The sequence below is a fragment of the Geotrypetes seraphini genome, chromosome 2 (assembly GCF_902459505.1).
Source record: "Geotrypetes seraphini chromosome 2, aGeoSer1.1, whole genome shotgun sequence".
Lineage (NCBI taxonomy): Eukaryota > Metazoa > Chordata > Amphibia > Gymnophiona > Dermophiidae > Geotrypetes > Geotrypetes seraphini.
The window spans coordinates 496,677,775-497,234,696 of record NC_047085.1 but is presented as its reverse complement, the minus strand read 5'-3'; the positions used below and the strand labels follow the sequence as shown (position 1 = coordinate 497,234,696).

General features: G+C 45.0%; 7 protein-coding genes across 37 annotated transcripts; 3 read left to right on the top strand and 4 right to left on the bottom strand.

Annotated features, from left to right (window-relative positions):
* The first annotated feature begins 34,039 nt into the window (after positions 1 to 34,039).
* On the top strand, positions 34,040 to 35,039 carry LOC117354944 (protein S100-A16-like). Its single transcript, XM_033932904.1, has 3 exons — positions 34,040 to 34,124; positions 34,236 to 34,402; positions 34,896 to 35,039. The coding sequence occupies exons 2-3, from the start codon at positions 34,256 to 34,258 to the stop codon at positions 35,037 to 35,039; spliced, it is 291 nt and encodes a 96-aa protein (XP_033788795.1). The 5' UTR covers positions 34,040 to 34,124; positions 34,236 to 34,255.
* Positions 35,040 to 58,698: 23,659 nt separating this feature from the next.
* LOC117354445 (zinc finger protein 436-like) lies at positions 58,699 to 92,216 on the bottom strand. 2 transcript variants are annotated; one of them, XM_033932013.1, is made up of 4 exons: positions 91,990 to 92,216; positions 90,524 to 90,656; positions 78,517 to 78,735; positions 58,699 to 61,303 (listed from the first exon to the last, which is right to left on the bottom strand). In XM_033932013.1, exons 1-4 carry the CDS (start codon positions 92,011 to 92,013, stop codon positions 59,718 to 59,720), a joined length of 1,962 nt encoding a protein of 653 aa, XP_033787904.1. In that variant the 5' UTR covers positions 92,014 to 92,216; the 3' UTR covers positions 58,699 to 59,717. The 2 variants fall into 2 exon arrangements, with proteins under 2 accessions (XP_033787904.1, XP_033787905.1); XM_033932014.1 differs by having other exon boundaries at positions 58,699 to 61,300.
* Positions 92,217 to 101,183: 8,967 nt separating this feature from the next.
* LOC117354443 (zinc finger protein 660-like) lies at positions 101,184 to 118,016 on the bottom strand. 6 transcript variants are annotated; one of them, XM_033932007.1, is made up of 4 exons: positions 117,839 to 118,016; positions 113,549 to 113,688; positions 109,624 to 109,750; positions 101,184 to 104,169 (listed from the first exon to the last, which is right to left on the bottom strand). In XM_033932007.1, exons 2-4 carry the CDS (start codon positions 113,570 to 113,572, stop codon positions 102,890 to 102,892), a joined length of 1,431 nt encoding a protein of 476 aa, XP_033787898.1. In that variant the 5' UTR covers positions 113,573 to 113,688; positions 117,839 to 118,016; the 3' UTR covers positions 101,184 to 102,889. The 6 variants fall into 6 exon arrangements, with proteins under 6 accessions (XP_033787898.1, XP_033787900.1, XP_033787899.1 ...); XM_033932009.1 differs by lacking the exon at positions 117,839 to 118,016 and adding an exon at positions 117,575 to 117,637; XM_033932008.1 differs by lacking the exon at positions 117,839 to 118,016 and adding an exon at positions 116,691 to 116,829.
* Positions 118,017 to 132,085: 14,069 nt separating this feature from the next.
* Positions 132,086 to 370,773, top strand: LOC117354441. 15 transcript variants are annotated; one of them, XM_033931992.1, is made up of 41 exons: positions 132,086 to 132,304; positions 159,960 to 160,332; positions 160,544 to 160,669; positions 175,355 to 175,474; positions 182,754 to 182,873; positions 186,245 to 186,364; positions 191,628 to 191,747; positions 197,521 to 197,613; positions 199,394 to 199,501; positions 201,479 to 201,605; positions 205,700 to 205,843; positions 210,325 to 210,414; positions 210,527 to 210,682; positions 219,257 to 219,424; positions 231,425 to 231,589; positions 241,474 to 241,629; positions 243,638 to 243,790; positions 247,259 to 247,414; positions 249,956 to 250,129; positions 262,972 to 263,139; positions 267,101 to 267,274; positions 277,468 to 277,623; positions 282,145 to 283,179; positions 286,794 to 286,967; positions 289,370 to 289,486; positions 289,570 to 289,725; positions 297,002 to 297,100; positions 310,759 to 310,914; positions 314,057 to 314,149; positions 318,460 to 318,549; positions 318,842 to 319,000; positions 321,561 to 321,659; positions 327,902 to 328,057; positions 331,859 to 331,954; positions 335,647 to 335,790; positions 345,037 to 345,183; positions 347,526 to 347,657; positions 358,751 to 358,894; positions 363,450 to 363,752; positions 365,618 to 366,770; positions 366,905 to 370,773. In XM_033931992.1, exons 2-39 carry the CDS (start codon positions 159,964 to 159,966, stop codon positions 363,503 to 363,505), a joined length of 6,216 nt encoding a protein of 2,071 aa, XP_033787883.1. In that variant the 5' UTR covers positions 132,086 to 132,304; positions 159,960 to 159,963; the 3' UTR covers positions 363,506 to 363,752; positions 365,618 to 366,770; positions 366,905 to 370,773. The 15 variants fall into 15 exon arrangements, with proteins under 15 accessions (XP_033787883.1, XP_033787889.1, XP_033787884.1 ...); XM_033931998.1 differs by having other exon boundaries at positions 210,530 to 210,649; positions 365,618 to 370,773; XM_033931993.1 differs by having other exon boundaries at positions 210,530 to 210,682; positions 365,618 to 370,773.
* Positions 370,774 to 374,846: 4,073 nt separating this feature from the next.
* LOC117354439 (zinc finger protein Xfin-like) lies at positions 374,847 to 399,566 on the bottom strand. 2 transcript variants are annotated; one of them, XM_033931985.1, is made up of 5 exons: positions 399,368 to 399,566; positions 393,480 to 393,606; positions 378,988 to 379,101; positions 375,545 to 378,169; positions 374,847 to 374,898 (listed from the first exon to the last, which is right to left on the bottom strand). In XM_033931985.1, exons 1-5 carry the CDS (start codon positions 399,389 to 399,391, stop codon positions 374,855 to 374,857), a joined length of 2,934 nt encoding a protein of 977 aa, XP_033787876.1. In that variant the 5' UTR covers positions 399,392 to 399,566; the 3' UTR covers positions 374,847 to 374,854. The 2 variants fall into 2 exon arrangements, with proteins under 2 accessions (XP_033787876.1, XP_033787875.1); XM_033931984.1 differs by lacking the exon at positions 374,847 to 374,898 and having other exon boundaries at positions 374,907 to 378,169.
* Positions 399,567 to 407,595: 8,029 nt separating this feature from the next.
* LOC117354440 (zinc finger protein 354A-like) lies at positions 407,596 to 464,678 on the top strand. 4 transcript variants are annotated; one of them, XM_033931986.1, is made up of 5 exons: positions 407,596 to 407,742; positions 420,161 to 420,287; positions 427,000 to 427,101; positions 453,486 to 453,604; positions 462,654 to 464,678. In XM_033931986.1, exons 1-5 carry the CDS (start codon positions 407,719 to 407,721, stop codon positions 464,271 to 464,273), a joined length of 1,992 nt encoding a protein of 663 aa, XP_033787877.1. In that variant the 5' UTR covers positions 407,596 to 407,718; the 3' UTR covers positions 464,274 to 464,678. The 4 variants fall into 4 exon arrangements, with proteins under 4 accessions (XP_033787877.1, XP_033787878.1, XP_033787880.1 ...); XM_033931989.1 differs by lacking the exon at positions 407,596 to 407,742 and adding an exon at positions 412,060 to 412,199; XM_033931988.1 differs by lacking the exon at positions 407,596 to 407,742 and adding an exon at positions 415,817 to 415,952.
* A 17,722-nt stretch (positions 464,679 to 482,400) lies between these two features.
* Positions 482,401 to 555,305, bottom strand: LOC117354438 (trichohyalin-like). Of its 7 annotated transcripts, none has more exons than XM_033931981.1 (11): positions 555,021 to 555,305; positions 539,698 to 539,824; positions 537,467 to 537,580; positions 531,778 to 531,864; positions 528,375 to 528,571; positions 516,126 to 521,324; positions 510,002 to 515,381; positions 498,933 to 499,156; positions 489,272 to 489,319; positions 485,938 to 486,178; positions 482,401 to 483,893 (listed from the first exon to the last, which is right to left on the bottom strand). In XM_033931981.1, exons 1-11 carry the CDS (start codon positions 555,042 to 555,044, stop codon positions 483,460 to 483,462), a joined length of 12,075 nt encoding a protein of 4,024 aa, XP_033787872.1. In that variant the 5' UTR covers positions 555,045 to 555,305; the 3' UTR covers positions 482,401 to 483,459. The 7 variants fall into 7 exon arrangements, with proteins under 7 accessions (XP_033787872.1, XP_033787869.1, XP_033787870.1 ...); XM_033931978.1 differs by having other exon boundaries at positions 510,002 to 516,830; positions 516,951 to 521,324; XM_033931979.1 differs by having other exon boundaries at positions 510,002 to 516,908; positions 517,104 to 521,324.
* Positions 555,306 to 556,922: the final 1,617 nt, after the last annotated feature.

Here is a 556,922-nt window from a genome sequence, read left to right as displayed (position 1 = left end):
AGTATCTTCCCTGTCCCTCCTTTCCTCTAGGGCAGGGGTGCCCAATAGGTCAATCGCGATCGACCGGTAGCTCGCCAAGGCAAAGTGAGTCGATCATCCAGGACTCCCTATGCCTTGGCGATCTATCGGGCCAATCAATCTTCCTCTCCCCGATGTCAATTCTGCTGTCGGAGAGGAAGTTCGGGCCAGCTAATCGCTGCCTGGCTGGGCGGAACTTGCTCTCCGAAGGCAGAATTGACGTCGGGGAGAGGAAGATTGGTCAGCCCGAAGCAAAGAGAGCATGGGGCGTCGTCGGCATCGGGTTTGGGGCCTGTTATCCATTGGTGGCGTTTGGGTCCTGTTCCCCGATGGCAGCGGCAGTGGCAGTGGCTTGGGGAAGGGCAGGGAGAAAGAAAGAAAGGGGCGCAGGCAGGGAGACAGAAGGAAAGAAGAGAAATAGGAAAAAAAGAAAGGGGGCACGAAGAGAGAAAGAAAGAAAGGGCAGGGAGAGAGGAAGAAAAAGTTGGGGGGAGGGAATGAGGTTTGGAGGAGAGGAAGCATACAGGCTGAAAGAAAGATTGGATGCACAGTCAGAAAAAGAAAGTGCAACCAGAGACTCATGAAATCACCAGACAAGGTAGGAAAAATGATTTTATTTTAAATTTAGTGATTTAGAATTTATATCTGCTGTCTATATTTTACAATATGGTCCCCTTTTACTAAACCGCAATAGTGGTTTTTAGCGCAGGGAGCCTATGAGCGTTGAGAGCAGTGCTGAGCATTCAGCGCAGCTCCCTGTGCTAAAAAATGCTATTGTGGTTTAGTAAAAAGGGAGGGGGTGGGTATTTGTCTATTTTTGTATGGTTGTTACTGAGGTGACAGTGCATAGAATCATCTGCTTTGACCTCTTTGAAAAAACCCCAGAATAGGAATGATAATTAACAATTCTATGCGTACAGTGTGCGTTGTGTTTTTTTTTTAATTTTATTGTTGGTAGATCATTTTGATTTGGTCATTTTAAAAGTAGCTCGTGACTCAAAAAAGTGTGGGCACCCCTGCTCTAGGGTATACATATTCAGGACTTCAAGTCTCTATCATACATCTTTTGGCGCAAACCTCCTACCATTTTCGTCGCCCTCCTCTGGACCACTTCAAGTCTTCTTATGTCCTTCGCCAGATACTTTCTCCAAAACTGAACAGAATACTCCAAGTGGGGCCTCACCATCGACTTATACAGGGACATCAACACCTTCTTTCTTCTACATGTTACGCCTTTCTTTATACAGCCCAGCATCCTTCTGGCAGCAGCCACCGCCTTGTCACACTGTTTGTTTTTTTTGCGTTTAGATCTTTGGACACTATCACCCCAAGGTCCCCCTCCCCATCTGTGCAAATCAGCCTCTCACCTCCCAGCACATATGGCTCCTTCCGAGACAGGGGAGAACCAGACCCCGGACAGTTTAGAAAGCCATCCAGACAACCTATATTAGATGGTACTGTGATCTGACACTGAAGACCTGGTACTACATATACCTACAGTTTCAGATTCTTCAGTCTTAAAGACACCTGATGCTGGTGACTCTGGTCTGCACTATGAGTTGTCACTGGAAATCTCAGGAACCCAATTTGTGTCAGTAGAGGAGGAGCTGAAAAGATAAAAGAAAGAGAGACCCATTAATCTGGGTATATAGGGCAAAATTCTATAAACGGCTCCCGACTTGGTAGGTGCCTGGAAAAGCAAATCAAAGATAGGCGCTCTTTGTAGAACTGCTCCTAGTGGCTCCTAAATCAACTTAAGCATAGGCACCTATATATTACGCTAGGGTTTTCTTGGCCTAAAATACCAGCGCCTAACTCAATCCATGCCCAAACTTTGCCTCAAATCTGCCCCTAATGGCTGCCTACTTGCCTGTAGGCACCTCAGCGAACAGTAGATGCCTACGTCAAAGTTGTAGGTACCTCGCGGATAATTAATATTTTTTTTATCCTTTTTTTTAATTGGGTTTTTTTTTTTTAATGGTGTTTTCAATTATCAGCGCCAATTAAAGCCAATTTTAAAAAATTAAGTTAGGCGCCCGTATCAGCTAGGCACTCAGTCTAGGCGCATTTATGCAGACATGCACTCGCTGACAAAGAGCCATGTGCACAGTTCAATTTATTAGAATTTTTAACACATTAATTGTTTTTTTTAAGCTAGTGGATGGCTTTAAATGATGTTTATGGACAACCTTGCATGCACTCTTCGGTGCTTTATGCCTGAAATGCCCTGGTGAACTTTTGACTTTCTGCCAATAAATTCCCATGAACTGATAGCTATCCCCAGCTATTTATTAAATCTCTAGAGATTCCTGGTGTATCTAAGCCAGGGGTGCCCACACTTTTTTGACTCGCGAGCTACTTTTAAAAGGACCAAGTCAAAATGATCTACCAACAATAAAATTTTAAAAAAAACACAACGCACACTGTACGCATAGAATTGTTAATTATCATTCCTATTCCGGGGTTTTTTCAAAGAGGTCAAAGCAGATGACTCTATGCACTGTCACCTCAGTAACAACCATACAAAAATAGACAAAACCCACCCCCCTCCCTTTTTACTAAACCACAATAGCAGTTTTTAGTGCAGGGAGCTGCACTGAATGCCCAGCTCTGCTCTGGACGCACATTGGCTCCCTGCGCTAAAAAACACTATTGCGGTTTAGTAAAAGGGGACCATATTGTAAAATATAGACAGCAGATATAAATTCAGACACATTTTGATCACTAAATTTAAAATAAAATCATTTTTCCTACCTTGTCTGGTGATTTCATGAGTCTCTGGTTGCACTTTCTTCTTCTGACTGTGCATCCAATCTTTCTTTTAGCCTGTATGCTTCCTCTCCTCCACACCTCATTCCCTCCCCCAACTTTTTCTTCCTCTCTCACTGACCTTTCTTTCTTTCTCTCTTCATGCCCCCTTTCTTTTTTTCTGTTTCTCTTCTTTCCTTCTGTCTCCCTGCCTGCCCCCTTTCTTTCTTTCTTTCTTTCTCCCTGCCCTTCCCCAAGCCACTGCCACTGCCATCAGGGAACAGGACCCAAACGCCACCAATGGATAACAGGCCCTGACGCCGACGTCACACCATGCTCTCTCTGCTTCGGGCGATCAATCTTCCTCTCCCCGACGTCAATTCTGCCGTCGGAGAGGAAGTTCCGCCCAGCCAGGCAGCGATTGGCTGGCCCGAACTTCCTCTCCGACGGCAGAATTGATGTCGGATAGAGGAAGATTGATCGGCTCGATAGATCGCCAAGGCAAAGTGAGTCCTGGGATCGATTCACTTTGCCTTGGCGAGCTATCAGTCGATCGCGATCGACCTATTGGGCACCCCTGATCTAAGCAATATTAATCAAGTAGTGCAAACTTTGAAAGCCCGCAGGTTTAAGATAGTTCCCAGAATTGAGAGCAGGTCTTTTCCTTCCAGCAGTGGTTAAAGCTACAGCCTCAGCACCCTGAGGTTGTAGGATCAAACCCACGTTGCTCGTTGTGACCCTGGGCAAGTGACTTATTCCCCCCATTGCCCCAGGTAGATTAGATAGATTGTGAGCACACCAGGGCAGGCAGGGAAAACTGCTTGAGCACCTGAATAAATGCATTGAATGAATAAATAAATAAATAAAAAGCTATCTTAAATACAGTGGCATGTGGTCAGGGGATTGAGTGAATCCTAAGCTCAGTCTACAGCTCCACTTTTTTGTTTACTTTTTGCAAAATGTAGGGATGGGGATTTACCCAACCCCATGAAGGCCCTAACAGTACTGGCCTGAATTTGATTGGCCGATATTGCTGAAGGATTGGTGGTTAAGATTTGCCTCTTGGCAGATGATACCAAAATCTGCAATAGAGTAGACACCCCAGATAGTGTGAATAACATGAAGAAAGACCTGGCAAAGTTGAAGAATGGTCTGAAATTTGGCAGCTAAAATTTAATGCTAAGAAATGCAAGGTCATGCATTTGGGCTGCAAAAACCTGAGGGAATGGTACAGTTTAGGGGATGAAGAACTTATGTGCACAACAGAAGAGCGGGACTTGGGTATGATTGTATGTGATGACCTTAAGGTGGCCAAACAGGTTGAAAAAGTGACGGTGAAAGCTAGAAGGATGCTAGGTTGCATAGGGAGAGGTATGGCCAATAGGAAAAAGGAGGTATTGATGCACCTGTATAAGACTTTTGTGAGACCTTATTTAGGTCTGGAGGCCATATCTTCAAAAAGATATAAAAAGGATGGAGTCAGTCCAGAGGAAAGCTACTAAAATGGTGTGTGGTCTTCGTGATAAGGTGTAGGGGGACAGACTTAAAGATCTGTATACTTTAGAGGAAAGGCGGGAGAGAGGAGATATGATAGAGACGTTTAAATACCCATGTAATGTAAATGCACATGAGTCTCATTCATTTGAAAGGAAGCTCTGCAATGAGAGGGCATAGGATGAAGTTAAGAGGCGATAGGGTCAGGAGTAATCTAAGGAAATACTTTTTTACAGAAAGGGTGGTAGATGCGTGGAACAGTCTCTCAGTAGAGGTGGTGGAGACAGAGACTGTGCTGAATTCAAGAAAGCCTGGGATAGGCACGTGGGATCTCTTAGAGAGAGGAAGAGATAATGGTTACTACAGATGGGCAGACTGGAATGGCCATTTGGCCTTTATCTGCCATCAAACCACACAAACCTACTGTTTAAAAAACGTATTTTGGTCCACTGGAAACTTCGCACTATTAAAAAATTCTTCGATGAAAAGTCTTTCCGTTTACTAGTACAATCATCCATCTTAAGCACCCTAGATTACTGTAACATCATATACCTAGGAGCTTATAAAAAGAACCTCAACAAGCTGAGATTAATTCAGAACACCGCGATCCGACTAATCCACGGTTTAAAAAAATGGAAACACATTTCCCCTTATTATCAGAAACTCCACTGGTTACCCGCAGAATCCAGAGTCCTCTTCAAGTTTGCTTGTTTTTGCTACAAAGCTGTCTTTGGGATTCTTCCAGCTTACCTAATCTCCCAGTTCTCCCCCAACGAGTCCAACAAGAGCACTCGCAGAACAAACCTATTTAATTACCCCTCCTTGAAATCTTACCAATACAAAAAGTTTCTAGATAGAATGTTATAATTCCAGGCAGCTAGGCTGAACACATGGCTTGGAAAGCCCATACTTGAGGCCACTACATACGCAGACTTTAGTAAATCCCTGAAAACTCGACTGTTTAGCAAATTCTAAATTCCCATACCCAACTCTTCCTCGCCATGACCCTTCCACCTCGCCCCCTAATTCCAAGGCCCGAAACTAATTATACTTTCCACCTTGAATCTCATGTACTGACATAATGTATCTTTATTGTAACCCACCTGCACCCTATGTACTGACAAAACGTATCTTTATTGTAACCCATGGACTGACTAAATGTATCTTTATGGTAACCCACCTGTATCCCTTACACTGACAAAATGCACCTTGATAGTAAACCACTTGTATTGTAACCCACTTGCATCCCATGTACTGACGAAATGTATCTTTATTGTAAACCGTTTCTATCCCATGTACTGTCAAATGTATCTTTATTGTAAACCGCTTCGAACTTCACGGTATAGCGGTATATAAGAAATAAATTATTATTATTATTATCATGTTTCTATGTAACCGATCAAACTCAAATATGTGTCTTCAGGACCTTAAGGGGGTTGGGTGAATCACCTGAAGGCCCTGACCACACGCCACAATAGTATAAAACTTGTATTGAAACATCTTGAACTGTAACTATGGCAAATTTAACCTGTTAATTGTATGTTATGTATACTTCTGAGCTCTTTGGGGGGAAAACGGGATGGAGAACGAATTAATTAAATAAATCTATATATATAAAATCGGAGGTATGTATGTGTGTATGTGTGTATGTGCCGCGATCACGCAAAAACGGCTTGAGATTTGAACGAAACTTGGTATGCAGATCCCTCACTACCTGGGGTGATATGTTCTGGGGGTCTCGCGGCCCACCTGCACACGTGGGCGGCGCTACAAACAGAAAATCAGATTTCACCCATTCATGTCAATGGAAAAAATGTAAAAAGCTGTGGGACCGATTTGAACGATACTTGGTATGCAGATCCCTCACTACCTGGGGAGATATGTTCTGGGGGTCTCGCGGCCCACCTGCACACGTGGGCGGAGCTACAAACAGAAAATCATATTTCACCCATTCAAGTCAATGGAAAAAATGTAAAAAGCTGTGGGACCGATTTGAACGCAAATTGGTATGCAGATCCCTCACTACCTGGGGTGATATGTTCTGGGGGTCTCGCGGCCCACATGCACACATGGGCGGAGCTACAAACAGAAAATCAGATTTCACCCATTCATGTCAATGGAAAAAATGTAAAAAGCTGTGGGACCGATTTGAACGATACTTGGTATGCAGATCCCTCACTACCTGGGGTGATATGTTCTGGGAGTCTCGCTGCCCACCTGCACACGTGGGCGGAGCTACAAACAGAAAATCAGATTTCACCCATCCGCGTCAATGGAAAAAATGTAAAAAGTTGTGGGACCGATTTGAACAAAACTTAGTATGCAGATCCCTCACTACCTGGGGTGATATGTTCTGGGGGTCTTGCGGCCCACCTGCACACATGGGCGGAGCTACAAACAGAACATCAGATTTCACCCATTCATGTCAATGGAACAAAAGTATAACGCTGCCATTCTCACAGTACTTCAAAAACTTCTTGCCCGATTTGAACGAAACTTGGTATGCAGATCCCTCACTACCTGGGGTGATATGTTCTGGGGGTCTCCTCACCCAAGAATTTATATGTTCTTGCTCCTGGAGGTGAAACTAAAAATGTTGTTTATAATCAAGTTTTGTGTTAGTTGTATTGTATTCATTTTGTCAAATATTTCACATTATAATTTGAATATTGTACTTTTTATAAAGCTGTAAAAAAATAATTTCATTCTCCACTATTAAGTATCTTTATTTGAATCCATTTACAATGTTATTGCTATAATTAAATACCCGTGCAACGCCGGGGCATCAGCTAGTAGTAAATATAACCAGACATACATCATTAGTTATCCCTGGATGCTGTGCTGAATATTGACCTTATCCGCTAACCTTTGAAACACGGATCTGGCAGACCTCCTTGTTTAGTTAGCCTTCTGAAGCCAGTCTCCACTAATGTCCAGTTATCCACCGCTGGGTGAAAATCATATTTGTAAGGTTTCATCATTGTTGACCATAGGTGTGCCACTTTTTACTCACTAGCCTTTTGGATAACTTTATGACAATTGACCAAATTGTGCCCAAACAATGCTGCATTAAACACATTTTGACGACTTATTGTTTAAACAATTCCTGAAGACCCTTGCTGCATGCACTGAATTGTCCCTTTACATCAATACAAATATCCCACATTTCTCCCTTTAATCCTAATGCTCCAGTGCCAGCTACTCACCTTTCTCTTTGCAGAAAATAGCATGTGTGTGTTCGAGCAGCGTTCCAATGCCTAACTGTCTCCGGGTATCTCTCTTTTATAGAGATATGTTTGGTGGGAGAGGAAGAAAAATGCATTACTTATGTAATTCCTAAGAAGAACTTACCTTCTTTAAAAAAATGAAATATGTGTGCAATTGGAACTCAGAGTCATCATCAGAAGAGATTAGCTTCTGCAGAACTACTGTGAAGTGATATGCCTTGGAAATTTCTAGAAACATGGGTCACCAAAGTTGTTGCTGGCATTGCCCTCCTGTGACTAATTTTTAAGACCCATGCTACTTGTATCTTGTCAGGTTCAGCCTGATAAAGAAAATATGTATCAACTAGAACTTGAATTTCTTGGCATCCCTGTGTGCTTTCTTTGGAAACTGATATCTTACGTTTTATTATGAGCTTGATAGTCCAAAGATTTGTTTGAATAACTTCAGGAGTTATCCAGAAAAATCATAGGCTTAAAAAAAAACCAACAACCTTCTCTCCTGTGGGTGAGTTCCATTTAGGGCTCCTTTTACTAAGCTGCGATAGAGTTTTTAGCGCATGCACTAAACCCGCGCTACGCAGCTAGAACTAACGCCAGCTCAATGCTGGCGTTAAGGTCTAGTGCACGCGGCAATTCAGCGCACGCTAAAACCACTATCGCAGCTTCATAAAAGGAGCCCTTAGTGAAACAGTAAAGAGGGGAAAAATAGGAGGTGGACGAGGGGCAGAGATTTAGCCCCATAAAACGGGTCATGGCAGAGGACTGTCTTGAATGTGTCAGGCTAATTTTAATGCTCACCGGCTTCCCGAATATTGACTTCGGTGTGTTTCAAATTCTAACAGCAAAACAAATAGTAGCACCGATTAAATAAATAAATACTTCCACTTGCTGGTTCTTTAATTGCACCTCTTAAATAATCAGTTCTTGAATGATAAGTTCTTAAATAAATACTTGGATAGTTATTTGTTCCACCGAAGTTCCTCAGTGGGCCACACTAAAACTCTCATATCTAGTTATAATTTTGTGAATCCTATCTATTTTATACAATGTTTTATTTCATTTCCTTATTAAAGTGCCGGTGCTTTTCTAAAAATCAATCTTATAAATAAATTCATAAATTTATAAATTCTTGTGAAAACTGGACTTAGCTTTTGAATCATTGCTGTTTCATTCCCCACCACAACAAGAATTTATAAATTTATGAATTTATTAATAAGATTGATTTTTAGAAAAGCACCGGCACTTTAATAAGGAAATGAAATAAAACATTGTATAAAATAAATAGGATTCACAAAATTATAACTAGATAAAAGAACATAAGCATCGCCTCTGCCGAGTCAGACCATAGGTCCATCATGCCCAGCAGTCCGCTCCCCCAGCAGCCCCCCAGGTCAATGACCTGTAAGTGATCTATTACTTTAAAGCATTTTGTACTGTATAGTAACCCTCTAATTGTACCCTTCAATCCCCTTTTCCTTCAGGAACTCGTCCAATCCCATTTTGAAACCCAAAATCGTACTCTGCTCTACCACCTCTTCTGGAAGCGCATTCCAGGTGTCCACCACCCTCTGAGTGAAGAAGAACTTCCTAGCATTTGTTCTGAATCTGTCTCCCTTCAATTTTTTTGAGTGCCCCTTAGTTTTTGTTGTCCCCCCCCAGTCTGAAGGATCTGTCCCTCTATACCTTCTCTATACCCTCCATGATCTTGTAAGTTTCGATCATATCCCCTCTAAGTCTCCGCTTTTCCAGGGAAAAGAGCCCCAGCTTCTCCAATCTCTCAGCATACGAAAGGTTCTTCATGCCCTTTATCATTTTTGTCGCTCTCCTCTGGACCCTCTCGAGAATCGCCATATCCTTCTTAAGGTACGGCGACCAGTACTGAACGCAGTACTCCAGATGCGGTCGCACCATCGCCCTATACAGCGGGAGGATAACTTCCTTGCTTATGGTAGCGATACCTTTCTTGATAATGCCCAACATTCTGTTCGCCTTTTTCGAGGCCGCGGCACATTGCGCATTGAACTAACAAAGTTCTGATGAGGACAGCCATCACACAGGCTCTCTTGTTGAGAGTTTTAGTGTGGCACACTGAGGAACTTCAGTGGAACAAATCCAAGTACAATAATTATTATTTAAGAACTGATTATTTAAGAGGTGCAATTAAAGAACCAGCAAGTGGAAGTATTTATTTGTCAAATTCTAACAGGCATTATTATTTTCTGCTTGTTGCAGGTTTACCGGTCTCACTGCGCCTTATCAGGTAGAGACCAACATTTCAGCCACCATACTGTAACTTTCTTCAGGGTATGTTCTGAAGTCTGCAGTTTGACTTTGTAAATAGTGGGTTCACTGACCTGATTGGGAACAGGGCAGTCCACCAATTTGAATTTTTGGCGGGAATGTCAGTTGGTCAGAAATTTGAATTTTGCTGTGAAAGTCCATAGAATGGGAAAGTCTCTGGTAGGTTTAAAGATCTTCTCTCTGTGGAGCTGGGTTAGATGTTCTCTCAGGGTTTCCACAGCTGGCATTGTGCTTGTTACAGGTTTCCGGGTTTCGCTGCGTATGTGTTAAGAAATGACATATAACTATAGAATGTTTAATATTGAAGATGGATGAGTTATTCTGCGGGCACTAATGAAGACCTCTTCTTTTTTTTTTTATAGGGGACTTCATTGAAGAACCCATAGGGCAAAACATGTTGGAATGATTGGTCCCCTCCCAACATTGATGAAATGCTAGTACATCTTACAGCTAAGTTACTTTTGAAAAATCTACATTTTAGAAATATAAGTTTTAAAATATTTTTATAAGCAAGCACTTTAAATAAGTTCACTAAAACCAACAGCCCCACAGAGCACTGCTTTAGAATGAATAAAAAGCACTGGTGGATCTGATGGCGATGTGTGTGCTTGTTTTTCTATGGGACTAAAGCATTGTGCCCATAGAAAGCACTTCTGAAGATTCAGCTAATAACAAGTAGAATTGTATAATGAACCTTCAATCCTGGGCCTGCATTGTTCAAATGAAACTAAACGAGTCCAAAATAAGACTCCTTTGGCTTGGTCCAAAACTAGACCAACTACCTTCCTCCATCTCTCTGCCCTCTGGCTCCACTCTGCAGCTTGAGTTCTCAAGCAATGTTCTGGGCATCATTATTGATTCTACACTGTCCTTCAATGACCACCTCAATTCCCTGGTAAATGCTTTTTCAGCCTTCACATGCTGAGGAAAGTTAGATCCTGTTTCCATCAAAATCACTTTACCGTCCTTGTCCAATCCATCATCCTTTCCAGATTGGACTATTGCAACTCTATCTACTTAAGCCTAACTAAGAAAAACCTTCATAGACTCCAGCGGATCCAGAATGCCGCGGCCAAGCTGATTTTCGCAAAAAGTAAATTTGACCATGTCTCTCCGCTTCTGTCCAAGTTTCACTGGCTACCGATAATCGCCAGGGTCCACTTCAAATGCGCCTGTCTCCCCCCTTTGTGCAGCATTTTTCTATCCCTCCCTCCCTTCCATCCCCCTGTGCAGCAGAACTCCATCGACCCTCCCACCGTGAAACTGACATACCTCCGCTCCAAGGCCTCCTAAAGCAGCAGGGATGGGGGTTACTGAATCAATGAGTCTTTTTTTTGTTTGTTTGTTTTTTTTAGCAAATCAGGCAGCACTAGTGTCAAGGATGGAGTCAGGGAATGTTGGGGACATTCAGTGGGGGGGGGGGCTTCAGGGGTCAATCTTAACTAGGGCTTATTTTCGGGATAGGTCTTATTTTTGGGGAAACAGGGTATTTGCCTGATCTAATGTGGAGTTAGATTTCATACTGTTAACCCAAAGCTGAGAAAAGACAGACATGCAAGTCATAATTTTGTTGTCTGTGTAATTTTGCATTGAGGCTCTCGGTACCATAAGTACTGAAGCCAGGATGCACTAAAGATGGTCGCTAAACCTGAGTGGGTCGCTGTGGGCCGATGCCTTGTCCGATTTTAAAATTGTGATCGATGCTCAACCGACTTTACATGCAAATTAGGGTGGGGTTCTGAGCTGACTCCCTTCAACCTATCAGACCACCAGGGCCTTCTTTTGGGTACTTGCTGGTATTGGGAGGAGTGTGTGTGTGTGTGGGGGGGGGGGGGGGTTTCCAGATGGCTTGGATGCACTACAAAAGCTGGGTTGTTGAGAGAGAGGGGAGTGGGCATCCCTCCTCTCTCTTGTATTTTTCGGAGGCTGTCACCGTCGTTGGGAGGGAGGGGGGCTGCCATTGTTGGTGGGGATGCGGCAGCTTTCATCGGGGGAGAGGTTGTTAGTGGGATGGATATCATCAGGGGGCCCATGGCTGGCATCGGGAGGGGTCGGCACTATTTTTTTTTTTTTTTTTTAATGGGGACAGGTATTGTGTGTAACTCATGCACAACATCTGTGCCTATTTAAAAAAATGAAAAAAATGTTAGACCTGTCTGCACTTTGTCAGTATTTTAATGTCATTTGAGGTAATCGCTAAATTTCGTGCATGGCAAAACGATGTTAGGGCATTGATCAGTGGGCTAGTTTTAATATTAATGACCTCATTGTAATACTAATGAGGTTGTTTTCATAGCAGAGTCGGAGAATGTATGACTGCGCGGAAAAGCACATGGTGGGCCATTGTGTACATCGGATAGTCAAACTGGTTTACCGACAAACGTTAGACAATCGGAGAGTTTACTGCATCCAGGCCCGAGTCAGCACCGAGACACTCCTGTAGCTATGCAATGTGTGAATCCCCCTCCGGGGATCCTGAATCCATGTTTTGCAGGTGCACAGCAGAAACCCTTGCCTTAATGTGCATGCACAGTGCTTTGGATCAAACTATGCACTCAATTTACAATAACTTTGATGAGAGGAAATTAGTTCTTATGACGCTAGAGTTGTTTAAAAATCCTGCATAACTTTGCTTTGCCCTGGAATGATTACTAAAGCTTTAAATAGCAGTGAGAAACGAGATCAAATTCCTCCATCTTGCATCAAGATCAGGCTTCTCAAGAAAGCAGCACATAAGCAAGATTTACAATAAAAGTGGGTTTCACTTTCACGTACAGTCATGAAAGCATCCGGACTTTCACTTATTGAAGCTGTGCTTCCAAAAGTCTCTCAGTTTTACAGCCGATTCCAAAGCAATAATCCTGGATTGCACTTCCTGCATGACCTCAGCATTATCGGCAGTTTAAGATGGCAACATTTCTAACCAATCAGATTCCTTTGCCCAGCTCTTTCGCCTTTCTGCACCCGAGAATTACGACCTTACAAGCAACCAAAAAGTCTTCACGTCTGCCTGTCTTAGTAAATCTGCCATGCCATACACAAAAATGACAAATTATGTTATATCAGACCCCAATTACTGTAGAGCAATTAAATGATTAGCTGAGAAGTTAATTAGCTAATGATAGCTCTGGTTAGACTTTGTGGTTTGTCTACTCTAGTGTACGATTTTGTTCTTATGGGCTCCCAAAATACACATAAGGTCCCTTATGAATGTTCTATAAGACAATATAAGAGAAGACGTTCTCTTAGGCTTCCTCATGATTGATGTAGCTTTCTGGGTCTCACCACCTTTGGGTAGGTAGAATGACATTTCAGCCCTCCCCCCAAACCTGGATACTTTCCTTCACTGTTAACACGCCCCTTACAAGAGAAGAGAGCGTTTCCCCCGAATAGACACCATCACCCCCCCCCCCCCGCCTCCCAGACCCAGAGGAAGGACATCGGGCCTACCTTGTTTCCCTGGTGGTCTAGTGCAGGGGTCTCAAAGTCCCTCCTTGAGGGCCGCAATCCAGTCGGGTTTTCAGGATTTCACTAATGAATATGCATGAAATCTATGTGCATGCACTGCTTTCAATGCATATTCATTGGGGAAATCCTGAAAACACGACTGGATTGCGGCCCTCAAGGAGGGACTTTGAGATCCCTGGTCTAGTAGCATGCTAGGGCAGGAGCGATTCCCACTCGCTCCTGCCCATGCTCTTTCAGTGACAAAAATAGCTGCCGAGACTTCCAATGGGTAGCCTCACAAGACTGCCGTTGGAAGTCATGGTAGCTATCTTTGTCGCTGAAAAAGCATGGGCAGGAGCGAGTGGGAATCGTTCCTGCCCCAGCGCACCACTATACCACCAGGGAAACACGGTAGGCCTGGGGGGTCTTTCCTCCGGGTTTGAGAGGGGGTTGGTGGTGTTTGTTCAGCAGGGAGGGGGAATGCTTCCTTTTCTTGTTGGAGGAGGGGAGGAGGGCGCTGACAGTATTTTTAACAATTATTAATAAAAACGAAACAAAAAAATGTCCAATCATCTGGATTTTTGATTATCCAGACTACTCTCTGCCAAGGTTTGTCCAGATAATCAGTGTTCTACTGTCTTTTCCAACTAGTGCATTATGACTATAGTCGACTCCGCTGAAGTGCAAGGCCTCCGGACCAGATCACCACATGCGCATAAACACTGTGTGCGCTTAATCGGAGTACCACTTTTTAGTCATGAAAAATCACAGTACGCTGTAGTCAAATGCAATAAAACTTTTATTTAGCAAAAAAAAACACACCAAATACAATTTAACACGGTTCAGTTATAGAAACAGCACTGTTCTGTCTAATGCAATACACTGCAAACCTTTTTTTAAACCAACATTCTACTGAAATAATCAGTCATTGTTTTCTGCACGCAGATTGCACGATTCAGGCTGTGTATCTGACTACTGATGCTGTAAAACTGTCCATAGTCGTGACATCCATTTATCTCCAGATAACAATGCAGCGTGTGTAGGGACTTCAGCATGTCCGAGAAAGAAACAATCCCTGCAGGTGTTTCATTAGTCGTGATGACCGCAGCAGTATCTCCATCCTCATTAGACTCTTGGTTATCTGCAGTGTCCTTTATAACTGTACAGATATCGGAATTAGTGGTGTCAGATGATGTGGGCACATCGTTGTCAACAGCGACCTACAGCTCAAACTCTTGTGGCGAGAGTCCGACTGGGAGTTCAATGGACGAAGTGTCAGTTTCAGTTGTCTCATCAGATGTGTGAATGAAGCTTGCCTGTCGATGGCAATTTTAAATCGTTGATGATGAGACTCGACTTCACGCCTCCCATGCCATGTGAAGAGAGTCGAGCACCGTCATTTTTCTTGAGAACTCAGCAGCTCGGTTAGATCAAAGAGGTTGTGTTTGGCAGAAGAAACACAAATTTGATGTTGATTAGTCTTACGTCATTGCTGTGTGCGCTGCACAGTTATCACACAGCGTCACAGAGAATAAAGAATCCAAGAGAAACCAATAAATCACTGTTTTTGCATCGCGGTTTATGCGGAGCTTCTTCATATTGGTACTTTTGGATTGTTTAGCTTTTCCACGTATTTTCCATCCTAGGACTTGCAGGGACCCCTGAGGAAGACTCTCTTGTTGAAACACAGATCGTGTTGGGTCCGACGCTCCTAGCGAACTAGGTCCTTAAGGTTTTTATGTGGATTGCTATGTTGACTTTTATATATTTTTTAATAATAAAGTCCATTTCAGGAACATCATCTCTCCAGTGTTTGTTTTTTGGTTTCTCAAAAAAATCTTTAAAACATGCTAATATCCGGGCTTAAGTCTTTCGAAAGATCATATCCGAGAATTGCTTTCATTACTTTAGCATTGTTGGAAGCTATTTTGTGGGGTCTCATATTGGCCTTGGCTAACATTTTTTGCTTTCTTTTCAACGGGTCAATTTACTTTTTAGTAGGTATGAACTTCAATCTGCATCCACATAAAAGTCATTTGGTATCTGTACTATACTCGTAGTTTGCAAACCAACATTCTTGAGTCGGAGATTGTCCTATTAATTTGGTCAAAGGCTATTTACCTCAGACCAAATCTTCTTTTCAAGGCAGAGGTTACTCCAAGTAAAAAGCCAAAGTTCTCTTACAGTGTAGACTGAGATCTTGAGGAAAAATGTTGATAGAACAATTGTCTGGTTACGAGGAACTCAAACACTATCTTAGAAAGAAACTTAGGATGAATGTCCAGGACCACTCTATTATAAAACTTGGTGTAAACTGGATCAACTACCAGGGCCTGGAGCTCCTTGACCCTGCAGGCTGAAGTGACAAAAAAATAAGACCACCAAGGTCACGTGTCTGAAGGGACAAGGAGCTCAAAGCTCAAAAAAGAGTTTTCATCAGCTGGCATAAAATGACATTGAGGTCCCATGACACTGAGAGGCTTGATAGGAAACTTCAAGAGAATCGAGGCCCTACGTAAAGCAAATAACTAACGGCTGTGCAGAGAAAGGTTTACCTTCTACTTGGTGATAATGACCACGAAAAACGGCGTTCGTCAGATTCAAATACCGCAAGCATTTTCCATGTAGCGCTTACATCGGTGTCCCCTGAGGAAGGCGCTGTTTTACACGCCGAAACCAGGATCCTTGTCGGGATGTTCTTGAATAAAGATTGCTTTGGCTGAAAGGACTCCTTACCTTGCCTTTTCTGTTGTTCTGATGATGAGCACCATCCACATTAAGGTGAACCCTTATAGAGTTGGAACCACTGACAAGAGAGAGGAGATTACATTACATTGGTGTCTTCTATCCCGCCAATACCTTTCAGTTCTAGGCGAGATATGATTGAGACATGTAAATATCTCCGTGGCATAAATGCACAGGACAATCCAAACAAAATATGGAAAATCACAATTTGTTCAACACAAATACGAGCAACTGACAGAGAACAAACTGTTGCAACGTCCAAACAATTTCTTCCCAAGACCTCAAACATCCAAGACACCACTACAATTGTTCTTCATGTCCTTGCTGGGGTGAAGTGTTCATCACTGGTCTTTTATATACATGAATTATTTTTTAAAGGCTATAATTTATCAATCTGGTGTGTAAATATATTTTTTAAAAACCTGATAAGGTGCTTTTCTTTATCAGATTTTTTGAATATATTTACACAACAGATTGATAAATTATAGCCTGTAAAAAAATAATTCACATATATACACCCCAGCATGGATGCGAAGAACAATTGTAGTACTGTCTTGGGTGTTTGAGGTCTTGGGAATAAATTGTTTGGACTTTGCAACAGTTTGTTCTGTCAGTTGCTTGGTAAATGCACAGGAATCAGGTCTTGTTCAACTGAAAGGAAGCTCTGGAATTAGAGGGCATAAGATGAATTTAAAAGGGGATAGATTCAAAGGTAATCTAAGAAAATTCTTTTTTTATGGAAAGGGTGGTGGATGTTTGGAACGACCTCCTAGAGGTTGTAATGGAGATAGAGACTCTGAGTTCACGAAAGCGTGGGCCAGACCTATGGGATCTCTTAGGATGAGAAAGATAGCGGATTCTATGGCTGAGCAGACTGGCTGGGTGATGTGGCTTTTACCTGCCCTCATCTCTGTTTTTATGTTTCTACAAATTGTGGCAACTTGGCTCAGAACTGGAGAGCAAATATTTACTCTTATTCCCTCTTTTATTTCTTGTGATCATTAAGCCACCATTATGGTACAGCCATTGGCGATATATCAAATAAATTTGGAATCTAGCCATGCTAGCAGAGTGTACAAAAGTCACTCAAACCATGAATGTGCTTGCCATAATTAAAATACTCTGGGGTTGGTCCCTTTAATGTGTACAGTAAATTCCTTGGCTCAGAAAATATAATTGGAACAATAATCTTATCATGGATATGGAATGATGTTTGTCTTCTTGCTTAGCACAGAGATCATTCGTGTCTCTACTAGCTGCCATGCTTTCCAGTTTCACAATACCTCCCCCCCCCCCACCGAGGGTGAAGCTGCAGGCCAGGGGCATGGAGGTGGTGCAGATAATGACACAGGGACACTGTTAACTACAGAAAACCATCCCTGCTTCATTCTTTAAAGAGAGAGGGAAGAATCAGAGTATGAAGCCTTGCATTGAAGAATGCTGGTGTAGAAGGAACTGAGGTTGAGACAGACACTGAAGAATGACACTAGATGGTTATAACATAAGACCAAAAGCGTTACCATACTGGGACAGACCGAAGGTCCATCAAGCCCAGCATCCCGTTTCAAACAGTGGCCAACCCAGGTCCCAAGTACCTGTCAAAAACCCAAAGAGTAACAACATTCCAGAGCTGAGATTGTGATGTCATAATACCTCATTCCACCAATGCCTAAGAGCCAGCCTCATCAGTGATGTCACAATGGCTTCATCATCCTAGACTTGGCTCACATAAGAATCAAGAGTATGAATGGGCCCAGCCACTGACCCTCAAGCCTTGCATTGAAGAATGCTGGTGTAGAAGTCCCTCCTATTTGTGCCCTTCTCTTCAACTGCCAACTCCAGACTCCGTCTCTTCTGCCTTGCTGTGCTGTATGCTTGTAGCAAGCTGCCCGAATCCCTATGGCGGGCTCCGTCTTAGGAAGTGTTCAAGGCCCAGTTAAAAGTCCACCTCTTTGAGAGTGCATTTGACTCCTAACTCCTCTCACCTTGAGTTCTGCATCCCCAACCCTATATGTCATGTCTGTCTGTCCAAATAAGATTGTAAGCTCTTCTTAGCAGGGACCATCTATAAATGTCAAAATGTACAGCGCTGTGTATGCCTTTCAGTGCTATATAAATGATGATAAATAGTAGTAGTAGGTTGAGAGAGACACTAAAAAACATGGGATGGTTTAGGACGGGGACAAATTCCGCCCCTTGTCATTCTCCACCATCACCCTCCTAAACTGGCTTTTCTGCACTCTCAAATTTACTCTGTCCTACCAACTCATGCCCCGCTCACCTCTTGTGTCACTCCCAGAGAAGTAGGAATCGTAACAGATGGTATTGCTGATTTCAGACTCTGAGGAGTAACATGAAGCCCTCGTCTACTCCACCAAATGCACCATTTCTGCTGGCACTCAAAGGATAGTTAAGCTCTGGAACTCGTTGCCAGAGGATATAGCCATGCTAACTGCTGTTACTGGGTTTAAAAAAGGTTTGGACAAGTTCTTGGAGGACAAGTCCATAGTCCGTTATTGAGACCTACATAGGGGAAGCCACTACTTACCCTGGGATTGGTAGTGTGGAATGTTGCTACTTTTTAGATTTTTGCCAGGTACTTGTGACCTGGATTGGCCACTGTGGAAACAGGATATTGCACTAGAGGCTTCATGAACTGTTGGTCTGATCCAGTATGGCTATTCTTATACTCCTATGGCTTGCCCACTTTTAATACGAGTGGTCAGTAATGACATTCAGCGGTTCTGCCTAGTTTAGGACAGCTGAGTAAAGTGGCGTTGTAAAGGGGCAGGGGACGGACCACCCGGGGCGCTGTCTTGGTCCGGGTGCCAGTACCTCTCCGCCTCCCCTCCCCATGCCATGCTCGTGCCCTCCCTTCCCCACCCCCACCTGCTTAAATCTTCACCAGCACAAACAACTTTTCCAGCCTGCTGCTCATGCCAGCCTGGCTCCCCTCTTAAAATCACATCCGGGTCACGGGACCAGGAAGTGACATCAGAGGGAAAGCCAACATCGGCGTGAGCAGCAGGCCAGAGAAGCTGCTTGTGCTGGCGAAGATTTAAAGAGGTACGGGGGAAGGGAGGGCTTGAGTGTGGCATGGGGGTGGGAAAGGAGCAGGGGGAGCGGAGAGGAGGGCATGGGGGGGGCGCTTCTGAGTATCAGCGGTTGGTGGCTCACCATGATTTAAATGGGGCAGAGCCTCTCCTGTCTGATTAAATCGCTCTAAATATTGGACCCATTGTTTGAAGTGTCTGCAAAAGCTAGAAACCTAAAAAATATGATGGGAGACTTAGAATATATTGCGCTAAATAAAAAAAAATATATATATAATTGGCATTTCTGAGATCTGGTAGAATGAAGAGAACCAACTGGACAATATCATAGAGTACAAATTATGTCATAGTGAAAGGGTGGATTAAATTAGGGGCTGCCACATGAGCGGACTGCTGGACACAATGGTACCACTGGTCTGACCCAGCAGCGGTAACTCTTATGTTCTTATCATAAAGAGGACCTTCACTCAAATAGACTGAGTGAGGTGATTAAGGGCCTCATTTATCAAGCTGCGGTAGCAAGTGGCTCACGGCAAATGCACCGAAGCCGCCCATTCAATCCCTACTTCACTGGCCCACTCTATCCAGCTAGATAAAAGAGGCCTTAAATTTGCTGATGATGCGAGGTAATTCAAAATTCTTAACTCGCAGGAGGATTGTGAAAAATAGCGAGCGCGCCTCATGAGAGTGGGCGTCCAAATGGCGGATGACGTTTAATGTGAAGAAGTGCAAAGGGACACATCAGGAAGAGGAGCTCAAAAAGTGTAGCCACGTGATGCAAGGTTTCACATTATGAGTCACTACTCGGGAAAAGGATTTAGGTACAGCTTAGAAAGAAAATATAAAGATAGGAATTACAGTGGAACCTTGGTTTACGAGCATAATTCGTTCCAGAAGCATCCTTGTAAACCAATTTACTCATATAGCAAAGTGAGTTTCCCCATAGGAAGGAAGGGAAACTCGCTTGATTCGTTCCCCCCCAAGGCCACCAGTGCTGCTCCACCTTACCCCCACCCCCGAGGCCACTGGCGCTGCTCCTCCCACACCTCCCCATTTCCCGCGATCCGGCATTCCCCCCCCCCCCCCCCCGCCGCAATCCGGCATCCCCCATTCACCCACCCAAACACAATCTCTTACCCCGATCTGGCACCGGCACCAGCACCAACGCACAGGACATGCCGGTGCCCAAAGATCCTCCCTCTTGCTTGGGCTGGGCCTTGAGCATCTGCGCATGCTCAAGGCCTTCTAGTTCTCGCTCTCTCCATTCTCGGAGAGAATTCTGTTCCCCACATCTCATAAAAGATATAGTGGAATTAGCAAAGATACGTGGAAGGGTGACAAAAATGATAAAGGGGATGGGATAATTTCCCTTTGAGGAATGCGGCCAGTGATGAGTCTGGAGAAGACACAGCTGAGGGGGGAGATATGATAGAGGTCTATAAAATAGTGGAGTGGAACAGGTAAGCACGAATCACTTGTTTACTCTTTTCAAAAATACTAGGACTAGGGGACATGCAATGAAGCTATTAAGTAGTACACTTCCCCCTCCGTATTCGCGGAGGTTAGGGGCAGAGCCGGCCCGCGAATATGGAAAAGCCGCAAATAATATTTGGGCCAGTTCTGCCCCTAACCCACGCTTCCTCCAGCTATTTTTAGCCTTGTAAGCCTCCCCTTAAGCCATACCTGGTGGTCTAACGGATTTTCAGGCAGGAGTGATCTTCCCATGCTCCTGCCCCGTGCAGATCGCTCACAGGAAATGGCTGCCTTGAGCTCCCATAGTTTCTCGAGCCATTTCCTGTGAGCGATCTGCATGGGGCAGGAGCATGGGAAGATTGCTCCTGCCCCGAAAACCTGCCAGACCACCAGGTAAGGCTTAAGGGGGGGGGGGGGGGTTTACAGGGCTAAAAATAGCCCAAAAAATGAAAAAAAAATTTCTGGTCAAAAATCGCGAATAACCGAATCCGTAGATACGGAATTCGTGAATACGGAGGGGGAAGTGTACATTTAAAACAAATCAGAGACCGTATTTTTTCACTCATTGTGAGGGATTTATGAGCAACTGTGATTGGGCCAAGCGGTCATCACCCATCACTCCATCATGTCTAAGCACTTCTGGTCTTCTTTCTCACTCACGCACTTCACGCACTCACGCACGAAAACCCAACCAGGCTCCTCTGAGCTCTTCCCTGGTTACCATTGGGTTTTCTCCAAACTCTCCCTAGACTTCTGGGTTTTCAGGCAGCTTCCAGTACCATTACCAGTCTCTCCGCTGGTCACCTTCGGTCAATGCTCTCTGGTTCTTTAGACTGCTTCCTTCTGGGTCTTCTGGCTACTCCCAGTACCATTGCCTGGCTCTCCACTGGTTGCTACTAACCCTGCCAGTTCCCAAAAGCCTAGGACTTTGGACTCCTCTGGCTATTTCTCTCTGAGTCTGCTGACCACTTCCTCTGGTCCCTCTGCCAATTACTTGCCAGTCACCTTCAACCAGACTTTCCAATAATCATGGCTGGTTATCAAGCTTGAATACTCTCCAGTTGCTCCAAGCTCTAATAGCACTACTCCCTTAGAACTCTCCTAGTTACTCAGTCTTCTCTAACAGGCTCTCTATTGGTTAACCCACTCTGGTCACTCTCAGCACTACTGGACTGGCCAATCTAGACCAGGATTAGCTTGAAGCCAACATTCCTCCCCACCAGGGACACCCAGCTCACAAAGACACTTTTATTTGCCACAGTTCACTGTACTGGAACTGGTCTTTTCAACAACCTTTTACACTCAGGGTGAGCAGACATCTCCCAGGTGCCTTTGCAGGATCTCATAGGCAAATGAGATCCATTACCATCTCTGAGGCTTCCCTCTGCTGGCCAGTGACAGGATCTTCACCCTATCACAGCAACTTAGTTCATGTTGCATTTATCCACATTGTACACCCAAAACTATCCGTGTTTTGTGTTGACCACATCCAGAAACAATTTTAACTTCTCTGATTAGTGAAACCCATGGTAAGTTAGACAATGGCCACGTTGCTCTGCTAATCTCTTTAGTTTTATCTGGTGTTCAATTTGGTTAATCATTCCATATTACTCCAGAGACTGGCTTCTATAGATATCAATAGCAAGGTCTTTTATAGAAGCCAACTGAACCAGCAAGAGAAATTTGCAGTTTGGTTTTGGCTCAAACTGAAACCAAACACAAACCCCCATCTCCCACAATCACTCTTGGCACCCCTTCCAACATTCACCTCCTGGTGGTCTAGTGGGTCTTCAAAGCACAAGCAATCCCCAGTTGTTCTTACCCCTGCCAATTCAGCAGCCAAAATGGCTATTACTAAGATTGGCAAATTTTAAATAAGCATATTGTAAAAGCAGTTAGCTTAGCAGGACTTTAAAAAGGTTTGGGCAAAGTTTCTAAAAGATACATCCTTAAGCTATTATTAAGATGGATTTCGCAGGAGCCAGTCAAAGAAGCCGCTGGGTGCCAAGCAGGAGCGCCAAAGTGCACTCCTGCTCATTGTAGCTCAGCGGCAGAAGAAGCTGCAACCGACTGGGTTAGCAGCGGAGCAGGAGTGTGGAGAGCTCGCTCCTGCCCGCTGCACCTCTGGACCACCAGGGATAAAAGTGGCAATTTTAAAAGTGGCAATTGTGGGGGAGGCCACAGCCCCTGTGCCGCCACTCCCCCCCCCCCGTTCCGACACCTATGTTGGTATGCATATGCAACAATGCACAGCAAACACTGGGTTCTTTAGCACAGGTTGGCACTGAATTTTGCATGAAGATAAGCATCTGTTTTATAAGGGGGCATCTATACCTGTGTGCCCTTTTTAGAATGCATACCATAATAACAGATTAATCTTGACTGGGGTTGCTATTCAGCATATCACCAATAACTGGAAAAATTATACTAATCTTAATTATACATTTTGGTGGAATTCGGTATGCCATATTTTTAAGATGGAAAGAGCAATTGCAATACAGAAAGTTTCAAGTTTCAAGTTTAATATTCATTTGATTGATCGCTTATAACAATATCTAAGCGATGTACAATTTAAAAACCATCAGCATGTGGTAATACATTAAGTTTACAAATGTGAAACAAAAGACAGACAAAATTGGGCAAACAGGAAGGGGTGGGGAGGAGGGGGAAAAGTTACAATTTTGTTATGTATTAGAATTTAACATCAAAAGGAAAGCACATTGGGTAGTAATGGGTTAAGATGAGATAAGAAGAATGCGGGAACCTGAAGTGTTACGTTTCATGAATCAAATGCATCTTGAAATAAATATGTTTTTAAAATTTTTTTAAAAGAGACAAGATCTTTTTCGTTTTTAATAAAATTTGGAAGGGAGTTCCACAATGTAGGGGCTTTCACGGAGAACATATATTTTATAAAGTTCTGGTGGCCTTTGGAACGATATTGTAATGAGTAAACATCATTTTCCTTGGATGAATATATGTACACATAGGGGGTGGGGGGTGGGAGGGAATTTTTCTGGAAATTTCACTAAATTATATGTTTATATTATATTTATGATATAATTGATTATAATATTTGAAAGAAGGTGGGTGGGACGGGATATAATTTTTATGTTTTTAGAATTATATGAGAATTACAAGTGTTATTGTTGTTACTAATGATATATTCCTGTACTAGTGTTTAAGCCCATTACATTCGTTACAGTAATGGGTGCTAGAATAGCCCCACCTATGCTCTGACCCTTACCCCACCCATGGCCCGCCTCTACAATGTCCAGACCCTGCCTCCCACTGATCCCAGTCCCAGCATCTCACCTTTCACCGTTTCCTTAGTCCTCAAGTACTTATTGTGCCTTGAGACAGAAATTGTAAGGATAAACAAAACTACAGATCGCAGCGATCCTGTAACAGGCTGCGTCATAGAACATAATTTTTCGGCCACCTGAAAAGATCTCAAAGCCAATGAAAATGTAGCAGAACAGAGAATGGGGCCAACAACTCAAGGCTGCATTTCCCAGCATACTCAATAAAACGCATAATGCACGTCCCTCGGAATTTGTAGTTTTTAAAGAAAGCCAACAAAAATGTAATTATTCTTTTTATCCCTCATTCTCAACATCTGTTCGTGATCCCAACGACCGAAGATGGATGTGCAGCTGCCTCCCTTGCGTTCGATGGATGAATTTCTGCTGAACTTAGCCCGTTTCTCTCCGCCCGTGATCAGGGACATGCAGCGTTGGAATAGCCGTGTGATCAACAACCTACTCTATTTCCAGATCAACTACGGCGTATTGCTACTGGGACAGCTCTTAATAGTGGGGTGAGTCAGTAGAACACGTCTCCCTGAAGGGGCGGGGCTAAGAGAGGAGGAGGGGAGAGGTCTCCCTGAAGTGGGAGGGGTGAGGAGTAGTTCTGCTTTGATTCGGATTTTGGATTTAAGATTTAATTCATTGTCTTACCCACTCGGAGCAAATAGTGAGGCTGAAGGTAGGATAGGTATTTCCCTGACCCAGAAAGCTTACAAACTAATGTAAGGGACACATACATAAGGCGGCTCAAGGAGACCGAAGAACAGCACGGCCGACAGCTGCCGCGTCCGACATCCGCCTCGGGGGAGGAGAGAGAGTGTTTCGCGCGCATGCGCACTCCTATCTGCGGTGCCCTACAGCGCATGGAAAACGGAACACGTGATGGGAGTGCGCATGAGCGGCTTAGGCTTTTATTATATTAGATGCTTGCTGTAAGTTTTCAAAATGAATAAAGAATTAAAAAAAAAAAAAAATGCATACCATACAAAAATAAACAACGGTTATACAATTTTCACTGTATTAGATAAAACAATTCTTGAAAGAATTTTTAAGTCTTCAGATTGTGCCAACCACCAGCCAATTGATTCTAGGCTCAGTCACTCAAGCAGCAAATTCATCTTCATCAAATATGATTTTTTATGCTTGTGTTTTGTGCTTAGTGCATTCTATGTGCAATAAATAACTTCTAATAAACCTTTTTTTGTATTTTTTAAAATAAAGAAACTTTGTACTTAGCTTCATGGGTTATTTCTGCATGAGAAGTGTCTTCTTAAATGTCAGGCTCTGACATGTTTCACCCGAAGGCTTGCTGAAGAAGAAGTCCCCTGAAATGTAAAAACAAGCGGATGAAGCATATAGGTGGCCATTTGGGCACACCATTTTAGGCACCCCCAACAAAACACCGAGGGTCATATTCTGTAAATGGCGCTGCAACTTAGGGGGCAGTAGGCTTTAATCGGAGTGGTAATTAACTGTTAAAAACTAATTAAAAAGTTGTTTTAAAAAGTAGGCATCGGAATTGCGTCTACAGCGAGTCACCTAATATGCGCCAAAGCTCAAAGTAGGTGTGGTTAGGGGGTGGAGCTGACCTTAGGCATCGTTGGGCGCGATTCTCAAAAGAACTTAGGCGTTTGCAACGTAGGCCGGTAAAACCCTGGCCTACGTTGCAGATGCTTAAGCTCCGTATTGGGCGCCTTTAGCCGCAATTTTTTAAATAATAATAATAATTTATTTCTTATATACCGCCAAAGCCGTAGTAGTTTCGAGGCGGTTTACAACAAAGAAGGACTGGACAGCCCCTAAGCGTGATTGACACGCATCTGGCACCATTTAGGTGCCATTGACAAAATCTGGCTCCGAGGGTCCTTTACAGAATTGCTTCTCACACCTCTTCCCTTAACAGCACTCTTTCATTCTCGCAAGACAAACATTTCAATGGTATCATTAAATTCACAAGGTCTCAGTTTTCCAAATGAATCACACAGGAATGCTAAGCAATTCAAGTTCAAGGTGAACTATACTTTTATCAGGCCAAATCTGATATGATGAAGGGAGCATAGGTCTTGAAAGTTAATCAGAGGTGTGTTGAGTTAACACCTACCACATCTTTGATAATTCAGGTTTCTATAATTTTAGTAGGAATTTCACAAGACTCAGCAGAAGCTTTTCTCTTCTTAGGAAAAGGATGGTCTCTAATTTTTTTTTTTTATATCAGGCATTTTTCTTTAGTATCTGGGTAGGTGTCTATTTGCATATCCTTTTCTTTTCATCTCCCACCGAACCCAGGACTATATAAGGAGAGAGACTCCGAGAGACAGAAGCACGGAGACATTCTGATCCGATCAGACACTTCCCACAATCTATAAACAGAAAGGTGAGTAATTGGATCTGGGGTATCAAGATTCGAGGGTGAAAGGGAGGATATTTTCATTAATGTAAGGGCTGACTTGGTGCAAACAGCAAGGGTCTCAGTTAGAACATAAGAATTGCCACTGCTAGGTCAGGCCAGTGGTCCATCGTGCCCAGCAGTTCACTCCCGCCGCGGCCCTTAGGTAAAGGATCAGCCTTACCTGCGTACGTTCTGGTTCAGCAGGAACTTGTCCAACTTTGTCTTGAATCCCTGGAGGGTGTTTTCCCCTATGACAGCCTCCGGAAGAGCGTTCCATTTTCCCACCACTCTCTGGGTGAAGAAGGAGCAGCGTGGGTTTGAACCTACAGCTTTAACCTTTTCCTATCATAATAAATTTTACGTTACGCTGGTTCCAATCGTAATTATTTTAGCAAAGTTTTGTATTATTCACCGTTATCATTTACGGCTATTGTAAACATAATGTAAATAAGTTATAAGCAACCTGGATGAAAGATCACAAACTGAAATTGAACCCAGATAAAACTAAATTCATCCTCCTAGAAAACAACAAAATACCAACCATAACCAACATTGAAATCAACGCAATCAACTACCCCATACAAACCACCCTAAAACTACTAGGAATAACTATTGACAGATGCTGCACCATGCAAGCGCAAATCAATAAAACAATACAAAAGTCATTCTTAGTCATGAGAAACTTAAGACAAGTTCGGAAATTCTTCGAGAAAACACAATTCCAGCTCATAGTTCACTCCTTAATATTAGGCCTACTTGACTACTGAAATATCCTCTACCTCCCATGCCCTACAACCATAACAAAACAACTACAAACTATCCAAAACACAGCACTAAGACTCATCTACTCATTAAAGAAACATGATCACATTACAGAAGCATATCTCCAATCGCACTGGCTTCCGATCCCAGCAAGAATACAATTTAAATTCTACTGCCTACTATTTAAGACATTATACAGAGACAGTCCAAACTACCTGAACAACCACCTCATCCACAACACCGCAACCAGACATAGGAAAACTCACACACCATTCTCATACCCCCCAATTAAAGAGGTCAAACAGAAAAAACTATATGATGGCCTCCTGGCCACTCAAGCAGCCAAACTAGACAACCAAATCGCCAATCTACTGACGGCATCCCTCGACTACAAGACTTTTAGAAAAGAAATAAAGACCATACTCTTCAAGAAAACTCTGAAAAAAGAAATAATACCGCAAGTTTCAAACTCAACCTCTCACTAAAGCCAACTACCCCAAACAAATAACCTTACCCATTTCTTACTCTCTTTGAAAATGACCAATTTTTTTTTTTTTTGTAGGTTCTTGTTGTAATACATCTTGGATAATTCTTTTGTAATCCGCCTTGAACTGCAAGGTAATGGCGGAATAGAAATCCCTAATGTAATGTAATGTAATAAGTCTGTAAATTCAAATATTTTGTGTTCCTGGCTCTTTATTAGTCCATACAAACTGTTTATCCACGATAGCAACGACATTTTTGGAATGTCCCGTCATCCGAGACACACGATAGGAAAAGGTTAACCATTGCACACCACACTCTTCCCCCTTTAGGTGCAACTGCGCTTGTATCTGAGTACATATGTGAAAGGCTAGAAAAACTGGATTATAATTGCACAGATGTTGAAAATGTGTTGTCTGGCACCAGCCTGGGCAAAACTGAGACAGCTGGACAATGAGAGCTGCTGCCATTGGTTGAGCTGCCTGGTGAGGATTGGGCTGCGAAGAGACTGGAAAGAGGCTATAGGGAGGATATTGGGAAGGTTGTTGGAGGAAGTGCAAGGTGAGGTAAGATGACAAGTAGGAGAGCAGGGATGAGTGTGGCACAGTGGTTAAAGACTACAGCCTTAGCACCTTGAGGCTGGGGGTTCAAAACCACACTGCACCTTGTTAGCCACCTAAGCACAACAGATACATTAGAGCTGTGGTCTCAAACTCAAACCCTTTGCAGGGCCACATTTTGGATTTGTAGGTACTTGGAGGGCCTCAGAAAAAAAATGGTTAATGTCTTATTAAAGAAATGACAATTTTGCATGAGGCAAAACTCTTTATAGTTTCTAAATCTTTCCTTTTGGCTAAGTCTTAATAATAATATTGTAATTTATAGCTAAAGAGACAGGATCAAGAAACTCTTTTATTTTACTTTTGTGATTATGATAAACATACCGAGGGCCTCAAAATAGTACCTGGCGGGCCACGAGTTTCAGACCACTGACTTAAGGGGAACGGTTAATCTGCTGGCTGGGTTGGAGGGCAGAGGGGAGAACAGGACAGTCAAGCCATTGTGACATCACTGATGAGGTTGGCTCTTATTGGTGGAATGAGGCATTATGACATCACAATCTTGGCTCTGCTTCCCAAAGACAAACAGGATGTCATGGATACAGTTAAGGCAGTGGTCTCAAACTCAAACCCTTTGCAGGGCCACATTTGGGATTAGTAGGTACTTGGAGGGCCTCAGAAAAAAAAAATAATGTCTTATTAAAGAAATGACAATTTTGCATGAGGTAAAACTCTTCATAGTTTCTAAATCTTTCCTTTTGGCTAAGTCTTAATAATAATATTGTCATTTATAGCTAAAGAGACATATGATGAAGAAACGGTTTCATTTTACTTTTGTGATTATGATAAACATACCGAGGGCCTCAAAATAGTACCTGGTGGGCTGCGAGTTTGAGGCCACTGCATTAGACAGATTAAACTAAACTAAACCTTAGGTTTGTATACCGCATCATCTCCGCAGCGCAGAGCTCGACACGGTTTACAGAGGTTGAGAGGAAAGGAAACTACAAAGATGGATATAGGAGAGGGAATAAGAAGATAGGGAGGGAACAGGGTACTAGAGAACGGGGGGTGATTAGATTTTTGAAAAGAGCCAAGTTTTCAGGTGTTTACGGAAGGATTGGAAGGAGCTAACATTTCTGAGCGGGGATGAGAGGTTGTTCCAGAGTTCTGTGAGCCCACCAGGACAGAGAGGGAAAAAATGCTTGAGTACCTGAATAAATTCATGTAAACCACCCTGAGCCCCCTATGGAGAACAGCATAGAAAATGGGAAAAATAAATAAATAAGTGGGGTGAACAGTGATAAAGAGCAAAATAAGTGTGTGATTGTTTAGAAAGAGCATAAATCTAAAAAGTGTTTCCTTATGAGTATTTTGGATGTGACTTGCCATTCCCTATATGCTGTTGCCTATTATCTTTATCTTTTCCATTTTTCTGAAGGATGTCTCTTTACCTCCAATCACTCTCTAACCATGCTGGCTGATATTTGGCCTTCCTTCTGCATTTTTTTCATACACGGATTACATCAGGTCTGGGCAGTGGTGAAATAAGGGGGCGGACCACCCCAAACGCCATCTTGGTGGGGGGTGCCAGCACCTCTCTGCCTCTCCCCCCAGTGCCACACTCGCACCCTCCCTTCCCCCCATACCCCTTTAAATCCTCACCAGTGCGAGCAACTTCTAAGGCCTGCCTGGCTCCCATCCAAAATCGCAGAGCCAGGAAGCGGCGTCAGAGGGAAAGACAACGCCATCGTGAACAGCAGGCCGGAGAAGCTGCTCACGCTGGTGAAGATTTAAAGAGGTGCGGGGAAAGGGAGGGCATGAGTCTGGTGGGGGGAGGTGCAGAAGGAGCGGGGAGGCGGAGAGGAGGGCGGGGAGGGGCACTATCACCCCTGGCACCTCCTATCCTCACTACGCCATAGAGTCTAGGTTTCCAGGATGGTATTTATGAACATTAAACCCTTGAGGTAAAACGTTTGACCTTTGCAGCTGCTCCTTAGGGTTTTGTTTTGTTTTTTAACCCTTCTCCTTGTTTCATCATAATCTCCATTTTTAATGTTATATGCTAATTTGCGCACTTTCTCCAGTTATTAAATTCAATCTGATCACGTTATGATCACTGTTCTCAAGTGGCCCAGCACCGCTACCTCATACAGCAGATCATGTGGTCCATAACTCAAGTGGGGAGTGTGTGGCGCAGTGGTTAGAGCCACAGCCTCGGCACCCTGAGGTTGTGGGTTCAAATCCTATGCTGCTTCTTGTGACCTTGGTAAAGTCACTCAGCGCCCCAAGTACATTAATTAGAGTGTGAGCCTACTAGGACAGATAGGGGAAAATGCTTGAGTACCTGAATGTAAACCACCTAGGCCAGGGGTAGGCAATTCCGGTCCTCAAGAGCCAGAGCCAGGTCAGGTTTTCAGGATATCCACCATGAATATGTATGAGATGGATTTGCATGCACTGCCTCCTTGAGATGCAAATCTATCTCATGCATATTTATTGTGGGTATCCTGAAAACCTGACCTGGCTCCGGCTCTTGAGGACTGGAATTGCCTACCCCTGACCTAGGCTATAAGTGGTACATAATAAATAAAATAATGGCTAGATGTAGAATTGCTGTTCCCCCTCTTGTTGGTTCGTGAACCAGCTGTACTATGAATCAATCCTATGCATCATCTAGGAATTTTACCTCCATCACATGCCCTGACATTACAATAATTGGGTCATTGAAATTGTCTTTTGTTAAAGGGTTACCTAATTGGTTAGCTTCCCTAATTTCTGATAACATTTCAACATCTGTCCGTTCATTCTGGCCAGGTGGGACTGCAGTACAATCCTACGACTACACTTCTCCCTCCGTATTCATGGTTTCGATTATTCGCGGTTTTTAGCTTGCTGGCTTCTCCCCCCCCTCCCCCCCCCCCAAATTACATCAGCTTGCATAGAGAAATCGCCGATTCTGAGCGTTTACAGAGAAAATCGCCGACTCCCGGCACTTTCTTCACCATGTTTTGCCTCGCCTTCAGGAACAGGCCGGGTCTCCCACCATGTGATTCGCGGTTTCACCATGTGATTCGCGGTTTCACCATATTCACGATGGTTTTTAATAGAAAACAGCGAATAACATATGAAAAAGTTATTTGCGGTTTTTCTGGAGAGAGGGAAGAATCAGAGTATGAATTGCCACAACCACTGACCCACAACCGTGGTTGAAATAGACACTAGAAATTGACATGGGATTATTTCCCGTGGTTATCCGCGGGGACGGGGACGGTGATGAATTTTGTCACCGTGTCATTCTCTACCAGATATCTCACAACGGCATGGTAGCCTTAGCTGCTGCCAGTGACCTGAAATCAAAGCCAGACAACACAAAGTTTTGGCAGTAGGGAAAGCAGATTTGTGTTCATCTAATTGGCATTTTGGAATGAACAGGGCTTCAATACCTAGTAAGTCAGATATTTTTAACCAAGGGGTCTTCACTGAAAGGGTGGCTGATCGCTGGAATAATCTTCCACTACAGGTAATTGAGGCCAGCAGCTTGCCTGATTTTAAGACCAAATGGGATCGTCAGTGGGATCTCTTCACAGAGAAAGGTATTGGGGTTATTGGGGTGGGCAGACTAGATGGGCCGTGGCCCTTATCTGCCGTCTGGTTCTATGTTTCTATGTCCTGCCCTACTGTGCAACAGAACCTGCACCTCTGTGCGCCTGCCGGTGGAATCCCTCTGACTTACTTGCTCTGGAGCAGAGTCGGCAGCCGCGCTGAGGTGCAGGAAAGCCCCCCCCGATGACTCATCTGCCGGCTTTGCTCCGGAAGAAGTAAGTTATGTTTGAAGGGGTGGACCTGGCAGACGCAGTCATTGCGGGACCTTGCCGCAACTCCCTGCGTCTGCCGGGTCCTCCCCCTTCAACATAACTTACTTCTTCTGGAGCAAAGCTTGCATACGAGTCATCGCGGGACCTTACAGCACCCAGCTGCCGAATCTGCTCCAGAGCAAGTATGTCAAAGTGGGGTGGACCGGCAGCCGGCAGCTACAGTCATCGCAGGAAAGGAGCAAGACTGCTGGAATAGAAGAGTGGTGGAGGGAGAGAAAGGGGGTAGGGTGGTATGGAAGGGTGGTGCTGATGGAATTGATGTGCAAGGAAAGGGGAGAGAGACATAAGGGGGAAGGATACTGGATGGAATTGGAATTGGAGGGAAAGAAAGGGGGCAGATGCTAATTGAAGAGGGGTGGATAGAGAGAAAGGGCACACATTGGCTGGTAGTGGGGAGGGTAGAGGGGGAACCTATGCTGGATGGAAGTGCAGATGGGAGAGATAAGGGAGCAAATGCAGGAAGGAAATGGGAGGAGAGAAAGAGGGGAGCAGACGATGGAAGTGGACAGAGAGAGGAGAAGGTACTAGATGGAAGAGAAAGAGGTCACATGATGGAAGGAGGGGATAAATAAAAGGAGGGCACATGATGTGGGAAAAGGATTGGGTTACTGGAGGGGGTGAGGGAAAGAGGTGGCAAACTGTAGGTAGACAGTAAAAAAGGAAATTGATGAGAGGGTAGTAAGTACGTAATCTAGATGGATGCAGAAAATAAATTGAAAAGGAAAATGAGGGAAGAAAGGGATTGCAGAAGAGAGGTGTGGGAGAGGGAAAGAGAGGAGAGAGATGCCAGGCCAGTGGGAGTGAAAGGAGAGATTGAAGGGGGAAGCAAACAGTTTCTGGAAGGGACATAGAAGGAGAGAAGATGCCATATAGGGGCAGAGAGATGGCAGACAGTGAATGGAAGGAAGAGAGTAACAAGAAGATGAGGAAAGCAGAAACCAGAGAAGACAAAGGTAGAAAAAAAAATTCTCTTTATTTATTGCTTTAGGAGACATGTGTCACTGTTTCTGTGGTGCACTGTATGCAGAGTCCAGCTTCTTACTGGTTCAATTTAACCTTTGTCTATGTATTTCTATTTTATCCCCCCTTTTACAAAACTGTGGAACGTTTTTTAGCGCCAGCCGTGGTGGTAGCAGCTCTGATGCCCAGAATTCTATGAGTGTCAGAGCTCTTACCACCGTGACTAAAATCCACAATACAGTTTTGTAAAAGAGGGAGGGGTTTGTTTGTGATTACATATTCCATACTAGGCGAAGGTGTTTTCTGTGTTCTGTGTGTTCGAAAGACGTGGCTTTTTTGTTAGGATTGACTGCAGGATTGATCTGTACTAGTCTGGCTTGTTTAGTTTTACAATGGGTGTATTGATGTCGTACTGCTCACTGCAGTATGTAAGATGCTGCCTTTTCCTAGGTACTCATGTGTGACACGTGGCTTGTTACTACAAATCATGTTTTTCATACAGATGTGGGGGTATCAAAAATGATGGTACGCCACTGCCTGATTGGTTTACTGCAGTACATTGTACACGATTCCTTCAGCGACTTTTACTCACACCTGCTCTGGTTTTTGCTGGGTGTGAGTGGTTGGATCATATTATAGCCCTTTTAAAAGGATCACATTGACTTCTGGTTGCCAGCTGTTTTCAAGTTAATATTTTTTGTTTAGCCTTTGATATCATTCATGGGCTGAACCCATCCTATTTCATCCCTTCCTCAGATATAGAGCTGGCCATTTGTTATATTCTCAGGAGGGTGTTTTCTTGCTTGTCCTTGGTAAAGGAAGTCAGATTGGGTTTAGATTTGACTAGAAGGAAAGCATTCTCCTGTTTGGGGTCTTTGTTATGGATTAAGATTCCACAGGGGCTTTTTTAGTTTTAAAGTTGATAGAGTTACCATGTGGCTCCAGGTAAAGGAGGATGGATCGAGACATCCGGGTTTTATGTCCATTGCTTTCAATTGAAGAAAAACTCAATGTCTCAATCCATCCTCCTTTTTCTGGAGCCATAAGGTAACCTAGTTAGTTGAGTAAACCTTTTTATTGTTTAATTTTAGCAGAACATGATAATTGCCAGCCTGGGTCAGACCAAAAGTCCATAAGTCCAGTATCCTCTTTATAAGAGTGGCCAACCCAGACAAGTATCTATCTAGCTTCTAGCAGGATCTCAAAGGGTAGAGAGATTCCTTGTTGCATAACCCAGGGACAAGCAGTGCATTTCACCAAGTCTACATGGTTAAAAAGGTTTATAGACTTTTCCTCCAGGAACTTGCCTGGACCCTTATTAAACTCATCGGTTTTGCATTGGTGGTTGGGGAGCTCTCACCATTCTCATTTGTTCTATCTTTCTGTCAGGTTGAAGGTTAAACCCAGAGATGGCATCATACAGCGAGCTAGAGAATTCAATGCATAAGCTGGTCAAGAACTTCTACAACTATGCAGAGAAGAAAGGGGAAAAGGACAAGTTGACCAAGAGGGAGTTTCGCACAATGATCAGCTCTGAGCTTAACCACGTCCTGACGGTGAGAGCTGAACCCAAGGGCTAAGAGGGGGAGAGAGAGAAATCTGGGAGGAGGGGCCTGGGGACCTGAAGGCTCCAGGAGAGACAGCTCAAGGGCTCAGAGAGTGTGTGAGATTAAGAGAGGGAGGCAAAGGGAAAGCCCTGGAGGGGCCCAGGGAATCACATCGACATCCACATAAGCGTAGAGCCTTCTAGATGCGGCCTATAGCTCAGGGAAGGAAACATGAAGTTGGGGTGGGGGGGTGGAGGTAGAATGGGGCGGGGTTTAGTGGTGGAATGGGGCAGGGCCAGAATGGGGTGTGGCTAGGGGTAGAATAGGACGGGGCCATGTGTCCTCTTTTTATTTTAAAGAGGAAATCTGGTAACCCTAACAACTTTTCATTCACTCCCTTTCCCCACACTAATTCATCTTTCCGTTCACACTCTTCCCTATCCAGTTACTGATCCTTACGAACTGTTTCCAAGTTGACGTTATCTTTCCTTGTCTTCCCCAGAACACGCAGAGCAAGGAGGCTGCTGACAAACTTATCAAGTCGTTGGATGCCGATGCGGACGGCAAGATCAGCTTTGATGAATACTGGACCTTGATAAATGAAATGTGTATGAAGATGGGCCAGCAAATGGCCCTCAATATTTAGGGTCCATCCCAGAGCTCGAGTCCTAGCAATTAAGAGTAGAATGGACAGCAGCGATCTCTCCTAACCACAGACCACTGTTTCTCCCCCTCAAGACTTCATTTAAACTTTTTTTTTTTGGGGGGGGGGAGGATTAGAACAAAAATAATATAAGTTAAGGAAACTTGTTCTGAACAGATATTGTGTGAACGACTTCCTGTTCTGTGGTGGCCGAGATTGGCTGCACATTCTTATTCTATTATTTATTTTCTTCACATTAAAAATTATATTGTAAATTCTCTGAAGAGCTACTTATTGAATGGCATATGAAGTGCCACATAAATTGAAACATAATAATAATAAAAAAAAATTTTCAAAACTTTTTGTGTGGTGGTTCTTGAGGCCTATGCTGGCACCCTTTGGGGTAGAATCTGAGTCTCCAGGTTCTAGTTTATAACTTGCCACCCCGTGCCTTCTGGCGCTGGCAGTCCAGTTCTACTGCAGGGAGCTAATCTAATCTAAACCTTAGGTTTGTATACCGTATCATCTCTACATTCGTAAAACTCGACACGGTTCACAAGAGTTAGGGTAGAAAGGAACTCCAGTGGAGGGAAGAAGCAAAATGAAGAGAAAATTTAGAGGACTGGAATAACCAGAGAGGGAGGAGGAGTTACTGAAGGAGAAAATCTGGCCTCCAATCTTCAGAGCACTTTTGGAAGAAACACGGGTTCAAATCGCAGTTCTTAACAAGCGAGTTGGTTGTTTTTTTTCCCCCTTGGGTAGTCATAAGCAGGTTGTACTACAGAGACAGAGTTTCAGTCTACAAGTTACCTACACACACACACATATATACAGTAACACCTTGGATTGCAAGTGTTTTGCAAGACAAGCAAAACATTTGATTAAATTTTAACTTGATATACAAGCGAAGTCTTGCAATACGAGTACATACAGTATACGCGCGTCACATCATCACAACTGAGCCGCTGGTTCTTCTGTCTCTGACACTGCGGGAGTGTAGTGACTGTTCTAAATGAGCAAAGTCTTGCAATACAAGTACGTATAGTATTTTATATTACATTTTTTTGGATTGTGGAACGAATCAACTGAGTGTCCATTATATCCTATGGGGAAATTTGCTTTGCTATACGAGTGCTTTGGATTACAAGCGTGCATCTGGAACGAATTATGCTTGCAAACCAAGGTTTTACTGTATCTACATATCTCTGGGGAGCACTTCAAGTTTCAAGTTTCAAGTTTATTAGGTGACTTGATCAATCGCTTAATCAAATATTGTAAGCGATGTACACTTTAAAATTTACAATTATTAAATATAAAAAAATAAAACAAACAATACAGTACATACAATTACTTAAAAAATGGGTAAGAACTCTTGATTTTAACATTGATAAACATGGGAAAGGAGGGATGAACTACAATTCATAAAGTAAAGAAGAAACATTGAGGGAAAACACAAAGGGAAATAGTTAACACAGGTATCATATAGGAAAACATGATACTGAAACTAAAATTATGTTGTAAAAGCATCTTTAAAAAGGAAGGTTTTAAGTTCAGTTTTAAATTTTCCAAGTTCTTTTTCCTCTCGTAAAAAAAATAGGGAGGGCGTTCCATGTTTGCGGTGCAGTACATGAAAAAATAAATTGTCTCCTTGTCCCAGTGTCCTGCCCCCAAAGCCCAAAGGCATCCATATTTTTACAGTTTTATCTTTTCAAAGTACAGGTCTTCATTGGTATTTCTATAGCTTCAGTAACTTCCTCGTTTATGCGTAGGGGCATTTTCAAAACACAAAAATGTCCAAAAATTGGCATATGGACGTTTTTCTCGGCAAAACGTCCAAGTGCTGATCATCGAAACAAAGAACTTAAGACGTTTCGAGAGACGTTTGCCCTCCAAAACGTCCAACTCAGAAAGGGGCGTATTAGAGGTATGTTTTGTGCAGGTGATGGGCCGGGTTAGACGTGGACATTTTGCAGCAATAATCGGATCTTATGCAGGATGCCCTGGAAGGAATAGACATTTCAAGCTAGACCTGTTGTAGAAGTGTCTAAGTGCCAAAATGGTACCCAAACTGACCAGATGACCTCTGGAGGGATTGATGATCTCCCAACCCCCCCCCCCCCCCATGCATAAAATAGTACATACCTGTCTGTAGAACAGCAGCATCCGGAATGGGAAAGGTTAGTACAGCATCACACATGTGTCTTAAGTAGCCTGATGGATGGGCTAATGAGACACAGAGAGGATCCAGGCCCATAAGACCCAGGGCTGCCCAAGTCCGGTCCTCGAGATCTACCGGCAGGCCAGGTTTTCAGGACATCTACAATGCATATGCATGAGAGAGATTTGCTTGCACTGTCTTCTTGGTATGCAAATCTCTCTCATGCATGTTCATTGTGGATATCCTGAAAACCTGGCCTGCCAGTAGATCTCGAGGACCGGACTTGGGCAGCCCTGCTCTAACCAATACATTTATGGTGGAAAGTGTGAGGCCACAGAAACACCCAAGTTGAAAACATCCAAATGTAGGCCATTTGGACGTAGCGGACCTGGCCACAGAAACATCCCAATAGGGCACTGCTGTGAACTTCACATAAAGGGTGACAGATATACTTCTTACCATAACCCCCTTGTAATTTATGGTCGATCCCTCCAAAACTCCCTCCAAACCTACTATATCCACCTGTCTCCCACCCCAATAGCCTTTATGGCTGCAAGTGGCACTTATATGGCAGTTTAGTAGGATTTTGGTGGCCTCACACTTTCCACCATAAATGTATTGGTTAGAGTTTCTTATGGGCCTGGGTCCTCCTAAGGCTTATTAGCCCATTCGCCAGGCCACAAGACGCCTGTGTGATGCTCTGCTAACCGTTCCCAGATGCTTCTGTTCTACGGATAGATATGGACTGTATTATTCATATTCGGGGGGGGGGGGGGGGATGAGTCTACTAAAACCACCAAAATAAAGGAGGAAGTTCAGTTTGTCAGCTTGTGGTGTGGTCTGAATTATTTGGAGGTGCGATGATGTGGAGGTGCTTGCCACAGCCTAGTGCTGGTCCCAGCACACGGTCCTACACCCTAAGAAATACTTGTGTGACCCTTTCCCAGCAGTCGGGTAAGCCAAGGGGCTTACATCAGTATCCCCTCATCCAGGAAACATGTGACCAACCAAACTCGATTAACCCAGCCTAAAAACCATGTAGATAAGAACATAAGAATAGCCTAACTGGGTCAGACCAATGGTCCATCAAGCTCAGTAGCCCGTTCTCATGGTGGCCAGTCCAGGTCCCTTGTACCTGGCCAATACCCAGAGTAGCAACATTCCAGCATCTCAAAGAATAGCAAGATTCCGGAACCCCAATGAGAGCAACATTCCAGAGCTGAGATTGTGATGTCATAATGCCTCATTCCACAGTGCCTCAGAGCCAACCTCAGCAGTGATGTTACAATGGCTTGCTTGCTTTTCCTATACTTGGCTCACTTAAGAACATAAGAATAGCCTTACTGGGTCAGACCAATGGTCCATCAAGCTCAGTAGCCCGTTCTCATGGTGGCCAGTCCAGGTCCCTTGTACCTGGCCAATACCCAGAGTAGCAACATTCCAGCATCTCAAAGAATAGCAAGATTCCGGAACCCCAATGAGAGCAACATTCCAGAGCTGAGATTGTGATGTCATAATGCCTCATTCCACAGTGCCTCAGAGCCAACCTCAGCAGTGATGTTACAATGGCTTGCTTGCTTTTCCTATACTTGGCTCACTTAAGAACATAAGAATAGCCTTACTGGGTCAGACCAATGGTCCATCAAGCTCAGTAGCCCGTTCTCATGGTGGCCAGTCCAGGTCCCTTGTACCTGGCCAATACCCAGAGTAGCAACATTCCAGCATCTCAAAGAATAGCAAGATTCCGGAACCCCAATGAGAGCAACATTCCAGAGCTGAGATTGTGATGTCATAATGCCTCATTCCACAGTGCCTCAGAGCCAACCTCAGCAGTGATGTCACAATGGCTTGCTTGCTTTTCCTATACTTGGCTCACTTAAGAACATAAGAATAGCCTTACTGGGTCAGACCAATGGTCCATCATGTCCAATAGCCCGTTCTCACAGTGGCCAATCCAGTACCTGGCCATAACCCAAGGAGTAGCAACATTCCATGCTAACGATACAGGGCAAGCAGTGGCTTCCCCCGTGTCTTTCGCAACAATTAGCTAGAAGAAAGAAACTGTAAAATTTTAAACTTTTATTTGATCTTCAAGGCTCTCAGAGGAAAGAATATGCAAAGGATAATTATTCCTACCCCTATAAGGTTCTCCCGGTGAGCATCCTTAACTGCATTTCCTCGAAAGGAAATCACACAAGGTGACATTCTCTGGCAAGTCTTGAGGAATTGCTTTCATCTCTGAAACTTACTCCAAGGGGGCTACACCTAACTCAAAAGTAGGAAACCTACTATCCGCTCACTACATCAGGACAGGCTTGCCCCATTTCTCTGAGACCAATTAAACTGCACGTACTGACTAAATAAAGATCGCTCAGCTCAGAAACCCATCATCGGCTTAGAGTTCCAACATACCAAGAGATAGTCCACAAACATGTAAGAACTGCTACTTTTTTCAGTAATTGGTCCTAAACTTTGGAAATCTTTATCTTTATCTCTTATATAGACCTCTCGTGAAAAATTTAAGACTGATCTTAAAACTTTTCTATTGAAGATACTTATAAAAGTACAACGTTGATATCAAATATAAATAAAAGAATTTGGCAAAACATAAAATTACCCGATTGTGTTTACCTTTCCCTCCTTTACTATAAAACTTTGAAGTTCTATTTATCTTAAATTTTATGTGTATGTGAAAGTGATATACTGTATTTGTAATACTGAATTTTAGACTGTAAGCGCCGCCCAGAATTATCTATGGCGCAGGATAAGATTTTAATAAACTTGGAAACTCGGTAAAGACGTACCTTCAATCTAGCTACTTTTATTTATCTTAAAGTTTCCAAGTTTATTAAAATCTTATTATACTGCTAAATCAGACTTATATCATATTAAAAGTACACAGGAGAACCCACTCACTATTCACACCAACCAAAAATGTCAAACAAAGAAAACTATATGACCACCTAATGGCCACTAGAGCAGCAAAACTAGACAGACAACTCACCAATCTGCTGTCTTCGACCACAGATTACAAAACCTTAAAAAAAAAAAAACCCTACTCTTCAAAAAAATACATAAAACCTATTTAACACGACCAGATCCTTCCCAAGCTCCACCTATAATACTATCTACTCCTTATCAAATCTAAAATGTTCAAATTTCCCATCATGTATCACCTAATCTCACGACAATTCTTATGTAATCCGCCTATATATTTCGTAACTTCATGACAACTCTTATGTAATCCGCCTTGAACCGCAAGGTAATGGCGGAATAGAAATCACTAATGTAATGTATTTAAAAATTACAGGGTACAGCGAAGGTAGATTTAACAGTGTTCCAACTGTATTTGTTACACTGTATGTATATTTCTGTTCTGGTTCACAGTCCTGATATTGTATCATATTATTGCTACTAATATAACTTGAGTTATGTAGTTCCAAGTTTAGCTCACTTTTCTAAATTTTGCCGACAGTTGGTCATTTTACCATAATTATAAAAACCTAAGAATAGAAGCCCTCCCTATCAATGTGGAATTTAGGACCTGCTACTTATTCATAAATATTTGATTCCATATACCACTAATCGAATATTAAGATCTACAGAACAACATCTTCTATCGGTTCCCTCTCTTAAATTCATAAACACTAGACGACAAGCGATCTTTTCTGTTTCAGCCCCCCAAACCTGGAATTCTCTCCCTATCAATTTAAGGGAAGAAACAAACATAGAAAAATTCAAAGGTAAGCTGAAGAGTTTTCTCTTTAAAGATGCCTTTTCCAGTTAATCATTTCTATACTAATTAATAATAATTCTTTTACTTCTAATCTTTCACTGTAACATTTAGCCTTTTCCCTCTCCTTATGTATTTTCCCTACTTGTTTTTCTATCTTTAAAACATATTGTAACTTTTACCCATGCTTTTCCTCATGTTTTCTTTTTTTATTTTTTTTTTTTGTTATGTCAATAGTATGTTCAGTTCTATTCAGTGTATTATTCCCCTTTTATTGTAATTTTAGTAATATGTAAATCGCTTAGAATGTGGATTAAGCGATTAATCAAATTTTTAATAAACTTGAAACTTGAGCTCTTTGAGAGCACAAATAAATCAGTTTTAATTGGTGTTTTTGCACCAGAGGTACTATGGCTGGACAACTTTTCAAAGTTTCTACAGGAGGAGGAGGACAATCCAAGCAAACATAACTGTGGAAAACATGTTCTTGACGCTTCTTTTATCCAGTTAATCCTTTAAAATACAACGTCCACATTTGTCACTGAAGGACCCAACAAGGACTGTGTTTTGGAAAAAAAAAAAACATGCCTTCCTCAGGGATCCGAGAGATTGAATCAACAAACCTTTGCAAATGTGGATTAATATAGATGGCTTGACAAACCAAGCTGAATCGCGCAAAAGTAGCACAAAACCCGAGCGCTGAAGCAGCAGTGTGTTGTTAACTGGCTAGTAGCTGGATAGGAGACCGCCTGGGAATATTTATTTATTTATTTATTCAATTTTCTATACCATTCTCCCAAGAGAGCTCAGAACAGTTTACATGAGATCATCCAGGTACTCAAGCATTTTTCCCAGTCTGTCCCAGTGGGCTCACAATCTATCTAATGTTCTTGGGACAATGGAGGGATTAAGTGACTTGCCCAGGGTCACAAGGAGTAGCATGGGTTTGAACCCACAACCCCAGGGTGCTGAGGTTGTAGCTTTAACCACTGCGCCACTCTAGAAATCAACATGTAGCAAAAGTGAGCCAAGTCTAGGACAATCAAGCCATTGTGACATCACTGATGAGGTTGGCTCTTAGGCATTGGTGGAATGATGTCACAATACCAGCTCTGGTTATCAGTGGCTGAAACTTTTCACACTATTTATTTATTCAATTTTCTATACTGTTCTCCCAGGGGAGATCAGAATAGTTGACATGAATTTATTCAGGTACTCAGGCATTTTTCTGTCTGCCCAGGGTCACAAGGAGCAGCGTGGGTTTGAACCCACAACCCCAGGGTGCTGAGGCTGTAGCTTTAACCACTGCGCCACACTGTAAACTGTAAGCCAAGGGGTCCTATGTTGGGCAGCAGCGACATAGTGGAACCCCAGACTGTGTGGGAGAAGGCAATGACAAACCACGCCTGTGCTCAGCCATGAAACATCACAGGGCGGATTCCTCACTGCGCTTGTTGCCACGAGTCAGTGGCTGACTCAGTGGCATAATCCACCATCTGTGACACTTAGGGCTCCTTTTATCAAGCTGCAGTAGGCGGTTAACGCGCGGAATACCGCGTGTTCAACCGCCTGCCGTGCTAGTTGCTAACGCCTCCATTGACGAGGCGTTAGTTTTTTGGTGTGCCGCGGGGGTTGGCGCGTGATGAAATGTCCAACACGCTAAACCCCGTAGTGCACCTGGATAAAAGGAGCCCTTAGGGTCCCTTAACCAAGGTGCAGTGTAAGTGCCGACTTAGGCTTACTGCTGTTTGAAAGGCCCTGAGGTATAATCCCAATGTGTATACCCTTCCATGGGCTAAAAAATACATTTTCTTTTCTGTCTGGTGGAGGTGGGGGGGGGGGGAGGGGGAGTGTGGACGTGTCTACACTAATTGGTATAACCACATAGCCACATGCGAGTCATTGCCACCTACAAAATGGGTAACGGTAAGGGCCTACGCGCTAGAAGCAACATTAGCGCTTGGCCATTAAGGCAGAAAATCACTTTTTGGCCACGGCTTTGTCAACAGGGCTCCTTAGGATTCAGCACAGAAAGGCAAAAGAATGGAGGACACAAGATAAGCCAGGGGGAGGGAAGGGAAACTAATAAGGGAAGTAGTGTTTCAAGTTTTTATTAAAATTTGATTTAAAAATTGCTATATTGATAGTAAATTTTTATAATACGATCTAAATTCCATCATAAGACTATTCTTCAAAAAAAAAAAAAAAAAAGGAACACGCTTTTCTGTGGACAACATATATGGTTATACCACGACGTTACAAAATCAACACGTGAAAGGCATAAATTATTTCTGGCGAAGAAGTTGGGTGCCACTTTTACACTGCCCTATCCCCTGCAAGTGTATAATTAAATACCTGGTCTTTTTATGCGTCCGATCATCTAAGATCCTTTTTGGACCTTTTGGAGCTAATAAGGGGTGGAGATCCAAGCTCTAATAATTGAATTTGGGGATAGTATCAGATGTTTGAAGCCTTTTCTTAAGTTTTCATAATTTCTATATAAATATCTCTCTGTAATTTTGATCGTTTCCTTTGCTAAATGGTGGTCTGAGAAAGAATTAGCTCCACTATGATTAGTGATTTACTTTTTTTTTTTCCTTTTACTTGGTGGATAATGATTCTGTATTTCTTAAACAAGTTGTATTGCTTGTGATAATTAATAAAAATAAAGTTAAAATTTTGTTGATAAAATCGCTTACCTTGGGGGACTTCCGGCGGAAGCATGGGGCTGTGAGCAGGTCAGGCTCGAGGCTCCGGCGCGCCCGCGGCGGTAATTGTTTTTGAGCGGCATTGAAGTCCTCGGCTCCCGGTGTCAGCACGTCGGGGAGCGCGGTTGGGGGTCCGTGTGGCGATTTCGCGGCGGTCTGGGGGATGGCCGCGCGCCCGAATAAGACGGAACGGGAGAGAAGGAAGCAGCCTGAAAGTAAAATGGCGGCGCACGTGGCACCTACATCGCCCGAAACCCCCAGCTCCCTCTGGGTCGCAGAGGTAACAGCGGAAGTGCAGGCTGCATTGGAGGGCACGCTGGGGGACAAGCTGCAACGGATTCTGGATAAGTTAGACACCCTGGATCAGCGTTTTGCAGCTCTGTCCTCGGAGGTGAGGGAGACACAGCAACGGGTCAGCTCCACTGAGGATGCTGTGCAGCGGCTTACACAAGATCAGGCGGGCCACTCTACCTCTATGGCGGCGCTCCGGGCAAAAGTGGAGGACCTGGAGAACCGGTCCCGCCGGAACAACCTGAGGTTTGTGGGTCTGCCGGAATCTCTGGGGGACTCGGACCTGGGAGACTTTCTGGAGAAGTGGCTGATGGAGTCTTTGGCCCCCCCGCAGCAGCTGGGCCACTTTTATATCGAACGGGCGCACCGTCTGGGGCCCCGGAGAGATGGTCTGGAGCGTCCACGGGTGGTTATCTGTCGTCTGCTCAACTATCGCCATAAGATTGCGGTCCTTAGGGCTCTGCGCCAGGGGAAGAAGTTGCTCTACAACAACAAGCAGGTCCTCTGTTTCCAGGATTATTCGGCGGAGGTCTCTCAGGCTCGACGCAAGTTTTCTCCACTCTGTTCCAGTCTGGTCCGGCGCAGTATTCCTTTTTCTCTCCAGTATCCAGCGAGGCTGAGGGTGATGCACGCCGGCCGGTCGCACCAGTTTGATACGCCGGAGGAGGCCCAGCGATTTGTGGAGGAAAAGTTTCCGGAGGTGGCGCCGTGATCTTCTGACTGTCTTCTTCGGTGGGGTTGGCGATGCTGGGAGTTGACGGCTGTATACTCTGACTTTGTGGATGATGCGCTGTCTCCCCTGTGGGTCTTTCCCCATGGCAGCTGAGACTTCGCCAGCTTACCCTCAGCATTTTTGTTGGGTTCTCTGCTTTTTGTGTTAGTTGTACCTTGCTGTGTTGGGGGCAGGGGGAGAGTGATTGGGCTGTGTTGGTTTGAGTGGGGATGGGGGAAGGGGTGGCTATAAGGAGGAGGGTGGTAGGGTATGTCTAGGGGGGTTGTATGGGGAGGGCTGATAGCTTGGGTGGAGGAGTGGATGGGGTTCGCTGGTTGGTGGTGGGAATGGAGAGTGTTTGTTAGCCTATGGGAAGCTTGGGGGGGGGCTGAGGGGTTTGAGGGAGGCCTGCTGCGGGCGCGCCAGCTTTCTGGAAGTGGCACCTATTGGGGTGCAGTATTTGGATGGGCAAGGGTTGGGGGGCGGGGGAGGGTTGGGGGGAGTTGGGGGGGTTAGGGGGAGTGGGGGTTGGGGGATGGGGGTTTCCGTTGGGTCAGACAGGAGGGGGATGGGCGGATTTTTGAGTGTGTGGTTGGAGGGGTGGTGGCTGGGACGCTCCTCTGGCATGCTGCAATGGGTTATTCAGTATCTGCTTGTGGTGCTTTTTTTAGTCTTTTCTGGAACATAATTTGATTTCTTGGAATGTGGGGGGGATACACTCGCCTATTAAGCGGTATAAAATATTGCAAGTACTGAATCGTAAGAGGGCCTCTATTGCTTTTCTACAGGAGACCCGGTTGTCCTCGGTGGAGCATGCTAAGCTCTGCTCTTGGTGGGTGGGTACGCATTTGGAGGCTCCGGCTCTGGGGGGGAAGGGTGGGGTAGTGATCCTTTTTCGTAAGGGCCTTCACCTGCAGGTACATCAGGTGGTTCGGGATCCTGGGGGTAGGTACGTTATTGCCTCGGTCTCTCTGAACAATAAGCCTTTGCTGTTTTGTAATCTTTATGCCCCTAATAATCCTTCTGCCAAATTTTTTCAGAAGTTGCGTAACCTTTTGTTGCAGTTTGGGGATATTCCCTTAATTCTCGGGGGCGACTTCAACGAGGTCCCTGATCCTCGGCTGGATCGTTCTTCCTCGGTGGGTCGGGAATCGCTGCGGGCCTGTACTGGGGCTACCATGCTGGCTTCCTCTTTGGATTTATTGGACGTTTGGAGGGTTCTTCATCCGGTGGAGCGGGACTATTCTCATCTATCTCGAGCGCATGGGACGCTTTCCCGTATTGATTTTATTCTTCTTTCCCGGAGTCTTCTCCCGAGGGTTCAGGAGGCCATGCTGGGTCCGATTGAAATATCGGATCATGCATGGGTGGGCCTGCGGTGGCTGTGGGGGTCCCCTCGGGGTGGAGGGGTTTCATGGAGGTTCCCTTGTCATTTGTATCGCAATGCCCGTTTTCATGACTTTTTGTTGGCTAGATGGAGGGATTTTCAAAGTACGAATTTGCAACATCGAGAGGACCCCATACTTTATTGGGAGGCTGCGAAAGCGGTGTTGCGTGGGGAAATCATGTCCTTTGTGGCCTTTGAGGCTCGAGCGCGTCAGAGGGAGATTCTGGCCTGGGAGAGTAGGGTTCGGATTCTGCGGCAGCGTTTCGCAAGTGCTGCCACGTTGGCGCTTAAGAGGCAGCTTTTGGAGGCGCAGCAGGCCTTGAATGAACTCCTGCATAGGGGGGCTCGGAGGTCTCGGGAACACTATCAATTCCAGCTCTTTAGGTTCGCTAATAAGAGTAGCCGGATGTTGGCGCGTTTAGCTCGCTCCTCTCGTGGGTCCGCGGGGGTCTCGGCTTTGCGTGATGCGCAAGGAACGCTGTATCATAAGACTGAGGACATTGGGCGTATTCTGCGGGACTTTTTCGCTGACTTGTATGCTGCGCCTGGCCCGGATGTGCTTGATGGGGGGGTTTATTTGGACAGCTTGGATTTACCCCATATCTCTCCTGTCGACTTGGAGATGTTGGAGCGCCCGGTGGAGGTGGAGGAAGTGGCGTGGGTGATTCGGGCCAGCCCGTTGGGCAAGGCTCCGGGACCCGATGGATTCCGGGGGGAATTCTATAAGGTGTTGGTGGATGAGATTGCTCCGGTGTTGTCCGAAATTTTTAATTTGAATGTGGCTAAGGGGTTTTTACCGCGTTATTTGAATTCGGCTCAGATAATAGTTCTTCCTAAGCCGGGGAGGGACCCCACTTTGCCGGACTCCTATAGACCCATTTCCCTGCTGAATTATGAGACGAAATTGATGGCTAAGGTGCTGGCGAATCGTTTGGCTAGGGTGCTGCCTTCTTTAATATCGGACCAGCAGGTAGGATTTGTGCGTGATCGGCCGGTATCTAAAAATCTTCGCCGTATCTTGCTGGCCCTAGAGAAGTCTGCTGTAGACGGAGACCCTGCTGTACTCGTGAGTTTCGATGCTGAAAAGGCTTTTGATCGGGTGCAGTGGGGATTCCTCTTTGCTACGCTGCGGGCATATGGCTTTGGCCCTTTTTTTCTTAACGCCCTTTTTGCGTTGTATAGTGACCCGGTGGCGCGGATTTCGGTGAATGGTGGATATTCGGACCCCTTTTCCATCTGTAGGGGGACCCGTCAGGGCTGTCCCCTGTCGCCTTTGCTGTTTGTGCTGTCTTTGGATCCCTTGATCAGAGAGCTGCAATCTAATGTTGACATTCGGGGACTTCAACTGGGGGCCGCTCATTTTAAGATTGCGGCCTTCGCTGATGATCTTTTGGTCTTTTTGACTGATCCGCAGCGTTCTTTATCTACCCTTTTGGAGAGTGTTCGGGAGTATGGTGATTTCTCAGGGTTCACCTTAAATTTAAAGAAATCGGAGGCTTTGGCCTCAGATGCAGGCCTGCAGCGTTCGTGGAGTGGGACTTTTCCCTTGCAATGGGCGGATTCCTCGTTTCGCTATTTGGGAGTGCAGTTGTCCATGGATGTTCGGGAGATCTACCGGTTGAATGTCGCTCGTTTGCTCTCCATTACCGGCTCGGTGTTGGCCGCTTGGCGTACTCTGCCGCTTTCTTTGATGGGGAGGGTGCAACTTTTTCGGATGGTGTTATTCCCTAAGTGGCTTTATGTTTTACAGACTTTACCGCTGTATCTTTTGCGTAAGGATATCCGGGCTCTCTTGTCCTTGTTGTCTAAATACCTTTGGGGGGGTCGGAGACCGAAGATGCGGTGGCAGTTGCTGGTGGGTCCCTGGGCGCGGGGCGGGTTTGGTGTGCCGGATATGGCTCTTTATAATCAGGCGTGTCTATTACGACATGTCCGGGACTGGGTCTTGGGTACTGATCTTTATACTGATATATCCCTGGAGCGCGATTATTTTTATCCTTCTCATCTGCTCTTTCTATTGCAGTCTCGGCTGTCGGTTCTGCCGGGGTTTTGTCGCCGTAGTGTTTTGTTTCGCCCCCTTTGGGAAGTGTGGAGACGGGTGTTGTCTTTATGGCGTCAGGATCCTCATGTTAGTGTGTTATTGCCCATTACTGGTAATCGCTCCTTTCTCCCGGGGCTGTTTCCTTCTGTTTTTGGGCGTTGGCGGGCTCGAGGGTTTGAATGTCTTTTTCATATGATGCGGGAGGATGGGACGCTCCTCTCTTGCGAGGAGTTGTTGCGATGTGGTCTGCCTTCATCGGGCCTTCTCTTTGCTCATTGTCAACTGCGGCATTATGTGAAGTCCCTTCCGCAGAGCGCTCTTTCTTTGGAGTTTGGGATCAGTTTTCGTGCCTTTTTGGAGGGGGGAGAGGACCTAGCCACTGGGATCTCAGTCTCTGTATATCACAAGCAGCTTGGGGCACTGGGGCCCCCGAGGGATTTTACTGTGGTGCTGGAGGCTTGGCAGAGGGATTTGGGGCAGGAGCTGGGGATGGGGTTTTTGCTGCGGGCTATTCGTCATACTCCTACTCTGGTGCATAGTGCGGAGCTTCGAGAATGTCACTTCAGGACCATGCTAAGAGGGTATGCCTCCCAGAGCCGGGCCTACCATATGGGGTGTGTCGATACCCAATACTGTCTCACCTGTCAGGTGGAGGTGAACTCTTATTTTCACGGACTTTGGGAATGTGAGAGTATCCAGAGTTTTTGGGGGGCCTTGGCTTCCTATCTTCAGGGTCTCCTACGGGTGTCTGTTCCTGTCTCTGCATACCATATGTTGTTCGCTCATTTTTCTTTGTTTTCGGTGTATACATCGGCAGAGAAAATGTTTTTGAGCAAATGTTATATTTTGGGGAAGAAATGTATATTGAACTTCTGGCTGGCGGATACCCCGCCCTCCTTCTGGTACTGGAGAAATAAATTACACGAACTTTTAGGGTGGGAGGCCACGTTGGTCTCTGCTTCTCGCCGCCGCAGCAGAGACTTTGTTCATATTTGGACTCCATATTTGGACAGTTTATCTCCCCGGATACGTAGTCGTATCTTGAATAGATTGCAGATGTATGCCATTCCGCCTGTCTGAACTGGGGGGTGGGGGTGAGGTGGGGGGTGGGGTTCTGAGGGGGGGAGGGGGTGTGCTGGGGGGGGGGGTGGGGGGTTGGAGAACCGTGTGACCTGAGAGGACATAAGAGTCCAGTCCTCTTGGGGAGGGGAGTTATGTACTCAATATTTGCCTTTTTGCCTACTGTTTGTACTTGTTGTGGTTCGTTGTTTAATAAAAACAGTTTTCACTAAAAAAAAATCGCTTACCTTGGTTACTAAGCGAGTTACAATAAAAGATTCGGGGTTAAAATAACGATACTGCTCATTTACAATACAAATGACGATACGAAATTTGGACATATGACTTAACGGGAAATGCAAGGGTGGACAGTATGAACTACAATTGTAAAGGACAAAGCGAACGGTTACGGGAAGAACAAAAGGGCTGAGTATTTCATGGATGGTGGTGTGTTTTTCCCAATGTTTATCCAATAAAACACTTATTTTGTTTTGTATCAGGTGTGATTTATTGAGATTTCGGTTAAAATCTAAAATCGGAAGCTTTATACATACTACTACAAAGCAAGTTACCTATGTCCAGCTACACTACCTCAGCTGAATCTCTGGCAATTAATGAATTTTAATAAGTGTTATGAAGGCAATATATCACTTATGTGCCTTTTATAACTATACACCTGCTGCATCATGTGCCAGCGGACTATAAAATATTCACATTCTAATCAATCTGCAGCCCCTGGAAACACTTATACAAATTATCACATCAAAACAGAGACTATGCTGTGTCTTTTATACATCTAGTTTTTTTAAGATGTGTACAACAATGGACAATTCCATAAAAGCCTACTTGAATGCATAAAGCAAAGCTACTCACTTGTAGGTGTTCTCCGAGGACAACAGGCCCAGTATTCTCAAATATGGACGATGTCATCCGATGGCACCCATTGCAAATGCTGCCTAGCACATATTGCTTTAAGTTCTAGCAGTAACCTACTACACATAATAATAATATAACTTTATTCTTCTATACCGCTATAGTCGAAAGACTTCTAGGCGGTTCACATCGAAGAAGGCTGGGAAATCAGCGAATTATAGAATGTAAGAAGAGAGGGTACAACTTATTACATAAGAAATAGATAAAAGGTCAGCATATTACAATCGAGATTGACAGAGGGAAAATATAATTTAGTAAGTGGTGAGGTTTCTGTTTAGGAGATGAATTTGTCAAATAATATGGTTTTAATTGCTTTCCGGAATGCGCCGTTGGTCAGCCTGGTTCCATTAATGTAATTTCTCAGCCAGGACTGTTTGCTTACTTGGAACATGAAGGACCTGTTCAAAAAGGATTTGTATTTGCAGCCTGTGATCTTTGGGTATGTAAATATGTTACGGTTTCTGGTTGGTCGTGTATGGGTGTCTTCCTGCCAAATGAGCAAAAGCAGGCCCCCTCAGTCAAATGGCATACCTCAAGATGGCAATTCTTAGGGGAGGTGGGAGGGTATAGGAGAATACTTGGCCTGCTGTCCCGCTATAAGTGAGAAACTTCACTTTCTTCGAGGACAAGCAAGCCAGATATATTCTCACATGTGGGAATCCCTAGATATCAGGCTCCCAGAAAACAATGCTTGGACAATCGGGACTCAAAACATTGAGGCCTAGTAGCCAATTAACCTGAAAACTATATATAAACTGGTTGTGAAAGTGGAACAGAACAAAACTGGGCCTAAAGAAGGTGGACTTGAATTCTACACACCAAACAAAATTCTGCAGGACTCTCTACCCGATCCGGCTGTCACGTTGGCTGTCAAGTCAGTAGCGAGATGTGAATATATGGACTGAAGGCCATATCGAAGCTTTGCAAATTTCCTCAATGGAGGCTGATCTCAAGTGGGCTACCAATGTAGCCATAGTTCTGACATTCATGACATGACACTCAAGACAGTCAACCCAGCCTGGGCAGAAATGAAGGAGATGCAATCTGCTAGGCAACTGGAATGAATGTAACTGTTGATAGCTAGCCCCATCCTCTTTGGATCAAATGAAACAAAAAGCTAGGTAGAATATCTAAGGGGTTTAATCTACTCCAGATAGGTGGCTATGGCTTGTTGCACTTTCAACAGCATATGCATGACATTCACCCAAGGGTACTCAAGGAACTAAGGAACGAAATAGCTGAGCCACTTCGACAAATATGCAACCTATCCCTAAAAACTGGAGAGATTCCGGAAGACTGGAAAATAGCAAATGTCACGCCCATCTTCAAGAAAGGCTCAAGGGGAGACCCAGGAAACTACAGGCCGGTGAGCTTGACCTCGGTCCCGGGAAAGATGATGGAAGCACTGATTAAAGACAGCATCTGGGAACACATCGACAACTATGGGCAGCTAAAGTCGAGCCAGCATGGCTTCTGCAAGGGCAGGTCATGCCTCACGAACTTATTATACTTCTTTGAGGGGGTAACCAGCCAGGTGGATAAAGGGGAATCCATAGATATCATTTACCTTGACTTCCAAAAAGCCTTCGACAAGGTGCCACACGAAAGACTACTAAGGAAGCTATGGAACCATGGGGTGCAAGGGGAGGTCCACCAATGGATCAAAAACTGGCTGGCGGACAGGAAACAGAGGGTTGGAGTAAAGGGACATTACTCAGACTGGCAATGGGTCACGAGCGGAGTTCCACAGGGGTCGGTGCTGGGACCGCTCCTATTCAATATATTCATTAACGACCTGGAAGCAAATGTGAGGTTATTAAATTTGCGGATGACACCAAACTATATCGCAAGGTCAATAACATGGAGGACTGCGAAGATCTCCAAAAAGATCTGACAACACTGGAAAAATGGGCCAAAAAGTGGCAAATGAGTTTCAACATAGGGAAATGCAAGGTCATGCATATAGGGGAAAAAAAACCGATGTTCACTTACAAAATGGGGGGATCAGCGCTAGGGGTGAGCGACCTTGAAAGAGACCTGGGAGTGATGGTAGACACAACATTGAAGGCGTCGGCGCAGTGTGCCACGGCCTCAAGGAAAGCAAACAGAATGTTGGGTATCATTAAGAAGGGTATCACGACCAGGACAAAGGAAGTCATCCTGCCACTGTATCGTGCTATGGTGCGCCCGCACCTGGAGTACTGTGTTCAGTTCTGGTCGCCGTACCTCAAGAAGGACATGGAGGTACTTGAGAGGGTCCAGAGAAGAGCAACTAAGCTAATAAAGGGCATGGAGGACCTCTCATATACTGACAGACTGAAAAAGCTAGGGCTTTTCTCCCTGGAAAAGCGGAGACTTAGAGGAGACATGATAGAAACCTTCAAGATCATGAAGGGCATAGAAAAAATAGACAGGGACAGATTTTTCAAATTAAGGGGATCAATAAGTACAAGGGGGCACTCAGAGAAATTGAAAGGGGAGAGGTTTAGAACAAACGCCAGGAAGTTCTTTTTTACACAGAGGGTGGTGGATACATGGAACGCGCTACCAGAAGATGTGATAAACAGGAGCATGCTACAGGGGTTCAAAGAAGCTTTGGATAGGTACTTGGAAGACAAAGGGATTGAGGGATACAGATAAGAGTAAAGGTAGATTATAGGGATGGGATTAGAGGTAAGTTACAAAATTAATCAGGGACCACTGTTCAGGCACTAGGCCTGATGGGCCGCCACGGGAGCAGACCGCTGAGCAAGATGGACCTCTGGTCTGACTCAGCAGGGGCAACTTCTTATGTTCTTAATGTTGGCAGAACAATTGACTGGTTACGATGGAACTTCCAACATTTCCCTAGGAAGGAATTTAGGGTGTATAAGAACTACTTTGTGGTGATGACACTTTGTATAAAGTGGATTGGTTACTAGGGATACAAGTTGAAATGATCACCCCCAAAAACACAACTTTCCAGGTCAGATGATAGGAGTCAAGTGGCTCAAAAGAAGCTTTCACCAACTGAGAACAACACTGAAATCTCTTGACTGTGGGAGGACTGACCGGAGGGGGGTGGGGGCTTTGTAAACAAATAACAAACTTCTATGTCCATCTTACCATTCTCTCTGAGAGGAATTGCCCTGAGAGGAATTGTCCTGCTTGTCTGTCTAAATTAGATTGCTAGCTCTTCTGAGCAGGGACAGTCTACTACATGTTAAATGCAAATGTACAGAGCTGCATATGCCTTTCAGTGCTTTAGAAATGATAAATAGTAATAGTAGAATCAAACAACTAAAGGCTGTACAAAGATGGGCTTAACCCCTACAAAGAAATGGTAAGTACTGATTAAACCCATGTGTACCCTTACAGAAAGATGTAGGAGGTAGTCAAGCAGTTTTTGTGTAGGGCAAGCAAGAGAATTTAAGGCCTTGCCCTCATATCAAACAGTAAACCTCTTCCATTTTCAAAGATCATCACCTCTATTCTAGAAGCAAGTAAGAATTCTGGAGAAACCCTCAGGCAGATTCGAGTTCTGAAAATCTACGCTCTAAACAAACAGGCCATGAGATTGGGGATGCAAAAAAAAGACTCATAAGAACATAAGCAGTGCCTCCACCGGGTCAGACCATTAGGTCCATCCTGCCCAGCAGTCCGCTCCCACGGCGGCCCAACCTGTCTAAATCACCAGAAGGGACCCCCTTGCCACATTGGTTTCCTATTGAGTCCTATCTTCACATCGAAGTCCTAACCCTCCGGTCTTGCACATGCACGACCTGTATGATGAGGGTCAGAGAAACATTCCAATCTCCATGGTTCTTCAGAGGACAACTCCAGAAGAAGTGGGAACCAAATCTGGTTCAGCCAGTAGAGGGCAATTAGGATTATAGTTCCACAATCTTGCTTGAGTTTTCAGCAACATCTTCTCTGTGAGTGTATGTACACAGAAGACCCTCTCTCAATGAAGAAGGAAGGCATCCGACACTAGGCTGCCATGCGATCTGAGCCTGGAACAGAACTGGGGGGACATTGTTGTGGAAATGAATGAAAAAAAGATTCACCATGCTTGGAAGATTTTGCTGACCATACTACTATTGAGACCCCATTTGTTAGGTTGCATCACCCTGCTCAGTCTGACCACCAGGTACATAGCCTGCAGAACTATTCTGTGAAGGATCGCCCACTGCCACATCCCCACTGCTGTTTGACACAAGGAGGATGATCCCATACACCTCCCCCCTTCCGACTTGTTCATACAGTACATTGCAAACTAGCTGTTGGTTTTAATGCGAATAATTTGGTTCAGCAGCTATCTCTGAAAGCCTTAAGAGCAGTGGTCTCAAACTCGCGGCCCGCCAGGTACTATGTTGAGGCCCTCGGTATGTTACCATTGTTCTGGAACATTGCCCGCCTCACTGCTGTAATCTCACGTAAGCGCTTGCCTGCGTCTGTATGCAATTGTGAGGTGGAGTGGAGAGGACGATTACGTGAGGTTACAGAAGTGAGGTGGGCAATGTTTCAGAACGTAAGGTAACCATTAGAGGCAGTACAGCTTGTGTGTACATAATCTCGTGAACTCTCACGAAATTTGGCACCTCTCCTGGCGGTGACTGCTTGATGAAAGATGGCGGTTGTGTCCGGTGCTGAAGAAGGTGAGAACTGAAGGCGGTTGCGGATGCAGCCACCGGACACTTAAGGCACAAGTCAGATATTGATTCTCCCCACTATAAAAAAGGCTAGAAGACTACACCAAAATCTTGTCTCTTGCAGTTGATACTTTAGGATCTAAATCACAGTTTTGCATGAGGTAATACTTGTTTTAATTTATAAATCTTTCCTTAATTGCTTCTGATAATTTCAGCTACACGCAGCTGAAAGCAGTGCAACAGGCAGAAAGTGAAAAACTATCTAAACTTCACTTTCTGCCTGTTGCACTGCTTTCAGCTGTGTATAGCTGAAATTATCAGAAGCAATTAAGGAACGATTCATAAACTATAATGAGTTTTACTTCATGCAAAGTTGTCATTTCTTTAATAAGACATTAACTATTTTTTTTCTGCAGCCCTCCAAGTACCTACAAATCCAAAATGTGGCCCTACAAAGGGTTTGAGTTTGAAACCGCTGCTTTAGAGCATTCCAAATAGCCCTTAGCTTTTGGAGGCTGATAAGGAGATCTGTTTCCTGATCAGACCATGTCTCTTGGGTGTGGAACCCACTCACATGAGCTCCCCATTTGAGCCTTCTGCAGAAGTGGAATTTGGAAAGGTAGTCCCACGGCTAAATTGTACTCCAGAGTAAAGAGTGAACTAGTTTTGGAGGTACGTGGATGACATCCACCAGGTTCCTTGTAGCCTGGGAAGCTAAAGTCCATTGGACCCCTCTCAAATGAGTCGTGCCACGAGAGCGATACGCACTATGGAGAACATTTGGCCTAATAATCTCAACATCTACCAAGCTGAGACCTGTGAGGCAAGCACAGCCAAGGCATCTGCCCTCACTTGTGGCAGGAAATCCTGAGCTTGCACTCTATCTTTCAGGGCTCCTATATACCCCAAATTATTATACTGTGTGCAGGGGGGACTTGGGGTAGTTTATATTGAAACCTAGTAGCTCCAGCACCCAAATGGTTCTCTACATGAACTTCTGCACCCCTTCCCGAGCTGTTCTTCACTAGCCCATGTCCAAGTAGGGAAACACAAACTTCCAGTCTAACAATGCTGCAACTATTGCTAGGCATTTGGGAGCTGATGCAAGGCCAAAAGGCGATACTGGTACTGGTGTCTCCTTACTCGAAATCAAAAATATATTTCCTGTGACTGGGAGACATCAAAATGAGGATATAGGCATCCTTTAAGTTCAGAGAGCATAGCCAATCTTTTTGTTGAATCATGGGGAAAATGGTGCTCAGGAAAATCATCCTGAAACCTTTCTGGAAATCTGTTCAGGGCCTTTAGGTCTAGGATGGGACAAATTACACCCCCCATCATTTTGGCCACAATAGAATCCCTTCCCTTCTTCTTGCACGGGTTTAACCACGTTGGCCTGTAGAAGGGTGGAGATTTCCTCTACAACAGTGGTCTCATACTCAAACCCTTTGCAGGGCCGCATTTTGGATTTGCAAGTACTTGGAGGGCCTCAGAAAAAAATAGTTAATGTCTTATTAAAGAAATGACAACTTTGCATGAGGCAAAACTCTTTATAGTTTCTAAATCTTTCCTTTTGGCTAAGTCTTAATAATAATATTGTAATTTATAGCTAAAGAGACATATGATCAAGAAACTGTTTGATTTTACTTTTGTGATTATGATAAACATACCGAGGGCCTCAAAATAGTATCTGGCGGGCCGCGAGTTTGAGACCACTGCTCTACAAGTACCTGCTTGTGCTGAGAGCTGATGAATGATGCTCTCAGTGGGCAATTTGGCTTCTAATGCCAATGTAGTATATAACTAAGATAGACTATTTGAAGAACCCACTGGCCAGAGGTTACAAAGGGCCACCCAAATTTTTCAAAAAGTATACAACAAATTATACAACAAAACAATACACAATTAAGCTGCAAACTCGCAAGTCAGAAATATAAAAGAGAGTCATATGAGATTAATATTCAAGTCCTTACAGAATGCATCAAGAGGAGCCCAAGTCCCAGTAAAACTGGCAATGTTATTTTGTTTGAACGCTATTATTTCTTCACATTTTCTGATGGTAGAGAGATGATTCCACCTTTGATGGAAAAAATACAGCCTGTCCCCTACCAGTAGGCTTTCTTACTTGGCCTGTGGTTATGCTCTCCTAGAGCCAGTCAAAAAAATACCTTACTGCTTGCTTTGATTGTGGAGCTAGCTGGGACTTCTGGGTCCATGGCTGATGTGGTCAGGACTGCTAAGAAGAGCGGGAAGGTAGTGTAAATCTACATGTTTGAGAGTAGTAGGGTCCCTGCCTAATCCCCCTCAAGAACTGCCTAGTCCAGGAGGATGAAGCTGGAGGCTGCCGAGAGTGGGATTGGATGGTGTCAGTATGTTTTCTAATGACCTCCTCCACCTTAACCCCAAAAAGGTTGTCACACTTCCAAGGTGTGTCCGTCACTCTCTTCAACCACTGGTTCCAGGTCAGAGACAAGTAGCCATGACAGTCCACGCATCCTCACACCCATGACAGAAAGCCTGGATGTAACATCGCAAATGTCATAAGTTCTGCCATCATCTACTATGTTATCCCTGGCCAGATATGTTCTGCACTTGAGCTGCTTTTTGGCCAACCAGTGAAATTCTGTGGCCTGCTCCTGAGGGAGAGTCCAAAAGACTGTGTGCCAAAGACTTCGTGTAAATGCTCATATAGAGATAGTAGGTCTGGATACGGGCAATGAGCATCAAGGCCTGATAACGTTTCCTCCCAAACAAGTTCAGGATTTGAGCCTCTCTACCTAGGGGAGCCGAGGCACGAGTCTTGGAACTTCAGGCCAGATTTGACTACTAAGAAGTAATGAGGAAGTTGTGCCTTTTGGCTACAATAGGGTGTATGCTCAAAGAAAAATCACAGTTCAAGCAGATACATAAATCAACTTATCTGCTTGCTTGTGGCTGGAACGGTGCAGGTCACGAAAACTGGGCAGACTTAAGTGCAAAAGTTGCTAATGTAAAAACATAAAATCTCCTGAAGCCAAGGGGAAGGCTTATGTTTCATGGCTTCCGGAGTTTTTATGTTTTCACACTGGCACTTTTGTACATTAGTCTGCCCAGTTTTTGTGAACCACACCCTTCCAGCCACAAGCAAGCAGATAAGTTGATTTATGTATCTGCTTTATTTTACATGAAGCTTTTAGTGGCGGTTAGACACTGTATCTGCTATGATGGTCTGTATGGGCAGCCTATGTTTGGCTCACTTCATTTGAACTTTAATACATTGTGGGTCTGAGCACTACATAATTATAATATTAATTTGAACTGCGATTTTTCTTTGAGCATATATGTTACTATCACAGATGACTACAAATTTACCCCCTTCATATGAATTAGGTGCGATACAATAAGTGTGTATATTCCTTCTTTGGTACAACCTGCACTAAGAGGGGACTCCCAGTTTCTCATCAGCGCATCTGTCAGGATAGGGTGTAGCGAGACTGACCTCTTCCTTGGGAGGAGATTCATAGTCTAAGACCGATAGCATCTCAGTGCTGGGTTTCTCCACTGTTAAATGGGATAACAGAAGCTATCTTTTTAATACATCTCATGCAAAAAGAGACCATCAAGTGGTAATTTATGTGGCTCTTGTGGTGGGGAGGGGTCAGAAGGGACGCCATAGGACTCCTCCTCTGAGAAGTAATGTGGATCCGACTCAGACTCCCATGAACAATTCAGCTCAGACTCCTCAAAGTACTCTGGATGGACTGGGTTAACATGTTCCTGCCACAGCTCAGTGGGACCCTGTCCATGCCCCCCGAAGGGAACAGAGTGCAACTTTCAAAGTCATTGAGGTCTTCTTCAATAATTTTTTTTTAAAAAGTATCACGGATAAATTAAATTCCTTAATTTTGAAATCAAAAAGGGGGCTAGACTCAAACTGAGACCAGTGTTCAGGTAAAAGCGGGACTAAAGAGCTACAAAAAAAAAAAAAAAAGAAAGAAATGAAAGCTTTAAGGGCTAAAAAAACCCTCAAATTACAGGGAAGGTAACTAAATAAAAAATAAAATGAAGGAAATAAAATGTTATACCCGCATGGGAAGGCACTCTAAAAACCTAAAGAAACAGCAAGCTCCATGGAAAAGAGATCCAGGAACCTGCACCTGCATGGTGAGACACTGCTAGAACTTTCTTAAAACAATATACACTAGGCAGCGTCCACACCAGGTTCCATCGGATGACATCATCCAAATGTGAGAATACATCTGGCCTGCTTGTCTTCAGAGAATATGCTCTCAGAGGCTTCCAAGAGAGTCATCATGATTGTCATGGTTATCTGGGTTTTGATGCATCTAAGTAGGTGGAATTGGCCTTTGTCATCATACGTTAGATAGATTGTGAGCCCACCGGGACAGATAGGGAAAATGCTTGAGTACCTGATTGTAAAAAACCACTTAGATAACCTTGATAAGTGGTATATCAAATCCTAAACTTGATGCTTTGGTTTTCTTCAGAGTGTATACTTAAATTATGTATAACCCAGCATTACAGGGAGAATATCTTTAGTTTTACATGCTCAAATCCCTTATAGTAAAATGACACTCACGCTTCATAATGAAGCTATTAAATAGTAAATTTAAAAGCAGAGAAAATATTTCTTCACTCAACATGCAATAAAACTCTGGAAGTCATTTCCAGAGAATGTGGTAAAAGCAGTTAGCTTAGCAGGGTTAAAAAAACAAAAAGTTAGGTTTGGATAATTTTCTAAAAGTTTAAAAAACGTTTGGATAAAAATGCATAAGCCTTAAGACGGTAAAATCCTCTGCTTATTCCTAGGACAAGCAGCATAAAATCTGTTTTACTCTTCAGGATCTTGCCAGGTATTTGTAACCTAGAATGACTACTGTTGGAAACAAGATGCCGGGCTTGACAGTCCCTTAGTCTGTCCTAGTATGGCAACATTCATATTCTTAAGTATTTTGCACATTTTTTGTCTTTCATGAAAACACAAGAGTTATTTATGCCTTATTGTGCCAGAACAGGCTTTGCAGCGCTTCACAAATTTGCACTCAACACAACAGGCTGTAAGACGTATATGCAGCTGATGACAGGGCAGCCCCTCGGCTGGATTGGGACCTCCCTTCTGCTGCTCCTGAGCAGCTGCGGCATCATTTTTCTTGTGCTCCTCTCCAGATCGTGTCTCTTTCTCTCTACCTCCAGGTCACTTCTCTTTCTCTCTACTTCTCTTTCCGCAGCACTGCTCAGCCATTTTAAGATGGAATCGCCTGCATATTTCTTTTTAATTTCTCTAATGAGCAATCTTAAATTGGCGTCAGTTGCCTTTTGCAGCTTGTGTTTGGCTATATTTGCTCGTTCTGCCAGTTTCTGGCGAACTCTCTTTGCATACCCTCTCGCTTCAAATATAGGGTTCGTGACGTAAAAGTAGCAATACATGATCTCCTTTTTATCTTCAAAATTCCATATCAGGCCTTTAATCTTTTTCATTCGTTTCTGTGGTTGATCTCCTACTGCTGCCGTCGATCCTTGAACGGGTTTACCACGGCCTAGGGTGTTCCCACCTCCTGTCGATTTGGCACCGTCGCCACCAAGATCTACAGCCTTAGCTTTTAAGCTAGGGACAGGCATCTTGCCATTTTGGCTGATGTACGGCCAGTTTGCAGGTCTCTCTCTCATTCCTACTATGCTTTCGTTGTAGCGGCTGCCTTGCTGAAACTTTGGGTAGCGGTTATGCAACAAGGTTACGTGCTGGTACTCAGAAAGACTCGAAGAGAGAAATTTGTTCTTGCCTCCCTCGGAGCCCTGCTTTTCTTGGGGTAATATGTCCAGGTGGGTTAGATTTCCACATAACATTACCGAAATGAACCGCATGCCAGAGCCAGGGTGTGTCGAGTATGATCTCAATAATCCAAGTTTACTGCTAGTGTTTGCTTTAACACCTGTATTGTGCCAAACAGAGCTGCCCTCTGTCTCATGAGTCGTTTGATGTTTTTTGAGCTGTGCTTTTGCAGAGAAGCTTTTATTACATGCCGTACAGGCAAATAGTTTCTTATTTGATGGCTCTTTCCCATGAACCTTCTGACAATGTTTTCTCAGATGCGATAACTGGCTACACGCTTTATCACACTCAGTACAGGCATAGGGTTTTACATCTGTGTGGGTCCTCTGATGTCGTGCAAGGTGTCCTTTGTCTTGAAATCTTTTATTACATGCTGTACAGGTAAATGGTCTTACTCCTGTGTGAATGATCTGATGTCTTGTTAGCTGTGATTTATGAACGAAACATTTATCACACTTGGGGCATGCTAATGGTTTATCACCCGTATGGATAAATTGGTGCCACTTCAAACGTGATTTGTATCTAAAGCTTTTGTTACATTCAGTACATGGATATCGATTCTCTCCAGTGGATCTTAGGCCTTTAGTGATGCGTGTTCTATTTCTATATGTATGGACTTTGGTTCCTGCATGCTTCCTTTTGGACAGAGATGCACTCTTAAAGTCTCTGCTCCAGCTTAAGCCTTGGCAGTATCTTTCGTGATCTACAAGAGGCTTGTAGAGATCCTGATTTCCTGCATGCTTCCTATAAAGCAGCTTGCTCTTATTTTCAAAGCCGTTACCTGCTGGGTAAAAGAGAAAAGTCACATTATTATTTATTTGCTGGCGAGAAGGGAAAATATCCCAGGGCTCCACCTAGTGTGCACACTCAAGAGTTTTGTGATAACATTAGCAAGTAGACATTAAAATAAAAAGGGACTACCTAAATGAATTCTCTGAACCACAGAGAATAAAATGTGGTATCCCCCAAGGATCTCCTCTCTTCACAATCCATTTTAATCTTATTATTGTAACTTTTGGTCTCAATTTTAAGCACCTGGGCATACATTTTTATACATATGCCGATGATATTTTTGTCATAAATCCTTTTCGATCTTTCTCGATTAGGTTATTTGTCCTCTTATAATGGAATGTTTCTCTATTGCTTAAACTGGCAGCTTCAGTTCATCTCAAGTTATGTGTCTTTTCCATATTTATTTGGTTTGGACCTCCATCTATCTCTTGTCCGGACCAGCACACAAAGATTAGAGATGTGGATTTTAAGATCTTGTTCTCATAATGTGTCTTAGGATTGATTCTAGATTCCCATTTAACAGTGAAACATCATATTATAAAAGGCTCCTTGGGATACTTTTTTTAAGATAAAATTGTTAAGAAGAATTATATACCAGGTACGTATTTTGTACCTGGAGTAATACAACACAAGGGATTTTATTGAAAGTTCCTATGGGAAGTCCCAACTAGGATCCTGGTTTCGGCAGAACACTGCCTTCCTCAGGGGAACAGACCAAACAAAACATAATAAATAAAACAATTATTTAAATGATAAAACATATAGAATATGATAAATAAATCTATATAAAATATTAATATGAACAAAATATATTAAAACCATGTAAAGTACAGAACCATTTACTGTATACTAATGATTTCCTTATGTATACTAATTGTGGTTTTGTACTTTACATGGTTTTAATATATTTTGTCATATTAATCTTTTATATAGACTTGTTTATCATATTCTGTATGTTTTATCATTTAAATCAGTGATTCCCAACCCTGTCCTGGAGGAACACCAGGCCAATTGGGTTTTCAGGCTAGCCCTAATGAATATGCATGAAGCAAATTTGCATGCCTATCACTTCCATCATATGCAAATCTCTCTCATGCATATTCATTAGGGCTAGCCTGAAAACCCGATTGGCCTGGTGTTCCTCCAGGACAGGGTTGGGAATCACTGATTTAAATAATTGTTTTATTTATTATGTTTTGTTTAGTTTGTCCCCTGAGGAAGGCAGTGTTCTGCCGAAACCAGGATCCAAGTTGGGGCTTCCCGTAGGCACTTTCAATAAAATCCCTTGTGTTGTACTGTGACATTGGCTTTGCCTTTCTTTTGTTTTGCTTCTCGCTGTACTGGGCAAAGGAAGACTCTTCTTTTTCTGTCGAGTTGCGTACCTGGAGTATTGGAAGGTTAAGTTACTGATCAGAGTCACTAGGAACTGCAGTGGAAATTTAATCCAGTTCCTCAGGTTCTTAGGCTACTTCTCCACTCCACTGTGAACACGTTTTGTAAATGGTTATCATATGGCACCACTCTATCTGACAGAAGAAAGAGAAATTCATCTACTCCCCATTCTACAGCTTCTTAGGAGGAGGACCTGGATATGAGTGGAGGCCTCCTCAATTCTTGATCATTTGAGCTCAGATAATTGCCAAAGCCCCCAAAAGGGTCTCTCTGAAGATCAAAGCCCATGATGAAGGGGCGAGATTCAAGTCATTTAAAGGGCAAGTCTATACTTTAGGTCAGGGGGTCTCAACCCATCAGACTACTAGTCAGGTTTTCAGGATATCCACAACAAACATGGATGAAATAGTGCCTGCAAACAAATTTATCTCCACTGCTTGCAAATCTCTCACATACAGTATATTGATTGTGGATATCCTGCTACTAGTACTGAAAGGTAGGCTGAGGCCTTTCAGTTTTGGAATGACCAACAACAACACATTTGCTGCAGTACATAAGTTTTAATAAAAGTAATCAATCAATAGTCAGCTTACACAAATAGCATCAAAAAGATGATTGGCACTTACAATTGTGCCAAGTGGAGGAAATGACCAGAGGCTAGCGGTCTGGGAAATACCACTCCACTCTGTCCCATCTCCTTGTGCTTAGCCTTTTTACTCCTTATCCTACAATGTCATTCTGATATTTTGATTGGAGGTTACATTAGCATTCTGATTGGTTGTTACATGTTCAAAATAAGCAATTGGTAGTTGTACAAGTTACATTAGGTCATTACAAGCTTGGGTGCTGTCTGAAAAACAACTTCCCTTATCTGCCATGACAGAGTGTCCTTGGTGCTACCTTTAAGACCCTCTGGACATGGACCCTTCTAAGTGGCCTCACCTTCTTCTGCTTCTTGGATGTTGCGATTATCAGTTTGTTGTGTACTTAGGACATACGAGTTATTCTTAGCCACCACCCTGTAACTCTCTTGTCAGGGCCTGTCATGTTGACCTGCTAACTTATCTTATGGTTAGCACTTCTTCATGGAAATTTCCCCAGCTTTCAGCATCTGGGTCAGAAATGAAGTCTGTTATAGAATCCATTTTTATGCTTGGCCTGTTTTTATTTCAGGCCTTGTCCTTTGGGCATTCGCCTCATAGTATGGTCCTCTCTCAGTACTAATCATTTCTATGGCATTACTAGGTGTACGCAGTGGTTGTACACATTATACGTAGGTACTTTCTCTATCCCTAGTGGGCTCATGATCTTAGGTGTCTTTTGTAACTTGGGCAATAGAGGGTTAAGTGACTTGCCCAGGGATGCAGGGAGCTTCAGTGGGACTTGAACCCAGTTCCCCAGAATTTCAGCCCACTGTACTAACCATTAGGGTACTCGTTCTCTCAAGGTTTCTGCAGCTGCCATGGTGCTTGTAACAGGTTTCCAGGTCTTGCTGCATAGAAACTGATGTTTCAACCACCATGCTGTGGCTTTCTTCAGCGTATGCTGATTTTCCCACCAAAATTCAAATTGGTGACCAACGGACTTGCCCTGTTCCCACTCAGGTCAGAAGACCCACTATTTACAAAGAAACTGCAGACCTCACAGCATACCCTGAAGAAAGCCACAGCATGGTGGCTAAAACGTCGGTTTCTACCTGACAAGACGCAACAAGACCCGGAAACCTGCTACAAACACAATGACAGCTGCAGAAACCCTAAGAGTACATCTAACCCAGCTCCAAAGGGAGAACATCTCTCAACCCACCAGAGACTTTTCCATTCTATGAAAAAAAAAAAAAAAAAGACCAACTGACTAACAAAATTCAAAATTTCTGATCAACTGACTTTCCCACCAAAGTTCAAATTGGTGGACTGCCCTGTTCCCAATCCCAATCAGGTCAGTGAACCCACTATTTGCCAAGACAAACTGCAGACCTCACAGCATACCCTGAAGAAAGCCCCAGCGTGGTGGCTGAAACGTCAGTTTCTACCTGACAAGACTCAGCGAGACCTGGAAATCTGTAACAAGCACATTAGGCTACTCCTCCATTCAAATTAACATATTTTTTTTTCCACTGTACACAAATCTGACTCGCTGCCCAGGCTGGCTAGGTGTGGCCCAAGGATTGGGTGGAGACCTCCTGTTCTAGGTGCATCGACACATCCCTTGTGCACATAAATACATAAAATTTAAACGCATAAGTGTACACTTCTTACCCGCAAAAGTGTCAGCTGGGCACCCAAGTGCTATACTACTACAGCACACAACTTACCAAAGCGCTCTCGCTGTAATACAGAGACCGAGGGCTACAAGTAGGGTGTCCATAATCATAGGGACTTCTCAGTGATGGCACCCCAGCTCTGGAATGCTAAGCCACATCTAAGACAGAAAATTAATCTGACCCGCTTTAAAAGCAAGCTGAAAAGTTTTTTATTCAAAGATGCTTTCAGCCTTTAAATTTTCTTCTTTCTCACCCGATCGTTTCTTCTTTCGAACCCCTACCCGATCGAACTTTCCATACATGTTTCTCCTTTGAACTTTTAAAAACTAAATTGTAGTTCTACCCTTTTCCCTTCTGTATTAATTGGTCTGTATGTATTTGTTTACCCCATTTTATATATAGCTCTTAAATTATAATAGTATGTGGTTTTTTTCTTTTTTTGCAATAGTATGTGTTTAAATGGCTTATTATTATTGTATTTCGCTTAATAAAACCAAATAAGCAAAAGTTGTGCTCGACTACCTTCTAAATCCTGCAGTCACTCTGGTAAGCCTGTCTGATTCCTCCCACCCACCTGCCAATTGCAACCACTCAGCTGAGAGAGGATGTGAAGAGCTTGTTCCTCTTCCACTTTTCCTTCTGCTTCTTGCTCCTGACTATATGGTCAGTTAGCTATGCAACCCTCAGTACTAAGGACTTAGCCAGGAAGAAGCAGAAGGAAAAAGTGTGCAGGAGGTGGTTGAACAATCTGGTTATGGACTATCCTACTGAAGTGTCTTTAAGGGTACCTCGCTGGGGTTCCAAGTAAGGACCTAATTCTAGAGGCGCTGGTAGTGAAGGTTGCAGAGGAAAAAAAAAAAAAAAAAAGTTAGGGTCCTGTCTCCACACAAGTTGTCCCTAGGGTGATACATTTAACTGGTCTTTAAAATCAGTTATTCCTGTGGTAAGTATCCCAAATTGAAAGAAATAAGTCTTCACAACTTTAGGTGGTCTTCAACATTGGAACATTAATAGGGATTCTCCTGTCAGTCCTCTTCTGGAAACTGCACCTTCAAAAAGATATAAACAGGATGGCTACTAAAATGGCTGGGGAGTCCATTTCATAAAGGAGTATGGGGACAGACTCAAAGAACTCAATATGTGTACTATGGAGGAAATACGGGAGAGAGAAGATATGATAGTGATGTTTAAATACATACATGACACAAATATGCATGGGCAAGTCTTTCATTAGAAAGGAAACTTGAGTGAGAGGGCATAGGATGAACTTAAGAGGCGATAGGCTCAGGACTAATCCAAGGAAATACTTTTTTAAAAGAAAGGGTGGTAGATGTGTGGAATAGTCTCCCGGTAGAGATAGTGGACACAAAGACTGTGTCTGAATTTAGGAAAGAGTGGAATAGGCACATGGGATCTCTTAGGGAGAGGAAGAGATAGTGCAGTGATTCCCAACCCTGTCCTGGAGGAACACCAGGCCAATCGGGTTTTCAGGCTAGCCCTAATGAATATGCATGAGAGAGATTTGCATATGATGGAAGTGATAGGCATGCAAATTTGCTTCATGCATATTCATTAGGGCTAGCCTGAAAACCCAATTGGCCTGGTGTTCCTCCAGGACAGGGTTGGGAACCACTGAGATAGTGGATGGGCAAACTGGATGGGCCATTTGGTCTTTATCTGCCATGTTTCTGTGCAGTGGACAGGGTGGTAGAGCTAATTACTACCTTACTCTAAGCTAGCCCAGTGGATATACCAAACTATCATCCTAGTTCTGAAAAAACAGAAAAGGAGAAAGCAAAAAATCATTCATGGGGCATAAGATAAAACAGCACATCCAGAGAGAAAGGGAACCTGAAATTCTTATTAAGGAACTCAACAAGGTTTGCAATGAATGAGGCAAGACCCTCATCGTACTGAGTAGATCCCTCTGTCTAAAACAGTGCCCAGAAGCAGAGTTTTACTTTATGGACTCTCAGCTAGCACAGCAGAAAAGTCTGAATCCCAGTGCATGTATCCATCCAGTTCAGACAAGGATTTAAACATCCCGTGTTTTCTATCAAAAGTTTAAAATTTTTTTTTTTTTTTTTTAAACTAGATTTTGAAAAGTAAAGCATAATGAGTACCATATTTTTTGCTCCATAAAGACACACCTAGGTTTAGAGGAGGAAAAGAAGAAAAAAAAATATTCTGAACCAAATGGTGTACTAATATAAAAGCGCCATCATCACTGTCATTAACAAATGAGGAAAGACTTTTAAGGTTCAAGCACTCTTCTAGTTTTCTGGAAACCCCAAGAACTCATCATCACTAGTGTCGGAATTTATGAAGCTCAGTTGCTCCCAATCACTGATATCACTTTCTTCGCTATCTTCATATATGAGATTATCTTCAGTTCCATCTAAGGCACTGCTAATGCCACATTTTTTGAATGCTGGGGCAGCACTGGTGAACCAGTAGATCACAGAATGCATATTCTTAAAAGAAGCTAAGTGGTCTAAATATTTAAATTATTGATAACATAAGTGATAATATAAAAACAAAAATATTTAAAAAAAGTATATCAAATGTTGAAAATATGAGAATACCAGCAGGGATTAATGACGAATTGACAGACCGGATGAATATTCCAAACTCTAAGGTCAAAATCGGATATCCCGTTGCTACAATTCTCTTGTTGCATTTGTATGAATACTTTCTCAGTTACCCACTGCATTGATGTTTACATTTTTTGAATGACAGTGCAACAGTTTCATCCTTCACCGAGCGCTGTGATGTTTTAACCCATTGACAAACTTTTATTTATTTATTCATTCATTCAATTTTCTATACCGTTCTCTCCCAGGTGAGCTCAGAACAGTTTTAAATGAATTTATTCAGGTACTCAAGCATTTTCCCCGTCTGTCCCAGTGGGCTCACAATCTATCTAATGTACCTGGGGCAATGGGGGGGGGATTAAGTGACTTGCCCAGGGTCACAAAGAGCGGCATGGATTTGAACCCACAACCTCAGGGTGCTGAGGCTGTAGCTTTTAACCACTGCGCCACACTCTCCCCTTGAGTGATAGTGGGGCCTCTTCATTCGTCCAGTAGGTGTCAGATCATGATTACCAGCGCCATCCATTTGTTCCACTCTTCTAGCATAAAGACTTTAATGGTTTGTTGATGGAAACGTTGAAATATTGCAACTGGCTAGTAAGACCCCCCAGGAATTACAGCTAGATGAGTCTTCATTTCTTTAAAGCGCTTTTTTGTAGTTTCGCTAATATGTGCTCTAAACTGGTCAAGCACTAACAAAGCAGGTTTTTTCAGAAGCCCTCCATGACGTTTGGACCACGCTTTTTCAACCCAATACTCATTCCATTTTCGTCCATCTATCTTTTTTCTCATGAACATGCACAACTCCTTGTGGAACCATTTCTTTTGGAAAGTTTTTCCTTTTGAAAATTAACATCGGTGACAATTTCATGCCGTCTGTAATGTGTTCTCGCATGTCCTCAGGTTTTGGCACCTTTCAGATCAACAGTCTTATTAGATGGCACATCAAAGGTTAGCAGGACTTCATCCATATTCCCAATTTGGCCAATTTCAAGATCATTTTTCTTCCTTACATCAGTTACAAATTTATGAAAAAGACAGAATCTTAGATTCATATTCTTTTTGGCATTTTTTTCCCCCAAATATATTTTATTAGAAATTTTCACAAACAGTAAACAGTTCAAGCAACAATTCTTGCAGATTCAAAATATACACAAGAGTAGCACAAAAGAAAAACTATCACCATAAGAACAGCAATTACAAAACAACCCCCCCAGAACAAATCACAAAAAAAAACAATAGAAGAAAGAAAATCTGTCCCACAAAAAAATGAAAGAAAAGAAAGAAAAAAGAAAAAAAAAGAAAGTGATTCAAGATGTATAGCATGAAGAGCCAGCCATCGCTCATGTAATGCTGGAACAAGGCTGGAGAGGGATCCCCAAGCTTGGCTTTTGCCTCCAAATCTGATTAGTAGAGCGCAGGTGGGTCTGTAAAGTTATCAAACAACTTTGCATCACCACTTTATGCCCCTCCTAAAGAGTGGTGGAAGAGACCACCCCAGTATCATTTAAATCTAAGTATTTCAACAAATCCTTTTCAAGCTGAGCGACCTGTTCAGGAGCCAACAAAAGAGCATCATCAAGTCTCCACCGAAAAGACCGTCAGTCAGGCTCCAGAAAAGCTAAATCCAGGATAAGGGGGGAGAACATTATCTGACCACATCTGGGGCAAAATATCAGCGGCACTCAGAGAACTTAAAACAATACAGTCTCCAAAACAATAATCAATGCAGGAGAACGGTTTATAAAACCGCTGAGACCCCCCCCCCCCGGGGCCACAGTCCATAAGAGGCAGAATTATCCAGGGCCGGGTTCAGCGGCAAATTAAAATCCCCACCCAATAATAAGGAGCCCTCTGCATGCTTCAACAAAAGAAACCCCGCCTGACCTTCATTAGGAAAATAAACATTTATAGACGTAAAGATCTGGAATTCCACAGTCACTCTCAGCAGCAAATAAAGACCCTCCCTGTCCCAGACCACATGATGGACCTGCCAGGGAAGATCCATAGATAAAGCAATAAGCACACCTCTAGATTTTTTTACATTGCCGATTAGAGGCAAAATACAGGAAAGGATATTGAGAATGGCTACAATACTTTTCATGTATTGATAACGAATGTGTTTCCTGTATAAAAACCACCTGGGTATGAGCCCGCAACAAGTCTCTCAACATAAAGTGTCATTTAAGGGGAGAGTTCAAACCTCTTACTTTCAAAGAATAGCATTTTAACATCGCCATGAGAACAGCCTAAAGCGGGTAAAGAAAGATAGCATATACCCCAAGAAAATTTCCACAGCCAATCAAATCCTGAACTGCCCCACTACAAAAGCCAAAGTAAATAAGAAAGGACACAAAACCAAAAAAGCCCCCAAACCAAACACCACCCTCAAAACTCCCCCTTCCCCCTCCACTCCCCAAAAAAAGAGACTAAATCTCAAAAACCATGACTCTAATATTTCGAGTCACAGCCAGACAGAGGGGCGAGTAGAAGTACACTACCTTTGCCAAGCAACTACTTGTGCGCTCCACAGTAGAAAAAAAAAAAAAAAAAAAAAAGACACAGAAGGATGGGCAAGAATGGTCAAGATAAAAGCACAAGAGAGAAAAAAGAAATAGAGAAGAGCAGCACAAAGGAGAAGTCATTACACCCTCAGTCAATGCATGGCAGATGAAACTAACCCCCAAAAAAGAGAGAAAAAGGCATCAAAACCCTCCGCATTCAAGTGCCAGACATCGGAGGCACAACTTGAGGGGCAGATTGTTGACTTCACAACCGGCCCTTGCCGACTCTCTGCTATTTAGGCTGGGGGTGCACATTCAGGACTGTGGAAAAAATTCCTGAGCTTCCTGTAAGGTGCGAATCTGATACAGTTTACCGTCCTTATAAAATATCAGAGCAAAGGGATGTAGCGAATATTTTGCTCCCACAGGTGCTGAGTAAAGGGCCAAAAATCCACCTGACGATGCAGAGTCATGCTAGATAAGTCCTGGTAAATCTCGATAGAGTATGAGTCCCAAGCAAAATTTTCTGCTTTGCGAACAGCAGGTAATAATCGGTCTTTAATTTTATAACTCGTAGAACAAGCTACAATGTCTTTAGGTTTATTATTATTATTAGGCGCTCCCAAAGCACGATAGGCCCGATCCAGTTGAATAGTATGAGCCTCCTCTTGCAACAAGGAGCTAGCAATCTGTTGAATCACATGCTCGCAATCTTTGTTAAGTCGGGGACTCAGGCAAGCCCCTAAATCGCAAGTTATTCCTTCTACTGTGATTTTCAAGATCCTCCAGTTTGTCTTATAATAATGTATAATTATCTCGGAGTTCAGTCAGGTGTTGATCTGTAGCCTCAAAAGGTTCAGCCTGCACCAGGGCTGCCCAAGTCCAGTCCTTGAGATCTACTGGCAGGCCAGGTTTTCAGGATATCCACAATGAACACGCATGAGAGAAATTTGCATACCAAGAAGGCAATGCAGGCAATCTCTCTCATGCATATTCATTGTGGATATCCTGAAAACCTGGCTTGCCAGTAGATCTCAAGGACCGGACTTGGGCAGCCCTGATCTAGGTGATGCTCCGCTTCCTCTATTCTGGATTCAACTCATGGATCTCTGCTTTCAGCTCAGTTCCCAGCAAACTCACCTCCGTTCAGACCGCTTTGAGATCCTCACAAATCTCATAGCAGTAACATAGTAGATGACGGCAGATAAAGACCCAAATGGTCCATCCAAAGGTAGATTATCTGGTAACAGGTTCCCGAGGAAGGAGGCTGCACCGTCTCCGAATTCTCTGGGTCCGCCATAGCACTCCTCGTGTTAGGCTGCAAATCAGGCTATACCTAGCTGTACTTTCGGCCAGTTTATCCCTATAATTTTATAAAGGCCCATAGGGGTCTAGGTGCCTTTGTAAAATAGACTTGAAACAGGTATCCATTTTGCTTTCATGCTTAGGAGATCTGTTTATAAAATTACCCTCTTTATTCCAGATACTGGTTTAGTCTCAAAATAATCGCATATTATCATACAAATGAGTGCCCTATTTAGCCAGCCACCGTATCGTAGCTAGTAGTTCTAGGTTCTGTATTGGAATATGGCATTTATTCTGTCCTCGGTTCTATATTTGGTATAGATTCCTAAGTGGGTTTCCAACACTATAATGACAGCCCCTGCTCATGAAACAAATGACCAACAGCTTCAGGAACCAGCCAAACTTCACAGAACTATGAGCAGGGCTTAATTTGTAAGCAAAAAGGAAAGTGGAACTGTACAGCCAGTGGGGTAGGGGGCTACATGTTTCCCCTTCCTACTGTAGTTCCCTTTTCTTGTTCTTTTATTGCTTATCAATAAATGTAGTTTTATCCATATTCCTTTTGTTCCTGTTTTGTTAATTTTTTTCGTTTTGTCCCGTTTTGAATCTGTTGGTTTTAATTTATGTTTTTTTGCCTTGTTGTTTATATTATATAATCCCTTTTTAATGTACTGTAAACCGCTAAGCAGCTTTGATTTAGCGGTATAACAAAATTTTAATAAACTTGGAAACTTAATAAACTTGGAAAGCTGGAGAAATCCACACTCTTGATCGCTTTTACTCATCAGAACCGGGGGCTAACTATAACATCAGCAATGTTATTTCAAGTTGCTCGTACTTGTCCATGCAGTGACCAGGCATAAAAAAAAACTTATTTCCCTGCCAAGGTAGCAGGAGCTATTCCCTCACGCAGCCATCTTGGCTGGTGCCTTCGCCACGCCCCCTCTCTTTTGTTATTTTTTGCGCCATTCTAGTTTTGGCGCAAGTAGCAAGGCCACATCGCCTCATAAATCTGTAGCACCATGATGGCGATCCGGTAAAATCCTGAAAGCCTCTCTCTACAGCAATGCGTTTGGCTTCCTGTATTATCATTTTTGTAGAAACTAAGAAGCCATTATTCCGGCGACACGTGATCCATTCTTTCATGTCCATGTCTAACTGTGGCCACTTTGCAGCATGCCCACGAAAAGTGTGCTTACTTTCATCTAGTTTTTGCAGCCGATCCTCCTGTTTCCTCCACTCTCTTATCATTTTTTCAGTTGGAGGTGGCCCAAAATGTCTCTCCGCTGCTCTGTTTCCATGGTCCTTAGCATATTTTACTACTTTCAGTTTAAAAGGAATTTTATATGCTAGTCTTTTCTGCTTCGACATCTGTGTACCGGTATGTAGCATGAGGTAGTATTTTTCTGCAAGAAAATACAGGCCGAATTTTTTATTAAGATACTTAGCGGTCCTTTTATTAAGGTACGCTAACCGATTTAGCGCACGCTAAATATTAGTGCATGCTAAATGGGCACCTTAGTAAAAAGGACCCCTTAGTCTTAGCAGAAGTATAGCGTTACAACCTCTCCTCACACTCCTTGCCAAGTTCTGCACCCTGCCAGGCTCTGTACCATGTCCCCCCCTCTGGTGGTCTAGTGGTAGGCTGGGACAAGAGTGATCCATCCCGACAATTATTTTACACCCCCCAGCACCTTTTTAACCCCCCCTTTCCCCGTCGTAACTTTTAAAATCCCCCTTATATCCTGGCGGTCCAGCAGTGTATCGGCAGGAACGAGCTTTCCGCACTTCTGCCTGGCACCACGCCGCTCCCTGAATGACTGCTGTCAGTTCTCACGAGAACTGATGGCAGCCATTCAGAGAGTGGTGTGGGGCCAAAGCTCACTCCTGCCAATACACCGCTGGACCACCAGGATATAAGGATTTTAAAAGGTACGACGAGGAGAGTGTTTGTGTGTGTGTGTTAAAAAGGTACTGGGGGGTTAAAAATCTGTATCTTCACTGCATAAGATGCACCGACATTTCCACCACTTTTGTGAGGAAAAAAAGTGCATCTTATGAAGCGAAAAATACGGTAACTTATAACAACTGTCTGCATATAAAGCACAGTTACTTACCGTAACAGGTGTTATCCAGGGACAGCAGGCAGCTATTCTCACACGTGGGTGACGTCATCCACGGAGCCCGGATGCGGACAGTCTCGCAAGCAGACTTGCTTGAAGAAACTTAGAAGTTTGAGTCTGCCGTGCCACGCATGTGCAAGTCCCTTCCCGCCCAGCACAAGGCGCATCTCCTCAGTTCAGATAGCTAGCAGAGAAGCCAACCAGGAGAGGTGGGTGGGTTGTAAGAATAGCTGCCTGCTGTCCCTGGATAACACCTGTTACGGTAAGTAATTGTGCTTTATCCCAGGACAAGCAGGCAGCCTAGTCTCACATGTGGGCGACTTCCAAGCTAACCAGGATGGGATGATGGGAGTGTTGGCAACTTAGGAGAATAAATTTTGTAATGCTCTCTGGCCAAAATGGCCATCCCGTCTGGAGAAAACATCCAGACAATAATGAGAGGTGAAAGTATGAACCGAGGACCAGGTGGCAGCTTTGCAAATGTCCTCAATAAGAGTGGATCTGAGGAAATCTACTGAAGCCGCCATGGCTCTGACTTTGTGGGCTGTGACTTGACTCTGTAGATGCAGTCCAACCTGAGCATAGCAGAAAGAGATACAAGCAGCCATCTAGTTGGCTTCGAGATTGGATGTCCCAACTTGTTTGGATCGAAGGAAACAAAAAGTTGAGGAGTAGATATGTGTGGTTTGGTGCGTTCCAAGTAGAAGGCCAAAGCACATTTACAGTCCAGGGTATGAAGAGCTGATTCTCCAGGATGAGAATGTGGTCTTGGAAAAAAAACACTGGAGGTACAATGGATTGATTGAGATGAAATTCTGAAACCACTTTAGGTAAGAATTTAGGATGAGTATGGAGGACCACCTTGTCATGATGGAAAACTGTGAAAGGTGGATCAGCAACTAAAGCTTGCAACTCACTGACTCTTCAAGCATAGGTGAAGGCAATGAGAAACACCACTTTCCAAGCGAGATATTTCAGATGAGCCGTATGCATTGGTTCAAAAGGAGGCTTCATCAATTGAGCAAGAACAACATTGAGATCCCAAACCACTGGAGGCGGTTTGACATTGAAAAGTCCTTTCATGAATCTGGAAACCACGGGATTAGCAGAAAGGTGTTTCCCTACGATAGGCTGATGAAACACAGCAATTGCACTAAGATGGACTCGAATGGATGTAGACTTGAAGCCAGAGGTAGATAAGTGCAGAAGATAATCCAAGACGGAAGACAAGGAGGTATCCCAAGGCTCCTTGTCATGAGAGATGCTCCACGTAGAAAATCTAGTCCATTTTTGGTGGTAGCATTGTCTAGTGGTAGGCTTTCTGGAAGCCTCTAAAACTTCCCGAACAGGTTGAGAAAACTGAAGAGGAGTTATGTTGAGAGAGACTGCAGGTTGAGATGAAGAAGAGATCCTTGACTCTGTGTAAGCTGAGATGGAAAAACTGGTAGAAGATACGGCTCCCTGCTGCTGAGCTGAAGTAGAAGGGAGAACCAGGGTTGCCTGGGCCACAGAAGAGCTATTAGAATTGTGGCATGATTGTTCTTGAGCTTGACAAGTCTTGAGAATGAGAGGGAATAGAGGGAACACATACAGAAGAGGTTCTTCCATTCCAGAAGGAAAGCATCTGCCTCGAGGCGATGAGAGTATATCCTGGAGCAGAACTGAGGCAGTTTGTGGTTGTGGGGAGACGCAAAGAGATCTATTTGTGGATTTCCCCACTGAGAAAAAATGCGATGAAGAGGTGAGGAATTGATTGTCTATTCGTGAGGTTGTAGAAGACGACTCAATTTGTCCGCCAGACAGTTTTTCTCTCCTTGAATGTAGACTGCTTTCAAGAAGGTGTTGTGATGATCGCCCAGTCCCATACCTTTTGAGCTTCTTGACAAAGAGGGAGAGATCCTGCTCCTTTCTGCTTGTTGAAGTAGTACATGGCGACCTGATTGTCTGTCCGAATAAGGACTACCTGGTCATGAAGATGCTGAAAAACTTTGAGAGCATTGAAGATTGCTCTGAGTTCCAACAGATTTATATGACACTGACGATCCATGCTGGACCAGTGGCCTTGAGTACGGAGACCGTCAAGATGAACCCCCCAAGCGTAGGTCGAGGAATTTGTTGCGAGGACCTTCTGATGAGGAAAGATAGCCACCACAAAGTCGAAGTCCACAGGCTGAGGACATGTGACAGGTCCCGACAGTCAGTCGACTAAAAATAAATTTTTTAACTAAAAGAAAAAGCACAGCGACACGGTAATAAGAAAAGAAAACACAAGCCGCGATGAGAGAAGGCACTAAGCGAACTAAGTTTAGCGCAGTGTCAAAGACAGACTTCTCGGCTCTGCGAAAAACTGAGAACTGAGGAGACGCGCGAGTGCCTTCCCGCCCAGCACAGGGCACATGTGTGATGCGGCAGACTTGAAACGTCTAAGTTTTCTACAGCAAGTCTGCTTGCAAGACTGTCCGCTCCGGGCTCCGTGGATGACATCACCCACATGTGAGAATAGCCTGCCTGCTTGTCCTGGGATAAAACATTTAAATAAGATTGGGGGCACTTGTAGGAACTTTCACCATGATGTTGCAAGTTAGGTGAACAGTCACTCCAATTTGATAATATATCCTGTATAGTTCACCACTAAACAAACCACAAAAAAAGGCAAAAGAGATGTCCTTAAAAACCAAACAGTATCAATTTATTCTTTATGTCAGCCCAAGGATCCAGGTTTTGGCATAAAAGTATACCTTCATCAGGGGACACTGATTCAGATCCAAAACGGCAAACACAAGAAAAATTGGGGGGGGGGGGGGGGGGGAAGTCTTGCTTGGCTTGCCGTTTTGGAACTGAATCGGAATTAGTGTCCAGAGATTGTGGTAACAGCGGATAGCGTAGCTGGTTTTAAGAAAGGTTTGGACAATTTCCTGGAGGACTCCATCCTTTTTACACTTTCAAAAAGATATAAAAAAGACGGAGTCGGTCCAGAGGAAGGCTACTAAAATGGTATGTGGTCTTCATCATAAGGCGTATGAGGACAGACTTAAAGATCTCAATCTGTATTCTTTGGAGGAAAGCGGGAGAAGGGAGATATGATAGAGACATTTAAATACCTACGTAGCATAAATATGCATGAGTCGAGTCTCTTTCATTTGAAAGGAAGCTGTGCAAAGAGAGTTAAGAGGCGATAGGTTCCAGAGTAATCTAAGGAAATACTTTTTTACAGAAAGGGTGGTAGATGCATAGAACAGTTTCCCGGAAGAGGTGGTGGAGACAGAGACTGTCTGAATTCAAAAGGGCCTTGGATAGGCACGTGGGATCTCCTGGAGAAAGAGATAATGGTTACTACGGATGATAGAGATGTTCAAATATTTTACTGGCCGTATTGAGGTGGAAGAAGACATCTTTTTCCTTACAGGACCTACGGTAACAAGAGGGCATCCGTTAAAAATCAAGGGTGGGAGATTTCATGGTGATATTAGTATTTCTTCACTGAAAGGGTGGTTGATCATTGGAATGATCTTCCACTTCAGGTAGTAGAGGCCAGCAATGTGCTTAATTTTAAGAAAAGATGGGACAGACATGTGGTTTCACTTCGAAGAAGTGCTTAAGGGGGAGGGTTCTTGAGTGGGCAGACTTGTTGGGCCGACAGCAGAACGAGACATAGGGGTGATCGTCAGTGAGAACATGAAGACTGCCAATCAAGTGGAGCAAGCTTCATCCAAGGCAAGGCAAATCATAGGTTGCTTACGCAGGAGTTTCGTCAGCCGTAATACTAAAGTCATTATGCTATTGTATAGATCCATGGTGAGGCCCCACCTGGAATACTGTGTGCAATTCTGGAGGCCGCATTACCGTAAGGATGTGCAGAGACTGGAGTCGGTCCAGAGAATGGCCACACAGATGGTCTTGGGACTCAAGGATCTCCCGTACGAGGAACGGCTGGATAAGTTGCAGCTGTGCTCACTCGAGGAACGCAGAGAGAGGGGTGACATGATCGAGACATTCAAGTATCTCACGGGCCGCATCGAGGTGGAAGAAGATATCTTCTTTTTCAAGGATCCCGCAGCAACAAGGGGGCATCTGTGGAAAATCAGGGGCGGGAAACTGCACAGGGACACCAGGAAATTCTTTTTCACTGAAAGGGTGGTTGATCGATGGAATAGTCTTCCACTTCAGGTTATTGAGGCCAGCAACGTGCCTGATTTTAAGGCCAAATGGGATAGACACGTGGGATCTATTCACAGAGAAAGGTAGGGGAGGGTCATTGGGGTGGGCAGACTAGATGGGCCGTGGCCCTTATCTGCTGTCTATTTCTATGTTTCTATGTATTCTATGTTTCTAAGGGCCATTTGGCCTTTATCTGCCATCATGTTTCTATGCTATTGAGAAAGACACTGGGGAAGCCATTGCTTGTCCTGGATCATAAGCATGGAATGTTGCTCTCATTGGGGTTCCGGAATCTTGCTATTCTTTGAGATGCAGGAATATTGCTAATCTTTGGGTTTTGGCCAGGTACGAGGGACCTGGATTGGGCACTGTGAGAACGGGCTACTGGGCTTGATGGACCATTGGTATTCTTATACTCTTACATGAGCCAAGTATAGGACAATCAAGCCACTGTAACATCACTGATGAGGTTGGCTTTGAGGCACTGTGGAATGAGGCATTATGACATCATAATCTCAGCTCTGGAATGTTGCTCTCATTGGGGTTCCGAAATCTCGCTATTCTTTGAGATGCTGGAATGTTGCTACTCAACTAGGGACCTGGACTGGCCACCGTGAGAACGGGCTACTGGGCTTGATGAGTCTGACCCAGTTGGGCTATTTTTATATTCTTATGATGAAGGCATACTTTTATGCCGAAAACTGGATCCTTATTGGGACGACACTATTAAAGAATAAATTGATACCATTTGGTTTTTAAGGACATCTCTCTTGCCTTTTTGTTGTTTTGTTCCATCACAGTAAGGCAAGTTTCTCTCTTTGGTTACCTGGATTGTTTCAGTTCACCATTAAACACAGTTTACTCACTTGTGGCACCGGTTATACTTTCTCCTCTCATTGTGTCAGGTGGTATGATGGGATACATCGCCTCTTCTTTAATGCTGAGTGAAGATACAGTTGCGATGAGTGGGACGTGCACACTGGCCCACAGGTTGTGCTCTCCCCCCTCAGAGGCAGAATGATCGTTGCAGTGCACTTCCCCCTCTTCAATCCTCGATAAAACAGCAGGATCAGCAGCTGCAGAGTCTAAAGTGTACAAACGCATTAATCTCCGTGACAGAATCATCATGAAGTGATAAGAAAATCTGTATCGCGTCCGACGATACCTGAATTAAGAGTTGGACGTGGGCTGCAGCTTAGTTTTGATAGTATTAGATTCCTCTTATGTTCAAACAGTTTTCATTGATGACAACCCAAAAAGTACAATAGAATAAACAGGCTTCATAGGCAACAAACCAAACACCTCCAAAGTGCCAATCGTCCAGGAACTATAGCTATCAAACGCATTTTAGTAGAAAAGCACAGCACATACCCCCCTCCCAGTTAATCCCCAATTACCAAAACAAGCAACCCTCTTCGTCACTCCCCCCCATACCAGCTGTCTAAGTCTTCGACTAACAGAGTCCTCAAAGTCGGAGAGACGGTACATGCCGGTAGATGTGGGAGATAGTACCACCCAACTATAATCGTTCATAAAGAAACACAATACACCTCAGTACCAGTTACGTGACTCGCACCCACCTCATCGGGGGTTAACAACTCTTAGTAACCCCACATAACGTACTAAGGCAGAAGAAGAAACTACCTCACCACACATAGAAAGCCCCAACCCCTCCCTACAAACCCACCTCACCCCCATGAGCTGTGGTGAAACCTAGAGAGCCAGCCTTCAGCAAACAAGACAACATAGAGCAGACACTCACACATCCAAATTATTTAGAAACAGGCTCCTAGCCCCATGAGGCAATGATTGTAGGTAAGGTTCCCCAGTCTGCATGAACTGTCGCTTACATGCCTCCCTCATCTCATAAGTCATCAGTAAATGAAATTGATTTCTCCAGTGCCCAAAATCCAGTGGAGAATCCTTCAGCCAATACTGCAAGAGACGCTTACTGTATGCCCCACTGTACAAAGCCTTATAAAATAAAGAAATCTCCCCACACCATATGCTCGACAACTTCCCGCTTGACCAAAAAGTACCCCCTAGGGGATTCACTCACTCCCACTCCCTAGAGCCTTCCCAAATAAGACAAGATATAATGCCAGAACACGCGGGCAAAGCCACACAGCATGTGAGAAAGTATCAACAGACTGCCCACACCGTTGACACAAAGGCGTGGCTACCACTCCCAAATACAGTACTTCCCCGCTATTTGCGGGGGTTCCGTGCTAGGAACCCCTGTGAATATTGAAAAACCGCAAATATGGATTTTCACCTGGGGAGGCAGGAGAAGGCAGCTGGAGTGCCGGCGAGTGAAGGAAATCACTTGCGGTATACTCCGACCGCCTCTTCCTGTACTAAAATTGGGCTACACTAATCAGGAGCTGCTTTGACATGCAATTTTAGTACAGGAAGAGATGGTCAGAGAATACTGCAAATGAAACCGCGAACCATGAATTCGCGGGGGACCACCGTAGTAGGCTTGAACCTGAGAAAAGTAGGCTCTATAGACAAGTCGGAAAGTGCATTCTCTCCAGACTGCCCCCTGGATCCTCAATCCTCAGAATCCTAGCAAGGGCATGAGAAAGATCAGTATCCCCCCCAATGCTAAGCCCAACTCCGCATTCCACTTAGTTGTCAAGCCCACCAAGGATTTGGCCTGTCGGATCACCCAAAGGAGCTTATGTAGACAGGACAAAGAATAAGACAATGCACCCTCATCCTGAAACAATTCTCTCAGTTTCCTAGCCACTCCCCCGCAATGTGGCAATATAGTGCATCAATTGAATATAACCAAACAAATCCCCTCTGCCCATCGCCAGGGAACTGGTAAGAACCAGAAAAGATTTCAGCCTACCCTCAGAATCCAAGACCTGCAACACTGTATGAAGACCCCGAGTCGGATTCTTCTTAAAGAGGTACAAATTTACTTGAACAAGTTCCTATCCTTCCTCTCTGTTTCCTATCAGCACAGCAGCTACAAACATAAGAACATAAGAAGTTGCCTCCGCTGGGTCAGACCAGAGGTCCATCGTGCCCAGCAGTCCGCACCCGCGGCGGCCCATGACCTGTAATGTGATCCTTTTCTAAGCCCTTTGATCCCTTTTATCCTTCTATCTATACTCTATCTATAACCTATCTCTACCTCTATCTGTATCCCTCAATCCTCCTATCGTTCAGGAATTTATCCAATCCTTCTTTGAACCCCCGTAGTGTACTCTGTCCTACCTCCGGAAGCGCATTCCAGATGTCCACCACCCTCTGTGTAAAAAAGAACTTCTTAGCATTGGTTCTAAAATTGTCCCCTTTCAGTTTCTCTGAGTGCCCCCTTGTGCTTGTGGTTCCCAATAATCTGAAGAATCTGTCCCTTTCTGCAGCAATTCTGTGGTCTGTTTGCATAGGGAAAACTGCACATAAACTCATTTTTGTATTGCGCATTTTCACGTTTCAAATATTACCTTAAATCCTTTATCAACCATTGTTGAGTTTGAATCCTGTTTCTCAAATCTTATGTCGCTATTCCAACCAAAGAAGCACACAATATGTCAGTTACTTTTAAAAATTACTCCCCTTTCCCATCCCTTAGGTTGTTCCTTTTCTCACCTGAATCTGCTCCTCACTCTATCCTTCCTTTCCCTCTAATCTCTAAATTCTATCTCCAGCCTTCCACCTTTTTAGCCTATCATTCCATTGCATCTTTTCTACCATTCTTTCCTCTTCCCTTACATCTGAAACCCTGTTCTCCTTATTTTGTGCCTGTCTCCCCAGCATTTTGTCTCTCTCATGTCCTTATCTTCCTTTCGTTTCTCCCCTTCGCAGCATAATATTCATAGTTTATTAAAACTTTGATTAAACGCTTAACATAATATTCCAAGCGTTGTACATTTTTAAAAATGTTAAAATATAAAATGGGGGAACAAACAACAAGTAGTAGACAAAATCTTTTTTTTTTTGGTCTCCAATAGTTCCAGCTGTCTTCTTCCTGTAATAGTGGCCAGCAAATAATTCACAGTAGAAAGGCTCCAGGAACCGAGTCATACCACAATATGACCATCAGTAATAACTGGCCAAAGTGAGTGCATTGCTCAGATAGTTCAGGCCTGCAATGGGCTCTCAAGAAAGAAGTTGTGCATCGGAGTGAGCTACATGGGAATGGGGCTGTTGGAATCCCACAAGGATGAAGTAGTTCTTGTGGGACTCCCGCAGGAGTGTACCTGCCTCCGCCGTCAACTCCATAATTCTCTGCCGCATTATCTCTGCAACAGGCAATGGGCAGCAGTTCCTACATGCTGCTAGCAGCTGGTCCAGAAGCCTTCCCTCGGAAGCGTTTGCATTTTGCGTCAGAGGAAAGATTTCCGAGTCAGCCACCAGTGGTGTGTAGGAACCACTGCCCCGACCTGTTAAAGCGATATGCTTGTAAAATAAATGCTGTACGTGTGTGGAGGGAAGGTGGGCGAACTGACTTGGGACAGAGGGGAGGGAGGGAAAGAGATGCTGCAGGTGGGGGAGGGACGAGAAAGGAAGAATGATTGGCCATGGGTGTTTGGAAGAGGGAAAGAGATAGTACACATGGAGAAAGGAAGAAAGAGGGAGAATTGTTAGAACATAATAGCCTTACTGGTCCGTCAAGCTCAGTAGCCTGTCCTCACAGTGGTCAATCCAGGTCACTAGTACCTGGCCAAAACCCAAAAAGTATCAACATTCCATGCTACCGATCCAGGGTTGGGCGTAGTGGTAGAGAGAAGGGAAGGAGAGATGTGCCATGGTACTGGAGAGGGGTGATAGAAGGAAAAATGTTAGACATGGCAGTAGAGAGGGTGGAAAATATGCACGCTGGATCCAATTTATCTCGCTTTTCTCCACTTCTTTTACAGTAAGGGAAGGAGTGAGAGAAAGATTGTGGACAAAGAGAGAGAGAGAGAGAGAGAGAGTTATGTTGGACATGGGAGTGGAGGAGAGAGGAAGGAATTCTGTGCAGGAGGGGGAAAGGGAAAAAGAGGGAGATGTTGAATTCAGAGGCAATAAGGAGTAAGGATGCAGTACAGTGGGAGGGAGGAATGCTGAACCATGTAGGAGGGACAAAAGGATGCTGGTGGGGGGAGGGGACAAAGAGGGAGCAGATGCTGGGCAGGAAGAGTGAAGCTGGAAATGATGGCACTATACGAGAGAGGCAGGGGTGGGTTTGACAGAAAAATGAATGAGATGATAGCGATTATAGTGGGTAAAAAATATGGTAATGGAGAGTAGATTGAAGACAGAAGGTAACAGAAGATTGGGTGAGAGAAAAAGATTAAAAATTGATAGGCAGCTGTAAAGAGAAGGGAGAAAGAGGGTGAAATTTCAAATGGACAGGTAGAAAAGAAAAATAGGAGGAAAGACCTAAATGGAAAGGTTAATATATGGAATAGAGAATGACACAGTGGTTGTTACCCGCGGCTAGCCATGGGTAACTCGCCAAATCGGTGACCAAAAAAAAAAGGTCACCGTGAGTTCGGGGACAAGGCCATTCACCGCCCGTGGAGCTGGTAGCAAGGGGCAGTGAACAAGTAGTGAACGTGCAGTGAACGAGCGTTCGATCTGGCAGCCCACTCTCTCTCACCGGCCTTCCATGCATCTCCCTCCCTCCTTTTCCCTTACCTTTTCTTCTTGAAAATGGCGATTTCTATAAGGCTATGAGCCGTATTACAGCCAGAGCCTTGAAGTCGCGTCACGTTGCCTGTTGGAAAAAGTCTCCTCCGACGCAACTTCCTGTTTCCGGATGCATCGGAGGAGACTTTTCTAGCAGGCAACCCGATGCGACTTCAAGGCTCTTAGCCTTATAGAAATCGCCAGTTTCAAGAAGAAAAGGTAAGGGAAAAGGAGGGAGGGAAATGCACAGCTGGCCGGTGGGAGGAAGCTGCAGGTCCGTGTTAAGGGTGCTGGGGATGGGGGGATGGAGAGGAGAAGACGCTGAAGACGGGGACGGTGACAGGGCGGTGAAAGAGACAGTGGAGCCGGTGACGGGGCGGTGAAGGGGACGGCAGAGACAGGGACGGGGCGGTGAAAGGACCAGCGGGGACAGGGCGGTGCAGAGGATGGTGGTCCGGGGACGGGAGGGTGACGGGGACAGAATTTTTCCCCGTGTCATTCTCTAATATGGAAGAAGACAGGAGAGAGGAAAAAACCACCTAATTTGTAGACGGTATATAAATTTTATAAAATAAGACAACTGGAAAGCAGCCACTTGAAGGTGAATTTGCAAAAAAAACAAGAAACAAAAAGAAATACTGGAACCAACTTGATAGAAAAATGTATGCCCGAACAAAGGTAAAAAAAAAGGCATTTCATTTTGAATGTATTAACTGAAATTATGTTAGCTTTGGGAAATGTAACAAAATGTCTCTGTATTGTGTTCAACAAAAAGGAAGGGCATTTAAGTTTTTATTTCTCCAGTGCTGAAGTAATTGCTGAGTTTAACTTCTTGAGGTTCCTTATTCAATTTTTGGCTACATATTTTTGTTTCTAAAATTGTGATCCTTTGTTCTGTATTTGTTGAGGGTCTGTCAGCGTGATAGTAGTGGCAGGTGGGGAGCTTGAAAGAAAAGGGGGGGCCGGGATACTCCTTATTTTCTGCCCTGAACACCAACATGTCCAATGCTGGCCCTGCCCCTTGCTGTAGCTGGTGGGGATCCCCAAGCACCGCCAGCTGAGGACCTCCTCCAAATGTTGAATGAACTCCCTTCTACCAATCACGGTAGTTGCTGGCAGCATCTTTGAGCCACTGAGATTCCAGCATCTGTTGCCTGCCAAGCTTGATAAAAGGGATTTTGGGCCACCTTCAAAAGGAAATCTTCAGCTGACATAGCTTGAGGATCCTCATTGGCTAGAGAACTTATATTTTACATTTACATTAGAGGCTCTGGAAGAGACCATTTACAAAGTATGCATTCTTTCCAATTAATATTTTCAAATTAATAAAATGTCTTTGCTTTTCTGGAAATGTTAATCGGGAAGAATATATACTTTAAATGGGTCTCTGCAACAGCCTCTAAAGTACTTCAGTAGCGTAATTAAATGAAATAACTAATTTCTGAAGGCTATGAGTACAGGCAGGGATGGAAGAGATTACTTGCAGGTATGGGCGGGGACAGAATGGATCTTAACAGGGATGGGTTTTATTTCTGTCCCTATGCAACCCTACTGTGAACTGCAGCAAATCGGAAAGAAAGCAGCAATTGAAGTTACCCCACTGGAGGATGCTGGCAGCTGCTCACTAAAGTGGGCCTACTCCTACTGGTGAGCAAAAGATGGTAGTCAACAGGTATAGACAGAAATAATAATAATAATAATAAGTTTATATACCACAGGACCATGAAGTTCTATGCGGTTTACAATGATTAAAAGATGTTGCAGATTGAGTAGAATTAACAAAGTTAAGGGTTAGTGATTAACAGTTCTGGGGATCAGTTGTTGTGGACTAAGATTGTATAGGTCAGTTACCTAAATACTTCAAGAACAGATATGTTTTTAGAAACACTGTTACCATATATTAAGTCATGAATTAAGAATGATTCCTTTCTTACAGCAATCAACAGAGTGTAGTGGTCAATGGAGATCACTCTGAGAAAAGGGATGTTACCAGTGGTGTGCCTCAAGGTTCAATTCTTGGGCCTGTTCTTTTTAAGTGATATTGCTGAACGGCAAGAGGTAAGATTTGCCTCTTTGAGGATGATCCCAAAATTTGCAATAGAGTAAACACCCTTGATGGTATGAACATGAGAAAGGACCTAGCAACGCTTGAAGAACGGCCTGAAATTTGGCAGCTAAGATTTAATGCTAAGAAATACAAGTTCAGGCATTTGTGCTGCAAAAACTAGAGGGAACGGTACAATTTACGGGGTTAAGAACCTTTGTGTACAAAAGAGGAGCGGGCCTTGGATGGGATAGTATGTGATGATCTTAAGGTGGCCAAACAGGTTGAAAAGGCGACTAGGGTGCATAGGGAGTGGTATGGCCAGTAGGAAAGAAGTATTGATGCCGCTGTATAAGACTCTGGTGAGACCTCATTTAGAATATTGTGTACAATTCTGGAAACTGAACCTTCAAAAAGATAACTAGTTTGGACTTGGTTCAGAGGAAGGCTACTAAAATGGTCAATGGACTAAATAAGGTGTATGGGAACAGACTTAAAGATCTCAATACATATACTTTGGAGGAAAGGCAGGAGAGGGGAGATACGATAGAGACGTTTAAATACCTACATGGCATAAATGTGCATAAGGAGAGTAACTTCGGAATGAGAGGGCATAGGATGAAGTTAAAAGGTAAAGGCGCAGGAAATACTTTTTTTTTTCTTTACAGAAAGGGTAGGAAGGTTCAGCCCTGCTCTCTTAGAGCCCCTGCTTCCCTCCAGCCCACCGGGACCGCAGAAACAGCTTCCTGCCTTTGCAGGATTGCTCGGGCCGACTTTGCCCATTCCAGCATCGGATTCTTCAGCGTCAGATTTTTCTTCAGCCCCTGAGGGCCGCCGAAAGTCTTACCCCAGCGACTTTTCCTAGGCAGAGGAAGGAGGAAGTTTTCCTCCATCTTGTCCCTCCTTCCTCCGCCCGGTGCCGCTCAAGCAGGAAGGTTCAGCCCTGCTCTCTTAGAGCCCCTGCTTCCCTCCAGCCCACCGGGACCGCAGAAACAGCTTCCTGCCTTCGCAGGATTGCTCAGACTGACTCTACCTGTCCCAGCGCCGGATTCTACCTTAGCGTCTGACCCTCCTCAGCCCTGGGCTGCCGAAAATTTCCCCTCCTACAATTTCCCACAGCAGAGGAAGGAAGAAACTCTCCTCCATCCTGTTATCTCCCTCATCCGAAGGACTGTTTAAACTACCCCCCGGGACCTGATGCTTTACCTGACCGTGTTTTCTATGTTTCTTACACGACTCTATCCAGCTGCTAAGTACATTCATTGTTCAGACCCAAGTTCAATGCTAAGTTTTTTCCTTTACCCATATGTTAAGTTCCCCTGGCTTTGTTAAGTGTGTCTAGTTCTCTCCTTACCTTGTCGCTTAGATCCCTCCTGACCCTGATCCCTCTCGAAACCTCCAGATTCAGCTGAGCTCAGCCCTAAGTTCTCACCTTGAGCTGACGCCCTCCCAGGCCCCCCCCCAAAACAGTGTATATACTAAAGCGATTCCACCACTAAGAATCGGACCCTGCATTAGCCTCTTCCTGCTCAGATGCCAAGTAGCCTAGTTCTTCCTCCGTCCAAGCTCTCCCTAAAATTAAAAAACAAAACAAAAAAAACAAACAAACACAATCCCCCCCCCAATCCCAAAGCACCCCTTCTCTTACCATGAAGCCCCCCTCTTGGCTCTTCCTCCTTCTACTCTGCTCTTCTCTCAACACCACGCTCTGCTCAATACCTCCTTCCCCCAACCTCCTGGATTCCGCGAATTTCAATAATATCTGCCCTGGCCTCAAAATTCCCACTCTGATTCACACCAGATCTCAACCCTCCAAAAAAAAACCCTCGTAGAATTAACCACGCCTCTTTAAAGTCTGATCCCCTTGCCAATCTCCCCAACCTCGCCTCCGACTCTCTCACCCCAGTCCCAACACTTTATTGCAACGTCAGATCCACTTGCAACAAGATTCAAATTCTGAAGGATCTACTCGAGGACTCTGACCCTGGATTCCTATGCATCACGGAATCATGGATTTCAAGAGATGACCTTTTTACACAAAACGAACTCTGCTCCCATGGCTACCAAGGCCTCTTCTTACCTAGAACTAACCGTAAAGGAGGCGGCCTGGCACTTCTTTACAAATCTTTCTTTGACGTCCAGCTCCTCGAAAAGGGCATCCACACATCACTAGAATATATACCAGCCTCCGTCAACGATGAATTCCACCCTCACCCATTGGGCATCCTGCTTCTTTATCGCCATACCTATCCCCTGGATCAAATCCTCCGATCTCGTCCTCGAGACCATAACGAACGCCTTCCTCAAATTTCAAAGACTACTGATCATAGGGGACATCATTCTCCACCAAGATGACATCACCAACAAGGATACGGTCGAGTTCACTAGCTTTCTCACCTCCCTTGGCTTCCCCCCCCCCCGCTCCATCCTCAACCCATGAAAAGGGGCACACACTAGACCTCATTAGTTTCCTCGATCTTACCGCTTACAAAACTTCAGCCGATGACATCCGCTGGGACCATGTCCCCTGGTCCGACCACCTCTTAGGGGCTTTCTGTCTCCCCACCTTCATGTCGCACCTTGAGGCTCCACCCCGCAGTTCCAATTCCATCACCTACCGCAAAAAAATTACGAACGATTTGTTCTGGTCTAAATTTCTCAATCTACTCTCCTCCGCTCCCAAGCCTGCAGATTCAGAAACTAATTGGCATAACTGGGTTGCTCTCTCTGAGTCCACCTACCACTCCCTCGCCCCTCTATCCATTAAATCCATCTCCTACCCTCGCAAGGCCCCTTGATACCTCCCATATCACAGAGAACTAAAGCAAAAATGTCGAGCCCTGGAGCGCATTTGGAAAAAATCTAAATCCCCTACAGATAAACAGTCCTGGAGAATCAATATTAAGCTGTACAATGCAGTACTAAAAAAAGCTAAGAAGAACTTCTACGGCGAAAAAAATCTCCAAATCTAACAACCAGAGCAGCACACTATTTAACATCTGGCGCTCCTTAACCTCCAAAAATGACCCCACCTCACTCCCCTCCTCTCCCTCAGCCGATGCTCTGGCAAAATTCTTCAACGAAAAGGTCTCTATCCTGCGAGGCTCCTTCCCACCTTCAGTCTCCTACAACTCCCTAATACCCACCGACCCCAATGCTACCAAAACGGTCTCCAACCCTATCCCAGCCGACAGATCCTGGACTACCTTCGAGCACGTATCTGAATCCATGGTTTTCAAACTTTGCCTCAAACTGAATTCCTGCAATTGTTCCTTAGACCCATTCCCCTCCTACCTATACAAGAAAATTCCCACACTGGCCATCTCTACTATCACCAAACTCATAAACTCCGCCCTACATTCGGGTCTTTTTTCCCCAGAAATGGGTCATATTGCCTTAACCCCCCCCCTACTGAAAAAATCTGACCTAGACCTGTCCACTCCATCCAGCTACCGCCCAATAGCAAATATTCTTCTCTTAACCAAGATGCTAGAGTCTATCATATCTACCCAACTCTCATCATACTTAGAGAGATTCTCTATCCTTCTTCCTTACCAACATGGCTTTCGTCCCAACTTCAGCACTGAATCCCTATTGACCTCCTTGATCTCAAAGGTTCAACAACTTCACACTCAAAATAAGTTTGCCGTTCTCCTACAATTCGACCTTTCCGCCGCTTTCGACGTTGTCCATCATGACATCCTCGTATACCAACTCTCTGAAATAGGTATTAACTCCACAGTCCTCGACTGGTTCTCAAAATTCCTACGCTCTCGTTCTTACGCTGTCAACATGAATGGCACCTCATCCTCCCCCTGGAAACCGTTATGTGGAGTCCCACAAGGTTCACCTCTATCTCCCATCCTTTTCAACATCTATATGACCTCTCTAAAACTCCTCCACCTATCCCCCCTTGAAACTATTTACACTTACGCTGACGACTTCCTCGTCCTCCTGGAGACCGATTCGAACCTCACCAACCTTTCTGAGAACATAGCCTCCAGTATAACGAACCTCCAATCCTGGGCCCGCACTGTTCAAATGAAACTAAATGAGTCCAAAACAAGACTCCTTTGGCTTGGTCCAAAACTTAAACAACTACCCTCCTCCTCCTCTCTGCCCTCTGGCTCCACTCTGCAGCTTGAATTCGCAAGCAATGTTCTTGGCATCATTATTGATTCTACTTTGTCCTTCAACGACCACCTCAATTCTTTGGTAAAAAAAATGCTTTTTCAGCCTTCACATGCTGAGAAAAGTTAGATCCTATTTCCATCAAAATCACTTTACCGTCCTGGTCCAATCCATCATCCTTTCCAGATTGGACTATTGCAACTCCATCTATCTAAGCCTAACTAAGAAAAACCTTCAAGACTCCAGCGGATTCAGAATGCCGCGGCCAGGCTGATTTTCGCAAAAAGTAAATTTGATCATGTTTCTCCGCTTCTATCCAAGCTCCACTGGCTACCGATAATCGCCAGGGTCCATTTCAAATACACCTGCCTAGCTTTCAAAATCCTACATGGGATCCTCCCTCCATGTATCCCTCTCTCTTGGAACTCCTCAAACCCTAATACCACCAGATCCACCCAAAAATTAAAACTATCCTTCCCCTCATTAAGAGGCATCTCTCATAAAGGAAAACTAGGGACCTCCCTTCCCTTCAGAATCACCAAGCTCTGGAACAACCTTTCCTCCCCTCTACGAAACATGAGCTCTCTCCAACTTTTCCGCAAACATCTGAAGACCTGGCTATTCTCTAAAATCTGACACTCCTCCATCTCTGGCATCCAAGCCCTCAAAAAACTCTTCATACTTGGTCCTCTAACCTTTATTTTAGTTCCTTTCTCTCCTCCTCCTGTAAACCTCTACCTTCCATTGTAGTTCCTTTCTATCCCATCTCCTGTAAACCGTGCCGAGCTCTACGAACATGGACATGATGCGGTATACAAACCTAAGGTTTAGTTTAGTTTAGATGTGTGGAATAGTCTTCCAGTGGAGGTGATGGCCACAAAGACTGTCTGAATTCAAGAACGCGTGGAACAGGCAAGTGGGATCTCTTAGGGAGAGTAGGGGATAATGGATGCAGCAGATAGGCAGACAGGACGGGCCATTTGGCCTTTATCTGCCATCACATTTCTATGTTTCTAATATGTATTCTTCCAAAGAAATTAGAGGTTCTAGTAAACAGCGAGCTCTCTCACCTTTACCAAGAAAGATCAGAGCTTCATAATTATCTCTCATCACTTCCTTGTAGAGCTGTTTTTGTTCATCTTCTAATCCATTCCACTCCTCCTCCGAAAAATAAACTGTGACATCATCAAAAGTCACCAGCATCTGAAAAGCAAAACAAACATTGTCATTTGGAGGGGGGGAAACCCAAGAACAATTTAGTAATGAACACGGGTTGTCAGCAGTCAAACTACAGAACAGTTCTAAGCAGATTTCAACCAAATTTATTCACAGGATCAAGTAAACTGGTACAAGCCTTTGGAATGGCAAAAGTCACACTATGGAAAGGCTGGATTGGCAAAATAAAACAGCAGTACTAGGAACAGATACAATCTCGGCGTCAAAGTGACAACAAGTGATGGAGACAACCAGAAAAGGGGGTACCACCCAGAGGGGCTCGAGGATCATTCAAGCAGGAAAGAAGAATATTCCCAAACTAACCCAAAGTGAAACACTGATATTAAAACAGAAATCTTCGCAGATATATCAAAAGTGCAAGCAGAAGTACTTGGCCAAATTACTTTGTAGTTCAGTGGGAATGTCCAGTTTTCTATTTTTTTTGTGAACCGCATCGATCCGTGAGGTTTTGCGGTCTAGAAATGTAGTGTTCAGCCAAATAAACCACTTTCAAAGCCTTTGGGCTAACAGGAAGAAAATAAGATCCTCAGAAGCACTGTAGGGCCCAGACAGAAAGCCCCAGCCCCATATTGGAGTAAGAACACATGTTTTATCAAGCACCAGACTGTAACCAGTACCTCTGGGCACCCGAAATAGTCCAGTTCAAGGTCTCTAGATTCCTATCCATCAATAGCCCAGTCATCATAGCAAAATCCGATAGCGTTTTATTTTGTCAATGCTGGGAAAGCTGTGGAATTACTGGGGGAGGGGGGTAGTACTTTTTCTGTGTGTGTGTACTGCTTTTTTATTTTTTTGTAAATTTTACTGATTTTCAAACTAAAACAATGCAATACAAATAAGAACAAAAATTATTACATGCATCACATTATTATCTGTATAGGTAACATATATATCATTGAAAATTCTTCCATTTTTCTTGTTTTTAGGTAAAATAACATATGACATATTATGTAATGATAAACTTAAAGTGTAATCATCAAGATTATTTCCCTCCCCCTAACCCCCCACCCTGGATGTGTATAAGTAAATAAACAAACACTGTGTACTGCTTTTATAACCAAACATAGAAACATAGAAAAAATGTTCGCTTCAATGTAAGGAGTGATACCAGCCAGATAACCGATCTTCTTTATCCTGCTCCACCCTATAAACTCGGAAAGTGCTGGCATTTTTCATTATTTTTTGAGGGTTTATGTCACATCGTCATATCAATAAAGTTATTTTTAAAAAAAAAAAAATCTCTCCCTCACTTTTCTGCGACCCACATCCTGTGAAGGACTCATTTCCTGCAAAGTCTTACCTTAGCGGCAACTTCTGCAGGCATTTCGTGCTCTTCTCTGCTTTCCTCCCCAGGCTTTGGCAGCTGATCAAAGATTAACCTCCCGGGGCTCGACCCTTTCCACTGCAGAAACTCTCAGGCTCGGCCTCGCTTCGTAGCTATGGCGGCGGCTACTGCTGACGGTCAGCATGGACGGCCCAATGTCTACTGGGACTTGAAGTCCTTCCTCGAACAGAGCATCTTCCCTCCTCCCACTGTTAACTGTCTCCGGGTTCGGCTTTCTAGTACCCATAGCCAATTGGCTGAGCTATCGTGACTCCTCCCACCTTCTAGGGATAGTGGCAACGAAGAAACCGTTAAGCTTTTAATTTCATTGGCTGCCTTCTACTTCCTGCTCCCGCCTGCAGCCAATTCCTGCTCTCGTCCCTGCTCGTCGCCCACCTCAAACCTAGATGTAAGTGGCGGGACCTCCTGCCTGTCTGTTCATTGGATAGAGCAAAGACAATTCACAACCTATCAGATCCTTTCTCTGTTTCTTCCAGGTTCTCCACTCCTAATTACTTTTCCCATTACCATTATTCCCCAGACCCCTGACTCTATTTACCGTTGCTAACGTGACCATTTATTTTTTTTCATCAAAAAGGGACTAGAGAGTTGCGCGGGGACAGAAATCCCACCCGTCCCCGCCAAAGTCCCACCCGTCCCCGTGAGGACTCCCACCCGTCCCCACCCGTCCCCGCGAGGAATCCCTCCGTCCCCACCCGTCCCCGCGAGGAATCCCTCCGTCCCCACCCGTCCCCGTGAGGAATCCCCTACGTCCCCGCCTGTCCCTATAAACTACAGAAATAGTTATTTCATTTAATTATGCTACTGAATTAAAGGCTCTGGTAGAAACCCATTTAAAAATAAGCAAAAAGACTTTATTAATTTGGAAATATTAATTGGGAAGAATACATACTTTGTAAACGGGTTTCTACCAGAGCCTCTAATGTTTATAAATTTTTATCAACACAACTAATATACTACTTTATCCTTAAGCAAAAAAAAAAAAATAATAATAATTTTTTTCCTACCTTTATTGCCTGGTTTCTGCTTTCTTCATGTTCTCATTCAATTCCTTCCATCCACTGCCTCTCTTCTCTCTGTGTCTTCCATTTGCTCTGTTACTGTGCCTCTCCCTTTCTCCCCCCTCCCAAATTGGTCTGGCACCCATCTTTTTCCCTCCGCTCCCCCCATAGTCTGGCACCTCTGTCTTCTTCCCTGCCAGCGTCTTCTTCCCATTCCCTCTTCCCCATTTCCTTTCAGTGTCCTTCTCCCCCACCATCTTTCCCATGTCCTGTCAGGCAGCATCCTTCTCCCCTCTCTGCCTTCCCCATGTCCTTTCAGCGGCCTTCTCCCCCCTCTGTCTTCCCCAGTGCTTTCAGGGTCCTTCCCCCTCCTTCCTCCCGTTTACCCCATGTCCTTTCAGCGTTCTTTTCCACCCCTTTGTCTTCCCCAGTACTTTCAGCGGCCTTCTCCCCCCTTAAGCGTCTTTTCTTCTCCACTCCACCTTTCCTCCCTCCCTGCCTCCACCTTTGTGGCGCTTTTGCACCCGACCGACAACAGAACAGGCCCGGTCGGACAAATCTCCCTGTCCTGTAGCCGCAAATCTAAATTACCTTCTTACAGCAGCTGAAGTAGTGAAGCTGCTGTAAGAGGTAATTTAGATTCGCGGCTACAGGGCAGGGAGATTTGTCGGCCGGGCCTGTTGTCGGTCGATCGGGGGACCTGACCGGCTGTGCACATTCTCCGGGGCGGACCGCCCCCTCCCCCCTCTTTCGTACGCCATTGCCTTCTTCCTACCTGCCCTGCCGCACACAGCCGACCGGAAGTCTTCCTGATGTCAGCGCTGACGTCGGAGGAAGGGAGGGCTTTGCTTAAGCCCTCCCTCCGACGTCAGCGCTGACATCGGGAAGATTTCCATTCGGATGTGTGCTGCGACAGGGCAGGTAAGGAGAAGGAGACTACCCTCGCGGCTCGACCAACCCCGCTGCGATCCAACCCCGCAGGAACCCCGCGACCCTCGGAGGCGTCCCCACGGGATCCCCGCGACCCTAGGGGGCGTCCCCACGGGATCCCCGTGACCCAAAGGGGGAACCCGCGGGATCCCCGCGGGTCCCGCGGGATTCCCGTCATCCCCGTTCCCGTGCAGCTCTCTAAAGGGGACGTCTATTAATTGTCAGTCCCGCCCCATATCCCGCCCTAGCCCCCTCCAATCCCACCCTAGCCCTCCCCCAATCCCACCCCCAATTTCTTCCATTCATTTTTCATGTACACATAATATCTTATTAATTCATAATGGTAACCATACATTTTTTTTAAACTACAAAGCACACTATACACAAAGAAAATGTTAATTATAATTTATATTTGGGGAGTTTCAAAGATGTCAAGACAGATGACTTTAATATATGCAATGTCACCTCAGTAACTATAGACAAATATAGTGCAAATATAAACAGCAGATATACATTCTCGAAACTGACACATTTTGATCACTAAATTGAAAATAAAATCATTTTTCCTACCTTTGCTGTCTGGTGATTTCATGAGTCTCTGGTTGTGTTTCCTTCTGACTGTGTATCCTTTCTTTCTGCACTCAGGTCTGACAATTGTCCCTTTCTATTCCCTCCCTCCTTCCTTCCTATGTCCATAGTGCCCCCAGTGCCTCCTTCCCATGTCCTTAGTGCCCCCAGTGCCTCTTTCCTAGGTCCTTAGAGTCCCCAGTACTCCTTCCTATGTCCCCCTCACTGCCTTCCAGCCTTTGTCCAATCCCCTCCCCCAAAGCTAGCCAGCCTCCCTTCCTCCCTCCAGCGCCGAAGACTGCCCCCTCCCGGATCGGCCCCCGCTGCTGCTGCCTACCACCGCTTCAAACACACACACACCACACCACCACCCGCCTCAACTAAAGCAAAGGAAGGTCCAGGCACCAGCCCACAAACCTTCTTCCCGTCAATTCTGACTTCGGAGAGGAAATTCCAGGTCAGCCAGGCAGCGATTGCTGGTCTGGAACTTCCTCTCCGACGTCAGAATTGACGTCGGGAAGGTTTGTGGGTCAGCGCCTGGACCTTCCTTTGCTTTAGGAAAGGTGGAGGAGGTGGGAGCTGAAGGCAGTTGCGGACGTGATCACCAGGCACTTAAGGCACAAGTTTTCCTTGCACAAGTCAGATATTGATTCTCCCCTCTACAAAAAAAGCCTAGAGGAATACATCAAAATCGTGTCTCTTACAGTTGATACTTTAGAATCTAAATCACAATTTTGCATGAGGTCAAACTTGTTATCCTATATAATAAAACCCTAAGCGTGCCTGCGCACTTAGGGTTTTGTGTTCCCTGCCGCCGTGTTTTCTGTTCCCTGGCCGAATTCTATTTTAGTCCGCGGCGGCAAGGAACGTTCTGGCCACTCCCCTCCCACCCACCCTCACTCACCAACCACTGGAGGAAGCCTGGCAAGCTCTCTCCCTGCCCGCCTCCTCGGCAGGGAACACACTGGAGCTTCCCCCTTCCCGCACTCACTCACCAACCGCTGCCGCCGCTGATCCTCCTCTTCAAAGCAGCCTGCGATCGTGGCCGGCTTTAGCAAACCTCGCAGGCCACTCTCCAACCTCAGTAGCATGTTCCCTCTGACACACGGGATCGCGTCAGAGGGAACGTGCTACTGAGTTGGAGAGCGGCCTGCAAGGTTCGCTAAAGTAGGCCACCATCGCAGGCTGCTTTGAAGAGGAGTACGCTAGAAGACGCCGGGATGGAGGGAGGGTAAGAACGGAAACAATAGAGGGAGCCAGGGGGAGAGGGAAAGGGGGCTGCTTTGGGGGGAGGGGTGTGCTGGGGACAGACAGCTTTGCTCTGGGGGGGAGACAGAAGGGGCCATGGAGAGACAGTTAGGGAAAGGGGGTTGGTTTGGGGGGGAGGTGTGTTGGGGACAGACAGCTTTGCTCTGGGAGGAAGACAGAAGGGGCCATGGAGAGACAGGGAGAGGGAAAGGGGGCTGCTTTGGGGGGAGGTGTGCTGGGGACAGACAGTTTTGCTCTGGGGGGGAAGACAGAAGGGGCCATGGAGAGACAGTTAGGGAAAGGGGGCTGGTTTGGGGGGGGGAGGTGTGCTGGGTACAGACAGCTTTGCTCTGGGGGGGAAGACAGAAGGGGCAATGGAGAGACAGTTATGGAGAGGGAAAGGGGGCTGCTTTGGGGGGAGGTGTGTGCTGGGGTAAACAGCTTTCCTCGGGGGAGGAATACAGAAGGGGGGCCATGGAGAGACAGTCAGGGAGAGGGAAAGGAGGCTGCTTTGGGGGGAGGGATGTGCTGGGGGCAGACAGCTTTGCTCAGGGGGGGGGGAAGACAGCGGCCAAGGGGAGAGAGAGAAAGAAATACAGACAGACAGACACATCTATTCTAGCACCCGTTAATGTAACCGGCTTAAAGACTAGTAGTTTATAAATCTATCCTTAATTACTTCTGAAAGCAGTGCAACATGCAGAAAGTGGAAAACTAAACTTCATTTTCTGCATGTTGCACTGCTTTCAGAAGTAATTAAGGAAAGATTTATAAACTATAACGAGTTTTACCTCATGCAAAGTTGTCATTTCTTTAATAAGAATTTGAGACTACTGGCTTAGAGGGAACAGTGTGGAGGAGGAAAGGGGAAGTGCCATTGGAGAATGGGAATGCTGATGAAAACCCTTACCTGGTGTGCCATGCTCCTGAAGATTCTCATTACTAATGATCTACCACCTCTCACAACCTCACACCTTTTACATGGCTAAAAATAGTTTAATGCCCTGAAATCAGTCATCGTCAGATAAATGGATTTGTAGTGCATTTTTCCAATTCCCATGCTTTTGGCAACATAGAAAAGAGGTATAGAGGATGCATACATGAAGTCTACATTTTATTTTTCTTTAAAATACATGCAGAACAGACCTGCCACTAACCTGCTTAAGTCATCCCGTCATTTGGACATGTGTGTGCATGTCTTTAACCCCGTGGCAATGAGGCTAGGGTGAGAAAATACAAGGGACTAGAGGTAGTGGAGTAAACAGGAAATGGCAATAGATATGGTGTTTTACAAGTTGGTTGGGTAGGCTATAAACACAGCTTCAAAAAAGTGGGGTTTTAGCCTGGATTCGAACACCATTTGAACATCTCTTTGAAAGGAGCTGGTGATTTGCAAAAAAATGTCCAGCAGTACTTTTTTTTTTTTTTGGTTAAAAATTAAAAGTCCCCCAACTCTTGATCTGATAAAAATATCAAGAGCCTCCTTGGATTCCCCTTTACAAATCCTTGTAAAAGCTCCCTCTCCCCCCAATTATATGAATCCCTGCAAATGAAAACAACAAAGGCATTAGTTTACCTTCCAACCCCAGCAGTTACTGGAGTATCCTTGAGGTCTAGTGGGGGAGAGGGACGAGTAGAAATGAGTCTTGGAAAACCCAGACACGTCCATTTTTCAGAGGACTGTCTGGGTGCCCAGAGGGATTTCCAAAACCCAGCTGTTTGTCCAGGTTTTGAAAAGCCCCAAAGTCAGGGCCACATCTGGAGGACCTCTGCGTTTGCGTGGACATCAACATGATGATGTCATACACATATGCATGACATCACTGCACCAACATCTGCGAATGCACAAAGGCCCTCCAGACACAGCTCCAAACTTAGGGAAGGAAACAGATTTGTATGGGGTCGGGTGGGGAGGGCCAGCTGTCCTCTTTTTAAAGAGAAGATCTGATAACCCTATCCCTTGTCATCTCTGCCCCAGCATCTCCATTTTCAAGGTTTGTAAACTCTGTTATCCAGCACCCATAGAGATCTGCGGATGCCAGATAAAACCATTTTTACAGTAACCAACCAGAAACTACAGTTGTCTTCCTTCCCACCTTACTCTATCATCCCCCCACCCCTACTTGTAGGTCCAACATCTGTTCTTCCCTTCTTTCTGGATCACTTTCTCTCAACTCTTTTCTTCCCCACTTATGCTTCCAGCATTCATCCATCTCCTCCCTCAGCACAGGTCTGGCTCCCCTTACAGCCACAAATTTCTCTCCCTCCACCCCAAAGCAGCAGGCAACCGGTCCCAACAACCCCCTCTCCCTTCCTCAAAGCAGCAGAGTCAGTCCTGGCAACCTCACCCCCTCACTTAACCGAAGCAGTAGCAGCAGCCAGTGAGCAGAGGAAGCACCATAAAATAGGCTGCTTTTGGCCAGCCCCAGCAGGGCCTTTCCTCTGCTGCTTTGGGGGCTGGAGAGAGGGGAGGAGGGATTGGTCAGGACTAGCTGCCTGCTGCTTCAGGGGCCAGAGATTTCTGGCTGCCACTGATGCTTCAGGAGCTGGCGGGAAGATTTCTGGCTGCTGCTTCGGGGACAGGAGGTTGTTGATCAGGAGAATGATTTTGGAGGTTATCTGAGGAGCACATGAGTTTTAATTTTTGGCAGCAATTTTTTTTTTTTTGCTGGCTGGTTAGCTGAATACCAGTTTACTGGGATTCTACTGTCAAATAAGTAAATACTCAGAGCCTAGGGGTACCACTCTTGAAAACTGAGTTGCAGAGGAAGGGGTGACAGATTGTGAGCCCATTAAAGACAGGGTAAGTACTTGTATATAGTATGTACACAGCGTTGGTACTTTTTCTTACAATTTTTATTATACAGAAGAGTATTGAAACTGCTTTAATACTGATATTATGCCACTATATAGCAAATACATGATCCTTCACTGGAGTTTAAGCTGCTTTTGGATCCAGGTGATTTTTGCTTCATCTTGCAGTCTTCTGGGTAAACTTTATTGTAATGCAATAGTCTTGGGCAATATTCCATACTGGGAAGCCTCACACTGAGTGATAGTAAGTACCATGAGGCACATTCCTTCCTTTCAACCCCCAGCCCACTGAAGCCCCATGAATTGTAAGACCTTGTCACAACCAAAAGGTTGACCCTCAATACTCCACAGAAATAAAAATCTGATAAAACCAAAGACACTGTGGAGAAGATGATCGAGATGCAGGCTTTATCCAATAGTCCACAAAAAGAAATATCTAGTTCCCAAATCGTTGGCTTTTTAAAATTATACTGCCTCTTTTACAAAGCCCTTTAAATCTGTATGGGCTTCGGGGCCATTAGCGCAGAGCAGCCGCTAGCACAGCTTTGTAAAAGAGGCCAATAGTGTTTTTAACTGTTGTTCTTAGCATTAAATTTGTTCTCTTAAGTTTTCATGAGTTTTTATTGCTATCTATCCTCTGTCCTTTTGCCATAACCATTAAATATGAAGATATATTTCATTTTAATAACCAATGGATCCAATTTAGCTTTTAGCCTCTGATCCATGAGTTTCTGTGCCAGGACCTTTAGGCATGTATTCATTTCCCACGATTCTATTATTCATTTTAGAGGTTCTCCTTTTCGTGTCAATCTTCTTAAGTTTTATTAGGATTTTATATACCGCCTATCAAGGTTATCTAAGCGGTTTTACAATCAGGTACTCAAGCATTTTCCCTATCTGTCCCGGTGGGCTCACAATCTATCCAACGTACCTGGGGCAGGGAAGGATTGGGTGACTTGCCCAGGGTCACAAGCAGTGCAGGGTTTGAACCCACAACTTCAAGGTGCTGAGGCTGTAGCTCTAACCACTGCACCACACTCTCCTCCAATACAGTATCAGAAGTGAGCCAAGAATAGAACAATGAAGCCATTGTGACATCACTGATGAGGTTGGCTTTTATTGGTGGGATGAGGCATTATGACATCAGGGAAAGAGATTGGGACTTGTATACTACCTTTTTGTAGTTTTACAACCACATTCAAGGCGGTTTACATACAGGTACTTCAAGCATTTTCCCTATCTGTCCCGGTGGGCTCACAATCTATCTAACGTACCTGGGGCTATGGAGGACTGAGTGACTTGCCCAGGATCACAAGGAGCAGCATGGGGTTTGAACCCACAACCCCAGGATGCTGAGGCTGTAGCTTCAACCACTGCGCCACACACTCCTCCTAAGCCCTTGGCTTCTCCTAGGCATGTTCTATTTATCATGGCCACTGCCATGCATTTCACAAATGATGGACGGGGCACCCCTTTTTGCAGCATCTCTTCCATCACCTTTTCATATATATTATTAGGTATCACACATACACACTTATACCTTTAATTACACCCATCCAGACACTATTTATAAGTTTATGAAAATCCACTAAATGTAATGCACATCTTTTGCACGCACAACTGCACATAAATCATTTCACCAATTTAGGGTACAATTCATTTATTGTATTGTCATTTATTGGACCCCTGAGGAAGACAGTTTTGTCGAAGCATGGACCGTGTTGGGTCCACAGTCCCCAATGATTTAGGTCCTAGATATTTCTTTTTGTGGATTATTGGAATTAACTTTTAAATAAAGCCTGCATCTTGATCATCTCCATCGTGTCTTTGGTTTTGTAAGACATTGTTCTATAGATGGAACAAACTTTCCTCAACTGCTGTGCTCTAAACTGATGTTATTACATTACATTAGGGATTTCTATTCTGCCATTACCTTGCAGTTCAAGGCGGATTACAAAAGAATTATCCAAGATGTATTACAACAAGAACTTACAAAAAAAAAAAATTGGTCATTTTCAAAAAGAGTAAGAAATGGGTAAGGTTATTTGTTTGGGGTAGTTGGCTTTAGTGAGAGGTGGAGTTTGAGACGTGCGGTATTACTTCTTTTTTCAGAGTTTTCTTAGAGAGTATGGTCTTTATTTCTTTTTTAAAAGTCTTGTAGTCGAAGGATGCCGTCAACTACAAGACTTTTAGAAAAGAAATAAAGACCTTATACCTTATACACTATTGTCTAAACCAGGGATCTCAAAGTCCCTCCTTGAGGGCCGCAATCCAGTTGGGTTTTCAGGATTTCCCCAATGAATATGCATTGAAAGCAGTGCATGCGCATAGATCTCATGCATATTCATTGGGGAAATCCTGAAAACCCGACTGGATTGCGGCCCTCAAGGAGGGACTTTGAGACCCCTGGTCTAAACTGACTGAAAAAGCAGAGTACTGAACCCAAAAAGGTTATAGAGAAAGATTGTTCAGTGTACTGTAAACCACTTTAGGTGAATCTCTGAATGAAAATACAGTAAATAAATAAACTAGTGTGGTTTATGTGCTAGTCCACATTAAAAGGTAATACATAGAAATACGAAAAGGAAACAAGGTGATTTTTTTTTTTATTGGATGAACAATACATTGTTTTAACAAGCTTTGGAAGACAGAACCCTTTTCAGCCATGACCAAAAATGACTATCAAAATACAGTAAACAGAAGTGAAACATGAAAGATTGCCTAGGAAGGCATTTTTGGTAGTTCGCTACATCTTTTTATGTTTCTTTTATGTCGTGCTGGACCTCTGTTTATCTTTTTATGTTATACCAAACAGTATAACGTACTGCAAACCTTTCTATATTTATACCTCAGACACACCATCTGAAAAACCTCTCTGGCCTATAATTTTAGTGGTTGATATTCAAGTGAATTAAACAGGCAGGAATAGCTCCTGGCAGGTTAAATCACTCGTGTAGGGCTATCCGCTGATCTTCAGTGGCACTTAAGCAATTGCAGGGAAATTCTATAACCAGCACCTAAACTTAGGCGTAGGTAGGCGCCCTGACGATGCCTAATTGAAAAACGCTATTAGAAATAGCAAAAAAAACAGCAGTATTGAAGCACCTACCGACGCCTACATAAAAGGAGGCCGGCATCGCAACTAGGTAGCTGCTTTAGGCTGCGGCCGCCAAAGTAGGGATGGCCAACGCAGGAAGTTGTGTTAGGTTGGTTAAAGCATCTACCTAGCCGCGATTCACAAGATAGGTGGCTGAAATGTATGCCCAGAAAACCCTGATTTTTAGGTTAAAACAGAAGAGTCCACACTAGCTTCTTCTTGCAATTGAATATAGCATTATTGATAAAAGAAAATAAAAACAATACATCACTATGAATGTGTGCTTCATCCTCTAGCCTATGTAGCAGGCCGGGAAGCCTCTCAAGCAACGGCCAGGCTGGGAGTTCATGTGAGGGGGCCCTTGGAAATGGTGTGCACGCCACTCCACAGGCAACAGGCTTTAAAAACCTGTGTCGAGAGGCTTTTGCTTATAGTAACATTCTCACACAATGCTTATCTTCTAAACACATCCAGTATGGTTCATGTTCCCAAAATATGACACTGATACATGTTTCCAAAATATGAGGTTACATCTAGGTTACACAGAATGAATAAAAACAAGGACATTTATATGTGAAAGTTCCACCCAGATGCATTAGCTTCACTGATAAGAATTCACATTCCAGCAAAAGATTCAAGTCCCAGCCATCAGTAAGCACGAACAGGCACTGTTCGTGTCAACAAACTTTACTGATAAGCAGCTAGCAACAATCAAGGCAGCCAAAGCAATAGCCAATAGCAATGGCTGCCTGTGAAGCTATGCAGCTTATAACACTATGCAATGCTATCCTACATAGGCCCTAAGATAGGGTCCTCAGTGCTGTACAACACATCAAGTTTATTCAGACTTGATATACCGCTTTTACATACCAAAGCGGTTTACAACTTTACAGTCTTAAAAATTAATTAAAAATCTGGAGGGAAAACACTTTCCACTGCTATTTTATAAGCGTTTGGGGCTGAAATCTGGCACTACCGGATTTTATTAGCAACTATCAAGGGATTTTTTTCCATATATCATAATGACAGGCCTCTGCTGTTTTCCAGCCAACAGGTGTTAGAACTGTGCATAAAAACCACTCACATACCTCTCCCCTGGAGCATCCCCAGCCCCTGCCTTTCTGGGAAACAGAGGACCTAATCTGGGAATCTAAGCCAGGTCTTCTACACAGCCAAGCACAGTATAGCTACTAAGCCATCAGGCCAACCCATTATGAGATTCTGTTTTGTGTCGTTCAAGTGCATTTTTATGTCGGTAACATATGCCACATTCAGTACAGTTATATGGTTTCTCCCCAGTATGGATCCTCTCGTGAACTTTGAGGTGGCTTTTACGAATAAAACTTTTTTCACATTCAGTACAACAGTAGGGTCTTTCACCTGTATGGGTCCTCTGGTGCTCCTGAAGTTTTGAGTTTGTAATGAAGTCAGCTTGGCACTCTGTACACTGATATTTAAATAACTTCCCCCTTTTATGGATTCCTTGGTGCTGCTTAAGAGCCTTTTCCTTGTCAAAGACCAACCCACACTCATCACATGTGTACTTTCTATCCCGATGCCTCGCTTTCTCTGCTGCATGGATTTTCTGATGTCTTAAAAGGCTGTAATTCACATTGAATCCCTTCCCACATTCAGAACATTTAAATGGCTTCTTCTTTGTGTGCGTGATTTGGTGCCTGTTCAGATGTTTCTTCTGGGTGAAGTGCTTCTCACAGACAGAGCACTCATATGTTATGCTCTGTTTTACAAGGGCATGAGAGCAGTTTTCCAAAATATTCTCCTGGCTACTACTTTCCTCTTGATCTCTGGAAAGCATTTCGCAGTCAGCCACAGGCAGCATTTCCTGACTGAAGCGTTGCTCAAAATCTTCACCGGCATGCGTTTTCTTTTGCAAGTAGGAACTCCAAGCTGTCTTAAATTGTGGCTGGTTGCTGAATTGTTTTCCACATTCACTAATGTCTCCAAATGGGATAGTCTTACACAAACTATGAACCTCTCTCTTAAGCCTGAACCTCTCTCTTAAGCCAGGCTTCTCATCCATGTGAACCAAGTCATCCTTTGGAGGACTGTGGGAGCGGCTTACAGCTGAAGTACGCTCACCGTTTCGGAAAGGTTCCCGTTCTGAGTGCATTTTGCAACGTGTCATGATGCTCCTCTTCTGTGTGAAGCGTTTTCCGTCGGTGCATGTGAACGAATTGTCCACTCCATATGTTTCTTGCTGTTCCAAGAAATATGTTGCATCTCTGAAACATATTCCACACTCTATACAGGGATGTAATCTGTGCCCACTAGGAACTCTCACGTGCTGAGAAACAACCCCAGCTTTACTGAAATCTGTTTTGTTCTGGCCAGCTCTTGGTTGATTTCTTTGATGCCTCCAAGTGATCCCTCTTTCATTAGCGTCCTGTGGATCACAGACATATGGGTCTTCCCCACGCTCAATCCTCAGGATAATGTCAGGTATAGTAGTGGAAAAGCCTGTCCAGAGGAGAAAACAAAAAATCCATTGTTTATAGTAATTACTGAAAGAGAGACAGAATTGTTTTGCAGATTTCACAGCCTCTCACTTGATTTGTGAATCCAAAACTTCATTTAAATCTGACTTAGATAGTACTATTTTTGAAAAGGAACTCCACAATCATACAAATTATTTTCTACAGCTCTTTTTGCATTGCTAGCAGGCTTTAAGTTATTTATACTGTACATATGTTTGCTTTCTTCATTCAAAGTATGCTGTAGTTTCATAAGGAAAGCACACATTAAGGGTCTCTTCTATTAAATTGCATTAGCAGTTTGTAGCATTGGGAGCAGCGCGGACCATTCAGCGCGGCTGCTAGCGCAGTTTCGTAAAAGAGGGGGTAAATGAAAGAGGGGGGCTGGTTTTATTTTATTACAAAAACAGCAAAAAGAATTTGCACCCCAGAAGGACTAGAATAGCCAATACTGTCCAATACAATAATAAATAAGAATTAGCTAAGCGATCCTTATCCCTGAAAGGAGTATATGAAAAACTAACAAAATATAAGAAACTAACTGAACAACTGGTCACTTAAATAAATTATCAATATAAATAAATTAATAAGAAATAATAACACATGGCACTAAAGGACATCAGTATGAACCTTAAATAGATAACATGCGGATGTCTCAGATTATCTAAGCAGATTTAATCACTGTTCAGTACACCCACATCAGCATCTTATACAAAGGTTCTGGAATCTTTAGTGGTCACAGACAGTAAAGGGTCAGGGATTTAGGGAGATATATTAAGTATTTAAACGTCCGTATCATATCTACATACAAATCTTTTCCAGCGATAGGAAAGTGGTAGAACTAGAGGACATAAACTGAAATTAAGGGTGGCAGATCTAGAAGTAATGCCAGGAGGTACTTTTTCAGACAAAGGGTAGTAAATGCCTGGAATGCCCTCCTGGGGCAGGTGGTGGAGATGAAAACAGTGACGGAATTCAAAAGCGCATGAGATAAACACAGAGGATCCCTAAATGGAAAAAGAATGAAATGAAAACAAAAAAACCCCAAACTTGTCAGTGCAGTAATAGGGAAGTAAGGCCAGAACCGGATGGCCTTCTACGATCTGTATCCAAATGATAGAAAACAGATCTAGATAGGGTGGAATGGGCTTTGATGGCAACTTCAGCCACTGGGAAGAAGGACCCTTGCTGGGCAGACTTTTCTACGCTATGTGGCTTGAAAATAACAGAGACAGATCAAGAACAAGTATGTGTGCGTTCTGTGTTGCAATCATATAGAAACATGACGGCAGATAAAGGCCAAATGGCCAATCTAGTTTGCCCATCCACAGTAACCACTATCTCTTTCTCTCTCCGAGAGATCCCACGGTATGAGTTATCTCAGAGGGGGGAGGGAGAGACACCTTACGATTGATAACGAGTAAAATGTCAGATGAAACCAGCAATCCAACAATGTTGCAATCAAGTATTGACAATAAATGTGACTAATGCTGCAACCACTCTTCCATGATGAAGTTACAGGGAAATACTTTTAAAACCAATAGGAGGAAATTTATTTTCACTCAGAGAATAGTTAAGCTCTGGAACACGTTGCCAGAGGATGTGGTAAAAGGAGATAACGTAGCTGGTTTTAAGAAAGGTTTGGACAAATTCCTGGAGGAAAAGTCCATAGTCTGTTATTGAGAAAGACATGATGGAAGCCACTGCTTGCCCTGGATCGGTAGCATGGAATATTGCTACACCTTGGGTTTTGGCCAGGTACTAGTGACCTGGATTGGCCACTGTGAGGACGGGCTACTGGGCTTGATGGACCATTGGGCTGACCCAGTAAGGCTATTCTTATGTTCTTATGTGTGACTGCCCTAATAGTGATGCGGTATTTGATCACATCAGAACGTAGCCTGCATGGAGTGGCAAGTGAGCTCTAGCCGCCTTTTGGGGCGGACTGAATGAACCATATACTGCCTTTCTGTGGTACAACCACTTTTAGAAGATCAGTTAAAACTTATCTTTTTGACAAATTTGTTTGATTTTTATATCCTCGCTAAAGTATTTCTGAACGCCTCTTGTAATATCGCTGTTTGTATGCAGTCTCTTTTTTTGCTGTAAACCGTTTTGAACTGTTTGAGGTACTGCGGTATATAAAAATAAAGTTGTTGTTATTATTATTAACCAAATGGTTTACATGTATTATATTAAGGTACTTTCTCTGTCCCTAGTGCATTCATAATCTTTTAAGTTTTTGTACCTGGGGCAATGAAGGGATAAAGTGACTTGCTTAGGGTCACACAGGAAGCTGCGGTTGGAACTAAACCCAGTTCCCCAGCTTCTCAGGCTTACTGCACTAACCATCAGGCTACTTCAGAAGAATCTCAATTTCTTTTTTTTTAATTGAATTTTTACAAATACAAAAGTATAAGAATAAAACAAAACAATAAGCTGCAGATACCAAAATATACATAACTAGCTTTATAGCCCGTTACATTAACGGGTGCTAGAATATATGTGTGTGTCTGTCTTTATTTCTTTCTCTCTCTGTCTCCTTAGCCGCTTTCTGTATTTCGGTCTTTCTTTATTTTGGCTGTCCACCACCACCCCTTGCTTGTTCCCCCTGTCCATTCTCCTTTCTTTTTACCTCCCCTGTGTCCACCACCACCCCTTCACTGCTCCCCTTATCCAGAAGCAGCCCTTCTCCCTTTGTTTTACCTCCCCCCTGTCCATCAGCACCTCTTATATTCTCCTTGCTCATTAACAGTACTTATCTGCTGTATTTAAAAATTTTCGGCCTCCAATCTCTAGCTGCTTCAGATCATACACACAGCACTCCTAATAGTTAAGCCGCTTCTGTTTGTCCCAACGTGGCCTGTGTTTCGCAGTTCAAAAGTTGTTAACCGCTGCTTCAGGGCTTTATTTGAACAGAGTCCTTGGCGCCCCCCCTTCACTTCCTGCGGGCCGACTACGAACCCGGCGATCAAGCAGCATGTGCAGCAGTCTTCACACGCTGCTTCGGGTCCTTCTACTGCCCTGATTTACTCTGGCACGTTCCTGATGACATCATCAGAGACGCGGCAGAGAAAATCAGGGCAGTAGAAGGGCCTGAAGCAGCGTGTGAAGACTGCTGCACACGCTGCTTGATCGCCAGGTTCGTATTCGGGTCCGCAGGAAGGGAAGGGAAGGGGGGGAGCGATAAGGACTCGGACTCCTCTGGTCTGTCACGGAGGCCAGCCCGGCTCCATTTCTCGTTTCGTCCCGGAGAGGGGGGAGGGGGGCAGGAGGCGCTCTAACTGTAAGGGAGCCAGGAGAGGAGCCACCGCCACCGCTGTGAACTTTAAAATAAGGGAGGCAGAGCCGGCAAGACCGCACATCACCTTGCGGTCTGCGAGAGAGGGAGCGTTAGCCACGCACCTGCGGATCACAGATCACACAGGTATGAGTGCGCATGCGCGGCTAGCTTTTTATTATATAGGATAATATGCAAAATATAGTATAGTTAATATACAAAGTAAAGTTAATTGGGATTTACATGAGTCCTTACATATTCATCAAGAGGGGTCCAGATTTTTGTGAATCTGGCTATGTTATTTTGTTTGAATGTTATTATTTCCTCATACTTTCTGATGACACAAAGGTGATTCCATCATTCGAAAAAATTAAGCCTAGAATTATCTTTCCAATTGGAAACAATATGATGGATAGCTAAGGCAATCATGAAATCAAATATTTATGTATAAAACGGTGGTATTGATATATCTGGATTAGAGGAACACAATATGATTGATTTATATGATATGGGCAACTGATTAATATTCATGGTTAAAATTGAGCAGATTTTGGACCAAATGTCTGACAAGTAAACTTGCAAGTTAGGGCATTCATATAAGAGGTGTATTAGAGTCCCAGGTTACTGTTGGTATGACCAACAGAGCTCTGAAGTCGCACTTTAGCCGTTTTATTTTATTTTTTAAAATTTATTTATAAACTTTCAAATATACACAATCAAGTTTAACTTGCACAGAAAGCAAGATTCAAGAAATAAAGAAAAAACATCTAAAACAAGGTATAGAAATTCAAGAAATAAATCATATCTTAAATCTCGCTCAAGTCCTCATATAGGATCCAAAATTGAATTAAACGGAATTTAAGCAATTAATTATTAAAAGAAGAAAAAACAGTTATAGGTTAATCTGTGCTAAGGGCAGTCATCTATCCTTCATTGAGCATTCTCCAGCCTCGACAGAGACAAGAATGTTGTCAGTTGTGAGGGCTCAAAGAAAACAAATTTATGTGACTTATAATAAATAATACATTTACAGGGGTATCGAAGAAAAAAGGTAGCACCCAAGGCTGTTATGGCTAGTCTTAATAATAAAAATTCTTTCCTACGCCTCTGTGTGATCCTGGCCAAGTCGGGAAACATTTGAACTTTCAGTCCTAAGAACTCTTTATGTTTGTTTTTTAAAGTATAATTTCAATAGCCACATTTTGTCTAAGGTAAGGGCGACTGAAAGAAGCAAGGTAGCCGGAGTGGCTACACACTTTAGCCATTTTAGAAGGTCCAGTAAGCTTTATGCAGTGAAAAATATAGACTGGCATATGGATGAATTTAAATTTCTCGTGTCTTATGAAAAGACAGTACTTTTAATAGCTCAGCTCTTAGCCCTCTTCCCCTACCAGCAACATCAAATTGAGATATTACATTGGTACTGACTAACAGAGGCACATTTCCTAACATCAGTTCAGGATCAGTTCAGGGGGGTCAGTGGCAGGTTATGATTGGCCTCCGTGAAGATGGGATACTGGGCTAGATGGACCATTGGTCTGACCCAGTAAGACTATTCTTAAGGTGGTGTACATCAAGAATAGACTGGTGGCAAATACATTTTTGCAAATAAATGAATCTACAAAACTAAGGAAAAGTAGACTCATAGAGCTGCAGAATCCTGAGGGAGGGAAGCGGACCCTGACATTGAGTTGATAACAATGGCATTCATTTTGCATCACATGTGGACTGCACATGTTATTAACTGTACTGACTCTGCTACCATCTCCCTCCAGCAATTCACCATACTTATGAAGCCATAGCAATTCTCTGCTAGTTCAGCTGCCTTCTGCCTTCATTAGTTCATTCCATATTTTGTATGGGAATCCAGGTCCGGTTGATGCAGATGTACCACAGGCAGGCATAAGCAGATTCCATTTTAATAGCGAGCTAGTTGAAATTCATAGACGTTCTTGTGCCTTGTTAACAACCTGCAGGAAACCTGCTGTAATAGGTTTTACAAGCCCACTCACCAGACTGAGCTACAGAAGCCACTCACTACAATATGCACAAAGCTCCCTCATGCACACCGCTCAAGCACTTCCACCCCTGCTTGTAATTTATCTGTGAAAAAGAAAAATATGAAGCTGGATCTATTTCTTGCTATTATAAAACGCTTACCAAGCGAGGTGAGGGTCTCAAAGTTTTCCATCATCACGTTCCTGTACAGAATTTTCTGCCTTTCTTCTAGACAATGCCACTCCTCCTCAGAGAAGTACAATGCAACATCATCAAAAGTCAGTGGGACCTGCAACAGGAAACAATTCTCATTCAGATTCTACCACTATAAAAGGAATACATTGGTTACAGTCAATGTCATACATACAGAGGCTGAAGGTGCTAAAGATATACTTTACAGATCTAGAAGGGAGGGAGCCCGGGGTAGTTGTAAACCAAGAATTATGGCGCCAGAGGCCGGCTGAGAATTCTGGTTGAACTGAAAACCCAAAGGGGCAAAAATATTACATGCGACGCCTTTACTTTGAAAATTGCATTGGCTACCTTTTAAATCTCAAGCAGTGTTTAAATACGGATAACATTTCCAGTCACTGCTTCTTAACCACTTAAAAAGCTTCTACAAAAGAGATGTTTTAAATCATTTTTTTAAACTCTGAAAGTTATTATTCATTCTCAATTGTCCAACCAGAATCTTCCAAAGCTTCACCGAAATAGCCTCTGATATGAGCATACCTCACATGCTATAACTCATCAACAGACAAATGCATCGTGTTCTTTGATCATAAGGATTGACAGAGCTGATGTCACTGCATGTGAAAGATACCACGGTATCCCTCGGTTAATATGCCTGAAAAATCAATACCGTCATCATTGTTTTGTTTTACACTTCTCCCTCCGTATTCGCGGTTTCAGCAATCACGGTTTTTAGCTTGCTGGCTCCTCCCCCTTAAATTACGTCAGCTTGCATAGAGAAATTGCTGATTTCAAGCGTTTACAGAAAAAATCACCGATTCCCAGCACTTTCTTCATCGTATTTTGCCTCTCCTTCAGGAACAGGCCAATGTGTGGCGGCTGCGAAGAAAGCAAATAGAATACTAGGCATGATAAAGAAGGGAATTACGAGTAGATCAGAGAAAGTTATAATACCGCTCTACAGAGCCATGGTCAGACCGCACCTGGAATACTGCATCCAGCATTGGTCTCCATACCTAAAGAAGATTATAAAACTGCTAGAGAGGGTGCAGAGACGAGCAACGAAGCTAGTGAAAGGTATGGAGAACCTGGACTACGAGGAACGACTTAGTTGACTGGGGTTGTTCTCCCTTGAGAAGAGAAGACTGCGAGGGGATCTGATCGAGACTTTCAAAATACTGAAAGGATTTGACAAAATGGAGTAGGGAAAGCAGTTATTTACAATGTCCGATGTGACACGGACAAGAGGACATAGACTGAAGCTGAGGGGGGACAGGTCCAGGACAAATATCAGGAAGTTCTGTTTCACGCAGCGAGTGGTGGACACCTGGAATGCTCTCCCAGAGGAAGTAATTGCAGAATCCACCGTTCTAGGATTTAAGGGTAAACTAGATGCACATCTCCTTGAGAGTGGCATTGAGTGATACGGGTAAAGGTAAATTAGATGCATATCTCCCTTGAGAAGCATATAGTGATATGGGGACTAAAACTATGCCAGGGTAGACCTGGCAGGGCCTCCGTTTGTGCAGATCACCGGACTTGATGGATCCAGGGTCTAATCCGGAGATGGCAATTCTTATGTTCTCCCATCATGTTATTCATGGTTTCACCATATTCACAATGGTTTTTAATAGAAAACAGCGAATAACATATGAAAAAGTTATTTGCGGTTTTTCTGTATTCGCGGGTCTGTTAAGCCCCTATCACAGCGAATACGGAGGGAGAAGTGTATTGCATTTTATACTGTTATTTAATCTTAGGATTATATTTGTATTTTTTATAATCTTAGATAAGTGGAATAGAAGTTTTTGAAAGAAGGAAAGAAAGATTATATATTTAGATATAGTACAGTGCTGCTAAGCAGCCAAAAAAAATAGGAAAAGCTTGAGAGCGCATTTCAAAAAGTGGCAAATGAGCAAATAAAACTGAAATTCTCATGTATACACAGCAACAAAAGGAAAGACAAATTTATTTGACTAGGTATTTCTGTGGCAGGTCTGTGGCTCTGATGGAAGCCCAAAGATCCATGTCCAGGGCCTCAGTTTTACAGACTGGAAATCCATCTGTAAATTTTTGTCTGCATTGAGGCCTGCACTCTGATCTCATTTGTTCAAGAACAACCTGTTTTGAACATTTAAAATGAGATACAGAAATTATAATTCTACATTCAACTAATTACTTTTTACCAGAGAACTAGCCCAGCTAGAGCCAATCAAAAATGACGAGAGTGAAGGAAGTATATGTACACAGTCACTCCTCTAACTCCCCCCTCCCCCCACACACTAGATTGAGCATTAGCCCCAGTGGTAACGAGCAAAGTTACACGGTAGAATATAATTCTTCTGCGAACCTAGCACAGGAAAATTGTTGTGGCATGCTCAAAATAATGAGCATTTAATTCAATACTGCATTAAAATAGTGGCAGTAATTTACTGTTCAGAAATGTGCACTAAATTTTAATGCCTGAGTGCTGATTGGCTCAGGCATTAACAGGAAAATTGACAGTTCAGTAACCCACCCCCCCAAAAAAAAGAAACATATTGTGGCACCTCCCAACCCATTACAGTCCCCCACACACACAAATACAAATAAATCTCTGGTGTCTAGCACAGTGGTTCCCAACCCTGTCCTGGAGGACCCCCAGGCCAGTCGGGTTTTCAGGATAGCCCTAATGAATATGCATGGAGCAGATTTGAATACCTGGCCCCTCCATTATTTGCAGATCTCGCTCATGCATATTCATTAGGGCTATCCTGAAAACCCGACTGGCCTGGGGGTCCTCCAGGAGAGGGTTGGGAATCACTGGTCTAGTAGCACCCACAAACCTGATCCCGCTCCCCCTTTTTTATGCTGGGGTAAAAGTTTTGATCCTAGTGAATCCTCCTGCCTCTCTTCTTCCCCGTACCAAGTCCCTCAAAAAATCCTTGCTGTTTAGTGCCATTTTGGAGATGATGACAACCAGTCAGGAGTTAACGAGCATCTCTCTGCCTCTTTTGAGCTAAAAGGATCTAAGGACCCTTTAGCACTGGGATTTTTTGACTAGGGGGCGAAGGGGCTTTGAGAGTCTACTAATACAACAGGGCTTTTTTTTTAAGTCATGGGTGTGAGGTAGCCCAATCGGGGCAGAGTGGTTGGGCTGGAAGAGATGCTGTTAAGCACCTCTTGTCTCAACCAACCCTTCCAACACTGCCTCAGACCTAGCTTTAAGTTTCAGCACCAAGGGTCAGATTCTATAAATGGTGCTCTAATTAGGCATCACTATGTGCCAAAATTGCGGAGGCCTAGCAACGCCTAATTAAAATCCGCACACAACCCAAATTGCACGCAAAATATCTGGGCCAATAAAAAAAAAAAGACACCAACCCCTCCCCCGCCAGAAGCCCTGACCGCAGTGACAGGAGGCTGTTTCTCCTGTCACTGAGCGATTGAGTCGGTGAGTTTGTGTGCAAATCATTTGTATGCAAACTTGATAGTGAATCAATCGCTGTTTGAAAATCGGCCAACAGCGATTGAGCCGCTATCTTTAGTGAATCTGGGTCTTAGTCACTGTTTATAGAATCTGGTCCTAAATGACCGAGAAATTTTTTTTTTTTTGGGGGGGGGATTGGTTCAGTTTAAGAAATGACTGCATTTTGTCTGCCCTGAAAGCAATTTGGCACAAGGCAGCATGTGTGCTAACCCTTTTTTAATGGCAGCGTAAGCTTCGAGGTTTGAGCTCTCAGTTTCCAAACTTTCTTCACTGGACAGACAAATATGTGAGAGGTAAAGCACACACACTCTCTATAACAGGTACGGACCAATATACTAATGTAGCCAATTAGAGAGGGCAATGGGTGGGAGAAGATCATGCTTCTTCCTACATCATCTTAACATATTTTTTAAAATGTGTCTTCACCTGGTCAAAATCCTTCTTTTCCATTTTACTCTGTACTTAGGATAAATGTCTGGTGCAGGACTCTAGCCTAGACTCTTGCCCAGGTAAGTGGCTTTGCACACAGAGATCCTGTGCAAACGTCTCCTTCACTAGGGACAGATCTAAAATATAAAATTATTGTACATTACCAGCATGGCTTTTAAATATTATTTTTAAATATTATCAGAAGTAGGAGATCAACTGCTTTTACACCTAAGCAGCCTATAATAGGAGCCCTTGCCCCGATCCAACCAGGCATGTGAGCTCCTCCCCCTATATCCCGTTTAAGAGATCAATCTACCTGCTTTAAATATCAGCAGCAGTAGAAAAACAACTGCTTTTACATACAAGCAGCAGCGAGACCTACCGCAACCACCAAGAGCCCACAGACCCGATCCTGCCAGGAGTGTGAATTCCTCCCCCTGCAGTCCATTGGAGAGATCAATCTGCCTGCTTTTAAATATCAGCAGCAGTGGAGATCAACTGCTTTTACACCTAAGCAGCAACGAGACCAGCCACAACCACCGAGAGCACACAGACCCGATCCTACCAAGAGTGTGAACTCTTCCCCCCATGCAATCCGCTAAGAAGATTGACTGTCGGCTCCGGGCGGCTTTCCCGCAGAGGAGAGAATCCTGCATTCACCGTGGGCCTCATCTGGGGCAGCCTCCTTGGAGCGGCTGGGACACGGGCAGTGTGTCTGGGAGGGAATGCATGGATGGGAGAACATCGCAGGGGAGGAGACATAGGCATCCTGGGACTGTCTGCCAAGTCTCTTCCCTGAAGAAGCCCTTTCTGGAAACGTCAATCGCTCCTCCTAAACTTACTTGCTCCACTTCATCACTGACGCTGAAACCGTGGATTGAAGACAAAGTTTTATTTTATTTTTCTTTCCAGCTTATGATTTATCTTTAATCTTATCTATTGTTTTGCCTTTTGTCTTTGTTTTGTTCTATTTCTATCATTTAAATTTCTCCAGAATTCTACTGTTCAACGGCTCCCCCTTCTGCTTCTATTCCTTTCTCTCCTCTCTTCTACCTTCCAAAGTATTTAGATCAATGCTGTCTTGTTAAAATGTTTATTTTATTTTTATTTTTCCTCTAACTCTACTTTTCACTTCTCTATTACCCTCCAGGTACTTTAGTTAGATTGTGAGCCTTCGGGACAGTAAGGGAATTTTTCAAGTACCTTTCTTATTTCTAATCTTAATGTATATTTTCTGTAAACCGCTTAGAACCTAACGGATGTAGCGGTATATAAGAAATAAATTACATTACATTACATTACATATATCACAATCAACTATGCAAGCAATTTAGATAAATGGATAAAATAAATTTAGTTTCTTCAGTTTGATGGCCTTTTGCTGAAACACAAGGCGGTGTACAAAGAAAAATACCAGCATATAAAAAATTAATAATTGTATCCAGATAAGAGTTTAAAATACTGTAATATGAGGAGTCTGTGTCTATGGGTAATCATTGAGGGGGAGAGGTAAAATGCAGATTTTCCAGATCCTATGGATTTGCCCAGATTCGCTATCAATTTTAAGATTTACCATATATACTTGAATACAGGATGAGATTTTGGGGCCAAAAAAATGGCCCAAAATTGGGGGTCTCATCCTATATTTGGGTCATCCCCCAGTGACCACCCGCAAGGCTCGGTGCTTGGGCCGCTGCTATTTAATATATTTATAAATGATCTAGAAACAGGGACGAAGTGTGAGATAATACAATTTGCGGACGACACCAAACTATTTAGTGGAGCTCGGACTAAAGAGGACTGCGAAGAATTGCAAAGGGACTTGAACGAACTAGAGGAATGGGAGACGAGATGGCAGATGAATTTCAACGTTGAGAAATGTAAAGTACTACATGTGGGAAGCAGAAATCCGAGGTACAACTATAATATGGGAGGGATGTTATAGAAAGAGAGTACCCAAGAAAGGGACATGACAATGAAGCCGACGGCACAGTGCGCAGCGGCCGCTAAGAGAGCGAATATAATGCTAGGTATAATCAAGAAGGGTATTACTACCAGAATGAAAGAAGTTATCCTGCCGTTGTATCGGGCGATGGTGCATCCGCATCTGGAGTACTGCGTCCAATATTGGTCGCCGTACCTTAAGAAGGATACGGCGTTACTCGAGAGGGTTCAGAGGAGAGCGACGTCTGATAAAAGGTATGGAAAACCTTTCATACGCTAAGAGATTGGAGAAACTGGGACTCTTTTCCCTGGAGACTTAGAGGGGATATGATAGAGACTTACAAGATCATGAAGGGCATAGAGAGAGTGGAGAGGGACAGATTCTTCAAACTTTCAAAAAATAAAACAAGAGGGCACTCGGAAAAGTTGAAAGGGGACAGATTCAAAACGAATGCTAGGAGGTTTTTCTTTACCCAACGTGTGGTGGACACCTGGAATGCGCTTCCAGAGGGCGTAATAGGGCAGAGTACAGTACTATGGTTCAAGAAAGGATTGGACAATTTTCTGCTGGAAAAGGGGATAGAGGGGTATAGATAGAGAATTACTGCACAGGTACTGGACCTGTTGGGCTGCCGCGTGAGCGGACTGCTGGGCATGATGGACCTCAGGTCTGACCCAGCGGAAGCATTGCTTATGTTCTTATGTTATGTTAACCCTCTCGGACTTCCTGCAGGCCTGAAGTTAGGCCGGAACAGGAGGGATCCCTCCCGTCTCCTGCCCCGGCTGACACTAACAATTACCAGCCTCCCTCCCTCCCTCGCGTACCTTTTCCCTGGTGGTCCAATTAATCCTTGACAGCTACCACAGGCTAGAGCAGAGAATAACGACCAAAGTCAATACATCAAGCTCCATCTCTAGCAGTATTCAAATCCAAGTTAAAAAACCATTTTTTCCCAAGGTTCTTTCAACACCTGTCACTCACCGTTAAGATACTGTACCTATGTCCATCCTATCATTCTCTCTGCAAGACATTCTCCAACCCTATATGTCCTGTCTGTCTGTCCAAATTAGATTGTAAGCTCTACTGAGCAGGGACCGTTTATTGCTTGTTAAATATACAACGCTGCGTACACCTTTCAGCACTATAGAAATGATAAATAGCTGTAGTAAAGTCATGAAACCACAGGGGCTGTACCTCACTGGATTGAGTTGCTACTTCTGCACCCAGAGGTTGTGAGATCAAATCCCAGTGCTGCTCCTTGTGACCACTGTTCCCTCTAAGCTGTGCGCTTGTGTGCGTGCACACAACTTGCCGAATCCACACAAACAAATTAAAATAGCGCACACAAAAAAATAAATTTTTGCCTAAAATGATTTATTGAAATGAGACTTTATGTTACATAAAGTGTAACTAATATAAAGTGTAACTAAAATTACATGGTGTTTTCCTTAATTCAGACTAAACTCAAAGACCTGCCCATAACTGAACTCTGGGCCCTCTGGCAATCATTTTTATAGCGCACACAAATTTAGTTTTTCTTTAAAATGCGCACAGATTAAATTTTTTGCACACACAGCCAATGAAAAATTAGAGGGAACATTGCTTGTGACCCCAAAGCAACAAAAAAGGTGGTATACAAGTCTCCATTCCTTTTCCCTCTTTGAACCAACGCTTATTTAAATCTGTTTGCAAAGCGTTAGATTTTTTTAAAGGGGGTTGCTTATAACGAGAAAAAAGCAACAAAAAGTTAAACCCACACACTACCAGCTGCAGCACCCACCATGCAGTCTAGCTTTTCCTTCAACCGCCCCCCCCCCCCGATTCAGGCTCCAATCTTACAAATCACTTCTCCCCCCCCCCCCCCGATTCAGGTTCCAGTCTTGCAAATCGCTCTCCCCCCCCCCCCCCCCGATTCAGGCTCCAATCTTGCAAATCGCTTCCCCCCCCCCCCCGATTCATGCTCCAGTCTTACAAATCGCTCCCCCCCCCAGATTCAGGCTCCAATCTTGCAAACCTTTCCCCCCCCCCCCCATTCAGACTCCCGTCTTACAAATCGCTCTCTTCCCCTATTTACATACAAGAGAGCGAGGACAAAGCAACTATAAGATGAGAGAGACTAGAAAAGAGGCTAGAGCGGAGGTGGAGCTTGTTCTCATTGGTTGTTCCCTACAGCCACTCTTTCCCACCCTTCCGTTTCCCACGCTCCCAACTTTGCGACGTGCCTCCTGGTAGGTGGAAACGTAGAGGGGGCGGTAACGGTCTTCTCGGATTCGGTTAACTTTATTGGCATGACAATTTGACCTGTCTTGTCAAAGTAATACGTACTCCAGAGACCCACTTACGGTCAAGACTCGCCTTCAGCTAACTTTATTGCTACGATGGTTGTACATGTGCTGACAAGGGGTGGTTTGTTTGTTTTTCCTCGTCTCCTCTCTGTTGCGCAGCCGTGGTCTCTCGTGACTCAAAAAAGCCGGGTAACCCGGAAGGGGAACTAGACGAAAACGAGGCGGGCGAGTTAATTTAATACAGTGGCTCAATGAGAGAGCGCGGTCGCACGTTCGCGGAGGTCTGCGCGTGGTAGGAGGGGCTCAGCGCCGTGCGAGGCCTCCAGAACGTCGAGGGGAGGGGAAGGACAGGGAACCGGAAGCGCCTGCGAGCTTCCTGAAATGTTTTGTCCGGGAAGGGGTAAAACTCGGACCTCACGGATCTAAACCCGCACGTCCTTAAAAAATCCGAGGTCCGTGCATTGTGTCAGTTCTATTCCACCTACGATTATTTTGGCTTTTCCGTCTTAACAGCAAAACAAACACCCAAAACGCAAATGAGAATTTATTAGTATATATATATAATCTGCCACCATCTTCTTTTATAGGCTAGGTAGAGCTGATCGGAGCATTACAGCAATTGATTGCTATCATGAATCAAATACGAGTATAAACTTAGAAATAAAATACGTATTATATCACTGCAGAGGCTTCGGAATGAGAAATCTTACTGCTGTAATTAAATATCCCAGTCCCTCCCCTTTGATGACTTAGCATTTAGAGCGTGTGTGAGTCTCTTTAAATTGCATTTTAATATTAACTTCCGGGTTCCCCCCCTCCCCCACTCAACACATCAGGGTACAAAATCGCGGCTCCCTATTTAACCAGCCAACAAAAGCCGAGCAGATGCGATCCAGATTAGCAGAACTCTGGTCAGCTGTCCAGTCTCGGCGCTCTTGATCTAGCTGAATACACAGATGTTATTAGTTCTTTTAAAACTGATTACTAGTTTCTACCATTAGCCGAGCGAGGGAAAAAAATTGGTACAGAGGAGGAGCTTTTAGGTTTCTAAAGAAAGGACAGATGTGTCCATTAACAACAATAAGCCAATCCACCCAAACTGGGGCTTCTCTTTCCTCAACCCAAACTGCGGGAGGATCTGAAGTCCGCCTTCGCTTTCCCTGCAGCTCAGCTCAGGCCCGCCCCGACTCCCTTGCGGACCTCACGGATCTGAACTGCACGTCACATCCTTAAAAATCTGAGGTCGGCCGAAGGTTGTGGGTTATCAATTGATTGTTCACAGTCAGTTACAGATTTCCTTGTTCTCTCAAATCCGAGGTCCGCGCCACTTTTAGTCTCTGGCTCTGACGGAGCTCTATGACAATTTAACTCTGACGGACCCTAATGCTTTTCCCTCCCTATGCTAGGATCCGTCATAGAGCTCCGTCAGAGCCAGAGACTAAAAGTGGCGCGGACCTCGGATTTTTAAGGACGTGCGGGTTTAGATCTGCGAGGTCCGTGAGGTCCTTCCCCTTCCTGGTATTTCTCAGAGGGAAGAATGAAGGGTTCGAATTCCAACAAAATGTGCCAAAAAAGAAAAGACTGAACTAGTTAGTCGACTCCACACTTCATTTTCCTAAGGGGGGGGGGGGGTGACTCTGCATCAGTTTTGGAAAAATCTACGCCACAAGTCAACGTATGTAATGGGACAAACCCAAAACCGCTCACACTCTGACTGACGATGGGTCATTTAGTAACCTTACAAAAAAAAACAAAACGGATCACAATCGAGTTTTGAATTAATAATCTCAAACACAGAATTAATTGTATTATATCTCAAGAGAACACGCCCTGACAATGGTAGTTCTGTGTTACCACTGTAAGCCCATATGAAAATCATTATCAAGTGTCGGTAGCCACTGAGCATAAACAACTGAATCAATACTACTACCATCATGCAGTCCCTGCTTGAATGAGCTCACAATCTCATCAATAAAGACAGGCAAACAGGATGCCAGGGTAGGGGGTTACAGTTAGCAGGGATGGTTAAACTGCTGGCTTGGGTGGTGAGAGCAGAGGGCAGTGGGAGAGTAAGGTTATGAGTTGAAGGCTATCTCAAAGAATTGAAACAAGACAGGCAGGATGTACAATCAGCACTTGCAGACGTGAAATCTGGGATGGGAGACCTCTGCATCCAATTGGATCAAGCAGAGGGGAAAATGGCATTCTTTATGGACAATTTGCAGGGGATCCGGGCAGAAGTTTGATCATGTAGGACCAAATAGAAGACCTGGAAAATAGATCCCGCAGGAATAATTTGCTGTTCAAAGGAACTGTTGAATTGGCTATTTATAAGGAACTAATCTTATAGCCCATTACATTAACGGGTGCTAGAATATATGTGTGTGTGTTTGTCTTTATTTTTTTCTCTCTCTCTCCTTAGCCTGTTTCAGTATTTCTGGCTTTCTTTCTGGCTTTCTTTTTCCTCAGCTGTCCACCACCACCCCTTCACTGCTCCCCTTATCCAGCAGCAGCCCTTCTCCCTTTGTTTTATCTCCCCCCTGTCCAGCAGCAGTAGGCCTCCCTTTTTATTCCCCCCCCCCTGTCCATCAGCACCTCTTCCCCTGTCCAGCAGTACCTATTTCCTGCTCCCCCTGTCCAGCAGTAGGCTTCCTTTCCCTTTTCTTCCCTCCCCCATGTCCACTTTCCTGCTCCCCCTGTCCAGCAATAGGACTCTCTGTTTCTTCCCCCCCCCATGTCCACCTATTTCCTGCTCCCCCTGTCCATCAGTAGGCCTCCTCCACCCCCATGTCCACTTTCCTGCTCCCCCTGTCCAGCAGTAGGCCTCTGATTGCAAAGGGTTGGGGTAAATGCAGTGGACATTAGGGGAGGTCAAAGGAATAAACCCAAATTGCATAATCAAGCAGTCCTAACAATGGCAGCATAAGATCCTTATGGTCTGCTTGGTAATATTTTATTAGGTGTGGAGGGTTCTGTCAAATAAAACAAAACAAAAAAACACCCAACTGTTACCTCCATTCATCCTGCGATAGCCGCCGTGGCATACAGGCGTCGACAGCGGGCTCAAAAGCGGAAGCGTCAGCGCCGAATAGCTGAAAGAGCAGGCGGAGGGATTCCCATCTGCCGGTGTCTGGCGCGGAGCAGCATGTGGGACCCGGAGGAGTTCACTCAGCGCGGGCGAGAAGGTTCCGGCGATGCAGCTTCTCTCCGTCCTGGCCCGGTGTCTGCCCTCCGCCGACAGCCGCCTGCCTCGAAGCCCTCCTCCTGGCAGCCGCCGCTCCGTGCGTCCTGGAGTCCTGGTGTAGCGCATGCGCACTCTTGCCGCCACAGCCCGACAGATCAGGGATCGGGGAAGCACGCGGTGAGAGTGCGCATGCGTGCTTACCATTTTATTATATAGATGTGAAAAGGTTGTTCATTAGATATTGTGGGACCGGGATCCTGGCGAGGCCTAGTAGCTCCGCAGAATCCTAGTCTTAGCGCGAGCATAAAGGTGGTGGAACACAGCTTGCCTGGTGTCTCCCATAAATTGCACACCAAAATGGCCTGGTTTGTCCAAATATTACACTTTTATTGAACATCAATTAAAGTTCCAAACAAAAGGTCAAAATTTGGCATCAATACAAAAACCAAACGTTCCAGTTTTCTCTGCTGCTTCTTTCCTCATACACGCCAGTTCTAATCCCAGCACCGACTGTGCTTTCAGAGATAAGTTCAAAACAATAATTACACAAAATACAGTTCATCCTATATGCCACCTTCAAGGTAAGATAGAACAGTTCATGCCTCTGGTAATAGTTTAGGATATAAGGCTTTTAACAGTATTGGCACTAATTATGTTTGTGGTAACCTTGAACAGCAATTCCCCTTAGTAGGAGCAGAGAGGCCGGTTCTCCTACAGGTGTTGCCACTCTTTCCAATCATAGAAGATCAAGGTAAATTCTGTAGCTCCCAGCACAGGTTCAAAACAGTGTACAAAAATACTTTCAAAACACAAAACTCCAAAAAGGAAAAACCCTTCACAAAGGAAAAGAAAATTCAGGCTTTCCCAAACCTATTCCCATTCCATGGGGTGCTCTTCCCCATGAGACATAACATTGTTCTCCAGCCAGTCGATATCACAAACCTCAGACTGTACTTCAGTGTTTTCCATTTCCCACTCCATGTGAGAACCTTCCTGTGCTAGCCATAAGTTAGCTGGTCTAGCTGACTTCCTTCTCAGCTTTTCCTCAGCTTCCAGTCCCAGCTGCCTCCCTCTCCTTCTGACAAGGGAAGCTCAGAAAAAGGGAGACTCGGCTTTATTAGGCCTAGCCGGATCCCTGTCACAATATGTGCAGAGAAATTAAAAGAACAGGACTCTGGACCTTGTGATTTCAATTTTGTTCGGGCCCACTGGAGCTTTGAGCAACCATGGGATGAATTTCCCCACGATACAATTGCTTGTTTTGCTAATGCAACAAGGAACTTGTGTTATGAAAAGCAGGGCAACTTAAAGAGATCGTGTGGGAAGATATAAAACTTACTGTTTTCCAGGACCTAGCCTGGTCGACTCTTCTTAAGCAGAGATCTCTTTGAGATGTGACTCAATATATGCAGACAAACAGATATAAATATCGGTGGATATTTCCATTCGCCCTTTGGATTACAATCAATGAAAAATCTTGTAAAGTTAAAACAGTAGATGAATCCTGGGCTGCATTGAAAGTTGGGTTGTAATAACCCCCATGATCCAAGGAATCCTTGGAGCACCCCAGAGGTTCGGCATGGCAAACAGTGTTTCAAGGCCGCAAGAAGTCTGCTAAATCAGTGACTTAATTTTAAGATCTTAAGATGTTGGGTTAGTGGTTTACCATATACAGTCATGTGAAAAAATGAGGACGCCCCATGAAATATTCAGTCCTTTCTTAAGAAATGTTCACATATTGATGTCAAATCATTTTTTTTATTATCTCTGGAAAAGAAAGTGATGTAATTGCAGGTAAACAACAAAAATTTTCCGTGATTTACTCATGAAACAAAAAGATATCCATAAAAATGTGTATTCTAAGGAATAAATTAGGAGCCAGGGGTTTTGATGGTGCTATAAATATAGGCATTCCATATCCACCAGAAACCCTTATGGCCAACTCCATACTCCATTCCTTTGTTATATTCTATGCCTGGAACAAACTGCCTGACTCAGTATGTCAAGCTCCATCCCTGTAGTATTCAAATTCAGACTCAAAGCCCACTTCTTTGAAGCTACTTTCAATTCCAAACTCCAACCCACCTGCTAAGCATCCATACCTATCTTATCATTCCTTCTGTCATTCTCCCACTTTAGCACTGTGTATAGATGCTCCTTTTTGTCCAGTTTGTCTGTCTTAACTAGATTGTAAGCTCTTTTGAGCGGGAACTATCTCTTCCATGTTTTGGTGTACAGCGCTGTGTATACCTGGTAACGCTATAGAAATGAGTAGTCTCAAATGGTTTTTTCATGCTCCAATGGCAGGAGAGAGCGTTTGCTTCCAATGTGCTGCAATTACACATTAGAAACATAGAAGATGACGGCAGAAAAGGGCTACAGCCCATCAAGTCTGCCCACTCTGCTTACCCACCCCCTGTCTATGCCCTAATGACCCAATTTCCTTATCTTGACCCTCGTAGGGATCCCACATGGGTATCCCATTTATTCTTAAAGTCTGGCACGCTGTCTGCCTCGATCACCTGCACTGGAAGCTTGTTCCAATGATCAATCACTCTCTCTGTGAAGAAATACTTTCTGGTGTCGCCATGAAATTTTCCGCCCCTGAGTTTGAGCGGGTGCCCTCTTGTGGCCGAGGGTCCCTTGAGAAAGAAAATATCATCTTCCACTTCGACACGTCCCGTGAGGTACTTAAATGTTTCGATCATGTCTCCCCTCTCCCTACGTTCCTCGAGAGTGTAGAGCTGCAATTTGTTCAGTCTCTCTTCGTACGAGAGACCCTTGAGCCCTGAGATCATCCTGGTGGCCGTCCGCTGAACCGATTCAATTCTGCGCACATCTTTAGCAGCATCCCAGCCCACACATTTCACTTTCTGTTGCCATCATAAACCTTGGCCATTGTGAAGTCCCAACAAACATGATTGTGGCGTAAGAGCGATAGAAGTAGCCAAAGCTTTTGACATTTCCACTCCCACCTCTTTCCAGAACTGTTGGATCAGTTCACAAGCCCACCACTCACGCAGAAACAAACTCACTCCTTGAGCACACCACCAGCATATGTCAGAAATAGATGTAAACAGTTTTCTTAAACGAACTGGAGTGTAATGCCATTTTTATTGTACCAAGAAGACACAAACAGAAGATTTTAAAAAAATCTCTTCAAACATCTTAGCCCACTCTTGTATTGTGAAAGCTCTACTTAAATCTTGTTCCAATTTTTACATAAAAGGGTGCACAACATCTTCAAGACCCCTGATGTATCTATATAACAAGGATAAGGGCCTGGATCAGCCTCCTTACAGCCAACCACATGTTTTCGCAATGCTCATTTGGTATAGGGCTATTTTTTTACCATCCCTGGGAGGCAAGAAAATAATGCTTCTCAATGTATGGGTAATAATCTACAGCTCCCAGGGAAAAATGGTCCAGAAGGATCAAGAAACCCTCTAGAACCCACCTCCCCACCCCAGAAAATAGCAAAACCTATTTAATACCTTCATTGCCCATCTTCAAAATACAGTTTGATCACATCCAGCCTCAAAAAAGGCTCACTACAGATGCAAGATAAAGTGGATACCTCCCCATGCGGCCTCCATCATTTATGAAGGACACTCTAAATTCATAGCAAATGAAGCATAAAGGGATTATCCAAATGTAAGGAGTTGACCCTTAACTGGACAGAGGACCATAATAGATGGTGCAAGGGTATAAAGGATAGAATTAGAGAATAACATGGGGACAAATTTTTCCCCATCCCCACTGGAACTCAATTTCCCTGTCCCTGTGAGTTTTGTTGCTGTCCCTGTCCTTGCCCTATTCCTGTAAGCTCTGTCTTAACTGCACAAGCCTCGAATTTTACAGTGTTTGAGGCTTGTGCAGGTGAGGACAGAGCTTGCAGACAAGGATGTCAGTTTTATAAAATGTAAGGATGGTCGCACCCCCACAATGTTAGGTTGGAGGGGTTAAGTGAAAGGCGTCCTGACAAATGCTGGTCCCAGGTTCAGTTCCCTCACCGATGACTCACCAGAAAGTAGAATAAAGAAGGCATAGCCAGAGGTGTTTGCATAAAGAATATATATTATAGAAATAGTCTTACAGAAAAGTAATATTTATAAGCATTACAATTAAGCAGAGAGCATTACACTTAAGCAGAGAGCAAAGCAGTCTTGCTGCCTTACAGAGTCCAGAAGGAAGTGTTAAGTTTCAGGGAAAGGCAGAGAGAGAGAGAAAGGGGGATGGGGTGATGTTTCGTGTTCCATAGATAAAGAGAAGGATAGACAGAGAGATAGAGAGAGCTCAAGAGAGAACCAGAGTGCCAAGCCAAGAGATAGCTAGATAGAAAGAGAGAGAGAGGGCCAAGACCCCTCTCTTGATAGCTTGATAGAAAAAGAGAGATTGATAGCTCCATAGAAAAAGAGAGATAGATTGATAGAGCAGAGAGCAGGCTTTTATACCTTGGAATCTTATTCTGACTAGAGAAAATATTGTATCTCCCAGTATCTTTCTGTTTAGAACTTGCAAACTGTTTGAGACAATGGTCAATTTAATTGACAAAGGAGAGTGTGACATCTGCAAGCATGGTGATGGGATTAAGTCTCTGGCTTGATCTGTGCACCATGGTCCTAAGCACCCTCTTAATCAGACATTAACACCTTTTAGCTAGTCATGATTCAATCAGGGAAACTTAACACAGTTTCCCTGCACTAAGGGTCTATCTGCCTTCCCATGCCAGAGCCAGATTGATATAATCTCCCATAGGCCTCTAGGCTGACAAAGGAGAGCAGGGACGGGGAAAAATTTGTCCCCGTGTCATTCTCTAGATAGAATCCCTGCTCCAGCCAAACACGAGGTTTAGTCATCCCAATCCACTAAAAACGTAATTGGCCTGACCAATAATACCAAAGAACATTTGGCATTGTCCTACCCTACCCCCTTGATCTGCCCTATTACACAATTTTGGGTGTTTGCCTTCCCATATAAAAGCCTGTTATATTTCATGCCCTATAAGGGACCTGAATCAGTAAGACCTGAAATAAAAATAATGAGGTAGAATATTCATCTTAATCACCGCTATATGACCCCATCAGGAGAGCCAAAAGCCCTTCCATTTGGAGAGACCCTTATATAGCTGGGTCAATAATTTTCAGTAATTATAGGCATAGGTGCCAGCTCTGTGGGTACCCGAGTTCCCCCCAAATGCACTACTACAATAATGGCATACCAGGGGGGGGAAATTGTCTTCCCCGGGTGCAGCTCATTGGGGTGCTCCAGTCCAGAGTCTGGTTTCTCCATGCTGCAGCCTGCAAGCTTTGGAATGCCAGCAGCATTAATGAACTGAACATGCTGTCTGTGGCCCTCTTCTGCAACATCCTGCCTCTGCGGGGACAGGAAATTGAAGCAGAGGGAAAGCTTCCGGTACGCCATGTCCAAGCCAGGCTGGAAGACTTGAACATTGGGGCCAAAAGAATTGCCAGAATGGAATCTCTCTCCCAATATAACTGGGCTAGAGACTCCGTTCTGTGAATTCAAATAACAGACATGAGAAAAAAAACATGTAATCAAATAGATTTTATTAATAGTTCTCCTATTTCTGGGGAGAGCCAATACAGGCCATCACAATTTCAGTGCTCTCCAAAGGGAGAAAGCAAGGACAAACAGATTTATACCCTATGTGACGTCGTATGTAATAATTGGAATACAATGGCAGAGTTGATCACATGATTTCCTTTCCAAGAATGCCTTACGTCGGTTTTACATTTAAATCCTTAATTTAATGTTAAGTCTATTCTAATGTTAAGTTTTTAAACCCTGGCAAAATATCAACTGGAGAGTCTTAGATAATTTTCAGTGTATTGTTTCATACAGACCTCAATGGTGCCATCTGTATGCCACTAAACTTTAAAGATCATACAGAACACCGGCACCCCTAATCGTCATTGGTCTCTTATATTTTAATAGTTTTAAATGTTTTTTAAATACTTTAAATAAGTCCATAAATATACTCATCTGATGCTACGCGGGTGGGGGTAAGCATCAGATGAGTATATTTATGGACTTATTTAAAGTATTTAAAAAACATTTAAAACTATTAATATATAAGAGACCAATGACGATTAGGGGTGCCGGTGTTCTGTATGATCTTTAAAGTTTAGTGGCATACAGATGGCACCACTGAGGTCTGTATGAAACAATACACTGAAAATTATCTAAGACTCTCCAGTTGATATTTTGCCAAGATTTGATTTGGTGGAGGTCTGAAGACTAACTATAGCCGATTATTGTTGTAAGTTTTTCAACCCAGCAGGTGGCAGTGTTTCACGCGCTAGAGGCATGTTAAGGTTATGTCGCGCTGATTGCTGCGTTAATGTCAGTTATGTGCGCTGATAGCCACGTTAGTAAACAGCACGAGGTAAAGACACACAGTGCGCGCTAATCATGCGTTAAACTTATTCCTATTCTTATGACACTACTGTTCTCCATGTCCTTAAGTAGAATAGTTTAGGTTTAACGCAGAGATCAGCGTGTCACTAACCTTAATGCTGTTCTACTGTAGATGTACTCTGTCACACATGAAAGTGACCCCCCCCCCCTTTGCCAACCTGTGATAATGGTTTTTAGTGCTAGACAGTGAGCTTAATGTTCTGCGCTGCACCTGACTCTCTATGAGTGTGGGGAGCAGCGCAGAGCATTCAGCGGGCCCTTTGACCATAAAAACCACTATCACGGTTTGGTAAAAGTAGGGGGTGGAGTTAGTGGTGGTCTGATCTCCACTATGCAAACACACACACATTCTGAATGGTAAGAGTCATGCTGGACCACATTTCAAATGTAAAAGTACACACTGCAATGGGTGAAGCGATTGTGCTACAGGATTCTCCAGTCCGCTGAACTGACAGGACTACTCGTGCCAAACTCTGGCTTCTGCATTTGCTGATCAGGCTGAAAATACCCCTGCTGCAATCGACTCAGCTGGCTGGGCCACAGCACTTCTTCCCCCAACCCTCACCCCTGAGATGGGCAGGATGGATGGCCAGTCCCTCCTGCCCGACACCGTCGACCCCCTCACCTCTCACATCCAAGATAGCAGGAGGAATGCTCATTCTCTCCTGCTGCTGGAACCCCTCAAACCCCTGACACTGCAGCTTCACCTCACAACACCCACCTGAAATCTCAACACCCCACCCTGATACATCTAAAACCATACTCCAACATCCCTGAGTATCTGGGTGAAGTGTTTGGTGGTTTGAGGTTGGTGTTGAGTGTTTGAAGTGAGGTATTGATGGTTTGAGGGGGGGGGGAGCAGGCAGGAAGAGGGAGCAGGTATCCCTCCTGTTGATTTCAGGGAAGTGTATTGCCCTATGCTGCAGCTGCCAGAACTTATCACACCAAGAGTATTTTCCCCCTAATTATCTGAGACACCAGGACTCCCAGAAGCTGCGGTTTCATGTGAGGATTCTTGTATATTCATCAACTGATGGCAAGGGATCCCTTGGCAAAGATAGGGGCTGAGCTGCCTATCTTTGTGATCAGACAGATGGGATTCTCTAGGGACAATTAGAGAATTGGGGGTGGGGGATCTTGAATATAGGTAAGGTGACACACTAATGTAGCACATGCAATGACATATCTATAGCTTCATCATCTGTGTCCCTCTAAATGGGGACATCATTCATGTATCATAGGGGACATTTCCATAGCACAGAAGAACCTCAGCGATGGCCATGAAACAACATATTTGAAAGAAGGTGTACATGGTAGCACCTGGGATAAACATATATATGCACATGTCAATATAATACTGTACGTGAAACTGTACAGTTCAACTGCACATGGTGTGGGAAATGGTGAGGTGGCAGCATGAGGCCAACAGAAGCTCAAAAAACCTCATAGAAACATAGAAAATGTCGGCAGAAAAGGGCCATAGCCCATCAAGTCTGCCCACTCTAATGACCCACCCCCCTGACTTTACCCCCCTAGAGATCCCACGTGAATATCCCATTTTCTTTTAAAGTCTGACAGGCTGTTGGCCTCAATCACCTGCAGTGGGAGTTCGTTCCAATGATCGACCACTCTTTCGGTGAAGAAGTACTTTCTGGAATCACCATGAAACTTCCCTCCTCTGATTTTCAGCGGATGCCCTCTGGTGTTCGAGGGTCCTATAAGACAGAAGACATCATCTTCTGCCTTGATATGGCCCATGATATACTTAAACGTCTCAATATTGTCTCCCCTCTCTCTTCGTTCCTCAAGTGAGTACAGCTGGTAGCCTCAAGTCAGGTGTAATCCCTGTCAAACAGTGGTGTTATAATGATCATATGTAACTCATTAAGAATATAAGAATAACCGATGATCCATCAAAGGCAGTAGCCCCTTCTTATGGTGGCCAATCCAGTTCTCTAGTACCTGGGCCAAACCCAAAGAGTAGCAACATTCCATGCTACCCATCCAGACCACGTCAAATACACACAAATAGGGGCAATAAGCTTAAATCGTTCAAAAATCGAGTGATTAAAGAGGATATCTTAAATGCAGAAAAAAAATCACTATTTATTTATTTATTTATGCTTTTACAAGTTGAATAATAAATGCTTGAAAGGAAATATAACAATCCAAAAAGAGGAAACTAATAATACAAATTATAAAATAATTCCACACTAGTGACTATGACTAAAGTCCACATTTTGAGGAGAGAGAATCAATCACTTCCAAGGGTAGTTGGATTCCAGGAAATATTACTAACACTCGTAATAGTTTTTATAAATATGCTGTATCAATGATAGGTGAACTGTTGGTAAATTTTATGCTCAGAATCATGGAGGCAATAACTGAAGAGAACCCCGACACTACTGCCTCACCGCCCAATCATCGCATATTCAAAAAGGAATTGAAACGGGCTTCAAATGTATAAATTTGTAAAGTCATGTGCCACTTGGACTAAACTTGTTTACTTGTGTACGCCTATAATTTAAATATGAACAGCAAACTTATCTTATAGCTTGCATGTTCCGACGTGCCATGTTTCGTTCCTGCTTCAGGGAACCAACGATGATTTACAAAAGATTTCTAATGAGGGCTTGATTGACTCAAAAGATAGACTGTGTCTCACATATTTAGCAAAAAACAATTCACAAAGCTTCCTCCTGATGTTACAACCAAAATTTACCAACAGTTCCCGTATCGTTGATACAGCATATTTATAAATACTATTAAGAGTTATTTTTTTTCTGCATCTGAGCTAACCCATCTAGACTAAGCAGAGGCTTCCCCCATGTCTTCAGAACATGCTATGAACTTTTCCTCCAGGAATGACTACTACTACTACTGTTGGACTGAAAGGCTTAAGCAGCACTGTAGATTGACATTTCATAGAGGGTTCCTGCTCAGAAGAGCATCTATGAGAAGTTAGCCTGTTCCAGGATGCAGATTTGGGAACATTAGAACAGCCTTACTGGCTCCGCCCAATGGTCCATCAAGGCCAGTAAGAAGCCTGTTATCAGGGAGGCCAATCCAGCTCCCTAGTACCTGGGCAAAACCTAAAGAGTAGCTACATTCCATGCTACCATCCAGGACAAGCAGAGGCCTTTCTCCATGTCTTCAGAACAGACTATGGACTTTTCCTCCAGTAATTTGTCCAAACCTTTCTTAAAACCAGCTGCTTTTACCACAACCTCAGGCAACGTTCCAGAGCATAACTATTCTCTGAGTGAAAAAAAAAAAATTCCTATTGATTTTAAAAGTATTTCCCTGCTATTTCATCCACTGTCCCCTAGTCTTTGTCATTTTTGATGGATTGAAAAATGAATCCATTTGTAACCGAAGGGTACCATGGCTACCCCCTGAATTTGCAAGTAGTATGTAAATGAAAAACAAAAGTAATTATGTGAAATAACTAATTCTGCTAGTTGAATTAGAAAATCAGTTTTGATACGCGGATCCCCTTCCCTCTCGTCCAGATGGAATTTAATAACCTGCAACCCTGTTTGCTGTGGGATCACAGCAAGCACTAAGCAAAACACTATATCGTTTGTTTAGCCATTGAAAACACTTGGATAAGAACTGGCATTTCTGAAGACTTTGCAAAATGACATTTAAATAAGTTTTGTTTTAAGAAAAATGTATGATAGTATTTATTGGAGCCATAAATTGGTCACTACTCAAATATAATTGAATTGCAATGGTTTTCTTTCCAGAAGGGCAATAAGGTAATGCATATTCAGCAAAGGGGGGTCATACATGGTGTAGTTAGTGATCTTGCGAGTTCCAGAAGAATCCTAGCCCAATACTAGTGCTACATCAATAAGTATATTTATAAGGTGCAATTTTTCTAGGGCAGAAGTTTGGGAGAGAGCTGGTAGGATGTATTTGAGCATGTGAGGCTCTGAGGCAAGAAGGACCATGACAATTGTCCTGGTAACATCCCCCAAATACAGACCAGGCTCTCTGGGGCATATCTAGGTATTTATGGTTTATTTATTTATTTTGTACTTTATTGCATGCTGTGGCTTCTCTGCAGTGCACCTCAGGCAGAAATACTGGTCTGAGAAGCTGCCAGAGATAAGGGACGGGGCAATAAGGGGCACTCAGGAATGTCAAATATTTGAAAAGTCCCAGCTGGGCAGTAACTAGCCATAATAAATCTGTCCCTTTTTACTTAGTAGTACAGTAGTTGCTAACAGAGAGGCCTGTTTGTGTAAGGCAGATCCTTATTATTTTAAATAATACAGTTAGTTCTTCAGTCCTTTGTGATCAGTACAGAAACCATCTTCTTCTTATGGTTATTTTTTTCAATTACAGTGTTGGGCCCCAGGGTAGCAAAAAAAAAAATAAAAAAAAAAATCCACCGCCTTACTTTCTAGGCATCCACCTCATCCCTTCGCCCTTATCCCCGCCCCGCCCACATTCGGCCAAGGAGCCCCGTGTACCTCTGGGAGTGGCAGTCCTTCTAGGAGAAGCTTGTGCGCTCTTGGGCCGCTGCTTGATCGTAAAGGAACTACAAGCCCCAGAGGCACGCTGCAGTGTCCATTTTTCAGCTTCCCTGAGCTGGGTTATGTTGTGCTGGTATTCTTCCCAGATTTTTCCCTTGCAACAGTATCCACTGATCCAGTAACCTGATCCTCCCCCCCTCCCCCCCCCCCAGTTTTTATGCATTCTCTTCCTTGGATCCATCTATTTCACCGCTTGGGGTTCTGGTTGTGTTGGAAGAGGCTGGGAATGGAGGGGAAGGCTCCACGCTAGGGAAAGAAAAGGAATGAATTGAGGAGCTGCGGGAAGGAAAACTATGTTTTTTCTGACACGGGGGAGAAGCAGGAGACAACATGTCTGAAGGGGTTTCCCTGCAGGTAAGCAGCAAGATCCCTCTGTTCTGTGGCCGTGTTGGATTATACGTTCAGCATAGTTTAAAGGCGTGTGTGTAGTTTTTTATTTTTTTTTTTGGGGGGGGGGTTGGTTATTGAATGGAAATTTGAAAGAATCCTGGCGTGACACATTAAAAGATAAAACCTAGTATGAGAACGTGGAGGGAGCTGAATGGTGCCTAAACCGAGTGTATTTGGTGGTTGGTATCTGCCATGTTGTTCCAGATTGTTTAAATAATTTGGGTGTTTTGCAAATAGAGCAGCAGCAGCATAACCTTGAATTCACCCCATCCTGGCTTGTGTGTTGCCTTTTGCTCTAAAATGAGTGATTTAATGGCTTGATGTCACCATCTGTGTCCTGTCAGTCCTTGCATACAATTCTGAGCATCTCCTCTCCAGGCTTCTTCCCTCTGTGGTATTCCTCCGCTTCCTTGAGGTTTATTCATGGAAACTTCCTGTGCAGTTAAGCCTTCGATTCCATTGGAAAGTGCTGGATTATCCTTTCCTGCTCTTCTTAGACTAGAGCATGGAAAGTCCAGAAAAGAGGAGAGACGACCAGACCTTTATTTATTTATTTCGCTACCTATCCCCAAAGAGATCAGAACAGGTTACACTGGCTAACATACATAATACAGTTTACAGGTTACAATTTGCCCTAGTTACAGTGCAAGGTTCAAGTTTAATTAATTTTAATATACCGCCCATCGACGTGCACCTGGCCGGTTTACAATGCTAAAAATGAAAGGTTAAAATTAATTTTTGTAGGGAGGGGGGAAATGTGAACATTAAATAGACAAATTACAAATACGAACATGAGCTTGAGGGTAAAGGGGGAGGGGAAGTTAATAATTACTTCATTAAAAACAAATTAATTAAAGGGAAGGGGGGAGGATAAAACACCAGGAATGGGGATCGCGTCTTAAAAGCGGTTCGTGTTTACTTTGCGGGCTGTTGGAAAGGAAATATTTTGACGCTATGGTATGCGTCTTGGAATAAGAACGTTCTTAGTTTAGTCTTAAATTTATCGAGTGATTTTTCGAGGCGGAGTTGAGGTGGCATGGCGTTCCATGAGGTTGGAGCTACAACGGAAAAGTTAGTTTTTCTAGTGTAGTAAAATTCTTTGATGGAAGGTATAGTCAGTAAATTCTGATCAGCTGATCTAAGGGTCCAAGGAGGGCAATACAAGTTTTTGTCTTAACACAAACTAGGGATCTAAAACTAATATACATAATATACAATTTATAGGTTAAATTTGTCATAGTTACAGTGCTAGTTTTTTCAATGCAAGATTTTGTCCTAACTGGACATAGGTATACCATTTTTAATGACAGTCATATAAAGTGGAACATGAAACTGGACCAGACATGGACAGGCTGTAGAGCTTGTGTCGGGAGTCCTAAAATAAAGTTAAAAAACCCAACCAGATAGGAATACAATAACTAATAATCATCGTTGATAAAAAAAAGAGGTGCTTGAGACAGTGTTCTTCAGCCGCCGGTCCGCGGTGCGGTCGATGCGGCGTTTTCATCGGGCCGGCTCCCTCTTCCTCAGTGCTGCAGTGCACAAAGCCACGGGCAGCGGCTTCTACGCACGTCCCGCGCCTGAACCGGAAGCCTTCTCTCTGACGTTGCAACGTCAGAGGGAAGGCTTCCAGATGAGGCGCGGGATGCGCGAGGAGCCACTGCCCGCGTCTCTGTGCACTGCAGCACTGAGGAAGAAGGAGCTGACCCAAAGGCAACACCAGGGGGCGGTGTAAAATGGCCTGAAAGTAAGGCACAGCATGGAGGGAGGGAGACAACAAAGGTAGGGGGAATGATTTTAGTTTTAAATTTAGGGCTCCTTTCACTAAGGTGCGCTAGGGCTTTAACGCGTGGAATAGCGGGCGCTAGACCTTAACGCCAGCATTGAGCAGGTGTTAGTTCTAGAAACATAGCGCGTAGTAATTTCCTGCTTGCGCTAAAAATGCTAGCGCACCTTAGTAAAAGGAGCTCTTAGGGCTCCTTTTATCAAGGTGCGCTAGCGGGGTTAGCGTATCGGACATTTTATCATGCGCTAATCCCCGTGGCAAGCCACAAAACTAACGCCTCGTCAATGGAGGCGCTAGCGACTAGCGCGGCAGGCAGTTTAACGCGTGGTATTCCGCGCATTAAATCCCTACCACAGCTTGATAAAAGGAGCCCTTAGTGATTGAATTGTGTTAATGTTGAGAATTTACATCTGCTGTCTGTATTTTGCACTGTTGAGGAAGAAATGCATTGGTTTCTTTTTCTCTGGGGTTGTACTGCAGGCAGAGTCTTGAATCTTAGGGTTTCGTTTGTATATATTAGTACTTTTAGTTTTTGGTCCCGTATGTGCATGGGGTTATCTGTTTTCTGGTAGGATTGAATGTTGGGAAGCATACAGTGTGCTTTTGTGTAGTTTAAGTTTGTGGTTAACCATTATATGTTGTAAAAAAGATTATATTGTGTGTATATATGAAAAATGAATGGAAAAAATGGTGTTACAATTAGTACTATTATGGGGGCGGGGTCTGAGGCCCACGACTTAGCCCAGTGTTCTTCAACCACCGGTCCGCGGACTGGTGCCGGTCCACAAAATAATTATTTTATTTCCGTTGATCCATAGGTGTCAAAAAGTTGAAGAACACTGCAATAGACAGTCCCTGCTCAGAAGAGTTTACAATCTAGTTTAACATAACATAAAAACATATAAATTTATTTATATACCGCTGTACTTTAGGAGTTCTATGCGGTTTACAAAAGAAAACTGAAACAGTGACAATAAAAACAAATAACCTAGAAATTACAAAAATTTCTTAAATAAGTAGGTTTTCTTAACTTCTATGCCCTCATGTCAGAGCTTCTTTTCAAATGAAAGAAACTAGCCTCATGTATATAGACAGCATTGAATGGCATGACAGCCCCGCCTCTCTTTTTTGATTGGCTGGTTCTTTGCGTGAAGTCTCTGGTGTCGCCTTATTAGCGCGATCTTGTGCCTTACTCTGTTAGCTCCACCCTCCCTCCAGCCGGCTCGATCTAGCTTCAGTGATTTTTCACAATTATGGGTTCCTGAAGAAGGGATTTTGTGCTCCCGAAACCAGGCTTGATTGGACCTGGTATTCAGCGGCGTTTCTCTGTGGGTCGCTGCTATTTTGACAACTTGACAAGAACATTTTAAGCTAAGTCTGTTTTTGATTCTTGTTTGTGGGAGTTGGTTGGGGAGGTTCTTAGAGTGGTTTCTTAATTGACCTCACTTGTGTTCACTTGTTGGTTGGTGATTCATTTTTCACAATTTTGATTTATCACACACAAGGAGGTACCCTATGATGGTGTGTGGGCAGGGGCTTATTGGTCCCTGTCCTGTTATGTGAAGCGCTGGAGTATATCTCCCCTCGCTGCCCAATCACACTGAGGGTACTCCATTTAAATTATATCTATTGCTTTCACGTTATTTAGTGTTGTGTTCACAGTTTTTTTGGTCATTTAGTCACCACTCTTAGAACCTTGTGATCTATTCTGCCTCTTGGTGGATTTCTTTCTCATGTATATAGAAGCACCACTATCTTTTTCCAAGATGTGTTTCTTTCTTTCCTTACAACATTCAATTGCTTTAATAAGAACATAAGATTTGCTGCCTCTGAGTCAGACCAGTGGTTCATCGTGCCCAGCAGGCCGCTCTTGCAGCGGGTCCTTAGGTCAAAGACCAGTGCTCTAACTGAGTCTAGCCCTATCTTTGTACGTTCTGCTTCTGCAGGAACTTGTCTAGCTTTGTCTCGAATCTCTGGAGGGTGTTTTCTCCTATAACAGCCTCCGGAAGAGCGTTCCAGTTTTCTACCACTCTCTGGGGAAAGAAGAACTTCCTTACGTTTGTAATGGTACTTTTCACACAGAAAACTGCTGCTGAATATCTTGTCTGACCACTGCAGCACTATGGGCCTGATTCTGTAAACAGCGCCCAACTTCTATGCGCCAGTTGGCGCAGTTGTCGATCAACTGCTAGGTGTCCTTTATAGAATCATCAAATTTATCCTCAAAATAAAAAGTCCAAGACCAAAAAAAAAACCCCCTTCAAATAAGATGAAAGATAGGAAGAAATCTTTTCCAAAAGACTATGCCATTTTTTCACTGCAGCATTAGACAGGACATTTTAGGGTTGGGGAGATTCTAGTGGGTCTAGGTATCTGGCAGCAGTGAGTGGGAGTTAAGAGTTGTAAGCGGTTTCCAAAAAGCGGGCTTTTAACTTGGATTTGAACACTGCCAGGGGACGGAGCACGACGTATTGATTCAGGCAACCTGTTCCAGGCATAAGGCGCCGCAAGAAAGAAGGGAGTGAAAGAGAAGGGCACAGATAAGAGGAGCTTACCCGATGGGCGGAGATCCCGGAGGGGGCGGGGAGCATAGGGGGAGCTAAGTGAGGAGAGATATCGGAGGGTGGGGCTTTAGAGCGAATTCACTTGTAAGTCAGCAAGAGGAGTTTAAACTGTATTCGGAAATGGACGGGGAGCCAGTTGCCTCGGAATTTGAATTTACTGTATGATTGTAATTATTCCAAGACTTTGAGGGAGGCGAGGGCCGATTTGCAGAAATGGCATGGAATATGGCTCTCCAGGTGGGGCAGAATAGCTGTGCTCAAAATGAATGTATTACCCAGGTTGCTGTTTTTGTTTCAGGCCTTGCCGGTGGCCGTGCCCTTTAAAAGTATTTAATGCTCTCCATGGAGAGTTTCGCCGTTTTATATGGAATGGGAAACATCCCTGTATAGCCCAATGAATCTAGCTGGGGGGGGGTAGAGCAGTCCCTAATCTGATTTGATATTATCAAGCGACACAATTGTACATGTTGTTAGATTGGGCGGTGGCAGAAAACAAGTTAGAGGTACGGATTGAACAATCATATGTCCCTCATTGTAAGTTACACCATTGGTAATGGGCCTCCTTCTCTGAGAGTGAGAGATTACAGGATTTGCCTAACCCTTTTATGCCAACGCTGAAATCCCCAAAAGAACAGCTGAGATACTTAAAAGGTATAACCCTTAAAAGGGTAACCCTTTTATGTGGCATTTGGTTCACATTTGGGAGGGGGCTATACAATATGAAGAACATAAGGTGGGAGCAGTTTTATCTTTGTCTCCTATTAGAGGGGAAGCACAATTTCTCATTGGACAAGAAAGGGGAGTATTTGTCAGGTGGGAGAGTCGGGGTTTGGTTACCTTTCGTGATGTTTTACAGGGGGGGGGGAAGGTACCTACATTTGTTGATGTCGTACGAAAATTCAATAGCCTTAGGGGTGATTTCTTTGCTTATATGCAGTTGCGACATTTCATGCTGACCATGGGATGGGGGGGGTATCCCCAATATACATAAAAATCCCACTCTAGGGAATTATCCAGAGAATGAAGGATTATGAGTCTCAAAAACTAACCAGGTTTCAATGGTTCAAAGTTGTATCTAGCGGGACGCATAATTAAATTAGCAGAGCGTCCTGAGAACCCTTGAAAAAGCCATGTAAATGGTGAAACGGGTCCCTGTCGGACTTGTCAGCAACTCTGCTTTTTTAAGATAAGTGATTGTTGATTGATAATACAAAAATATAATATCAGCGTTTGAAGAAACATAAAAATAGGAGGAGGAGGGTAGAGATTCAGTGATGGAAACTTTGAACCATTGAAACCTGGTATTGGATTTAATTCCTTAGCCAGGTTGGTTTCTGAGACCCATAATCCTCCATTCTCTGGATAATTCCCTAGAGTGGGATTTTTGTGTATATTGGAGATTGACTCTTAACAATCCCACAAACTATCTTCTCAGACTTTCTCAGGGGGTGGGGGGGGGGGGAGTATTGCCCCTTGAGACTGAACATTGGGAAAATCTGCGGATCCTTCAGGGAAAGGGCCCGAGGCCTATCTCGATTCTCTACCGTTATTTGAGAGGGAGGAACCTGGTTCATTACCCTTATACGCGACAAATGGATGGGGGACTTCGCATGCAGTTTTACAAAGGAGGAGTGGATACAGATTTGTGTTGAGGTACACAAGGCCTCTCTACCTGTATTTTAATACAGGAAAATGCTTGCAAAGTCTTTAACATGTTGGTACCTCACTCCAGACTGTTTGCATGCCATGTATCCCCAGATGTCTGATATTTGCTGGCGATGTATAGGTGCTAGGGCAGTGTTTCTGAACTCGGACCTGCAGGACCCCCTTGCCAGTCAGGTTTTCAGGATATCCACATTGAATTTGCATAAACTTAATTTGCACACGCTGACTCTGTTATATGCAAATGTGTTTCATGCATATTCATTGTGGATATGTTGAAAACCTGACTGGCAAGAGGGTCCTGCAGGACTGAGTTGAGAAACACTGTGCTAGGGGAACCTTTCTGCATATTTTATATATTTATTTTATTTATTCCATTTTCCTTAGCAAAGCAGCAGATGAATCCAGAGACAAGTGGGAATAGCTCACATCGACCAGCAGGTGGAGATAGAGAAACTGATTAACCGTTGGCCTTATAGCCTGGTATTCTCTCTGTCCATTCAGTTTACATTCAGTGTACATTAATTTATTCAAGTACTCAAGCATTTTCCCTGTCTGTCCCAGCAGGCTCACAATCTGTCTAATGTACGTTGGGCAATGGGGGGGATTAAGTGACTTGCCCAGGGTCACAAGGAGCAACGTGGGTTTGAACCCACAACCTCAGGGTGCTGAGGCTGTAGCTTTAACCACTGCGCCACACTCTTCCCACTCTGTTTGGTGGGAATGTCCTGAGATACAGTTGTTCTGGTCACAGGTAACAGCTGCCTTATCAGGTTGGCTTCAGGATCCTTTGCAGCTTCTACCTCAGTGTTGTCCCGTTGGGTGTCTCTAATGTGTGCTCCTCTCCATGGCAGACTAAGCTAATTCGTCTAGGATTGGCAGTTGCCAAATGTCTTGTTGCTCTGTATTGGAAAAATAGATTGGTGCCTTTACCCTAAAACACAGGAATGCTGTTTTCTGCATAGTAAGCCCCCTGAGGTTACAGCCCATGCTCATACATTTGCTATGGCGTTCTTTGTAGCTGCTAAACTAACCCTGGCCCAAAATTGGAAGCAAAACAGCGATTCCTTCTATAGAGAAAGCCCTGCACAAATTAGATTACATATGTCTGTCAAAATTGACCGCATACGGTTATGGTAGAGTGCTACCCTTTCACAAAATTTGGGATACTTACCTGGAGTGGAGAACTGAGGTGCATTGATTTGAGTCTGGGATTCGAAGGTCATTGCATTCTACCAAGATCCAGGGTGGCACGACAAAGCGCTGACAATCGCGCGCAGGACTTATGTGCTCTGCCTTAAAACACTTCCTGTTAGCGCTTTGAGGGGAGGAATTTGGGGAGGAACTTACCTGATGAATCTTTGGTATAGGATAATGAAGCCATTGTGACATCAATGATGAGGCTGACTCTTAGGCATTGGTGGAATGAGGCTTTATGACATCACAGTCTCGGCTCTGGAATGTCGCTACTCTTTGGGCTTCTGACAGGTACTTGGGACCTGGGTTGGCCACTGTTGGAAACAGGATACTGAGCTTGATGGATCTTCGGTCTGTCCCAGAACGGCTATTCTTATGTTCTTATGACTTACACTTGCTACCTAGATAAGTCCTGCTGTTCAGGGCCATCCATGGAGTTTTGGCATCGTTATCTAGATAATACTGTTGAAAATCATTGCGGACCACCTTAGCACTATCGGAAAGTACCAGAGCAGTCCAAGGGCGGAGCCAGGAACTATCCAGACACTGGTGGCCAAACGTCACCAGAATCCAGGTCATGGTGGCAACCAACTTTATGCCTAGACTTTCATTGTTGGCATCCAGGTAGCAGTTGGCATTGAATAGCTGAATATATCTTGAGATTCCATAGCTGACGTCCAAAAGAAACACCAGCTGCAGCGTTTAAATATTACCCTGTGTATTTTTCATCGTCGAGGATGTCTTACTTATAGCAAATTGAAAAAAAAAACCCAACCCATTAGGCTAAGAGCATTTTTTGCTCTGTTACACATTATATAGGCATAAATGATACATCTACAATAATGAGATATGTAAGTTTCTACCTATGGACACAAGCTGGCATATAATCTACACCTGTATCCACCACTTGAGGATGTTAGTGGCCAGACTTTAAACATTCAGAGGTAATATACCTCCCCCCTATATTACAAAACCGTGAAAGCGCTTTTTAGCACAGGCCGGCGTGCTGAATGCTCTGCGCAGCTCCTGACGCTCATACAGTTTGTAAAAGGGGTGGGATAGTTTGTTTATTCTAGATTAACATTTCAGTTACATAATAATTTAGCCAGCAGGCCAGCATAATTATCTCACAATGACAGGCTATGGTGCAGTTTAACAGACACAAGCTTTGCATAAATCCGCAGTAGTCGTCCAGGATTTTCCTCTAACTTTTATCTTTTTTTTTTTTTTTTTTTTATTATAGTTTTGAATACATTACAATATCCAATAATTCCAAAGGAAAAAAGGAGAATCACTCAAAACAATACATAATCAAATCATACATACATAATTCCTTTTAAGCCCACATTAATGGGGAGAACATGTTACTATTTCTAATCAAATAAATTCAAGAAAACTAAAGGACAATAATTCTCGGTTCGTACTAGACCACCTTGAATCATTCCTTACTAACTTTTATCTTTAACCAGTCTTCTGCTAACCCTGCGGAATTGTTACATTTGTACATCTGCGTGTTTTATCTGTTTGCTTGTTCCCTGCCTCTCTGTGTGAGAGAAGTCTGTGTCCCGTTGCCAAAATTATCTCTGCCAGTAGAACTCTTTCCAATATTCAAGGCTAAACCCAAAATCCTACAAACAATTGGAGCTTTTCTCTGGTTATTAAAGATGGGTGTGTTTGCTTTAGCTGACTGCACAGGGAAGGGAAAAAAAAAAAAAATAGCAGCCTAAGGGGTACAAATTTCAGCCCTTGCCACCAGAATAACAAAGATTTCAGATTCTGCCGTTCTTGGGCTTGCATTTCTTCATACTGCCCTTATTTCTCTCTTATTGCGTTTAGTCTGTATTTGTGTTCACTTTTTCCGTTCAGCATTTTCAAGTAATCTTTCTCGGTTACTGTTATTTATTTATCTTTTATCGTTCCTCTTTTCCTTTCTGTCAGCTGTTTGCATCTGTGTTTCTCTGTGACGCTGTCTGAGACATACTTTGACCGTGGTTCACATGTCGCCAACTGCTTTCACACACACCTGTCGCTGTCACGGCCTTGCTGGTGTTCATCCTTGGACACCTCAACGCTGTTCTCTGGAACACTCTCACTCTTCACCCCTTCACTCATCTCTGCTTCTTTAAAACTTGATTTCCATTTTATGGTTGGGGGGGGGGGGGGTTTGTTGGTTTTTTTTTAAAGTGGCTGAGTTTTGATTCAACATCTTGTTTGTCGTTCTTGAGAACTCCAGCTCAGTCAGAGCTAGGAACCTTTCTTTTGTAGTAGCTACCCAAGGATTCATTGCCTCTCTCCTTCCCCTCCCCTTCCATATCTTCAATTTTAATTCTTTCCAACGCAAAGGATGTTAGAATGAATTATGCAAAAGTTGTCAACAGGGCCTAAAGGCAAAATATCTTTCCAAAAATTTAAAGGCATGAGAGGGAAAGTCTGTAAACGAACACATCGGGTTTGAAAATGGGTCAGATTGGATCAGGAATTCAGGAGAAATTAGTCCTCCAAAAATGTTTGCTTATGTTTATTAAAATTTGATATTCTGCCGAAGCTTACAGCAGTTCTCAGCGGATAACATTTTCAAACAAATACGATGAAAGGAAAGGAACTCCATACTATACAGGAAAGACCTATACCCCTCCATTCGGACTGTCAATATACAAAGATGTTTGGGAATGTCGGAACCAAAGGGCAGCTGAGAAAAGAAAGTTTTCAAAAGGGTCTTAAAAGCTTTACAATTTAATTCAAGATGTATATGAGTAGTTTGGTAGTTTATTCCAAAAACTGGGTGCTAAATAAAAGAAAACCTTGTGTCGAGTAGATTCCCTATTAGTTTTATTGAATGCTGGCAACACTAAGGGGCTCATAATCGAAAGAGAAAAACGTCCAAAAACCGGCCTAAGTCGGCACTTGGACGAACATTTTCCAAATACGTCCAAGTGCCGATGCTAAAAACGGGTTTTGGATGTATTTCTAAATGTCTTAGGCCTACATAGTGCCGCTGAACGACCAAAGCTAAATGGGGCGTTTCAGGAGGCATGTCGAGGGCGGGAGTTGGGCGGGACATGGGCCGACTTAGACTTAGTTGTACAGCATGTATAGTTATACAGCCCAGGATCGACGGAGCGTGGACGTTGTGACTTAGACCACGTAAAACATGGTCTAAGTCATAAAAACACACCTAAAGTCACCAGATAAGCACTGCAAACACATAAAACAGACCCCCACACACTACCCCAGTGATCATCGACCCCCCCCTCCACCCCCATAAAAATATTAATCACACCTTTAAAGTTCAGCTTCCAGACCATCATCACCTGGTCGCCTGGCATAGGAAAGCCTAATCGTCCAGCACAGAGGCGGCTTAAGTCGTCTTGGGGGTGGGTTAGGGACCCATAGAGAGGAGGACCCATGCCCATAAGCCCCTGTAATCACTGCATTGATACTTAAACATGTGCACTCCACTATACACCCCCAAAACTCTTTTGTATTGGCATATAAGTGGCTCCTGCAGCCATAAGGGCTATTGGGGTGGTAGATAAGTGGGTCTAGGGCAGCGATGGCGAACCTATGGCACGCGTGCCAACTGTGGCACGCGAAGGCCTTGCAGCTGGCACGCGCAGGGCCGCCATCAGGGCAGTACTACCAGGGGGTGCACAGGAGAGAGAGCTGAACGGGGACGATGGGGGACCCGCGGGGTTAAATATAACTCGAGCCGCGAGGCTCGTCTTCTACTCCCACTGCCCTGCCGCTCACACAGCCGATCGGAAATCTTCCCCGACGTCAGCGCTGACGTCGGGGAAGACTTCTGGTCGGCTATTTGTGCGCGGCGGGACAGGCAGGAAATAGAAGACAAGCCTACGTGGCTCGAGCTACATTTTGCTGAGAAAGTTGCTAAGATGGGCTGGGAGACAAACGGGGAACACAAAAGGGGGAGGGAGTGCGTTTTGGACACAAGGCATGAACTTGGGAGAGAGGAAGGGAGGGAAAGAGATGCTGAGGTGGGGGAGGGAATGGGTTTTTGGACACAGAAGGCATGAACTTGGGAGAGAGGAAGGGAGGGAAAGAGATGCTGAGGTGGGGGATGGAATGGGTTTTTGGACACATAAAGCATGAACTTGGGAGAGAGGAATGGAGGGAAAGAGATGCTGATGTGGGGGAGGGAATGGGTTTTTGCACACAGAAGGCATGGACTTGGGAGAGAGGAAGGGAGGGAAAGAGATGCTGAGGTGGGGGAGGGAATGGGTTTTTGGACACAGAAGGCATAAACTTGGGAGAGAGGAAGGGAGGGAAAGAGATGCTGAGGTGGGGGATGGAATGGGTTTTTGGACACAGAAAGCATGAACTTGGGAGAGAGGAAGGGAGGGAAAGAGATGCTGAGGTGGGGGAGGGAATGGGTTTTTGGACACAAGGCATGAACTTGGGAGAGAGGAAGGGAGGGAAAGAGATGCTGAGGTGGGGGAGGGAATGGGTTTTTGGACACAAGGCATGGACTTGGGAGAGAGGAAGGGAGGGAAAGAGATGCTGAGGTGGGGGAGAGAATGTGTTTTTGGACACAGAAGGCAAGGACTTGGGAGAGAGGAAGGGAGGGAAAGAGATGGTTGTGTACACGGGGAATAGAAGAAAGGAGAATTTTTGGTCATAGGGAGGGAGTGAGGTACAGACAGTGGCATACCAAGGTGGGGGTGGGGCGGTCTGCCCCGGTTTTACGCCCCAAGGGGGTGCACAGCTGGCCACCCTCCAGTGTTCTCCCTAGGCTGGCAAACTGCGTCTCTTTAGCCACTTGAGTGCCACCGCCGCCATTGGGAACAGGCCGGTGCCAAGTTCTCCCTGCTTTTCCCTGTGGGGCCGACCAACTCTCGCCACCCGCGTCAATTCTGATGTCGGAGAGGATGTTCTGGGCCAGCCAATCGCTGCCTGGCTGGCCCAGAACGTCCTCTCCGATGTTAGAATTGACGTCGAGTGGCGAGAGTTGGTCGGCCCCGTGGGGAAGAGAAGCAGGGCGAACTCGGCGCCGGCCTGTTCCTGATAGCGGCAGTGGCAGCCTATTCCCCAGTGGCGGTGGCAGCATTTTCCCAATGGTGGTGGCATAGGGGAGGGCAAGGAGAAAGAAAGAAAGGGGGGGACAGGGAGCAAAAAAAAAAAAAAAGAAAGAGGGCTGGGTGAAACAAAGAAAAATGGGGCACGGAGAGAGAGAGAAAGACAGACATACAGAATGAAAGGGGGTATGGAGAGAGAGAAAAAGAAAGAAGGGGGCAGGGTGAAACAAAGAAAAAGTTTGGGGAGGGAATGAGGTCTGGAGGAGAGAAAGCATACAGGAGGCTGAAAAAAGGGAAGAAATATTGGATGCACAGTCAGAAGAATAAAGTGCAACCAGAGACTGATGAAATTACCAAAGGTAGGAAAATGATTTTATTTTCAATTTAGTGATCAAAATATGTCCGTTTTGAGAATTTATATATGCTGTCTATATTTTGCACTATGGCCCCCTTTTACTAAACCGCAATAGCGTTTTTTAGCGCAGGGAGCCTATGAGCTTCAAGAGCAGCATGGGGCATTCAGCGCAGGTCCCTGCGCTAAAAACCGCTATTGCGGTTTAGTAAAAAGGGAGGGGGAATATTTGTCTATTTTTGTATAGTTGTTACTGAGGTGACATTGCATAAAGTCATCTGCCTTGACCTCTTTGAAAACCTGCGGAATATAAATGATAATTAACATTTTCTCTGCGTACAGCGTGCTTTGTGTTTTTAAAATTTTATTGTTGGTAGATCATTTTGACTTAGCCACAAAGGTAAGGGGGAGCTGCTGAAAGAGTCTACCTTGACGTGGTTGCAGGCTTACAAATCTTTTGGTCAAAGAGTGTGTGTATTCGGCCCATGAATGAAATCATTAAAACATTATAAATTGCCAATAAATTGAAATGAAAACCAAAGGATTGTGAATCAAATTGATTCTCTGACAATACAAAGATTCCAACCTTTAAAAATGATGTTACATAGTTCAGGCAACTTTATAAAGAGTTTTTAGATACTAAAATCTTGTTATTAAGGTTTAATTGACGTGCTGGCACTTTGAGGAAATTCTTTGGTTTTGTGCGGCAGTTTGGGCACTTGGGCTCAAAAAGGTTAGCCATCACTGGTCTAGGGGATTCTGGAGATAGTTTGAGGGGCTCACCGTAACCTATAAGGGAGCTGTAGTGAGGTGAAGACATGGCACCCTTTTTGTGAAGTTCACAGCAGTGCCCTGTAAGGTACCCCACTATTTAGGTGTCATGTCTGGGTGTGCAGTCCATCACTTTGCAGACCCCTCCCACATCCAACAGGGCTTGTTCTAGGCGTTTTGGACTTGGACGAAAATGTGGTATAAAGATGGACGATTTAGCGACTTGGACGATCAGATCTGGAGGATGTATAATTAGACGATTTTTGAAAGAAAAAAAATTTTGGACGTATTTTTTGAAAATGTGTCCTAGACCGTTTTTTATTTTGGACAACTTGCGAGTTAAACGAAAACGGACTTGGACGTTCCTTTCGATTATGCCCCTCCACATTATTATCTTGGAGAGATCTAATCACTTGGGATGGAGTGTAGGGAATAGTTAATGAATTAAAATAACTAGGCTCTAGAGCAGGGCTGCCCAAGTCCGGTCCTCGAGATCTACTGGCAGGCCGGGTTTTCAGGATATCCACAATGAACATGCATGAGAGAGCTTTGCCTGCACTGCCTTCTTGGTATGCAAATCTCTTTCTCATGGTAACCAATGATATTGTAAAAAAGAGGTGTTTCATTGTCAAATTTGCTGTTGTGTCCTAGCAATTTGATAGCAGCGGGCTGGTCGCGGCTGGGATTTTAGTGCAGGAGGAGAGAGCGGCATCTCTCCTGCTGCAACAGCTGGGATTTTAGGGCAGCAGGAGAGAGTGGGCATCTCTCCTGCTGCGGGGGGGGGGGGTCACTGCCGTTCTGGGGGGGGTGTTGTGTTCACCGCCGCAGCAGGGAAGGGGTGTTGTGATGTAGCGGAGAGAATGGGCATCTCTCCCACTGCATCACAACACAGGGCTTTCTAGCAGTCTCTGGCACCAGCACCCCTGGACCAGTTGCTTTTTTTTTTGTCGCCAAAAGCCGACGTCACTTTTTGAAAATGACTCTGCATTTTTTTTTTAAAGAATCCACCGGAGGGCTCATTTCACTGCTGAAGACCCCTTTTGCACGTAAATGTTGGAGATTGCTAGAAACCGCGCTAAAGACGGAGATAATCCCTTTTGTTAATTCGCCGCTGAACTGCTTACAGGCTAAACCGCCAGAAAACAGCTTAGCGACGGTGTTAAAGTTTTGAGACTCTTGCCCTTAGATAATTGCACATATAGAATAAATATTATATGTGTGTTTTCAATTAACTCAAAATTTTGCTCTTCAGAATGGCTTATAATTATGTTCAAAACTCTTGAATATGCATCACTAAAGCGATATCACTCAAATTCTGCTTTTGGGAACGGTTTATACCTCATAATCGGGTACTTTTGTCGCTATAACAACATCACTTAAAACTTTTGCTTTTAAGAACAGCTTACATCATTTAATTACTACACAGCAAGTGCATATTCAGGACTTGGCTCTTAGTCACAAAAAAAGCAGGAACTGTCGCCGTCCGCCTGGCTAATTGCAATTATATTTCCTGAAATATAATTACGATCCCTGTTATTGTTTGAGACTTCTGCAGTATAATATCAGATACAGGCTTTTTACGACCCTTTAATGCTCTAAATTGCCCATTTAGCTAACAAGATTGTAAAACGCTGTATTAATGACGTCATCCAGCACAAAAGTTCTTCTTTCCAAACTCACAACACCCAAAAATGGCTTCTTGCAATGCATGGCCCCACAATGACCTTCAGGATTTGCGTGGGTCAGTTATAAGACTCTATTTGGAAATGCACCATGTTCCATGTTGAAAAATTTCAGACTTTCAGGTAATGAACGCCGTCCATATGGCTGTTATTTTTTTCTCTTTTCCTTCCTTAAAAGGATGCATGCATACTAGATTTCTTAAATCTTTATTCATTTTTAAACTTATAATAAGTGTGATAAATACATATAACCATACAAATAACCATAAATATATCACTTAATAATCAACAATGATACATATGATATTCTCTTATCTCCCCCCCTCACCACCCTTATCTATCATATAATCAATACTTATACAACATGTAACAATAAAAATACCCTCCCTCCCTCCCCATAATTGAACTTGTAAATTTAAGGGAAACAAGATTTTTCTAATCATTACAAGTTGGCAAATGGAGTAAAACATTAAGGGCTCCTTTTACGAAGCCACGTGAGCGGCTTTATCGCACGGCGACTTTTTTATCACGTGCTAGTCGAAAAACTACCAGCCTGCTCAAGAGGAGGTGGTAGCGGCTAGCGCGGCCGGCACATTAGCGCGCGTAAAGCTGCTAACGCGGCTTCGTAAAAGGAGTCCTAAGGGGTTTGATTGTGGCTTTCTAATTCCTACCAAACTTTTAGGAAAAATGTTAAAACTTTTATCTTTTTTATGAATTCGTCTGATGTTATCACAAATTTTAATGTCATTGCTGTACTTAGAGAATGACACAGGGACAAATATTTCCCTGTCCCCACGGGAACTCATTTTCCTGTCCCGTCTCCGCGAGTTCTTTTCCGGTCCCTGCCCCATCCCTATAAGATCTGGCCCCATCAACACAAGCCTCAAACACTTTAAAATCATAAGTAGCAACATTGTAGAGCTCAAATTGTGATGTCATAATTCCTCATTCCACCAATGCCTAAGCTCCGTCCTCATCTGCACAAGCCTCAAACACTTTAAAATCATAAATAGCAACATTCTAGAGCTTAGACTGTGATGTCATAATGCCTCATTCCACCAATGCTTAAGCTCCGTCCTCACCTGCATAAGCCTCAAACACTTTAAAATCATAAGTAGCAACATTCTAGAGCTCAAATTGTGATGTCATAATGCCTCATTCCACCAATGCCTAAGCTCCGTCCTCATCTGCACAAGCCTCAAACACTTTAAAATCATAAATAGCAACATTCTAGAGCTTAGACTGTGATGTCATAATGCCTCATTCCACCAATGCTTAAGCTCCGTCCTCACCTGCATAAGCCTCAAACACTTTAAAATCATAAGTAGCAACATTCTAGAGCTCAAATTGTGATGTCATAATGCCTCATTCCACCAATGCCTAAGCTCCGTCCTCATCTGCACAAGCCTCAAACACTTTAAAATCATAAATAGCAACATTCTAGAGCTTAGACTGTGATGTCATAATGCCTCATTCCACCAATGCTTAAGCTCCGTCCTCACCTGCATAAGCCTTAAACAATTTAAAATCATAAGTAGCAACATTCTAGAGCTCAGACTGTGATGTCATAATGCCTCATTCCACCAATGCCTAAGCACCGTCCTCATCTGCACAAGCCTCAAACACTTTAAAATCATAAATAGCAACATTCTAGAGCTTAGACTGTGATGTCATAATGCCTCATTCCACCAATGCTTAAGCTCCGTCCTCACCTGCATAAGCCTCAAACACTTTAAAATCATAAGTAGCAACATTCTAGAGCTCAAATTGTGATGTCATAATGCCTCATTCCACCAATGCCTAAGCTCCGTCCTCATCTGCACAAGCCTCAAACACTTTAAAATCATAAATAGCAACATTCTAGAGCTTAGACTGTGATGTCATAATGCCTCATTCCACCAATGCTTAAGCTCCGTCCTCACCTGCATAAGCCTCAAACACTTTAAAATCATAAGTAGCAACATTCTAGAGCTCAAATTGTGATGTCATAATGCCTCATTCCACCAATGCCTAAGCTCCGTCCTCATCTGCACAAGCCTCAAACACTTTAAAATCATAAATAGCAACATTCTAGAGCTTAGACTGTGATGTCATAATGCCTCATTCCACCAATGCTTAAGCTCCGTCCTCACCTGCATAAGCCTTAAACAATTTAAAATCATAAGTAGCAACATTCTAGAGCTCAGACTGTGATGTCATAATGCCTCATTCCACCAATGCCTAAGCACCGTCCTCATCTGCACAAGCCTCAAACACTTTAAAATCATAAGTGTTCGAGGCTTGTGCGGTTAAGGCAGAGCTTACATGAATGGGGCAGAGACAAGGACAGCGACAAAACTCACGGGGATGGGGAAATTGAGTTCCTGCGGGGAAGGGGACAAATTTGTCCCCGTGTCATTCTCTAGCTGTACTATCGCTGTCTTGTCCAACGTTTCATTATTGAAAACCATATAGAACTGAGAAGGTACTGTAGTATAAAAATAAAATTTATTACTACTATTAACATTGATTTTAGAGCATCCGGACCTAGGCTGGGCTCCTATGAAGTGGAGGAGTGGCCTAGTGGTTCGAGCAGCTGCCTCAGCATCCTGAGGTTGTGTGTTTGATTCCCTCCCATTGCAGCCCCTTGTGACTCCGGGCAAGCCTCTTAACACTTCTTTGTCCCATGTAAACCACATAGAAAGAGCAGTATATCGAGTCTCCTCCACCCCCCCCCCCCATAATTCCATAACAGAAACTGGGCACCCAGATGCCATCTATAAAATACGCCGTCACCATATGGCATTGGGACACCTAAATAGAGGGCTCCTGTTTATCGAATTACATGCACACGTATGTATCAAATTCAGAGCAGGTGCATATGTAACCTGCTAAGTGAAAAGGCGCCAAAAATAACGGTTGCAAATAACAGAAATGAAGGTTATAAATGTTTGGGGGAGTAAATTTGAGCAACCTTCATTTTTGAAAGCTTTGTGTACCATGGGGTCAGTAGAAAGGGACGACTTTGATGTTCTTTGTATTTTACAGCCTAAAATTGCAAAGGTATGTGATTTCTGGGGATAATTATTTTTTTGTTAATAAAACATTTCTCATTGTTTAAAGACTATATTCCATACCTCAGGGTGAAATTTTGCAGGATTATGTAGTTGATATCCCTCTCTTTCAAAAAATGGAAATACATAAAGACAACCGAAGCCTGGAACAAACATAAAGATGATCAGAAGAAATGTCACAAGGCGGTGAGGGATGCAAAACAGGAATATGAGGAAAAAATAGCCCAGGAGGCCAAAAACTTCAAGCCCTTCTTTAGATACGTGAAAGGGAAAAAACCTGCAAAAGAGGCAGTCGGACCCTTGGACGACCAGGGAAGAAAAGGGTACATCAAGGAAGATAAACAAATCGCAGACAAACTAAATTCTTTCTTTGCGTCCGTCTTTACGAAGGAGGACACCTCAACAATACCTGAAGCGGAGAAAGTGTTTGCAGGAGAAATAGAAGACAGCCCCACCACAGTTGAAGTGGACTTAGACCAGATATACTATCAGATCGACAAACTTAAAAGTGACAAATCCCCTGGACCGGATGGAATTCACCCGAGAGTCTTAAAGGAATTGAAGGTTGAAATCGGAGAGTTATTGCAAAAACTTGCAAACCTGACAATCAGAACTGGACAGATACCGGACGACAGGAGGATAGCGAACGTCACCCCAATTTTCAAAAAAGGATCGAGAGGGGAACCGGGCAACTATAGACCTGTGAGTCTTACGTCTGTCCCCGGCAAGATGGTTGAAGCACTGATCAAGGATAGCATGGTCCGGCACTTGGACGCACACGACTTGATGAAACCCAGTCAACATGGATTCAGGAAAGGGAAATCATGTTTGACGAATTTACTCCAATTTTTTGAGACCGTGAACGAGCAAATTGATAGTGGGAAGCCGGTGGACATAATATACTTGGACTTCCAGAAAGCGTTCGACAAAGTTCCACACGAAAGACTTCTCAGGAAACTACAAAGCCATGGCATAGAGGGGGATATACAAAGATGGATAGGCAAATGGCTGGAAAACCGAAAGCAGAGAGTGGGCATAAATGGGAAGTTCTCCGACTGGGAGAAAGTGACTAGTGGTGTACCCCAGGGCTCGGTACTTGGGCCGATCCTTTTTAATATTTATATCAATGACCTGGAGGAAGGAACATCCAGTGAGATCATCAAGTTTGCAGACGATACAAAACTATGCCGGGCGATCAGATCGCAGGAGGATAGAGAGAAACTCCAGAGCGACTTGTGTCGGTTAGAAACATGGGCGGAGAAATGGCAGATGAAGTTCAATGTGGAGAAATGCAAGGTAATGCATTTAGGCAATAAGAATAAGGAATACGAGTATACAATGTCAGGTGCAACTCTGGGGAAGAGTGAACAAGAAAAGGACCTGGGTGTAATGATAGATAGGACCCTGAAGCCGTCGGCACAATGCGCGGCAGCGGCAAAGAAGGCAAATAGAATGTTGGGCATGATAAAGAAAGGAATCTCGAGTAGATCGGAGAAAGTTATAATGCCGCTTTATAGGGCAATGGTCAGACCACACTTGGAATACTGCGTCCAACATTGGTCTCCCTACCTAAAGAAGGATATAAAACTGCTGGAGAGGGTGCAGAGACGAGCAACAAAACTGGTGAAGGGTATGGAGAAACTGGAATACGAGGACAGACTTATAACACTAGGATTGTTCTCCCTTGAGAAAAGGAGACTGCGTGGGGATATGATCGAAACCTTCAAAATACTGAAAGGAATCGACAAAATAGAGCAGAGAAGATTATTTACATTGTCCAATTTGACACGGACTAGAGGACATGAAATGAAGCTAAGGGGGGACAGGTTCAGGACTAATGTCAGGAAGTTCTGCTTCACTCAGAGAGTGGTTGACACCTGGAATGCCCTCCCAGATGAGATTATTGCGGAATCGACCGTCCTAGGCTTCAAGAGCAAACTAGATGCATATCTCCTTAAGAGAGGCATGTAAGGATATGGTGGACTATAAATTACGACAGGTGTACACCTGCCAGGGCCTCCGCGTGTGCGGATCGCCGGACTTGATGGACCGAAGGTCTGATCCGGAGATGGCATTTCTTATGTTCTTATGTTCTTGGGAAACTCACTGTTTATTCTTAGGATAAGCAGCATAAAATCTGTTTTACTACTTGGGATCTAGCTAGGCACTTGGGACCTAGGTTGGCCAGTGTTGGAAACAGGATACTGGTCTTGAGAGATCTTCGGGCTGTCCCAGTATGGCAGTTCTTATGTTTTTATGTGAGCCAAGTACAGGATAATGAAGCCACTGTGACATCACTGATGAGTTTGGCTCTTAGGCATTGGTGGAATGAGGCTTTATGACATCACAATCTCAGCTCTGGAATGTTGCTACTCTTTGTGTTTCTGATAGGTTGGCCTAGGTTGGCCACTGTTGGAAACAGGATGCTGGGCTTGATGGACCTTTGGTATGTCCCAATTCTTATGTTAAAAGAGGTAGAATCTCCTGTTTGGGTGTAATGAATTCTTATGTTAAGTCACATATCATACTTTTGGTACCTTTTTCGCTCAGCGGGTCACAATTGTGTGAGTTGGCATTTGTGTGTTATTAGGGGCTGGTTCCAGATTCCTTTTTTTACATGGCTGCCTGTGTTGCCTTTATAAAATAGGCTGAAAATAAACGATTGTTTCAGACGTCGTATGTGAGCATCCTGTGATATTATCAAGTGTTTATAGCAATGCACTAGTGCAGGGGTAGGGAACTCCGTTCCTCGAGAGCCGTATTCCAGTCGGGTTTTCAAGATTTCCCCAATGAATATGCATTGAAAGCAGTGCATGCAAATAGATCTCATGCATATTTATTGGGGAAATCCTGAAAACCTGACCGGAATACGGCTCTCGAGGACCGGAGTTCCATAGAAACATAGAAGATGACGGCAGAAAAGGGCTCCAGCCCATCAAGTCTGCCCACTCTATGCCCTAATGACCCAATTTCCTTATCTTGACCCTCGTAGGGATCCCACATGGGTATCCCATTTATTCTTAAAGTCTGGCACGCTGTCTGCCTCGATCACCTGCACTGGAAGCTTGTTCCAATGATCAACCACTCTCTCTGTGAAGAAATACTTTCTGGTGTCGCCATGAAATTTTCTGCCCCTGAGTTTGAGCGGGTGCCCTCTTGTGGCCGAGGGTCCCTTGAGAAAGAAAATATCATCTTCCACTTCGACACGTCCCGTGAGGTACTTAAATGTTTCGATCATGTCTCCCCTCTCCCTACGTTCCTCGAGAGTGTAGAGCTGCAATTTGTTCAGTCTCTCTTCGTACGAGACCCTTGAGCCCCGAGATCATCCTGGTGGCTGTCCGCTGAACTGATTCAATTCTGTGCATATCTTTACTGTAATGTGGCCTCCAGAATTGCACACAGTACTCCAGATGAGGTCTCACCATGGCCCTGTACAACGGCATTATGACTTCAGGCTTTCGGCTGACGAAACTTCTATTGATACAACCCAATATCTGCCTTGCATTAGATGAAGCCTTCTCCACTTGATTGGCAGTTTTCATGTCTGCACTGATGATTACTCCTAAATCTCATTCTGCTGAAGTCCTAGTTAAAGTTTCTCCGTTCAAGAAGTACGTCCTGCATGGATTTCCGCTTCCGAGGTGCATGACCTTACATTTCTTAGCATTGAAGCCTAGCTGCCAAGTTGAGGACCAACTTTCCAATGTAAGCAGGTCCTGCGCCATATAATTCTGTAAACTGCATTCACTTACTATATTACATAGTTTGGCGTCATCGGCGAATAGTGTTATTTTACCTTGAAGCCCTTGAGTCAGATCCCCTATGAATATGTTGAAAAGGAATGGACCCAGGACCGAGCCCTGCGGCACTCCACTGGTCACCTCCGATGTTTTAGAGAGGGTACCATTAACCACCACCCTCTGAAGTCTGCCACTCAGCTAATCATTGACCCATGCAGTTAGTGTCTCTCCTAACCCCATCGATTCCATCTTGCTTAGCAGCCTGCGGTGTGGGACACTGTCAAAAGCTTTCCTGAAGTCCAGGTACACGACGTCCAAAGACTCTCCCAAGTCCAACTTTCTTGTTACCCAGTCAAAGAAACTGATGAGATTGGATTGGCAGGATCTACCCTTGGTGAATCCATGCTGACTGGGATCCCGAAGATTCCCTTCATTCAAGATCGTGTCCAATTTGCTTTTAATTAGTGTTTCCATGAGTTTGCACACTATTGATGTGAGACTCACCGGTCTATAATTCGCAGCCTCTGCCCTGCAACCCTTTTTATGCAGAGGAACGATATTAGCTAATTTCCAGTCCAGGGGAACTTTCCCCTTACTTAGGGAGAGATTGAATAGCTCAGCCAACGGTTTCGCCAGGACATTGCTCAATTCTCTGAGCACTCTTGGGTGCAAATTGTCTGGTCCCATGGCTTTGTTCACCTTGAGTCTTGCCAGTTCACTGTAAACTTCACCTGGTGTGAACTCAAAATTCTGAAACGGGTCTTCTGTGCTTTGTGTTGCCTTCAACTGCGGACCGTGTCCCGGTGCCTCACAGGTGAAGACTGAGCAGAAGTATTCACCAGAAGTATGCACTAGTCCAAAAGGATGGTCAGCAGGGCATAGAATTCAGAGCTCCTTTTACGAAGGTGTGCTAGGGCTTTAATGTGCAGAATAGCACACGTTACATTGCCGCATGCGCTGGACCTTAACGCCAGCATTGAGCTGGCGTTAGTTCTAGAAGCGTGGCGTGCGGTGTAGCGCGTGGTAATTCCCGGTGTGCGCTAAAAATGCTAGCGCCCCTTAGTAAAAGGATCCCTAAGAGTTAGCCAGCTAGATTAGAGAGTGGAAATGATCTCCCACTGACTCAGTGACTCTGTTTCCCTTTAGAAAAGCCACAGAAAGTTATATGGGTGTATCTTGCCTTTTAAGCAGCTTGGTGAAAATTGCTCCCCCTCCAATGTGTCAGAAGCTATTAGAATCCTCCCCCCCCCCCCCTTTTTTATTTTTTTTTTTTTGGGTACCCTGAGTTTGTTTGTCTGGGGTTTGGGGTTTTTGGGGTTTGTTTGTTTTTTCATATTCTTTGCTCTGTAGAATTTCAGGAACTGAGGTTGTCGGAAAAGATTCCTCCTCGTTTGTTGTCTTTGGACGTCACTGGACCGGTGGGCTGTGTTGTGTTGCGGCCTTCAAACCCTTTTAAATGCCTGCTGACAACTATCAAGTGATCAGTCCTCTCTGGAATGTGTTTTCAAGAAAAAGGGTGGGGGTGGGGCTGATGACTGGATTAATCTGGTTCCCTTATGGTTGGGCCTTCCAGACTTCCATTAGTAAATTTGCTTATTATGAGTTCTTCTTGCGTTGAACATGCAAAGTGCTTTGTGTGTTTCTGATCTACTTGCCTGATCCTGGCTTTCAATGTAGGTCAGCAATAGGAGCTTGAACGGTATGCGATGGCGGATAGGGAGCCAGTGAAGTGACTTAAGGAGAGGGGTGACATGAATAGCTCCCCTTCTAAGTGTAGAGGAAAAGAAAGAGAAAGGAACGGGACTGCTCAGATGATTAATTATCAACCAAATTCTCAAGGGCTTTTGAGACTTTAAGAAGATTGCCTAAATAGCCAGGTTTTCAAAGCTTTTTTTTTTTTTTTTTTTAAACCTGACAATGAAAATTCCAGTCTCAAATCCAAAGAGTTCAAAAGACTGCACTAAAGGCTGTTTTATTAAAGGAGCACTTTGGAGCAGTTTGGAAATGAAGAGAGCATAAAAACATAACAATATGACGACAGATAAAGGCCAAAGGCCCATCCAGTCTGCCCATCACAGTAACCATGATCTCTTCCTCTCTAGTCTAAGAGATCCCTCGTGCCTTTCTCATGCTTTCTTGAATTCAGACAGTCTCTGTCTTCACCACCTCTACCGGAAGCCTATACCACTCATCTACTACTCTTTCTGTAAAAAAATATTTCCTTAGATTACTCCTGAGCCTTTCGCCTCTTAACTTCATCCTATGCCCTCTTCTCACTCCAGAGCTACCTTTCAATTGAAAGAGAATAATAATAATAACAACTTTATTTTTGTATACCACCATACCCCGAAGAGTTCTAGGCGGTTCACATTGGTTAGGCAGAGATTACAAGTGGTTACATATCAAATTGATCATAGAGTTGCAAACAACATGGAGATAGTAGTTACAAGTGGTTACATATCAAATTGATCGTAGAGTTGCGAATAGCAAGGAGAGAAGAAGGGGGGAGGGAGGGAGACGGGGGAGGGGAGTAGGTCAGAGGGGGGGGAGGAGGAGGATAGAAAAGGGGATTAAGGGTCTTGGTCTCGAAATAGGTGAGTTTTGAGTAGTTTTCTAAAGTCGAGGTAGTTGTAGGCCTTGAGGACCATTTGGGCTAGCCAAGGGTTTAGTTTGGCGGCTTGGAAGGCGTAGGTTTTGTCGAGGAATTTTTTTGAGTGGCATAGTTTTAGGGAGGGGAAGGAGAAGAGTTGAATTTTACAGGAGTTCCTATAGTTGTGGTTAAGGGCGAAGTGGGGGGTTATATAGCTTGGGGATAAACCAAATATTGTTTTGTAGTAAAAACAGGTGAATTTGAACATGATTCTGGATTCTATAGGGAGCCAGTGGAGTTTGTGGTAGAAAGGGGTGATATGGTCCCATTTTTTCAGGTTAAATATGAGGCGGACAGCGGTGTTCTGGATCATCCTTAGTCTTCTAATGGTTTTCTTTGAGGAGCTCAAGTAGATGATGTTGCAGTAGTCTAGTATGCTGAGGATGGTGGACTGTACTAAGAGGCGGAATGAAGTGTCGTCGAAGTATTTTTTTATGGTGCAGAGTTTCCATAGTGTCGAGATACATTTCCTAACTGTGATATCAGTGTGCTTCTCGAGGGATAGATATTTGTCCAGTGTTACACCCAGTACTTTTAAAGTTTGTTCGAGGGGGAAAGTGGATCCATTTACTTGAATTGTGGTGTTTTTGATTTTGTCTTTGGGGTTGCTAGGAAGAATTTTGTTTTGTCTGGGTTTAGTTTTAATCTGTAGGATAGCATCCAGAGTTCTATCTGACTAAGTATGCTTGTGAGGGAGTTAAGGAGTTCTTGAGTGAAATTGGTTAGAGGGATGACTATGGTAATGTCGTCCGCATAGATAAAGAATTTTAGGTTGAGGCTTTGCAGGAGATTTCCTAGGGAGGTGAGGTAGATATTGAACAGGGTGGGGGACAGGGGGGAGCCCTTTGGCACACCGCAGGAGTTTTCCCAGGAGAAGGAGAGAGAATCGTTTTTAAATACTCTGTAAGATCTGTTCCATAGGAAACCGTTGAACCAGTTAAGGACCTGGCCGGAGATGCCAATGTAGGCAAGGCAGTCTAGGAGAATGTTGTGGTCGACTAGATCGAAAGCACTGCTCAGGTCCAGTTGTAAAATCAAAGCACTGGATCCCAGGCTGAAGAGTGTGTGTATGTGGTCTAGGAGGGAGGCTATGATGGTTTTGGTGCTGTGATTGGAGCGAAAGCCTGATTGGTAGTCATTTAGGATGTCGAATTTTTCTAGGTATGTGGTAAGTTCGGCGTTTACCACCCCTTCTGCTATTTTGGTGAATAGTGGGATGCTTGCGATAGGTCTGTAGTTGGATGGGGTGCTTGATGGTTCTTTCTTGTTTTTGATGATGGGAGTTATAGAAATGTGACCTTGTTCTGCTGGGAAACTGCCCATGGTTAGTAGTAGGTTTACCCATGCTAACATATTGGCTTTAAAATGGATTGGAGCAGTTTTCATAATGTTAGGGGGGCAGGTATCCAGTCTGCAGAAGGAATTGGAATATTTGTTAAAATATGTGTTGAAAGTTGGCCAGTCGATAGTTGTGAATTGATTCCAGTTTAGGTCTGTTCTGGATCCTTGGTCTAGTTTGGGCCTGTCTGGGTTTAGAAGGATTGGGAAGTCCCCGTGGGGGTTGGCTGGGGCAGATAACGATGATCTTAGTTTTTGTATCTTTGTGTTAAAGAAGTCTGCGAGGGAGTTGGCGGTTAAAGTGGATTCGTTAACGCAGGTGTCGGTGAGAGTTTCAAGGTTGTAGAGGTCGTTGACCAGTTTGAACAGGGTGCTGCTGTTGTTTGTGACATTTCCAATTTTGTGGGCATAGAAATTTTTTCGTTTGGCCTTGGTGAGGTTTTTGTAGTTTTTTAGTTTAAGTCTCCATGTAGCTCTGTGTTCTTGGGCGCCAGATTTAATCCATTGTCTTTCAGATCTTCTTAGGTCTCTTTTTGCCTGTAGTAACTCCGAATCAAACCATCCGTCCAGGATTGGAGATCTAATTCTGCAAGTTTTTAAGGGGGCAATTTCATCTAAGATCTTTGTGCTGTCTTTGACCCAGGAGGTCATGATTTGGTCCGTTTCTACGTTTGGATTAGAGAGAGATTCGTAGAGGGGCCAGAATTCTGCCGGGTCGATTTTACCTCTAGTGGTATGAGTTTTGGTGTTTTTTGGTATTCTGTTTTTAGTGGCTTTTTGTTGGCATTGGATGGAAAAGTGGCATAGTTTGTGGTCAGACCAAATGGAGTCTGTCCAGATGTCATGTTTCCAGTAAAATTTAGGGGCGGATGGTTCTTTGGCGGAGAATGTCACTAGGTCTAACTGATGGCCTCTTTGGTGGGTTGTGATGGGCAGGGGCTTGAAGTAGCCTAGTTGCGAGATTAGTAACCAAAAGTCGGATATGTCTGGAAGGTCTGTTTGCTCTAGGTGAATGTTGATGTCTCCACATAGAAGGTTGTATGGACTAGCTAAAGAGTTGGAAAGTAGGAATTCGGCGAAGTCCTCCTTGGCTAGGGTCCATTTTTATAATAAGTAAGCTTTATTTGATTCTAAGAATAGGGACTATGCGACAGCTTTACTCAGGAAAGAACAGTGCCAGTGTCAGTCAGAATTAAATATAAAATCTTGGTCACGGCTTATTCGACAGTTGTTTGAGGTAGATTTCAACACTTGCATTTGTTGTTACTCCCCTATCAACCTTTTAGATTATTATGGTCTTCCCAGTCTAATTTATCGGTTGTATACATACTTTGGAGGAAAGGCAGGAAAGGGGAGATACAATAGTTTAGGTATTTAAAAGTTTCTATTGTATCTCCCCTTTCCCGCCTTTCCTCCAAAGTATGTATACAACCGATAAATTAGATTTTATATTTAATTCTGACTGACACTGGCACTGTTCTTTCCTGAGTAAAGCTGTCGCATAGTCCCTATTCTTAGAATCAAAGAAAGCTTACTTATTATAATTTCAACTAACTGCAAACAATTTGGATGGTTCCTCAGGTCTCAGTCAGCGTGAGTTAGCTAGATTAAAGTCTCACTTAGCTAGTTACTGTAATTCGCGGTTGGCCCCAGAGCTCTGTTGTTTTACACGACAGTGTTTTCTATTTTCTTTGTGAATTTATCGCCCCTAAGGGCATCCCTGGGGTGCAAATTGATAAAATGCGGCCATGGCACCTTAATGCGTTGTTCAATTTGTTTTATTTGAAACAGGTCCATGATGCATCACTGCCTCGCTGATGACTGTAGAAATCGTAGTGGTAGAAGCACCTCGATTACCTTCCATGCCTCCTCAAGAGATGCTTCGCTGGCAGAGTTCTGGGCGCGGCGCAGTGGTGAGACTACGGTTGAGGCCCAGGGCTTGGTGCAGGAGATGCTGGGGGCACGGCCTGGAAAGCGCTCTCTGTGCTCCAGACACTTTGAGGAGAGCATGTTTGAGCTGCGACAGGAGACTTGGCCTCCGCCTGCGATGGAATTTCAGCCTCAGTGCAGGCTGAAGTCCAAAATGGAGTCAACCACGAGTGGCAACGTCGAGCCTCGGGCCCATGCTCTGGAAAACCTACCGATGCTCACAAATGACATACAGGTATCATGAGGAATGGAGGGGATAAAGAAATGAGAGACTATTTTTCTGTTTGTGAATGCTAGTTTATCAATGAATGTTAAAAAAAACAGCAGTTTGACAGTGCATCTGTGTCGGAGAATTCTTAGCTCTATCGCTGCAGCCGTTGCAATGAAATCGCAAGTTTTTCCGCTTTCACTTCATTGTGTTTCTTCCACACCTTTAATCTTCAAAGGCACGGATGACTGACAATCTTTGGCGACAGCAAGAGCCGGGGAAGGACATCACAAGCTGTCCATCTGCACCTCCCTGTCCGCGCTGCTGTGCTGATTCCCCCCACCCTCGGCCTTCACCACATCAGGTAAGAATTAGAGAATGACACGGTGACAAAATTCATCACCTTTCCCGTCCCCGCGGATAACCGCGGGAAATAATCCCATGTCATTTTCTAGTGTCTATTTCAACCTCGGTCCTTCTACACCAGCATTCTTCAAAGCAAAGCTTGCGGGTCAGTGGTTGTGGCCATTCATACTCTGATTCTTCCCTCTCTCCTTAAAGAATGACATGAAGATGGTTTCCCGCGGTTATCCGCGGGGACGGGGACGGTGATGAATTTTGTCACCGTGTCATTCTCTGGTAAGAATCATTCCTAATGAGTCTCATTTAGTAAAAATAAGATGGCATGTGTGTTTGGGGGGGAAATGGCAGACTTTTTTTTTTTTTTTTTTTCTTACTTTCATACTCTTAATTACATTACATTAAATTAATGGCTTCTATTCTGCCAATACTTTGCAGTTCTGGGTGGATTACAAAAGAAGATAACTGGACATTTCCAGGAAACTTACAAATTAGGGTGTTGTTTACATGGTTGAGACTTTGCTGGGAAACTTACAAGAGTGGGGATAGTCATGGAGATGTGTTAGGATTTCTTGATAAATTTTTTGAAAAACAAGGTTTTGATTTCTTTTCGAAATGATTTCTAGTCGGTCGTTGTTGTCAGCATGTATTCAGCAGAGCTGGATTTTAGCAGTTGAATATTTGGTGATATTCAACCCAGCTCCTTTTTTTTATCATGCTTAAAGAAAAGTGCACACATGTGGCTCAAGGTAGGTTCCAGTGCCTCGGGTTTATTTGTGCTCTCGGCCGGCCCTGCACCGCTCTTTTATAGGCTGCGCAAGTTCTCGCAGGATTCGCAGTTCTCGCAACAGCCTATCAAGGAGTTTCCTCTAAATTTATCTCATGTTCTCAGTATCAATATGTCTAGAAAATATAAAGAGAACAGAATATTGATGGATACAAGGAAAGCATTGCGATATGTCATTAATTTAACACCTAACCCAATAAATAAATCAACAAATCAATCTTTATGGATAAACTCCAAGATTCAAATTGGCGGATTTAAAATCGTATGGAAGCACTGGATTATTGCAGGTATACGGACTTTAGATGATGTTATTTCAAATGGTAAACTGCTTGATTTTTCACAGTTGCAACATAAATATGGTCTTAATAAATAACAAAGTTTTAAATGGTTGCAACTGAAACAGGCTATTCAGGAGGGGTTCCCTGAATGGAAAAATCTCAATAATCAGTATAGTCTGGAGTAGAGAGCTGCATGGGAACGGGGACGACGGGAATCCCTAGGGTCGCAGGATTCCCGTGGGGACGCCCCCTAGGGTCGCGGGGATCCCGTGGGGACGCCTCCGAGGGTTGCGGGGTTCCTGCGGGGCTGGATGTACTAAGTCGCGCAGCTTTTCTCCCTTTTGCTTCAGGATAAAGTAGTGTATATTAGTTGTGTTGATAAAAATTTATAAACAAAAGAGGCTCTGGTAGAAACCCGTTTACAAAGTATGTATTCTTCCTAATTAATATTTCCAAATTAATAAAGTCTTTTTGCTTATTTGTAAATGGGTTTCTACCAGAGCCTTTAATTGAGTAGCATAATTAAATGAAATAACTATTTCTGAAGTTTATAGGGACGGGCGGGGACGGAGGGGATTCCTCACGGGGACGGGCGGGGATGGAGGGGATTCCTCGCGGGGACAGGTGGGGATGGAGGGATTCCTCACGGGGATGGGTGGGGACGGGTGGGATTCCTCACGGGGACGGGTGGGACTTTGGCGGGGACGGGTGGGATTTCTGTCCCCGCGCAACTCTCTAGTCTGGAGTTCTTATGCTTTCAGACGGATTTTTTGGGACACCATAGAAACATAGAACATGACAGCAGAAAAGGGCCACGGCCCATCTAGTCTGCCCACACTAATGGCCCACCCCCTAACTACCTCCATGAAGCCGCACAGTGGTATAAATTGATATCTGGATTTATGAATAAAAAAACAAAGAATGATCTTAGAGACATTTGGAGCATTGAGATTAAGCATCAAATTTCTGCATCTCAATGGCCACAAATTTGGTCTTGGAGAATGAGATGTACAGTGTCTGCATCTATGAGACAAACTTGGTTCTTTTTGTTACATAGAGCATTTTGGACCCTAGTTCAATTACAAAAGTTAGATAGCTCTAAGTCTAATAGATGCTGGCATTGCAATCTGGAAGCAGGGACCCTAGATCATTTAATATTTTATTGTCCCTGTATCATGGCCTTTTGGAAATCAATTTGGTCTCAAATAAATTGTTTATTAGAAAACCATGTAGCTCTATCATATGATACTATTCTGTTCGGTATGTCGATGAGAACAAAAAGTCAAATTTCATCAAGCAATAATAAACTTTTATTGATTATGACAGGAGTCGCCATGCAACATATCACTAGTAATTGGAAAAATTACAATAATCTTAGTTATACATTCTGGTGGAATTCGTTGTGCCACATTTACAAAATGGAAAGAATAATTGCTTTGCAGAAAGGGAATTATAATAATTTTAAAAAGATCTGGGGGCCATTGGCAAATTATTGTAATGACTAGACATCATTTTCAACTGACAGTATATTTATACATAGGGGGGAGGGGGAATGGTATAAAGTTCTAATTAAAGGTTAATCAATAAATAAGAACACAATATTTATATTATATTTTTGATTGAAATATTTGAGGAAAGGGTGAGTGGGGAGGGAATAAATTTATGTATGCTTGAGTACCTGATTGTAAAAACCGCTTAGATAACCTTGATAGGCGGTATATAAAATCCTAATAAACTTGAAATTTGAAACTATTTACGATGACAATAGAAAAAAATTTAAGTGATGTGTAAAAGTTTTATTTGATGTAATATTGTGTACTTGTTGTAAGATGAAAAAATAAATAAAGAATTTAGAAAAAAAAAAGGTTTGGACAAGTTCCTGGAGGAAAAGTCCATAGTCTGTTATTCAGAAAGATATGGGGGAAGCCACTACTTGTCCTGGATCGGTAGCATGGAATATTGCTACTCCTTGGGTTCTGGCCAGGTACTAGTGACCTGGATTGGCCACCGTGAGAACGGGCTACTGGGCTTGATGGACCATTGTTCTGACCCAGTAAGGATAGTCATGTTCTTATATACACCGTATCTCTGAAATGTACCTTTTATAGATCTTAGATATTGAGACCCTGCTGGTTCACAGGAGGAGGTTAGATGATCTGTGTTATTATTAGACTTGTTTTTTTTAATTGATTTCTTTAACGCTCATTTTGTTGGTGGTGTATTTTCTATTGTTGTCTAATGTTAGGATATTACTGATGAATGGGTTACAAATTTATTAAATATAACTAGAGCTTTTAAATTTTGATTTTAACTATTAAAACTGATTAAAATAACCCTGGTGTAAAAGAAAATTGAAACGGGTGTTCATATAGGTAGTTAACTTGGGTTTGTTTGAGGTTTTTTTTTTTTTTTTTGCATTTCCTTTTTCCATAGCAAAGCAGCAGATGAATCCAGACTAGTGGGTATAGCTCACATCGACCAGCAGGTGGAGATAGAGAACTGATTAACAGTTGGCCTTAAAGCCTGGTGTTCTTTCTGTTGATTCAGTTTTGCTCTATCTCCCAGCAGGGACTGAGCTAGCCCTCTAGCTCTTGGATTCTGGATGCTGCCGGAGATATTGGTGTTCAGTGGACTTCCTCTGTTGAGACTATGTCTCTTCAGTAGGATAGGGGTGCCTGGCTGAGTGGTGCCGGCTTTAGGAGTTACACCTGGGCCCCCCCAGGTCCCTACTCCACCCTCCCCTCCGGGTGATTGAGGGGTTGTTGGTCCTGCAGGAGTCGTCTTTCTTCATTCCAGCAGGCCGCCATATGCAGTTCTTATGCGGCACGAGCATGTCTGCAGTGGTCGCAAGTGGTGTCAGATAATTTAACGGAGGCTGGAGGTTCTGTCCATGCGGAACTGGCAGATTTGGAGTCCGGCTTGGCTTATTTGGCAGACTCCTTATATGATATTGTTAGGGCGTCTGCGAAGCAGATGTCTCTTTCAGTGGTATCTCGCAGATCCCTATGGCTATGGCATTGGGCGGCCGATGCTGCTTCTAAGCTTCGGCTGGTACGGCTCCCTTTTAAAGGGGGTTTCTTGTTTGGAGAAGATTTAGATAAACTGGTGAAGGATTTTGGGGATACCAAAACTCAGCGTTTACCGGAGGATAGGGCTAGGCCCCCGGTGAGGCCCTCATCGTCGAGACCGCGCTTCAGGGATGTTCGGAGATCCAGGTCTGGTAAGCCTTTCTTCAGATCGGCTGCTGGTTCGTCCTCTGCTTCGAGGCCAAGGTTTCAGCAGAGGGGTTCCTTTCGTACGACGAGACCCTCGTCGGGGCAGTCCACGCGTACCCCAGCCACTCGCACTCCACAATGACGGGGGCGTGGCTCCCTCCGCCTTTCCCTTAGGGGGCCGGCTTTCGGAGTTCCAGGCGGAGTGGGCCACGATCACGTCAGATCAGTGGGTGTTGGACATTGTTCAAGAAGGGTACAAGTTAGAGTTCGCCTCTCCCGTCGTAGATTCTTTCTTGGTGTCCCCGTGCAATGGGGCGGCCAAGGGAGACGCGGTCCGGATGACGCTTCAGGGACTGCTCGAGCTAGGGGCTGTGGTACCGGTGCCCCCGGAAGAAGTAGGCACCGGTATATATTCCCTTTACTTCATTGTGCCAAAGAAGGGGGGGTCCTTCAGGCCGGTGCTGGATCTCAAAAGAGTCAACAGATTTCTCAGTGTTCGCCATTTCCGGATGGAGACGGTGCGCTCGGTTATTGCGGCAGTACGACCGGGAGAGTTCCTCACGTCCCTCGATCTCAAGGAGGCTTACCTCCATATTCCGATCTGGCCTCCGCATCAGCGGTATCTGCGGTTTGCGATTCTCGGCCAGCATTATCAGTTTTGGGCAATGCCCTTTGGCTTGGCAACGGCCCCCCGCACCTTTTCCAAGGTCATGGTGGTGGTAGCCGCCTTCCTCCGCAAGGAGTGGATTCGGGTACACCCTTACCTAGACGACTGGTTAATCCGCGCCTCGTCCAGCCAGGAGAGTGTGGCGGTTACTCAGCGAGTGATTTCGCTCCTACAGTCGTTGGGGTGGATTGTCAACTTTCCCAAGAGTTTTCTGTCCCCGTCGCAGTCGTTGGTGCATCTGGGGGTGCGGTTCGACACGGCTCTGGGGAAGGTGTTTCTACCCCGAGACCGGGGGGAGAAATTGCAGGCTCAAATTCGCCTACTTCTCGGGACGGCCAGACCGCGAGTTTGGGATTATGTACAAGTGCTGGGTTCCATGGTGGCGACTCTGGAGGTGGTCCCCTGGGCGCGGAGCCACATGAGGCCCTTACAACAGTCTCTGCTCTCTCGCTGGTCCCCAGCTTCTCTGAACTACAAGGTGCGTCTCCCATGGAGTCGTCGAGCAGCTCACAGCATGCAGTGGTGGCTCCACGAGTTGCATCTGTGGAAGGGCATGCCGTTGGCCACGCCAGACTGGGTAGTGGTCACCACGGATGCCAGTCTGCGGGGTTGGGGGGCCCAGTGCCTGCAGGCGTCAGTGCAGGGGATGTGGTCCTTCCAGGAGGCCCAGTGGCCCATCAATTTGTTGGAATTAAAGGCGGTCAGGCTGGCGCTGTTGGCTTTTCAGTCACTGATTCAGGACAAGCCGACCAGAGTCTTTTCGGACAGGGTCACGGCGGTCGCCTATGTCAATCGGCAGGGGGGCACCCGGAGTCCGCAGTTAGCAGAAGAGGCGAGAAATTTGTTTCAATGGGCGGAGAGGCATGTGCTGCTTCTCTCGGCGGCATACATTGCAGGTCACGAAAACGTGCAAGCGGACTTTCTCAGCAGAAATCTTCTGGACCCAGGAGAGTGGGAGTTGTCTCCTCGAGAGTTCGGCCGGCTAGTCAGTCAGTGGGGCTTGCCGGAGATGGATCTCATGGCCTCGTCCCGCAATGCGAAGTTGCCTCGGTTCTTCAGCAGACGCAAGGAAGAGGGTTCGGAGGGGGTGGACGCGTTAGCTCTCCCATGGCCTCCGAATTCCCTTCTGTATGTGTTCCCGCCGTGGCCCATGATAGGGCGAGTGTTACAGCGCATCTCTCGCTTTCGCGGCAGAGTCATCCTGGTGGCTCCGGATTGGCCGCGTCGGCCGTGGTACGCAGATCTGATTCAGCTGTCGGTGGGCGAGCGGGTGACGTTCCAGGTAACGCCGGACTTACTGACGCAGGGTCCGATATGGATGGAAGATCCGGGCCGCTTTGGTCTTACGGCCTGGCTATTGAGCGGTCAAGGCTAAAAAAGAAGGGCTATTCAGAGAGGGTGATCGCCACTCTGCTTAAGGCCAAGAAGCTTTCGACGTCAGCCTCCTATGCGAGAGTCTGGAGGATTTTTGAGGCATGGTGCGGTCGCCAGGGAGTGGCGCCCTTCAAAGCTTCTCTGCCGGCTATTCTTGCTTTCCTGCAGGAGGGCGTCGAAAAAGGGTTAGCCTATAACTCTTTAAAGGTTCAGGTGGCGGCCATTGCCTGTTACAGGGGCCCGGTGGATCGATCGGCTCTCGCGTCGCAGCCGGACGTGGTCCGTTTCCTCAAGGGGGTGAACCATCTCCGACCGCCGGTCAAGCGTATTTGTCCAACGTGGAATCTTAAGCTCGTCCTTGGGAAGTTGCAGGGGGCACCTTTTGAGCCCCTGTCAGCGGCCACGTTAAAAGATGTCACACTGAAAACAGTTTTTTTGGTGGCAATGGCTTCAGCGAGGCGAGTATCGGAGCTGCAGGCGCTTTCTTGCAGAGAACCCTTTTTACGTTTTTCGGAGACTGGGGTGTCGGTGCGTACGGTGCCGTCCTTCCTGCCGAAGGTTATTTCTGCCTTTCATGTGAACCAGGATTTGTTCCTTCCATCCTTTCGGAGGGAGGATTGGGGGACACGATTTTTGTCTTTACGGCTGCTAGATGTACGCCGTGTGCTTCTCCATTATTTGGAAGTGACGAATGACTTTCGTCGGTTGGACCATCTCTTTGTCGCTTTCGCGGGGAAAAACAAAGGGATGGCGGCGTCTAAGGCGTCCATTGCGCGTTGGGTCAAGGACACTATTGCTTCAGCGTATGTGCTGTCAGGGAAGAAAGTACCGGAGCACCTTCATGCTCATTCCACTCGGGCTTTGGCAACCTCTTGGGCGGAGTCCGGGGGGATGTCTTTAGAGGAGATTTGCCGAGCGGCCACTTGGTCGTCGACAAATACTTTTTCACGGCATTATCGTTTAGATGTGGCGGCCCGTTCAGAGGCGAGTTTTGGCGCGGCAGTGCTGGCAGAGGCGGCATTGGCGTCCCACCCAGTTTGAGTTTGCTTTGCTACATCCCACTAGTCTGGATTCATCTGCTGCTTTGCTATGGAAGGTAAAATTATGGTCTTACCTGTTAATTTTCTTTCCTTTAGAAGCAGCAGATGAATCCAGAGCCCCTCCCCAAAAGGCACTGGTTGTGTGTATGGTGTTTAGTTGATTGGGTTAGTTGGGGCTATGGTTGGTAAGTGTATTATTTCATTGCTGAAAAAAAAAAAAAAAAATTTTTTTGGTACAAAAGAGGGATAATTTCAAGAAGAGAAAGACACATTTTCTACTGGAATGGAGTTTTGTTGCGGCTCATTCTCCTTTCGGGATGCTTGGGCAGAGTGCATAACTGAATCAACAGAAAGAACACCAGGCTTTAAGGCCAACTGTTAATCAGTTCTCTATCTCCACCTGCTGGTCGATGTGAGCTATACCCACTAGTCTGGATTCATCTGCTGCTTCTAAAGGAAAGAAAATTAACAGGTAAGACCATAATTTTACCTTTTTAAAGAATTTTGTAAAACTGACTGTATTGAGAAAGTTAAAGTGTGCTGTGTTAGTATTGGAATGTGAGGGTTTGCTTGTGTAATCTTGTTTATCAGTTGTTTTTTGTAACCCACATAGATTTTTAGATATGCGGGATATAGATGTTTTTAATAAAAAAATAAATTAAAAAAACTGGATAAATACCAGAAAACCCCTCTTCTCTAATACGCTTGAGGTTCTAGAATCAGAAAATAATATTAAATATTGAACTAGGCCAGTTACTGGGCAGACTTGCACGGTCTGTTTCTGTATACAGTATGGCCGTTTGGGGGAGGATGGGCTGGAGAGGGCTTCAATGGCTGGGAAGGTGTAGATGGGCTGGATTAGGTTTTGACTGAGATTTCGGCAGTTGGAACCCAAGCACAGTACCGGTTAGAGCTTTGGATTCTTGCCCAGAAATAGCTAAGAAGAACAAATTTAAAAAATTTAAATTGAATCAGGTTGGGCAGACTGGATGGACCATTCGGGTCTTTATCTGCCGTCATCTACTATGATCACTCGTCTCCTGGCTTGTCTAGCATCCTTCGTGCTTCTTGCCCTTGCATCTCCAAGAGGAAATCCTTTTGGACAGATTTAAAGCTAACCTAAAGACCTTCCTTTTTAAAGACACATATGATAAGTAGACGCTAGACCAGGGATGGGCAACTCCTGTCCTCGAGGGCCGGAATCCAGTCGGGTTTTCAGGATTTCCCCAATGAATATGCATTGAGGTCTATTTGCATGCACTGCTTTCATTGTATGCTAATAGATCTCATGCATATTCATTGGGGAAATCCTGAAAACCCGACTGGATTGTGGCCCTCGAGGAGGGACTTTGACACCCCAGTGTTAATTACATTACATTACATTAGTGATTTCTATTCTGCCTTTACCTTGCGGTTCAAGGCGGATTACATAAGAGTTACATAGAAACATAGAAATAGACGGCAGATAAGGGCCACGGCCCATCCAGTCTGCCCACCCTAGTTACCCTCCCCTACCTTTACCCTGTGAATAGATCCCACGTGTCGATCCCATTTGGCCTTAAAATCAGGAACGCTGCTGGCCTCAATCACCTGAAGTGGAAGACTATTCCAGCGATCAACCACCCTTTCAGTGAAAAAGAATTTCCTGATGTCGCCGCACAGTTTCCCGCCCCTGATTTTCCATGGATGCCCTCTTGTTGCCGTGGGACCCTTGAAAAAGAAGATATCTTCCTCCGCTTCGATACGGCCCGTGAGATACTTGAACGTCTCGATCATGTCTCCCCTCTCTTTGCGCTCCTCGAGCGAGTATAGCTGTAGTTTATCTAGCCGTTCTTCGTACGGGACATCCTTGAGTCCCGAGACCATCTGGGTGGCCATTCTCTGGACCGACTCCCGTCTCAGCACATCCTTGCGATAATGCGGCCTCCATAATTGCACACAGTATTCCAGGTGGGGCCTCACCATGGATCTATACAATGGCATAATGACTTCAGGCTTACGGCTGACGAAACCCCTGTTATGACAATTAGAAGAACATGTTGTTAAGATATTAAGAGGTACTTAAGGAATAGTTTGAGCGTTTTCTAATTTGTTAAGGAGTATTTGGTAATTGCAGGAGGAGTTCAGAACCCGTTTGGTTGTGTTATATTGGTTTTATGTATTTTTTTGAAGAGTAGGGTTTTTGTTTCTTTTTTGAAGGTTTTGTAGTCTGTGGTTGAAGTCAGCAGATTGGCGAGCTGTCGGTCTAGTTTCGCTGCTCTAGTGGCCACTAGGTCATCATACCTTTTTCTTCTTTTGACATTTTTGGTTGGGCGGTGTGTAAATATTGTGTGGGTTCTCCTATGTCTGGTTGATGTGGATTGGGATAGTCGAATGTTCCAGTAGGTAGGGCTGTCTCTGTTTTAGAGAGTTGCACGGGGACAGAAATCCCACCCGTTCCCGTCAGGATCCTCTCCGTCCCCACCCGTCCCCGTCAGGATCCTCTCCGTCCCCACCCGTCCCCGTCAGGATCCTCTCCGTCCCCACCCGTCCCCGTCAGGATCCTCTCCGTCCCCACCCGTCCCCGTCAGGATCCTCTCCGTCCCCACCCGTCCCCGTCACGATCCTCTCCGTCCCCACCCGTCCCCGTCAGGATCCTCTCCGTCCCCGTCAGGATCCTCTCCGTCCCCACCCGTCCCCGTCAGGATCCTCTCCGTCCCCACCCGTCCCCGTCAGGATCCTCTCCGTTCCCACCCGTCCCCGTCAGGATCCTCTCCGTCCCCACCCGTCCCCGTCAGGATCCTCTCCGTCCCCACCCGTCCCCGTCAGGATCCTCTCCGTCCCCACCCATCCCCGTCATGATCCTCTCTGTCCCCACCCGTCTGGATCCTCTCCGTCCCCACCCGTCCCCGTCAGGATCCTCTCCGTCCCCACCCGTCCCCGTCAGGATCCTCTCCATCCCCACCCGTCCCCGCCAGGATCCTCTCCGTCCCCACCCTTCCCCGCAAGGAATTACCTCCATCCCCGCCCGTCCCCATAAAAAGCAGCAATTACTTCTGACAGGATCATCAATTCCACAGTTTCTTTTGTGTTTGCGCTGCTGTTTTCCTTGTGGAATCTCTTTGGTGGAACCCTTTTTTTGTTTTCTGTTCAGGTAATTAACTTATAAACCCCCTCTTTTACTAAGGCTGACGTGTCTATTATATTATATGGATGAACCCTGCTTCCAAAGCCTTCCATCCCCGTGGGAGTCTCGTTGGCCAGAGGGGGGTCCCTGTGGGAGTCCCGTGGGTTAAGGGGGATTCCCGCGGGATTCCCGCGATCCCCGTTCCCGTGCAGACCTCTACTCTGTTTATAGCTTTGAAAAGAAGGCAGTGGAATTTGAAGTGTACTCTGGCTTGTATTGGGAGGGAGCCAATGTGATTTGTAGTATGCTTCTGTGATGTGGTCATATTTCTTCAGTGAGTAGATAGTCTTAGGGCTGTGTTTTGTATTGTTTGAAGTTGTTTTATCGTGGTTGCTGGGCAGGGGAGATAGAGTATGTTGCAGTAGTCTATTAGGCCTAGTATTAGTGATTGAACCACTATTTGGAATTGTTTCCTGTCAAATAATTTTCTGACTTGTCTTAGGTTTCTCATGGTTGCGAATGATGCTTTTATTATTTTGTTGATTTGCGGTTGCATGGTACAGCCTCTGTCTATCAGTACTCCGAGGAGTTTTAGTGTGGGTTGAATGGGGTATGAGACCGAGTTTATTTCTAGTTAGTCAATGTTGGTTGGGGTTGTGCTGTTTTCTAGGAGGAAGAAGTTTGTTTTGTCCGGATTAAGTTTTAATTTGTGTTCTTTCATCCATGTTGCTACTTTTCAAGTGTTTTATGTATTGTGCCTATCATGGTGGGCTCAGGTTGGTCGAAGGGGAGGAGTATAATGATGTCATCTGCGAAGCTGTAGGAGGTAATGCCTAGTTTGTCTCGGTAGGAGCTTAGGGAGGCAATGTATAGGTTGAAGAGTGTTGGAGTTAGGGGTGATCCTTGGGGAACTCCACATGGGTGGACCATGGTTCTGATTTTTCTTTGTTTGTTTTGACTCTATAGGTTCTGGATTGTAGGAAACCTTTGAACCATGTTAGTATCTTTCCTGTAATTCCTATTGAGTCTAGAGTTTGTAAGAGGATGTCATGGTCAATTAGATCAAAAGCTGCGGAGAGGTCTAATTGTATGATTAATATTTTCTTGCCTGTGCTGAGGTGTTGTCTCGCGATGTCCATAAGTGTTCCTAGCAGGGTTTCAGTGCTGTAGTTGGTTTGGAAGCCAGACTGTGTAGGTTGGGAGTAAGTTGTGATTTTCTAGATATACATTTAGGGCTTTAGCTACGAGGCCTTCCATTAGCTTGACGTAAAGTGGGATTGAGGCTATGGGTCTGTAGTTGGATGGTTGGTCAGTTGCTTCTTTGGGGTCTTTTAGGATTGGAGCTATGATGATTTCGCTGAGGTCTTGTGGGAACTGGCCCTCTGTGAGTAGAGTTTGTATCATTGTAGGAGCAGTGTGCAGAATAGCGTACTGGAGGTTTTCAGTAGGTATGGTGGGCAGTGGTTAAGATCACAGGCTGCGTGACTGTATTGTATAATTTGTTGAGGTCAGACCATTTTATGGGTGAGAAGTGAGACCAAGTTCTTTCTGCTGCTACCGATTCTTTCTCTGTAGGGGAAGTTGAGATCTCTTCTAGGTGGATGGGTGTTCCATTGAATGTGGCTCTTATTGTTGCGATCTTGTTTTTGAAGAATGTGGCTAATAAGGTAGCTGAGGGAGGGGGGGAGTTGTTTTTTTGTCAAATATGGTGTGGTGTCTGTGAGTTCTTTTAGTAATTGGAAAATCTTTTTTGTGTCTTGGGGTCCTTCTCCTATTTGCTTTGTGTAATATGTCTTTCTTTTTTCTTTCAGCTTTTGTTTGTATTTTTGGTGTAGTGTTTTCCATGTTGTTTTTGTGGAGTCTAGGCTATCTTTTCTCCATTTTCTTTCTAGTTGTCTGCATTGCCTTTTGAGTTGGAGTAGTTCGTTGTCGAACCATTTGTCTAATTTTCTATGGATTCTGGTTTTGGGTTGTTCTGGGGCTAGCTTATCTATGGTTGCTGTACTTAGGTGGTTCCATTTTGAGATGAAGTCTTTGGGGTTGTAGTTTTGGATTACGGTGTTTGTCTTTGCCCAGAATTTGGTGGGGTCGATGTATTTACGTGAGTTGTAAGTTATTTTTTGTGTAATTGGTATGAGTTTAATTCGACACAACAGCACTAAGAATTGACACTACGAGATGTTTTGGATCGATGAAAGAAGGCTTGACCTGCTATTAATACTGACTCTCATTATTGACACTGATCACTGCAGGCGTCTGAGATCTTTTCCTCTCTCATAGATAAATTTACATGTACCACCTCCATTGTATGCAAATCTATCCATGCAGGACTTACACACTAAATGGTGAGACCCTAGCAAGGACTGTAGCAGAACGAAACTTGGGGGTGATCATTAGTGAAGACTGCCAATGAATAGGGTCGCTAGGATATTGACTTAATAGAGCAGGTCAGTAGAGTTAAGGGGGCCAGTAGACTTATAAGGGTGGGTCAATGGTGTGGGCAGACTTGATGGGCTGTAGCCCTTATCTGCCGTCATCTTTCTATGTTTCTATGTTTCTAATCAAGTGGAGAAAGCTTCATCCAAGGCTAGACAAATCATAGGTTGTATTCGTAGAAGTTTTGTCAGCTGTAAGCCCGAGGTCATAATGCCATTGTACAGATCCATGGTGAGATCCCATCTCTAATACTGTGTACAATTCTGGAGGCCACATTACCACAAAGATGTGCTGAGAGTTGAGTCGGTTCAGAGAATGGCCACCCGGATGGTCTCCCGTATAAGGAAAGGCTGGATAAGTTGCAGCTATACTCACTCGAGGAACGCAGAGAGAGGGGGGACATGATCGAGACGTTCAAATATGTCACGGGCCGTATCGAGGTGGAAGAAGATATCTTTTTTCTTAAAGGTCCCATGGCAACAAGAGGGCATCTGTTGAAACTCAGGGGTGGGAAATTTCATGGTGACACCAAAAAATATTTCTTCACCGAAAGGGTGGTTGATATCTGGAATAGTCTTCCACTACAGGTAATTGAGGCCAGCAGCGTGCCAGATTTTAAGAAAAAATGGGATTGGCACGTGGGATCTCTTCACGGAGGAAGTTAGGGGGTGGGTCATTAGTGTGGGCAGACTAGATGGGCCGTGGCCCTTTTCTGCCGTCAGTTTCTATGTTTCTATCTTGTGCATATTCATTCTAGTGATCCTGCAGATCTGTCAGGCTAGGTGTTTCTCAAGGACTGGGATAAGAACAAAGAAAAGAAAACCCCAACAACTAACCAAGACAGAGTTTAGAGAATGGCATGGTGACTGTTACCGCCGCAGGTAACCCGCAGGAACGGGGAGGAAAAAAGACTGGTTGCCGCGGGTACAAGGACAAGACCATTCACTGCCCCGTGGAGCCATGAATGGCCTTCTCCCTGCAGTAAAGTATCTGCCGCGTTGCCTCCCTTCACACCCTTCCCGGTCAGCAGCCCTTCTCGCAATTGCACGTCTAGCAGTCCCCTCTCGCGGTTGCGACATTCGCTCCCTCCCGATCGCCCAAGAAACCCGCGACTCTCCTGGGCTGCGTCGGCCCCTTTGCGGCTCCCGGGGCGGGCCTACCAGCCTCTTCGAAGCTTCCTGCAGGCGAGCATTCTTGTGGCTTACATGCCAACGTAGAAAATGATGGCAGTGTAAGACCAAGTGGCCCAGCCTGTGCTGCCAAAACTTCCAGGCGTAGAACATCACCACCTGGAAGGATAATGCTTGTAAATCACCCGCCTAGACAGCTGATCATCAAGACCCCTTTTGAAGTTCACACTTTTTCATGTTCAATCATGTTTAATCCCAAACAGCTACCAGTACCAGGGGAGAGTGTGGTGCAGTGATTAAGGCTATAGTCTCAACACCCTGAGGTTGTGGGTTCAAATCCACACTGCTCCTTGTGACCCTGGGCATGTCACTTAATCCCCCCCCCCCACCATTGCCCCAGGTACATTAGATAGATTGTGAGCCCGCTGGGACAGACATGGAAATATGCTTGAGTATCTGAATAAATTCATGTAAACCGTTCTGAGCTCCCCTGAGAGAGTGGTATAGAAAATCAAATAAATATGAGTAAGGCTGTTACCAGGACATTTGGCCTTCTTGATCCCCGGTGTCAAACCGGGTTGGTAACAAGTTGCATTTTACAAGTTCCACATGCAACTGCAGATTTGATCCATAACGCCAGCTTTTTATGTTTGCAGCCTGTAGGAAGCCTTCTTGAGTGGCAGAGGACGTTGTGTACAGAGACAGGATCCTGCCCACCAGCACCTTGCTGTATACAACAGATTGTGTGTCCCGCTTCCCAGCCCTCGATGACTCAGGTAATGGCACTTCCATAGGACTCCAAGTAGAGAATGACACAGGGGGACAAATTTTTCCCGTCCTGTCCCCGCAAGTTCTTTTCCTGTCCCTGCCCCATTCCTGCAAGCTCCGTCCTCATCTGCACAAGCCTGAAATACTTTAAAGTCATAAGTAGTAACATTGTAGAGCTCAGACTGTGATGTCATAATGCCTCATTCCACCAATGCCTGAGCTCTGTCCTCATCTGCACAAGCCTCAAACACTTGAAGTCATAAGCAGTAACATTCTAGAGCTCAGATTGTGATGTCATAATGCCTCATTCCACCAATGCCTAAGCTCCGTCCTCATCTGCACAAGCATCAAACACTTGAAGTCATAAGTAGTAACATTCTAGAGCTCAGACTGTGATGTCATAATGCCTCATTCAGCCAATGCCTAAGCTCCATCCTCATCTGCACAAGCCTTAAACACTTTAAAATCATAAGCAGCAACATTCTAGAGCTCAGATTGTGATGTCATAATGCCTCATTCCACCAATGCCTGAGCTCCGTCCTCATCTGCACAAGCCTTAAACACTTGAAGTCATAAGCAGTAACATTCTAGAGCTCAGATTGTGATGTCATAATGTCTCATTCCACCAATGCCTGAGCTCCGTCCTCATCTGCACAAGCCTTAAACACTTGAAGTCATAAGCAGTAACATTCTAGAGCTCAGATTGTGATGTCATAATGCCTCATTCCACCAATGCCTGAGCTCTGTCCTCATCTGCACAAGCCTCAAACACTTTAAAGTCTTAAGTGTTCGAGGCTTCTGCGATTAAGGCAGAGCTTACAAGAATGGGATGGAGATGGGGAAATTAAGTTCCTGTGGGGGGGATGGGGAAAAATTTGTCCCCGTGTCATTCTCTAACTCCAACTCATCTTGGCGGTATATCAAATATAATAAACGTGAAACCAACACATTTTCCATGTACCTGCCCCACTGAGTGTGCGTCAGATCCAATATTCTATAACTTGAGGCTGCTACATATAAACCAAAGGCGTAAAAAGGTAGAGTTCTGCCCAGGGTGATGCAACACAGGATAATCTAAGGTTTGAGGGCAATTCTTGAGTGCCATATGGTCAGCAGGACTTCTGGTTTTCTTATTGTCCCATAAGACCAGTCCAATATTCTTGGGGTTGTGCTGTCCTTTCAGTAGGTGGAGCCTTAAAACTGCTAAGCTCTGATGTGATCACATGGCCAGCCCATATTTCTCAGATGTTAGCAGGTGATAGGCTTCCAGTGTAACCTCTGGTGATCTGGTATGATTTTATTTCTATTTCTTTGGTCACTCTTATTAAAAGAAGAAAAAAGCAGCAGCCTAAAGTTTTTCTTGCTTTCATTAAAAAAAAAAAAAAAAAAAATACACCAAAAAGGTTTTCAGGGCTTTTTGGAGTGTGCAATTCTTATGGGCAAGAAAAGTGTACTGTATCCCTGGATAAAAGCTGACCCACTTACTGTATCACATCGACATCACATTGGCGTCTATGGAGCGTTTGTCTTTCAAAAATTTGTATACCAGTCTAGGGAAAAACTTTTTTGTTCATCCTGGGAGTCCTTTTGGCTAACTCTGACTCCCTCGGCTAGAAGTCGCTTGTTAAACACACAAACTGCTGTTAGGGTACACTGGAATAAGAACATAAGAATTGCTGCTGCTGGGTCAGACCAGTGGTCCATCGTGCCCAGCAGTCCGCTCACGCGGCGACCCCCCAGGTCAAAGACCAGTGGTCTAACTGAGACTAGCCCTACTCTTGAATCCCTGGAAGGTGTTTTCCCCTGTAACAGACTCCGGAACATAAGAACATAAGCAATGCCTCTGCTGGGTCAGGCCTGAGGTCCATCATGCCCAGCAGTCCGCTCTCGCGGCGGCCCTGAACCTGTGTAGTAATCCTCTATCTATACCCCTCTATCCCCTTCTCCAGCAAGAAATTGTCCAATCCTTTCTTAAACCCCATTACAGTACTCTGCCCTATTACATCCTCTGGAAGAGCGTTCCAATTTTCTACCACTCTCTGGGTGAAGAAGAACTTCCTTACGTTTGTATGGAATCTATCCCCTTTCAACTTTAGAGCGTTCTCTCTACCTTGGAGAGTGTGAACAACCTGTTTTAATCTACTAAGTCTATTCCCTTCAGCTTTCTGGTAGGGAACTTAGGGTGGAGGGGGGTAGGGACTTTTACTACTCAATTGTTTGCATACTCTTCTTTCTATTTTGTACAATTTCAATAAAAATATTTAAATTTTTTTAAAAAAATGATTTTAGGGGAATACCTAGGGGTCCTAGGTCCCCCGCCAGACCAACCTTTTTTCTTGTGCCTTGTACTTTTCCCTTGGTGGGTGAGGAGGGGAATCTTGATTATCTGAACTTGCTCAATAGAAAGTTTGACTAACAGTTGCCTGTGTCAGGGCTTTGGTCTTTGCCCTGAATAGCTGCTGTTTTTGACTCGGTTGATTTTTCTTTGTCAGATTAGCTTCCATTCAGGGTCACTGGTGTGACTTCATTACGACAGTGCTGCAAGATAAAATCGAATGCTGTTCTCTTTGTAGAAGGTGAAGGTTTGGCTTCTGCAGCGGCTTGAAAATGTCAGCATTGTGATGAGAAACCTGTAGTACCGAAGGTCTGAAGGGGACGAAGTTCCACTGGGAGAGAATTCTTTTGTGGTCTGTGCTTTTGATGTGGAGGACTTGCCCACTTTGCCCTCCTAGGTTTTGTCCACTGTTACGATTTTGGTGCATAAGGCCAGTTCTAGTTTTAGGCGCCCCCTTTTGGGTAGTATGAGAGAGTCTTCCAAGATGTTCCCTATTTTTTCAGGTGATAAAGATAACTTCGGCAGAATGGGAGGTTCCAGATGCCAGTTGTCCTGTTAAGCAGTCTGCGGCTGGGCTTTACTCGGCAGTGTCTCTGCAGTCTGAAAGATTCAAGCTGCCTAAAGTTGATATGGCGGTTTCAACTGTGACGACAAAAGGCTGCACCCTCTTCAACCAAGACGATATGCTGAAAGATCCCAGGCCTTCAGCATGAAGTCTCTAAGCAAGCGTTTGAAGTCTCTGCATTAGCCTTGCAGGAGGCTATGTAGCTCGGGCATGTTTTTAGGTAGTCATGGCCGTTGTTGGTTAGGGCTGATCCAGATTTCACGCTTTTAGAATGGGTAGGGTACATTTGGTGGGTGCTTTATATATGATTTGTTCAGAGCTGAGGCAAAAAAAAAATATGGCTCTCCTGGTAGCCGCTCAGCATTGTCGCCACTTCCAGAAATTGGTCTGTGGATGTGTTGTTACTTCTGAAAACTAAGCTCTGTAAATTACCTTTTTAAAGGTGACTTGCTTTTCTTTGAGGATTTAGAAAATTTGTTTGAAAGCCAAGGTTCCTAGGTTTCTAGCAAATAACCCTACACCTTGTTTTAGAGGCTTTAAAAAAAAAAATCTACATCAGTGATTTTTCAACTCAGTCTTTGGGGAACCACCCGGCCAGGCTGGTTTTTTGGATGCTCGCAATGAATATTCATATGAGAGATTTGCATGCGATGGAGGAAGCAAATTCTAACACATCTCGTGCGTATTCATTGCATAGAATATAACTAGACAGGTTTTTTTATTTAAATATACTGTATTTTTATTAAATAACACAAATCTTAAACACTATATTATACATTAAACATAAATGAACCCATATTGCATTTCCGTTTACTAAAATCTGTATTATCCCACAATAAATACAGTGGAAGAAAACCTGGAGCTTGTACTCAGTCCATTCACAAGCCTTTTCTGATGAAAATAAAGCTGTTCCACCATATTTCATTTCTCCAGTATTCTCCAATGTTCCAACAAGCATATATTGATTCTTAGACAAAGCTGTTATAATGCCTTCTCACTCCAATTCAGACTGTGGGATAATACAGATTTTAGTAAACGGAAGTGCAATATGGATTCACTTATGTTTAATGTATAATATAGTGTTAAGATTTGTGTTATTTAATAAAAATACAGTATATTTAAATAAAAAACCTGCCGTTATATGTATTAAATGCTTTTTGAGATAGGTAATTTGATTAATTGTACCGCGCTTTGTAGTGCTGGTACATATCCATTGCGTATAGTCTGAAAACCCTCTAAATTGGTTACAATTTCCCCTCCATCCACCCTTTCCAAACAGTATCAGCCTCCTTCCCTTCCTCACTCTTCTTCCCGCATCCCCTCCGTTAGTCCCTCAAGACTTACCTTAGAGTCCCTGGTGGTCTACTGGCTAGTTGGAGGCAGGAGTGATCCCCTGTCGCTCCTGCCTATGCTCTTTCTGCTATCAAATCCCCACGTACAGGGGTATTACAGTAGTCTACCTTTGAAAGAACCAGAATCTGAACAACTGTCTTAAAATCACTTCCAGTTAACATAGGCTTTAGCTTCTGTGTATATTCTGCATGGTCACCCAGTACCAGCAGTTTTGAAAGCTCATTCTGCTTCTTGGGTAGAGCTCTCTAGTTCTTCCTCATGAAATTTACAATGAAGTAACTGGAAATCTATGCATTCTTTTATTCGTCTTACAGATTGGATTGTCAGTTTTGGAAGTGATAATGGCCCTTGTGGCCAAATTGTTAACGGCAGGAATTTCAACGTCCCACCTTCAGTAAATACTGCTTTGGTACATCCCAAGCATCTGGACTGGACTTGGTGGGACAATAAGGAAGTGAAATTTTAGTTTTTACCTGCCAATTTTCTTTTTTGAGTCCCTCCAGATTAGTCCGGATTCGGAACACACCTGTGACTCTTGCTATCATTTGGTTTTCTGTTTCCTGAAGTATGAAGATTTTGATTTGGGCTACTTTGTTATTCCTGTTGGATCTTTAGTGGTTCTCTGTTGAGTGGTTTATTAGTTCCTAGGGGAGATTTTTCCTTTGTGCTTCTGTTTTGTTAAATATTGACTGGTCAGAGGGTTGCGCAGTGTTCTTAATTGATGACATTACAGCTCAACTATTCTCTGTTCTCACCTGTTGGCAGAACATTATGAACCCAAGCATCTGGACTGGTCTCAAAAGACTCAAAGAAAAAAAAGTAACAGTAAGAACTAATTTATCCTTTGTCAAGGATGTGCATATTAAACATTTGATAATAATTAAAGTGCTAAGCACAGTGGTAGAGAATGACATGGTGGCTGATACTTGCGGGGAGCCATGGGTAACTATTCGAAACAGAAAGCGAAAAATAGTAGTTGCCACGGGGATGGGGACAAGGCCATTCACCGCCCTGTGGAGCGGTGAATGGTCTTGTCTCCGCAGTGAAGGGAACACGTGCGGTCACGGATCGTGCGGTCCAGGAGCCCCCTCCCGCCCGATCGCCGCATCCTGCCATCTCCCTCATGTGGCAAATTTAATTGTTCTTCTCCCAGCGGCACGCTTTTAACAAGTCGCGTGCGGGTGCGGCTGCTTCAGTTGAATCTTCTCCTCTGACGCAACCGGAAACAGGAAGTTGCGTCAGAGGAGAAAACTCAACTGAAGCAGCCGTGCGCATGCGACTTGTTGAAAGTGTGCCGCTGGGAGAAGAACAATTAAATTTGCCACATAAGGTGAGGGGAAGAGAGGGAGGGATGGAGATGGTGTGATGCGGCGATCGGGCAGGAGGGGGCTGCTGGACCGCTCGATCCGTGAAGGGAAGGAGTGAAAGGGAAAGAGATGCTGGGCCAAGTGGATGAAGAGGGAGACAAATATTGAACCCATAGCAGGAAAGAGAAAAGGGAGGACAGGCAGGTAATCCAGATGCTGGAAGCGGAGGGAGAAAGAGGGAAAGAAGCTATATGGGGTTGGAGAGGAGAGAGGCATCTTGGTGTGGAAGAGGAAGAGAGGGGAAATCAGGACTTAGGAAGGTAACAGAAACAGAGGGGAAATTATGTGCATGGGGCATAGGGACAGAAACATAAAGGGGAGATACATGGGGATGGTATATGGACACGGGGGGGGGGAAATGGCCGGACACAGGAGGGAGTATACAGATACAGAGGGGAGATATTAGAAATGGGGAAAATAAGAACACAGAAGGGAGATGGTTTGTGTGGATGGGATCAGATGGTTTGCGGAGATGGAGACTGAGCTCATGGGGATGGGATGGGGACCGGGATGAGCTCATGGGGACGAGACGGAGACGGGGGACAGATTTTTTTCCTCGTGTCATTCTCTACACAAATGTTAACTTGTGGAAACCAGAAAAGCCTTGACGTTGAAACTCTGGCTCAGAAATTGCCTAATTGTTTAAGTCCTAACCCTACCAACTAGTAATCCACAATAATTTGTTGGACATTCCCCCTGTAGTCCTCTACCCTCTCTACCTCATCATCCCTTTGTATTTCCCTAGATAAGCAGCATATATTGAGTCATCATTTTTGTCCAGTATGTCTGTCATCATTGTAAGCTCTTTTGAGCAGGGAGCGTCTCTTGCATGTTTAATATGCAGCGCTGCATTTGTCTAGTAGCACTATAAAAATAATAAGTAGCGAAGGATGTTAATGGTTGAATTAGCCAATGAAAAAACATTTCTTATGTGTTGTGGGACTGATTTGAGCTCACTCGTTTCCCAAAAAGTCATTTTGAGCAGGATAGTCACTGCTACGGCTTTTCAGTGTTCCAGTTGGGTAGTAGCCCTTATCCACATTCCTCTTCCTTCTCTCTATCCTTTTCTCCTTAAATAAAATGGAAAGATGGGCTCAGGAAACAATCAAGACATTCCATGTGAAGGACAAAAATGATTGGATTTGTAAGTTTCTCAGGAGTGGTTCATGTATAAATTTGTTTATGAGAGGAGTATGAGGTACGGCCAAGAGATGTCCTTACCAAGCTATTTCTTGTGGCATTACTCTTTAAAAGAGACTTTAGAGTCTATGGAGAGTTGATGTTCCAGATGCTGGCTTTACTCAAAGTTCAACTTAATAAGCCACATAAAAATATCTGGGAACTATGGACCCAACACGGTCCGTGTTTCGACAATACAGTCTTCTTCAGGGGTCTCTAGAGGTCCTAAGACGAAAACTCATGGATTTAAAACAAATTCAGAAAAAACTCTGTACTGAGGAGAAGTTCTCAGGAGGTTTTAGAAGTGTTCCCTTCCCACAGATAGCACCTAACCCCTCCATCTGCAGATCCATCCCGATTCATTTATACCCTTCAAAGGAAGGGATCTGTAACACAGGATAGGAGAATTTAATTGTAATAAGAACGTCATGAGGAATTCTCATCCCTGCATCTCTTAAGTGAATATCCTTTCCTTCATGCTCTTACAGACCATCCTGAATTTCCTGGAACATCATAATTTATCAGCCAAAGAGACCATCTGTGTTCCTCCCATGTATGAGTGTGCATCAGAGACTGCCTGTCACAGTCTCCAGCCATCATTGATTCAGGTGAGTACAAATTCTGATAACTCCATCTTTGTACATTTTCTATTTCTATGTCGGTACAGTGATATTATTACATTTAAGAACATAAGAATTGCCGCTGCTGGGTCAGACCAGTGGTCCATCGTGTCCAGCAATCCGCTCACGCAGCGGCCCCCAGGTCAAAGACCAGTGCTCTAAATGAGTCTAGCCTCACCTGCGTACGTTCCAGTTTAGCAGGAACTTGTCCAACTTTGTCTACCAAAACAAGAATTTTAGTTGGTCTCCAGTGTTTGTCTCCAGGCTTTCTTGAATTTTGATTGTTCCTCTGTTTTATATCCCCTTCTAACCTTTAGTCAAGTCTTTGTGGTGATGGACCATGGCCAGGGGCCACGCACCAGACCTGCTTCTCTGCAGCCATTCCATTATCGGTTGGTGTACCTCGGCTCTGTCCTGGGACATCTTCTTTTCTCCATCTACACTTCTTCCCTTGATGCTCTAATCTCCTCCCATGGCTTCCAGTATCACCTCTCTGCTGACGACTCACAAATCTATCTCTCTGTACCTGAAATTTCTATGGAAATCCAGGCCCGAGTCTCAGTCTGCCTGTCTATCATTGCTACCTGGAAGTCTTGCCGCCATCTAAAATCAAACATGACCAAGACTGAAGTCCTCATCTTTACTCCTAAACCCTTCTCCCCCTTCCTCCGTTCTCTATTTCTCCCTGTCGCGTTGGCTCGCAACCTCAGGGTCATTTTTGACTCTTATCTTTCCCTCTCTCTGCATATCCAAAAAACAGTCAAATCCTGTTGTTTCTTTCTCTACAATGTCGCTAAAATTTGGCCTTTCCTCTCTGAATATGCTGCCAAGACGCTCACCCATGCTCTCTTTGCCTTTCGCCTGGACTACTGCAACTTCTTGCAGGTCTTCCACTAAGTCATCTCTCTCCCCTTCAGTCTGTGCAGAATTCTGCTGCACCTCTCGAATTCCACCAGGGTTGTTATGCTCTCCTCAAGTTGCTTCACTGGCTTCCCATCTGTTTCCACATTCAGTTCAAACTCCTCTTATTGACTTACAAATGTATTCACTCTGCAGCTCCTCAGTATCTTTCCTCTCTTATCACTCCTTACAGGGCATCCTGAGAACTCCGTTCGTCGGCCAAGTCTCTCTTGGCAGTACCCTTCTCTAGGACCAACTTCTACCTTGCTGCACCATTTGCCTTGAACAACCTGCCTGACTGAGCATGGCAGGCTCCATCTCTGAAGATATTCAAATCTGGCTGAAAGCCCACTTTTTTGAAGCTGCATTAGGTCCTAACCCAAACAACTTGTAAAGCATCCATTTCTGCTGGTCATTTCCTCCATAGTCTCCCCCCCACCCTACCTGCCTCATCATTCTCCTTCAATTCCCTACCTGTGCAATGTAGATAGATTCACCCTTTTTGCCCTGTGTGTCTGTCATAATTAGATTGCAAGCTCTATCAGGCAGGGACTGTGTCTGAAAAGCTTTCTTTTGTGCGTTTTTCATGCGGATGTATTTATATTCGAGAATGGCCAAACAAGATAGATGTACTAAGGACCAAAATGTCTAAATAGGTCATTTACTGACAAAATGAATCTTTAATGTAAACCACTTGCATCCCAGTACTGACTAAATGTATCTTTATTGTAAACCGTTTCTATCCCATGTACTGTCAAATGTATCTTTATTGTAAACTGCTTCGAACTTCACGGTATAGCGGTATATAAGAAATAAATTATTATTATTATTTATTATTATTTTGGGAAAAAAAAAAGATGTCTTGTTGTTTTGAGTGGATATTTTCTCTTCTGGATCTCTAGACGTCTTTCCTAAAATGTCCAAACTCAGACTTAGATGTCCTGCCAAAAATGCCCCTCTTTGTATCCATCATTCTGTTTTGGAAAGGAATATATGAAAATATTATCCAAACGTAGTTTAAATCTAAAGAGACACTCAAATGTTTAAAAACTTGCCGAATAAAAAGCTGTGAACCAACTACAAAAGGTGAAAAGGGAGGCTATTTAGGGGGTGTAGTTATGACCGTGGACTACCGTTAAGACGTGTTAGTTCACTATTAATGTGTGCTATTTTAACACATGTCCTAGTGTCCCATTTCAAATATGCATTAAGATCTAGTTATTAATAATTAGGATTAACAGTAAAATAACAACATTTTTTTTCAAGAAATTCCTGCAAACGACCTAATACCACTTGCTCCTTCCCACTTCCCAATACCTTCCCAATTCCCCAAAGCAACCTCATCTACCTTTTATCTCCTCTAGAAATTACCAGATATCTTCCCGTAAAACGTTTTTTGTAATTCTTTTGTAATTCGCCTTGAACCACAAGGCAATGGCGGAAAAGAAATCTCTAATGTAATGTAATTTATGTTTATTTAAGATGTGAAATACATAGAAACATAGAAGATGACGGCAGATAAGGGCCATAGCCCATCAGGTCTGCCCACTCTACTGACCCACCCCCAAGTCTACTATCCTAGGGATCCCACTCCTGGTGACAGGTTCCCTTGGCTTAACCCTCTAAGGCAGGAGTGTCCAATGTCGGTCCTCGAGGGCCGCAATCCAGTCGGGTTTTCAGGATTTCCCCAATGAATATGCATGAGATCTATTAGCATACAATGAAAGCAGTGCATGCAAATAGACCTCATGTATATTCATTGGGGAAATCCTGAAAATCCGACTGGACTGCGGCCCTCGAGGACCGACATTGGACACCCCTGCTCTAAGGGATCCCACATGGGCATTCCATTTGCTCTTAAATTCTTGCACACTGTTTGCCTCGATCACCTGCACCGGGAGCTCGTTCCAAGGATCAACCACTCTCTCAGTGAAGAAATATTTCCTGGTGTCACCATGAAATTTCCCGCCCCACTCCTGCATTTTACTGGCCTAAGCGGTTTACAATGTATCAAACTAAAATGAAATTAGGTACTTGAGGAAAAACTACCCTATCTGTCCCGAAGGCTAAAGTACCTGATTAAAATAAAAATATGTAAATACATTTCCAAGATCCATTTCTTAACAGTAGCACACATACTCTCCCCTTAACAGGCCTAAACTAAAAATATAAATTTTCCTGATAGCCGCTAAATATCATTGCTATTTGGGTAATTTGAATGTCCACTTGCACTCTGCCCCAAACCCAGCCCTTTACTATACAGATAGTATCGAGCTAACCTGACACTAGCCCTATAAGGGCCAAAAAAATGCATGGATAGGCCAGTTATACATTCACAGGCTGCTTGTGAATATATACCTGGTTTTAAAGGTTTGGTTGTATGTTTTTAAGATGATAGCTTATCCATATCTTTGTGGCATAACTTCAAATGTGACATCGTTGGCTTTGTGTACTTACAGTATGTTGAGAATCTTCTGGAACAGTACAAGAAGCCTAAAACTGAAGCTGGAGAGAGGTTTTGCACATCTCAATGTTCATCTCATTCTATCTGTGGAACTTCACAGTCCATGATAAATCAGGTATAAAGGCATTTTCCTTCCAGGGTTGGCTTAAATCTTTGTTCCCTCCTTTGAGCTCTTGGGTAAATCTTGTTAGTTATACACTTCAGCCGTTCATTTCCCATACTAGGGAAGATGCAGAGGGGATACAGAGCCTACCACATGTTTGATATGTGGTATTTGCAGATCTGAACATGTTACACCAAGTCTGAGAAAACTCCACTGGTTATCTGTCAAATTTTGTATTGTTTTTAAGGATCCGGCATTAACTTTTAAAGTCATTTGTTATAAGATCCCTTGGTATCTAACACAATTGATGAGGCTTTTTCAGCTGTCTTCTAGATCATTAAGATTGGAGAGAAAGTTATGACTATTAACAGATGGATTAGCGAATGTACATTATGCTAATATGAGAACATGTTTAATATCAGTTGAAGGTGCTTTATTAAGGAACAATCTAACAGGAAAGCAGAGGTTGCTTTCTGATATTCAAAAATTTAAGAAAACAACTTTGTTTGTGGAGGCATTCTCTTGATTGACCTAGGGTCTTGATTGAAGAGGCAAAAACTCATAGCAATTTTTTTAGGAATATCAAAAGCAGAAAACCTGTGAGAGAATCTGTGGGACCGTTGGATGACCAAGGAGCGAAAGGGGTGCTCAGGGAAGATAAGGCCATAGTGGAAAGACTGAATGAATTCTTTCCTTCGGTCTTTACAGAAGAAGATGTAAGAGATCTACTTGAACAGGAAATGGTTTTCAAGGGTGATGATGTGGAGGAACTGAAAGAAATCTCAGTGAATCTGGAAGATGTACTGAGCCAAATCGACAAGTTAAAAGGTGATAAATCGCCAGGACTGGATGGTATACATCCCAGGGTACTAAAAGAACTCAAACATGAAATTGCTGACTTGCTGTTAGTGAACTGTAACCTGTCGCTAAAATCGTCTGTAGTACCTGAAAATTGGAGGGTGGCCAATGTTATGCCGATTTTTTAAAAGGGCTCCAGGGGAGATCTGGGAAATTACAGACTGGTAAGCCTCACTTCGGTGCCGGGCAAACTGGTAGAAACGATTATAAAAAATAAAATTGTGGAACACGTAGACAAACATGATTTAATGAGACAGAGTTAGCATGGGTTCAGCCAAAGGAGATCTTGCCTCACAAATTTACTTGACTTCTTTGAAGGTGTGACTAAACATGTGGATAAAGGTGAGCCGGTTGATATAGTGTATCTAGATTTTCAGAAAGCTTTTGATAAAGTTCCTCATGAGAGGCTCCTGAGAAAATTAAAGAGTCATGGGATAGGTGGCAAAGTTCAGTTGTGGTTAAGGAATTGGTTATCGGATAGAAAACAGAGGGTAGGATTAAATGATCATTTTTCTCAATGGAGGAGAGTAAACAGTGGAGTGCCGCAGGGGTCTTTATTGGGACCAGTGCTATTTAACTTATTTATAAATGATCTCGAAATTGGAGCGAGTGAGGTGATTAAATTTGCAGATGACATTAAACTGTTCTGACGTCAGAGGAGGGGCGGGATCACGGCAGAGGGATGACAACTCAGGAGGCCTATGGCAACCTGCAAGGATCGCTGAAGTATCCACGATCCTTTCTGCAGGTTGCTTTCTACAGGAATCAGGTATAGGGAGGCAAAAGCCTTGGGGTCGGGCCATGAGAAGGGAAGTTACTGGGCCATGACTCCAAGGCTGGGAGCACCCCCCTCATGGCTTGCACCCGGGGCGGACCGCCCCCCCCCTTGGTAAGCCAGTTTGCGGGTTTCATGCTTTCCATATAGGATTCCTGCATGTTTATCCTACGCAATTTTGAATTACGTTACCATTTTTATCTCTACCGCCTCCCATGGGAGGGCATTCCAGGAATCTACATGTTCTCCATGAAAAAGTTCTTCTTTACATTATTCCCAAGTCGGTCCCCCTTGTCATATTCCCACTATGAGGTTCTATGAATAAAGTTTATTTCTCACCAGAATGGGTCTCCCAGGTGCTCCTGTACCTGAGTCTGGACATAGAGTTCAAACCCGTTCTCTTTGACTGATATGGGATCGTTTGTTAGCTGAGACTGGTCACCTGTTTCTACCAGCAGTGTATTCTCTATAAGGTTTTCCAGCTTAAAATAAATAACCTTTATAATCCAACAAAGAGATAAGTCAAGACAGCAGTGGCTTTTCTCCTTGCACTGCTTAGCCAGTTTAATTATCGGCAACTCGCAATCAATGTGCTTTTAAACCAGCAGAAATAAACTGTATAACCCAAAAAGAAAAGGTAAGTTGGTTCAGCGGTAACTTTGCAGAACACTTACACTTCCTTCTTCGGCATTTCTCTTCTTGGTTGTTGAGCAACATTACCTTCCATGTCCTCAACTTCATTCCAAGAGTCCCTGCCCCTGGGAAGTTTTGCCCCTTGGAAGACTTTACTGCCCCTGATAAACTTTAGCAATCCTTGCCGAGCTTCAGCTGCCCCTGGGAAGCTTTTCCCCTTGCACTGAATAGATTTATGGTGAGATTGTCAGATTGCAGTGTGTAATCCTAGATTTCTCGAGACCTCTCTTAGCAATTCTGAAAAAGCCATGTTTTCAGATCTTTTGGGAACCTAATAATGAGTTTGATGGTAGTTTTGGATCTCTATGGGGAGTGTTTGGAATGAGATAAAAAGGCTGCTTTGCTGACCTCATTGGAATAACTACAAGACGGCATTGTATCTTCCAAAACAGACAATATTTGTTTATTGGTAGTATAAAAAGTTACAATATTACAGCAGCCAAGGCATAGCACAAAAATATATATAAAGTATTGTCAGTTCAGAATATACAATGGAGAGAAGAATTTGCACTCATATGCTTAGCAGGGGGCTAGCAGTTCCCCGTAGCATAAGTAAGAGAATCTTTCTCTGGCTTTTCTTAGACTGCACGTGTTTTTTATACAGAGAAATTCTTCCTTTGTTCCAAAAAAGGCCATCCCCCGAATTCTAGTTATGTACTTCCCTATTGGTACATAAAAATAATGTACAGCTAACTCTTCCCTATCGTCCACGCCTCTCTCTCACCTCCACACCCCCCCCCCCCCGGTAAAAGGGGGGCCTTTCAGAAACAGAGAACTGTTGCTGAACTCTCATCTTTCAGCACGGAGACTTGCATCTATTAATTAGAGGTTTTACAATTCTATGCATATTCGAGTTGGTGTCCTTGTAAGATGAAAAGTTGGCAACGAGATGGCCTTTCCACAATCCATTGTCTGGTTCCCATAGCTTGGTTCAGAGACAGAGAGTCCATGGTTTGGTACCAAGATCTTTCATCTTGTTACACCCACATGAGCAGAGCTCTTTGCTCATTATTTCCAGGGTGCCTGGCATATGAAATCATACAGCACTGATAACAGTTCAGCAGAGCCTTGGAGGGAAATCCTCCCAGCAGGGAATGGTAACAAAAACATCATTGCTGGCATTGCAAAGACTGCAGCTGTAGCAAGGTACACAGGCTGGGCCTGGCTATGGGAAAATATATCTATAGTTTCCAGCATACACAAGTGAAAATCTAGGTCTGTAGAGTCCAGTAGAATCATCCAGATGTCCAGGATATACATGTCAGTAAGTTGGGGAGAAAAGGAGTGTCTGAAAGCATGGAGAGGGAAGAGAGTACTTAGAAGCAGGCAGAGGTCCCTGACTGGAGGAGAGGACCTGGAGAAGGCAGGAGACTAAACTAAACTAAAATTTAAGTTTATAGACCGGGTCATCTCCCCCCCCAAAAAAGGAGCTCGACTCGGTTAAAGAATGATAGTAATAAAGAGATAAAGTGAAGAACAAGAGGGAATAGGGAAAAGCCCAAGATCAAAGAGATGACATGAGAAAAATTAAGAGGAGTGGGTCGTAAAATATTTTGAAAATAATGATGTTTTCAGTGTTGAAAAGAATTTCGGGGAAAGCAAAGAATATCAACATTTAAAACAAACAAAGGCATAAGAGAGGGGATTGAGCTTTGAGGAGACTTCAGTAGTTGGAACCTAAGAACAGTACCAGACAGAGCTTTGGATTCTTGTCCAGAAATAGATAAGAAGTAGAAGAAAAAAAACAACAAATTTTTAGATTGAATAAGGTTGGGCAGAATACACTTCTCCCTCATCATTCGCGGGGGATACGGGCAGAGCCGGACCGTGAATGCCGAAAAACCGCGATTATCCGGCTCTGACCACCCCCACCTCCCTGCCGCCTTCCCGGCCTTACCTGGTGGTCTAGAGGGCTTTCGGGGCAGGAGCGATATTCCTACGCTTCTGCCCCGTGCAGATCGCCATCAGGAAATGGCTGTAGGGAGTTCCCGACGTAGTCTCGAGAGACTACGGGAACTCCCAGCAGCCATTTCCTCATGGCGATCTGCACGGGGCAAGAGCGTAGGAAGATCGCTCCTGCCCCGAAAGCCCTCTAGACCACCAGATAAGGCCGGGAAGGCGGCAGGGAGAAAAAAAAGATGGATTTTTTTTACATTAAGACTGTTTTTTTTATTTTCCCCCTCCCCAGAAAAAATCGCGATTATATGAAACCGCGAGTGCAGGAACCGTGAATGGGGAGGGGGAAGTGTAAATGGACCATTCGGGTCTTTATCTAAACTAAACTAAAGCTTAACTTTGTATACCGAGTCATCATTCTGAGAAGGCTCAACCCAGTTTACAGCAATTAAATAAACAGGGAATGATTTACAAATGATAAATAGAAGATAATAGCAAAATTTCAAAAGAATTAATTTTCAAAATGTTTGGCAAATAGAGTAGTTTTTAAAGATTTTACGGAAAAATTGAAACGTACTGGAACTCCTTAAAAAAAAGGGGAGATCATTCCAGAGTTGAGAGAATTTAAAGACCAAAGATTGACTGAAAATCTTGACTCCTTTAATCTCTTTTTTTAGAAGGAAGGGAGAGTTTAAATTGGATACCTCTCACAAAGGAGAATCGGTAAACATTCCAAAATAAAGGAATAAGAGGATTAAAGATACCATGTAGAATTTTAAAAGAAATACAAGCGCATTTAAATTGAATTCTAAAATAAACCGGGAGCCAATAAAAACTGTGAAGTAAAGGGGTCACATGGTCAAATTTACATTTTCCAAAGGTCAACTTCGCAGCAGTATTCTGAATTAATTGTAATCTATGAAGACAAATTTTTGTAATGCCGAGGTAGATAGCGTTACAGTAATCAAAACGAGATAATATAATTGATTGAACTACTATGTTACTAAGAGGTGATCGTGCTTTGCTTCACTTCCAGTTCTGCTTGGCTTTTAGATTGTTCTCAATTTCCTGGAGCAAGAAAAGACGTCATCCAAAGAAACCTCATCCAGCCCGTGCACAGTGCAGTGTACATCGCAGACCAGGTCCAACAGTCCCCAGCCAACAGTCAAACAGGTAAGGCGCCATTACCTAGGATATATGGGGAAACAGCTGTTGATATTCTATTTAATAATGAAAAAAGTGCAACCTGGACTGGAGGAGCGAGGGAGTCCAGAGGAACATCTGTTCTAATCTCTTGCCCAATTTATTAATATCTTGTTAACTGAGTCGAGCCCTCCTGTTGGGATGAATCGGTATATAAAATCAAAGATTAGATTAGATCCGAAGGCACCTTGTTTTTTTTTCTTTAGTTGTGAATCAATTGCCAAATATCAGGAAGCGTTTCTAAAGTTTATTCAGCTCCGAAAACAAGTATTTCGGCTGTGAATTAATTGCAACCTGCCAGGAAGGCTTGTTAAATACTGGTTTTGCTTTTTTAAACTTCTTCATGCCAAGTTCATTAGACCTTTAACGCCTGAAGCAGGCAGCTGCCAAAACATAGCCATGTTGAGCCTTGTAGTTTTAATAAAATACTTTGGTCTAATTGGTACCTTTTGGTTATTCTTTTATTTGGAGGGAAGAAGGGACTTGATTTTTAAATTCATATTGGGGGAGGAGGTGGGAGGGATGCCACTAGACACCAGGGAAATTCTTTTCTTTTTTTTAATATTGTGGGAAAGGGGGATGAGTTTGTATTTATGAGGGAATGCCAGAGGCTCATTTATTTAAAATTTTGGTGGGGAGAGATGAGGAAATACTGACCATGGTAGATTTCTGCCGTTTAGCCCCTGTGGTAAATATTGGCACACAGTCCTTCACTGCTGCAGGCTAGCTAATAGACTCTTTCAGTGCAATGGGCAGATCATTCTGGAACACTTGGGTTCTGTATTTCGCCCCACTTCGGCCCTCGAGAAACAGTTCTGATGCCAGCTGTATCTCCAAGGATAGTAGGGAGCTTGTCAGCTAATGGGAGGTCTGGGAAAAGATCACATCAGACTGCTAGGTATTAGAAATTATTCAGGAGGGGTACAAGCTCGAATTATTTCATCCCCTTCCAGACTTCTTTCTGGATCCTCCAGCGGGGAAGCCAGAGAAGGCAGTCCGAGTCCCAGCCACAGTAAAGAGGCTATTAGATCTAGCAGCCATAAAAGACAACCTGGATGAAGATTTGGGTTCAAGCAGATTGTGAGCTTGCCGATGCCGGGTTTTGCAACCAGGCCCCCTCGACCAATGCTCACCCAACGCCGAACTCGTCGTGCCTTCAAAAGATGTTGAAGGTCCTGCTGGTTCTCATCAAAATAGAAAAGATAAACGTCAGGAACAATAAAGATTTAACTGAACTTGTGTCCAACTTTATTTCTAGAGTAGCAACTGCTACACTTTTAGTCTTTAAATTTCAAACAAATACAAAGAAAATCCGGGCTTGCAAAACATAGCCCACACACCTTTCTGGCAGGTAAGTTTAGACTGATACTATCGTAGCCTTGCCCTCACAGTCTCACAGTCCCAAAAGGGCACAAAGTAATACGGCTACCGGAACACCCAGTGTTTCTGTTGGTTATTCCCCAGGTCTTTCAAATGTAATGTAATGTAATTTATTTCTTATATACCGCTACATCCGTTAGGTTCTAAGCGGTTTACAGAAAATATACATTAAGATTAGAAATAAGAAAGGTACTTGAAAAATTCCCTTACTGTCCCTAACAAACAGTTGGTGGGGGAGGGGAGTAGCTGAATCCACTTTAGCAAAAAAGCTTGCCAAAAAAAATTGGCCCCACAATCCCTCCTCACTACTTCCTTTTCCATACATTCATTCACCAAAATAGGCAAAAAAAAACAACAAAAGGAGAAAATGTACAAAAATTCAACACTTTCCTCTCTGTCACCAGCTTAAGGTACAGCTGCAGCAGTTATCTCAGCACTGCTCATGCTGTCAGCACTTAACTGGTGCTTCCAAACAAACTCAGAGAAAACAAGATTCCAAAAGCAAACAATCATCAAGGTAATTCAACTTAGCTTTGGTCCATCTGTGTTTCATCTGGTTCTTGTGTAGTATCCATAGGTTCCACGGCTTCCTGGCAAGCTGGCTGGTTCACCCCAGGGACAGTGGTAACCTCTGCCATTTCAATGTCCTTATTCAGTGGACAGTCAGGAGCCCAGTCCCTTGAGACTGCTTCCTGGGCTGACCCAGGGAAGACTAATCTGTTCTTCCTAAGCACAGCCTCTAATGCTCTGAGTTGTCCACGCCCTGACCTGAAAGAGGGAGGGCCAACCTGCTGCTTCTGCCGGCCTCTCAGTTTAGTTTTAATTGGCCCCAGCAGAGGCTCATTAGTTGCTCTCTGAGACTGATTCTTAGGCTGTCCTTTTGGATAAGTCCCCTCCCTCTGTCCCACTCCTCTTCTACTCCCTGGGATTCTGTAGACTGATGTTTCCAAGGAAACTCAAACCCTGTTTGTCTATCAGAGTTCAACCTGCTGCAGTGATCAGCCCTTTTCAAGGAAAGGGAAGGATTTGGAGGAGATTTAACTGTCACAAGCCTAGCCTTAAGGCTAGGGCTGTGACAAGATACACCATATGAGGGGCCGCTGAAAAGTTTTCAGCCCAACCAACAAAGTTGGAGCAGTCTCCATTGAGAGCTATTCGCTTAGTCCAGTGATTTTCTACTTTTTTTTGTTCCGTTGGAAAAATACAGAACAAAAAAAGTGGAAAATCACCGGACTAAGTGTATAACCCTCAAAGGAGACTGCTCCAACTTTGTTGGTTGGGCTGAGTACTTTTCAGCGGCCCCTCATATATGTTATCATACCCAAATGAGACTCAGATTAGAGGCTGATCCTGGATCTGAAATCGATCAGTGTAGTTCTCAAGATACCGTATTTCTGCATGGAAATGGTAAAGTCGGTCATTGCCTTCATGGCGCTGGGTAAATTTCATGCCTCGCTGGACTTGATGGAGATCGATCTGCATATCCCTATTTTCCAGGATCACAAGAAGTTGTTGAGATTTCACGTTCTGAAGGGCTACTTTCAGTTCTTGGTTCTTCTGTTTGGACTGGCCACAGCGCCACACATCAACCATTTGGAGCTGAGAGCCATCTGCTACTGTGGGAGCTCAGAAGCTTACTCCAGGACAATGCAGTATGAGTTCTCTCAGACAATGCAACTGCACTAGCCGATTTCAATCAGCAGGGAGGTACCAAAGGTGCTTCTCTACAGCTGGAGGCCCAAATGCTGTTCCAGTGGGCAGAGACCCACCTGCTGGCCCGCTCGATGGCACATGTAGTGGGATAGACAGTGTGCAAGCGGATTTCCTCAGCCAGAAGACCCTGGATCCCGGAGAATGGGCTCTTTCTCAGGAAGCATTCGACAGCAATGGGAGTCATGGGGGCTAGAGAATGACACGGTGAAAAATTCATCACTGTTTCCGTCCCCACGGATAACCGCGGGAAACCATCTTCATGTCATTTTTAAGGAGAGAGGAAAGAATCAGAGTATAATTGGGCACAACCACTGACCCGCAAGCTTTGCTTTGAAGAATGCTGGTGTAGAAGGACCGAGGTTGAAATAGACACTAGAAAATGACATCGGATTATTTCCCGCGGTTAACCGCGGGGACGGGAACGGTGATGAATTTTGTCACCGTGACATTCTCTAGTGGGGGCGCTCGACATTTGACCTCATGGCTTCAGTGACCAAAAAGGAAACGACTCTGTTTTTCAGTCAAATGTACAAGCCTGGAAGCGCTGATCTGGATACTCTGATGCAGCTGTGGCCACAGAAAAGGCTTCTATATGGGTTCCCGCCATGGCCCATGATAGGCAGAGTCCTACACAGAATAATGCATCCAGGGCTGGTAGTTCTTCTCGCACCGGACTGACTGAGGAGTCCCTGGTATGCAGATCTGGTCTGTCTAAAGAGGGATCAGGGTCTTAGACTATCATCTGAGGTTACTCTTACAGGGCCCAATTGCCCTGAAGGATTCAAAGCGCTTTCGTCTTAAAGCATGGCTCTTGAGTGCGCATATAGCACACAGCTATTAGTACTTAGGCTCAGTTGGCAAAAGAGAAAGGAGGGCTATGGTGGGTTCAGAAAAGAGGGGAGAAAAAGGAAGTATGAGCTCTTTTGTTGGGGGGAGGATACAAAGCAGTGGCAGAGGGACACCATGGGAGGGAAGGGGAGGAATGCTGGACACTACAGGGGAAGGAAGGAAGGCTAGAATATAAACAGAAATGCAATTTTTGATGGCTTTTTTGACCAAAGAAGTATTGATTTATATTTGAGTTAATACAATATGTATTGAGAAAGTAAGTAAGTTGGGGCATCTCCAGAAGGAATCTATACTGTGTATATAAAATTGGATGGATGGATAGATGTTCCAGCATAACTACGAAACACATGGACAGATTTCAACCAAACTTGGTATACATATCAATTACTATCTGGGAAAAAATACTGTTGGGGGGTGGGGTGGGAAAGGGGGTATAAAGAATCATTGACCTCATGGCTTCAGTGTAAAGAATGTAAAGAATTGTGTAAATAATCATTGAAAAAGACAGATACAGTCAAACCTCGGTTTGCGAGTGTTTTGCAAGATGAACAAAACATTCCCGCAAATTGTGCCTCGCAAACCGAGCGTTGATGCGATTTGCGAGTGCCCCCCCCCGCGATCCGGCATCCCCCCACCACTCGCATCGCACCCCCTGCGATCTGGCATCCCCCACTGAGCACCCAAACAGCATCCCTTACCCCGATTTGGCACCAGCACCAACGCACAGGACATGCCGGTGCCGGTGCCCGAAGATCCTCCCTCTGGGCTGGGCTGGGCTGGGCTGGGCCTTGAGCATTTGCGCATGCTCAAGGCCTTCTGGTATCGCTCTCTCTGAGAATCTCAGAGAGAGCGAGATCAGAAGGCTTTGAGCATGCGCAAATGCTCAAGGCCCAGTCCAGCCCAGCCCAGAGGGAGGATCTTCGGGCACCGGCATGTCCTGTGCGTTGGTGCTGGTGCCGGTGCCAAATCAGGGTAAGGGGTGCTCGGCGAGGGGGAGGGGGGAAGGCCACGCGAGTGGGGGGAAATGTCGGATCGCGGGGGGGAGGGGCGTTCACTGGCGGGGGTGTGTGATACCGGTTCTTGGGGGGGTATGGAGCAGCGCCGGTGGCCTCGAGGGGGGGGAACAAATCAAGCGAGTTTCCATTCATTCCTATGGGGAAACGCGCTTTGATATACGAGCAATTTGGTTTAAGAGCATACTTCTGGAACAAATTATGCTCGTAAACCAAGGTTCCACTGTATTGCTTTGACCGATGGTGTGAAGCTTGGGGAATGATGTCACACAGTCAGAATGCTGTCACAGTCAACAGTATATAAGCAAGTGCAGCTGTGGTGTGGTGTGGTGAAGCCTAAAACAGAGAGTCAAAACTGAAAATTTGCGTGATGTTAATCCTCAAGTGAATGTTCCTCAAGATAATTTATATCCGGGCAATGCCGCGTGATCAGCTAGTGTTGTATAATAAGATCAAATACTTAAAATTTTGCTAACTGAAAAAAATTAGAAGACATTGCGAAGAATACAGAACACAAATGATATGATCCAAACTTTGTGATAAAATGATCCACTCTATATGCAATATTAGGGAAAAAAATCATAGTGAGGGGGCATCGTGACAGTTTATTTTTTTGTTTTAGCTGCTGGACCCTATATCTATAGGGGAAAAAAAGCTGTGTTAATAGGAACATTATATAAAGTAGGCTTTGCTCCTGCTGCCTTTTCTGCCTACTCTAAGCATCGTATTGTTCTTGTGCCTTCATCCCTTAAACTCCCGTTTTAAAACTCTGAATTTTGTGGTTTCAGATTGTCCTTATCTTTCTGGGACAGCAGCATGAAACAGCTGCTCAGTGCACATTGCAGAATGTAGACCTTTGCCCTACGTCGCCAGGATATCAGGTGTGAACTATTTCAGCATGCTTTAACGTGCACTGGAATTAACTATGTCTGTGGTTAACCTGCTCAGCCTTGGTGCCTAGTTACATATCAACAAAAATGAAGAAAAACAAAATATTTGTCCAAAAAACAAAAATGTCATAGAACAGAGGACAAAAAGAGGTTCCAAGTAACCAATGAACTACCAGAGCTTATGTTTCCCAAGGCTTCAATTTATTCAAAACATTCTTTGCCCTTTTCTGGGATAAACAATCAATTCATAATTGTCTAGTAAGGTGCTTTCCTTTTTTGGGCACTTTTTGCACTTTAAAGCACTTTGTTCTTGAAAATCCATCTTTTGCACAGCACAAATCACTTTACTAGACAATTATGAATTGATGGTTTATCCCAGAAAAGGGCAAAGAATGTTATGAATAAATTGAAGCCTTGGTCTGGTAGTTCATTGTTTACTTGGAACCTCTTTTTGTTCTCTGTTCTATGGCCTAGTTACATATCACCAGCCCTTAGAACTGTCACTTTGGGTCCTCCTTCTATAAATGGCACCTAACTCGTAGGCACCCGTTAGGTGCTTTTTATAGAATTGTGCCTAGTGGTCTTAAGCATTGGTAGGCGTTGATTCCTTAGGCACACTGCTATTTAGGCCAGGATTTTCTTGGCTTAAATGAATACGCCTAAGTCAAACCACACCCAAAAGAGACCTGGGAGTGATGGTAGACACAACATTGAAGGCGTCGGCGCAGTGCGCCACAGCCTCAAAGAAAGCGAACAGAATGTTGGGTATCATTAAGAAAGATATCACGACCAGGATGAAGGAAGTCATCCTGCCACTGTATCGTGCAATGGTGCGCCCACACCTGGAGTACTGTGTCCAGTACTGGTCGCCGTACCTCAAGAAGGACATGGCGGTACTTGAGAGAGTCCAGAGAAGAGCAACTAAGCTAATAAAGGGTATGGGGGACCTCTCAAATACTGACAGACTGAAAAAGCTGGGGCTTTTCTCCCTGGAAAAGCGGAGACTTAGAGGAGACATGATAGAAACCTTCAAGATCATGAAGGGCATAGAAAGAGTGGACAGGGACAGATTTTTTTAAATTATGGGGAACCACAAGTACAAGGGGGCACTCAGAGAAATTGAAAGGGGGAAGGTTTAGAACAAACGCCAGGAAGTTCTTTTTCACCCAGAGGGTGGTGGATACATGGAACGCGCTACCGGAGGATGTGATAAGCAGAAGCACGCTACAGGGCTTCAACGAAGGTCTGGACAGGTACCTGGAGGACAAAGGGATTGAGGGGTACAGATAAGAGTAGAGGTAAGGTTATAGGGATAGGATTAGAGGTAAATTGTAAAATTAGTCAGAGACCACTGTTCAGGCAGTGGGCCTGATGGGCCTCCGTGGGAGCGGACCGCTGGGCGAGATGGACCTCTGGTCTGCCTCAGCGGAGGCAACTTCTTATGTTCTTAAAATCCACCCCTAGCCATGCCTACTTGCTGGCAGGCGCCTACTGAGTTAAGATACCTACCAGCGAGTTATTTTTATAAATGGATTTTATTTATTTTTTAATGGTGCTTTCAATTATCAGTGCCGATGAAGCCAATTAAGAAAATTTAAGTTGGGTGCCTGTTTCAGCTAGGTGTTCCAATTTAGGTGCTTAATTTTAGGCGTCTTTTATAGAATCGGGGCCTTCCTGTATACACCTGAGTTACCTTTAACCCTGTATAGACTTTAACCTGGTTTTAAAAAAAAAAAAAAAAAATTTTTTTAAACTTTTGCTATGATTGCAGCACACTGGAAGTCTCTACAGAAAGCACAAGAAACTGCAGGGGGAGATGTCAGGCAACCCCTGTGGAGCTGGGTGTCTGTCGCACAGTCCCCAGACCTCATCCAGGCAGGTAAGTCATTGACTTTTGTGGCAAATCTTTACCTAGTTAGGTTACTTTGGAGCGCACCTGCTTGACAGTGTTATAGAAAGAAGAAAGTAAGCATTTCATTAACATTTGCATAAAGCGGGATACAAATAAATGAAAATATAAACATTCCTATAGGATTAATTAATATATTGAAAAAAATTTATGAAAGCAGAGAATCTTGTGGAACTCCATAGACCATTATATTACAGTATATGTCTAGACCGCAAAAGCCTTCCAGACTGTACAACAGGGGTTCCCAAAAGGTCGATCGCGATTGACCAGTAGATCGCAAAGGCAACGCGAGTCGTGATAAATTTGCGTTGCCTTTGCTTTCTGTTCTCCCTGCTTCCCTGACACCAGACCTGGTGCATACAAGCACAGGGCCTTTTTGAACAATAGTGTTTTTATTTCTTTACGGAAATCTTTTATGTCTGTTGTTTTGATCAGTAATTCTAAGATGTCAGAGTCGATTTTAGCTGCCTGTGTCCCTAGAAGGTTGTCGTAAAGTTTCTTACGACGAGTTCCGTTGAGAGGTGGGAAGGTGAAGATGTTCTGCGTTCTCCTTCTTCTGGGTGAGAGGTAGTAGTAAAAGCGGTTCACTCTAACCTCCTCCCAACGAGTTCCCAATCAACACCTTCAGAAATACCCACCTATAGTATCTCCTTGTCTGTGATTTAGAATGTACTGTAACTCTTCTACACTACACCTGATTTAACTTGATTCAATCGATATATATTATCTCCTGTGATATGTATTATCTTCTGTGACATGTATTATCCTCTGTGTTATGTACCATTCTGTTAAATTGTTGTATCATAATTCTTTACTGTTCCTGTAATCTACTCTTATCCTGTAATGTAACTCTACTGGAATTGCCCAGACATCTTCTATATTGTAATCCGCCTAGAACCGCAAGGCACAGGCGGAATAGAAATCCCTAATGTAATGTAATGTAATGTAATTTTGCTTTATCAAGGATCCCCCAGTGCCACTATTGTCATCCGACTCACTCTAACTTTCAAGTTAACTCCCAGTCACGTTGAAATATGATGAATTCAAGTTAAGTATGAAATTCATCGGAAGATTAATTATTAGAATTATTTATAAAACTTCTAAAATATATTAAATTATTTAAAAAACAAAATTAAAAAAACAAGTTTAAAATGAATTGAGACCAGTGAGGAGAACTATACACCAATATTCCTGCCGGATATAATTTTTATTATCAAGAGCGGAGGAGGTGTTTCTGAGGCCTTTTTTTCTATAAATTAATAATTTATAATTGTCTTAAAGATAAAATTTAAAGTTGGCACATAATTGAAATATAATGTACACTCAGGTTTATAGATAAGACATTCGGAGTTTATTCGAGTGTTCATTCATTTGTGGGAAAAAGTAGGCCATTTTGAGTTCGAATTGCTACCTCTAGTAAAGCCATGCCACCTTGGATCCTGTAATGCGCTGGATTCCAAGAACTGTACTATCCTCTGTTTTGGCAATGCTTCCATTCATTTTCTCACCACAGAGATCAGACTAACGAGGGTTGTGAGGACTTAACGCATCCAAGACTCTTTGGTTTCTTATTCCTAATCACTTTCTGAATATTTCTGTAATTGTATAGGGTATGTTGGATAGATCAGTGAAACAAAATTCCTATTTTTATGTATAAAGAGGTGTGTTCTTTAGACAATAGAATTTGAAAAACCAGACAAAGGTGTGAAGATTTTCACAAGGCATTGTAGCTACTTTTATAAATGATTTCTGTTTTACAGTTTTTCAGATGAGGAAATGCTCATCTGAAGTCCAACTACATTCTCATTGTTTGTACCAATTGTACGTTTAGAATGTAAGAGTAGAAGAGGAGTCGGGCACGTCATCCACTCCTCCATTTGATTGACGGGGAATGCATTCTGCTTTCAATTTCATAATGTTTTCACTCTGTCCCATTCTGTCTTCCAGGAGCCAGTAACGTTTGACGATATTGCAGTCTACTTCTCCGAGGAAGAGTGGGATATCTTAGAAGGCTGGCAGAAGGAGATCTACAAGGATGTGATGAGGGAAAATTATGGCATGTTGGCCTCACTAGGTATAGTACCTGGTCTGGTTGTTACAAAGATGAGCTGGGAATGACACTGGTAGAGTTCGTAAAGAACTGTGCTATTGAGAAACTTGAATAGGGAGAGTTATTTAAATATATAGGACTGAATATTGACTGGTTACGTATTAATTTTTTGCTTTTGTTTTTATGTCTTCTTTCCTTCTTTTCTATGTTTTTCTTTATAAATTTGTGGGTTCCATTTCCTTCTTTCTGATTGTGTGGGGGTTTGTTTGTTTTTTAATATATATTCCGTTTTTATTGAAAATTTTTTCATAGTACAAATTCACACACCAAACAGTACAACAGAACAAAAAGCAACAGTTTGTCCTTCATGGAGACCTAACAGACCCAAACCACCCCTGCCCAAAAGACCCACCCATCCCAAACCCCCCACCACCACTCCCCACCCCAGCACTGCGTTTTTAAAAAAAAATTTAGTAAACTACTTAGTAACACCTAATATGCATGCAGTAGTATATACAGCCATTGCAACAATAATAATAATTTCTTCACCTATGGAGACCTTCTTTTGCGCCTGTATCAGTTTGTTTTTCCTGAAGCCACATGTCACACAGCATGTTTGGGGGGAGGATAGGAGCCACTGGCTTAGCCCCCTCTGGTATGGGGTCCCAGATGGCTCAAGTTCCAGGTCAAAAAGCCTGACTGAAGCTGGGAAATGGTGAAAATGCATCCTTGGCGAACTGCAGCCATTCATCTGCTGTTTAAACCCCAGAGTGGGACACAGGAGCACCTGCAAGCGCCCTCTGGACATCCTGGGCCTGCTTTTGTTCCAGAATTTAAGTGTGATGTACAAAGCATACTTAAATTAAAGTGGTTGAAGCGACTCCTCGAGGGTTGTGGAAATAGTTGTTCCAGAGGTTCCTCCCTCTAAGGGCGTGTTTTCCCCCACAGTAGTCAGAAGAGGACTAGGATGAAGCGAATTCTGGATCATTAGTACTAGGGAACTTGGCTTCATGCTGGGTAGAGTCAGGTCCTGGCCAGGTGGCAGCCCTGGATCTCGGTGAAGACCCAACTGTGCGCAGGCTGTTTAAGCCCACAGCGCTTTTGGAGATTATTACCGAGTCTCTCCAAGAATTAAAGATAGAGCCTTCATAGGCCTCTACAGTCCATTCAAGATAATGAAGGGAATAGACTTAGCAGATAAAGACAGGTTGCTCACCCTCTCCAAGGTAGAGAGAACGAGAGAGCACTCTCTAAAGTTAAAAGGGGATAGATTCCGTACAAACATAACTTCCTTAAGTTTGTACGGAATCTATAGAGAGTACCCTCTTGTTCTCTCTACCTTGAAGAGGATGAACAACTTGTCTTTATCTACTAAGAGGAGGTCTCCATAGGTGAAGAAATTATTATTATTATTGTTGCAATGGCTGGAACGCTCTTCCGGAGGCTGTTATAGGGGAAAACACTCTCCAGGGATTCAAGACAAAGTTAGACAAGTTCCTGCTGAACCAGAACATACACAGGGCACTGGTTTTTGACCTAAGGGCCACCGCGGGAGTGGACTGTTGGGCATGAGGGACCACTGGTCTGACCAAGCAGCGACAATTCTTATGTTTTATGAGCAACACCAGAGCTCAGACCACATGCTTTCCTGCCCATCTGGATGTTACTAAGATGTTGACAGACCATTGGGTGGTCCCGGGAAGCCCCCTTTAGGTGGCAAAGGCCATGGCAAAGCTTTACCCGATGGATGCTGAATTTCATTAGCTGTTTATTCTGCCCAAGGTGGATTCCTTGGTGGCACAGGCTACCAAGCATACCTCCCTTCTTAGTGAAGGGAGGAGTGGTGTTGAAGGATACACAGAACCGCAGTCTGGAATGTGTCCTCAAGAGGCAATTTGAGGTCATGGTGTTAGGGTTGAAAGCATCGGCAGTGGCATAGTTCGCTTTGCCATTCAAGGTTACGTTGTGCTCCAGGAGTGGATGCTAACGCAGATCCCCCAGTTTCTTATGTCGGGAGTGGATTATGCTGCAGATGCTCTCTTCAATCTCTTCAGGGTCCTGAGCAAGGTTTCTGCATATGCTCTCTCTATCCGTAGAATATTTTGGATCAGACATCGGGCAGGTGATTCATCATCCTCTAAGGCTAACGGTACAGTTTAGGGGGTGAAGAATTTTTGTGTACCAAAGAGGCGCGTCGCTTGGAAGTGATTGTATGTAATGATCTTCAAGTGGCCAAATAGGTTGAAAAGGTGATGGCAAAAGCTAGATGGATGCTTGGGTGCATAGGGAGAGGACTAGCCAATAGGAAAATGGAGGTAATGATTCCCATATATCTGGTGAGACCTCATTTAGAATATTGTGTACAATTCTGGAGACTGCACCTTCAAAAGGATGGAGTCTGGGTTTGTAAAGCATATAGGGACAGACATGAAGGTCTCAATATGTATACTTTGGAGGAAAGGGGAGATGTTTAAACACCTACAATTGAAAGGAAACCCTGGAATGAGGGGACACAGGATGAAGGTAAAAGGGGACAGACTCAGAAGTAACCTTAGAAAATACTTTTTCACAGAAAGGATGGTGAATGTGTGGAGGTGAAAAATGTATCTGAATTCAAGAAAGCTTGAGCCAAGTGCGTTGGATCTCGAAGGGATAGTAGATGGCATCTGTAGGCAGACTAGATAGGCCATATGGTCTTTGTCTTCAATTTTTGTCTATAAATAAATTCTGAATACAGAGTTTTCTCAACGGGCTGACTGATTTTTAGACTAAATTCCATACAGTCGGCAACTCTTGCTCAGTATTCAGCCCTCAGCTTGTAAAGAGGTTGGGGGAAGGCGGCCTGAGTCCCACGTGAAAATATTCTGGGGCAGGATTGGGGAAAGATACTGAAAAAAACGGAATAAAATGAAATGTGTTTAAATAGTGGTTTACACACAATCTTCTAGGGGGATATAAATAAACTCTGTGATGATGATACAATATACCACTGTTATCACAGCTCTATTAATGATTAAATACTAATTATAAGTAAAGTGCTCAGACCCTTCAACTAAAATTGTTTAGTGATGTCACCAAACTATGGCTACCATTGGGACCATCATTGCCTTTACTGTACTGATTCCTTCCTTCTCTTATCACACTGATATCACCTAGTGTAATATACTCTGGAAAAATAAATAAGACAAGAAAAGACTTATCTTTAGTTGTTGTTAGGAGAGCTAGGTGAAATCACTTTAGGCGGCCATAGACTGAAGCTTGTGAACGTGCTAGTGCTCATAAGTGAATGCAGCAAATGTCCCCCAACTCGAGTTTCGCACTCTTCCAGCTGCTGGGAGGGGGAATGCTGCTGCTGCTGCTGCACAGGGTCATGGAGGGGGAGGGAAATACCGCTGCTGCTGCACAGAGAAGTGGAGGGGGAGGGAAATAATGCAGCTGCACAGGGAAATGGAGGGGGAGGGAATGCTGCTGTGGCTGCTGCACAGGGAAGTGGGAGGAGGGAAATGCTGCTGCTATATAGGGGGCAGGGAGACAGACAGATAGAAAGAAAGAAAGGCAGACAAACAGCAGGAGAAAGAAAGAAAGATAGACAGCGGGAGGGAGACAGAAAGAAAGGAAGAAAGACACAGGGGTAGGGAGAGAGACAGAAAGACAGACAGACAAAGGGGGCCAGGGAAAGAGACAGACAGAAAGAAAGACAGACAGCGGGAGGGAGAGAGACAGAAAGAAAGTCGATTAGACATATATTCTAGCACTCGTTAATGTAACGTGCTTAAAGACTAGTAGTGGTATATTTAAATAGTGGTTGCCATAAAAAAAAAAAAATTCACTTCATGTAATTTCATTTGAAGCTCTCTGGCTCCTAATGGTGATCCTGAAAATGAGTGGCTGATACTGTAATGTGCCTCCTGGAGAGACTTAGGGCTTTGGGTGGATGGTGTGCTATGGTCTTCTACTGTTCCAAATAGCAGCAGGTAATTCAGCAAGTATTAAATCATCCAAACTGCCTGAGGACATCAGAGTTATAACCTTTATATTTTATGTCTTCTCAGCTCTCTTGATCGTCAGTATCGCTGTAAATTCTAATTGTGTTTAAAGCGCCTGTTTACCTTGTCTAGGTTTTCCTGTGCCCTCACCTGAAGTTTTCTTATCCTTGGTGGACCGGCAGAAAACTCCTTGCACAGAAAGCCTCGGGCACTGGGGAGAAAGGGACACGCTGAGCCGAAGCAACGGCAGTAGCAACACCATGAGCAGTTTCAGAGGTAAGTTTCAAGCATTTGAGATGCCACGGCAGGGAGGCACTGGCTACTGGCACAGTCATTTTATGTGGTATTCCTCAGGTCAAGTCAGTCTCCTGTAATAGCTCTCCAGGTGTTGTATGTGCGGTCACGCTCATTGTCCGTAAGCAAATGTACATCTCTGAGATTCTCTGGCCTGTGATGCAGACCCCGGGCCAAGATTTATATCTGTGACCTCCAGAATCTCTCACGGAGTTCCCTTGCAAACTCAGGAATGTCCAAAGAGACAGTGCTGATTATTATTATAATTCTTGATATACCGCAACATATCCACTATGTGGCATTTAGGCGGTTGTGATAGAGGTGGGCAGCGTGCTCTGGAGAAGGGTTGCACAGACAGACCACACTCTGATCATTCAAGAAAAAACTCTTTAATTAAACAGTAGTGCAGAGCCTGTTTCTTCACAGGCTCCTATAAGTTTGTTTTCTTCAAAGAAAACAAGTAGGCTTTTCCCCAGTCTTTTCTCAAACACAAGTCCTATTCTCCGTAGGGCTTGACATGACCCAGACAGTCTTTATTTTAGGTGCAGGAAACAGGCTGCAATTGGTCCCAGGTCTTAGCAGGCACTAGAACAAAGGCAGGTTTTTAAATGCAGTAGAGTCTGTATTTGTGCAATACATTTGATTGAACATAAAATGCTACAGAGAACGCACTATTAATTATACAAATAATATAGAATACCATCAATTTCACCCACCCACCCTCCTCTCAGTTATTAATACAATAAGACACATTGGATGATTATATTGTTATAGAGAAGTAATTTCAATTTTCAAAATACATTTCCCATCCCCCCCCCACCGGAATTGACAGGGAAAAATGCTTGAGTAATTGAATGTAAACCTCTTAAGTTATAAGTGGTATATAAATACTAAAAATAAATAATAAATAACTTCAGCAGTTGGAACTAGGACAATACCAGGTGGACTTTAGTCTTTGGCCCAGAAATATCAAAGAAGAGACAAGTTAATTTAATCATGTATTTTTTTTTTAGTGAAAACTGTTTATTATTAAACAACGAACTACAACAAGTACAAACAGTAGGCAAAAAGGCAATTATTGATCACATAACTCCCCTCCCCAAGAGGACTGGACTCTTATGTCCTCTCAGGTTACACTGTGCCCCAATGGGCAGACAGGATGGACCATTCAGGACTTTATCTGCCGTCATTTACTATGTTACTATGTTACCTGGCAGAAACCCAAAGAGTAGCAACATTCCAGAGCTGAAATTGTGATGTCATAATGCCTCATTCCACCAATGCCTAGGAGACAACCTCAGCAGTGATGTCACAATGGTTTGATTAGATGGCAACTTCAGCACTTGGAACCTGGGACAATACCAGGTGGACTTTACAGTCTAGGACCCAGAAATATCAAAGAAGAGACAAGTTAATTTAATCATGTATTTCTAATGAGAATAATGGGCAGACTGGACAGATCGTTCAGGTCTTTATCTGCCGTCATTTACTATGTTACCTGGCAGAAACCCAAAGAGTAGTAACATTCCAGAGCTGAGATTGTGATGTCATAATGCCTCATTCCACCAATGCCCAAGAGCCAGCATCATCAGTGATGTCACAATGGCTTGATTAGATGGCAACTTCAGCACTTGGAACTTGGGACAATACCAGGTGGACTTTACAGTTTAGGACCCAGAAATATCAAAGAAGAGACAAGTTAATTTAATCATGTATTTTTTAAAGGGCATAACTTATGGGCAGAATGGATGGACCATTCAGGTCTTTTATCTGCTGTCATTCACTGTTTTATAATCTACACCTGTAAATTGCAACTCTACCCATGCTGTACACAAACTCGGCCCCAGGACACACCTACATGTGGTTTATGTAAAAGTGCACGCCGTTTATACTACATGCTAGAGTTGGGGGGGGGGTGACTTTTTTTCTATTTTCAGTGGGTTATAAGAACCCAAGCCCACTGACTATGATAGTTTTGCTTGGAATTTTGAAACTGGGGAAGGGGGGGGAGATGGGAGAGAGGATGGGATGAACAGGGGAGTTTTGATACGAATGTACCACAGATGTTGTTTTCTGTAACTTGTTTTATTGTTCTTATGTTGTTTTTCTGCTGTTGGGAAAGTTCAATAAAAATTGTTTCAACGTAAAAGTGCACGCTTTCTCTTCACTGCTTGTACCTTTACATATCCTGTGGAGTGATTTTATAAAAGCCCTATTAAGTGCAAAAAATGTTTATAAAACTACTTCCATGCTCACCCAGTGTGTTGGGTGCCAAGGTAAGTACAGTGGTACCTTGGTTTGCGAGCATAGTTTGTTCCAGAAGCATTCTTGTAATCCAAAGAACTCGTATATCAAAGCAAAGTTCCCCATAGGCCATAATGGCAACTCGGATGATTCGTTCCACTGACTTAATAGGTACATCTCTCCAACCCGACCCATATCTCTTCTTCTGTCTTCTCCCACTGCTGTCCTCCACTTTGACGCCCCACCCTGGGAATAAGCTTTGCTGGTCCCCCGAGGCCAGCGGCGCTGCTCCCTCCCTTCGTGACAGAGATCGCCTCCTCCCCCCACTGACCGGCCCTGTGCTTACCTGTGCGCCGGTGCTAAAAGTGCCTGCCGCTGGTTCTCTGCTGGGCTGCTGCGGGGCCTTGAGCATCTGCGCATGCTCACGAGATCTCGAATCTCAGAGAAGGTGCGAGCCAGAAGGCCTTGAGCATGTGCAGATGCTCAAGGCCCAGCAGAGAACCAGTTCAGTTTTAAGTATAATGTGGGGGGTTACAACCCCCCAAACCCCCCCACAACGCCAGCGCAATGTCTGTTAAGTAAAGTGGGGGGGTTCCCCCCCCCCCACAACCCCCGTCGGAGCCCTTTAAAATAGTGCTTTTCTTCGGCGCGCCGAAACCTTGCGCTCAGTTGTCTGCGCTCAGTTGTTGGCACACCGTTGTCTCGCGCGATTTAGTCCCGTCACCCCTTTCTATTGGTACAGTCAAAGCTGTTTACATATTGTGGCTGGGACGCTTGGCTTAGGGTTACCAGACGTTCAGATTTCCCCAGACATCATCGGTGATGCAGCAGAGGGATGGGAAGGCTGCCAAGCAGCCTGTTCAGTGCAGCCGTTGAAGCTGCTTGGAACGGAGGTATGTCAGCCCCGCGGTGGTAGGGTCATCGGGGTTCTGCTGCACGGGGGGATGGGAGAGGGGAGAGAGATGAAAAGATGCTGCGCAAGGGGATGGGGGAGAGGGGAGGAAAGTTGCTGCACATTGTGGGGAGAAAGCGCTGCTGCCGGCGAATCGGGGCGTGGCGGGGACATTCGGGAGGGGCTTAGGGGGTCGATCCAACTAGGGTTTATTTTTGGGGTAGGGCTTATATTAGGACCTACGCTGAAAATCATGCTAGGGATTATTTTCGGGGTAGCTCTTATTTTGGGGGAAACACGGTATGTTAGGGTAGCCCAGCGCAAGGTCCTTGCCACAATATGCAGATATTTATGAAAAGGGTAGAAAGGCGTTCAAAGGCTTCATGACTACCTTCAAATTTCTGAGTCCCAAAACCTGAAATAACTTACCATTGTAGCTGCGTCAGATCTCTTCTTACTACCATTTCAGGAACATGTTAAAGACCTCTCTCTTCTCTCTTTGTAATTCTCATGATTGTCATTCAGTTGTAATCTTATTGTAAACCGCAATGATTCCTTGTCGAAAATTGTGGGGTGTTAGAAATTGGATGGTATGGTATGGTTAGATTTGAGATTAGAGAGTTATCTTATGCCAAAGGAAACCGAAAACATTTTTGTTCCCCTGATAATTTGACTCTTAAAATGTTAGATTGAAGTGGGTTGATTCCGGCTGGTTATTTAGTTTAATTTATTTTATTATTTAATCTTTTTGTAACATATCTTTTTGTTCTGGACTGTTTTATACGTGTGTGAACAATTTTGAATGATCAGTTTTGACTAGGAAAATGGTCTACAAGTTGCAAATAATGATATAAAAATTGTATAAATTTTTTTATGCAAAAAAAAAAATCAGTTCAAAATGGTTTACAGATGCAAATAGAACAATAAAAGTCATTAAAAGCAGTATAAATAACAATCCCCCTCTTTTATGAATGCATAGCGCAGTGGCGGTAACTGCTCCGACGCTCATAGGAATTCTATGAGTGTCGGAGTAGTTACTACTGGCAGTAAAATCCGCGTTAAGTGTTCGTAAAAGAGGGGGAATATTTCTTGATTTCAAATCTTAGGGATCTCCTTGGAACATACAGTATAAGGTTGAGTACACTTGAATATAAAAGTTTTGCATTATGGAACAATTTAAATACCATCCATAGTTTAAGCTGAGAGTACTCTTTTACTAGGAGCTAGATCAGTTGCAGTAAAGGTTTAGCAGTCTTTCATTTCTCCCTGAGAAATGTGAATGAATAAACAGATGATTACTGAATGCCCCGTGTCTTCCTTGCTCCAGGGAAAGACTGGGAGTTGCCAGCAAGAGACCTGGGCAAGGCTGCGCACTGCTGCGCTGAGCAGACCGATGAGAAATTCCCTCTAGATCATGGTAAGTGCTTGTTTTACCCTCTTAGCAGTGCAGAGCAGGTGTGCTAATGGAAGTTAAGCCTAAAAAGAGGGGTGGCTGTGCGTTTGCAATCACTCATGCCAATTTTGTTCAGCAGGGCTGCCGCAGAGCAGTGCACACATCAGCGCTCTGATGAAGCTCGTGAAGGAGATCCCAGAGTTTCTGCTGGGCAGCTCGCCGGCGACCAGTAGCCCTTCCTCCCCTCACAGTTTGGGAGGTATGGCCAGGAGCTATATTCCCGCTTCTGATGGTATGTGACAGGCCACATGCTCAAACATTCTTTTATAAGAGCTGCCAAGAGTTGGATGGTTCTGATGATTTGGGTGACTCGGGTGGTCAGTACAGGGCCAGGGCTTTGATGTAAATTCAACTCGTTAGCTGTATTTGCATATATTTGCATATATTTTAACTTTCCAGTGCATAGGAATGGTATACTGAACCCTATGGTTATCCATCTTTGCTCGTGAGCATACTGCAGAAGATGTCAATTGCAGCTTTTTAACTCCTCCACGGTCTCTGTTTCCCCTTCAGTTCTTCCTTCTGCAAGCGAGCATGAAGGTGACTTTCTGATCTGCTCCATTTTATTTCTTTATTGTTTTGCATATCTTTTTTTGTTTATTTTTATTACGCGGCTTCAAGGGACTGCTTTGCCTGCTAGGAAAAGGGCAGACATTTAGTTTGCATCTGGCAGGTATATACTTCTGGGACCTGTACTGCTAGCCTGCTGAAGATTTGAGGAGCTTAGGGTTCTAGGTCCTCGGCTCTTGCTTCCTTAACTTAGTCAGGATTTTGAGCGCAGGCTTTTAGGTATCAATAGCATCCTGTGGGGTGCTTAGGGTGCTGGTTGCAGCTTTGCCTCCTCTCCTCGTTTCTTCGTCCATTGCAGCCTAGGGGCATAGTGGATCAGTCCGACTATAGACCTTGGCGTGGCAGCTGACCGGCAGCTTGAGGTGGAAAACCCCTCCAGATCCAGCTACGCGTTAAAGGACCTGAAGCAGGCTGTAGCACCATTTCCCCAGCACATGATGAGTACAGGTTGGACAGCGGCAGCCATATGCAGCATGAGATGGTAGTTTTGTCCACAGTCTCTGGCAAAGGGGTCCTGCTCCGGATCAATTCTTGGATCATCCTAACAATGGATGCCTGCTTGTTCAGCTGGGGGTCCATTGCAATGATCATCCAGTTCAAGGACAATGAACTCCATCACTGCAGAAGTGGTTTATTAACAGGCTTGAAACTACAAGCAGTTCATCTGGGGTTGCACCAATTTCAGTCTTTGCTGGAGAGCAAAGCAGTCAGAATCTTCTTCGACAATACCACTGCTGTGGCCTACGTCAACTGACAGGGAGGCATCAGGAGCGCTCTGCTCTGGTAGGAGGCAAAACCTGCATGTGATCTCTGTGGTGCACTTGGCCAGAGTGGACAAGTGAATTATCTCAGCAGACAGGCATTAGAACTGGGAAAGTGGTCATTGTCACTGAAAGTGTTTCAGACCATGGGGTTGTCTGACATTCAACTTCATGGCAGCTGCAAAGAACAAAAAGATGAATTGTTTCTTCAGCCGAAGATACAAACCTGGAAGTGCAGGGCTAGATGCCCTGGTTCAACCATGACCAGAGACCAATTACTGTACGTTTCCCCCTTGGGTGATCCGCTGAATAGCACATCACAGGGGAAGAATAGTTCTTGTAGCACCAGATTGGCCCAGGCACCTGTGGTACACTTGGGTGGTCCATGGTAATATGCAAATAAATCAACCTTATCAAATCTTGTCTCCACAAGGCTTATTTTTTGTCTACTTGGTATGTCTTACTCTTGTGTCAAATTTCAGCTTGATTAGACGATACTGAGAGGTCACCACAGCATGCACTGTTTGCTTGTGTGTAAGTGATTGTGCATAATTAGTTTGTCTGACATCATCTAGTTTGCGATCTGCACCTGAAAACTGGTTCCTTGGGAAGTCAGTCTGTCAGCTGTCATCTGCTAGGCTGCCATGTGGACTGGATGTTCTTCTACTGCTCAGTTTTCATCACCATGATGAAGGAAAACCTTTACCAGAAAACTATGAAGTTGGTATTTTGAGTTAGTGATGACGGTATGGGATCGAGCCAGAATTCCGACAGAACACATAGACTTTTAGGAATGAAGAAACTTCATGAACATAACATAACATGATTTTTTATTTATATACCACAAAAGCCTTTCGGTTCTATGTGGTCTACAAAAAAGATGGGCTGACCATTGTCAGTGAGCTACAATAGATAGAATATTGGCATCAACGAGTTAACAATAGTTTCACATCAATAGGCTGCTTTGAAGGGATTACAACAATTTTGAGAACAGATGGGTTTTTAATAGCTTTCTAAAATGCATATATGATGTTGATATTCTAATCATTTGGCCCAGTTCAGGATCCCTGGAAGCGGCTTGGTATGTTAAGAGTCGGTTAATGAATCTTTTCTGAGTTTAGCCTTTGACTGAAGGTCGGGAACGTGTGGAGCGGCTTGGCGACGAGAACAAGAATTGAGCAGTTAGGGAGTTAGGCAATAGGCCATGTACTGCTTTGTAGACAAGGCATCCAAATTTGAAGAGAATTCTTCCCTCGACAGGAAGCCAATGTAGTTTTTGGTAGAATGGAGTTATGTGGTCAAATTTTTTCAGGTTAAAGATTAGTCTCACTTCCGTGTTTTGGATGATATTCAGTTTCCGGAAATGCCTGCATTGTCCTGCTAGGTATGAAATGTTGCAATAGTCTTAACACTAGCGATTGGACTAGTAATCGGAAAGGTGCAAGTTCAAAGAATTTTCTTATGGATCTTAGTTTCCAAAGTGTGATGAAGCTTTTGCATACAACTTGGTCCACTTGAGTGGTCATAGATAGCTGTCTTGCCAAGGTTAACTGCCAGGATTCTAATCGAAGGGGTGATGGGAAAGGTATTTCCTCTCAGAGTTAGAGTATCCAAGGTGCAGTTGGTAGAGGTGGCTAGAAAAAACTTAGTTTTTCAGTGTTTAGTTTTAACTTGAAGTGCGACATCCACCCTTCTATAGTGGATAAGACCGAATCTATTCTTTGAATCTCTGCAGGTGGTAGACAGGTGACAGGGAGGACATAACTATAGTGGGTAACATTTAAGCTTTGTAGATGAGCTCCCAGGGAAGATAGATAGACATTGAAGAGAAGAGGTGATAGAGGGGGAGCCTTGAAGAACACCATTTGCTGGTCCATTTGTCAGATAGGGTCTTTCCAGGCTGCACTTGGTAGCTGTAAAGTTTTAAGAAGCCTTGGAGTATTTGTCCTTAAAGAAACACAGATCTTGTCAAAGAGAAGGTGGTAGACAGAATGAAGAAATCTTTAAAAGTGAATTCAAACATTTGTTTGGTATTTCAAAAAAAGATGTTGCGACTGAATTTAAAAATGAAAACATCAAGAATTCCTATAGAAGCAAAGGCAGAATGTATTTTCTTGCTGTATGAGTAGAGTTGGCCTTCAAACAACTGCAAAAGAATGCAGAAAAAGGCAGTGCGATGAAAAAAAAAGGGTATGTATGGACTACCCTGGGTGCCGTGTCAGTGGGGTCATCACCCTGCCACGCAATGTACAGGCCATCCCTCCCCCGACCCCATACCTCTGTAGATCTTTGTTGGCGCAAGCAACTTCTCCTGCCTGTTGCTCGCTCCAGCCTGGTTCTCCTCTGAATAACTTCTGGGTCACAGGGCCAGGAAGTGACATCAGAGGGAAATCCAACGGTGGTGCGAGGAGCATGCTGGAGAAAAGCCAGTCGCGCTGCCGAAGATATAGAAGTACAAGGGAGGGAAGAGAGAGTGCAAGTATGGAATGGGGGGGGCAGGAAGGAGCGGGGGGGGCAGAGAGGAAGGCAGGGGGGGCACCACCTATCCTTACTACGCCACTGTATCTACCTCTAAAAAAAAAAATGCAAAGTTCTGCACACTGGTGCTTTCCCTGTCTTAACCCCACCCTCGGCCTGCCTGCTTTCCCCACATCTGAACCCACCTTACTTTTACACGCATGCATACAGAGTGGGAAATTTTCAGACAGGTTTTTGAAAACTATCCCCATATAAAAAATATGAGCTTTCTGTCAATCTTCAGATTTGCTGATGCACGTTCTTGCAGAATGGTCTAATAGAGTGTTCTTCAACCTTTTGATACTATGGACCTTCAGAAATTAAATAATTATTTTGTGGACCGGCACCAGTCCACGGACTGGTAGTTGAAGAACACTGGGCTAAGTCAGGCTCATCTCCACCCAAACTCCGCCCCAGACCCCGCCCCCATAATAGTACTAATTGTAACACCATTTTTTCCATTCATTTTTCATATATACACAATATTATTGTATTAAAAACACATAATGGTTAACCACAAAATTAAAATACACAAAGCACATTGGTTTGTTTGTTTTTTTTAATCATGTAGTGGTAGATATCAGCATAGGGGTAGATATCAGCATGGAAAGAGTATAGATAAAAACAAGGGGGCTATAGGGCTAAATCATGATAACCTGACAGGTCATGGACCTGATGGGCCGCCGCGGGTGCAGACTGCTGGGCGCGATGGACCTTTGGTCTGACCAAGCGGAGGCAAATTCTTATGTTCTTATGTTTATTGAGGTCAACCAGAGTAACAAAAGGCATAGAAGAAACACAGATGCAAACAAAAGCGGCTCTGAACATTGTGAAACAATACAATCAGCATTGCCATCAGAGAACACAGTAATGGTATAAAGACCACAATATGTGCAGTCAAAAGACAACCCCCCCTTCAAAACAAAAAGAAAGAGGAGCCCACAACCCCCCACCTAGAGCATATCAAAAAGAACAAGTACAATAGCCAATGAATGTGTGGGGCTATGGAGCACAACAAGCTCCTCAGTTCAGGAGAAGGGAAACAATGAGCGGCAGATATCTCCCGACCGCGCTCTTATAACTCACCAACCACAAGAACATCCCGGTCCTCCCATTTGACCCCCTCCCCCCCAAAATTGTTTTCAGTGTGTAGTGTCTATCCCGAAGAATCCCCTACTCAAGAGACAACACCCACACCAGCCAACACAAACCAATCATACAGTCATTCATGCACCTCGCATCCTCCCCAGTCAAACATCCCCCCCCATCTCTCCTCCCCATGTCGAGAGACTAGAGGTAACTGCAAGAACACTCTCCATAAAGCCAGATATGCCCGGACCTCCGGACTGGTAGAATGTTTATGATAGCAGAGCTCAAACTGTGCCAACTCAGACATCTGACTAAGCCAGTAGTCCAAGGGAATAGCTTCCTCCAGGGTCTAATACTGTAGAATCGTTCATTTAACCGTGAGCAAGGTCAAATAGATAAAGTGGCGCTGAGGTACAGTGAAGCCTTGTGCTTCCAGGAGGGTTTGATCGCCAAGAAGCAGTCTTTTATAATCCCACTCCAGGTCATGCTGTAAGACCAATTGAAGTTGCGTAAAGGAAGAGTTCCATAGGGTGAGTTCAGGACACTCCAAAAAGGAATGCAGGAACGTTCCAGGAGCCTGTTTGCATATAGAGCACAGAGCTGCATCCCATAAACCCATGCGAGCACCCCGCTCCTTAGTAATATACGCCCTATTAAGGATCTGGAATTGGGTCTCCTGCCAAGCCGCGGATTTCACAAAATCATGTAAGGTGTGGAAGAGCTCCAGGAATGTATCAGGGGTATAAGAGGCGGCGAGCTCCCGGTTCCACAGGTCCCGAAGAGAAGTTAAAGGCCCCGGAGAGACAGAGGAACAGACCACCCGATACCACACCGAAAGGGAACTTTGAGAGGCTGGCACACTAAGGAGATACACATCAAGGGGACCGCACATCCCCTCCGGACCATACTGTAAATTGAGACTCTGAAAATAATGTCGAGCTTACAAGTAGGCAAAAAATTGTTGTCGAGGGATGGCCCACCGGTCCTGAAGTTGGGTAAAGGTGGAAAAGACCCCGGTCAAGCAGGTGAAAAAGAAGGGAAGCCCCCTGGGAAGCCCAGCCCATAAACGGAGAGTAACCAAGGCCCGGTAAGAAACTGGGGTTGTGCTGCAGTTGTAAAAAGGGAGAAGCAAGGGGAGACTGGGTCTGCGTGTCATCAACGCCTGGCCATGCAAAAAGGGCACAGAAACCGCAATTTAGAGGACAAGACACCCCCCCTGGTTACGGGGAAAATGCAATAGATTCAGAAAGGTAAAAGGTGCGCATCAGACAGACAGCCACCCCGAAGGGGAAAACCTAGCGGTCCCTGTCACCCCTTCATGGATGAAACATGTAAGGGCCGCCACGTTATAGGCGTGAACATTGGGAAGACCCAAGCCCCCCTCCCTCTTGGAAGGGGTCAACTTCGCGTACGCAATGCGCGCCGAACAATGACACCAAAGAAAAGTAATGAAAGGAGAACGCAACTTGCTAATGTCTCGCTGTAACACCCAAAAAGGCACTCTTTGTAGAGGATATAATAGTTTGGACAGTAGTATCATTTTAGCCAATGCCGCCCTCCCCAGCAGGGACAACGGGAGATCTCGCCACGCGGCATGGAGGGCTCCAATTATATCTATAGCAGCCACCATGTTACTTTGGTACATAACCTGATGGTTCATATGCAGATAGATTCCAAGATGGCGCGTCGGTTTACACACTGGAGGGATTTGCAAGGTATCACGCCAGGGCTCTCACCCCAACCCCAGCAGAGGTAACAGTTCAGATTTCGCGCAATTCACTTTTAAGACCGGAAAGGGAACCAAACTCAGTCACCAAGCGCAACGCCACCGGCAGATTACAGGGGGCCTGGTCCAAGAATAGCAAGATATCATCTGCAAACAGTATAATACGACCCTCTTGAAGGGCATCGAGAAAGTGGAGAGGGACAGATTCTTCAAACTTTCGAAAACTACAAGAACGAGAGGCAATTCGGAAAAATTAAGAGGGGACAGATTCAGAACCAATGCTAGGAAGTTCTTCTTCACCCAATGGGTGGTGGACACCTGGAATGCGCTTCCAGAGGGAGTGATATGACAGAGTACGGTATTGGGGTTCAAGAAGGGATTGGATAAGGAAAAGGGGATAGAAGGGTATAGATAGAGGGTTACTATACAGGTCCTGTACCTGGTGGGCCCCCGCGTGAGCGGACTGCTGGGCATGATGGACCTCTGGTCTGACCAAGCAGAGGCACTTCTTATGTTCTCCCTATTTGGATGCCATGAAGCTCAGGGCCGGAGCGAATTTTAATGGCTAAAGGTTCAATGGCCAAGACGAACAACAGGGGCGAGAGGGGGCATCCCTGGCGTGTCCCCTGGCAGAGCTGGAAAGGGGTCGATAAACCACCATTGATGATAAGACGTGCCTACGGCACAGTGTAAAGACTCTGGATCCAGTGAAAGAAAGGCCCAACGACACCATACTCCTGCAAGACTCAAAAAAAGATACTGCCAAGAGATACTATCAAAGGCCTTCTCCATATCAAGGCCAGCTATCGCAGCAGTGCCACCCCCTCCCCAATGTTCATACAAAGCACATTGTATGCTTTTCAACATTCATTCCTACCAGAAAACAGATAACCCCATGCAAATACAGGACCAAAAACTAAAAGTACTAATATTTACAAACAAACCCTAAGATGCAAGACTCTGCAAGCAGTACAACCCCAGAGGTTCTTCCTGAACAGACAAATCAATCACTAAATAAAAAGAATAAAAGCATTTCCCCTACCGTTGTTGTCTCTCGCCCTCCATGTGCCTTGCCTTCTGGCCTGCCCCCGGTGTTATCTTCGAGCCGGTCCACAGTTTGATCAATGTGGCGTCTTCGGGCCGGCTCCCTGAATGCTACATTACACAAAGCTTTGGGCAGCGGCTCCTCACGTGCATCCCACCCCTCATCTGGAAGCCTTCCCTCTGACTTTGCGATGTCAGAGAGAAGGCTTCCGGTTCAGGCGCAGGCTGCGCGTAGGAGCCTCTGCCCACAGCTTTGTGCACTGCAGCACTCAGGGAGCCAGCCCGAAGATGCCACGGTGATTGCACTGTGGACCGGCGGCTGAAGAACACTGTCTTGGGCCCAATGGACGTGCTTGCCCTGTGGACCGGCATAAAATTTATGCGGACCGGCACTAGTCCACGGACCGGCGGTTGAAGAACACTGGTCTAATAAAGTTGGTTTGAAAGGGTTTTTATACTCTATGGAAATTAAGAACTATTGGAGCACATTTTAATATTAACTCCTTTCGTTTGTTGATTCAATCACTTGTCCTTAGTCAGCTGGACTATTGTAATATTATTCTTTTTGTAGGTACTCAGTAAAACCTTCATAGACTATGCATAATTCAGAATTTTCAATTTAAAGACGTATGACCATGTTACTGATTTTTATCATCGACTGCATTGGCTTCCAGTTGAGGCACGGGTTAAATTTAAGCTGGGCTGTATTTGTTTCAAGGCACTAACAGGCTCAATTCCTGAGTATCTTATGGAATCTTTTATTACTACAAATTCTAAACATCCTAGGAAAACTTGTTCATTGTTTTCTTTCCCTTCTGTGAAAGGATGTAAATACAAGAAATTTCAGGAACGACTATCATCTTTTCAGGCAGCCTCATGGACTAGGGATTTAACTTATATATTTACACTCCCAACTTCATATCAACAATTTTGACGGGCCTTAAAATCTTTTCAGGGAACACTTTGGAAGTTAGAAATCGGATGTCTATTCATTTGTATTGCTAGTCTTTGTGAACAGCCATAGAACTTAATGGTATTTGCGGGATACAAGTGAGTTTTATGTTAGGCCTGCTTTTAATACCAAGTTTTCTCCACGTAGTTGAGTCGGATGGCATGCCAGAGATTGGGCAGGCGGTGGGCTCTGAGAAGAGTGGGAAGAAAGCTGCCGTACATGTGCCCAGCCCCTCTTGCACACCCAGCAGCACTACCCAGGGAGAAGAGGAACCCCGGAGACCGGAGTTGCAGGCCAAAAGGCTGTACGCAGAAGGTAAACCCAAGAGCATTTGAGCCTGAGCTCCTCAAACAATGTGCTGGGGGAATCCAGCTAATGTCAGTAACCCCCTGTCTTCTACGCATTCAGGTTGCATTATTTAAAGAGATGTGCCATTTTCCTTGGCTTAAATGATCAGCATGACTGATGTGCTTTCAGAGAGTGGAATAGCACTAAATTATACTTGGTTACATTTCTGTACACCCTCAATAGATCAAAATATATTTTTTTTATTGTTTTCCCTATGATTAGGGGCTTGGCACTGCTATCACACCACTTAAAGACTTTCAGGCCACATCTTGCATCCTCTTGTACTGATGTTTAATCTTTTTGCTCTACCTTATTGAGGTTAATTTTGTAACTGGATGCCTAGTTTAAGATAGCCAAAATGCACCTGCAGTGTGTTTTATAAAGAAAGGTGGACATCTTTTCTTTATAAAATACCAATGCAAGTGGCCAAAAATTGACCTTAATTTTAAGGTGTGATCACCTGTACCACGACCATGCTTACATTTGCAAGTACATAAGAATATAAGACTTGCTGCTGCTGCGTCAGACCTGTGGTCCATCGTGCCCAGCAGTCCGCTCACGCGGCGGCCTTCTGGTCAAAGACCAGTGCCCTAACTGAGACTAGCTTTACCTGCGTACGTTCTGGTTCAGCAGGAACTTGTCCAACTTTGTCTTGAATCCCAGGAGGGTATTTTCCCCTATAACAGCCTCTGGAAGAGCATTCCAGTTTTCCACCACTGTCTGGGTGAAGAAGAACTTCCTTACGTTTGTATGGAATCTATCCCCTTTAACTTCAGAGAATGCCCTCTCGTTCTCCCTACCTTGGAGAGGGTGAACAACCTGTCTTTATCTACTAAGTCTATTCCCTACAGTACCTTGAATGTTTCGATCATGTCCCCTCTCAATCTCCTCTTTTCAAGGGAGAAGAGGCCCAGTTTCTCTAATCTCTCACTGTAGGGCAACTCTTCCAGCCCCTTAACCATTTTAGTCGCTCTCCCCTAGGCCCTTTTGAGAAGTACTGTGTCCTTCTTCATGTACGGTGACCAGTGCTGGATGCAGTATTCCAGGTGAGGGCGTACCATGGCCCGGTACAGCGACATGATAACCTCCTCCAATCTGTTCATGATCCCCTTCTTAATCATTCCTACATTCTGTTCGCCCTTTTCGCCACCGCCGAACATTGCGCGGACAGCTTCATTGACTTCTTGACCAGTACTCCCAAGTCTCTTTCCTGGGAGTCTCTCCAAGTACTGTACCAGACATTCTGTATTCGTGTATAAGATTTTTGTTACCGACATGCATCACCTTACACTTATCCACCTTAAACCTCATTTGCCATGTCGCAGCCCATTTCTCGAGCTTGTTTATGTCCCGTTGCAGGTCTTCGCAATCCTCCTGCGTCTTCACTACTCTGTATTCACACGGGTTAGGGGCAGAGCCGGCCTGCGAATATTGAAATATCACTGATAACTTTCAGGGCCAGCTCTGACCCACCTCTGCCTCCCTCCTGCATCCCGGACCTTCCCCAGACCTTCCCTGGTGGTCTAGCAGTGACGCGGGGCTGGATCGATTGTCCTACACTCCTGCCCCATGCAGAGCCATCATCAAAATGGCTGCTGCAAGTTCCCGTTGAAGTCTTTAGACTACAACAGGAACTCACGGCAGCTATTTTGATGATGGCTCTGCACGGGGCAGGAGCGTAGGACAATTGATACTGCCCCGCGTCGCTGCTAGACCACCAGATAAGGTCCAGGGAAGGTCCAGGATGCAGCGTTTCTGTTATTACAAACCACCGGGCAAAAATCACGAATAACCGAATGCGCGGGTACTGAAACCGTGGATTCGGAGGGGGTACTGTACACTCATAAATTGTAGTTTTCCTTATCATCCTATAGGACAGGGATCTCAAAGTCCCTCCTCAAGGGCCTCAATCCAGTCGGGTTTTCAGGATTTCCCCAATGAATATGCATTGAAAGCAGTGCTTGCACATAGATCTCATGCATATTCATTGGGGAAATCCTGAAAACCCAATTGGATTGTGGCCCTCAAGGAGGGATTTTGAGACCCTGCTATAGGACTAGTTCAGATGAGTGGTTTTGTCCTCCACCCAGCAGATGGAGCTAGAGAATACTGAGAATTGAATAATATAATAAATAGACAGGCACAGTAAGACCTGGGCGGGGGTCTAAAATGTCTCATCTATCTACTGGAAAAGACCTTACCAGGGTAAGTACATAATCTCTTTTTCCATAGCAAAGCAGCAGATGAATCCAGAGACTAGTGGTATAGCTCACATCGACCAGCAGGTGGAGATAGAGAACTGATTAACAGTTGGCCTTAAAGGCTGGTGTTCCTTCAGTTAATTCAGTTTTGCTCTATCTCCCAGCAGGGTTGGAGCTATCCTTCTAGCTCCTGGTCTCTGCCTGCTGCAGGATAGATGGAGGTGGTGTTCTGTTAGGATTCCTCTGTTGAGACTAGTTCTCTTCAGTAGGTGGGGGTGCCTGGCTGATTGGTGCCGGCTTTGGGAGGTACACCTGGGCCCTCCCAGGTCCCTGCTCCACCCTCCCCTCCGTTGGATAGAGGGGTTCCTTTCCAGGTGCAGGATAGTGGCTGGCTGCTTCATTCCAGTATAAAAAAAAAAAAAAAAAAAAAGTACACAGCCTGCCTGCTAGTACTGAGCCGGGCAGTGGTTAACGCGGCTTCCAGTACGTTTTACCAACGATGGCCTGGCTTCGGGGGTAAGCGGCGGACCGGGTGAGTGTTGGCTTTGCCTTTTTTTTGAGTGGAGTCGCGTTTCCCGGGTGCCGGGCGTATTAGTGGGCGGAGTCGTCTGCCGCCGGCGTTCGCCGCGTGTGTTCAAAAAAAAAAAAAAAAAAACCCCGCGTCGGAGCTTTTTGGCAGGCCGAGGGGGGATGGCTGAAGAGGCTGGTCAGATGTGTTCGCGCTGCGGGAAGCGCCGAACACGAGCGGGGCCGTGCTCTGCCGGGTGCTTGGAGGACAAACGTGAGGCGGCGGGGGAACAGGCGAGAGCGCTGGTGGCCGGCGCGGCCCCTCCCCTCGGCTCGGAGCAGGGCGGGGGAGTGCCTCTTAGTTGGGGTGCATTTTCGCCTGAATTTGTTATGTTGCTCCATCAGGCATTTCAATTGCAGCGCTCGCAGCCTACCCAGCCGAGGCTGGGGGCCGGGCAGGCCCTTGCGGTACCCTCTACCTCTAAGGGGGGGGAGGGGACAGAGGATAGGCCCTCGGCAGGGGCGGCAGGATCCCCGGGGCAGTTGCAGGGGGCCAAGAAACGCAGGCTAGTGTCTGCGGAGGCGGGGGATATTTTGCCCAGATCTCCTTTTTCCCTGCCTGAGTCATTGGAGGAAGGGGAGCTCTTGGATTGGGACGCGGAGAGTATCCCGGGTAGAGAGGGGGATGACCCTACGGCTATCCGGTTGTTCCATAGAGAGGAGCTTTCTTCTTTTATTACTAAAGCTTTGCAAAGTTTGAACATTGCTCAGGAAGATGCCACGGGGTCCGGTAACCCCCTGATGGCAGGTACCCGTAGGCCGTCGAAAGCCTTTCCGGTCCATGAGGCCATGCAGGAGCTAATCTCGGCGCAATGGGAGGCGCCGGAGGCCAGTTTGCGGGTGGCAAGGGCCATGAGGCTCTTGTATCCGGTCGTTCCGACCGAATTGGACAGGTTTAGATTGCCTAAGGTGGACGCTCTGGTGGCGGCAGTGACTAAAAGAACTACCTTGCCGGTAGAAGGGGGCGTGACACTTAAGGATGCACAGGATAGAAAGGTTGAAGCCTCCCTAAAGATGTCCTTTGAAGTGGCTGCAGTTACCTTACAGGCCGCAATATGCAGTTCTTACGCGGCGCGAGCTTGTCTGCAGTGGTCACAAGGGATGACCGATAATTTGCTGGAGTCTGGAGGTTCTATCCCTTCGGAACTAGCTGATTTGGAGTCCGGCTTGGCTTATTTGGCGGACTCCTTGTATGATATTATTCGGGCGTCTGCAAAACAGATGGCTCTGTCTGTGGTTTCCCGCAGGTCCTTGTGGCTCCGTCATTGGGCAGCCGATGCAGCATCCAAGCTACGGCTGGTGAGACTGCCATTTAAAGGGGGTTTATTGTTTGGAACGGAGTTGGAGAAACTGGTCAAGGATTTTGGGGATACCAAAACGCAGCGTTTGCCGGAGGACAGGGCTAGGCCTCCGGTAAGGGCCGCATCGTCTAGGCCGCGTTTCCGGGATGTTAGGCGGGCCAGGGCTGGTAAGCCTTTTTCCAGGTCTGCATCTGGCCCGTTTTCTGCTTCGAGACCTCGGTTTCAGCAGAGAAGTTCCTTTCGGACGGCGAGACCCTCTTCCGGGCAGTCAGCCCGTACCCCCGCCAGTCGCCCTCCACAATGACGGGGGCTTGGCTCCCTCCGCCCTGCCCTTAGGGGGTCGGCTTTCGGCATTCCGGGCGGAGTGGGCCAAAGTCACGTCCGACCAATGGGTATTGGACATTGTTCGCGAAGGGTACAAATTAGAATTCGCCGCTCCCGTCGTAGATTCTTTCTTGGTGTCCCCGTGCCGTGGTGCGGCCAAGGGAGCAGAGGTCCGCAGGACACTGCAGGGGCTGCTCGATCTGGGGGCGGTGGTACCGGTGCCCCCAGAAGAGGTAGGCCGCGGTTTCTATTCCCTGTACTTCATTGTACCCAAGAAGGGGGGGTCCTTCAGACCAGTACTGGATCTCAAAGGGGTCAACAGATTCCTCAGCGTGCGCCATTTCCGAATGGAAACGGTGCGCTCGGTGATTGCGGCGGTGAGACCAGGAGAGTTCCTCACGTCTCTCGATCTCAAGGAGGCGTACCTCCATATTCCGATATGGCCTCCGCACCAGCGGTATCTGCGGTTTGCGATTCTGGGCCAACATTTTCAGTTTCGGGCTATGCCCTTTGGCCTGGCGACGGCCCCCCGCACATTTTCCAAGGTCATGGTGGTGGTAGCCGCTTTTCTACGCAAGGAAGGGATTCGGGTACACCCTTACTTGGACGATTGGTTGATACGCGCCTCTTCCCGGCAGGAGAGTCGGGCGGTGACGCAGAGAGTGATCGCTCTCCTTCAGTCGTTGGGGTGGATTGTCAACTTTCCCAAGAGTGTTTTGGCCCCTTCGCAGTCTTTGGTGCATCTGGGGGTAAGGTTCGATACGGCTCTGGGGAAGGTGTTTCTACCCCGAGATCGGGGGGAGAAATTGCAGGCTCAAATTCGCCTCCTGCTCGGGTCACCCAGACCTCGCGTTTGGGATTATGTACAGGTGCTGGGCTCCATGGTGGCGACTCTGGAGGTGGTTCCCTGGGCCCGGAGCCACATGAGGCCCTTACAGCAGTCTCTGCTCTCTCGCTGGTCTCCAGCTTCTCTGAACTACAATGTCCGTCTCCAGTGGAGTCCTCGAGCAGCTCACAGCATGCGCTGGTGGCTCCAGGACTTGCATCTTTGGAGGGGCATGCCGTTGGCCACACCGGATTGGGTGGTAGTGACAACGGATGCCAGCCTGCAGGGCTGGGGAGCCCACTGCATGCAGACGTCAGTGCAGGGAATTTGGTCTTCCCAGGAGGCTCAATGGCCCATAAACTTGCTGGAGTTAAGAGCGATCAGGTTAGCGCTGCGGGCGTTTCAGGCCCGAGTTCACGACAGACCGACCAGGATCTTGTCGGACAGTGTCACGGCGGTCGCGTATGTCAATCGGCAAGGGGGGACCCGGAGCATGCAGTTAGCCGAGGAGGCAAGTCATTTGTTTCGATGGGCAGAGATGCATGTTCCGCTTCTATCGGCGGCACACATTGCAGGGCACGAAAACGTGCAGGCGGACTTCCTCAGCAGAACTCTTCTCGATCCGGGGGAATGGGAGTTGTCGGGTCGAGCGTTCGGCCTGCTAGTCCGTCGTTGGGGGTTGCCAGAGATGGATCTCATGGCCTCTTCCCGCAATGCGAAGGTGCCTCGGTTCTTCAGCCGACGCAAGGATCAGGGATCGGAGGGGGTGGACGCATTAGCTCTCCCGTGGCCTCCGAACTCCCTTCTTTATGTATTCCCACCTTGGCCCATGATAGGGCGGGTGTTGCAACGCATCTCTCGCTTTCGAGGCAGAGTAATCCTGGTAGCTCCGGATTGGCCACGGCGGCCGTGGTACGCAGATCTGATGCTGCTGTCGGTAGGCGAGCAGGTAGCGTTCCAGGTAACTCCGGACTTGCTAACTCAGGGTCCAATATTAATGGACGATCCGGGCCGCTTTGGTCTTACGGCCTGGCTATTGAAAGGGCAAGGCTGAAGAAGAAGGGCTATTCAGAACAGGTGATTTCAACCCTGCTTAAGGCTAAGAGGATTTCAACGTCAGCCTCCTATGCGAGGGTCTGGAGAATCTTTGAGGCATGGTGCGGAAGACACGGAGTTGCGCCTTTCCATGCTTCTCTGCCGGCTATTCTTGCGTTCCTGCAGGAGGGCGTAGAGAAAGGGTTAGCATATAACTCTTTAAAGGTTCAAGTATCGGCCATTGCCTGTTACAGGGGCCGGGTGGCTCGCTCGGCTCTCGCATCACAGCCGGACGTGGTGCGTTTCCTCAAGGGGGTTCAACGTATCAGGCCGCCGGTTAAGCGAATTTGTCCAACTTGGAACCTTAAGCTCGTCCTTGGGAAATTGCAGGGGGCACCTTTTGAGCCCCTGTCAGCGGCCACGTTGAAAGATGTCACACTAAAGACAGTTTTTTTGGTGGCGATGGCTTCAGCAAGGCGAGTATCGGAGCTGCAAGCACTTTCTTGCAGGGAACCCTTTTTGCGTTTCTCGGAGACTGGGGTGACGGTGCGGACGGTGCCGTCCTTCCTGCCTAAGGTTGTTTCGTCCTTTCATGTGAACCAGAGTTTGTTCCTGCCATCCTTCAGGAAGGATGATTGGGGGAAGCGTTTTTTGTCGGTACGGCTACTGGATGTGCGCCGTATGCTTCTCCATTATTTGGAAGTGACGAATGATTTTCGCCGGTCGGACCATCTCTTTTCGCGTTTGCGGGGAAAAACAAAGGGATGGCGGCGTCTAAAGCGTCCATTGCGCGTTGGGTCAAGGACGCTATTGCTTCGGCGTATGTGTTGTCAGGGAAGAAGGTACCGGAGCATCTTCATGCTCATTCCACTCGGGCTTTGGCTACCTCTTGGGCGGAGTCCGGGGGGATGTCATTAGAGGAGATTTGCCGGGCGGCCACTTGGTCGTCAGGGAATACTTTTTCAAAGCATTATCGGTTAGATGTAGCGGCCCGTTCAGAGGCGAGTTTTGGCGCAGCAGTGCTGGCAGAGGCGGCATTGGCGTCCCACCCAGTTTGAGTTTGCTTTGCTACATCCCACTAGTCTCTGGATTCATCTGCTGCTTTGCTATGGAAGGTAAAATTATGGTCATACCTGTTAATTTTCTTTCCTTTAGAAGCAGCAGATGAATCCAGAGCCCCTCCCCAAATGCACGGGCTGGGTGTAGGGGGTTTATGTCATTAGGGTAGCCGGGGCGATAGTTGGTAAGTGTATTCGTTCATGACTGAAAAAAAAGGAAAAAATTTCAATTGAAAAAAAAAAAAAAAAAAGAGAAAAATATCAATGGTATTCAGAAGAGAAAGACAAAGTTTTTACTGGAATGGAGTTTGTGGCTGCTCATTCTCCTTTCGGGATGCTTGGGCAAAGTGCATAACTGAATTAACTGAAGGAACACCAGCCTTTAAGGCCAACTGTTAATCAGTTCTCTATCTCCACCTGCTGGTCGATGTGAGCTATACCACTAGTCTCTGGATTCATCTGCTGCTTCTAAAGGAAAGAAAATTAACAGGTATGACCATAATTTTACCTTCCCAGTACAATAGGTGAGACATTTTGCTGAGAGGGCGTCCAAATCCCCTGAACAGGAGAGCGGTTGCAGTGGGCTCCCCAGCCCCAAAGGCTAGCATCTGACATCATCACGATCCAGAAGGCAATGTGTAGTGGTATGCCCCTCGTGGAGCGATTTGTGGGAGAAGCCACCATTCCATGCTTGCTCAGGCTTCCAGAGTCCAGGGTAGACAAGCTTTCATGGCATCCCTGTGCAGAACCCAGTGAGAGAGCAAAGCATGCAGAAGAGGATGCATGTGCACCCTTGCCCAAGGAACTACATCCAGTGAGGCAACCATGGATACCAGAAATTTAAGATAATCCCATGCCGATGGAGCCGGCCGCTCTAGAAGGGGAAAAATCTGGGCACACAGGTTCTGCCAGTGGGCTTCTGGTAGATAGACGCGGCCCGCAGTCAAGTCGAAGAGAACTCCCAGGTATTCCAGTGATTGCATGAGTGTCGGATGGCTCTTCCTGAAGACAATCCAGCCCAGGTCCTCCAGCACCTCAAGGAAGGGTGAACCTTGAGACCCATTTTTCGGATGTAAGCCGCCATGCTAACCATCACCTTGGTGAAGGTCCAAGGCGCTGTCGCCAGCCCAAAAGGCAGAACATGAAACCGCAAAAAGTTGTGGTGGGCCGAAATAAAGGAAATGTGCAAATATGCTTCCGTAAGATCCAGAAACTCCCCTGGGGACTCATGCTGCCGGCGGCCCGAAGAGTAAGAGCAGCACTGATGGGAATGAGAATGGTGTGCAAGCATCGACTTTCGCTCGGGGGGGGGGGGGGGGAGGGCCTCTGGATAGGTGCATGGGCTGCCCAGAAGGTCTCCGCTGGCCAACATTGACTTGCGTGCCTTGCATTGAAGACCACTGATCTAGAGATTGAACAAGCCTCTCTAGCTTTCAGACACCCAGTTCCTAGGAGGAAATTTCTTAGTCCTAATGGGCCAGAGCTCTGTCCTGCAATTTTGTTCTATAAGTCTGCTGTACAAAGTTGGCAGATTAAATGTGTGACTCTTACCCTTATTATAAGATTGCTCCAAAATAATGTTCTATGCTTATGCTCTGTATTATGGTAGCATCATGATGTTGTACCAATAACTATACTTTTTTTATAGATCTGCTTTATCAGTAGCATATTGCCAAGTTCTAGGGCTGAACCACCCTTTATACTAGTGATGTCTCTGAATTCTCTGCCTCCATGTGGTGGTCTAAGGATATAACCCACCCATCTGAACTATTAGCAGAATCCAAAGAAAGGAAATTAGTAAGGAAGATCTACTTTCTCCTCTTATATTCTTATGTATTTGCTTGCTCTGCTTACATTCTACCCTTGTGTATACCTCCTACTGGCCACCAGAGCAGCAAAACTGGACAGACAACTCACCAATCCGCTGATTTCGACCACAGACTACAAAACCTTTAAAAAAGAAACAAAAACCCTACTCTTCAAAAAAAATACATAAAACCAATATAACACAACCAGATCTGTCCCAAGCTTCACTTGCAATACTATATACTCCTTAGCAAATTAGAAAACGTTCAAACTATACCTTATGTATTTCTTAATATCATGACAATTCTTATGTAATCTGCCTTGAACCGCAAGGTAATGGCGGAATAGAAATCACTAATGTAATGTAATCACACTCTGGAGATCTCTACGAGTTTTCTCGTATCTGTTGCCTTGTTTCTCCTTCTCTCTTCCCCTTGACTTTCTTCCTATCATCTATAATTGTAGTTCTTTTTCGAGTTTCCTTCAAATAGTTCAAGATTCCTCGTTCATTCCATAATGCGAGAGACATGCAGCGCTTTAAGTTGTCCCGTCTCTCATCTCAACAACTTTCAGATCCTTGGGCCCCAGAGTCTGGAATAGTCTACTCCTATACTTAACGTTCAGTTCCCTCCTATTACAGCTTCTGAAGGATGTTAGACTTACCTTTTCTCCTCATAATGACTGACCTCCACCCAACCCACTATCTAGAATCTACTTGTTAATGTAATAACTGATTCCAATCTTATTGTAAGCCGCAATGATTCCTTGTAGAAAATTGCAGGATATAAGAAAGAATATGATAAATAGAGAATGACATGTGACAGAATTTGTCCTCATCCCCATGTCGTTCTTTAAGGAGAGAGGGAAGGATCGGAGTATGAATGGACACAACCACTGACCCTCAAGCCTTGCATTGAAGAATGCTGGTGTAGAAGGACTGAGGTTGAGATAGACACTAAAGAATGACAGTCTCTGGTATCCAGAGCTGATACTGTGATGTCATAATGCTTTATTCCACTAATAAGAGCCAACCTCATCAGTGATGTCACAATGGCTTCATTATCCTATACTTGGCTCACATAAGAATCAGAGTATGAATGGGCTCAGCCACTGACCCTCAAGCCTTGCATTGAAGAATGCTGGTGTAGAAGGACTGAGGTTGAGATGGACACTAAAGAATGACATGGGATGGTTTCCTATTGTTATCCGCGGGGACAGGGACACATTCTGTCACTGTGTGACCACTTAGCCAGATTTCCTTTTAGCGATATATCAAAATATTAATAAACTTGAAACTTGAATGTGTAACACAGGCTCTCTTCACCCATCCCCCAGCAAAAGGCATACAAAGCAAAACAAACTATACGACGAACTACTAGCCACCAGAGCAGCGAAAATAGACTTCCATCTTGCCAAGCTACTGACCAAGACGACCAACTGCAAAACATTCGGGGAAGAACTGAAAACTATACTTTTCAAAAAAATTTGTCAAATGAGCTAACGAAAACCTTATAAACCCTCCCCCAGATCCCATCGCTCATGGAAGTCTTCAATTTGTGTAAGCTCACTCTATCTATCAACTCTGTAAGCTCCCTGGGAATGCCCAGGCCAACTCATTTTGTAAACCGCCCTGAACTGAAAGGTATTGGCGGGATAGAAAACACTAATGTAATGTAATTTCACACTGGGCATTATTTTATAAAAAGCCATTTGTGCCTATACATTCCCATTTATGCATGAAAATGGCTAAAATATCCCTATTAGGCACTTACATTCACAAGTAGAATTAAATACTTCCTTATATAATTAACCCTATAAAGTGCCCCATGGCTCCCCAGTGATTCCTCCTTATATGCAGCTACTCCTTGGTGACATGTATTTGGAGCCTGGCGCGTGTGCACCCAGGGCCCTGTTGTATACCTCACTGTGTGATCACCTCTTCCTCTACTTAGGGCTTACAGTGTTCATTGCCAGAGCTAGCCAAAGCAAAGCATCAAATTGGAGATTTTGGTGCAATGTCAAATGACACCAGTCACTTCTTTGATGTGACCCCCCCCCCCCTCTCCTGAGGCCACTCTTTAGCAGTCCACTCCTGCTATGTTTGAAAGTCAGGTGTAAGCGCAGAATGTTTGTGATAAGCAGCAAGGCACTCGGAGAATAGTTAAGCTCTGAAACGCGTTGCCAGAGGATGTGGTAAGTGCGGTTAGCATAGCTGGTTTTAAGAAAGGTTTGGACAAGTTCCTGGAGGAAAAGTCCATAGTCTGTTATTGAGAAAGACATGGAGGAAGCCACTGCTTGCCCTGGATCGGCTGCAGTGAGAACGAGCTACTGGGCTTGATGAGCCATTGGTCTGACCCAGTAAGGCTATTCTTATGTTCTTAACCCTTTCAGGACCAAGGGACATATTTGTCCCATAACTTTAAAATCCTATAAATTTTGATTGGGATAGTCTACAGTTCTAAATTTGATATGTACGGATTCCATATGATACTGCCTTTATGTAAACAAACTGGTTCCGACATTCATTCATTAGCGTCGTTGCCAGATTGACGAGAAGATTCACTTGCCACACTGTCCATAAGCCAGAAGTGTGATTTAAAAAAAAAAAAAAAAATGATATTTCACAAAAAAAATCAATTTTTTGGCATCTGCAAGCCCTTTTTACCATAAAAATGTCGTCAAAACCACAAAAATTGGCCTACGATCCTTATGGTCCTGAAAGGGTTAAGGCAACATCTGGAAACAAATCTAATACGTGTTGGGTCGTGCGGTGAGAGGAGGTTTGTTGGGTGCTGGTGATCAAGATACAGTTTCTGTTTGTGAGCTAATGCCATTTTCCGTATACCTAGTTAAAGCCGAGGAAGGAGGCGCTGTGCTGAGTACACGTGTCCCATGCTTAGGAACCTGTCTGAAGGCGTCACCTGGGAATAGTCCCTCCAGCACACCATCCAGTGTTTCCATCAGGCACAGGGAATGGAGAAAGCCAGAGGCAGGGAGCAAGAGATCACATGAAGGTGAGCTGTATGAATTACAGAGAGCTAAATTTTGTGACACTCCGCCACACTCATTCCCTGCCGAGAACTAACTTTGTGGATTAAAAGCCATGTCGCATGCATGTTAGCTACTAAAATGTGGATTTGTCATTACATAGATTGGATCAGGTGGGGATTAAGGAACAAGTATGAAGTTATTTTGTTTTTGTTTTTTAACCCTTTAATTGGCAGAGGGTGAAACGGTTGATTTATGTAACTCAATGCTGAACGAGAGCAACTGTGCCAAGTAACAGGCATTTGGAGCTGCAGATCTCCCATAAGAACCACAGAAAACACACGTTGCTTCTGAGCAACAATGCCAAATAAAGGGTTAATCTTCTTTTAGTGATCATTCTTTGCAGGTGACGCGTGGGGATCCAGTTTTGTGCATTATTCCACTGAAGAGAGGTGTGCTTTCAGCATTGCTTTTTACCTTAAAACAATTTTATTGGCAGGAAATACAAAACAGCATGGTACAAAAAAAAACCCCAACCCATATAGAAACACACACAGAAACACAGAAATAGACGGCAGACAAGGGCCACGGCCCATCCAGTCTGCCCACCCCAAAGACCCTCCCCTACCTTTCTTTGTGAATAGATCCCACGTGTCTGTCCCATTTGGCCTTAAAATCAGGCACGCTGCTGGCCTCAATAACCTGAAGTGGTAGACTATTCCAGCGATCAACTACCCTTTCAGTGAAAAATAATTTCCTGGTGTCCCCATGCAGTTTTCCGCCCCTAATTTTCCACGGATGCCCCCTTGTTGCCGCTGGACCCTTGAAGAAGAATATATCTGCTTCCATCTCGATGCGGCCCGTGAGATACTTGAATGTCTCGATCATGTCACCCCTCTCTCTGCGCTCCTCGAGCGAGTATAGCTGTAATTTATCCAGCCGTTCTTCATACGGGAGATCCTTGAGTCCCGAGACCATCCGGGTGGTCATTCTCTGGACCGATTCCAGTCTCAGCACATCCCTGCGATAATGCGGCCTCCAGAATTGCACACAGTACTCCAGGTGGGGCCTCACCATTGATCTATACAATGGCATAATGACTTACGGCTTACGAAACTCCTCCGTATGCAACCTAAGATTTGTCTTGCCTTGGATGAAGCATAGAATTTCAAAAGAACTATACTTACCTCTCATGAGGTGGTCACAGATAGAACCACTCTATTATTGACTCTAGCTTTGGAAAGTGATAGGGAATATGTTTGACGTTTATATTTCTGTCATATTAAGGACAAGTTTTTGGACTCAAATGTTAGAATTTTTCCAGATCTAGCCCAGAAAACCCAGAGGCGCAGAAAGGAGTTCTTGGCCTTGCCCCTGGGGCTACATTTTGCTTAAATTTCCGGCAAAATGTTTTATTTCTTATCAAAATAAAAATGTCCTTTTTTATGAGCCCAAACAGCTCTTAGGTTTTATAGGACCAAAAGAAGGCTTGGTTTCTAAGTCCATTGATGAATGACCTGTTAACCGGCTGTAGGATGATAACCATTGTCGTTACTGTAATTTTAACAATTTTGTCTAGTTTATTGAAATTTATTTCCTTTCTTGATTCCAATATTGTGGACTAAATAGTTGATTGTATTTTCAAGTGTTAATTTTTTCTTCTCTGTATATATGCTGATCTTTTTCAAGATTGTAATGCTTGATGATAATTGTAAAGGGTTATAAATTTTTTTAAAAAAGAACTGTACTTCCTAATTATATAAACACAGAACCCCCAGAGACCACCCCAACCCGAAAATCTTCAGAATTCTTAATAAAGACGAATAGGGGAACCGAAAGACTCAACAACTATTTTATTTATTTCTAGTATTTATATACCACTTATAGTCAAAGTGGTTTACTAAACTAAACTAAAATTTAACCTTATATACTGGGTCTTCAACCAAAGGAAGCTCGACGCGGTTAACAATAAATTTTAAAAATAAAGTACAGTACTCATAGAAACATAGAAACATAGAAATAGACGACAGATAAGGGCCCACGGCCCATCTAGTCTGCCCACCCTAATGTCCCTCCCACCTTTGCCCTGTGAATAGATCCCATGTTCCGATCCCATTTGGCCTTAAAATCAGGCACGCTGCTGGCCTCAATCACCTGTAGTGGAAGACTATTCCAGCGATCAACCACTCTTTCAGTGAAAAAGAATTTCCTGGTGTCACCTCGTAGTTTCCCGCCCCTGATTTTCAACGGATGCCCTCTTGTTGTCGTGGGACCCTTGAAAAAGAAGATATCTTCCTCCGCCTCGATGCGGCCCGTAAGATACTTGAACGTCTCGATCATGTCCCCCCTCTCTCTGCGCTCCTCGAGCGAGTATAGCTGTAATTTGTCAAGCCGTTTTTCGTATGGTAGATCCTTGAGTCCCGAGACCATCCGGGTGGCCATTCTTTGCACCGACTCCAGTCTCAGCACATCCTTGCGATAATGCGGCCTCCAGAATTGCACACAGTATTCCAGGTGGGGCCTCACCATGGATCTATACAATGGCATAATGACTTCCGCCTTACGACTGACGAAACCCCTTCGTATGCAGCCCATGATTTGTCTTGCCTTGGACGAAGCCTGCTCCACTTGATTGGCAGACTTCATGTCCTCACTGATGATTACCCCCAAGTCTCGTTCTGCTACCGTTTTTGCTAGGATCTCGCCATTAAGGGTATAAGACTTGCATGGATTCTGGCTGCCCAGGTGCATAACTTTGCATTTTTTGGCATTGAAGTTGAGTTGCCATGTCCTAGACCATCGCTCCAGTAGGAGTAGGTCGTGCATCATGTTGTCGGGCACTGAATCTTCGTCTGTTGTGCATTTGCCCACTACATTACTCAGTTTGGTGTCATCGGCGAATAATGTTATTTTACCTCGAAGCCCTTCTGCCAAGTCTCTTATAAAGATGTTGAATAGGATTGGGCCCAAGACTGAGCCCTGTGGTACTCCACTAATCACCTCCGTCATTTCGGAGGGGGTGCCGTTCACCACCACCCTTTGGAGCCTACCTCCAAGCCAGCTCCCAACCCATTTCGTCAATGTGTCACCTAATCCTATAGAACTCATCTTGCTCAGTAACCTGCGGTGTGGTACGCTATCGAATGCTTTGCTAAAGTCCAGGTACACGATGTCCAGGGACTCCCCAATATCCAGCTTCCCCGTTACCCAGTCAAAGAAGCTGATCAGGTTGGATTGGCAGGATCTCCCCTTAGTAAATCCATGTTGAAGGGGATCCCGTAGATTCTCCTCATCCAGGATCTTATCTAATTGGTGTTTGATTAGAGTTTCCATTAGTTTGCTCACTATCGATGTTAGACTCACTGGTCTGTAGTTTGCTGTCTCCATCTTTGAGCCTTTCTTGTGGAGTGGAATGACGTTAGCCGTCCTCCAGTCCAACGGGACGCTGCCTGTACTAAGGGAGAGGTTGAAGAGCGCGGACAGTGGCTCCGCCAAGACATCACTCAGCTCCCTAAGCACCCTGGGGTGCAGGTTGTCCGGCCCCATTGCCTTGCTAACCTTGAGCCTTGACAGCTCACCGTAGACACTGCTGGGCGTAAACTCAAAGTTACTAAACGGGTCAACTGAGCCAACCCTTGTCTGTAGCTGAGGGCCGAGCCCTGGCGCTTCTCGGGTGAAGACTGAGCAGAAGTATTCATTTAATAGTTGGGCTTTTTCCGAATCCTTTTCCACATAGTCTCCGTCTGGTTTCCTAAGACGTACAATCCCGCCTGAGTTTTTTCTTCTATCACTGATATACCTGAAGAAGGATTTATCTCCCTTCTGGATGTTCTTTGCTAGAGACTCCTCCATGAGGAATTTAGCCTCCCTGACTGCTGTTTTGACGGCTTTTGATTTGGCCAGGTAGTCTGCTCTAGAGTCCTGATATTCGCGGGGGTTCCATTCCAGGAACCCCCGTGAAAGTTAAAAAACTGCAAATACGGTTTTTAGCAGGGGAGACAGGAGAGGGCAGCTGGAGAGGCAGGAGAGGGCAGTTGGAGCGCCGAGGAATGAAGGAAATCACTCGCGGTATGCTCCGACCGCCTCTTCCTGTACTAAAGCTAGGCTTCACCAATCAGGAGCTGCTTTGACATGCAGCTTCTGATTGGTGAGGCCCGACTTTAGTGCAGGAAGAGGCAGTTGGAACATACCACGAGTGATATCCTTCACTTGCTGGTGCTCCAGCTGCCCTCTCCTGCCCGGTCATTCGCAGTTGGAAAATACTGCCATGACCAGGACCGCGAACTCACAGAGGAGCACTGTAAACTGAAATACAAGAGTTAGTTTTCAAAATGTTTAGCGAATAAAAAAGTTTCTAGAAGTTTATGGAAGAGTTGGAAGGAACCGGGACACCTCAAAATTAGGGGAAGTTACATTCAGGTACTCAAGAATTTTCTGTCTCTGCCCCGGCAGGCTCACACTCTATCTATTGTACCTTGGACAATGGGGGATTAAATGACTTGCCCAGGGTCACAAGGAGCAGTGTGGGATTTGAACCCACAGCCTCTGGGTGCTGAGGCTGTAGCTTTAACCACTGTGCCACACTCTCTCAATATAGAAATATTCCACTATCTGTATACAATCTCCCCCCCCTAAAAAAATGACAACTTTGTAAACAGACAGAGGGTCTGCCGAAGAAGCTCGATAGCCAACTTGGTATAACTCCCCACAGTATTTCCCCTCCCATTCTCCCACTCCACCCCACAAAGAAAAGGGGACAAAATACCCACATTCGTCACAAGATCAACATTGCTTTTTAATACATATTTCACCTTTTGGGACAGGTCATTAGAGAACGATCAATGAGTTACCGATTTTATACAGACAGTGTCCAGGTTTTTTCCCCCCCAAATCTGATTAGATTAACGAGTTCCCTGAGAGCTTGGCAGAACGTTTGGAGAAGGTAGCAAATTGAATGGGAAAGGTTAGCATTGAATCTGTCAAAAACAGAAGTCATGCATGTTGGATCAGTCTTGGACAGACTTGGGATTGCTACATCGTCTTTGAGTAGGTATAAGAAACTTTTAGGTATAATGCTTAATTCATGGCTCACCATGCATGTCGACTAGATTCAAGGCTGTGTTGTCAGCCTGTGGTTTTAGACTGGTTGTCCAAAACATGTTTTTTTTTCAAGAGTGGTTGAAGCAAAAACAGACATGGTGGGGGCAGAATTAAGTTCGTGTTGATGCGGGGTTCTCTGAGGCAGCATGGCGAAACGCGTTAGAACCCATTGAACCCCTGCATTAAAAGCTAAGTCTGTTTTGAAGTTGACCATTTATAAAGACAAAAAAGTATTTTTAAAAAGTTTTTAAAAAAGTGAGAGAGTATTATTCTTAAAGATACTACAGGGACCAGTACAATGACTGAGAATTGAGCCGTATCAGTAGAGGGCTAAAAGTTTGCTTCACCCAGCGGTCTTATAAGCTTAAAACAGTTCTCTGAGCACTGAGAAGTGTTAGAAGGTGTGTGTTATAATCACCTGGGTGCACATTAGTTCATATCTGTTTACCATTTTATACATACATTCAGTGCCGCTGACCATATGCGTAGAGCTGCTGAATATGCTCGTTAATTTAAGCACTGACCTTTAAGTAAACACGGGGCCACTACCACTGAAACTCGGCATGTAGATATTTTAGACCAGTGGTCTCCAGCACCCAGCCCTGTAAGTCCATTTTTGTAGCCCTCATATCTAGCGATCCCTGCAGCGACTGCGGGTAGAGAAAAGGCTCCGTGAAGCTCCGCTGGGTCGCATGGGTCTGCATGATCATACTGACGGGTGGGGAGAGGCGAGTCGACCAATTATTTGTATGTGTGCACGGATGTCCATGTGACTACTCAGTCGCGTGCGAACCAAGGCGGGCTGACAGGCTGCCATGGAACGCAATGGCTGTGTTTGGCGCACCCTCACTGCTTGCACTTACTTGCATGATGTTGCACAGCTGGATGTCAGTTTACTGGTCTTTAAAATTCAAGTGCAGTAGACATCATTCTGGAACTAGTAGGTGGTGGCACTCTGATTGCTGGACCTGATATAAAGAGCCTCATTAACATCTTTAGAAACATAGAAGATGACGGCAGATAAGGGCCATAGCCCATCAGGTCTGCCCACTCTACTGACCCACCCCCAAGTCTACTATCCTACGGATCCCACTCCTGGTGACAGGTTCCCTTGGCTTAACCCTCTAAGAGATCCCACATGGGCATCCCATTTGCTCCTAAATTCTTGCACGCTGTTTGCCTCGATCACCTGCACCGGGAGCTCGTTCCAAGGATCAACCACTCTCTCGGTGAAGAAATATTTCCTGGTGTCGCCATGAAATTTCCCGCCCCTGAGTTTGAGCGGATGCCCTCTTGTGGCTGAGGGTCCTTTGAGAAAGAGAATCTCTTCTTCCATCTCGATATGGCCGGTAATATACTTAAACGTCTCGATCATGTCTCCTCTCTCCCTACGTTCCTCGAGTGAGTACAGCCGCAAATTTTTCAGCCTTTGCTCCACCTCCTGGGCTGGACTGCCCTGCAAACCCTCGGTTTTTACTCTCTACATGCGAGATGGTAGGAGCTTGTCTATTCTTCTCCTGTTTATTTTACATTTAAATTTTTTTTTTTGGGGGGGGTGTTTAGAATTTTTCAATAATCGTACAAAACAGATCAGCAGAGAAACATAAACAATGCCCCCCCCCCACACCCCAAGTTGTACAGTAGTTCTTCAGTACAAGGCCAAATCATGGCAATCCCAAGGACTTCCTCCCCCCCTCATCCACCCCTGGACTGTAGATTGGTGGACATGTATAAAGTAGGGCAAAGTCTTAACTGGACTCAATGGATCTCGCTATCCATTTTATACATGGGCCTCACACTTTAAGGAAGAATGCTGCACGATTATGCATTAGAGCTGTCAGCTTAGACATGCGAAAGATAAAATCCAATTTATTAAATAACTGCCTCCTGATCGGAGGATTAATTTTGGGGATTTTTTATCCAGTCTTGAGGCTTTTTGATGTTGCAGAGAACACAAACTCTGAGGGCAGTGGTCTGTAGTCAAGAGGCAGCCTGCTTGGCAGGGCACCTGCTCCTGCATTAACAGTCCAGGAGCTCTGGGACCATTCCCTTAGGACCATCCATGTTCCATGTGCTGTGTGGTATATGAAGTGGGGGGGGGAAGGCGGGGAGGAGCCACTGGCTTAGCCTTCTTTAGTCCCTCTGGATTGAGTTCTAGGTCCCAAATCCTGACTAGAACTGGCAACAGGGCGTTCCAGTTTCCACCTGAAGAAATTTGTAGAGTGACCACATGTCCTCCCTCCATACTTTTACAAAATTTTATAGGGTGGATGATGCAGCCAGATTAGATGCCACATTCGGATCTTCAGTACTCTCAGCAGTCTCATCTGCTCTGCCCTAAATTCTAGGAGAATGCTTTGATATGTCCCACCAGTTCCAGAATGATGTGTCTATAGCACTAGAAGGAACGATTAGGTCCTTACCTTGATCATCTCCTTTCTAGTAGATAGACACATCATTCTAGTAAAAGACGCATCATTCTGGAAGCCCGCCCTATCAGATGTTCCTTTAGCCTGCTTACTGTCTCAGATATGTCCGTATTACTGGATGTCTTGTTTCTTTTCTCCATCCAGCACTGTCAAGAATAGAGGGCAGCTATTACTGTTTTGAAGAGAATAGGGAGTATCTTGCAGAACTCCAAGGCTGTTAGTGCAGGTTGTACTCAGGTAGGTGGCCTGTTTGTTCCACCTCGTTATATGGCTACATGTTTTTAATGTTTTTTGGATGATTTTGTGTTAACATGTTGTGATATGAGCAGAACAGATTTGTTTCTCAGGGAGTGTTCCTGTAAACCTCCCCCCTCCCTGTTATGTTTCCTCTCCAGGACTGACCATTTGCTTTGATAGGAACTGAGGATTTGTAGGACAGCACATAGTGAAGAGAGTTGGAGCACAAAAATGTTAATGAGGCTCCTCTACACTAGATCTTGCGATCAGAAAGTCAATACCCACCAGTTCCAGACTTCAGAAGGTGGTGGTGAACGGTACCCCATCCGAAGCATCGGACGTGATCAGTGGAGTGCCGCAGGGCTCGGTCCTGGGCCCGATTCTATTTAACTTATTCATAAGAGATATGACGCAAGGACTTAGAGGAAGGGTATCACTGTTTGCCGACGCCGCCAAACTTTGCAACATAGTAGGCAAAAGCGTATTACCTGATAATATGACACATGACCTACTGTTGCTGGAACAATGGTCAACTACTTGGCAGCTAGGCTTCAATGCTAAAAAATGCAAGATAATGCACCTGGGTAAGAGAAACCCGCGTAGAACTTATGTACTAAATGGTGAGACCTTGGTTAGGACCATGGCGGAACGCGACCTAGGGGTGATCATTAGTGAGGACATGAAGGTTGCCAATCAAGTGGAGAAGGCTTCCTCCAGTGCAAGACAAATGATGGGGTGTATCTGCAGAGGTTTCGTCAGCAGGAGACCTGAAGTTATGATGCCGTTGTACAGAGCCATGGTGAGGCCTCACTTGGAGTACTGTGTTCAGTTTTGGAGACCACACTACCGAAAGGACATGCTGAGGATCGAGTCGGTTCAGCGAACGGCCACCAGGATGGTCTTGGGGCTCAAGGATCTCACGTATGAAGAAAGATTAAAAAAATTGCGGCTGTACTCACTTGAGGAAAGAAGAGAACGGGGAATTATGATTGAAACATATAAGTACATCACGGGACGTATCGAGTCAGAAGATGATATCTTCTGGCTCATGGGACCCTCGACCACCAGAGGGCATCCGCTGAAAATCAGGGGAGGGAAGTTTCATGGCGACTCCAGGAAGTACTTCTTCACCGAAAGAGTAGTGGATCATTGGAACAGACTCCCACTCCAGGTGATAAAGGCCAGCAGCGTGACGGATTTTAAGAGAAAATGGGATACTCACGTGGGATCTTTAAGGGAGTAAATTCAGGGGAGGGGATACTTGGAATGGGCAGACTTGGTAGGCTATAGCCCTTTTCTGCTGCTTTTTTCTATGTTTCTATGTTTCTATCTACTAAGAAGATTATCAGTGTAAGGACCTAAGCTTCCCTTAGGCCTAAAATATTTTGGTGGCCACTGGATTTTTCTCATGCCCTTGTCCATGCAGCCCTTTATATGGAAAAGACTGGAGACCACTGTTTAGACCAATGATGGATTTTTACATCCATATGCAAAGAAAGCCTTGGATAGGCACGTGGGATCTCTTAGAGCAGGGATCTCATAGTCCCTCCTTGAGGGCCGCAATCCAGTCGGGTTTTCAGGATTTCCCCAATGAATATGCATTGAAAGCAGTGCATGCACATAGATCTCATGAATATTCATTGGGGAAATCCTGAAAACCCGACTGGATTGCGGCCCTCAAGGAGAGACTTTGAGACCCCTGTCTTAGAGAGAGGAAGAGATAATGGTTACTGTGGATGGGCTGACTGGATGGGCCATTTGGCCTTTATCTGCCATCATGTTTCTATGGACTCAGCCACCGTGATCTCTTTCCTCTATGTGAACATTTCATAAAAAATATAAAATAGAAATATGGAATTTAAATTGTGTCCAATAAGTAATGTATGTAAAACTAATAATTAGTGGAGTATATATCTTGTTACTTTCACATCAATTACTTATTCCACTATCATCATTTTTTTATATTTGACAACTTGTCACTTTAAAAATTGGTTTTCTTGTAGAAGACAAACAAATAGTGTTTTATCGTGAAAAGAGAAGTGGTAAATGTGCTGATAGAAGAAACCCTTCCATACCACGAGAAGAGCTTAGTCCTGTCACCTTTTGGCAATGATTCTGACATAACCTTCTTTGTGTCACTAAAGCAGAAGTCCCCATGGGAGGTTCTCTCTGCCCCTCAGATCTGAAGGGTGCATATGTGAATACCACTTGCCTGACCAACACACCTCCCAGAATTCTGGCACACAGAGACAGCAAGTTGTGGAGACCTGAGGTGGCCATTAAGAGGATCTGTGCAGAAGGTAAGCCAGAGTCACAGGGTCTTTACATCTGAGCTTCCCATCAATAGGACACTCCCCCTTCCCCCTCCCCCAGTGTTATCCCCAATCATATAAATCTAAGTAGATTTCAGTACTGAAATTGAAATGAGCATTGAATCTTGTATAGCGTTGGCTTACAGGAGTCAAATTCTTTGCTTCTGCATCTTCACTATGTGAAAGGTATTTGTTGGCGCTCTACCTTTCAGTTTGCCCTCAAGCTGAAAGGTAGTTGGTCAGGAAAATGTTGTTGCAGTGCTAAGAAGAGCTCTGCCAGTGTATGAGAAATTCTGTGACTACTGTGTATGATTCTTTTTAAAAAACAATCAAACAAACTGGACCCCCACCCCAGTCAACATTGAAAATCGAGTTTGGCTACCGGTTTTCAGAGTGAGTGGTCATATGAACTGGTGTGGCAGAAATCCAAGAGCTCTGCCACATGAGTGTTGGTCTTAAAATCTGATTTGGCCATGTGTTTTTTTTTTTTTTTTTTTTGCAAGTGGGTGTCTCTGGCAGTGTTCAAGGCCCAGTTAAAAGCCCACCTCTTCAAGACTGCTTTCGACTCCTAACTCCTCTCACCTTGGGTTCTGCATCCCCAACCCTATATGTCAAGTCTGTCTGTCCAGGTTAGGTTGTGAGCTCTTCCGAGCAGGGACCGTCTATAAATGTCAAAATGTACAGTGCCTCGTACGCCTTTTAGCATAATATAAGTGATAAATATTAGTAGTTGTAAATGATCCTCACTCTTCAGAGGGATTTATACTGCTCTGAGTTCAGCTTCTTGGTAGTGAATATGGTACACTCTGGACTTGTGAATCCGGAAAAGGGGAAGTCGTGAGGTGAAGGATATGGTACACTCTGGACTTGTGAATCCAGAAAAGGGGAGGTCGTGAGGTGAAGGATGTCGAACACTCAGCAATGGGTTATTCCAACGTATTCTTATTGGAGAACAGCTCTGTATCAAACAAGTGGACTTGGCATTGGCAGTGCTGTTCTCCAATAAAGTACACTTTGAAATAACCCATCGCTTTGTGTTAGACATTCATCGCCTCACGACTTTCCCTTTCCCGGATTCGCCTTTGCCTTCGTTGAGATTCGTACCTGGCTCTCTTTTTGAGCACACTCTGGACTTGAACACTTTTAGGCGTGATCTGTAGTAGAATACTTCAGTGAGAAGCACTAACGGTTCAAGGAGTGTTGTATGAACTCCCTGTTGGAATTAAAACCAAATTACCTTCTGGAATAGAAAACTATATAGAGAAAATATGCTGTTGGGATCCAGATAGGACAGTGCCAGGACACAGGAAATGTATTTTCTGACCCCAAAAGTTTGTTTTGATTTTTTTTTTTTAAGGGAGAATCATATCTTATACAAATACTAGATTACAGTATATTTTTATTTAGTTGTTCGCAGCTATCCTTTTAAAAGCTTGTGCCTTTTCAGAAAGACTCTCTCTTACTAGAAATCACTGCCCCGCCTTCACCTTGCACCTGATTATTAAACTTGAGTCCTCTGTACGGACTCTTACAGAAGGTCCTTGTACACACTCCCCACAAGGCAGCAGTGGAAAGGCTGAGGTAAAGATGGTAGAAGGCTTGCATGCAGGTGTTAATGAGTTTTCTCTCAGCTCCCTTGTCCACATAGTTGAGCAATGAATGGAGACAGCAGCCATTTTCTCGTAGGCCACAGTATTAGAGGCAGACAGCAAGTTGGACCTACTTCTTATATATCATGTTTTATTAATATAATATCTCACTTCCCATAATATACCAAAGCAGTTATAAATAAAATAATTAAGAATGGACTAACATGGCCAATATGCAACTTAAGATTTTTTATATTTTATCCAAATAAATTAAATAAAATGTCTGTCTAAAACACATCACAAATCTGCATTTGAGCCAATCACTTTAAGGCTTCTCTATGGAAAGAGTGAGCCACAAAGCGATTGGAATGAAGTTGAGATCAGTTCTGTTTGTGCTCTTCAAACAGAGGTCCAGCCTGGCCTTGTGAACTGCCTAAAGGACAAAGCTGTACATAAGCTCATCCCATCATCTACTGCCTCCAGCTGGGCTGCTAATGTCACACAGGAAAGCCAGGAGCAGAGGAAGCTTGAGATGGGGATGAAGAAGATCCATGCAGAAAGTAAGCACCTGCTCTTTCATTTACATAAGTTGGGTCTCTTTGCTGACAGGTCTACATTGAAGAATTCTGAAGCGAGGCTATTATGTAGACCAGGGGTGTCCAGCACGTCGATCGCGATTGACCAGTAGCTCAGGAAGGCAACACGAGTCGATCGCGGAGCCCATCCCGGGCTCCGTGATAGACTCGTGTTGCCGTCCTGATCTACCAGGCCGATCAGCCTTCCTCTCCAGTGTTCTCTCTAGGGCCTTTTAGCTGGGCGGTCCGCCCAGCTGTCATCTGCTGCTGCCGCCGCTGCTGAACATAAAAAAAAACAACCAAAAAAAACCGGCTTGGAGATTTCAGCCCGTAGCGAACTTATGCTCCGTGGCTCTAACGTGTGCGTGCCGGCTTCCCTTCTCTTCCCTCCAAAACCGGAAGTTATGTCCGGGGGGGGGGAGAAGGGAAGCCGGCACGCACATGTTGAGAGCCCTGAAGCAAGCGTTCGCTACGGGCTAATGCGGGAGACAGGTTAGTGAAGCATTTGTTCTTCTTCCTGCCGGGTCTTACCTACTTTCTGTTTCCGCGAAGGCAGGACCCGGCAGCATTTCTCCCAATAGGTTGAACACGATCTTGGGCTGATCAGCCTTCCTCTTCCCGACGGTAGAATTGACGTCGGGGAGAGGAATGCTGGTTGGCCGAAGCAGGGAGAGCTTAGGGCCTGTTATTGGTGGCGTTTGAGTCCTGGTCCCCGATGGCAATGGCAGTGGCAGTGGCTTGGGGGAGGGCAGGGAGAAAGAAAGAAAAAGGGCAGGCAGGGAGACAGAAGGAAAGAAGAGAAACAGAAAAAAAAGAAAGGGAGGCAGAGAGAAAGAAAGGGCAGGGAGAGAGGAAGGAAAAGTTGGGGGAGGGAACGAGGTCTGGAGGAGAGGAAGCATACAGGCTAAAAGAAGGGAAGAAAGATTGGATGCACAGTCAGAAGAAGAAAGTACAACTCATGAAATCACCAGACAAGGTAGGAAAAATGATTTTATTTTAAATTTAGTGATCAAAATGTGTCTGAATTTATATCTGCTGTCTATATTTTACACTAAGGTCCCCTTTTACTAAACCGCAATAGTTTTTTAGCGCAGGGAGCCTATGAGCGTCGAGAGCAGCGCTGGGCATTCAGTGCAGCTCCCTGCGCTCTAAAAACTGCTATCGTGGTTTAGTAAAAAGGGAGGGGGTATTTTTGTATGGTTGTTACTGAGGTGATCTGCTTTGACCTCTTTGAAAAACCCTGGAATAGGAATGATAATTAACATTTTCTATGCGTTCAGTGTGCGTTGTGTTTTTTTAAAATTTTATTGTTGGTAGATCATTTTGACTTGGTCATTTTAAAAGTAGCTCGCAAGCCCAAAAAGTGTGGGCACCCCTGATGTAGACAATACGATGAAACCTTCCGCCCAATGTGTGGCGGTGGCCAAAAAAGCAAACAGGATGCTAGGAATTATTAAAAAAGGGATGGATAAAAAGACTAAGAATGTTATAATGCCCCTGTATAGCTCCATGGTGCGACCTCATCTGGAGTATTACATTCAATTCTGGTCTCCTTATCCCAAGAAAGATATAGTGGCGCTAGAAAAGGTTCAAAGAAGAGCGACAAAGATGGTAAAGGGGATGGAACTCCTCTTGTATGAGGAAAGACTAAAACGGTTAGGGCTCTTCAGCTTGGAAAAGAGACGGCTGAGGGGAGATATGATTGAAGTCTACAAAATCCTGAGTGTAGTAGAACGGGTACAAGTGGATCGATTTTTCACTCCGTCAAAAATTACAAAGACTAGAGGACACTCAATGAAGTTACAGGGAAATACTTTTAAAACCAATAGGAGGAAATTTTTTTTTCACTCAGAGAATAGTTAAGCGTTGCCAGAGGTTGTGGTAAGAGCGGATAGTGTAGCTGGTTTTAAGAAAGGTTTGGACAAGTTCCTGGAGGAAAAGTCCATAGTCTGTTATTGAGAGAGACACGGGGGAAGCCACTGCTTGCCCTGGATCGATAGCATGGAATATTGCTACTCCTTGGGTTTTGGCCAGGTACTAGGGACCTGGATTGGCCACTGTGAGAACAGGCTACTGGGCTGGATGGACCATGGGTCTGACCCAGTAAAGCTATTCTTATGTTCTTAAAGCAAAATTATATGATCACGTTACCCCTTATGATACGAGTACACTGACTGCCAGTACAGTTTAGATGTCAATTTAAAATTATGTGTTTTAACATTTAAAGCTCCTTATACACCTACATTCACTTGATTCCAATAGACTTGTTCTTCCCTCCCCAAGAATGGCCCACTACAAATCTACATGCTCTTCAGCATACTTTTTTTTATTTCTCCGTTATTTTGAAATAATCTTCTGCCTTTTATTTGAGCTGAGCAGTCTTTTTTTTTAAGTTGAAATCACTTTTAAAGACTTTTTTTTTTCAGAAAGCTTTTAATATTTCGGGGTAATCTGAAATGAAATTCAAGACATTAGTATGTTTATCATTAACTATGTTTTAATTATTTATTTGCATATTGTTAAATTTTTTATTTATATGAGTGTTTCTTGTTCGATTATAATATCTCTTTTTTTCATTATTGGCGTTCCTTTCAATTTGATTTGATTTTTGCATGCCGCTTTGACCTTTTGCTATAAACAGCTGTTTAGTGTGTGTGTGTGTGGGGGGGTGTTTCTAGACTGATGAAATAAGTATTGTCTTCACAAAGCCCAGCTGATCATGGTCTTCTATTGGAAGTGTACTCCTCAAGTTGACCACTAGAATAATCATTCTTGCTGACGTTATGATGGAATTTCAAAACTTATAGCTTAAAAGATTAAAATTGCACTATGTTGATGTTTGAGGTCTCTTCTTTTCATGGAGAGAGTCAGAACCATGATGACTTATTTTTGTGATTTTTGTTAAATGGGACATACTTTATAAATTCATTTGTAATATATATATATATTGTTTTACTCCACTGTGCCATGCTTTGTTTCTGTCAGTGGAAAATATAATTAAAAAATAAACAAAGACAGTACTGGCCAATTAAGTGGCAACAATCCCACTGTTTCAGTCAGGGCAGGATTAATTCGTCGAGGGCCCCTAGGCACACAAGTACACTGGGCCCCCTGTCCCCACCATGCGCCCAGGCGGAAACAGGAAGCTGCGTCAGAGGGAAGCTTGCACAATTACAGTTCCTGTTGCCTTTCTTACCCACGTTGCTTGCTTGTCTTACTTTCCGTCGATGGGAGGGGGGCCCATGTTGCCAATCGATGCTGGAGGGGCCCATCGCCGTTTGGAAAAAACAATGTTGATGCCCTCCTTCATCGGGCCCCCCTGACCATTTCGGGCCCTAGGCATGTGCCTACTTGGCTTATTGGTTAATCCTGCCCTGGTTTCAGTATTGATTTCAGGACCAGAATCTTTCTTCCTTACTCTGATATGCTTTCTTTTTGATAATCTGAACGCAGAGGGCATTCTGAGCAGGCCACATCTTTCTGACTTGGCACCTGCAAATGTTCCACATACTGCCCTTCTGGCTGTCAACAACTCAAGTGTCTGTAGTACAGAAGAGGACAGAGAACGGAGAAGACCTGAAATGGGGATAAAGAGGTCATTCGTTGAAGGTGAGCTGGCGAGCTGGAGATATCCATTGCTGGAGGTTGCATGCTGCTTATGAAGTGTCTAAGCTAGGGTTACCAGATTTTACATATGTAAAATCGGAACCCATAGACCTGCCCCCATCCCCGCCCAGTTATGCCCATGCCAAGCCCCAGCTTCATCCCCGAGGGCCCCCCTCCCCCTCAGCCTGCTCATCTCAGTCAGGAGGGCAACGCACTGTGCTTTTCAAAACCTGGACAAAGTGTCGGGTTTTGAAAAGCCATCCCGACGCCTGGAAATGCCCTCTAAAAAGAGGACATGTCCGAGTAAATCCGACTGTCTGGTAACCCTAGTCTAATCCATCTTTCATAGGGATAAGAAAATACGAAGAGCCTTACTGGGTCAGACCATTGGTCCATCCAGCCCAGTATCCCGTCTTCACAGAGGCCAATCCAAGTCACAAGCACCTGACAAAAACCCAAATAGTAGTAGCTTTCCAAGCTATCGATCCAGAGCAAGCAGTGGCTTCCCCCATGTCTATCTCAAAAGCAGACTATGGATTTTTCCTCCAGGAACCTTTTTTAAAACTAGCTACATTAGCTGCTCTTACCACATTCTCTGGCAATGAGTTCCAGAGCCTAACTATCCTCTGAATGAAAAAAAAATTTCCTCCTGTTGGTTTTAAAAGTACAGTCAAACCTCGGTTTGCGAATAACCCGGTTTGCGAGTGTTTTGCAAGACGAGCAAAACATTCTCGCAAACCAAGTGTTGACTCGATTTTCGAGCCCCCCCCCCCCCGAGAACCGGCATCGCTTCCCCCCCTCGAACCGGCACCCCCCACCCGAACAACTTGAAACTTACCCCCCATCTGGCACCGGCATGCAACCCACAGGACGTACCGGTACCGCTTGAAGAACTTCCTGCCTCTGCCGGGCCTTGAACCTGCATCCGAGAATCTCGGCGAGAGGGAGAATTAGAAGGCCTTGAGCATGCGCAGATGCATGCTCAAGGCCCAGCAGAGGCAGGAAGTTCTTCAAGCGGCACCGGCACGTCCTGTGGGCTGCGTGCCGGTGCCAGATAGGGGGCAAGTTTCAAGTTGTTCGGGTGGGGGGTGCTGGTTCGTGCAGGGGGGGGGCCTTTGCCAGCGGGAGGAGAACAGCGCCGCTGGCCTCTGCAGGGATGGGGGAACGTATCAAGCGAGTTTCCATTATTTCCTATGGGGAAACCCGCTTTGATATACGAGTATTTTGGTTTACGAGCATGCTTCTGGAACAAATTATGCTCGTAAACCAAGGTTCCACTGTATTACTCTATAACTTCATCGAGTGTCCCCTAGTCTTTGTAAATCTTGATACAGTAAAAAAATCGATCCACTTGTACCCGTTCTACACCGCTCAGGATTTTGTAGACTTTAATCAAATCTCCCCTAAGCCGTCTCTTTTCCAAGCTGAAGAGCCCTAACCTCTTTAGTAGATTTAAAACAAACCAGAGAAAATATTTCTTCACACAACATGTAATTAAACTCTAGAACTCGTTGCTGGAGAATATGGTGAAATCAGTTAGTTTAGCAGGGTATAAGAAATGTTTAGATAATTTTCTAAAAGAGAAATCCATAGGCTATTATTGAGATGGCTTGTGGAAATCCACTGCTTATTCTTACGATAAGCAGCATAAAATTTGTTTTACTACTAGGATCTAGCTGGGACCTGGGTTGGCCTCTTTTGGAAACAGGATTCTGGACTTGATGGACTTTTTTTGGTATGTCTCGGTATGGCAATTCTTAATAGTCTGACAGTATTTTTTGTTTAATTCTGTGTGATTATTGGTGTCCTGTTGTTTTCTTCAAAGAACAGGATGGGATGCTCTTCGTACCCATTATTTAAGATATTTGATCAACTTTGACCTTTGCATTCTCTGGCCTATCTTCATCCCTTTCTCTGATTCATGGCATCACAGTATACTACACTTCTCTCTCTGGATTCACGGGGGATAGGGGCAGAACCGGACCGCGAATGGTGAAATACTGCAAATATCTTCTGGTCCGGCTCTGACCCACCCCCGCCTCCCTCCTGCCTTCCCCCCGGCATCCCGGCCTTACCTGGTGGTCTAGCGGGCTTTCGGGGCAGGAGCGATCTTCTTACGCTCCTGCCCTGTGCAGATCGCCAATAGGAAATAGTTGCCGTGAGTTCCCGTAGTCTCTCGAGACTATGACGGGAACTCCCCACAGCCATTTCCTATTGGCGATCTACACGGGGCAGGAGTGTAAGAAGATCGCTCCTGCCCCGAAAGCCCGCTAGACCACCAGGTAAGGCCGGGACGCCGGGAGGAAGGCTAAACTGTGTGTGTGGGGGGGGTTCTTTTTTCCCCCTCCCCAAAAAATTGTGAATATGTGAAATTGCGATTGCCGAAACCGCGAAAGGGGAGGGGGAAGTGTATACATTTCAAAAGTAACTGCACCCAGTCTGGCCACACCAGAGCACCAGTATGCTTAAATACTCACTATATATTGTACTTGGTGGAAAAATTTTAACAATATTCATCTGAAACCTTGTTTCCTTCTACTTCAGGGTCACTAGGAGATGTCACTGCCTCATGCAGGTGTGTAAACTGCTTGAAGGAGATTCCTGGAAGCAAATATAGTCCCTCCAGCACAATGAGCAGTAGTTGGACTTGCACTAACACCCAAGGACAGCAAGATCTGAGGAGAACAGAGACAGATGTTAAAACATGTCTCACAGAAGGTAAGGCTGAATAACTTACATATACCAAGTGTTCTTTTGAAGTCAAAGCAGTTCCTCAGGGCATGCACATGACTGACATCATTGCACGTGACATGAATCTTTATGCAAAATCCTTTTGTTATTCATGCGTGGCAGATCCTGGATGTCAGTGGCCCCGCAGCTCTTTCAGTTTTCTATATGTTATCTTTGACTGGGGGTAGAGCAAGTATGAAGATGTGTCTTCAGAAAACATCACCAGATCATCTGGAAATGAATGAGCTATGTCCCTTCACCAGCAGATGGAGACAAAAAACTAGTGACTTTGTGATTGCATGCCCTTTCTAGGGAACCATGCTGCTCCATGACATCTCTTTTTTTTTTTTAACTTGAAAATCTTTATTAAAAGTTTTATGTTATACAAGCAATATGTGAATATCAAGGCTCAATCACCCCACAGTATATAACAAAACAGAAAACAGCAGAATCAGAAATCACAAAAAAAGCAAGAAGAAAACATCATCGATAAATGGGTATCCCCCGCATTGAATCACAAAACCCCCCACCCCTCCCAAGTAAACTGAAACATCCAAAGTGGACAACTCCCTGTTGTTCCTTCAGGCAGTTATCCCCACAGCAACAATCCCCCAAATTCCCCCAGCCCCCGTAAACTTAAACCAAAGTATCAATTTTGTCCATAATAACAGTCCAAGTTCGAATAGATGAAAAATAGTGCCCATGCCGTTTGGCAATGGAAAGTTCCATGGTACACATTTGATGAAATTTCAGGGACCATTCTAGCATAGCAGGCGCCTCAGATCTTTTCCAGTGATTAGCAATTAAAAATTTAGCCGCAGCCAGACCCCAACAGCGGAGTTTAGTTTGCCAAGCATGTTCACACACATTATGTAAGCCCAATAAACATTCCGTTGGCACCAACGGGAGCACAATTTGTAACAATTGGGATAAACAACCAACAATACGTTTCCAAAAAATTTGTAAAGGAAGACAATCCCACCATATATGCAAAAATGTGCCCACAGCCCCCCCACACCTCCAACACATTGCAGAAGACCCCGGAAACATTTTATGTAACCTAGCTGGTGTATAATACCACCTGGTAAACACCTTGTAGGCGTTCTCCTGTATAAGAACACAAGAGGAGGCCTTACCCACCTCAATACAAAGTTGGTTCCATTCCCTCTCTGAAAAAGAACATCTCAAGTCCCATTCCCATATGTCTTTATATTTAGGATGAAAGTTAACCGAGCCCCGAAAATATTGATAGAGAACTGAAATGGGTTTGGGCAGACTACAAAGTGTAAGCCACAGATGTTCTAAGGGAACCATTGACTTGATCGATTCCCCAGACCAGCCCTGCGATTGAATAAAATGTCAGGTTTGGGAGTAAGCCAAAAAATCCCCCTGAGGTAAAGCATTACTCTTCTGAAAAGCCTCAAAGGATACCAAGATCCCCTTATGGAGGACATCCGAGAATGTCCGGAGCCCTAGACGCTCCCAGCGCAAAAAAACCGAGCTCTCCCTACCCACCGGAAAGAAAGGTTCATCACACAACGCCCCCAAGAGTGAAGGCACCATCCCTGCTCCCCATCTCTTCCGCGTCTCACACCATATCTTCAAGAGATGATTCAAAATAGGATTGCTCAATATTCTGAAAACCACCCGTTCTGATAAAGAAGACCAAATTAAGGATCTTAAAACCCGGTTACCCATTAGTTGCTGTTCCAATTGAACTACCCGTTTTTGTTTAGCTATATCCCAATCCAACAAAAGTCTCAACTGCGCCGCCCTATAATACCAGAACAAATTGGGAAGCGCCCGCCCCCCAGACTCACGAGGCAACCACATACACTGGCGAGAAATCCGAGGCAGTTTCCCCTTCCAAATAAACCTAAAGAATAAGGCATGAAGTTCTTTTAATACCACCGAAGGGAGTGGTATAGGCAATGTTTGAAAAAGAAATAATAAACGAGGCAGAATATTCATTTTAATAACCGCGATCCGTCCCCACCAAGACAACCACAACCCAGACCACCGCTGTAAATCCGCCCTAATCTGCCGAATTATGGGGTTATAATTCAAAGTATATAGCTGAGAAAGATCCCTAGAAATATAAATCCCCAAATACTTAAGCGCCCCAGAAGCCCAACGAAACGGAAATCTCCCTGACAACCCCCGTTCCTCATCAGCAGTCAAGGTGAGTCCCAACAATTCAGACTTATCCGGATTGACTGTAAAACCGGACACCTGACCAAATTCATCAAAAATACCTAACAAAATAGGAAGGGAGAATTCTGGGTCACGCACATATAACAAAACATCATCAGCAAACAGCGCAAGCCTGTGTTCCTGAGCCCCAATCCATACTCCTCTCAAATCTGGATGCTCTCGTATGCGGATGGCCAAGGGCTCAATAGATAACGCAAACAAGAGTGGAGAGAGAGGGCAGCCCTGACGTGTACCCCGGTTAATTGAGAAAAACTCCGTGTAACCCCCATTCACTCTAATAGTCGCTCTCGGAGAGCGGTAAAACGCCTGTACCCATGCCAGAAAGAAATCCCCACACCCCGTCCGCTCCATGACTTGCCATAAGAAGTCCCGACCCACCTGATCAAAAGCTTTCTCCGCATCAACGGCTAAGAGAGCTACTTTATCCAAAGTCTGCTGCGCCTCCCAAATAAGATGCAACGTTCTTCGAATATTGTCACTAACTTGACGTCGTTGAATAAACCCCGACTGATCCATATGAATCAGGTGAGGCAAGCACCTCCCCAGCCGAAGGGCCGAAACTTTTGCCAAAATTTTTGCATTGGTGTTCAATAGTGAAATGGGCCTATATGCACCACAACTTGCAGGGTCCCTCCCCGGTTTAAGCAATATAGTAATACCCGCGTCTCCCATCGAGGGCGGTAGCCTATTACCTCCCCTCACCCCCATTAATAACCCGGACCAATAAAGGAGCTAGAACGTCCCGATATTGTTTATAAAAACTATTGGTGTACCCATCTAAACCCGGGGACTTTCCCAATTTCAATCTAGCAATAACCCCTAGCACCTCCCCCAAGGAAACAGGACTATTAAGATATGTTATATCAGAGTCTCCCAGGTGTGGCAACGTCACTTTATCTAAATACGCCGTAATAGATTCCAATTGTAACCCCTCCACTTTCCTATATAATTTGGTGTAAAAGGAAAGAAAAACCTTCTTTTTTTTTTTTTTCCCATTATTTTTTATTTTCAAATTTTTCATAAAGTGAACAAAATATTAAAATACAATTTATGAATATACAATATCACTTTTATATCTAATACATCAAGTTCTAAATATATTTTCTCCCTTTCCCTCCCCTACCCTTCTATTACTTTTTCAATCATACATTACATATTATATATCATATTATATCATATTATGTAAAAATTATTTTCACTACCTCCCCCCTATGTGTGTGACTAAAAAGTTATTAAAAAGAAGAAAAGAAGAAGAAAAATTCTATTATTTATTCATTGCAATACTTTGTCAATGGCCCCCATATTTTTATAAATTTAGTATATGTCCCTCTTTGTATTGCTATTGCTCTTTCCATTTTGTATATATGACAAATTGTATTCCACCAAAATGTGTAATTTAGGTTTTTATAATTCTTCCAGTTGTTGGTTATATGCTGAATGGCAACCCCTGTCATGATTAATAAAAGCTTGTTATTTTCTGGTGAAATTTGGCTTTTTTTCCTCATCATCATTCCAAATAATATTGTATCATATGATATTAATATATGATTTTCCATCAATTTATTAATTTGTGGCCAAATTGAATTCCAAAAAGTTTTAATGTAGGGACAATGATACAATAAGTGATCTAATGTCCCTGTTTCCAGATTACAGTGCCAGCATTTATTGGACTTAGAACTTAGAAAAACCTTCTTAATAGCCCCATCAGTACACTGCATCTTCCCCTCCATATCCCTAATCCGTGTAATAGCGGATCGGGCCTGTTTCAATTTAATGTACCGAGCGAGTCGCGAGCCAGCTTTATTACTATATTCATATACCGTCTGGCGCAATCTTAGTCTATAAAAGTCAATATCCTCCATCTGCAGTAGAGAAAGCTCATGTCGCACTCTCAAAAGCTGTGCAAACACCTCTGGGTCATGAGAACACTGATGTTGCCTCCCCAGGGAAATCAAACTCTCCCGAAGGGATACAACTCTGTGCTCCCGCTTCCGCTTAAGGCGGGCCCCCCATTTAATAAAGACCCCTCGAAGTACAGCTTTAAGGGCATCCCACAAAATAGAGTCCCCAACCATGCCATTATCATTGTCATGCAAATAATCAGTAATTGCCTCCTCTACCTCTCTGGTCACCTCCGTGTTCTTCAGCAATGATTCATTAAGCCTCCAAAAGGCCCGATGATTCCCCCCATCCCAATAGCCCTCACAAGCGATCCAGACAGGCGCATGATCAGAGATATGTATAGCTTCAATTTCAGCTGCCCGTATTCCCCCCCCCCCCACTGATTACGATGGGTCCAAAGACTATCAATCCTAGCATAGGAACAGTGAACAGAGGAATAATGTGTATATGACCTCTGAGTAGGATGGTGCAAATGCCAGCCATCGATCAAGCCCAGGGAGGACATCAAGGCAAGAAAAGCTTTGCGAGAGGCTCGTGAAGACGGCCGAAGTCCTCCCTGAGAGTGATCAAGCACCACATCAGGCGTGACATTGAAATCCCCCCCAAATATACTGACCCCCCAACAAAATTGACCAAATCTTCTTTAAGAGAACCATAAAAGGCCGCCTGACCCCCGTTTGGACCATAAACATTAATCACAGTGATGTGACGGCCCTGCAAGGTACCCTGTACCTTCCCCCAGTATCTCTATATACCTTCAGAACTGTGAAACCCAAACCCTTGCGGATAAGAATTGCCACTCCTCCCACTTTTTTAGCAGACTGTGCACTTTGATGAGTCCATACCTGTTCAAAGTGAGAGGACCTCAAAACCCCCACATGTCTGGGCCTCAAATGGGTTTCTTGAAGCATACAGATGTCCCATTTTAATCTATTCAATTCACGATATACTATACTCCGTTTACCCGGACTGTTCAAACCATTCATATTCCATGATTCTATAGTTAGAAGTTTACAAGTATTCCCCTCCAGGTTCCCCCCACCCCCTCCCCCACCAGAAGCTGACCCCTGCAATGAAGAACCAGCCAGTCCGTAGAAAGTGAAAGTTACCCCAGGTGACCAACCCAAGCTGCTCCCCCGAAATCCAAAACAAAACCAAGAAGTATAACAGGTCAAGCAACAAGGAATGTCAGTAAGAAACAGCAGCAATTGCAGAGTCCAATACAAACGTAAGACCGGAGTCATCACACTACTCAGTGAAGCTCCCAGCCAAACAGTGCAAGCAATCAATCAGTGAAGTAGTATAGATGAAACATCAGGTTCCCAGTTTAGCTGCACGCTTTCCAGAACGCAAGACTGTGGACCAAGCTCCTTGGAGTCCCGATGTACTAGCCGATTCCGTCTCAGGCACTGGCTCAGGAATATTCCCACACCCCAGCTCTTTCATAGCAGACCAGGCTTCCATTACAGTAGACACTCTCCGAGACATTCCATTAACTGTAATCCAGACCCCAAAGGGGAAAAGCCAGCGATACTTGTGGCCCCCATCCCGCAGAGCTTGGGTGGCCTCCTTAAAAGCTCTACGCTTCTGCAGTGTAGACCAGGCCAAATCTTGGTATACTCCCACCTCCAGCTCCTTCCAACGGAAACGGGGATGGCGCCTAGCCATCTGCAAGACCCGTTCTTTGAGTGCAAAGTCTGCAAAGCAGGCAATGATATCTTTGAAACCAGGACCTCTCACCGGACCCAAGCTCCGGTGTGCCCTCTGAAGATGAATTTCATTGGGTACCTCAGCGCCATCCATTCCAAGCAGGCTGCGACAAAACTCTCTCACCACATGTTTGCAGTCGCGGTACGCCTCCCCCTCCGGTATTCCTTTAAATCTCAAGTTACAGCGGCGCGATCTATTTTCAAGATCCTCCACTTGTGCCTGTAAATCCTGCAACTCTGAGGAGAGGCGAGCAGTTGATTCTTTGACCCCCTGACACCGATGCAGACAGCGTTTCCACGTGGTCCTCTGAAGCCGATACTCGGGCCCCCAGCTCCCCCACATCCACGCGAAGTTCTGCTAATGCGGCTTTTACATCGACACGGACCCCAACCATTTCTTCTTTCAGCTCCTTAAACCAAGCATGAAAAGATTTGTGTGCTGTCCCACCAGGCTCCGCCGGAAGCTCCTCGTCTCCAGCCTCAGCCGACTCCGCCGGCATCGTGGGCCCCGCCGCCATCTTGGCCATGTCTCCCGCTCCTCCCTGCGCCTCACCTGCCGCTTTTTCACCGGTCTCGTTGAAATATTTAAATTTATCAAGTTTCTTCCGCGTCGCCATTCCCCCGGCAACCGATTAGCGATCTCAGCGCCGAAAACGAAACCGCGTTGGAAGCCAAAACACTCTTTTTCACTTCTGCCCCTAAGGAGCTCTGAATTCAGGCAGCCATTCGCTAGGATGACGTCACTTCCTCCTCCGCTCCATGACATCTCTATGTTCTCTTTTTCCAGCAGACGGTAGATGGCATAGCCATGCAACATGCTTCTGGATCTGGTGAATGTGACTGGGCCCAGCTGGAGAAATAGTCCAGGCAGGCAGAGTAGTGTCCTAGTTCCTCTGCCTGAGCCTTAGGGGGAATATCTGGAGGAATCCAGGTCCCTTTGTTCTCTCACTCTCTCTCAGTAGAAATGTAAATAAACTTTAAAAGAGACCAAAAAAATTTAATAAGGAACAAAAATGAATGTTTGGTGTAAAAATATCCTTACAAAGAGTAAACTAAGAAGCAGCATTTTGTATCGATATGTGACAGCGGAAAGACAACCCATTCAATGATTTCAGCAGAATGAAAAACAAAGGGGAGCCATAGGGTGGCTGCAAAATAAGAATAACTGTGCACATACAATGAAAGGTTTCTACCTTTCCAGAAGGTTCTGGAAGATTAATGTCCGTTTGACACTGCATTGAGTAAAGGTCGTGCAAAGTCAGTGACAGAACTCGTATTTAGAGTTGAGGCACAGGAGGTTAAAGGAGCTTGCCAGGGTCACACAATGTCGGTGACACAGGGATTGATTCAACATATATGACTTGGTGAATTGCTGGTCTTCGGAGAACCTTCTGTCTTATTCCATGTAATCCTTGCCCCCACTGCTCATTGTTTTGTAGTGAAAGTTGAACAAGTATGAAATTTCAGAGGTTAAGCCAAGCTTCAGCTCAGTGAAGAAGTCCGTGTTAGGGTCTTAGAGTCAAAACCCAGTTGAACAAAAATAAGTCCATTGGATAGAACATAAACCCGCATCATTTGTTACAACTTCCTTGGAAGCAGCTCTGTCCATTGGTTGCAACCACAGCTCTGGTATTTTCACTGTAGCTTTGTCAGGAGCTGTCTGATTAAGCACTGATTGATTCATATTTCTATCCAGTGCACAAAAATTACAATCCCCCAGCAACTTTCCTGGGCCTGAGTAAAGCAAACAAATTGCAGCAGCATCTATAGAAATATGATGGCAGATAAAGACCAAATGACCCATCCACAGCATCCACTATCTCCTCCGCTCCCTAAGAGATCCCACGTGCCTGTGCCACATTTTCTTGAATTCAGACACAGTCCTTGTCTCCACCGGGAGCCTGTTCCATACATCTACCACCCTTTCTATAAAAAAGTATTTTCTTAGATTACTCCTGACCATCTTCTCCTCATTGCTTGGCTCTCTGAAACTGGAATCCAAGACACTGTGTTAACAATGGTTCACCTTCTTCCAGAATAATAGATCCCAAAGCGTACTGCTCAACGATGCGCTATCGAAACTGAAACCAATCAAATACAGTGTTTCGCAGGGGGTTCTACTATCCTCCTTATTATTAAATCTCTACATTAGACCTGTCCTTGACATAGCCCACAAATTCCAAATACAGATTCACTTCTTCGTGGATGACATCCAACTATAGGAGGCATCCACTAGGAGAAACTCATGACTCCTAGATCATGAAACTCCTAAACTGCCTCTTGAAAATCAAAAACTGGATGTCTCTCAAGAAATTACGACTAAACACCTCCAAAATGGAACTCCTTTGGATCTGCAAAGAGCACTGCAACCGTGCCCGTCCCTCCCTGCACTGGGACTCAGCTACCACAACTGCAAAGGACCAAGAGTGCAACCTAGGATTACTCCAAAACTCCAACCTATCGCTTTCCAACCATATCTCTCAGGTGGTATCTTCCTCTTTCTACTACTTGTGACAACTCTGAAAAGTAAAGATTTACTTTTCTGAGTCTTGACTTCACCCAACTACTCTTTGCCCTTGTCCTCTCACTCATGGACTACTGCAATGCGCTATTCATCGGACTTGCAGCGAAGAACCTACAACATCTCAAGCATGTACAAGACACAGTAGTCGGACTTCTACAAAACCTCCATGCCCATGACCCTGTCTCCCAGGCTTTATCGTCGGCTCACTGGCTGCCCGTAGCCAAACGTACCTTCAAAGGCCTGATACTAGCATTCAAATCCTTATACGACGTGGCGCTGGGCTACATGATGACCAAGTACCCTCCGTACGTGCCGAACAGGTCCCTCAGCTCATAGAATGAAATACGCTTTAAAACATCCCTTGGTCATGCCCTTCAACTGCAAACCACCAAATGATCTTCCTACTCCCACTTCATACCGAGCCACTAGAATCGACTCCCCCGCAGATCAAATCCCTTGAAGGACTCCTGAACTTTAGGAAGGCAATAAAAACATACCTCTTCGCTTAACTCCCCTGCTCATGACCAATGGATTACATATTGGTATTAGATCCTTGGTATGTGTCGCATTAGGATAAAAAATTGTATTGAAAAATCTTGCACTGTTACTATGGTAACCTGTAAATTATGTTTGTTAACCTGTAACCCGTTCTGAGCTTGAGAGAATGGGATAGAAAATGAATTAAATAAATAAAATAACTTCATCCTATGCCTTCTCATTCCGGAGCTTCCTTTCAAATGAAAGAGACTTGCCTCATGCACATTTATGCCATGTAGATATTTAGGTTCAAATCTGTTTTTATTGTTAAACAGAGACAAGATACATAGCAGTAACAACCAGCAATAACGATATCCAGAAACAACACAATCCACAGAACAAAATCTCCTCCCAACTCCCCCCCATCCCTCACCCAAGCCCCCCAAGGACCCCCCACCCAGAAATATAGAGAAGGAGAGAGGAAAGGAACAGATTCAGAACCAAACCAGAAGGCCGCAAACACACCAAGGACCCTTACTCTTGTGGTCCCTGGGACCTCAAAACACCTTCCCCCCCCAAAAAAAAAGGAAGAAAAGGCAGTGTCCGATCCCAAGCAAAGCATTAGTCCAGGAGACTCCTTAAGAGATAATATTCAAAAGCAGGCTATGGCCTCAAGGTGATAAGGAGGCCAAATAAGCTCCCAAAACAATCAAAAAGCCTTTATGCCTATGGGCATGGCCCAACGCCTCTCACGCCTCCCATGAGGCCAAGGAATGCACTGGTGATCTCCAACCCCAAAGGATGGAGGCTCTGAAGCAGTCCAAGATTGCATGATACATTTATGATCAAGGAGACATCCCTTACCAGTGAGGACCCCCCCTTAGGAAGGCCTCAAAAAGTAGCCATGTAGATATTTAAACATCTCTCATATCTCCCCCTCTCTCACCTTTCCTCCAAAGTATACATATTGCGATCTTTAAGTCTGTCCTTGTGATCGAGACCACTGATCATTTTAGTAGCCTTCCTCTGAACTGACTCCATCCTGTTTATATCTTTTTGAAGGTGTGGCCTCCAGAACTGTACACAATATTCTGAATAAGGTCTCACCAGAGTCTTATACAGGAGCATCAATTCCTCCTTTTTCCTACTGGCCATACCTCTCCCTATGCACCCAAGCATCCTTCTAGTTTTTGCCATCGCCTTTTCAACCTGTTTGGCCACCTTAAGATCATCACATCCAAGTCCAGCTCCTCTTTCATGCACAAAGGTTCTTCACCCCCTAAACTGTACCTTTTCCTTGGGTTTCTGCAGCCCAAATGCATGACCTTGTATTTCTTAGCATTAAATCTTAGCTGCCAAATTTCAGATCATTCCAGAAGCTTTACTAGGTCCTTCCTCATATTTTCCATGCCATCAGGGGTGTCTACTCTATTGCAGAATAGGGGGGTGGGACTTGTATACCGCTTTTTCTAGGTGGTTTCCACAATCATAGCAGTTTACATATCAGAAAAGTACTTATTTTGTACCTGTGGCAATGAATTATTAAATGACTTGCCCAGAGTCACAAGAAGCTGCAGTGGGAATCAAACTCACAACCTCAGGGTGCTGAGACAGCTGCTCTAACCACTAGGCCACTCCGCCAATAATTTTTATTGTGAGCCCCACTCTGGACCTATTTATTATTTATTTATTTAAAAATTTATATACCGCATATAAACTATGCGGTTTACAAAATTACATACATACATATTTAAAAATGCTAAACATGTTTCAACAAGACAAACACAATAAGACATTAACGATATTTGTAGGGAGAAAGCGGTTTATAAATACCAATTTAGATTACATAAGATTCGACTTTTTAAAAGAGTGAGGGGAAATTTTATCTCCCAAAATCAAAAAGTGGCGATGACCTTGGAAGGGACATCGATACCACAAAGATTCCAAAAGAGAATACATTTCTCCCTCGGTATTCATGGGGGATAGGGGCAGAGCTGGACCGCGAATTGAGAAAAACTGTGAATAGCTTCTCGTCCGGCTTTGACCCACCCCCGCCTCCTTCCTGCCTTCCCCCCAGCATCCTGGCCTTACCTGGTGGTCTAGCAGGCTTTTGGGGCAGGAGCGATCTTCCTATGCTCCTGCCCCATGCAGATTGCCAATAGGAAATGACTGCCATGAGTTCAAGTAGTCTCTTGAGACTACGACGGGAGCTCACGGCAGCCATTTCCTATTGGCGATCTACATGGGGCAGGAGCGTAGGAAGATCGCTCCTGGCCCGAAAGCCCGCTAGACCACCAGGTAAGGCCGGGAGAGAGGCGGGAACGTGCTAAACTATGGGGGGGTCCCCCTCCCCCCCCAAAAAAAATCATGAATATGTGAAATTCCGAGTGTCGAAACCGCGAATGGGGAGGGGGAAGTGTACTTTTTTCCAGTCCAGATGTAGAGGCTTTGACGATATTTTGCAATATGCGATAATTCAACATGGTTCATGTTTTGGCTAAACAGCCTGTCTCAGGGATCAAAACTGATGGCATATAGCCAGCCATTTAGCTGAAATGTGGTCGCATTGGGTCATCACATATTGTGAAATGCAGTTACGTTTTTGTTCTGCATCTGGATTGAAATAAGGTCTTCTCGTTTAGAAACTCCGTGGCTTCATTGCCCTTCTCTGAGTTGCCTCCACTTCTTGGTTTTGTATCCAGAAAATAGAACCAGAGTACTGTGGAAGCACTAACTCAGCTTTGCCAAGGCATGTGAGTTGCTTGAAAGCGGCATTTCTTGGATAGTTGAGTTTTCTTTTATTTATTTATTTAATTCGATTTCTATCCCTTCCTCCCAGTAGCTCAGAATGGGTTACAAGCAAACATTCACAGTGGAATACATTTTTTTTTTTTTTTTGAGGGGGGGGGTGTCTTTTTTTCTGTTTGCTTGATAAAGGATCGGCAGAATCTAGAGCCAGGACTGGGTTTGGCCTCCAGCCCAGTCTTGATACCTTTTCTTTCAGAGGCAGAATAATAAAAATTTTTATGGTTTATGTTTATTAGTATTTCAATACTACTCTTCGCTACAACATCAGGTGCGGTTTACAAAAGTTAAGAAAATGAAAAATAATGCCAATATTAAAAGAACAAATTAAAAAAAAAAAAAAAATCTAATAGTTGCTAGAGGATCTGTTACCCAAAAGTTAAAAATACAAAAGTAAAAATTGAAAGAAAAGAAAATATGCAATAAAACCTAAAATTAATATAATTAAGGGAATGATAATCCAAAAAGACAATAAGTCTTCATTGAAGCTCTAAATTTGAAATAAGAAAGCTTACAACGTAACTCATTTGGAAGAGAGTTCCGTAAATTTGGAATAGAAGCAAAAAAAGCATAATTACCATTTGACGTTAGTCTAACCAAACGAATTGATGGTAAGGCCAGCCGATTTGAGGTTGATGAGTGTAAAGTATGAGCAGGTTTATATGGAACAATCAGTTTTGCTAGATAGGTTGCCCATTGTGGAATACTTTAAATAAGCAAACTATAGAGCAGTGGTCTCAAACTCAAACCTTTTGCAGAGCCACATTTTGGATTTGTAGGTACTTGGAGGGCCGCAGAAAAAATAGTCAATGTCTTATTAAAGAAATGACAACTTTGCATGAGGTAAAACTCTTTATAGTTTATAAATCTTTCCTTTTGGCTAAGTCTTAATAATAATATTGTAATTTATAGCTAAAGAGACATATGATCAAGAAACTGTTTTATTTTACTTTTTGATTATGATAAACATACTGAGGGCCTCAAAATAGTACCTGGCGGTCCGCATGTGGTCCCCGGGCCGCAAGTTTGAGACCACTGTTATAGAGGGACCTGCAGTATACTGGGCACCTGAGGAATTTTTCAGAATTCAAGTGATTTCTGGTCATAGAGGACAAGGCTTTTCTATGGTACAACATTTTTTGGGAGGGGTTTCATGTTTTCAGGGGGAAAGCTTATGAAAATCTCTCTTCTTTTCAAAGTGCCATCTCTGGTGACTCCAGTTAGGTCGCATCTGCCTGTCTTGGCGAACTGTCCCTCTGAAATACCTGTAAATAAACCCACTACTGCCAGCGTGGCCATCAGGAGCACGCAAGGGGAATCTGAGAGGAGGACACCTGAAGCAGAGGTTAAAGGACGTCTGTCAGAAGGTATGAAACGGATGTTGGATCTCCAGCTTTTAATCCCTGTTCTCCCACATGGTTCTATTGTTACATAGCGAAGATGAAAGGAAACCTTGGGTTTGGGTCCATGCTCTCCCTCTGATGTCACTTCCTGGGCGTGGGACTCGGAAGTGATGTCATAGAGAGCTGACGTCAACGCAGGCGGCTAGTTCGAGATCCTGCTTGCGTTGGGAAAATTTAAAGAGGTTTGTGGGAAAGGGGTGCATGCGCGTGGCGGGAGGGGGGTTGGGAAGCAGCGGGGGTGCAGAGAGGAGGATGAATGCTGACAGCCCCACCAAGATGACGACTGGGATGGAGCGCCCCCCCCCTTACCATGTCACTGAGTTCAACCTTTATGTCTCTTTGCAGAGCACAGTTCCAGAGCTCTTCATAAAATACTGTATACCCCTGTGAATTCGCTATCCACGATTCACGGACTCAGTAATTTCTTATTTCTTATTACCTCCCCTCTTAGGAATCTGAGCTCCCTCCAACTCTTCCGTAAATATCTGAAAACCTGGTTGTTCTCAAAAATGTAACTCTTCCTCCCTCTCTGATTATTCTAGTCCTCTAAATTTCTTCTTCATCCTTCCCTCCTCTGGAGTTCCTTTCTACCCTAACTCCTGTTAACCGTGTCGAGCTTTGCAAATGTAGAGATGATGCGGTATACAAACCTAAGGTTTAGTTTAGTTGGTTTAGTTTAGTTAGTTTAGTTTAGTAATTTGCGGGTTTTTCCACAACCTACAATGCGCCCAGTCAAAGGTACCAGCTGCCCTCAACCAGCGTGCACTCTGCAACGAGCACAGCTCCTCCCCCTTCCCTTCTAGCAAACAGTTATGCGAGTACAACAGCTGTCCCGCCTTGCTGGAAACAGGAAGCAACCTCGGAAGAGGCCGGGACCCCAGAGAAAGGAATGATTTGGGTGATGTTGGCAGGTTTACAGTATTTGCAGTTTTTTGAAATTCGTGGGGGCTACAGGAACGTCACCCCCGCGAATTTCAGGGGAAGTACTTGCATACTTGGACTGTGTGTTTTGGTGTTTGGGGGTTTGTACTCACTAGCAGTCTGCCGCCATGTAATCTGAGTGGATAGTGTTGAGAAATGCTTGAACTGTTTCTGCAATACAGTACGAGCATAGACCAATATCAGATTGCTTTTAGTAGTGAGGTAAAAACTTTATTGTGGTTTGTCTTAGCCAGTGACTACTCGTATCGTGTCAACAGACCTGATGAAAAGTCCCAACCTGTTTCCGCTTTGAAAAGCACTTGGGGGACCATGGAGGAAGTGCTCTGTGAAACATAGGTTTTTATTTTTTCTTCCAGGCAGAATAATACTTATGTTGATTAAAATTTGATATCCCGCAGAAGCTTACAACAATTCTTTATAAAAACATTCCTATTTGTGCATTCAGCTTCCATCATTTATACATGAACATAAGAACATAATAATTGCCGCTGCTGGGTCAGACCAGTGGTCCATCCTGCCCGGCAGTCCACTCACGCAGCGGCCCCCAGGTCAAAGACCAGTGCTCTAAATGAGTCCAGCCTCACCTGCGTACGTCCCAGTTTAGCAGGAACTTGGGTGTTTCCCCCTACAACAGACTCCGGAAGAGCGTTCCAGCTCTCCACCACTCTCTGGGTGAAGAAGAACTTCCTTACGTTTGTATGGAATCTATCCCCTTTCAACTTTAGAGAGTGCCCTCTCGTTCTCCCTACCTTGGAAAGTGTGAACAGTCTGTCTTTATCTACTAAGTCTATTCCCTTATGCCAGCCATAGATTATGTCTAAAGTGGGTCACCTAGATGTCGCCTTACATCTAGTATTCTATAACGGATGAGGTGCACTAATGTGTCATAGACTACCTGCTGAGTGTTCTAATTTTAGGTGACTAAGGGCTAGAATCACTAAGCAAACCGATCGTGTGCTGATCAGTTTGCGACCTGATTTTACTCCGGCCCGATTCACTTACCTCTCTTCCGATCCTATCCGCGCATGCAAATGAGGGAACGGCATGCAAAGTAGGCAGGGACGTGATTCACAAAACAAATTTTGCGATCCGACTGGGCTGGCCGATCAACCCAAGAAGCGACTGCTGGGGACCAGTTGCAGACGTCCTTTCCCACTCTCCAGTTCCATTGCTGCCCTGCTGCCCCGAATTTCTCCTGCCTGCCGCCCAGATGCTCTGCCCCGAATCTCTCCTGCCTGCCGCCCGAATCACCGCCCTGCTCTCTCCTGAATTGCTGCCCTGCTCTTCCCCGAATCTCTCCTGCCCTTCCCCGCACTGCAAGCCTGTGGTTTTAACCTGCTGGTTTAAAGTGGGTTAAAACCACGGACTTGCTGCGGTACTAAAAGTAAAGTGTAAAAAAAAAAAAAGTCGCAGCTCAGACGGGTCTTAGACACATGCGCAGACCATAATATAAGTGCATCGGGATCACACACTAGCAATCCGTGTCGGCGGATGGGGGCGTTCCTCCGATCGGCCCCATTAGAATATTGCCGGTTTGTGAATCCATCGGACCTGCCCGGATCGGACATGGATCGGTCACGATCGGGCAGGTTAGTGAATCTAGCCCTAAGTTTGAACGCCTTTTATTGGTTTTACCCTTTAGCTCTCAGCTGTTCTGATATTTCTATCATTTGCATCGTATTTTACGCTCTTCTCAACAGGCACTTGTAGATCCTTTTTCTAAGTACCTTGTACAAACTGCTACCGGTAGATGGGTCGTCTTAGCACATCCTCAGATGTGAAGTTCTCTTTCAATAGAGCTGTGAGACTTGTGAGGTCATTTTCAAAGGCATAGTCAAGATTTAAGTATATAGGGGGTGTGGTATCATGAACAAAGGTGGGCCCTGGTGCCAGGACAAACTGGAGCCACACAATGGTCTAGGGCAGACATGGGCAACTCCGGTCCTCGAGTGCCAGAATCCAATCGGGTTTTCAGGATTTCCCCAATGAATATGCATGAGATCTATTTGCATGCACTGCTTTCAATGCATATTCATTGGAGAAATCCTGAAAACCCGATTGGATTCCGGTCCTCGAGGACCGGAGTTGCCCATGTCTGATCTAGGGGCTAGATTCACAAAGGGCACGGATCTGATCTGATCCGTGTCCAGGGGGCTGATTCACGAGTCACCCTCATGCAAATAAGGGCGATTGGAATCTCGACCCCCATCTGACTGTCGGGATCACTCTCTAGTCATCCCGATGCATGCGCAGACCTTTTTTCTTTTATTTTTCTTTTTTGTTTTTACTCTTTGCGAGCCCGTGGTTTTAACCCGCTTTAAACCCATGGGCTCGTAGTGCGGGGTAGGAGAGTCGAGGTAGCAAGAGAGATTCGGGTGAGAGCAGGGTGGCCATTTGAGGTGGCAGGAGAGATTCGGGGCAGGCAGGAGAGCAGATTTGAGGGCAGAGAGTTGGGAGCAGGAGAGCAAATATGGGGTGGAGCAGGGCGGCAGGAGAAAATCACAGCAGAGGCAGCAGGAGAGTCAGGGGCAGAGAGCTGGAAAGACAGCAGGCAGAGTGGGAGATGGTAGTCAGAAAGCTGTGAATGACTGGTCTCTAGCAGTCACTTATTTGTAATCGGCCAGCCTAGTCGGTGTTGCAGAGTTTTTGTCTGTGAATCGCTGTGTGCCATAATTTCAGTGCCATTCCCCCTCATTTGCATGTGCGGATTGGAGGATGATTGGGACAGAGGTTAGTGAATTGGGTTGGAGGGAAATCGGGTCGCAAAGGGGTCGCAAACCAATCAGTAAACGATCGGTTTGCTTAGTGAATGTAGCCCTTGGTCAGCAAAATAATAATACTTTATTAAAGGTGCTAGGTATGGGGGGGTCCTGTTAGCTTCACAGGCAAGGGGAAAACAACACAAGCTAGTCCTTAGATATAAGCTGATGTGGAAAACCTTGCTTGAGTTGTTAAAAATTTATTTTCTTTATTATCGAAACAGAAACAGCTACAGGCAATACACCCTTACATGATCTGTTGAACTATCTGAAGAAAATAATCGTAAATAAATCAAGTTCTGCTAACAGACCTGGAAATGATACAGCTACTGGCATAAGCAGAGGAAGCATGGTGCCAAGGAAACCAGAGACAGGGATGAAGAGGTCCCATACAGAAGGTAAGGTCACCTGCTTGTCATGGAGTTCTTTACAATGTCATCAGACTTGTGAGTTTCATTGACCTTTGTGATACGAAATTGAGAAGCCTTTTATCAGTCAGATTCTTTGAACATCCCTCTGGAACAGCTCAAAGACTACTGATGGGTTGAACAGGTGGAGATAATAAATATAGTGTAGAGTCCCTCCAAGAATCAGTATTTCTCTGTTTCCTGCAGGTGATAGACATGATGAAAACCACCCTACTAACAACGGTCACAAATCAATACCAGAATGAACCATAGCGGGTTTATTAAAACTCAAAATCTCCAGAGTTGACAGCGATATAGTGTAGAGCAGAACCCAACATGGGCCGTGTTTCAGCAAGCAATGCCTTCCTCAGGAGGCCTTGAAAGATAGGGTAAAAGGATTGAGCCTGCTAGTAAAAAATGAAAAAAGGACAAAAGCGTGCTCTAGTGTAAATAAATAGCAACAACAGATGTTAACTGGAGCCAAGAGAAACTGTGAAAATGAATATAAACCTTCTTTTAATGGAAAATGTGAACCTGTAAATTAAAAAGAGACCCGTAATGTCTGTCACATACCATAAAGGAAAATAATAAATGTGAAATGAATCAGTGTATAGAGTGAGACTCGTTTAGAATAAATTAAAAAAGTGTCTATGTAACAAATCCATAGTTGGTGCACAACAAAGAAAAATGGGGAGACCCGATGATCCACAGTGAAAACAATCCAACGATGAAAACAAAAACCAAAAACTATGGATACAGATGTTCTGGAGATAATTTATTAAACACTGACATACAAAACCATGAAAATTCAATTAAAAAAGTACAATGATAAAAAATACTGTGATAAAAATCCAACCGGACCCTACATGGACAAATTTTTCCCCGTGGGGACTCATTTTCCCGTCCCATCCCCGCGAGTTCTTTTCCTGTCCCTGCCCCATTCCTGCAAGCTCCGTCCTCATCCAGTTGGATGCTATGGTCTCAAAAAACAATTTTGGCGCCACTCTGCTCGTACTCGTGTTCTTTTGGCGAGTTTTTTTATTGCTTTTAGTCTACAATTGTTTTTTGAGACCATAGCATCCAACTGGATCCCTAAGGAAGGCGTGTTCGCCGAAACACGGACCGTGTAGGGTCTGGTAGGACTACACATGTGGACTATTATATTTGTATTTATTTGTGTTCTTTTGGAAAGAAGAAATAAATCATCTTTTTAGAACATCATCCACAGTCTTCTATTTTTATCATTTGGATTGTTTTCATTGTGGAACATTAGGTCTTCCATTTTTTTGTTTCTCGCCGCTAATAGAATTGAGTCTTCATTACAGAATATCGTTTTGAATTTGTCAATTTTCATCTGATATCACTGTAAAAAATGAATGGGCATGAAGGTAAATGAGCAGAAACAGGTAGCAAGCTAGAAAAATTAGATCAAGCTTTGAGCAATTTACAGGTTAATGCTTCTACTTTTTTTTTTTTTAATTAATCTTTATTCATTTTTAAAACTCACAATAAGTGTAACATAAAATACAATCATTTCATACTTTAACATCACTTAATATATCATCAAATTCTAACTCGCATCAAATATCCCCTCTCTTATACCCAGCAATTATTCCTAAGAACATAAAACTTGCCTCTGTCGGGTCAGACCGGAGGTCCATCCTGCCCGGCAGTCCGCTCAAGCGGCGGCCCCTCAGGTCCAGGACCTGATAGTGCTCCTACCCTAAAACTCACATATGCTTTTCGCTTTTGTGCTGTAGAGTAACCTTCTATCTATATCCTGCAATCCTCTTCGCTTTCAGGAAGTCATCCAGTCCCTTTTTGAAACCCAGTATTGTACTCTGTCCTATTACCTCCTTTGGAAGCGTGTTCCAGGTGTCCACCACCCTCTGAGTGAAGAAAAACTTCCTTGCATTCGTTTTGAATCTGTCCCCTCTCAGTTTTTCTGAGTGACCTCTTGTTTTTGTTGTCCCCGCTAGTCTGAAGAATCTGTCCCTCTCCACCCTCTCTATGCCTTTCATCATAAAATATTCCTAACCCCCCCCCCCCTGGATGTATCAAAGATTCATGCTAAAATAGAGAAACTGGAGAATTCTTTAAGAGTTAAGAACCTTTGTCTCTTAAATTTCCCTGGAGGGATTAGGTTGAAGCGCCCTTACAAACGCCAGGTCCCGAGTTCAATGCCTTCACAGAGGTTTCATTAGGAAGTAAAATCACTGGGGGGCGGAGCCTGACGACGACGGTGAGCGGACGCATGGAGTGATAGCTCCTCCACGCTTTTACTAATTGCCGCTTATAGTATTTATTCCAGCCTCGGTGATATCTTATATTTTAACCTCCTGGCTTCGAGCGCGCTTCGCTCCATGTCACCGCCGAAGAATCCCAAGGGAGACTCAACCCCAACCCCAGTGCCTAGCGGCAAAAGGCCCAAGACGGATTCTCTGGAAAAAATGGCGCCGAAGCAGGAGGAGTCACAGCTCGACACCCTGATAAAAGAAATGCGCCTGTTCAGGCAAGTGATGAAAGAACAAGTAGAGGAAACGAAACATGTACGGGAGGAGATTGAATCTCTGAACTCTCAATTTATTGATGCCCGCCACCGTCTTGATGCGCTAGAGGCGCAGACAACCGCCATGCAAGCCACATGTCTTCTAGTGGATAAGCATGAGCAAGCGATCAAGGCGCTCCAACGCAACATGGAAGATTTGGCGAATCGTAGCAGACGGAATAACATACGTATCATTGGCATACCGGAGTCTGCGGAGGGGTCAGATATGATAAATTTTCTTACCACATTTCTACCCAAGGCTCTTGGCTTGACCTTTGTGACTCCGCTTGAAATAGAGCAGGCACATTGTGTCCCATCGCATATCTCGGCCCACCAAACTACCATAAGGCCTATTGTTGCAAAGATTCTACGCTTCCCACATGTGCTGTAAATTATGTCTGCTGCAAAGTCACATCCGCAGTTGTTATTTCAAGGGAAAAAATTCTTCATTGTCTCAGATCTGGCAAAAACTACAGCACTCAAACGTAAATCATTCCTATCTCATCGTCAAGATCTGAAAGACATCGGCGCTAAATATGGTCTTATGTATCCTGCCCGGATGAAAGTTACTTACAACAACCGTACCACATCATATACTGATCCAACTGCTCTTAAAGAATTCCTGGATTCTATTAAAAATGCCCTGACCTGAGCTGTGTGATTATCTTTCTCTATCAGCCGCCGAACTGGAATAGAATTGTTTATGTTCTAATGTGTGTGGAGCTAATAGACGCTCCTGGTGTTCCTCACTGTTCAGTTTTGCAGGTACACCCTTGAATTGTTCAATTTACACACATCAGCATGTGTATTTTCCTCATTCTCATGCTCTGTGTTCTCTTCTCTGACTTTTCTTTTCCTTTTTCCCCTTTTCTTTTTTGGCCTTTCTATAACTGGAGTACTCATATGATATATATTGTATCTTTGCATTCAAATGATTGCTTGAACATACTGCTGTATACATATATGTATGGCTGATTTACATGTTTTATCTTATAATGTCAATGGGCTTAATCACCCCATCAAAAGAAAAAAAATTTCAAATTATATTACTTCCAAACACCCGGACATCATATTCCTTCAGGAAACTCATCTCACCTCATCTGCTGCCCTTAAGCTATCTATTAAAGGATATTCTTCTCACATTTTTTCCCCTGCTATAAATAGGAAAAAAAATGGTGTCTCCATTCTTTTCCGTAACAATTTACCGATTACCACTCTGACCCACAAAACGGATAAGGAAGGGAGATGGTGTTTAGTTCATGTTATGCTACATTCAGTGGAATATATACTTCTCAATTTGTATGCCCCTGTTTTAGACCACCCAGAGTTTTTCCGGGATCTTCAAACTATTATTCTTGAATTTGGTTCTCTTCCCATGATCATAGGGGGGGACTTTAATCAAATTCAAGATTACTATCTAGATAGGATGTCTTCATGTACTCCCTCCAAGTCTAAATCTTATCACGAATTGAATAATCTAAAAAATAATTTTTCCCTTATTGATCCATGGAGACTTTTAAACCCGAAAGGTAAGGAGTATTCCCATTTCTCTCCCCCTCACCACACATATACCCGAATTGATTACTTTCTTCTCTCTACCCGGCTTACTCAAAGTTTGACTAACGCAATTATTCACCCAATCACAATTGCTGACCATGCAGCGATTTCTGTTCACCTCACCATACAATCTAAGTCTTCTGGATCTTCACAATGGAGATTAAATAATCATATATTATTGGATGACGATATTGTTGAAAAAATCCAATTGTTCACCACAGAATTTTTTGTTCTTAATTCAAAAGACCCCGACATATGCCTAGCCATAATCTGGGAAGCGTATAAAGCTACCCTTAGAGGGGAACTTATTAAACTCTCTGCCTGGAAGAAAAAACTTCTCACCCAAAAAGAAAGAGACTTGGAAACTTTGATCAAACAACTTGAATCACAACATATGTCTGGACTTACCCATGATCCGTCTATATATCGTCAGCTATTAACGCTCAAATACGAATATAACTCTATTTCCTCCCTCAAAGCTAGACAGGATTTGTTTCTTCTAGCATCCGGACATTACATGGGGGATAACACGATGGGTAAACCCTTAGCTAGATACCTTAAAAAGAAAAACAGGAAGACTGTTATTTCTTCCATTTCCACCTCTACTGGTCATAATGTTACTTCCACTAGCTCCATTTTAGAACAATTTGAAACTTTCTATAATGACCTCTATAAATCTGATCTTTCCTCTCCAGAGCCTAATTTTACTGCCTTTTTAAACACCATAGAACACTCCCAATTAGATGACGCGACCAAAATGAGTATTGACTCCCCAATCTCCTCCTCTGAAGTCGCCTTAGCAATTTCCTCGTTAGCCAAAAATAAAGCTCCAGGACCAGATGGCATCACCACCGAATTCTTTAGAAAGTTTGATTCTTTATTGATCCCTCATCTCTTGAATTATTATAATTTCCTACACCTCACCTCTGAAAACAATTTAATTTTGCTGAAGCCACAATAATTGTCTTCCCTAAACCTGATAAAGACCCCTTACTGGTTAAGAATTATAGACCCATTGATTATAAGATAATGGCCAAAATTCTTTCTATTAGACTAAATAAAGTCCTCTCCTTTTTAATTCACAAAGATCAGGTAGGCTTCGTTAAAAACAGATACATTGGGGATAATTTGTGTCTTTTTCATCATATTAATACTTTTGTCAAGCACATAGAAGAACCAGTTGTTGGACTAGCCATTGATGCTGAGAATGCCTTTGACCGGGTTGAATGGCCTTTCCTCATCCTTCACTGGTTTAACTTTGGTGACTCCTTCATTAACTGGATCAAAATGCTATATCTCCATCCAACTTCTAGAATCCTCATTAACAATACCCTTTCTAGGAAAATCTCCTTATATAGAGGCACTAGGCAGGGCTGCCCTCTTTCGCCTCTGCTTTTTAATCTAGCTTTAGAACCATTCTTATCTGCCATCCGTCAAAACTCACTAATTCAGGGCATTCCTTCCTGTACTAGACAAATTAAACTAGCAGCATATGCAGATGACATTCTCCTTTTCATTCACAATCCTCTTCAATCCCTTCCTGAACTGATATCTCTGATTAGGGAGTACTCCTTGCTTTCGGGTTATTCTGTGAATTGGGACAAATCGGACCTCTTTCCGCTTAATGATCTTATATCTTCTTCCGATTTGTCCTGTTTTCTGTTTCCTTGGTCAGATAATGCAATCAAATATTTAGGCATTATGATTCATAAAGATCCTCTCTTAGTTATGGATCTGAATATTCTGAAACTTAAACAAATTGTTACTCAATCAGTTACTAACTGGTCTCCATTGTTCCTCTCCTGGTGGGGCAGAATAGCTTTAATTAAGATGACCCTGGCTCCTAGACTTACTTACATAGTCTCCATGCTTCCCTCATTATGTAAGAAATCCCTCTTTCAATGGATCAACAGGAAACTTTCTAACTTCATCTGGAATAATAAAAAGCCTCGTATTGCCTTTTCCAAACTACATGCATCTAAGGAGAATGGAGGTATGAACCTTCCCGACTTTCATTATTACTCCCTGGCCTCTTTAGTGAAATATGGAACCTATTGGATTCATTCCCTTTCTCACCAAGATCTTCCTCCTTGGTTGGAAATGGAAACATATATTAGCCCCTGCCCTCTACTTGCCTTATATACTATGACCACTCCAAAATGTTTGAAGGAATACACCTGACTGAGTGTGACACAGCATGCTATTCGCTGTCTAGATGATAATGCAGATGTTTCATTATTTCATTGTTCTTCTATGTCCATTTGGAATAATCCTAAGCTTAAACATGATGGTAAAGTTTTTTCCTGGAAGTCATGACAAAAAATGGGCATATGGTTTGTAGATCAACTGATACACAATGGTTTGATAAGAACATAAGAACATAAGAAGTTGCCTCCGCTGAGGCAGACCATAGGTCCATCCTGCTCAGCGGTCCGCACCCGCGGCGGCCCATCAGGCCCATTGCCTGAGCAATGGTCTATACCTATCTATACCCCCCAATCCCTTTTTCTTCTAGGAATCTATCCAAACCTTCTTTGAAACCATTTAATGTTTTCTTGTCTACAACAGCCTCTGGAAGCGCGTTCCATGCATCCACCACCCTCTGAGTGAAAAAGAACTTCCTAGCGTTTGTTCTAAACCTGTCCCCTTTCAATTTCTCCGAGTGCCCCCTTGTACTTGTGGCGCCCCTTAATTTGAAAAATCTGTCCCTGTCTACTTTTTCTATGCCCTTCAGGATCTTGAAGGTTTCTATCATGTCTCCTCTAAGTCTCCGCTTTTCCAGTGAGAAAAGTCCCAACTGCTTCAATCTGTCGGTATATGGGAGATTTTCCATTCCCTTTATACCGACAGATTGAAGCAGTTGGGACTTTTCTCACTGGAAAAGCGGAGACTTAGAGGATACCTTATTTGACCCTATGTACTTATTTTCCACAATTGACTAAATATCACTCTCAGTGGCTCTCGCTTTCTTCTGCTATACACTCTTTTCCTCTTGCCTCTGTAATCCCTCTGTCTCATACCTCTATCTATCTCTGGAGTAATGATGTGATGCTTCGTGGAAAAGCTGTTTCTACCTTTTATAAAATTCTACGTGATCAACACTATGCATTATCTCATCGTGACTTACATTGCTGGTCCACTCTGTTGACTGTTCCTGTTGCAGACATTGATTGGAATACCTTTTGGGCTAAAACTAATCGCCCTCTTCTCTCAACCAGAGTTTCACAATCCTTGTATTTTCTTATGTGGCAAGCGCTGTGGACTCCTCATCGTATGTGGAAAGCTCATCTGAAATCTGATTCTAAATGTTGGCACTTCCTTACTACTGATGGAACTCTCGATCGCATGCTGTTTCACTGTACAGTCATCCAGACATTTTGGTCTAATATTTGGAACACTATGAAGAACATCATCTCCTGTCCACACAACCGCACTTTTGATATGGTCATACTTCGCGCTCGACATCCTAATTTTGCCAACTCAGATTGCCCTCCTAAATTGATTGACACTCTGTTTGCAACGGCTTTAATGCATATACTAAAAAACTGGAAATCAGCCTCACTTTTGGACTATTCCTTCTGGTGGAATTAATTGTGCCTATGTTATAGACATGAGCGCTATGCCGCTGAAAAGCTTAGTATATCTAGATTGTCGAATATGTCTGCTTCAAATTTCACCTGTAAATCACCATGGGACTATTTGGACAATTTTATGCAATCACAGTCTCCTGCTTGATTACTCCTTTTCCTCCCCCTTTTCTCTGATGGCCTTTTCTTCCTCTTTTCTTCTTTCATTATCCTCCCTTTCTTCTTTTCTTTTCCATCCTCTTCCCTCCTATCGCTTAGATTTCATTTAGGATGTGTCATTGGACTGTTACTTGATTAACCTTATTAGGATTTATATTCCTCTAGTTCCAAAGGATATAGTATTTTGTGTTTCATCCATGTTCTGTTTATTGGTATTTTCATATTTACAAATTCTAATAAACAATTTGAACTGGGGGAAAAAAAAAAAAGAAAGTAAAATCGCTGACAAAGACCACTAAGAGTGCTTGCATAAAGAATATATAATATTACAGAAAAGCAAGATTCATAAAAGTTACAATTAAGCATTACAATTAATGAGAGATATAAGTTTTACAATTACAGAGACTGATTCGGTGTTCTTGTGAATGACAGAAAACAGACAGAGAAAAGAATCCAAGGGGAAGAGAGACAGAAAGGGGTGATGTTGAGTCAGAGAAGCGTGATGTTCCAGGTAGAGCGAGAAGGGGGGTTGATGTTGAGAGGGGGCTTTTTATAACAAATAGAATCTATTGAACTTCATAGAATCTATTGAAGTTAAGTATCCCCACCCTTAATAAAACTGTCTGAAACAATGGTTAGTACTTTCCAGTATGTTTCTGACAATAGTTTCTGATTAATCTTAGTTATTTGTGCACCTGAACCCATTGTACATCCTAAGCTGTCCATCCTAAGCATCAGACATTAACACATCTTCTTAACACCTCTTCACATCTCTTAGCTGCAAGGTCCTCTAAGCCAGTGTTCTTCAACCACCGGTCCATGGACCAGTGCCGGTCCACAGAAATTTCCTGCCGGTCCACAGGGCCAGCACATGCATCAGGCCCAAAACAGTGTTCTTCAACCGCCGATCCAGGGTGCGATCGATGCGGCGTTATCTTCGAGCCAGCTCCCTCTTCCTAACTGATTCAGTGCACAAAGCCACGGGCAGTGGCTCCTACGGGCATCCTGCGCCTGAACCGGAAGCCTTCTCTCTGACGTTGCAATGTCAGAGGGAAGGCATCCAGATGAGGCACGGGACGCGCAAGGTGCAATTAGTACTATTATGGGGACGGGGTCTGGGGTGGAGATTGGGTAGAGATGGGCGGGGTCTGGCCCACGACTTAGCCCAGTGTTCTTCAATCGCCGGTCCATGGACCGATGCCGGTCCACAGAATAATTATTTTATTTCTGCCGGTCCATAGGTGTAAAAAGGTTGAAAAACACTGCTCTAAGCACTAATTTAATTTAGGCTTGCTAAGGCTGTCTGCAATGACATTCCCTAAGGTCAGACATGAATGATAAGATCTCCCATAGGCCTTTGCTGACATTGGTTAGGGCAACCGAAAATGCTGACTGCTAGCAATGCTAGGCTGACAGTCGGGTGCGTCTAATAGAGCAAAAAATATGGTAGTACAGTAAGCCACAATTTATGCCTGTCAAGGATGGTAATGTATAAATAGACTTAATTTCCTAGATTGGGAACTGGCGACCACTATAATGTGGACTAGATCATTGATGATTTATTTTTCCTCGCTTCCTTTAAGTGAATCTGTATATGCTGAAGTTCTGTTGATATTAATGAATATTTGTTATTTAATTGTAACAAATACGATAAATAAAGAATTAGAAGCTTAAAAGGAGCAACTGTTTTTTTGTGACACATTATAATTGAAATTATAAAATTGCAAAACATTAAAAAAAAATGTTTGTCTGGTGGGTTTTGGTTAGCTAATCTGTCTAGGAATTTGGCTTCTTTTAATTGGGCTAAAATAAGATGCAGGATTTTTTTTAACCAGGTGAAAAAAGGGGCCAGGCCAGAGGTGCTCTTGTGGCTGATTTTCACATCTATACAGCATGATAGCAATAACTGACTGAATTTTGCCCAGTACCCAGCTAGAGAGGCCAAAAGGTACCCACTTAAATTTTGAGCAGTTGGGTTTCGCCAAATATTGAGTCACACAGTTAGCCATGGAGGTGTCACTGACTATCCATGTAAAGATAATCAAGTAAATTCACTCGAGGATCCCTGAGGGAGAGGAAGGGATAGTAGAGATTAATAGTTGGTATGGCTAAGCAGACTCGATAGTCTGTTTAGTCTTTATCTGGCATCATTTTCTATCTTAATTGCTTAGAAGACTTCTTCCAGCCACAAGAATGGCATTTTTACAAAGGCTGCTAGCAAATTGTACACAGGATATACATACAGATTTTTCTGTTTTGTGGCCTCTCTTCATTTCCACTTTTTATTTTTAATAAACTTTTATGTTTGCTCGATCCTTTTATTTTTGGATCAGACATGCCCAGTGATGGGGACGATCGTTCGGCAAAGTTCCTGAAGGAAGATACTTTGCCTGAAGCAGAGGGAAGCACCGAGAAGACTAATGGGGGCACAGCTAGAAAAATACTGGGCGATGACCCTTCACAGGGACCCAACAAACAAATCACCCTAGGTACAGGTATCCTTTACCTTCTACTACAGTGGCCTCAAACTCGTGGCCCGCCAGGTACTATTTTGAGGCCCTTGGTATTATAAAGAATGATTCTTTATAGAAAACCGGTGCCTTAAGTGTCCGGAGGTTGCGTTCTGGAATGTTGCCCGCCTCACTGCTGTAACCTCACGCAAGCACTTTCCTGCGTCTGTACATGATTGTGAGGTGGAGTGGAGAGGACAACCGCATACAGGCGCAGGAAAGCGCTTGCATGAGGTTACAGCGGTGAGGCGGGCAACATTCTAGATCGGAAGGTAACCATTGGAGGCAGTGCAGTTTGTGCATGTGTCTGGTGCTGGAGGAGATGAGAGCTGAAGGCGGTTGTGGACGCGACCTCCGAAAACTTAAGGCACAAGTTTTCCATAAAGAATCATTCTTTATAATACCGAGGGCCTCAAAATAGTTGGTCCAAAATCTTGTCTCTTGCAGTTGATACTTTGCTAGTTTTTCACTTTCTGCATGTTGCACTGCTTTCAGCTGTCTATAGCTGAAATTATCTGAGGCAATTAAGGAAAGATTTATAAACTATAGTTTATAAATCTTTCCATAATTGCTTCTGATAATTTCAGATAATCCACATTTTGGATTTGTAGGTAATTACCTCATGCAAAGTTGACATTTCTTTAATAAGACATTCACTCTTTTTTCTGCGGCCCTCCAAAATGTGGCCCTGCAAAGGGTTTGAGTTTGAGACCGCTGTTCTAGTACCATACAGCTTTCTGACCTTGAAGTACAGAGATTGTGCTCCAAGGTCAGCTGTTTAAGCATAGACCTTTTTGACTTAGCTCAGTATGCTTCATTAACCCTTTTTAAGCTTGCATTTGTTCCTTAATTTGCAAAATTACATTCCTTTTCTTTCCTGACCTTGCTGCATCTGCATTTCAGTAACCTGACCTGTTGGTTCGCTGTCAAGCCGTGCCATGCAGAAGACCTGTTTTCAATTGCTAGACTAGGTCTTCCATTCCTGATCTGGTTGGAGGTGCTGCAGAGTCAGTCTATGGGGAAGAAGCATGCTAGTTCCTTATGGTCTACCACAGTGTTTCTCAGCTCAGTCCTGGAGTACCCTTGCCAGTCAGGTTTTCAGGATATCCACATTGAATTTGCATAAACTTAATTTGCATGCACTACCTCTATTATATGCAAATTTCTTTCACGCGTATTCCTTGTGGCTATCTTGAAAACCTGACTGGCAAGGGGGTACTCCAGGACCGAGTTGAGAAACACTGGTCTACCAGACCAGCCCATATATATGGATTTTGTCACCTTGCCAGAAGATGGAGATAAAGAACAAGACCTTGTGGAGCCTACCCTATAACACCTTGCAATGCAGACAGCAGCTATTTCTCTGTCTCCTTAGAGCAGTGGTCTCAAACTCGTGCGGCCCGCCAGGTACTATTTTGCGGCCCGCAGTTTGTATTAGTGCTGCCCGCTCTTTGCGGCATCCTCTGGCTTCCCCCCTGGCCTCCAGCTCTTACCTTCAGATAATTACTGCAGCATGCAGAGAGGATTGCCAGTGCTGTAGCAATCCTTGCAGGCTGCCGTCATCCTCAGCATCACGTTCCCTCTGCCGCGATCCTGCCCCTGACGTCAGAGGAGGGGCGGGACCGCAGCAGAGGGAATGTGCTATGGAGGCTGATGGCAGCCTGCAAGGAATGTGAGAGCACCGGCGATCCTCTCTGCAGGCATGGTAATTAGCTGAAACTAAGATCGCGAGGCCAGGGGAGAAGCTGGAGGACGCTGCAAAGAAGGGGGGAACATGCAAGCCTTTGAGGAGGGAAGATTTATAAACTATAAAGAGTTTTACCTCATGCAAAATTGTCATTTCTATAAGACATTAACATTTTTTTATGCGGCCCTCCATGTACCTACAAATCCAAATGTGGCCCTGCAAAAGGTTTGAGTGAGACCACTGACTTAGAGCGTCTCAGTACTCAGTTTGATACCAAGAAGACAAGTCTTTATGATGAGAGGAGCAGAATCTAGTGAGGATGGTGTCGAGCACAAGAGTATCTGCAACTGCTGGGGTCCATGGCAGAGATGCTTGATTTGGTTCCATGAGATAATACACATATTAGCCATTTCAGTCTCTTGTTGAGGCATTGGTTGGCACACAGTCTAGAGCTGTAAGGTCAGACATCCCTACAGTCAAAGGTCAGATCCAGGCTAAGGTGGTAACTAAGCTTACAGAACTTGGCAAAGGGAGTAGACTTTGAAACCCCGACTGGATTGTGGTCACCACAGATGCTAGTTTCTTTGGTTGAGGACTCTTTGTCAGAGTCAAACAGCACAGAGACGATGATCAGTGACCAAGATAAGGTGGCTGATAACATTTCTGGAAGTTTAGGCCACAAGGAGGGCTCTACTACTATTTATTATTTTTAAAGTACTACCAGACACATGCAGCACAGTACATTAAACATGCAAGAGACAGTTCCTGCTCAAAAGGGCTTACAATTTAATTATGACATACATAGAGGACAAAGGTGAATTTATACATGATACTTAGGTGAGAATTACAAGGGATTTAAAGAGATGGAGGAGGTAGGGTAGTTAGAGGGCATGACACCAGATACGGGTGCTTTACAAGTTGGCAGGATGGGACTTAAACGCAGCTTCAAAAAAGTGGGCTTTGTGGGAATTGAAGCCACTGATTTGCAGACAGGCCATGAGAGTGTTCTCCAGCAATGCTATGGTGACAGGGCATCGTGTCTCAGCCTCTCATGTCTACCAGGTTGTTTCCTTACCCTCTTTTGGAAAGAGGACTGGTTATGGAAGCTGCACCATCTTGATATACATAAGGTATTGGTGCCAAATTTGAAGGTCACGGATGGTTTTCATAGGTCCAATCACTTTTTGATCTCTTTGGGAGACCAAAGAAAGCAAAAGCGATGACGAAGGCTACCATAACACCGTGGCTTGAGGAGACAGTTTCTTCAGCTTATCCTGTGAAGGGCTGTGATGCTCCGGTGGGGCTGGAGGGCTCATGTGGCCAGAGGTCTATCAACGTCTTGCCCCTCATTTTACAACCATTTCTCCCGCAGACTTCTGTAAGGTGGCTAGATAGTCCTTGCACAGTTTTCTCAAGACATTACCATTTTAAGGGTTCAGGCTTGAGAGGACGCCACTTTGGTGGTAGATGCGCTTGAGGTCTGTATTTGAGGGTCTGTCCTAGAGTAAGATCCCATATATATCTGCACTGATCTGGTGGATGAAAAGGCAGGTACCATTTGGTGGTCTTTGCTAGTGGGATTTTTTTTTTCTCGAGTCTTTCCAAATCAATCCAAAATCTTACCTGGTAATTTTGTTTGGCCTATTGAATAAGCGATTGCATTTGATCTTATGACGACATCTCGGATGGATCCCTTTAGAGGGGATTGGGGGTTAAAATGAGATCATGGGTGCCCACCCCCCTTCCCCATTCTTGTGGGGATCTAGGGGAGGTAAATTTGCTTTATTGACAGAAATATGAAGGAGCTGAAGTCTGCACAGTGCCCCTACATAAGTTCTTGTTCTCTGCTTCCATCTTCTCATGAGGGGACAAAACCTGTATGTGTGGACTTGTCTGATAGAATTCAAGGAAAGAGAAATAGCAGGTAAAACAAAATTTTCCCTGTCAACAATCACACCTAGGAGTGGTGCCCCATTGCAATTGGTGATATCAAATATATGCATATATACAAATATAGAGTTACTATATTTGTTAGGCCAAAAAAGAGGATACCTGCCTCTGCATCCCACTAGTCTAGCTCCTAAATCGCCCCCCATTCTCCGTGCAGCCTCTCTCTTTCTCTCCAGCCCCCCATCCATACGATCCTGGAGTTAGGTATGGTTCTCTGAGTCTCCCCTGTCCCCAGTACCTTCTCCAGCGTTGCAATTTCAAAACCGTGGACAGCAAGCAACATTAGCAACTTGATCCTGTTGCTGTCAACCTGCCCCAGAAGCTTTCACTCTGCAGCACTTCCTGTTCCTGCGTGGATGGGACGCTACAGAGTGAAGGCTTCTGGGGCAGGCTGACGGCATCAGGATCATGTTGCTAACGCTGCTGGCAGCCTGAAGTTTTGTAATTGCAATGCTGGAGGAGGTACCTGAGATCAGGGGAGACTCGGAGAGCCATATCCAAGTCCGGGGTGGGGGCTGGCCTGGAGAGAGTGAGTCCAAAACCCGGAGAACACTTCCTCCAGTCCAGGAAACCGTCCGGATACCCAGACAGTCCTCTAAAAGGAGGACATATCCGGGTAAATCTGGACATCTAGTAACCCTATGCAAATAAGATATGCATGTACATGCAGAACAGTGCATAGCCAGATTATTATGCATGTATGTGTTTCACATGTGCACTTAAATGACTAAGATATCTGCATTTTCATGCTTGCTTCCCGCCTAAATTTAAGCAGCTCCTTTATAGAATTGCCTCCTTAGTGCGTGTTAAAAACAAAAAAAAGAACAAACCGCATCCTTAATTTCTGTCTTCTCCCCTGGCAGGACTGGTGCACACAGCTGAGACCAAAGAGAGCCAAGCGCAAGAGATCAATCAAATGTGTCTAAAGCTAATACTGCAAGAAGGAAAGAAACCGCAAGTGAAGAAGGAGTTTGAGGAAAGTGACAAAATGCAAGATGAGCGCAATCCGCAAACGACTTGGCCACTAGAAAAAGAGAGCCTGCAGGAAATAAGTCTACCGCAAAGCAAGGCAAGCCTGCAGGAAGTGGGGCAATCCCCAGGCAAAGAAGGCCTGCTGAAAACTAGGCAACTTCAGAGCAAGGGAACCGTGCATGCGGCAGATGCAGGAAACCTACAGGAAATGAGGCGGTCACAAGACAAAGGAAACCTGCGAGAAATAGGGAAAATCGGAGCACCAGAAAATTTTCAGGAAGTAGTCAAAGTACTAGACCTGGAGAAGCTGCAGCAAGTAGGGCAACTGCATGGAACAGAGAAATCACGAGACCAAAGAAACCTGCGGGAAGCGGAGAAGCTACCGAATGAGAAATACCTAAAGAAAAAGGGTCAGCAGCAGGAAGCGAACAAACTACAAGGTAAAGAAAACCTGCAGGAAGCGGGAGAACATCAAGACAAAGAAGAGAGACAACTGTATGAAGCGGACAAATTGCAAGAAAAGGAAACTGTGCAGAAGTCGGCGAATGCTCAGGACAGTGAAGATGAGCAGAAAGCAGGCAGACGGCGAAACCAGAGGAAAATGCAGAAAACCGGGCCACTGCAAGACGTGGAAAGACGGCCAAAATCGGAACAACTGGAGAGTGAGGAAAACCTGCAGGAAACGGAGCAGCTTCGACACTTTCAGGAACCAGGAAAGCTGTGCGAAGCAGCCCCTGTGCAGCAAAGGGATAAGGTGCCAGGCAGGAAGCTGCAGAAGCAGGGAAGGAGGCAATGGGAAGGAAAGACACCGCAGGAGCCGGAAAAAAGGAAGCTGCAAGAAAAGGCAAATCTGTCTTCCTGGCAAATATTTCCCAGCTGGCTGGCCACACCAACAAGCAGAGGAGTGGATCAAGGGGGTCACCTAGGTGAGGATCAGGTAGAAAGGCAAAGCAATAGACCAGAACCCTTCTTAAAATATCACCCCCCCCACACACACACACACACACACACACACACTCAGTTTGTAAGAATGGGTTGATCAACAACATGTTTTTAATAATCGATTAACTTGAATGTCCTCTTGGATGTTTTCCACCACAAAAACGGCACAGTTTCCCACTTTTATTTTTTTTTTTGGGGGGGGGTAGAAGGATCTAGCTCCTATATCGTTTTCTGTAGGGGAATGGAAGAAGCGAGATTTGTTCTGCTGCTCATTGGGACTCCAAGAAAGCCCTTCATTTCAGCTTCATAGAGAAATATTTCAGAATATCAAATATAGGCCACCTGTATCTGGCAGCCCCAGTCCCTGATGCATAGGGGTCCTTTTGCTAAGGCGCGCTAGCTGTTTTACCGCGTGCTAAACACTAACGTGTCCATTATAGTCTATGAACACGTAAGAACATAAGAATTGCCGCTGCTGGGTCAGACCAGTGGTCCATCGTGCCCAGCAGTCCGCTCACGTGGCGGCCCTCTGGTCAAAACCAGCGCCCTAACAGACTAGCCCTACCTGCGTATGTTCCTGTTCAGCGGAAACTTGTCCAACTTTGTCTTGAGTCCCTGGAGGGTGTTTTCCCCTATAACAGACTCCGGAAGAGCGTTCCAGTTTTCTACCACTCTCTGGGTGAAGAAGAACTTTCTTACGTTTGTACGGAATCTGTCCCCTTTTAACTTTAGAGAATGCCCTCTCGTTCTATCTACCTTGGAGAGGGGGAACAACCTGTCTTTATCTACTAAGTCTATTCCCTTCAGTACATTGAATGTTTCGATCATGTCCCCTCTCAATCTCCTCTGTTCGAGGGAGAAAAGGCCCAGTTTCTCTAATCTTTCACTGCACGGCAACTCCTCCCGCCCCTTAACCATAAGAACATAAGAACATAAGAAGCGCCATCTCCGGATCAGACCTTCGGTCCATCAAGTCCGGCGATCCGCACACGCGGAGGCCCTGCCAGGTATACACCTGGCTTATTTTATAGCCAACCATATCTTTATATGCCTCTCTCAAGGAGATATGCATCTAGTTTGCTTTTGAAGCCTAGGACTGTCGATTCCGCAATAATCTCCCCTGGGAGAGTATTCCAGATGTCAACCACTCTCTGTGTGAAGCAGAACTTCCTGATATTAGTCCTGAACCTGTCCCCCCTTAGCTTCATTTCATGTCCTCTTGTCCGTGTCAAATTGGACAATGTAAATAATCTCTGCTCTATTTTGTCGATTCCTTTCAGTATTTTGAAGGTCTCGATTATATCCCCACGCAGTCTCCTCTTCTCAAGGGAGAACAATCCCAGTGTTTTAAGTCGATCCTCATATTCCAGTTTCTCCATACCCTTCACCAGTTAAGTCGCTCGTCTCTGCACCCTCTCCAGCAGTTTTATATCCTTCTTTAGGTAGGGAGACCAATGTTGGACGCAGTATTCCAAGTGGGGTCTGACCATTGCTCTATAAAGCGGCATTATAACTTTCTCCGATCTACTCGAGATTCCTTTCTTTATCATGCCCAACATTCTATTTGCCTTCTTTGCCTCTGCCGTGCATTGTGCCGACGGCTTCAGGGTCCTATCTATCAGTACACCCAGATCCCTTTCTTGTTCACTTTTTCCCAGAGCTGCACCTGACATTCTGTACTCGTATTCCTTATTTTTACTGCCTAAATGCATTACCTTGCATTTCTCCACGTTGAACTTCATCTGCCATTTCTCCGCCCATTTTTCTAACCGACACAAATCGCTCTGGAGTTCCTCACTGTCCTCCTGCGATCTGATTGCCCGGCAGAGTTTTGTGTCGTCTGCAAACTTGATGATCTCACTGGATGTTCCGTTTTCCAGGTCATTGATATAAATATTAAAAAGGATCGGCCCAAGTACCGAGCCCTGGGGTACACCACTAGTCACTTTCTCCCAGTCGGAGAACTTCCCATTAATGCCCACTCTCTGCTTCCTGTTATCCAGCCATTTGCCTATCCATCTTTGTATATCTCCCTCTATGCCATGGCTTTGTAGTTTCCTGAGAAGTCTTTCGTGTGGAACTTTGTCAAATGCTTTCTGGAAGTCCAAGTATATTATGTCCACCGGCTTTCCACTATCAGTTTGCTTGTTTACGGTCTCAAAGAATTGGAGTAAATTCGTCAAACACGATTTCGCTTTCCTGAATCCATGTTGACTGGGTTTCATCAAGTCGTGTGTGTCCAAGTGCTGAACTATGCTATCCTTGATCAGTGATTCAATCATCTTGCCGGGGACAGACGTAAGACTCACAGGTCTATAGTTGCCCGGTTCTCCTCTTAACCATCTTAGTCGCTCTTCTCTGGACCCTTTCGAGTAGTACCGTGTCCTCCTTCATGTACGGTGACCAGTGCTGGACATGCTAAAACGGCTAGTGCGCCTTAGTCAAAGGACCCCATAGCGTGGTATGGTGGCCCTTGCTGGGAAGCCACATGTTTCTGCCACAGATTTAGTATTCAGAATTGAGGCTGTTCCTCTGCAGGGTTATTATTGCACTTGGTCCATTGGATCCCAAACTCATTATAATCAACTATAGGTGTTTTTTTTTTGGGGGGGGGGTATTCACCATAAACATGAATAAAATATATTTTATAACCTCATTTGCATAATAGGTAACAAATAAAACAAGCAGGTGAAATATCTCAAAGATGAATGAGATACAGTAATCCTCCAGACCAGGCTGAAAACATCAATCAAGTTAACTGATAGAGGTCTCAAGTAACTACAGTAGTTGGGATTATTGTATCTCATTTATCAAGTGTTGTGATATCTTATCTGCTTGTTTTATTTATTTATTTACCTAACCTGCCCCTGATGCAACCATCTGGAGGAAACATGGCTGTATTAGACATTTTCTTCTCAAAAATTTTAATATTCACAACCTATTTGAGAGTGGTTTTGTTTCTGGGACCGTTTTTCTTGTCTCAGAATATTATCAGGACAGGAGAGAAAGGGGTCCCTGAAGGATGTCCAGAGACAAGCCGGGCATTCAGGGTCCAGTATAGCTCTAGAGATCACAGATGCAGACAAGCTATTTTTCCTGGAGGAGGAGACCCTAATAGATACTAGTACAGTTCCCCCTCCGAATCTGCGGTTTCAGTACCCTTGGATTCGATTATTCGCAATTTTATTTATTTATTTTTTTACAAAACTCTGCATCGGACCTTCCCCAGACCTTACCTGGTGGTCTAGTGCGATGTGGGGCAGGACCGATCATCCTACGCTCCTGCCCCATGCAGAGCCGTCATCAAAATGGCTGCCGTGAGTTCCCGTTGTAGTCTTGGGCACTCACGGCAGCCATTTTGATGACAGCTCTGTATGGGGTAGGAGCATAGGACGATCAATCCTGCCCTGCGTCACCACTAGACCACCAGGTAAGGTCTGGGGAAGGTTCGGGATGCAGGAGGGAGGCGGGGATGGGTCAGAGCCGGCCCTAAAAATTATCTACGATTTTTCAATAGTCGCAGGCCGGCTCTGCCCCCACGAATATTGAGGGTCTGCTGTACTTCCAAAGCTAAGGCTATTTTTGATCATTTCCCCAGGAAAATTGAATGGCAATATTCATATCAAAGGCCTGATGAAACTGATGCAGGATGTCTTGGTGTCTGAAACTGGCCATGGCAAAGAAACCATTCAGCAAATCACAGCAGAGGCTGGGGAGATGCAGTGTGCAGAAACGAAGATCATGAGACCACCACAGATGTTTTATAATAATGGTGAGTGTCAGAATGGAGCATTTAAGCAGAACTTGCTCGATCACAAACTCATTACCATTTTTATGATAAGGAAGTGTGGGTTATCTGGTACTGTGTAGACCTTCGTTAGCCACTGTGAAGGTTTTCCCTAATTAGGCCTTACCCTCCTCCTATATCTGCCCTCACAGCAATAGCCTCTCTTGAGAGATCAGAAGCCCAATGTTTATGCTTCTTGTTTCAGGATTTCCTCCCTCAATACGCTATCTGTGAGTGCTGCCTTGGCTTAATATCCAACTCCAGTTTGGCCTGAGAAGAAAAACAGGTCAAGGAGTTGAACAGTGATCTCCAGTATGGTAGCTGAGTGAGGCTAGCTCACAATTTTTAAAAACATTTTGAATTGTACTTTTACTTTGAAATACATACCCTTTCTCAATCTATTTCCTCCCTGAGATAAATCAGTTTGGTATACTGCAGGATCACAGAAATATCAGTGCAGTTTACCATAACCTTAGAATAAATTGGAATAAAAACAATACTTCTAGTGCAAAAGGCATACGAGTCTCGAACCAGTGAGTTTTTCACCTCCACTTGTGAGTTTATGTAGAAGGCGTTATCTACCTTTTTCAGCTCTGCTGCTTCTCCTCAGTTTTTCCTTGCACACGCAAGTTAGAAGATGTCTTTCTGATCTGCTCTGCTTCTAGTTTTGGGATTTTTTTTGGGGGGGGGGTTAATCTGGATTTTGAGGCTTTTAGGTGCTTAGAGGTACCAGTGTTATTGGAGCAACTTTGCCTGGAAGAAGACACAGACTCTCTGGTTAGAAGCCTGTAGCTGGAAAGGCAACCCTTTTTTATAGGGCACCTACCTAGCTAGTCTGCACTAACACTTTTGGAGGCTCTGGGACTGTTCCCCTAGTAGCAAGGTTTGCTCCTGGTTTTTATCAGAGCTTGAGCACAGGCTGTGTGGCCCTATGTCAGTTCTGAGGGTTCTACTGAGTGCCGGCTACATTCCCCCCCTTCCCCGACAATGCATCCTAGTTGCTGTTTCAGCTGAAATAGGCTCAGCACTACCAGAACTGTAAGTACAGTTTATTATAGTCTGTGGGAGACATGGGGAGGGGTCTGTAACTGTAGGTTTGCCTTATGGTTCCCCACCTCCAAAAACCCCTTCCCTGAATATAGCTAGATTTTTGAAGGGAGCGTTGTGGCTGCATCCTCGTGTATGGCAGTTGTTTCCAATATGGAACCTTAACATTGTCTTGCAGTAAGGCTCTGTACGAGCCCTTAGAAGAGGCATCCCTGATGGATCTTACCATTAAGATGGTTTTTCTGGTAGCTATTGCCTCAGCAAGATGGGTCTTGGAGCTCCAGGATCTGTCATAGAAACATAGAAGATGACGGCAGAAAAGGGCTATAGCCCATCAAGTCTGCCCACTCCGATGACCTAGCCCCCTTGATTTTAACCCCCTAGAGATCCCACATGTGTATCCCATTTCCTCTTAAAATCCGGCACGTTGCTGGCCTCAATCACTGGTTCAAGACTCATATGTCTTTTGCACTAGAAGAGAAGATTAGGCTCTTACCTGATAAGCTTTCTAGTAGAAAGGCATATGAGTCTTGAAGGTCTGTCCTGTCAGATTTCATTTTAGCCTGTTTACTGTCTCAGAGCTTTGGCTTTGTCGGGGAGTTTCCCTTGCCCCTCCTCTTTATTTCTCCTCTTAAAGTGGTTATCAACTGCTTTAGTATGAACTGAGGAGAAGCAGCCCAGCCCAGTGACGCATAAGGTGGAGCTGAAAAAGGCAGATGATGCCTTCTATATAAACTCTCGAGTAGAGGTGAATAACCCACTCATATGCCTTTCTATTAGAAAGAAGATTATCGAGATAAGAACCTAATCTTCCCTAAAAAAAATTAACAATTGTGAGTCCAAGTTTTCTAATATATTTCTGGATTAAAAATAGAGATGACTACAATTTGTTTTGCCCTAAACTGTAGACCTCAGCTGGGATTAGGGGAGGGGGGAATTGGGGGGGGTTAGCTGTACTACTTCTCCTGTTTTGAGACTCTGTGGGATATCTTGAGTTATGGTTTGGTTGCAGACATTGATTTACTAGCCTAATCCGAGTGCTATAAGAGTAGAAGCCCTTGGATGGTATCTTGGGAGGGGTCATTCTAGTAGTCTGGTTTGAACCATTGTCTGCGGTTTGGGTCTTGGGGGGAGATATGGGGGGTCTTACTGTTTCATTTCCTACCGTGTACTTTATTGGAAAAATGTTTGATGACTCTGGATGTTGGACACTTCATGTCTGTATGCTTTTTGACATTTCACTGCTGTGTATTTGTTGGTTGCCATCAATAAAAATTGTTTACTCTAAAAATAGAGATGAAGTGGGAACTCCGTGGTTCCATCTTTATCTCTTAAAACAGGACTGTTTTCTGACCTCGCCCTAGATGATGCCACATGTCCGCAAGACCTGGCTGAGAGCATTATTGGGTCTGGAGATTCGGTCTTGAGTGATGACACAAGCTGGTCTTTGGAAAACGGTAAGGTGGTTTTAACAATGTCCCAGCTCAGAATACTCTTTGAAGGTTTGCGTGTCTTGATACATTTTGATCCTTTCTTGCAGTGGATTCCTCCTATTCCGCCCTCAGTGGAATAGAGAAGGTGGTCAGTGACTTTGCTGAGACTGCATCCGTCAGTCCCCTTATCGTGGTGAACAACCCGACCACTGACCGTACGCAAGAAACGTGTGGCAAAAGGAAGTGCAGCAGAGCGGACGCTGGTAGGGATACCTTGCTATAGCGCACAGAAGATCTTATTTTGAAACAGTTTTTTATTAAGAACCAAAAACAACTTCTTATGGAGAGTCGGTGGGCAAAACAGCTAGCTAATAATGGGGTCCTTTTATTAAGTGCGCTAAATGCTAAGGTATCCACTGCGCGCAAAGATTTGGCGTGCGCTAAATCGGATAGCGCACCTTAATAAAAGGACCCCAATATTATCAATAAGCAAGAGCCTAAGTTGTCCAGAAAAGCCTGGAGTCAGGTTCTGGGTTTAAGACTATCCCCAGACCACCCCATAAACTATTCTCCCCTCTCTTACTTCCAAACAGCAGCTATCAGACAAAAATATGAACAACATTCTCAATATATAATAGGTTCTGCTCTAGTCAACATTCATCTACTGTATTCATATACTGTAATTAAGGTGAACCAGCAACAGCGAAACATCTGTCTCTCTCTCCTCCATTGCCTCTAAATCCCCCCATCTAAGGACATGATAATGTAACTGTCGTATGACTATAACTGTCTCTGCCACCTATTCCCTCAAATGTCGCCGGTCAAATCCTTCCTAAAATCCCCAGATTACCATAAATAGCCGAGTCCCAAGCTCAAATTGAACCAGCCTATGTACACTCCAAATGTAAATAGCTTGGAAAAGAGACGACCGAGGGGAGATAGGATTAAAGTCTACAAAATCTTGAGTGGTGCAGAGCGGGTACAAGTGGATCGATTTTTCACTCCACACAAAATTTACAAGGCTAGGGGGAACTCGATGAAGTTACAGGGAAATACTTTTAAAACCAATTGGAGGAATTTTTTTTCACTTAGAGAATAGTTAACATAAGAACATAAGCAATCCCTCCACTGGGTCAGACCTGGGGTACATTGTGCCCAGCAGCCCGCTCACGCGGAGGCCCAACAGGTCCAGGACCTGTGCAGTAATCCTCTATCTATGCCCCTCTATCCCCTTTTCCAGCAGGAATTTGTCCAATCCTTTCTTAAATCCTAGTACCGTACTCTGCCCTATTACATCCTCTGGAAGCGCATTCCAGGTATCCACCACACGGGTAAAGAAGAACTTCCTAGCATTCGTTTTGAATCTGTCCCCTTTCAACTTTTCCGAATGCCCTCTTGTTCTCTTATTTTTCGAAAGTTTGAAGAATCTGTCCCTCTCTACTCTCTCTATGCCCCTCATGATCTTATAAGTCTCTATCATATCCTCTCTAAGTCTCCTCTTCTCCAGGGAAAAGAGACCCAGTTTCTCCAATCTCTCAGCGTATGAAAGGTTTTCCATCCCTTTTATCAGATGTGTTGCTCTCCTCTGAACCCTCTTGAGTAACGCCATGTCCTTCTTAAGGTATGGCAACCAATATTGGATGCAGTACTCCAGATGCGGACGCACCATCGCCCGATATAGCGGCAGGATAACTTCTTTCGTTCTGGTTGTAATACCCTTCTTGATTATACCTAGCATTCTATTCGCTCTCTTAGCGGCCGCTGCGCACTGTGCCGTCGGCTTCATTGTCATGTCCACCATTACCCCCAAGTCCCTTTCTTGGGTACTCTCATTCAATAACATCCCTCCCATCATATAATTGTACCTCGGGTTTCTGCTTCCCACATGCAATACTTTACACTTCTCAACGCGTTGCCAGAGGATATGGTAAGAGTGGATAGGTTTGGACAAATTCCTGGAGGAAAAGTCCATAGTCTGTTATTGAGAAAGACACGGGGGAAGCCACTGCTTGCCCTGGATCGGTAGCATGGAATATTGCTACTCCTTGGGTTTTGGCCAGGTACTAGGGATCTGGATTGGCCACCATGAGAACAGGCTACTGGACTTGATGGACCATGGGTCTGATCCAATAAGGCTATTCTTATGTTCTTATAACAAATTCTTTCCAGTCTTCCCTTTTTGTTCCTCCCACCCTATAGCTCCCCTCCCCCCCAGGAGACCAAACACCACAGAAGATACTTAAATGCACTAACTAAGAGTAAAAAGGTGGAACAGGTATCTATTCTATAAAAACACATAGGCACTTAAGTTTTTGTTGTTTGTTTTTTTTAAATAAAATACAAGCATAAATCCTGCTGAAATAACGCTAGATTGAAGTTGTAATTGTGAGAGCAAGAAGTACAATACTATGGGGTTCATAATCAAAAAAACAAAAGTTTAAATTAAAGTGTCCTAAATGGCTACTTGGACGATCAAAAAGCCTGATCGTCCAAGTACCCATAACCAAAGCTGGTTTTAGATGTATCTAAAACCAGCTTAGGCCTTTCCCCTGCTACTAAACGCACAGAGAGAAAAGAGGCGTGTTTAGAGGAGGGGAAAAGGCAAGTGGTGGGTGTGAGGTGGGCCGACCTACACCTAGGCATGCAGCAGGTATAACCAAAACCCTAGGCAGGTTGCCTAGTCGGCACTTATACGTTTTTGATTTAGACGAAGTCAAAACAGATCTAAGTGCCGAAAAAGAGGCCGCTGAGCTGATGGTGGCTGGCGCGATCAGTTCAGCGGCCCGGCAACCTACCCACCCACCGCAACCATTGCTGCAGGAGAGATGCCTCATCTCCCCTACTGCGATGCAATCACTCTTCTTCCCGAACTGCCGCGACCCGCGGCTGGAGAGATGCCCAATCTCTCCTTCCGCGGGTTGTGGCAGTTCGGGTAGATGAGTGATCGCATCACGGCAGGGGAGATGGCCAATCTCTCCTGCCGCGATACATCACCCCCTCCCCCGACAATATCGTGGCAAGAGGGAGCCCAATGCCTCTTGCCCCACCGACTCCCCGACAGCATCGGGGCAAGAGGGAGCCCAAGCCCTCTTGCCCCGCGGCAACCGCGGCACCCCCCCGATTACGTTCGGGGCAAGAGGGAGCCCAAGCCCTTTTGCCCCGGCGATCGTCGACACCCCCCATTACGTTTGGGCCAGGAGGGAGCCCAAGCCCTCCTGGCCTCTCGCCCTCCACCCCCCTACATGATCGAGCAGGAGGCAGCCCAACCCCTCCTGCCCAGGCGGACCCCCTACCCCCCACCCCCACTACAATACAGGCAGGAGGGATCCCAGGCCCTCCTGCCCTCGACACAACCCCCCCAATGACCGAACCCCCAATTGCCCCCCCCCGCCGACCCGTGACCCCCCACCGACCCCATGACCCCCTCACCCCCAATCCCACCACCCATACCTTTGAAATGTTGGACGGATGGACGGGTGCCAAGCCCGCCCGTCTGGCAGGCCAGCCGGCTCCAGAATGGGGCCAGATTGGCCCAGGCAGCTGAAACCCCGCCCACAGGAGGGGCTTAAGACTCCTGGGCCTATTCTGATTGGCCCAGGTGCCTTAGGCCCCACCTGTGGGCGGGGTTTCAGCTGCCTGGGCCAATCTGGCTCCATTCTGGAGCCGGCTGGCCTGCCGGACGGGCAGGCTTGGGGGGGTGACGACGATCACCGGGGCAAGAGGGCTTGGGCTCCCTCTAGCCCCGATGCTGTCGGGGAGTTGGCGGGGCAACAGGGCTTGGGCTCCCTTTTGGCCCGATGCTGTCGGGGATTCGGCGGGGCAAGAGGGCTTGGGCTCCCTCTTGCCTCAAATGTAATCAGGGGGGGGGGGGGGTGCCGCGTAGCTAGAGGTCTTGGGCTCCCTCTTGCCCTGAACATAGTCAGGGGTTTGGGGTGCCGCGGGCCAGGAGGGCTTGGGCTCCCTCCTGCCCGGATCGTTTTAAGGTGGGGGGATTCTGTAACCGGTGTTGTTTTTGACAGACACCGGTTACAGAATCCAGTTTTTAGGCGAAGGACTGGCTGGGCGTTTAAATAGTTGAATGTAGAGGCAGGCCATCATAAAAAAAAGACGTTTTTTTTGGTTATGGACATTTTCCCTGCTTCTGCTTTCAACATTTAAGGCCTTAGGCCAAAAAGGGACTTAGAAGGGTTTTTTGATTATGTCCCTCCACATAACTGGATTTTCGAAAGATATTTGACAAAGTACCTCATTGAAAGACTGCTGAGGAACTTTTCTATTTTAGGCTCCTTATCATTCGCTGACTGTCCAGCCTTCTTCCAATGTGAACCGCCTAGAAGTCGCCCTGACTATGGTGGTATAGAAAAATAAAGTTATTATTATTATTATAGAAAGTCATGAGATGAGGTAATGTCCTATCACTATGTAACAACATTTTTTATTTTTCTTTTGTTCATGAGTAATAAGTATTCTTTCTTAAAACCTGTTCCACAAAAGTATAGAAAATGGCTATCGTTCCCCTGAAACTTTTCTTTTGTGACCAGGACATTGATATTTTGAAATTTACCTTTCTTGCACTCACTAATTTTGGCCATAGGCTATAGTCTTTTGTTTTAATATTTTAATATGGTGTTCTGTTTTTATCTTTTAATTGATTGTACTCCGGAGGTGGGAGGACCCGAGCGATTGGGGGTGCTTTTTCCCATTCGTAGAGGTACGAGACAGGGGTGCCCACTGTCACCCCTGTTGTTCATATTGACGCTTGACTCCCTCATCAGAGATATTGACGCCATGGCCACTGTATGAGGTATCCCGAATGGGGCCTCCGTCTTTAGTTGCACCGTTCGCCGATGATCGACTAGAGAATGACACGGTGACAAAATTCATCATCGTTCCCATCCCTGCGGATAACTGCGGGAAATAATCCCGTGTCATTTGCTAGTGTCTATTTCAACCTCAGTCCTTCTACACCAGCATTCTTCGAAGCAAAGCTTGCGGGTCAGTGAATGTGGCCATTCATACCATTATTCTTCCCCCTCTCCTTAAAGAATGACATGAAAATGGTTTTCCGCGGGGACGGGAACAGTGATGAATTTTGTCACCGTGTCATTCTCTATGATCGACTAGTGCATTTAGTGCAAGGTTCTGGCACTTCGGCATGGGTATGATCTGTGGGGTTAGGTGTGGGGGGGGGGGGCGGTGTGGCTTCTTCGTGGCTCATCAGAGTCCAGGGCCTCGGAGTGCCTTTCCGCCCCCTCAGGTCTTACTTGCCCTGCATAGATTAGGAAAAGGGGGGGGAGGTAGTTTTGTTGCAGTTACTCTTCTTCTGTACCTGCTTGTTATATTATGGTTTTATTATTGTATATGATGCATCATTGTCTGCGCTGTGCACCCTTGGGGTGCCCTGGCATTGTGTTTGCTGTAGTTTGTATCAATAAAAATTGTTTGAACCTAAATTAACCGACTTCTGGAATGTTTTACCGCTTACATTAAGAAGTTTAGGTTCTTTTGCTTTGTTCCAGAAAGTTCTGAAAACTTTTTTTTGTTTGCTAAACATTTTGGGAATTAACTATTTCAGTCTACTTTTCCTTGTCAAGTTTATGTACTATGTACCGTTCTATTTGGCAAATTCCTTGCTTAATCAGATCACCTCTCAGGTATTTTTTTTTTTTCTTCCCCTTATAACCCCGTTGTATTATGGGTAACATCTTTCTTCTCTCATGTATTCTTTCCCCATGCTTCTCCAATTCATGATGTAACTTCCTTCTTCTTGCATTTTGTAATTCGCTGATTGTCCAGACTTCTTTCTATATGAACCGCATAGAAGTCAGTTTGACTATGGCGGTATAGAAAAATAAAGTTATTATTATTATTAATGTTAACCGAGTCGAGCTCCTCTTGGTTGATGACTCAGTTTATAAAACTAAGGGCTCCTTTTATGAAAGTGCGCTAGGGCCCTAATGCGTGGAATACGCGCTCTAGCTGCTGCCGCCTCCTTTTGAGCAGACGGTAGATTTTTGGCTAGCGTGCACTAATCCAGTGCGTGCACTAAAACCACTAGTGCACCTTCGTAAACGGAGCCCTAAGTTTTAGTTTCATCTTAAATCATTCACACAGAGAATTTAGTTCGGCATGCACGATGAAGGCATTTGTTTTGGGAGTTACAGACTGGATGGTCGCTTAAACTGAAGGAGGAAGATGATCCGTCGAGTTTTGTGTTGACATTATCTTTTTTATATTTAAGGATCCTTTGTATCTGTCCCATGAATTTTTGAACTCTTGTCGTCATTTTTGCCTTCACAATCTCTACAGGGAAGAACATTCCAGGCTTCCATCACCCTCTCTGTGAAAAAGTATTTCCTAAGTTTACCACCCCGCAGCCTCATATTATGTCCTCTAGTTTTGTTTTGTTTTTAAATTCTTTATTCAGTTTTAACTCTTGCAACAAGTGTACAATATTCAATCAGATAATTCGTACAAATTACTTGACATTCTAACAATTCTTGTCAAATGAATATAAAATAGACCCCTCCCCCACCCATCCCATTCATCAGGAATAAACCCATTAAATCACATAACATACTTCCCCATCCCCACATTAAATATAGTCCTATGTAATAAAAAGGTGTCCAAGGTGTCTAATCATTAGAATTTGCAATCAATGGCCCCCAAATCTTTTTGAAACTATTATAATTTCTTTGCTGTATAGCAAGCACTCTCTCCATTTTATAAATATGACAAACCAAAAGGTATAATTAAGTTTAGTATAGTCCTTCCAATTTCCAATAATATGTTCTATGGCAACCCCTGTCAGTATTAACAAAAGTTTATTGTTATTTGCTGAAATTTGACTCTTGAATCTCATAGACGTTCCAAATAAAATAGTATCATAGGATAGGGCAACGTGATTTTCTAACATTGCATTCATTTGGGACCAAATTAACTTCCAAAAGGCATTGACAAAGTCCTCTAGTTTTACCACTTCTCTGTCTCTGGAAAAGATTTGTTTGTAGATTATAACAGTCAAGTATTTAAACATGGGAACAGTCTCCCGGTAGAGGTGGTGGAGACAGAGACAGTGTCTGATTTCAAGAAAACCTGGGATGGTCACATGGGATCTCTTAGAGAAAGAGATAATGGTTACTGCGGATGGGCAGACTGGATGGGCCACTAGGCCTTTTATCTGCCATCAGGTTTCTATATCTCCTCTATTCCTTCTTTCCTCTAGGGTGGCTGATTATATCCTTTTTGTCCATAGGAGAATGCTCTTGCAGGGATTTAAACACATTTGTCCCTGAAAAGTCCATTAATGAATGCCGATCTTCCAAATGAGATTGGGGCCTTGGGAGACGTGCATGTTATCTCTGTCTCCTTCATCCTCCATGGACTGGGGTGGCACATCTGTTGTGCTCTCTGTGGAATGGTGACACACCTCGAAAGCGTGTGCTGGATGTCCTCTGATGTTTTTTTTTATATTCATGCAAAGACAACCAGAGCGACCTAGAACGAAGCTATTTGTGACGCCTGATTTTATTGTCTTAGATGAGACCACATTTGTACTGGAGCGGAAAGCGAGCACTACGTCATCACAATCGCAGTATCTATATCTGAGAGAGGAGATGGGCTGCTTTCCTGAGCCTGGTAAGGTTGGCTTAGTTTTTACAGCCTCTGCCTATTTAATGAATAGTAAACTCAGCATGATTAGATGTAGAATGACTTAGCTTAACTCAAGAAGGGCATCGGTCAGTCTAGTCCAGTGGTCTCAAACATGGGGCCCGGGGGCCACATGCAGCCCACCAGGTACTATTTTGAGGCCCTCGGTATATTTATCATAATCACAAAAGTAAAATAAAACAATTTCTTGATCATATGTCTCTTTAGCTATAAACTACAATATTATTATTAAGACTTAGCCAAAAGCAAAGATTTATAAACTATAAAGAGTTTTACCTCATGCAAAATTGTCATTTTTTTAATAAGACATTAACTATTTTTTTCTGAGGCCCTCCAAGTACCTACAAATCCAAAATGTGGCCCTGCAAAGGGTTTGAGTTTGAGACCACTGGTCTAGTCTAATCTAATACAAGATTTCTGAATCGCTCTAATACCTTTTAGTTTAAGGCAATTTACATTAAAAACAAGCCATAATAATTCTATAGGAAAATACAGTTCCTTGAATAAAAAAATAACCTTACAATTCTTTAACTAAAAGTGCTAACTTTACAATCTATCATGTAAAAATGTTTTTGTGGATGGAGTGTGGATTGGGGATAGGGGTTTGGATTGTTTGCAGTACGGGTTGGGAGATGGGGGAGGAGAAGGAGGCTTGACCGCCCTTCTGAAGAGGTTCAGCGGCGCGCCGGAGTCCTCCCGCTCCGTCGCCTGCTCCTCTTATCTGAGCTGTACAGTACAACTCCACAGCTCGGCACTTGGCGCCTGGCAAGTGCAGAGCAAAGATAACGGGCTCTCCGTCCCGTGCCGGACGTTGAGCGCCGAGCTGTGGATTCGTACAAGACAGCTCGGATAAGAGGAGGAGACGACAGCATGGGAGGACCCTGACGCGCCCGCTGAACCTCTTCGGGAAGGGCTGCCAAGCCTCCTTCTCCATTCCGGGTTCCGGACTTGCCACCTGAGCAGCGCGTGCCACTGCTTGAGAAGCGCTGAGCTCTGACAGAATTTCATGTGCTTTTGTTATGCTTCATATTGGTTCTTCAAACACCTTATGTATGCTAGAAAGTGAACCGCATACATTAACACCTTATTCTTACAAAGGTTTCATAAGCTGTCTTATCCCCGATCTTCAGCGAGGCCACCTCCCACTCAGCATTCACTCATAGTGGATAGCTTTATGCCTCAAATCGTCACTGGATCGATTTATTTTTTTGTACTTTTATTTTATTGTTATTTTGTATTTTTAGGCTGATCTTTACTTTTATAATTTCAGCTTTTCATTTATTTGTACATTCAAGTTTCAAGTTTATTGACTTTTAATATACCGACCATCAACAAGTATCTGGCCGGTTTACAATAAAATTTAAAAAAAGAAGATAAATATATATATAAAAAAAATAATGAAAGTGCACATCAAAGAAATTAACTAGACAGACTTGAATGTGAGGGAGAGTAGGAAGGATGGGGGGAAAGTTACATGTTAAAAGAAGAAAGGAGAGAGAGGGAAGAGGATAAAACAAATAGGGTGGGATCGCTTTATAAAAGCGGTTGGTTGAATATGAAAAGAAGAAAAAGACGAAGAATGAAAGGAAGGGGAGAAGAAGAAGAAAAAAGAAAAGAAAAAAAAAAGAATATATAAGAGGGGAAATCTAAACACAGGAAAAAGCATCGCTGAATAAGAAAGTCTTCAGGCTTGTCTTAAATTTATCGAGTTGAAGTTCAGATCGGAGTGGCTGTGGCAGAGCATTCCACAAAGTTGGAGCTACTACTGCGAAGTTTATTTTCCTAGTGTAGAAGAAATCTTTTATAGAAGGAATTGACAAGAGTTTCTGATCGGCTGACCTCAGTAGACGTATTGAGCGTTGAGGAATGAGGAGCTTGTCTAGTTATGAAGGCAGGTGAGAAAGTCTGATTTTAAAAGTGAGCAGAATGGTTTTATAAGTGATCCGGTGTGTAATAGGAAGCCAGTGTGCTTCCTTCAAAAGAGGGGTAACATGGTCAAATTTACCAGTTTTATAGATGAGTTTTATTGCTGTGTTTTGAATTAATTGTAAGTGTCGAATTTCTTTTTGAAAAAGTCCTTTATAAAGAGAGTTACAATAATCAAGGTGAGAGATGACTAGAGAATGAATTAGAATTTGATTGCATCTGTCTCTAGAATCAAAGTTAGAGAGCGGATAAGGCGAAGTTTGAAGAAGCAGATTTTAGCAACCGAGCTGATGTGATCGTGGAAAGTGAGATTTTTATCGATAGTAACTCCTAGTAATTTTATTTTTGATTCTATTTTTATAGGAATGGATTTGATAGAAATTTTGCCTGGTAGAGTCTCACTATTGTTGATTGGGAGTAGGAGACCACAGGATTTGTCAATATTGAGGGAGAGTTTGTTTGTGTAAAGCCAATCGTTAATTGTATCCAGTTTATTGTTAATAATGTTTATTTCTGAGATGTTTGAGGTGTTGATAGGGTGAAGGAGTTGAATGTCATCTGCATAGGCAAAGATCTTGAATCCGATAGACTGTGCTAGGGTAAGAAGAGGGGATAGAAAGATATTGATTCATATACTTGTAACATAATAACATAGTAGATGACGGCAGATAAAGACCCGAATGGTCCATCCAGTCTGCCCAACCTGATCCAATTTAAATTTTTTAAATTTTTTCTTCTTAGCTATTTCTGGGCAAAAATCCATAGCTCTACCTGGTACTGTGCTTGGGTTCCAACTGCTGAAATCTCCGTCAAAACCTACTCCATCCCATCTAAATCCTCCCAGCCATTGAAGCCCTCTCCAGCCCATCCTCCCCCAAATGGCCATATACAGACACAGACCGTGCAAGTCTGCCCAGTACTGGCCTTAGTTCAATATTTAATATTATTTTCTGATTCTAGATCCTCTGTGTTCATCCCACGCTTCTTCCCATAAAAGTACTTGGCTGTATGGTCTTAAATCAGATGGGGGAGATATACTGACATGTTTCACCCATGTGTTTCCAACGGTTTCTTCAAGGCTATCACTCCCGATGATTACAGAAAATTTATCGTATTGGTTCTTGACACATCGGACACTCAACATCTTGGACCCCTGAAGAAGAAGTGCTTTTCGAAACACGGTCTGTGTTGGGTCCCGGTTTCTAACCAATGTGAACCACTTTCTGGAAAGGAACTTTTTTTTTTCTTCAATAAAGTTCCTGAACCCTGTACATCATCTTTGCAGTTCTTCTGGATTTTTTTGTTGTTCTGCTGTTTGACTCTTACTGCAGAGCTGTTGAATTTCTTTTTGCTTTGTATTGTGTAAAGTGATATGCATATTTTGTAAACTGTGCATATAAATTATGACTTCGCCTGCATTTCTCGCAGACCTCGCCCCAGAACATTCCTAAATAAGGGATGCATAATACACTTCTCCCTCGGTATTCGCGGTTTCAGGAAAGGGACTTTGGAATTCTGATCGAGAAGTCGATGAAGCCATCCGCGCAATGTGGGGCGGCAGCGAAAAGGGCGAACAGAATTCTAGGAATGATAAAGAAGGGGATCACGAACAGATCCGAGAAGGTTATCATGCTGCTGTCCGGGCCATGGTGCGCCCTCACCTGGAGTACTGCGTACAGACTCGGTCGCCATACATGAAGAAGGACACAGTACTACTCGAGAGGGTCCAGAGAAGAGCAACTAAGATGGTTAAGGGGTTGGAGTTGCTGCCGTACAGCAAAAGATTAGAGAAACTGGGCCTTGAACAGAGGAGATTGAGAGGGGACATGATCAAAACATTCAAGGTACTGAAGGGAATAGACTTAGTAGATAAGGACAGGTTGTTCACCCTCTCCAAGATAGAGAGTACTCTCTAAAGTTAAAAGGGGATAGATTCCGTACAAACGTAAGGAAGTTCTTTTTCACCCAGAGAATGATAGAAAACTGGAACGCTCTTCCGGAGTCTGTCATAGGGGAAAACACCCTCCAGGGATTCAAGACAAAGTTAGACAAGTTCCTGCTGAATAAGAACGTGCGCTGATAAGACTAGTCTCAGGACGCTGGTCTTTGACCAGAGGGCCGCCGCGTGAGCGGACTGCTAGGCATGATGGACCACTGGTCTGACCCAGCAGTGGCAATTCTTATGTTTTTATGATTATTCGTAGTTGTAAGCTTGCTGGCTCCTCTCCCCAAATTACATCAGCTTGCATAGAGAAATCGCCGATTCCAAGCGTTTACAGAGAAAATCACCGATTTCCGGCACTTTCTTCACCGTGTTTTGCCTCTTCTTCAAGAACAAGCCAGGTGTCTCAACATGTTATTTGCGGTTTCACCATATTCACGAAGGTTTTTTTAACAGAAAGCAGTGAATAACGCATGAAAAAGTGATTTGCGGTTTTTCTGTATTTGCGAGTCTGTTAATTCCCCTGTCACAGCGAATACGGATGGAGAAGTGTAGTTCAGTTTATTTGATATGCTGCAAATATAAAAACAATATTAAATCTAAGCGGTTTGCAAAGTAAAACCTGGGGGGGGGGGAGGTGTAGGGACGCCATTCTGAAACAGGGCGAGATCGGCACACTGATTTCACCGCCCCTGTGAAAAAATTATGAGCCCCTGTGAAGAATTATGAATTATTCCCATTCCTCTCTCTTCTTGCCATACAGCACTTCTAAGTAAAGGAAAATGCTAGCATCTTGTCACATGACTTTTGTCACATATTAACCTGACACAAGTTTACCCTTATCCCTTATTCCTTATATGGGCAGCAATCAGACTCTGCCTACGTGCAGGCCCTGAGCTTAAGACTAATTAAGATAGCTTAAGGAGTATGCATTATAACCTTTGGACTGTCACATGCTTATCTTATTTGAGCAGTCCTTATTAGGTAAGGACATCAGCTGACAGCCCTTGAGGATGTACAAAGACTCAGGCTCTGTCCACATGTTAATCAGGCCCTTGTTTAAGTGCTGAGTTGGAGGATGATCACGAGGTAATCACGAGGTAAAAGCATGTACCTATCTTTGTATCCACCAATGTAAAACCATGTACCTTTGTACCCACCAATCATGAGATGTGTAAACGAGGGAGTTACTATGATGTCATTATCTTAGAAGCATAATAAATAGGGACTCGGAGCTAGCCCTTGGTAGCGCCTCCTCCCGATTCTAAGATTGCGTGTGTGTGTTTCCTTTGTGGGGCATTCCTACAGGGGGGAGGACACGCTCGCAAACACATAAAACAAACAGCATCACAGAACTTACAGAAATAAAAGGAAGGGAGCAGCAGGAGAGATTATAATATGTATTAATGGCAGTGAGGGAAGGAAAATGACGAAAGGGAGGTGCCAAATGAAACTAGGTGGAGAGAAATTGGGTCTAGAGAAAGCAATGAAATGTAGGTCAAAAGGAGAACGACAGAATCCAAAGCCAGCGAGAAATATTCCTTAATTGGGATTAGAATTTTGCAAGTTTGCAAGTTTATTAAAATTTGTTCTGCTGCTTGGTCTGTATAACACTGGGGAATATAAATGGCAAACTAAACTTCTTAGAACGGGTCTGGCAGCTGCTAAATGCTGGATGTTGGAAAAGCAGCGCAGCTCCTTCGCATTCCGAGCGGGTCAACAAGCTTGTGTCCTTGGGGAGGATGGAAATTTCTGTAGCAAAGTGGCATCACTACTAAATGTCTGAGGTATCCACCTGCAAGCAGTTGGAAGATAAATTGGCTGTTCTGTAGTTCCTACTGTTTGGGCTCCGCTGTTCTGTTGGGCATGGAGAGGGGGGATTAGGGTTGACATGTGGCGGACAGGGGTATACTTCGTTTCTTGTTTGGAAATATAGGAGTATTTACATTTTCGTGATGTCGTATAAGAGTGTTTCTCTTGATTGTATTTTTTGCTAATTGTTCTTTTGGAGGTGTTTTGGTTATTGTATTGTTTGTCAACATAAAATTTCTAATAAAAATCTTTAAAGTTCAAAAAAAAAAATTTGATATACTGCTTTAAAATTGTCAAAGCGGTGTACATGACATTCAAAATATAAAATTGGTGACATGTCGTTAGTACTTAGGGTAGATACAAGCCACATCAAGACACAAGGGAAGAGGGATGGAACGACAATCATTTATAGCAGTGGTCTCAAACTCAAACCCTTTGCAGGGCCGCATTTTGGATTTGTCGGTATTTGGAGGGCCTCAGAAAAAAATAGTTAATGTCTTATTAAAGAAATGACAATTTTGCATGAGGTAAAACTCTTTATAGTTTATAAATCTTTCCTTTTGGCTAAGTCTTAATAATAATATTGTCATTTATAGCTAAAGAGACATATGATCAAGAAACTGTTTTATTTTACTTTTGTGATTATGATAAACATACCGAGGGCCTCAAAATAGTACCTGGCGGGCCACATGTGGCCCCCGGGCCGCAAGTTTGAGACCACTGGTTTATAGGAAAGAAGGAGAAAGGGTAGCATGAAGGGGAAGGGAGTGGTTTGAGATTTTGGGTCAGACGAGAAGGCATAAATTATAGGCGTCCTTAAATGTATCGATATTTTCTTCTTCTCATAAATAGGCTGGTAACGAGTTCCAATTATTAAAGATGCAGCTATTCGTAGATGCCTTTTTTTAGTTATTTTTGCTAAAGTTGATGAACTATCCATGATCTTTATTATCCCCACCATGGTATTTCTTTGAAGATTGTATGTATGTTTATTTTATTATATGCCTATTTTATCATGTATTTGTTTTTATTATATGTTCATTTTAATTACCGTGTATGTAAATTATGTAAACTGTTTAATGGTATATAAATTTTTTTTTTTTTTTCAGTTCAAAAAAATTTTTATTGGTTTTTGGAAAACATAAAAAAAAAAAACTGAAGTACAAAAAGAAGAGCTTCCAAGGAAGCACAGGTTATAAACCGGGTGATGACACCCATCCAGTATATTCAATTACATAATAAGAAGTGGCAATAACAAGATAAATGAACAGTAAACAGTATATCAATCATGTTAGTATGCACATCATAAAAGCCTATAAGAACGAGGAACAAGCTTCGTATGGGATAGTGAAGGGAGTAAATCGAGAGAGATAAGATACAATATAGTCCACGCTAAAACAGTGCACATGTGACTGTATATCGTCAGCAGACAATGACAAAATAGTATGAAATAAAATAAAGAGAAAATAAAGGAAAGATCAAACCAGAATACTATAGGTAAATGATCCTGTTTATGGTCAAGGGTCTAAGTGCTGATGTTTGCCAGAATCGACCAAGTTTTATCAAAAGTCGCTCTAGATTTATGGCGGTCAGCCATATGTCGTTCAAATTTATTGTGGAGGCACATTGAATTCCACCATTGGTTATAATCTAATTTTGTAAAATCTTTCCAATTATGTAAAATAAGTTGAATGGCTAGAATTAATAAAAGGGTAAAAAGGCGGTCATGATACACAGATAGATGGGCAGTGAGTGCCGAGGAACCCAGAATCAAAATATCAAATGAGAAAGGATCAGTGATAGAGAAAATTTTAGAAATCGTGTGCCAGATCGAATTCCAGAAAATCTGCAAATGGGGGCAATCATAGAGCATATGCCGCAAGGAGCCTTCAGATGCTTTGCAAGACCAGCAAGAGTTAACTGAGGACTTCATTATTTTGGCTGATTTAATAGGAGTCCAGAAGGCTCTATGATAGAGGAAAAGAGCTGTTTGTCTATGAGAGGCTGAGTGAAGGGATTTAAATAATCTGGGCCATAACGCCAACCATAATTGCTCGGTAATAGGGGATTGCAACATCGGATCCCATTTAGAGATGGATTCGATGAGGAAAGGATATGATTTTGCCTGCATATACTTGTACCAATTTGAAGATTGACCTTTGGAAGCAGAGAAAAGTTGTATCTTTGAGTGGAGGTCAGGAGTAGTATGCAAGGATGCGGGAGATGAGAACCTCGCAGTAAGACAATGATGCAGCTGAATCCAATTAAAATATTGGGTGGGAGGGATATGGAATTTTGCCATAATGTCCGAGAATGTAATCCATTTATTCGCGTTGATAAGATGCGCAATAGTACAGAGACCTTGCTGTTGCCAAGATTTCCAAAGTACCACGGAATTGTCAATTTTAAGTTTGGGATTATGCCAAATAGGTGCCGCTAATGAATCAGCTAATTTGTTCTCTGAGATGGAGTCAATATGGTTAAGTGTTTGCCAAGTACTATGTAAAATCGGATTGCGTTTGGCCTCTGAAGGCAGAGGAATGGCAGGAGCATGTTGCATGATGTACGGATCGAGTAAAGAATGCTCTAAGGATAACCACGTGGGCGGTGTGCTTATGAGGAAAAGATTAGACCATAGGGAGCCTTGAGATAATAGAAAAGCATAATGGTATTCCCGAAAGCTAGGGAAGTTGACACCTCCCTGGTCCCGAGGACACTTTAATTTACGCAAGGCAATCCGGGGCTGTTTGTTGTGCCACAAGAAGGAAGAAAGGAGACGCTCAATACGAGAATAGATGGAGGGAGAAAAAAGACATGGAAGCATACTGAGAACATAATTTATTTTGGGAGTTATCATCATTCGTATTGTAGAGAGTCTGCCCCACCAGGAGAGGTTGAGGGGGGACCATTTGGAAGTACAAGTGTGAATGATAGAGAAGATGAAATCAGAATTAAGTTTCAATGTGGATTCGAGAGTAGGACCAAAGAATAAACCAAGGTATTTAATTTTGGTAGGGGACCATATGAAGCCAGAGTTAATTGCATCAGTTTGGACATCGATGCAATTTAGCGGAAGTATTTCTGATTTAGTTATGTTTAGCTTATAGCCAGATATGGCTGAGTACTGTCTAATTTGTTCAAGAACAGGAGAAAGAGAGTCCGGGGTGATGTAGAGCAGGATGTCGTCTGCATAGGCCGAGAGTTTAACTGAAAATTGGTCAGACTGGAAGCCATTAATTCTATGGTCGTGTCTGATAGCCGCTAATAACGGCTCCAGAGCGAGATTAAAAAGTAATGGGGATAGGGGACATCCTTGTCTGGTGCCACGGGATGGATAGAAAGGTTGCGAGGTACGGCCATTAATCATAATCCGAGTCGTCGGGTGGGAATATAGAACTTTGATCATATCAATAAAAGGATCTGGGAATCCATACCAACGGAGAATATGAAAAAGAAAATGCCATTCTAGGCGATCAAAGGCCTTTTCAGCATCGAGGGCCATAATCAAGAGTCTGTCTGGATGAGATGTAGTGTGGTGGATGATATGTGACAAAAGGCGGGTATTATTGGAGGAGTATCGGTTATGGATAAAGCCAGATTGATCAGGGGAGATAAGAGATGGAAGAACAGATTGGAGCCGGGTAGCAAGAATTTTAGCAAAGATTTTAGCATCCACATTAATTAGAGAGATAGGTCTATAGTTTTTGACATCTTGGGGGTCTTTGCCGGGTTTGGGAAACACAATAAGGGTAGCCTCTGTAAAGGAGCCTGAAGAATCGCCCTGATTGCAGAGAAACTGAAAGAAAGATAGCAAATGTGGAAGCAGAGTAGGAAGAAAGGCCTTGTAAAACTCAACAGTAATGCCATCGGGGCCTGGTGATTTATTCGAATTTAGAGAGTTAATGGCGTCCTGGAGTTCCTGAGCAGAGAAAGAAGAGGAGAGAGGAGACGTCTCGGTAGGTAAGAGTGAAGGATGGGGAAAAGATAAAAATGAGGTAAGCTGAGGAATAGAGGGGGAGGTTTCTGATGAATATAGTTGTTGATAAAAATCATGGAAGGCAGAAGAGATGGAGGAATAGTCTGTAGATAACTGCCCAGATACATCTTTAATAGAAGATATGGTAATCTTATTTTGAGATTTTTTCAGATAGTTTGCAAGTAGATGACCCGGTTTATTATTGTCGGCGTAATATGTGGATGCTTGAACAAAAACAGAGTTGGCAGCAGAGGAGCTTAAAAGAGAGTTGTATTGCAATTTCAGATTGCGAAGATCAGTTAGAGCTTGTATATTAGATGTATCAGAGATATGGATGGACTCAGCCAAACGAATGCGGGATTCCAGATCCCGTTGTGCAGTTTTCTGAGAAGAATGAAGTTTGGCTGAGAATTGAATAATAGTGCCACGAATAAATGCCTTAAAGGCGTCCCAGGTAACAATCCAATTAGTATGTGTGGGAATGTTGAATTTGAAAAATTCTTCAATGGCAGCACTAATGCAATCCGAAAAATGGTCCTCAGCAAGGAGTGAAGAATTAAACCGCCATTGCTTACTGCGAGGTTCTAGGGAGAAATGTGTGCAATTTATTGTAATGGCAGCATGATCTGAAACAGTTATGGAGTGAATGTCAGATGAAAGAATGTGTGTTAAGATAGATGTGCTGACAAGGAAATAATCAATCCTGGAGTATGTGGCATGGGGGGCAGAAAAGAATGTAAATTGTTCATCATCCCTATGGTGGATTCTCCAAGGATCTGTTAGTTGTAACTGAGTCATAATATCATGCAATGCATACCATGATTTTGATTTTTTATAGGGGGCGTGTGATTTCCGGTCCCTACTAGGGTCCAAAATGAGGTTAAAATCCCCCCCTATTATTACGGGAGTATCTGGATCCTGCAATATATGGTTGGCGATATTATGAAAGAAATCTGGAGAATCAATATTAGGTGCATAGATGTTAATGATTCGCAATGCATGATTGGAAATAGAAAGCTTAGCACTTACCCATCTACCATGTGTATCATGAGAGCTAAAAAGTGTGGAAATGGAGGGATGTTGTCTCACCAGAGTAATGACACCATTCTTACCATCCTCAGCAGGGGAGAAAAGGGGAGGAAGAAAACCACGTTTGGTAAACTTGGCAGAGTCAGCAGAATTAAGATGAGTTTCCTGTAGCAGAATAACATCAGATTTAATATCATCCAAATATGATATTAACTTCCGTTGTTTTATTACATTATTAAGACCCTTGACATTCAAAGATGTTATTGATAATGACATTTGAAGATAATAAAAATAATCTGATAATTGTCTGCATATAAAATATAAGGAATGAAATACCCATCAGAAACTGCATACATATCTGTAGTAAATAGAACAGGAGTGATAAATATCAGTGAAATACCAATAAAGAGAGAAAGAAGTAAAGAGCAATAAAATATACTGGAAAAGGTGAGAAAGCCCCCTGCTAAATAGCAGCAGGCCATAAAATATGGGTGGGCTGAGAAGCCAAAGCCAAGGCCCAGGCCGAAGGACAGCACACACCAGCAAACCTATTGACAAAGACTGTGAAAACAGGAGCTCTTGCTGCAGGAAAACAAAAACAGGATATCAGCAAGTTCAAGCAGTAAAACCTTGAGTAAACAACTGACCTATTAGGCTAATTGAAAGATAACCAGTCATAACAATCCAGGTAGCAAAAACAGTTGAAGCAGAACTAACAGGGCTGAACAGATACAGGAGCACGCTGTGAGTGAAAACAAGGTGTCAGAGTGACCGAGGAGAAAGCAGAAGGCAGCCGCACACAGTGAGAGGCTAGAGAGAGAGAGAGCTGAACACGGCTCCAGAGACAGATGCAGGCAGCATTAAATCTAATGGTGCCGAGGCCCAAGGCGGGAAAGGAAACAAACAGAGAGCACATTGTCAGCTCGTGGTGCAGAGGAGTGCAGTAGAGGTAAGGAGAGTAGGCAGACATTGTGCAAAAAGAAAAAAAAACTTGAGCCATAATTACAAAAGGAAGTAATGCATCGTGGTGAGGAAAATTCCATTGCTCTGAAGTAGAGAGTCACTCTTTAAAGCACAGCCATGCGTCTGCTAGCAGAGCAGGGCAGATCAGACTCACACATTGTCAATCGGGGTGGGCGAAGTTTCTTCTATGTAGGTGGCCAAAAGCTCCGGATCAGTGAAGTCTTTTGTTTGGTTTAAATATGTCACCCGCATCCGCGCCGGATAAAAGAGGCCAAAGCGGGCGCCCATCTTCTTTAGCTGGGGACGGAATGCTAGGAGTTGCTGCCGGGTTTTGACTGTGTTCTTATGAAGATCCGGGAGAATAAGAATCCGGTTACCCTCATAAGTAATGGGAGCCATAGATCTTGCTTTTTGTTGTATAGCAATAACTTGAGGGTATCTCAGGATTTTCATCACGATGGGTCGCGGTCGACGGTCGCGTGGGAGCCTGGAAGATGGCGACCGGTGGGCTCGCTCAATCTCGAAGTCGTGGGTGAATGAAAGATCCAGCAGTTTGGGGATGAACGCTTCGAGGAAGGTGACCATATTGTTTCCTTCCTGCCCTTCCGGGACCCCCAAAAGACGCAAATTGTTCCGGCGAGAACGATTACTCGCGTCTTCCATATCTTTCTCCAGGGCCAGCGTGCGTTTCACATGGCCCTGAAGTGCTTTAACATTAGCCTCCGTAGTTGCCGATTTGATTTCTAAATCAGCCAATTTGGATTTAAATGAAGACAAATCAGTGTGAATCACTGCCAGATCTTCTTTAAGCTCCGATATTGCATCTTTGGTGTCTGTCATAAGTTCTTGAACTGTTTTAATTGCTTCCCACAAGTCAGACATGGAGGGAGATGCAGCAGTATCAGAAGTCTCTGAATTGGAGTTTTTCGCCGGAGAAGGTGGGTCTGGCTTGTGTCTCTTGCCCTTAGTAGTTGAAGCCATAGTTCATACAGCTGAAGGTGGTAATTAGAGGGGTGAAAAACGAAAATATTGCAGCAAAAGAGCAAAAAGTAAAGAAAGGTTGCTGGAGCTAGTTGTTCAAGCGACCATCCCAGTCGGGCTCAACAGCGCCCCCCATATAAATTTTTTTAAATAAAATAAATAAACAATGTTCGGGTGCGCTAAGGGAGAAAATCCGTTTGCGGGCAGTAGCATAAAAGAGATGTCTTACAGAAGGAATATGTAAAAGAGGGTTCAGTCCGGAGATAGAAAGGAGGAGAGAGAGTTCTACAGGGTTTGGGCCATGACAGAAGAACAAGTGTTTCTATGAGTGTCCAAGAATACGTGCCTGAAAGAAAGGACCAGTGGCATAGCAAGGGTAGGAAACACCCGGGGAGGTTTTGCCCCCCCCCCCCCACGTGCCCTCATCCCTTCCCCCCCCACGCCACACTCGCGCCCTCCCTTTCCCCGTACCTCTTTAAATCTTTGCAAGCACGAGCAGCTTCTCTGGCCTGCTGCTCATGCCGGCGACCCAGAAGTGATTTCAGAGGGGGAGCCAGGCTGGAGAATTTGCTCACACCGGCGAAGATTTAAAGAGGCAGGGGAGTGGAAGGAAGGGAGGGTGCGAACGTGGCGTTGGCGGGGGAGGGGGGAGAGGTGCCAGCACCCCCCTCCCCCCCTACCAATCACTGGTCAGAAGATATTGCTGGGCAGACCAAAGCGCCTTGGCACACATTCATTTTTACACGTATAATCTGCAAAGTAATTTTCTAAAAGCCATTTTTACATGTGAAAATTTCATAAAATTATCCTTCCAACGTCCACCTGGCTCTTTACTTAATCAAGTAATCTCTCTTACCCAAGAAAGCAAGTTGACAAGATTCGTGGATTAGCTGCTCTCAATGAGAACTAACTTCATGGTCAAGATTTTGCCTGGTGGGGCTACGTTGGAGGTATGTTCCGGAGCCACTTCTGACTCCCTTTGGTTTTCTCTTACAGCGGATTTCTCCTATTCGGCCCTCTGTGGAATGCAGAAAGTGGTGAACAAATTTGCTGAAAACGGGTATTTTCGACAGTTTCCTGCAGTTAATGTCTCAGCCAGTAACAACACACCAGACGCCAGTGGGAAGAATAAGAGCCAGAGGCTGAAGGCCGGTAAGCCTTTACGTTTTCCAAGGCACAGTATTTTGAGATCTGACAGGGTTACCAGCTCTTTTCCATCAAGCTTGTTGTGGTGGTCTGTTTGGTCCTCCGTTTGCTCAGCTTCTGTATGTCATGGGAGCAGCGGCTAAATGTCAGGATGTTTTGCAACAAAACAAAGAGTCGTGAGAACCTATGGAGGTTCATAGCGCGCAAGACAAATGCACGTAGACAAACGCGCGGTCAGATGTGTGCAGGACTTTATAGCGCAAGACAATAGCGCGCTCAATTGTCGCTGCGCTCCATTGTCTTGTGTGGAGTTGTCATGCGCGCAATTGTCGTTGCGTTCAAGTGTCATTTTGCTCAATTGTCTTGCGCTGAGTTGTCATGCGCGCAATTGTCATTTTGCTCAAGTGTCATTGCGCTCAATTGTCTTGTGTGGAGTTGTCATGCGCGCAATTGTCGTTGCGTTCAAGTGTCATTTTGCTCAATTGTCTTGCGCTGAGTTGTCATGCACGCAATTGTCATTGCGTTCAATTGTCATGCGCGCAATTGTCATTTTGCTCAAGTGTCATTGCGCTCAATTGTCTTGTGTGGAGTTGTCATGCGCGCAATTGTCGTTGCGTTCAAGTGTCATTTTGCTCAATTGTCTTGCGCTGAGTTGTCATGCACGCAATTGTCATTGCGTTCAATTGTCATGCGCGCAATTGTCATTTTGCTCAAGTGTCATTGCGCTCAATTGTCTTGTGTGGAGTTGTCGTGCGCGCAATTGTCGTTGCGTTCAAGTGTCATTTTGCTCAATTGTCTTGCGCTGAGTTGTCATGCGTGCAATTGTCATTTTGCTCAAGTGTCATTGCGCTCAATTGTCTTGCGCTGAGTTGTCTTTGCGCAATTGTCGTTGTACTCAAGTGTCATTTCACGCAATTGTATTGCATTGAGTTGTCATGCACACAATTGTCATTGCGTTCAAGTGTCATTTCGCTCAATTGTCTTGCGCTGAGTTGTCTTTGCGCAATTGTCATTGCGTTCAAGTGTCATTTCACGCAATTGTCTTGCGCTGAGTTGTCTGCGCAATTGTCGTTGTACTCAAGTGTCATTTCGCTCAATTGTCTTGCGCGGAGTTTTGTTGCGCTCAATTGTCTTGCGCGGAGTTGTCATGCGCGCAATTGTCCACGCGCGTTTGTCTTGCGCACATTTGACTTGCCACCGAGGACGAGACTTGGGTTCAAATTTTGCTTTACTGATAGTAGCGCTGCTGAGGCCCTTTGGGCTTTTTTCTCCAGGATGTTTTACAAAACAGATCAAGTTCAGTTTATTTGATCTTCCACAAATATAGAACCAAGGTTAAAATCTAAGCGGTTTACAATATAATAAAAAAATATAAAAGGGGACAATAATACAAACACTACAAACGTTTCCGAAACATAAGAAAAAGAAGTTATGGATTAATTACAATAAAGTCTTCGGGTGTGGGAAAGAGGAAAAGGAAAAAAAAACATATAAGTATAGGGCAGTGGTCGGCAAACTTCAGCTCGCGATCCGCATGTGGCTCTTTAGCCACTTAAGTGCGGCTCGCGGGTCGACTACAGCAGGGGTGCCCAACCTGTTTCCCTTCCCTTCTCACTGCCCTTCCCCAAGTCACCGCCATTGGGGAACAGGCTGCCACTGCCACCATCGGGGAACAGGCCGGCGCCGAGTTCTGAGCTCTCCCTGCTTCCCTTCCCCGCGGGGCCGACCAACTCTCGCCACCCGACGTCAATTCTGACGTCGGAGAGGACGTTCTGGGCCACCCAATCGCTGCCTGGCTGGCCCAGAACTTCCTCTCCGACGTTAGAATTGACGTCGAGTGGCGAGAGTTGATCAGCCCTGCGGGGAAGGGAAGCAGGGAGAGCTCAGAACTCGGCGGCGGCCTGTTCCCCGATGGCGGCGGTGGCAGCCTATTCCCCTGTTTTATTGGCACCATATCGGTGGGAGAAGCAGGCTTTGAACTCTAGCTTTTCTGGTTTGCAACCTGCTGTTCCAATTACTCGATTACTCCCCCCACCTTGAGGATTTATGAGTTCGCCTTCTGGCCACCCTTATCAGCAGCTTCTGCTCGCTGGGGCCCGTTTGTTAATAAACTGCATTAGATTCTGATGCAGCATTTAATGCAGCACTGCACTGTTTGCATGCATTAACTGTTGGCATGCAATAATTTCTGTATTAAACACCTAACGGAAATTTCTATTAGGGAGCATGGTATGAGAAGAGCTGTGCTCAGCAGTTGGCAGTAGAAATTCTTTAACCTGGCCAGTAATGCAGTGCCGTCCTGCCGTCCTGCAAAGGTGTAGCTAACTGCATGATAGGCCTCGCCATTGAAATGCACATTAGTGATATTTTTCTGCGTTAACTGTGCAGCTACCAAACCCCAAAGTGCTGAAAACACTCCCAAAATGTAACATTGTACAACCAACATGCCATACCTGTGCCTGCTAATGTGCCTTGGGTACAAAGGCTTAGCACACTCTTCTTAATTATGACAGGAACAGCTATGCAGTTGATCACACGCAATTGGAAAAATTAGGACCCTCTTAATTTCACTTTTTGGTGGGCAAATCTAGGTTTAGTTTGTAAATATGAAAAAATGATCGCTGATTTGTCTGGGAGCACAAGAATATTCAAATTAGTGTGGGGGTTCATTGGCGTCTTTTGTAGAATTGTTGTGGTTTTATCTTTGCTGATATAGGACTTGTACATCCAGGGGTGGGGGGCTGGGTATATCTTTATATGATTCCGTGTTCTTTTCTCTGATGGTTGGGAGGGGAGGGGAGTATTTTTGGTTACTGATGTAAAGACTCTGAATGTTTATAAGTGCTTAATTGTTTATAGTCATGACATGTATGATATGTTGCACTTTTGTAAGATATGAAAATTCAATGAAGTTAAAAAAAAAAAAAAAAAAAAGCTTAGCACACTTTAAGTAAATAGCCCCCATCCCCCCTTATGTTTTAACATTGCTTTCATGTCCTCTCTGGCCTCCCATAAATCTTCCCTACTTTTGGTTAGTGTGGAGCTGCTTGATTTAATCTCCCACGCCGTGATGCTAGCATAGAGAGCTCGGGTGCCCACTCCTCCATGTTTACCAGGTTTGATTAGGCTGTTTTGTCTTATCTTTTAGATTTATGTCATGCCTCACCAAGACGCTTAATAGACAGTACAAATAATCCTCAGCAAAGACTGCCAACCCAAGCTGTGCCATGTGGGCTTTCGAGTAAGTTCTCCTACTTCCTGGAGCGATGTTGGCAAACCTGTGGCATGAGTGTGTGTGTGTGTTAATAATAATAATAACAGCTTATATACCGCAATACCGTGAAGTTCTATGCGGTTTACAAAAGATTAAGCAAAGGTACAGATTGACTGACTTCAAGAGGGGAAGAAGAAAGAGAAGTAATTAGACAGGAAATTCATTGTTGAGGAGAAAAGTGATCAAAAGGACAGTAGGTCGCTATTGAGAGGAAAGAGATAAGTAAATATTTAAGTTAAAAGTTTAAATTAAAAGTTAAGTGACATTCATAGCCGGTTCTAGAGGTACTTTGGAAACGCAACTGCCAAAAGAAAGTATATGATATGCCAGTGAACCTGGCACCATCTGGCCTAGTAATTAGGGAGTGTGTGATGCAGTGGTGAGAGCCACAGTTTCAGCGTGATGGCATCTCAGAAACTGGCCAGCGCAATAGTGGTTTTACACAAAAAATCCTGTAGGGCACATTTAGAATCGGTGACGTTCACTATTAGTTTGGAATCTCTGTTTGTATGCTCTTAAGTGGGACTTCTCTGTGTCTCGGATGGAAAAAAAAGGTATTTGTTTATGGATTAGCATTCATAGAAGTGAGATTCAAACCCCATGCTACTCTTTGTGACCCTGGGCAAGTCACTCAATTCCCCCCCCCTTTGCTCCAGGTACATTAGATAGAGTGTGAGCCCACGAGGACAGTTTGTCTTTATATATGGTGGGGCTCATTTTCAAAGCACTTAGACACACAAAGTACCATAGGTTTCTATGACACTTGTGCATCTGAGTGTTTTGAAAATGAGCCTCAGTGGGTCCTCAGTTGTGATTGGCTGGGGCTTGAGGTGATTGAGGCTAGTCATGCATTTGAATTTTGGCGGGAAAGTTTGTTGGTCACAAATTCTAATTGTGGTAGGAAGGAGGCTGGAAACTTTGAGAGGGAGGGAGAAGGTGTTGGTCCTCAGACCCAGTCCTTTTGTGACAAATGTCTTTTGGATGAGTGGTTGTCATGCTTTGTTTGTGAAGAGCCCTTTATCTCCATTGAAACATAGTAGATGACAGCAGATAAAGACCCGAATGGTCCATCCAGTTTGCCCAACCTGATTCAATTTAAATTTTTTAAATTTTTTCTTCTAGGCAAGAATCCAAAGCTCTACCCGGTACTGTGCTTGGGTTCCAACTGCCGAAATCTCAGTTAAAACTTACTCCAGCCCATCTAAACCCTCTCAGCCATTGAAGCCCTCTCCAGCCCAGCCGAAGTTGTCGGGGTGTCTTGCTACCTCACAGCACACCTTGAAGAAAGCCACAGCATGATGGCTGAAATGTCAGTTCTACCTACCCAGACACAGTGAGATCTGGACAACTGCAACAATAATGATGTCAGCTGCAGAAGCCTAAGAGAACTATCAGTGCAATAGTTGGTACAGCCTGGAACTAGTTAGTATTTTTCTCTACACTCCAGCAGATAGAAACGATGGTTTGGTGCAACTGAACTTGTTTTAGTATTTTTTCCTTGATCCTGCAGACCTGAATCCCACAGGGCCAAATTAGGGTGATAGTGTCCGAAGATCTAAAGGCGAAAAAACAGTGTGACAAGGCAGTGGCTGCTGCCAGAAGGATTCTGGGCTGTATAAAGAGAGGTGTAGTCAGTAGAAGGAAGAAGGTGTTGATGCCCCTGTACAAGTCATTGGTGAGGCCCCACTTGGAGTATTGTGTTCAGTTTTGGAGACCGTATCTGGCGAAAGACGTAAGAAGACTTGAGGCGGTCCAGAGGAGGGCGACGAAAATGATAGGAGGCTTGCGCCAGAAGACGTATGAGAAGAGACTGGAAGCCCTGAATATGTATACCCTAGAGGAAAGGAGAGACAGGGGAGATATGATTCAGACGTTCAAATACTTAAAGGGTATTAATGTAGAACAAAATCTTTTCCAGAGAAAGGAAAATGGTAAAACCAGAGGACATAATTTGAGGTTGAGGGGTGGTAGATTCAGGGGCAATGTTAGGAAATTCTACTTTACGGAGAGGGTGGTGGATGCCTGGAATGCGCTCCCGAGAGAGGTGGTGGAGAGTAAAACTGTGACTGAGTTCAAAGAAGCGTGGGATGAACACAGAAGATTTAGAATCAGAAAATAATATTAAATATTGAACTAGGCCAGTTACTGGGCAGACTTGTATGGTCTGTGTCTGTGTATGGCCGTTTGGTGGAGGATGGGCAGGGGAGGGCTTCAATGGCTGGGAGGGTGTAGATGGGCTGGAGTAAGTCTTAACAGAGATTTCGGCAGTTGGAACCCAAGCATAGTACCGGGTAAAGCTTTGGATTCTCGCCCAGAAATAGCTAAGAAGAAAAAAAATAAAATTAAATTAAATAAAAAATTTAAATTGAATCAGGTTGGGCAGACTGGATGGACCATTCGGGTCTTTATCTGCCGTCATCTACTATGTTACTATGTTACTATGTAGGAGCAATGGGATCAAGCCTGCTCTTGGGACCTGGAGAGTCCTTGGCCTTGGGGTGTAGTCCAGGGAAGGCCTGGATAGGAGTTGGGCCCACTGCTGGCAGCAGTGATTTCAGAGGAATTAGCAGGGCCCTGGCTGATTTGAGCCTTCCTGAGTTTGGGGGCTTTAGGGCAAGGGAAGGGTTGGCCTCCAAGCTCCCCACTTCTCCTCCTCTCACTGGTATCTTTGTTCTCCAAGGCAGCATTGGCAGAATGCTACCTAAAAACTGTTTTGTATATACTTGTGTTTCCCTTATAAAATGGATAATGCACCTTCTTGTAATTTGGGTATGCCTAAACCTTGTCACCTTTGTTCCATCAGTAAATATAAGTTTTCTAAAATTGCTGTTTTCATTTCATAGCTGGTTTTAAGAAAGGTTTGGACAAATTCCTGGAGGAAAAGTCCATAGTCTGTTATTAAGACATGGGGGAAGCCTCTGCTTGCCCTGGATCAGTAGCATGGAATGTTGCTACTCTTGGTTTTGGCCAGGTATTAGTGACCTGGATTGGCCACTGTGAGAACGGGCTACTGGGCTTGATGGACCATTGGTCTGACTTAGTAAGGCTATTCTTATGTTCTTAGATCAATCCATAGACTTACTGGTTATGCCCATCTATCAGCAGGTCCTTTGGATCCTCTGGAGTACTGTAGCTTTCCTCTTCAATATTCTCTATATCTGAGCAGGTGGATGGTTATAACTTGTGCAGCTGTCTGTCTGGTGCTTATACTTCATTACGGCATCTCTTGCTTGCACTTTTCATCCCCTCTCTCCCTTGCTCTCTCCTTTCACTCACCACCTTCTTCCCTCACTTATCTCACTTCTCTTGTTTTTCCACGTTAAATTGTATCCGATCCTTGCTCTCTCATCCTTCTCCCCTCTTCAGTTACTAATCTCTTTATCCCTTCTCTGAGCCCTCTCCCTTGTTTTCTCTTATGTCTGTCCTCATACCTTCTATTTCTCATTTCCTCCTTGCTTTTTCACTTCCTGTTTTCAATGGACTCTTCCCTTCCCTTCCAGCTATCCTCCCATCTTCCTCCTCTCTTTTGCTTCCAAACTACTCGATCATGCTGTTTGTAGACACATATTTCTGATCTGTCTTTCCTAAAGTTGTCGGCCATTTTTTTTTTGTATTATTCTTTTAAATATGTTATTGAAGGATTTGGAAATTTGATTTTCATGTGTGTTGATGATGGTTTGAAGAATGTTTTTTTTACTGGGGGGGGGTTGTTTTTCTTGCTTTGTGTTTGTTTAATTGGAAACCGTTGTGACTCCAGACGGTATATTAAGTTTTTAAATAAATAAATGCTGTGAACTGTCGCCATTTTAATTGGTTTTCATCTCCAGCTATTCTTGGTCCTCTGCCATCTGTATTTCACATTCTAAGGAAACAGCTCTTTGCAAAGTCTCCAGTGACCTGTTCTTGTCCAGTACAATATTTATTTATTTTATTCAATTTTCTATACCGTTCTTCCAGGGGAGCTCAGAATAGTTTACATGAATTTATTCAGGTACTCAAGCATTTTCCCCTGTCTGTCCCGGTGGGCTCACAATCTATCTAACGTACCTGGGACAATGGGGGATTAAGTGACATGCCCAGGGTCACAAGGAGCAGCATGGGTTGGAACCCACAACCTCAGGGTGCTGAGGCTGTAGCTTTAACCCTTGCACCACACTCTCCCCTTAAATGCAACAGATGTGTTCTTCAGTAATGTAATTTGTACAGGATTCCTCCCCTTGATTTTTAGTGCTTTGTGGGTAATTGTGCATGATTAACCGTGACTATTCTCATCATAGCGGAGACATTCTTCCTGCCAGAATGGAGCAGCAACACCGCTGGACTGCAAAAGTCACTCTTGAATGAGGAACTGAACTGGACTGAGAATGGTAAGATTTCTGGTTTGCAGGCTTTTCTAGTGCATGATCTGTGAAAAGTAAAACCAGCACCTCTTGTTAGTCTGCTTTGAAACCTGTGTTTTCGTGTACACCACCTTGCTCATTTATCAAGCTTGATGGACCTTTGTCTGACCCTGTATGGCAATGCTTAGGCTCTTATGTTCACAGAGCTGGAGCTTCTTTCATTCTAGAAACTTTTAGGGAACCTAGCCGATGTAATGTCCTATTGTTTGGCTTGGTTATGGCACCTCTTCCTGCCTCTAACCCTCTTGATCTTTTCCAGCAGTGGATTCCTCATACTCTGCCCTCAGTGGAATGGAGAAAGTGGTCAGTGATTTTGCCGAAACTGGATCTGTCAGTCCCCTTGTCGTTGTGAAGACCCCAGCTAGTGACAGAGTACAAGAAACAAGTGTGAAAAATAAGACTGACAGAGCAGAGGCTGGTAGGTCACTAGCAGCATATCTTAATGCCCTATTTTGAAAAAGAAAACTACCAGGAGACTTCCAGTCTGTCCCTGAAGGTGGTGGTGTTTCTGCAAAATAATGATGGCATCTCAGAAAGTGGCCAGCGCAATAGTGGTATTACACCAAGAATCCTGTAGGGCACAATGACGAGTGCCTACTATCATACGCTGACAACATTCTCCTCATTCCTACCGAAAGGAAGTCCAGTGACACCCCTCTGAAAATAGCCAACAATATGGGCTACACTTAATAAACTCAAGCTAAACACAATGAAGACCAAAGTATTATGATTTCATGTTCTGTGCAAACAGTTCCTACAACAGTCACCTTACCCTCAGGAACTAAACTAGACATTGACAAAACTTCCAAAATTCTTGGAGTCACATTGGACTCTATTCTTTCCTAAGATCCTCAAATCTCCAACTTATACAGTATGAGAAAACTCAGACTGATCAGACCTTTCTTCCACAAACATCACTTCATAATTTTAACACAAATGCAGATACTGTCTCAATTAGACTACTGCAATTTTCTCTGTGCAGGCATAAATTCTGCTCTCGTCCACAAACTACAACAAATTCAAAACATGGCAATATGACTTATCTTCAAACTAAGAAAATTTGACTCCATATCGCCTTATTACAATAGCCTTCACTGGCTACCTATCGCTGCATATATTAACTTCAAAATATCATGCATAATGTACCACATCTTATGTGCTTGCTCTGCAGAAGCTCTCTTTTCATCAATTCCTGGTCCATCTCAGCTAGAAACATCAAGAAACTCCTGATCCTTCCATAACCAAAAGGAATTAAATACAAGCACATATTTAACACATTCACCACTTACATCGGCACAAAGAATGGGAGCAGCCTTCCAGTAACTATCAAAGCAAAACACCACTACCTTATATTTCAGGAAAAAATAAAAAGCTCTCTTCGGGACAATATACTCCATTGACCATGGATAAAAACTCTGTTTCTTCAACAAGTGTCATAACTCCACTAAGGCTTCCTTTTATGAAACTGCGATAGCAGTTTCTAGCGTGGGAAGCCGCGCTGAATGGCCCACGCTGCTCTTGACGCTCATTGAGTTCATATGAGCGTCGGGAGCAGCGCAGGCCATTCAGCGCGACTCCCCGCGCTAGAAACTGCTATCGCAGTTTCGTAAAAGAGGGGGTAAGTGTATTTGTACCACTAATGTCATCTTCATATCTCCTCATCTTCTTTATAATTCTCTTCCTATTAATTACTGTCCACTTATCTTGCACTTGTCAACACATTTTGTTTTCCTATTGATTTGTATGTCGCCTTGAATCTAGTCAGGTATAGAGTGACTCATAAATTTTAGATTAGATTATTTGGAATTGGTGATGTTCAATGTTCGAAATATCTGTTTGTATGCCCTTAAATGGGTCTTCTCTGTGTCTCGGGTGGAAACAGAGCTACTCATTTATGGATTAGCATTCTGAGAAGTGAGGTTAAATTACGTATGATCCAAATGACTTTTGATGCAAAGTCTATGGGTACTTTTTATCTGTGCCTTTTGAACCAACTTTTAAAGTGGAAATATGCACTTACATTTCACTTTGAAAATTGCCTGAAGTGCATTGCAGAGACTTGCAACTCTGTGTGGCCAGTGAAGTCTTATGTTAGCTGCAGTGCATCATCACCTCTCCTGCCATAGGGATCTTATGTGACACACTGAAGAGCTACATAGAGATGAGAGAGTCACGGGTTTTCTGCTGGCTGGTATTTGGTTAGCTTAGCTGGTTTTCCTTCAGAGAGGCCTGGTAGCCTGCAGAAGCCACTGCTTGCCCTGGATCGGTGGCATGGAATGAGGCTGCTATTTGGGTTTTTGCCAGGTACTTGTGACCTGGAGTGACCTGGATTGGCCTCCGTGAAGACGGAATACTGGGCTAGATGTACTTACCTTAAGCTGGCTGCTGTGAGGACCAGTTTTGTGCCAACCACTGGCCTAGATTGGCTTTATGGTTGTTATCCTTGTTGAGCATACTCTGTTTTACCTACCAACTTGTCATTCCCTCAGTATTTATTTATTTATTCATTCGGTGTATATACTGTTCTCCCAAGGGAGCTCAGAACGGTTTACATGAATTTATTCAGGTATTCAAGCATTTTTCTCTATCTGTCCTGGCAGGCTCACAATCTATCTAATATACCTGGGGCAATGGGGGGATTAAGTGACTTGTCCAGGGTCACAAGGAGCAGCGTGGGTTGGAACCCACAACCCTAGGGTGCTAAGGCTGTGGCTTTAACCACTGCACCACTCTCTCCCTCATCTGTAGTCCCCTACCCTCTCTACCTCATCATGCTCTCTGTAATTCTGTAGGTCAGTCGTAATTAGATTGTAAGCTCTTTTGAGCAGGGACCATCTCTTGCGTGTTTAATGTACAGGGTTGCATGCATCTGATAGCACTATAGAAATAATAAATAGAATTAGTAGTAGTAATATCACTGTGTAATAGTTTGCATCCAATACCCAGAGAGGGTATGAACATAATGCTTTATTTTCCAGGTTTGTGCAAGGCTTCACCTAGTTACTCGGCAAACATTTCAAATGACCTCCGTCACCGGCAGCATATTCAAACTATACTGTACATACCTCCAGGGATGGGTAAGTGCATTTATTCCATACGGAGCCCTAGACAGAGAAAATGAAGTTGCTTACTTGTCCTAAAATGGAGATTGTGAACTATGACATCACAGTAACCCTTGGATACAACTAACCTGCTGGGCAGTAAGAGAAGTTCTGCGAAGGAAGGCTCCTTGAGTCACTGCTAGATTGCATTGAGTAATTCTGGTCTGCACAGTAGTGACGATGAGAAAGCGTTATATAGCATTCTTAATGTTTTCAGAAGCAGTAAAGAAGCTAATGTTGGTATTCCTTTAGGCCAGAAATACAGAAATAGCAAATATTTTCTAAGCTGAAGCCATAAGATGACATCCACCCACCTTCCTTGCTGCCAGATACTCTGATTCCATGGCCAGTCACCCCCTCCAGCCTAGCTATCGGAGCGTACAAATGCGATATCTCTGTCAATAGCTGCCAAAGAGATCAAATGCCCCTGCAGCGTTGCCTTTAATCCCTCCCAAACCGCCCCTGGTGATGCCTCACCCCTAACATTAATGTATAAATACTACTGTAGAAGAAAACGCAGCTTGGCGACCACCCCGGTTCATTCAACCTCCAAAACTTCTGGCCTTGATCTTCTCCTATCTTTTTTATGATGACCATGAGATTGGTTCTATCCCTGCTCGAGATACCCAGGGTAGCAAGTTTGGTTCCACAAACAAATAATCAAGTCTAGAGTAAGAACTATGAACCCGAGAATAATGTATCTAGTCCTAAACCTGTGGGTTCAACCATTACCACCCAAGGGCTCTCTCATGGCTGTCCTATCCCTGGCCCCAAATGATATCCCATCTCCAGAGTTGTCAAAGCAGGATGCAAAGGTGAGGTTAAAATTCCCACCCACCACTAAAGTCTCCTCCTTCTGTTGTAAAATTATTGGAACAAGAGTCTGGAGGAAACCACCCTGTCCTTTATTAGGGGCATAGATGTTGTCCCCGTTAATGTATAATACAAGAAGCAAATATCTACCCTGGGGTTCTCGTTGCACCATGTGCACTTCTACCATCAACCCCTTTACAAAAAGAATGCTTCATAGAGGTTCCCACCTGGGACGCCCAGTAGGATATAGGAAATCTGGGCTCCCTCATAAGGGATTCATACCTCCAGAGGAGAGGCATTTCTTGCAAAAAAATAAACAAGTTCGATTTCTTGTCAGCTCCCTAAAAAGAGCCTTGTGTTTGTGAGAGGTATTCAGTCCTCTTAACATTGTAAGACACAATTTTACAACTCACAGATTCCATTAACCATTCACCAAATGTAACCTACAGAAGCTTTCAGCACCCCCAAGCCCCTCCCCATCTATCCCCTCTCCTCCAAATGATGTTGTGGGATCCAATTGCCATCCTGCTAAGAGATATAAGGAAGTAACCGCCCCCAGTAGCCTAGTTCACAGTTCTTCCATACTGCAGGAAGCCAACCCATGGCACAACCTTCCACACAATCACTCAGCCCAATATGTATCTCTCCTTTACATTCAAGCTCACTCTCCTCTCCCCTAAGTCTTTGTTCACCCATCAAATATCTCTTCCAGTCACTCTGCAAATAAAGGACTGACAGTCAAAGATTATGATGTGTCGATTCTACCTTTACTACCTCTGGGATCTTAGTCAACCTTTGTCATGTTCTGATTTAGTCAAGCATAAATAATGTTGAGAGGAAGTGACATCACCAGCAAGGATGGAAGCCTAGAATGAGGGCTTTGTTCTTAGCCTCTATAATAATTCCTGTTTATAGAAGCCAAAACTTTTACCGGGCTATACGTTCCTTATTGGCTGACAGAACAAACTTGTGAGCCCCAGTGCAGTTCATATTCTCATCCTCACTCCATAGAGTAGTCCTGAAATTCCAAACGAAAATAGGATCTCTCAGCTCTTTCCCGGTCATACTGCCCAGTTATCAGCATTGGGCTTTGCTGGTCTGGATCCACCACCTGCTCGCTACATTCGAAATCCGGCTAACCATTTTCTGATCACCTGGAAGCACTCTGATTCTCTAGCCACCACCAAGATTTCAATGCCTTCCTTCTACAACAAACTCTTGGCATCTTCCAATGATGTTACCTGCTTGTGGACCCCGTTGATTGTGATGAGAAGTCCAAAAAGAAAGGACCAACGGTAGTGAATGTTTGCCTTGGACAAGGCCTAGGTCACTTCCCAAAATGACCTCCTTTTCTGTGCTAGTTGCAAGATCATGATAAGAGTTCCACAGTACAGTACATCCATTTTAGTTAAGGGTCCGCAGTTCATGAGCTTGGCGCAAGATGTGCTCCTTCAATAAGAAGCTTTGCAAACAGATAACTATATCTAGGGGGTCAATCTGTGTTGCGGGGACCCAAAGCGCCTCTCAATGCCTAGGCTTAAATTCTCATCATACAGAAGCCACTGGCCTATATTGGTCACTAATTCATGTGGGTCTTTGAAGATTCTGGTGTCTGGTATTCCCCACACCCTGAAGTTGTTCTGCCAAGTACAGTTTTCAAGATCTTCTATTTTGTCAACCATCTCCTGTAGCTCTGCATTCACATCCTCTATGCCTTTCTGGGCCCCTACCACTGTGTCCTCACATGCCTCCATCGTATCAATTCGGGTCCCTATATCTATCAAAGCACTTTTCAGTTCTTGAATGGCCTCTTTCTCCTATGCAGCCACCGCTGAAATCTCCACCTTCTCTCTGAAATCCAGGCCAGCATATCTGCTTTAGTAAGTGGTTTCAGCCAAGTACTGTCCATGTGCTTCAGCAACAGCCACCGGTGTAGCAAGTTGTTCAGAGAGCTCTGCTTATGGCCCTACTTCAAGTGGCATTTGACCCACCACTGATTCATCTAAGCAACCCACTACCTTAGCCAGCTCCGATTTCTTTTGAGACATCATCCAGGATCTCTGATCAGCACGGCATCTGCAGCCAATAAGGAAAGTGCATCCCGGTAAAATTATTGGCTCCTACAAACAGGAATTTTAGAGGCTACAGACTGAGTCCTCGTTCTAGGCTTCCATTCTTGCCGGTGATGTCACTTCCTCTCAACATTATTTATGCTTGACTAAATCAGAACATGACAAAAGTTGACTAAAATTCCAAAGGTAGTAATGGTAGGATCGACACATCAGAACCTTTTCGCAGAGTTGTACTATCAGAACATGCTGTAAAGTAAAATGAGAGATTTTTGCAGTAAATTTAAGAGTAAGTGGGAAGAGAAATATAATTATCTCTAAAAGAATAGTGAATTCTGTGGAAAGAACTATTTAATAAATGACAGCAGATAAGGACCTGAACGGGTCATCCAGTCTGCCCTATAATTACACATATTACAATTTTATGATTAAATTAAAATGTCTTTTTTTCTTTGTTATTTCTGGGCCATAGACTACTAGAGTTGTTGTCGAAGCTCAGTCCATCCTATCCAAACCATCTCATCGTTTGTGGGATCTCAGAAACCAGCTTGGTAGTTGGTAAAGAAACCTAAGCCAAGACTTGTATGGTTCCATATTTCAATCATTGATCCTTGTGCCCTCCTCCTTCCTGTTCTAATTATTAAAACTATTTATTTAAGTCAATCCTAAAAGTTGTTCACTTTGCTCTCTAGGCTTCCAAAACATTGAATAGATAAAGAATATATATCACTAGTTTTTTAGCCCGTTACATTAACGGGTGCTAGAATAGATGTGTAGACTTAAGCATTTCTTTCTTTCTGTCTCTCTCCCTGCCTGCTGTCTGTCTTTCTTTCTGTCTCTCCCCCTGTCCAGCAGCACCCCTTCCCTGCTCCCCCTGTCCAGCAGTAGCCCTTCTCCCTTCCTTTTAGCTCCCCCCTGTCCAGCAGCACCCCTTCTCCCTTCCTTTTAACTCCCCCCTGTTCAGCAGCATCCCTTCCCTTCTCCCTCTGTCCAGCAGTAGCCCTTCTCCCTTCCTTTTACCTCCCCCCTGTTCAGCAGCACCCCTTCCCTGCTCCCCCTGTCCAGCAATAGCCCTTCTCCCTTACTTTTATCTCCCCCCTGTCTCTCTCAGGCAAGATCTCCTCCTTTTTACCTCCGGCTCCTTCACAATGCACAAAGACACGCAGATTGAAGTGTGCATGCACGCTAAGGGTTTTATTATAGTGGATATATATATATAATATATCATATTGTTACATCGCTTCGAGGGATCTCTGGTGGCCTGGCTTCCTTCCTCGGCCCTGTGTCTTCAACTGTTTGGACTGCCTGCCTCGGTGGACTCACTTATCTGTCTTTGATGGCCTCCGATCTTGGGCACTGTCTCTCCATCAGGCAGAGGTTGACTGTCCTACCTGTCAGGATCGAATTTGGCTACGGTGAATTGAAATCATCTTCAAAGACTTTATTTTATTTTATGTTCTCCTGTCCTTTTTATTTAATTTATAAGTAACTGCATCTAGTACATAGCTCCAACTGATGGGTCTGGCCTGAGCCACTTATGATATATCCTATCTCTTTATCTTATCTCTAGCTTTCCTATCACTAATGGAGTTCCTTTCCTAATTTATCTGTGTTGTATTATAAACCGCATGGATTGGTGATATGCTTAAGCAGTATAACAAATGTTAATAAAACATAAAACACTGTATCATCAAATAGAAGATACGTGATATATGTTTATCTATTCAATGTTTTGGAAGCATAGAGAGCAACTTAAATAAATAGTTTTAATGAGTGAATACTCCATATTTCGAACAGGAAGGAGGCGGGCACAAGGATCAATGATTGAGATGTGGAACCATACAAGTCTTGGCTTAGGTTTCTTTACCAATTTACTGAGCTAGTTTCTAAGATCCTCTTCCTCCTTTCATCACACTCTATGTATTAGACTGTGGGCTTCTCCCTGTATTGTTGGAATTTTTCCGTATTAATCCCACTTACCATCTATTCGTAAAACAGTGTGTGACTGTAACAAAGCCCCAAGGTGTCTCAGCTACCTTCTTTGGCACTGGTTGAATAGGGGGAAGAAAACCACAAATGAAATTAGAAAGATCTGTTGTTGTCATGCCAGTAGATGAAATGGACTGAGGAGGAGGGACATCAGTTGCTAGGGAGAGAGCATTTGCACGTGCCCGGAGAGCTTTTTCTGGTCTCTTCTGAGCTTTGAGGAAAAGAGTCCGGTCTGAACCATCAGGAGGATGTTAACCAATATGTGTGTCTGATTATATCCTGCTTGTCCATGGTGAAAGCACCATTATCTGTATTTATTTGATAGAGCCCCCACCAAGAGTTACGTAAATGTTTTTATCCCTTGGTGTCCCCCAAATTAGGTAAGGGTCCATTTCTGTGATTGTTGAGATCATCTTGAAGCAGGGATGTAACCAGACACCCTGTTTTGGATGAGCCTGGACCCAGGTTGGGTGGGCAGAACACAGCCCCAGAGGTGATTCCACCGCCTGCACAATTCCCTCCCCTCCCCTCCAGTCTCTGAAGCTGTTGCCCCCTCCCCTCTCCAGTCTCAAGCCGCCACCTCTCCTCCCTCCAGTATCTCAAACTGCCCTGCCCTCCTCTCCGGATTCTCAACCCACGTTTCATACCTTCACCGGCAGTGAGCCGCATGACTGATTTCCACTGCTCACACCGGCCCCACAGCATTCCTTCTGACGCAATTTGCTCTTTCCACCTAGGCAGAGTAACTCGGAAGGAGGGCTGTGGGGCCGCCACATGCAGTGTGAATCAGTCATGCTGCTCGCTGCTGGTAAAGAGCTGCTTTGTGAAAGGGATGCGGTTTCGGTGGTGGCACGGCTTGAGACTCCAGAGCAGAGAGGGGTAGGGGTGGGTGGCGGCTCTTTAAGGGTACACAGAAAGGAGAGGCTTTAGAAATTTCTAGCTGGCGAGGCTTAGGGATCCCCACCAGCTTCCGGCTCATAGGTGTGCCTGAAGCCCACCTTTGGCTACGCCAGTGTCTTAAAGTGGAAGGTCTGTTTAAATCAACAGTTTTCCACGTGTCCAGGTGTGAGTAGAAGTATCTAAGAAGACAGCTGGAGCTGTTTGTCTCGCACCATGCTTATGGAAAATGCTTGAGATCCTTGGAGCCTACGAAAATCCATGTTCCCTTAATGCTGCGGATGCCACTCGATTTCTGCCAGAGCCGAATAATTACATTTCAAAATTGTTCCTGACTTCTGAGAATGATGCATGAGACAGCACCAGGCTGCGACACCCTGCCCAGAACTTACATTTCTACCTGTCCGAATCCAGCATTCTGCTAACCGCAGTTGTCTCCTCTTTTTGCAGCGGATTCCTCCTACTCTGCCCTCAGTGGAATGGAAAAGGTCGTTAGTGACTTTGCTGAGACTGGATCCGTCAGTCCCTTCATTGTAGTGAGCCCTTCAGCTGGTGACCATCTGCAGGAGGCAAGGGCGAGGAATAAGGGTGACGCAGTGGAAGCTGGTAAGTGGCCTGTACATATAGCAGCCATTCATTCTTGATGCACTTTGAGCTCTTCAAAGCCCAGTTCCTTCTAGTTAGCATTAAAACGTCCTTTCATTACTCTGGTCGGGATAGTTTGACCTGAGTAGCAATTCAAGCCATAGATCAGGAACTTCTGAGCGATTTCCAAAAGCATTCGAAATCAAGGAGCCTTCTTTAAATTCTTAGATGTTTTAAAAAAAGACCTGACCTCTGGATTGCCAGCTATACTGGGTGGCCTTTGATAAAGCTCTTGCAGTAATAGACCTTTTTTTTTTATATATAATTCTTTATTGATTTTCCATACTTCAAAAGTGCAATACTTGAATATATAACACATAAGAATTGCCGTTGCTGGGTCAGACCAGTGGTCCATCCTGCCCAGCAGTGCGCTCACGTGGCAGCCCCAAGGTTAAGCATATCCATTTACAATTATATATATAACTACTCATTTTCTCCCCCCCCCCCACTCAATGATTATACAATAAAACATAGCAACATTTATTTCCCCAGTAACCTTACCCTTTTCGTATTAATAATAATAATAATAATTTTATTTCTTATATACCGCTATACCATAAGTTCAAAGCGGTTTACAACAAGAATCGTGCAGTAAGAGAATAATAATATATAATAATAATAATAATAATAATATCTTCCCACCCTTCCTCCCACCCCAAGTGTAACTATTCTAGGGTCAAATTAGGACAGAAATATCCCCCCCTCCCACCCTATTTTGGATGTGCATAAAAGTAAACAAAACTTGACTTATAATCAGAGACCTGCTATAGAGAACTAACATACGATGCCAACGGACCCCAAACCAATTTAAAAAGAATATTGTGCCCCAGACTTTCTGCATTCATTTTCTCATATCCATAGCTGGAGATTAGCCCACCAGAAAGGGAATGCAGTAATAGACTTAAATTCTTTATTTTTTTTGTTCTAAAGAAAGCATCTTCCCTGGTTACTATGAAGCATTTCACTAGTATGTATGCACGTTTATAAGTACATGATTGATTGTTCGAGGGAAGGGAGCTCGATGGTGGGTTCGGAAGCTTGGTATTTTGGGTTTGAAAGCGATTTTGAAAGTGTGGACCTCACTGGATTCCCCCCTCGTACTGGGGCTGGAGACTGGCTATCCTTGAGCTATTGGGTTGGGAGGCTAAGGTTGCATGAGGTACCTCTAAGCCAGGGGTGTCAAAGTTCCTCCTCGAGGGCCGCAATCCAGTCAGGTTTTCAGGATTTCCCCAATGAATATGCATGAGATCTATTAGCATACAATGAAAGCAGTGCATACAAATAGATCTCATGCATATTCATTGGGGAAATCCTGAAAACCCAACTGGATTGCGGCCCTCGAGGAGGGACTTTGACACCCCTGCTCAAAGCGGAAAAAGCAGTTTTTAGCTATATGCGATCCCTATCTTGATTTGCTACCACCTCAAAAGCGCAGCCAAATTTTTTAATTTGCTTTAAGTCTACCCTGTTTTCTACTGCTTTTTTTGGTTTCCTTCTACCTCATCTCTATTCTGGGGAAGGGTTTGAGGGGGCTAGCTTGGGGTGGGGAGTGTGGTGGGCGGGACTTAGATGTTCTTTTTGGTTATTTCATGTCTGGTCCTCCCTTTTTTTTTTTTCTTCTCTCTTGCTATTGGCCTTTAGGATGTGGGACTGGACGTATGTTGGAGGGGGTGGGGGTTCTCTCAGTGGGAAAATTGTTGATGCCATGACTGTACCTTTTTGCTTCCACTGTTCTTCTTGTTCTTTTATCATCAATAATAATAGTTTCGCTTAATGGGAGGGGGAGGGGTTTGGGTTGGGAGTCTTTCTGTATTATATGGAACACCACCACTGTTCGTTTGTTGAGTGTATCCTCCTTTATTGTTCAATAAAAAATTGTTTGCACCTTACAATTACATGATTGATTATACTGAATAAAAACATAGGATCCTTTTAATCTAGACATTTTTGATCGCCTATCAGCATTTTGCAGGTGGTAAATCAATGAACAAATGGGGAAAAAAGAGTCCCCTACTATTTGGTGCCAGTTCTGCAGCCAGTGGCATAGTAAAGAGAGAGGCGGGGGGTACCTCTGGCCCCCCCACCCACACACACTATGCTCACACCCTCCCTACCCACCCTCTGTGCCTCTTTAAATCATCATCAGCGTGAGCAACTTCTCTTGCCTGGCTGCCATCTTAAATCACTTCCGGGTCACAGGGCCAGGAAGTGGCGTCAGTGGGGAAAGTCGACGCTGGCGCAAGCAGCAGGCCGGAGAAACTGCTCACACTTGCGAAGATTTAAAGAGGTACTGGACCGTGGGGGGGGCATGAGTATGGCATGGGGGCGTGATCGCCTCCTACCCTCGCTACGCCACTGTCTGCAGCATTGAAAAATACTCTTTCCCAACCTAAATATGGCAATGAAATATTTGCTTTCATCTTATATCAACTAAAAGGACTGCAGGACAGGCATTGATCTGGTTTACTAATGCTCTTCTTCCATTCTGTGTCGATGGAGAAATAAAGGTTGGTAACTTGTAAATTGCTTTTCTAGCCTTTCTTCCTTAACTTTCTCCCTCTTTATGTTTGTCTTTCTTTTTCCCCCTGTATTACTCTATCAGTTCGCCAGTTATTCTCATTGTGTAAACATTTTTAAAAATATATTTATTGTGTAAATTATGTCTGTTTTTTTGGTTTTCTGTTTGTTGTTTTTATTTTAATACTATGTTAAACTATATGTTACTTTTATATATTGTAGCTCGCTTAGAAAAAATTTTATTTAAGCGATTAATCAAATATAAATAAAACTTGAAACTTGATTTCTCTAAACTTTTCCTACATACCCCTGGTAGCTCTGTGAACAGGCAGGGACAGTGCTGTGATCAGGCTGCTTGTGGTCGGCCCTGCCAGGACCTTCCCTCTGCCGTGTCATCCATCTACAGGAAGTGATGGCGGTGGAGGAAAGGCCCCGGCGGGGCTGGTTGCAAGTTGCCTGTTCACAGCGCTACCTTTGCCGGTTAGGTACCACTACTGCTACTTCTTTGGGAGGCTGTAGGTATGTCAGATCTCATGGCGGAGTGGTGGGGGGGGGGGGGCGGAGGGAGAGAGGCTAGACTTGCAAGGAGGAGGGGGCAGGAACGGGGCAAAACAGAAGGTTTGTGCAGAATTCTGCACTGCGCAGTTGAGCAGAATTCTGCCAGGAGTATTTCATGTCACTTTTTTCACGCAAAAATAAAACTGAAAGAAATAGATACACATCTCTGCGGGTACATTTTCCTTGAGCGGTTTTCAAACTAAGTTGTGTGTGTACTTTTTCTTTAAGACTTCGCCAAAAATTTGCAGAGAAAAGTACCCACAGATACTGTGCCTGCCTTGTTGTGGAAGAGTGGCCTAGTAATTAGTGCAACTGCCTCAGTATCCTAAGGTTGTGAGTTTGATTCCCACTGCGGCTCCTTGTGACTAAGCAAGTCACTTAACACTTCGTTGCCCCCAGGTACAAAATAAGTACCTGTCTAAAATATGTAAACCACTTTAATTGTAACCACACAGAGAAATAATTGGCTCTGAAACCTTTTCAAACCTTTGGAAAGTCTTGCGTTTGTGTGGAGCTATTTCTTCTTGAACACCAGTGCAGTTTTGAATACACATTTCTTCAAGATCTGAATTTTCATGTGCTTCAAAAACAGCCTCAGTTAGATCTCCGATGGTCCATGTATATTCCTTGTCAGAATTTCAGCCAACATTATTCCTGTAACACACAGCCGTGCTTTCAACCTTTCAGATAGATGCTCAACCTCAAAACACATGGTACATGGCTCCAGCATCCTTCATCGCAGGCAGCAGACTGCAGCAAGCCAGGGATTCCCTACAGGCACAGGTAAACGCCCTTGTTTTTCCTTTAATTCATTCTTCTCGGCGTATAGCCCAATGCTGAAAAGGACAAGAGCCTCAGAACTGTAGTGAAATGAAAACATTTTCCGTAAGCATCTGTTATCTACTCACTAATGCCACCAAACATCAAAAGAAGAACTGATTTGTAAGTTCTCTAACCCTGCATGTCTTTAAATGAGCAAATCTGAGGACAGCTGTAGAACTAGATATGGGAGAGAGTGTGCGTGTGTGTAAATACCAGCCACATTTAGACAGGGAAAGTTCTAAAATTGTCACGTTCTAGATTTCTTTTGTAAAGACTAATTCTGCATGGTTTTGATGGGGTTTTTTTCCTGATCAGTGCTGTCTGGAAGCAGCTGCGGAAGATGGGACTTTGAGCTCCCAGTGCAGCCGTAATCCTGCAGTTACATGGAGCGTAATGCCTACAGCATCCCCCAAAAGTCTGGATCTTAGGGCAGTCCCACGAAACCCCCTCTTCTGTTAAACTGCGCAAGCAGTTTTTAGCATGGTCAGCCGCGCTGAATGGCTCGCGCTGCTCCCGACACTCATAGGAACTCTATGAGCGTCGGGAGTAGTGCGAGCCATTCAGCGCAGCTCACCGCACAGGTTTGTAGAAGCGGGGGGGGGGGGGGGTGATTGTTTCAACATGCCCTGCTGTCCACGGCGATGCCAACATCTATCCCCAGTCTGCAGAGAGATCTTACGAATCCTCTGCAGAGCCATTTTCTATCAGTTGGTTGAGATGGATGCTTATGTATAGCCGAAAATACTAATTCTAATTGTCCAAAAAATATATTAAAAACTGGGCGGGCACATTTCAACTTGACTCTTTACTGAACAGGAAGCCCATGTAGTGATCGCAAGAGGGACATAACGTGTTAAAATTAATTTTGGTTGAAAATCAGCCGAGCTGCAATATTCTGTATCAGTTGTAGATGTTTCAAATTACTGTTACTAATACCACAATAAACTAAATTACAATAATCCCTTAATCTGGAAACTAAGAACTATAAAAAAATATTTTGACATGGTGTCCTTTAGAATACTAGTTCAATCCACCATCCTATCCACCTTAGATTATTGTAACATCACATATCTAGGGTCAACCAAGAAAACACTACAAAGACTTCACCTGGTTCAAAATGCTGCTGTACGGTTGATCTTGAGTACCTGAATAAATTCATGTAAACCGTTCTGAACTCCCCTGGGAGAACAGTATAGAAAATTGAATCTTTGGACTGAAAAAGTTTGACCATATAAGCCCTTTTTACATGCAACTCCATTGGCTCTCTTTTGAAGCGAGAGTCATTTTTAAATTCAGCTGCATTTGTTATAAAGCACTCTTCGGATTACTACCATCATACTTATCCTCCCAATTAAACTATTCACATCAAGCAAGAACTCAAGAAACTCGGTCATGTTCATGTACCCTACTCCGAAAGCCTGCCGTTTTAAAAGTTTTTTAGACAAAACTCTAGCCTTTCAAGCGGGGAGAATGAACTCTTGGATGTGTCCTCTGATTGCCCACTCCCAATCTTACCATGAGTTTAGAAAATCACTGAAAACCTATCTGTTTGGCAAATTTGTGCGATGATTTTGCTTTGTATCATTCCGCATTGTATTCTACTGAATTCTACTGTATCCTGCATCTTCACTGATATGCCTCAGTTCTCTTGTTGTGAACTGCCCGGAACTTCTGGTTGGGTGGTATGTAAGAAAATAAATTACAGTCAAACCTCGATTTACGAGCAACGCGGTTTGTGAGTGTTTTGCAAGACGAGCAAAACATTCTCGCAAATCGTGACTCGCAAACCGAGCGTTGACTTAATTTGCGAGCACCCTCCCGCTCGACCGGCATCGCTCCCCTCTGCCTGCGAACGCCCCCCCCACCCCCGAGAACCGGCATCGCACCTCCCCCCCACTCGAAACGGCATCGCTTCCGCCCATGAACGTCCCCCTGAGAACAGGCATCGCACCCCTGTGCTGGAAGCGGCAATCCCCGCCCGCCCAAACGAGCCCCTTACCCCATCTGACACCGGCACGCAGCACCAACCCACAGGACGTGCCGATGCCAGTCAACGAAGATCCCGCCTCTTGCCTGGGCTGGGCCTTAAGCATCTGCGCATGCTCAAGGCCTTTTGGCTCTCGTTCTCTCCGAGATTCTCAGGCAAGAGGCAAGATCTTCGTTGACTGGCACTGGCACATCCCTTACTTCCTATGGGGAAACTCACTTTGATATATGAGCAATTTGGTTTATGAGCATGCTTCTAGAACGAATTATGCTTGTAAACCAAGATTCCACTGTATTATTATGATTATTACTAGTCATTAAGCCCGTTACATAAACAGGTGCTAGAATATATGTATGTTTGTCTTTCTGTCTCTCTCTCTCCCTGGCCCCCCTTTCTCTGTCTTTCTGTCCCTCTCCCTGTATCTTTCCTCCAGGTATTTCCCTTCCCCTCCAAGTCCCTGTGCGGCGGTATCAGCATTTTCCCCCACCCCCCTTCCCTACTCTTAGCACGATGTGGCCTGCTCCTTTTGGCCCCTCCCCCTTCCCTCCTGCGGTGTAGCCTGCTCCAAGGGCCCCCCCTTCCCTTATCGTGTTTCCCGCAGGCAGGCCCAGCTTCTCCCTGCACGTACTGTTTTTTTTTTTCTGTTTCCCTCCCTCGCGTGGCTGCCTGCCTGGTCCCACTGAGCAGCTCGCAGCTGGAGTCTCTTTCGGCGCTTCCCTGCCCGGTCCACGGTCTGGCCTGCTCTGGGCGAGTGTCGCAGGGCTCCTCTCGAACCCCACCAGCGTCAGAAGCCTTCTTCGACGCTGGTGCGGCTCATGAGGAGCTGACAACGCGATCTGGAGAGCAGGAAGTCCAACGCTGGCGGCTGGGGACTCGCGCATGCACACTCCTGCGGCCACGGACCTACATCTCACAGATCAGAGATCACGGAAGCACGCAGTTGATTTCGCATGCGCGGCTAGCGGTTTTATATATATAAATTATTATTAACAATGTCAAATGTGATTCTTAAATCCCACTTCCAATGAACTAAGTGCCTTAATTTGTCCTACTGCATACAAAATAATATTTAAATATTTGTCCTATTAAATATATGTCCTACTGTCCATACAAAATAATATTTAAATCTGACTCCCAGGTTTTGGCTGGAATTGAGCTAAGTACTTTTTGCACTTTATATTTATTCTATTATATTTATTCTACAATATTTAAATATTATTTTGAAAAGATATTACAAGAGTTAAGAAGGAAAGATATTAGCACAGTCAGGTTGATGTTGCCCTTTAATCCTGCTGTCTGCAGAGAAATCCTCCTTCTTACCTCCCCCCCTCCCTGGTTAACAGAAAATGGTAGGAAATGTCTCCATTTTGAGTCAAGTGATCAGGATTAACTTATTTAGTCCTGGTCAGATTTTCCCAATTGCCAAGAATGGAAGAACTTCAGAGGTGAAGAGGTCACTGGTATGGTATCTTAAAGCGTTTGCAAGGGTAAGGAAATTTTCAGTGAAGAAAACAAAAATGCAAAGGCACATTTACAGTGCACATTTTTTTAAAAAACCAAACTATTTTGCCACAGATCATAGCAAAAATCTTTGAGTGACTTGAATTCAGTGAAGATTTATTTCAGAGTAAAAATCTGTTTCTTCTTCCTCATCTCCTCTCATCAGACTGGTTATGCAGAAAGCCTTACCATGGGCAGGAATGTGAGCCTAGCATACAGTGCATTGATCTCACTGAGGAGGAAGGCATGCCCTGCCGAACAGACAAAGCTTCAGTACTGGCTACCAAGAAGAGGAGTCCTTCTGCTGACAGTGAGAATGTTTTAAAAAAAATTTTAGCACATGATTTTCATAAAACCACTGCAGTATAGATCCATTGTTTACTTCAAATACATTATCAATATTGACTATTTAACAACAGTGATCTTCAGTATTTTTCAATTGGGGGACACTAGCAAAAAGAAAAAAAAATTCCTGAAGGGCAGAACCGTTACTGGATAAAATAGCCAACATCCTGGGTAAAGGGGATGGGCTAACCCCAAATCAAGTCCTCTCTTTAGCAATACAGCCAAACTAGCCATGCAGGTATACTTGGAGCAACTCATGTAACGTTGCTTCATGCTAAGGAGGCAAAGTTCCAAGAAACCATAATGTCTACTTCATGCTATTGCTGGTCATGAAACTATCAAGTGGTGGGAGCTACTCTGGATGAAGTTTTCAGTGGAAAGCAGAACCTGGTGTAAGGGGTAAAGGTGGTGGATCTATTTAATAACAGCGATCAAAATTTATTGTTTAACATTTTATTAATAAAAAGCAACAATGTGTACAGAAAAGAAAAGTAAATTGCAAATGGGGGTGGGAAAATATTGGGGATTTTTCCCACCCCCAGGAATATTTTTTGATGGTTATGCTTGGAAGTATCTAAAAGAAATCACTATAAAATGGGTAAGATGTAAAAGAGCAAATTGACAAACTAAAGACTAACAAATCACCAGGGCCAGATGGTATTTTAGCTCAAACATGAAATTACTAACTTATTACTTATAATATGTAACCTGAAAACTGGAGCATGGCCAAGGTAATGCCAATTTTTTAAAAGGCTCTAGGGATGATCCAAAAAACTATAGCCTAATGAGCCTGTTTGAGTTCAGGGCAAAATGATCTACTGCTTAATAGGAACCCATCAGTATGGATTTAGCTAAGGGAAGGCTTGCCTTGCCAGTTTATTTAGGAATTTTTTGAAAGTATAAATAATTGTGGGTAAAGGTATGATGGTTAATGCAGTGTATTCATATATTATTTATTGCATTTGTTATACCACCCTTCATTGGTAGATATCAAGGAGATTTATAATATTGTCCACAACGGTAAACAAAACCATCAACAACGTATTAAAAACCAGAGACACAAGAGGGAAAGACATTGACAGAGGTTTGTAAAAGAGAAGTGGGGACCGGGGCATCCACAGCAACTGCAATCCAGGACTACCTGCCAAATGCTAGGCGATCTTTTACTCCAGATTTAAATCTGAGGTAGGAGTTCTTACCACTAAGATTGTAAAATCAATAGTTCCAAAATACTAGGGTTAGGGAACAGAAAACTAGTTCAAAGTGCTTTTCTTGATTTGTTATACATTCAGATTCATATGTATTACACTGTTACTACTTGAAAATCAATAAAGATTTATATATATATATATATATATATATATATATATATATATATATATATATATAAAAAAAAAGAAACTGCATCCTTTAGTCTCTCACAAACCGTTAGACTAGGAGCCATTTCCACGAAGTATTCACTCCACAGATGAGCTACAAGTATGACCAGCTAAGGGGCTTTCTTTTATAGTGACATCCAATGTTACCTTTCAAATACACACGTTCAAATACAAGGCATTTGCCTACTGTTATCAGTATACAAAGGTTCACTTGTGAGTCAATTACAGAAATATGGTGAAAAAGGCAAATTTAGGAAACTACGTAAAATGCAATTGTTTGTATATGCCTCTTTTGGCTTTTATCTTCCTACTGCTGATTTTCTGAGGATTTTAGTTTGTTTTATAAACTTATGAATGCAACACTATGTAAACTGTTTAGGTATTAAACGGTACAGAAGTTTTTAAAATAAATAAATGTGGTCAGAGAAGACATCTGTTCTCTCTGCATAACAACCAACAGACATTGCCAGGTTATACTGACAAGACCTCAGGTGGAGCTGGCTAGAACTATGAGTCAACTAGAGCAGTGGTCAAAAAAAGGATCTGCAAAAGTTAGAGGAATGGTCTAATGCCTGGCAACTAAAATTCAATGCAAAGAAATGCAGAGTAATACATTTGGGGATTAATAATAGGAAGTAACCGTATATGCTGGGAGGAGAGAAGCTGATATGCACGGACGGGGAGAGGGATCTTAGGGTTATAGTGTCCGAAGATCTAAAGGCGAAAAAACAGTGTGACAAGGCAGTGGCTGCTGCCAGAAGGATGCTGGGCTGTATAAAGAGAGGCGTAGCCAGTAGAAGGAAGAAGATGTTGATGCCCCTGTACAGGTCATTGGTAAGGCCCTACTTGGAGTATTGTGTTCAGTTTTGGAGACCGTATCTGGCGAAAGACGTAAGAAGACTTGAAGCGGTCCAGAGGAGGGTGACAAAAATGATAGGAGGCTTGCACCAGAAGACGTATGAGGAGAGACTGGAAGCCCTGAATATGTATACCCTAGAGGAAAAGAGAGACAGGGGAGATATGATTCAGATGTTCAAATACTTGAAGGGTATTAACGTGGAACATAATCTTTTCCAGAGAAAGGAAAATGGTAAAACCAGAGGACATAATTTGAGGTTGAGGGGTAGATTCAAAGGCAATGTTAGGAAATTCTACTTTACGGAAAGGGTGTTGGATGCCTGGAATGCGCTTCCGAGAGAGGTGGTGGAGAGTAAAAATGTGACTGAGTTCAAAGAAGCGTGGGATGAACGCAGAGGATCTAGAATCGGAAAATAATATTAAAAATTGAACTAAGGCCAGTACCAGGCAGACTTGCACGGTTTGTGTCTGTATATGGCCGTTTGGTAGAGGATGGGCTGGGGAGGGCTTCAATGGCTGGGAGGGTGTAGATGGGCTGGAGTAGGTTTTAACTGAGATTTTGGCAGTAGGAACCCAAGCACAGTACTGGGTAGAGCTTTGGATTCTAAAAAGTAATTAAAAAAAAAAATTAAAATTGAATCAGGTTGGGCAGACTCGGGTCTTTATCTGCCATCATCTGCTATGTTACTACAAAATTGTACAATGCTGTTCTTAGACTTACAGGCCCTGGCTGGGCCCTTTCAGGCCTGCAAGTACTACAGGGGCTGACTTGATTCTTGGGACCAGGAGCTGAAGCAATGTTTTACCGAGATCCAGGATGACATTAAGGCATCCTGAGAGAAGATCTTGGGACATATCAATCACATTAGTACTGACCTGCCACAAGGAGGACTTAGAGACTAAAATGGAGGAGCCTCCAAGTTTGTTATCTACCATCCAGACACAGGCTTCATAGCTTACTGATCAGTATGATAGCTCCTATACAAGGTGGATTTTTTTTTTTTTAAAATAATTCTTTATTGATTTTCCATACTTCAAAAGTGCAATACATGAATATATAACACATAAAACATCAATTTAAGCACATCCACTTACAATTATATGTATAACCACTCATTATTTCTCCCCCTCACTCAGTGATTATAAAATAAAACATAGCAACATTTATTTCCCCAGTAACCTTACCCTTTTCGTATTAATAATATCTTCCTACCCTTCCTCCCACCCCAAGTGTAACTACTCTAGGGTCAAATTAGGACAGAAATATCCCCCCCTCCACCCTGTTTTGGATGTGTATAAAAGTAAACAAAACCTGACTTATAATCAGAGACAAGCTATAGAGAAGTAACATACGATGCCAACGGACCCCAAACCAATTTAAAAAGAATATTGTACCCCAGACTTTCTGCATTCATTTTCTCATATCCATAGCTGGAGATTAGCCCACCAGAAAGGGAAATTCAGACGATCATAGTTTTTCCAGTTTCGGGTTATCATCAGTCATTATAAGGAAAAGACGGCTTTTATATCTATCTAAGGGGGAGCTTAACATGTAATAATAATAATAATAATAACTTTATTTTTCTATACCGCAATACCACAAATCAGTTCAGAGCGGTTTACAGGATAAGAGACTGTACATTTACAGCGAAGTTACAGCTTAGTTATAGCGAAGTTACATCGAGGTTACAGCATATCGAAAAACAGTTCAGAGCGATTTATACAATGTAGGTTCAGAGAATTAGTTAACAATTATATGGTATAAACCAGTGACAATTACAAAATGATCCAATAATTGTTGCATGGGGGAGGGGAAGGGTAGGGAGGGAGGCAAGGGATTATTAGTTTGGTCGGGGGGGCGGGGGTTAGAGGAATTTATCAAAGAGGTATGTTTTTAGAGATTTCCTGAAGGATTGATAAGTTGGGGCAAGAGAGATGAGAGTGGACAGGCAGTCATTCCATTTGCCAGCTTGGAAAGAGAGGGTTTTGTCGAAGAATCTTTTGTGGATGCATCCTTTTGGGGAGGGGTAGGCAAACAGGTGTGCATTGCGTGTACGGTTAGAGCCTGGGAAGGTGAAGTGGCGTGAAAGATATATCGGGGCTGAGCCAGTTAGGGTTTTGAAGCAAAGGCAGGCGAATTTGAAGATGATCCTTGCTTCGAACGGTAGCCAGTGAAGTTTCCTGTAGAAAGGGCTGATGTGATCTGATTTTTTGAGCCCGTAGATGAGGCGGACGGCGGTATTCTGAATAAGTCGTAGTCGTTTAATGGTTTTCTTGTAGGAGCCCAGATATATGATATTGCAGTAATCCAGGGAGTTTAGAATTAGGGATTGGACCAGCAATCTGATGTTCTGCATAAGTGGAATTGATGAATCTAATATAATGTTAATTTTCCCCCATATTGATTTCCAGAAGTTGAGTATCAAAGGACAATAGAACAACATGTGATCCAGTGTCCCAATGTCTAAATGACAGTGCCAGCATCTATTAGACTTAGGGCTCCCTTTACAAAGCAGGTGGTAGTTTTTCGGCTAGCGCACGCTAAGGAGCCCTATGAACTGTCTAACTTGTGTAACCTAACAGGGGTCCAAAAAGATCTATGTAACAAGAAAAAAACCCACGTTTGTCTCAAGATGGATGATCTTGGGAATCGGGGCCAGAGTAAGAATATGTAGTTTCATGATGTGACAGAGGATATACGAGCATACCTCTTTCACGTGTATTTTTTTTGTCATAGTGTGAGGAACAGAAATGGTACAGCTTTCGTGCAACTGGAATTTACATTTCTTTGTTCTGGTGGTTAGATTCTGTAAGAGAGACTGGAGCCATGCAGGATTGTTTTCTTATGACTACAGTGTTCCCCCGGTCGTTAGCGGTCGGCGGTTAACGGTCCCGGTCATTCGTGGTATTTTCCGACCGCGAACTGCCAACAAGGAGAGGGCAGCGGGAGAGGCAGGAGAGAGCAGCCGGAGCTGCATGTCAAAGCAGCTCCTGATTGGATAAGGCCCGACTTAGTGCAGGAAGAGGCGGTCGGACCGGACCGCGAGTGATTTCCTGCACTCGCGGTGTTCCGGCTGCTCTCCTGCTGCCCTCTTCGGGCTCCCCCATGAAAAACCGTATTCGCAGTTTTTCAAGATTCGCGGGGGTTCCTGGAACGGAACCCCCGCGAATATCGGGGGAGTACTGTACAGCCACACAAGTGGTAACATCACTGACAACAGATCTGATTGTCCAGAGCTCAGAAACCTCTCAAAAGGCTTCTAAGCTCGCACAGGCATTTCAGTGTTCCACAAATTTCCCTTTGGGCCAATATTCAGCTGCTGCCAGTCAGTGTTATATTAAACACTGACAACCTTTTCTACCTGTTTGACCACCTTATAATCACGAGATGCCATCACACCCAAGTCCTGCTCTGTTTTTGTGCACAGTATTTCAACCCCTATACTGTCCCTGTCCTTAGGGTTTTTGCAGCCAAATACATGACCCTCCATTTTCTTTTACATTAAACCTTAGCTACCAAATTCTGGGCCATTCTTTAAGCTTTGCCATCGTGTATCTAACCTATTCAATATTTTGATATCATTTTCAAAGAGACAAACTTTCCCAGACAGTAATACTGCAATATTGTTCACAAAAAATGTATAGAAGAATCGGGTCAATAACCAATCCTTGTGGCACACCACTGGTACCATTCTTTTCCTCAGAGTACATGCCATTTACCACAAACCCATAGGGCAGGGGTGTCCAATGTCAGTCCTCGAGGGCCGCAGTCCAGTCGGGTTTTCAGGATTTCCCCAATGAATATGCATTGAAAGCAGTGCATGCAAATAGATCTCATGCATATTCATTGGGGAAATCCTGAAAACCCGACTGGACTGCGGCTCTCGAGGACCGACATTGGACACCCCTGCCATAGGGAGAAGAATGGCCTACAGAAAAATGGAGGTGATACAGTACTGCCTCTGTATAAGTCTCATTAAGACCCCATAAAGAGTACTATGTACATTTTTATAAACAGGATGGAGTTAGTCCAGAAGGCCACTACTAAAATGGTCCTTGCTCTCTTATGAAAGCATACGAGGACAGACGTAAAGATCTCTATATGTGGATGCTGAAGGAAAGCGAGCGAGAGGAGATATGCTAGATGTATACCCATATACAAAAAATGGAATTTTTACACTTATTAAAACATCTTGAAACTTCTAAGTTTCTGATTGCATTACCAGTGCATAAAATCCTTCTGTAATTACAGACAAAGGCTTGGCAAGCCCCTGTGTTGGTAAAATTAACTTTTAAAAAATCATAACAAAAATACAAAGTCTGACTAGTGATAGGACACAATGGTGTCAGGTCAAAAGCACGCCGGTACAAAGGCGCGCGCAGACAATTGAGCGCAGTGCGGAGGCGCACGCCGCAGAAAATTACAGTTTTTACAGCTCCGATGGGGGGGGCATGGGGGGGAAACCCCCCCCCACTTTACTTAATAGAGATCGCGCCGCGTTGTGGGGGCGCTCTGGGGGGCGTGAGGGGTTGTAACCGGGGGGTGGGGTGGGGGGTTGTAACCTGTTTTTAGGGAAAAAGTTAAGTTTACAGTAAAATGTGGAGGGTTACAACCCCCCACAATGCCGGCGCGATCTCTATTAAGTAAACTGGGGGGATCCTCAACAAAACCTCCCGTCGGAGCTCCTAAAAACTGTAATTTTCTTCAGCGCGCGCCTCCGTCTTGCGCTCAGTTGTCGGCGCGCGCCTTTGTCTTTCACGGGGTTGTCTATGAACCGGACACAATAAACCTCAATTACCTCACCAATCAGTAGTGGTCAAATCTGCTCTCAAAAAGGCAATTCTATAATTTGGCACCTCCAATTAAGTATGTCAGTGCCGCACACTCGGTGCAAGTTAACAACATCTGTGCACCAAGACACCATTGTTAAGATGCTTAGGTCAACAGCAGCAATGACCACAAGCTTCAAAAATATATATATATATAACATAAGTGTTTATTTATATATCGCAAAATGTCTTTCGGTTCGATGCGGTTAAAGAAAAGTGGGTACAGTCGACTCCACCTAAGTGCACGTCGGTTAAGCGCTCGCTTCAGTTATCCGCGGCCTACCACCACGGTCCCGGTTTTTTTCACATTAAAGTCAATGGACGTAAACTCCGGATATTTGCAATTCGGCTAAGCACACCATCCGCTTATGCGCACTGATGTCGTAGGCCCAACCTCTGTTCTTTCACATTACGTTCACTCTGGTTAAATGCAATCACGTTCTAACTGGGAACAGCTAGGCTTCACACAGCAGCTTAAGCGCTGGGACAGCTGGGAAAGTGAGCGCTCCGCTTCCACGCGAGCTGTAGGGCATAGCTTTCCTGTACTTTAGGCTCCAGCAGCCCACGCGCCATATTTAAAGTGAGCCGGCTTAACTAGAGCCTCCCCTTCCCCCCCCCTATGAAGCGCACACTCCGTTTAAGCGCACGTGAAGACCTGGTCCGAGGGGGCGTGCACTTAAGCGAAGTCGACTGTACAACAAAGGAGAAAAGTTTTAACAATGAAAATTAATAGAATCATTTCTATGGAGTAATAAGAGACATAGGACTCCTTTTACTAAGGTGCGTTAGGGCATTAACGCACGGAATAGCATGCGCTGAATTGCCACGCGCTAGACCTTAACGCCAGCATTGAGCTGGCGTTAGTTCTAGCCGCATAGCTCATGGTGCTAAAACCGCTAGCGCACCTTAGTAAAAGGAGCCCATAGCGTTTCCCCATCTGTCCCAGATAAAAAGCCTGGGAAGTATTGGTATGAACTTGTAAGTAGAAGAAAGATAAATAAAAAAAAATAAAAAAAAAACCTCACAAGAAGGAAATCATCAGCTCAAAGCACAGCCTGTAACAAAGGCAGAGGAGTAAAATACCTAAGAGGGAAAGGGTATAATATTTATCTAAGCAAAATAAAAGAAGAAAAAAATGTAGAATCTAGGCGTATAAAAAGAATAAGTGAATAAAATTCAAAATTAAAGATCATCCTATCAGTCCTTATTTTGTGAGAAGCCGCCGATTCGCAGAAGTGGGTGGAAATCAGAGCGCGAGTCCATCAACGGTGGATGAGATCAGCCTACGGTGCTTATGGCATTGCTTCCGGAGGAGCCACAGTGGCATTGGCTGCTAGGTGAATGGCTTGGCTCAAAGCCTCGGGCTAGCGGGAAGATAATCCGTGATCGATTTACAGATGCTCCATACATGGGAGAAGATTTGGTTGGTAGCAAAGTTGATGAAAACGGTAAACATCATGCAGACCTTAGCAGTAGAGAACATTGATTGATGATCATGTTTGCACGAAGACAACTAATCTTACAGAAAACACGTCACCAATACGGAAGATACTAGACCTTGGAGCCAATGCACAGTTGCAGAACATATTGACAGAAGATGAGTCTTAAGCAGTGACTTGAGAAAGATGCCAGATTTCTGCTACTGACCCTTGGTCGAGCTGTTTTAAGTAGTTTTTCTGTCTGAATTCATTTTTGTTTCTCTTGAAAAACTTCTTACTAATGTTGTGAATAATCTTCAGCTTGCTGCCTCCTCCATTCTGTTTCACTTGGGTTACAAAATTTGAGCAAAGTCTTATATTTTCAACCCTTAACTATGAAGTTGCCACATGTGGCTATAGTTATGGAGAATGCATAGTTCCTTATCCTGTAACAAAGATTCTCCATGGACTTCAAAGTCACTACAGCCACACATTCCCACCCTACCAGACTGAAGAGAAAGGAGATTTGTGGAATATAGGAATTGCCCACTGAGCTTTGGGAAATTAGACTTGGTCAGCTTCATGGTTGGCGATATCACTACTTGTGTTACTGTAGTATCCTTTCCAAAGAGAACCTTTACTCCCTCAAACTTTGTATTGATTACCATCAGTATTCTTTACCAAATCTGAAAAAATTATTTCTTTCCCGCCCCTCTCCTTTGTTAGACAGGAAATTTGACTCCAGCGGTGACCACGGTCCCAATGAGCATTGCATTGACCTCACTGAGGAAGAAGACATGCCTTGTGAGATGGACAATGCCAAACCCTTGAGACTGGCACCAGCAAACAAGGAGAGGAAGTCCTCTAATGGTGGTAAGGTCCTATTCACGAACCCTCATGACCTCTTTCTTTAGCTGCTTACATCCTTGTTCATTACGATCATTGGTCTCTACCGAGAAGTTGTTTTCCTTGTAGGAGGCTTGCTCATCATAGAAGAAAGTCAATCACTTTTGTTTGAGCACGTCATTGTCTCCTTAACACTAAATAGAACGTTGATGGTGAGGTGATTTAGAAATAGGAAAGAGTGTTCATTCTTTAGAATTTAAAGTGAGAATAATGTATCTCAAACCTGCATAAAAGATATCCAGTGCCCTGTGTCAACCATAAAAAGAAATTTGGCAGGAAACAGGAATACAGACAACACCTTTCACCTCTAGGACTGAGTGAACCAGGAGAGCAACAAACGGGGGCAATTTTAGAATTTCTGTATGTCAAAAGTTTCAAGTTTATTTAAAATTTCTTATACCGCCCAATCAAGCTTCTAGGCGGTGCACAAAATCATAAAAACATACTTTAGCTAAAATACAATAACTTACGGACTTTTAAAAACGAAGACAAACAGGAACAAAAGGTAAAAAGGCAAGAACTACAATAGTCAAAGTAAAAAAAGAACAATTAGGGGAAAAACAATAGGAGGGGCTGCTATAAATAATGTTGAACTCAATTGCCCTTAAAAGGACAGTTAGGTCTCGAAGGCATCAAGAAAGAGAAATGTCTTTAGCTTCATCTTAAAATTATTAAGCAGAGTTACTCACCTGTAGCAGATGTTCTGCAAGGACAGCAGGACATATATTCTCACCTATGGGTGATGTCATCTGTTGGAACCTGGTGTGGACACTACCCAGCATTCTAATCCTCGTATGTGGCTAGTTCTAAAATGACCTCCTTAGAGTAGCAGGCCTTAGCCTAAATTATATTTCCAGGATATCCACAATGAAAATGTACTGTATATTCAGCACCCATGTATGGAGTGTCGGTAGTATTAACTATGTATAGTTGCTGATGACTGCGGCCACCGCTATCCATTTTGTTTTAAGTCTGCTCTTTACCGCTGCTTTCAGATTGCCACTCCTGCTCTGCCTTAACTCCACCCCTTCGACATACAAAGTAGCAGAGCAGATTGGGTTTTCAGCCCCTGTGGTGAATAATTCTTATAAACAATTTTCACGCATACAACTTTGATTTATACATGTAAATGGGTTCTCATGAATTAGGTTACATTTAAGTATGCATAGCCTTTCCTTTAAATCAGAGCAAACTACATTTTTCCCTCCAAATTCATGGGTTTAGGACTCGCGACTTTGGTTATTCATGAGTTTCTAAACTCTGACCCACTCACGCCTCCCTCCTGGACCTCTCCACACCTTAGTTGGTGGTCTAGAGGTAAAGCGGAGCAAGAGCGATCTTCCTACACTCCGGCCTCATGCAGAGTTGTCAACAAAAATGGCTGCCGTGAGTTCCCATGGTCTCACGAGACTACAGCGGGAACTCACAGCAGACATTTTTGTTGATAGCTCTGCACGGGGCAGGAGCGTAGGAAAATCGCTCCTGCCCCGCTTCACCGCTAGACCACCAGGTAAGTGTGGAGAGGTCTGGGAGGGAGGTGGGGGTGGGTCAGAGTTGGCCCTAAAGTTATTTGTGATTTTTTTCCACACTTCCCCTAACCTCCACAAATTTGGAGGGGGAAGTGTAAACAGAGATCTAACCTGAAAGCAGAATAGGAGAAATTTAATGAAACCTGTTGATTGCACTGAAGAAGCGTTGTGAATTGAATGGTTATGGGTTGTTGTTTTTTTTTTACCACTTCCTTCTCAAAAATAAAGCCTTTGGAAGTACAGTAGTTAGTATCTGTGATAGGCACCATTTCTGATACAGCCAAAATATTTATAATAATAATAATAATTTTATTTCTTATATACCGCTGTACCGTGAAGTTCTAAGCGGTTTACAGTTGAAACAGAAGAAATGCAATAAGTAAGATTAATTAAGATGAAGAGAGAGTACTTAAAGTTCCCTGACTCATGGGAAAATTCATGGGGAAAACTTCAATTCGCACGGCCATTATCAGATTATTGTAAAGAACGAGTATGTATATACTAGACGACAAGTTTCTCACCAGCGAGGTTTTAAATTATTGATATTAGAATTTATGTAAACCTAATAGGTCCATAATCGGAGCTTCGGTGCAGAAGCAGCTGAATCAGCCAATCCACCCTCTCACAGTGTATGAACCTGCCATGGAGGGGAGGGGGCATGTAGCCAGAACAGGACTGAATTGCTGTAATATGGAGCCTGAGCTGGTAATCTGATGGACTGAGATTTCCTGAGAAACAATAACAAACCTGCTTTCTTCCCTTGTTCGGATGGGAGTACAGGCCACGCCCAAGCTTCTGATGTCGACACGCAGTACATCGACCTGACCAAGGAGGATGTGGAGAGCGATCCAGACAGAAACAAACCTCTAGACCCAGGCTCAATGGTTCAGGAAGGACATGGCCCTGCTTTTGGTAATAGAAAGAAGCATGGCGGAAATGCTATGCTTGGATTCAAGAATGTTTGGGATAAACACAGAGGACCACTATATAGAAAAAAGGATACAATCCACTTAAAGGAAAACTTATATGATCTCATAACGTGATTGAGCTTGCATAGCAGCCTCAGAGAGTATTTAGGAAGTAAGACCCAGTGCCAGGCTGACTTCTAAGATGTGGGTCTTGGTGAATGTCAAAAATGGGTCAGGATCAAGGTTGGAGCGGCTAGATTTTTTTTTTTTTTTTGCATAAAATGTCTTATTGTCAATGTATCATTTCTGAGTGTGAAAATATAAGAGTTATAGCTATAATACCAAAACATTTGCTCCACTAACCAAAAATAATAGCAAATTTTAAGAAAAAAATGGAGCTTTATGTAATCAGTGGCTTTGAGCAACCCCAGGATGAGCTTTAAAAACTTTATTTTTTAATTATTTTCTGAACAAGCACAATCAAATTCATGGGGAAAACTTCAATTCGCACGGCCATTATCAGATTATTGTAAAGAATGAGTATGTAATTTTCTTCCCTCATTAGTACAAATGGAAATTGGGTGGGGGATATTTATTATTGGAAAATGTTTTAATGAAATATATAAAGGATGGGAGGGAAGGGGATAAATTTAATTTGTTAAGATTAATTGTAGAATTTCAAGTGATATATCTATGTTAAAATGTTAATACCAATGTTGATGTACTTGACATAAGTTATAAAATGAATAATGAATTTTAAAAAAAATAAAATAAGAAATTATTTTCTGAACAAGCACAATCGGATTCATGGGGAAAAACTTCAATTCGCACAGTTTTCCCCAACTTAAGGTTTTTCTGGACAATCCTAATGGACCGTGCATTTAATGGACTGCTGACATTTGCTACGTGCATTATCCTTTCCACCTTTGAAGGGGGGTCGAACAAAAGAAATGTTATCAGTTGTCATTTAGTTACTTTGGAGTAAAAGTTTGGAATAGCTTTGCCCACTCGAATTACAGTAGATTGTCTACATTAGAGAATGACACGGAGGCAAATTTTTCCCTGTCCCCGCAGGAACTCAATTTCCCTGTCCCTTCCCTGCGAGTTTTGTCCCTTAACTGCACAAGCCTCAAACACTTATGATTTTAAAGTGTTTGAGGCTTGTGCAGATGAGGACGGAGCTTAGGCATTGGTGGAATGAGGCATTATGACATCACAATCCGAGCTCTAGAATGTTGCTACTTATGATTTTAAAGTGTTTGAGGCTTGTGCAGATGAGGACGGAGCTCAGGCATTGGTGGAATGAGGCATTATGACATCACAATCTGAGCTCTAGAATGTTCATAGTTATGATTTTAAAGTGTTTGAGGCTTGTGCAGGTGAGGACGGAGCTTAGGCATTGGTGGACTGAGGCATTATGACATCACAATCTGAGCTCTAGAATGTTGCTACTTATGATTTTAAAGTGTTTGAGGCTTGTGCAGATGAGGACGGAGCTTGTAGGAGCGGGGCAGGGACAGGAAAAGAACTCGCGGGGATGGGATGGGAAAATGAGTTCCCACAGGGACAGGGAAAAAATTTGTCCCCGTGTCATTCTCTAGTCTTATCTCTTTCACACGCTTTTTGAAATCCTATTTATTTGATAAATGAGTATCTCGGACAACGTGAGGAACAATTTTTCGAGATGTGTTCGAAATATTTTGCTTATCTCTGTAGTTTCTCTCTAAGGCCCTCTTTTTTTAGAGGTTTTTACCGCAGCCCGGGGCGCTAAATGCTTCAATGCTACTCCAACGCTTATAGGAATTCTACGAACATCGGAGCATGTAGCGCTCCGGGCCCTAGTAAAAAACCTCTATCGTGACTTAGAAAAATGGGGAGGTAAATGTTAGAGATCTCTTTAGTGTAAGCCGCACTGAATCCTCTAGAGATAAATGCGGAATATAAGACAACTTTAGCATAGCATCGTCGCATGTTAATATCTTGTGAAGATATGTTCAGTATAGGGAAGTGAAGATTAAACGCTTCACTTAAAATTTTGTCACTTCTTCCAACTGGTTTTAAATTAACAAAAATAAACAAAGGAAAAATGCTCAGATATCATCGTTGGCAAACCCCCCCAAAAAAAAAAAAAAAAAACACAAACCCTTGTATTTTGCTTATTGTGATTAGTAGATAAATATTTCTGTTTATACAGTATATCTAGTAACAGTATGAAACTGGTTTGACATCGGGTGCTATGTTCTCAGCTTGTTTGTAAAGAAACTTTTATTTAGCATTTCAAATGAATATACTGTACTCCCCCCGCAAATTTGCGGGGCTTCCGTTCCAGGAATACCTGCGAGTTTCGAAAAACCATGAATGCGGTTTTGCATCTGTCAAAAGGCAGGAGAGGCAGACGAGGGCAGCTGGGGTGCCGGCGGGTGCAGAAAAACTACTACTACAATGAATTATTTCTATAGTGCTCCTAGATGCACGCAGCGCTGCACAGAGTCACAAAGAAGAAGAAATCAGTCCCTGCTCAAAAGAGCTTACAATCTAAACAGCCAAGACAGACAGACAGGATGTCATGGATACAGTTAAGGGGAACGGTTAATCTGCTGGCTGGGTTGGAGGCAGAGGGGAATACAGGACAATGAAACCATTGTGACATCACTGATGAGGTTGGCTCTTATTGGTGGAATGAGGCATTATGACATCGTAGTCTCAGCTCTGCTTCCCAAAGACTGAAACTCTTCACACTACTACTACGATGAATTATTTCTATAGCGCTACCAGACGCACGCAACGCTGCAGAGTCACAAAGAGTAAGAAATCAGTGCCTGCTCGAAAGAGCTTACAATCTAAACAGGCAAGACAGATAAACAGGATGTCATGGATACAGTTAAGGGGAACGGTTAATCAGCGGGCTGGGTTGAGGGCAGAGGGGAGTACAGGACAATCAAGCCATTGTGACATCACTGATGAGGTTGGCTCTTATTGGTGGAATGAGGCATTATGACATCATAATCTCAGCTCTGCTTCCCAAAGACAAACAGGATGTCATGGATATAGTTAAGGGGAACGGTTAATCAGCGGGCTGGGTTGGAGGGCAGAGGAGTAGGGTTAAGGATTGAAGGCTATATCAAAAAGGTGGATTTTCAGTCTGCTTTTAAACAAGGGAAGGGGCTTGACGGATAAACTCGGGTAATTTATTTCAGGCATAGGGGGCAGCTAGATACTTTGATACGCAGCTCTTGATTGGTGTAGCCTGACTTTAGTACAGGGCGAGGCGGTCGGAGCATACCGCGAATTACTGAGTCTGCGAATTTGCGAGGGACCACTGTACATTAAGAAGAAGCCAGAATACAAAATGCATAAACATCTGCAACAGAAATCCAGGCCATAAAGACGTTTTTCCTGCAATGAGCAGTGCGCCAGCACGAGCCATCTGGGTTGAGTACATTTTATGGTCTGGCATTCCTTTTACGACTACTGTTTTATTATCTGATTTGTCACTTACAAGGACTCCTGATGCAGGCTCTTTAGCCGAAACATGGCTCATGTCGAGTCACACGCGTTTTACTATGGGTTGCTATTTAAAGAGTGGTTCGTTTGAAGACCAGGCGCGTTCTGCTTCTGATTTTGGATCTGTTTGTGCAGAGTTGACTTCCTCCGTTGTTTGAGCTATCATTTTACAAAAGATACAGTCTCCCTACCATCCCCCCCACCCCACCCCAACTAATGCCCTCATCCCTGCCTTCCATATATGGTATCCCTAGGAAATACAGAATGAACCATTTAGAAGCCGACTGGACCCAGCGGATTTAGAGGGTTCCAAAAAGGCTCCCAGACAGCTTGAGAGTGTTTATAAGTAGCTGAGAACGGGAGGTCACGTGGTGTCATGAGCGCGTGAGGACGTCTCCTCGCTCGCTCCGGGGCTGCCCTGCCGACTTTTGCCTAACAGCAGATAAACGAACCCCGCTCTTCGCGCGCACGCTACAGATTGAGTTCGCGCCGGTGCATGGAAAAATATCTCACCAGATCCAGGGATCACATGCAGGCTAAATCGGCGCGCAAGGATCGAGATCGGGTGCGGCCTGGTGACTCTAAAATGGCGGCGAGCCCCGCGGCGGCGGTCTCGAGCCTCACAGCAGCCGCGTTGGGAGACATCAAAGAAGCCCTTGCCCAGGTCCTGGGACCAAAATTAGAAGTAATAACGGCGCAGATAGCTAATATCGAGACGCTGCTGGAAACAGCGTCGGCACGCACAACGGAGCTCGAGCAGCGGGTATCTTCCCTGGAAGACACAGGTACCACCCAGAGTGCTGATATCCTTGCATTACAGGCGCAGGTTCGAGCCCAGGCTGATAAATTGGATGACCTGGAAAACCGGTCCCGTCGCTCGAACCTGCGCCTGCTGGGTGTCCCGGAAACAATCCCAGATCGCTCGCTGCCGGACTTGCTGGAGGGATGGCTGCGAGAGGAGCTGCCGCTCTCTTCTGCTGCGGGACCTGTGCGCATTGAAAGAGCGCATCGTCTGGGCCCTCGCCCTGGCCTGGAAACCAGACCACGTGTGGTCATCCTAAAGCTCTTAAACTACAGGCACAAAGTGGAGATACTTCAACAATACAGAAACAAGAAAGACACTCTGAAATATGCTGGCACACCGATTCGCATTAGTCAAGATTACTCCATGGCCCTGCAGGAGAGGAGGAAGCCTTTTTATTCATTGTGTGCACAATTGTCGGAGCTTAAACAGAGATTCCAATTCAACTACCCAGCAATATTGCGGATCCAGCGAAATGGGATCTGGAAATCCTTTCATTCACCGGATGAGGCGGCTGCATTTATCAAGCTTCTTGGTAACCCGGACTCGGGAGCAGAATGATTGCTCTGATGTTGGTCCTGCTGGGTGGTTTGTTTGTGACATTTGCTAGGTTGGGTTCGTTCACAGGGGGACATTGTCTTCTGGGCCCTTAGGGGCACATACTCTGATGGGGCGGGGCGGCCCTGGACGGGACGTCTTAGGTGACCTCTTAGCTCCCACATGTGGGAGAAGATTGGGGCAGTTGGGGTGATTTGGGGAGAGGGGGGGTCCTGGGTGGCAGCAGCACAGTTATTAGTTCATTTTGTCTTTCTCTTTCAGGGTTGTCATGGGTCATGTTCTGTCAAACTGGTGTGGATGTCTGCATGGCGTGTGAGTGTGAGTCTTGGGGTGGGGCTGGGCGCCCTGGGACTCTATTTCCTAGAAACCTTTGCTGGCTGTGGTGAGTCTGGTGTGGGCCTCTGATGGGTGACCGGAAGTTGCGTATACTTTCCTGGAATGTATCGGGCATTACTTCCCCTGCCAAACGCACAAAAATTTTGTCTCAACTGAAACACCACTCGGCAGACATAGCGTGTCTGCAGGAGACTAGACTTACGGATATAGAACACCAGAAATTGCGCCGGGGTTGGGTTGGGGAATTGCATTATGCCTCCTCCCCTGGGAAAAGGGCGGGGGTGGCGATTCTATTTAGGAGGGGCTTGCAGTGTACAGTCCAGGTTCTGAGGCGTGACACTCAGGGTCGGTACCTTTTGGTGCGGGTGGTTGGACCTGGAGGGCCCTTTCGGATTTTGGTGGGATATGGCCCTAACAAATATCAACATTCCTTTTTTCAAAACTTGGTTAATATCTGTTTGCAGGATTCAGACTGTCCCCTGATTGTAGTGGGTGACTTGAATCAGGTAATGGACCCGGGCGTGGATCGCTCTGGGGGTTTGGGGATTTCGTCTGGGAGGCAGAATAGGGGAATTCCCTATCTTTGTCGAGCCCTGGGACTGGTGGATCCTTGGCGGCTATTGCACCCCACGGAAAGAGATTACACTCACCAGTCCAGAGCCCATGGTTCTTTCTCCAGAATTGATTATGCGCTTTTATCTGAGACACTGTTTGCTCAAGTCTCGGAGGCTACCATTGGCCCTCTTGAGGTGTCGGATCACCACATGATTTGGCTTGATGTTGCAGTGGGGGGCCCTGTGAGTTCGGGGGCGGGATGGCGATTTCCTGCGTACTTACATGAGGACACTCATTTTCGGGAATTTCTAATGACCAAATGGGAGGCTTATTGTTCCTTCAATGCACAACACATAGAACAACCTATTTTATTTTGGGACGCTGCTAAAGCGGTGTTGCGTGGCGATATTATAGCTTACGTTGCTTCTAGAACAAGACGTATTGCACATCGCATTGTACAACTTGAGCGTCATTCGCGGCAGTTGAAACGTGAACTGCTGAATGCCCCGTCGGTGGCCACTAACGATATGTATAAAACGGTTTTGGCTGAGTTGAATACCCTTATTCATGAACGCACAAAAAAGTTGTTATTCTATAGAAAGTTTCGATTTTACAAACACGGGAATAAGGCGGGGAGGTTGCTAGCCTCAGTAACTAAAAGTTGGTCGGGTTCTAGATATATTCCTATGATCCGAGAGGCCTCGGGGAACATATTGACCTCGGCAGTGGCAATTGCTGATAGTTTCAAAAATTATTTTGAGGCCTTTTATGCTTCCCCGGGTCCCTATATGGGTCCTGATGTGAGTGATTACTTGGAAGATGCGGGGATGCCCAAATTATCGCCAACCCAGAAATCTCGATTAGATAGACCCCTACACACTCAAGAGGTGTTGCGAGCAATACAAACATTGAAGACTTGCACGGCTCCGGGGCCGGATGGTTATTCTCCGGAGTTCTATAAGATCTTATCGTCGGTCCTGGGGGAGCCCTTGCTGAATTATTACTCGGCAGTTCGCGACCGCGGTGCATTTCCCTGTTATGCGAATGACGCTCTTATCACTCTGATTCCAAAGCCATCTAAACCGCCCACTGAGATCGAATCCTACCGGCCGATATCGCTCTTGAACGTTGACATAAAAATCTTAGCTCGGGTGCTGGCAGACAGGTTAGCACCTTTGCTGCCTTCTGTCATAGTGCCAGAGCAGGTGGGTTTTGTTCGGGAGCGGCACTCGGTTTTGAACGTTCGGAGAGTGTTGATGGCGTTCTCAAGGGCACAACATACTCAATGTCCGGGTTTGCTTGTCGGATTGGACGCGGCAAAGGCCTTTGACAAGGTTCAGTGGCATTATTTATTTCAGGTATTACAACATATAGGACTTCCGGACAGTTACCTGGCCTTGCTCCGACCGCTCTACACAGATCCCACTGCCTCGATTTTAGTTAATGGGGTGCGCTCTCCTGGCTTCCTTGTGGGCAGGGGGACACGCCAGGGATGCCCATTATCTCCGCTGCTCTTCTTGTTGTATTTGGACCCCTTGTTGCGAACTCTTCAGAGAGATGATGAGATTGTAGGATTGTCTGAGGGTTCTGCCCAGTTGCGGGTGTTGGCATTTGCGGATGACCTCTTACTCACTCTGGGGGATCCTCATCGATCCTTGTCCCGTGCGTTGGACATCCTTGACGAATTTCATCTTTACTCTGGCTTGACCCTTAACAAGCAGAAATCCCTGGCTTTGCCAACTTCAGATGCTGTACGTCAGGGTTGGCAGGGGGAGTTTCCATTGCAATGGGCTTCTTCCTCCTTGCGTTACCTGGGGGTGGTTATACCTCGGGACTTGGACAGGCTGTACACTGCAAACATCTTACCTCTACTCCGTCGTACGGAGTCTACTCTCACTAACTGGAGGCGATTTCCCTTGTCCCTTTCGGGCCGTATTGCCCTTTATAATATGATGATCCTACCCCAATGGCTCTATGTTCTACAGATGCTCCCCGTCATGCTCTCCCCCGCTCATGTATCTCAGCACAATTCTCACCTTAATGCATATCTATGGCAGGGGAAGCGGGCTAGGATTTCTTTATCCAAGTTGATGTTACCTCGTAGGAAGGGGGGGTTGGGTCTCCTGAGTGTTTCTAGATTTAACCTTGCTTGCCAGTTAAGACATGTCCATGATTGGTTCTGTGATACCAAATATTTTTCTTTACCGGAGATTGAATGCTATTGCTTTAAACCATACCATTTTAGTTATTTATTACATGCGCTACACTTGCCAGACTTACCACAGCTCCGCTCTCACCCACTTCTACCGGCTATGCGCAGAGCTTGGAAATCCTTGTGCAGACTGTTGAAGATCAATTCCAGGGTGACGTCTTGCTTGCCCATTGTTGGCAATGGCGATTTTTCACCTGGCCTGGATTCTGGCCCGTTTCATCGATGGACTTCAGTGGGACTTCAGTACATTTCTCAGGCTGTACAACACACGGGACTTCCTATCTCCTTTCCTGACTTAACCACACAGTTCCACTTCACGGTTGCTGATTGGTTTGCATACAGACAATTACAGCATTACTTACAGACTTTGACGCCGGCGGTGCTGTGTGAGGAGACCTACCTTAAACTACACGAAGTTCTTGGACTGACAACACAGGATCTGATACCCCTGAGAATGTATCATGGGTTGTTGCTTGACTGCCTGGGAGATATAGATTTTCCGGCCTTGGCCAGGAAATGGACGGAGGATTTGCAGGTGCCCATCTCAACAGCCATGATTCGAAGGGGACTTTGCCTGGGGAACGCCCTACGCCTCTCTTCTATGGAGTGGGAACGCAATTATAAATTCCTCTTGCGGGCTTTCTATCCTCCCAAAAGAGCTCATGTAATGGGAATTAGTGCGGAGCACGGCTGTGGTAAATGCGATCAACCCATGGCATCTCTTGGACATATGTTTTGGACCTGCCCACTGGTATCTGCCTTTTGGTTGCAATTGGTATCTGCTGTGGCCCAGCTATGGGGGTGCTCCTGGAGACTTCATCCGAGTTTCCTCATTTCTCTACAGATTCGTTTTCACCCGCCCAAGCCGGGCTGTTCGGCCTTTCTTAAGAGGACTATACTGCTGGGGAGGAAGTGTGTTCTGTTGCAGTGGCTTTCTTCTCAGCCCCCGACTTTTCAACAGTGGAGAGCATTAATGCTACAGCAGATGTTGCTGGAGCGCAGAGACATTGTGGACATGTCAACCAAGGCAGGCAGACTTTTTCGTCAATGTTGGTATTCTTTTAGTTTGACCTTCACTCCCTATGTTCGTAGACAACTCTGGGATGCTTGAGATGCTCCTTGTTTGTTTCTTATCCTGGTTTTAGTTGCTGCTGCCTGGGTGGGGTGGGAGGGGGGGTTGGGGGGGATTGGGAATTGACCTGGTATGGGAAAAAATGTTTTGTTTTCTTGTATGCTGTTTTTACGCTCTTGTTCAATAAACATATTTACACATAAGTAGCTGAGAACATAGCGCCTAAGTTAAGTGTTTAATTTCAAATCACTTTCATATAATTATTAGATATGTGAAGAGAAAGATATAGCTACTAATCATACGAAGTAAAAATACAGTCAAACCTTGGTTTGCGAACATAATTCGTTCCGGAAGCATGCTTGTAATCCAAAGCACTCGTATATCAAAGCAAATTTCCCCATAGGAAATAATGGAAACTCAGACGATTCATTCCAGAACCCAAAAACTTTAATACAAAATACTGTATGTACTCGTCTTGCAAGACCTCGCTCGTTTAGAACAGTCACCACACTCCCGCAACGTCAGAGAGAGAAGAAGCATCTTCTAGGAACATTTATAGGTTTTGATAATGCAAGAGGTACTCAATTTAAACTTTCCCTCCCTTCCAAGAAAGGAATTAAAGGAATCAAGAATTTCAGCCTCTCTGGCTTTTAATTTCTCCCAATTATGGAATGATCTTCCTTTGATTTTGAGGTGTCTTAGTTCCTTCCAATCGTTTCGTAAATCCTTGAAAACGTTTCTATTTGCTAAACACTTTGAAAATTCATTTCCGTGTATTTTAGTATTTTTTTTCAATTAATTTATTGTTCACCGTGTCGAGCTTCCCATGGTTGAAGACCCGGTATATAAGGCAAAGTGTTGGTTTAGTATATTGTATGTACCGTATTTGCCGGCGTATAAGACGACTTTTCAGTACCTTAAAATCCTCCCCAAAGTCGGGGGTCGTCTTATACGCCGGGTACTGTTTACGTGCCGGTCCGCAGAAAATTCCTGCCGGTCCGCACAGGACCGGCGAGATGGACCCGTTAAATTTTCTGCCCCGATGGTGTTTGCAGAAATCTTCTGTTCCTCCCAGCCTCGGGCGATCAAGACAGGCGGTCATTCCCTCTGTGAGTCTCGCCTATGCGGAAACAGGAAGTTGAAACAAAATAGGCGGGACTCAGAGAGGGAAGGTCCCGACGTTTGCAGCCTGTCTTGATCGCTGCCCCTGCTGAGTCGCCGAAGAGGGCCGCGGGGAAAGTGCAGGCAGAGAGAAGATGGTCAGCGTGCGCGGGGAGGTCAGCGTGTCGATTGGGGCCATCAGCAGCGTTTGTGGTGAGTCTGCCCACGTGCAGGATGCGGCGGGTAGGGGCCTCCGACTCGTCTTGGGCGGCTGGGCCTGCGGTGCAAAGCTGTTTTTGCCGGCTTGGGGGGGGGGGGGTCGCGAATCGGAAGAAGGGGTAGTCTTATACGGCAAGTATATAACAAACTCTATATTTTAACTGTAAAAGTTGGGGGGTCGTCTTATACGCCCAGTCGTCTTATACGCCGGCAAATACGGTACTTGTATTGCAAGACTTTGCTCGTTTATGACAGTCACTACACTCCCGCTGCACCAGAGAGAGAGAAGAACCACCGGCTCAGTTGTGATGATGTGACGTGCGTATACTGTATGTACTCGTATCGCAAGACTTTGCTTGTATATCAAGTAAAAATTTAATAAAATGTTTTTCTTGTCTTGCAAAACACTTGCAAACCAAGTTACTTGCAATCCAAGGTTTTACTGTATAAGGTTTGTTTTTTTGCCAGTGATGATATTTTGAGTATGTAAGAAGCTTAAATTAATAGACTTCTGAGGCGTTTTCCTTCATATTCTGTAAATTTGAAGTGATGAAGGTTAAGTGAAGAGGGTTTTTTTTGTGTGTGTGCGTGACTATGTTTATATCTTCCATACATAAACATTTCACTGACTCCCCCTCCCCCATCAGTCTCTTTCTTATGTATCTCTAGTAGGAATAGCTCCTATTGGTAAACATCTCTGAGCCCAATCTATGCTCTTTTCTCTTGCGTTTCCAATAGGAGTATCTTCTGTTAATAAACACCTCAGTGGCTTAGAGAAGCTCCTGCAGGAAATGCCAGCACTTGTATTCAAGGATCCCACTAGTTCCACGAGCAGATGTGAAAGGAGGGAGCCCTGGTGGTATAAAAGCAGTTCAACTCATGGTAAGTTATAGTTTAGAGCAATGTATCTCAACCTGTGTGTCTCCTGAGATTCCAAGTGTGCCGCGGCACACTGAGGAGGAAGAGAGGCGCCTGCCAGCAGACTTCCCTACGCGGTACGGCGCCAGTGTTGCCCGATTCGCCAAAGGCCTACATGTTTCCCCCTTCTTTCTAGCGTCCTCCGGCTTCTCCCCCTGGCCTCCCGATCTCACCTTTAAAGCTAATTACAGCAGGCTGCAGAGGATCGCTGGTAGGTAAAATGATTTTATTTTCAATATAGTGATTGAAATGTGTCAATTTTGAGAATTTATATCTGCTGTGTATATTGTGTGTATATGAAAAATGAATGGAAAAAATTGCATTACAATTAGTAAAGGGGATGGGATCTGGGGCAGAGCTTGGGTGGGCCTAGGGAGGACTGTGGTTGGGGTACTCGGTTGATATTTGTTAGACTTAGGGGGTACTTAGCTTGAAGTAGTTGAGAAACACTGCTGTAGGCAATCAGCTGGCGCCAGGACCTCTCCTTCGCTACGGCCCTCTTCCCTGCTGGCGCCCCCTACTGGCGTCTCGGGGCCCATCTGGAGCGCCTCTGCACATGCGTGGGCATTGACGTGATGGATGTCACATATATGCATGATGTCATCACGGCGACGTCTGCGCACTTCTGGGTGCTTCGAGCCATGGCCACTACTTTTAGTGTGCCCCGGCTTGAGAAAGTTTGAGAGACGGTGCTTTCCAGAATGCCAGATCTAGCCCAGAACAGTTGTAGATCAGATGCATTCATCAACTTGTGATTACCGTATTTTCGCGGATATAACGCGCACCTGTGTAAAACGCGCACAGGGGTATAGCGCGCAGAAATCACGATGATATGTACCAAAACTTTTCTATACCGCGCTCAGGCATATAACGCGCATGATGCCCGACGCTCCTTTCGCCCGCCCTGACTTTCCGTGCGCTGTCCCGACTCTCCGTTCACCCCCCTGACTTCCGTGCACTGCCCTGACTTTCCGTGCGCTGTCCCGACTCTCCGTTCACCCCCCCTGACTTTCCGTGCACTGTCCCCCCTTGAAGTCCTGTCCCCCCTTGAAGGTCTGTCCCCATCCTGAAAGCCTGATGCCCCCCCCCCGACGTCCGATACATCCCCCCCCCCCGGCAGGACCACTCGCACCCTCACCCCGAAGGACCGCCGACTCCCCAACAATATCGGGCAAGGAGGGAGCCCAAACCCTCCTGGCCACGGCGACCCCCTAACCCCACCCCGCACTACATTACGGGCAGGAGGGATCCCAGGCCCTCCTGCCCTCGACGCAAACCCCCTCCCCCCAACGACCGCCCCCCCCCCAAGAACCTCCGCCCGTCCCCCAGCCGACCCGCGACCCCCCTGGCCGACCCCCACGACACCCCCCCCCGCCTTCCCCGTACCTTTGTGTAGTTGGGCCAGAAGGGAGCCCAAACCCTCCTGGCCACGGCGACCCCCTAACCCCACCCCGCACTACATTACGGGCAGGAGGGATCCCATGCCCTCCTGCCCTCGACGCAAACCCCCTCCCCCCAACGACCGCCCCCCCCCCAAGAACCTCCGCCCGTCCCCCAGCCGACCCGCGACCCCCCTGGCCGACCCCCACGACCCCCCCACCCCCCTTCCCCGTACCTTTGGAAGTTGGCCGGACAGACGGGAGCCAAACCCGCCTGTCCGGCAGGCAGCCAACGAAGGAATGAGGCCGGATTGGCCCATCCGTCCTAAAGCTCCGCCTACTGGTGGGGCCTAAGGCGCGTGGGCCAATCAGAATAGGCCCTGGAGCCTTAGGTCCCACCTGGGGGCGCGGCCTGAGGCACATGGGCCAAACCCGACCATGTGTCTCAGGCCGCGCCCCCAGGTGGGACCTAAGGCTCCAGGGCCTATTCTGATTGGCCCACGCGCCTTAGGCCCCACCAGTAGGCGGAGCTTTAGGACGGATGGGCCAATCCGGCCTCATTTCTTCGTTGGCTGCCTGCCAGACAGGCGGGTTTGGCTCCCGTCTGTCCGGCCAACTTCCAAAGGTACGGGGAAGGGGGGGGGGGGGGGCGGGGGGGTCGGCCAGGGGGGTCGCGGGTCGGCTGGGGGGGCGGTCGGAGGTTCTTGGGGGGGGCGGTCGTTGGAGGGAGGGGGGTTTGCGTCGAGGGCAGGAGGGCCTGGGATCCCTCCTGCCCGTAATGTAGTGCGGGGTGGGGTTAGGGGGTCGCCGTGGCCAGGAGGGTTTGGGCTCCCTTCTGGCCCAACTACACAAAGGTACGGGGAAGGCGGGTGGGGGTGTCGTGGGGGTCGGCCAGGGGGGTCGCGGGTCGGCTGGTGGACGGGCGGAGGTTCTTGGGGGGGGCGGTCGTTGGAGGGAGGGGGGTTTGCGTCGAGGGCAGGAGGGCCTGGGATCCCTCCTGCCCGTAATGTAGTGCGGGGTGGGGGTAGGGGGTCGCCGTGGCCAGGAGGGTTTGGGCTCCCTCCTGGCCCGATATTGTCGGGAAGTCGGCGGTCCTTCGGGGTGGGGGTGCGAGTGGTCCTGCCGGGGGGGGGGATGTATCGGACGTCGGGGAGTCGGCCGGGCAAGAGGGCTTGGGCTCCCTCTTGCTCCGATCGTGGATGCGGGTGCGGGTGGGAGCGCGTGCGAGCGGTCGTTCGGGGTGGGGGTGCGAGCGGTCCTGCTGGGGGGGTGAATCGGGCGTCGGGCGGGGACTATGTTTAAAAACTTTTCTATACCGTGCTCAGGCATATAACGCGCGAGGGGTATGCGCGGTACGTAAAATCACGTATAACGCGCGCGTTATATCCGCGAAAATACGGTAATATCTTTCCTGTTTAATATATTGGAAATACTATTAAGAACAATAAGAACATAAGCAATGCCTCCACTGGGTCAGACCTGAGGTCCATCGCGCCAAGCAGCCCGCTCACGCGGCGGCCCAACAGGTCCAGGACCTGTACAGTAATCCTCTATCTATACCCCTCTATCCCCTTTTCCAGCAGGAAATTGTCCAATCCTTTCTTGAATCCCAGTACCGTACTCTGCCCTATTACGCTCTCTGGAAGCGCATTCCAGGTGTCCACCACACGTTGAGTAAAGAAGAACTTCCTAGCATTTGTTTTGAATCTGTCCCCTTTCAACTTTTCCGAATGCCCTCTTGTTCTTTTATTTTTCGAAAGTTTGAAGAATCTGTCCCTCTCTACTCTCTCTATGCCCTTCATGATCTTGTAAGTCTCTATCATATCCCCTCTAAGTCTCCTCTTCTCCAGGGAATCTTTTATTTAACAGAATTTGAAATATCGCCTCTCGTAAGTTACTTCGGAGCTACTAATTACTTACATTGAATGGAAATGCCTGGTATGTATTTTCCCCTGCACAGTTATCAGAGAAAATAAAATGGTCAGATGCTGGAGTCCACCTTGGGGGGTCAGTGCCCAAGAAAAAGATCTGGGTGTCATTGCAGACAATGTGTAGTGGCGGCCAAAAAAGCAAACGAAATGCTAGGAATTAGTAGACACAAGACTAAGAATGTCATAATGCCCCTGTATCGCTCCATGGTGTGATTTCATTTGGAGTATTGCGTTCAATTCTGGTCTCCTTATCTCAAGAAAGATATAGCGGCACTAGAAAAAGTTCAAAGAAGAGCGACCGAGATGGTAAAGAGGATGGAACTCCTCTCGTATGAGGAAAGACTAAAACGGTTAGGGCTCTTCAGCTTGGAAAAGAGACGGCTGAGGGGAGATATGATTGAAGTCTACAAAATCCTGAGTGGAGTAGAACGGGTACAAGTGGATCGATTTTTCACTCCGTCAAAAATGACAAAGACTAGGGGACACTCGATGAAGTTACAGGGAAATACTTTGAAAACCAATAGGAGGAATTTTTTTTTCACTCAGAGAATAGTTAAGCTCTGGAACGCATTGCCAGAGGATGTGGTAAGAGCAGATAGTGTAGCTGCTTTTAAGAAAGGTTTGGACAAGTTCCTGGAGGAAAAGTCCATAGTGACAGACATGGGGGTGGCCACTGCTTGTCCTGGATCGATTGCATGGCATGTTGCTACTATTTGGGTTTTGGCCCAGTCAGTGACATAAAGCCCCGGGTGTTTTGGTGGGGGCGCCGGCACCTCTCCATCCCCCCTTTTCCTCACCCGCCGCGCACATACCTCCAGTTCCCGGCCACCTTGCCTCTTGCTCTTCGCCGGTGAACAACAGCTCCGACCTGCTTGTGCCAGCCTCGGCGCTCCCCTCTGACGTTACTTCTGGGACCAGCGACTATGAAGTGATGTCGGAGGGAGAGCCGACGCTGGCAAGGGTAGCAAGTTAGAGATGATGCTCACGCCGGGGAGCTGAACAAGGGAAGGGAAGGGGCACCCCGTTATCCTCTTGTCCACTGCCCTGGGTGCCTCCCACCCTCGCTTCGTACTTATGACCTGGATTGGCCACCGTGAAGACAGGATAGTGAGGCCGATGGACCACGGGTGTGACCTAGTAAGGCTCTTCTTATGACCACAGAAGTCACCAGTTCCTCAGTACTGAAGCTTTCTCTGCTTTGTGTTACAGAAACTTGGGAAAACCAGAGAGAGAGAGCTGTAAGAAAGGCGACACCCCCTCAGTAAGTGGAGACAGACGTCCCTATCACACCATGTGCATAAGGCAAGCGGCGTGGGGGTAGGGAGAGGCCTTGCGCTGTTCAGAAGAATACTTGAATCAAGATCCTGAAAGGAACACGCCCTCACGGTCTGCAAAGCAAGAACACGAGCAAACTGACGAGAAATTCACAAAGAGAGTGAGCAGATATTCATCATACCCTTTGGGAAGGAAAATAAAAGTCACCCAGACACAAGAGCACTCCTTGACAAACAGGTGAGAAGTAAAGAATCCCCTGTCTCCTCTCGACACTTCTTCAATACACGGGTAAAAGATTGGAGAATGACACGGGGGACACATTTTTACCCGTCACCGCGGGAACTCATGTTCCCGTCCCATCCCCGCAAATTCTTTTCCTGTCCCTGTCCCATTCCTGCAAACTCTGTCCTCATCTGCACAAGCTTCAAACACTTTAAAATCATAAGTGTTCGAGGCTTGTGCGGTTAAGGCAGAGCTTACAGGAATGGGACAGGGACAGGAAAAGAATTTGCGGGGATGGGACGGGAAAATGAGTTCCTGCAGGGAGGGGGAAAAAATTGTCCCCGTGTCTTCTCTACACTGCGCCATTCTAGAAATCAAAATGTAGTAAAAGTGAGCCAAGTAAAGGACAGTCAAGCCATTGTGACATCACTGATGAGGTTGGCTCTTTAGGCATTGGTGGAATGAGGCATTATGATGTCACAATCCCAGCTCTGGTCTGGTTATCAGTGGCTGAAACTTTTCACACTATTTATTCAAGACTCACTCCAAGGCCTGAATCATTAAATGATTAATCACAGGGTCCCCCTGATGCGGATGGGTGGTAGGGTGGGTAAGTAGGTGAGAAATTTACTCTTTGACTATATTATTAGATAAAAACTTTGATTCGTGGTATTAATCAGAGGATGATTGTAACTCTGTTGTTTTGACATTGGCATTATATACAATGTTTTGTCTGTTTATTAAAAAATATTGAAACATAACGGGGAGTCTTTTTTTTTCAGTTCAAAAAAATTTTTATTGGTTTTTGGAAAACATAAAAAAACATAAGTACAAAAAGAAGAGCTCTAAATTGCCTAGCATGCCTTAGTAAAAGACCCTCAATATGCCCTTAATTAATTAATTAATTAACCTAATCTCCTTGCCTACCTGCTTGAGGACTCTTTTCCCTGCTTTGCTCCAGCACAGATAAGTTGTTTTTTTATATGTTTTGATGTTGTTTTATATGTTTTATTTGTTTTGTTGTTGAAGATATACAGTGGTGCCTCGCATAACGGACGCCTCGTACAGCGAACGCTGCGCATAACGAACTTTTTGTCTTGCTCCCTATAACGAACTTCGTTTCACACAACGAAGTCGCCCGAGGGGCCCGGGGGGGGGGCAGAACTACTCTCGCCACTTCCTAATGTGAGCCGGGAACAGCAGCACCCTCCTGTCTGAATGCAGTGTTCCATCATCTCCCTCCACCTTACCTTAGATGCCGAGTTTTCCGGCTTTCTTTTTCGGCCAGCCACACACTTTCAAAGAGCAGCACATGCGCGCATGCTCTGTTGTTCAATCTTCTCCTCTGACGCAACCGGAAACCGGAAGTTGCAGGAGAGGAGAATATTGATCAACTTCAGCAGCTGCGCGTGCACAGCTTTTTGAAAGCGTGCGGCTGGGTGAAAAAGAAAGCTGGCAAACTCTGCATATAAGGTGAGGTGGAGGGAGGGAAATGTAGGGCTGCAGAACGAATTATTTTGTTTTACATGTATTCTTATGGGAAAACGCGTTTCACACAACGAACATTTCACATAACAAACTTGCTCCTGGAACGGATTAAGTTCGTTGTGTGAGGCACCACTGTATTTAAAGTGCTGTGATTGAAAAAGAAGAGATTTCTGCTGATGGGGCAACGCCATAGTCTGGTCTCTCAAATCCTTTTTTCTGAGCACTAACAAGACAATACATTATATTCTACTTATTATGTACCAGGGATTGTTTTCTGTTTTAGACTTTCATGGATTCTCTCAGGCAGAAGAATCCTGCTGTGACTGTCCTGGTCCATGAAATGATAACAAAACCTCTCCTGCATCCTTCTCCTTTTTTTTGCTGTTTTCCAGTTGCTGGACATAACGCCACATCGTTACGCCACTTCTCAACCAGTGGCTGTGCCTGCCGCCTGCTATGTTTCAACTTATCGGAGAACTTTCCCTTCAGCAGCGCAGTTGAGACGACCCTCCTCAGCTTTGTCTTCTGATTAACCTTGAATAGCGATGCAATCGAACCTGTTGGCCGTGTGCGAGACGGACGGAACCTGGGCTTTGGCAGCTGAAGGAGCATGACCTTTTTAAACTGCAAAATGGGTTTGTAGTAGAGTGCCCGGAAAGCCCTGAGTCTAACCTTTGAACAAAGACTGCGTGATTTGCCGCTATCCCCCATACATAAAGATATGGCTTCCACAATCTTTATATTTTTATTTACATAAGGTAAAAATATATATATAATGTATAGTTTTGCTATAAATTTTATTATTTATATGTGTAAAGGTAAAAGGTTTTTTTTTCTTTGGCGTGTATTGTCATCACCGCCACCCGATAAACAAGGACAATTGTTACTGCCCCTATTGTAAGCCTGGTTATGTCCAGGACCCTTTGTTTACTGTGTCAAAGCTGCACAGAATCTAAGACTGGGACCGGGAACTGGTCTGGAAGCAATTAACCCTTATAGGGTGGATAATTTGTTTTCTCTGAATCTAGGGTAGAATAATCATATACTACCTCATATGTTTCGGTATATAATAATGATAAGAGTTTTAATTATGTCCACTTTTCTGTACAATGTAAAACTCTCCCCGCTTGGGGTGCTGTATTTGTTCTCACCCTTTATCCTGTGGTTTGATGCACTTCCGGTTTCGTAAGTCAACATTTAACTTTGAATTGCATCAGTGCAATTTTGGGGTTGGTTTTTTTTTTTGCAATGAGATAATGTGAAGAACATTGGAGTGTCTGAGTTGTTCCCCTCCTCCTTACGGCTGGACAGAGTATAATTTGTATCTATTTCATTACAGAGACAGAACATAAGAACAGCCTTACTGGGTCAGACCAATGGTCCATCAGGCCCAGTAGCCTGTTCTCAAGGTGGCCAATCCAGGTCACTAGTACCCGGCCAAAACCCAAGGTGTAGCAATATTTCATGCTACGATGCAGGGCAATCATTAGAAATATAAGCCTTACCCATAATGTAGGTGGGAGGCTCTATTACAGTGATCTCAAAGTCCCTCCTTGAGGGCCGTAATCCAGTCGGGTTTTCAGGATTTCCCCAATGAATATGCATTGAAAGCAGTGCATGCACATAGATCTCATTCATTGGGGAAATCCTGAAAACCCAACTGGATTGCGGCCCTCAAGGAGGGTCTTTGAGACCCCTGCTCTATTATATGCAAATAATTTGCCTCTGCTAAGAGAGAAGCCATTGAGGAAAAACTAAGATCTCCCAAATACCTGGGGCTGTCTATTTTGTGGATTCTGTTTTCTTTTGGTTAATATCATGTAGTGTGAATTTTTTTTTTTTTTAGTCCCTCCCCCTCCTCCTTAAACCTCACAACCAGCCTCTGTTGGACTATAGCCTCATGAGTTTTTACTCTTAGCTAGCTAGGAGTTTCTCGTATTTTATATCCCTCCCGTCCACTCCAGCAACAATTTTTAGCTGGAGCCATATACCAGGGCACTCAAGGTGGGAGTACTCCTGTCAGTCTGGCCAATAGGTAACAGTGGCCCCCTTTTCTCAAGCTGCATTAGGGTTTTTTTTATCGCCAGCTGCTGCGGTAAAAGCTCCGACGCCCATAGGAATTCTATGAGCGTCGGAGCTTTTTCCACAGCAGGCAACAATAATTTTTTTTAAACCCTAACATGGCTTGAGGAGAGGGGGGAGGGGCAGTGTGAGACACTTGAGATGCTCTCCCTGGCGGCATGCTCGGCTGTGGCTCGACGGAACGGGATTCAAAGCTAGATTTTCTGTACTGCAGTGTACACAGAGCCAGCTGAGCTATAGCGATTTAAGATAGTGCAATGCAGCACAGCGGCCGCACAGTGCAAAAGGTTAGGCTGTGATGTTTTGCCCGAGGGTAGGACAACACAAAGGGGAATCGTGACAAAAGGTCGATTTTTTCTTCACAAGATGCCCAAATCTTCCAATTAGACCAGGGGTAGGGAACTCAGGTCCTCGAGAGCCGTATTCCAGTCGAGTTTTCAGGATTTCCCCAATGAACATGCATGGGATCTATTTGCATGCACTGCTTTTAGTGCATATTCATTGGGGAAATCCTGAAAACCCGACTGGAATACGGCTCTCGAGGACCGGAGTTCCCTATCCCTGAATTAGACAATGGTGGTAATGACTTACAATATACATATGTTTTTTTAATTTAAAATTCAGCATTAAAACCCAACAAGACCATGGTTTGGTTCATGCCTGGATAAGGGATCGTTGTATAATAAAATAAATGATTTCTCTTTGCTGTTTCTCTTTCCCTACTCTTCTTTCGCCTGCATTTTTTCCTTGCAGTGATCTTAACCAGGAAACTAGTTGCTGCTGACGTTTTAGCCGTTCTCGTACTGAACATTTACATTTATTTATTTGGTATACTGCAAATCTCCTTAAATCTAAGCTAAACGTATTAGGGCACAATAAAAACTTTTAAAATCCAGGAAGTCGCAATATAAATAGAAAAGGGGAAAATAGGGAGAAGTAGACCCATTAAGAGGAAAAAATTGAGGCCTTCTTTTATCTAGCTGCGTTAGGGTGTTGTTGTTTTTTATTGCTGGCCGCTGTGGTAAAAACTCTGACGCTCATAAAATTCCTATGAATGTCGGAGCTTTTACCGCGGTGGCCGGCGATAAAAAAAAAAAAAACCCTAACATGGCTTGGTAAAAGGGAGCCAAAAGGAGGTCTAGTAACAATTGAATTTACCAAGAGGTGGGAGGTTGGTCAGAGAGCAAATGTGGTCGTAGCCCAATTTGTCAGAAGTTCTGTGTTCATGATTTACAGTCGTTTGCAATAGTTTAGGTATCCTTGTTCAAGCCGTATATTTCAATTAATCTCCAAGTCGACAGAAGCCGATCCAACCTTTTCTTTTTAACTTTTTAAAATGTACACAACCAAGTTTACAAAGGAGATACAGAGATGGAATGTCGAGAAATAACATTCTTCAATTAACCCAGATCATGAGAAAATGCAATTACTAACATAAAAGAAAAGTAAACAGGCTATTAAAAAAAAAAAAAAAAAACCACCTTTCTAACATTAAGATTATCCATGTACTCCAAAATCGTCGTAGATCTTGTCTTTGATGTCAAGAGTTCCGTATAATTTCTGTTTCTTAAAGATCCTGAAGTTGCTATCTGGAATCGTTTACCCCCCACCCGCCTTTTTACTGAGCCACGGCTTAAATGCTCCGGCACTCAGAATTCCTATAAGCGCCTGAGTGTTTAGAATAAGAATAATAATCAGTTTGGGGCCCGTTGACATCCTTTGTCACTTCAACATAGTTGTCTTTTATTTTGTTTATTTTTATACATATCCAGGACTGGGAGGGGGGAATTCTTTTGGTTTTATTCTTGATTAAATGGTTGGTTGGGAGGGGAGGGATATTTTTCTTTTGCATTGTTATTGATGGAATTTAAGTGCTTACGTTGATTATTAATGTCTATATAATTCCTGGCACTTTGTATTAGTTTTGAAAATTAATAAAGTTAAAAAAATAGAAAAATCAGATTATATACCGGAGGGCTATGAAGTTCTACACAAAATTTTTTAAAAAATACAATTTAAAGAAGTTAGATAATATTAGAAAAGTTAGAAAAGCAGGTAATTAAAAATAATACTTTGATAATCTAGATGGTTAATTACAGAGTCCTTGCCTGTTAACTACCTAAGTACTTCATGAACAAATAGGTCTTTAAATGTCTCCTAAAGTCCACATAGGAGTCAGAAACATATAAGGTGTTCCATATCCTTACCCCATAATACTGCTTAATATGAAAAAAGATATTGATGATTTTTAAATTTACAACCTCTTAACACAGGGGTTTGCGAACTCCGGTCCTCGAGAGCCGTTTTCCAGTCGGGTTTTCAGGATGTCCTCAATGAATATGCATGAGTTCTATTTGCATGCACTGATTTCAATGCATATTCATTGGGGACATCCTGAAAACCAGACTGGAATACGGCTCTCGAGGACCGGAGTTCCCTACCCCTGCTCTAACAGGTGGAAAATCAAAATTCAAATGCGAAGTTCTCTTATGTCTATTGGTTGCAAAAGAAAAGAGCTCAAGTTGTATATTTGGGAGATAAGCCAAACAGACCGCGGCTCAGTAAAAGAGGACCTTGGCAATTTTGTAGTTCTCTTGCTTTGTAGATTGAATTAGCTCTATTGTCAAATACTCGGCTGCTTAGAGAAATCCATGGTGGTTGAAAGAAGACGGCACAACGGCCACAAGTTGAAGAGAGTCGAGGGTATTTGTTCAACCATGTAGATGTCTTCACCAGACTAATTGAAGGCCTAACAACAAGCAGTAAAGAAGAATCTTTTGCACCTACCATATTCCTTTTCACTATTTTTAAGCAGTTTAAGCAACAAATATAATTCTACATTAAAATATGCGGAACGATGTCATGTTTAACTTTGTACTGAGTAGAGGGTTTATCAGCTGCTGTGAGTTCCTGTTGTAGTCTCGAGACTACAATGGGAACTCACGGCAGCCATTTTGATGACGGCTCTGCACGGGGCAGGAGCTTAGGAAGATCACTCCTGCCCCGTGTCACCGCTAGACCACCAGATAAGGTCTGGGGAAGGTTCGGGATTGTAGGAGGGAGGCAGGGGTGAGTCAGAGCCGGCCCGAAAAGTTATCCGCAATTTTTCAATATTCATGGGCCGGCTCTGCCCCTAACCCCAGCGAATATGGAAGAAGGAGTGTATAGTAATTGATCAAGACCTCAGCACTGGGGGAACTGCAACGATGTTTCACAGTTTTTACCCTGGGCCGATGACATATCTGACCAGCACCGAATGACTACCTAAATGAGTCTGCTCCGTACATCATCAAGTCCTGTCTTTATTACAAATATATATATCTTTGTGAAAAAAAGTTATATATTATTTTACAGACAGTGCTCTGAGTGAAAAGAAATCTAAAATGCTTATAAGCGAATCCGCAAACTATATTTTTTTATAAAAAAAAAAAACCAACAATAATAATGTCGTTCAAAATATAGTAATGAAATTAAAGCAGTTTATCTGAGTCCCACAGAAGTACTGTTACTGCCTGACAGAGCTCCGTTTCGCTTGCTTCGTCAGGAGCAGAAACGGGTAATTCTTCGTGAAAAATATATAGGACAGCCGAGATCTTTTGCTGTTGTAATGTTCTTCACAAATCTGAGCTTTTTCAGAGCCTTCCCCAGGTACTTTCTGGACTGAATGTAGGGGTCCTCTCAAGATAGATGTGGATAGAGTTTGTATCGTTGTTACTGCTTTTACCAAGAAAATGTTGAATAAATTACAACCAAAGGTTCGAGAGCATTGTGTTTCCATAGTATCGTTTGTTTGGATCTGTTCTTCTTATCCTGTGGTAACTTGGGTCTTCTTGTTTTTGCTGGTTCTACTGAAAATTCGGCAGTCAGAAAGCATTCAATATTTGTTGGCTATTGGCCCTGACGCAGTGGACCAACAACAGTGTCCACGAAACGCTGGCCGCGTTGGCTTAGCCACAAAAAAGGCTAAATAAAGAATCGGACGTGAAAGCCATAAAGAAAAATTGCTTGAGATAAGTAATTCAGCTGCCTATCAAATAATAATACACTTTGTATATGCTTCAACCTTAAACTTTATATGATTGAATTTTAGTATTTAAGTTTCACCTTTAAAAGTTTTGGATTTTTAATCACTATATTTAAGCTCTACTTAAGAAAAGTTTCAAAAAATCAAAGTTAGGTTGTTGGCCTATGACTGGAGTATGGAGCTATAAGAATACGCTGACAGTCTAGTCCATGATAGGACTACGTGTATGCTCCGAATCTGAGGCCTTGTTTCCTGAATAAGATTATGATACTTACACAGTGTATTTTGCATATTAAGTGGTAACTATTTTCTACAGAACAAAGACCCAGAGATGTGAAGTAGAGAATGACACGGGGGCAAATTTTTTTCCCATCCCGTCCTTGCCCAATTCCTGCAAGTTCCGTCCTCATCTGTACAAGCCTCAAACACTTTAAAATCATTAAGGCCCAAATTCTGTAACCAGTGGCTAAAGTTAGGCACCTATTTCAGAGACGCCCATCTAAATTGAATAACAAGCTCAATTAAGCTTTTTAATCAGCACTGATTGAAACCTAGGCGCCTATCGAGAAAGCGCGATTCTGTAACAAGGCGCCTCTAAAAATTTAGGCGGCCTTCAAAAAAAATAGGCGCTATGTGTGTCATGCGTGGGCGTGGCTGCAGGTTAGGCGCCTTGTTGCAGAATCATTGCTCTTAAGCGTGCTTATGCGCTCAGCTAGGCCCCCAACCTTTGGGTGCTTCTTATAGAATTTGCCCTTAAGGGTTTGAGGCTTGTGTGGTTAAGGCAGAGCTTACAGGAATGGGACAGTGACAAAATTCATGGGGACGGGACGGGGAAATCGAGTTCCCGCGGGGTCAGGGAAAAATTTGTCCCCGTGTCATTCTCTAATGTGAAGCTTCTGCATTGCTCTTTGAGCAATTTCAACAATGGAAAAGGAAATATCATTTTTTTTTTTTTTTTTTACATTTGTGACCTCTCTCCCAGTATAGTAACATAGTAGATGACGGCAGATAAAGACCCGAATGGTCCATCCAGTCTGCCCAACCTGATTCAATTTAAATTTTTTTATTTTTTCTTCTTAGCTATTTCTGGGCAAGAATCCAAAGCTTTACCCGGTACTGTGCTTGGGTTCCACCTGCCGAAATCTCTGTTAAGACTTACTACACCCTCCCAGCCATTGAAGCCCTCCCCTGCCCATCCTCCACCAAACGGCCAGACACAGATACAGACCTTGCAAGTCTGCCCAGTACTGGCCTTAGTTCAATATTTAATCTTATTTTTTGATTCTAGACCCTTTGTGTTCATCCCAGGCTTCTTTGAACTCAGTCACAGTAACATAGTAAATAATTGCAGAGAGAGAAAAAAAAAAAGACTACCCAGTCCATTCATTCTGCCTACCTGTGATCTCTCAATTTTTCATATAGAACCCATTACCATCTCCCCATTTCTCGTGTATTTGGCTTCTTCTCTCAACCCTTTAATCACCTCTGCCCTCCGCATCTAGCCCAATCATGCCCCAAATTTGCCACAATGATGGTGGCCTCTACCATCTCCATTAGCAGATTGCTTCATGCTTGGCCATCTTCAACTGTAGTCTACCATGACAGCCTGGTGTTCTGTTCTTATGGGCCAGGTCAGGCTGATGGTCCATCTAGCCCAGTATCCTATTTCCAGCAGTGGCCAATTCAGGCAACAAGTACCTTACAGAATCATAAGAACATAAGAATTGCTGCTGCCGGGTCAGATCAGAGGCCCATCGTGCCCAGCAGTCCGCTCACACGGCAGCCCTTAGGTCAAAGACCAGTGCCCTAACTGAGACTAGCCTTACCTGCATACGTTCTGGTTCAGGAGGAACGTGTCTAACTTTGTCTTGAATCCCTGGAGAGTGTTTTCCCCTATAACAGCCTCCGGAAGAGCGTTCCAGTTTTCTACCACTCTCTGGGTGAAGAACTTCCTTACGTTTGTACAGAATCTATCCCCCTTTAACTTTAGAGCGTGCCCTCTCGTTCTCTCTACCTTGGAGAGGGTGAACAACCCGTCTTGATCTACTAAGTCTATTCCCTTCATTATCTTGAATGTTTTGATCATATCCCCTCAGACTCCATCCCTTCTATCTTGCTACACCCTATGCTTGGACTGCCTGACTCGATACATCAAGCTCCGTCTGGCAGTATTCAAATCCAGACTCAAAGCCCACGTCTTTGAAGGTGCCTTCAACTCCAACCCACCTTCTAAGTACCAATATCTGTCTCATCCTTCCCTCTGTAATTCCCCCACCTGAGCACAGTGTACTGATGCACCTTCTTGTCCAGTTTATCTTGACTAGATTGTAAGCTCTGTTGAGCAGGGACTGTCTATTCTGTGTTTTGATGTACAGTGCTGTGTATGTCTAGTAGCACTATAGATGCAATTCATAGTAATAGTAGTAGAAGCTGTCTGAACGCTCGCTGACATCACAATACATCTGGGTCATACCCAGAATTCTTGATGACATCATAATGCAGCTCTATATGGCTCCCCACCTGAGCACAGTGTACTGGGGCACCTTCTTGTCCAGTTTGTCTGTCTTGACTAGTTTATAAGTTCTTTGGAGCAGGAACTGTCTCTTCTGTGTTTTGATGTACAGCATTACACGTGTCTAGTAGCAGTATAGAAATTATTATTAGTAGTAGATTCCCAACTAGGAGCAAGATTCCACGCTATGAATCCCAGGGCAAACAGTGGCATCCCCCTCCCCCCCCCCCCCACCTCAATAGCAGACTATGGACTTTTTCTCCAGGAACTTGTCCACACCTTATTTAAACACAGATATGCTATCTTCTGTAACCAGGTCCTCTGACTCAGGAAATACATGGACAAAAATGTGTTGAAAGAAGAATACGCAGGTACAGTGTAGATTTTTCCCTCCAGATCTGATCATGGTTAGTTCCCAGCTCCGCAATGGTAATCTCTCTGGTCTAACGCCTTCTGTGGTCCAAAAGTAAACACAGATGGAGCTGAGCCACCTTAATTATTATTGCTTGAGCTCTACCGTCATCCTCCTTAACAAGGGGAACCATCTTCCCGTCAAAATCCTATGTTTAGGCTCTCCTGGGGACAAGATCGCCAACTGGGTTAGTTTTGTACCTACCATGATAGTAATGAACCTCCTACTAACTCGAGGTATGCAGAGTATAATAATAATAATAACAGCTTATATACCGCAATACCGTGAAGTTCTATGCGGTTTACAAAAGATTAAGCAAAGGTACAAATTGACTGACTTCAAGAGGGGAAGAAGAAAGAAGTAATTAGACAGGAAATTCATTGTTGAGGAGAAAAGTGATCAAAAGGACAGTAGGTCACTATTGAGAGGAAAGAGATAAGTGGATCAGTTGTCAAGATGTTTTAGGAACAGGTGTGTTTTTAGACGTTTCCTAAATACCTCATAAGTAGAGGGCGAAAGTAATTGTTCTAGGTCTTTACCCCATGATGCTGCTTGGTGTGAGAGAAGGAATTCATGGTGTTTATTCAGTTTGCAACCTCTCACTGGGGGGGAAACGAAGTTGGAATGTGAACTTCTCTTGTGTCTGTTGGTTGAGAAGGAGAAAAGGTCAGTAATGTATTTGGGGGCAAGTCCGTGTAATGCTTTAAAGCAGAAACAGGCAAATTTGAACTTTACGCATGCCTTCATCATGATCTCAACTCTCGCATTTACTGCTAAAACTCGCCTCCTATGTGCATTATTTCATGATTATCCACATCAGACTTCTGAATAAAAATTATTTTCACATTTGTTACATTTGTAAACACTTTCCCTCATCTGGATCTGTAAATGTTTAATCAACACAGACTGATGGGTGACGATTTGCCCACAGTCAGTACATGTGAATGGTCTTTCTCTGTGCACATTTTCTGCTCTTTGAAATCGCATTTCTCTGTGCACATTTTCTGCTCTTTGAAATCGCAGTTGAGACTGAAACCCGCTCCCATACTCAGCATGTGGAGACAATCCAGTTCCACTGTTCTAGTGAGCATTTACTGCATTAAGGTTATCTCCCAGCCCAGCTGTATGGCATTTCATGTGTTTTACCAGATCATAGTTCCGAGGGAAAGTTTTCTCACATGCTGTGCATTTATAGTATCTTTCTCTAGCATGAGTTCGCAAGTGTTTGACAAGTGTTGACCTTTCAGTAAAACTCTTGTCACACACTGTGCACCCATATGGCTTCTCACCGGTGTGAATCCTCAGGTGCTTCACAAGATCAGAGTTCTGGATGAAGCTTTTTCCACATTCAGTACACAGATATGGTCTCTCCCCTGTGTGAATTCTTAGATGCTTCATAAGAGCTGACTTTTGAATAAAGCTCTTCTTACAATCTGCACACTGGTAAGATTTTTCCCCAGAATGGGTCTGCTGGTGTTTACAGAGATCAGAGTTCTGAATGAAAGCTTTCTCACATACCCCACACCGATAGGGCCTTTCTCCTGTATGAATTCTCAAATGCTTGCTCAGGTCAGACATTCGAAGGAAGCCTCTGTCACACTCACTACATCTGTGTGGTTTTTCTCTACTGTGAATTCTAACATGCTTAAGAAGGGCAGCCCTGTGATGAAAGCTCTTTTTACACTCTGGGCACTGATTCTCGTCTGACTGTGAAATAGTGGGAATTATTGGTTCAATATTGATGTTGAAATGCTGGCCAGATTCAGAACACTGATCTGGCATTCCTAGCTTATGGCTCTGCATGTGTTTGACAAGTACAGAATTCTGCCTGAAACCCTTCCCACATTCAGAACATTTATGTGGTCTCTCCACCAGATGGGTTCTGCGGTGTTTGTTTAAAGATGACCCTTCTGTAAAACTTCTCTCACATTCAGTACATTTGTATGGTTTCTCCCCCGTATGAATTCTCCTGTGCTTCACAAGATCAGAATTCTGAATGAAACCCTTCCCACATTCAGTACATGGATATGGTTTTTCACCTGTGTGAGTTCTCACATGCTTAGTAAGTGCTGACCTTTGTGTGAACCCCTTTCCACAAGTGTTACATTTATAGGGTCTCTCCCCAGTGTGGGTTCTGTGATGTTTTACAAGCGCTGACTGTTCGGTGAAGCTTTTTTCACACTGATTACACCGAAAGGGTCTCTCCCCGGTGTGGGTTCTCCAGTGTTTAGTCAGATCTGACTTCTGAATGAAGCCTCTCTCACAAGCAACACAATGATAAGGCCTTTCTCCCGTGTGAATTCGGAGATGTTTAGAAAGATCAGAGTTCCGAATGAAGCTTTTCTCACACACGGTACATGGGTATGGTTTCTCCCCCAAGTGGATTCTCCGATGTTGAACCAGAGATGAATAGTGAGAGAACCTTTTCTCACATTCAGCACATTGATGTGGACTCTCTCCTGTTTGGTTGTCTTCACCAGTCTGCAGATCCAGGACAAAGCCTAACTTACATCTGCTAGCTGTATGAGTTCTCTGATGTTTAACAAGATCAGAATTCTGAATGAAACCTCTCTCGCAAGAAGTACACTTATATGGTCTCTCGCCTGTATGGATTCTCTGATGCAATATAAGATTTGATCTTCGTGTGAAGCCTCGCTTACAGTCCGCACACTTATATGGTTTCTCCCCTGTGTGGATTCTAGAATGTTTGATGAGGGCTGAGCGTTCAGCAAAGCTTTTTTGACACTGAGCACACTGAAAGGGTCTCTCCCCTGTGTGAGTCCTCCAGTGCTTAACCAGATCTGATCTCTGAATGAAACCTCTCTCACACGTGGTACACTGGTATGGCCTCTCCCCTGTATGGATTCTGAAGTGTTTAATAAGGTCTGAATTCTGGATGAAGCTTTTTCCACACTCAGTGCAGTGAAAAGGCCTTGTTCTTGTATGAGCTTCACAGTGTTTCACAAGGGGTGACCATCGTTTGAAGCATTTCCCGCATTCAGAACACGGTTCTGGCACTCCATCTGCGAGGACTGAAGCTAGCTTTTCAATATCCAAGCATGAGCTTCCTTTTTTTCGAACTCCAGCGTGCTGATTAGCTCCACCTTTGGAGTGGGTTCTTAGGTGTTTCGTGAGAGCTGTACTCTGGCTGAAGCCCTTTCCACAGTCGGAACATTTATATTGTCTTACTGTAGTATGGGTTCTGGTGTGTTTAACAAGAGATGAGCTCTCTGTAAAGCTTTTTTCACATAGGGTACAATGGTAAGGCCTCTCCCCTGTATGTATCCTCAGATGTTTAACAAGATCTGATTTCTGAATGAAGCTCCTTTCGCACCAAGTACATTTATAAGGTCGCTCCCCGGTGTGAGTTCTTCGATGTTTTGTAAGCGCTGACCTCTGCCTAAATCTTTTCCCACATTCCACACACTGGTATGGTCTCTCTCCCGTGTGTGTTCTCTCATGATTCAAGAGTGCTGACCTTTCAGTAAAGCTCTTCTCGCATTCCATACAGCGATACGGTCTATCCCCAGTGTGCGTTCTCCGGTGCTTCATGAGATCAGATCGCCGAACAAAACTTTTCTCACATTCCACGCACTGGTGAGGTTTATTTCCGCTGTATGTCCTCTGGTGCTGGAGGACAGCAGAATAACAGCTAAAACTCTTTCCACAGTGACTACAGATGTGTGACTTTTCTCCCTCCTCAACGGGGTCTGCCAGTGTAAAAGAGGATACCTTACATTCTGATCTCGTCATTGGAAACGGCAGCAGCTCACTCTTCAGGGTGGTCTTATCCTCGGCATGTAGAAATTGCTCCTCTCCTGCAGGATCCAGTAATGTCTCATGGAGCTCCAGTTTGGCCTTACTTTCTTCACAGAACGAGTTCAGCTGAGTGTCTTTGCTCGCGAGTTCACTGTCTGTAAAATTTACAAGAGAAATTGCACATATTAACTTTACTTGCCATGTTATTTGAGGATTTGCCTAGAGGCTGACAAGCCTGTTGGTCCCAAATTAAACCAAAATAGGCAAATCTCTGATGAATATTCATATATCCTAAAAACAAAAGGAACGTTTTTTTAAGAGCCATTATTTGTGGTGTATGTCCAGTACTGGCTGTGAAAGAACAGGTCACATTCAATGCTAGACCCTCATGAACAAGTTTGGCTTTCAGGACACCCATAATAAATAGTCATTAGATACATGTGCTAAAATTTGGGACAAGAACACTGTTAATCTTAATAGTATGGTTTAAACTGGCTAATGGCTTTCAAGGGCTGTTATGCTTGGGGAGGGAGGGGAAGAGGTGTGTCGGCACAACTTAATGACCTTGGAGTAGAGAATGACACAGGGACATATTTTTCTCCATCCTGTCCCTGTGAGTTTTGTCGCTGTCCCTGTCCCATTCCTGTAAGTTCTGCCTTAACCACACAAGCCTCAAACACTTATGATTTTAAAGTGTTTGAGGCTTGGGCACATGAGGATGGAGCTTGCAGGAATTGGACAGGGACAGGAAAAGAATTTGCCGGAATGGAAAAATGAGTTCCCGCAAGGATGAGGAAAAATTTGCCCCCGTGTCATTCTCTACCTTAGAGACAAGAGATTGCTCATGCACACAAGTCCTTTTCCCTTTGAGGGTGAGGCTTGGAGCCACCTTGGAGCCACCCTGGAGTACAGGCCTCAGTTACATTTTCCTGAAAGAGATATGTATTTCCCCAGCAAGTCACCTCTTTCTCACCTGGGGTGCCAGTTTTAGCATCTTCTGCCACAATAAAGTCACACGGATCTCCGAGGCATGGCTTTGCTCCTGCTTCAGTCTTTGATATAAATTCGGGTTTAACAACTGGATAACCTGTTTGGGAAAAATAAATAATTCACATGTCTCTTCTGAAAGAAGGTATGAGAGTAATACCACCAGAAAGTTTGTATATTTTTGAGGGAAAGCAACTGTCTCTCAGCAAGTCTTGCCGAGTACCTCCACATGGTGACTTCATATAAACATCTGTATCAAATCTTAGCATGACAATCACTACTCCTGAAGTATGACAGGAAAGGAAAAAGACCACGGACTTGCTCTTCACCAAGGATAAAATGATACCGACCCTTTGGCTTAAGCCCTGGGACTAATGATAGCAAGGGAAGGGAGAGGATGCGGCCTAGTGGTTAGAGCACTGGGCCAAAAACCAGGGAAGCCAGGGTTCAAATGCCACCTCAGGAAAGTCACTATCTCCCATTCACTCAGGTACCCACTTAGAGGCCAAATATATAACTGGGTGTCACAATTTAGACTGTGCTTCTATAATGGCATCTGAGCGCTGAGATTTCATTAAAAAACACTACTGTAACAGTGTATGTAACATATAGGCATGCCCAAGGTCCATCCAGGCCCTCCTCCTAGCCATGTCCCCTTTGACCGCCCAGTAGAATTTATATGCATAACTTTATAAAATACACTTAGCAAGTTGTGCACTTAAATTCTAATTAGAGGCAGTCAGAGCCAATAATTGCTTGTTAAGTAGCAATTATTGGTGCTGATAAGCTTCTAAACCATTTAAGTTACATGCAGAAGTCAGAAAACCACTAGAATCACCCTTCCCTGGTGCGTTATGATCCTGCATAAAAGTCGGCCTATCATGGGCCATGGAGAAAAGGCATATAGAAGACCCGCCTTTGGCAAGGGATTAAGTAGGGCACCCAGACCTTCACTTTCCGACTCATGTCTTCGACTGAAGAATTGATCCGCCTTCTTGTTGGTAGCTGACGCCATTAGGTTGAATGTCGGATACCCCCACCAATTCACTATGTGGGTGAAGGCTTCCTGGGACAGTGACCGTTTCCTAGGATTCAGAGTCTTCCAGCTGAGGAAATCCACTTGTACATTGCCCGCTCCTGCCACATGCACTCCCGAGGGCACCAGAAGATGAACCTCCACCTACTGAAACAGTATTTGGACTTCCAAGCATAGAGGGGCACTCTTGGTGCCCCCTTAGTGATTGACATAGGCCACTGTCATTGCACTGTCTGAAAAAACTCAAACCATTGTGTTCTGCAAGGCACTCCCTAACTCCAGGATCGCCAGGCAGATGGCTTGAAGTTCCAAGCAGTTGATCAACCACTTCCTCTGGGAAGGGAACCAGTGGCCCTGAACTGGATATCCCTCGCAATGTGCTCCTCAGCCATAAAAGCTGGTGTCTGTCATTAGAATCACCAATGAAGAGATGCGGAGGGGAACCCCTCTGGTGAGAGAGAGAGGATTCAACCACCAGACTAGACTGATACAGGCTTCTGTTGTCCAAGGAAGCTGCTGGTGCAGTGGATCCCTCTTTGGGTACCATCAGGAAAGAAGCGTTTTTTGGAGCGGATGTAAGTGTGCCCAAGGGACCACGTTCATGGTCGCAACCATCGACCCCAGAACCTGTAAATACTGCCAGGTCATCGAAACGGGATTGTCTGAAACTCCCCTATCTGATGCAGAAATTCTTCTCTGCAGGCTTCCGGAAAGAATACTTTGTTTTCCTCCATCTCAAACTGGACTACCAGGTATTCCAGGCTCTATATCGGTTCTAGGTGGCTCTTCTTTAAGTTGACCACCTAGCCGAGCTTCTGCAGCAAGTGGATCACTCAGTGAACCACCAGTCTGCCCTTGGATTCGGGCTGGGCTCTGATGAACCAATTGCTCAGGTACAGATGGACCTGTATGCCTGTTCTGCATAGGTGAGCAGCAACCACCACCATCACCCCGGTTAAGGTCCATGGCGCCATGACCAGCTCAAAGGGCAAAGCTGCGAACTGGAAGTGTTGCTCAAACACTTAGAACTCAAATGTGGTCCAGAAAAATGGGAATGTGTAGATAAGCCTCCGTCAAATCCAGAGAGGCAAGAAACTCTCCTGGCACCATTGATGAAATCATCGACCTCACCATCTCCATGCAGAAATGTGGTATCTTGAGGGCCACATTCACCGCTTTGAGGTCTAGAATCAGCCTCCAGTCTTTGGAGCCTTTCTTGGGCATGGTGAAATATACAAAGTATCTGCCAGAGCCCGAGTCTTCCTCTGGTATGGGTCCTATGGCTTCCAGATCTAGCAATCTTTGCACTGTCACCCTGACTTTGGCCACTTTTTCTAGCTACCTGCTGGGAAGACTATTAAGAGGTCCAGGAGGAGATGAAAGAACTCGAGCTTGTACCCTTCCTGTACTATTTCTAGCACCAAGCAATCTGTGGTGATCTCTGCCCACACTCCTAAATAGGCCAATAAACGCCCTCTGATGCGTGGAGATTCGCCTAACAGCTTAGCATCGTAACTGCTTCTTGGGAGCTGTAATGGAGCGGGGATCCTGAAGATTGAGGGTGCCTGGCCCCTCCAAATCTTTGTCTAGAGGTCTGAAATAATCTTTGACCTCTTGAGAATTGGCGGTAGCGCCTGTAGGTTTGAAAATTACTCCAACCAGACCTTCTAGGGGCTCGAGATCTGCTGTCTGGAAAGGATTTTGGTTTAGACCTGCACACTGGTCAAAAGATCAGGCCTTTTCCTGCTTTTGAGGAGGAATCTCCTGCCCACTGTCTGATCCATTTCATCCTGTGGGCAGAAATGGAGTAAACTTAACATCTTGCTCATGATTCTGAAAAGGTCATACAGAGCATCAGCCACGTAATCCATTCCAGTTATTAAAAACTGGAATCATGGCAGAACTTAGAGTGACAAGCTTGGGTGACAAAAGATGCCACTGTTACTGCTTTCAAACCTGAGGCCGTGGCCTCAAAGAGCACAAAAATCTAATCTAATCTGCGGTCCTAAGCATTCTTCAATGCCACGCTACCTTCACTAGGAAGGGAGGTATGCATTGTAACTTGTGCTACCTGTGAATCCAACTTTGGGAGAACAAAAAGTTGGTTAAATGCGGCATCCATAGGACAGAGCTTTCACGTGGCTTTGGCCACCCAAAGGGGCCCCCCTGAACCTCCCAATGATCCATAAGCATTTTTGTAATGTCTTGATGTGAGGGAAAGCAAGAGGTCTATGCCTTGGTGCTGTTCACAAGTGAGCACTGCGAGGCAGAGAACCAAGAAGCCTCTAGCTTCAATTCTTAGAGGGATTCTGCGATCATCCCCCAAAAGTGCTGAAGGTTTAAACAGTCTGCACACAGTTGAGTCCTCACTAAGGTCCTGAGCCTCTCTCAAATCTGAATCTTGTCCTTCCAGGAAGGCAGCAGCATTTCCTGCTATAGAGGACCCTGACTGGGAGAGCAAAGGCATTAAAATAGAATCAGTATCATCCGATTTGTCACCTGACCAAGGATCCCTAACCTGTGCATGGCACGGTTGCTGGGAAACTGTGCTCTTTTGGGGGGGGGAGAAATCCCTGGCACTAGCAGGGCCAAGATTCCAGATGGTTCCATGTGGGTCTTATTAATCATGTAAGTCTCAAACATCATGTTTCGCAGGGGACGCACTTGTACTGCTCCCTGGGTCAAATTTGGACTTTTTTCCTGGTCCTCAGACCAATTGGGTACCAACACCTCCTGAGGAACCTGAAGGGCTAAAACAATGGTTCCTGTCCCTCCTCCTCATGTGCGGCAAGGCACTTGACACACGGATACTCTTTAGGACTGCCATCCACCACAAATAGGGTATTAATTCAAAGTATCCTGGCCTGAGGAGTCCATTCTACCTGTTTTTAAATTAAAAAAAAAAAAAATTAGGTATTTTGAGGCAAACAGAGGCTTTTAAATTCAAATTGGGAAATCCAAGATGGCCACCGTGGCTGTGATTTTAGCACCAAAAGCAGCCTGGGGGAGCTACTATGAAAAATAAAATATAGCAATTTGAGGATTTTAGAAGTGGGGGAACCTATTTATAACCCCAGAATCCCAGAATCAATTTCAAGGACCTTCCGATCTAGTTTGTCAGGCTGTCATCTTGCTACTCACTGTGCCATACTATGTGCTGGAAGCTGCAAGAATAGAAGCTGCAATTAGCTTACAGGGAGAACCTCTTGCCTCAACAAGCCTGGATTCCAGACTGCTTGTGTCTTCTGACTGCCTCTCGAGCCCAACGCACCAATCAGATACCTCAACCCCCACTGGATCAAGCACATGCAAATGGGGGTGGGGGTGGAGGAACACAGCCCGCCACGATCCTGGAAAAAGCTGCCACGGAGTCACACAGCCAGCACTCAAGCTCATGTGTAGACGAACCTGGGGCAAGTCTTGCTCCCAAGGGACTGGATGCTGAGCCCCTGAACTGTTAGTGCAGGCTGTCCGAATTGGTGCGCTGCAAAGTAATCTGACCCCTTGGAAGCAGACCCTCGACCTCAGGGTCTGCACTCTCCCGCAGCCAGAGCTGTCCCACAAAATGGGATCCTCTGCAGCACTGAAAGCCTTGCAAACTTAAGTTTTAGAAAATCTGAATTTAGATGAAAATACACACGAGCAGTCAAGACAAGCTCCTACTGTTTCACTTGTAGGAAGAGAACTGAGGACCTGAAGGGCAGCCCGGAGGAAAGGGAGGAGGAACAAAAGAGTATGCAAATGAAGCTCCTTATAAGAGTTCTCATAGTAACATAGTAAATGACGGCAGATAAAGACCCAAGTGGTCCATCTAGTTTGCCCAACCATACATGCTCCATAAATTAATTTAGTTTAAATGGTCCTGACAAAAGGCTGACTAGCCAAAGGTTCAGGAATAGCGTTGTCTATCATACTAGAATTAAATTTGCTGATGACACAAAGTTGTTCAAAGTTATTAAATCACAAGAGGACCTTGTGAGACTGGAAGACTGGGCATCAAAATGGCAGATGTGAGCAAGTGCAAAGTGTTGCACGTGGGAAAGAGGAACCTGAACTATAGCTACGTGATGCAGGGTTCCACGTTAGGAGTCACTGCCCAGGAAAAGGATCTAGGTGTTATCGTTGAGGATATGTTGAAACCCTCGCTCCTGCTTGCTACACCTCTGGACCACCAGGGATTCCAGCGGCAGAGGAGGTACGATGGACAGGGCAGGGAGAGGGGACAGGGTGGAGAGCCTGGGAGGAAGGGAAGAGGGCTGTGTGCTGTGCCTGGCAGGGAGGGGGCTGGGTGCAGAGCCTGACAGGGGAGAATGGGGATGCTGTGGGCATATCCCAGCAGGGCACGTGAATATTAAGCCGCCCGACTTATATTCGAGTCGGCCTTTTTTTTTTTTTTTTTTTTTTCCTCCTTTTTGGGGGATGGGGGTCTTGACTTATATTCGAGTATATCTAATATAATAAAACGCTAAGCCGCGCATGCGCACTCCCATCGCGTGCGTCCGTTTTCCGTGCGGCTGTCGGCCCATGCTGTTTTTTGCTCTGCCCTGCTCCTTGCCTGAAGTCCTCTCTCCTCCCCCGAGGCGGATGTCAGACGCGACGGCTGTCTCCCCCGAGGCGGATGTCGGACGCGGCGGCTGTTGGCCCGTGCTGTTTTTTGGTCTGCCCTGCTCCTTGCCTGAAGTCCTCTCTCCTCCCCTGAGGCGGATGTCGGACGCAGCGGCTGTCTCCCCCGAGGTGGATGTCGGACGCGGCGGCTGTCAGCCGTGCTGTTCTTCGGTCTGCCCTGCTCCTTGCCTTACTATATTTTTAAGTTGAAAGACGAGGCAGCGGCTCCTCTCAGGATCCCCACCTGCGTCGGAAGTCCGATGCAGTCGGGGATCTTGAGAGGAGCTGCCGCCGCCGTGTCTTTCAACTTAAAAATATACTAAGGCAAGGAGCAGGGTAGAACGATCTTCAAAATGGCCGCAACTACAAAGTTAACATCCTGGTGTCGTGGACTATACCTTCCCTCTCTGCACATACTAACAACAAAAATTCCACTTCAGAACTTCCCCCGGGGTCTTTTTAAAAGTCCAAACACTCTCCTTTTCACTCTCAGGAGGTGAGATGGGAAAGGAACAGTTATAACACAGTCTGGAGCATTCCCAATGTAGCCGAGGCTGAAAGGGTTCACCAGGCACGTTGCCATTTGCAATGTAATACAGGAGAGGTTAAGCAGTGATGCGGTAGGTTGGTTATGGTTTGATATTTTGTATTTTGCTTATGAGGATATGCTAAGGGTTATTTTACAGCTGCTTTAAATTGTTAATGAGGCCAGTGACTAGACCGTGCAGGGGGAGCAGGAAGAAGGTGATGATGGACAGGGGGAAGGTAAAACAAAGGGGCTGCTGCTGGATAAGGTGAGCAATGATGGAGTGGTGGAGGACACAGGGGAGGTAAAAGGAAGGGATAATGGACGGGGAGCAGGCAAGGGGTGGTTGTGGACAGCCAAGGAAAAAAAAAAAGAAAGACAGACAGAAATACAGAAAGCGGCTAAGGCGAGAGAAAAAAAAATAAAGACAAACACACACACACATATATTCTAGCACCCGTTAATGTAACGGGCTATAAAGCACAGTTACTTACCGTAACAGGTGTTATCCAGGGACAGCAGGCATATATTCTCACATGTGGGTGACGTCATCTACGGAGCCCCGATGCGGAAGCATTTTCAAGCAAACTTGATTGAAGATTTAAGTTTGCTCTGCTGCTCCACGCATGCGTGCCTTCCTGCTCCACTAGGGGGCGCATCCCCTCGTAGTCTCCAGTTCACTTAACTAGCAAAGAAGCCAACCTCGGGGAGGTGGGCGGGTTGTGAGAATATATGCCTGGATAACACCTGTTACGGTAAGTAACTGTGCTTTATCCCAGGACAAGCAGGCATGATATTCTCACATGTGGGTGACCTCCAAGCTAACTAAAAAGGGATGGAGGGAAGTTGGCAAGTTAAGCAAATAGATTTCGCAATACCGATTGGCCGAACCGGCCATCGCTTCTGGACAGTGAGTCCAGACAGTAGTGAGAGGTGAAAGTATGAACCGAAGACCACGTGGCAGCCTTGCAGATTTCCTCAATAGGTGTGGACCTGAGGAACGCTACGGAGGCTGCCATCGCTCGGACCTTGTGTCCCGTTACTCGACCATGCAGCGCGAGACCAGCCTGAGCGTAGCAAAAGGTGATGCAATCGGCCAACCAGTTGGACAAGGTGCGCTTGGAAACTGGGTGGCCTAACCGGTTTGGGTCGAAGGACAAAAATAATTGTGGGACTTTCTGGTGTGGTTGAGTGCGTTGGAGGTAAAAGGCCAACGCTCTCTTACAGTCAAGAGTGTGAAGCGCCACCTCTCCGGGGTGAGAGTGGGGCTTGGGGAAAAACACGGGCAAGACGATGGACTGATTGAGGTGAAAATCAGACACTACTTTAGGCAGGAACTTTGGATGTGTGCGAAGTACTACCTTGTCATGGTGGAAAACAGTGAAGGGTGGGTCCGCTACCAGAGCCTGTAGCTCACTAACTCGCCGGGCGGAAGTGAGTGCAAGCAGGAAAATCACCTTCCACGTGAGGAATTTAGGATGGCATTTGTCTAGGGGCTCAAATGGAGGTTTCATTAGTTGAGCCAGAACCACGTTAAGGTCCCAAACCACCGGAGGGGGTTTGAGAGGAGGGTGGATATTCAGAAGACCCTTCATGAAGCGAGAGACTAAGGGGTGGAGCGAGAGGGCTTTTCCTTCCAGGGGCTGATGAAAATCTGAGGTGTACTCAGAATGGAGTTGGTCTTTAGGCCGGAGTGAGATAATTGAAGTAAATAGTCAAGGACCAGAGGGACGGGGACCGACACCGGGTCCTGGCTGTGAGAGGAGCACCAGGTTGAGAATCTTGTCCACTTTTGAGCATAGCAGGTTCTCGTTGAGGTCTTTCTAGAGGCCTCCAATATCTCCTTGACTGATTGAGACACGGGGAGAGAAGTCAGGGGGAAAGAAACCAAGCATTCAGATGAAGAGATTGAAGATTGGGATGTAACAGCGAACCCTGACTCTGTGATAGTAGAGAGGGAAACCGAGGCAGAGGCAGTGGATCTCTGACACTGAGTTGAAGTAGAAGGGAAAACCAAGGCTGGCGTGGCCAGCGAGGAGCAATCAGGATCAGGGTGGCTTTCACCGTTTTCAGGTGGACCAGCGTCCGCAGGATCAGAGGGAACGGCGGAAATGCGTACAGAAACCTTCCCTCCCAGTCGAGGAGGAAGGCGTCGGCCTCGAGTCGGTCCGGGGAGTGTATCCGGGAGCAGAAGAGGGGCAGTTTGTGATTGTTGGGGGATGCGAACAGATTTATTTGCGGCGTCCCCCACTTTTCGAACACCTGTCGTAGGGTCTGAGAGTGCAGTGACCACTCGTGTGGCTAGAGGAGGCGGCTGAGTCTGTCCGCCAGACAGTTTTGTTCTCCTTGTATGTACACCGCTCGAAGGAAGGTGTTGTTGGAGATTGCCCATTTCCAGAGGCGCATGGCTTCCCGACAGAGGGGCCAAAACCCTGTCCCCCCTTGTTTGTTTACGTAGTACATTGCTACCTGGTTGTCGGTTCGGATGAGAACCACCCGGTCGTGAAGCAGATGTTAAAAAGCTACAGCTGCAAGATAGATGGCCCGGAGTTCTAGCACGTTGATGTGACAGCGGCAGTCTTCTGCTGACCACATCCCCTGAGTGCGGAGGCCGTCCAGGTGGGCTCCCCAAGCGTACTCCGACGAGTCTGTGGTGAGTACCTTGCTGTGAGGAAGGGCGAGGAAGAGCAAACCTTTGGAAAGATTTGAAGAGTCGGCCCACCAGCGGAGCGATCGTTGCAAGGAAGGAGTCACTGTCACGGGACGATCGATCGGGTCCCGGTCTTGACGCCATTGAGAGGCCAGGGTCTATTGAGAGATTCTCAGATGGAGACGGGCGAAGGGTGTGACATGGACGGTGGAGGCCATGTGGCCCAGGAGAGTCATCATCTGTCGAGCTGATACCGAGGTCATCAGTGAGATCCTTCGGCTCAGACTTACTAACGCCTCTAGACGCGGAGGGGGGGAGGAAGGAACGGAGGCGAACCGTGTCCAGCGTGGCCCCGATGAATTGTAGGGACTGCGAGGGCTGTAGTTGGGATTTTGGGAAGTTTATCTCGAACCCCAGACTTTGTAGGTAGATAATAGTCTGTTGGGTCGCTGAGATAACCCCTTCCCTGGACGGGGCTTTGATCAGCCAGTCGTCCAGGTAGGGGAAAACCTGAAGACCCTGGGAGCGTAAGGTAGCTGCGACCACCACGAGGCACTTGGTGAAGACCCGAGGTGACGATGCTAGGCCGAAGGGGAGGACTCGGTATTGCAGGTGCAGGTCTCCCACCTGGAAACGCAAGAACTTGCGGTGAGCGGGGTGCACTGGAACATGTGTGTACGCCTCTTTCAGATCGAGGGAGCAGAGCCAGTCGCCCTCGTCGATCAGGGGGTAGAGGGTTGGCAGGGAAAGCATCCGAAATTTTTCCCATACCAGGAATTTGTTGAGGCGTCTCAAGTCTAGTATTGGGCGAAGGTCTCCCGTTTTTTTCGGTACCAGGAAGTAACGGGAGTAGAAGCCCTTCCCCCGTTGGCCGGGGGGAACCTCCTCCACTGCTCTCAGGTGAAGAAGATTTCGAGCTTCTGAGAGGAGTAGGGGTAGCTGCGTCCGGTTGGGAGGGCAATTCCTTGGGGGGTTGTCTGGAGGAATGGCCCGAAAGTTGAGAGAGTATCCTGATGAGATCACGCCAAGGACCCATGCGTCCGACGTGACTTGTTCCCAGCGAGGGTAAAAGACCTTGAGGCGACCCCCAATGGGAAGGAGGCCTGGGACTATGGCGGAGGGGGCCCGCCCCCTTCCGCGTGTCCCGTCAAAAGGACGGGGATGGTTTGGTAGTCGCAGGCGGTTGGGACTTGGGCGGGGCCCGATGGTGGGCTTGCGGGCGCCTGGGCGGAGGCCGCGAGAAGGCAGGAGTGGATTTTTGTGGGTAGCGGCGCGGAGGGGCTCTGAATGGCCTGGACGTGGATGGTTTTGGCTTTTGCCGCACGAGGGAGGCAAACGAGCGTTCGTGTTCAGAGAGGCGTTTTGTAGCCGCCTCGATAGTGTCATCGAACAGTTCTTTACCCACGCAGGGGAGGTTAGTCAGCCGGTCCTGTAAGTTGGGGTCCATGTCGACCAGGCGCAACCAAGCTAGTCGGCGCATGGCGATAGCAAAGGCTGCCTCTCTGGAGGAGAGTTCGAAGCCATCGTAGGCCGCGTGGAATAGATGGAGGCGTAGGTTGGAGAGGGACTCTGCAAGCAGGCTAAACGCTCCTTGGCGGGAGGCCGGTAAGTCAGTCTCAAAGGCTCTCAGTAGTCCAATGAGATGTTTGAGATAGGATGTGAAGGTGAAAGTGTAGCTTTGCACCCTAGAGGCCATCATCGCATTTTGATATAGTCTCCTGCCGAACTTGTCTAGGGTTCGGCCTTCTCGGCCTGGGGGGACCGCCGCTGAGACCCTGGAGGGGTGAGCCTTCTTCAAGGAGGATTCTATCAACAGCGACTGGTGGGAGAGCTGCGGTTGTTCAAATCCCGGGAAGGGTACTGTACGGTACTTAGCCTCCATTTTGGAGGGTACTGCTGTGACCATATAGGGGGTCTCGAGGTTTCTGAAGAAAGCCTGTTGGAGTACCGGGTTAGGCGGTAAGCGAAGGGACTCTCTGGGCAGTGATGGCATATCCAGCTCCGCTAGGTACTCTTTAGAGTATCTGGAGTCGGACTGGAGGTCTAAGTCCAAAGCATGGCCCATGTCCTGGACAAAGCGAGAGAAGGATGGACGGGATGTTCCCGAGGCCCCTTGCGGGGTCGGTGAACGAGACCTCCGTCGGGTGGAGAAGGATGGGGAGGCTTCCCTCGAGTATCGAGGTTCCTGCTCCGATCCACGCTCCGAGACCGGGGAAGCACTGTGAAAGTGTTCCGGGGTCGTGGATCTCCGCCGTCTCGAGGAGCCCCTCGGAGATGATGCCGAGGTTCGGGGTACCGATCGATGACGAATCGGTGACCTCGACCCGGACTCCCTCGGTGAAAGTCTGAAACCTCGGATCGGAGCCCCGGTCCGAGGGGGAGTTCGGAGGATGCGCGGGTTGGAGAGTGATAGCTCCGTCACCCTCAGCGGTCCCGTACGAGGTGTAGGTGGGGGAACCTCGGGCCTTCTTGGAAGTACGGCGGTTCGAGGTTTCTGTCGTTTTAGCACGACGTTTTGCCCCGCGGCGGTCTGTGGAGGGAGAGCGCCTCGGGTGTCTCGGCGAGGAGTCTGAGGAGGATGGGATGCGGCGAAGCTTGTGCGGTTTTCCTCGAGGTGGCTCGACGCGAGGCTCAGGCTGGTCTGGCACATGCGGGGTCGAGGCCGGTTGTAGATGGGCCATTGCAGCGGACAGCTCCGATGAAATCATCGCTCGGAGTAGGTCTTGGAAAACGGGCACGGACAGCATCGAGGGCATGTCCACTGCCTCAGTGCACTCCACCGGGGGCGACCTCGTATCAGAGTATTCCCGTGTGGTGGAGGCACGGCCCGAAGGCTTGGAGGGCTTCGCCGGGGCTGTGAACATGGGACTTCCGCCATGCGTCGCCGGTATCCCCGAGGCTGGCTTCTTCGTTGTTGCGGAACCTGAAGAGGGAAGAGGGGACTTACCCGGAGCCGAGGCTTTCTGTTGTCCCGAGGACTTCGGATTCGAGTCTCGAGGCGATGCCGAGGTATTCGGGGCCGAGGTCAAGGCCGGGGTCGAGGCAGGGGCAGACCTCGAGGCCGAGGTAGAGGGTTGGTCGGCGGCGAAGAGATCCGCCATGCGGGCTTTTCTTCGGCGGAGGGCCCGGTTCTGGAAAGTAGCACACTGGGGGCAGGAGTCGGTTGGATGAGTGGTCCCCAGGCAGAGGATGCACCGGCGATGCGGGTCTGTGATGGAAACAAGCCGCTCGCACCGGGTGCACTTTTTAAAGCCGGTCAAAGGCCGGGACATAGAATCGAAAGTGGCCGCGGCTCGAGTAGCCACGCGGCCACGGGGACCCGGAAGCCTCCGGGTCGGTTCAAAAACGAAGCAGGAACAAGTTGAACAAGAAAAAATTTGCGCACAGCGACTTAATCGAGAAAAAAATAAGAAAATCGCGGTGCTAGAAGGCAGTTGGGGCAGAGCCTGAAAAAACACGACTTCTAGGCTCAGCGGAAAATTTTGAACTGGAGACCACGAGGGGATGCGCCCCCTAGTGGAGCAGGAAGGCACGCATGCGTGGAGCAGCAGAGCAAACTTAAATCTTCAATCAAGTTTGCTTGAAAATGCTTCTGCATCGGGGCTCCGTAGATGACGTCACCCCACATGTGAGAATATCATGCCTGCTTGTCCTAGGATAAGACTAGTAAGGTAATAATATCTTAAAATCGATTGAGAGCTGATGGGCATAAAGGAAGAAGCAATCGAGAAAGTACTGGAAGAACACCGGAACATCTGAGGTATCTCCAGAGGAGAAGCAGAGAACAACAAAGCAATTAATAAGAACATAAGAATTGCCGTGCTGGGCCATCGTGCCCAGCAGTTTGCTTCCGCGGCGGCCCTTAGGTCAAAGACCAGTGCCCTAATTGAGTCTAGCCTTACCTGCATACGTTCTGGTTCTGCAGGAACTTGTCTAACTTTGTCTTGAATACCTGGAGGGTGTTTTCTCCTACAACAGCCTCCGGAAGAGTGTTCCAGATTTCTACCACTCTCTTTGAGTCCTTCAGCTTCAATAATTTAATGCCAATGAAGATCCATCCGTGAAACAACTTCAATCTTTGGAGCCTAATGGCTCTAGGTCAGAGGTTCTCAACTCAGTCCTCCTAACACACCTAGCCAGTCAGGTTTTCAGGATCCCCACCATAAATATGCGCTACTTCCATTGTTAGAAAGTGTATCTTATGCAAGCTGACTGGCTGGGTGTGTCCTAAGGACTGTTTTGGAGTCTTGCAATTGCTTGAGGGGTGTAACTTAAGCCATGGGACCGATTCTCCCACATAGTTATAAAAACTGATGATGTTATTGCTCGGTTGAAAATTTAAAATGTGATAAATATTTTAAAAATGAAGGTGTGAACTCAAATAAAATGAAAGACTGGGCAAACTGAGCTGTCAGATGAAGTCACCCACTCGTGTAACTGATTCAACCTACCCATGGACAGAAAGAGGTGTGGTCATCTCTTGCAAAGATTAATCTGTTAAGACACTGAAAATTTATAGGTACCTGAAAAATTTTTGGAGGTCCTGGGGGTTTTTAAAACAGCACTTAGCTGAAAATTAAAAAAATACACAAAAAGAAATATACAGTAAATCCCGCAGAATCCAGTTGTTTACCTTCCCCTCCATAAAATCATGCCAGCTCAAAAGATTCATCGACAAAACCTTCGCCTTCCAGGCGGCCAAGCTGAACCCTTGGCTAGCCCAAATGATGCTAGAGGCCCCGACCTACCTAGACTTCAGAAAACTTCTCAAAACACACCTCTTCCGCGAACAAGACCCTTAATCCTCACTCCCCGCATACACTCCAACCCCCCCACCCCCACCTCCCTCTCCCCCCCCCCTCCTCTGGTTTCCCACACCCTCCATTTTATCTTCTAACCCAACTATGATAAACCTGTGCTAAAACTACTTTGCTTCCTTCCACGCTACCTGCAATTCCGACAAAATTTTTGTAAATCCGGGTTCAGACCGGATCCTAATGTAATGGATGTAAACCGCCTAGGACTCTTTGGGTATGGCGGGATATAAGAACATAATAATAATAATAATAATAATATTTGGTTTTTCTGTTATTCGATCCCTCTCTATTGAGGTCTAAAATGTCCTTTTTTCTCTTAGAGATTTACACACACTCTTTTTATGAAGCCGTGTTAGGGGTTTTTTTTATCACCGGCTGCAGCGGTAAAAGCTCCAACGCTTATAGAATTCCTTTGAGCATCGGAGCTTTTTCCATTGGAGCCAGTGATAAAAAACCTTAACGTGGCTGGGGAGGGCTTCAATGGCTGGGAGGGTGTAAATAGACTGGAGTGAGCTTTGACGGAGACTTCAGTAGTTGGAACTTAAGAACAGTACCGGGCAGGACTTTGGATTCTTGCCCAGAAATAGCTAAGAAGAAGAAGAAGAAAAAAACAACCACCAATTTTTAGATTGAATCAAGTTGGGCAGACTAGATGGACCATTCGGGTCTTTATCTGCCGTCATCTACTATGTTACTATGTGGCTTCATAAAAGAGGGTTTACGCTCTATTTTTTTTTTCTTATTCCCTTGTTAGTATTAACTGTTTAAAGGAAAATTTCTATTTAAGAAGTTTATCTTGTAAAAGTTATTGAAACTTGAATATAATTTTTTTTTTTTTAATTACCTAACGATAACAAACATTCGTAGTTTTCCTTCATCACACTGTCATATAGCTCCTTCTGCCAGTCTTCTAACTCTTTCCACTCTTCCTCTGAGAAACAGACCATGACATCAGCAAACGTCACTGGCACCTAAAAAAAGAGACAAAACTGTGATCACGTGCTTTCTTCTCTTGAAAATTTACCATAGCGCAGTTGTCTTTATTCACTTTTAAATTGGGACCACTATGGATAAAAATGAAATAAAGGAGGGTGAAACACCTATCAGCTGATGGCACCCATACCTTCCAGCCCCCACTTCAAACGTTTCATTAGGGGTGTCCTCAGGCGTTTCCAAATGCATTTGCTCCTTCTAGTGAGAAATGCCTTGCCCTGCAAGCATTTGGCTCTTCCCCACCATCTACTTCCCTCTTTCTATGTATTACAAGCTTGGGTAAACGGGTTAAAAGTAGCCAAACCCTGCCCTCCTGGAATAATGAAGTAGGCTGCATCAGGAGGTCTCCAGGGTTGCTTTTGACCCCCAGGCCTTACATTCAAAAACACTACTGTAGTCTATTATTATTACTGTCAAGATGTGCCCATTGCAAAAACAAAGCTACAGTGCTGTACAATTTCAGAACATACACATTACACATACCGTAACTCTATTAAAAAGGGCGTTTATTAAAGTTACCCTGGAGTAATATAAAGAAATATTTCTTGATGGAAAAGATGGTGGAGATATCCAGGTAGGATGGGATTGCCCAAGATACTTTGCTGCAAAAATATATGGGAAAGGAAGTAGGTCCCCCCCCTCCAACATACACACTTGTGTCTTGTCACATCTTAGGCAAAAGGGGCTATACATCTTTTCTGAAAGCCACCTTAGACATGTGACAAACATGAAAATGTTCTGTCTTGTCTGAGGGAGGGGCAGGTCACATGTGCAAAAAGCTAAAGATTGTCTAATACCTAAATTCTGAGCAGGCCCCGAGAACAGGGCAGGATTAACCAAGTAGGCACGTGCCTAAGGCCTGAAATGGTCAGGGGGGCCCAATGAAGGAGGGCAACAACATTGTTTTTTTCCAAACGGCGATGGGCCCCTCCAGCATCGATCAGAAACGCAGCCCCACCCCCCCATCGACGGGAAAGTAAGACAAGCAAACAACGCAGGTAAGAAAGGCAACGGGAGCTGTAATTGTGTAAGCTTCCCTCTGACGCAGCTTCCTGTTTCCGCCTGGGCGCTTGGTGGGGTGAAACAGGGCAGGGGGCCTAGTGTACTTGTGTGCCTAGGGGCCCTCGACGAATTAATCCTGCCCTGCCTGAGAGACATGAGAGCCATAGCGGAGAAAGTAAATGAATTCTTTGCTTTGGTCTTCACTGAAGAAGATGTGAAATGGTATTTAATGGTAATAAGTCAGAGGAAATTAAACAAATCTTTGTAAACATGGAAGATGTAAAGGGGCAATTTGACAAACTAAAGAGCAGTCAATTTCCTGGACTGTACAGTACACATCCCAGAACATCAATAGAACTAAAACAGAAAATTGTGGATCTATTTTAAGCAATTTGTAATTTATCATTAAAATCAAGCTAGGGGGCGGAGTTAAGATAATGGCACTCTATTCTACTTGAAGTCGGCATCTTTATACTTTGAAACCTTTTCCTTCTGTTACTTTCAAGAACTGGTGCAGGCATTAAGGAAGCAATGTGGGGCCAAGTGGATGCTGAAAAGAAAGCTCCTGCTCTGCTAGCTGCGATGAGGCAGGAGGCAGCCAGTAGCCGTCCAGAAGGGAGCTGCAGGTATGGGGGACTCCATGGCTGATCGTCCAATGGGGTGGCTTATCTATGATGTCTTTAGTTAGGCCGCCCCATATAAGGAAGCCACACCCAGTGCAGGGGATTGTAAAACCCATTTACAGGCCGCGGCCTATACATGGGGAAATACGGTACTATGGGGCTCCTAATCGAAATTTAAATACGTCTAAAAACTTGCCCAAGTTGGCACTTGGACGATTAGGTCATCCAAGTGCCGATAATCGAAATGGCTTTATGGCCGTATCCAGGGACATTTTAGGCCTCTGAATCCCACTGCGCTCCCAGAGCTGAAAAAGGCATTTTTGGAAGAGTGGTTAGGGCGGTACACCGTTGAAAGTGTGCAGGACATTGTCACACCGACAATCCCGTCCTGACATTTGCACGTAGGACAAATGTGCACTGCTGCTTCTGCCGATTTGAGGCCTTCCCGTTTGCATTCTCCTCGCGCTCCCGTTGGGGGGTGGGTTGGGGACCCCCCTCACTACACTGAAAATTCCTGTTCTCCTTCCTGTTTTCACTCTTTGGGAGTTTTCAGTGTAGTGGGGGGGGGTTTCTCCACCCCAACCCCCCAGTGGGAGCGTGAGGAGTTGTAAGTGTAATGTGGGGTTCCCTGCACACACACCTTCCTCAGAGCACAAAGGGGAAGGGCGGAAGCAGTGGCGCGCATTTGCCTGCATGCAAATGTCGGAGCGGGATTGTCAGTGCGTCGATGTCCTGCCCACTTTTGATGGGTCACCAGTTAGGGCGGAATGTGGGCTGACTTAGAATTAGTCGTCCTGCAGGAATAATCTAATCTAATCTAATCCTTAGGTTTGTATATCGCATCATCTCCACATTCGTAGAACTCGGCGCGGTTTACATTGGAAGAAATAGGAACTACAACAGAGGGTTAGAGATAGAAGTGTGAAGAAAATTTAGAGGACTTGGGATGCCAAGATATAAGAGATTCTTTGATTCCTAAGTTGGAGGGAGACTTACATATTTGAGAAAAGCCAGGTTTTCAGATGTTTGCGGAAAACTTGGAGAGAGCTCAAGTTCCGAAGAGGGGAGGTAAGGTTGTTCCAAAGCTCAGTGATTTTGAAGTGGAGGGAGGTCCCTAGCTTTCCAGTGTGGGAAATGCCTTTTAGCGAGGGGAAGGATAGTTTTAATTTGTTGGAGGATCTGGTGGTATTAGGGTTTGACAAGACTGCCTAGGCGAAACTAATATGTTGTGAGTTAGATGATGTAAAGACCAGTATAAGTGCCCAAAAGGTATTGAATGTGACCAGATAACCACTGCAGAGACAAAGTAAAGTCCCTCACACACTCCCCCCTCCCCCGTGTTCACTGACCCCGCTGCACCCCCACAAAGTTCAGAATAAAAATGTACACACCTGCCTCCGGAACATCAGCACCTGGCATAGGAAAGCCTAATAGAACTACACAGAGGTGGCTTAAGTAGTTTGGGGGGTGGGCTAGTGAACCAGAGAGCAGGACCCAGGCCCATAAGCCACTCTAACTACTGCATTCATGGTGGAAAATTTGAGCCCACCAAAACACCCCCAAAACCCTACTGTACTGCCATATAGGTGCCACCAAAGCCATAAGGGCTATTGGGGTTGTAGACAGATGGATACAGTGGGCTTTGGGGAGCACACCATAATCTATAAGGGAGTTCTGGTGAGATGTTTATGTGGCACCCTTTTTGTGAAGTTCACAGCAGTGTGATGTAAGGTGCCCCTCTGCTTGTTTGCCATGTCTGAGTGGCAAGTCCATCACAATGCTGGCCCCTTCCATGTCCAAAAGGTGTTGGCCTGGGCGTTAGGGACTTTGACAAATTTTTGGTCGAGAATGTGGTATAAAGATAGATGTAGTGGCAGTCTGGATAATCAAAAGCCTGGACATACAGATAGACGATTTTCAAAAAGCATATATTTTAAACGTACTTTTCGAGAACAGACATTTTGCCACTGCCGACTTTGGGCAACTAGCACCCCTACATCCAAATCGGACTTAGACGTGTTTGGGTTTTTTATTATGCCCCGCCATGTATCTGGATTTTTAAAAGGCATTTGACAAAGTTCCTGAGGAAATTAGAAAGTCATGTGATAGAAGGTATTGTCCTATTGTGGATTACAAACCAGTTAAAACTAAATGGAGCAAATGTTTTTCATGGCACATTATAACTGAAATTATAAAATTGCAAAACCAACAAAAAATGAAATGTGAAAATTATTTATTTAAAGTTCATTAAGCTATGTATGGGTCATTGCAACAACGGTTAAACTAAAGTAGAAAGAATAGAATTGCAAATCAATCTGATGGATTTCCTTGTTTTTTAGTTCAAATTAACTCAAAATGTGACTCGATAGGCGACAAGCAAAAACACATTTCATCATCCACCATCTGCAGTCATTCTCTTTTTTTTTTTTTTTTGCTTTAATTTCTGTCAGCGCTAAAAATCCAAGTTTGCAAAGATCCATATGATAACAAAGCCTTAATTGCTTTGTTGCTCAAGTTAGAATAAATACTGCATAAAAAATAAAAATAAAACTTAAAATGAGCCCTCTAGCATTATGTTGAGCTCAGATGTACCAAACTGAAAGATGAGCTCTAAATTTATGTGCAAGGACCCATACAGAGTTTTAGCCTCTTGGGTATGGTTTATGGTTCTCTTGGTTGGCTTGTGTCTAGAGTGAATTACACTCAGCTTTTGCAAGCAAAGGTAATGCAATCTTTTACTTGTTTCAACTAATGGTGTGTCCAGTTTTTCCTTCCCTGGGTTTTTAACTACTGGAATTCACAACACTCGCCACATATTTACACTGTATGGGTCAGTGCCATCAATTTAGAGCTCTTCTTGATGCCATTGTCATGATGTCATGATGCCATTGTACAGAGCCATGGTGAGACCGCATCTGGAATACTGTGTGCAATTCTGGAGGCCACATTACCGTAAGGATGTGCTCAGAGTTGAATCGGTTCAGCGGATGGCCACCAGGATGGTCTCGGGGCTAAAGGGTATCCCGTACGAGGAAAGACTGAGCAAATTGCAGCTCTACACTCTCAAGGAGCGTAGGGAGAGGGGAGACATGATTGAGACATTTAAGTACATCACGGGACGGGTCGAGGTGGAAGATGATATCTTTCTTCTCAAGGGACCCTCGACCACAAGAGGACATCCACTCAAGCTCAGGGGAGGGAAGTTTCATGGAGACGCCAGGAAGTACTTCTTCACGGAGAGAGTGATTGAGCACTGGAACAAGCTTCCAGTGCAGGTGGTCGAGGCACGCAGCATCCCAGACTTCAAGAACAAATGGGATACCTATGTGGGATCCCTGCGAGGTCATGCCAAGGGATAGGGTCACTAGGACTGAATGAGCGGGTCAGTAGAGTGACAGTATAATCACAATTATACTTTCAGGGGTCAGTAGACTTAAGAGGATGGGTAAATAGTGTGGGCAGACTTGATGGGCTATGGCCCTTATCTGCCGTCATGTTTCTATGTTTCTTTCAGTTTGGTACATCTGAACTCAATATAATTCTCGAGAGTTCACCTTTAAGTTTGGCCTGTCTGCACTCAATATAATGCACATGGGCTCACTTACATAACCTCTATCTAAGTATGCTATTAAATCACCCTTGGTATCTGCACATTATTGTACACTTTTGGGGGGGTTTCTAAATATATCAGCTCCACCTTTTTGCCATATGCTTTTATTGATTAGTTTTAATTTTGGTATTTGATTTTAAATGCTATTTTCACGCGTTAATTGTTTTAATAGTGTCCCCTGAAACCTGGATCCTTGTTGGGACTATTGGTTTTTAATAAAGTCTTGATCATTGGTTGAAAAGACGCCTCCCTTGCCTTTTGTTAGACTGTCATCCCATTCTGAACTATTGGCAAGAAGCCCCGTGTTATCATCCTTGCAGGGATCAGGAGCTTGCATTTTTTTGCAGACAAGGGAGAGCTTGGCATTTTTATCCAGATCACACAGAGGCTGATCATAAGAAATACAGTACTATATATTCACCTTCCCTAGATGGCTGCACAGTGACATTAAAAAAAGAAAGATATTGGGTGTCTTGCATTCTCTGGAGGCAGAAAGTTGCTCACCTGCTCGGCAGCTCCATCTGCCATTGTCTTTGGAATCCCCCCAGCTGCAGCTTCAGCAGGATCGGAGGGGCTGGGGGACCAGGAGTAGCCCCTCTCCCTTGCCGCAGTGGCTCTTAGTGAACCCCTCCCCCAGTGAATCTCTCAAGAGGCGCCCACCGGGTACTTAGGGGACTCCCTCCCCGACTGCAGCCAGGTTCAGCCCCTGCAGGGCAGAGATGCCGGACGGGGAGAGGAGAACTCGTCTTTACACGCCTCGGCAGGACTGGGATATGTAGTCTTTTCAAGCACGGGAGTGAGACTACAACTCCCAGGGACGCGTGCCATACACTCTAGGCGCATGCGCCCCCCCCCCCCCCTTAGGCAGCCGAACCGAGCCGGGAAGGCAATACAATAGAATGAGGCGGAGCAGCCGCGCAAGAGAACGCGTCATAGTGACATGATAGTCCTGCGACGAGCGTTTTCTGTTACAGGTCTGAGGGTGAACGGTAGAATTTCTCGAGGCGGGATTCTGTGATCTGCGCGAGGCTACAACGGTTAATCATTTCTGCCCACGCAATTAAGAGGGCACAATATTAGATTTAAGTTACAAAACAAAAATAAAGGGGGGAGGAGTTCCTGCTTTAGGAGGCACCTTTATCTAAGTTCTCTTAAACTATGGGGTAAAAGGAGTATCTTTGAATCAAGAGAAACCACTAGTGGCTAACCTTCAAGGTCCTGTCAGTATGTGTTGATGCTAAGGGAGATGAAAGCTAGTGATTTTTTTAAAACATTTTTTTGTGTCAGAGAAACTGGGCCTCTCCTCCCTCGAGCAGAGGAGATTGAGAGGGGACATTGAGAGAGAGTAAAACTGTGACTGAGTTCAAAGAAGCGTGGGATGAACACAGAAGATTTAGAATCAGAAAATAATATTAAAGATTGAACTAGGCCAGTTACTGGGCAGACTTGTACGGTATGTGTCTGTGCATGGCCGTTTGGAGGAGGATGGGCAGGGGAGGGCTTCAATGGCTGGGAGGGTGTAGATGGGCTGGAGTAAGTCTTAACAGAGATTTCGGCAGTTGGAACCCAAGCACAGTACCGGGAAAAGCTTTGGATTCTCGCCCAGAAATAGCTAAGAAGAAAAAAAAAAAAATTTAAATTGAATCAGGTTGGGCAGACTGGATGGACCATCCGGGTCTTTATCTGCCGTCATCTACTATGTTACTATGATCGAAACATTCAAAATAATGAAGGGAATAGACTTAGTAGATAAAGACAGGTTGTTCACCCTTTCCAAGGTAGAGAGAACGAGAGGGCACTCTCTAAAGTTAAAAAAGGGGATAGATTCCATACAAATGTAAGGAAGTTCTTCACCCAGAGAATGGTGGAAAACTGGAACGCTCTTCCGGAGGCTGTTATAGGGGAAAACACCCTCCAGGGATTCAAGGCAAAGTTAGACAAGTTCCTGCTGAACCAGAACGTACGCAAGTAGGGCTAGTCTCAGTTAGGGCGCTGGTCTTTGACAGAGGGCCGCCGCGTGAGCAGACTGCTGGGCACGATGAACCATTGGTCTGACCCGGCAGCGGCAATTCTTATGTTTAGGTGTTTTAGCATCATCCCAAAATGTTCTGTTCTCCGAGCGTGGAAATTTCTGTTGCTCCTGTTCCTTGTATTCTGTGCCAAGTACTACTGTGGTTAGGTGCCATCGACTGGTGTGTGAGTCCTAGTGACTTGATATCACATTTTCGTGGCAGAATACAGAAGTAGATTGTCAGGCCTTTCTTCTGCACAGCATAAATTCAGTATTTATTTATTTACCCCCTCCCCCCCTCTTTTTTACGAAACCATGATTGTGGTTTTTAGCGCAGGCTGGTGCACTGAATGCTCTGTTCTGGAGCAGCGCAGAGCATTCAACACGCTGGCCTACATGTGGTTTTGTAAAAGGAGGGAGGGGGGTAATTTTCTATACTATTCTCCCAGGGGAGCTCAGAATGGTTTACTTGAATTTATTCAGGTACTCAGCATTCTCCCCTGTCTGCCCCAGTGGGTTCACAATCTATCTAATGTATCTGGTGCAATGGGGGGGGGGGATTAAGTTACTTGCCCAGGGTCACAAGGAGCAACTTGGGTTTGAACCCAAAACCTCAGGGTGCTGAAGCTCTAGCTTTAACCACTGTGCCACACTCTTCCCCCATTGTCACATCAAATGTGATCCTCCACCTCCAACACTGCCCAGATGGGTGGTACGTCGTTGTCTGACATTTCCACTGCAATCCATCCGCCTTGGAAGGCCCTGCTGGTAGTGAAACTACTGACAGCATAGCTTTCAGCTTCACAGTGCATGCCAGCCCCTGTGGCATGACAAGCCCTTTAAACCATGACTATTATTACTTATTCTATAGCGCTACCAGAGGCATGCAGTTGCTGTAGATTAAACACACACAGTCCCTGCTCAAAAGAACTTACAATCTAATTATGACAGGACAAAAGGGAGAACCTATACACGCTGCTCAGTGGATTACAAAGGGAATGATGACATAGATAGGGTAGAGGATTATAGAAAGAGTGACAAACAGATATGTGTGCTTTACAAGTGGGTTGGGATAATAAAGCGTTCTACCAAAGCATTATTCTGGTTCCCTTTTTGTATTTTGGAAGGAATTTATCAGTAGCACAATCAGTCCAGAGGTGCTCAAAGCTGCACAGTCTCGGGCACTAGCTAGCTTCTTGGGCCAAGGATCCACAACCAAGATTCACAAAGTAAAACATTATTTACTGACTCTGAGCCAAGCTGGGACCAGATAAGATCCAGTAGGCCAGAAGATACTTTTCCCAGGGTTTCAATCACACACTCAGTTCCTAACTTACCTCTTATCAAAGAGTCCAACCAAGACCAAGGTGCAATTATAACTGAAATGTTACTTGAAACTTTAATTCACAACTTTCACTTTCTCAGAATACTAAAACTGTTTTCAAGTCAATTCAGTAACTATAATAAAGTCAATTCAGTAACTCTTTTGTTATGTTCCCCAGTCTCTTCATACAACTCCTTTTGTACATATGATGAGTCGCTCCAGGTCTTAACCTCTTCACCTCAGCCTGGGACCATGCTGTCTTTCCCCCTGAGCTGAAACACTCCACAGAGGCTCTGCTATAAGCAGGGTCTCTCACTCACAGTTACCCCTTTGAGATAGGTCTCCACACAGTCCTTACTCTGTCCTCTCCTGATGACACCTTTGAAAGAGCAAAGTTCCACTGATTCTCTTGGTGAGCCTCTGTGGGTCCCACCCTTGCTCCTCAGTCCGAGACTGCTATCTTCCCACTAAGCTGGAACACTCTGCTGTCTGCTCTGGCAAGCCCACACAGACTTTCCCTCCACAAGCTGTCTGCAATTTCAGGAGTCTCCCTCTACTAGAGCTCTAACAGGAGAATCAGGATGACCACCTTTTTATACTAATCTCCCCACATACACACTGATTAGGGGCCTCCAGTTCCTCCCACAATGTTCTATACCAGGGGTGGGCAACTCCGGTCCTTGAGGGCTGGAATCCAGTTGGGTTTTCAGAATTTCCCCAATGATTATGCATGAGTTCTATTTGCATGCACTGCTTTCAATGCATATTCACTGGGGAAATCCTGAAAATCCGACTGGATTCCGGCCCTCGAGGAACGGACTTGCCCACCCCTATTCTATACACACACTCAGTGACTCCCAGAAGAATCCTGTGCCTCCTGCTCTGCAGCAGAGGCATTCTTCGCCCGGGGGGGTTACACACATACATAGATAAAAACCGGCTCCTATGCATCTGCCTTTAAAAAGCTGCTGGAGCTGCCTCTGACATCTGTACTCCCCATGGCTGCACATGTTCAAACTAGATTCAGAAGACTCCTCCAGATCTGACTAAAGTTTAAAAAAAAAAGAGTAAGAATTGCACATTGACACCCACAGCCTCATTCAATCCCTTCGCTCAACCTCCCAAAATCTTTTAGTTATACCTTCATTAAAATCAATCAATACTCTACGCTTCAACAACTTTGGAGGGCTAAGTTTATAATCAAATTTTAACCTTTTACTATTTTTTATCCAACCTATCGTTTTACCCATTTTTGTTTTGCCTATTCTATATCAATTGTAGTTCTTCCCTATCATCCCATAATGTTGCTGTATGTCTGTGTAAGTCACCCGTTTCCTTATTTTTCACACGTCTCAATGTAATTTATATAGTTTGTTTTCATGTAATTTTATTTTGTTAACCGCTTAGAATTTAGAATAAGCGGTCAAAAAATATTTTAATAAACTTTAAACTTTTATTCCTGATAAGTGGTGACATTACCCATCAACTTTATACCCGTGGCTAGTATTCCATAAAACATTAATTCAGATTTGTCTTTGCCCATCAACTTTATACCCGTGGCTAATATTCCATGTCTAACCAAAGGCCCCTTTTACAAAGCCATAGTAGCAATTCTTCCATGGAAAATACAGCAACGCCCATAGGAAGCAACCAAGAACTGATGTCAAAAAGAGAGCCGAGGCCAGCGCCAGAAGCAGGTAGGAGATATTACTGCTCACTGCCGGCAAAGATGTGATGAGATGGGTGAGGGAGAGAAGAGGTTCTGGCACTGCTACCAACATAGCACCTGCCCCCTCCCCCGCTATACCACTGCTGGCTACAGTCGCATAAGAAAAGCCATTCTGCGTCAGACCGATGGTCCATCTAGCCCAGTGGTCTCAAACTCAAACCCTTTGCAGGGCCACATTTTGGATTTGTAGGGTCTCAGAAAAAAATAATATCTTATTAAAGAAATGACAAATTTGCATGAGGTAAAACTCTATAGTTTATAAATCTTTCCTTTTGGCTAAGTCTTAATAATAATATTGTAATTTATAGCTAAAGAAATGATTAAGAAACTTTTAGTTTACTTTTGTGATTATGATAAACATACTCCAATGTACGCTCCATATTATCAGAAACCCTCTGTAGATAGTTTTTTCAGATTTTAATTTTAATTTTAATGATTCTATAAATTATGATTCTATAAGTTATGATTCTAAGATAGAACTGTCGGTGTTTATAACTTCCACTGTATAAATCTTAAAATACTTAGCTTAATAGCATAGTATCATGGTGACTACAGAAGATCTCCATTTCGCTCTCATTAATTTGGAAAGAGCTTCATCAGGAAAAGAGCCGACATTCTCACTACAAAGTGAAAGAAGCATAAAAATAAGTATTTAAAACTCAAACATTTAAAATAAAAACTATCAAAAAATTTTCTTTTTTTGCTTGTGTACTAGAAAGCTTAATGGCAGAGTTCATGGGAGTACTTCTAAATGTTTAACCTGATACATACATCTCAAAAAAGAGAAAAGAAGAGGAAATATATATATATTTATAGCGCTTGCTATTGAAAATCCACTATATATATCAGGCTCACAAAAACTACACCTAAATCTAAGGTGTACAGAATGAAATTTAGCTAGTATTTAAACAGCATTATAGTTTTTAGACATACCTATTTGTATCGGCCTTGGTTTTAAAACATACCTATTTGTTTAAATACTTATTTTTATGCTTCTTTCACTTTGTAGTGAGAATGTCGGCTCTTTTCCTGATGAAGCTCTTTCCAAATTAATGAGAGCGAAACGGAGATCTTCCGTAGTCACCATGATACTATGCTATTAAGCTAAGTATTTTAAGATTTATACAGTGGAAGTTATAAACACCGACAGTTCTATCTTAGAATCATAACTTATAGAATCATTAAAATTAAAATCTGAAAAAACTATCTACAGAGGGTTTCTGATAATATGGAGCGTACATTGGAGTAGTTAAAAAGATCGATGATAGCTCACCCTATGGTTATTAGCTTGTAGGTCATATCGAGCTTTTAGCTGTGAGCTCTTGAGACCCTTTCTATACTCTCCTAGAGCTCTAATTAGAATCCTGTTTTACTTGTGATTTAGCCTTTTTTAAGGTTTTTTTGTGTGTCTCACGACTTTTTGGAGGATAATTATGATAAACATACCAAGGGCCTCAAAATAGTACCTGATGGGCTGCAAGTTTGAGACCACTGATCTAGCCTAATATCCAGTTTCCAACTGGACAATCAAGATCACAAGTACCTGGCAGAACCTCAAATAGTGGCATACATTCCATGCTACCAATCCCAGGGCAAGCAGAGGCTTCCCCCATTATTTCTTAATCCCACCAAAACTATCATCTCCTGGATAATGGGTAGCCCAGGGGTGTCCAATGTCGGTCCTCGAGGGCCGCAATCCAGTCGGGTTTTCAGGATTTCCCCAATGAATATGCATTGAAAGCAGTGCATGCACATAGATCTCATGCATATTCATTGGGGAAATCCTGAAAACCCGACTGGATTGCGGCCCTCGAGGACCGACAAGCCACTCCACTCTGATTTCACCGACTTTGGGGATCATTCAAGATAATTGTTCTTCATTCTTCATATGAACTCTGTTTCCAGTTTCCTAGCCCTGTGTTATGTTTGCTTGGTTCATAACTGCCTAGATGAGTGAGCCTGTGCTACCTTCACTGTATTCCTTAGATCAGTGGTTCCCAACCCTGTCCTGGAGGACCACCAGGCCAATCGGATTTTCAGGCTAGTCCTAATGAATATGCATGGAGCAGATTTGCATGCCTGTCGCTTCCATTATATGCAAATCTCTCTCATGCATATTCATTAGGGCTAGTCTGAAAACCTGATTGGACTGGTGGTGCTCCAGGACAGGTTTGGGAACCACTGTATTAGCATACAATGAAAGCAGTGCAAGCAATTAGATCTCATGCATATTCATTGGGGAAAACCTGACTGGATTGCAGCCCTCAAGGAGGGACTTTGACACCCCTGTTCTAGACCAGTGGTTCCCAACTCAACAGTGGCTTCATTTCTGGCAGCATTTTCGGCATCTTCAACACACAGGCATTTGTTGTTATTTTCATTTTTTGTGGTACATTTCATACCTTATTTACCATGGACCCCTGACGAAGGCGTGTTGTCCGAAACACGGACCGTGTTGAGTCTCTTGGTTGGTAAAAAGGTTTTATATTACTGCATTTTAACTTTGGTACAATAAACTCTTGCTTGCATCGTGTACATTGTCTGCAGTTTTTGTTTGGTTTTCCAAATTGTGTCAGGTCACATTCATTCATTCATTATTATTTATTACATTTATATTCTGCACTATCCAAAGTTCTAGGCGGATTACAAAGGGTACACACAGCAGTCATTTAAGACAGTAGAGGGGACAGCCAGTGAAAATTACAGTGTAAAAATTGGTCCAAGATGGTTTCAGCAGACTGCATAGTAGTAGGGTTTAGAGAATGACATGGGGGAAAAATTTGTCCCTGTCACCACCCCGTCCCCGCAACCACTGTCCCTGCCATGTCCCCACGATTACTATCCCCATAGCATCCATACAAGCCTAGGGACTGCAATATTTAGCTTATTCCTTCCTTATAAATCAAACTTCTGGCTGCTAAACTAGAGAAAGAGATATTCAGCTGGCAGGGCTCTGTTTATAAATTTTTATCAACAACATTAATATACTCCCAAGCTCAGGGAAGAGATGAGGTTCATGTGGGGGCAGGAATGGGGTTGGAATGGGGTATAGCTGGGGGGGGGGGTGGAATGGGGCAGGGTCATGTGTCCTCTTTAAAAAAATAAATAAATAAATCTTTTTATTTTATAACATTTTATTGAAGGAATCAAATATATATACAATAAAATAAAACAAAGAGATATTCATTACAATTTGATTCACAATTATAATATATCATACATATTTCTATCATTCCTCCAAAATATATTTCCATATGACCTATTTTATTCCTCTGTACACCCCCCGTTCCCTTCCCCCCATTCCTTTTATTACTAATTATAACATTGTATTGAATGAATTAAACAAATATACCATTCAAATATTTCCAAACAAATTACAATCATCCCCCCTATTCCCCTGAATGGAAAGAGGAAATTTGTTAGAGTTTATCTTTTATGTATCATTTGTTGCCCGCTTAGGATATAAGCGGGACAGAAAATAAAGAACGAACTCTATAGCCCATAGGCAGGCAAACTCCTTTTGCAGAAGATCCCAAGCTGGATATTGCAGAAACAGCAGATCTGCACGTCTAAACAAGTGCACGCGGGATTGAACGCCTTATGGAGATGGTGGAAACCCCGCGCGCAACTGGCTGCGAACTGCAACTCCCGACGCCGCCGCGCGCAGCATTTCCTCCCCCCCCCCCATCGCATGCCCAGTCCTCACTTCCTTTGCAGGGCGCAGATGCTCAGACGGAGGCGAGGGAGAGGGCGGGAAGAGGCCGCTGAAGCCCCCCGTGGACGCCGAGGGAATGGCCGCGGGCCGGGCCGGGCAGGTAGGGACGCTTTGCAGCAGGCTGGAGGGGCCGGGGCTTGGAGCAGGCCGCTTGCGCTTTCTCCAAACGTGCATCCTCGTAAGGCGGCGTAATCAAGACAGAGGGGAGGAGTGAGAAGAGCTTTGCAGACGGGCTGGCGGGGGAGAGTCAGAGCTGGGCATTTCTTTAGGTCGGGGGGGGGGGAGATTTAGTACTGTGTCTCGGCTGTCCGCGGATTCCTTAGATGGCTAGCTGGGCTTGAGAGTGGTTGAAGTGCAGTGCAATAGACTGAACCCCAACCTTTTTGATATAGCCTTCAATCCTTAACCCTCCTCCTCTGCCCTCTAACCCAGCCAGCTGATTAACCGTTCCCCTTAACTGTATCCATGACATCCTGTTTGTCTTTGGGAAGCAGAACTGAGATTATGATGTCATAATGCCTCATTCCACCAATAAGAGCCAACCTCATCAGTGATGTCACAATGGCTTCCTTTACCTGTACTCCCCTCTGCCCTCCAACCCAGCCAGCTGATTAACCGTTCCCCTTAACTGTAGCCATGACATCCTGTTTGACTTTGGGAAGCAGAGCTGAGATTATGATGTCATAATGCCTCATTCCACTAATAAGAGCCGACCTCATCAGTGATGTCACAATGGCTTCCTTGTCCTGTACTCTCCTCTGCCCTCCAACCCAGCCAGCTGATTAACCGTTCCCTTTAACTGTAGCCATGACATCCTGTTTTGTTTAGATTGTAAGCTCTTTGAGCAGAGACTGTCTTCTTTGTGACTCTGTACAGCGCTGTGTACATCTGGTAGTGCTATAGAAATAATTCATAATAGTAGTGTGAAGAGTTTCAGTCTTTGGGAAGCAGAGCTGAGACTATGATGTCATAATGCATCATTCCACCGATAAGAGCCAACCTCATCAATGACATCACAGTGGCTTCCTTGTCCTGTACTCCCCTCTGCCCTCCAACCCAGCCAGCTGATTAACCGTTCCCCTTAACTGTATCCATGACATCCTGTTTGTCTGTCTTGCATGTTTAGTTTGTAAGCTCTTTTGAGCAGGAACTGTCTTCTTTATGATTCTGTACAGCACTTTGTGCATCTGGTAGCACTGTAGAAATAATTAATAGTAGTAGCAATAGGGTTTTAAGCAGAATGGCTCAAGGGACAGAAAAGCTGCAGCACACCCCAGAGAATAGTCTATTGCCTACCCAACTCTGGCTGATTCCCCAGGGATGCCCCCTCTTCTCTGCCTTCCTTCCTCACTTTCTGGAAAAGGAAGCGTGTTCTGTTCCATTAATGTCCACTCAAAACTGCAGCCACCCCTTTCCTTTGTTTTGACCTCACTTGTGCGGTCTGCGCATGTGTCTGGATCGCTCTGCAGCAATCCATGGCGGTCACAGTGGGGCGTGCCTCCGATCACATTAATTTGCATGAGGACTCGTGGTGAATCGGTCGCCCAACAAAGGTGGGCTTAGTGAATCTAGCCCAAAGTCAGTTTCTGGAAGGGAGGCAGGCAGTGAAGCAGGAACTTTTAAAAGGTGTGTATCATAGTTGTCAGCATTCCTCTAATCCAGGGATGTCAAAGTCCCTCCTCGAGGGCCGCAATCCAGTCGGGTTTTCAGGATTTCCCCAATGAATATGCATGAGATCTATTTGCAAGCACTGCTTTCATTGTATGCTAATAGATCTCATGCATATTCATTGGGGAAATCCTGAAAACCCGACTGGATTGCGGCCCTCGAGGACCGACTTTGACACCTGTGCTAATCACTTGCTTCTCTGACTATCACCATAACTACTGTACCCTCCCCCTCAAAGCCACTTCATTCCTTTGCCTTGGCCAGTGCTGGCCCATTGGAGAGAGTGGCGATACGATGTCAGTGATAGGATTACCATATGGCTCCAGAAAAAGGAGGGTGGATTGAGACATCCGGGTTTTACTTCCATTGCTTTCAGTGGAAATAAATCCCAGAAGTCTCAATCCGTCCTCCTTTTTCTGGAGCCATATGGCAGAGGTGTCAAAGTCCCCTCCTCAAGGGCTGCAATCCAGTCGTGGGTTTCAGGATTTCCCCCAATGAATATGCATGAGGTCTATTAGCATACAATGAAAGCAGTGAATGCAAATAGATCTCATGCATATTCATTGGGGAAATCCTGAAACCCCGACTGGATTGCAGCCCTCAAGGAGGGACTTTGACACCCCTGTTCTAGACCAGTGGTTCCCAACCCTGTCCGGGAGGACCACCCGGCCAATCGGGTTTTCAGACTAGCCCCAATGAATATGCATGAGAGAGATTTGCATATAATGGAAGTGACAGGCATGCAAATCTGCTTCGTGCATATTAATTAGGGCCAGCCTGAAAACCCGATTGGCCTGGTGGTCAGAGTTGGGAACCACTGTGCTAATAGACCTCGTGCATATTCATTTGGGAAATCTGGAAACACCGACTGGATACTGGCCCTCGAGGAGGGACTTTGACACCCTTGAACTAAGGGGTCCTTTTACTGCGGCGCGTTAGCTGTTTTACCTTGTGCTAAACGCTAATGCGTCCATTACAGCCTATGGACGTGTTAGCATTTAGCACGCCTTAGTAAAAAGACCCCTAAGTCAGTAACGCTAAAATGGGCAGAGAAGTAAAAAGGTTTGGAAAGGAGAAAAATATAGGCAATAAAGTGACAAAAGATGGTGATGAGAGATAGAAAGGAAAAAAAGAGGGGAAAATGGAGGGGAGACAAGGGGTATTCAAGAAGATGAGAGGCCTCCCCTTCAAACAGAACAAGCTGTAAAGTGCATTTATTTATTTTATCTCGCATGTTTTTCAGTTGTGGCACTAGATGAGTTACATTCGGAGATGTAGGCGACGTTTTATTGGCCCCCAGCGACCTGACACTCTAAAGCCCTCTTTTACTAAGTCTCGGCAGAGGTTTCTACTGCGGCCCAGAGCACTAAATGGGCCACCGCTCATGGGAATTCTGTGAACATCACTGCATTTAGCGCTCTGGGCCATGGTCGAAACCTCTATTGCTGCTTAGTAAAAAAAAAAATGGGTGTGTTTGCACCTGAGGCAAGATTAAGTGACTTGCCCAAGATCACAAAGATTTTAACAACGAAAAAAAAAAAGCACTTCAGTTTCCCCTTGTCCCCATCCCCTTACTCATCTGAACATCGGCAGCTAAGAGACCGTGTTATAATTGGCGGTGTTGTGTCTACGGACTGCTGTAGGGCAGTGTTCTTCAACCACTGGTCCATGGACCAGTGCCGGTCCACAGAAATTTCCTGCCGGTCCACAGGGCCAGCACGTGCATCAGGCCCAAAACAGTTTTCTTCAACCACCGGTCCACGGTGCGATCGATGCGGGGTTATCTTCGAGCCAACTCCATCTTCCTAACTGATTCAGTGCACAAAGCCACAGGCAGTGGCTCCTACGGGCCGCCTGAACCGGAAGCTTTCTCTCTGACATTGCAACGTCAGAGGGAAGGCTTCCAGATGAGGCATGGGACATGCAAGGTGCAATTGGTACTATTATGGGGGCGGGGTCTGGGGTGGAAATTGGGTAGAGATGGGGGGGTCTGGCCCATGACTTAGCCCAGTATTCTTCAACCGCCGGTCCACAGAATAATTCTTTTATTTCTGCTGGTCCATAGGTGTAAAAAGGTTGAAAAACACTGCTGTAGGGCGTGCGATTTGGACTCTGGCTTCCCTGATTTTCTGCTCGCTCCTTTCATCGCTAAGCTACTCCTCCTTGCAAACAGGCCTCTTTCCCTCTTTCACTTTTACCTTTTTACTACAAGCATCAGATGTAACTAGATAAAAGTAGTACAAATTGTCAAAATTATTACTTCAGTCAAAGTAGCAAATGTTTTCCTGTACTTCTTTGCAAGTAAAAGTAACATAGTAAATGACAGCAGATAAAAACCTGAATGGTCCATCCAGTCTGCCCAACCACACATGCTCCAACCTTTACTTAAGTACAGTAATTAGTTACATTTATTCCCCCTTTTACAAAGCCATGCTAGCGGCTGTTGCTGCTGCTGCTGCTGCTGCTGCAGTAATCGCTCTGACATCCTTAGGGAATTAATAGCGGCTTTGTAAAAGAAGCCCTTAGTTATATACAACACTGGGGCATTTTCAAAGCACGGCACAAATAAGCCCTTGGACTGCATGCATGGAATGCATTATGAAAAAAACACGGAGAGCAGCAATTTCAATAGCAGAACCACGATTATGGAATGAATGTTAGAACCTTGGTTTTGGGGAGTTCTTCATGTTCCCCCCCCCCCCCCCATCTTTTATTTTAGAACTTTCACATGCTTTGGGATGAACTGAAGAGGGCAGCAGACTGGGGAGGAGGAAGAGGTTTTCAAAAAGCTGCAATTGACATCTTTCTGCAGTGTGCTCGCGAGAATGGATCGAGTACCCTCTATGGTTCAGCATACCATCCCTATCTACTGGAAAAGATGTTATCAAGGTAAGAACCTAATTTCTTTTTCTTCTCTTCAAACCTATAGCTCAAAATGAAAAGACATTCTACCTATTCAGTCTGTAACTCATTGTTCATGATCACTGATTAGAAATCTTATTGTAAACCACATTGAATCCTTGTCAAAACTTGTGGTATAAAAAAAATGTACAGTATGGTTGTGTCAAGATCTTAAGAGTTAAAAAAACAACAACACAAAACACCTTGAAAACTCACTTCTTTGTTAAGGCCTTTTTTCAAACTGGTAACCCCCGATGATGCTGAAATTGGATGTACGAGTATGTTTAATTGGCTGAGTCTATGGTACTGGTTTTCTCTGTTTGTGTATGTAAATTGCAATCCATTTTGGTTGTTAAGCGGAATAGAAATGTTTAAAACGAACAAATTTTTAAAACGTCCACGTGCAAAAAAACAGCAGCTTTAAAGGCTTTATAGTCCTGGGTGAACTCTTCTCAGAGCTGTTTTCTGTAATCTTGTATCTCTTTCGTGCATCCTGACAGACTGGATGGTTGATACAATTATGTCAGTTGCCTCTCTCAAGTTGGTCAGCGTCCTCTCGCCTCTTTATAAGTCCTTCACAATTATACTCTAGCTCGGGTGGGGGGGAGGCAACCTTTACACACAGAGGGTTGCCTGAATGTCGGTACTATCCTTAGTGAGCAACACACAGAAAATTAACAAATGTCTCGTATAATTCACATGAACACTGTTTTCACTTATTGATTAATGCACTAATTTGCACATGGGAGCGCCCCGATGATGGTGGTATTGTCAGCTCTGCTTCCTAGCAAGCATCCGAGCGGTTCAGTGAGCTGCTCTTTAGAGCTTGCAATCCCACTAGAGAATGACACGGTGACAAAATTAATCACCGTCCCCGCGGATAACCGCGGGAAATAATCCCATGTTATTTTCTAGTGTCTGTTTCAACCTCGGTCCTTCTACACCAGCATTCTTCAAAGCAAAGCTTGTGGGTCAATGGTTGTGGCCATTCATACTCTGATTCTTATGGGAGCCAAGGATAATGAAGCCATTGTGACATCACTGATGTGATTGGCTCTTAGGCACTGGTGGAATGAGGCATTATGACATCACAAGATCTGCTCTGGATACCAAGGTTTCAAGGTTTATTAAATATTTGATGAATCGCTATATCTTTATACAAAGCGATGTACATAAAAATACAATTAGTTAAGATAAAAAACATACAATAAATATATAAACACTAGATATTAGACAAGACCAACAACAATTGGAAGGGAAGGGAGGTTAAAGTTACATATCTTATAATAAGAAACACATTTAAGGGTAAAACATTGAGGAGGAAGTAAAATTCTTGAAACGAAAAATTTTTATTTAAAAAAAAAAAAAAATTTTTATGTATTAAAAATCTTTTTAAAAAGAAATGTTTTCAGAGATTTCTTAAAAGAGGGAATGTCTTTTTCAATTTTTATGTATTGGGGCAATGAATTCCATTCTGTCATTCTGTAGTGTCTGTTTCAACCTCAGTCCTTCTACACCAGCATTCTTCAAAGCAAAGCTTGAGGGTCAGTGGTTGTGACCAATTATACTCTGATTCTTTCTTCTCTCCTTAAAGAATGACATGAAGATGGTTATCCGCGGGGACGGGAACGGTGATGAATTTTGTCACCGTGTCATTCTCTAAATCCCACACTGAGGGCACTCTCGCACTATTTCAATTGAATTTCAATTTAAGTGTTTGGTTGTTCCTTAATCAAGCTAGGTTTCCCTCTTGGCTTGCGATACCTCAGGCATGTCCTGCCTTAAGTGATTTGATTGTGTCTTTCAAGTACACTTCTCCCTCCGTATTTGCGGTTTCAGCATTTGCGGTTTTTAGCTTACTGGCTCCTCCCCCCCCCCCCAATTACGTCAGCTTGCATAGAGAAATCGCTGATTCCAAGTGTTTACAGAGAAAACCGCCGAGTCCCAGCACTTTCTTCACCGTGTTTTGCCGCGCCTTCAGGAACAGGCCGGGTCTCCCACCGTGTTATTCGCGGTTTCACCATATTCAAGATGGTTTTTAATAGAAAACAGCAAATAACATATGAAAAAGTTATTCGCGGTTTTTCTGTATTCACGGATCTGTTAATCCCCTATCACAGCGAATACGGAGGGAGAAGTGTATCTAATATTTTCTCTGGGGCTTTACATTATTGTTATTCATATAATTCACTGCCAACAAAACTCTATTGTTATTATATACTTCTGTCTTCTAAACCGTTGCTAAAACTGTCAAACAAGTCTTGTATCCTTCAACAGTTACACCGGCAGCAAACCTCTGGTTAATGACGTTTGTGTGGGCTGTTTTTTTTTTTTTTTTTTTTTGTATGTGTCTGTGTGTGTGTGTTTACTTCATATTGTCTAATGGGCCATATCAAATTCAATGGCAAGCCTCGGCACCCTCCTGGCCATTGCCTAAGCCTTGTACTTCACTCCTCTCACTTTCTTTGGCAGGCAAATAGATCTGTGCTCCAATAACATTCCTCTTCACGCTCTCTCTCTATTTTGGATCTGCGGTTCCCCAGTGCTCACTTTCGGATCAGAAAGTCCAAATAACACCTGAGACTTGGGGCCCTGCCTCCTCTCTCTCTTTCATGGTCTCGGCATTCGCCAGCTCTACTGCCTCTCTTTTCTAAGGATCAGGACCGGATCTCTCCATGAATCTAACTCTCCTCTTCTCTCTGGCACTTTTTCCTCGGGGGTCAGCTGTGGATCAAGCTGGCAACCCCTGATCAGTTTCATTTCTCTGGGAACAGGTTTCATTCCTTTAGTATGCAACGCTGGTGCTTTCTCCTCTGCCTGTAGCCCCTAAAACAGGGAGCCAGATGGGCTTCAGAGTGGGGTCCCCATCCTGTGTGGTTCTACGTGCCTCTGTACTGAGCCACCCCTGAGGGAGGAAGACGAGGCTCCTCCTATTCAGATCTGATTGGTATCTTTCTGGAGAAAGGGCCCCAGAATGTTCTTCCTGCGCGGCACAGGAAGGCACATTTTTGCTGCCTGTTATTAGTTATATAAATAATTGCACATATTTATATCTACGTAGTGTTCTACTAGAATAGAATGACATTCTTCACAGCAAAAACTGGTGTCCTCGCTCCCTCTGCTATTCCCAGAAAGACAAGGGGAGCAGGGATCCATATACCATGTTCTCTCTAATAGCCCACTCCTCTGTTTCAGCATTGAAAAAACCCTGTTAATATAATCGCAAAAGCCAGATTTAGATTCCTCCAATAATGGGATCAGGGATAGGGACTTGTATACCGCCATTTTGTAGTTCTACAATCACATTCAAAGCAGTTTACATACAGGTACTCAAGCATTTTCCGTCTGTCCCAGTGGGCTCACAATCTATCTAATGTACCCCCCCCCAAAAAAAAAAAACCAAATTGCAATGACCCCCACCCCTCTCCCCCTGTGATGACTGGATCCCTCTTCTTAACCTGTTCCCAAAATAATCCAAAATAATTTTTTATTAACTGCAAAATGAGGTACAAGTGATAAATTACTATTAAAAAAATAGTCTTCAAATCCTAGAGCTAAACTTTACACCAGCTGAATTTTGATGGTTTGCTTTGTTCCATTTTCAGCAGATACAATATGGGCTCGATTCACTAACCTGCCCGATCTGTGTCCGATCCGGGTAGGACCGATTGATTTAGGAAGGAAGACTATTCAAATGGGGCAATCGGAGGCAAGCCCCCATCCAAGGACTCGGATCACTAGGTAGCGATCTCCACGCATGCGCAGACCATCTACTATGCCTGTGGCATATGGAGGGAGACTGAAGGGAGTTGCTTGATACAGAGCAATGTTTCTCAGCTTCTTCAAAACAAATACTAACCGAGTACCCCGCCCAAGCTCCGCCCCAGACTTGCCCAAGCTCCGCCCCTGACCCCACCCCCATAATAATAGTACTAATTGTAACACAATTTCTTCCATCCATTTTTCATATACACAAAATAAACAAAACACAAAGCACACCGTATGCAGAGAAAATGTTAATTATATTTATATTTAAGTTTTGCTTTTGTTGGGTTCCATTCTTTTTCTATATAGAGATCCTTGAATTCTGTCACAGTTTTGTCTTTACAACCCCCCCACCTCACCCCTGTGAAAATATACTTCCTGCCATTACTTCTAAGTCTCTTACCCTGCAACCTCAACTCATAAGAACATAAGCATTGCCATACTGGGACAGACCAAAAGGTCCATCAAGCCCAGTATCCTAAGTCCAGCAGTGGCCAATCAAGGTCACAAGTACCTGGTCAGATCCCAAAAGAATAAAGCAGATTTTATGCTGCTTATACTAGAAATAAGCAGTGGATTTTCCCAAGTCCATCTTAATAATGGCTTATAGACTTTTGGTTTTTGAACAATAATAGGGAAATATACAATGTTGCTCTGTGAATAACTAACAATTTGTGTATTACTATATTTCACAGTTATTATATCTATATATTCTATTCATTAATAATTTTGTATCTAAAATTATTGCGGTGATGTGCTCAGACCTGTAACCCAATAAATAGTGAAGTCACTACAATGAGTTTAACAAGGGGACCATCATTGCAACCACCTGTCCCCGACCCTCCCTAAATGAACTTAAACTTATTCAGATACTATGTTTGTACTTATCTGAATGGAGAGGTTTTTGTAGTTGAACTTGGTCTAGTTAAATCTCAATGGTGACTGTGTTTTAACAAATAAAGTGACTATTAAAATCCAGAGATGATAATTTTTATGGTCTTCAATTCCCGTCCCCCCGACTCGAGTTTCGTATTCTTCGTCGGGGAGGGACACTGTTACTGGCTAACTGAGATCAGACTCGTTCAAAATCTTCTGGCCATCTTCTGGCCATTTTGAACGAGTCTGATCTCAGTTAGCCAGTAACAGTGTCCCTCCCCGACGAAGAATACGAAACTTGAGTCGGGGGGATGGGAATTGAAGACCATAAAAATTATCATCTCTGGATTTTAATAGTCACTTTATTTGTTAAAACACAGTCACCATTGAGATTTAACTAGACCAAGTTCAACTACAAAAACCTCTCCATTCAGATAAGTACAAACATAGTATCTGAATAAGTTTAAGTTCATTTAGGGAGGGTCGGGGACAGGTGGTTGCAATGATGGTCCCCTTGTTAAACTCATTGTAGTGACTTCACTATTTATTGGGTTACAGGTCTGAGCACATCACCGCAATAATTTTAGATACAAAATTATTAATGAATAGAATATATAGATATAATAACTGTGAAATATAGTAATACACAAATTATAGACTTTTGGATAATTTCCTAAAAGAAACTTTTTTAAAAAAAACCCTGATAAACTAAACTGCTTTTACCACATTTTCTGACAACAAATTGCAACGTTTAGTTATATGTTGAGTGAAGAAATATTTTCTCCGGAACGGCTGGATAAGTTGCAGCTGTGCTCACTCAAAGAACGCAGAGAGAGGGGTGACATGATCGAGACATTCAAGTATCTCACGGGCCGCATCGAGGTGGAAGAAGGTATCTTCTTTTTCAAGGGTCCCGCGGCAACAAGGGGGCATCCGTGGAAAATCAGGGGCGGGAAACTGCACGGGGACGCCAGGAAATTCTTTTTCACTGAAAGGGTGGTTGATCGCTGGAATAGTCTTCCACTTCATGTTATTGAGGCCAGCAGCGTGCATGATTTTAAGGCCAAATGGGATAGACACGTGGGATCTATTCACAGAGAAAGGTAGGGGAGGGTCATTGGGGTGGGCAGACTAGATGGGCCGTGGCGGGAAACTGCATGGGGACACCAGGAAATTCTTTTTCACTGAAAGGGTGGTTGATCGCTGGAATAGTCTTCCACTTCAGGTTATTGAGGCCAGCAGCGTGCCTGATTTTAAGGCCAAATGGGATAGACACGTGGGATCTATTCACAGAGAAAGGTAGGGGAGGGTCATTGGGGTGGGCAGACTAGATGGGCCGTGGCCCTTGTTTGCCGTCTATTCTATGTTTCTATGGTTGGTTTGTTTTAAATCTTAGTAGTTTCTTTGCATGTCCCTTAGTTCTAGTGTTTTTGGAAAAAGTAAACATGCGATTCGCATCTATATGTTCCACGCCACTCATCATTTTATAGACTTTCATCATTTCACCTCTCAGCCTTCTATTCTCTAAGCCACAGGTGTCAAAGTCGGTCCTCGAGGGCCAGAATCCAGTCGGGTTTTCAGGATTTCCCCAATGAATCTGCATGAGATCTATTTGCATGCACTGCTTTCAATGCATATTCATTGGGGAAATCCTGAAAACCCGACTGGATTCCGGCCCTCGAGGAGGGACTTTGACACCCCTGCTCTAAGCTGAAGAGCCCTAACCACGTTAGCCTTTCCTCTTAGGGAAGTCATCCCATTCCCTTTTATCATTTTCGTCATCCTTCTCTGTACTTTTTCCTAATTTTCCTATATCTTTTGATGAGATGCAATGACCAGAATTGCACACCACCGTATTTGAGGTGTGGTAGCACCATAGATTGTTACAAAGGCATTATAGCATTCTCACTTTTGTTTTCCATTCCTTTCTTAATAATTCCTAATAATCTATTTTGCTTTCTTTGCCACCGCTTCACATTGAGCAGAACGTTTCAACATATCATCAGCAATGACACCTAGATCCTTTTCTTGGGTGGTGACCCCTAATGTGGAGTCTTATATCATATCACATAGCTATACTTTGGGTTTCTCTTTCCCACATTCATCGCTTTGCATTTATTCACGTGAAACGGCATCTGCCATTTGGATGCACAAAAGGATATTATCTCCAATCCCACGGCTTTCTAATTTCCTCAGGAGTCTTTCATGAGGTTCTTCGGCAAATGCCTTTTGAAAATCTAGATACATAATATTGACCAGCTCACCTTTATCCACATGTTTATTCACTTCTTATTGATACCAGGTGTAACAGGCAATCTGGTGTGGCAGGCTGTCTTGGCTTTCCAGGGGAGACCAGAAGTCAGGGAGCTAACACACAGTTGCATATAAAGGAGAAAAAAAAAATCTTTATTCAGGGTTGTTTGCTCACATTTAGTTCACACAAGAAGTTTGGCTTACCTCAGCCAAATGCTGTGTCTAGCTCTCAGTTCCTGCTGCAGGACCTCTCTCTTCTTCTGGGACCTCCCCCAACTGACTCAAGCCTGGGCAGAAATACTCCTCCCTGAGCCAAGCAGTGCAGGGCACTCTGGGACCTGTAGTCTTTCCAAAATACACAGTGCCCTCTGCTGCCCAGTGGCATAACAGCAGTCATAGAGAGGGAAAATCTCAATCTGCAGGTTTTCTATATTATGTAATCTTACCTTTCCCTTTCCATAGGCAGAAAGCACTTCAGAAAAAGCTACAGTCCATACCAAAGTCTTTAGTTCCTCCCCCAGCTTTGGGAGATCCGGTGACAACACCCAGTCCATCCAAGGCCCCATCCTCCCACCTGGCAAAGTCTGTCTTGTAGATTTTAAGATTTTGCTCGAGTGTGCTCTTGAATCTGAGCTTTTATTATTTGCCTAAAAGAATTTTCAGCTATACTGCAGTTTTAATTCAGCACAGGACAGTGGAATGGATAAAAAATAATTTGATTAGCCAGTAGCCCCTGACAGTATCTAGAATAAGACTCTAGCACACTAAGGCAATATCTCCACTAAGGTGAGGTCTGCTTATGTCTTGTAGCCCAAAAGTATGTGAACTGCCTTTAAAGTTTATATATAATTTTGTTCAACAGGAAGATTGGATTAACGAAAATGTTTCATTTTCAGTTGAGTCCAAGAAGTCCTACTGCCAGTGATCAAGGTCACTGGCAGAAGGAGCTTTGAATTCATGTCTGTGTAAGTTACCTGAATCAGAAAGCAGCATGCTAGCCTTTAGATTGGTCCTCGCCAGTAAGGCACTGAGTAATGTCACATTAATACTTTCAGGTACCACTTACATTCGATGATGTTGCAGTGTATTTCTCCTTTGATGAATGGAGGAAGTTGGAAGACTGGCAGAAGGAGCTTTACAAGACCACAATGCAGGAGAACTATGATTCTCTGGAATCATTGGGTAAAGACGAGTCTCTTACATCGTATGTTCTGAAAGAATTTGGGAAGCAGTGAAGATAGATGGGAAGGTCGATTTTTATTCATTGATGGTTTAATCATGAATTGATAATGAGTGTGACTGTTGGGCAGACTGAATGGACCATTCAGGTCTTTATCTGCCATCATCTGTATTATTGTGTTATAGTACCCATCTTTTCTATTTTCCTTCCTGAATAAGCCTAAATCAGAAACGGATTCATTTACACTTAACATAAGAACCTAAGAGTTACCGTACTGAGTTAGACCAAAGGTCCATCAGGCTCTGTATTCTGTGTTCAACATTGATCAATCCTTGAGTTAGACCAAAGATCCATCAGGCTTTGTATTCTGTGTCCAATATTGATCAATCCTTGAGTTAGACCAAAGGTCCATCAGGCTCTGTATTCTGTGTCCAACATTGATCAGTTCTTGAGTTAGACCAAAGGTCCATCAAGCTCTGTATTCTGTGTCCAACATTGATCAATCCTTGAGTTAGACCAAAGGCCCATCAAGCTCTATATTCTGTGTCCAACAATGGTCAATCCTAGTCACAAATACCTAGCAGAATCCCCAAATGTATCAAGGTACCATGTGATTTATCCCCAAGGATAAGGAATGGCTTTCCCTGAGTCTACCTTGATCATGGTTTATCTTTTTAAAACCTAGTTACATTAACTGCTTGTACTACTTGCATTGAATGAAAAACCAAAATTTCTCCTATCTGTTTTAAATGAGCTACTATGTAACTTCATGGATGGCCTCTAGTTTTTGTTTGTTTTGATTGGGTCAGGGGTGTCAAAGTCCCTCCTCGAGGGCCGCAATCCAGTCGGGTTTTCAGGATTTCCCCAATGAATATGCATGAGATCTATTAGCATACAATGAAAGCAGTGTATGCAAATAGATCTCATGCATATTCATTGGGGAAATCCTGAAAACCTGACTGGATTGCAGCCCTCGAGGAGGGACTTTGACACCCCTAGATTGGGTTAACAGGAATTAACTGTTTACTCTTTCTTGCCATTCAGGATTTCATAGACCTCAATTATATCTCTCCTCAGCCATGTCTTCTTCAAGCTGAAGAGCCTTAAAGCTTTTTAGCCAAATGGAGGAGTAGCTTAATGGTTATTCTGGTGCAATAGATGAGTCGTTCTGGACGGACGAGCCTTGTAGAAGGAATCCACTCCAGTTTTTGAATCCCTCCTCTTTCACTAGAGGGATCTGCTGCCCCCTTCAGTTTTTCCTTCTGCGTATGAGCTGGAAGGAATCTTTCTGATCTGCTCTGTATATTTCTTTATTTTTTTGGGTCCTTTTCGGGGGGGGGGGGGGGTTGTGAATTTTTGATGGCTTTCGGTGCTCAGAGCTCCCCTCATCAAGAGTTCAGCTCTGCCTTTATAGAGGAAAAACAGACCAATCCCTCTGTTGGCCAGCTTGCAGAAACTTTTCTGGAGCTTGGGGTTCATTCCTTTTCCCACTTCAGGTCGCCTTGAGCCTGTTTAGGTTTGCGTGATGCACAAATATTAGATTAGATTCCCCCTTGTAACATTGCTCACCTACTGCATTGCAGGGGCTTGAGCGCAGACTGTCAGGCATCCATAGAGGGCTCAGTGGGGCTCCACAGGGTGCCTGCTGTGTTTTGTCTCTTCCCCCCCCCCCCCCTTTTACTTCCATGGGTCAGTGGGAGTTCAAGGCTCAGTCAGACTAGCAGCCTGAAGATTCAGTGTTGGAAGAGGCAGTGATTTCTTCTCCTAGATCCAACTACCTTGGGAGCTGAGGCAGGCTGGTGACAGCTCCTTGCACATTTACCAAGGTGATTGTGGTGGTAGCTGCCTGTCTATGCAAGACGGGCTTGCAGGTTCATCCATACCAGGATAACTGGCTGATCAGAGCTCTGTTGTTCCCAGAAGGAGAACAAGCGGTGGCCCACATGATCCAGGTCCTACAGAGCCTGGGCCAGATAATGAATTTTCGAAAGAACCAACTGGTTCCATCCCAATTCCTGGACTAACTGGTAACACGGCAGAAGGTCAAGTCTACCTTCCAGAGGCACACAGACAGAAGTTTTGCACCCAGATAACAAGCTTGCTGTCCAAACCAGCTCCATCCACGAGGCACTACCTCCAAGTGCTAGGCTCCATAGCAGCCACAATAGACCTTGTCCCATGGATAAAGGCTCACATATGTCCTCTCCAGAGTGTGTTACTATCAAGGTGGTCACCTCAGTTGGACTTCTTGTAGATGTCTCTGCTGTGGATTCTGGAACCCCAGGCCAGTATGAGCTGGTGGCTCCATCCATAGGCGTTATCAAGGGGCATGCCCCTTAAAATAGCCTTGTGGGTAAATGTGACAATGGATGCCAGCCTGTTTGGCTGAGGGTCTTACTGCAACAAATGCCTGATCCAGGGGCTTTGGTCAGCCTCCAAAAGGAAGTGGTCGATCAACAGATTGGAACTTTGTGCCATTCGATTGGCATTGCAGAGGCTGGAGAAGAGTCTGGAGGGGCAAGCGGTCCAAGTTGTCTTGAACAATGCTACTGCAGTGGCTTAGTCAATCGCCAGGGAGACACCAAGAGTGCCGAGTTTGGATGCCCGCTCACTATTCAGGTGGGCGGAGTTTCATCTTCAGGCACTTTCAGCGGCACAAGTAGCAGCAGTGGACAATATCCAGGCTGATTTCCTCAGCATACAAACATTGGATCCGAGAGAATGAATGCTGTCTGCAGCAGCCTTCCAATCCATTGTTTGGTGCTGGGGTCTCCCAAAGTTCGATCTGATGGCGACAGCAAGAAACAAGAAGGCGGATAGATTCTTCAGTTGAAGATCCAAGCCCAGAAGTGCAGGACTGGGTGCTCTGGTCCAGCTGTGGCAGAAGAGCGAGCTCTTGTGCTTGTTTCCTTCCTGGTCCATAATAGGCCAAATACTTCACAAACCATCGGGGAACAGTCATTCTCATGGCTCCAGATTGGCACCACAGACTGTGGTATGCAGACCTAGTGCATCTTCGAGGGGCGCAAGTCTCAGACTGCAAGTACAGCCTGACCTTCTTTCTCATGAATCAATGGTCATAGAAGATCCAGATCACTTTGCTCTTATGGCATGACTCTTGAGCACACAGTGGGATACTCGGAGGTGGTTATTGCTACACTGCTCGGAGACATAAAGCCTACGATGGTCTCTGTTTATGCTAAGGCATGGGAAACTTTCCAAGACTGGTGCATTAAAGAGAAGGTGGAATCTTTCTCTGCTTCATTCTCAGTGGTGTTAGCCTTCCTCCAGGCTGGCTTTGACAAGAGGCTTCCAATGGCATCCTTCAGAGTCCAAGTGGCGGGACTCTCTTGTTTCAGGGCTTGGGAGCATAAGGCTTCATTGGCCAGATTCCTAAATGGGGCACTGTGGTTCAGGCCACTGGTAAAACACCCATTTCCCTCATGGAACCTTGTGGTTTTGAAAGGCCTCAGTCAGTCTCCTTATGGGCCACTGAAGGAAGAGTACTTGATGGATCTGACACTCAGGACGGTTTCTCTTGTGGCTTTTACCCCAGTGAGAAGAGTCTCGGAGCTACAGGCTCTTTCTTGCAGAGATCCTTTTCTCGGTTCACAGAGGCCAGAGTTTCTTTGTGCACAGTTCCGTCTTTTCTGCTGAAGGTTGTTTTGGTTTTCCATGTCAATCAGGAGGTCAGATTGCCAGCATTCCAGTCCACAGGTTTGGGGAAGAAGGACCGGATTCTGAAAAAGGTTGGATGTGAGAAGAGTGCTTCTCCAATAGCCTGAACTCGTTAGTGACCTCAAAATATCTGACCATCTTTTCATGATCACTAGTCAGGCTAGAAGAGGCCCACCGGCTTCCAAGGCCATGATTTCTAGATGGATCCTTAGGGCCTTTTTATGAGCATATATTGCCTATGGAAAACAGTCACCAGTCTCCATAAAGGTGCATTCGACTAGAAAGCATGGTTTCTTCATGGGCAGAAACTCGGGTGGTCTTTCCCTAGAAGATTTGTAGGACAGCGACTTGGTCCACTCGAAATAAATACATTTTCCAATTTTACAGAGTGGATGTAGCAGCAAGGGAGGACTCCACTTTTGGGTACTCGGTGTTATGAGCTGGCGTAGTGGTCCCACCCTAGATTTCTGGGACTGCTGTTGAATGTTCTGGCAGACCAGAATGACACGCCTATTCCACTAGAAAAAGAGATTTAGGTTCTTACCTTGATAATATCTTTTCTAGTAGATAGGTGTGTTGTTCTGGAGCCCCGCCCTGTCAGTGATCTCCTGCGCCTGCCTTCTGTCTCAATGAGAAAGTTTGAGTACAAATTAAAATTTGGATGTCAGTAAGACATTAAGGGCCTGATTCTGTATAGGACACCCAGTCTCAGCAGCCACCTATGTGGCTTTTGAGAATAGCACACGGGCATCCTATACAGAATCGTGTCGAGCCTGATTCTATATAGGGGACACGATCTCGGCAGCCACCTAAGCGGCTTTTGAAAATGGCACATGGGCATCCTATACAGAATTGCACCCTGATTCTCTAACCTGCATCATGTCACAGATGCCGTTTAGAGAATCGTGTTGCCGCTGAGCTGATCGCTCCAAGGGAATCTCCCTGCCACGATCAGCTGAGCGGCAGAGAATTCACCGTCCCCACCTCCCCCGATGAAGTTGGGTGGCAGGAGGGAAGCCCATTTCCTCCTGCCACCACTACCCCCCGAAGCATCCCCTGGAAGGAGGAGTGCCCAATTCCTCCTGCCGGAACCCCCCCAAAATACCCCCCACCCAACTGTGATAGGCAGGAGAGATGCCCATTCCCTCCTGCCCGAACACCCCCCTCCTGAAACACCCCCCCCCCACCCAACCATGATAGAAAGGAGGAATTCCCACTTCCTCCTGCCAGAACCCCTCCTAATCCCCCATCCACCCAACAGCAGTAGGCAGGCGGGATGCCCACTTCCTCCTGCTAGAATCCCTCCCCCGAAACCCCCCATCTGGCGATCAGCGGAGCGACAGTGGCAGGGAACTCCCCCCCACACACAAAGTTGGGTGGCAAGAGTGATGCTCACTCCCTTCTGTCACCCCCCACCCCCTGAAGCATCCCCCAGCAGGAGGAGTGCCCAATTTGGCCTTTATGATAATGTGACCATTATATTGCGACTATTGTATTTTAATTTTATATCAATAAACTACACCATTTTACCTCTTGGTTCTGAGAGTGGCCACCAGGTGTTGCAATTGTGTGATAGGTCAAATGCTCGTGTTCCATCGGGCCAGAGTGACCTGTGATCTCAGTGTGTATAAAGATTGCCTCCGTCTTTGGTTATGTATGTGCATTATTTTCTTGACTTTTTGCGGTTTAGTAGCGTTCTTCGTAGTAAATTTGCCCCTTCCTCTCTGAGTACACTACCTGGACCCTTGTCCATGCTCTCATAACCTCGCGCTTAGATTTCCGCAATCTACTTCTAACTGGTCTCCCGCAGTGTCACCTCTCCCCCTTGCAATCTGTGCAAAACTCTGCTGCACGACTCATCTTCTACCAACCTTGCTATGCTCGTGTCACCCCCTCTCCTTAAGTCACTTCACTCATTGGCTCCCTATCTGCCATCGCATGCAGTTCAAGATCTTATTGCTGACCTACAAGTGTGTTCATTCTGCTGCCCCTCAATATTTCTCCTCGCTTCTCTCTCCTTATACACCTCCCAGAGAACTCCGTTCCAAGAGTCGATGGGACAAACACGTGGGAGTACTACGGAGTTATGCTCAATCGATAGATACTCCAGGGAAGAAGGGTCCTTGAGCAGGCAGACTAGTTGGAAGAGGGTTCTTGAGTGGGCAGACTTGATGGGCCATCGGCCCTTTTCTGCCGTCATGTTCTATGTTTCTAAATCACTCTTAGCATTACCCTTTTCCTCACTGCCAATTTCAGACTTTGTTACTTTCATCTAGCTTCCCCCTATGCCTGGAATAAATTACCCGTCAATCCCTTTCCCTTGCCATGTTTAAAAGCAGACTGAAATCCCACCTTTTTGATATAGCCTTCAATCCTTAACCCTACTCCTCTGCCCTCCAACCCAGCCAGCTGATTAACCGTTCCCCTTAACTGTATCTATGACGTCCTGTTTGTCTGTCTTGGCTGTTTAGATTGTAAGCTCTTTGAGCAGGGACTGTCTTCTTTGTGACTCTGTACAGCGCTGCCTGCGTCTGGTAGCGCTATAGAAATAATTCATAGTAGTAGTGTGAAGCGTTTCAGTCTTTGGGAAGCAGAGCTGAGATTGTGATGTCATAATGCCTCATTCCACCAATAAGAGCCAACCTCCTCAGTGATGTCACAATGGCTTGATTGTCCTGTACTACCCTCTGCTTCCAACCCAACCAGCTGATTAACCATTCCCCTTAACTATATCCATGACATCTTGTTTGTCTGTCTTGGCTGTTTAGATTGTAAGCTCTTTTGAGCAGGGACTGTTTTCTTCTTCTTTGTGACTGTAGTAGCTCTTCTGTCCAATACCAAACCCCTGTTTTGCCAAAGGTTCTGCCAAAGACTCAGAGCAGAGAACTTTTTAGAAAGTAAGTCCCTCATCTTCTCTGTTAACAGCTGCATTAGTTTGCAACAAAAGCTAGCAAAAACTGTTCAGAAAATTTCCTGCCAGTATTTTTCAGCTTGTGAGTCACTTTGGTCTCTCTCTCTCTCTCCTTTCTTGAACAGGTTTTGCCATGAAGAAGCCAGAAGTAGTGTCCAGGATTGAGCAGGGAGAGGAACCCTGGGTGATGGAGAATGCCGGTTCCAGTATCTCAGGAACCAACACAAGTGAGTACCCAAGAGCTTCGCATGCTGGTGAGATCATCTGGTGTTCACTACAGAGGTGGAAGATTGTCAGAAAATGATGCTAAAACTCATTTACTCATAGTCTGATAAATATATTCATTTTGCATGAAGTTGATTCTAATTTTCACACTTGCCTGGCAGAAATAGTTAATTGTGTTGCCAAAATTCCTCATTGGACTGATGAATTCCACCGTAAACTTAACTCTTCTAAAACCAAAATGCAAGCAGTGTCTCACTTCTGGTTCACCACACAATTGTTTCCCACGTACTCACCTTTATAGGACCCCCAGGGACCCCTGAAGAAGACTTTTTGTCGAAACGCAGACCGTGTTGGGTCCTGTATCCCTAGCGGACTAGGTCCTTTAAGGCTCTTATGTGGATGATTTACTTTTATGTGGATGAAATTATTTTATGTGGATGATTTTAGTGTACCTTTGGAACTTTGATACTTTCAAATAAAGTCCATTTAGGAACATCGTCACTCCACAGAGTTTTTTTGGTTTTTTTTTGGTTTTCTTTGGTTTGGGGCACACAATTTGGCTTCTCCATGTAGCGTGGCGATCAATACCACCATTTTGCGCTCAATTGAAGATGCGTCCAAGGTATTGGTGGTTACTCTGGACTCAAATGTTAACTCATCAACATCAGGTTAGCAATTTAATGAAGAAATGTTTTTGTTTTTTTCAAGCTCAAGCAATTGAGATCTGTTCAGTCATTTTTTTGATCAATCACGTTCTGCAGTTTTGACTCAATATATAATATTATCGCAATTCATTATATGTAGAACTTACTATTTGTTTATGAAACAGATTACTGCTAATATAAAATATGGCTGGCTGCCTGCCTTATATGAGGGGGTGCTGAAAGGTTCTCAGCCCAACCAACCAGCTCCCTAAATTCTGAGCATTATTTTGCCACTATAGCTGAAACGAGTGTTATTTCATTAAGTGCCAATTTGCAGAAACAAAATTCTACGTTTTCACATATTTTCAGATTATTGGTTGAACCATATCCACGTCACTCTCTTCTCGGTTGGGCTAAGAACTTTTTAGCACCCCCCCCTCGTACTTGGTAAGACTAGATTTTAACATGTGTCTCCCCCTTCTTATAGAGCTTCATTGGTTTCCGATACATGAAAGGATATATTTTAAAATTTTGTGCATAGTCTTTAAGGTTTTTTGTGGAGCTTTACCAGAGAAACTTGTTTTTTTGTCTTAGTTTGTTTATTTCTATATGTACCTAAAGGCTGTCTTTACATTACATTACATTAGTGACTTCTATTCCGCCTGTACCTTGCAGTTCTAAGCGGATTACAATAGAAGATTGCTGGACATTTCCAGGAAGTTGCAATTTAGGGGACGATTACATAGTAGAGGCAAAGGGAGATTCAGTTTAGGGGTCATTAAATAGCAGAGGAAGGGAGGTGGAGGATTAATAAGGAAGATGAGGTTCCAGGTAGGTTACTTGACAAGGTCATTGGGGAGATATTAGTAGAGGGGTAGGAGGACAATTGGAAATTTGCATGGAAGGGGAAGGGTGCGAGGGAGGGGAATAAGAAGGCTGTATAGTTTTTTTGAATAGCAGAGTTTTGATTTCTTTTCGGAATGATTTAAAGTCGGTTGTAGTTGTCAACAGGTTGGAGATGGAGGGGTCCAGCTTCTGATAAGAACATAAGAAGTTGCCTCCGCTAAGGCAGACCAGAGGTCCATCTCACCCAGCGGCGGCCCTTCAGGCCTATTGCCTGAGCAGTGATCCCTGACTATTTCTATAACTTGCCTCTTACTCCTATCCCTATAACCTGCCTCTACTCCTATCTGTTCCCCTCAATCCCTTTGTCCTCTAGGAACCTATCCAAACCTTCTTTGAAGCCCTGTAACGTGTTTCTGATAAGAACATAAGAAGTTGCCTCCGCTAAGGCAGACCAGAGGTCCATCTCACCCAGCGGCGGCCCTTCAGGCCTATTGCCTGAGCAGTGATCCCTGACTATTTCTATAACTTGCCTCTTACTCCTATCCCTATAACCTGCCTCTACTCCTATCTGTTCCCCTCAATCCCTTTGTCCTCTAGGAACCTATCCAAACCTTCTTTGAAGCCCTGTAACGTGTTTCTGATAAGAACATAAGAAGTTGCCTCCGCTAAGGCAGACCAGAGGTCCATCTCACCCAGCGGCGGCCCTTCAGGCCTATTGCCTGAGCAGTGATCCCTGACTATTTCTATAACTTGCCTCTTACTCCTATCCCTATAACCTGCCTCTACTCCTATCTGTACCCCTCAATCCCTTTGTCCTCTAGGAACCTATCCAAACCTTCTTTGAAGCCCTGTAACGTGTTTCTGATAAGAACATAAGAAGTTGCCTCCGCTAAGGCAGACCAGAGGTCCATCTCACCCAGCGGCGGCCCTTCAGGCCTATTGCCTGAGCAGTGATCCCTGACTATTTCTATAACTTGCCTCTTACTCCTATCCCTATAACCTGCCTCTACTCCTATCTGTACCCCTCAATCCCTTTGTCCTCTAGGAACCTATCCAAACCTTCTTTGAAGCCCTGTAACGTGTTTCTGATAAGAACATAAGAAGTTGCCTCCGCTAAGGCAGACCAGAGGTCCATCTCACCCAGCGGTCCGCTCCCGCGGCGGCCCTTCAGGCCTATTGCCTGAGCAGTGATCCCTGACTATTTCTATAACTTGCCTCTTACTCCTATCTGTACCCCTCAATCCCTTTGTCCTCTAGGAACCTATCCAAACCTTCTTTGAAGCCCTGTAACGTGTTTCTGATAAGAACATAAGAAGTTGCCTCCGCTGAGGCAGACCAGAGGTCCATCTCGCCCAGCGGTCCGCTCCCGCTGCCTGTGTCGCTAGGAGGCCGTCTTACATCTTCTTGCGCTGAGTTCCCTTGAATGGTGGGTAGGAGAATAGGATCTGGGTTCTTCTTAGTCTGTATGTGCGGTTGCGAATTAGACGGTTGTTGAGGTAGGTGGGTGCAGTTCCATTTATTGCTTTGAATAGTAGACAGTAAAATTTGAATTGAATTCGAGCTCGTATTGGTAGCCAGTGTGAGTCTAGGTAAGCGTTAGTGATATGGTCTTTACATATATTGAACTCGAGCTCGTATTGGTAGCCAGTGTGAGTCTAGGTAAGCGTTAGTGATATGGTCTTTACATATATTGAACTGGAATATTTCTTGGGGTAAAGTCCCACAACAATAGAATCTAAACTGAAAGTTAATATGAACATTCAGATTCAAGGAGGAAAAGATTTCAGTGAGCCCCCCCCTACGGGTTATCTATGTAACTCTCCGTGGGAATGTTAGTGCCCCCATCACCAATCAGAAAACCCTCAAAAAATGTCCATTGACTTATTTGCTATTTACGTTTTCATACATATTCATATTCAGAATCTTCTTTCATAGAGCAAAAATCAATATAAACTTATCTTAAATTTCAGCAGTGACTAAGGCAGATAGCAACGCTCAAAGGAGCTGCTTCATCAGGAGCTATTTACTGCCCAAATGTTTTATTCTAGTCATTCTCACCAGAGACAATACCATCCTGTTTACCTTGTTGTTTCCTTCGTTTAAAGCTATTCACCTTAAAAGGGGCCTTGAGGAATCTTTTTCTTTCAAAGCAGTTTCAATTTGGAAACCTTTTCCGGTTGAGATTTTGATGTCTTGATTCTTATCATTTGTTCTGTTGCAGTCTTGAGACTCTTTATTTTCGTAACTTTTTTTTTTAGTTAATACTAGTTAATACCAGTTTTTACTGTATCTTTTCTTTCTGTGTTGTTTTATTTTTGTAAACCACTTTGGGACCTGAGTGTGAGAGTAGAAGTCTAAATATAAAGCTCTTGGAAATGTCCTGCTATCCTACCTTTTATCTATCTGTAATTTTGCCTAGAAATTATCTTATCTTATCCCATCTATTATCTTATCTGTAATTTTGCCTTGAAATGTTCAGTCTCCGTATTACCAAACCTGCAAGATTTCCAGGAAATACCCAGCTACCTTCATTCTCATTTGTAACAACAAAAAAAAATAAATTGTAACGTTCCTGGAAATGTCCAGTTAGCTCTTTTGTAATCTGCCTTGAATTGCAAGGTACAGGCGGAATAGAAGTCACCAATGTAATGTAAAGAATAGAATAGAATTTAGCTTGATTTAGCAGCAATAAGTGTTCATCAAGTTTATTAAAATTTGATTAAACGCTAATCATAATTCTAAGCGTTTAACAATTAAAAAGGGGCACAACTAACGTACTTGTTACAGACAAGACATAACTTACATGAAAACAAAAGGATAGTAGGGGGAAAAACAATTTAAAAAGAGAAGAGTACAATTAAGGTTAAGAACAAAAGGGCAATGGGAGAAATCATATCAATGTTGAATGTGATTACTACAGAAAATCGGTAGGGTGGACCCAGAGATCATTAGCATTCTTAAAGCATTAGCATTAGCGTCCTTAAAGAGGAGACTTTTAAGGTTTTCCCTTAAAGTTATCTAAATTTTTCTCAGACCTTAAATGTAAAGGTAAAGAGATCCAGATTGTTGGGTCAATAGATGCAAATGAAGACGCCCTACGAGTACTAATGGTTTTTAAAGATGGGACGTGGAGAAGGTGCTGAGAAGCTGATCTTAAGGTTCTCGAAGGATCATGAGGGATGAGCAGCTTATGAATGAAGGCAGGTTCTTTGGTGTTCATGGTTTTAAAGCAGCGGTCTCAAACACGCGGGCCGCATGTGGCTCTCCAGGTTTTATTTGCGGCCCGCGGTCTGGAGGCATCATTCTCTTCCTTTTGGAGCAGCAGCTGGCTCATTCGTTCAAAGCCGCGGGTTGGCGGCTCCTTGCGCTATCCACTCCTGCATCGGAAGCCTCTCTGATGTCACAACATCAGAGAGGCTTAAGAACATAAGAAGCGCCATCTCCGGATCAGACCTTCGGTCCATCAAGTCCGGTGATCCGCACACGCGGAGGCCCTGCCAGGTATACACCTGGCTTACCCTATAGCCAACCATATCTCTATATGCCTCTCTCAAGGAGATATGCATCTAGTTTGCCCTTGAAGCCTAGGACTGTCGATTCTGCAATAATCTCCCCTGGGAGAGTATTCCAGATGTCAACCACTCTCTGTGTGAAGCAGAACTTCCTGATATTAGTCCTGAACTTGCCCCCCCTTAGCTTCATTTTATGTCCTCTTGTCCGTGTCAAATTGGACAATGTAAATAATCTTCTCTGCTCTATTTTGTCGATTCCTTTCAGTATTTTGAAGGTCTCGATCATATCCCCACGCAGTCTCCTTTTCTCAAGGGAGAACAATCCCAGTGTTTTAAGTCGATCCTCATATTCCAGTTTCTCCATACCCTTCACTAGTTTAGTTGCTCGCCTCTGCACCCTCTCCAGCAGTTTTATATCCTTCTTTAGGTAGGGAGACCAATGTTGGACGCAGTATTCCAAGTGTGGTCTGACCATTGCCCTATAAAGCGGCATTATAACTTGATCCGATCTACTCGAGATTCCTTTCTTTATCATGCCCAACATTCTATTTGCCTTATTTGCCGCTGCCGCGCATTGTGCCGACGGCTTCAGGGTCCTATCTATCAGTACACCCAGATCCCTTTCTTGTTCACTTTTTCCCAGAGTTGCACCTGACATTCTGTACTCGTATTCCTTATTTTTACTGCCTAAATGCATTACCTTGCATTTCTCCACATTGAACTTCATCTGCCATTTCTCCGCCCAGTTTTCTAACCGACACAAATCGCTCTGGAGTTCCTCACTGTCCTCCTGCGATCTGATTTCCCGGCAGAGTTTTGTGTCGTCTGCAAACTTGATGATCTCACTGGTTGTTCCGTTTTCCAGGTCATTGATATAAATATTAAAAAGGATCGGCCCAAGTACCGAGCCCTGGGGTACACCACTAGTCACTTTCTCCCAGTCGGAGAACTTCCCATTTATGCCCACTCTCTGCTTCCTATTTTCCAGCCATTTGCCTATCCATCTTTGTATATCTCCCTCTATGCCATGGCTTTGTAGTTTCCTGAGAAGTCTTTCGTGTGGAACTTTGTCAAATGCTTTCTGGAAGTCCAAGTATATTATGTCCACCGGCTTTCCACTATCAATTTGCTTGTTCACGGTCTCAAAGAATTGGAGTAAATTCGTCAAACACGATTTCCCTTTCCTGAATCCATGTTGACTGGGTTTCATCAAGTCGTGTGTGTCCAAGTGCTGAACTATGCTATCCTTGATCAGTGATTCAATCATCTTGCCGGGGACAGACGTAAGACTCACAGGTCTATAGTTGCCCGGTTCTCCTCTCGATCCTTTTTTGAAGATTGGCGTGATGTTCGCTTTCCTCCAGTCGTCTGGTATTTGACCAGTTCTGATTGACAGGTTTGCAAGTTTTTGCAGTAACTCTCCGATTTCAACCTTCAATTCCTTCAAGACTCTTGGGTGAATTTCATCCGGTCCAGGGGATTTGTCACTTTTAAGTTTGTCGATCTGGTAGTATATCTGATCTAAGTTCACTTCAACTGTGGTGAGGCTGTCCTCTATTTCTCCTGTAAACAGTTTCTCCGCTTCAGGTATTGTTGAGGTGTCCTCCTTCGTAAAGACGGACGCAAAGAAGGAATTTAGTTTGTCTGCGATTTGTTTATCTTCCTTGATGTACCCTTTTCTTCCCTTGTCGTCCAGGGGTCCCACTGCCTCTTTTGCAGGTTTTTTCCCTTTCACGTATCTAAAGAAGGGCTTGAAGTTTTTAGCCTCCCGGGCTATTTTTTCCTCAGACGCAGGCGCGGATCTCGCAAGGAGCCGCCACCCGCGGCTTTGAACGAACGAGCCGGCCAGACACGCTGCTGCTCCAGTGGCGTACCAAGGGGGGGGCGGTCCACTGTTCTCCCTAGAATGCGGCTCGCGGCTCGTCTAGAGCAGTGGTGCCGAACCTGCTTCCCTTCCCTTCTCACTGCTGCCATCGGGGATCAGGCCGGCACCGTATTCTTTGATCTCCCTGCTTCTCTTCCCTGCAGGGCCGACCAACTCTGGTGGCCCGACATCAATTCTGACGTCGAGAGGACGTTCGGCTAGCCAATCGCTGCCTGGCTGCCCGGAACGTCCTTTCCGACGTTAGAATTTACATCGGGCAGCGAGAGTTGGTCGGCCCCGTGCAGAAGAGAAGCAGAGAGATGGCCTGTTCCCGATAGCGGCGGCAGCAGCAGCCTATTTCGCGGCGGCGGTGGCATGGGGGAGGGCAGGAAGAAAGAAAGAAAGAAGGTGGGGTGGGGATAGGGAGCCAGAAAAAAAAGCAAAAAATGTGGCACGGAGGAAGGAAAGAAGAAAGAAAGAAGGAGGGGGGACAGGGAACCAGAAACAAAGCAAAAAATGGGGCACGGAATCAGAGAAAGACAGACATAGAGAAAGAAAGAAAAAGTTGGGAGAGGGAATGAGGTCTGGAGGAGAGGAAGCATACAGGAGGCTGAAAGAAGGGAAGAAGTATTGGATGCACAGTCAGAAGAATAAAGTGCAACCAGAGACTGATGAAATTACCAAACAAAGGTAGGAAAATGATTTTATTTTCAATTTAGTGATTGAAATGTGCCAGTTTTGAGAAAGAAAAGATATTGAACTTTAAATGTGAGTGCTGCAGAAAAAAATAGAGTACTTGGAGGGCCGCAGAAAAAATAGTTAATGTCTTATTAAAGAAATGACAATTTTGCATGAGGTAAAACTCTTTATAGTTTATATATCTTTCCTTTTAACTGTTAAAGGAAAGTTTTATAAACTATAAAGAGTTTTACCTCATGCAAAATTGTCATTTCTTTAATAAGACATTAACTATTTTTTCTGCGGCCCTCCAAGTACCTACAAATCCCAAATGTGGCCCCGCAAAGGGCTTGAGTTTGAGACCACTGTTTTAAAGGAAATTAAAGCAATGAAAACAACGAAGGAGACCAGATGGTGCTCAATCCTTTTATTATAAAACTGACTCAACACGATTGTGTTTTGGCCCAAGACGGGCCTGCCTCAGGAGTCTTGATGTTCAATGATAAAAACCATGGATGTTTAAATCCATATGTCCAAGTATTGCAATAAAACCTCTTTAGAAACACCAAAATAATGGCTGGCAGCGAATACAGCGAAAACCGCATAGAAATGAAAATGACCCAACAGATGCGATCAAAAATGTTTCTGCATAAGCAAAGGACCTAGTTTCAGGTTTATTTGGGTCTTGATACCGCTTTTGTAAGCAAAGCGGTTTCCAATTTATACAAAGTATTAAAAAGTTTTAAACATATAAAATAAAGGGAACAAATTCACAGTTACGATACAGACATAACATGATCCACATGGGCAAATGGGGAGGATACATTGCTTAAAATAAAAGAAAGGGGAGGCAAAAAAACAAAAGGAGAAAATGGGATGTCTGAGGTTTTTGAATAAAAAAATTAAGTATAAATCTCAAAAATTAAGTTTAAATTTAGGGATGTTTGGGAACCATTAACAAAATATTATACAGAATGAATATTATTTTTTCCCTTTATTCATATACGTCCAGGGTGGGGGGGGAGTGAATACTTTATGATTCTTATGCTTAAGTACAATTGTTGGGTATAAGGGGGGGAGGGATATTTGATGCGAGTTAAAATTTGACGGCACCTATTTTCTCTGATTGTACCTTTGTATCATTTTCGCTGATTGTCCAGCTCTTCTTCGTTGTAAACCGCCTCAAACTACTATGGCTTTGGCAGTATATAAGAAATAAAATTATTATTATTATTATTATGATGATGTTAAAGTACAAAATGATTGTATCTTATGTTACGCTTATTGAAAGTTTTAAAAATGAATAAAGATTAAAAAAAAAAAAGTATAAATCTCAAAATCTGAAAAGAAATGTTTTAAGATTAGATTTAAAGTTGTTGAGATTCTTTTCTTGTCTCAGGGTCAGAGGAAAAGCGTTCTACAGTGTGGGTGTGGTTACAGAGAAGATTGTTTTATGTGTTGTATTGTGAAATAATTGTCAAACTGAAGGGACCGCTAAAAGATATTGTTGGGAAGAGCCACAAACTTTGTGTTACATTGCGTGGCTTAGATCCCAAACACTTTTTCTTTGGTACACCTGTTGAACTTACTTCAGCTTTGCACTTAGGCATGGTGTCAGGATTTTGCACAGAATAAAAATCTATAAAGGCCTAATAAAAACCACACATACCCTCGTAAGAAGCCCAACCAAGAAGAGAACAATGTGGAGCCCTGAAACCTACAAGTTATTCCACACTTTTTTTTTTTTTTTCTGTTTCATTTCATATCATTTAAGTAATAAGACACACTTTCACAAGAAAAAACAAATAATGTCATGTAAAGAATGTAGGCAGTGCTGCTTTAGTTCAGGGAGAAAGTTCAGACTGAACTGGAGGAAAATAATGTACACCTAATAGGTGTACCGATCAATTGAGATAAGTGGAAAGTTTTTTCTTCTATCCAGCATAGACAGCCCTGCTTACAGTTTTTTACATTGGGAGTATCACGGAGGTTTTTGCCAGTGAGGTTACCACCCTATCACCTCTATCCACCATTGTGGTGATGGGAGGGCTTTTGACTGAGGCTTTTCCTCCAGTTCAGTCTGAACTTTCTCCCTGAACTAAAGCAGCACTGCCTACATTCTTTACATGACATTATTTGTTTTTTCTTGTGAAAGTGTGTCTTATTACATTATTGATTTTTCACAAATCCGAGTAATTTGTGCTATTCATTTCATATCATTGACATGAAAAGTGTCAAAAAGTGTGAAATAACTTCTAAGTTTCATGACTCCACTTTGTTCCCTTCTTGGTTGGGCTGAGAACGTTTCAGCGGCCCCGTGTAGTTTGAAAATCCATTACAAATTTTTTTGGCCCAAAAATCTAAGTTTATATTTGAGTATACAGTATAAGGTAGGTGCCAAATATTGCATTTACACCGGCTCTGTAGAAACAGAAATAGACGGCAGATAAGGGCCACGGCCCATCCAGTCTGCCCACCCTAATGACCCTCCCCTATCTTTCCTCTGTGAATAGATCCCACATGTTGATCCCATTTGGCCTTAAAATCAGGCATGCTGCTGGCCTCAATCACCTGAAGTGGAAGATTATTCCAGCGATCAACCACCCTCTCAGTGAAAAAGAATATCCAGAAATTTAATGTCGGAGCCTGGACGTGGCCCACTATTGAATTTATAACATGATTAGAAAAGTGCTGATCACTGTTGGTTGAATATCAAGTCCTCTACATTCTTTTTAGGATGGGATGACCAGAACTGCACACAATGCTCAAGTGTGATTGCATAAGGGATTTAAACAGAGGCATCATGACAAAATGGCATTGGCAGCCCCTAGCAGTAAATAAATCTTTAAGAGGGCCTGCCAAGATCTCTCTGAGCTCCCTCAGTATCTTGGGCTACAGCTCGTCCGGCCTCATGGCTTTATCCTTTTTCATTTTGAACCCGGTGCCAACAAGGGCAGAAGTGACTGGAAGGACCCTTTTAGGGACCAGGGATTTTTCAGATTGGCCAAGGGAGGGCTTTTGGGAGGGCGGAGAGGCCTAGCGGGCGGTGGTGGTTTCTCAAGAGGTCTTCTGGTGAGTGGGGGCTTCTGGGGCAGGGGATAAACCTGACTTGGTGGAAACATTCTGGATGGGGAGACTTAGAGTTCCAGGTTGGAGGGTTTGTATTGGTGGATCTTAATTTGGGCGGAGTCCTCAGGATGCGTATGAAGTTTAGATCTAGAGTTTAATCTTATTTTTACCTTTGCACCCTTATGTTTTATCCTCTTCCCCCCCCCCGTCTTTTCTTTTTGTCAGTGTAACCCCTCCCTTTTCCCTTTTGTTTGATGTGTAGTCTTGACTTTTAAATATTTTAACAATGTACATTATACCCCTTTTTTTCTTTATTTTTTTATATAAAAATTGTACTTTGTAAACTGCTTAAGAAGGTCAAGCAGTAGTTTCAAGTTTATTAAAATTTTTGATTAAATGCAAATCATGGATTCTAAGCGTTAAAAAAGGGAGACATAATAGACAAATATCCACTTAACATTACTAGACCAACAAAAACATTAGGAAAGTTGGGAGAACTACAATTTAAAAGTAAAGAGTACATGAAAGGAAGACCACAATAGGGAGAAGTGGCAATCAGGATTATCGAGTAGCTCTGGCGAAGATTGAAACCTATTTAAGGGTCAAATGCATCATGGAACAGGTAAGACTTTAGATTTCCCTTAAATTTGGCCAAGTTTTTCTCTGCTCTGATGTACAGTGTTCCCCTGGTCATTCGCGGTCAGCGGTTCGCGGTATTTTCCGACCACGAGCCGCTGACAAGGAGAGGGCGGCGAGAGGCAGGAGAGAGCGGCCGGAGCACCGGCGAGTGCAGGAAATCACTCGCTGTATGCTCCGACCACCTCTTTCAGAACTAAGTTGGGCCTTATCCAATCAGGAGCTGCTTTGACACTCAGCTCCCTGATTGGGATCGTGACCAGCGAGGGACAGATCGTTTTGAAATTTGGACTGCCCACGGCGCGCAGCCATTTGCAGGGCCGTCTTAGCCACCAGCAGAGCCGCCGGAGATCCGAGGAGAGGAGAGCGTGCGAGCTCCGCTCCGCCCCTCTCCCGTGACCAGCGAGGGACAGATCGTTTTGAAATTTGGACTGCCCACGGCGCGCAGCCATTTGCAGGGCCGTCTTAGCCACCAGCAGAGCCGCCGGAGATCCGAGGAGAGGAGAGCGTGCGAGCTCCGCTCCGCCCCTCTCCCGTGACCAGCGAGGGACAGATCGTTTTGAAATTTGGACTGCCCATGGCGCGCAGCCGTTCGGCGCGCCGACGAAGGCGCACGACAAAGGCGCATGCGCCTTAGTGAGCGCCTTCGTGAAGCGGCAGTAGTGAAGCAAACTAGAAACAAGCAGCTCACCAGCTCCCCAAAATAGGATAAAGCAACAGCTAAGAGATAATCCTATCAGTCAGATCACTCACATCGTATATTTAGCAACTAACGCCCAAGCAACCTTACTCACCAACAATGGCAACCCGCCCTCCTAAAACCCTGCTTGTCCTTCTGTTGCTCGCCCTCCTCATATCCAACTGGAAAACAGCAGGCTACCATACTTACTCCATCCCAATCATTACAACAGTCCTCAGGCAAACTTCACCAGCCAGGAAACCCCACTCCCTCAGAACTCTGACACCATGTCCTAACTCCAGCCTAGAAAGCATCCCAACATTCTGGGGTAAACGACCCCCGCCAAAACCCAAGACAAACAGCTATAAACACTTGACACCCCCAAGAATCTTCCTCAACTCAATCAGTTCACAAATCTCCTTCACAAATTTCACACCAATAAAATGTGCTTACATGAACATAAGATCAATCAATCCAAAGGTGGAATTAATCAAAGATTGGCTAATCAAAGATCATCTAGGATGCCTATTCTTAGCTGAAACCTGGATCACTTCAGACTCCGACCCAAGCATAATAGAACTCTGCCCAAAAGGATATAAATTAGAGCTTGTCTGTCGAGAAAACAAACGAGGGGGAGGGTTAGCCATCATAGTAAAAAACAACTTTAACTTAAAAGTCCTAGCCAAGAACTCATCCCCACACCTGGACCTTCTAGCCTGTCAACTCTCCGATAACACTCTCTCCGGAAACCTGACCTGCATTCTATGCTATGTCACACCAGGGAAATGGTCCACATCAAAACAAGAACTCGAAGAATTCATTCTCCAGAATTCACTAACTTCCACCCACAACTTACTCCTCGGAGACTTAAATCTCCATCTAGAAGACCACTCCTCCAAACAAGTAGAGGGAATACTCTCATATCTCGATACCCTATCCTATCAGATACTTAACCCCGAACCCACACACGAAAAAGGCCACCAACTGGACATTGCAGCATTCACGTCCCATAACCTTGACACTCAAAACATACACACATCCAACGGTATATGGCACCCCTCCCTCTGGTCAGACCACTACAAATACACTTTCACTATAAATTGGGCTCAAAACAACCACAAACCCACACCCCAAAAAATCCACATCAACACACGACAGAAAATCAATCCTACTACATTTTGGGAGAAGGTAGATCCAGCATTCGACCACATCAACCCCAAAGAATTTGTAACTCACTGGCGTACCCTTAGCGAAGCTACTTTGAACGAGCTAGCACCAATAAAAACAAAAAACAAAATCTGTAGACCTTCAGACAAATGGTTCGACGCCGAACTTCTCCATTTAAAAAGACAATGCAGACACCTCGAAAGAATATGGAAAAAACAGAAACAAGACCAAACAAAAGTAGCATGGAGAATCCAAATCAAACAATATAACATCAAACTAAAGGAAAAAAGGAAAGCATACTACTCCAAACTAATAGGCACTGAAAACCCAGACTCAAAAATACTCTTCAATATTGTAAGAAAACTCACGGACACCAAACCTTTCCTAGCTACTCAAGGAAACCAATCTCCTTCAGCCCACCAATTAGCAGACTACTTCAAGCACAAAATCACCAATATCAGATCCACATTCAACAATTCACTAACCCTCCTCGATGAGATTATAACAACACCAACAATAGATGAAGCCTTAGTAGCTGACAGAACGTGGACTAACTTCCCCAAAGTACAATGGAACGACATGACTCGACTATACAACAAATATAGTAAAACTTCTTGTGACCTAAACAGCTGCCCATCGTACCTGCTAACAACCGCATCCATCAAGTTCAAAGCTAACCTCATGAACTGGCTACAATCCACGCTCACAGATGGACACTTCCCACCAGAACTAGGCGAGATTATTATCACCCCCATACCGAAAGATCCCAAAGCTCCAAACAATAATCCAGCAAACCACAGACCCATCGCTTCAATCCCATTATATATCAAACTACAAGAAGGTCTTGTAGCACAATACCTCACCAACTACTTAGAAGACCACAACATACTACACCCATCACAATCAGGATTCAGAAAAAACCACAGCACAGAGACACTACTTGTAACTCTAATGGATATAGCCCACCAACACCTCAGCAAAGGGAACAGGATACTACTTATCCAACTAGATCTTTCAGCAGCCTTCGACCTAGTGGATCACAACATACTACTCCAGATACTAGACACCATAGGGATCACAGGTTTGGTACTCAACTGGTTCCAAGGCTTCCTTAAAACTAGAACTTATAAAGTAAAGACAAAAGACCACATATCTGACCCTTGGTCAAACCCCTGTGGAGTACCACAAGGATCTCCATTATCACCCATACTTTTCAACCTCTACGTATCCTCACTGGGCACCACTCTAGACTCCCTAAATATAGTCTCATTCAGCTACGCAGACGACATAACAATCCTTCTCCCCTTCAATACCCAAGACCCCAACTCATCAGGACGACTGAAAAAAACTCTGGAAACGGTAGAAACATGGATGACCAACCACAAACTGAAACTGAACACGGATAAAACCAAATTCCTGCTGCTAGAAAAAGACAAAGAACCTACCTTAACTGATCTGATGACAAATGCAATCACATACCCAATACAGCCAGCACTCAAAATCCTGGGAGTAACGATAGACAGGAGATGCACAATGCAGACTCATACTAACAAAACCATCCAAAAAGCCTTCTACACCATGCGCAACCTGCGAAAAATAAGAAAATTCTTTGACAAAGCACAGTTACTTACCGTAACAGGTGTTATCCAGGGACAGCAGGCAGATATTCTTAACACATGGGTGACGTCACCGACGGAGCCCTCGGTACGGACCTTTTAACTAGAAGTTTCTAGTTGGCCGCACCGCGCGTGCGCGAGTGCCTTCCCGCCCGACGGAGGAGTGCGTGGTCCCCAGTTAGGATAAGCCAGCTAAGAAGCCAACCCGGGGAGGTGGGTGGGACTTAAGAATATCTGCCTGCTGTCCCTGGATAACACCTGTTACGGTAAGTAACTGTGCTTTATCCCAGGACAAGCAGGCAGCATATTCTTAACACATGGGTGACCTCCAAGCTAACAAAGAGGGAGGAGGGATGGTTGGCCATTAGGAAAATAAATTTTGTAACACAGATTGGCCGAAGTGTCCATCCCGTCTGGAGAATGCATCCAGACAGTAGTGAGTAGTGAACGTGTGAACTGAGGACCAAGTGGCCGCCTTGCAGATTTCCTCGATGGGCGTGGAACGGAGGAAAGCCACAGAAGCAGCCATAGCTCGGACTCTGTGGGCCGTGACAGATCCTTCCAGTGAGAGACCGGCCCGAGCATAACAGAAGGCAATACAGGCAGCAAGCCAATTTGAAAGTGTCCGTTTGGAGACAGGACGGCCCAAACGGTTGGGATCGAAAGACAAAAAGAGCTGAGGGGATGTTCGGTGAGCTCTGGTACGATCAAGGTAGTAAGCAAGGGCACGCTTACAATCCAGCGTGTGCAACGCCTGTTCTCCAGGATGCGAGTGAGGCTTAGGAAAGAAGACGGGAAGCACAATGGACTGGTTGAGGTGAAAAGCTGAGACCACCTTGGGAAGGAATTTAGGGTGGGTACGCAGAACAACCTTGTCATGGTGAAAAACAGTGAACGGTGGGTCGGCAACCAGTGCATGCAGTTCGCTAACCCTCCTGGCAGAGGTGATGGCAATTAGGAAAAGCACCTTCCAGGTAAGAAGCCTGAATGAAGTTGTGGCAAGAGGCTCAAACGGAGGTTTCATAAGGGCAGAGAGAACCACATTCAGGTCCCAGACGACGGGAGGAGGCTTGAGAGGCGGTTTGATGTTGAAGAGCCCTCTCATAAATCTTGAAACCAGAGGATGAGCCGTGAGGGGTTTTCCGAGAATAGGCTCGTGAAACGCAGTGATGGCACTGAGGTGGACTCTGATGGAAGTGGTTTTGAGGCCAGCGTTGGACAGCGAGAGCAAATAGTCCAAGACAGTTTCCACCGCCAAAGAGGTGGGTTCTTGATGATGCCGGAGACACCACGAGGAGAATCTGGTCCACTTCTGATGGTAACATTGAAGAGTGGCCGGTTTCCTGGAGGCGTCCAAAATGAGGCGGACCGGTTGAGATAGATTCTCCGGAGAGGTCAGCCCGAGAGAAACCAAGCTGTCAGGTGGAGGGAAGACAGGTTGGGATGTAGTAGAGACTGATTCTGCTGTGTAAGTAGCGTAGGAAACACAGGAAGAGGAATGGGCTCCCTGGAGCTGAGTTGAAGCAGAAGGGAGAACCAGTGTTGACGAGGCCACCGAGGGGCGATGAGGATCATGGTGGCATTGTCCTTGCGGAGTTTGGACAAGGTCCGCAACATCAAAGGAAGTGGAGGGAAGGCATAGAGGAACCGATCCCTCCAGTCGAGCAGGAATGCATCCGGGGCCAGACGGTGAGGAGAGAAGAGTCTGGAACAGAATTGGGGCAGCTGATGGTTGTGAGGTGCTGCAAAGAGGTCCACCTGCGGAGTGCCCCATCGAGCAAAGATGGAGAGTAGAGTCGGAGGGTCCAACGTCCACTCGTGAGGTTGAAGGATGCGGCTGAGATTGTCGGCCAGAGAGTTCTGTTCGCCCTGGATATAGACCGCCCTGAGAAAGAGATTGCGGTCCGTGGCCCAGGTCCAGATGCGCAGAGCCTCCAGACAAAGGGGGCGAGATCCGGTGCCGCCCTGCTTGTTTATGTAGTACATGGCGACTTGATTGTCTGTGCACAGGAGGAGGACTTGAGGACAGAGAAGATGCTGGAAAGCCTTGAGGGCGTAGAATATGGCTCTGAGTTCCAGGAAATTGATGTGATGACGACGCTCCTGTGGGGTCCAAAGTCCCTGGGTGCGTAGATCTCCCAGGTGAGCTCCCCACGCGTAGGGGGACGCATCTGTGGTGATGATCATAGAGTGGGGGGGCAGATGGAAAAGTAGACCCCTGGAAAGATTTGAGGAGTTCAACCACCATTGGAGAGATTGCTGAAGAGATGATGTCACAGAGATGGGATGAGAAAGAAGATCCGTAGTCTGTGACCACTGGTTGGCGAGCGTCCACTGAGGTGTACGAAGGTGGAGACGAGCCAGAGGAAGGACATGCACTGTCGAGGCCATGTGACCCAGGAGGACCATCATCTGTCGAGCAGGAATGGAGGGATGCATGAGTACCTGACGGCAGAGATGGAGCAGGGTCTGCTTGCGATCGGAGGGGAGAAAAGCCCTCATTAGCGTGGTGTCCAGAACTGCTCCAATGAATTGAAGTCGCTGGGTGGGAAGCAGATGCGACTTGGGGTAGTTGATCTCGAACCCCAGGAGGTGGAGGAGAGAGATGGTGTGATGAGTAGCCTGTAGCACAAGTGGAGACGTAGGTGCTTTCACCAACCAATCGTCCAAATAGGGGAACACCTGGAGGTTGTGAGACCTGAGGAAGGCCGCTACCACTATAAGGCACTTGGTGAAGACCCTGGGTGAGGAGGCGAGGCCGAACGGTAGCACCTTGTACTGATAGTGGTGGTGCAGTACCTGGAATCGCAGGTAGCGGCGAGAATGTTGATTGATGGAGATGTGAGTGTAGGCCTCTTTGAGGTCCAGGGAACATAGCCAGTCGTGTTGAGAAAGAAGAGGATAGAGCGTGGCAAGGGAGAGCATTCTGAACTTCTCCTTGACCAGACACTTGTTGAGGTCCCTGAGATCGAGAATGGGACGGAGGTCTCCCGTCTTTTTGGGTACCAGGAAGTAGCGGGAGTAGAATCCCTGCCCCCTTTGATCTAGAGGTACTTCTTCGATGGCATTGAGAAGGAGGAGGGATTGAACCTCCCTCAGGAGGAGGGGGGTTTGAGATGAGTTTGAAGCAGACTCTACGGGAAGGTTGTCCGGAGGCAGAGTCTGGAAGTTGAGAGAGTAGCCGTGGCGGATGATGTTGAGGACCCACTGGTCCGACGTGATGACTTCCCAACGGCTTGAGAAAATGGTGAGACGACCCCCGATAGGCTGTGGAAGAGGCAGCGAGGGTGGATGACTGGCTATGCCCTGGAGAGAAGAGTCAAAAGGGCTGAGATTGTTTAGCAGGCTGAGGAGGCTTGGAGGGTTGGGTGGCCTGAGACCGAGCCTGGGCATGGTGCTGCTGTTGACGGGGTCGCCGAGATTGTTGGGGAGGCGGATTGAGTGGCCTGGCTGAGAACCTCCGCTGGTAGGATGATTGAGGCCGATAGGGTCGAGCAGGCGGAGCCTTCTTTTTCGGCTTGATTAGGGTGTCCCACCTAGTCTCATGGGCGGAGAGTTTCTGGGTGGTGGAATCCAGTGACTCTCCAAAAAGCTCATCCCCGAGACAGGGGGCGTTGGCCAGGCGGTCCTGGTGGTTGATGTCCAGGTCGGAGACTCTGAGCCAGGCCAAGCGACGCATGGCTACAGCCATGGCAGAGGCCCGAGAGGTGAGCTCGAAGGAGTCGTAGATCGAGCGGACCATATACTTGCGCATTTGGAGAAGGCCAGATATGTGCTGCTGGAATAGCGGGACCTTGCGCTCAGGAAGGTACTTCTGGAGGGCAGACAGCTGTTGGACCAAGTGTTTGAGATAAAAGGAAAAATGGAAGGAATAGTTGTTTGCCCTGTTGGCAAGCATGGCATTTTGGTAAAGCCTCTTGCCAAACTTGTCCATGGTCTTACCTTCTCTGCCAGGAGGGGTAGAGGCATAGACACTGGAGCCCTGAGTCTTTTTTAAGGTGGATTCCACCAGAAGGGACTCATGGGGCAATTGAGATTTGTCGAATCCTGGAATAGGGATGACACGGTAAAGGTTGTCCAGTTTACGGGGAGCTCCCGGTACCGTGAGGGGATTTTCCAAATTTTTGTAGAATGTCTCCCGTAAGATGTCATGTACGGGAAGTTTGAGGAACTCTTTAGGAGGTTGCTCAAAGTCTAAGGCTTCTAAAAAGGCTTGGGACTTTTTGGAGTCAGATTCAAGGGGAAGTGACAGAGCAGCAGACATTTCCCTCAGAAATTTAGAAAAAGAGGACTGCTCAGGTTTAGAGGAGGCATCAGGCGCCGATGGTTCCTCATCAGATGAGGAGGGATCCTCCTCGGTACCGAGAGGAGTCTCCTCCCATAAATCCGGATCCCTGACCTCTGGTGCGTGTCGGGACACCGGGGTGGAGGGTGCGGTGTGGTGAGTTTTGGACAAAGATTTACCAGAGCGCACCGAAACGGCACCAGGGGAGGACGATCGGCGTCGTTCTCGGTCCCGAGAAGAGTGCCGTACCGCCTGGTGCCGAGCAGGATCCACTGTGGTTCGAGAATGAACCACAGGATCATCAGGAAGTTGTTGTGCCGAAAGGATCGGCATCGAGGTGTTTACCGGTACCGAAGGAGTGGACACCGGGGGCTCGGTGCGGGGCTCGGGCCGGTCTGGTACCGGAAGGAGCGGTGCCAGGATAGAGGGTAGCAGTTGTTCAAGCTGTTTCTTCAACTGCTCCTGAAGCTGAGTTTGTAGGATGGCCGAGATACGGTCATCCAGGGGTGGCATCGGAACCGCTTTCTTTTTCTTCGGTTCCTTGGATGCCGCTCCACGCCCCGGCGATGAGGAGGCCGATGACGAGGCACTCACCGTTATCGGGGCGGAGCGTTTACGGGACCGGTGCGATGCCGGTATGGACGGTGTCGTCACCGTAGCTGGAGGGCGCTCGAGGGAAGAGGAAGGCTTCTTAGCCGGCTTACCTGGCGCCAGTGGCGCCGATGCGGGATCGGTCGGTGTCGAGCTGGACGGTGCCGATTTCTGCGGTACCGCCGCTGAGGGTGATGAATCCATCGCCGACTCGGAGCCGAAGAGCAGGGTTTGCTGGATTCTTCGGTTTTTAAGAGTACGTTTTTGTAAAGTGGCACAGCGGGTGCAGGAATCTGCCCGATGCTCCGGACCCAGGCACTGCAAACACCAATTGTGTGGGTCAGAAACGGAGATCGGGCGTGCACACCGCTGGCACTTCTTAAAACCGACCTGCGGGGGCATGAAGGGGAAGATAGCCTCCGCAAAATCGAAGTCCGAGGCCTGTATAATGGCAACAGGCCCCGCCGGGGCAAAAACGAAAGAAACAAGAAAAATCAAAGTTTTTTTTTTTTTTTTTTTTTGTAATTGAAAGAAAAAGGAAACCCGGAGGTAGAGGAAGAAAAAAATATAACAAAAGCGCGAGCGGGAAGGCAAAAAGTGATTTCAACGGCCGTTGAAAAAATACACGCGTCTTCTTCGCTCCGCGGAAACGAAGAAACTGGGGACCACGCACTCCTCCGTCGGGCGGGAAGGCACTCGCGCACGCGCGGTGCGGCCAACTAGAAACTTCTAGTTAAAAGGTCCGTACCGAGGGCTCCGTCGGTGACGTCACCCATGTGTTAAGAATATGCTGCCTGCTTGTCCTGGGATAAAATACAATACAGGATCTTAGTCCAATCACTTGTACTAGGACTTGTAGACTACTGCAACAGCCTTTATCTACCCTGCCCTGCTTACATGACCAAACAATTACAGACAGTACAGAACACAGCACTCAGACTTATCTACTCGCTAGGAAAATACGATCACATCACTAATGCCTATCTCGACTCACACTGGCTACCGATACAAGCAAGAACTCAATTCAAACTATACTGTCTATTATTCAAAGCACTAAACGGAACAGCACCTCTCTACCTAAACAGCCGCCTAACCCGAAACCTCTCAACTAGAGTAAGGAGAACCCAGACCCCATTCACCTACCCCTCACTCAAAGGCACAAAACGCAAAAAGCTATATGACAACCTACTTGCTACACAGGCTGCGAAAATTGACCCCATCATATCCAAGCTGCTGACCACAACTACGGACTACAAAGCGTTTCGAAAAGATATAAAAACCATACTATTCAAAAAACACATCCCAATATTATAATCTACCATCATCTTCTCTCCCTTCATAACCTCCTGCAACTCACAACCAACTGCAATTTCATCCCCATAGGCAACATCTAATCTAGTTGCAACGGGCGAACAGCCAATTCATATCTAGAAACACAGTTTCCCCAAATACCGAAAAATCAGATATAACAACCTAGGAACAGACGATTCTTTGGTAACATAAGATTATGCTTTGTAATATTATGTAATGTAACATAAGGTTATGCGTTGTAATATAACATAAGGTTATGCTTTGTAATATCATGTAATGTAAGTTATGCAATGTACTGGAATAATAAGGTAAAATAACATAAAATAACTCTACGTAAAGTCTTGTAAAGTTATGTAAGATAAATTATGTAAGATAAATTATGTAAACTTAATGCAAGTTATGCAAGCACGGTAAGATAATGTAAAGTAACACAAAGTATGTAAAGTTATGTACGAAAAGTTATGTAAAGTTAGGTATGCAAAGTTTGTAAAGTTATACAAATAATTGTATTGTCATCGCCTGGAAATGACCAGCCATCTTCTAATGTAATCCGCTTAGAACCGCAAGGAACAAGCGGAATAGAAATCACTAATGTAATGTAATGTAATGGTAAGGCCTGACTTAGTGCAGGAAGAGGCGGCCGGAGTATACGGCGAGTGATTTCCTGCACTCGCCGGCGATCCGGCTGCTGCTCTCTCCTGCCTCTCCCACTGCCCTGTCCAGTCTCCGTATTCGTGGTTTTTCAAGATTCGTGGGGGTTCCTGGAACAGAACCCCCGCGAATATCGGGGGAGTACTGTACAGCGGTAAAGAATTCCATATCATGGGAGCTGTGACTGCGAAGGAAGTAGCACGACGTGAGCCAATAATTTTTAATGACGGTGTATGAAGAAGGTACTGAGAGGAGGATCTTAAGACTCGTGTAGGTTCATGTGGAATAAGAAGTTTGTGAATAATCTACCCATAGGAGGAGGAAAGCTTTTCTCTCTTTAAAACCCAGAGTATTGGCTCTTGGAGTCACATTTTATTTAAAGTTCCCATGCAAGTGCCTTGTGCAACTGCAGGGTAAAGAATTTATTTTCTGGGATTCAATTCAATTGGAAAGTTTCCTGAATATGAATGAACGAAATAAGACCTAGTAACTGTTATTTTTGAGGAGATATATTATTAGTGCACCTAAATAGAGGAATATTCCCCTAGTTGTTAAGGGGAATTCTTGTTTTTCTTGATTTATATTGTTAAATAAAAGGAAGTTAGCCCTTTCTTAAAGTGGGCTAGATGGAAATAGTTCATATTTAATAATGATCTCATTTTCTAATGGTGTTTGGCTGTAAAATTCCATTCTGAACTGTTGTAAAAATTATTTTAAAAAAAATATGAATAAAGGCCGGTTCTTTAGATTCCTGAGACTTAAAGGAGAGAAGAGCTATTTTATAAATGATACAATGTGGAATAGTATATCAAGAATTAGTAAAACTTGAATTTCTGTTTGGGATATGGGCAGGGACACATCATCATTGATTAATGTGTCCCTTTAAGAAGCATCAGGCCATCCGAGGTGGGAAGGCATCATTATTTCTTGTATTTAGTTTAATGAAATTCTATATGTGCTTATACAGTGGTACCTCGGTTTACGAGTGCACCAGTTTGCGAGTGTTTTGCAAGACGAGCAAAACATTCGCAAAATCGGCGCCTCGGAAACCGAGCGCGCTTCGATTTGCGAGCGCCCCCCCCCCCCCGCGATCCGGCACCCCCCCGATGCCATTGGGCCCCCCCCGCTGCCATCGGGCACTCCCCCCGCCACGTGGTCCCCCCAACCCACTCGAACCCTCTTCTTACTTTGCTGTAGCCTCCGCAGCGGCACTGGCACCAGCATGTCCTGTGCATGGTGCCTGTGCCTGAAGATCTACTTCCTGTGCTGGGCCTTGAGCATGTGCGCATGCTCAAGGCCCAGCACAGGAAGCAGATCTTCAGGCACCGGCACCACGCACAGGACATGCTGGTGCCGGTGCCGCTGCGGAGGCTACAGCAAAGTAAGAAGAGGGTTCGGGCGGGGGGGGGACCTCAGATCGCGGCAGTGGGGTGCCCGATGGTGGCGGGGGGGTGCGGATCGCGGGGGGGAGGGTGCCGGTTCGCGGAGGGGGAGCCTTCGGGGGGAGCAATGCCGGTTCTCGGGGGGGGGGGGGAGAACGTGAACTCGCAGGCCTTGAGCATCCGCACATGCCCAAGGCCAGCACAGAAGAGGAGGCCGACATGTCGGTGCTACATTAAAGTAAGAAGAGGGCTCTGGGGGACTTCAGGTTGCGGCGGGGGGGTGCCGGATCGCAGGGGGAGGGTGCCGTTCGCGGGGTGGGGCGCTCGCAAATCGAGGTGCGCTCGGTTTCCAAGGCGCCGATTTTGCGAATGTTTTGCTCGTCTTGCAAAACACTCGCAAACCGGTGCACTCGTAAACCGAGGTACCACTGTACTTTTCAAGAAATCCCAGATCAAATCTTAACACCACAAGTCTCCCTCTGTCCTTCCACATTCATCTCGATCCCCCCGAAACAACCTGCTCTACTCTTATCTTCCCTAGAAATAACCAGATCTTTTTGGAATTCATGTTTCTTTTTTAGCCACCTGAACCAGATATCGCTTTGTAATCCAGTGTTCATAACTCTTGTAATCCGCCTTGAACCGCAATGTAATGTAATGTAAGTGGAGATCACGGGGTAGGAGCATAGGGGGAGATAAGTGAGGAGAGATATTGGGGGGGCTTCAGTAAGTCAGTAAGAGAAGTCTAAACTGAATTCGGAAATGGACGGGGAGCCAATGAAGTGACTTGAGGAGAGGGGTAATGTGAGAATAGCGGCTCTCACGGAATATGAGTCGTGCAGTAGCATAATACTGCTTGCAAGGTTGTTCACAAGCAGCATTAAGCATATTCCACGGGAGTCAGTAACCTGTGGTACTGAGATATTGTAGGTTGACATTTTACATCTTATTAACTCCCCCCCCCCTTAGTGTGAAACCCCTGCTTTGCATATGACAATTTCATTTGCATGTACAGTCATGCCAGTTTTTCCACGCTGCGCTATCATTTTTCAGATTCCTTTCACATGTCTGGTTAGGTCTTTGTGCATTCAAGGGCTGACAGATACAGCATAGTGAAATTCAAACAACACAAATACGGTCATCCAGGGGTGGCATCGGAACCGCTTTCTTTTGCTTCGGTTCCTTAGATGCCGCTCCACACCCCGGCGATGAGGAGGCCGATGATGAGGCACTCACCGAAATCGGGGCGGAGCGCTTGCGGGGTCGGCGCGAGGCCGGCAAGGTCGGTGTCGCCACCGTGGTTGGAGGACGCTCGAGGGAAGAGGGAGGCTTCTTAGCCGGCTTACCTGGCGCCAGAGACGCTGATGTGGGGTCGGGCGGTGTCGAAGTAGATGGTGCCGATTTCTGCGGCACCGCTGTCGATGCCGAGGAGTCCATCGTCGACCCGGTGCCCAACAAAAGAGTTTGTTGGATTTTTCAGTTTTTAAACGTCCGCTTTTTAAGAGTGGCACAGCGGGTGCAGGAGTCCGCCCGATGCTCCGGACCCAAACACTGCAAACACCAATTGTGTGGGTCAGTGAGGGAGATCGGGCGTGCACACCGCTGGCACTTCTTAAAACCGACCTGCGGGGGCATGAAGGGGAAAACAGCCTCCGCAAAATCGAACCCCGAGGCCTGTATAATGGCAACAGGCCCCGCCGGGGCAAAATCGAAAAAAGGGAAAAAAAAGCTAAGTTTTTTTTTTGTTTTTTTTTTACAAATCAAAGAAAAAGAAACCCGAAGGCAAAAAAGAAGAAAAAATGGGAAAAAAAGCGCGAGCGGGAAGGCAAAAAGTGATTTCAACGGCCGTTGAAAAAACACACGCGTCTTCTTCGCTCCGCGGAAACGAAGAAACTGGGGACCACGCACTCCTCCGTCGGGCGGGAAGGCACTCGCGCACGCGCGGTGCGGCCAACTAGAACTTTCTAGTTAAAAAGGTCCGTACCGAGGGCTCCGTCGGTGACGTCACCCGTGCGTTAAGAATATCTGCCTGCTGTCCCTGGATAACACCTGTTACGGTAAGTAACTGTGCTGTTTTTCCACGCTCCGGTATCATTTTTCAGATTCCTTTCACATGTCTGGTTAGGTCTTTGTGCATTCAAGGGCTGACAGATACAGCATAGTGAAATTCAAACAACACAAACGGGTCACCTTACAAGTTATCCAACCTAGAGAATGACACGGGGGAAAATTCTGTCCCCGTCCCCAGACCACCATCCTCTACACCGCCCCGTTCCCTTCACCTCCCCGTCACCGTCCCATCACCGTCCCCATCTTCAGCATCTTCTCCTCTCCATCCCCCCCATCCCCAGCACCCTTCACGCGGTCCATCCCTCCCGCCGGCCAGCCGTGCATTTCCCTCCCTCCCTCCTTTTCCCTTACCTTTTCTTCTTGAAACTGGCGATTTCTATAAGGCTGCGAGCTGTATTACAGCCGGAGCCTTGAAGTCGCGTCGGGTTGCCTGCTAGAAAAGTCTCCTCCGATGCAACCGGAAACAGGAAGTTGCAGAGGAGGAGACTTTTTCCAGCAGAGGAGACTTTTTCCAGCAGGCAACGCGACACGACTTCAAGGCTCCGGCTGTAATACAGCTCGTAGCCTTATAGAAATCGCCAGTTTCAAGAAAAAAAGGTAAGGAAAAAGGAGGGAGGGAGATGCATGATCGGCCGGCGGGAGAGAGTGGACTGCCAGATCGAACCTTTGTTCACCGCCCCGTGCTACCATTCACTGCTCCATGGGGCGGTGAATGGCCTTGTCCCCGAAGTCGCGGTGATCTTTTTTTTTGGACACCGTTTTGGCGGGTAACAACCACCGTGTCATTCTCTAATCCAACCCACATATACATCTCATCAATTATGAAAAAGGGGGTATAAAGTATAGTTTAAACGATACCTACTTTAGATAGTTTTTTTCACACATCAGTGTTTCGCTTCTTTTTAAAGATAAATGTGCCACTTCTATCAACCCACTATCTTTTATCATTCAAATGATACCCTATTTTGATAACAAAAAACTTATCCCCAGGTAAATATATTGGGAGGCTGAAGTATCATAAAAATGCACTTTTCTTAGTAAAGAGACCTCTTTTAACATGGATGCATGTGATGTAATCATTTACTTCAAAACCTCCTTCCTAACCATAACCTCAAATATTTATTTAATATATATAAACTACTGACTGATTATGGGTTCAACTTTATCATTTATTTTAAAATATTCTTTCCTTAATTTAATTGTAGTGTCAAAGCCTAAAATCAATTCATCAGTATGTAAATACGGCCTAGTGTCAGATATTCAGGTTTATTGCTTGCTGGAATATAAATGAAAATAACGAAATAAAATAAGTATTTGCCATGTTTCGTCTTGCCCATGCTGTGTATTTAGTAAAGGGCCTCTTCTTTTTCTTCTTTACACTCCAGTTCTTACAATATTGGAGCGATTGGAGAAGCGCATGGCTAGAATTGAACATCATCAGATACTTTTCCTGACTCATCTTTTCAAGCATTTGAAGCCTGCTGCGACCCTAGAAAAAGACAAGGTAGGACCGATTATGTTATACGTTGCGCGTGTTTGTAAATCCCCATGTTCTTGCTTACACATTGCAATCTTTGCTTCTACACTTCCCCCTCCTGAGTTGTGGTTTTAGGACTCGTGATTTCCTAAAACCGGAATCACCCCCCACCTCCCCAGACCTTACCTGGTGGTCTACATAGAATACATAGAGTATGACGGCAGAAAAGGGACAATGGCCCAACAAGTCTGCCCACTCAAAGAACCCTCCCTCTAAAAGAACCCTCCCCTAAGCATTTCAGTGGAGCGAAGCCACATGTTTATCCCATCGTCTCTTGAAGTCGAGCACGTTGCTGGCTTCGACTACCTGACGTGGAAGACCATTCCAACCATCAACCACCCTTTCGGTGAAGAAGTACTTCCTGATGTCACCATGAAGTCTCCCACCCTTGAGTTTGAGTGGATGTCCTCTTGTTGCCGTGGGACCCGTAAGAAAAAAGATATCTTCCTCCACCTCAACACGGCCTGTGAGATATTTGAACGCTCTATCATGTCTCCCCTCTCTCTGCGTTCCTCGAAAGAATATAACTGCAGCCTGCTTAGACGTTCTTCATATGGGAGATCCTTGAGTCCTGAGACCATCTTAGTGGCCATTCGCTGAGCCTATGTTGGCAGTTACGGGTGCTGTTTAGTTGTTTTGAGCAGAACAATGTTTAGCCTGTCATTACAGGTGCCTCTACTTCACAGCTGTTTGTGTCCTTTCATGCTTGGGTACTGTCTGATAGGAGGAGCTAAGCTAGCCTGTGAAGTACTCTAGAGACAGAGAAAACCTGGAATGGTTCTCTTCTGCAGTCCATGCGGGTAAAGGGAAATAATCCTAAGGTCTAGAATGTCTCACTTATCTACTGGAAAAGATCTTACCAGGGTAAGTACATAATCTCCTTTTATAGAACACAAACACACGCTGATGACTAGAAAAGGTTTGTTAAATACCTTGTATTTAATAAATACTTAGGACACCCAAAAATGAGATGCTTCAGTCTGTAGTATTAATCATCCTACCCTAAATAATAATTTGCTGTGCTGAAATGTAACTGAGCTGGTCTGGACAGCCAGTGAAAAGTCTTCCATCTCAACTGTCATTCTGAGGCAGCACACCTGTTCCCAGCACCTTCCGTGCTGTAAGCATCAGCCAAACACAGCAGTTTAGTTTACGCCAGGGGTCTCAAAGTCCCTCTTTGAGGGCCGCAATCCAGTCGGGTTTTCAGGATTTCCCTAATGAATATGCATGAGATCTATGTGCATGCACTGCTTTTAATGCATATTCATTGGGGAAATCCTGAAAACCCGACTGGATTGCGGCCCTCAAGAAGGAATTTTGAGATCCCTGGTTTATGCTGATCTTAACGGTTCATAGACAAAACCGCGGAAGACAAAGGCGCGTGCCGACAACTGAGCGTAAGACGGAGGCGCGCACCGAAGAAAATGACAGTTTTTAGGGGCTCCGATGGGGGTTTTTGTTGGGGAGCCCCCCCACTTTACTTAATAAAGATCGTGGCGGCGTTGTGGGGGGTTTGGGGGGTTGTAACCCCCCTCATTATACTGTAAACTTAACTTTTTCCCTGTTTTTAGGGAAAAAGTGAAGTTTTCAGTAAAATGTGGGGGGTTACAACCCCCCCCAACGCCCCACAACACGGCGCGATCTGTATAAAGTAAAGTGGGGGGTTCCCCCCCACACACCCCCGTCGGAGCCCCTAAAAACAGTTATTTTCTTCGGCGCACGCCTCCACACTGTGCTCAGTTGTCGGCGCGCGCCTTTGACTTCCGTGGTTTTGACCTGACACCGATCTTAACTGTCCTAAAGCTCTCAGCATTGCCAAAATCAATAATAATTTGATCAGCACTGTATGGCTGAGTGGAACTTTAAATTGATAGCCTGGAGTGTTGGCCCTGAGGCAGTGGTCTTATGCCAAGAAACGATCATCGACCTGTGATTATAATCGGTGGTTTTTCCACAATTTTTTTTCTTGGCTCTTTTTAGGCTCCCACCTGTCGATATGTAACTTTTGTGAAAGTTTTTTTGCCTGTGATGTCAGGGTGGAAGAGTGTGGGTACACCTCTCCGTTGAGCTCAGGCTTTTCTTTCGCTTTAGTATCATACTTACTGGGGCATAGATGGTGTATGTTTTTTACATTGGAGTGATTTTTTTTGGTTTTTTTTGTTGATTTATATTTCCCTCCAGTCCTCCTTTTTGCTATTTTGTCAACTGATATACATGGAAGAGTCTTAAAAATTATTATTTTGCTTTAATGATTCCTAACTTGTTTAGATGTTTTATTTTTGATCCGTTTAATAATTGTTTTTGTTGAAAAATGAATAAATGATGATAAATTAAAAAAAAAAATATATACATGAGGGAAAAAAATGACCTATTTAAATAAAATTCACAACAAGCAATGAATTCAATGCAAACATATTTATTTTTAAAATTTCTATACTGTTTTTTTCCAAAATGGTTTACAAAAAGTACATAAAATCTTAAAAAGTCTGAACAAAGTAAGAACAAAACAGACAGATTAAATCTTTCCATGGGATCAATTGCTCATAGAAATGCATCTACAAATAGTTGTGTTTTTTAACATTTGCCTGAATGAGTTCCTTTCTCTACGTTTTCGAATTTGGCCAACAAGGCCATTCCACAACTTGCATGTAAAAGTCATGCCATTCATTTCCGCATATTTAGGATTAGCTTTCGTTTTCAGCAGTGCCGAACTCTCGGAACGCAATGATCTTAATGGTTGATACCCAGCCATCAAGCTCTTAAAAAATTCAGGAATTGTACCATATAGAAATTGGTGACATAACGCAATTGAATATACATTTTATGCTATTACCTCCGTTCCCCCAGTGTCTGTCCAGCATTTCCTTTGTTTCTTCCTTCCCCTCCAAGGTAGCATCACCCCATCTCTCTTTAGTCCCCCTTGTCCATCATTGCCCCTCCTGTTTCAATCCCTTCAAGTTCAAATTTATTAAAATTTTATAAATCACTTAAAATTTGAAACATGAATAGTGACAAAGACACTAACAGACATGCTGGAAACATTAGGAAAAGGGTGAACTACAATATTTTTAGGAAAGAAACATAAAAATGATATGAAGTGAGGAGGGGGGAAAAGAACGTTAAATATCGGTGACCCGTCAAAAGTGCACAGGACATTGGCGCACTGACAATCCCGCTCAGACATTTTCGCGCAGGACAAATGTGCTCTGCCCTATTTCCTTCCCGTTTGCGCTCTGAGGATGGGTTTGGGGGGGAACCCCCCAATACACTCCCACTCTCATTGAGGGAGGTGTGGGGAGGAACTCCCCAACACACTTACAAGTCCCGGTCTCCTCGCTGATGCCGACGCGCACCATTGCCGCAAATACCCCCCCCCCCCCCCCCCCACACACACACACTTACAATTTCGGCCACAAACGAAGGAGATGGGGCGGCGCAAATGTCGAGGCAGGATTGTCGGCACAACAATGTCCTTCACGCTGCTGATGGCGTACCAAAATATCTTGCCAAAGCCATAAACAGGCTAATACCGAGAATTTGGAGGTTAGTTGAAATAAAGACACAAACGCGTCTTTGAAAAGAAAACTTTTAAGGGCTCTTTTGAACTTATCAAGACTCTCTTCCCCCCTTAAGTAAGCTGTCAGACAATGCCATGTGAGTGGGGCTGTTACCAAAAATATAGTGTTATGACACGTATTTAATGAGGGAACCGACAATAGACTTAGAGCAGTGGATCTAAGTGAACGAGTTGGTGTATGGGGTATAATAATTTTGTCAATGAAACTTGGAACATTCGTAGTTTGAACTTTGTGGTTTTTTGTGGGGTTTTTTTCCAATTCTTTATTCATTTTTATATCTCATAACAAGTATACAATAAATAATCAATATTCATATAAATCACTTGTATAACTCATACAATATTAGATCTTATATTATCCCCCCTCCCCTCACCCATTCCACACATATTAAACACTTTATTTGAATCTTATATATTATACCCTCCCAATCCCATATCATATTATTCTTCCTATTAAAAGGTGTCTAATCATTCGAATATTCAATCAATGGCCCCCACATTTTTTTAAACTTATTATAATTTCCTTTTTGTATAGCAAGAACTCATTCCATTTTATATATATAACATATAGAATTCCACCAAAATGTATAGTTAAGTCTTGTATGATCTTTCCAGTTTCTATTTTATATGTTATTCTATGCACAATTGGGAGCCAGTGAGTTTTTTTCAGGAGGGTGACATGGTCAAATTTTCTGGAATTGGAATTGATTTTAATAGCGGTATTTTGGATCATCAGAGTTCTTTCTGCGAGACACCTTTATATAAAGAATTACAGTATTCCAATTTTGATAGTATAAGGGAGTGAACCAGTATATCCACCTGTATATTACACCCTCTCTCACACCTACCTACCTACCCAGCATAGCTCCTTCTCTATTCCAACCCACTCACCCACTCAACATTACCCCTTCTCTCACACCCAGCCATTCATCATCACCCCTTCTCTCTCCTCCAACGCAGCATTTCCCCTCCAACCCATCTACTTACCTCCCTCCCTCCTGCTGCATCCTTTGACCTGGATAGGGAAATAATCGGAGATATAGAAAATATCACCTTACGTGGGGACACGGTATTGTTAGGTGACTTTAACATGCCTGATGTGGATTGGGATACACTTACCTCTGCTTCCGGCAGCAGTAGGAGGCTATTAAACTCTATGAATGGAGCTGGTCTCAAGCAACTGGTGTTGGACCCTACAAGGGATCAGGCAATACTGGACCTATTACTCACCAATGGGGATAGTGTAACAGAGGTCTCGGTGGGGGACACATTGGCCTCCAGCGACCACAACATGGTATGGTTCGATCTTAGGAAAGGTTTCACTAAATCCACCACACTAACCAAGGTCCTCAAATTCAAAGACACAAACTTCCTAGACATGGGTTCCTTTGTTCACCAGGCGCTTCAAAGGCAAACAGAAACTGATAGCGTGGAAGAAATGTGGTCGACTTTGAAAGCCACCATACATGAAGCGACAAACCGCTATGTTAAATTAGTAAGCAAACGGCGAAGGAACAACAAGCCGCAGTGGTTTACTGCGGAGATCTCAGACCTCATCAAGGAGAAGAAAAAAGCATTCATCTCTTACAAACAATCAGGGAAACAGGACTCTACAGCAGACTACTTGACCAAATCAAAAGCCATCAAAACAGCAGTTAGGGAGGCTAAATTCCACATGGAGGAGTCTCTAGCAAAGAACATCCGGAAGGGAGATAAATCCTTCTTCAGGTATATCAGTGACAGAAGTAGGAACTCAGGCGGGATCATACGTCTTAAGAAACCAGACGGAGACTATGTGGAAAAGGATTCGGAAAAAGCCCAACTATTAAATGAATGCTTCTGCTCAGCCTTCACCCAAGAAGCGCCGGGGCTAGGCCCTCAGCTACAGACAAGGGCCGACTCAGTTGACCCGTTTAGTAACTTCGAGTTTACGCCCAGCAGTGTCTACGGTGAGCTGTCAAAGCTCAAGGTTAACAAGGCAATGGGGCCTGACAACCTACACCCCAGGGTGCTTAGGGAGTTGAGTGATGTCTTGGCAGAGCCACTGTCAGCACTCTTCAACCTCTCCCTTAGTACAGGCAGCGTCCCGTTGGACTGGAGGACGGCCAACGTCATTCCACTCCACAAAAAAGCCTCAAAGACGGAGACAGCTAACTACAGACCAGTGAGTCTAACATCGATAGTGAGTAAACTAATGGAAACTCTAATCAAACACCAGTTGGATAAGATCCTGGATGAGGAGAATCTACGGGATCCCCGTCAACATGGATTTACTAGGGGAAGATCATGCCAATCCAACCTGATCAGCTTCTTTGACTGGGTGACGGGGAAGCTGGATATTGGGGAGTCCCTGGACATAGTGTACCTGGACTTTAGCAAAGCATTCGATAGCGTACCACACCGCAGGTTGCTGAGCAAGATGAGTTCTATAGGATTAGGAGACACATTGACGAAATGGGTTGGGAACTGGCTTGGAGGTAGGCTTCAAAGGGTAGTGGTGAATGGCACTTCCTCCGAAATAACGGAGGTGATCAGGGCTTGGTCTTGGGCCCGATCCTATTCAACATCTTTATAAGGGGCCTGACAGAAGGGCTTCGAGGGAAAATAACTTTATTCGCCGATGACGCCAAACTAAGTAATGTAGTGGGAAAATGCACAACGGATGAAGATTCGACACCCGACAACATGATACACGACCTACTCCTACTGGAGCGCTGGTCTAGGACCTGGCAACTCAGCTTCAATGCCAAAAAATGCAAAGTTATGCACCTGGGCAGCCAAAATCCATGCAAGATCTATACCCTTAATGGCGAGATCCTAGCAAGAACAGTAGCAGAACGAGACTTGGGGGTGATCGTCGGTGAGGACATGAAGGCTGCCAATCAAGTGGAGCAAGTTTCATCCAAGACAAGACAAATCATAGGTTGCATACGCAGGGATTTCGTCAGCCGCAAGCCGGAAGTCATTATGCCATTGTACAGATCCATGGTGAGACCCCACCTGGAATACTGTGTGCAATTCTGGAGGCCGCATTATCGCAAGGATGTGCTGAGACTGGAGTCGGTTCAAAGAATGGCCACCCGGATGGTCTCGGGACTCAAGGATCTCCCGTACGAGGAACGGCTAGACAAATTGTGGCTGTACTCGCTCGAGGAGCGCAGGGAGAGGGGGGCCATGATCGAGACGTTCAAGTATCTCACGGGCCGCATTGAGACTGAGGAAGATATCTTCTTTTTCAGGGATCCCGCAACAACAAGAGGGCATCTGTGGAAAATCAGAGGCGGAAAACTACGAGGTGACACCAGGAAATTCTTTTTCACTGAAAGGGTGGTTGATCGCTGGAATAGTCTTCCACTGCAGGTGATTGAGGCTAGTAGTGTGCCTGATTTTAAAGCCAAATGGGATCGACACGTGGGATCTATTCACAGGGCAAAGGGAGGGGAGGGACAGTAGGGTGGGCAGACTTGATGGGCCGTGGCCCTTATCTGCCGTCTATTTCTATGTTTCTATGTTTGTTACCGCTGCCACAGCTTATGTTCTTATGGGGCATATGATGAAGCTACTAAGTAGTAGATTTAAAACAAACTGGAGAAAATATTTCTTCACACAACATGTAATTAAACTCTGGAATTTGTTGCCAGAGAATGTGGTGAAATCAGCTTAGCAGGGTTTAAAAAAGGTTTGGATAAATTCCTAAAAGGGAAGTCCATAGGCAATTATTGAGATGGCTTGGGGAAATCCACTGCTTATTTCAAGGATAAGCAGCATAAAATCTGTTTTACTACTTGGGATTTAGCTAGGTACATCTTGCGCGGGAGCCCGCTCCGGAGAGGCGTACGAGCATTGCTCCGCCCCTCCCCCGAGCCAGTGGGGAAAAAGAGGGATTTTGCAGCAGCGGGCCAACATCTCGCTCAGGAGCCTGCTCCGGAGAGGCGTGCGAGCATCGCTTCGCCCCTCTCACATCAAGCAGCATTATGGGGTAAAGATCTAGAACAATTGCTTTTGCCCACTACTTATGAGGAATTCAGGAAGCGTCTAAAAACATACCTGTTCCTGAAGTATCTAGACAACTGATCCGTACATCTCTTTCTCCTCAATAATGGTTTTCTTGACCTATTAATCTCTTTCTTCCACCTCTCTTAAGTTCAATCAATTTGTACCTTCGTTTAATCTTTTGTAAGCCACATAGAACTTCACGGTACTGCGGTATATAAACTGTTATTATTATTATTATTACTGGGGACCTGGGTTGGCCATTGTTGGAAACAGGATACTGGGCTTGATGGACCTTCGGTATAGGATAATCAAACCATTGTGACATCACTGATGAAGCTGGCTCTACGGTATTGGTGGAATGAGGCTTTATGACATCACAATTTCAGCTCTGGAATGTTGCTACTCTTTGGGTTTCTGACAGATACTTGGGACCTGGGTTAGCCACTCTTGGAAACAGGATACTGGGCTTGATGGACCTTCGGTCTGTCCCAGTATTGCAACTCTTATGTTCTTATGGAAAGAACGAAGGCACTCTCTAAAGTTAAAAGGGGATATATTCCATACAAACGTAAGGAAGTTCTTCTTCACCCATAGAATGGTAGAAATCTGGAACGCTCTTCCAGAGGCTGTTAAAGGGGAAAACACCCTCCAGGGATTCAAGACAAGGTTAGACAAGTTCCTGCTGAACCAGAACGTACGAAGTAAGGCTAGACTCAAATAGGGCACTGGCCTTTGACCTAAGGGCCACTGCGGGAGCGGACTGCTGGGCACGATGGACCACTGGTCTGACCCAGCAGCGGCAATTCTTATGGAGCTGTACATCTGGTCCCAGGGCAACAATCAAACAGAAAGAATCTTTCAAGCCTATGGTCAGTTAAGTATTTTTGTGAGCGACCAGGTTTAAATAGAAATACATGGGTATTCTTTTTTTTTTTTCTCTTTCTCTCTCTCTCTTTTTGTGTGATCGAATGGGTCTTTCCTGTATTTTATGGAGTTCTTTTCTTTTTCATGTATTTGATTTTAATTGTTAGTCACTGAGAACTGCTGTAAGCTTCAGCAGGATATCGCATTTTAATAAACATTCTGTGTCACAGGGAGTGGAACTGTAAAAGCCTTCATGAGCACATGGCCTCAAAAATCTCCTGGCGTTTATTCCTGGTGCTTTTTGATTTCTGCTGCTGGATCTGCCCACACATAGCAGCGGTGCTCGCTGCAGCTTTGGTGCCCCCTCCCAAACTTTGATATGTGTACCATGCTTACTGGGTTGTGCCAGCCCTGTTTACTGTGTCCACTGTGGGGAAACAAAAGACAGAATGGTAGAGAGTAGAGGTAGTCTCTTATTTATTGTACTATTAATAAAAGATGCTTACAAGTATATAGGTCATCTTGTTTTCAATGTGGTAATCCGTGACTTATCTGTGGTGCATTGTTCTTAATTTACAGGAACCTGTGCTATCAGTGGCAAACTTAGACAGAAGGAAAAGAACCGTACAAGAAGACAGAAGGAAAAGAACCGTACAAGAAGTGAGAAGAGTTATGTTGGGAAGACAGAAGCGGGTGAAGTTGCAGAAGCCTTCAGTCTGCATTGAGCCAGTGCAAAGAGTGATGATGTTGAGGAAAGAACAGGAGATCAATCGTGGTGTAATGGACAAAACTTATCAGGAGGATAAGATGGAGCGCTGCACCATGAATTATGGAAATGTAGATAAAAGTTCTGCAAGTCATAATGCCCTAGACCTCAGCAAAACGGACTTCTACAACAAATTGGACCACAGCTCCACAAAACGTAACAGCGTGGGCCAGAACTCTTTAGGCCACAACACCTCAGGTAATGTCTCTGTGGACCACACCGCTAAAAGCTGGATCTCCAAAACACATACGGCCAGGACTCATAGTTCCACAAGATACAATTCCAGGGGCCGTAGCTCCATAAAGTACAACACCAAAGTCCATAGTTCTATAGACAACAGCTTCAAAGGCTTTATCTCCAAAGCCCACTCCATGAAGAGCCATAACTCCACAGGTCTCAACAGCACAGGCCTTAGCTCCATAGAAAATCATGGTAGGTACAGTAGTTTCATGGATCATAAGTTCTTAGACTGTGCTTCTATAGACCACAGTACCAAAAGACATAGCTCCATATACAGCACCACCATAGCCCATAGCACTGCAAACCACAATATAAAGAGCTTCAGTCCAGTATCACACAAGATAATAAGCCATAGGTCCAAAAACAAAAATGGGATGGACTCCAATGACCAAAACACCCTAAGTGGTAGTTCCATAGAGTATAACTTGGGCCTTAATTCCATGGATCAGAACTCCACTGATCACAATAATGTGAATCAAAGCTCCATGAGTCATTGTTTAGTAGATCACAGAAATACAGAGCTCAACAATATGGGTCAGAGACCCATAAAGCAAAAGACTTTTAAGAAGGAACAGGAGGAACATCTAGTGTATCCCTCACTTGTAAATGACGATTATAGTGCAGGGACAGAGACATCATTGATGAACAGAAGTAGATGTATGCCGACAGAAATCTGTCAGGACAATAAGACAAATATCAGCCCACTGAAGGAAGATACCCCGGTGACAAAAGAGATACCACAGAAAATATCTACCCCAGTTCTAGCCAACATCATACGGATGCCAGCCAAACTGAGACGGCTGAGCCAAAAGAAACAAAGCAAACTGGGGGTGAGAGCTTCTTTAGCTTACAAAATGAACAGAATATGCCTTCCGGATATTGAGATGTGCAATGTCAGCAAGGAGCGAGTGCGAGAGCTGTACATTGGATCACAGGGCAGTTTACTGAGGTTTGCAGGATGGATCTTCCGCTCGCTTGTCCCGCTGCAGACCTATAAGCAGTGGTGCCATGTGGCAAACTTCACTGGAACCAATGGTAAAATGGCCATTCCAAACAATGTGAAGAGCAAGCTGATGGAACTGGTGGAAGAGAATTTTGGCACTACAAATATGAGGGAGAAACAACAAATCAGGGATGGGGTGAACAATCAGCTCAGAAATCCCAGGAAAACAGATTTCCATCCGGGATTGTAACTGTTGGGACAGAATTATTTTAACTGCCTTTTTACTTTCCTTCTTTAACCCCGGTTGATCTGGGGCCAGTTGCAGTAGGGCCATCAGTGGCATGATGACTACAAGGCCAAACTGTTGATGAAGTCTTAAAACCCAGCTGGGTATTACCCAAATCCTAGGGACTTTCTCATCGTCAAGAGCAAACATATCCCCATATGGCCGGAGTGGGCAACCAGGGTTCTTGAGGGCCACATTCCAGTCGGGTTTCTCAAGATTTCCACAGTGAATAAACATAAGATTTGATTTTCTTGAATTGTTTCTATTGTATGCAAATAGATCTCGTGCAGGCCCTTGAGGACTTCGATTGCCCCCCCCATCCAAAAAAAAAAAAATTAGCTCAGGTCTCATATACATCTCCACTCCCCCCACTTCATATTGAAACCAAACTTCCTACTGACCATTTTATATTCTCGTAATAGCTGTTTCCATTTAAGCCACAAATAAAATCTTTATAAAATTGTATCTTGGTTGTGGCGATAACGTACAATGAGCACAATAATCAAATAAGGCTGTGCATTAGTTCTATAATTTTCTTTCTCTGTATGCATCATTTTTTTTACACATGTAAGTATACTGCTACTGTAATAAAACAAATAATAGAATGGAGAAACAGAATGAAAAATTTTCCCCCTTCACCTTGTTGTCATCAACATCTTTTCCTATAGACACGAGGGCCAGTTCTATAACTTGGCACCTGGTGGTTGGTGCAAACGGAGGAATTCTGTACACAGCCCCAAAAGTTAGCTACTACTTCCGAAATTTATTTATTTATTTAGATTTTTATCCCATCCTCCCAGTAGCTCAGAACGGTCTACAAGTAAACATTCACAATGGAGTGTAATTGGACATACAAGATTATACAGTAGATTTAAATGTTTGGACATACACGACTGTGCAGCAGTTTAAATACAGGGACTATACAGCAAATTAAGAGCAGTAGTTTAAATATAAGTAGTTTAGTTTAAATACAAGTTATTTGAGTACAGGCTGAGAGAGGACTATATAGGAATTAGAGGGAAGATTAGAAAGGAGGAAGAGTAGAGGTGGGGCTTAAGGGGGAAGGGTGTAGACTGAGGGTGACCTTTAGTTGAAGAGGTGGGTCTTTACCATTTTCCAGAATGTCATTAAAGAGTTCTGACCAAATACATTTCTACTTGTCTTAAGGTGGCTAAACAGGTTGAAAAGGTGATGGCGAAAGCTAGAAGAATGACCAGTAGGAAAAAGGAGGTATTGATGCCCCTGTATAACACTCTGGTGAGACCTCATTTAGAATATTGTGTACAATTCTGGAGGCCACACCTTCAAAAATTATATAAAAAGGATGGAGTCGGGCCAGAGAATGGCTACTAAAATGATGTGTGGTCTTCATTCTAAGACATATGGGGACAGGCTTAAAGATCTCAATCTGTATACTTTAGAGGAAATGCGGGAGAGGGAAGATATGATAGCTACATTGCATAAATGTGCATGAGGCAAGTCTTATTTGAAAGGAAGCTCCAGAATGAGAGGGCAAAGGATGAAATTAAGAGGTGATGAGGTGCAGGAGTAATCTAAGGAAATACTTTTTTACAGAAAGGGTGGTAGATGCTTGGAACAGCCTCCCAGAGGAGGTAGTGGATTCAAGAAAGCATGGGATAGGGATGTGGGATCTCTTAGAGGAAGAGTTAATGGTTACTGTGGATGGGCAGACTAGATGGGCCATCATGTTTCTATAAAAACAAAGGCGCATACAGTCATGTGAAGTTAGGACACCCAAGATATATTCAGTTCTTTCTGAAGAAATGTTCACATATCAATGTCAAATCTTTTTTTTTTTATCTCTGGAAAATAAAGTGATGTAATTGCAGGTAAACAACAAAATTTTCCTTCATTTACTCATTAAATAAAAGATATCCACAAAAATGTGTATTCTAATTGAGGAATAAATTAGGACACCCCCACATATCCTCCCACTTAAAGTGGCTCAAATCACACACAGGTGTATCACATCAGGTGCACATGATTAGAACATTGTTACTCAGCATTTTGAAGGTGGTTTGCCCTACTTAAACCTCAGACATTTAGTTTGGTGTGCTCATAACTGCTGTGGTGAGAGTGAACCCTACAGTGAGATCAAAAGAGCTGTCTGAAGCTTTCAGAAAGAAGATTGTAGCAGCTTATAAGTCTGCTAAGGGATATTAAAAGATCTCTAAAGAATATGACATTAGCCATTCCATGGACCGAAAAATATTGTACAAGTGGAGAACTTTCCAAACAACTGCCAACATGCCCAGGTCTGGCCGTCCAAACAAGTTGACCCCCAGAGAAGACTGCAAGATGCTAAAAGAAGTCTCCAAAAACTCTAACCCTAAAATGACATCACGGGACCTACAGCAGGCTCTTGCTACTGTTGATGTGAAACTGTATGCCTCTACAATCAAACTACACAAATTTAACTTGCATCGGAGGTGTGCAAGGAGGAAACCTTTGCTCTAAGAGAAACGTCAAGGCTAGACTGAAGCTTGCCAGACAACGTAGACAAATACCAGACTTCTGGAATAATATTCTATGGATAGATGAGTCTAAAATTGAGTTGTTTGGATACCAGAAAAGAGGACATGTTTGGCGTACACCAAATACAGCATTCCAGGAAAAGAACCTCATACCAACTGTGAAGCATGGAGGTAGAAGTGTCTTGGTTTGGGCATGCTTTGCTGCAGCAGGACCTGGCTAGCTCACCATCATAGAATCCATCATGAATTCTACTGTGTATCATAGGGTGCTTGAGGAACATGTGAGACCATCTGTAAGAAAATTAAAGCTGAAATGGAACTGGACCCTGCAACACAACCGTGACCCAAAATATACCAGTAAATCCAACAATGACTGGCTGAAAACTAAGAAATGGTGAGTCCTGGAGTGGCCAAGTCTAAGCCCTGATCTTAATCCCATTGGGATGCTGTGGGGCGATTTGAAATGGGCTGTACATGCAAGAAACCCCTCAAACATCTCACAGCTGAAATAATTCTGCATTGAGGAATGGGCCAAACTTTCCTCAGACTGATGTCAGAGACTGATAGATGGCTACAAGAAGTGTCTTACTGCAGTTATTTCAGCCAAAGAGGGTAACACTAGCTATTAGGGTGTAGGGTGTCCTAATTTATCCCTCAGTTAGAATACACATTTTTGTGGATATCTTTTGTTTCATGAGTAAATGAAGGAAATTTTTTGTTATTTACCTGCAATTACATCACTTTCTTTTCCAGAGATAAATAATAAAAAAAGATTTTGACGTCGATATGTGAACATTTCTTAAGAAAGAACTGAATATTTAATGGGATGTCCTAATTTTTTCACATGACTGTACGTGCAACACTAATACAGGGGCACAGCAAAAAGTGCCCAGAGAAATGGAGCAACCAATAAAATTAAAAATGAGGAAATAACCTCAGAACCCAACCTCGATGAAACTGCAGGAAAATATTTTTTCACTCAGAGAAAGCACAGTTACTTACCGTAACAGGTGTTATCCAGGGACAGCAGGCAGATATTCTTAACGTATGGGTGACGTCACCGACGGAGCCCCGGTACGGACCTTTTTAACTAGAAAGTTCTAGTTGGCCGCACCGCGCATGCGCGAGTGCCTTCCCGCCCGACGGAGGAGTGCGTGGTCCCCAGTTAAGATAAGCCAGCTAAGAAGCCAACCCAGGGAGGAGGGTGGGACGTAAGAATATCTGCCTGCTGTCCCTGGATAACACCTGTTACGGTAAGTAACTGTGCTTTATCCCAGGTCAAGCAGGCAGCATATTCTTAACGTATGGGTGACCTCCAAGCTAACAGAGAGGGAGGAGGGATGGTTGGCCATTAGGAAAATAAATTTTGTAACACAGATTGGCCGAAGTGTCCATCCCATCTGGAGAAGGCATCCAGACAGTAGTGAGTAGTGAACGTGTGAACTGAGGACCAAGTGGCAGCCTTGCAGATTTCCTCGATAGGTGTGGAGCGGAGGAAAGCCACAGAAGCAGCCATAGCTCTGACCCTGTGGGCCGTGACAGCACCTTCCAGTGAGAGACCGGCCCGAGCATAACAGAACGCAATGCAGGCAGCAAGCCAGTTGGAAAGCATCCGATTAGAGACAGGACGACCTAGACGGTTAGGATCGAAGGTCAGAAAGAGCTGAGGAGACGAGCGGTGAGCCCTGGTACGATCAAGGTAGTATGCAAGGGCACGCTTACAATCCAGCGAGTGTAATGCCTGTTCCCCAGGATGGGAATGGGGCTTAGGGAAGAAAACAGGCAATACAATGGACTGGTTGAGGTGGAAGTCCGAGACCACCTTGGGAAGAAATTTAGGATGGGTACGCAGAACCACCTTGTCATGGTGAAAAACAGTGAAAGGTGGGTCGGCAACCAGTGCATGCAGCTCACTAACCCTCCTGGCAGAGGTGATGGCAATGAGGAAAAGCACCTTCCACGTAAGAAATTTGAGTGAAGTTGTGGCAAGAGGCTCAAAAGGAGGTTTCATGAGGGCTGATAGAACCACATTCAGGTCCCAGACGACTGGAGGAGGCTTCAGAGGTGGTTTGACATTGAAGAGGCCTCTCATGAACCGGGAAACCAGGGGATGAGCCGTGAGAGGTTTTCCGAGGATAGGCTCATGAAACGCAGTGATGGCACTGAGGTGGACTCTGATTGAGGTCGACTTGAGGCCAGCGTCAGAGAGAGAGAGCAAATAGTCCAGTACAGTTTCCACCGCCAATGAGGTGGGATTGTGATGATGAAGGAGACACCAAGAGGAGAACCGGGTCCACTTCTGATGGTAACATTGGAGGGTGGCCGGTTTCCTGGAAGCATCCAAAATACGACGGACAGGCTGAGACAGATTCTCTAGAGAGGTCAGCCCGAGAGAAACCAAGCTGTCAGGTGGAGCGAGGACAGATTGGGATGTAGTAGAGACTGATGCTGCTGAATAAGTAGAGTAGGAAACACAGGAAGAGGAATGGGCTCCCTGGAGTTGAGCTGAAGCAGGAGGGAGAACCAGTGTTGGCGAGGCCACCGAGGGGCGATGAGAATCATGGTGGCTCTGTCCCTGCGGAATTTGAAGAGCGTCCGCAACATCAGAGGCAGTGGAGGAAAGGCATAGAGGAACCGATCCGTCCAGTCGAGCAGGAATGCATCCGGGGCCAGACGATGAGGAGAGAAGAGTCTGGAACAGAACTGGGGCAGCTGATGGTTGTGAGGAGCTGCAAAGAGGTCCACCTGAGGAGTGCCCCAGCGAGCAAAGATGGAGCGGAGTGTGGGAGGATCCAGAGTCCACTCGTGAGGTTGAAGGATGCGGCTGAGATTGTCGGCCAGGGAGTTCTGTTCGCCCTGGATATAGACAGCCTTGAGGAAGAGACTGTGGGTCGTGGCCCAGGTCCAGATGTGGATGGCCTCCTGACAGAGGAGGGGAGATCCGGTGCCGCCTTGCTTGTTTATGTAGTACATGGCGACTTGGTTGTCTGTGCACAGGAACAGAACCTGAGGGTAGAGAAGGTGCTGGAAGGCCTTGAGAGCATAGAACATGGCCCTGAGTGCCAGGAAATTGATGTGATGTTGACACTCCTGAGGGGTCCAGAGTCCCTGGGTGCGAAGATCTCCCAGGTGAGCTCCCCATGCATAAGGGAAGGCATCTGTGGTTATGATCATGGAGTGAGGGGGTAGATGAAAGAGTAGACCCCTGGAAAGATTGGAGGAGTTCAACCAACATTGAAAAGATTGCTGAAGAGACGATGTCACAGAGATGGGATGAGAAAGAGGATCGGTGGTCTGTGACCATTGGTTGGCAAGAGTCCACTGAGGTGTCCTGAGGTGGGTCGCGCCAGAGGAAGTACATGGACCGTCGAGGCCATGTGGCCCAGGAGGATCATCATCTGCCGAGCTGGAATGGAGTGATGAAGGAGCACCTGACGGCAGAGGTGGAGCAAAGTTCGATGGCGGTCGGAGGGGAGAAATGCCCTCATTAGAGTGGTGTCGAGAACTGCTCCAATGAACTGAAGTCGCTGTGGGAAGCAGATGCGACTTGGGGTAGTTGATCTCGAAACCCAAGAGATGGAGGAACGAGATGGTGTGATGAGTGGCTTGTAGTACAAGCGGAGACGTAGGTGCTTTCACCAGCCAATCGTCCAAGTAGGGGAACACCTGAAGGTCGTGAGACCTGAGGAAGGCCGCCACCACAATAAGGCACTTGGTGAACACTCTGGGCGATGATGCGAGGCCAAAGGGTAGCACATTGTACTGATAGTGATGGTGCTGTATCTGGAACCGTAGGTAGCGACGTGAAGTCGGATGGATTGGGATGTGAGTGTAGGCCTCCTTGAGGTCTAGGGAGCATAGCCAGTCGTGGTGGGAGAGAAGAGGATAAAGCGTGGCTAGGGAGAGCATTCTGAACTTCTCTTTGACTAGACAGTTGTTGAGGTCCCTGAGATCGAGGATGGGACGAAGGTCTCCTGTTTTTTTGGGAACCAGGAAGTAGCGGGAGTAGAATCCCTGACCCCTTTGGTCCGGAGGTACCTCTTCGATGGCATTGAGGAGAAGGAGGGATTGGACCTCCCTCAGGAGGAGGGGGGTTTGGGAGGAGTGAGAAGCAGACTCTACGGGAGGATGGTCTGGTGGAAGAGTCTGGAAGTTGAGAGAGTAGCCGTGGCGAATGATGTTGAGGACCCACTGGTCCGAAGTGATGACCTCCCAACGGCTGAGGAAAAGCTGAAGACGTCCTCCGATAGGTTGAGGGAGAGGCAGCGATGGTGGGAGAATGGCTATGCTCTGGAGAAAAGAGTCAAAAGAGTTGAGACGGCTTAGATGAAGGAGAAGGCTTGGCAGGTTGAGTCTGTGGGCGAGCCTGAGTCTGATGTTGGTGGCGAGGACGGCGAGACTGTTGTTGAGGCGGGTTGACAGGTCTGGCCGAGAACCTACGCTGGTAAGAAGACTGTTGTCTGTAGGGACAAGCAGGTGGAGTCTTCTTTTTAGGTTTGATCAGAGTGTCCCACCTGGTCTCATGTGCTGAGAGTTTCTGGGTTGTTGAGTCCAGGGACTCTCCGAAGAGTTCATCGCCCAGACAAGGTGCGTTAGCCAAGCGGTCCTGGTGGTTAATGTCTAGGTCAGAGACTCTCAGCCATGCCAAACGGCGCATGGCCACCGCCATGGCAGAGGCGCGAGAGGTCAGCTCGAATGAGTCGTAGATGGAGCAAACCATAAATTTCCTGAGTTGGAGGAGGCTGGAAATTTGTTGCTGGAACAGAGGGACCTTACGTTCAGGAAGATATTTCTGTAAGGAGGAGAGCTGTTGCACCAGATGCTTCATGTAGAAGGAGAAGTGGAAGGTGTAGTTGTTGGCTCTATTGGCTAGCATGGAATTTTGGAAAAGACGCTTACCAAATTTATCCATGGTTTTTCCCTCTCTGCCAGGAGGGTTGGAGGCATATACACTGGAACCCTGAGATTTTTTCAAAGTAGATTCCACCAGGAGGGACTCGTGGGGCAATTGAGGTTTGTCAAACCCTGGGATTGGGATAACCCGGTACAAGCTATCCAATTTACATGGGGCTCCGGGAACAGTGAGGGGAGTCTCCCAGTTCTTATAGAAAGTTTCCCATAAGATGTCGTGGACGGGCAACTTTAGAAATTCCTTGGGAGGTTGCTCAAAGTCCAGGGCATCGAGGAAAGCCTGAGACTTCTTAGAGTCGGACTCTAAGGGGATGGAAAGAGCTGCTGACATCTCCCTAAGGAATTTAGAGAAAGAGGATTGCTCTGGTTTGGAGACGGTGTTGGTCACGGAGGGTTCTTTGTCGGTTGACGAAGCGTCCTCTTCGGTACCGTGAGGGGAGTCTTCCCACAAGTCTGGGTCCCTAACGTCGGGGTGCGTACGTTTGGACATCGGCGTGGAGGGCTCGGCATGGCGGGTCTTTGAGAGAGATTTGCCTGAGCGCACCGAGGCGGTACCGGGTGAGGAAGACCGATGTCGTTCCTGGGACCGGACAGGGTCGGCAGTAGCACGGGTATGCACTGTAGGTGTTTCGGCCAAGAGCACCGGCATGGAGGTATTAATCGGTACCGAGGGGGTCAACACCGATGGGACAGTGCGAGGCTCGGACCGGTCCTGTACCGGAAGGTGCGGTGCCAGCAACAGTTGTTGGAGTTGTTGTTGCAACTGCTCCTGTAACTGTGTTTGGAGTATGGCTGTGATGCGATCATCCAGGGGAGGCACCGGTACCGTTTTTTTCTTCTTCGGTACCATAGGTGCCGCTCTACGCTCCGGCGATGAGGAGGCCGATGATGAGGCACTCACCGAGATCGGAGCGGAGCGTTTGCGGGGCCGGTGCGGTGCTGGAAGGGCCGGTGTCGCAACCGTGGCAGGAGGGCACTCGAGGGAAGTGGAAGGCTTCTTAACTGGCTTACCTGGGCCCAACGACCCCGAGGAAGGGTCCGGTGGTGTCGACGTCGTCGGTGCCGACTTTTGGGGTGCCGTCGACGTCGCGGCAGGTTCCATGGCAGATCCGGTACCAAACAAAATATTTTGCTGAATCTACCTATTTTTCAAAGTGCGCTTTTTAAGCGTAGCACAGCGGGTGCAGGTGTCAGCCCGATGCTCTGGACCCAGGCACTGGAGGCACCAATTGTGCGGGTCTGTGAGAGAGATCGGGCGTGCACACCGCTGGCACTTCTTAAAACCCGGTTGAGGGGGCATGAAGGGAAACACGGCCTCCGCAAAATCAAAGCTGGAGGCCTGTATGATGACAACAGGCCCCACCGGGGCCGGCTCGAAAAAATAAAGAAAACTCGATGAGTTTTGTTTTTGTTTTTTTTTAATAGGAAAAATAAAGTAATCCAAAGGGAAAAAAGAAGAAATTCGGAAAAAATACGCGAGCGGGAAGGCAAACTAAATGATTCCAACGGCCGTTGAAAAACATGCGACTTCTTCGCTCCGCGGAAATGAAGAAACTGGGGACCACGCACTCCTCCGTCGGGCGGGAAGGCACTTGCGCATTCGCGGTATGGCCAACTAGAACTTTCTAGTTAAAAAGGTCCGTACCGGGGCTCCGTCGGTGAGGTCACCCATACGTTAAGAATATGCTGCCTGCTTGTCCTGGGATAATAGTTAAGCTCTGGAACACGTTGACAGAGGTTGTGGTAAAAGCGGATAGCGTAGCTGGTTTTAAGAATGGTTTGGACAAATTCCTGGAGGAAAAGTCCATAATCTGTTATTGAGAAATACATGGGGGAAGCCACTGTTTGCCCTGGATCGGTAGCATGGAATGTTGCTACTCCTTGGGTTTTGGCCAGGTACTAGGGACCTGGATTGGCCACCGTGAGAACGGGCTACTGGGCTTGATGGACCATTGGTCTGATCTAGTAAGGCTTTTCTTATGTTCTCAGGATATTTAAAATTCTGTTTCTAACTTACATTCTGACACTTTGGTCTCTTTCCCACTCCCCCCCCCCCCCCCAAGTACAGCAAACTTGCTAAGAGATCAGCTTCTATTCTCTGATCTGAAGATTACTCATTAACACCTTTCTTGATCGCTACCTCTGCTTCTAACACATTTAATTTTAGCGGAGGTAACTGACTTGACATTTCCTGAAGGCTCCATGAATCTATCTGGCACTTGGCACGTCTTTAACTCTCCATGTCTTATTTGCATTCAAAAGTCTTTGCAGGCAGTAAATCCAGCTATGTCCTACAGCTCTCATCCTCAATGTGGGTTAGGGTTAGTTGTTGTCTGGCTTTTGTTTCCAGCAACTGGAAGGAGGCTTCAACTCATCTAGTTTAAAGAATGTAGTTTTATGAACCATTTTCAATATGTAAAATGCTAATTGACGTGCATAGTTTTTTGTAGACTTAGATCACACCTAAAAGTATGCACCATATAGTAGGTATGTTCAGGGGCAGAGTGTAGGTGGAATCACTATTTACATGCAGTGGTGGGGGGGTGCGGTCTTCCTACGGGCACAGCAACCCTCTTCCTCTTTGTCTTCCCCTCCCCCCCCACACTCCTCTCCTTGCCGTGTATGCCCCTTGCCTCCCCCATTCCTCTTTTACTTCCCCCGGGCAAGGTTGCTGCCTGCATTGGTGCTCTGATGTCACTTCCGGGACCCACGCCTAGGACATGACGTCAAAGGGCAAGCTGAAACCGACATGGGCCACACCGGAGAAGTTAAAAAAGTATGGGGAAGGGGAGGGGCACCACTACCCCAAGCGCTGCTCACCCTTACTAGTGGTTTACATTAGAGAATGGCATGGTGGCTGTTACCTGCGGCTAGCCATGGGTAACCCGCCAAAACAGTGGGGGGGGGGGAGTGCTCACTGTGGGTACGGGGACAAGGCCATCCACCGCTCTGTGGAGCGGTGAATCGCCTTGTCCCCGCAGTTAAGGGAGGGAATGTGTGCAGCCCCCCTTCCCTTCTTCATACCTAACAGAATCTATCTATCTCCCTCCCCCTTACCTTCGTGGCACGTTTTGAGTAACTTGTTCAAAGCCGCCGGTGCTTGAGTGCAGTCGTGGGCGGAAGCTTCTCTGATCATTTTCGGACCCCCCACACACACAAATGTGAAAGAAAAATGTAAAGAACAAGCCCTTGGGATATAGTAGGGGGTCTGCAGTTCCAAGTAGACCGGCCACACAAACATCCCTGCAGAGCGGTGAACCTCACATAAAAAGTCCCAGGTATACATCTCATCATAGCTCCCTTATTGTGTATGGAGAGCCCTCCAAAACTCAACCAAACCCCACTATACCCAACTGTACACCACACCAATAGCCCTTATGCCTGCAGGTGACACCTAATGTGGGTACATTGGGATTAAGATGAGGTTTGGAACACTCGCATGTTCCACTATAAGTGTAGTAATTAGCGTGGAATATGAGCTTGAGTCTCGGTTCACTACCCCACTCACCAGCCTACTTCAAGAACCTGCTTGGTGCTCTACTACGACAAGCCATAATATCTGAATCTTTCATACAAGCAAGTATGTACTATTTTATTCGGTTCATAGACAACGGCACGCAGACAACTGAGCGCAAGGTTGATGGCGCGCCGAAGAAAAGCACTATTTTAAAGGGTTCCGACAGGGGGGTGTTGGTGGGGAACCCCCCTAATTTACTTAACAGACATGGCGCTAGGGTTTGGGGGGTTGTAACCCCCCTCATTATACTTGAAACCAAACTTTTTGCCTGTTTTTTAGGGAAAAAGTTCAGTTTTAAGTATAATGTGGGGGGTTACAACCCCCCACAACGGCAGCACAATATCTGTTAAGTAAAGTGGGGGGGGGTTTCCCCCCCACACCCCCCGTCAGAGCCCTTTAAAATAGTGCTTTTCTTCAGCGCGCCGTCAACCTTGCACTCAGTTGTCTGGCGCAATTTAGTCCCATCACCATTTTATTCACTTCTTTGAGAGGTGGGAGAGGGTTAGTGACCACTGGGGGAATGTGGGGGTGGGTCATTTTTACATTCTTCCAGTGGTTATGTGGTCAGTTTGGACACCTTTTTGGCTTATTCTTTGTTAAAACAGGTCTAGCCCCAGATGTCTAAATTGTGCCCTGAACGTATCTGCTATAATTCCCTTAGTGCGCATGCATACTTCAAAGTTGGTGGGTTTGTGATCCATGGTGCCATGCTTGCGCATGCGCAGTGCCTGCCTCAGCTGACTTCCTGGTCTTCGATGCCAGCTGATTTCTGACTACGGTGTGCTTGCCGACTTCCTGACCCTGTTCCTCCGAAACCGGAGATGGGGGGAGGGAGGAGAATCGAAGCTGGCAAGCACAGTGTTAGAGCCCCCGGAGCATGGCCGAAGTCGCTTCCTGGCTAGGGAGGCATTGAAGGAAGATAGAGCAGGGAGGGAGGCTTCAACTCACTGCTCCTGCTTGCTTTGGGCCTTCCTCGCAGCCGAGTCCTGCCTTCGTGGAAACAGAAAGTAGATGGGATCTGGCAGCGATGGACTGAAGAAAGCAGGAGCAGTAAGTTGTGAATGCTGCGCTGCCGATGGCTGTGTGAGACAGGGAATGAGGGAGAAGGAAGACAAGGGGGAGGGGGGAAGAGAAATGCTGCCGTTACACAGGGAGGAGGTAAAAGGAAGGGAGAAGGGCTACTGCTGGATAGGGGAGCAGGGAAGGGTTCCTACTGGACAGGGGGGGAGAGACAAAGAAATAAAGACAGACAGACAGCGGGCCAGGGGAGAGACAGAAATAAAGAGAGACATAAAGAAAGGGGGCAGAGAGAGAGAAAGACAGATATACAGAAAGAAATTCCTAAGTCTGCATTTCTATTCTAGCATCCGTTAATATAATGGGCTAAAAAATTAGTTCTTAAATGTTTGATTACAGCAGAAAAACATCCAAGTTATAAGTCTGCCCTAGTCCCACCCCTATCATGCCTCCAATATGCCTCGAGATTTAGACAAACTGTGGATTAACAGCATCGATATTTGTCTAGAAAATAAGTTTCGAAAATAGCAATTTAGAAGAGTTTGGCAAGACAAATGTTCATCTGTCCCTTTTTGGACCTTTCTTTTTTGAAAATGAACTCCATAATTATATATCAGGCTAACAATAGGTGCCTTCCTGTTCTATTAACTGTAGACACCCTATTATAAACTTACCCAGAGTCTAACTTGGATATCTTTTGTGCGTCCAACCTTTCAACCACTAAAATGATAATCTTGCATCAATTTCCTGACTTTCACTGCTCCATCCCTGTTGGAGTGATTTCACCAGCGCTAAGCTTGGCACAGGAAGGAACTTTGGGGAAGATTCTCAAAACCCATTGTCTAATGATGGTCGCTAGAATGGCATTGTAGTTAGGATATTTTTGTTGTTGTTGTTAGTCTAACTTGGCTTATTGCCTTTGACATTTGGTTTCAAAAGGAGATAACCCAAATTCATTAACATTAAACTTGTTCCAGCTCTTAGTGTTATACATTATTGTTTCAGTGCCACTGATCCATCCACCCTCCTTGTCACACAGATTGCTTTCAGCTGGTCTGTGCTCCATGAAGCTGTAGCCTCTGTTACGTTCTCATACCAAGGGGGATGGTGATGGCAGTGTGACTTCTGAAGTCTCCGGTCATGGCAGTCTGGTTTGACAGCATCTCTTGTTCCACATCATGCCCCTCTATGGATAGATCATAGCTGCTCCCTGGACACCTGCAGGTCTTGGCTGCAGCCAGAACCGTATCATCTAATGTGGACCTTCAACTGCAGGCAGGAAACAGAAAGATAAATACAATATAGTATTGTAGTCATGGTCTTGGGCCCTGTACCTACGAGTTTAAGCTCACTTTGGATATTGGGATACAGGCCTGATGCTCCAGGTATGCCACTTAGGGTGAATGAAGGAATGGACCAGTCACCTTTCAGTACAAAAAAGAGGCACCAGAGGATAAAACTGGTTGTCCATTGATGTAAAGAAATATCCACACTAGAAACAACCCAAACACTAATTTGTTGAGGCGAACAGGTGACTACAGCTGTAGTGAAATGGACTCCATTTGTACTGGAAGATCACTGGTCCACTCCTACTCTCTTTGCTTGTCTTTGATTTTTCCAGAGCTCTTCCTTGTTGTTGCATTGCTTGGTTATATACAGCAATCAGACTAAGAAGCTCTTACAGGAGGGTAATTCTAAAAGTGGGAGCCACATGGTAAGAGCCCAATCTATAACCGCACTTGGATTGCCAGATTCCATTATAGAATCATATTGTAAGCCAGCATCGGTGTGCCTACGTATAGCCAACCAGTTACACAGAAATATGATGGCAGATAAAAGGCTAAATGGCCTATCCACTACTCCTCCTCTCCCTGACATGTCTATTCTACACTATCTTAATTCAGTCTTTGTCTGTACCACCTCTACCATGAGACTATTCCACACATCTGGCCTATCACCTCTTCATTCTATGGTCTCTCATTCCAGAGTTTCAAATGAGACTTGCCTCGTGTTTTTATGCCACATAGGGATTTAAATGTCTCTAGTGTATCTCCCCTCGCCCACTTTTCCTTCAAAATATACATAGTAAATGATGGCAGATAAAGACCCAAATGGTCCATCCAGTCTGACCACCCCGTACCCTCCCTTTAAATTACCGATTTAATTTAAATTGTCCTTTTTCCTAGCTATTTCTGGGTCAGAAACCCATAGCTCTGCCTGGTACTGTGCTTAAGTTCCATTTACTGAAATCTCCATCAAAGCTCACTTCAGCTCATCTAAACCATCCCATCTGTTGAAGCCCATCCCGCCCATCCACAACCAAATGTCCACATACGGAAACAGACTATGCAAGTCAGCCCAGTACTGGCCTTAGTTCTTCAATATATACCATTATTTTCTGATTAGAGATCCTCTTTGTTCATCCCATGCTTTTTTGAACTCCTGTCACCGTTTTCCTCTCCACCACTTTCGCATTTCAGGCATCAACCACCCTCTCCGTAAAGAATTTCCTAACATTACTCTTGTATCTACCACCCATCAATCTCAAATTATGTCCTCTGGTTCTGCCAGATTTGCATATAATGGAGGTGACAGGCATGTAAATCCGCCCCATGCATATTCATTAGGACTATCTTGAAAACCTGACTGGCTGGTGGTCCTCCAGGACAGGGTTGGGATTGGGAACCACTGCTCTAGAGGACCATGGCAGATTTTCTGAAGCAGCCTTGCCGCAAAACGTATCAAAACCCATACAGCAGCCTAGCTCCAGCACAGATAAGTTTTTAATGTTTTAATAAGCATATAGTAGCAGATGATCTTAAGGCTACTTGATGTTTCAACAAGCGTTGTGATTGAAAAAAAGAAGTGTAACCTTTACAGCTGGGGCCGAGTCTGGTCTCTTCAAAACATTTTTCTTATGAAGATGACATAGTGCATATAATTCTCTACTAATCAGAGATTGGTGATTTTGTCTCCTCCAAAGCATACATGTTGAGATCTTCAAGGCTATCCCCAAATGCCTTATCACGTAGACCATCAACCACTTTAGTGGCCCTTCCTCTGAACTGACTCCACCCTGTTTATATCTTCCTGAAAGTGCAGCCTCCAGCACCTCACCTCCAAATATTTTTTGAAATAGTATTTTGAAAGGCCCTCAAATCTTTCTAAGTAATTGGTTAGCATTCTGATTTGAAAAGGTAATGAATTTCGAACAAAGATGCAAGATAAAGAAAACACGATGAAAATGCGTGGGTTTTTTTTTAGATCTGGAAAATGCAATACAGTACCACGTAATATACTAAGCCTTTTCCCATTTAGAATACATATCAAACTCAGCATATACAGTATAGTGTAGCATATGGGCTTCCTTTGCTTGGGAATCTGACCCCTGAACATGCCACTAGAAGTCAGGCACTGCCATTTTGTAAGAAGGCAGCGTAGCAAGTGGATATTGATCTAGCCTCCCAAGCAAGGCAGGGGAGAGGGGTATGGGAGCGGGAGGGAAGGAAAGAGTGTTCAGGGCTCACTTGAAATGCCTTTGGGATGGGGAGGCTGCTTGGCTTATTTAGGCCACCAGGCATCATCTTTTCTAGCCGAGGAAAGCATTTATTTCTCACACCCTAACACCAATGTGTGATGCACGAAACAGAAAATTACTGTGGCTGCGTGAGCTCTGTTATTCTGTCAGTTTTTTTGTTGTTTTTTTTACACAGCAGTAATTAGCATGCCATTTGTTTACTACATTAGGGGTAAAGGTTTCAGTGCCCAGACTAGGACACAGAACACAATTCCTAAAGTTTATTACATCACTCCCTCAGTCTTTAGCTATGATCCGCATCCTTAATTAGCAAATGCATCCATTCGTCTTCCTTGAAAGCCAGGTATTAACTTCATAAAACAGTTCCATTCTTCACAATAGTGATCCTGATTGTCTTTTATCCATGTTCATCTCAACTTAACTGTAAGCTCTACAAAGCAGGGGCCACCTCCCATATGTGTTTGCACAGCACCGTGTATGTCTAGTAGTATGATGTCATTAAGACAAAGATTTTGTTGTGCAAACATTTTTTTTTCTGATCTTCAAGCTACTTATGGTAAATCTTTTCATTATACAATAACATACTTTTATACACCCACTCAAGTATTTGAGTAACAAAAAAATGTCACCGTATTTATAATTGCTTCTGTGCTCAGATACTTGAAATACCAGATATGGTGCCCCTTCATTGGTATCTTCACCCCTCACTTCTTACTTCTAGGCCCAGAAGCGTGAACTGCAGCAATTCTGGTGGGTGGGGCTAGGGTTGGATTCGTTGCATTAACCGCCTCAAGGTCAAGGCTGGGGAAGAACTCCACCACATGTAGAACAGGAGGAAAACCTGGGCCAGGTTATGTCCCAAGCCTCGCCCTGTAACAGCTGGACAGGAAGGGGTTAAAACAGGGAAGGGTCAGCAAAGCCGGTGACCGGTCAAATGCGCCCCGACAATTGCACTCCCTGCTAACAATCCACAGCGAAAGCGGATACTATTTTGTCTTTTTGAGGGTTACAAAGTAACCCTCTTTTTTTAGGGGGGGGGACCCCCACTACACTTAAAAGATTCACTTGGTATCTAGTGTTAGGGTAAGATTTACATGATGATTATGGGAACCCTTTACATATGTGGATATCTGGAAGGCCCTGATTTGCTCAGACTCCTCAGGCCCCGTCCCTTGGGAGGGGCTTGAGGAGTACGAGTAAATCAGGGCCTTCCAGATATCCACTTATTGCAGGTTCAGATTGGTGCGTGCATGTCACAGGGCACTATTGACGGGGCGCAGTTGTCAAGTGCGCACTTCTCCGTGTGCACAATTGTCGGGGCGCGGAGTTGTTGGTGTGCTACAAAGCCATAAGTAGCTGCAAATGACGGCTTCAGGGGACCACTGTGCCCACAGGGGCTGATTCCTACAATACTGGAGGCCCAAAGGACCAGTAAGAAACGGTAAGCTCAAACATGTGTGTAGATTCCTAAGATCCACCGACATGAATGGCCTGAACCCTGCCCAGAGGACAATCCCTTCTGCCTGGAATTAATCATGACAAAAAGATTCTTCTGCCTCCTTAGCTGACCACTCATTCTAATGGCATTTTGTACATATTCTCCAGTAGCTGAGCGCTCCTCTTCAGAAGCTTCCTTGTTCCTGTCTCTGGGCCCTCACAGCAGAGGGTAATGGACTGCTGTCACCTATCTCCCCTCTATCTTTTAATAAGGGCTCCCTTATGGATGAGGGTTAGAAGGGAAAGGATTTTGAATTTGCCTCATGCCTTTTCAGTAGTGGCTCAGGGTAAAATACATTCAGGTACAGTAGGTATTTCTTTGTCTCCAGTCTAAGTTTGTACCTGAGGCAATTGGAGAGTTAAATGATTTGGCCAAGATCATGAGGTGCAGGAATGGGATTTGAACCCCCCAAGTCCTCTGGTTTTCAGTCCACTACTCAAAACTATTAGCCTCCTCCTCTGTTAGGTTTCTACCTCTCCTTTTTACTCATTGCTGCCCCTTAGAGGAACCTTCTGGGCATTAGAATGATGGCAGATAAAGGCCAAATGGCCCATCTAGTCTGCCCCTCCACAGTAACCATTATCTCTTTCTCTATCTGAGAGATCCCAAGTGCTTATCCCAGGCCCTCTTGAATTCAGACAGTCTCTGTTTCTACCACCTCTTCTGGGAGACTGTTCCACACATCTACCACCCTTTCCGTAAAAAAGTATTTCCTGAGATTACTCCAGAGCCTCTCACCACTTAACTTCATCCTATGCCCTCTCATTGCAGAGTTTCCTTACAAAAGAAAGAGACTCGACTCATGCACATTTATATTACGTAGGTATTTAAACGTTTCTATCATATCTCCCCTCTCCTGCCTTTCCTCCAAAGTATACAGATTGAGATATTTAAGTCTGTCCCCCCATACACCTTATCACGAAGACCACACACCATTTTAGTAGCCTTCCTCTGGACCGACTCCATCCTTTTCATATCTTTTTGAAGGTGCGGCCTCTAGAATTGTTATTCACACCAGCCGTGTGTCTACTCTATTGCAAATTTTGGTGTCCTCCGCAAAGAGGCAAATCTTACCCTTCAGCAATATCATTTATAAAGATGATAAAAAGAACAGGCCCAAGAACAGAACCTTGAGGCACACAACTGGTAACATTCCTTTACTCAGAGCGATCTCCATTGATCACTACCCTCTGTCGCCTTCCACTCAACCAGTTCCTGACCCAGCCCATCACTTTGGGATCTATCCCAAGGGCGCCCAGTTTGTTTATTAGATGTCTGTGTAGAATACTGTCAAAGGCTTTGCTAAAATCTAAATACAGCACATCCTCTTTCCAATTCTCTGGTCACCCAGTCAAAGAAATTGATCGGATTTGTCTGCCAAGACCTACCGCTAGTGAATCCATGTTGCCTCCAGTCCTGTAATCCACAGGATTCCAGAAACTTGACCATGCTCTGTTTTAAAAGCGTTTCCATTCATTTGCTTACCACCTTTCATCTGTCCCTTACACCCTGCATTCATATCCATACCCCTCTTTTACACAATCTTCTTTTCAGGATCCCATTTAACTCCATTTTGCTTGTAATGTCCTGGCAGGGTTGTTGCAAGCTTTCACACCCCTTCATATTTCTGCCTGTACCCTCCCCCCCAAGACACACATTCCCACAGAATGCTTATCCACCAAATATGTATCCTCTTTTCAGGTCAACTCAGATATTCAGCCTCTATTCTCCTTCTTAGCATTCTAAAGGCCACCCTAATTATTACAGCAATAAGGTCATTGTTTTGGGGATAATGTCCCTAAATAGGTGAGTTTTGCGCATAGCAGGACAGGTAGTGTAGGGTGGGCAGGGGCAGATGAACATCCTATTTGCTTGGGAGGGTCAAACAAATCAAGCTGTGTCCTTGTACCCTTATCTACCTGGCAGCTGCTGGTTTGTGTGACAAAAATGTGGCAATGCCATGAGCCCTGTGGCCCACCCCATTCCACGGCCTAAGTAGACAGTTTCGGCCTCCCTGATTTCCTGCTAGTGCGCTTCTGAATTGTGCCAAAGAGAGCTGCTTCATGGAGGTTGAGGGTACAATATACACAGGCAGCACGTTAAGGTGGGTATCTTCTAGTAATTAAGGAACCATATTTCCTGAATGCCAAATTTTTTTCTCAGGTTCTAGACATTTATGTCATCTCCCGTCCACTGTGATAGCTCTTCTGATGCTGGGAGAGATCCGACATATGGCCAAAAGTCTTCTGACAGTCTGTGCATTTATACAGTTTTTCTCCAATATGTATCCTTTGATGCTGCATCAGATCAAAGGTCTGCGTGAAGCACTGCCCACACTGGCTACAGGTATATACTCTTTCGCCCCTGTGTGGCTCCTGAGGTGTGGCGAGGTCTATCAGTGCATTGAATCCCATAGCATAGCCACTGGGCTGCTCCAGGCTCTTTCGTGTATATTTTCTCTCCTGCGCCTTTGACGTTCTCCAGGTTTGGCCGCTACTACCACATTGCAAAGTCTTCTCTTTTGCGTCCATCACTTTGACTGCTTTCAGTTTTTCACCCCGCCCTTTGCTCTGTTTCTCCATTTGAAGTTTGACTGGAGACCCAGCATCTGTTGAATTGAAAGGGAAGCCCAAAATTACCAAAAGATTGTGTTAACAGAAAAACAAACAAACTGTGCAATACTTTTGTTTCACTCATAAGTCCTAAGCACTGCTATACAGAGACAAACTGATAATCCATCAAGCCCAGTATACTGCTTCCAGCAGTAGCCAATCCAGATCCAAATACCTAGCAAGATCCTAAAGATAGTAAAACAGATTTTATGCTCCTTACCCTAGAAATAAAGAGTAGGTTAACTGCTTTTACCACATTCCCTAGCAACAAATTCCAGAGTTTAACTACATTGCTGAAGAAATATTTTCTCCGATTCATTTTAAATTTACTACTCGGTAACTTCATTGTGTGTCTCCTAGTCCTTGTATTTTTGGAAAGAACAAGTAAGGAAGGTTAGGGCTCTTCAGCTTGGAAAAGAGATGGCTGATGGCGGATATAATCAAGGTCTACAAAATTCTGAGTGGTGTAGAACAAGTCACATGAATCAATTTTTTAATCTTTCAAAAATCACAAAGACTAGGGGACATTCAATGAAGTTACACAGAAATATTTTTTTAAAACAAATAGGAAGAAATATTTTTTTCAAAGAATAGTTAAGCTCTGGAACTCGTTCCCAGATGTAACAGCAGTTAGCATATCTGGGTTTGGACAAGGTCCTGGAGGAAAGATCCATGGCCTATCAAGTCTGCTTGCCCTGGGATTTGTGACATGGAATGTTGCTACTTGTGACCTGGATTGACCATTGTTGGAAGCAAGATACTGGATTAGATAGACCATTGGTTTGACGCAGTATGACTATTCTTATGTCCCCCCCCCAGATCTGGCATCTCTTTCTTCCTCCACCCCCCCTCCTCCTCCTCCCCCAGATCTGTTCGCTCTCCTGAAGTCAGACTTTCTCCGACTAGCACAGGGGTCGTCCCCCCTCTGCTGCATCCTACCATGTGACAAGAGGAAGTTGTGAGAGAGAAGGCAAGACACCTTTGCTTGCCAGAGGTAATCTGGCTTCATTACTGCTGGTGAAAAACATGCAGTTTGAAGGGCAAGGGAGAAATAACTGGACCTTCTGGGTGAGGCAGGGTTTTCAAGGGTGATGACGCAGAAGAACTGAAAGAAATCTCGGTGAATCTGAAAGATGTACTAAGCCAAATTGACAAGTTAAAAAGTAATAAATCACCTGGACCAGATGGTTAAAAAGTTATAAATCACCTGGACCGGATGGTATCCTAGGGTACTGGAAAAACTCAAAAATGAAACTGCTGACCTGCTAAAATTGGCTGAAGTACCTGAAGGGTGGCCAATATTATACCAATTTTAAAAAAGGGTTCCAAAGGTGATCCAGGAAATTACAGACTGGTAAGCCTGATTTCAGTGCTGGGCAAAATAGTGGAATAGGCTCCTGAGAAAATTAAAGTGTCATGGGATAGGAGGCAAAGTTCAGTTGTGGATTAGGAATTGGTTAGCAGATAGAAAACAGAGGGTAGGGTTAAATGGTCACTTTTTTCAATGGAGGAGAGTAAACAGTGGAGTGCCACAGGGATCTGGGCTGGGACCGGTGCTATTTAAGTTATTTATAAATGATCTGGAGATTGGAACGATGAGTGAGGTAGATTACATTTGCAGATGACACTAAACTGTTCAAAGTTGTTAAAACACATGCAGACCTTAGGAAATTGGAAGACTGGGCGTACATTGAACCTCTAAGAGAGAGCAAGGCCTGTAGATGGCATGGATAGGCAGACTAGATAGGCCATATGTTCTTTATCTGCCTTCATTTTTCTATGGTTCAAAAAGCAGCTGTAGTCAAAGTACAACAGTAAGTCATACAAACGTAAAAATGAATCACCAGTGTGGAACTATTAACTACAAAACAAAATTCAACATTTAAAAGCACAATGTCCAACTGTAGAATTATTGCAGGGTGATCATGATTTTACAGTTGGAGCGGGGGTGGGGGCGTGTGTGTGAACCAATGACCTAGGGAAGCCCTCTAAAGAAAATATCCCCCCACACTGCAGGCAAAGCCACAAACTGCTAAGCACCTTGCCGCTGTTGCTCCTTCCTTTCCCACTGCTGTTGTCTTGGGGTCTCTCTGCTAGGGCTGGGCTCCACATGCTGTCTCTCTTTCTGTTCCCTGGGCTGCTTCAGTCTCTCCTTCTGTGGCCTGAGCCCCTCTACAGATTCCAATTCCTTGAGAAACGCATCCAGGTTTTCGGCTGTTCCGGCTCTCCTCCTCTTCCTTAGTTCATCCAGTGTGAGTGGCGATTTACAGTGAGGAAAGAGCTAGAGGGAAGAAGCACAGTGAGTTTGTGTCCATTAGTAAAAAAAGAAAGGGAAGGCGTGATGTCTATAACGGGGCAATGCACAACTTGAAAAAACCCTCATAGCCTTGTGTTCCTTAAATCAGATTAACATAATAAGAATAGCCTTACTGGGTCAGAGCCCTGGTCCATCAAGCCCAGTAATCCGTTCTCACGGTGGCCAATCCAAGTCACTAGTAGTTGGCCAAAACCCAAGTATTTATTCATGCTCGATGTCCACATGCTAGCAAAAAGCTCTTCAGTAGTTTACAACATTATTAAAACAAGCAATAATCATTATGTAAAACAACAAATTAAAACTTTAAAATAAGCAATACACAATTACACTCATAAAATATAACCTGTATGTTATTGCATTTATTTCCCCTTTGCTGAGAAATCCAAGACTGGTCCCTTCCTGGAATTGGGCATCTTTGAAGCACTGGACATCTGGCTCCAATTTTTTTTTTTTTTTTCAGAACAGGTTAATTCAGGCCTTATTTTACCCTATTGCATGCTGGGACACGTAGTCCTAGTTACCCTAAGCAAAGCAGAACTAAACGTCAGTGCACGCAAGAGGGTAAAAGCAGGATGGATCACCTTGTCTTTGAAAAAAAGGGCAAACAAAAACAGGAGTAAGCCTCCATAAACCAGCTGGTCAATTGTGCTAGAAACTGGTTGAGAGATTAAACACTGCAGTGGTGGTTAATGGAGCTCACTCTGAGTAGAAAGGTGATCAGTGTGGAGTTCCACAGGCCTGACTCTATTCAACATCTTTGGGAGTGACGTTGCAGAGCATTCAGAAGGAAGTGTTTAAGTCTTTTTTGTAGACAACACTAAGCATCTGCAATAGAGAATGACATGGTGACAAAATTCATCACCATTCTCGTCTCTGCAGATAACCATCACGTCATTCTTTAAGGAGAGAGGGAAGAATCAGAGTAGGAATGGGCACAGCTACCGACCCTCAAGCCTTGCATTGAAGAATGCTGGTGTAGAAGGACTGAGGTTGAGATAGACACTAAAGAATGACAGTCTCTGGTATTCAGAGCCGATACTGTGATGTCACAATGCTTTATTCCACCAATGACAGCCAACCTAATCAGTGATGTCACAATGGGTTCATTATCCCATTCTTGGCTCACATAAGAATCGGAGTATGATTGGGTTCAGCCACCGACTCTCACGCCTTGCACTGAAGAATGCAAGTGTAGAAGGACTGAGGTTGAGATATACACTACAGAATGACACCAGATGGTTTCCTGCAGTTATCCGCAGGGTCGAGAACGGTGATGAATTTTGTCACCGCGCCATTCTTATCTGCAGCAGAGATACACATCCCAGCATGCAGGGTGCTTCAAGAAAGCGCACAAGAAGTGATTAAGTACTTGGCAGTCGAGATTCAGTTGTGCATCTGGGATAAAAAAATCTTATGGGGGCAGTATACAATATAGGGAGGGGGGGGAAACAGCCAACATATCAAGGTATGCCAAGAGGGAGAGACCCATCCGCATGATCCAAACCAGTGATTTCAAAATTCAAAACCACTGCTGCTTTGCAGTGGCTTGAGCCAAAGGGCTGCTAGGGTGTTGTACAGGTAACAACATAACTGATGGAAATGAGGTGGTGATAAATGCATCTGTAAAGGTTGTTTATACTCCATGTATATTTGATTGGAATTTATTAACCACCTTTATGAAGTGATTCACCCAAGGCAGTGTACATCAAGTTTTTTTTTAAAAAATCAGGTACTCTTTAAACATTTTCCCTGTCCGTCTTGGGGGGGCAGTAGAGGTTTAAATGATTTGCTCAGGGTCACAAAGACCAGCGCGGAGTTTGAACCCACACACCTCAGGGTGCCGGGGCTGTTGCTCTAACCACTATGCCACACTCTCCTCTTGCATCCTTACACCTTAAGGCAGGGGTGTCAAAGTCCCTCCTCGAGGGCCGCAATCCAGTCGGGTTTTCAGGATTTCCCCAATGAATATGCATGAGATCTATTTGCATGCACTGCTATCATTGTATGCTATTAGATCTCATGCATATTCATTGGGGAAATCCAGAAAGCCCGACTGGATTGCGGCCCTCGAGGGACTTTGACACCCCTGCCTTAAGGGGATTTAGGATACATCTCAGGCCTTCCCCCAGGGTACCTGCCTTTGAGCACTGTGGCCCTGATTCTATAAAAGGCGTCTAACATGTAGGTACCAAGAAGCGCAAGTGTGTCAATCATAAGTTAGGTACCGTTTATAGAATTGTGCCTAGCAGCACCTTGAGAAGGGCCTCAAAGTGACGGGCTGGGTCAAGAACTGGTTGAGTGGAAGGCGACAGAGGGTAGTGATCAATGGAGATCGCTCTGAGGAAAGGGATGTTACCAGTGGTGTGCCTCAAGGTTCTGTTCTTGGGCCTGTTCATTTTAACATTTTTATAAACGATATTGCTGAAGGGTTGTCGGGTAAGATTTGCCTCTTTGCGGATGACAGCAAAATCTGCAATAGAGTAGACAACGCCAGATGATGTGAATAACATGGCCGGGTACTAGTGACCTGGATTGGCCACCGTGAGAATGGGCTTCTGGGCTTGATGGACCATTATTAGTCTGATCCAGTAAGGCTATTCTTATGTTCTTAAAAGACCTATCGAAGCTTGAAGAATGATCTAAAATTTGATGCATTAGGGCTGTAAAAACCCGAAAGGAACAGTACAGTTTAGGGGGTGAAGAACTTATGTGCACAACATAAGAGCGGGACTTGTGTGTGATTATGTGATCTTAAGGTGGTCAAACAGATTGAAAAGATGACGGCGAAAGCTAGAAGGATGCTAGGTTGCATAGGGAGAGGTGTGGCCAGTAGGAAAAAAGAGGTATTGCTGCCCCTGTATAAGACTTTGGTGAGACCTAGAGGCCACACCTTCAAAAAGATATAAAAAGGATGGAGTCGGTCCAGAGGAAGGCTACTAAAATGGTGTGTGGTCTTCATCATAAGGCGTATAGGGGCAGACTTAAAGATCTCAATCTGTATACTTTGGAGGAAAGGCAGGAGAGGGGGAGACATGATAGAGATGTTTAAATACCTACATGGTGTAAATGCGCATGAGTCGAGTCTCTTTCATTTGAAAAGCAGCTCTGAAAAGAGAGGGCAAAGGATGAAGTTAAGAGGTGATAAGATGATTTGTTTTTTTTTGTTTTTTTAACAGAAATGGTGGTAGATGCGTGGAACAATCTCTGTGTCTGAATTCAAGAAAGCGTGGGTTAGGCACGTGGGATCTCTTACCGAGAGAGAGGAAGAGATAATGGTTACTGCAGATGGCCAGACTGGACGGGCCGTTTGGCCTTTATCTGCCATCATATTTCTCTTTCTAAAGCAGTCTTAGGCACCAGCGAGGCGTTCAATCCTTAGACATACTCTATTTATGCCTGGGTTTTCTTGGCCTAAATGAGTGGAGTAGACACCTACCTTGAAGTGATAGCCGTCTACCAAGCCGGGTGCCTACGATCCAATTAACAGCGCCAATTAAGGTTTTTAAAAAATAATTAACCCCCTGTTTTACTAAGCCGTGGTAGGTTTCTATCTTGGACAAAAGCGCTAAATGTTCCGATGCTCACAGAATTCCTATGAATGGAGCATTTAGCGCTCTGGGCCATGGTAGAAACCTCTATCATGGCTTAGTAAAAGAGGGGCTATGTCAGGCAATTAACTTTATGCACCTTTTATAGAATCAGGGCCGGTATATGCCTTTAAGTCGAATTAATCAGTGGCAAATCACACAGTGAAGGACCCTCCCATTTTGTTCTTTTGGGTACAAGACAGGAGTGTTTTCTGCCATTGCCTTGTGTATTGTGAAGTCCCTTCTAAAAAATGGCTTAACTGTTGAAATTAATGTATGTCACAATCAATTAATTTAAATGAGAGAACCTAATTTCTCAAAGTTGCCACGAAAAGTCATATTCCTAAAGTTCTCTCTCTAAATCAAGGGGATTCTCAGATAACCGTGCGAATAGCATAATTCACTCACGGTGAATAAAAGGAAAGGAGAAATTAGGTTCTTACCTGCTAATTTACTTTCTTTTAGCTTCTCCAGACCAGTAGAGGTTAATCTTTACGAATGGTATATGTCCAATCATGACCAGCAGGTGGAGACTGAAAACAAAACTTTGGGACAGTATATACCAGGGGTCTGCAACCTTTAAGACATAAAGAGCCACTTGGACCCGTTTTCGAAAAGAAAAAAAAAACTTGGAGCCGCAAAACCATTATAAAACAAATCTAACACTGCATATATTGTTTCTTATCTTAATGCTATATACAGGATCACTAAATTGAAAATAAAATCATTTTTCCTACCTTTGCTATTTGGTTGCACTTTCTTCTTCTGACTGTGCATCCAATCTTTCTTCTTTTCTTTCAGCCTCCTGTATGTTTCCTCTCCTCCAGACCTCATTCTCTCCCCCAACTTTTTCTTTCTGTCTCCCTGTTCCCCCTTCTTTCTGTCTCCGTGCCATCCCCCAAGCCACTCGGTTTGCTGCCACCGCAATCGGGGAACAGCCCCCAAGCCACCACCGTCCCAAGCTTTCCCTGCAGAAGTGTTGCGCTGACCAGCATTCCGCTCCCTAACGTCAATTCTGACGTAGGAGAGGAAGTTCCGGGCCAACAAGGCATTTCTCCTCATTCCATCCAGCCTGAGCCCCATCTCTCCTTGATCCAGCATTTCCCTTCTGTGTCTGTCAGAATTACCATTCCACCTATTTTCCAGCATCACCCTTCTTTGTGTCTATCTCACCTATATCCCTATCTCACCACTTTTTCAGAATCTTCATTTGTCTCTGTCCTTATCTTTACGCCATGTTCACCATTTGCCCTTTCAATGTCTTTATCTCCCCCCACACACTTTTTCAGCATTACTTCTATGTCTCTATTTCACCTCCTCTTCATGTCCCCTCTGTATCTCTATCCTTATTCAGTAGGTCCTGCTTACCCTTTCTCTTCTTTGTGTCACTATCTCCATTTTCAGCTTTCCCCCCCTTTTCCTTTGTTAATGCACCCGGTAGCCAGAATCTTTCCACCCTCCCTCCACTCCGGCCCAGCCCAGTATGGAATATTTCCTTTTGTTTCCCTCCCCTCTCTCTTTCTTTCTCTCTTCCCCTCCCTCACCACGAGTCCTGCATCTGGCCCTCTCCCTTCTACCTGCACCTGGCAACACCCCCCTGCTCCGCAGCTCTCTTCAGCAACTTGTCAGCAGCAGTGATCAAGACAAGCTGCCGACATCGAGGCCTTCCCTCTACGAGTCCCGCCTTTGTGGAAAAAGGAAGTTGAAACAAGCGGGACTCGCAGAGGATAGGCCCCGACGTCAGAAGCTTGTGTCGATCGCTGCTGCTGAGTTGCCGAAGAGAGCCGCGGAGCAGGGGATGTGGCCGGAAGCAGGTAGAAGGGAGAGGGAGATAGGAAGGCTGTAGATCTCCGGAGCACGACACCGACCCCGGCCAGGATGATTTCTTTTTCAGCGTGCACCTTACAAGTCCAGCGTCGCGGCGGGAAATAGCCATGCTGAGCAGTGAGCTCAGCACTACACAGATGAAAGCCTTGCTTGCTGATTGGTCCGGCGGCACGGCAGGGCGGGGCCGCCGGACCAATCAGCAAGCAAGGCTTTCATCTGTGTATGTGCTGAGCTCACTGCTCAGCATGGCTATTTCCCGCCGCGACGCCGGACTTGTAACTGCATGCCTGCGTGACACACTACCGGAGCCGCAGCAAAGGTGGAAAAGAGCCACATGCGGCTCTGGAGCCGCAGGTTGCCGACCCCCGGTATATACTATACTCCCTTCTCTATTTCCCTCAGTCTGCCGAATAGCCAAGCAGAACTAAGAACTGGAAAACAGAAAGAAAACAATACTTCGAACAGGAGTAACAAATAACATACCCAAATGCTGTTGGAAAATGCAGAGGAGAAATACCAGAAGGAAAATGTCCCCACAGCTCGCCAGCTAAGCCAGCCGAGCCACAGCCGCTGTTCTTTAATTCTCCCCGGCCCTAGAAAAATACTAGAACCCGCAGCAAAAAACAAAAACTGCCCGCGAAATAGCCCCAACAACAACAGACAGGGTGGGGACCTCTACTGGTCTGGAGAAGCTAAAAGAAAGTAAATTAGCAGGTAAGAACCTAATTTCTCCTTCTTTAGCACTCTCCAGACCAGTAGAGGTTAATCTTTACGAATGGGACGTACCAAAGCAGTCCCTCATATGGGCGGGACCCCCGAAGGGCTGACACCAGAACACACACACCGAACACCGCGTCCTGACGCGCCAGAACATCTACCCGAAAGAGGCTGACAAAGGAATACAAGGAAGACCAAACCGCAGCCTTACAAATGTCCACTGGAGGCACGAGCGACGACTCAGCCCAAGAAGCCGCCTGACCCCGAGTAGAATGAGCTTTGAGAAACTCCGGAACTGGCTGCTGCCCCAGAAGAGAAGCGGAAGCAAAAGTCTCCTTGATCTAGCATGCAATAGTAGCCCTAGAAGCACCAGCCCCCCTAAGAGGACCAGTCAGAAGGACAAAGAGATGATTTTATTTCCTGATCTCCTGGGTCCGCTGCACATAAGAGCGAAGGACCCGACCAACATCCAACTTGCTCAGCTGTCTTTGCTCAGAAGAGCCCTCCCAACTACCCAAGACCGGGAGGACTACAGATTGATTGACATGAAAAGGAAAAACTACTTTCGGCAGAAAAGGAAGGAACAGGCCTCAAGACAACCTGCTCCCTAGAAAACTCCAAGAAGGGAGCCCTACAAGAGAAAACCTGTAGCTCAGAAACACGCCTAGCGGAAGAAATGTCCACCAAAAAGACCGTCTTCAGAGTAAGGTCCTGCAAAGAGCAGCCGCCCAACGGTTCGAAGGGCGGGTGCATCAGAATAGAGAGAACCAGACTGAGATTCCAAGAGGGAACAGAGGACCGCACAGGAGGCCTGAGCACCTTGGCCGCCCGCAAAAAGCGAATCACATCAGGAAAGGCTGTCAAACGCTGACCTGTCACAAACCCCCGAAAGGCTGACAAGGCCACAAGCTGAACCCGGAGAGAAGCCGAAGCCAGGCCTCTATCCAGACCAACATGCAAGAACTCTAGGATGTTAGGCACAGAAACGCGAAGAGAGACCACTCCCCGCACCTGGCACCACCCCTCAAAGAAGTGCCAAATCCACACAGAAGCCTGAGAGGTAGAAAGCCTCCAGGACCCCAAGAGTGTAGAAATCACCATATCTGAATACCCCTTCTTACCAAGACGACCCCTTTCAAAAGCCAAGCAGTAAGACAGAAGGGAGACGGGTCGAACATGGGAATGGGACCCTGCGTCAGAAGGTCGTCCAAGGAAGGCAGAGGAAGAGGATCCGCCACCAGAGTGTCACCAGATCTGCGTATCACGGATGTCGAGGCCAATCTGGAGCCACCAGAACCACCAGACCCGGATGGCGAACAATGCAGAGAAGAACTCTGCCCACTAATGGCCACGGAGGGAACATGCACAACAGCCCCTCTGTTGGCCATGGTTGAACCAGAGCATCCAGACGCTCGGCCAGTCCATCCCTGCGACGACTGAAGAAGCGGAACACCTCGGCATTGCCACTCGTGGCCATCAGGTCCATCAGGGACTGACCCCAAGCCTGCATTATCAACTGAAAAGCCACGGGGCTGAGACACCACTCCCTGGGATCTAAGATGTGACTGAGGAAGTTTGCCTGAACATTCTCCACCCCGGCCATGTGAGAGGCCGAGAGGTCCAGAAGGTGTGACTCCGCCCCAAAGCATGAGCCGAGCCACCTCCCCCGCCACCTGAGCGCTCTTGGTGCCCCAACGATTGACATAAACCACCGCTGTGGCATTGTCAGACAGGACTCTGACCGACTTGCCCATCAAGAGGGAGCGGAAGGCTAACAGCGCCAGAGGGACGGCTCTGGTCTCCAACACGTTGATCGACCAGGACGCCCCCTCCATGGACCAGGTGCCCTGAACTGAGTGAAATAGACACTGAGCCCTCCCAACCGAGGAGACAGGCATCTTTGAGAAGCTCCGTCCACTGCGATAGATCCAGACTCATCCTCTGGACCAGATGAGAGGTCTGGAGCCACCAAAGAAGACTGTAGTGCACCAAGCCTCACAGAGGGACAGGGACCTCCAAACTGTGCTCTGGGGTGACCATCTACGGAGCAGAGCATACTGAAGAGACACATGTGGGTCCGCGCCCACCTCACAACATCCAGGAACGCTGCCATCGACCCCAAGACTTGGAGGAAATCCTGCGCCCGAGGACACCAGGACGCCAAAAGAAGGCGAATCTGAGATTGCAATTTGCTTACCCAGGCCTCTGGAAGGAAGACCTTCCCCAAGGAGTGTCGACCAGAACCCCAAGGTACTCCAGATGCTTGGAAAAGTTGACCACCCAGCCCAGTGACCGGAGAAACTCAACCACCGAGCCGTAACTCGGGCGCTCTCCTGCAACGACTTCGCCCGAATCAACCAGTCATCCCAGTAGGGGTACACCAGAATGCCCTCCGACTGCAATGCCGCCGTGACGACCACCATCAACTTGGTGAACATCCGGGGAGTCATGGCCAGGCCCAAGGGAAGCACACAGAACTGATAGTGCAGACCCAACCTCGCAAAGCAAAGAAAGAGCTGAGGAGAGGTCCTAATGGAAAAAAGGCAAGTAGGCCTCCGCCAGAGCGAGAGAAGTCAGGAACTCCCCCGGCTGAACCGCCAGAAGGACAGACTGCAGTGTGTCCATGCGAATAAAAGGGAATTCTGAGAGTCCTGTTGACCTCGGTTTAAACCAAGTGGGCCGAAAGGTCCCCTCCCTTTAGGGCCCCACAAAAGAAAAGGCGTACCAGCCGATACCGCACTCCTGAGGGGACACTGGACAACTGCTTTGAGATCTAGCAAGCGCTGAAGGGTCTGGCGAAAGGCTAGCGTCTCTCATGCCACCTGACATGGAGAAACTAGATATGATCCAGCAGAGAGCGGGCAAAATTCAAGTACATAACCGTCCCGCACCACCACCAGGACCCACTGATCGTACGTGATCTCGGCCCACTTGGGAAACAAGTTGCGAAGCCGGGCACCCACGGGAACTAAAGGGGGCGCCGGCAAAGAGCCATCGCGCAGAACGGGCAGCAGGGGAACCGGGGGGGGGGGGAACTCCCAGCCCCCCGATGGGCCCCCTGAAAGGACTGCATGCGCTAAGCCAACCGACCCCGGGGAAAAACCGGAAGCCTGGAAAGAAGCAGTCCCATGCCCCAGGCGAAACTTGCAAAATTCCCGCAGACGCCCCTGGGCAATGCCAACCCGAGACGCCGGGCGGGCACGGTCCTCAGGCAGACGGGGCACCTCAGAGTCTGTCAGAGTCTGAACCACTGGATCTAAGTCCTCTCCAAACAAAAACAACCCCCGAAAGGGAAATTTTGGGAAGTTCAGTTCTGGATGCGGCAACCGCCGACCAAGCGCGAAGCCACAAGGTACAGCGTGCGGCCACCAAAAGTCCCAGACTTAGCTGCACCAAGTCACAAAGAACAACCGAGAGGAACGAGGCAGTCATCTCAATCTTCACCACCTCCTGATCCACTAAGGACCAGTCATCAGACTCACAATCCAGGACACGCTCAGACCACCGAAACACGGTGCGAGCCACCAGCCCCACACAAATACCCCCAAGGCAGAGACATCAAAATTATACTTAGAAGTGTCTCTAATGTACGCTCCTCAGAGACCCTAAGAGCAGAACCGTCCATAACAGGCACGGTATGCCGCTTAGTAAATGCCAAGACCACCGCGTCCCCCATTGGCGAAATTAAGGTAGCCCTATCCCCCTCCGGGATGGGATACCCATGAGCCAAGGCGCACACCAAACAAAACGGCGCCCGTAGGCCACTGCGCCACCACAAAATCCCGAAAATCTTGACGCACAGGAAAAGAGCGGGAAACAGGACAGACCCCCTGAAGCAGAGTGGCCCCCATACGCAGGATCTCCGGTGGCGCAACTTCAAAAATGCAGCACCAAGGAGACCTGCTACATCAGGTCTAAAAACTCATCCCTCTGAATAAAAAGCGCACCACGGACGCATCTGCTCTGGAAGACGGGAAACCCGCCGCCCCGCTGCCAGCGGGCGTCCCCTCCAGAGGATCCTGGAAGCCCGCCAAAGCGGCCAGGTCCTCAATCATGCCAACACGCTCCTCCGACCACCAATTTGCAATCCAAGCCCCCCCGCGGGCGCTTAGATGAGGGAGGAGGAAGAGGGGACGCCAAACGAAAAGAGGGAGGCAAAGCCATAGGGGGCACGGAGAGAAACCACCCCCGAAACCCCCCAGGTGCACGTGGGACCCCCAATTATCTGCACAAAGAAAGAAATTAAATTGGGGGCAAAAAAACCCTGGGGGTCCCCAGGGACTCCCTGCCCCAGCAGGGGTCCTTGCTGAAACCTGCCCCTGTGTTTGCAATACAGGGGGAAGGTCACCTGAGGTTGCAGACAAAATGGAGGGGCCAGACAGAGAAAATGGCGAAGTTCCCGCCAAAAATGCTCCCTCCATGGCCTGTAGCGGCTGAGAAGCCTGAACAGTCCCAGCCGCTAAAACAGGCAAGTCGGCATCAGCTGTCAAAAAATCAGCTGAGAGGGAATCCTTCGGGGAATCCCTCCGTGGGCGGTTGGGGAAGACCGGGCTTCCCCACTGCTCCCAGCCGACTCGCGAGGCACCATCAGCAGGGAGCTCTGGGCGCCTGCAGCCGCTGCCGACGGAGCTCCACCACTTCACCGGCCCAAACTACCGAATTCAGTCCGGCCGCGAGTGCCTTGCGGCTGGACCTAATTGTGTCCCACTCCCCCGGAGAAGGGCACAATTGCTCCATACGCGACCTAGCTAGAAACAAAGTGCCGGTTAGATGAAAAAATACAGTAAAAACCATTAAACTGACAGGGAAGCAACCCTGCAGACCGGCACTACTTCAGGATTTTTTTTTTTTTTTTACAGAACAGACTCCACAGGCTCTCGAAGCAATATGCCTTGCTTGATTTAGGGGGCAAGGCTTACTGCTGAGGCTCCTCTAGAAAAATGTGGGGAGGTGGAGGAAGTGGGGGGAGGGACCCCGCTCGAGACCCGCCGGGTTTGACACCCCCGAGGTCGGACGAACCCCCAAACAGGGCCCGCCCAAGCTCTGTCCGGCCAAAAATAGGGACTATAAACCCCCTAAACAAATTCCAACAGCCCTACCAAGGGAGATGGGTACAGATCACATCAACACCTGCTAGAGACTGAAAGAAGACTGAGGGAAATAGAGAAGGGAGTATAGTATATACTGTCCCACAGTTTTGTTTTAAGTCTCCACCTGCTGGTCATGATTGGATATATACCATTCGTAAAGATTAACCTCTACTGGTCTGGAGAGTGCTAAAGAAATAAAGTATTTTGCATTAAAGTTTTTGGGTTGTGGAACAGATCGTCTGCGTTTCCATTATTTCCTATGGGGAAATTCACTATGATATATGAGTGTTTTGGATTACAACGCATGCATCCGGAACTAATTATGCTCGCAAACCAAGGTTTTAGTGTATTTAAAAATAGCTGACTCAAGGAGGATCAATGAAGAATGGTACCGTGAGTGAATTATGCTATTCGCATGGTTATCCGAGAATCCCCTTGATTTAGAGAGAGAACTTTAGGGATATAATTTTCCATGGCAACTACCTGGCAAGTTTGAGAAATTAGGTTCTCTTATTTAAATAACTGGCTGTGTACTGTGAGGCACACCTATGTTGTTGTTGCCCAGATTTTGGGGTGTTGGGGTATTGGGAGGGAGAAGCACATGACCTGTATTGACACCGCTGCCAGAACTCACCCAGAAACAAACTCAAGATAATGGGAGGATAAGTGACTTCTTGGCCAAGGCCACAAGGAGTCGATATGATACTGAACTTGGGCGTGCTGGTTCCCAGCCCACTTGCTCTAACCATTAGGCTACTCCTTCGCTGTTATCACAACATCATTGCGAAGTCATACCTGTGAGACAGCACAACCAAATGGATTACATCCTGAAAATAAATGTGTGTTTGGTTCTCACAAAATGGGGAAAGTGTGGCGCAGTGGTTAAAGCTACAGCCTCAGCACCCTGAGGTTGTGGGTTCAAACTCATGCTGCTCCTTGTGATCCTGAGTAAGTCACTTAATCCCCCCATTGCTCCAGGTACATAGATTATGAACCCGCTGGGACAGACAGGGGAAAAATGCTCGAGTACCTGAATAAACTCATGTAAAACCGTTCTGAACTCCCCTGGGAGAACGGTATATAAAATTGAATAAATAATGTGAAAAGCTTCAGCCTCTGATAACAAGAGCTAGTATTATGACATCATAATGCCTCATTCCACCAATGCCTAAGAGCCAAAATCATCAGTGATGTCACAATGGCTTGATTGGCTCACTTTGACTACTTCTAGAGTGGCGCAGTGGTTAAAGCTACAGCCTCAACACCCTGAGGTTGTGGGTTCAAACCCACGCTGCTCCTTGTGACCCTGGGCAAATCACTTAATCCCTCCATTGCCCCAGGTTCGTTAGATAAGATTTTGAGCCCACCGGGACAGACAGGGAAAAATGCTCGTGTACCTGAATAAAACTCATGTAAAACCATTCTGAGCTCTTCTGGGAGAACCGGTATGGAAAATCGAATCAATAAATAACAGCATGGTGTCTAGAGGCGTCTTACCTTCAGCAGCCGGTGGTTCCAGAGAGGCTGCGCAGGCAAGGAGAGGAGCTTCTCCACCGCGCCAACGTCTTTCAGCCGCATCAGCTTCTTGGTGCGTGGTGCAAGGCACAGGCCGGTGACAATGGCAGAGTAGTCGGACAGCTGAGCACGAATCATACTCCCGTCCAGCTCTGTCACGCGGTCCACGATCAGCGGCCTCCTGCCTTTCAGTTTTGGGTCTTTCACTAGTGAAAGAAAAAAAAAAAAAAGCTGCAAGTCTATTAAGCCTGCACAGGAAGCGCACATTCCACCCTATCATCCACTCAATGAATTCAATGTAAAGGCTGAGGGCCAGCAAATTTACTGTACGTTACCTCTTCCCCTAATTGCCTGTCAGTTTAGAGCAGGGATGTCCAACCTGCGGCCCGAGGGCCGCATGCGGCCCTGTGAAGTATTTTGTGCGACCCCGGTCAAGGGCGTTGCAGTGTTTTCCTCTGCTGCCCCCGGGTGTTTACCATCTTGCCGGCTCCCTCCTGTGTCTTGCTGCAGCGTCTGAAAGCTTATGCGGCGCCAGAAACATTTTTTTCGGCTAATGCGGCCCAGTGAAGCCCAAAGGTTGGACACCCCTGGTTTAGAGAGAGCGTCTCTTTCATGAAAACAACTGCGGCCTTCTGGAAGGGGAGAGCAGCGGGACCACTTCTCCTAAAAAACTAAACATAAATACCATTGTTGAACTTGGGATTCTGCGTTTTTCTGTATTCCCCTTTTAGAGGGTTGGGGGGGGGCACGAGGGGCGGGCCTCACAAGTTGGGCAGCAGCATATCTGAAGGATTCTACAGCTTCTATTACCTGTCTATGCTGCACATTTGCTGCTTGGTTTCTCCTGGTCTATCCATGTTAAAAATGTTGTTCTATTCTAGTGGGGATAGGAAGGGGGTTGGGGGGGGGGTCGAGGTCAGCTGCCCATCGTTAAGTACACGTTTGCTGACTCTGTATCGCGACTGGTGGTTCTACAAAATTTTCAATAAAAAAAAGACTTACACACAAACACAAAACGACATTGGCTATTTAATTTTTCCTTAAATATAGATAAGTTTGCACACTTCTAACTGCATTCCATATGTATTTTTCATACAGTTCTTCACTGTCAGTTTAATTTCCATCCTATAAGTTCACATAGAATTTTTCTTTTTTCAACCATCTTTATTTTCTCTTCTTTATTAATTTCCAGGTACTTTAGTTAGATTGTGAGCCTTCGGGACAGTAAGGTAATTTTTTAAGTACCTTCTTACTTCTCATTTATAATCTTAATGTATATTTTCTACAAACCGCTTAGAACCTAACGGATGTAGCGGTATATAAGAAATAAATTACATTACATTACATTCTACAGCTAAAACTCTGCCTCGACTGCTTCTGTATCGTTTCTTTTTTTAAATTCCAGGACTCTGGGGGGGGGGGGGGCTCTGCTGATTTGCACCGGCCCAGGCCTTTGTGTTTCTCTGAAAGGCCTCGCTTGAATCTGATGACGCAGCGCGATATAGCAAAAGAACTGGTCTGCAGCAACGTTAAAAACCAGCGTTCCGTGAACTTTAAACATATAAGGGGGGGAGGGGCAATATTCACACTGAATTAACTGGCCAAAAATGGCCCCTGGCTTCTCAAATCACCAGTGCAGGGTTATCTGCTGATATTCAGTGGCATTTAACTGTGCCACCGGATTTCAACTGACCACAACTAAGAGCCAGGCTATTTTGCCGGTGGTCTGAGAGTGGAGTCGGCACTTATGTGTCTGAAATAATAGTAGTAGTAAGGGTCAATATTCAGCACTAAGTTAAGTTGTCAAACAGGGCCACATAAAACTCGGTCCTATATTTTAGGTGGTGTTACTTAGGCAGTTAAGTGTTGAATATTACACTTAGGGCGGATAGAAGATAGCGCAGCTGGTTTTAAGAAAGGTATGGACAAGTTCCTGGAGGAAAAGCCCATAGTCTGTTATTGAGAAAGACACGGGGGAAGCCACTGCTTGCCCTGGATCGGTAGCATGGAATGTTGCTACTCTTTGAAGTTCTGGAATCTTTTGTTACTCTTTGGGATTCCGGAATCTTGCTGTTCTTTAGGATTCTATATGGAATATTGCTACACCTTGGGTTTCGGCCAGGTACTAGTGACCTGGATTGGCCACCGTGAGAATGGGCTACTGGGCTTGATGGACCATTGGTCTGACCCAGTAAGGCTATTCCTATGTTCTTTCACAAAGCCTTGGCAGCCATTCTCCCACAGCAAATGCACCGAAACCTATTCGATTCCTACTGGCTTCGGTGCATTCGGCTGCGGGAAATTGCTACCATAGCTTTGTAGAAGAGGCCTTTAGTAAGAAATAGCCGGCTGCATAAATCCAGATTTTCAATGCCTGTGCCCGGATATTCAGGAATAACATTGGTGGCTAAATAAAAAGATGCTTGCTGCCCTTGGCTGAATATCTACCCCCCTAATGTAAAGGGCAGTTTTAAAAACTTAAATGCAGCAAGCAAGTGTGGATTCCATAGGATGTGTAGCTTTATAACTTTATAAAAAGTGTTCCCTTGCTCTTTACATGAACCCTTGAATTTTGTACTTGATGTCTTTCTCATATGGTCATATTTTGTATTTTCTCGTATGCATTGATCCTTTAATAAAAATATTTTTATATACCGCAATACCACAAACAGTTCAGAGCAGTTTATAGAGTAAGAGAGCGATATTACAAAAAAACTTTCAAAATTACATTAGCATGTTAAGATTAATCAAATTTATCTGGAAGTATTTTAAAGATACATCAAGGCAGAAATGGGGTCAGAGAAATTTATCAAAGAGATAGGTTTTAATTGAGTTCCTGAAAGTTTGATCGGAAAGTGCATTTGAAACAAAGTTGGTTAAAATTTATTCCATTTGCCTGCTTGGAATGCTAATGTTATATCAAGGAATCTCTTGTAGATATAGCTCAGCTATATTAGAAAGAATAATAAAATGTCTCAGGTGAGCTATTTCATTCTTTTTTGCTCATTTATCAGACTCGTTCTCCAACAAACTGCAGATGGATTTCTCTTCATCCTTGGCACTATCTTTGTAACTTATCTCAAAGTCTCCCCCCACCCATCCTGCTTCCCTACTCTGGGTAAAGAGCTAAAAATGATGCCTCCCTTTCCTTATTCCCTCCACTTCAAAGCAACCGAGTGCATCTATGTCAAACCTACATCGTTCTGGTTTACCTGGTTGAGAAATAGCAGCAATGGAAAGTTTGAGGGAAAAAAGGATTTTTTTGAGGGGGGGAGACAAATAACTTAATCCACTTGATTAAATTCAGCTCAAGTTCATTCAGCATGCTTTATTAACTGTGCAGGGTATAATATTGTAGAATGCATTACCATTGGATATAAAGCACAGGTACTTACTGTAACAGGTGTTATCTAGGGACAGCAGGCAGCAATTCTCACATGTGGGTGACGTCATCCACGGAGCCCGGATGCGGACAGCTTCGCAAGCAGACTTGCTTGAAGAAACTCAGAAGTTTCGAGTCTGCCGTGCCACGCATGCGCAAGTCCCTTCCCGCCCAGCACAGGGCGCGTCTCCTCAGTTCAGATAGCTAGCAGAGAAGCCAACCAGGGGAGGTGGGTGGGTTGTGAGAATAGCTGCCTGCTGTCCCTGGATAACACCTGTTACGGTAAGTAACTGTGCTTTATCCCAGGACAAGCAGGCAGCCTATTCTCACATGTGGGTGACCTCCAAGCTAACCAGAATGGGATGGTGGGAGTGTTGACAATTCAGGAGAATAAATTTTGTAATACTGCCTGGCCAAAATGGCCATCCCATCTGGAGAAAACATCCAGACAATAATGAGAGGTGAAAGTATGAACTGAGGACCAGGTGGCAGCTTTGCAAATTTCCTCAATAGGAGTGGATCTGAGGAAAGCAACTGAAGCCGCCATGGCTCTGACTTTGTGGCCTGTCACTTGACTCTGTAGATGCAGTCTAGCCTGAGCATAGCAGAAAGAGATACAAGCAGCCATCCAGTTGGAGATGGTTTGCTTAGAAATTGGATGTCCCATCTTGTTTGGATCGGAGACAAAAAGTTGAGGAGCAGATCTGTGTGGTTTGGTGCGTTCTAAGTAGAAAGCCAAAGCATGTTTACAGTCAAGGGTATGAAGAGCTGATTCTCCAGGATGAGAATGAGGTATTGGAAAAAACACTGGAAGTACAACGGATTGATTGAGATGAAATTCTGAAACCACTTTAAGTAAGAATTTAGGATGAGTACGGAGGACCACCTTGTCATGATAGAAAACTGTGAAAGGTGGGTCAGCAACTAAAGCGTGCAGCTCACTGACTCTTCGAGATGTGAGAGCAATGAGAAACACCACTTTCCAAGTGAGGTATTTCAGATGAGCCGTAGCCATTAGTTCAAAAGGAGGCTTCATCAATTGAGCAAGAACAACATTGAGATCCCAAACCACTGGAGGAGGTTTGAGAGGTGGTTTGACATTGAAAAGACCTTTCATAAATCTGGAAACCACAGGATGAGCAGAGAGGGGTTTCCCTTCCAGGCGGATGGAAAGCAGCAATTGCACTAAGATGGACTCGAATTGATGTAGACTTGAGGCCAGAGGTAGATAAGTGCAGAAGATGATCCAAGACGGAAGACAAGAAGGTAGCTTGAGGCTCTTTGTTGTGAGAGATGCACTACATAGAAAATCTAGTTCATTTTTGGTGGTAGCATTGTCTAGTGGCAGGTTTCTGGAAGACTCTAAAATGTCCCAAACAGGTTGAGAAAACTGAAGAAGAATTTTGTTGAAAGGTACCAAGCTGTCAAGTGTAGAGACTGCAGGTTGGGATGAAGTAGAGATCCTCAACTCTGTGTAAGCAGAGATGGGCAAACTGGTAGAAGGCATGGCTCCCTGCAGCTGAGTTGAAGAAGAAGTGAGAACCAGGGTTGCCTGGGCCACCGAGGAGCTATTAGAATCACAGTGGCATGATTGTTTTTGAGCTTGACAAGAGTCTTGAGAATCAGAGGGAATGGAGGGAACCCATACAGAAACTTGTTCGTCCATTCCAGAAGAAAAGCATCCGCTTCCATGTGGTGAGGAGGGTATATCCTTGAGCATAATTGAGGCAATATGTTGTGGTGTGGAAACACGAAGAGGTCTATCTGAGGGGTCCCCCACAGAGAGAAGATGTGATGAAGAGACAATGAATTGAGAGTCCATTCGTGAGGTTGTAGAAGGCAATTCAATTTGTCTGCCAGACAATTGTTCTTCCCTTGAATGTAGACAGCTTTCAGGAAGATGTTGTAATAGACGGCCCAAGTCCAAAGCTGCAGAGCTTCCTGGCAAAGAGGGAGAGAACCTGTGCCTCCCTGCTTGCTGCGACTTGACTGTCCATTCGAATGAGAACGACTCTGTCGTGAAGAAGATGTTGAAAGGCTTTTAGAGCATTGAAGATCGCTCTGAGTTCCAACAGATTGATGTGACATTGACGATCCATGTTGGACCAAGGGCCTTGAGTATGGAGACTGTCTAGATGTGCCTCCCAAGCATAGGTTGAGAAATCAGTCGTGAGAACCTTCTGATGAGGGGGCGTTTGGAACAGCAAGCCTCTGGAAAGATTGGAAGAGAGCATCCACCAGTGGAGAGACTATCTCAAAGGAGTTACTGTGATGTGTTGGGAAAGTGGGTTGCAAGCCTGCGCCCACTGAGATGCCAGGGTCCACTGAGGAATTCTGAGGTGAAGTCTGGCAAAAGGAGTCACATGAACTGTAGAAGCCATGTGACATAGTACCATCATGTGTCTTGCTGAGAGTGAAGAAAGGGAAGGAGAGCATCCAGACGTTGCTGAGGAAGGAATTCTCTGAGTTGTACAGTGTCCAGAACAGCTCCGAAGAACTGCAGGTTCTGAGAGGGCTGGAGGTGGGATTTGGGAAAGTTGATTTTGAACCCCAAATTTTGTAGGAACCAGGTAGTCCATTGGGTTGCTACAATAACCCCCTGAGATGTTGAATCTTTGATGAGCCAGGCGTCCAGGTACAGGAACACTTGAAGACCATGATTCCGCAGAGCTGCTGCAACCACCACTAGGCACTTGGTGAACACTCTTGGAGATGATGCCAGGCCGAAGGGTAGCACTCTGTACTGGAAATGCAGATTCCTCACCCGAAATCTGAGGAACTGATGGGAAGCTGGATGAATGGGAATGTGAATGTAAGCCTCCTTGAGATCTAGAGAACACAACCAATCATTCTGATCTAGAAGGGGATATAGGGATGCCAGGGACAACATGCAAAATTTTCCTTTGACCAAAAATTTGTTGAGAGCCCTGAGATCCAATATAGGCCGCAGATCACCCATCTTCTTCGGAACTAGGAAGTAACGGGAGTAAAACTCCCTGCTCTGCTGTTCCAAGGGAACTTCCTCGATGGCACAGAGTTGAAGCAGAGCTTGAGCTTCCTGAAGAAGGGCGGTCTGGGAAGGATTGGAAGGATACTCTCTTGGAGGAAGCTCAGGTGGAATCTGAGTGAAATGAAGAGAATATCCTTCCCAGATGATCGATATCACCCAGAGGTCTGATGTAATGGTCTCCCATCGATGGGAAGAGAGGACAGAGGCAGAACGATAGAGGTTATGCTCTGTTTGAGACAGTCAAAAAGGTTGAGAAGCCTTGGGTGCAGCAGAAGGCTGAGGTTTCTGTTGCTTCTGTTGCTGTGGTTTCTTAGGAGGTGCTCGAGTGTAAGGAGCTACTCTGGGAAGATAACGCCTCTGATAGGATGGAAGAGGTCGAGAAGGTTTGGTAGGAGCTGGCTTAGGCTTGGGTCCGACTATGGAAGCAAAAGATTTCTCATGCTCAGACAACTTCTTGGTGGTGGCCTCTATAGATTCATCAAAGAGGTCATTGCCCTCACAAGGAATATTGGCCAGACGATCCTGAATGTTGGGTGTTCCATGTCAATAGTGCGAAGCCAGGCAAGGCGGCGTATCACTACTGAGAAAGCAGTGACCCTCGAGGAAAGCTCAAAGGCATCATAACATGACTGAAGGTGTAAATTGAGTTGTGCTAGTGCAGCAATGACTTGTTGGAACTCTAAAAGCCTGTGCTGAGAAAGGTCTTTAGTAAAACCAGGGAGTATTTCAATAAAATATTTGAAATAAACAGTAAAGATGAAATTATAATTCAAAACCCTGGAGGCCACCATTGAATTTTGATAAAGACGACAGCCAAACTTGTCCATGGTCCTGCCCTCTCTGTCAGAAGGTACAGTAGCATAGACCCTGGAAGGATGACTCCTTCAAGGAAGATTCCACAGGAAGGGACTGATGAGATAGTTGAGAGTTCTCAAAGCCCTTGAAATGTAGAGTTCTATACCTCGATTCCAACTTGCCTGGAACAGCAGGAATGGAATAAGGTTTCGTTTGAATGAAATAGGTTTCGTTTGAAAGTCTGGGAAAGAAGCCTGTTAAGAGGGAGTTTGAGAGACTCCGCAGGAGGCCGAAGCAAACCCACTTCCTCCAAATACTCCTTAGAGCAGTGATTCCCAACCCTGTCCTGGAGGAACACCAGGCCAATCGGGTTTTCAGGCTAGCCCTAATGAATATGCATGAGAAAGATTTGCATATGATGGAAGTGATAGGCATGCAAATTTGCTTCATGCATATTCATTAGGGCTAGCCTGAAAACCCAATTGGCCTGGTGTTCCTCCAGGACAGGGTTGGGAACCACTGCCTTAGAGTACTTAGAACCAGAGTCCAATTTAAGATCCAGGTCCTCAGCCATTTGACGGCGGAAGGAGGAAAAGGACAATTGATCCGCAAGAGGATGACCTCAAGGCGCCTCGAGTGGAAAACAAAGGCGAGGCCTCTCTGGAATATTGATATCCAAGCGAATAAGCAGACTTTAACGAGTCACTGGGAGAAGCGGAAACCTCAGGTTCTGCAATCGGTGTCCTCGATCAAGGGGTTGGAGGCCTCGAAGAGCCTGGATGAGGAAGGCTTTTCCTTTGAAGAGGACCTGCGCCTCAATGAGTGCCTCGACTGGCAATGAGTGCTGCCTGGAAGCAGGTCGTGTTAGAGGTCGAGGAAACTTCGCCCTATGCCTCGAAACGGGCAATGCCTTATGTGAGGATAAAGGGCTGGAAGCTGTAGATCGAAGATGAGACTCTATAGACTCAGTTGTTCGGATCGAGGTATCTCAAAGCACTCCCAAAGATTCTACTCCTTGTATCAAGATTCCCGACCAGACACTCGCAAAGACTCGACTCCATGCATAGAGTGTGAAGCTGCCAGACTAAACACTCGCAAAGACTGGACTCCTTGCATAGAGTGTGTAGATTCAGCTCGAGGCACAGGCAAGGACTCAACCACTTGTGAGCCTGCTGAGTGCCCAGGCTGGACTTCAGGAAGTAGAGTCGAGGCAAGACTATATTTGGTCAGTAACTGAACAAACTCCCATTCCAAAATGGTTCCGAGGCCAAGAAAGGATGCTTCGGCTTGAAGGAATGCTTCTTGGGCAGTTTGAGAACCACTGCTGGAAGCGTCTGCTGAGGTATCTGACCTGAGGGAAGCTCAGGAGAAGACTTGGCAGATTTACTCGAGGTCGAGGATGTTCCAAATGAGGAAGGTCTGATGAGCCGAGGTCGAAGTCGTGGAAGCAGGATACTCCAAGGCAAGCTTGACCGAGTCGGAGATCGAGGCCAGAGTGGGGGTTTCCATACCGAAAATCTTCTCCATTTGCACTCGACATTTAAGGGCTCGAGGTTGAAGGGTAGCACAGCGAACGCATGACTCTGGGCAATGGTCAGGCCTCAAACAATGAAGGCACCAGCGGTGTGGTGTGGGTCAGTGAGGGAGATTGCACGCTGGCACTGGCTACACTTCTTAAGGCTCGTAACTGGCCGGGACATAGAAGGAAAACTAGCCGCCGCAAAGTCAAAGCCCGCAGGCTGAAGGCGTGTGGCAAGGCCCGCCGTCACTCGACAAAAAACAGCGAAGAATTCTATTTCTTTTTTTTTTTTTTTTAAATGAAATAAAAGAAGCACAGCGACACAGTAATAAAGAAATAAAACACGAGCCGCAGTGAGAGAAGGCACGAAGCAAATTAAGTTCAGCGCAGAGCGTCAAAGACGGACTTCTCAGCTCCGCGGAAAACAGAGAACCAAGGAGACGCGCCCTGTGCTGGGAGGGAAGGCACTCGCACATGCACGGTGCGGCAGACTCAAAACTTCTGAGTTTCTTCAAGCAAGTCTGCTTGCGAGGCTGTCCGCATCTGGGCTCCGTGGATGACGTCACCCACATGTGAGAATAGGCTGCCTGCTTGTCCTGGGATAAAGAATGCTACCAGATTACTTCAAGTCAGGAAATTGGTTAAAAGGAGAAATTAGGTTCTTACCTGCTAATTTTCTTTCTTTTAGTCTCTACAGACTGGCACGGAATGGATGAGTTTACGCTCTTCTGCCCAGCAGGTGGAGACTGAGAATACATTGACTTTTGGCAGTAGTACAAGTGGGCTGTGCAGTCCCATCTACAATCAAATCTGATGAATAGCCTAGCAGGAACTAAGAACTAAAGAACCACGAACTGTAAACACACCAACTCCACTCTCGCATGGAGAAGACAAAGTACCGTACTCCCCCGATATTCGCGGGGGTTCCGTTCCAGGAACCCCCGCGAATGTCAAAAAACTGCAAATACGGTTCTTAGGCAGGGGAGACAGGAGAAGGCAGCTGGAGAGACAGGAGAGGGCAGCTGGAGCGCCGGCAAGTGAAGGAAATCACTCGCGGTATGCTCCAACCGCCTCTTCCTGTACTTAAGTCAGGCTTTACCAATCAGGAGCTGCTTTGACAAGCACTATCGGCAGTAAGGGAAACCTTATTCCCTGACCATTGGTGGCTGGGGACATCCCTGTGTGGGCAGTAAGGGAAGCCCGGGCTTCCCCACTGCCTACAGCCGATGAGTGGTGCACGTGCAAAGGGGAACCCTGCTCGCCAGCACCCGAAGCCGACCAGTAGTCCCCCTCGCAGAGGCTGCGAGCGCTTCGTTCACGCGCCGGCTACATCAACCGCATGTCGGAAGCACAATGGCACTTTTTTCTGCTTTTTAAAAGTGCTCATTGAGAACCAATAGAGAGGAAAAAACAAAAGTGTTAGTTAGCAATACAATTCAATTAAAAGTAATTAAGAGACTTCCTTTCAGACCAACATTGCCTCAGGACTTTTGTCTTTTTTTTTTTTGTCAAATAAAAACTTTAAATATAAAAGGAGCAGACCCCACAGGCTCTCAAAGCTGTAGCCTTTGCCCGTTTGTGGCAAAGCGTACAGCCGAGGCTCCTCTTAAGAAAAAAATTGGGGAGGTGGGGGGAAAGGGGGAGGGACTCGGTTCCCAATTGTGGGCACCAAGGTCAGATGGACCTCCGAAAGGGACCCCCCCAAGCTCCATTCGGCAACAAAAGCAGGGACAAGAAGGCTACCAACCAGATCCAACAGGCCCTAACTAACCAAAGGAAAGACTGCACATGTGTACCATCTCCACCTGCAGGAGACTGAGAACAGACTGACTGTAGATGGGACTGCACAGCCCACTTGTACTACTGCCAAAGTCAATGTGTTCTTAGTCTCCACCTGCTGGCAGAGGAGTGTAAAATCATCCGTTCTGTGCCTGTCTGGAGGGACTATAAGGAACTTTGCTTTTCCAGAAATGTTTTGGTACATGATGAAGTTGGAATTATTTAAATAAATCCTTTTTACTGTGCTGTTTATGGTTTTTTTGGGGGGTAAATGACTGAGTTATGAAGAATGTCATTGTTTTGATACAGTTTATGAAATGATTTAATTTTATGTTTGTTTGTTTTTTTTTTTGCAGTTGCAACATTGTTTCAATTATATATGTTGGATTGTAACTTGCTCGGATTTGTTGGATGGTTGCGAGTAATAAATTTTTAAAATAAATAAAGTTAACATGAGCAAAAAAGCCCATCTACTTTTATCCACCCCTCATTTTCCCAACAAAAAAGGAACGTTTCATATCGATTAAGAGGATAAGGCATGGAACCTGCAAAAGTACACAACACACCTCTGACATCCTGCTGTTGTATCTTCTGTTTCAGATAATACTGTTCTGAGTTTCTGTTTCTGCTTTGATCCTGTTGCAGGGGCAACAGTGGTGTCGTCTGCTGCTCCTCCTGAATATGTTGCAGTGGCATCGGCTGCTCCCCATCCAGTGTCATTTGCTCTTCTTCCTTTGGCTGTTGCACTGGCAGCTCCTTCTGCATATGTTGCTGCAGCAGTGGTTGTTCTACCTGCTCCTGCTTCAGAGGATGCTCCCCAGGCAGTGACATTTGCTGTTCTTCCTGCTCCTGCTTCAGAGGATGCTCCCCAGGCAGTGACATTTGCTGTTCTTCCTGCACCTTTTGCAGTGATTGCTTCCTGTGCAGTGACATTTGCTGATCTTCCTGCACCTGTCGCAGCGTTTGCTCCCCATGCAGTGACATTTGCTGTTCTTCCTGCACCCGTGATTGCTCCCCGTGCAGTGCTATTTGCTGATCTTCCTGCACCTGTCGTAACGATTGCTCCCCAGGCAGTGACATTTGCTGATCTTCCTGCACCTGTCGCAGCGATTGCTCCCCAGGTAGTGACATTTGCTGATCTTCCTTCACCCGTCGCGAGTGCTCCCCATGCAGTGACATTTGCTGTTCTTCTTGCACCCGTCGTGATTGCTCCCCGTGCAGTGCTATTTGCTGTTCTTCCTGCACCTGTCGCAGCGATTGCTTCCTGTGCAGTGCTATTTGCTGATCTTCCTGCACCTGTTGCAGCGATTGCTCCCCAGGTAGTGACATTTGCTGTTCTTCCTGCACCCGTCGTGATTGCTCCCCGTGCAGTGCTATTTGCTGTTCTTCCTGCACCTGTTGCAGCGATTGCTTCCTGTGCAGTGCTATTTGCTGATCTTCCTGCACCTGTTGCAGCGATTGCTCCCCAGGTAGTGACATTTGCTGTTCTTCCTGCACCCGTCGTGATTGCTCCCCATGCCTTGCTATTTGCTGATCTTCCTGCACCTGTTGCAGCGATTGCTCCCCAGGTAGTGACATTTGCTGTTCTTCCTGCACCCGTCGTGATTGCTCCCCATGCAGTGCTATTTGCTGATCTTCCTGCACCTGTCGCAGCGATTGCTCCCCAGGCAGTGACATTTGCTGTTCTTCCTGCACCCGTCGTGATTGCTCCCCGTGCAGTGCTATTTGCTGATCTTCCTGCACCTGTCGCAACGATTGCTCCCCAGGCAGTGACATTTGCTGATCTTCCTTCACCCGTCGCAGTGATTGCTCCCCATGCAGTAACATTTGCTGTTTTTCCTGCACCTGTCGCAGCGATTGCTTCCTGTGCAGTGCTATTTGCTGATCTTCCTGCACCTGTTGCAGCGATTGCTCTCCGTGCAATGCCATTTGTTGATCTTCCTGCACCTGTCGCAGCGATTGCTTCCCGTGCAGTGACATTTGCTGATCTTCCTGCACCTGTCGCAGCGATTGCTTCCCGTGCAGTGACATTTGCTGATCTTCCTGCACCTGTCGCAGTGATCCCTTCCCGTGCAGTGCTATTTGCTGCTCCTCCTCCATCTGCAGCATTGGCTGTTGTTGCTCATCATGTGTCATTTGTTGGCCCTCCTGCATTTGATGCACTTGCAGCGCCTGCACTTGCTGTGGCAACAGTGGTTGTTTCACCTGCTCTTGCTGCATCGAGTGTTTCCCTTGCAGTATCATCTGCTGCTCTTCCTGCATCTGTCGTGGCTCCACAATTTGCATCTCCTGCTGCAGCGATTGTTCCCTGTGCAGTGCCATCTGCTGCTCTTCCTGCGCCTGCTCCATATACACCATCATTTGCTGCCCCTGTTGCAGGGAAAGCTTTTTCTGAGCCTGTTGTGTTGACAGCTGAGATGACAGTGGCAGCTCCTCCTGCACCTGCTGTGGCAACAATGCTTGCGTTTTCTGCATATTCTGAGGTAGCAGTGCCATTTGTGGTTCTTCCTGCGCCTGTTGCACTGGCAGCTCCTTCAGCATCTTCTGCGGAAGCAGCGGTTGCTCCTTTTGCACCGATCCCTCTCCATGAACTGTCATGTGCGGCTCCTCCTGCACCGGGAGCAGCTGAAACTCTTCCTGTGGTGGTGGTTGATCCTCCTGCACCTGCTGTGGCCACAGTGCTTGCTCCTCACATAGTGTTATTTGCTGCTCCTTTTGTATCCATTGGGGTGGTCGCTGATGCTCTTCCTGCAGCGACCGCTGTAGCTGCTCCTGCACCTGTTGCGAGTCCCGACGTTGCTCTTTCTGCGATGGCGGTAACCACTCTTTTTGCAGTTGCTGTGGAAGCTGTCGATGCTCTTCCACCTGCAGTGGTTGCTCCTCCTGCACCTGCTTTTGCAGCTCTTTACGCTCTGCCTGTAGTTTCTGCTCCTCGTGTACTTCCTGCGGTAACTGTTGATGCAACGGCAATGGCTGCTGTTGCTGCTGTGGCAGCTGCTTATCCTCTTCCAGCAGCAACAACGGTTGCAACGCCGGCATCTGCTGCAACGTCTCTTCGTCCTGTAGCGACAGTCGCTGTTCCTCTTGCCGACACTGTGGCTGTCGATATTCTTCCTGCAATGGCAGCGGCTGCCTCTCCTGCACCCGCTGTGGCCACGGCGGGCGCTCCTTGCACAATGCAATTTGCAGCTCCAGGCGAGGCAGCAGCTGTTGCTCTTCCTGCGTAGGCAGGGGCCGCTCCTGCAGTGCTGCCAATCGCTGATCCCTCTCTACCTGCCGTAATGGCCATTTCCCCTGCTGCAGAAGTTGCTGCTCCTGCGTTGGCAACAGTGGTTCCTTCTCTTGCAGTATCATCTGCTGCTGATCCTTCTGTACCTGTTGCGGTAGCTGTGGACATTCCTGCTGCTGCTCCTTCTGCTGCATCATTTGCTGCTTTTCTTGCTCTTGCTGTGGCGACCGTTGACGCTCTTCATGCAGAAGTGGCAGCTGTTCCTCCTGTACCTGCTGCAACAGCCACCTCTCTTCCTCTAGTTTGGGGTCTCCGTTTGGCTTCTGCTGCTGTAAGAAGCGATGCTCTAGCTGTATTTTCTGATGTTTGGGGGGAATTCTGCTCTTTCTTTTATATCTCTTCTGCTGTGCCTGTTTCTGCTGCTGTTCCAGCTGAAGCTGGTGTTCTTCTTGCAGTGCCTGCTGCAGCACCGGCAGTGTCTGATCATGCCGTGTTATCAGTTTTTTTTGCTGCAGGACATGTTTTGGATGATTTCTGTTTTTTCTGCTCCACCTCTTCAGCTTCTTCCACTTTTGCCAGTGAAACATTTGCTTTCCCTGAAGTAGAGACTGGTTGTCTTGCTGTTCTTTCCGCTGGAGCAGGTGTGTTTCTTGCTGCTGTGTTAATCGCTGCTTCTCCAGCTGTGGTTCTTGCAATGACAACAGTTCTTTCTGTGCCAGCTGAGGCTCCTGCTGCTCTTGAAGTCGCTGCTTCTCTGGTTGCAATTCCTGCCATGCAAGTGTCTGTTCTTTTTGTTGTTCCAGCTCTTGCAACTGTGGCTCTTTCTGCTCGTCCATCAGCTGCTTCTGCTGCTCTTGCAGCTGTGGCTCTTTCTGATCGTTAATTAGCTGCTTCTGCTGCTCTTGCAACTGTGGCTCTTTCTGATCGTCAACCAGCTGCTTCTGCTGCTCTTGCAACTGTAGCTCTTTCTGCTGTTCAATCGGCTGCTTCTGCTGCTTATGCAACTGTCCATCTTTCTGATATTCAATCAGTTGCTTCTCCAGCTGTTTCTGCTGCTCTTGCAGCTGAAGCTCTTTCTGCTCTTCAATCAGCATCTTCTGCTGCTCTTGCATCTGTAGCTTTCTCTGCTCTTCAAGCATCTTCTTCTGCTGCTCTTGCAGTTGTAGCTCTTTCTGCTGTTCAATCAGTTGCTTCTCCAGCTGTTTCTGCTGCTCTTGCAGTTGTAGCTCTTTCTGCTGTTCAATCAGTTGCTTCTCCAGCTGTTTCTGCTGCTCTTGCAGTTGTAGCTCTTTCTGCTGTTCAATCAGTTGCTTCTCCAGCTGTTTCTGCTGCTCTTGCAGCTGTAGCTTTCTATGCTCTTCAATCAGCTTCTTCTGCTGCTCTTGAAGCTGTAGCTCTTTCTGCTGTTCAATCAGTTGCTTCTCCAGCTGTTTCTGCTGCTCTTGAAGCTGTAGCTCTTTCTGCTGTTCAATCAGTTGCTTCTCCACCTGTTTCTGCTGCTCTTGCAGCTGAAGCTCTTTCTGCTCTTCAATCAGCATCTTCTGCTGCTCTTGCAGCTGTAGCTTTCTCTGCTCTTCAAGCATCTTCTTCTGCTCTTGCAGCTGTAGCTTTCTCTGCTCTTCAAGCATCTTCTTCTGTTGCTCTTGCAGCTGTACCTCTTTCTGCTGTTCAATCAGTTGCTTCTCCAGCTGTTTCTGATGCTCTTGCAGTTGTAGCTCTTTCTGCTGTTCAATCAGTTGCTTCTCCAGCTGTTTCTGATGCTCTTGCAGCTGTAGCTTTCTCTGCTCTTCAATCAGCTTCTTCTGATGCTCTTGCAGCTGTAGCTCTTTCTGCTGTTCAATCAGCTGCTTTTGCTGCTCTTGCAGCTGTAGCTCTTTCTGCTGTTCAAACAGTTGCTTCTCCAGCTGTTTCTGCTGCTCTTCCCTTTGCTGCCTCTCTAGCTGTTTCTGCTGCTCCTGCAGCTGTAACTCTTTCCCGTGTTCAACCAGTTGCTTCACCAGCTGTTTCTGCTGCTCTTCTATTTGCTGCTTCACCAGCTGTTTCTGCTGCTCTTGCAGCTGTAGCTCTTTCTGCTGTTCAATCGGCTCCTCTTGCAGCTGTAGCTCTTTCTGCTGTTCAATTGGCTCCTCTTGCAGCTGTAGCTCTTTCTGCTGTTCAAACAGTTGCTTCTCCAGATGTTTCTGCTGCTCTTGCAGCTGTAGCTCTTTTTGCTGTTCAATCAGCTCCTCTTGCAGCTGTAGCTCTTTCTGCTGTTCAAACAGTTGCTTCTCCAGATGTTTCTGTAGCTCTCCCTGCTGTTCAAATAGTTGCTTCTCCAGCTGTTTCTGCTGCTCTTGCAGCAGTGGCACTTTCTGCTCTTCAATCAGCTGCTTCTGCTGCTCTTGCAGCTGTAGCTCTTTCTGCTGTTCAAACAGTTGCTTCTCCAGATGTTTCTGCTGCTCTTGCAGCAGTAGCTCTTTTTGCTGTTCAATCAGCTCCTCTTGCAGCTGTAGCTCTCCCTGCTGATCAAAAAGTTGCTTCTCCAGCTGTTTCTGCTGCTCTTGCAGCCGTAGCTCTTTCTGCTGTTCAAATAGTTGCTTCTCCAGCTGTTTCTGCTGCTCTTGCAGCTGTAGCTCTTTCTGCTGTTCAATCAGCTCCTCTTGCAGCTGTAGCTCTTTCTGCTGTTCAAACAGTTGCTTCTCCAGATGTTTCTGTTGCTCTTGCAGCTGTAGCTCTCCCTGCTGTTCAAATAGTTGCTTCTCCAGATGTTTCTGCTGCTCTTGCAGCTGTAGCTCTTTTTGCTGTTCAAATAGTTGCTTCTCCAGATGTTTCTGCTGCTCTTGCAGCTGTAGCTCTTTTTGCTGTTCAATCAGCTCCTCTTGCAGCTGTAGATCTTTCTGCTGTTCAAACAGTTGCTTCTCCGGCTGTTTCTGCTGCTCTTGCAGCTGTAGCTCTTTCTGCTGTTCAATCAGCTCCTCTTGCAGCTGTAGCTCTTTCTGCTGTTCAAACTGTTGCTTCTCCAGATGTTTCTGTTGCTCTTGCAGCTGTAGCTCTTCCTGCTGTTCAAATAGTTGCTTCTCCAGCTGTTTCTGCTGCTCTTGTGGCAGTGGCACTTTCTGCTCTTCAATCAGCTGCTTCTGCTGCTCTTGCAGCTGTAGCTCTTTCTGCTGTTCAAACAGTTGCTTCTCCAGATGTTTCTGCTGCTCTTGCAGCAGTAGCTCTTTTTGCTGTTCAATCAGCTCCTCTTGCAGCTGTAGCTCTCCCTGCTGATCAAAAAGTTGCTTCTCCAGCTGTTTCTGCTGCTCTTGCAGCCGTAGCTCTTTCTGCTGTTCAAATAGTTGCTTCTCCAGCTGTTTCTGCTGCTCTTGCAGCTGTAGCTCTTTCTGCTGTTCAATCAGCTCCTCTTGCAGCTGTAGCTCTTTCTGCTGTTCAAACAGTTGCTTCTCCAGATGTTTCTGTTGCTCTTGCAGCTGTAGCTCTCCCTGCTGTTCAAATAGTTGCTTCTCCAGATGTTTCTGCTGCTCTTGCAGCTGTAGCTCTTTTTGCTGTTCAATCAGCTCCTCTTGCAGCTGTAGATCTTTCTGCTGTTCAAACAGTTGCTTCTCCAGCTGTTTCTGCTGCTCTTGCAGCTGTAGCTCTTTCTGCTGTTCAATCAGCTCCTCTTGCAGCTGTAGCTCTTTCTGCTGTTCAAACTGTTGCTTCTCCAGATGTTTCTGTTGCTCTTGCAGCTGTAGCTCTTCCTGCTGTTCAAATAGTTGCTTCTCCAGCTGTTTCTGCTGCTCTTGTGGCAGTGGCACTTTCTGCTCTTCAATCAGCTGCTTCTGCTGCTCTTGCAGCTGTAGCTCTTTCTGCTGTTCAATCAGTTCCTCTTGCAGCTGTAGCTCTTTCTGCTGTTCAAACAGTTGCTTCTCCAGATGTTTCTGCTGCTCTTGCAGCTGTAGCTCTTTTTGTTGTTCAATCAGCTCCTCTTGCAGCTGTAGCTCTGTCTGCTGTTCATACAGTTGCTTCTCCAGATGTTTCTGCTGCTCTTGCAGCTGTAGCTCTCCCTGCTGTTCAAATAGTTGCTTCTCCAGCTGTTTCTGCTGCTCTTGCAGCTGTAGCTCTTTCTGCTGTTCAAACAGTTGCTTCTCCAGATGTTTCTGTTGCTCTTGCAGCTGTAGCTCTTCCTGCTGTTCAAATAGTTGCATCTCCAGCTGTTTCTGCTGCTCTTGCAGCTGTGGCACTTTCTGCTGTTCAAACAGTTGCTTCTCCAGATGTTTCTGCTGCTCTTGCAGCTGTAGCTCTTCCTGCTGTTCAAATAGTTGCATCTCCAGCTGTTTCTGCTGCTCTTGCAGCTGTGGCACTTTCTGCTCTTCAATCAGCTGCTTCTGCTGCTCTTGCGGCTGTAGTTTTCTCTGCTCTTCAATAATCTTTTTTTGCTGCTCTTGCAGCTGTAGCTCTTTCTGCTGTTCAATCAGCTCCTCTTGCAGCTGTAGCTCTCCCTGCTGTTCAAACAGTTGCTTCTCCAGCTGTTTCTGCTGTTCTTGCAGCTGTAGCTCTTTCTGCTGTTCAAACAATTGTTTCTCCAGCTGTGTCTGCCGCTCACCCCTTTGCTGCCTCTCTTGCTGTTTCTGATGCTCCTGCAGCTGTAACTCTTTCCAGTGTTCAAGCAGCTGTTTCACCAGCTGTTTCTGCTGCTCTTCCCTTTGCTGCCTCTCTAGCTGTTTCTGCTGCTCCTGCAGCTGTAACTCTTTCCAGTGTTCAAGCAGCTGTTTCACCAGCTGTTTCTGCTGCTCTTCTTTTTGCTGCTTTACCAGTTGTTTCTGCTGCTTTTGAAGCTGTAGCTCTGTCTGCTGTTCAAACAATTGCTTCTCCAGCTGTTTCTGCTGCTCTTGCAGCTGTATTTCTTTCTGCTCTTTAATCGGCTGCTTATGCTGCTCTTCAATCAGCTTCTTCTGCTGCTCTTGCAGCTGTAGCTCTTTCTGCTGTTCAATCAGTTGCTTCTCCAGCTGTTTCTGCTGCTCTTGCAACTGTAGCTCTTTCTGCTGTTCAATCAGTTGCTTCTCCAGCTGTTTCTGCTGCTCTTGCAACTGTAGCTCTTTCTGCTCTTCAATCAGTTGCTTCTCCAGCTGTTTCTGATGCTCTTGCAGCTGTAGCTCTTTCTGCTCTTCAATCAGTTGCTTCTCCAGCTGTTTCTGTTGCTCTTGCAACTGCAGCTCTTTCTGCTGTTCAATCAGTTGCTTCTCCAGCTGTTTCTGCTGCTCTTGCAGCTGTAGCTCTTTCTGCTGTTCAATCAGCTCCTCTTGCAGCTGTAGCTCTTTCTGCTGTTCAAACAGTTGCTTCTCCAGCTGTTTCTGCTGCTCTTGCAACTGTAGCTCTTTCTGCTGTTCAATCAGTTGCTTCTCCAGCTGTTTCTGATGCTCTTGCAGCTGTAGCTCTTTCTGCTCTTCAATCAGTTGCTTCTCCAGCTGTTTCTGTTGCTCTTGCAACTGCAGCTCTTTCTGCTGTTCAATCAGTTGCTTCTCCAGCTGTTTCTGCTGCTCTTGCAGCTGTAGCTCTTTCTGCTGTTCAATCAGCTCCTCTTGCAGCTGTAGCTCTTTCTGCTGTTCAAACAGTTGCTTCTCCAGCTGTTTCTGCTGCTCTTGCAACTGTAGCTCTTTCTGCTGTTCAATCAGTTGCTTCTCCAGCTGTTTCTGATGCTCTTGCAGCTGTAGCTCTTTCTGCTCTTCAATCAGTTGCTTCTCCAGCTGTTTCTGTTGCTCTTGCAACTGCAGCTCTTTCTGCTGTTCAATCAGTTGCTTCTCCAGCTGTTTCTGCTGCTCTTGCAGCTGTAGCTCTTTCTGCTGTTCAATCAGTTGCTTCTCCAGCTGTTTCTGCTGCTCTTGCAGCTGTAGCTCTTTCTGCTGTTCAATCAGCTCCTCTTGCAGCTGTAGCTCTTTCTGCTGTTCAAACAGTTGCTTCTCCAGATGTTTCTGCTGCTCTTGCAGCTGTAGCTCTCCCTGCTGTTCAAACAGTTGCTTCTCCAGCTGTTTCTGATGCTCTTGCAGCTGTAGCTCTTTCTGCTCTTCAATCAGTTGCTTCTCCAGCTGTTTCTGTTGCTCTTGCAACTGCAGCTCTTTCTGCTGTTCAATCAGTTGCTTCTCCAGCTGTTTCTGCTGCTCTTGCAGCTGTAGCTCTTTCTGCTGTTCAATCAGTTGCTTCTCCAGCTGTTTCTGCTGCTCTTGCAGCTGTAGCTCTTTCTGCTGTTCAATCAGCTCCTCTTGCAGCTGTAGCTCTTTCTGCTGTTCAAACAGTTGCTTCTCCAGATGTTTCTGCTGCTCTTGCAGCTGTAGCTCTCCCTGCTGTTCAAACAGTTGCTTCTCCAGCTGTTTCTGCTGTTCTTGCAGCTGTAGCTCTTTCTGCTGTTCAAACAATTGTTTCTCCAGCTGTGTCTGCCGCTCACCCCTTTGCTGCCTCTCTAGCTGTTTCTGATGCTCCTGCAGCTGTAACTCTTTCCAGTGTTCAAGCAGCTGTTTCTGCTGCTCTTCTTTTTGCTTCTTTACCAGTTGTTTCTGCTGCTTTTGAAGCTGTAGCTCTGTCTGCTGTTCAAACAATTGCTTCTCCAGCTGTTTCTGCTGCTCTTGCAGCTGTATTTCTTTCTGCTCTTTAATCGGCTGCTTATGCTGCTCTTGCAGCTGAAGCTTCCTCTGCTCTTCAATCAGCTTCTTCTGCTGCTCTTGCAGCTGTAGCTCTTTCTGCTCTTCAATCAGTTGCTTCTCCAGCTGTTTCTGCTGCTCTTGCAACTGTAGCTCTTTCTGCTCTTCAATCAGTTGCTTCTCCAGCTGTTTCTGCTGCTCTTGCAACTGTAGCTCTTTCTGCTCTTCAATCAGTTGCTTCTCCAGCTGTTTCTGCTGCTCTTGCAAATGTAGCTCTTTCTGCTCTTCAATCAGTTGCTTCTCCAGCTGTTTCTGCTGCTCTTGCAGCTGTAGCTCTTTCTGCTGTTCAATCAGTTGCTTCTCCAGCTGTGTCTGCTCTTCCCTTTGCTGCCTCTCTAGCTGTTTCTGCTGCTCCTGCAGCTGTAACTCTTTCCAGTGTTCAAGCAGCTGTTTCACCAGCTGTTTCTGCTGCTCTTCCCTTTGCTGCTTTACCAGTTGTTTCTGCTGTTCTTGAAGCTGAAGTTCTGTCTGCTGTTCAAACAGTTGCTTCTCCAGCTGTTTCTGCTGCTCTTGCAGCTGAAGCTTTCTCTGCTCTTCAATCAGCTTCTTCTGCTGCTCTTGCAGCTGTAGCTCTTTCTGCTGTTCAATCAGTTGCTTCTCCAGCTGTTTCTGCTGCTCTTGCAGCTGTAGCTCTTTCTGCTCTTCAATCAGCTTCTTCTGCTGCTCTTGCAACTGTAGCTCTTTCTGCTGTTCATACAATTGCTTCTTCAGCTGTGTCTGCTGCTCTTCCCTTTGCTGCCTCTCTAGCTGTTTCTGCTGATCCTGCAACTGTAACTCTTTCCAGTGTTCAACCAGCTGCTTCACCAGCTGTTTCTGCTGCTCTTCTATTTGCTGCTTCACAAGCTGTTTCTGCTGCTCTTGCAGCTGTGGCTCTTTCTGCTGTTCAATCGGCTGCTTCTGCTCCTCTTGCAACTGTAGTTCTTGCTGCTGTTCAATTGGCTGCTTCTGCTCCTCTTGCAACTGTAGTTCTTGCTGCTGTTTAATCGGCTGACTCTCCAGCTGTTTCTGCTCTTCTTGCTGCTGTTTAATCGGCTGACTCTCCAGCTGTTTCTGCTCTTCTTGCTGCTGTTTAATCAGCTGACTCTCCAGCTGTTTCTGCTCTTCTTGCTGCTGTTTAATCAGCTGACTCTCCAGCTGTTTCTGCTCTTCCATTTGTTTCTTCTCCTGTTTCTTCTCAGGTTCTCTCTGATGTTCCATTTGTTGCTTCTCTAGTTTTTCCTGCTGCTCTTTCTGCTCTTCAAATTGCTGCTTCTCTGGTTCTTTCTGCTGCTCCATTTGCTGCTTCTCCATTTTCTGCTGCAGCAGCTGCAGAGCCTTTTTGTATCGCTGCTTCAACAGTTGTTGTGCTTTCTGATACTGTTGTTTCAGCTGCTGTCGAGCCCTCCGATACTGCTTTGCCAGTAGCTGCTCCTCTTGCTGGATTACATGACTTCTGTCTTCCCCACTCAGCTGCTGTTGTATTTTATTTTTGCGACCGTCTCCTTTTTTATGTCGTTCCTTCTTTTGCACCCATTTCTTCTGTTGATCCCTCTCCTTCCATTTCTTCTCCTGCCGCTCCAGATACTTCTCTCGTTGTTCCTCCATTTGAGTCTGATGGCCTTCCTTTCGCAGCCCCGGCAGCTGTGACGGCACCTGCTCTTTTTTCAGCTCTACCAGCTGAAGCTTCTCCGGTCTCACCGACTCTGGCTGCAGCTGCTCTCCCCACGCTAACTGTGGCTGCTGCAGCCACTCCTTCTTCAGCCCCACCAGCTGTGAATGAACCTGCTCCATCCGCATCCCCAACAGTTGCAGCCCTGCCAGCTGTGAGTGCATCTGCTCCAACCCCGCCAGCTGCAGTTGCTCTGGCCCCGTCAGCTGATGAGTCTTTTGCCCTTGGTCATGTAGTTCCATTGGAACATTTAGAATTCTAAGTTCTTTGAAGTGCGTTCCAAACTTTCCATTTTCTCCACCTTTTTTCCTCTTTCTAAGTGTATAGGGCAGCGTAGGCATCGCACATCGCGTAAAAACCTGCAAAGGAAAACAGAAAAACTCATTAGAGCTTTGATATGTTAACGCGTGCCTACATTTTCCTGGACTGTATACAATAAGGCTGCAGGGGATACAGAAGCAAGGCCCGTGTCAAATCTACCTAGATCAACAAGTACAATCGGAGTACAGTCTATTTACTTTTTCTTCGGTATTCTGTGGTTTTCCTCCTTCTCTCAGCTTCAAGCTTAGCAGGTACATTAGAGGTAATGGTGCTATCAGTTTCCAATGCATGGAAACCCAGGCTTACCCTCCTCTCTTTATAATACATTCACAGTAGCAAACGTCCCTGGTAAGGGGGACATACTCCCTTCAGACACCAGTGTCCCTCACCTCTCATATCGGTGATCAGCTGGAAAAGCAGCTCTCTGAATGGAAGATTAGGTTTATACCTTTGATAATCTTCTGTTACTCCCTACTACTATTTATTACTTCTATAGCACTGAAAGGCATATGCAGCACTGTACATTTTAACATACAATAGACAGTCCCTGCTCAGAAGAGCTTACAATCTAATTTAGACAGGAAATTATAGTGGTTATAGTGGATATAGGTATCTGACAGCAGCAGGGTTGGAGAGGTTATAGTGGATATAGGTATCTGACAGCAGCAGGGTTGGAGCGAGGGGGAGTTTAAGAGTTGGAAAGCAGTTTCAAAAAAGTGGGCCTTTAGCTTGGATTTGAACACTGCCAGGGACGGAGCACGATGTATTGATTCAGGCAACCTGTTCCAGGCATACGGCACCACAAGAAAGAAGGGACGGAGTCTGGAGTTGGCAATGGAAGAGAAGGGTACAGATAAGAGGGGCTTTGCCTGATGAGCGGAGATCACGGGGGGAGCATAGGGGGAGATGAGAGAGGAGAGATATCGGGGGGCTTCAGAGCGAATGCACGGGAGTTGCAGAAATCCAACACTTTTCCGAGAACATGCTCTACCCCCTTAGCCAGAGAACATATCCAGTTAAGTCCCAAAGCCAAGTAATATACCTGAACAAATCCATGACAAGGGGGTAAGGAGGAAGATCCCCAGCAATACAAAGTCTAAACTGGTCTGCTCTGTAAAACATGAAACAAGTAATAAACATGCACAAAGACAATCCTGCCAAATATTGAGGAACAATATAGAACTAACCAGCTGCATGCAATGAACACCCACAAGAGACAGCCTTCAGCAAAGCATACTCACAAAAGTGGAACACTGCTCACAGGAACCATCAGCTGGCTGGAAAGACTTCAAGCCTGCAAGGAGAACAATCGAGGTGGAAAGAAGCAGGCTATTCAACAACCGAGTGCATACAGAGAGGACGGGTTGTATGGAATCCTCCAGAAACTAACAGAAGATTATTGAAGGTATAAACCTAATCTCCCATTCTGTTATGTCCCTTCCGGATTCCATACACTAGGTGACGTACAAAAGCAATGGTAACAGCTAAGGAGGGAGCGAAGAGCCTGTCTTCAACCCTGAGGTCCCAAAAGCTGCATCAGAATGAGCCGCCACATCCACTCGGTAAAACCGGGTAAAAGTATGAAGAGGACCAAGTAGCCCCCTGCAAATTTCATCTGGATGAATCGCATGAGACTCCACCCAAAATGCAGCCACACTTCCAGTCAAGTGGGCTTTAAGCAAAATCGGCAGCTGCTTGCCTCGGGCGAAGTAAGCTGTGGAAATGGCTAATCGAATCTATCAAGTGATCGAAGACCTGGACGCTGGCCGACCATGCTGAAGCACAGCAATCAGGACAAAAAGGTGATCAGACAGCCTGAAATCATAAGTCCTCTCCAAATAGTGGAGCAAGACTCTCCAGACATCCAACTTGAGTTAAGATCTGATCTGCGTGCTCCAAACCTGAGGAAGGAAATGCAGGTAAATGAACCTCCTGATGGACACGGAAGGCCGATAACACCTTCAGCAGAAAGGAAGGTAGAGTACGGAAAACACCATCTGCGCCCATAATACGGAGAAAAGGTTCACTGCATGGAAGAGCCTGAAGCTTTGATAAACGTCGTGCTGAGACAATGGCAACCAAAAAGACAGCTGAGTGTTAGATCCAGAAAAGAAGCATCCTTCAGTGGTTCGAATGGGGCCTGGCCAAGGATCTGCAAAACAACATTAAGATTCCATGAAGGGAAAGAAGACACAAGGGAGGACGCAAACGAGGGGCCCCTCAAATAAATCTGGCCACATCTGGATGAACACTAAGCGAACTAGCGCCTCTGCACGCTCAAAAACGTGAAAGGCCTGCAACCTGAATTTTAAGGGAGGCCACTGCCAGACCTTTGTCTAGGCCTTCCTGAAGAAAAGCCAGGACCACCAAAAATGGGAGCCCTCTCAGTCTCCACTTGATCCTTAGCACACCATTATTGGAAAGCCTTTCAGGCTTTGGCATAAGAAGCCATAGTAGAGGGTTTCCTTGAGAGCAAGAGAGTCAAGATAACTACCTCCAAATAACCCCGCTTCATCAAGGCTGAGCACTCAACAGACATGCCGGAAGACCAAAGCACCTTGGGTTCTCCATGGACACCGGCCCCTGACTGAGAAGGTTGCAAAAAAGAGGGAGCTGAAGTGTCTTTGACTGGGTGACCAGAGAACTGGCTAGAGGATGTGTGCTAGATGTGTTACACTTAGATTTTAGCAAAGCCTTTGACAGTGTTCCACACAGACATCTAATAAATAAACTGAGTGCCCTCAGGATGGGTCCCAAAGTGACAGGCTGGGTCAGGAACTGGTTGAGTGGAAGGCGACAGAGGGTAGTGATCAATGGAGATCGCTCTGAGGAAAGGAATGTTATCCAAGGTTCTGTTCTTGGGCCTGTTCTTTTTAACATTTTTATAAACGATATTGCTGAAGGGTTGTCGGCTAAGATTTGCCTCTTTGCGGATACCACCAAAATCTGCAATAGAATAGATACACCGGATGGTGTGAATAACATGGAGAAGGACCTGGCAAAGCTTGAAGAATGATTTAAGAAATGCAAGGTCATGCATTTGGGCTGCAAAAACTCGAGGGAACAGTACAGTTTAGGAGGTAAAGAGTTTATGTGCATGACAGAAGAGCAGGACTTGGGTGTGATTTTATGTGATGATCTTAAGGTGGCCAAACAGGTTGAAAAGTTGACAGCGAAAGCTAGAAGGATGCTAGGGTGCATAACAGAAGAGCGGGACTTGGGTGTGATTTTATGTGATGATCTTAAGGTGGCCAAACAGGTTGAAAAGTTGACAGCGAAAGCTAGAAGGATGCTAGGGTGCATAGGGAGAGGTTTGGCCAGTAGGAAAAAGGAGGTATCGATGCCCCTGTATAAGATTTTGGCGAGACTTCATTTAGAATATTGTATACAATTCTGGAAACTGCACCTTCAAAAAGATATAAAAAGGACAGAGTCGGTCCAGATGAAGGCTACTAAAATGGTGTATGGTCTTCGTCATGAGGTGTATGGGGACAGACTTAAAGATCTCAATCTCTATACTTTGGAGGAAAGGCGGGAGAGGGGAGATATACTAGAGACGTTTAAATACCTACGTAATGTAAATTGCATGAGGCACATCTCTTTCATTTGAAAGAAAACACTGCAATGAGAGGGCATAGGATGAAGTTAAGAGGTGATAGACTCCGGAGTAATCTAAGGAAATACTTTTTTACAGAAAGGGTGGTAGATGCCTGGAACAGTCTCATGGTAGAACTGGTGGAGTCAGAGACTGTGTCTGACTTGAAGAAAGCATGGGATAGGAACATGGGATCTCTTAGAGAGAGGAAGAAATAATGGTTACTGCGAATGGGCAGACTAGATGGGCCATTTGGCCTTCATCTGCCATCATGTTTCTATGTCTCATCTTGCTGACGATGGACGAGATCTGCATACCACGGGCGACGAGGCCAATCCAGAGCTACTAGGATCACAAGGCCGGGATGCGTCGTTATCCGGCAGATGACCCAACCAACCAGAGGCCATGGAGGGAACATGCACAGGAGCTCATGAGCCCGCCAGGGCTGAACCAAGGCACCCAGGCTGTGTTCGTCAACTGAAAAAGTGCCTGGCTTTCGAGTTCTTTGCTGAAGCCATTAAGTTCATCTGGGGCTGACCCCAGTGCTGCAAGATCAGATGGAATGCCTTTCGCGGGAGGGATCATTCTCTTGGGTCCAGGACCTGTCAGCTGAGAAGTCCACCTGAACATTGATGACTCCAGCCACATGGGACACCAAGAGAGACATAAAATATTCTTCTGCCCAGTGGAACAGCATGTGAGCCTCCTGGCCCCAAGGGAGCGCTTCTTGTGCCCTCTTGATGATTTATGTATGCTACCGCTGTGGCACTTTTGGCGAATACTCATATTGCTTTTCCTTCCAGAAGAGTCTGCAGAGCAAGTAGCGCCAGCTGAATTGCCCAAAGCTCCAAACGATTGATCGACTGTTTCAGATGAGGGGTCGGCTGCCCCTGGAGTAGTCCCTGCAGTGAACACCCCAGCCAAACAGACTGGCATCCAAGATAAGTCATTCACTCGGAAATCCAAAAAAGCCTCCCCCTGAAGCCAGCAGCTCAAGCTGCTGCAAGCTGGCACCGTCCAGGGAAGCGGCATCTGAAGGTGACGACGCTGTGGAGGCCACCGAGAGAGAAGGGCCTCCTGTAAAGGGCACATATGCTCTCTGGCCCAAGGGACTGCTTCCAATGCTGCCATTGACCCCAAAACCTGCATAGAATGCCAGGTTGTGGGAGCTGGATGGTCCAGGAGATCTCTGATCTGTTGAAGTTTCTGTCTGCAAGCCTCGGGAAGAAATACACGACCCTTTCTGGTGTCAAAGAGAAGGCCCAGATACTCCAGGGACAGGGAAGGCATCAAGCGGCTCTTCCTGAAGTTGCCAACACCTGAGCATAAACACCACCGTCTCCATCGCACTTTCACACTCCTGACAAGACGGAGTCTGGATCAACCAGTTGTCCAAGAAAGGATGAACCTGGATTTCCTGTCAGCAGAGAAAAGTCACCACAACTACCATTACTGTAGTGAAAGTATGAGGTGCCATCTCGAGGTCAAAGGGCAGAGCTGTGAACTGGAAATACTGTTGAAGAACATGGAAAAACACAGAAACTTGTGATGCTCTGGGTAGATCGGAATAAGGAGGCAAGCCTCTGTGAGATCCAAGGATGCCAGAAACTCTCCTGGAGAGACCGCAGCTAACATGTGTGCTCAGTTACCTTGCGGAAATGAGGAATCCACAAGAAGCGATTGACCAACAGCAGATCCAGATGGGTCTCCACTGAGCTGTTCTGTGGCCCAATGCCAATTTTGTGTTCTATAACAGGTTCCATCGCTCCAATGTCTAAGAGACGTTGCACAGTATTGCTGACCCTGGACTCCTGGCCTGAGGACACCTGGAATTGAAACTGTTGTAACGGGGTGTAGCCCTGGGAATATCTCTGAGGAAGAACTTGTGGATCCCTGACGACACCTGCGGAACGAAAGCACTACGAAATCCTCCCGACGTTCGGCGAAACTGGTTCACAGGGAGAGACTTAGGGCAACACTCAGCAATACTGATGAGGACATCTAGATCTTTACCAAAAAGATGACGACCCTTGAAAGGAAGTCTGCTCATAGAGGCAGCATCCATAGTCCAAAGAAGAACCCAAAGAGCCCGGCGCAAAGACACTGCATAAGCAGAAACTAGTCTAAGAACTCGAATGAAATCATAAAGAGGACCGTGCACCAGATAACCTGCACCACAGCGGAATCTACCTTAGGCTGGTCAAACCTGCTGAAAATCAGGAGCCAGGCGATAAAGCTTAGACATAGCATTAGAAGGGCGGAAAGAGCTGTCAGAGGTATCACACTGATCTGTAACCAGACCAAGGAGCTGGAGATGGGTAGAAAAAGGCACACGAGAATAGTCCCTGACCAAAGCCTCAGAAGTGAAAGGTGAACTCAAAGTGAGCTCTTTCAGAAGAGCAGCAATAAAAAAGGAGCACAGAACCTTTCTTAAAAGGCATGTAGATAGAAGGATCAGCACCCAAATCCAGATTCTCAGGGTAGCCGAGGTGACTAGCCCCAGCAAGGATATCAGCCCTTTTTTATTTTTAATATTCTTTATTCATTTTTGAAATCAAATACATAGTGCAAATAGATGAACAATCAAGTAATATAACATACTGCACTCTATTCCAACAAATTGTATACAGATATATACCCCCCCCCCCGCCCTACCCCCCCCCCCGCCCCTCCTGGATGTGTATAACAATCTTTCATGAATCAAAGGGAAATAATGTTAATAATTCACATTCATATCTTACAATATTTTGTTAACGGGCCCCAAATTTCCTTAAATTTACTATTGTGTCCCAGCTGTAAAGAATAAATATTTTCAAACTTATAAATCTGGCATAAGGATTCCCACCCAAAACTATAATGTAAGTTATTCCAACTTTTCCAATTTTTCATTATAAGCTGCATGGCTACTCCTGTCATGATAAAGAGTAATTTATTCTGGTTTGCATTGATTGGTCTCTTGGGGAATAATATCGTTCCAAACAATATTATATCATATGACAACGATAATGGAACTTCCAATATCGTAATAATTTGACCCCAAATAGATTTCCAGAATTTAAGTTATCAAGGGACAATAGTACAGCAAATGATCCAGTGACCCTACAACGAGTGCCAGCATCTATTAGATTTATAAGTTTGAAGGAGAGGAAAGGATTGTAGAAGCTTAGTAGTTGATCAGGATGGGTAGACTGGATAGGCCATATGGTCTTTATCTGCTGTCACTTTCTGTTTTTCTGAAGACAGTATCACACTGGCTCAGCAACCTGGTTGGACACTACTATACAAGAGGTCTTGATTTGCCAGGCTTCAGAAAAAGGCCTCTTTGCCTGCTAATGCCACTAGAGGAAAGTGGTAACTGAAGCCAGCCGTGCAGGAATCTCCACAAGAAGCATGCAAAAGTACGACAGGGACAGCATCAGATTTGCACCATTAGTGTTGTCACCAGATCATACCCCCCCCCCCAACAGAAGGCTGGAAACTAGTAAACATTTACCTTCAGCAGCCGGCGGTTCCAGAGTGGCTGTGGAGGCAAGGAGAGGAGCTTCTCTAGGACGCCACCAATCTTTAGCCACATCTTGTTACGTGGCGAGTGGCAAAGGCCGTTGACAATGATAGAGCAGTCTGCCAGCTGAGGGTGGATAATCCTCACAGGGTCCACCATCAGCGGCCCATGAAGTTTCACGTCTCTCTCTGTGGATATACAAAAACATAACACTGTAAAAAAATTTTTTACTCTTGGCAGCTCCTCCTGCTGTTTTGGGCTTCTACGTTTATCTGGAATTAATATTTTGTGGGGCAGGATTAAATCAAAGCCTTTGTAAACGAGACATGTGCCTTAAGCCCAAATGTCTGAGAAGCGTCAGTCACTCATCACGTCTTATTCTGGCCCTGGTATAAGTGAGACTGATATGGAAGTTAGCAGCAGCAGAATAATTGGTGTGAGCCATGCCCTCCCTTACCAAGCACCTGAATAGTGCCTCCACCCTTTACCCTTCACAAAAAAGCTAACCCACAGCAGCAGTGGGAAAGGATATGCAGCAGGGAGGGGGGGGGGGGTTGTTTCATCACTGCCTCCTGCTCTGAAATGGATCACTGGCACCAGAAACACATTTAACTCACAGATTGTTAACTTCCTGCATACTGTTGAGGCCAGCAGTGAGATGTGGTTATGCTTATGTTTATTTAAGATTTGATATACCGCTCCTGCATTTTACTGACCTGAGTGTTTACAAAATAGCAAACTAAAATGAAATTAGGCACTTGAGAAAAACTATCCTATCTGTCCCGAAGGCTCATAAAGCAATGTTACTTACCGTAACAGTTGTTATCCAGGGACAGCAGGCAGCTATTCTCACTAGTGGGTGACGTCATCCGACGGAGCCCCGATGCGGACGTCTCACAAGCATACTTGCTTGTAGAAACTTTAGAAGTTTTGAGTCGCCCGCACCGCGCATGCGCGAGTGCCTTCCCGCCCGATGCACCGGGCGTGTCTCCTCAGTTCAGATAGCTAGCAGAGAAGCCAACCAAGGGGAGGTGGGTGGGACGTGAGAATAGCTGCCTGCTGTCCCTGGATAACAACTGTTACGGTAAGTAACATTGCTTTGTGAGCCTTCGGGACAGATAGGGTCAAAAATCAAAGAAATAGAAAATAGAAATAATGAAAGAAGTTAAAATATTAAAATAAAATAAAACCTGGGGGGGGGGATAGCTCTGGTGGATGGTAGTCCATTTGGATACGAGACTGAGCTATTTGAATGGGGAGGGGGGTGTTCTTTGTTCTTTTGTAGTCAGCTATTATTTTGATTTGCTCTCTGTTGCAGAATGTGTATTGGCTGTTCTTGCTTTTGAAAATAAAACTGTTTGAACATAAAAATAAAATAAAACAAATTTAAGAGATGGAAAAGTCTCTGAAGTGGCCTGATAGCAAACAGTCATATTTTAGTGCAGGTCTTTATACAACTCCCGGCACAGCACACTTCACAGATCCGCCACTGGCAGAGCTCGAGAGGATCAAATAAATTAACATTTCTAAAACATATCCACTAATACTGTAATATGACATAAATAAATCCAAATCAACACGAATCGGTACAAATTAAGGCAGATTGCGGTCCTCATTCCATTATTCAATTCGGGAGAGCCATTTGAAAAAAAAAAAAAAAAAAGTGCTTTAAGATGTCTCCTAAAATTTTGAAATGATTCTTCCTTAACTCAATATTGGAACCAAGTAGAAAAATGCACTTATGAGCTCTGAATGTATTTTTGGTGCCAGAGGTTGTCAACAGGCTGGGAGGGTTTTGCGTTAGGAACTAGAACTCAATTTCCCTGTCCCATCCCCATTCCTGCAAGCTCTGCCTTAACTGCACAAGCCTCGAACACTTATGATTTTAAAGTGTTTGAGGCTTGTTCATATAAGAATAGAAGCACAAAGCTTGTAAAGCTGATGAGAGCGCTCCAAAATACTCCCCTCGGGGATTTTCAAACTACTACTTCTTCCCACATATAGTGCTTCTGTGTTTTTGAGTGTCTTAATGCCGATGAAGAGTGAATGAGGACGGCATTTAGAACATAGCTGCAGCGTTTTCCTCCAGGCGCCAGAGCTAAGTTTAATTTTCTCTTAAACTTAAGTTTATGGGTGCACAGCAGTAGGATATTTTCCTAATCAGAGCTTTACATTTTTGTGGGTGTGAGTTTTTTATGCCAATGACAACAGAAACGCCAGCGTGAAATCAGTTCCGATCGCTGCGTGAGAGAATTTATTTTGAGCTTTTTCTCCACGTGAATCTTTTAGGCAAAGCCCACTGCTGGCGAGTAACACTTTTGAAAATTATTGCAATTTAAATGTCTCTATCCTATCTCCCCCTCTCCTCCAAAGTCTACATATTGAGATCTTTTAAGTCTGTCCCTATACGCCTTATAATGAAGGCCACCAACCATTTCAGTAGCCTTCCTCTGGACCAAATCCATCCTGTTTATATCTTTTTGAAGGTGCGGCCTCCAGAACTGTACACAATATTCTAAATTAGGGATCCCAGAGTCTTATACAGGGGCATCAATGCCTTCTTTTTCCTATTGGCCATACTTTTCCCTATGCACCCTAGCATCCTTCTAGCTTTGGTGACGGGACTAAATCGCGCGAGACAACGGCGCGCCGCCAACTGAGCGGAAGGTTGACGGCGCGCCGAAGAAAAACACTATTTTAAAGGGCTCCGACAGGGGGTGTGGGGGGGAACTCCCCCACTTTACTTAACAGACATTGCGCTGGCGTTGTGGGGGGTTTGGGGGGTTGTAACCCCCCACATTATACTTAAAACTGAACTTTTTCCCTAAAAAAACAGGCAAAAGTTTGGTTTCAAGTATAATGAGAGGGGTTACAACCCCCCAAACCCCCCACAACGCCAGCGTGATGTCTGTTAAGTAAAATAGGGGGGGGTTCCCCACCAACACCCCCCGTCAGACCCCTTTAAAATACTGCTTTTCTTCGGCGCGCCGTCAACCTTGTGCTCAGTTGTCAGCGCGCTGTTGTCTCGCGCGATTTTGTCTATGAACCCTAGCTTTCACTCCATGAAAGGAAAAAAAATAAATAACTGTGGAGGCACTTACTCAATTATAAAATGAGTATCTTAAAAGAAGGAACTATACAGCCCTAAAATCAAGCAAATACAATATTGTTGTCTGTTACTGCGCAGCTGATGCTGATTTATGGGTAGGAGAGGCAGTAGTGTGGCCTAGTGTTTCCAGCACTGAATTTTACAGGAGAACACACAGAACCAATGGACCCCAAGTCTGTCCTCACCATTCCTTCCTGGCAGCCCCTTCTCTCCCTTCTCAGTACTCATGCAGGTACATTTCACTAAGCCCGTTCTTTTAACACTGAATATCTGATGAACGCATACCAATAGGAGATGCTACCCTATGCATCAGTGGCAAGGAAGACTCCAAGAGGCTGGCTGTAGGCTGCTGCTCGGTGTCTCCATCTGGCCCTGTATAAATAAAACAATTTATTTCACAGTTGGAGAAAGATCTTGAAACTCTTGGTATTTGAATAAACATCTGCTCTGTTGTGGCTGTTTTATGACACTTCCAAAAAAAAGTAAGAAAATCCTGGTAACCTGGAAGATGCGAAACCATTTTTTAACTCATACCACACTAGGGCACAATCCGATACAGAAGTATAGTCTCTCATGGGGGTGAAATTCCCACCAGACATCTACTAATTTGAATGTATATATTAAATCTAATTGGTTTCTTTGACTGGGTGACCAAACAGTTGGATATTGGAGGGGCGCGAGGTGCAATATGCTTAGATTTTAGCTAAGCCTTTGGCACAGTTCTGCACAGGTGCCCGATAAATAAACTGAGTGCCCTTGGTATGGACCCTAAAGTGACCGACTGGGTTAAAAAACTGGTTTAAGTTAAAGGAAACAGAAAGGTAGTGGTAAACTGAGTTCACTCTGAGAAAAAGGATGTCATCGATGGGGGTGCTGCAGGGATCTGTCCTTGGGCTGGCTTTGTGAGTGAAAATGAGGGAGGCGATCTGGTAAGGTTTGTCTCTGCAGATGATACCAGACTCTGTACTAAGGTAGAACACCAGAGCATATGAATAGTATAGTATAGGGCAGGGGTAGGCAATTCCGGTCCCCGAGAGCCTCAGGCAGGTCAGGTTTTTCAGGATATCCACAATGAATATGTATGAGATGGATTTGCATGCACTGCCTCCTTGAGATGTAAATCTATCTCATGCATATTCATTGTGGAGAGTGTGGCGCAGAGGTTGAAGCTACAGCCTCAGCAACCTCCACTTCCCCCGTGTTAAACAGGTGTTACAAGATCATAGAAACATAGAAATAGACGGCAGATAAGGGCCACGGCCCATCTAGTCTGCCCACCCCAATGACCCTCCCCTACCTTTCTCTGTGAATAGATCCCACGTGTCTATCCCATTTGGCCTTAAAATCAGGCACGCTGCTGGCCTCAATAACCTGAAGTGGAAGACTATTCCAGCGATTTCAGTGAAAAAGAATTTCCTGGTGTCCCCATGCAGTTTCCCGCCCCTGATTTTCCATGGATGCCCCCTTGTTGCCGCGGGACCCTTGAAAAAGAAAATATCTTCTTCCACCTCGATGCGGCCTGTGAGATACTTGAATGTCTCGATCATGTCACCCCTCTCTCTGCGTTCCTCGAGCGAGTATAGCTGTAATTTATCCAGCCGTTCCTCGTACGGGAGATCCTTGAGTCCCGAGACCATCCGGGTGGCCATTCTCTGGACCGACTCCAGTCTCAGCACATCCTTACGGTAATGCGGCCTCCAGAATTGCACACAGTATTCCAGGTGCCTCACCATGGCAATGGCATAATGACTTCAGGCTTACGGCTGACGAAACTCCTGCGTATGCAACCTATGATTTGCCTTGCCTTGGATGAAGCTTGCTCCACTTGATTGGCAGTCTTCATGTTCTCACTGACGATCACCCCTATGTCTCGTTCTGCTTCAGTTCTTGTTAGGATCTCGCCATTAAGGGTGTAAGTCTTGCATGGATTATGGCTGCCCAGGTGCATGACTTTGCATTTTTTGGCATTGAAGCTGAGTTGCCAGGACCTAGACCAGCGCTCCAGTAGGAGTAGGTCGTGCATCATGTTGTCGGACATTAAATTTATGTCTGTTGTGCTTTTGCCCACTACATTGCTTAGTTTGGCGTCATCGGTGACTAATGTTATTTTATCTCACAGCCCTTCTGCCAAGTCTCTTATAAAGATGTTGAATAGGATCGGGCCCAGGACTGAGCCCTGCGGCACTCCACTGATTACCTCCGTCATTTCGGAGGGGGTGCCGTTCACCACTAACCTCTGAAGCCTACCTCCAAGCCAGTTCCCAACCCATTTCGTCAATGTGTCGCCCAATCCTATAGAACTCATCTTGCTCAGCAACCTACGGTGTGGTACGCTATCGAATGCTTTACTGAAGTCCAGGTATACGATGTCCAGGGACTCCCCAACATCCAGCTTCCTCGTCACCCAGTCAAAGAAGCTGATCAGGTTGGATTGGCAGGATCTCCCCTTAGTAAATCCATGTTGACGGGGATCCCGTAGATTCTCCTCGTTCAGGATCGTATCCAATTGGCGTTTGATTAGAGTTTCCATTAGTTTGCACACTATTGATGCGAGACTCACCGGTCTGTAGTTTGCTGTCTCCATCTTGGAGCCTTTCTTGTGGAGTGGAATGACGTTAGCCGTCTTCCAGTCCAACGGGACGTTACCCGTACTAAGGGAGAGATAGAAACCTTCACAAAACGAGAACAAAAGGAAGCACTGGTGTATGAAACTGGATCACGGCTTCAGCACAACTGCCTTCAGTGTCTCCTCTTGGGTTATCAACCAATAACAAGGCAGCTTTTGCCATGTATGATGACATCACAATGTGCTCCATCTCCATATCGGACGCAATTAAATAAATATAAAGGCAAAATACAATGGGCATTTTGATTCTGGAACATTTCATAGGTGCTCCAACACTCTGCTGGAGATGGGGGCAAAGAAGAATGTCCCTGCGATTCTCAGGTGCTCAAAGCACTTTGCAGTTAGTCTGCCTGAACTGTACACTGCTCGGAAGGATTCAAAGGTGCATTTCTGCTTATAAAGCCAATGGTAGCCAGCACTTGAACCCTTGATGTCACTTATAAAGGAGCCAGGATGGGCAAGAACTGACAGCACGATACATTCATTGGTGGAATGTCTGCAAATATGTTACGTTTTGTGCATACCATGACAGTAATGAACCTCACACCTAAACCAGGACATGCTGGGTATGATGTGTATCTCTTAAATTAACTCCTAATACTCGCCTTGCATAACTGAATCATGCCATAGAGAGCTTCTCTCTGGAATTCACAAGGATGTTAACATGTATAATAGGTCACTTATCAAGATGTGCTTTGAAACTGCTTTCAAATCAAGCCTGGGGCACCCAGAACAATGGGAATTATTTCTGTATATTTCAATATTTTGGGGGTACTTAGGATCTTGTGCACAGAACGTGGAGAACAGAATGACCCTGTTGGGCACGGAGCCTGTGTTCTCTTACTTTCTATCCCCAGTTGTATTTAAGGCCAGGAAAAATCCAAGGACCTTCTTTGAACAGAAATGATCCTGCTTAAAAGGGCAGAGGGAGGTTCTAGCTGCTGCCATGTAAGAATTAACTCAAGGGAGCCGCTCATATCCCAAGAAATGGCTACAGCTACCTCAGTAAACATCATTCACTGTACCTTCTGCCGGGCACAGGGATCTGCTGCTTCTGACATCCTCTTGTTGCATTTTCACCTCTTTGCCTGTTGCTAGTAAGAACTGCAGCCAGAGCTCCTGAACACTTTGCCATCTTAAGGGCCAAGAGAACTCTGTTTTACAGAATACAGTCTGGTTCTATGGGGGAGGAGATCAACAATACCTGACTTTTGCATCTTTTCACCCCTTGGGTCCTAGCCCTTGGTTTCACTGTGGACTTAGGCCCACTAGTACATCTGCTAGATAGAGAATATGGATTGACTTCTAGGCTGTACTAGCTTATATACAGAAGCTGAAGAGTTTAGCTCTGTCGCCATCTGCTGGTAGGGAGGACATAACCCATTTATCTAGACCTCTAGCAAGGACAAATAAGAAGCATATTAATAAGAGCATAAAAATACAAACACAAAACAAATAAACAAACTTGCTAAACTCGCTTGGTATTGGTAAAGAAAGAAACTTAGCTAATCTCAACTCTCACCCAAGAAACTAAAAACAAACACAAAAGCCACAATAATATTTCCCTAGTCCTCTCAACAAGTCTCCGAAAAAACTGTTTTGGAGGAGCTATAGAAAGGATGAGGGAGACAGCGTACATCCCCAACTGGTTTAAAAAGAAAGAAAAAGAAGGAGCCCCCTGGCAACTCTGGTTTAGTCTTCAATTTGTATCATACAGTAGTTCAGTGTACAACTACAAACATGCTTTATTCAGTTTCCCTTCCAAAACTGTTTTAGTTTAATAAATTGATAGACCACCCTTCAAAAGGGTCCCTTTGTAAGAGTTTACTATTTACCACAGAGAATTGATCAACAGTAAAAATCTGGGAATGAAAATCTACGAGAGATCCCACTAGATGTCTCTAATTTATTGGAGACATCTGATGCATCTATGGCTTCTCCAGCAACACTTGCTCACGGTTGCTTTGCAACCAGATAAAGAATGGATTTTAAGAATGTTCTTCAAAAATAGATCTAAAGAATTTTTGGAACACAAAATCCTGATTTTTCCAGATGTCTCAAGAGACACACAAAAAAAGGAGACACCAGTTCCTGATTTTGAGACCAGCCAGCAGTGACCAAGTTGGGAGGTGTTTTCTATTTGAGATTTCCCTGCAAGTGTATGATTAGATATCTTCCCTATAGTATGTTTTCCGTGAACCCTCACAGTTGTCTAGTTTCATATCCCTTAAACGCCTTGAGAGAGAAGTTTAATACTAACTGATATATTTAGAAAATTTCCCTCATTCAACAGTTAAGCTGTTAATCTAGAGAATTGTTAATTTCTGAAAGCTTTTGCTTTCCTTGAAATCACTCCGATGTATAATCTTGGATCTTTTGTTGAGGACTTGAGAAAGATTTAGCATATAGTTTGAGTTTCCTTTTAGTTTGATGTATAATTTGAATATTTTTGCTCAATCTACCTTTCTGTACAAATGTGTTATGCTTGGAAATTATGGTGAAAAATTATAAATAAATACATTTTTAAAAAACCCAAAAGGAATAGCAGTTTACAGACTAAAATACATAAAAGCAAATCATACAATAAGGAAAAAACTTATATCTCACCTGATAATTTTCTTTCCTTTAGATGTAGCAGATGAATCCAGAGACTAGTGGAATTACATTCAGGTGTCGGGCTGCAGAGATCTCATATGAAAGGGAACCCATGGGACCACCTCAAAGGGCGCTACCATCGAGCCCAACACCTGAAAGAAATCCCACTGGTCTCTGGTTTCATCTCCTGCTGGTGCTAAGGAAGACAACAAATAATCATACGTAGTTGAAAGGAAAGGCAAAAGAGAACCAATCAGTCATCAAGATGGAAGAACTTTTTGCCAAACTGGTGGTCTATTGTCATTGTTTTTCTTCCATCTTGACAATAAAAAAAAAGTCATACCACAGAATAGAAAACTAGACAAAAACTGCAATCAGTAAGTCATAAATTAAAATATCACCCCTTCCCCTAAAAATATGACAACACTTAAAACAAAGATGATAAAACAAGTTTTAAAATCAAATATGTTCTGAAACAGTCCAGTTCATTTTTTCCCCTAAATGATGAATATGTAACAGATCTAATATATTGGGGGGAGTCCATTCCACAAAAATGATGCCTGATAAATACAAATGAGAAAAATTATTTAGTATAGTTCTTAAATTTTTTTGAGTAATTCTACATTCTCCCCCCCCCCCTTTTTAGCCCTTAGTGCTAAATGCTCTCAAACTGCTCCAACGCATTTAGTGCTCCGGGCCGCAGTAGAAGCCTTAACCAGGACTTAGTAAAAGAGGGCCTTAATTCTTACTCACCTGTGCAGAGTGTTCTGCTAATAACTGTGTTTCTAAGATGACCCCAGTTCTTCTCCCAAGGATCTTCTCCTCGTTCCAGCTTAATTAGGACGTCTGGCTTGACAAGTGGGTATCCTATCCATGCAAAGAAAAATATTTTGATGGAAGAAAATATATCAATCAGGAAGTTTCAGTCCGATTGGTTCAGGAACTGCAGAGGCACCTCAAGTGGGCCCGGTAGCCCCCTTTACCCCAGGGCTTTCTGGTCCAGGGCACCTCAGATCAGGGAGGCCCTTTACCAGACAGCTTCTATGCTGCTGGAATACTAATAAATTACCTGATCCATGGAAGCATCAAAAATAAAGAATGACATGAGGCCAAATTTGTCCCCCGTAGGAACTTGATTTCCCCCATCCCTGTGAGTTTTGTCGCTGACCCTGTCCCATTCCTGTAAGCTCTGCCTTAATCACACAAGCCTCGAACACTTATGATTTTAAAGTGTTTGAGGCTTGTGCAGATGAGGACGGAGCTTGCAGGAATGGGGCAGGGACAGGAAAAGAAGTCGCGGGGATCGGACAGGGAAAAAATTTGTCCCCGTGTCATTCTCTAATCATAATAATAGTCATAATCTAATCTAGTTCGACCATGTAACACCTTCATACCAACTTCTGCACTGGCTGTCGATGGAGGCGCGTGTGAAGGTCAAGTTTGGTTGTTTTTGCTTTAAGGTACTATTCGGTCTAGCCCCTAAATATATATCTGACCTTTTCTCTTTCTTAGCCAACAGACATAAAAGAAGCTCACACTTGAATTTTGTTTCCTCTCCGGTTAGAGGATGCAAATTTAAGAGACATCATCAACATCTTTTCTCACATCAGGCAGCATTATGGGGTAAAGATCTGGAACAATTGCTTACGCCTACTACTTATGGGGAATTTAGGAAAAGCCTAAAAACATATCTGTTCCTGAAATATTTAGGCAAATAACCTGCACAATCTTATTCCACAATAACTGATCCCTAGAAATGTTAATCACCGCCTTTAACTTTGTTAATTCCACTCAATTTGTAGCATCTTTTAACCATTGTAAACCGCATAGAACTTCACGGTCCTGTGGTATACAAACTGTTGTTATTATTATTATTAATCCAAGAGCATCCTTCTTTTACCGCTGCCATCTTGTTAAATGCTGGTGCCAAGCAGTGTGACAACTGAGCGCAGGGCTTGATCGCGCCGAAGAAAAAACGTATTTTAAATGGCTCTGACGGGGGTGTGTGGGGGGGACCCCCCCCACTCTACTTAATAGGGATCGCGCTGCCTCACGCTGCCATGTTGGGGGGTGGGGGGGTGTAACCCCCCACATTATATTGAAAACTTAACTTTTTCCCTAAAAAACAGGGAAAAAGTTAAGTTTCCAGTATAATGAGGGGGGTTACAATCCCCCAAACCCCCCACAACACCAGCGCGATCTCTATTAAGTAAAGTGGGGGGGTTCCCCACCAACACCCCCTGTCAGAGCCCTTTAAAATAAGGTTTTTCTTCGGCACAATCAAGCCCTGCGCTCAGTTGTCTGTGCTGGGTTGTCAGCGCACCTTTGTCCTCGCATGCTTTAGACTATGAACCCTTTTTCCTCTCCTCAGTCTTCCTTCTCCCTCCCTATATGGGTGCAGCATTTCTCTCCCCCTCCCCTCGTCAGCCTGCAGCGCAACGTTCACAATTCACTGCACTTGTCAGCGTCGGGCCTTCCTCTCGTCAGGTCCTGCCTTCGTGGAAACAAGAAGTAGGCGGGACCCGGCAGAGAGGAAGGCCCGAAGCCAAAAAGAACAGCGAATTGTGAACGCTGCTACCAGGAAGAAGTTCTTGACATCGGCCCTTGGAAGAGTTGGAGCACCCCCCTCCCCCCCCAGGACGCCATTACTTCTATGATGAAGCTTAGCTCACCACTCAAATTTATTGCATTAAGTCCAGGATTATCATTGTGCTCCAGATTTTCAGAAAAGGCTGATCCAGTCTGGTTTTATCCCCCGCCTGTATGAACTTGCAGAAGTCACACATATCGTGAGGTCTGGCCTACTCTGAAAACGTGGAACCAGTTTGCAAGATTAGTGCTAGAGAGTACACAACAGTACAGTCAAGCACACAGAGAACCCAATGCAGTGAAGGAGCAGAGCAGGTGTGAGGGAGGAGGGGGAAGATAGTGCGGAGACACTTGAAACAAGTTCCATTTTTCTTAAAGAGTATGTTCATCTTTACCCAATATCATCAGAGACTCAAAATTCTCCTTCATCACATCTTTGTACAGCTCCTTTTGCCCGTCTTCTAACACCTTCCACTCCTCCTCCGAGAAATAGACTGCGACATCCTCAAACGTCACCAACATCTGGAACAAGAAACAGTATAACCAGGACTGTATTACAGGTACAAAAAAGCACCACAGAAATTAGTGGAAAAAAACAAAAAGGCAGGTTCATCCTGGTAAATGGGCCTCCTAGTGTGTGGAACCAGGTATAACTTCCACAATTAACCATATCTTTGTGAGGAAGTGGCCGTTTACCTTTCCACATCAAAACCTCTGTGAATGTGAACAAACAGCCTTCAGTAGCCTTAGGATCTGAAATAATGCACAAGAGCAATCATGGTCCTACACCCTTCCTCCAGAACTTTGTATTTGCCAGGGCATGGTTCATTGGGCTCCAATGATCTTTTGCCATACTATGAAGTCAGATGATACAGAGAGCGCTTGGTGTATTTTCAGTCCAATTTTCTGTGCTGTGATGTGAAATTAAGAAATGACCCTAACAGAAGCATTAAAAAAAAAAAATTGCTAAACCCTTCACACCCACCCCAACCCACACAAGAAAACCTGAACACACACAAAACGTTAAAAAAAAAAAAAAAAAAAAATTCAAAACACTACAAACCCCCAAAGTCACAGAAAAATCTTGGGGCTCTTTTTACTAAGCTGCGCTAGCGTTTTTCAGCAGAAAATTAGTGCGCCCTTGGTTTTCCCCCATACTTTAGATTCAAACAGTTTTATTGATGCAAATATCATCAAATACAATAATACGGCATCAAAAGACATCAATATGCATCAATTATTAATAAACACAATAAAAGACAAATTCCAATATCAATAAACCCCCACTTATCTATATGAGTTTGAACCTTAACCATCCCTCTCCACACCCACCCCTTCTCATCCAATTCCCCCATACTTTAAAGCAGCACTATCAGCAAAAGCAGACTTGTAAACAACGCATTATACTAAGCGGTCATTTTGTTCACATGCTTTATTTTTGATATACCATATGTAAAACCATTAAAAGTGATACATTCAAGGAGAGCAGGTATTTTTCTGTCCCTGGGAGGCCTCGTAAACTAAGTTTGCACCGAAGGCAATGGGGGAAAGTTCATGTATTTGATATGGTGTCAGGTCAAAAGCGCGCCGGGACAAAGGCGCGCGCAGACAATTGAGCGCAGCGCGGAGGCGCACGCCGCAGAAAATTACAGTTTTTACAGCTCCGACCGGGGGGGGCGTGAGGGGGAACCCCCCCCCACTTTACTTAATAGAGATCGCGCCGCGTTGTGGGGGGTGTGGGGGGTTGTAACCCCCCCACATTTTACTGAAAACTTCACTTTTTCCCTGTTTTTAGGGAAAAAAGTTAAGTTTACAGTAAAATGTGGAGGGTTACAACCCCCCAAACCCCCCACAACGCCGGCGCAATCTCTATTAAGTAAACTGGGGGGGGGGGGGCTCCCCAACAAAAACCCCCGTCGGAGCCCCTAAAAACTGTAATTTTCTTCGGCGCGCGCCTTTGTCTTGCGCTCAGTTGTCTATGAACCATTTGATAAGTGACTTTCTCAAGATTACAAGAAGCTGAGGGATTTGAACAAGAATCCCCTGGTTCTCAGCCTGCTGCTCTATTAGGCTATTCCCTCCACACTTTTTAAAATTTGTTCACTTTTTTAATCAAATCTGCCCACCTTCAGAAAATCAAGGTTAGTAACTTACCAAGGCATAGAACCCGGACACCCAACCCCCAGCAGCCTCTCTAAGCACTGCCTGGTGGTATCTGTCCTACTCCCTCCCCAAGAAATCTCGTCTCTCAAAGTAACTGAACATGTGCCCCATTTGATGCTCAGAAAACAAAAAGGACCCAGGATAAGAGAAAAAAAAGCTAAGGACACAGCTCTTTTAAAAAAATGATCATTGGTTGCCAATACCCCAATAGCATTTAAGATCCGCCAATCTAATCTCCCTACTTTTTTGGACAGGTTACCGATCCTTTATTCTCCATTCAGAACTCTGCGGTCCTCTGATCAAAACCTTTTCTCTCAGTACCATCTCTTAAAGTTATCGGCACGAGGCGAGCAGAAATGTTTTCGGTAGCTGCGCCTCAATTATGGAATTCTTTGCCTGGATATATTAGAGGAGAATCCCGCTCTAGATAAGTTTAAAAGTGTTTTTTTTTTTTTTTTTTTTAATGTTTCTTTTTAAAGATGCTTTCGAAAATTCAAACAATTTTATTTTTGTAGGTCTTTTTGCTTTTAAACAATTTTGCTTCTGCTTTTAGCCCCTCCCTATTTCGTGACCCTTCGTTGTTATCTTTTTCTACAAATTTTGGAGTTCCACCCCCTCTCCCATGTCTGTAAGTCTGTCTATTTTTGTTAACATCTGTGTGAAAATGTTCCTGTTACCCCTTTTTATATTTGTAATTCGCTTTGAAACTACGTTATAAGCGTTTGCATCAAATTTTAATAAACATGAAATAATAAAATGTGTAAGACACTGGGAGTAATGGTTTATGGTTTAGTTTTATTTCATATACTGCCCTTCCTTAAGCAATAACAGCACAGTTCACAAAAATAAAATGGCAACATAAAATCACTCAAATTGGGAAAAGGAACTCCAATAATGATAGGAAAGGGAAAGTAATAAACAGGCCTGGTTAGTTTCCTCATTCCAATCTCTAACATTACATTACATAAGAGTTTAAGGTGAGGAGTGGCCTAATGGGTTGAGCTGTTGCCTCCAGTACTGCCCTAGTGGTCCAGTGGTATGGGGAGCTGGAGCTACCAATCCATCCCTCCCTCATAGTGACTGCCTCTGCAACTATCCAGCCCAACCCCTCCCCTGCAGGCATTTGGTCCCTGATGATCTAGAGGTGAGATGGGGCAGGAGCGATCCTTCTATGCTCCTGCCCGGTAGTCTCCAGTAAAAAAAAAAAAAAAGGGCTGCCAAAAGTTCCTGTGGCAACCTCACAGACTCAGCAGTCATCGTGAGGGAGGGAAGGAGGGCTCGGTAGCTCCGGCTCCCCGCAACAACAGACCACCAGGACAGTACTGAAGGTTTCAAGTTTCAAGTTTATTAAAATTTTTTGATTAATCGCTTAATCTTGCTTCAAAGCGATGTACATACATAAAAGAAAATATTTAAATTACAACTATAAGATAAAATTACATTTTTAAAATTAACAATAAAACATTAATTAATATATAACCATTAAATAAAAACAAACATGAACGAAGGGAAAAAGGGGAAATGAAATACAATTTATAATAGAAAAGTAGGTAGGGAAAAACATAAGGATAGGAGTTCAAAGAATTGTCGACAGCAGCATTATTAAATTCAAGGGAAGAACTTGTTAATCAAATGCATCTTTAAAAAGAAATGTTTTTAAGTTAATCTTAAATTTCTCAATATCATTTTCTTTCCTTAAATATATTGGTAGAGAATTTGTGGAGGTTCACAGTGGGTCCAGGAGGGGAGGTGAATAGATGGGAATATACACCTCCCCAAATCTTGGTTTATACATGGTACCCAAAGAGCTCAATGCAGGTATCATCAAAGATAATGAACCCCACTTGTGTGGACTGGATTAATTCAACTTGATATACCGCCACTGATAAAGTTAAGAAGTACAAAATACATAACATTATAAAGAGTACATAAAAAACAGCAACAACACAAGAACAATCTACAGAAAAAAGAATTCTAAATATTGGCACTGTATTTTATAAAAAGAATCCTTTCTACTAGTTTCCGAAATGCATAATAAGAAACTAGACTGAAAATTGTCCACCCAGAAATTCCATAGCACTTGACTTGGGAGTGTGTGGCACAGTGATTACAGCCACAGCCTCGGGGGGAGGGGGTCACGTGATGACAGCGCTCTGACCGGACGTCTCTTGCACGAGCTCCGTTGTTCCTCCACAAAAACCCCCCACATAGCGCTTGTCAGCAAATATACCACGCTATTGAAGCCCCATCGTCTCTCGATCTGCAACGGCTTTCTCCCAAGAGGTCTGCCGGAGCTTACTTCGCAGCAGTCCAGCAGTTATGCCCATAAAAATGGCACAGCCTGGTAAAGAAAAATCTGTCAAGACCTCCATGATGGCAGCTACCATCCCAACACCTAGTGACACGCCCCAACACGCAGATGACATGCAGGTCTCTGTCCACCATCTGTCTACCCTGATGGATCAAAAGCTGTCCAAGCTCCATGCAGGGCTCAAAGAAGTCAAGGACAGCATCGCTGGCCATGCAGCGCTTATCCAGCAGGCTAAGGAGAGGATATCGGTGCAAGAAGATTGGGCGGAGACGGAGGAACAGCGCATTGCCACGTTAGAGAGCCAAGTTAAAACCTGACGGAAAGGGCGGAAGACGCATAAAACCGTGGTCGCTGCAATAATCATCGGCTAATAGGATTGCCAGAGACAGTGAAGGATGTGGAGCTGGGAGATCTGGTGGCAAACTGGCTGCCACAGACTCTGGGAGTGGCAACCTCTCTGGGCCTGATGCACTTGGAGAGGGCCCATCGCATTGGGGCCTCACGTATGGAGGGCGCCCGGCCGCAGCCGGTAATAGCCCGTTTCCTCAATTATGCTACCAAGGCAAAAATCCTGGAGGCTTATAGACAACCCTGCACTTTGGATTACCAGGAAAATAAGTTATTGCTTTTCCAGGATTTTTCAGCCCAGCTGTCGGAACAGCGCTGAGCCCTTGCCCCGTACTGTACCCAGCTGCACTCCCGAGGGGATCAAATTCATCCTTCAATAACCCTGCGAACAGTTACTTTGGACACCCCAGCGGACCTCCGATCCTTCCTGGACAAACTACCTGCGCCATGAGTGGGGTGGCCTCGCAGAGCCTAAGGGTTGTGGTGGGTGAGCTTACCCTGCAGACGGGCTGAGGGACCTAGAAAGCACTTTTGCTAGAGCCCAGCTCATTGGACACATAATTCCATGTAGCCCTTGGCTATGGCACCTTTCAGGGATGGGTGCTGTGGGCATTCCTCATCAGGCTTGGGCCCCTCTTATTCTGGCTGCCTTTGTGGTGACTGGCCTCCTCACATCAGATGTCTTGGCTCTTCGAGTGGATGTGGCAGGTGTGACTGGAGGGTCCTTTTCTCTCTTGGTTCCTCATGCAGGCCTCTCTTCTGAGTGATATTATTATTGTTTGCTGACAAGTTGGGACACCTTGCCTGTACTTCATTTTGATTGGGGGGGGGTTGGGGGGTTTCTAGCTGTGTTTCAGTTTGAGGGGTAGATTGGGGTCTGCATAATGGATGGGTTTTTGGGGGGTGTATTTGTCAGGAGCGGGAGGGAGGCAAGTGTCGGGTGAGGAGTACGTGGGGGACATATGGCTGGGGGAGTGTGTGTGGGGTGCGAGTGTGGCGGCTTGAGAGTGGGGGGCAGCACTTTGCATGGTACACTAATTTGCAGACTTCAGAGTTTTCTGGGGTGCCTTCTTCCCTATTTGACTGGAGGGGGGACCTGGTTGGGGGGATCCTTTTCCCACCACATATGGGACGGAAGTGGTTTTTCATTTACATTGATGGACAAGTAGAGTATGGTTAAATTAAAACTTTCCACACTTAATGTGGATGGGATCCATTCCCCTACCAAACAAAAGAAGATATTGACATGGATTCGTAAGGTTGATATTGCCTTCCTACAAGAAACGCACCTCAACACAGTAGAACATGAGAAACTGAGAAGGGATTGGGTTGGAGAGGTGTATTTCTCCTCTTATAGTAGCTGTCAACATGGGGTGGCTATTTTGGTCCACAGAAAGCTACCCTTTCACATGCATGAAGTCCTTCAAGATAAAGAGGGTAGATTTGTGCTGGTCCTTGGGGAGCTTTGGGGACAAAAGCTGTTGCTGTGCAATGTGTACGCCCCTAATAGTTACACCCATTGTTTCTTTTCGGGGCTGCTGGCCAGGCTGACACAGTACCCGGGCTACCAAATCATTCTGGGCGGGGATTTTAATATCACAGCTGATCCCACTCAGGACTGTGCTCCCCCACAGAGCTTTTCCAGAGGTCACAGCGGTAAAGGGGTAAACTTTCTGATCAAATAACTTGGCCTTTTGGATATCTGGCGTTTGCTGCACCCTACGGAACACACTTATACCTTTTTCTCTAATCCTCACAATCTCTATACCCGTTTATATTACTTTCTATTGTCCTCTTCTTTGCTACCGGTGGTAGCCGACACGGACATTGTGGAGGTTCCCCTGTCAGATCACTCCGCAATCAACTCGCTTTGCCTTTGTGATCTACTGGTCGATCATGATCGACCTTTTGGGCACCCCTGCACTAGGCATAAGATCCCAAGCCCAAACTCCTGTTATTTTTCTTGTTCCTCCAGTTTCCCCTGTGGGGCACAGTTCCCGGCATAAGCTTAATAACCACAGAAAGTGGCTGATGCAGAAAGTGTGCATTGGGGTTCTACACTGAAGCCCAGCCCAGGGTTTCTTAGTGCACATGTTAAAGAAAAGGAAAAAAAAAAAAAAAAGATTACTTTCAGATGCAGTAAGCAAATGGGGCCTGCCCCAAAATCCTAGTTTTCTGCTGTACTGAGGAAAAGATTAAGTTCAAAAAGGTTTCCAGGTCCCTGTTCTCTTAACACTCCAATCCTTCCCCTCACTCCAATTCTCCATGATGTCACTGGCCTATAAGTTAAGCTTGAACACTTCCCTCCTCCTCCTGACACTACTGCTGGTTCCATAGGCTTCATAGGCCAGCTACAAGGATGGGGGGGGGGGGGGGGCAGCATCGGCATCAGAGAAGAGAAGCATAGTTACCAGGTCTGCGGTTTTATTGCACTGGTTGCGAGAAATTTTGAGTAGCTGTGGGTTGCGGATTTTTATTTATTTACTTTAAAAATTTCTATACCATTTAGAACTAAACAGTTTATATAATTTACACAAATAAAATTATAAAACATATAATAAAACAAACATACAAGCAATCCTTAGAGATCATATCTGCAAACTAATACCAAGGCTGATATAAAAAATCATGAATAATTCATCAACTATGCCAGAGAAGAAAATTATTGGCTAGAAAAAGGCGTCTACAAATAATTGTGTCTTGAGTAATTTTCTGAACCAGACTGGTTTTAGATTTTTGGGTGGTAATTTGGGCTGCATCATGGCAAAACTTGTGTTGGACAGAAAGGAGAAGGAAAGCTGTGGGCTTGTTGATGGGCGATCTTATGAGTTTGACAGAAGGATGGAGTGGTGGTGGAAGAGTGTGAGGGAGCAGTGCCTGATCGCATAAAGAGAAGAGAAGCAAGAGGGAGGGATGAAAGACCACAGGGAAGGAAGACCAGTCCCTCCTCCAGTTCACAGTTCGCTGCTAGGTCCTGCCTACTTCCTGTTTCTGCAAAGGTAGGACCCAGCAGAGAGGAAGGCTAGACACCAACCATAGCAGCGAATTGCAAACGTTGCGCTGCCGAATGCACAGTGACAAAAGGAGGGAGGGGGTAAAGAAATGCTGCATTCGACTGGAGAGGAAGAGGGATGGCGACATAAATGCCAGTCCAGAGAGGAGGAAGGGAAAGGAAAGGAGATACCAGAGCATGGAGGGTGAGGGAGAAATAGATGGAAGGGAGGGAGAGGAGAAAGATGCCAGGGCATGGGGGGGAGGGAAGGAGATTGAGACGCCAGACCATCAGGGAGGGAGGGAAAGGAAGGAAAGGAGATGCCAGAGCATGGAGGGAGAGATTGAAGGAGGAGAGAGATCCCAGGGCATGGGGGAAGGGAAGCAGATGTCAGACCATGGGATGAGAAGGAGAAAAGGAAGGGAGAGATGCCAGAGCATGGGGGAGGGAGTAGAGACAGAAAGAGAAAAATGAAAGGGACAGAGAAAGAGGGCAGAGACACTGGATGAAATGGAGAGTGAAGAGAAGATGAGGAAAACAGAAACCAGAGATGATAAAAGGTAGAAATTTTTCTTCTTCTGTTGCTTTAGAATAAAGTAGTATTGCAGCTGGTTTTGTACTAGAGAATGACACGGTGACGGTTTACCCGCGGCCACCGCATTTAAGCCGCGGGTCACCGCCGAAAACGGGGAAGAAAACTAGCAGTCGCTGCGGTGACGGGGACAAGGCCATTCACCGACCGCGGAAACGGTGAACAGGTTTGTCCCCGCGGGCCAATGTACCCCCTTCTAGGAACCGCTATTTACCGTATTTTCACGCATGGTATACAAAAGTTTTAAAACATAGTTCCCACCCCGCCCGACGCCCGATTCACCCCCCCAGCAGGACCGCTCGCACCCCCACCCCGAACGACCGCTCGCACGCGCTCCCACCCGCACCCGCGATCGGAGCAAGAGGGAGCCCAAGCCCTCTTGCCCGGCCGACTCCCCGACGTCCGATACATCCCCCCCCCCCGGCAGGACCACTCGCACCCCCACCCCGAAGGACCGCCGACTTCCCGACAATATCGGGCCAGAAGGGAGCCCAAACCCTCCTGGCCACGGCGACCCCCTAACCCCACCCCGCACTACATTACGGGCAGGAGGGATCCCAGGCCCTCCTGCCCTCGACGCAAACCCCCCTCCCCCCCAACGACCGCCCCCCCCAAGAACCTCCGACCGCCCCCCCAGCCGACCCGCGATCCCCCTGGCGACCCCCACGACCCCCCCACCCCCCTTCCCCGTACCTTTGGTAGTTGGCCGGACAGACGGGAGCCAAACCCGCCTGTCCGGCAGGCAGCCAACGAAGGAATGAGGCCGGATTGGCCCATCCATCCTAAAGCTCCGCCTACTGGTGGGGCCTAAGGCGCGTGGGCCAATCAGAATAGGCCCTGGAGCCTTAGGTCCCACCTGGGGGCGCGGCCTGAGGCACATGGGCCCAACCCGACCATGTGCCTCAGGCCGCGCCCCCAGGTGGGACCTAAGGCTCCAGGGCCTATTCTGATTGGCCCACGCGCCTTAGGCCCCACCAGTAGGCGGAGCTTTAGGATGGATGGGCCAATCCGGCCTCATTCCTTCGTTGGCTGCCTGCCGGACAGGCGGGTTTGGCTCCCGTCTGTCCGGCCAACTACCAAAGGTACGGGGAAGGGGGGTGGGGGGGTCGTGGGGGTCGCCAGGGGGATCGCGGGTCGGCTGGGGGGGCGGTCGGAGGTTCTTGGGGGGGGCGGTCGTTGGGGGGAGGAGGGTTTGCGTCGAGGGCAGGAGGGCCTGGGATCCCTCCTGCCCGTAATGTAGTGCGGGGTGGGGTTAGGGGGTCGCCGTGGCCAGGAGGATTTGGGCTCCCTCCTGGCCCGATATTGTTGGGGAGTCGGCGGTCCTTCGGGGGGAGGGATGTATCGGACGTCGGGGGGGGGCATCAGGCTTTCAGGATGGGGACAGACCTTCAAGGGGGGACAGTGCAGGGAAGTCAGGGAATTTATATTAATTAATTTTTTCTCTGCGTGTTTTGTTTTTGTATAGTTATTAACTAATATTTAACTAAGTTTTAAAGTTTTAAAGAATGTTTCCTTTATACGTAAATAAAGAAAAGTGAATGGGATTGCAGTGGCGGTGACGGGGCGGTGAATGGGGTGGCAGTGGCGGTGACGAGGATGGTGAGACGGGGACGGGGCGGTGACGGGGATGGTGAGACGGGGACGGGGCGGTGACGGGGACCAATTTTTTCACCGTGTCATTCTCTGTTTTGTACTAGTCCAGTAAGGTCCTCCAGCATCATCCTCATGGTTGTTTTCAATTTGTCCAATCATGTGATTGTAGGTCACCCTCTTCGCATGGTTCCTTCGATCTTCCCAAACATGATGTCTTTCTCCAGTGATCTCTCTCTTCGGATGATGTGACCAAAATAAGAGTCATAACTTCATCATTTGGGCTTCAAGTGATCTAGCCGGTTTGAGCTCTTCCAGAATAGATTTGTTAGTTCTTCTGGCAGTCTACGGCATGCATAAAATCCTTTTTCAACACCAAAGCTCAAATGAGTCAATCTTCTTTCTGTCTGGTTTCCAGTGTCCAACTTTCGCATCCGTAATTGACCACTGAGAAAATGTGTGTGTATGGACAAGTCTGATCTTCATTTGGAGTGTTATTTCCTTGCCTTTGAATACTTTGTTGAGTGCCTTCGCTTAAGAGCAACCAAGTGCTATTCTGTGGAGTATTTCTTCCCTGCTAGTTGCATCTTTGTTTACAAAGAGCCCAAGAGACTGACATCCTTTACAACTTCTATTCTATTGCCTTCAAGCTCAAAATCTTCATCATTTTCCATGGTCATGATCTTTGTTTAATTTATGTTCATTTCTAATTCCATGTTGAGTTTCGGCTTTGACTTTTCTCAGAAGATACAGCATGTCTTCTTTGGTGATGAGCGTTGTATCATCTGCATAGCACAGGATGTTTCTATTTCAGCCACCAACTTTGAAACAGAAGCTCCCTTCTTCCAAATTTGTTTTTCTGAAGACGGCTTTGTCGTAAAGGTTGAACACGTAAGGTGACAAGATACATCCTTGCCCGACACCACATTTTATTGGAAACCAATCAATCAGTGTTGCATATTCAGTTCTCACTGCAGCTTCTTGATTTTCATAAAGACTTATCCCATTTGTGCTAGCGTTCTCCATACTTTATCACGATTCACATCGTCAAAAGCTGTACTGTAGTTGATGAAGCAAGTGTAGGAGCTTTTGGTATTTTTTGCTCTTCTCCAATAGCCATCTAACATTGGCAATAATGTCTCTTGTTCCTCAACCTTTTCTGAAACAAGCCTGAACTTTGGGTAGTTCTTGCTCAATGTATGATTGTAGCCTTCGTTATATTATTTTCAACAATATTTTGCTGGCATATAGAATTAATGCAATCATTCTGCAGTTGTTACAGCCCTTGGCATCGCTTTCTTTGATATAAGTACGAGGGGTCGCTGAAAAGTTCTTGGCCCAACCAAAAAGAAAATGATGTGGAGTTATGAAACTTACAAGTTTTTCCACACTTTTCTGGACCTTTTTCACTTCAATGATATGAAATTGAAGCAAAAAGTATGGAATAACTTGTAAGTTTCATGGTTCCACATCATTCTCTTCTTGGTTGGGTCAAGAAATTTTCAGCGGCCCCCTCCTATGTACAGTGATCTTCTCCAGTCGGTTGGCCATGTTTTTTACTTCCAAATCTGTTGATAAAGGACCATGATAGCACATTCTGAGCCTTTAATTCAATTGGAATATCGTCTATACAAGGTGACTTGTTCAAATATTTGGTTCTTCTTCGGCGTCAGTGTCCAATTCAATTTCCCCAATGTTATCTTTATTGCCTTTTTTTTGTATACATTTTCTGTATATTCTTTCCATCTCTTTTTAATGGTTTTTTTGGATCATTCAATATCATTCCGTTTATATTTTTAAACATCTCCAATTGAGGTTGGCATTTCTGCTGCAATCTCTTTAACATCCAAATATGCTAATTTGGTTTTTCTGTTTATATATTCCAATTCAATTTTCTGACAAATTTTTAGGCATCGTTCTTTGTCTTGCCAAACTTGACATTGAAACACTTATTTCATTTGCGATACTTTTTCTCTATCACCAGAAAGTTTGCTTTTCTTCTTTATTCTGCTACTTTTCCGATTTCTTTTGAGATCCAAGGCAATTTCTTGGCTTTCTTTCTCTTCTGGAATGTTTTTTTTAGTTTCATCACCAATTATGGTTTTGATGTTATTCCATAACTCTTCGGGCTCTCTATCTCCTATATCAAGAAAGACAAATCTGTTTTCTAAATTTTATCCGATGGAATATTTTCAATGTCATATTTTGGAAGGTCTCTAATGATCTTCTTCTTGCAAAGCTTTACATTGATCTTGCATGTGATCACTTCCACAATCAGTTCCTGGTTTAGTCCTTGCAGTCAAAACTGCAGATTTCCATCTCTGTCCTATGCAGATGTAGTCAATTTGACTTCGATACATGCCATTTGGAGAGACCATGTGTACCGGTGACATCTGTGGCGTTGGAAATGCATATTCATGATTGACAGTTGGTTCATTTTGCAAAACTGTATTAAGTTTTCGCCAGCTTCATTTCTTTCTCCTATGCCATGCTTTCCAACCACTGCACCTTCAGGTGTATCTATCTTTGCACTGAAGCCCTCCATAATGATCAGTAGATCTTGTTCTAAGGGTGGTCCAGAACACGGCTGTCCGCCTTATTTATGGATTAAAGAAATGGGAACATATCACCCCTTCCTATCCATGGCGAGTAGGGCTGATGGTGGAGAGCCGGAGGGGGAGCGTTGCCGAAGTCGACAGAGGGTGACTGAGTCGTCGAGTGGAGGCGGATGTGCCATGTCTGAGGTGATCGGCGTGGACTCCGGCTTCCTGCAGCGATGCAGCTTCAGATTTCCTACTGGCAGTGCGACATCAGCAGGACGGGAGGTCCGGAGATTGGCTTTTCATCATGCCTGGAGTCTCACTGCGCCTGATGTCCCGCAGCCGGCTTGGAGTGCTGTTGTGAGGGACGATGCCATCAAGTGTGAGGGCTGGCTGAGTGAGTTGCATAGTCCGGACCAAGGAGCGGAAAATTGGAGCCGGAAGATCTGAGAGCTGTTGAGTGTAATGGACAGTAAGCCAGAAAATCGAGAGTTGTTTCTCACTGCTTTGAAAAAGTGGACCCATGGCTGATGTGCAGAGGCCGATGATGGCGGTTGTCCGGTTGAAACGGCTGTCCGGTTGAAACGGCTAAAGCACTAGGGATGATGACATTGATGATCGATGGAAATGAAATTAAGTCCTTCTTAATTTTTATTCCATTGTGCACATTATATCTTTTTCTTTTTTATCTATTTGTTTAGTTTTCATTTAAATTTCCTCAGAATTCTATTGTTTAACGGTTTCTCATTCCATTCTATTCATATTCCTTCCTTTACCTTTTTTTCCTTACTTCTAATGTTTATTTTTTCTTTTTACATTTCTATACTTTATTTAATTCTTAAAATTACATTTTTATCTAATTTAGTTTTTGTTTTTTTTCCATTACATTGGATTGTACATTTTGCTTTAAAAGTATGGTATTGAGAATTCAATGTATTCTTGTTAGGATGCTTCATATCTCATTTTTTTCCTCAATCTTTATTTACCTCTCTATTATTTACTAATTTGTTTGTTCTCAGGTACTTTAGTTAGATTGTGAGCCTTCGGGACAGTAAGGGAATTTCAAAGTACCTATCTTATCTTATTGCATCCTTAATGTATATTTTCTGTAAACCGCTTCGAACCTAACGGATTAGCAGTATATAACAAATAAAATTACATTACTCCAGGCATATTCTTCCTTCGGAGAGAGAATTCAGGCTCTGATTTTGAGCCATTTCCATAAGTACAGATAAACACACACTACCCCTGCTTACCCTTCCCCTGGTTTCATCTGGGTATTTATGAACTCGTCAAGACAAACACTTGCATAAAGCATTGACAGAATGTCACAGATTACAAATTTGACATTTTTGGATTTTGTTTAGCATATTCCAGTATTTCTCTATCCACTGAGGACCGATAGCTTAGGTGCCAGCTCTTTAGGTGCTGTGCATGCTTAACCTTTTCCTATTGTAATACATTTTATATTACGCTGGTTCCAATCGTAATTATTTTAGCAAAGTTTTGTATTATTCACCGTTATCATTTATGGCTATTGTAAACATAATGTAAATAAGTCATAAGTCTGTAAATTCAAATATTTTGTGTTCCTGGCTCTTTACTAGTATGGGACATACGATGGCAACGACATTTTTGGAATGTCCCGTCATCCGGGACAACACACGATAGGAAAAGGTTAGGCACCCCCAATACTGAGCAAACTCCATTACTCTGACCAGACAGCATTCACTTGTGTTGAATTTAGCGCACACACCCCAAATCATTTTGAAAAGTTGGCTCCTATGACAATATGCTTGTACCCGAGACACCAGAGGATTGACTTGTTTAACATTACTACTACTTATCATTTTTTTTAGTTATACATCAAAACGTAGAAGAGACAGTCCCTGCTCAAAAGAGCTTACAATCTAGTCCAGGGGTGTCCAACCTTTTGGCTTTCCTAGGCCGCATTGGTCGAAAAAAATGTTTCTGGGGCCACACAAATGCGCAAACGCTGCAGCAAGACAGAGGGTGCCGGCAAGACAGTAAACACCCAGGGGCAGCAGAGGAAAACACTGCATCGCCCTCGAACAGGGCCGCACAAAAAACTTCACCGGGCCGCATGCGGCCCTTGGGCCGCAGGTTGGACACCCCTGATCTAGTCAAATACACACAATCGGGGGCAAATGAAAATCATTTTTTTTAACTCGAGCGATTCTGAGCCCAAAAGTCACCAAGATCAGTATGCAGGATTGAAAGTGTTGATGTTGCCATCTATTATGAGTGATTATTCCATTGCAATCTAGTCAAGGCAGATGTATAACCCCCCAAGCCTTTGACCTCAAATGGCGGGCAGAGAGGGAAGAGATGCCCAGAAAGGGAGACAATAAAAGGGGGGGGGGGAAGTTTACTTTTAGACCCTGTTGCTTTACAATCTGTTCTACTACATCAAGACAGGAATCAAGATGCACCAGAGCAAGAATCTTTAGGGACAGCTGAGGCTCTGCTTGACATCCTCTTTACACATTCCGACACTTGAGTTTCTGCAATCTGCTCGACACCATTTTTCTGACGAAAAGATAACGCTGCATTTGACCCGAAGAAGAAGAAGAAGAAGAAAAAAAAAAAAGGAAGCACCAACTACAAAACAAAGCTGCAAAAGTAGCGGAGCGCGAGCGAAAGCCCGGGTTCAAATCCCGCTTCTCCCACAGATGCTCCTCGTGATTTCTGACACCTTCCGGTGAAAACCTCAGCCGAATGCCTGGGGCCCTTGAATGCAACTCGGCATACGCCGAGATCTGGAAAGGCGTAAAACGACATCCAAATCCCCGGGGGGGGGGAAAAAAAACCCCAAAACAAATAAGCCATTTGAGTCGAAATTATAACAAGGTCAGCTACAACGCGACCTCGTGCATCCTCCGTAAACCTCAAGTCAGGGTTCACACCCCCGCATTGCTCCGAGGCTCCGTGTACACACCGACGGGCCTCTCTCGTTCGTCCAATGTGGCCGCGAAGCGCTCGAGGAAATCCCAAACGCCCCTAGGCTCGAGAAAAGGAAGCAATCCAGTTTTTAAGTGCGCAAAAAAAAAAAAAATAACCCAGACAAACCTCACACTGCAGCATCCATTTTCCCAAAGAGATAACAAACATATGTATTTATTTATTGCACCTCTCTCAGAAACTCCATAGAATTGACTCACCTCGGCAGCACTGGCAGCGGCCATGGCACCGACGGCTTGCAAGAAGCCTTCTCGTTGCAGCTGGGTCGCTTCGCTGGCGCGCTCTTGCGCGCGCGCGGCTCTTGCCTCACAGGCCAGTGGGCGAAGCTTCGCCTGCAAAAAATAAATAAAAGAAGGCAGGCGCTGGGAAGGGGTCCGACGTGCGTGAAAAAGCGGCTGAAAATTAAACTACATTTGTTGGGGGTGGAGGGGATGTAGATGGCAGCGCCGTGCACATTCTTTAAGGCAGAAAGAAGCAGCCCCCCTCCCCGATCTGTCCGTCTGAGGACTACAGCTCCCGGCAGCACTCACTTGCACGTGCGCAGTAGTCAGCTGCTCGGACCACAGCGAGGTAGGTAACGCCCCCTTTCTGTTTTCCTCCCTCTCTAGAACCAAGGGCTGCTACTAGGTTACCCTTCAACCGGGGGGAGGGGAGGGGAGGGGAGGGGGGGGTGACACAACATGGCAAATTCCAAGGCCTCCATGTCGTTGTCCTGAGATTTCGAGAATTAAACCCAACAATAATCATTTCAGAACCCCCCCCAGCTGTCAGACTGATGTATTTGCACTGCAGAAATTAAAATACTAGTAGGGGGGGGAGTTCAGAGATGAAAGGACCAGAAGCAAGACTGCTCAAGTAGGTGTGGCACCCTGAGACACTTTTTGCTTTTGTGCCCCCAGTTCAGGGCCAAACTTGCAGTATATGAACTACAGTACTGCCCACTGTCCAGATCAGTGTTTTTCAACTTCTTCAAGCCAAGTACCCCCTAAGTCTAATAAATATCAACTGAGTACCCCACCCATTCTGACCCTGATCCCACCCCATAATAATAGTACAGTGGAATCTTGGTTTGCGAGCATATTTCATTCCAGAAGCATGCTCGTAAACCAAAGTGCTCGTATATCAAAGCACGTTTCCCCATAGAAAGTAAGGAAAACTAGCTCGATTCGTTCCACATCCCCAAAAGACCCCCCCTCCCAGACCACTGGCGCGCTTCCACCCCAGCCCTAAGAACCAGCATTGCCTCCACCCACCCAACCAAACCCTTACTGCAATCGGGCACCGGCACGCAGCACCAACCCACAGGATGTGCTGGTGCCCAAAGAGCCTGCCGCTTGCCGCTGAATCTGCTGGGCCTTGAGCATCTGCGCATGCTCAATAATAATAATAATAATAATAATTTTATTCTTGTATACCGCCATACCCAGCGAGTTCTAGGCGGTTCACATCAATTAGATTAGGATCCGCATTGACATGCAGATTTACAACATTTTATCAGAAATTGAAAGATGAGGAAGGAAGAGGATAGAAGATAGGGAAGAGAGAAGATTTCATGAAGGAGGCGAAGAACAGTGCAAGGGGCGAGGTGTTATTGCAGGAGGGGGGAAGGTTAAGGGTCTTGTTCGCTGAATAGGTAAGTTTTGAGTAATTTTCTGAAGCCGAGGCCCTCTGGCTCCCGCTCTCTCTGAGATTCTAATAGAATAGAATCAGCGGAAGGCTCTTTGGACACCAGCACGTCCTATGGGTTGGTGCTGTGTGCTGGTGCCCGATCGCAGTATGGATTTGGGCAGCTGGGGGGGTGATAACGGTTCTTGGGGGTGGGGGCTCGCAAATCGAGTTAACGCTCGGTTTGTGAGGCAAGATTTGAGTGTTTTGCTCGTCTTACAAAAACACTCGCAAACCGCATTACTCGCAAACTGAGGTTTGACTGTACTTGTAATGCAATTTCTTCCATCCATTTTTCATATACACACAATATAATCCTAATACATAATGGTAACCACAATTATCATTTATATTCGGGGGGGGGGGTTTCAAAGAGGTCAAGGCAGATGACTTTAAAATATGCAATGTCACCTCAGTAACAACTATAGAAAAATAGA

What these genes read in the sequence shown, in the direction of transcription:
- LOC117354443 (XM_033932007.1), bottom strand. Translation starts at nt 113,572, where the DNA reads ATGGAAAAGAAGGATTTTGACCAG. An exon ending in AAAAGAAGGATTTTGACCAG is followed by an intron (nt 109,751 to 113,548) that starts GTGAAGACACAT and finishes TTCCTGTTGCAG; the next exon opens with GTCCCACTGACTTTTGATGA. An exon ending in TGAGACCCTCACCTCGCTTG is followed by an intron (nt 104,170 to 109,623) that starts GTAAGCGTTTTA and finishes TCCTCTGGACAG; the next exon opens with GCTTTTCCACTACTATACCT.
- LOC117354439 (XM_033931984.1), bottom strand. Translation starts at nt 399,391, where the DNA reads ATGGCAGATGGAGCTGCCGAGCAG. An exon ending in CGAATGTTTGTTATCGTTAG is followed by an intron (nt 379,102 to 393,479) that starts GTAATTAAAAAA and finishes TTTCCCAAACAG; the next exon opens with GTTATCCAGTTGTTAAACCC. An exon ending in TGCTAAAACTGGCACCCCAG is followed by an intron (nt 378,170 to 378,987) that starts GTGAGAAAGAGG and finishes TAAATTTTACAG; the next exon opens with ACAGTGAACTCGCGAGCAAA.
- LOC117354441 (XM_033931992.1), top strand. Translation starts at nt 159,964, where the DNA reads ATGATGCATCACTGCCTCGCTGATGACTGTAGAAATCGTAGTGGTAGA. An exon ending in ACTGAACTGGACTGAGAATG is followed by an intron (nt 318,550 to 318,841) that starts GTAAGATTTCTG and finishes GATCTTTTCCAG; the next exon opens with CAGTGGATTCCTCATACTCT. An exon ending in GACTGACAGAGCAGAGGCTG is followed by an intron (nt 319,001 to 321,560) that starts GTAGGTCACTAG and finishes TTTATTTTCCAG; the next exon opens with GTTTGTGCAAGGCTTCACCT.
- LOC117354445 (XM_033932013.1), bottom strand. Translation starts at nt 92,013, where the DNA reads ATGCCTGCAGAAGTTGCCGCTAAG. An exon ending in CTGCAGAAGTTGCCGCTAAG is followed by an intron (nt 90,657 to 91,989) that starts GTAAGACTTTGC and finishes TTTGCTTTTCAG; the next exon opens with ATGCTGGTGACTTTTGATGA. An exon ending in AAGTATAACCGGTGCCACAA is followed by an intron (nt 61,304 to 78,516) that starts GTGAGTAAACTG and finishes TCTTTTACCCAG; the next exon opens with CAGGTAACGGCTTTGAAAAT.
- LOC117354440 (XM_033931986.1), top strand. Translation starts at nt 407,719, where the DNA reads ATGGCCGCGGGCCGGGCCGGGCAG. An exon ending in CCGCGGGCCGGGCCGGGCAG is followed by an intron (nt 407,743 to 420,160) that starts GTAGGGACGCTT and finishes TAATACTTTCAG; the next exon opens with GTACCACTTACATTCGATGA. An exon ending in CGACCCTAGAAAAAGACAAG is followed by an intron (nt 453,605 to 462,653) that starts GTAGGACCGATT and finishes CTTAATTTACAG; the next exon opens with GAACCTGTGCTATCAGTGGC.
- LOC117354944 (XM_033932904.1), top strand. Translation starts at nt 34,256, where the DNA reads ATGGCATCATACAGCGAGCTAGAGAATTCAATGCATAAGCTGGTCAAG. An exon ending in AGCTTAACCACGTCCTGACG is followed by an intron (nt 34,403 to 34,895) that starts GTGAGAGCTGAA and finishes TGTCTTCCCCAG; the next exon opens with AACACGCAGAGCAAGGAGGC.
- LOC117354438 (XM_033931976.1), bottom strand. Translation starts at nt 555,044, where the DNA reads ATGGCCGCTGCCAGTGCTGCCGAG. An exon ending in CCGCTGCCAGTGCTGCCGAG is followed by an intron (nt 539,825 to 555,020) that starts GTGAGTCAATTC and finishes TTCTTGTTCCAG; the next exon opens with ATGTTGGTGACGTTTGAGGA. An exon ending in ACAACAGCAGGATGTCAGAG is followed by an intron (nt 499,157 to 510,001) that starts GTGTGTTGTGTA and finishes TTCTTTCACTAG; the next exon opens with TGAAAGACCCAAAACTGAAA.